This window comes from Pleurodeles waltl, chromosome 3_1, assembly GCF_031143425.1.
Source record: "Pleurodeles waltl isolate 20211129_DDA chromosome 3_1, aPleWal1.hap1.20221129, whole genome shotgun sequence".
Lineage (NCBI taxonomy): Eukaryota > Metazoa > Chordata > Amphibia > Caudata > Salamandridae > Pleurodeles > Pleurodeles waltl.
In genome coordinates this window covers 319,562,711-320,139,426 of record NC_090440.1, presented here as the reverse complement: position 1 = coordinate 320,139,426, position 576,716 = coordinate 319,562,711, and the positions used below count along the sequence as shown (strand labels likewise).

The window sequence follows — 576,716 nt, the reverse complement described above, 5'->3', positions numbered from 1 at the left end:
CAAAGCACATACAACTCCAACTGCATGGGACATACATCTATATGAAGTAGTTGCAAGGTACACTCTGCTAAATGGACACAAGCACAGTCAAATGCAAAGGAAGCTAGCACAATTGAGCACACTCCATGTCTGCATAAACAAAACTTAAGATGCCAAACATTAGATGTATCTACAATCTATATCAGGAGGACAAGTCTAACAGCATACATGCTCACAAGATGAAATACTTACCATACCAAACAATACGCAAAGGTTTACACCCACATATCCATACACTCAACATATACCGTTGTCTTGGGGGACCCCAGCACTGCACACAAAGTCAGATACTGCAAACAACAGCAAATGGATCAGCAAGAAGGCTGAAACACACACAACTGTAGGCACACAGCACAAGTTACTCAGGAACAACATAAAGGCAGAACAGGTATTGCAGGACAAATCTGTACCCCAAAAACAACTGTTTAGGTGTATTTTGAACCAAACTTAAAAAGTTCAAGGCCATTAACCAGTCCATATTGAAATGTCCATGTACATCATTGCGCTGTCACTTGCATCAAGTGGGCAGGCAAGCACCTCATGGATCATCTTTGGGGAGGGTCAGATTTGGGATGGGACAATTTGGGAAATGTGGTCTGCTTCATAGGAGGGGTGGGCTTCTTCTTGGGGGCAGGAGTATGACTACTTGCCAGGTGGGCAGGTGTGACAGGGGAGGACTTGGAGGTGGAGGGGTGGATTGGGAGGTGAGCCGGGCCTATTGGGTTTGGGATAGGGAGGAGAGAACAGGGGAAAGGGCAAGCTCAAACACAAAATCAGACTTAGGAACACGGGGACTGTCAACAGAAGGGGTGGGGTTTTGGAGGTCGAGGGAGTGATTGTTTGCTGTGTCGGTGTGGATGTCTTGGGTGTGTGCATGTGGGAAGCATGCTTGTGTTTTGGTGGTGTCTGTTGCGTGTCTCAGGGGCTGGGAGGTGGAGGTGCTGGGTAATGTGGGAGTGGTGGATGTGTGTGTGTCTGTTGGGGTGGTGTCTGTGGGTATGCTGGTAGTGGTGGATGTCTATGGGGGTCACCGCGGCGGTAAAGCTGCGGTCAGAAAATGGAAACCGGCGGTTTCCCGCCGGTTTTCCCCTGGCCTGAGGAATCCTCCATGGCGGCGCTGCAGGCAGCGCCGCCATGGGGATTCCGACCCCCTTCCCGCCATCCTGGACCTGGCGGTTGTGACCGCCAGAACCTTGCTGGCGGGAATGGGTGTCGTGGGGCCCCTGGGGGCCCCTGCAGTGCCCATGCCAATGGCATGGGCACTGCAGGGGCCCCCTAACAGGGCCCCACAAAGATTTTCAGTGTCTGCATAGCAGACACTGAAAATCGCGACGGGTGCAACTGCACCCGTCGCACCCTTTCCACTCCGCCGGCTCCATTCGGAGCCGGCATCCTCGTGGAAGGGGGTTTCCCGCTGGGCGGGCGGGCGGCCTTCTGGCGGTCGCCCGCCGGCCCAGCGGGACACTCAGAATTACCGCGGCGGTCTTTTGACCGCGCTGCGGTATTCTGTCGGGGGAACTTTGGCGGGCGGCCTCCGCCGCCCGCCGAAGTCAGAATGACCCCCTATGTGTCTGTTGGGGTGGTGTCTGCGGGTATGCTGGAGGTGGTGAATGTCTGTGTGTTGGGGTGGTGTCTGCAGGGATGCCGGGTGTGGTGGGTGTGTCACTGACCATTGTGGTGGTGCCTAAGTGTATGTTTGATGTTGTCTAGGTTACAGTGGGGGTGGTGGGGGTGTCTGGGAAAGTGGTGACTGATGTTGTGTGTGTGGGTATCTGTTGTTTGCTTGCATGCCGGTGTGTTTTGTGGTGCTTGTGTCTATGTGTTCTGGTCTCGTGTGTTGAGGTAGGTGTGTACAGATCGGTCTATGTGCCTGTGGCAGGTAGGGGAATGGGGGATTTGGATTGGGAAGAGGGAGGTTGAGGGGGGACAAAAGGTGGGGGGTGACTGGCTGCCGTCAGTGTGGAGGCCAGAGCCTGAAAAGATATCCATAGCCCAGACATTACACCATAAATGCCTTCCAGGAATGCATTAGTCTGTTGCTGTTGGGTTGCCAATCCCTGGATGGCATTCACAATGGGTGTCTGACCCACAGAGATACTCCTCAGGAGGTCAGTAGCTTCCTCATTGGGGGCAGCAGGGATAGCAGGGCTAGGGTGGAGGTGACTGTGGCATATTAGACACCCAGCCTCTTGGGGAGCAACAGGGAGGGTGAGATAGAACTGGGGGTGGCGGACAAAGATGGTATAGGGGTACGCCCCGATGGGTCCACTAGAGGAAGCTCCCGATGATGAGGGTGATGTTGATCCAGTCTCCTCCGCAGCATTCCCCTCACCCTCTGGGCTTCTGGGTCCGTCTATGTCAGTGGCGCCTTGACCTGAGGTCCAGTGGCCAGATGCGTCCCCAGTCGGCTGTGCCCTGTCTCATTCACTTCTCTGGGCTGATGCTGCAAATACAAAGAGAAATAGGGTCATCAGATGTCCATGATCACACTTGAAAAACAGCTCTGATTAACAAACATCCCCATGATGTCAAGTAGGCCCCATCAACAAACTGCACCTAAGTGGCCCACACAGGTGCCATATCGTATACATGCATGCCAACTGAACTGTCAGCAGTTGCCCACAGGAAAATCAGGATCTCAGACAACTACAATTACATGGCTGAAGTTGTGCAATCACAGTAACCATTGAATTAGTAGGATACTTCATCACCCTTAATGCTTTGCCCAATTGAGCCTACTTCAGTTATCTGTTGTTATACAATAGTAGGCCAATGACAACTACATTCCCTAAGATCTCACACAAGGTCATGCACACATAAGAAATAGTGCTCCAAAATCCTGCCATGTTGTTGACAAAAGTACAATAGCCTGGAGAAGATGACATGGAAATACATATGTCACACTGGTAGCAGTTCCACAATACACACTTCACCAAGTGATATTTGTCCCAATAGATTCATGGAGGTAGTACCAATGTTGCTCAGATATGCCACACATTTGGCATGGAAATGGACACTATAGACATCATGTGCAATATGTCAGGGAGAGATGTCTCTAAACTCCACAACACAATGAGTCAGCAAGCCCCAGGGAAATCACCACTGATGGCTGGCACCCCTTACAATGACTGAGTGCACCAGTAGACACCATTAGTCCCTTGGATGTTGGAGAGACCCAGAGATTTGCAAGTACTTGTTGAAGGCCCTCAAGATGTTGCCCAATTGGATGCTACATCACTGTCTCCATTATGGTCCTGCAAACCCAGATGTCTGTGGATGAATGCTTGTACCAAACACATGTGATCTCAACATAACTGCATGCCACTCAATGATGCATGCCAATAGTCAGGTAACAAACTTTACCTGTTTTACATGTGCTAAGCACTTTGCTACATGATTCTGCATCAATGGCATAGAAATGCTTATTGTGGCTAAAAACTATAGGCATACCTGTCATGTCCCTAATTGCTGCTGCAGTTGTACATGCAAAATGACATGCAATGACGCGTGAGGGTATGTGTCAGTCAATAAACAATGGCGACACACTCCTGCATGTGGCACAACATGAAATGAACCCCCATTGTAAAGGTCTTCTTCCACACATAGGTTGCCATGCACATATATGTGAGGGAATACAGACATCATCCCATCAACACAGGTAGACCATGCATTACATAGCATCCTACAAATGTTTTGTTAAAGAGAAAGGGGCACATGATGACATGTCACAAGGAATGTTGGCAACAGTGATGGCACATAAATCTTGTAAATGGGCATTCCCCACTTACCAAGGGAAAGTATTGATCTGTAGTTGCACTCAAAGAACAATGTATGCTCTGTCACATGTATGATGGCTGTGTTCACATTACAGGCAGTAGTGAGGAACCAGCACCCATCATATGCTGAAGACAACTATCTTCCCGGTGGCAGATGCCAAAATACTCATTTAACCAGATACATGGCTAAGGACAGTGATCAATCACTTCCTTACTTTTGGCCTGTAACACTGAGGAGTAGTGGTCTATTGCATAGAATTTACACCCACTATAACACCAAACAGTACTTGATTGATCAATGTACACAGCTGTATGTTGTCCCTGGAGAGCAAGTTGTTTGTGGACTGTACACATGTGTGTCCCAGGACTCTGGGCCAATAGACAAGGCACATCAGTATACAACACATGACAAATCTACACAAACAATCACTCATCTACTGTGTTATACGTGGTTCATCCTTAATCATCAGGGGAAGCTATCAGACCCTAATACATTCACCTGGCAATGTGACAGAGAGGAATATGCCCTGTTCTCACCCCTTTGTGGCTGTTGTGCTGTCCTCAAATGCCCATCAAAGTCTGAGTAGGCCACTGCCAGAATCCCAAAAAGCTACATGACAGTCCATTCCCATCACTTCCATGCATGACAGTACATCATTTTTATTTTATTTTTGTTAAAAAATGTTTAAGTCGTCATAAAATTCAGCATCGGTGAACGAGGGTCATAAACGTGTGTGTCTTGGGGAAAGACCCTTCAATAACAGCCAATCTGCACCTCTCGACACACAAAACTCCCCTCTCTCCACCCTAGACCATAAGCAGCTTGTGTACACACAAGGAATGCGTACACCTTTGCTAACTAGTCTACACCCGAACTTGACCCCGTGGAAATGGGAGGATTTTAATCATCGGACTATTTCGAGGGGAAATTTAGTTTGCTGGGCATTTTCCCAAATAGACCAGCATTCGTCTCTTTTACTGGGAGAGCCCATACGCTCCAAACTACAAAAGTGATTAGTAGATACCTCCCACTCCAACACAGTAGGGGGTGACGACAAGGTCTACCTCAGGCAAATTTTCCATCTGGTGAGGAGGATCAACATAAACATAAATTTATTATAACACACCAGAAGCTTCAAGCCCCAGATTGTCCCTTAACACATCCCAAAGATTATCAGTGAAAGGGCTACCTCCACCTATGGACTTATGACATCCTTAAGTACTCTTTCAACTGCAACCCAAAAGTCACCAAGCCTTAGGCAATACCAAAACATATGCAAATCCTTTGCCTTTTCCTCACCACAACGCGGGCAACTTCTTTTCCTCTTCCCTAGAACTGACAATTTCTCTGGGGACCAGTATACTCTATGTAGTGTAAACAAATGTTTTTTTTTCAGTAAAACTGACTTAGTAGTGGACCAAAGCGTAGCATGAAGTTTTCCATACGTTACCAACGTCTAGAACTGGGAAGACCTTTTCCTTTCCGGGCGAGACAACTCATCATCCAATACCTCTAATAGAGCCTGATACCACAGTGCAATCTCTTTATGAACGGACACCTGAACTAGTTTTTCCTCCCAAATGTTCTTCCCAACACCTTCTGCCTGGAGAGTAGTAACCCAACTAGCCAACTGATAGTATTTAAACTTCGAGATCCTGTATCCTGCTAATTCCTCAGATTTAGACCACAATATCAACTTAGAGCCCTCCAAGATTTGTCCCCATTTTGTCACCCCATTAGCCTTTAATTGAAATGCCAGCTTATCTGTAAGACAATCAGGGGTGCCTGGTGAATCCCAAACAGGGGCCAAATAACTATAATAGGTTATCCCTAAAGCTTGTCGAGTCTGCCACCAAACTCTGCAGGCATCCTTAAGAATCTTCAAACGAACCCTTTTGAAGTATTTTGGATGACCAAATTTATACAAACAAATTATCACCTGCCTTCGATAAATCCTGAGTCATTGCCTCCCAAAATATGGTGCACTTGGATCTATCACGTAACAAGATCCGCACATTCTTCAACTGGAAGGCAAGATAATATTTATAGAAATCTGGAGCCACAATCCATCCCTTTTCTTTCTTTCTACATAGTTTTTTCCATGCAATCCACACCCCCTAGGATGACCATACAAATGAAGTCAAATCCCCCTGTAGTTTATTAAACCAACACGCCTTAAACTCCTATGGGATTGCATTAAACAGGAAAGTAAATTTTGGGATTATAATCATTTTGAGAATGTTAACTCTTCCTATAAAAGACAGGGGAAGACCGGCCAAAGTTCTAAGAAGTTTTCCAGTGTCTGCACATGCTCTATCAAAATTAACCTTAAACAAATCCTCTAAAATAGAAATAACTTGAATCCCCAAATATCTGATCTGTTTCTTAACTAAAGGGCTATTGCAGATAGCATTCCAACACATAATTCCAGTTTTCTCTGGGTTCACAGAATAGCCTGACATCCTACCAAAATCATCTAACAGCAATGTAATTCTGGGAAGAGAATGGGTCAAATCCCTAGTATAAATCATAAGGTCACCTGCGTATAAGGCAACCTTCTTTACCCACCCCCTACTTTGAAAAGGAAGAATATGTTCATCAGCCCTAATCATTAAAGCCAAAGGCTCAATGTACAAATTGAAACGAAGAGGGGATATTGGCAGCCCTTGCGAGTCCCTCGCCCGATCCTAAACTTCTGAGACACCTTATCATTAATCAATATGCTGGCGGTCGGGCGTTTGTATAGAGCCTTAATCGCCCTAATAAAGTTTACCTCAAACTTATATGTCTCCATGGAAAGCTGCAAAAAAGACCAGTTCACCCGATCAAAGGCTTTGGTGGCATCAAAAATAAGAACCATAAAATAGGTCCCCTCCTGAACTGCCATGTCTACCGCACCCAATAGATCATGAGTGAGTTCATGCAATTGCCTTCCTTTAATAAAGCCCTTCTGATCTTCATGAATCAACCTACTAATCGGTTTCTCAATGACAGAACATCTGTATAAAGTTCATAATCTGAATTCAATAAGTAGATAGGCCGATCCAACATACATTGTGCCAGATCTTTTCCAGGTTTTAAAAGGAGACTGATTACGGCTTCATTCCAGGATTTTGGCATATCAGTACCCTAAAGAAAAAGAAGATTAAACAGCTCCACCTGCTGTCGCTCTTTCTCATCCAACTGGAGAAGATGAATCCCCTCCAAAAATCCTCTAACCTTCTCTTCTGGAATCTTTAAGTCATCTGTATAAAACTTTTGGAAAAAAAGCTATAAAAGCCTCCTCAATCTCAGCTTCTCCGGTACAGAGGGATCCAGTGATCTCCGATTTAATTAAAGAAACGTGATTCCTAATATGGTCTGTTTTAGTTTTCCATGCTAAGAGCTTACTACAACCTTCCCCATATTCATAGTGAGCATACTGGCTACTATCCCATCTTCTTCTATTTTTCTTCTCAATAAATAAATCCAAATCTGTTTTGGCTTTTGCCAGTTGAGCTTCCAAGGTAGCTAGCTGATTGCCCTCTTGTTGGTGTATATTAAGTATCACTTCATGAAGGGAGGCTATCTGAGATTCTAGGCTCTTTAGCTGTTCTCTCTCTTCCCTGTACTTGTAGGCAGCCAGATTAATGAGTCTTCCTCTAATAAAAACTTTATTTGCATCCCACATCATCTGTAAGGTGGTAGATCCATAGTTCATTTAAAAAAACTCTTTTGTGTCATGCTTCAAACCTTCAACAATCAGCTTGTCTAAGAAGAGAGACCGGTTCACTGTCCACCTAGGAATTGAGGACTGAATGTTAAGGGAGACACGTAACTTCTGAATGATCCAAAAGATGAGCCAGAGCATGGCCTACATAGTTAACCATTCCGGCCAGACTGTTATGTACCAAAAAGAAATCTATCCTAGACCGGTGACCATATTTTTTGTTATTAAATGTAAATCTTTGGCACTCACCCCCTTTCCATTGCCAGATATCCGCCAGGCCAAAATCTACCATTGCTTGTTATACCAAGATCAAGTTCTAGGTGAGTTCACTGTTGGTCTAGGAGTAGATTTATCTAACATAGGATCTAATAAAATATTGAACTCCCCTCCTATCACAATTGGGTATTTTGCTGTTAATAAATTGCTGTACAAGTCCTCAAGAGGTGCTGAGTCATCAACATTCGGACCATAATATCTGACTATTGTAAGCCAAACTCTGTACAGGGCCACTTCCACAATCAGCCACCTGCCTTTAGGGTCCGCTATTAAATTAGCTACAACAACCTACAACAAAGTAGCACGATCCAGCCTATTGCTTTTGGAAATAGGCGTCCTCGATTCGGGAAACCTACCCTCCGCGTGCTCACTCCGGGGTGAGCACGCGAGGGTAGGTTTCCCGAATCGAGGACGCCTATTTCCAAAAGCAATAATCTGGATCGTGCTACTCCTCAAGGGGCCCCCCATACGAAGAGGGTGGGGCGACCTTTTTTTGTTTGAGACGCTTGACGGGACAGTTTACTCAAAATGTAAGTGACTGGTACCTATTTTTTCTCACACACATAATTGTTTAGTGATATCTTTTATAGATAGCCAGGAGAAGTCTAGTTTTATATAGGTCCTGATGAAGCGTTAGAGGATCTTTCACAACCACATTTACGCGAAACATGTTGACCAGACCCTAGGGGTCAGGTGACAATTTCCCAGTACTCCAGGCTTTTCAAAGTGGTTGAGCATTAATCTCATTGTCCACTTAATTATGTTTTTTAATCTTGATCGTGACCCCTTTTGATTGCTAGTAAACAGAGGGGTCTCTAATCAATCTTAATATATTTTTTCCACTCTCCTGCCATATTAAGTGCCTGACCTTTTTGACTCTACGGCAGTCACCATATATAAAAAGATCTCCGGCAAAGAGCCCCCGAAAGGGGAGCCCGTCAGACATTGCACCAGCCGGTCTGACGAGGAGCTTCCCGATGATGAAGCATGACACCCTTTGGGTGTGTGAGGGCTCTAGCTCCTAAACTTTAATTGTTCACCCTAGAGTTAGGAACAGTGTACTTTTTGCATTTGATTAGTCATATTGGGAGTATGTACACTGGACCTTCAGTCCTCCCGATCCCTCTCTTTTTCGATACATTCTTATGTCTAACCATTACTCCCAAAAAAAGGACCGAGGTGCACTGTCAAACCTTTAACTAAGCAGAATGTAGAATATCTGTGGATACTTATATACCTTTTTTCCCCACCTGCTTCCACACCTAGTGCAAAAAAAGGGGCACATAAAATTGCCCCATTTGAGCTGTCGTCCAGACGACTGAAAAACGTTAAATCTAATCTAATGTGATGCCTTAATCTGAGAACTTCAGCAGGGTCCCTAATATTATGCATTTTGTTATTCCACATGATCCTTAAGGCAGCTGGAAACCGCATCTGAATCGTGGCCCCAAGAGACCTAAGCTCCTGCATGAAGTTCCCCAGTTCCCACTGTATATCCAATGTCACCTTAGAAACGTCAGATCGCATACGGAAAGACCAATCCCCTTTAGAAAAACTGCCCACTTTAAGAGCTTCTGAAAGGATTTTCTCCTTAATAGAATATGTTCCAAAGTTTATAGGTATTTTCCTAGGAACTTTCCTCTCAGGTTTTCTTTTAAAAGAATCACGATTAATTCTTTGGATATCTTCTTTCAACTTTAAGTGAGCCAAGGTCGGAAAAGACTCTCTAATCAATGAGATTACATAGCTCTAGATGTCATCGCCTTCCTCCCCTTCAGGAACATTCAGTAGTGTCATATTAATTCTCCTCAGGTTATTTTCCAATGATTCCAGCTTCTACTGGAGGACTTTTTCCCCGGATTTCAGTTGAGAGATATCCTGAGTGTTTGCGAGCAGTCGTCCGTCTTGTTCCTCAACCGCCACCTCCAACCTACCCATTCTCTCAGTTAGCACATTCAACTTGCTCCTCAGTGCTTCGCATGCATCCCTGATTTTCCCTTGATTATGCTCAGATACCTCACATTTTTCTCTGATCTTCTTTGTCAATGAAATCAGAAGGTTCTGAACAGCTAAGCTTTGAGGGAGCATAGAGTCCACTGGAGACTCAAGTTCTGAGGAACCGGGGGAAGGTGCGTGAGCTGCCTCCATTTGCCTCCCAGATTGATCTTGAACCATGTCTTTATCACTGCATTGTCCCGATGTTATTGGACTCTCGGAGAACGAGGAGGTGAAGGGGGGTTGTACTTCTTGTAAAACCTGCATTTCCTTGTCCCCTTTGGGGATTCTTTTTGAAAAAGACAGAAGTGGTGAAACGGGCCTGCACCCTTCTAATGGCTGTATTAGAGAAAGGGTTTCCTTACTTAAGCTACAAGCAAGCTAAGGTTTATTAACATGTCTCTTTTTCAATCTAGGATCAGGCTGCAAAGTTTCTGGGCAGTTCCACTTTTTAATATTTGGTGGCCTCCCCCCCTGTTTCTAACACCTTCTTGTTGCTAGTGCACTCCCCCCACTCCCTGTTTCAAATGAGTCTTGGGTAATCAACTCAGGGGGGGCCCCTTACCTTTAAATGCACTTTGTGGCTGATGAGCAGGGACAACCATGGGGCTTCTAGAGATTGCCTGAGCCTTTTGCTTTACAGGCGTCATATATGTGTAGTCCTCTGCACTAGCAACTCGCTCCGACCCCTGGTTCCCAAGGGCTTTTCCTTCTCGGGGGAAAGAGCTTCCTGGAACGCAGATAGTGCTCAGGACGTGGAGGCTGAAGCTAATGGAGTAGTGTCTCCCGCGATGCACACTCCAAGCAGCCTCTGCCCACACTCCTGACCTCGAGACGCTGTTCCTCCGCGTCTCCACCGTGCCCGGACGGGCTCCCGACCTCACTTCACACAAGGACTCCAAATGAGAGGTAAGAGGCATAAACTTCAGTTATGGGACGTCGAACCATATGCCATCCGTATTCTCCGTTCTTTAACCCATGCTGCTAGTTGTCCGGATCGGGCGAGCTACCGCCCTCTCACCTTATACGGCCGCCATGTTCCCCTCAAAGTTTTTTTTTGTGCATGACAGTACATCATATATCCAACAGCAATTTGGCATGTGATGTGTGTGGCAACCTGAAGGACAGAGTGGATCATGATATGCCTTCAACAGTTTAGCAAGGACAGATGTGGTTTGAAAGATCTTTGGCACTATACACATTGCTCACATGATTCTCAAATAACTCACACCATGCATTCACAACTCATGCTGTCATGTACATATATGTTGCCTGACATTTACAACAATCATGAGGAAAGAGATGTCAGTGGATGGTAGTGATGTCTCCTTACCTAGTTATGTGCATCCAACACAAGGATGACCTTGGACCCCAAAAACCTCACACAACACAATGTGACTGAACTTAACATATGGCACTTGCCACCAATACCTACACATTCACTTGGCGATGTGACAGGCAGGAATATGCCCTGTACTCACCCCTTGTGGCTGCTGTGCTGTCCTCAAACGCCATCAATGTCTGGGTAGACCACCACCAGAATGCGTGCCATTAGGGGGGGTTATGGCCTGATGGCCACACAGACTGCAACAACAGGCTCACAAGAAATCTAACTGGCACACATGGGCACATCCTAGCCTGTGATGAGGGAAAGGATTGTGAAGTACAGAGAAAACTGTGCACATGAGGTACTTTCCCGCTCCTCAGGTAAGCCATAAAGCAGTCCATACTGGGGTAGGACCTCAGTCATCAGCCTCTCCAGCTGCTCTGGTGAGAAGGCAAGGGCCCTCCTACCTGCTAGGCGTGGCATGATTGCTCCCAGAGGCGCCACACAGCAGCTAAGATCATGGAGGTGTTGCTAGCAGCAGTGCCAGGAGTCAAGTGAGTGAATCTGCAGAACATGGTGGTCACGTCCACCACGTACGCAGTTGTCTCCGTAAGTGGACACAGCCATTGGCCCACGACCACCACTTGCAACAACATTAGCCTAAGGCTGTGCCCGCCGTGGTTGCAACCACCTACCGCCATGACAACTTCCACCTACAGTCTCAGGAGATTCCTAATGTCCAGTGGAGTAGGTCAAGCAGCCACCCTTTTGGCGGCCTGAAATGCTGTATTGGGTTTTAGAAACTGCGTCACACCTGCAAAAAAATGTTTTGACCTCACAAACATCCTTATCTTGCCTTGTCATGTAGGTCCTACTACATAAACACCATTGTACTGTGTTGCAGGGCAAAGATGGCATTTAACAGTAGGGCACAGTCCACCACTATCAATGGTTATTTTGATGGTCAGGACATACAGTCACATTTTGAGAGGCAATTGTCTTCCACATCGTTGACTTTTGTCCACATCCATGTTTAGGACACGTGTTGAAAACCATGGGGGAAGACATGTGACCCTTGTGTTAGTAGCAGCTGTGACGTGTACTTGGTGTCATGTCTATCAAGTCAGAAATGCCTTGTCACATGATGTCATTGACATGCATCATGTATGTTGCTGTGAACACACTCACTAATGTTAGAAATCTTGTCCTGTCACACATAGGTACCTGGGGAAAGGGAGGATGCAGCAACCTCCTTTTTACCATCCACAACCAGACCTTCAGACCATGGAGCAAAGACACATATTAATGTTTTCTCGCCTGTATAGACAAACAATAGTGGACTTATGTCATCAGTTGGTGCCAGATCTGATGCCAGCTATTAGTTATCCAACCAGCATACCACCCATTGTACAAGTCATGTAAGTATTGCACTTCCTAGCCACAGGGTCCTTCCAACTTACAGTTGCCCTATCTGCTGGTTTTTCCCAACCAATGTTCAGTCTGGTGTTGAAGGATGTCCTCTCAGCAATGTTGAAACACCTTGACAGCTATATCTGGATTCCCCGACGTGATGATTTAGCCCATCTGAAGGCTGACTTTTGTGGTTTTGAAAGCATCCCACATGTTGGCTTGAACCCACCACAGGCCAATGAACAAGTTTATCACAACAGAAAGAACTTTCATTCCATTAACCTGCAAGTTATCTCTTTGGTGTGTTATGTAGCCATTTCAGTAGTAAGCTTCATGCATGTTATTTTAGCATACTAGGCCTGCCGCTGTGCACTAGATATGTTTTATTCAGCTCTGCTTTATTATTTTTATAGTAGTGACTTTCATGGTCTTGTTTTATTTTTTTGTATCTGACTGTTTTTGCCTAGGCCAGCACTCTGTTCTCAAACAAGACATTCTTGCTCACTCTGTGCTTCTTCCAAGGCTATAGGAAGATGGGTTGCCGGTGAACGTGGTAGCGCACAATGAATAACACAAATTAATCTCAAGAAAAGAATAGCGCGTCTTGCCGATTCAAATGCGTGCATACAAATGCCATAAAAAGTTTTAAATGCACAGTTACACTTGCAGGAGCAAAATGTTAGAAAACAAATACAAAAATGACAGCACATTACTTTGAAAAGGCCCATGGACCAGATGACATGACATGACTATACTTGATAAACCAACCCCCAAAAATAATGGCACTAATATAGGAGACTTCTTATTCTATCATGAACAGCACTGGATCTATCGCACCAAGAGCAATAGTCAGAGACTGAATGATGGTGTACAATGGCTACAACTGCTCAACTAATAATTGTGCCAGTATCAGAACTACCTGACAAGACAAGATGTATTGATGATGGTTCAAGATGTCTATGTGAAAACAAAAAAGAATTATCAAGGTTTTCTAAGATCTCCACATTCCTTTCACTTGTGACAGAAATCCCCCCGCCTCCCCCGGAAACCCCCTCCCCTCTATCTTTGTCCTCACGTCCAGATAGGGTGATTTGATTTTCTTAACTGTTATAACCTTCTATTACACTCTATTTGCCAATGACTTTCCTAGATATAGACTTGTGCATCTCTCTGGATTTAGCCTGGGCTCTTTTATTAGTCAGTTTCTCTTCAATCTTACTCTGTGTCTCCCTCATACCCCTTTTGAGGTCATTTATCACTAAATCCAAGCTTTTCCAGAGCCGAGGATGGGATCGAGATCATCGATCCCACCCAAGATGGCCGCTATTCATAAGCTATGAGCCGGTCTAGCTTCCTGGTGTGACGGAAAACTCGTCACACCCGGAAGTATTATTCTAGCAACGACCGGCTCCGTGTCCTTGTTTCAATGCAGAACCGGGTAGAGTCAAATAGCAGCAGCACCGGACCCTTGACGAAGTAAGGAGGGGGCCTCTTTTAACGGCATACTTACTATTTTGCCCACATTATAGATACGCCTGCCCGTTTAATGAGGTGTTTGGGCATGTCCGAGTCGACGAGTTGTACAAATAGGGTCGGCGTGCTAAATTATTTTTTCCCCATGCACACAAGATGTTTCTATTGATAACACGGGTATGGGCGAAGATAGAATAAAGTTAAATGCCCGCATCATAAAACTGGCAACATGAACGGGCCGGCGGGCGGAAACATGAGACCACAGTAACGAGAGACACAAAAAATCTTTTAAAAGAAGGCTATTTATAATCTAGCAATACTTGTTTGAAAATTCTGAAGAATAAAACTACATTATATTATATACAGCTACTTCCTTAACCTCATATTTATGATGATTTATTCTCATGCAGAGTGGGACTACAGGGTGGTGCTCCCACCCAGCTCTGATGAAAAGGGCCATTTGTGAAACTCGGTAAGCGCACACACACCAACCTTTCCCTCTCGTTTATGGACCTGGGTATATCACATGGGTGTGTAAGATATTGATAACAAATTATTCAACACAGGTGGATTTAGACAGGTGTTATTCCTCCTACAAGGTAATGGATTTAGACTTAGGGAATTGTTATGTACTAGTTTGATTATCTTTTCCTTACAAATAAGGTGAAGATTTGGGGACTGTTTTAAGATACCATACTTCACTGAATTGTGGATATCAATCTTACATATATTTATTTTCCCACAGAATACTGAGTGTGCTGACAAATGACAGTATATTTTGCGGCACAAATCAATTAGCCTCCTGATCAAAGGACAGGTAGGGCTCTTTCTTAGAATACGGGGACAGGGCGAAGGTCCTGACGAAGGCCGCATGACCCAAGTTGGCATCAGAAACAGGCCGAAACATGTAGACCCTCTTCAGAGATTGGGGTGTACAGTTTACTAACTCCTGAAAACACCACCAATAACATTTTAATCCTGTCCAGGCTGTACCGGAATAAAACAGAATAAGTGGTCAGCCTGAGTCAGTTTTATATCTCTTTCTGTTGTTCGTCTTTGGTCCCTGTGCCAAGGATTTTTGGTCCTGTCTATTGTGCTTATATGTTCCCCCAACCCTTACTGCTCCACTCCAAAGGGCATTTATAATTTGGAGTGTGTTAGCAGGGCCATATGATGAAGCATGCCACAAATTGTGGGTGAGGGCCGTTTTTTAAAAAGTTTGTTGATTTTGACACTTGACTATATTTCTTGTCCTCTTTGTGTGAATATTATTGATTAAGGGAGGTCGGACAGGCATTCCCTCTCACCCCTTCATAGTGTTTTAATGAACAAAGTTGCACATCCCCCCACATATGAGTGGATTACAGTATGTGAAGCAGCAATTCTATACACAATAACCTTTTTTAAAGCTTCTGCTACTCTGCAATCCAAGACACACTGCTACCTTAGGTGTTTTATATGGAAACCAATTATTTAGGCCTTAATATACAAAAGGAATGTTGAGGACCACTCCAATTGAGCAAGAGTAATGACACAAATGTATGGAGTCCGTTTCAATATGTGGTCAAGTCCATACGAGCATTTATTCTTCCTCAGTGGATGAGAAGATAGTACGCCTTGCCCACTATTAGCGTAGTGTTTTGGCTTCAGACATACTAGGAGAGAAAGTGTATTTTGACATGACATCCTGGACATTTCGACTTATATGATCTGATCAGCTTCCCAGGTACTATTTTTAAACTACTTAAAATACTTGGTTACACTTAAAACTATTTGTGTCACTTCAATTAACACACCATTTGGTGCAGACAGAGTTATGATTTTTTTCAACTTTATTTGTTTTTGCTTTACACACCTGTTGGAAAATGGCCCTCTCTGAAGGGTCACCCCAAACGTTTTGCCTTCCCTCTCTTTTCGGACCTCATTTTTCTTGGCTTTGGTACTCTGAGCACTTTACCACTGCTAACCAGAGCTAAAGTGCATTTGCTCTCTCCCTAAAACATGGTAAAATTGGCTCATACACAATTGGCATATTTAATTTACTTGCACATCTCTAGTAAAGTGCACTATATGTGCCCAGGGTCTGTAAATTAAATGTTACTAGTGGGCCTGAAGCACTGATTGTACCACCCAAACAGGCAGCCCTTTACCCATGTCTCAGATCTGCCATTGCTAGGCCTGTATGTGCAGTTTCAATGCCAATTTGACATGGCATTTAAAACTACTTGCCAAGCTGTAAATTCCCCTTTTCTTACACATATGTCCCCCCTAAGTTAGGCACTAGGTAACCTACAGGGCAGAGTGCTATGTAAGTAAAAGGCAGGACATGTACCTATAAGGTTTACATGTCCTGGTAGTGAAAAACTTCCAAAGTCATTTTTCACTACTGTGAAGCCTGCTCCTCTCATAGGCTAGCAATAGAAATTCCTTATGTGCTTTTAAGTGGTAATTTCTGGTCTGAGAGGAATAGGTGTGTCATGTTTGGTATGGTTGGAATGGTAGTGAGAAATCCAACTTATTGGTGAAGTTGGAGTCTACATTACTATGTCAGAAATGATGCTTTTAAAAAGTAGGCATTTCTCTGCACTTACTGCTATCTGTGCCTTACAGCTTGTCTACAATCCATGTCTGGTGTGTGCTAGTTGACATCTCCCCTTGTGCATTCCACCCAGGCAGCCATAAACACAGGACACTCAGTGTATCTGCATTCATCTGCATACTGATGGGTCTTGCTGGGCAGGAAGGGTGAAGGAGCTCTCACTTACACTTCAAGGGGCATGTGACCTGCCCTCACACAGAGAACTGATAATCCCCATCAGGGCTCCTGGCAGACAGGGCTGTGTTGAAAAGGGAACTTGTGCAATTCAAAACCACTCTTTGACGTTTCCTCCACTTAAAAAGGCACTTTTGGGTATATATACTGGATCTGTGACCCCACAAAATCAGACACTTCTGAACCTACAACTGGACTCTGTCAGAGGGACTGCCTGGCTGCCCAAAGGATTCAACTGGACTGCCTTGGTGGAAAGACTGCTGTCCTGCTTGTTGCCCTGCTGACCCCTGAATCTGCTGGAAGGACTATGCCTTCTTCTGCAAGTGCTCTCCAAGGGCTTGGACTGAGCTTGCCTCCTGTTCTGAGGTCTCAGGGCTATCAACATTTTCACCAAAGAGAAGAAAATCCAGTGTGTTGGAAAATCGACGCAACGCCTGAAAACTTCAATTCAACACCTGCTGGATCAATGCAGTACCTGCCTCGTGGCTGAAAAATCACAGCATCACCTGCCAGATCGATGCAGCACCTGTTGCCTCTGCTCAAGGCATTTTGGGTTTTCCACACATTTTCCCTAGGCATCAAAATATCCTTGCATTGCAGTGAGGAACCAAGGCTGCGCTCCTGGAAACTGACGCATCACCTTGCAGCGTGGAAAGAAATTATGCATTGCCTTTGCTGTGCCAGAAAAATCAATGTGTCGCTTTACTTTTCAACCCATCTTTTCCTTTGTGGCCCCTCTGCATTATTATTTTTGACGCATCCCAGGTACTGTGTGTTAAAAGGATGCAACCACTGATTCTTAAGGATTTATATCTTGACTTGTACATATTGGATTTTTGTAGTTTTTAACTTATTTTATTCTGATAAATATGATCTATTTCCCTAAGCTGGTGTGGAGTACCTTTTGTGGTGTTTCCACTGTGTTACTGTATGAGTTATTAAACAAATACTTTACACTTTGCCTTTTAAGTTAAGCCTGCCTGCTTTGTGCCAAGGTTCTGGAGCGTGAGCACACGATAATTTAGGTTGTGTTGTGACTTACCCTGACTAGGATTACGGTCCCTACTTGGACACAGTGCATACCTTTGCCAAATAGAGACCCACTTTCTAACACCTCACCTGTGAATACTATATTTGGCTTTATGTTTCACATAGTATACTGTTGGAAATTAATCTCTTACATGGTACCTGCCCAGATGTTCACCTTGGCTGTTTCTGCTGGCTACAGAACTCTGTGCACGTTATCCCTGCTAACTAGTAATAAAGTGCCTGTGTTCCCACTATCAACATAACAAAATCAGCATTCTTCCTGTTGGCATCTTTAACTTGCCTGAAAGTCATAGTGTATGGTACCACATGTACCCAGCACCTATAAATTAAATGCTATTTGTAGACTGCAGCGCTCATTGTGCCACCCACTAAGGTAGCACTGTAAAACATGTCTGCCTGGAAGTGCAATTTTAAATAGCCATTTTCAGTTGGCAAAATGAGCATTTTGGCAGACTCAAACCTTCCTTTTCAATGCTTATACGTCACCGCTAAGGTAGGCCCTCCATGTGCGCAGGGCAGAGTGAATGGCATTTTAGAAGTAGAGCATGTAATTTAGGGCCATATGTCCGAAACATTTTTCCATTGACACAGAATGGGAAAAACCCTTTGCTACATCTGGCCCTTAATGTTTTGCATGTCCTGGCAGTGAAAAACCTCCAGAGTCATTTTTCACTGTTGCAAGGCTTGCCCTCCCATAGGAAAACACTGTGTTACATGGCAAAAACATATAATTCTTACTTTCAGTAAGGGAGCAGTTAGAAGAATGATTTAAGTACTCATTTAATAGTCATTTAAAATCAAGCTTAATGATCAAGTTGGATTTTATATTGCTTTTAGAGAGTTGTCACCTTCCACCTACGCTGAAAAAGCATTTCTTTCATTTTCTATTGTCACCTAACTAACTACGACCCTTGTGGTGAGATGTGTATTACTCCCAGAGAGTGGAGAAAAGTTTTGACTGTGGGGAGGTGTTTTTCTTCCTTGTTCATGATGGCCTATGGGCTGTGCCCAGCCATTTCCTAAATTTCAAAAGATGCCTCCCCTGTCACTGGCAGATCTAGTTCACACCTAGGTCTACTAACCTTTGGCTTCCTAGATAACTTGGCCCCTAATCCAGTGGGAGGGGAGCTGCCCCAGAAGTGGTTTGGAGTTACCACAAAAGAGGATTTGCCCATTATCCTAGCCACACCTCTAGGGGGAACACAGGCCTCTGACCAGGGAACGAAAAGGTTCTGCTATGTTGGATTTAGGGAAAGAGAAGTTCTGTGGAATGAGTTACAGTAAAACAATCAGGAAGTGCTGCAAAGGTAGGTATGATCACTTGGTTAGGGAGTGGCCAGGTGTTTTCCCCATCCACACTCTGGCACTGGGCAAAAATGTGGCATCCCCGGTTCCTTCCTCAAAATACTCTGGGACATGTAAAGACCCGCCCTGATGTCAAAAGAACCTGAAGGAGGACTGGACCTGCTTGCCTTGCACCCAGTAACCCAGAAGTGACTTGAAGGTCAGTTGGCTGACCTCATGTTTAAGCTGCAAGTGCACAACTTGCAGCCTCTCACTCTACAACTGCACAGTTGAACAATTGCCACTGAACCTGCACTGGATGCAGCTATTAGCCACTGCTGGAGTGAGTGATAACACCAAAGTGGGTCCCTCAGTTACTTGACCTTTGACTGGTGTTAGGGTGCACCCCTCTTGTTCCCAAACTGCTAAAAGAGAGACTTAGAAATGTTTTGCCAACTTTCTGCATGAAGAACCAACTGTGACTGGGGTCACCATTGAAGCCACAGTCATCCACGTTGAATCGTTGTTCAGCCTCAATTTTCTGATTTGACCTACTGAAGGAGATCTCACTTCCAGAAAAGTTTCTAAGTCTGAGCATAGAGGTCTTCATCGAGACCTATTGTGGCAAGTCGAAGTCAAATGGCATTGAGGCCTTCCTGAGCACGGACTTGGACTTCACCCGCTAGCTTTCCCACCAACATCGACAACCTCACTGGAACCCCAAGCTTAAACAATCCGCTGTTGTCGAGCCCACTTTGGATTTCGTTTGCAGCTTGCCCTGCTGGCAACTTTTTTTCTCCATAAATGTTTCTAAATCAGAGGGTACACTTTCCACTGCGATGAACCTAGACTCTGTACCTGGTCTGCGCTCCAACACATTCGGCCTTGACTTGTGTCTTTGACTCAATCTGGCATGCCCAGTCCACATTTGGCACTTTGTGCTTTTTGGTGCTATTTTTAATTCAAACTTTAAAAATTCATATCTCCGGTTCTACTTAGTGGATTTTTGACATTTTGGCATCATTTTATTTATTTGGGCTTTCTCTATTTTTCCAGATTGGTTTGGGACTTTCTTGTGTTGTGTTTTCAGTTTATTACTGTTTGAGTACTGCATCAATACTTAATACGTTGCCTCTATGTTAAACCTGACTTCTTTGTGCCCCCTACCCACTTCGGATCCTGCTTACAGTTTGCCCCACTCACAACTCAATGAAGTCTATTTTTTCTCGATAAACTGTTTTAAGTCAGAAGGTAAACTTTCCACTGGGATGAACCTGGTCCCTGTATCCATCGCATGCTCCATTGCAGTCTAGCGCAACCAGAGACCCACAGTTGGCACTGTGTACTTTTTGGCACTATTTATAATTCAAACTTTAAAAATTCATATCTTTGGTTCTACTTATTGGAGTTGTATCGTTTTGGAGTCATTGTATTTATTAAGATAATCCTTATTTTTCTAAATTGGTTTGGAAAGTGGTTTGGGCTTTTTGTGTCCAGACTTAAACAGTAAATTGCTTTGTTTTTACAGTTTTCATGAAGCTTTTATTTTTTAAATATAGATTTTCAGGTTTTGAAGGGATTCAAAGTTTTTTATATAGATATTTTCAAGGGGTTAGTTGTGTGATGTAGTTTATATTTGGATTTATTTGCTTTGGATGCCTTGTTCCAGAGTTGGACTTCTGTTTCGTAGGTCTCTAGGTACTGAACTCCAAGTGCCTTTTAATGTTTTCATTAAATATGAAACTTTGGATGATATAAGTTATAAATAGTAAAAAATCTGTTACTTATATAGATGTTTGATTTTGTCTTTGTTGCTATACTATATTAGTGTTAACTATTACTATATGTTTATATTATCCTTTACAATAATGTTTTTAGTATGATTGTGTTAAAGAATTGTGAAGAATCAGATTTTTAAGGTTCTGAAATATTATGTTGCTTAGGTTGGATTATATTGAGTTAATTCATTTTTAATAAAATGCATATTGTTTCATTTGATAAGATTCCGTTTTTTAATTTGTAGTTTTAATGAAATAGATATTTTTTTAGAATAATACAAAATAAAATCCTTACTTACTGTGCTACCTACAATTACATTTGCCATGTGTTGGATCTCAATATTTAGGCCTTGATATTTTGGCCCCATGATATTTTGCAATTTACATTGCTGTGAAATATCTAGCTACCAAAGTCAATATACTGGCTACATTAAGTATAATTCAAGTTAATGCTTAGGACAGAGACAAGTCAACAAGTAATGCCCATTATTAAACCAGAAAATGCTGCAAACAAAAAAATCCAAAGAAAAAATGTGTGTTCATGTCGTGTAAGGATGAGGTGTACAATGATCTAATAAGTGCTACATAGTTGTTTCCAGCCACCTGAGTAAACAATTAAATATTTCACCCATTATTAACGAGGAAGCTAACTGTAATCCTGTTAATCATCAGTTGAGAAAAGTGCCCTGCAGCATGTGCAAAAATCTCTCCAAAATACTACAACTCATGTGTTCTGGAGGGGCAATTAAACCACTGGAATTGGCCATGAATTATATTGAAGACATAACTTATCTATAACTTGTCTTGTTTTGGGTCAACCTTCATGGGAATACTTAATCAAAGCTATATTTAAAATTTCTATATTATTTTATGAATACATGTGTGAAGGAAATTCAGTGGTTAGGACATGTTGATGAAATACTAAAAATAGTTGGGTTTGCCAAGTTCTTGAATCACTAAAATACAAAAAGTTTCAACTGCTGATACTTAGTAGTGTTGGAGAGAGGGCTTGGTGGTATCTGAATGTTTGATAGGCAAGACATCTCCTGGTTTCAAACCGTATCGTTCAATTTCACCTGTAGTTTGTCGCTCTTGGGGCCTAAAGACCAGACTGTGGGTTTACCGTTACATACACACTGTAAGTTGGATTGCAAAGAGAAAGGTGGTGAAATATGTGATTTTAATATAGGATGCATCAAAGCAATTAGAAATTTCATGTTATTTTGCATAAAACAATTGCCCTGCAGAGGAAAAAAACTCTTGCGTGTCTTTAAGTCTCATAGTATTCGTAGTTGTAAATATATCTAGGTTCTACTCTGCAGGAGCATTTGTTTGGTCCACAGGCCACAAAGTAAGGGACCAAGGGATTATCCCACAATGATGTCTTCAGTATCAGAATTTGGCTCATACAATGTATGTTAATATTATCATTTTAGTTGATTGTGTTATGAATATTTTAATGTTTGTGTTAAATGTACTCTTTGGTGGCTTCTAGCTGAGACAATAAAAAAAATGTATTGAACCAAGATACTCAGCGTCACATTCAAGGTTAACTCAACAAATTGGCTAATGTCCATGTTTTTTCCGAATGTGTTCTCAGCCTACCACTAAATCAAACTTGATCCTAACAGCTGTCCTCTCACTGCATCTATTACTACTGATGGGCTTTTACATTTCCGCTTCATGCTCTTTGCGCTAGCATCTATAGCATCAGTTTGAAAGCACCCTGTAAGCATTTTATTAAGGATGTCACTGGTGTAGATGCCTTTCAAGAACAAATCTTAGTTTTTAGAAAACACAAAAAACATGACAAAATCTTGGACAAAGTTTTGTGCATACTAGCTGATACAGATGCTACACTTATAAATCTGTTATATAACTGTTGAGTTCCTGATGGCATGGTGTGTAACATTGAGAGATTAAACCTCTTCCAGTAGGAGTTACACAAACCAAACCACTATAAAACAAGGATGAAATGTGGTCTTTAAGGGTATGTGATGATCTTATTGATGATCTTTTCCAGTAGCTTCACTGGTAATGGGAGCAGGGAGATTGTCCGGTAGTTTTTGGGTCCGCTAGGGTCCGTGGAGGGTTTTTCAGTAGCGATGTGACTTTGGTGTGTTTCCAGGCATCGAGAAATATTGCAGTGGTGATAGAGGTGCTGAGCAGAGTATTGAGTTGCTATCCGATCCCTTGGTTTACAAGGTGGAAGCTGTGGTAAAAGCATGGGTCTGTGAGAGTTCGCAAGTGGATGGATCTCATGGTGGAGGTGATGTCCTGGGTGGAGAGGATGTTCCAGGTGGTTAGTGTGTGGTCTGTGTCGATTACATTGGTGGCGTAGGTGTGGTTTGGGTTCAAGGTTTCTGTATATGGTTGCTATCTTGTCATGGAAGAAGTGGGTGAGGTTGTCGCACAGCTCCTGTGAGGGTGTGATGATGTTTTCGCTGGCAGCCAGGTTGGAGAATTCTTAACGATGATGAAAAGTTCCTTGGTGTTGTCAGCGCTTGTTGGAAATGGCCCTATCTGAACCGTTTCCCCTGTCTCTTTGACTTCTGACCTCCTGTTTTTGATCCTGTGCTGAATTTTGTTTTTGCTGGTTATAGGACTCTGGGCACTTTACCATTGTTGACCAGTGCTAAGGTGCAAGTTCTCTCTCTAAATGGTATTGGTGATTGGTTTATCCATCATTGGCATAGTTTATTTACTAGTAAGCCCCTAGTAAAGAGCAATATGTGTGCCCAGGGCCTATAAATCAAATGCTACTAGAGGGCCTGCAGCACTGATTGTGCCACCAACATGAGTAAAAATCTCAGACATGCCAGTCTGTGTGTGCAGTTTTAAACTGCCATTTCGACCTGGCAAGTGCACCCACTTGCCAGGCCCAAACATTCCCTTTTACTACATGTAAGTCACACCTAAGGTAGGCCCAAGGCAGCCCCATAGGCAGGATACAGTATATTTAAAAGATAGCACATGTACTGGTGTGTTTTACATGTCCTGATAGTGAAATACTGCTACATTTGGTGTTCACTATTGGAAGGCCCATCTCTCCCATAGGATAGCATGGGTATTGATTTGAAATATCGCTCAAGTATGATTTCCCTTTGGGAGCACAAAGAGCTATGGAGTTTTTGGTTTCTGAACTCACAATTTAAAAATACATCTTTTGATGAGGTGGTTTTTACATTTTTTAAATTGTAAGTTTGAAAATGCCACTTTAGAAACGCTAGAATTTTGTAGAAAGATTTTTTAAATCATGAAGTGCCTCCTCAGACAGAAGCATTTGGTCTGAAAAATATGTCAAATTTTTGTCCTGCTCCCAACACTTTTCCTGAGGAAGTGTTGACAAGCAGTTATGTCCACTGTCAGTCACCTTGAAAATCAAAAAGCACATATTAAATATAACATCTTGCCAGATGAAGGAAAGGCACTGTTGGTTTTGAGAAATGATCAGTCCATAGTAGTCAAGCAGGCATACAAAGGTGGAGGAATTGTAGTGTGGTCTATTGAGGATTATTTAAGTGAGGGCAAGAGGCAAGTCCTGAATTCTATTGCAGGCTCAACATAGATCCCACCAAAGAAATCTTAAGAGACATTGAGGCTATGGTTAAACAAGCCTTTGACGAAGGGATAATTGGACCGAAATAATAGTTTCTAGTAAATGGAAACCTGTGTATTCACGTGTTGTATTTATTACCTAGATTGCACAAAAATGCAGAAAAGCCTTCAGTCCGCCCCATAGTTTCTGTGTGTGATTCAGTCTTTGTGTCTATTTTGAAATATGTGGATGTTTTTCTCAAGCCACTAGTACAAGTTTCAGCCCATCTCAAAGACACCACTGACTTCATCAACAACATTCAACCCTTAGAGTTCATTCCGTGTTTCCAAATTTTAGCTACTTTTTATGTAGTTTCTCTATACATGCAGATTCCCCAAGAAGATGGATTAGATGCCAGTGGCGGCTTGTGCTAGGGAAAAGGTGCAGGGCGGCGCGTGGTGGTGGGGGGGAGAAATAAAATAATTTTATTAAAAAAAGAAAAAACATACCTTAATTCTGCTCTGCGCTGTGCCACGCCGCCCGCTCCATCCGCTTCTCTGTCCTTGCTGCAGGCACAAGCTCCTAGCCTGCCCTGTGGGCAGTCCTGACGCTGCTCAGAGCTATAACTCTACTAGGACAGTTAGCATTGTTTTCTTGATGATTTACAGCATTCCGTCCATTTGATTGATTGTTAAAATTGGAGTATTACTGTGTCCTCATGTAAGTGGTCTCTTTTTCGGCTTGTTGACAATCTTGGCCATTTAATATTATGGCCCACGTAACATCACATGAAGAATGAGAAAGACAATTCTATTATGGTAGGAGGGGAGTTGCGCTGTTACAAAATGCACTTAGGTTGAACAGGTTTATGCCATTGTACTGCAAGTCCCATATGCCTGCTTTCCGGAGTTTCTTTAGGTAGGTGCTGATACTTTTGGTTTTCGAGTAATAAGAGATTTTGAGGGATTGTGTTTTGTATGTTTTTCTGCGGTTCTCTATTTAGCTATGCAAGCTATAGGACGCGGTAATAAAGAGGTCACATTGTAGCCGGAGTCGCTGTACATCACCTATTTATGGTATCTCCCATGGAGAACTCTTGGTTTGTTTGATCAGGCAAAGATCGTGAGGGGCAATGGTCGCATAAAAGTCAGTTTTAAAGGTGAGAACGAGTGGTTTTATTCATTGTGTGCTGCATTTCAGCCAATTTACACCGTTTTGCTTAAGCTGCTTTTCTTGTTCATTCAACATTGTTTTGAAAACGGTTTTGTCCCAGACCTGGTTCAGATTGTGACTGCGGCAAAGACATTGAATTTATTTTCACAGTATTCTTCTGGGGTGGCCATTTCATATGACATCATTAAGTAAGGCCTGTTCTATTTAATTTTGTGGTTATATTGGTGGATTTGGATGCAGTGTTTCAATTTGTCACCTTTTGTTTGTCAAAACATCGTACGCATTTGAGGCATCACTGTTTAACCATTTTTATTTATTTATTAAGTTACGGTTTGGGGCGCAGGGAACAGTTCAATCAGTTGAAACCTTTGAACAGCCTTTTGCACATAACATCGATCGCATTTCAGACATCAGTTTTCATTTACTTCTTAAGTCACATTTTGGGTCATAGGTAACTGATTAGCTCTAGGCTTCTGTTAGATATGGATCTCTAGTTGGCACAGGTACACATACACCCTTGTCCAAGTAGGGACCACAGTCCTAGTCAGGGTAAGTCACAACACAAACTAAATTATCCTGTGCCCACCCTGTGGTAGCTTGGGACTGAGCAGTCAGGCTTAACTTAAAAGGCAATGTCTAAAGTATTTGTGGAATAAATCATACAGTAACACAGTGAAAAAAACACAAAAATACACCACACAGGTTTAAAAAAAATAGATTATATTTATCTGAATAAAATAAGATCAAAACAACAAAGATCCAATAAGCACAAGTTGAAATATCACTTTTAAAAGGTTTAAAAGAGTCTCAATCCTTAGAAATTAACAGTGGTTTCCATGTTACAGACAGTACCAGTGATGCATAAAAAATAACGACGCACGGAGACCACAGAGGAGGTGGTGCGTCGAAAAATAAGGTGTTGTGTCCGATTTTCTGGCGCGGCACAGACATTGCGTAGTTCCTTTCCATGCTGCAAGGGTTTGCATCATTTTCGGCATGCATTGTTGGTTCCTCACTGCAATGCAGGGATATTTGATACCCAGGGATGATGTGTTGAAAATCCTTGACACGCTGGAAGAAGGAGCAGGGGCTGCATCCATCCGGTAGGCGATGCGTCAAATTTTCCATCACAAGGGAGGTGCTGTGTCAAATTTCCAGTTGGGAAGTCGGTGCTGCGTCGTTCTGGTCTGCTTTGCAGTGATTTCTCAGCCACGATGCCGGCTTTGGATCAATTTCTGCAAGCGTTTCTTTGATGTTTGATGCACAAGGAGTTACTTGATGAGATGAAGTCTTTTTTGGCCCTGAGACCAGGAACAGGAGGTAAGCTAATCCAACCCTTTGAGAGCACTTCTGGGAAAAGCAGAGTCCTTCCAGCAAAAACAGAGTCCAGCAGGGCAGCAGGGCAACAGCAGGACAGCAGGGTGGCAGTCCTTCTCAGCAAACCAGTCTAGATGAGTCATTTGGGCAGCCAGGCAGACTTCAAAGAGTGGTTTTGAAGTGCACAAGTTCCCCTTTCAGCCCAGTCCTGTCTGTCAGGATCCCTGTGGGGGGTTATCAGTCCTTTGTGTGAGGGCAGGCCACTTGGCCTTTGACATGTAAGTGTCAGGACCTCCACCCTTTCGAGCCCAGGAAGACCCATTCAGTATGCAGATGAATGCAGATGTGACTGAGTGTCCTGTGTTTGTGGTTGTCTGGGTGAAGTGTACAAGGGAGCGGTCAACCAGAACAGACCAGTCGTTGATTGGAAACAGGCTTTAAGGCACAGATGGTTTTAAGTGCAGAGAAATGCTCACTTTCTAAAAGTGGCATTTCTAAAATAGTAATATAATTCCAACCTCACCAATAAGCAGGATTTTCTATTACCATTCTAACCGTACTAAATATGAGCTGGTTACCCTTTTAGATCAGAATCTGCCACTCAACAGTATGTGAGGGCAATCCTAATGTTAGTTTATGAAAACAGCAGGCCTCACAATAGTGGAAAACAAATTTAGGGTTTTGAACTACTAGGACATATAAAACACATATGTACAGGTCCTGCCTTTTACCTACATAGCACCCTGCCCTATGGGTTACCTAGGGCCTACCTTAGGGATGACATGTGTAGAAAAAAGGGAGTTTCAGGCTTGGGAAGTACTTTTAAATGCCAAGTTGAAGTGGCAGTGAAACTGCACACACAGGCCCTGCAATACCAGGGTTAAGGGGCTACCTTTGTGGTGCAGTGCTACAGACCCACTAGTAGTATTTAATTTACAGGCCCTGGGCACATGTAGTGGACTTTACAAGGGACAACTTATAAGTAAATCAAATAAGCTAATTGGGGATGAGCCAATGTTACAATGTTTAGGGGAGAGAGCATATGCACTTTATGCACTGGTTAGCAATGGTAAAGTGCGCATAATCCTAAAACCAGAAAAAACAGTGTCAGAAAAGTGGAGGGAGGCAGGCAAAAAGTTGGGGGATGACCACCCTAAGACTGTAAGGTCTTACAGCTTTGTTTACAACATAATTAGTCAAAACGATAAAGACGCTTTGGTTCCTGTTTATTATCGAGTGAATCTTAGGGAAGTTGGCGTTATGATCAGTTACTTACCACTAATATTTTCATTCACAAGCTTCTTGCATTGAAACCACAAGTCCTTTGTAAGGGTGTCTCAATGGTCGATAACATTGTATGTGATGCAATGTGGAATGACTTGGCATATAGTTATTTCTTCCTCATAAAGGATCTGTTTTTCTTTCAGAATAACACTACAGTATTTATGAACATATAATAACGCATTGGTTGAAGAATGGTCAGCTTGATGGACAGATGCCCTCCAAGGTATTGTTGTAGAAGGGAGTTATTGTCAAGTATCGCAAGAGCACTGTTTCACCTGAAGTGTTAGGTATGTATTATTGCATTTTTTTGTTGTTGTCATTCCAGTGTTCTGTGTCCTGATGATAACTTGCATATTGAGAAAGAGAGATGGCCTGACAGGGACATTTATTTTTGAGGGTTTTAGAGAAGGCACCCGATCGGAACATCATAGATATCCGTTCGAATCAGGGAAACCAACTCCCTCCAATAATCTACACTCAAGACGATGTACAACCTATACCATCTATAGAGGAGGTGCACCCTCAACCCTATCAATACACGGGAACAACTATACTCTATTGGAATGTGGCAGGCCTAACCAATAAGATCAACAACGAACTCTGGGTGAATTTCATCAGGGATTTTCCCTGTATTTGTCTCCAGGAGACCTGGACACTAAATCCAGTTCACATAAATGGGAATAAGACATTCCATACACCAGCTGTACAGGTTAATCACGGCAGGCCAAAGGGAGGCTTGTGTACATATATCTCAAACAAGGCACGGATAAATAACCCAAAAATGCAAATTACAAAAACTTATTATCAAATGATTGAATGCAACTTGGACCAGAACACGCACCTAGTACTCATCAACTTCTATAATAATGCAACCCACAGAGAAGTCCCCAAAATTTTAACAGAGATGGGTGAGGACCTAGAGGAAATATGCGCAAGCAATAGACGCGAGACCCTCATTATATGGGGGGGCGACTTTAACGTACACCTCTGCAAGGAACTTACAGGAAAGGTGTGTGGCTGGGATACCGAAGATCTTGGCCTAGGATTGCACTTCTCACATACCATTCAAGGAGAGGCAATGAACTCAGTGGCTCAAAAATATAATTTGTCTTTTGTAAATGAATTACTGACTAAAGAACTACAGCTTAAACCAACCTTTAATGGAAGGGGTGCACACACAATTATTGATTATATTTTAATGTCAACACATTTTTTACACTATTTTATTAATTATACAATCCACGATATCGCAATAAGCGACCATTTCCCCCAAAGCTTGGAACTTTCATTAATCCCGCCCACACAGGCTAAAACCAGAGAGGTAACGATGGCAAACGATATTGAACTAGCCCCGGGTAATGGTTACACTTTGAGATGGACTCAGACTGACCCACAGGCATTATTGAAAGACATATTATGTGAACATACCCAAGTGTTCTTAGATTGCCTTAGTGAAGACATGGACCCTGGACAACGCCTAAGTGCCTTTCAACAGTTAACCTATGCTGTAAAAAACGCCCTCACGGTTAGGTCTGGAGAGGCAGGGGGCAAGAAAAGGGAAATCGGTTGGTTCGACCACGATTGCACGAAAGCGCACACAAGATTAAAAAAAGCCCTAAGCGCCCCCATAAGATGTCAGACTGAAATACGTACCTGTAGACAGGCATACAAGATAGCCACAAAAAAGAGGAAACTCGCCTTGAGAGAGAAGTCATGGGACAACCTACACAGAGCCAGCCTGACGAAAGACAACGCCCTCTTCTGGAAAACAATAAATTCTCCCGTTCTAGGGGCCAATAATACCCCCAGCATGGAAATTGCAATTTCGGAAGAGGACTGGATTACATACTTTTCTAAAATATACTGTCAACCCAATGACAGAGCTCCCCCGGACCTTTTAAAAGTCCCAGATCCTGAGGAAGTCCGACACCTAGCAGTATCACCTCAGTTTACCTTAGGGGAGGTAGTAGAAGCTATAAACACAAGCAAAGCTGGGAAAGCGCCAGGGCCTGATGGTGTCCCAATTGATCTATATAAAGCTAACATTGACTTATGGGGACCCCTACTGACGCAGGTACTGAGGGCCATTTGCTCACAAGGCCCACCATTAACATGGCGTCATTCTATCATCATACCCATATACAAAAAGGGCGATCGTCTAAACCCAGCCTGTTATAGGCCAATCTCCCTCCTTGATACATCAGCCAAATTAGCAGGGAGAATAATTTTAAACAGACTTCAAATATGGGCGGAAGAAAATAATATTTTATCCCCAGTGCAGTATGGCTTCCGCACGGGACTAGGCACAGTGGAACAGGCTCTGAACTTAACTATTTTAGTGGGGAAGTATACGAAGACTAGAGAGGGTAATTTGTATCTGGCCTTCATAGACTTGTCCTCAGCATTTGACTGCGTCCTGCATGAAAAGTTATGGGACATCCTAACAAGCATGGGAGTTGAACCAACAATAGTCCATTTTATAAGAGAACTGTATACTGGGTGTGGAGCAAGTGTAAGGTACGGGATGAGAGGGGAATGCACTAAGTCTTTCGGTATATACAAAGGGGTGCGTCAAGGTTGTGTTTTAGCACAACTACTATTTTCATTATATATAAATAACCTAGAAAATGAATTGATAAACAAATGTAAAGATCTCCCACAAATAGGTAACCGCCCCGTCCCTGTACTTCTTTACGCAGACGATGCAGTACTCATGGCCAGGACACCGCTAGCCCTCCAGAAACTCCTAACCTCCTGTATAAATTACATGACAGCCCTGGGCCTCACAGTTAACTGTTCGAAAACGTTCATAATGAACTGTGGCAGGAAACTGAGTAAGCCCTATAAAACTACTATTCAAGAGGACAAAGTGAAGATAGCTCCCACCTTCTCATATTTGGGCATAATGTTTGACAAACAGGCCACCTGGGCACACTGTGTGAAAACAAAAAAAGACCAGATTATTAAAACAACGGCGGCCTTGAAGATCTTCTCCAAAAAGCTAGGGGGAATCTCCCCGTCAAACATGGTAAAAATCTACAAAGCCAAATGTATCCCGGCGGCTACCTATGGAGCATGCATTTGGGGGTACACGAACTGCCATGCGATACAGTTGGTGGAAAATGACTTTCTGAGATATCTACTAATGGCACCAAATAGCACGTCATCATATATTAGCCATTCGGAACTTGGGGTCCACTTTGTAACTGATTTAATTAAGATACAGCCTTTATTATTATGGCACAAAGTGTGGACCTCTGAGCATACCGGACTAAACCAGGCCATATTATCCGACTGTATGAATCCAACACACTCGTATAGAGTTCCCTGGCTAAAACATATCATGACCTTTTTCAAAAATATGGGCTGCGAAGCGTATTATCTAAACCTACAATTACTGGAAAAAATAACCAGGAGAGACTTGAAGGCTCTGACTTTGAAGTATTTGGATGAACAGAGATGGGAAGTGGAATAAAAAAAAAACAACAGTAATGTCTAACCAACTAATTCTGTCGACGGACGCAGTCCAGCCCTACTTAGTAAGCGTGGTAAATCCCCGACAACGATTTGTTCTCACAAGATTCCGCCTAAATATCTTCCACCGGCTAGTAACTTTTCTGACTATGCGTGACTGGAGTACAGTCTTAAGAGCATGTCCATGTGATGCGAAAGCTCCCCAATCTACAATGCATGTGGTCCTCTTCTGTAAATTTTATGATATACCAAGAAAACGCTTTTTACTGCCTTTTTTAAGATCAACTAATATGCGCAAGTGTCGCGACGCGTATTTTAGCTTACAGATTTTATCCTCTATTGAAATATGTGGAATTTTAGCAAATTTTTTATGTACAGTACTCTCTGTAAGGAAGTCTATGGGTGTACTGAATTAATTTTACTTCTAAATCTGCAATTTCTGGCAAATTCCTTACTCCCAAAAAAAAAAAAAACACCGTAATTGAACTCGTCTTTGCACTGATGTATATTTATCAAGTTTTATATATACCTGTTCTTGAATGAATTAAGGATGTGTTTTATAATCTTACTTATTTTATGTACAACCCTTCTTATATTCATTTATTACCAATGTGCTATTACTTGACACTTTTATGGCTCGTTGAAAGCCGAATAAAGTTTTGTTTGATTTGATTTGAGGGTTTTATTTCACATTATTCCTGCATTGGTCTGATGCAAAATACAGTCTGTGCGCCTCTTGGCTTAGGTCTTACATTTGGAGCTGCAAAATATGTGTTAATAAATCCAGCTCTTGTGTTTTTCTATTTCGACAGAACCTGGATGTGATACATTTTATTAACGCACGTTTGTTTTTTGGTGTTTGGTGCTAAATAGAGTAGTAGTGCTAATTCTACTGAATTTGATTGCATGATTTATTTATTTTTTGTTTTCTAGTGTTCGACATTTTCCAGCGCTGGCTTGTCGTTTTTGTATTTACTTTAGAAACTGGGAATTCTCTTGTTTAACCATTCTGTGCCTCTGACTGTCTGTGCCATACACATCTGGGTCAGGATGACAGTTGGGCTGTTTGTGAATTCACTCTAGACATTCACACAAAGGAAGCTGAGGTGTGCTCTGCATAACCTGGTAGGCCTTCCTGGGTTAGAGTGGTGGGAGGAGCTGACACTTGCACCTGAATAGGCTCTGATGGTCCTTACACAAATCAGTCTCCAACCTCTGAAGTGTGTCTGGGGCCAGGGCAGGAAAGGCAGGGTCTTGTGCACTACAAAGACTTTCCTTTGAAGTTTACCTACTTCATAGGCAAAAATGATTCTAAGTACTGCACTTCTAAGACTACAACTTTTTTTTAATCTTTCTGGACTGCGGACATTCTGCCAGAAAGAAGAGCTGGATGCTGTTGGAGGGGATGCCACTCTGCCTGTTGCTTTTCTGTGCTGGCCTGCTGCTTGCTGCTTCTGTCTTGGGAGTGAAAGGAGTTAAACTTTGCTTTCCACATCCTGCTTCCAAAGGTTCTCCAAGGGCTTGAACTTTGCTTACCTCCTGTTAGAAGTCTCAGGAACATCAAAGACTGTATCTGCCAGTAACTGGGCTCTCTTGCTGAGAGTCCAGACTTGCCAAGCGGTGCCGAATCCAGTCCCTGGGCCCTTGGCAGTGAGTTCTGGTGTAACCAAAAAGAAACCAAGTACATCGATTCCAGAACAACTTCGGATCTGGCGCCACTGTCCTACCATATGCTGCTGCCTGCACCGAAGCCATGGTCCTCGCTGAGTGCAATGACTGCAACCGACATTGCAGGCCTGATAACACTGTGGTGCCTCTGAAGTTCAGCCACAGCATGAGTCCTGAGTGACATGTCACCGACGTTGGAACAGCCGACTCTGCCGCTGCACCTGTGAACCTGTGGCGTGATTGCAACACTACGAAGTCAAAGTCTTGCATCTTGACCTGCTGGATTAATCTACCCTGCCGGATTGTAAAGAACCTACACCTGACCACCGATGCCGCATCACCTCCCCTGCAACCGTAAGGAACCGACACCTCACCTCCCATGTAGCAGTACGAAACCGCCACCGCACAGGCTCCAACCACACCTCACCTCTCCAACTCTGTGAAATGTCTTTGTTTCCTCATCTTTTTGTTTCCTCACCTGACTGGCCTGCACTACCTCCCAAATGGCTTTGGACTGTTGGGAACAACTCTGTCAAGACATTGTCATAGGCCCAGTTGAAGCTGTTGTGGTTTTATGCATTTTACTGAGATTTAGGGGGTTATTCTAACTTTGGAGGAGGTGTTAATCCGTCCCAAAAGTGACGGAAAAGTGACGGATTTACCACCAGCCGTATTACGAGTCCATTATATCCTATGGAACTCGTAATACGGCTGGTGGTATATCCGTCACTTTACCGTCACTTTTGGGACGGATTAACACTCCTCCAAAGTTAGAATAACCCCCTTAATCTTTAAAAGTTCATATCTTTGCTTGTGTACGTGGAATTTTGTCATTTTTGTCTTGTTTTACTCAGATAAATATTGGCTATTTGCTTAAACTAGTATGGAGTTCGTTTGTAGTGTTTTCACTATGTTACTGTGTGTGAGTATAAATACTATCCACATTGCCTCTGAGACAAGCTTGACCGCTTGTGCAAAGCTACAAAGGGGGTGAGCAGGGGTTATCTTAGCTGTGTGACTCCCTTACTCTGACTAGAGTGAGGGTCTCTACTTGGACAGGCTGCAAACCACCAGCAACTAGAGATACAATTTATAACATTGCTGGTTTTAGGGCATACGGTAAGAGCTGTCTTTTTTGTTGCCCTCAGAAGGTGATGTTAGAGGTTTAGGAAGGTTTTGAAGGCTGCTGTTTCAGAGGTGTCCTTGCTGGCGCCCCATCTCCTCTCTGGCTATTGTTGCCTTGTTTCGCTATTCTGAGTTCTTGGTTGTACCAACTGTCCTTTTTGGATGATTTTCCCTGGATGTTGCTCTTGATGGAGATGATGCTGTCAGAACAATTGGTGATCCAGGCAAAGAGGTTTTTCACTACCTGTTCGAGGTTGGTAGCAGGGTTGGAGGTGTTGAGGTTGTGTTCCACCTCTGGTGGGGTGCGCTGTTCATCTTGGGGGTGGAGGTCAGGGGGCTAGAGATGTTGAAGTGGACGATGGAGTGATCAGTCCATGTGAGTTCTGTGACAGGGCTGTACTTGATGGGGTTCCAGCATGTGTCCTGCTATGCATGTAGGGTTGTAGATGATCTGCATCAATCCGAGGCTGCTCATATTGTCAAGGAAGTGTGCATTGTTGTCGTTTGGGTCATCAATGTGGAAATTTAGATCACCAGGATCACCAAAGAAGATGTAGTCCTTGGAGTCTAAGGCTAGGGGCACAATGAAGTCTGCAATGGTGTAGCAGAAGTTGGAGTGCGGCCCTGAAGGTCAGTATGCAAAGATGCTTCTGATGGTTGTTTTGTCATTCATGTGGAGCTTGAAGTTGAGATGTTCCATGGGGGTGGTGGTGGTGCATTGTATGAACTCTTTGTGGGTGGTGGCTGTTCCTCCTCCAAGCTTGTCAGTCCTAGTGAGTAATTTTATATCCAAGGGGGATTGCTGTGGCAATGTCTGGGGTAAATGTGGGATTGAGCCAGGTCCAGGTGCGGAAGACAACGTAGGCTGCTAGGGTGGCGATGAGGTCCAATAATTCAGTGGAATACTTGCATAGTGGGCGTGTGTTGAGAAGGGTGCAAGTGGGTTGGTGTTTTTGTTCAGGTGGTGCCTGTGGTGTGCTCCGGGTAGGGCTTGTTGGTGGGCTGTTGTGTGTGTTGTGGCAGGTTAAGTGGCAGTGGGTGCAGGTGAAAGGTCCTAACATGAAACCTTGGTCAGTACGGTGGCAGTGTTTGTTGCGGCTTCTGGGGTCAAAGATATAGACCTTGGTGATGGTGTATTTTTGAGGGGTGGTGGGGCCAGGGGTCATAGTGCAGGAAGGATACAGAAGGACACAGACAGGCTCGCCTTTGGAGCACTTTCAGCACACCAGTGGCACAGTCATGCTGTGGCCTGCATTAAGGAGGTGCTGGGGTGGACGGGGTTTCTCTTGGTGGGAAGAACTGTGAGTGGTAATATCTGGTCGGAAAAACCCTGGCGGGAAAACACAGGCATCTGTGGTGTCACTTGGTCAGTCTGGAACAAACGAACTGGAAGCCACAGGCAAGTGGCGGGCTTGGTGTCCAGGTGCCTTGAAAGTATATTTCCATTTAAAGAAACAAGTACAATAGAAAATGTGTTTCCCTTTAAAGAAACAGCCTCCTGTATCACCCCTCCCCCGGCCATGAAAAAAATGCATATTCCTCTATGGTTGGCTGTAAATTTTATTTTTTTGTCAGTATATTTTAGTACATTTCACAGTGGATGAGAATGCATTGAGAAATGTTTGAAACATCAATCGTTCCCGCCCACACATCCGTGACCTCTGCTTTTCCCACACCTCAGTTTCACTTACTGCTGCAGAAAATTCTGGCTGACATTTCTGCAGGGGTAAGTAAATTTTCACCTGTTCCACCCAGTCGTGTAACACTGCATCCCCTGCGGTGCAGGGGCCCCTGAACTCCAGTGGGACTTCTCAACACAGTACCCTGGCCTGAGAGCTCTGCAGTGCATCCAGAGGGGGGGGGGGGCTCCAAGTACCTTGCAGGGAGGTAACCTCAAGTGTTGTTCTGCCACTAGTTCCGCCTGCTTCTGTGAATTATAGTTTCTGTTTTGTAACATCTGAAAGTGGCAGCAAACCTGTATTACAATCTTTGTGAATTGTGTCCCCTACAGTGAAGAGTGTGTATTTTCCTGTTTCATGCTGTTTGCTTTTCCCCTCCCAAATAGATGTTTCTTTTCCGTTATTCCACATTCATACTTCCCCTGGCTGCCATCTAAACCTTTGGGGCCTGATTTAAGAAAAGTGGCTCTGCACCCAGTCCAGGGCCACTTTTCTTGTGCTCCTTAGTGGCCCCCTAACGCCACCATGTGTGCGTCATTTCTAACATACGGCACACCATGGCAGTAGTTAGGGAACTAGCATCGGTATTTTTGATGCTAGTTCTGAACTTTGCAGGATTAGCGTAAAAGGTTTGACGCTATTCCTGCAAAGCCCATTGAGGCCCATTGTAATGGGGGAACATCCCCTTTGCATACATTATGCCTGGAGCAGGCATAATGTAGCGCAAAGGGTTACAAAGTGGTGCAATGCATGCATTGCTCCACTTTGTAAATTTGGAGCTGGGATTTTGGCCTTGTGACACATTAACTTAAAAAAAAATACGCTACTGAGGCACAAGGAGACATTAAGGGCCATATTTATACTTTTTGACGCAAAACTGCGCTAACGCAGTTTTGGGTCAAAAAAATTAGCGCCGGCTAACGCCATTCTGAAGCGCCATGCGGGCGCCGTATTTAATCAATGATGTTAGACGGCGTTAGCCGCCGGCGCTGCCTGGTGTGCATGTAAAAAAACGACGTACACCAGGCAGCGCCGGCGTAGGGGGATATGGGGCTTGGGCGTCAAGAAATGGGGCAAGTCAGGTTGAGGCAATTTTTTCGCCTCAACCCGATTTGCGCCATTTATTTCGACTCCCAACCCCCATAGAAATGACTCTTGTCTTAGCAAAGACAGGAGTCATGCCCCCTTGCCCAATGGCCATGCCCAGGGGACTTCTGTCCCCTGGGCATGGTCATTGGGCATAGTGGCATGTAGGGGGGCACAAATCAGGCCCCCCTATGCCACAAAAAATAAAATAAAAAAACACTTACCTGAACTTACCTTAATGTCCCTGGGATGGGTCCCTCCAGCCTTGGGTGTCCTCCTGGGGTGGGCAAGGGTGACTGGGGGTGTCCCTTGGGGCATGGGAGGGCACCTCTGGGCTCCTTCAGAGCCCACAGGTCCCTTAACGCCTGCCTTTTGCAGGCGCTAAAAAACGGCGCAAAAGCAGCCGTACGTCATTTTTTTGGACCCTCCCACTCCCGGGCGTGAATTTTGCCCGGGAGTATAAATCCGACGCACATGCCTCAGAGTCGATTTTTTAGACGGGAACGCCTACCTTGCATCTCATTAACGCAAAATAGGTGTCCACGCTAAAAAATGACGCAAACTCCATGGACTTTGGCGCTAGACGCGTCTAACACCAAAGTATAAATATGGAGTTAGTTTTGCGTCGAAATTGCGTCAAAAAAACCGACGCAATTCCGGCGCAAACGGAGTATAAATATGGCCCTAAGGGCTCTTAAATTTGCCCCTTAGAATTTTTATAATGTTTCTTACTGAATTGGTGACCTTGAGAGACAGAAGAACAGGTCAGGACAAGGTGTTCGTCTTTTCCAGCTAGGAAAGAAATCAATTGACAGCAGCTGTGTCATGAGCACTGAGTTACGCGGTCAGTGCTTGAAATCTGATCACATTCAAAGGTTAGATGCCAAAGGGTTAGGTTAGCTTTCTACATGTGGACCAAATTGACAGTAATGTATTCCATTTCATGGCACCACCCATTGGTGTCCTTTTCAAGCCTTCCAAAGTAATACATCAGCCAGTAATGTTTGTTATCGTTCTTTGTATGAGCACGACTACCCCATATCAGTTTTTAACTTCATCCACCACTTTGAAAGACTATTACAGAAAAAAGACTGTACTCCAGCTTCCAGGAGCGATACACATCGGAAATCCAGAGTGGTCTATTAACTGGGTAAGCTCCTGCTGCGAAACACTGACGTAGCGAGGTTTAATGCTCATAATGGCTTTTATTCGCCATATAATCTTCAGAAACGTTCTGCAAAGGAGTTTTTGTTCTAGCTGAGTGACCGGAAACTCTCTCTCCACAACATTATATTGAAGATTATCGGAATTGTCATCCACTGACTGACTGCGCCCTCGTGTGGTCAACAGTAGTTGCCAAGTGAAGCAGGACCGTTTCATCTTCATACGATGGTACTGGGACCGCCTCTTGCGGTCACACTCCCTAAATTGTTAATACGAGTTTTAGCGTATTTTTTGAAGGTTAAGTCACGTCATTCTGTGGAAAGATCTAGATAGGTCCTGCATAAGTGTAAGATGCATGGATAAGGAGACAGCAACAACTGCTGGGAAAAGCTGTCACAAAGACATTAAAGACAGGGAGTCACAAAGACATTTAAGATAGAGTTTTCCAGAATGAACACTCCTTGCACGTCGATATACACTTGATTGTGATGAGAATCTATATCTCAGTCAGCGTTTTAAGAGGCAGGTACTGTCAAGAACGGAGCACTTGCACATCTTTAATTTGAAAGGGAGAATACCTGCACTTCTCAGCACTGTTACAATACATTTAGGGCGGAGGAGCGTTGCCACCCCCCCCCCCCGCCCCCAACCACCAGCAGCAGCAGCTGCAAACCTTCTACCAAAAAACGTTCAAAAACGGTATTTATTATAGTGTTTTGGTAAAAGGGCGGTGTCAAGGGGGTGATGAGAAGTGCTCAGCACTCCCCCTCAGAGCGCATGTGTTTTTGGCCAGCCAGCCAAACACACATGCGCAGTAAGCTCCCTCCAGCCCAGGAGCAGCAGCTGCAAAACTTGAAAAATATACCAATAATAAACCATGTTTACTATTGTTTTATTTTTCAAGGACACGGGGCAATAGGGATGAAAGGCAGGGTGAGGGCATGGTGTGCACTCCCCTCAGTGCGCTTGTGTGTTTAGCCAGCCTTCTCAGGATGGCCAAATACACATGCGCACTGAACTATCTCCAACCCGAGCTGCATTGCTGGGTTGTAGACAGCAGGCACAGGCTCCCAGTCTGTCTCAGAGTGAGGGCGCCGAGGCCAATCCTAATAATGCTCTCATGCTGTCAGCATCATCAGAGCAGTGTTAGGATTAGCTGCAGGGCAGTCAGGGAGCATATGCCTTGTGCAGCCAGAGGAGCGTTGATGCTGCGAGAGTCAGGTGAGTTTATTTTTTTTAAATTTTTGTTTGTTTTGTCCCCCACACCCTCCGTTCCACCCCACCTCTTTACCTTGCCACCAGCCGTGACTGGTACCTGCACTTCAATATTTCCATTAAAAGCACTGATCTCTTTGTAGAGTGCATCCAGTCCAATCACACAGCTGTGGAGGGCTGTAAGTGACTGCAGCCCACAGCCCCACTTGCCACCCTCCCGCTTTTACCAGCCAGCAGCGCATACCGGCTGTATCTTCCTGCCACCGAATACCATAGTGGCCTCTCCTTGCTATCCCACATCAGACCGCCACAGGCACACCTTGCTGTTGGGCATGGTCATGGAAGCAGTCTTTTGCCGCAACACAACTGTTTGGGCTGTGGCGGCTGGGATGGGATGGACTGACGCTGGCTCCTGCATCAACTTCTGAGGCCCAAGGATCAGTGTGAAATCTAGCTGTTGTTGCCACGGCCTGCACACAATTGGGGCAGCTTCTCCATGGAGTCTGAGTAAGACGATGGAGGCTCTACATCCAGCAGCATATGTGACACCGCATGAAGGTGCATGTACAGGGAAAACATCATAGCCCCGTCGCGCAGGGGGCACCTTCAGGCCTTCTCGGCCCCTAGTGACATGGGACATGGTTAGATTTACAGCCTATGATTCCCTGGCAATAAAATAGGACACATGATGGGGCTACACACATACTACCCCATTGTCTCTCCAAGAGCTGATACACGCATGATGGAGTGAGTAGTTGTTCACTGGGGAAAACTGGTGGTTGCAAGGGAGTATAACCCCCACCACCATTGCTTGGAAACCCTGCGCCCGGAGAGTCTGTGTGCACCACCTGCCAGTTGCACTGGGGAGTCGGACTATATTTGAGACAGTGGTGCTGAGTTCTTTCTCATTGAAGCAGTGTGACTCACCTCATTTAGCCAACCAGTTGTCTCTGCAAGTACTTGGGGGGTGCCCAAACTGGACTCTCAGCTAGTGGGTGCGGCAGTATGCTACTCATTCGCCATGGCCTCTTGCCACATTGAAAAGAAGGATAACAGCCTCAAGGATATATTTGCCAAGCCCTCTGGCAAGAAGCCTGACCCTGAAGGGGGTAACTCGGAGCATCCAGTCCCGCACACATCAGCAATGAGACAGGACCACAAGAGTCTGAAGCGCCAGTTACACAGACATTTTTGGAAGGCTCATTCAGCACCCTAAGAGATGCCTTAGCGCTCCTGAAGCGGAACATGGCGGCAAACATCAAGGTTGTAAGAAAGGAAATGAATGACATAGGACAGCGCGTCATGTCCCTTGAACAAACTGGAGACTCCCGCGAAGAGGAACTATAAGCCCAATGATGAGAACTGCTAGACTTACCGGATAAGAATGAGGAACTCTTACACAAGTTAGAAGACCTGGAAAATAGGTCCAAGCGCTCCAATGTGCGTATCAAAGGAGACCCTCACCAGGCAGCGGTGGGGAAGCTTGAACACTACATCCTAGGCCTGTTTCACCATGTGGCACCTGAACTTGCAAAACAGGAGGTGGTACTGGATCACATAAATTGAGATGCCACAAGACATACTCACTTTTCTCCACTTGTATTGCCAAAAAGAAATTATAATGGAAGCCGTAAGGGACAGAAACACTGTCGAGTTTGAGGGAGCAAAATTGTTATTGTACCAAGATTTGGTTCCCACGACCCTCCAGCGCCGCTGTGCACTTCGGCCCATCACAGACATCCTGAGGGAACAGGGAATCTGATATAGGTGGGGCCATCCATTTAGACGTAACTTTGTATGGGCCAACGAAAAATGAAGTATCCGCACTCTGAAGGAAGCCTAAGCGCTGTTGGACATGATGGCAACCCATGAGAAGGAGAGCACCGAATCCCAGCAAAAGCCCGGATCAAAGTTGTTGATGAAGTCACACACTTCTCTCTCCCTTCCAAGAAATATCACAGTAAACTAACTGACATCAAAAGCAGGAAGGAGATCGCAGCATTAATGAGGCAAAACAACAACAGAAGACCAATTCAGAGCCCAAAAATAGTTGGGACGGACTCCTGGCTACACCACCCGGACCCCCATAGACACGGCAAATATCCCACTTTGGACTGGAGGAGTATAGGGGCACTGCTTCACCCCTACAGAGAGTCTTCCGTGAAGGCAAAGCTCCCCTGTCTGGGCCACAGCTGATGCTGGAGATGTTTATCGCCAGTGACAGGCTCTTTATATTTTTTATTTGTATTGTTCCCTGGGTGGAACCTCCCCAGTTCTATTGATGTATGTTTCCCCACTTCCCTTTTTTCTCATCTACACTCACCTCAAGAAATGTAAAATTGTTTTTTCAATTTCTTTGCTCTACGGGGGAATTGACTGCCCTGGAATCCCACCCAACTCAGGCCAGGAGACACATCCAGGACACCAAATGGTTAAAATTTTAAGTCTCAACGTGCAGGGTCTTAATGCCCCAGCAAATCATTTAGCACTGCCCATATTCCTGAAAGACTCCAATTGTGATATTGGCATGCTCCAGGAGACGCACCTCCTTCACCCCGAATAGAAACGCCTCTGGTTGCGTTGGTTCGATGGGCAGTATTACTACTCCGTCCCCAAGAAAAGGGCAGATGTGGCAATGTTACTGGCAACACATTTCAGGGAAAGTGCTGCACACACAGGGAGAAACACTGGGTAGACTCTTGTCCGTCCTTATTGAATTGAGAGGCTCTACATTCACACTTGCCACACTGTACGCACTGAACGAACACAAAGAGATCTTTCTTAGGGATGCAGCGGGGCGAGTAGTAGCTACTCCTGATACAGACCTAATCATGGGGGGCGAAGTTAATATAGTTGCGGACGCAGTGCTGGACCGATCTGTACAAATATCAAACAAACATGTGCTCTGTCCTTCACGACCCAGAAATGGCTGACAGAAATTAGACTGGTAGATGTTGGGAGGTGGCAAAACCTATCAACAAAGGCCTACACTTTTTTTCTCTGCAGTCCATCAGATGTGTTCTAACCAAGACTTCTTTTTTTCACCTCCCCAGGGTTCACCACATCCACCACAACAGTCAACATTTGGGTGGCAGCCCTATCTGCTCACTCACCTATTACTGTTAATCTTCATCTACCAGTGACCTACTCAGATGCACCTGGTGCCTAAACCATAAATTACTCACATATGAAGCCAACTCGCTGAGATACAGAACACTGTCTGTGATTTCCTTATAAACAATGACACACAAGAGACACCTATAGCCTTATTATGGGACACTTTGAAGGCGGTCATATGAGGCCGCTTTCTCGCTATATCAGCTCTGTTCAGTAAAGAGAGGAGGGACAAACGCATGCACCTTGAAGGAGTGGTGAAGGAACTAGAAGAAGCACACAAACATACAGGTTCCCTTAAAATTCGACATCAACTCACATTAGCCCATAAACAGCTTAAAGCCTTGGATATGGATATAGTAGAATATGTGCTACTGTGCAATAAACAAAAGTATTATGCAGGGGGCAATATAGCAGGGCGCCTACTAACTCAAAAACCTCACACACAGGCTAAGCACCAAAGGGTGACTGAGATTGAATCATCAACAGGTAATCAGATCTATCAAGACGAGCAAATCGCACAGGAACTCGAACAGTTCTACTCTGCCCTTTACACAGCCGACACCCTAGATAAATGCAAGGCAGAAGGTTATTTCCCTCATGAGCCCATAACACGACTCCCCTATCATGAAGCTTTGAAATTGGACAAGGACATTCAATCTGAGGGAGTCCTTCTCTCCATACAATGCCTGTCACTGGGCAAAGCACCTGGTCAAGACAGTTACACCTCGGATTTCTACAAAGCAATTGCGAACCTGATCGCACCTATATTGGCTCGCCTGTTCAATCCCTTCAGTGAGACAGGCACCCTTGGGGAAACTGTGAAAATGGCAATTAACGCAGTCCTCCATGACCCCAGGAAGGATCCTGCGTATTGTCCTTCATATCGCCCTATATCATTGTTGAACGTAGACGCCAAGATCTTCACCGGTATCTTGGCATCCCACCTAGCACTGTACATGCAGGGCCTTGTTTACCCGAATCAAGCGGGGTTCATCCTTGAACCAGCTGCAGTGACAACACTAAAAGTCTCCGCCATCTCCTAGACAAAACGCAACAATATAGAATCCCAGCGCTCTTGGGGCCTTATTTATACTTTTTGGTGCAAAACTGCACTAAGGCAGTTTTGCCCCAAAAAGTTTTGCACCGGCTTGCACCATTTTTTAGCACCAGCTGGGCACCATATTTATGGAATGGTGCAAGCCGGTGCAAAGGGTAGTCTAACTTAAAAAAAAATGACGTTAGGCAGTTTTGAGTCTAAATAAATGATTCTGACCAGATTAGCATCATTTTTTGACGCTAAGGGGCATATTTATACTCTGTTTGCACTGAAGTAACATATTTTTTTTTTACTCTAATTCAGTGCAAAACTAACTCCATATTTATACTTTGGTGCTAGACCTGTCTAGCACCAAATTTATGGAGTTAAAGTCATTTTTTGGAAGTAGAAACCTACCTTGCCTTATTGAGATGCAAGGTAGGCGTTCCTGTGCAAAAAAATTACTCTATGGCCCTAACACCATATTTATACTCCCATGTAAAAATGGTGCAAGGGAGGGAGGAGGGGTCAAAAAATGGGGCAAAGCTTGCTTTGCCCCATTTTTTAAGACCAGGGTCAGGGCAGGCGTTAGGGGACCTGTGGCCCTATTTCCATGGTGGAACACCGTGGAATAAGCCCAGAGGTGCCCTCCCTAGGCCCTAGGGGCACCCCCACCCACACTAGAGGGACTGCGAGGATGGGGGACCCCATCCCAGGTAAGTACAGGTAAGTGCATTTTATTATTGAAAGTGCCATAGGGGGCCCTGAAATGGGCCCCCATACATGGCACAGGGTGCAATGGCCATGCCCAGGGGACCCCTGTCCTCTGTGCTGGCCACTGGGGTGGTGCGCATGACTCCTACCTTTTCTAAGGCAGGAGTCATGTGGCATGGTAGGTTTAGCACCATAAAATGACGCTAATCTGGTTAGAGTCATTTTTTTTTACTCTAACCTGCCTAAAGCCAACTCTAGCCTACCCTTTGCACCGGCTTGCACCATTCCATAAATATGGTGCCCGGCGGGTGCACAGAAATCGTGCAAGCCGGTGCTAAACTTTTTGGTGCAAAACTGAGTTAGTGCAGTTTTGCAGCAAAAAGTATAAATAAGGGCCAATATTTTGTAAGTTTGCGCCACTTTTGCGCCATAAAATGACGTTAATGCGGTGCAAAAAAAGTTTAAATCAGGGCCTTGGTGCTAGATGGGTCTAGCACCAAAGTATAAATATGGAGTTAGTTTTGCACCGAATTAGAGTTAAAAAAAATGACACTAATTCGGTGCAAACAGAGTATAAATATGCTGCAGAGTATAAATATGCCCCCAAATTTGGCGTTAAGGCCATAGAGTCATTTTTTGCACAGGAACACCTACCTTGCATCTCATTAAGGCAAAGTAGGTCTCCACTTTCAAAAAATGACTTTAACTCCATAAATTTGGTGCTAGAGGGGTCTAGCACCAAAGTATAAATTTGGAGTTAGTTTTGCACCAAATTAGAGTAAAAAAAAAATGACACTAATTTGGTGCAAACAGAGTATAAATATGCCCCTTGATGTCCATTGACGCTGAAAAAGTGTTTGGTTGCCCGTTTCTCTGACTGGTACTTGCACTCTTCGGACTCGGTGCTAGGTTTCAACAATGGGTTGGCTGTAGCTACACGGATCCCACTGCAATGGCTAGGGTTAATGGACTAATGCCACAACAATTTGCGGTAGCAAGGGGCACCCGTCAGGCCTGCCCACTGTCCTAACTTTGATTTGCCCTTTGTATGGATCCATTTGCCGAACAGGTACGCCAACACCCTCATATAGTGGGCATAGGTATGGGGGGAGAGAGATCATAAACTGGCTCTCTAGGCTGATTACTTTATGATAGCGGTGACACAACCTCTCATCTCCCTACCATCATTAATGTGTGAAATGGAAGAGTTCGGACAGGCACCAAGCTTTAAAATAAATTTGCAAAAAGCTCAGGATCCAAACCTCACTATTCCTAGGGATGAACACGATAACCATGAATGCTTTTTTCCCTTTAAATGGCCCACCCACGGCATCACATACTTGGGCCTACAAATCTACCCCACACTGAGTCATACAGCTGAAGTTAACTATGCTACCCTCCTTTCCAATGTCAGAAAATACCTTTCTATTTGGGGGAAATACACACTACCATGGTTAGGGAGACTTGCGACTGTCAAAATGACATTGCTTCCTAAGACCTTATACGTCATGCAGACATTGCCTCTACACCCCCCAGCACACAGGCTAGGTAAACTAGAAGGGCTAATAGATTACTTTATTTAGTCAGCAAAGAAAGCTCAGATGGAGAAGAAAGAAGCCTAACTACATTAGAGGGAGGGGTGGCTGGGCCATACTACACCTGGAGCATTACTACTAGGCTGTACAACTGAGATACCTGGTGGAATGGAATAGGCCTCTCACTGAGAAGCATTATTGCTTCATTGACCAAGCCATCAGTGGAATTCACATATCGAAGATACCGTGGCTTCCTAAGCCACGTCACCCATCCGGGGTTAATGTTTCACCTATTACACGAGCAACACTGAGGGTATGGAACAAGGTACATGTCTCATAAGGATTCTCTTCACATAACTCACCTCAGACTCCACTGATAGGAAACCCAGACTTTCCTCCTGACTACTGCCAGTATCCTTTAGTGATTGGTAGAAGGCTAACTGTAAAAGAGTGGGAGCTCTCTTCGAGCGATATGGGATTATGGGCTTTTTTCAACTTCATGAGGCCTATGGCCTCCCTTCTACTGCTTACTGGCAATATATAGCTATCCACCAGTGAGTTTTGCATCCCCATATTCTTCTGCATGCTAGCCGACCACTCACAGCATTCGAGAAGTACCTTTTCAGGCGCCATTCTGATAAAAGCATTTTGTCAGACATATACTCATCCCTCCTTAAACCAGCAACACACTCTAAATCATCACACAGCAGCACTGGGAACGAGAGTGTGAAGACACATTTTTATTCAAAGAAAATAACAGGACATTATCCATTGAGCATGCGCTTCGACCTGTTGCACTTCTGGTAAAGAAATGTTCCTTAAGATAGCGCACTATGGCCCGTATTTATACTCCGTTTGCGCCGAATTTGCGTCGTTTTTTTCGACGCAAATTCGGCGCAAAACTAACGCCATATTTATACTTTGGCGTTAGACGCGTCTAGCGCCAAAGTATTGGCAAATAGCGTCATTTTTTTGCGTGAACGCCTTCCTTGCGTTAATGAGATGCAAGGAAGGCGTTCCCGTCTAAAAAAATGACGGCGACGCAAATGCGTCGTATTTATACTCCCGGGCAAAAATCACGCCCGGGAGGTGGCGGGTCAAAAAACCCCGCATTTGCGCCACTATTTAACGCCTGGGTCAGGGTAGGCGTTAAGGGGCCTGTGGGCTCAAAATGAGCCCACAGGTGCCCTCCCCTGCCCCCAGGGACCCCCCCTGCCACCCCTGCCCACCCCAGGAGGACACCCAAGGATGGAGGGACCCACCCCAGGGACATTCAGGTAAGTTCAGGTAAGTATTATTTTTTATATTTTTTTACTTTTTTTTGGGTGGCATAGGGGGGCCTTATTTGTGCCCCCCTACATGCCACTATGCCCAATGACCATGCCCAGGGGACACAAGTCCCCTGGGCATGGCCATTGGGCAAGGGGGCATGACTCCTGTCTTTACTAAGACAGGAGTCATGAAATGGCGTCTGGGCGTCGTAAAAAAATGGCGCAAATCGGGTTGAGGCGATTTTTATGCCTCAACCTGACTTGCCCCATTTTAAGACGCCCTAACGTCATTTTTTCCCAACGCCGGCGCTGCCTGGTCTACGTGGTTTTTTTCCACGCAAACCAGGCAGCGCCGGTCTGCTTGCGCCGGCTAACGCCATTCCATAAATACGGCGCCCGCATGGCGCTTCAGAATGGCGTTAGACGGCGCTAAATTTTTTGACGCTAAACTGCGTTAGCGCAGTTTAGCGTCAAAAAGTATAAATATGGGCCTATTGGTATTACACACCAGCAAGGGTGGCGCAATGGAACCCGGCCTGGGATGCTTGATGCTGGCGACAATGTGGCCAGACTGGCACAAAAACACATCTACTTTGGAACTGCCCCAAAATTCAGCAGTCTAAGACAGACATCTGAGGGGGGGGATGTATGGCACTGAGATACCGAGGTCCCCCAGCTATGTGTTGTTGGGTCTACCAAATGTATTAACCTATCCATGAAAATCGGAAAGGGGGCCATAACTCTAACAGTGGGAGCCGCTAAACAAGTACTTCTAGCCTGTTGGGGCACTGATAGAATCCTGATGAAATTAGATTGCTTACATAAATTGTGGGACCTTCTGGGAATGGAGAAGCTGGCGGTGGTGGAGGCTCCCATAATGTGATAAAACTTGGGGACCCTGTATTACATTTCTGTCTACTAAGTTTAAGAAATTGACGTGCCCAGCTTATCTTCGCGTGCTGCGGCTAATGCCGACGCCCCAGACAGCTGACTGACACACTAGGGAGACCATACCTGATACCATGTCGAACACCGCCCACCCCCACCCCTGGACTCTTCCAAAGGCGATTTACAGAGTATGATGCAGGATTAGCTGAGCAAACATCCCAATTCTTTCTCCTCCTTTTATTTTATCTCCCTCTGATACCTTTTCTGTTTCTCTTGACTAGTTACCTATAAGTTCTTTCTTATATTCCCCACCCGCCGTTGGTTGTATGTGGGTGCTGTTGTACTATATCCTTGCTTATGAAAAATAATAAAAACACGCAAGTTCAGCTTATGTGCTGATTGTGTAAACTAGTAATAGTGAAATACGTTTCTAATCTTAGGTATTTGACAACAAAGATGTATGCCAAGACCAACGGTTGCTAAATCGTGGACCTTATTTAACGGATGGCCATTTGAAGTAGCCAAAAGCTGGTATAAGAATACCTTTGTGCATTAGTTTAAGTGTTTTCAGTAGTAGCTTTTTCAGTACATGTGACCCGAGCAAACGCGACAGTGCTGTAAAGATAATTTTCCATTTACCAATTGTGGTGAAAAGTGCCCCCCTATGATTCTGATCTCTTCTTGCAACCTGTTAGTGTCTTTGTTAAACAAACAACATCAATCCAACTTTGCTCCAGCTACCGCACAAGCTGTTGTGACAAGTTGCTCATTATTAACATTTGAAATTTCCCAAACAGTCGTCTGTGGTATTTTCTACTCTTTGTGATGTTGATAATGGACATTTCTATTGTTAGGATGGAGTCAAATTACAACTCAATATTTGTTGTATTATTTGTATTTTGAGACATTCCCATATCTATACATTTGTATTTGGGGTTAATGTTTTTCAGTGCCCTTTGTTTGCACATTGTATAAGCACAACCAGCCAACTGTCATTCGTTGGTTAATCTGATTGAAAAAGCTGTTCCCTATGTACATATATTGTCTTCCATGTCCCCAGATAGCTGAAGATGCACTTGAATATCATTAACTTAAGTAGTAATATCAAAAGGTGCATGCCGAGGGAAGCCTGGAGCTTGATAGCACGTCAGAGCCTTGACAAGTAAACTTACAAGGAGGCATGCCTAGGTTGATGAACCTTTTGACCACGTTCGGGGACTTTCCAGTACGTGAAATCTTCTTGGCATCACAAATCAATATATCAATAACTCAATCAATAGTCACAATAACTAATCATTAAGCTAATCATTAGCATTTAACAAGAATCAATAAAGTGAACACACCATGACCTTTCAGTCATGAATAATCACACCAATTTAGTTAAGAGTTGGAGTATTTATTTCCCTATTGGTTACAATCTAATATCATCTCTGTTAATCTCATTAGCAATCAATCTCATTAGTAACTCTTCAAACCTTGTAATTAGAACACACTTAATCAATTCATAGAGATTATTCATTCAGCATTAACACATCATTAATAAGAAGCAGCTTAGCAAAGTCTCAGTAGTGCAAGATTCAACAAAGCAAGAACCCAGTCATTTGTCTATTTGCGTCAAATATTTGTGAACACCTTAACTAACCTCGAATTAGCATTAGCATGTTGGGCTTCATGCAAAACAATTTAGCAAACACAAATTTGGAAAACGTCTAACTATGGCCTCTCTCAGAAGAGCAGTTGTACCTAGAAAGAAAAGACAAACAGACAATTACAATTTTCATCAGATAGTTACCGCTCCAACGAATCAGCAAACAGCGTCAGTCTTCGTCCTCAGGACATCAGGATAGGATAGGGCAAAGTCTTAGTATGGCATAGCTAAAGAATAAGACACTTCCCTCATATGGAGGAGAAGTAAGCATCAGTAAGGACTTAGATAGAGGATGGTTATAGTATCAAGAAGAATAAATGGCAAAGTCTCAAAAGAATAATAGCAAAGTATGGCTTAAAGTAGAATGTCCGAATAATGGCTTATTTCTCCTCGAGTCATGCGGTTAAATCAATATTGCTCTATTTGCTCTTAATTCCTTATTGGATAATATTTGGTGCATCATTATCTCTGTCCAATAATTCTCCAGGCACTTCACTAGAATTTTCCACAAGACAAAGTTCTCATGTTGTTGATTGGCTCACATTATTGACGTCTTCATCGGGTAGAATGTCAGGAAAGAAAAGTTACACTTTACGCTCCAGTCAGTAGTCTCATTGTTTTCCCGTACTCCAGGCAGCCTTGCACCTGTTACGAATTACACTGTTGCATTCAGCAAGAATGTCTCCTGGAGCAAGTCGGGTCCCATGAGAAAGAATTTACTACGGCCACACACACATCTCTAGCTTCTGGAAAAGTACAGTTTCGTGTCCTTCAGGAAGACAGCACATTGCACGTTAAGAAAAACACAGTTTAATATGAGACCAGGCAGCTAGGCCCAGACCCTTGCTAACTAAGGCCCAGTAATTAATTTAGCAAAACCCTAATACATAACTCTAATTATGATATGCTAATACAAATTCAAAACATTAGTACATTGTTAATTCATCATTAATAAGTTTCATTAGTCTTCGTATACAATGATGGCCACTCCCCGTTGGCACATTTCAAACATGTGCATTATTTTCTATGTTAATACATTTTCTATGCAGTTTCATTACACAATATATTGCAAGCTTTTCCTGTTAGTATTAATTTTAAAAGACACACTCCAACAAGGTCTGAGAGGTATAATCATGGTGGGACTGGCCTATAGGGCAATCAGGCAGTGCCTGAAGTTCTGGTCTGAAAGGTTAATGTGTGGGCCAATTTTTGGCTTTTCTGGGCCTGCTGGACCGGTTCTTACTGTTGATTTCCCTTATATTAAAACAAACATTGCCTGAAGCAAACTCAGGTCCATGCTGTCTACCATTTCTTGAAAACCACTTATGAAGTGTCTCTTTACACGCTCAAAAGTGCCCCAATTTGCATCCATGGTCCACTTTTTATCTATCTAATTCACTAATGGGGGGCATTTTATTTTGGTGCCAGACCTATTTTCTGTCCCAGTCCGACCCTGCATATTATCACATTACAAATACGCATTTTCTCCCTCGCCCTGGGCCATGCACTAGGCAAAGCCTAGTTTGGCCACTGAATGGCCCTGGGGAGTGCAAAGCCACAGTCTCTCAAGTATCCCCAGTGGGTGGCTTGCCCACTGCTGTATCCTGGGGAGTGCACAGCCACAGTCTCTCAAGTGGACAACATTCTCCACAGGTTCTGGAGGGGGCTTTGTGCCCAGAGTGCTTCATCCTGCCAAGGACTGAGGTAGTGGATGTCATTCTCCACTGGTTCTGGAGGGGGCTTTGTGCCCAGAGTGCTTCATCCTGTCAAGGACTGAGGTAGTGGATGTCATTCTCCACTGGTTTTGGAGGGGGCTTTGTGCCCAGAGTGCTTCATCCTGCCAAGGACTGGGTGAGTGGATGCATTTCTCCACTGGTTCTGGAGGGGGCTTTGTGCCCAGAGTGCTTCATCCTGCCAAGGACTGAGGTAGTGGATGTCATTCTCCCCTGGTTCTGGAGGGGGCTTTGTGCCCAGAGTGCTTCATCCTGCCAAGGACTGGGTGAGTGGATGCTTTTCTCCACTGGTTCTGGAGGGGTCATTGTGCCTAGAGTGCTTGATCCTGCCAAGGACTGAGGTAGTGGATGTCATTCTCCACTGGTTCTGGAGGGGGCTTTGTGCCCAGAGCGCTCCACGTGCAGTGTGGCCGGTACAATACACTCGCCTGGGTGTGTGTGCCACGAGATTGCCGAGGTACAGGTAGCATGATACGTCATGGAAGCAGAGATATACCCCACACTGCTGCGGCTTTGCATTCCATATGCAGGTGACAACTGTGATGACAGTGTTGCTTCATGGAAGCTGCCCAGGGTCCTGGAACTCACAACCAGCCTCGGACGACTGACCACTGGGGATGGTAGGCATGTCTGCAGTGGTGCCGTGTCTGCTGCACTGTCTGAGGGCGTCGCGGGCCGCTATTGTTGTGGCGGTGTCAGTCGTGGCGGTGCTTGTGGCGGTTTCAGTCGTGGCAGTGATGGCTGCGGGGTCTGTGGCGGCGGTGCTTGTTGCGGGGTCTGTGGTGGCCGTGCTGGCTGCGGGGTCTGTGGCAGCAGTGCTTGCTGCGGGGTCTGTGGTGGCGGTGCTGGCTGCAGGGTCTGTGGCGGCGGTGCTGGCTGCGGGGTCTGTGGCAGCGGGTCTGGCTGCGGGGTCTGTGGCAGCGGAGCATGTGTCAGCACCTGCTGAGTGAGAAACCAGGATATCTCCTGCAGCCTTGGATGGCTGCCAACCGGGGAAGAGGCTGGGGACTGTCGCAGTGGCTGTAGACGTGCCGGAGGCGGTGCAGTTGGCGGTGCAGGTGGCTGTGTTCGCCGCCATACAGGTTGGTGTGGACGTGGACAAAAGGTGTGACACTGGTCCCTCAGTAGGTGCCACCATGCCCTCTCCTGACCTGCCCTTCAGTTTTTGCCCTTCCCCACCTTTGATGGTGGCGAAGTTGTCTTGCCACTATCCCCTTTCATTTTTGCTGACCCCTTGGTGGCAGGTGTTTTTGGCTTCTCCCTCCGGGATGTGGGCACTTTTTTAACCTGGGCAGGCGGGCGGAATGGCCTTGCCCTCGCTCTGTGGCACACTGGAAGCCCTGATGGTTGGCTCACTCCATGACCCCGCAGTTGCTGGCACCACTGTGCCTGGGGATGTGGTGGCTGAGGTGCTGGGCTGGGACCTGGAAAGCCTGGCCCTAGGGGAAGGACGGGGGGGAGGTGAAGGGAAGAGGTCAAGGTTTGACAGGAAAAGTTTTTTAGACACACTGGGACGGGTAGATGGAGGAGGTTTGGGAGTGGAGGAAGAGGTAGTGGTTGTAGGAGGTGTACGTCTGCTGAATTTGGGTGAGGGTGCATGGGCTGGAGGCTGTCGTGAGGTGGATGGCTGTTGGGTGGGTGTGTGCCTGCGTTTGTGTACTTTGGGAGGAGGGCTCATTGACACACCAGGAGAGGACACTGGGGATGTGTGAATGGTAGTGGGGGTGGTAAGTGCACGTGAGCTGTGTGTGGTGATGGGCATGCTGGTGATGGAGGTAGTGGCTGAGCATGTAGTGCATGCAGGTGTGAGTGGGAGGGAGGAGTGAGACGTGGAGGAGGGGGACACAGTGGAGGAAGTGGATGTTGGTATGTGTGCATGGGTATGATGCTTGTGTGAGTGCCTGTGGGATGTGTGGTGCTTATGTTTGCCTGAGCCACTCTTGTGTGTAGATGTGTGTGCATGCTGGTCTGATGGTGTGCTTGGAATAGGCTGAGGTACAGGGGATTAGGTCTGGGTGGAGGAGGTTGGAGGGGGGAGGCTGGACACAGGGACAATGGCTGCCATCAGTGCTGAGGCCAGAGCCTGAAATGCTCTCTGTTGGGCAGCCAGAATGAATGCCCTCCAGGTATGCATTTGTTTGTTGCAAATGCCTCTCAACACCCTGGATGGCATTCACAATGGTAGACTGCCCAACAGTGAGGGATCTCAGGAGGTCAATAGCCTCCTCACTGAGGGCAGCAGGGCTGACTGGGGCAGGGCCTGAGGTGCCTGGGGCGAAGGAGATGCCCACCCTCCTGGGTGAGCGGGCACGGGACACATGCTGAGGAGCTGCTGGTAGGGGGGGTGGCGGCTGTACCTGTTGATGCAGTGGGCACAGAGGGACACGCCACCGCAAGGGAGCTCCCATCAGAGGAGGGGTCGCTGTCGCTGATCTCTGCTCCTGTCCCTGCCGTGGAGCTCCCCTCGCCCTCTGTCCCACTGGTGGCTTCAGACTCCGTTGCTTCACCCTCTAGGGCCAAGTGAGATGTAGCTCCCTTCTGCTCCAGTGCCAGTGCTCCTCCGCCTGATGATGCTATTGCACACAAGAACAGAGAGACCACAAAAAGGGGGGGAAAGACAGGAGAAAGACATGTTCAGTGCATGCAACACCACTACCGTTGGCGGACACAACAGACACAGCAGCCTTCTGCACTATGCCATGCACTTATAGTTCCTAGATTAATCACATGCCCATCGGGTACAAGGCCTAAGCCTGATTGCTGCACACCTTGAAGTGACAGGAGCCTGACTAGGTGAAGATGGCTCTAACCACTAGTCGGGTTGGGGTGCCACATAGCCTACCTCACAAGGGACCTTGCCTACCAAGATCGCCCTTGCCTAGGGGAACCCACTGCCCACCTCCCCCACCCAGACACCTCGTAATGCACACAGTAAGCTGAATGAGAGTGTACTCACCCCCTTGTGGCTGCTGTCATGCCCTCAAGCGCCCATCCAACTCCGGATACGCCACCGCCAGGATCCGGTGCATCAGGGGGGTCATGGTGCAATGGGCACCCCTCCCACGTTGGGAGGCCATCCCCAGCTGGGCCTCCGCCGTCTTCTTGCTCCAGCGGCGCAGGTCCTCCCATCTTTTATGGCAGTGGGTGCTTCGTCTGTGGTGGACCCCCAGGGTCCGGATGTCCTTGGCAATGGCATGCCAAATAGCCTTCTTCTGGTGGACGCTGACCCAGAGGAATAGTACAGGAGGAAAGGAAATTGTTTACCTGTCCGGACCGTCATAGTCATTGGCCCCCCGTTCCCACCCTTGCCCTGACGCACATACACTCACCGTCCGCACATGCAGGCCTCAGCCCCCCCCATGTATCTTCCATCCACGCCACTCAAAACAGGCATTGCCCATGCAGCATGCTCACAGTGTATTCACATGTTTGTCTGGAAGACCATACAGTTGCGTGTACTGGGGGAGGACCCCATCCACTAGTTTCTCCAGCTCCTCCGAAGTGAAGGCAGGGGCCATTTCCCCAGACACTGTAGCCATCGTTGCTTCCAAACACAGGAAGGTCACAGCAGCACTTGCAGTGTATGTCCTCTCCTGTTGAAGGTCAGGTATCAAGTGAGTGTACAGGCAGAAAATGGCGGTCACGTCCACGGCGGTGCATACCGTCACCGCCAGCGTACATCTTCATTGTCTCCTCGGACCCATAGGGCCCAATGTTAACCAATGCAGAATTGCGCTGCGGTCTTCGACCGCCCACCGCGACGGTGTAGAACGCCAGCGCAGTTACCTCATATCCCCTTGTCCCACCTTACAGGTCAGGCAGCCGCCATTTCAGGGTGCCACATGGCATTAATACTAACTGCGTCACACCAATGTAGGCCTGGAATACACACAGTTACAGGCACATTGCGGATTAATAAATGTGTGCAAATGACATTTTGTGATACCTCAGTGTTGGATAACTCTCTGCTCGCTATTCTCCTCCATAGGACACGTCCGCTGGGGCAGGTGATGAGATGGCGGCATCCTCTGGTGTACAGACCCCTGGTGGACCTGTCGACAATGGAAGACAGACACATCATAATCACCTACAGCCTTAATCGTGCAACAATCCAGGAACTGTGTGCCCAGTTGGAGCCAGACCTGATGTCAGCTATCCGCCATCCCACAGGGATACCCCCTCTAGTGCAGGTTCTGTCAGTACTCCATTTCCTGGCAAGTGGTTCCTTTCAAACAATAGTGCCCATTGCATCAGGGATGTCCCAGCCAATGTTCTCTAATGTGTTGTCCAGAGTGTTGTCTGCCCTGCTGAAACACATGCGCAGCTACATCGTGTTCCCTCAGTTGGAGGTTTTGCCCACAGTGAAAGGTGACTTCTATGCCCTGGGACATATCCCCAACATCATTGGTGCCATTGATGGGACACATGTGGCATTGGTACCCCCGCAGGAGTGAACAGGTCTACATAAACCGGAAGAGCTACCATTCGATGAATGTGCAGAGGGTGTGTTTGGCAGACAAGTACATCTTCCATGTGAATGCCAAGTTTCCTGGCTCTGTGCATAACGCTTACATTTTGAGGAATAGCAGCATCCCTTATGTGATGGGGCAACTCCAGAGGCACCGTGTGTGGCTAATAGGTAAGGCCAAGGACCCTATACAGTGTGAATAGGTGTCTGGGTATGGGGTTGTCCCTAAGGGTTAGTGTGTGTCTGACAGTTGCCCCTCTGTATTTGCAGGTGACTCTGGTTACCCCAACCTGTCATGGCTACTGACCCCAGTGAGGAATCCCAGGACAAGGCAGAGGAACGCTACAATGAGGCACATGGGCGAACTAGGAGGGTGATTGAATGAACCTTCGGCCTCCTGAAGGCCAGATTCCGGTGCCTCCATATGACAGGTGGTTCTCTCTACTACTCACCAAAGAAGGTGTGCCAGATAATCGTGGCCTGCTGTATGCTTCACAACCTGGCTTTGCGACGCCAGGTGCCTTTTCTGCAGGAGGATGGGCCAGATGGTGGTCTTGTGGCAGCTGTGGAGCCTGTGGACAGTGAAGAAGAGGAGGCAGAAGAAGAGGATATCGACAACAGAAACAACATAATCATGCAATACTTCCAGTGGGACACAGGTAAGATGTCACTGCCTCCAATATCTCATACTATTATTGGAGCTAGCATAAGTCAGTCATTTTCACTCAGTGTATGGACCCTGACTTGTCACTTTGCCTTTCCATTTCACAGATGTGGGTCCCACTTTGTGCCCTCTGGTATATTTCCTCCAGGCCTACATCTGTGTCACATTGGTATGTACACAAGTAAATTGACATTGCTATGTTCCATGGCTATTGCATATTACACGTTTGTGAAAGCACAGACTGACTCCAGATTGTTTTGTGATTGAAGTGTGTTTATTTCTGTGCTAATAGGGGGTTTAGGGGGTTGTGAAATGGCCAGGGGGGATGGTGGAGGAATGTTCATGGCAGAGTCCAGTCTATTTGTTTCACAGGTGCATTGTCCAAAGGGACATAGGAAGTGGAGCAATGGCAGTTGAAGGATGGACAGGGTGACAAAGTGGGACAGAAGGGTGACATTCAGGGGGGTCTCATTTCCTGGTGGGGGTCTTGACAATGTTCTTTGTCTTGTTCCTGGATCTCAGGGACCGTTTGCAGGGTGGTTCTCCATCTGCAGGGGGTGGGGTGCTGGTGTCGTGTTCCTGTGGTGGTGCCTCCTGTCCACTAGCGCCGGTGGAGTTTGAGGGCTGTTCATCATCCAGGCTAGTGTGAGGGGCCCCTTGTTGTGCCACTGTGTCCTTCCTGGTGTTGACAAGGTCTTGCAGCACCCCTGCAATGGTGACCAGGGTGTTGTTAATGGACTTCAGGTCCTGCCTGATCCCCAAATAGTGTTCCTCCTGCAGCTGCTGGGTCTCCTGAAACTTGGCCAGTACCGTTGCCATCGTCTCCTGGGAATGATGGTAAGCTCCCATGATGTTGGAGAGTGCCTCGTGGAGAGTGGGTTCCCTGGGCCTGTCCTCCCCCTGTCGCACAGCAGTCCTCCCAGCTTCCCTGTTATCCTGAGCCTCTGTCCCCTGAACCGTGTGCCCACTGCCACTGCCCCCAGGTCCCTGATCGTCCTGTGTTTGTGGGGTTGCCTGGGTTCCCTGTAGTGGTGGACACACTGCTGATTGACGTGTCCTGGGGACAGAGGTATGGGCCCACTGGGTGGGTGCTGTGGGGGTGTTTCCGGAGGGGGGAGGCTCTGTGGTGGCTTGTGCCAGTGTCAGGGGAACCGACTGTCTCGAGGTCCCTGATGGGCCGGGCTGGTCATCTTGATCCAGTTGTGCAGAGCTGCTGTCATCACTGTGGGTCTCTTCTGTGGGGGGACTGGATATGTCTAGTATCTCCTGTCCAGTTATGTTGGGTAGGGGTCCTGCAGGGGTGTAAAGTCATGATTATTGCATCTGTGTGTGCCATCGTGTGCAATGGGTGAGTGACCCTGTACTCCAGTGCTTGCATTCTTGGCTTGGTCCTTGTGTGATTTTTGATTTGGTGTCTGTGTGGGTATCTGTAGTGGACATGCTTTGGTGATGGGTGTCCATGCTTTGGTGTTGCATGCAGGGCTTGGTATTGGGATGTGTGTATTGTGATAGTGGGGCATATGTGAGGTGTTGCAGTGATGGGGGTGAGGGTGAGGGTGGGAGTATGTGATGGCATGCAGGTAGGGTGGGGGGGATAAGGTAGTAAAGATTTGACTTACCAGAGTCCAGTCCTCCTGCTACTCATGCGAGGCCCTCAGGATGCAGTATTGCCAAGACTTGCTCCTCCCATGTTGTTAGTTGTGGGGGAGGAGGTGGGAGTCCACCGCCAGTCCTCTGTACAGCAATCTGGTGTCTGGAGACCACAGAACACACCTTCCCCCGTAGGTCGTTCCACCTCTTCCTGATGTCATCCTGTGTTCTTGGATGCTGTCCCACTGCGTTGACCCTGTCGACAATTCTGCGCCATAGCTCCATCTTCCTTGCAATGGAAGTGTGCTGCACCTGTGATCCGAATAGCAGTGGCTCTACCAGGACGATTTCCTCCACCATGACCCTGAGCTCTTCCTCAGAGAACCTGGGGTGTTGTTGAGGTGCCATGATGTGGTGAGGGTGATGTGTGCGGTGGTGTGTGTTGTGATGTGTGAGGGGATGTGTTGGTGTGTGTTGTTTGAGGTGCGTTGATGTTGTGTAAGTGATGCTGTTGTGTGTCCGTGGATGCTGGTGTTGTTTAAGGTGGTGTCTCTCTCTGGCATGGTTTCAGAATTCTGATAGTAAGGGTTTGTGGGTGATGTGGGTGTGTGTTTTATATTGGATTGGGTGTGTGGGTGTGGTGTGTGTATGTGTATCAGGTGTGTGTATTTCAATTTGTCCAATGTGTTTGTGTTTTGTAAATGTGTGTGTATTGTGAGCGTGGCGGTGTGTACCGCCAATGGAATACCGCAGTTGAAAGACCGCCGCATTGATTCATGGGTCGTGATAGTGTGGGTGTATTCCTGTTGGCGTGACGGTGGAGGTTTTGTTATCGCCAGTTTATCACTGACCTTTGGTGTGGCAGACTTGTGTGGATGTCTGCATTATGGCGGATTCCGATCTGTGGGTCGTAATACCTGTAGCGGAATTTCGCAGCGGTATGTTGGCGGTCTTCTGCACGCAGTAAGCGTCATTTACTGCCAGGGTTGTAATGAGGGCCACAATGTTTTACCACATCCCTCTGTGAATAGATCTTTGGATTAAGTACTGTCCAATATACGTAATAAATAGGACCTTCCAGTTCTGTACTACAGACATAATAAATAGGATCTTCTGGTCAATTATGCAATCTTTGACCGCTTATTTGTATATTCGTTGATTTTGCTGGTTATTGATACTTATCTGGACGTTTTTAAAATCACTCAAATTTCCACCTCTTTGGTAGCAAGAAGCTGCTGAAAAGCACCTACTCATATTTAATTCATATGCTTTGCTCACTTGGGTGTACCCACAATAAGCTTGGGATGTGCTGTCATCATATCAACTGCTATCACTGTAAAGCTGGATTGTAACTCTTCTTACCTTGTTCTTGCATCTAAATCACTGCCTGCTCCTCATCAGATACTAAACGATTTACCTGCTAGTAATAAATGGACATTGTGTATGCAACCTCAAAGTGATTAGATGTTATTTCTATTATTTTGAATTCTTAAGGTCGAAAAGATAGTAATCCATGAGCTAGAGAACAACAGGTCCGGGCCTGGTACAGACGAATGTCATGTCTCCAAGTAGCGTACGCCTCATAGATCACACAAGACTGTTCTACATGGACTATCACAGTTACTGCTACTTGGACACGTGACATTCAGTGCTCCCGGGCCAAGAGCAGCACCTTTCTGATTGACCAGGGACACTAGCTAAGGACAACCTCCACAGAGAAAAGCTACATTTAATGCAATTACTTCAAACCTGGAGAGAATGAATTGATAGCGACTGACCCATGCCTTAACGTTGACATATACCTCCTTAATAGGAGACATTAAGTTTGAGGACTCGCTTGTCTACCTCTTCCCACTGAAGAGAAAGATCATGGATATCTATTTTGTGTGACAAATTTGTATGTCTTTACTGAAAAAAGGAATATGATTACCAGCTACAGATTTTTTTGAAGTACACTTCCTTTCATGCACAAGAGATTCACAAAGTTGTCTCTAGTACTTCTACTTCTTTTGAGACTCCTCTCTGAACCTAATTCTTCTACTATTACAGATCTGAGTCATTGTATACCTGTTTCAGTTCCTATACAAGTGAAAAGTGGTTGTGAATTAGATAATATAGGTATTGTTACAGTCTCTCCAGTTGATCTCCTCAACACTTTTGCTGAAGTCTCAGAAGTAAATTGTTGAACTGTCACTAGAGACCATGGGCCTCATTTACAAAGAGCCTGCACCACTGTTGTGTCATTTTTTTCTACGCATAGGCATTCTCAGCTCCACATTGCCCCATATTTACAAACTGACGCATTGGGCCCCATGCGTCAGTTAATGTAGGCCTGCATCACATTATATCTGCGCTGGAACCGCTAGCGCCGCGCAGTGTACAATGTATGCAGGATATGGGTTCCCACGTAAAAACCCATTTAGAACTGACGCAGTAAAATTTACAAGTTTTTAACTGCATGGCTCTAAGCTTGGGAGACGACAAAATTCCTACACCTGCTAAACTCAGGTGTAGGAATTGGCACAGAGGTTTTATTATGGGACAAGCCTCTGTTTTTTAACACATTGCTGTAGTTTTATCATCGTATTGCCAACTCCAGCATGGCATCATTTTTGGGGCTCTTCATCATAGCAGACTACCCACTGATGCGTCAGAATTTCTGAGGCATCCTTGGGACCTTGTACCATGCCTTGCATCATTTCTTTTAGATGAGGCCCTGTGTCACTATGGCTGATCCTGCTCATGGCCTCCAAATGGACCTGGTTTCCATGTCGAGTCCAGAGTCACATTCCAATTCTGAGACAAAAGACTCACCCATACTGAAGCTCAGATTTTTAAAAAAGTGTTGCATCAGAAAGTGTGGCATTTTTTCTGCACCCCCTCCCGGCACCTAACAACACCATGGTTGCATTGTGTTTATAATACAGTGCACTATGGTGGTCATTAGCACAATAGAGTAAAAATTGTTGATGTTATTGTGGCACGTTGCTACATTAGCATCAAAAATGTTGATGCTAGTGTACCAAAGTGCAAAGAGGTCCATAGGTTTCTAGGGGAGCGTAATTATAAGATATGCTCTGAGCAGGCATTAAAAATGATGCCAAAATGGCGCAGTGAAATCTGTTAAATTTCACTGGGCCATTTGTGCAGGCCTCCTAATGCTGGAATGCCCCCTTACATGCATTATGTCTGGCGCAGACATAATATGGCGCAAGGGTTTACAAAGTGGCACAATGCATGCATTGGCCTAATTTGTAAATATGTTGTGTTGAAAAAGCCACTTTAGCCCCGCCTTAGTGTAAAAAAAAATGGCAATATGGCAGCGCTAAGGTGGCGCTAGGGGCTCTTAAATATGCCCCTGGATACTCAGAAGAAATTGATGAACATCCTCCCATGAGAAGAACCATACCTCTTGTAAAGATGGAAGACATTATTTTAGATCCTGTGTTTCAAGACCTCATTATCAGTAAAGGTCTTCGGGGCATATTTACAAGAAAGTGGCACATCACAGATGATGCACTACTTTTCTTGCACCCCCCTACCAGCACCTAATGACACCATGTGTGTGCCATATTTACATTACAGTGCACCATAGCAGTTAATAGCACAATAGCATCAACATTTTATACGCTATTGTGGCGCTTTGCTACACTAGCGTCAAAAATGTTGATGCTAGTGCAGCAAAGCACAGGGAGGCCCATGAAATATAATAGGTGCTGAAATGTTGTAAGTTTCACTGCACCATTTTTTCGGGCCTTCCTGCGCTGGAACACGCCCTTGCATACATAAAGCCTGACGTAGGCATAATGTGGTGCAACCGATTACAAAGTAGCACAAAGCAAGCATTGGGCCACTCTGTAAATATGGTGTGGCAAAAAAACCACTTTAGTGCTGCCTTAGCGTAAACAAATTACACTTTGGCAGTGCTAAGGTGGAGCAAGGGGCTTGCAAATATGCCCCTTAGTGTCATGCTCCTGGATGATGTTAATCAATGGACTGAGGTACATGGACTTCCAGTGCATGCCCACTATTTTGCCATGACTATAGAAAAACCTGATCCTACTGAGGTGCCCTAACCTTGACCTTGTTACTGCTGAAAATGTGCATAGAAAGCACCCTGCTGAAATCCTAGCTCCAACTAGTTCCACCATAGAACAAAATTATGTTCCTGCCATAGAAAGACCTTGTCTAACACATAGGGCCTCATTCCGACCCTGGCGGTCATGGACCGCCAGGGCCGGGGACGGAGGAAGCACCGCCAACAGGCTGGCGGTGCTTCTGGGGCAATTCTGACCGCGGCGGTAAAGCCGCGGTCAGAAAAGGGGAACCAGCGGTTTCCCGCCGGTTTTCCCCTGCCCCAGGGAATCCTCCACGGCGGCGCTGCAAGCAGCGCCGCCATGGGGATTCCGACCCCCTTCCCGCCAGCCCGTTCCTGGCGGTTTACACCGCCAGGAAGAGGCTGGCGGGAACGGGTGTCGTGGGGCCCCTGGGGGCCCCTGCAGTGCCCATGCCACTGGCATGGGCACTGCAGGGGCCCCCTAACAGGGCCCCATTCTGATTTTCAGTGTCTGCTTGGCAGACACTGAAAATCGCGACGGGTGCAACTGCACCCGTCGCACCCCAGCAAATCCGCCGGCTCCATTCGGAGCCGGCTTCATCTTTGCTGGGGCTATCCCGCTGGGCCAGCGGGTGATCTTTTGAAGATCGCCCGCCGGCCCAGCGGGAAAGTTGGAATGCTCCCCGCGGTCATTTGACTGCGGGGCGGTGTTTGGGCGGTTTCCGCCCGGCGGGGTCGGAATGACCCCCATAATCTTTGAGTAATTTAATGCCTGTACCTTCAGAAGGCTCACCATAAAGGCACACCAGAAAAGCATATGAACAATGTGCCTGTGTCACAACTGAATCTCCTTGGGTGAGCTGCAAAGTCTTGAGAAATGAGAGAGATAGTTGTTCAGATGAGACAGTCACTGAACTTTTTTGCCCTAAAGGGCTTTCAGAAGGACTGTGAAATTAATTTTAGGGCCTTGTTCTTGATTCTATTGTTATTGCGCCATCTCACAGTACTTTGCAGTTTGATGGACTTTGTTCTGCCTTTCATCACTGAGTGGATACCTTTGGGAGGGGAATAGTCTCAGGATCCTTCAATCCTGCCATCGGGTGGCATTAATTGAAGATCTTCTGTTAGCCTGCTGCCATTGTGAACACCAGTGCGGAACCTGTGCTGCACTTCATTGTTCCTTCAAGGACTTTATAAATCCTCTTGTAACTCAGTTTCATTTCAGCTTCAATTCCAGAATTTACTTTCTCTTAGAAATGGGGTCTTTGGTTGACTGTCAGGTTACCCCCTGTTCAAGCAAGGACCCTCACTCTACTCAGGGTAAAAGAGAATCACCCTCTGTTGGCCCCTGCTTACCCCCTTGGTAGCTTGGCAGAGCAGTCGGCTTAACTTCAGAGTGCTAGGTGTAAAGTATTTGTACCCACACACACAGTAACTTAATGAAAACACTACAAAATGACACAACACCAGTTAGAACAATAGGAAATATTTATCTAAACAAAACAAGACCAAAACGACAAAAATCCACAATACACAGTAAAGTTATCAATTAAAAATCAAAAAGAGTCTTTAAGTAGTTTTAAACACACACTAATACTGTTAGCGTGAAAATGTACCTTGGCCGCATCAAAAATAACCCTGCACGGGCGAGTATGCATCAAAAAGGGCTTGCGATGCGTCGATTTCACTCACGAGTGAGACCTTGCGTCGTTACTCGTTTCGTCGGATTGGGCATGTAATTTCTTCTTTCCGCAGGAGAGCGATGCGTCGATCCGGTCAGCACTCTCGGGTCCGGGCAGGCTTTGCGCTGTTTTTAAATGCCCAGCGGTACTTGCGCTGGAAATCCAGCCGCACGATGATCTGAAAACCATACAGCGCGGGTTGCGATCTCCCAGCCTCCGTCAGCGATGCTGTGTGTCGTTTCTGCTGCTCCGTGCGTCGATTCTTTGGTTGCGTTTCTGGCAAGCATCGATTTTCAGCCACAGAGCCGGCGGCGCGTAGTTTCTTCAGCCGTAGATCGGAGTTGTGTTGATCTTTTCCCCGCACATCGCTCTGTCGTGGATTTCCTCCTCTTAGGCTGCCAGCTTCTCCTTTCTTGGTCCCAGGAACTGGATGGGCACCACAGGGCAGAGTAGGAGTCTCTCCAGAGACTCCAGGTGCTGGCAGAGAGAAGTCTTTGCTGTCCCCGAGACTTCAAACAACAGGAGGCAAGCTCTAATTCAAGCCCTTAGAGAGTTCTTCTCAAGATGGAAGGCACACAAAGTCCAGTCTTTGCCCTCTTAATCTGGCAGAAGCAGCAACTGCAGGATAGCTCCACAAAGCACAGTCACAGGCATGGCAGCTCTTCTTCCTCAACTCTTCAGCTCTTCTCCAGGCAGAGGTTCCTCTTGTTTCCAGAAGTGTTTCTAAAGTCTGTGGTTTTGGGTGCCCTTCTTATACCCAATTGCTCCTTTGAAGTAGGCCTACTTCAAAGTAAAGTCTCTTTTGAATGTGAAATCCTGCCTTGCCCAGGCCAGGCCCCAGACACTCACGAGGGGGTTGGAGACTGCACTGTGTGAGGGCAGGCACAGTCCTTCCCTTTCATGTGTGAGTGACCACTCCTCCCTTCCCTCCTAGGACAGATGGCTCATCAAGATATGCAGGCTACACCCCAGCTCCCTTTGTGTCACTGTCTAGTGTGAGGTGCAACCAGCCCAACTGTCAAACTGACCCAGAGAGGGAATCCACAAATAGGAAGAGTCACAGAAATGGCATAAGCAAGAAAAGGCTCACTTTCTAAAAGTGGCATTTTGCAAACACACAATCTTAAAATCAACTTTACTAAAAGATGTATTTTTAAATTGTGAGCTCAGAGACCCCATACTCCACATGTCTATCCGCTCCCAAAGGGAATCTACACTTTAATCAGATTTAAAGGTAGCCCCATGTTAACCTATGAGAGGGACAGGCCTTGCAACAGTGAAAAACGAATTTAGCAATATTTCACTGCCAGGACATATAAAACACATTACTATATGTCCTGCCTTAACCATGCACCGAACCCTGCCCTTGGGGTTACCTAGGGCCTACCTTAGGGGTGTCTGACATGTAAAAAAGGGAAGGTTTAGGACTGGCAAGTGAGTACACTTGCCAAGTCGAATTTACAGTTAAAACTGCACACACAGACACTTCCGTGGCAGGTCTGAGACATGATTACAGAGCTACTTATGTGGGTGGCACAACCAGTGCTGAAAGCCCACTAGTAGCATTTGATTTACAGGACCTGGCACCTCTAGTGCACTTTACTAGGGACTTACTAGTAAACCAAATATGCCAATTACATACACATTTTGTAAAGGAGCACTTGCACTTTAGCACTGGTTAGCAGTGGTAAAGTGCCCAGAGTAACAAAAACAGCAAAATCAGAGTCCAGCACACATCAACAACCTGGGGAACAAAGGCAAAATGTTAAGGGAGACCACGCCAAGGATGAAAATTCTAACACTTTCCATCTTCTACGCCTCACCCGAGTCAAAGACCTGTGGAGTCTTACTGTACTTTCCTGGCATGTTCAGAAACAAGATATGATTCTTGTTCCACTCTGGGGTTTTATTCTGCCACTGCTTGCTTCCTGGAATTGCAGTGTACTCCCTGAGGTAGAGAGCTGGAGGAAGGACTATAACTACTTTCACCTACACTGTGCTGCAGCTACCTCACACCTTTTCAGAGTTCCAGTCACCCTGTGTGGCTGTGAGCTACAAGGAGACATTTAGTACTGGCTTCTGCATTCATAATTAGTGCTTCAACTGCTGTTACTGTGAGTTCCTCCTTTTTTATGGGCGAGCGCAAAGCACTCCGTCCCATTCTGTAATCTCTCTTTGGGCTTCCAACCACGCCCATGTCACGTCAGTCACGTACATTGGTTTGTGGGCTTGCCTTTTAAAATCTGCTTGCTTTCATTTGTGAAAGGCATGCATACGTCATGCTTTTTCCAGTGCTTAGCCGACCTACACAACACCTGTAAACTACTAAAAACATACGAGCCTCGATGTTTTCAGCATGATGTCTGGACTACTTTATCTGTTTATTTTCCACGCAGCGCGATCACGCTGCATTTTACATAGTGTGATTGCGCTGCGTTTTGTTTTCTTTACAACTTTAATAGCTCTAACTCGAGCTAATGCGAGACCCATTGCACTGAAAATGCTTGTTATTTTAATGTTTTGCATAGCTTGCACCATGCCATAGTTGACGTCAGAGGGGTTTACATAGGTAACAAAATAGATAGGCAGTATTCAACAGTACTGTTTACCGGTATTACCAATGAAAATACAAAAGAAAGAAGAGATTGAGTTGTATCCGGTTACCACACAGGGGGCTGATTTAGAGTTTGGCAGACGGATTATGTACAGTCCCCATGGTGGAGTACTTTACTTCCTCCGTGGCAAGGATACACCACCCTCTAAACTTAGGGATGTCTTCTGGCCCAGGGGAAATCTCTTACATTTCCAGGATCTGCTGTCACTGTGGTTCTGGTAAATGCATTGAAAGTCTGAGGGACGGCTCCATCAACATGACAGTGCCATCCATCAAACGTTAAATCTTTTTTTGTTTTCAAATATGTATAACTGTTTAGGGAAAGCCAATTTCCTCAAGGTACTTAACCTCTTTTCCATAATTAATGCGCTACTATGGGCAGCTTTTATCTGTTTCAAGCCCCTTGCACTCACTGAACCTCCATTGAGAAATGAAGTTGATATGAGTAGAAAAGTGGGTACCAAAAACACTGTTTCATCTATGGAGTGAGTTTACTCTGTACCACACTGTTTGAAGACAGTGAAATTCTCATAAGAAATACACCACAGAGTATTAAAAAGTATCTCCTAAGAATAGAGTAAACCAGTTTTGGTTGCTGCCAACAACACTTGGTGGGCCAGCACGTGGAGTTGGGGGAGTGAAGGGGGTACAGAGTGGAATAATAAAAAATAAAATGACTTATCTGCTGCTGTCGGATGCCACCTCAGTTTTCCTCTGTGCCTGCCCCCTTGGTGCTTCTCTGCTCCCCTCCCCAACCAATCCAGGTGCTTCTCTCATGCTGTTACCCAACATGAGAGATTGGTCTGAGTGGGCTGAAATGCTGCGCTGGTTCTCCGCCCGGCTGTGCAACATAGCTCGGGTAGAGACTTCTAAGTGCCCATGTTGGTTTGTCCGTCCTAAGAGGGTCGACCAAACTGACATGCGCACCTACTGTGCACCCACCACTCCTCCTCCCTGCTGCTGACGCAGATGATGGCCCCACCCTGCCCTAGACTGGATGGACTGGCTGAGTGAAAAATAAAATGATAATAAAATAGTTTATTTTTCTGCTGCCTTTCTGCAGAGGGGAGACACTCCTCCACCATAAGGGAAGGGCCGTCTCTGGTGTACACGCTATGTCACACTTGTCACAAAAGACACTATTCACTTAAAATAACCAAGGTGTGAAGGTGCTAAAGATCCTAATACCTGCAGCTTTCATACGGTGGTGAAAACATTACAGATATCTCATCTTCTAAAGCTAAAGAAGCACATGTACATAGGTTAGTACCTGGTGCACACAATCTTCTATGTTATGTAGAAACTGTCATGCTAAGAAAAGTCTGTCTAATAACTACTATGTAGAATCTTTGCCCTTTTGGAAACTTTTTCTGCAGAACCAAAATACATGTGTGAAACATATTGGATACAAGTTGTCAGCTGTAATCTGTAATAGTTACTGTTCAATACAAAATGTATAATGTGTTCACTACCTCTACCCACCTATCATGCATTTGAAGCACCTGCATTTTGTAAACACTTACATCCAATAACTAGACACAGGCTGCACAAAAGTAGGTAGAAAATTAATATGGTAGCTACCCGCCACTACGTAAACTATAAAATAAACTAAAACACTCATTGGATGATGTCATCAGTGATGTCATCAATTATGTCATTTGAGATGTCATAAATGATGTCATAGAACATGTCATGAGTGACGTAATATGTGAGGTCATATGCAGTGCATGGTGGGGCGCAGTGAATTTCTCTGTTTTTTTAGCTCAAAACATTAATCTTATCACTGACATATTCACCTAACTATAACCAGGGCCATTGGAATTATGTTGCAGCAGTGGTCAAATTATGTGGCAAGGTTGACTAAACTACATGGCAAGAAATATCAAATTATGAGGCACTTTTTTTTAAACTATTTGTTCATTATTTTCTCATTTTTAGGGGCAAGTGCAAAGCGTTCTGTCCCCTCCTGTAATCTCTCTTTGGGCTTCTAACCACGCCCTTGTCACTTGCTTTAATTGGTCGTGGGTTTGCCTTTTAAAATCCGCTTGCTTTCATTAGTGAAAGGCATGCATATGTCATGCCTTTTCCGGTGTTTAGCCCTCCTCGACCGCACCGACCAACTACTGAAAACATATGCGGCTCGAAGTTTTCCCTTTGGTTTCTGGACTACTTTTTCTGTTCATTTTGCAGCGCAATCTCACTGGGCAGTAGTCTAGCACTTTGCATGACATCGATCCTGTTACATATGTAATTGAACTTTTGCCGGTTACATAGATAATTGCAATTTTGCCGGTTAAATGGATAATTGCTCTTTTGCCATTAGGTTTCACTGTGAGCAAACTTTTATTTCCCTTTGTGTGTCTTCTTTGCTCTGAAGGCTGCCGTCGGCTCGCTAATGTGAAACGTTTACTTTTCAGTTTATATGGCAAGAAAAATCCGGTTAGTTATGTGAAACTGCTTCACTTTAAATTAGCAATTTATGTGGCAAGAAAAGTCCGGTTAGGAGTTTACAATGCTAACAGCTCTAACTCGAGCAAACGCGAGACCCATTGCATTACAAATGCTAGTTCCATCAGTTGCCTGCCCTGCTGAACCTTTGAAATTATGAGAGGAGTCCTGATTCCTGCTACTGCCTTTGCAGTGTCCTGCCTTGTGCAGCATTCTGCTGTATATGTTTTCCTTGCTTGACAGTATCACCTCTCTACCTATCTTTTCTGGCCTGATATCCTGATTTATGTGGTTTCCCCTGTTGGGCTCCTGACCACGTATTAGCTGAGCTGGCAGTGGTTCACCTTGTTTCCTTGCTTCACTGTACCAACAGATCAACACTTGTCCCAAAGTCTGTACAGTCTGCTCTTGATCCCTGTACTCATTTCTTGATTTCTGAAGCCTTGTTCATAACTCCTTTGTTAGACCTGGCTTCCTTGGTGTGGTACTCTCCCAAACCTTTTGCCTTCACTCCCTGCCCCCCTCCCCCATTTCTGTGGGCTTTAGGAATCTGTGCACTTTACCATTGCTAACCCAAGCTAAAGTGCTCGCGCTTTCTCCTTCAAACATGGTAAAATTAGTCTACATCTAACTGGCAATCTATTTACTTGTAAGTCCCCAGTAAAGTGGTACTACATGTACCCACAACCTGTAATTAAATGCTACTAAAGGGCCTTCTGCACTCATTGTGCCACCCAGAAAATTAGCTTTGTAAAACATGTCTCAAGCCTGGAACTGCAGCCAGTAGTGCAGTTTTAAACTGTCGTTTTAACATTGCAAAAGAAACCTTTTTCCAGGCATCAGCCTTTCCTTTTAATACTTATAAGTCACCCCTAAAGCAGGCCGCAAAGGCTTATAGGGCAGGCTCTATTGTCTAAAACAGGGTTATCTTAAGCATTAATAATTGATAACTTTTGATTGGGAGCAGATAGAGATGTGCTAAATGAATTAGGTGCGGACATGAGGGGCCATTCTGGTAGGATGACCAGAAGAAGCTGTACCCAGCCCCATTTACCCTTCTAAAGGCTTTGTCTCATGCATACACAAAGAAGCTGACAGCAGACCTGTATTATGCAGTTCCTACTAAGATAATAGGACTGCTTACTAGAATAACAGAACTACAGAATGTGGGGGACTGAGTCCCTCCACACCATCAGGAGCTGTTGGCCCAATTCCTGGCTAGCTCACAGTGCCTCACCCAGACCCCTACACCTACTGGAGTGGGAGGATAGTTCAGCAACCTGAACATGACACTCTAACTCCCCAGGGAATTTGTGGAAACAGATCTCACCCCTTCATTGGATTACTCATGCATGCCAAAGAGAAAGCACAAGAGGGATATAAGATACGTTTGCAATATATTTATTTTGTAATCTTGCATAAATGGAATGAGCTGCAATAATTAGGCTGATGGAACAAAGCAAAGTACTCAGCATTATGAACATGGTAAAGACAATGAATGATTCAACCATCGTAAATGAGTACTAGAGTCTCTAGAAGTTCTTACCTAACCCTAAGACTATACTGATGGCATTGTGGGTTTACCCTTTTGCCTGCCCGTTCTGAGATTAGCCTCATACCTTGAGATAGTGTGAGGAGTCAGCCTGCAGTGTGGATGGCAATCCTCTAAGGAAGGTGGAATATTAGCGCCAGCAAAGCTGCATGTCTAATACAGCATTCGTCCTAGGATGGTCGTGGCTAGAATATCCCTCTGTGCCTTCACACCATGCTGGAAGCACATTTCTGATGTAATGCTATGTCTGGATGTTAGAAGCTGTCTCCTTAACGGGCAACACAAGAACCAGGATATTGTGTACAAGGTACTCAACCTTGAACAAAATGTACTGATTACATGTTGAGAAAAGGCTAACTAAGCAAGCAATTTGTACATCATATTTTGAGAAGAATATAATGCACAGAAAGTGTGTAAAATGCCATTGCTAAAAGCATTGCAGCTAAAATGTGTGAAATGTAAAATATAAACTAATACTAAAACAGGGGAACTAACTCGGGACCAAGAGGTCCTCACAACACCTGCTCTGCCTTTGGTCAACCCAGACAGTTTGTAGGCTTGACAGAGTAAGTGGAATACCCCTTCAGAACCAGATGTGGGGATAAGACAGGGAATCCTCACTCAAAGACTGGCACCAGAGATAAATATCAGAAAACTCTTGGACTTGTGGAAGTTATAAAAGAGGACGACCCTGGGGTCAAAGGACTGCCTGGCTGCTAAGGACTGCCTTGCTGTCTGAGAAGGAAGACTTTTCCTGCTTATGTTCATCTCAGGCTAACCCAGTGGGACTCCAAAGGTCAGTTGGCTGACCTCCTGTGTGAGGTACAGGGACACTACAAGCTTCAGGTGCCTCCCTGCAGCTGTCCAGCTGATGTGCTGCACCTGGACTTGCCAGGACCACAATTGGACCTGCCTAAGCCCTGCTGACCCCAGCTGGTGTGAATCACTGATTCCCAAGAGGTGCCTTCCCAGGCCTTGCACCCTTAGCTGGCGTCAGCTCTTCTGCAAGAAAAGGTAAAAATCCTGAAATTTAGGCTCCTTGCGACCATGGATGGGCCCATGCGTGTTGCTATGAGTGCCAATGCAAAGCTCCGGTGATACCTGATTTTCAAACTACTGTAACCACCAGTGATGACCAGCAATATGAGAGCCACACTTCACACTACAGCAATGACAGCCCTCAGTGATGGTCAGCACCAAGCTACAACAACGATCGTCCACAACACATGTCTGGGTCTTTGCTCTACAACAGCAACAGCTTGCAATGTCCAGCCTGATCTTAGGTCTACAGTGATGACCCTCTGCGATGCTCAGTCTCCTCCCTGCAGCCTCCTCCATCCTCAAGGTAATATTTAAGGGGGATTAACCTGGTCCCGGTATCTAACATGAACTCCATCATGGTCGGCCTGAATTTGTGACTTTCCCTCTCGCATGACTAGATGACTACAAGTGGCTCTTTGTGCTTTTATGTGCTATTTTAATTTTTTTTTAAACTTGAAATTGCATATCTCCCATTCTACTGATTGGACTTTTGTAGTTCTGATATCATTTTATGTATTAAAATGTACTCTATTTTTCTAAATTAGTTTGAGATTTTTCTTGTTTGGTGTTTTTACTTTACTATGGTTTGTGTGTTTCACAAATACTTTACACATTGCCTCTAAGGTACGCTTCACTGCTTTGTGCCAAGCTAACAGAGAGCTAAGCATCGGTTAATTTGGTATCTTTTGTGGTTCACCCTATCAAGGATTGTGCTTGTTCCCTGAGTGGGACTGGCTTTCTCCCTGTTTTGTCTTTTTCCCTGTCTCCATACTGTCTTGTCTGTCCTGTATTCTGGTTATTCTTTCCATTATAGGTTTCTGTTTCATTCCATATTTTATACAGTGTCTCTTGTAGTTCATATCCATTTACAGTGTGACCTAAGTATTGGTCTGTGTTCCTGTCAGTTGAGTGAAAGACTTCTGTTGGTGTGCCCAGATCCTTCGGAGCCTTACCTGTCTCAGTGTTTTTTTCAGTGCCAGTCTACTTTTACACTGCGTACAGCAGTCTCTGTAACTTCAGGCATAACTAACTTCACTGTAGGACTGTTGTTAAGAGCAATCTGCTGGTGTCAGTCCTAAGGGCGTTCCCTATGCCACTAAGAGTCCTCTTGTTAAATACCTGTTCATCACTTACTTTGAACAAACCTTATTCAGGACTGTGTTCTGCCCGCTGTAGTAATTTCACTTCACTGATACTGAGTAGCCTGGTATTTACCTTGCCCTGTTACCTTGCTGAGCATTACCTTTGAAATTACCAGTCCCTGCCTCAGCTCCGTGACAGACAGTAAGACATTTCTACAAGCACTTGTGGACACTCTGTCAGACACTAATTAAGGTGGTGCTTCTAATTCTGTGGGAAGATGTTGCTGATGGTGGTGCTGACAGAGTCCTCAACATGTTATGTTATGTTATCAGTGTTTTGAAAGTGTGCTAATCACCTGTGAGGATATCCAGACGCTCTGTAGGAGGTTTGTGAGACCAGCCCTGGGGGCTTGCTCGAAAAGTAAGGTCTGCAGCATGCAGCTGTTGAGATAGGCAGGGCCAGTGTTGTGGAGGGTTTTGTAGGTGTGGGTGAGGAGTTTAAAGAATGTGCGCTTGGAAGCCAGCGAAGTTCCCTATGGTGTGGTGTGACCTGGGACATTCCAAACCAATTGAGTCTGTTACTTGTAAATACCGTATGGAACTAACAGCTGTGTGAAGGAAATGCAGTGTATTTTAGTGGTTTTTCTATTACCACTGACCTCTAAAGGACGCCTCAAGTCTTCGACTTTGTATTTACATTACATGGACTTTAAAAAAAAATATATATATATATGTCACTGGAATAACTTTTGTGCAGGACTTATACTGTCCTTCCTTCTGTATTGTGACCATCTCTCTTTCGTTAACATTTTCTTTTATAGGTCTGCTTCTATCTTTGCGCAGAACATAGGAAATCTTTTCACTGAAATATAAATCTAGACATATTTATCAGCTTAGCCTTTGGTTGCATTACTCTCGAGTTCAGTGAGTTAGCTTTCTACATGAGAACCACAAGAGGGCACCATAATCATGGGAAAAAAGGAGAGTGAAACTTGACCAAATAGCGAGTAACATTGAATTTGCTGCCTTTATCCAGCATTCTGCAGCACACTTAAAAAGAGGCAACAATGAGGAAACAAGCATTTTCAATGCAACGGGTCTCGCATTTGTTCGAGGTAGAGCTATTAGCGTTGTAAAGCAAAATACAAAAGGGACCACAATCACACTATGTAAAATGCAGCGTGATGGCGCTGCGTGGAAAATAAACAGATAAAGTAGTCAAGACACCATGCTGAAAACATGGAGCCTCGTATGTTTTTGGTACTTTACTGGTGCTGTGCAGGTGGGCTAAACACCGGAAAAGGCAATGACGTATGCATGCCTTTCACAAATGAAAGCAAGCAGAATTTAAAAGGCAAGCCCACGAACCAATGTAAATGACTGATGTGGCATGGGTGTGGTTTCAAGCCCAAAGAGAGATTAAAAACTGGAAATGCGCCAAAATCCATGGGTGGATTCAAGGGAAACCCCACACTCCCCCCATGGAACACCTCCCTGGGGCAGAGTAAGGCTATGCAGCAATTTGCGCTGCATTGTGTTACTCTAGATTTATCAAGTCATGCAGGGCCATGCAAAGTTGCCTTGCGTGGCTGATAAATCAGACTTAATAGATGTGTTGCATTGCGCCTCCTTGTGTGGCGCAAAGATGGTGCAACTCAGTGATAAATATACCCCTGAGGCTATAGGCCAGGCTCTCTAGTCAGTCTCATGGTCAAAGACCATTAGCAAAGTGGGTTAGGTGCACTAGAGATGGGATGGCCAAAAACGAGAGTCTACTTTTATATTGCTATGTCCAGTGACGTTTGAGCACAAAATCTAGAGTTTAGCTACAGGATACGGCCAAAACGTGTAATTATAATATTTTATGTTTCTGGGTATTGTAGAGAAAGCTCAGTCAAAGAATAATAAGCAAACAATATTTGTATGAAAAGCCATTTATAACTAAAAAACAGAAAAGAAAACAGCTTGTTGCAGTGGACCAATAAAGCTATCTCTAAAAAGAGCCTTTTAACTTTAAAGATTTTTTGGGGATTTGTTATTTTAACACAATTCTTTTTTAAACCTGCAGGGACAAAGGGACTCATTACGAGTTTGGCGGTCCACCTTCTGGACCACCATGGGGGCGGACTTTCAAATGGGACCAGACCGACGTTCCCCTGATGCCAGGAGGGGCAGGGGGCATTATAATGGAACTACTGCTGACCGTGCATCCCTACCTGTTGGCACGACAGGTGGACTGTGCACAGGACACAGTGCACCCCAAACCCAAATTTTTGGGGGGGTCCCAAAAGGGCCCCTGCCTCACCCTGCACGGAAACGTACCCTTGGGCCCCCCGATTTTGGGCCCCTTACCGGCCTGACTGTCAAGCTTTCAATGGCAGTGCGATCACCATTGAAAGCTTGGGGGTCCTGCAGGTTGTAATAGCCACGGCGGTCCAAATGCCAGGATCTCCAACATTAGCTGCCGCGGTCCAGACAGCTGTTGTCCCAACCACACTGACTATAGCGGTGCTGGCAGTCCGTTGGCAGTCATCTGGCAGTTCGACTACCAAACTCGTAATCCAGCAGTCTGACCGCCAATGTTGCGGCAGTTGGACGGCTTCGATGGAGGTCCACAGAGCACTAAACTCGTAAAGAGGCCTAAAGTATTGAATTTGGAAAGCAGCAATGCAAAGCTAATGTTTGACAGTAAAGCATCAAAATAAAAGCACGCATAAATGTTATGGTGGTGCTGGCAATGGTATTAATAATGGTGGTAGTAGTAGTAACAGTGATCGTAATTGTGGCGGTTTTGATAATGCTGTTGATAATGTTTTCTGGTGGTAATCATCATGACACACTTAAAGCATAAAATATTTTTGGAAAGCTGACTGCAACAAAAGTGTTTTGCATACATAATGCATGTATGAGTGATGCTTGAGTGTATTTTCAGATACATAATAGTACCTAATGTATTGCAATAAAAGCACTCTAGTGCGTGAGTTGTTACAGAAGAGTCAGGAGTGCGCTCGTGCCTGCAACTGAATTTTCCCTAATTGTCCGGCTCAGCTCGCCCGGCATGTTGGCATGTTGGCATGTTGGTGTTTCACCCTGTTGGACTGTCTCTTGTGTTGCTGGATGCCTCCCTGTTGCCACATCATTCAGCCCTGTACCAGCCTTGTGCCCTGTACCTGGTTGTTCTTCCTACCACTCAACCCCACTGCATCATCAGAGGTCTAGATTTAGGATCAAGGGTAGGATCAAAACGGTGACTGTGGGTCTGGCAGGGGAAGATGGGTAGGGACTGGTGGGGTTTGATCCTCCGGCTAAGCCTGCAGCGCTTTTGTGTCTGCAGGGGACAGTTTGGTGTTGGGCAGGGGAGGATCAGCTACAGAGTTGAAAAGGCCAGTACACGTCTGGTGCTACAGCAATTGAGGGGCATAAGGAACAGCATAAGATGGCCTCCAGGGCAGCCGAGTGAGCTAGGATCTGGCTGGGGTCTGGCACAAAAAGGGAAGTCAAAACTCAACACCAGCCACAGTCGGGACACACCTGCTCCTTTCTACTTTCCTTCCTTTTTGCATACCTTGAGAAGCCTAAACTAGGAGGAGACAGTTATAATCTTGAAAACTTACCAACTTAACCCCATTTATCAGCACAGCTGGTATGCTCGGTGGGGTGGCCCCAGGAAAAAATCTGAACAGGTGGCAAATACAGTGTTGGTTAATGGAGCTGCTGTTTGGTTATTTAAGTGATATTCAGTATGAAGACTTAGAACATTTAAGAGATAAAACTGCTTCTAAATTGGAAAAACTAGCTTTAACTGCTCTCTATCTGGGCCAGAGTCTGTTATATCATCTTTGAAGGTAACCTCTTTAAAGGTAATCTTTAGACCAATGAGGGAATGTGCACAAAAAGACCGGAAGGGAAAAAAAGAAAAAATTAAGAGCATTACAAGAGCGTGGTCTATTATAAATAGAAATGAGTTAGAAGCAAAACAGGTTGGAGAAGAGGCAGGGATGAATGAAAAGGTGAAGCCACTCCAAAATTCAGCAAGGCTGAATGGGAGTGGGCATTTGGCCCAAACGGTGAAGATAAAGGGAAGAGCAATATTGTGATGGCCTCTCCCATGCACATGCACCTTGATCATGAGTTGGTACAGAGCACCCCTCTGGAACATCAATGCGCAAGGTTTGAGCCTTGACCAGAAGAAGGATCAAACTCAATGTGCAAGAGTGACAGTGAATTAAATTTCTGGATCATCACCTATCAGCAAATATTGTTTTGCTAAATTGGAGTATGAACTGTAGGCCACATGTATGAAAATTTTTAGTGTTTGCAAACCTGGCATGTGGCAACACCTGTAGGTAACTAAGCCTACACTATACATAGCCTTCAGCTGTGCCCAATGGATGTTGACCGCAGGGCCTGGCTTGTGGCCATGCCCTATGGCCAATCCCCCATAGGCATCTAACCCCCCACCACACAGAGCCTTTGTCTGTGTGCAGTGGAGGTTGGCCATACAACCCCTGTAGGCATCCATCCCCGGGCCACACACAGCCTTCAGCAGTGCACAGTAATAGTTGTCCGCAGGGCCTGGCCTGTTGCCAGGCCCTGCAGCCAACCCCCCCATAGCCATCCAACCCACACCACCCAATTGTTACTCCAGAAGATATTTGACTCCAAAAGAGTAACAATGTAACAATGCATTCACCTCCTTCAAGGCTTTCAGATAATTTTTCAAGGTGGAAGTACAAACAAAACACAATTACTTTGCCTTGGCCAAGAGCAAGAACTTAGGATAATTTTTACTTTATGGAAGCAGAGCTTTAACTGGGGCACCTGCTTGGTTTATATTTGTAAGTGCTTCTTGTTGTGATTTAATTTCTGTGAAATGAGCACTGGTGCCAGAATGCATCCAGACCTGTGTCTGTAATTTTGACAACATGATTGTTCCTCAAGCGTCTTCAAACAGAAATATGCAATAACATGAATCCTCGTGTAGAGAAGACAACAAGACTACAAAGAGTTGAATCTCCACCAAACAAGGGTACTTACTCTTAATTATACATAGTAAATGCTTCTTTGTTTGGTGGAGACTTGCTCATATGCTTTTACATCAAGAATGCATCTCCCAGGGTGGCCCTGCAATTCGTTTAGGCCTCCTCACTGTTGGTGCAACGTCCACGTAGCGCCTGACAGCCAGGAGAAATATGGCACCACTGGAGTGACAGCGTTGACGGCTCGTGCCGCCTCATTGGAGTGGGAGCCAGGCGGGTCAGAGGGCACATCACAGATGCATAGTGGAACAGATTATGCATAGCTCTACAACACATTATGGTTAAAGATAAGCCACAACACAATTCCAAGCAAAGCACCATGGACAAATATACCCAGCCAGGGGTGTTGTCCTCACCACCAGAGGTGGGCATCCAGGATGATCGACCATCAGACAATGCAACTCTACTGGCAGCCATTCAACAATCGTGGACTGCCCTTGAAGCCCAAGTGGGGGCAGTTGGCTCCGAGGTTTCCCTACTCCACCAAGATTTGCGAAATGCAGTTCAACGATTCATCGAAACAGAAGCCTGGGTCTCAGGGTGGAAGATTCACTTACCTCCCTGCAACAACAGGTATCCAAGCTAGTATCCATAACTAGGGAACTGGCCGCATGGTGGAAGATGCAGAAGGGAGAGCACCATGCAATAACTTGTGATTTGTTGGTATTCCATAAGGGGGTGATGGCTCATCAGTGGAGCAGTTTCTGGTTCAATGGCTGTAGGTTGGATACCTTATCCTCTTGCTTTGTGACTGAGAGGGCACATAAGGCATTGACACTGCACCCCCCCCTCAGGGGCTAGAACCAGACCGATCATTACAAAACTGTTGAACTCTACAAATATATATGTTATCCTCAAATACCCCAGAGCCCATTAGAGCAAAAGGTATCAATCAAACACTATCATGGTGTTTTCAAATTAAACCAGTCTGGTGCAACAGCAATGTCAATCCTTTCAGGCTGCTAAACAACACCTCTGTGAATTGAATATCTGATAAATGCTTCTATATCCAGCAAAACATAAAGTGATTTACCAATAACAAACATACCTTTTTGAATCTTCAGAGGATGTATTTCAATTGACTAATGAAACCCCATACACCTCTGCAAATCAACGCAGACTGCACCAAACAACAAACAGAATAAAGTAAGGAAAAACCCAGCCAGGCAACATCACAGATCTCTCATCATGGAGGGGCTCCACTCAATCAGCAGATGCTCCAGGGGCTGGCGGAAATTCATCACCACCCCGGACCTCAAGGGAAGAATCTCCAGGCTGACGGAGGGGGAAACTGTATCCTCTTGAAGTATACAAAGACCTTTACACAGGCAGTATGGTGGGTGACTGCGGGAGACCAACAAAGAGCTATTTGTCGCATTTGATAGACCACTTGGGGATGGGGATCCATTGGAACAGGTTTTAATGGCCCCCCAGTTGGGGTCAAGTGATGGTCAGGACTGCAACAGATACTTCCAAGTTTCGAAGTATACGATGGAGGGGGGTTGTTGAGGGTTTTTTTCATTAATTGTTGCTGTTTTTTTACACCTGTTATAATATTTAAGTGTCCTTCGTTATGCATGTTTTATTTTACTCCGCCAACCCCCTGCCCACACCTTCACATGCCCTACCAATCAATATCAAGTCACGATCTAGCTGTGAGTACCCCAGCTCACAAGCCTTGATGGCCGTCTGAAGGTGGTTATGGAATAATAACAAGATGCTTGATAAAGTCAAAAGGGGTGCAGTCTTGAAGCAAGCTGAGGATAGGAGCAGGTGTTCTCATGCAGAAACACATCTAGCAGAATAAAGCTTCATGCCTCGCCTGGTGGGGTTGTACATAAGTTTATCATACAGTATTCAGTCGAGGCTCCAGGGGTGCGGGTATATTGATCCAGCAGATGGTGCCCTTCCACCACACTAAGACATGGACAGACAGACAAGGCTGATACATGGCTGTAACATGCACACTCTATGGAGAATCTATTACATGGATAAGTGCTTATGTCCCACCTCTCTTTAACCACTCCTTTGTTTCACTGCTGGCAGGACTGTGAGGGAATTGCCGGAGGGACTCCTTGTATTAAGAGGTGATTGGATTGGAGTTGTGGCCCCAGCATTAGATAGATGATGCCCACAGGGATTACCACCTAATACCGTAACAACATATTTATCCTTATTTATGTCAGCACTGGGCCTAGCAGATGTCTGGAGAATGCACCACACCATGACAGGAGGGTGCATGTTCTTCTCAGCAGTGCATGGGTCATATAACAGATAAGATTATTTTCTTGTCCCTCATAATGACATGCACAGAGTCACTGATATCGCTATATTGCTGAGGGGATTGTCTGACCATACTGCTGTGGCTAAACACCTGTGTATGGGTACTGGGCGGCATCCGTTTCATTGGCATCTGTCACCCTGGCACCTCCAGGGGCACGACTATGGTAAACATATAGAGGGATTCATAGAGTAATATTTTGCACATAACATAACATGGGCATGGTGTCATCCCCTCAAATGCTTTGGGTGGCCCTGAAGCCAATGCTTTGGGGAGTGGATATAAGTTATTGTGCAGGGAAATAAAAATGCAAGATGTTGGAACTGGTGGCTATGGAAGCCTAAATCATGGCACTAGAGATTCAAGGGCAACAAGTAAATGGCCAACAAGCACACCGGCAACTTTGCCTCATGCAGCAACAATATCACCAAACTCTGATAAGGGAGGTGCACCTGGTGTTGCAGGCCTCCAAGAGTTGTATTTATCAGTGGGGGTACAAGTCAAGCCACCTGCTCCACAGACTTGATCAGGGAATCCATACACCACCTACGATCCCCAGTATATTGCTTACCGATCCCCTAAATTTGTGTTGAGCTTTGCCTCTCATTTTGAGAGGGTCTGTGTCAGGAGAGAGGTAATTTCTAGGTCACAGATGGAAGAGTTTGTATGGGCACTTCCACTTCTGACCCTCTTGGAGGCACCACATGAGTCCCTGGATTCTGTGCTTACTGGGGAGAAATTTGAATTGGTGGTTGCAGCTTTGAAAGTGGAAAAGTACCAGGCCCCAATGGGTTCCCCTGCAATTTTTTGAAGGATTCATGCCCAACTTAAGAGAACACGGTTTGGGGGTGGTTCAGTCCATAATAGATGAGGCAGTCATGCCATCCGACTAGCGCCATGCAGAAATCTTTGTCTTTCCAAAACTGGGCAGGCCGCCTGAGGACCTTGCTTCCTATCTCCCAATATCCCTTTTAAATATGGAGATCAAACTACTGGCAAAGACTCTAGCAAATAGGCTCATCAAACACATTTCAGATCTAGTCCATCGAGACCAATCAAGGTTTATGGCCCATAGGGCGACCTGTCACAATATTTGCTGAGCCTTTAATGCCGGTGGTTGATAGGTTGGAGGAACCAACAGCACTCTTGCTAGTGGATACTGAAAAATACTTTGATTCAGTGAGCTGGGAATGCCTGTTACTCCTTCTCCAGCACCTCGGCTTCGACCCCAGGTTAATTTCATACATCCGAATATTGTACACAGACCTAACGGCATCAATGAGAGAGGTGAGGAAACAGTCAGATAAATTTCCGATACCACGGGGGACACGACAGGGGTGTTCCCTCTAGTTGTATGGGTAAGGAAGGACACTTAGGTACAGGGTTTCAAATAGAGTGAGGTATTGTCAGACAGGATTGTACTCTATGTGGATAACGCCCTCGTCTTTCTTACAGACCCCGAGGAACTGGGACCCAGGTTAGTACACATCATGTGGATATTCAGATAAATCTTTGGCCTATACATGAACAAATTAAAATCCACGGTTCTGACGGTGGGAATACACTCTCAGAGTCTGGGATGGGCAGCAGGACTACAGATAATCACTGAAGGGTTTAGGTATCTAGACTTTCATATATCCCCTGATGAGAAAAGGGCTTGTTGCGCTAATTTGGAACCAGTACTTGGTCACCTCAGAAGCGATATAAAGGTTTGGTTGGCACTGTCATTGTCCTTGATGGAGCAATCAGTGATTTTCAAAATAGTATCTCTGTCTAGGCTTCTCTGCCTATTTCAAAAGTCCCCCCACGGGATCCAGAGACAGTGATTCCATCAGCTAAATTCTGGCCTCATCTCTTTTCTGTGAGTGGGGGGCGGTACTCCATGTGTGACTCTTAGCAAATGTTTTCAGCCAACATATTGTGGGGGTATCGCCACAGAGGACAGTGAGTCATACTATATAGCTGTGCATCTATTGAATGGGTGGTGGTATGAGACACAGGGGGACCCGGCATATGTACTAGATAAATGGGGAATGGGGGATACTCCACTAATGGCATATCTATACCGTGGGAAACTGGACAGAGATCCCCCCCCAACAAAGATAGTGCTATCGCCATGATACTCCAGACATAGATGCATGAAGTGGTGGGGTAGATTAACTAAGTAGATGCCGCTACGGCAGGGGTGTATGCTCCCACAGGTGGTGGCATTGTCTGGATTCTGGAAATTGAATTTTATTGGGATTGCAATCCTAGGTGACATAATGCAGGGCACTGTCCTTAAATCATTCCAGATGACATTGGATGAATCTGAGCTCCATAGGAGCCAATTCCACGGATAGCTCCAACTCTGTCATGCATTGACAGAACTTCCAGATTTCAATCCATTAGAGGAGAAACTGATATTGAGCAACCTGGGAGACTTCAATGCACTGAAAATATACCACACACTTATATCTAACCAATCAAATGGGTTTATAGCCGTTCGCGCGGCTTGGGAGGTAGAGACAAGGAATGGACTGAAATCCTGGGCACACTGTGAGAGGCCACCATAGTGACCCGACTTTGGGTGATACAGTTGAAATATGTCCATAGGGTATATCTCACACATTATTGGCTTTGGCACATGGGAGTTATAGCCTCCCCCTCATGTCTTCGCTGCAGAGCAGAAGACGGTACCTTCACACACATGGTATGGAGTTGCCCAGAGCCGGCTAGTTTTTGGCAGGGAGTGACCATATGCCAGGGTGGGGTCCTGTTGTGGAAGATTGCCCTTGATCCAAAGGTAGTTCTGCCAAACATTCTGGGAGAAATGGGTGGCGATAGATACAAACACCCCTCCTTTATTTAGAACTGACGATCGATAAACGGGACAGAGTCAGAGAAAGGAAAGTGATAGCCTCCCCTTCATTGACAGTGTGGAAAAATGGAATACGCCATTGTATGGGGATGGAGATACCTGTGCACAAGGCAAGGCTGCCCTCAAAAAGCACCTAAAGTTTTGGAAACGATGGGCTAACTACAGAGGTAGCGACTTGGAGCAGATCCATCCCATACATACATTGCTAGATAAAGAAATCAGGAAATATTAAGTGAGCAGGGGTCTATGGTTGGGGGGCATTTAGGCAATTAATCAAGATGTCTACATTCATGACTAAGGAAGGATGAGCAGTTGGAGGATGGAGTCAGGTGGGGGATATGTCAAATTTCTGTTGTTTCTTAGTTTTGGAATTAAAATTTCTTGATTTTACAGGCCGTGTTGGCCATGTTGGTTTCTTTCCATGCAAAACCTAATAATTTTTTTTTTTTTTAAAGGAAAGCATCTGCAGAATGGATGGGAAACATACTGATGGGGCCTTCTGGTATGATGTCCATCATCTTGGAAAAAGGCTGGAAGAAGTTGCATACCACTAACATATATGTGGCAGGCCGAACAGGCTGTGCTTCTATGTTATTTTACATACTAGTAGTGGTAAAAGTGAGAATGATGAGCTCTGTTCTCAACAGGAGATGACAAGAAAGAACCCACTCGTCATCTATCTACATAATATATACCCCTCCTAGGAACGGCGGAGGGAGCTTTAAGGCCCCTGCGGTCCCTGTTGGCTCCCTGCCTTGAGCGGGAGCCGGCATTGCTCCTGCACGTAGGGAGCAGCTTAAAATGCTGCTCTCAGTGTCCGGGAGCAATCCTTTCATCTATTTTCCTGTCCACTTAACAGCAGGAATGAATACAAATGAAAAGTCTGCTCCTAGCGAGCAGGAGCCTTTTTCCTGCACCTGCCAGCTGGGAGCAGAATCACAATTTGCTACCTCCAGAGTGTGGCAGTAGTTTTCTGCCCTGGGGAGGTGGCAGTATCCGGGGCAATTATAAACATCAGGGGTGGGTCCACACTGCCCCCTTCTTTCTATGGTGACATGACCTAGAGAGGTGGTGGCCCCAGGGCCTTTGAAAGCCAAAGGAGGGGGGGCCCACGCAACCGCCTTCCTATTATTTTTACAAATAAACCCCAGGGAGGTGGTGATCTCTGAAACTCAAACTGCCCTTGGAGAGGTGGGCTGCATGTGTTCCCCTGCCCTTTTGTTAAATTAACGCATGCCCCTACGACCTGGCCCACCCGGTGGCTGAAGAAAAAAACAAGCATGAGAACGAGTGCTTGTTTTTTTTCATTTTCTTCAGATCTGCCGATCCACAGCAGTTTTGGCCGAAAAATGAAAAAAAGCTCTTTTGCCCTGATGGGGGCCACTGCGAACCCCAGTCCCAGGACTAGGGGGTCGGGTGTTCCTACTCTGTTCCCATTTTCTTGTTTTTTACTTAATTTTTGGGACTCTGTTGAGTCCAAGTCCCAAAATGTCTGGCAACACTTTCTGGTTAAAGTGTCTGGCAGCCAATCAGATATCAGCATGGGGACTGTTGGATCAGGGAGGATTCGCCTCCCTAGATATCTATATGTCTTTTTTCTTTTATATTAGCTCAAGCATTTTTTGACTTGTCCATATCTTTGGAGTTGTTTGACGAATTGTACGCAAATTACGCTTCCAGTTATTTAGTGTCAATCCGTTCAGTAGTTTTTGAGATATTAAAGGGAAAATAAATTTGTAAATCTAGGGCCGTGGATCCTCCCTGACGACTTTGCAAATAATAAGAGCTCATGCAGAGAGCTGCAGAGCTTTAATTGGCTGCCAACTCTTCAAATTAGGAAATGCTGGCAGCCATCTTGGGACTGGGCTTTAGCCGAGTCCCAGAATAAAAGTGAAAAACAATAGAGAAAGGGCCATGGTAAGTACACCCTGACCCCTTACCCTGGTGCTGGGGTCCTAGAGGGACCAAGCCAGGGCGAAAAAAAAGTTTTTGGAAAAAAAGAATTTGCAGCACATATTTATATATATATATATATATATATATATATATATATATATATATATATATATATATATTAGTGTGACGGTCGCCACTAGGTAGTTATAGTTAGGACCTAGTTTCTATATAAAAGGTGTTTTTTTACTTGCCTATATCTTTGGCGCCGCTTGAGGAATCTTCACAAAACTTTCCCCAAAAATTTGTCAGTCACATTAGCTGCTGTCTGGAAAGTTTTGGGGTGATTCGTCTGGGGAGGCTGAGAAAAAAGGAGGGGATCCCAAAACGCTTTTTCCCCATTCATCTTTCCATAGGAAAAATTGAACAGCGATAGTGCCAAAACTACTGGGCAGAACTGCACCAAAGTTGGCAGAAAGGTAGGTCCTGGTCCAGAAAGCTAATTTGTTTTATTTTGCTGTGAATCTGTTCAGTAGTTTTTGAGAAATAAGGGGGAAAATAGATTTGTATACATAGAGATGCAAAGGATATGCAACCCCTTCCAATCTCGTGCTGAAATCTAATTGGCTGACAACTACCAGGAAGTGTTGGTAGCCATCTTGGGATTCGGCAGCTGAGTCCCAGAAAAAAAAAATTAAAACAGAAAACGGGCCAGGGTACAGACACCCTGACCCCTTACCTCTGGTAGTTGGGTCCCAGAGGGAATTTTAATGGCTCTTTGGAGTGGATCCGCATATCCGGCGATTTTTTTTAATTTTTTTAGAAAGTGCAGACTCCCGTGCTTCGTCTTTTTTAAGCCCCTGGGTGGGCCAAGTTCCGGGGGCATTGCTTTATTGGGGTGGGGAGGGCGCCTGGCCACCCCGCAGCCCTGGGGACCACCACCTCCCTCGGCAAAGTAGAAATTATGTTCAGGGGCAGCACGCCTCCCCATACCCCTGGGACCACCACCTCCCTGGGGCTAAATTAATTAGTGGCGTGGAGGAGGCCCATCAGCCTCCCCTATAGCCCCAGGGATCACCACCTCCCTGAGGTTTTACTCAATTAAGAGGTGGGGGCCATCTGACATCCGCGCTGCCCCCAGGTATCGCCACCTCCCTGAGGCTTTATGAATTAAATAAGGGGAGGCGCCCAGCCACCCCCTGTAGCCCTGGGGATCACCACTTCCCCGGTGCTATACTTGTTAGAGGGGGTGACAGTGCCCCCCTTGAGGTGCCACAGATGCTCTGGAGATGGCCACCCCTCAGTGCCGGCTCCTGCTATGTTCCGGGGTGCCCACCCCTGGGACATAGCTGTTTGCTGTGAGTTGGCTGCAGCTTTCACAGCTGCAGCCAAGTCACTGCAAGCACTTTTTGACAGCTGAACCTGCCAAACAGGTCCCACTGTCACAAAGCGTAGTTTTCATCTCTGTTCTCTGTACGCAAAGTTTTGCTCCAGCAACCACAGAGCTGCTACTTAAAGGAGCTCCTTGAGTGCTAGAGAAAATGTCTGCTCACGCAGGTGGCGGGAGTCGGCTGGGACTGCAGGAGAAGCCTTGAGGTGGTCCAAGATAGCCCGTAAAGGGCACGTAATAGAAAAATAGTCAGTGACCGCGGGGGAGGCCTTGAGGCTTCCTCGCAATCCCAGATATCCCGTAAAGGGCCGTCACCGTGCACTGCTAATTACCCCACAAATTACGGCAATCTTTGAAAACATAATTGATAATATCAATGTAGTATATGCAGTAACATTTTTGACGAAAAAACTGCATGGCGTGGGTGCGAATTACAGTTCCTTTAGCGCACAAGTTATAGTTACGTTCTCATTGGAAGATCACCAAGGGACATAAAAAGAGGACTGTGCCATCCCCGTGCAGAGTACCATATTATTGGCCGTCATATTGCATGACACATTTCAATTGTTTGCACAATTGCAGCATCGGCGTTTTTTGTTAATAAAAAGTCTCTATATCCAATTATAAAAGTCCTGCCTTGTATAGGCTTGATATGAAAGAACGGCCGTATACTTTTTCAATTAATCACATGCAAACGGTTACTACATCCTCCTTTTTCAATTACGCCCCGAATGGGCAGCCCTTGGTCTCCTAGGGAACAAGATATACTAAATCATTCACCAATAATTTCAAATGTAATTTCTCCAACGATTACTCATTTGAAAATGCGTCCCTCGTCCACTATAGCCAACATTCAACACACAAGTCCGTCGGGTCAGTCCAATGACGGCATACACTAGGGATTACATAATCCCCGACATTAAAATTGACGAAATACCAATGTATTTCAGTCCAGCTGCAGCGGTTCAGGCAGACTCCACAGTAAATCCAGCAACAGTTCCACCATGCCTGCTGAACCCGTTCCGGACGGGTGTCTCCATTCGCGAGGGTGGATTGACAACATATGCTTGCACTTTAAACAAAACAACGGTAGGGTGACCACCGTCCGTAAATTTCATGGACTGTCCGTAATTTCGCCCTGCTGTCCGTTGTCCGTGATGAAAGCTTTAACGGACGGCATTTGTCCGTAATTTTAGCCTTTCACCTAAAGGGCAACGGAGGCAGGGCGAAATTATGGGCAGAGAAGTTTCCCCAGCTGGGCTGGAAGGCAGGGGGGTCTCCTGTGCTCTGAGGGAGGGAGGGGCAGACAGATAAGAAAAGGCCTTCTTGCCAGGGGGTCTCCTTCCCTAAAGACATGCAAATGTGGGCAACTGGTAAATTTGCAAATACAAAGGGGCTTGAAAGCCTGCATTGACTTTACTAAAAGGAGTCACTTGAAGTTTTCTGGTGGCAAAGATATTTCTTTCAGAGAGGTATTATAATGGTGTTCCAAGGTGAGCTGTGGAGTGTGTGGTTTTAATGTAGTGTTATACATTTTTTTAGCACTAGGTATAAACTGTATATTATTCAAATCTGTATTTGAGAAGCACTTTTTTCTTATTTAACCAAAATGTATTTCCGCATTTTGTAGCAGCCTTTATTATGATGTAATTGTATTTTTTACAGTCCTTTCAGGTACTTCGGTACCTCATAGTACTAACAAACATTGGCAAAGTAATAGGTCTCATCTACGGAAGAGTTATTGGCTTTGCTAATGTGTTTTAGCCATGTTATACACCAGAGTAGCTGCTGTTCAGCATGGCTTAAAGCTAGTGGCATACTGGTGTGGAGTGGAGTAGAGTAGCATAGGAGCAGTGGCGTAGAGCCCAGTGGTGCAAAGTACAGTGCAGTGGGGTACAGTGCAGTTGTTTAGAGTGCGTTAGCGTAGAGTGCAGTGGTTTAGAGTGCCGTGGCATGGAGTGGCATGGGACAGAGTAGAGTGGCATAGAGTGCAGTGGAGTAGAGTGGAGTAGAGTGGCATACAATAGAGTGGCAGAGAGAGCAGTAGTGTAGAGTGGGGCAGTGGCATAGATTGCAGAGTAGACTCACGTTGCAGGGAGTGCAGTGGTGTAGTGTAGAGTGGTGCAGAGTAGGACAAAGTGCTGTAGAGAGGAGTGATGCAGAGTAGAGTGCCATAAAGTGCAGTGGCATAGAATGCAGTAGTACATAGTACATTGGTGTATAGTTTGGTGGTGGAGAGTGCAACACTGCAGAGTAGAGAGTCAGTGCAGTGATGTTGTGTGGAGTAGAGTGGCACAGAGCAGTGGCGTAGAGTACAGTGGTACAGAGTAGAGGGCAGTGGCATACAGTGTAGTTGTTTAGAGTGCATTGGCGCAGAGTGCAGTGGCATAGAGTGGCATGGGGTAGAGTTACATAGAGTGCAGTGGAGTAGAGTGGCATACAATAGAGTAGCAGAGAGTGCAGTAATGCAGAGTGGTGCAGTGTCATAGAGTGCAGAGTAGACTCATGTGGCATAGAGTGTAGTGGTGTAGAGTGGTGCAGAGTGGAGTATTGTAGAGTGGTGTAGAGTAGAGTATAGTGCCTAGAGTGCAGTGGCATGGAGTAGAGTGGTGTAGAGTGCAGAGTTGCAGAGTAGAGTGTCAGTGCAGTGGTGTAGAGTGGTACAGAGAACAGTGGCATAGAGTACAGTGGTGCAGAGTAAAGGGCAGTGCAGTTGTTTAGAGTGCACCAGTGTAGAGTGCAGTTGCATAGCGTGGCATTGGGCAGAGTAGAGTGGCATAGAATGCAGTGGAATAGAGTATATTGGTGCAAAATGCAGTAGTACAGAGCAGAGTGGTGTAGAGTGTAGTGGCGGCCAGCGCAGTGTTGCAGAGTGTCAGCTTGCAGTGGTGTAGAGTGCATTGAACTAGAGTGCAGTGGTCAGAGTGGTATAGAGTACAGTGGCGTAGAATAGATTGTTTCAGAGTAGAGTGCAGTTGCATAGAGTGGAGAGGTGCAGGGTAGAGTGCAGTGGCATAGAATGCAGTGGCACAGAGTGCAGTGGCATAAAGTAGATTATTTCACAGTAGAGTGAGGTAGCTTAGAGTGGAGAAGTGCAGGTTAGAGTGGAGTTGCATAAAGTGGCATAGAGTGTGATAGCATAGAGTAAAGTAGTGTAGAGTGCCGTGGCATAGAGTGCAGAGGTGCAGAGTAGATTAGAATGATGTACAGTTGTAGGAAGTTGGCTCTGTATGTGCTATTTCAAAGTAAGGAATAGCATGCACAGAGTCCAAGGGTTCCCCTTAGAGGTAAAATAGTGGTAAAAATAGATAATACTAATGCTCTATTTTGTGGTAGTGTGGTCGAGCAGTAGGCTTATCCAAGGAGTAGTGTTAAGCATTTGTTGTACATACACATAGACAATAAATGAGGTACACACACTCAGAGACAAATCCAGCCAATAGGTTTTTATATAGAAAAATATCTTTTCTTAGTTTATTTTAAGAATCACAGGTTCAAATTCTACATGTAATATCTCATTCGAAAGGTATTGCAGGTAAGTACTTTAGGAACTTTAAATCATAAAAATTGCATGTATACTTTTCAAGTTATTGACAAATAGCTGTTTTAAAAGTGGACACAGTGCAATTTTCACAGTTCCTAGGGGCGGTAAGTTTTTGTTAGTTTTACCAGGTAAGTAAGACACTTACAGGGTTCAGTTCTTGGTCCAAGGTAGCCCACCGTCGGGGGTTTAGAGCAACCCCAAAGTCACCACACCAGCAGCTCAGGGCCGGTCAGGTGCAGAGTTCAAAGTGGTGCCCAAAACACATAGGCTAGAATGGAGAGAAGGGGGTGCCCCGGTTCCGGTCTGCTTGCAGGTAAGTACCCGCGTCTTCGGAGGGCAGACCAGGGGGGTTTTGTAGGGCACCGGGGGGGACACAAGCCCACACAGAAATTTCACCCTCAGCAGCGCGGGGGCGGCCGGGTGCAGTGTAGAAACAAGCGTCGGGTTTGTAATGGAAGTCAATGGGAGATCTGGGGATCTCTTCAGCGCTGCAGGCAGGTAAGGGGGGGGTTCCTCGGGGAAACCTCCACTTGGTCAAGGGAGAGGGACTCCTGGGGGTCACTCCTCCAGTGAAAGTCCGGTCCTTCAGGTCCTGGGGGCTGCGGGTGCAGGGTCTCTCCCAGGTGTCGGGACTTAGGATTCAAAGAGTCGCGGTCAGGGGAAGCCTCGGGATTCCCTCTGCAGGCGGCGCTGTGGGGGCTCAGGGGGGACAGGTTTTGGTACTCACAGTATCAGAGTAGTCCTGGGGTCCCTCCTGAGGTGTTGGATCGCCACCAGCCGAGTCGGGGTCGCCGGGTGCAGGGTTGCAAGTCTCACGCTTCTTGCGGGGAGCTTGCAGGGTTCTTTAAAAGCTGCTGGAAACAAAGTTGCAGCTTTTCTTGGAGCAGGTCCGCTGTCCTCGGGAGTTTCTTGTCTTTTCGAAGCAGGGGCAGTCCTCAGAGGATGTCGAGGTCGCTGGTCCCTTTGGAAGGCGTCGCTGGAGCAGGATCTTTGGAAGGCAGGAGACAGGCCGGTGAGTTTCTGGAGCCAAGGCAGTTGTCGTCTTCTGGTCTTCCTCTGCAGGGGTTTTTCAGCTAGGCAGTCCTTCTTCTTGTAGTTGCAGGAATCTAATTTTCTAGGGTTCAGGGTAGCCCTTAAATACTAAATTTAAGGGCGTGTTTAGGTCTGGGGGGTTAGTAGCCAATGGCTACTAGCCCTGAGGGTGGGTACACCCTCTTTGTGCCTCCTCCCAAGGGGAGGGGGTCACAATCCTAACCCTATTGGGGGAATCCTCCATCTGCAAGATGGAGGATTTCTAAAAGTCAGAGTCACCTCAGCTCAGGACACCTTAGGGGCTGTCCTGACTGGCCAGTGACTCCTCCTTGTTGCTTTCTTTGTTCCCTCCAGCCTTGCCGCCAAAAGTGGGGGCCGTGGCCGGAGGGGGCGGGCAACTCCACTAAGTTGGAGTGCCCTGCTGGGCTGTGACAAAGGGGTGAGCCTTTGAGGCTCACCGCCAGGTGTTACAGCTCCTGCCTGGGGGAGGTGTTAGCATCTCCACCCAGTGCAGGCTTTGTTACTGGCCTCAGAGTGACAAAGGCACTCTCCCCATGGGGCCAGCAACATGTCTCTGGTGTGGCAGGCTGCTGGAACTAGTCAGCCTACACAGACAGTCGGTTAAGTTTCAGGGGGCACCTCTAAGGTGCCCTCTGTGGTGTATTTTACAATAAAATGTACACTGGCATCAGTGTGCATTTATTGTGCTGAGAAGTTTGATACCAAACTTCCCAGTTTTCAGTGTAGCCATTATGGTGCTGTGGAGTTCGTGTTTGACAGACTCCCAGACCATATACTCTTATGGCTACCCTGCACTTACAATGTCTAAGGTTTTGTTTAGACACTGTAGGGGTACCATGCTCATGCACTGGTACCCTCACCTATGGTATAGTGCACCCTGCCTTAGGGCTGTAAGGCCTGCTAGAGGGGTGTCTTACCTATACTGCATAGGCAGTGAGAGGCTGGCATGGCACCCTGAGGGGAGTGCCATGTCGACTTACTCGTTTTGTCCTCACTAGCACACACAAGCTGGCAAGCAGTGTGTCTGTGCTGAGTGAGAGGTCTCCAGGGTGGCATAAGACATGCTGCAGCCCTTAGAGACCTTCCTTGGCATCAGGGCCCTTGGTACTAGAAGTACCAGTTACAAGGGACTTATCTGGATGCCAGGGTCTGCCAATTGTGGATACAAAAGTACAGGTTAGGGAAAGAACACTGGTGCTGGGGCCTGGTTAGCAGGCCTCAGCACACTTTCAATTGTAACCATAGCATCAGCAAAGGCAAAAAGTCAGGGGGCAACCATGCCAAGGAGGCATTTCCTTACACAACCCCCCCCCAAACGAAAGAGGATGAGACTAACCTTTCCCAAGAGAGTCTTCATTTTCTAAGTGGAAGAACCTGGAAAGGCCATCTGCATTGGCATGGGCAGTCCCAGGTCTGTGTTCCACTATAAAGTCCATTCCCTGTAGGGAGATGGACCACCTCAACAGTTTAGGATTTTCACCTTTCATTTGCATCAGCCATTTGAGAGGTCTGTGGTCAGTTTGAACTAGGAAGTGAGTCCCAAAGAGGTATGGTCTCAGCTTCTTCAGGGACCAAACCACAGCAAAGGCCTCCCTCTCAATGGCACTCCAACGCTGCTCCCTGGGGAGTAACCTCCTGCTAATGAAAGCAACAGGCTGGTCAAGGCCATCATCATTTGTTTGGGACAAAACTGCCCCTATCCCATGTTCAGAGGCATCTGTCTGCACAATGAACTGCTTAGAATAATCTGGAGCTTTTAGAACTGGTGCTGAGCACATTGCTTGTTTCAGGGTGTCAAAGGCCTGTTGGCATTCCACAGTCCAGTTCACTTTCTTGGGCATTTTCTTGGAGGTGAGTTCAGTGAGGGCTGTCACAATGGATCCATATCCCTTCACAAACCTCCTGTAGTACCCAGTCAAGCCAAGGAATGCCCTGACTTGAGTCTGGGTTTTTGGAGCTACCCAGTCCAGAATAGTCTGGATCTTGGGTTGGAGTGGCTGAACTTGGCCTCCACCTACAAGGTGGCCCAAGTAAACCACAGTTCCCTGCCCTATCTGGCATTTGGATGCCTTGATAGAGAGGCCTGCAGATTGCAGAGCCTTCAAAACCTTCCTCAGGTGGACCAGGTGATCCTGCCAGGTGGAGCTAAAGACAGCAATATCATCAAGATAAGCTGTGCTAAAGGACTCCAAGCCAGCAAGGACTTGATTCACCAACCTTTGGAAGGTGGCAGGGGCATTCTTTAAACCAAAGGGCATAACAGTAAACTGATAATGCCCATCAGGTGTGGAGAATGCTGTTTTCTCTTTTGCTCCAGGTGCCATTTTTATTTGCCAGTACCCTGCTGTTAAGTCAAAGGTACTTAAGAATTTGGCAGCACCTAATTTATCTATGAGCTCATCAGCTCTTGGAATTGGATGAGCATCTGTCTTGGTGACAGAATTGAGCCCTCTGTAGTCCACACAAAACCTCATCTCTTTCTTTCCATCTTTGGTGTGAGGTTTGGGGACTAAGACCACTGGGCTAGCCCAGGGGCTGTCAGAGCGCTCAATTACTCCCAATTCCAGCATCTTGTGGACTTCCACCTTGATGCTTTCCTTAACATGGTCAGACTGTCTAAAGATTTTGTTTTTGACAGGCATGCTGTCTCCTGTGTCCACATCATGGGTACACAGGTGTGTCTGACCAGGGGTTAAGGAGAAGAGTTCAGGAAACTGTTGTAGGACCCTCCTACAATCAGCTTGCTGTTGGCCAGAGAGGGTGTCTGAGTAGATCACTCCATCTACTGTGCCATCTTTTGGGTCTGATGATAGAAGATCAGGGAGAGGTTCACTCTCTGCCTCCTGATCCTCATCTGTTACCATCAACAGATTCACATCAGCCCTGTCATGGAAGAGCTTAAGGCGGTTCACATGGATCACCCTCTTGGGGCTCCTGCTTGTGCCCAGGTCTACCAGGTAGGTGACCTGACTCTTCCTTTCTAGTACTGGGTAAGGGCCACTCCATTTGTCCTGGAGTGCCCTGGGAGCCACAGGCTCCAGAACCCAGACTTTCTGCCCTGGTTGGAACTCAACCAGTGCAGCCTTTTGGTCATACCAAAACTTCTGGAGTTGTTGGCTGGCCTCAAGGTTTTTGGTTGCCTTTTCCATGTACTCTGCCATTCTAGAGCGAAGGCCAAGTACATAGTCCACTATGTCCTGTTTAGGCTCATGGAGAGGTCTCTCCCAGCCTTCTTTAACAAGGGCAAGTGGTCCCCTTACAGGATGACCAAACAGAAGTTCAAAGGGTGAGAACCCTACTCCCTTCTGTGGTACCTCCCTGTAAGCGAAAAGCAGACATGGCAGGAGGACATCCCATCTCCTTTTGAGTTTTTCTGGGAGCCCCATGATCATGCCCTTTAATGTCTTGTTGAATCTCTCAACTAAGCCATTAGTTTGTGGATGGTAAGGTGTAGTGAATTTATAAGTCACTCCACACTCATTCCACATGTGCTTTAGGTATGCTGACATGAAGTTGGTACCTCTGTCAGACACCACCTCCTTAGGGAAACCCACTCTGGTAAAGATACCAATGAGGGCCTTGGCTACTGCAGGGGCAGTAGTCGACCTAAGGGGAATAGCTTCAGGATACCTGGTAGCATGATCCACTACTACCAGGATATACATATTTCCTGAGGCTGTGGGAGGTTCTAGTGGACCAACTATGTCCACACCCACTCTTTCAAAGGGCACCCCCACCACTGGAAGTGGAATGAGGGGGGCCTTTGGATGCCCACCTGTCTTACCACTGGCTTGACAGGTGGGGCAGGAGAGGCAAAACTCCTTAACCATGGTGGACATATTGGGCCAGTAGAAGTGGTTGACTAACCTCTCCCACGTCTTGGTTTGTCCCAAATGTCCAGCAAGGGGAATGTCATGGGCCAATGTTAGGATGAACTCTCTGAACAGCTGAGGCACTACCACTCTCCTAGTGGCACCAGGTTTGGGGTCTCTGGCCTCAGTGTACAGGAGTCCATCTTCCCAATAGACCCTATGCGTTCCATTTTTCTTGCCTTTGGACTCTTCAGCAGCTTGCTGCCTAAGGCCTTCAAGAGAGGGACAGGTTTCTTGTCCCTTACACAGCTCCTCCCTTGAGGGTCCCCCTGGGCCTAAGAGCTCAACCTGATAAGGTTCAAGCTCCAAAGGCTCAGTTCCCTCAGAGGGCAGAACTTCTTCCTGAGAAGAGAGGTTCCCTTTCTTTTGCTGTGTTGCAGTTGGTTTCCCAACTGACTTTCCTGTTCTCTTGGTAGGCTGGGCCATTTTTCCAGACTCCAGCTCTACTTTTTCACCCTGTGCCTTGCATTGTGCTCTTGTTTTTACACACACCAGTTCAGGGATACCCAGCATTGCTGCATGGGTTTTTAGTTCTACCTCAGCCCATGCTGAGGACTCCAGGTCATTTCCAAGCAGACAGTCCACTGGGATATTTGAGGAGACCACCACCTGTTTCAGGCCATTGACCCCTCCCCATTCTAAAGTAACCATTGCCATGGGATGTACTTTTCTCTGATTGTCAGCGTTGGTGACTGTGTAAGTTTTTCCAGTCAGGTATTGGCCAGGGGAAACCAGTTTCTCTGTCACCATGGTGACACTGGCACCTGTATCCCTCAGGCCCTCTATTCTAGTCCCATTAATTAAGAGTTGCTGTCTGTATTTTTGCATGTTAGGCGGCCAGACAGCTAGTGTGGCTAAATCCACCCCACCCTCAGAAACTAGAGTAGCTTCAGTGTGGACCCTGATTTGCTCTGGACACACTGTTGATCCCACTTGGAGACTAGCCATACCAGTGTTACCTGGATGGGAGTTTGGAGTGGAACCTTTCTTGGGACAGGCCTTGTCTCCAGTTTGGTGTCCATGCTGTTTACAGCTATGACACCAGGCCTTTTTGGGATCAAAGTTTTTACCCTTGTACCCATTGTTTTGTGAAGAGGCTCTGGGCCCACCCTCCTGTGCAGGTTTTTGGGGGCCTGTAGAAGACTCTTTACTATTTTTAGTTTTGGTTGTCTCATCACCCTTCCCCTGGGGAGTCTTTGTGACCCCTTTCTTTTGGTCACCCCCTGTTGAAGTCTTGGACACCCTTGTCTTGACCCAATGGTCCGCCTTCTTTCCCAATTCTTGGGGAGAAATTGGTCCTAGGTCTACCAGATGCTGATGCAGTTTATCATTGAAACAATTACTTAACAGGTGTTCTTTCACAAATAAATTGTACAGCCCATCATAATTACTTACACCACTGCCTTGAATCCAACCATCTAGTGTTTTCAATGAGTAGTCTACAAAGTCAACCCAGGTCTGGCTCGAGGATTTTTGAGCCCCCCTGAATCTAATCCTATACTCCTCAGTGGAGAATCCAAAGCCCTCAATCAGGGTACCCTTCATGAGGTCATAAGATTCTGCATCTTGTCCAGAGAGTGTGAGGAGTCTATCCCTACACTTTCCTGTGAACATTTCCCAAAGGAGAGCACCCCAGTGAGATCTGTTCACTTTTCTGGTTACACAAGCCCTCTCAAAAGCTGTGAACCATTTGGTGATGTCATCACCATCTTCATATTTAGTTACAATCCCTTTAGGGATTTTCAACATGTCAGGAGAATCTCTGACCCTATTTATGTTGCTGCCACCATTGATGGGTCCTAGGCCCATCTCTTGTCTTTCCCTCTCTATGGCTAGGATCTGTCTTTCCAAAGCCAATCTTTTGGCCATCCTGGCTAACTGGATGTCCTCTTCACTGGAGTTATCCTCAGTGATTTCAGAGGTGTTGGTCTCTCCTGTGAGGGAACCAGCATCTCTGACTATTATTTTTGGAGTCAGGGTTTGAGGGACCCTGTTCTCCCTAGATAGGACTGGTAGGGGGGAATTTTCCTCCAAGTCACTATCCTCTTCCTCTGAGTTGCCACCCTCAGAGGGGTTGGCCTTTTCAAACTCTGCCAAAAGCTCCTGGAGCTGTATTTTGGTAGGTTTGGGGCCCATTGTTATTTTCTTTATTTTACAGAGTGACCTTAGCTCCCTCATCTTAAGATGGAGGTAAGGTGTGGTGTCGAGTTCCACCACAGTCACATCTGTGCTAGACATTTTGCTTCTAAAAGTTGGAATACTTTTTAAGAATCTACAACTGGTTCTAGAATCTAATTCAAACTTTTACAAACTTTTAAACTCTAAAAGAAATGCTAAACAGGATCTAACACAAGGCCCTAGCAGGTCTTTTAAGAATTTAGAAAACTTTTCAAATTGCAAAAATGAATTTCTAATGACAATTTTGGAATTTGTCGTGTGATCAGGTATTGGCTGAGTAGTCCAGCAAATGCAAAGTCTTGTACCCCACCGCTGATCCACCAATGTAGGAAGTTGGCTCTGTATGTGCTATTTCAAAGTAAGGAATAGCATGCACAGAGTCCAAGGGTTCCCCTTAGAGGTAAAATAGTGGTAAAAATAGATAATACTAATGCTCTATTTTGTGGTAGTGTGGTCGAGCAGTAGGCTTATCCAAGGAGTAGTGTTAAGCATTTGTTGTACATACACATAGACAATAAATGAGGTACACACACTCAGAGACAAATCCAGCCAATAGGTTTTTATATAGAAAAATATATTTTCTTAGTTTATTTTAAGAACCACAGGTTCAAATTCTACATGTAATATCTCATTCGAAAGGTATTGCAGGTAAGTACTTTAGGAACTTTAAATCATAAAAATTGCATGTATACTTTTCAAGTTATTGACAAATAGCTGTTTTAAAAGTGGACACAGTGCAATTTTCACAGTTCCTAGGGGCGGTAAGTTTTTGTTAGTTTTACCAGGTAAGTAAGACACTTACAGGGTTCAGTTCTTGGTCCAAGGTAGCCCACCGTCGGGGGTTTAGAGCAACCCCAAAGTCACCACACCAGCAGCTCAGGGCCGGTCAGGTGCAGAGTTCAAAGTGGTGCCCAAAACACATAGGCTAGAATGGAGAGAAGGGGGTGCCCCGGTTCCGGTCTGCTTGCAGGTAAGTACCCGCGTCTTCGGAGGGCAGACCAGGGGGGTTTTGTAGGGCACCGGGGGGGACACAAGCCCACACAGAAATTTCACCCTCAGCAGCGCGGGGGCGGCCGGGTGCAGTGTAGAAACAAGCGTCGGGTTTGTAATGGAAGTCAATGGGAGATCTGGGGATCTCTTCAGCGCTGCAGGCAGGTAAGGGGGGGGTTCCTCGGGGAAACCTCCACTTGGTCAAGGGAGAGGGACTCCTGGGGGTCACTCCTCCAGTGAAAGTCCGGTCCTTCAGGTCCTGGGGGCTGCGGGTGCAGGGTCTCTCCCAGGTGTCGGGACTTAGGATTCAAAGAGTCGCGGTCAGGGGAAGCCTCGGGATTCCCTCTGCAGGCGGCGCTGTGGGGGCTCAGGGGGGACAGGTTTTGGTACTCACAGTATCAGAGTAGTCCTGGGGTCCCTCCTGAGGTGTTGGATCGCCACCAGCCGAGTCGGGGTCGCCGGGTGCAGGGTTGCAAGTCTCACGCTTCTTGCGGGGAGCTTGCAGGGTTCTTTAAAAGCTGCTGGAAACAAAGTTGCAGCTTTTCTTGGAGCAGGTCCGCTGTCCTCGGGAGTTTCTTGTCTTTTCGAAGCAGGGGCAGTCCTCAGAGGATGTCGAGGTCGCTGGTCCCTTTGGAAGGCGTCGCTGGAGCAGGATCTTTGGAAGGCAGGAGACAGGCCGGTGAGTTTCTGGAGCCAAGGCAGTTGTCGTCTTCTGGTCTTCCTCTGCAGGGGTTTTTCAGCTAGGCAGTCCTTCTTCTTGTAGTTGCAGGAATCTAATTTTCTAGGGTTCAGGGTAGCCCTTAAATACTAAATTTAAGGGCGTGTTTAGGTCTGGGGGGTTAGTAGCCAATGGCTACTAGCCCTGAGGCTGGGTACACCCTCTTTGTGCCTCCTCCCAAGGGGAGGGGGTCACAATCCTAACCCTATTGGGGGAATCCTCCATCTGCAAGATGGAGGATTTCTAAAAGTCAGAGTCACCTCAGCTCAGGACACCTTAGGGGCTGTCCTGACTGGCCAGTGACTCCTCCTTGTTGCTTTCTTTGTTCCCTCCAGCCTTGCCGCCAAAAGTGGGGGCCGTGGCCGGAGGGGGCGGGCAACTCCACTAAGTTGGAGTGCCCTGCTGGGCTGTGACAAAGGGGTGAGCCTTTGAGGCTCACCGCCAGGTGTTACAGCTCCTGCCTGGGGGAGGTGTTAGCATCTCCACCCAGTGCAGGCTTTGTTACTGGCCTCAGAGTGACAAAGGCACTCTCCCCATGGGGCCAGCAACATGTCTCTGGTGTGGCAGGCTGCTGGAACTAGTCAGCCTACACAGACAGTCGGTTAAGTTTCAGGGGGCACCTCTAAGGTGCCCTCTGTGGTGTATTTTACAATAAAATGTACACTGGCATCAGTGTGCATTTATTGTGCTGAGAAGTTTGATACCAAACTTCCCAGTTTTCAGTGTAGCCATTATGGTGCTGTGGAGTTCGTGTTTGACAGACTCCCAGACCATATACTCTTATGGCTACCCTGCACTTACAATGTCTAAGGTTTTGTTTAGACACTGTAGGGGTACCATGCTCATGCACTGGTACCCTCACCTATGGTATAGTGCACCCTGCCTTAGGGCTGTAAGGCCTGCTAGAGGGGTGTCTTACCTATACTGCATAGGCAGTGAGAGGCTGGCATGGCACCCTGAGGGGAGTGCCATGTCGACTTACTTGTTTTGTCCTCACTAGCACACACAAGCTGGCAAGCAGTGTGTCTGTGCTGAGTGAGAGGTCTCCAGGGTGGCATAAGACATGCTGCAGCCCTTAGAGACCTTCCTTGGCATCAGGGCCCTTGGTACTAGAAGTACCAGTTACAAGGGACTTATCTGGATGCCAGGGTCTGCCAATTGTGGATACAAAAGTACAGGTTAGGGAAAGAACACTGGTGCTGGGGCCTGGTTAGCAGGCCTCAGCACACTTTCAATTGTAACCATAGCATCAGCAAAGGCAAAAAGTCAGGGGGCAACCATGCCAAGGAGGCATTTCCTTACAACAGTGTATTGATGTAGAGTGCAGGGGGATAGAGTTGAGTGTTACAGAGTAAAGTGCATTAGCATTGAGTGCATTAGCTTAGAGTGCAGTGGCGTACAGTGCAGCATTGCAGAGTGGCAAAGAGTGGAGTTGTGCGGATTAGATTGGTGTTGCCTAGACTGGAGTGGTATGGCGTGCAGACGAGCAGAGCGCAGTGGTGTAGAGAGGCGTAAAGTGCAGTGGCTTAGAGTAGAGTAGTACAGAGTAGAGTAGAGAGGCATAGTGTGAAGTAGCATAGAGAGCAGTGGCATAAATGTGGAGTGGTTCCGAATGGAGAAGAGTGCAGTGGCATGGAGTGGCGTAAAGTGGAGTGATACAGAGTAGGGTGCAGTGGTGTGGAGTGGTGCAGAGCAGAGTGGAGTGGAGCATGCATGGTGTGGTAACACACTGCCATTACAGACAACACATTTTTTATTGAAATGACCATTACATTTGCACAGATATACAGTTTTTCAAATCAAACTATATTGTGCACAGACGATGATGTGTGGAAATTGTGTCACCTAATGCAATGATTTGTTTTAATCATGTAAAGGTATTTGTTTCCAGCACAGTTCAGAATTAACAAAAATGTGCTTGATTCTAATTCTGATATATTCTGAAGTCTATTTAAATGTTGTCATGTGATCGAAAAAACTCTTTCCTAACCCCAGTATCCAGCAAGATTGTCGCATAAACCATCTCACTTTGAAGTCAGAGAAAGGAAAGTAAACACTAAGGGGGTCATTCCTACTTCGGCGCCGGCTTCCCTTTTCTGACCGCGGCGATAAAGAATAGCCCCGGAAGCACCGCCAGCCTGTTGGCGGTGCTTCCTCCGTCCCCTACCCTGGCGGTCTCGGACCGCCAGGGTAGGAATGACCCCCTAAGTTCCCACGGAAGAAAGAGCCTGACATTTGACTTTGTTCTTTGAATGCACAGCAAATATGATAAGATAAGAACAAGATTTACAGGCCTGTTTACAGAAAGGGAGCACTCGGCAGGATACTGTAAATAAGGTTTTGGCAAGGGAAGGGACAAATTCAAGCTGCATAGCCTAAAACAAATAAAGCCAGCAAATTGAAAGCAACAAATTGTGAGTTACAAACCACAAGGCCAATGGCAAGCAATGGGCAGAATGCATTCACAAGGAAGCACTATTAATTTACTTAAAGTGACAGCTGTGGGATACTTTGTGGGGAAAGTCCAGTATTTTAGTCCATATCTTGCAGAGGTTTGGCTACATCAATCACCCAGGTAGTATGACAAGAAGACCTGGAGTGGTTTCCATGTTGCAGGATAGGCTGTACACCCATTCCATCAGTTTGCCACCATTTCCTATGGTACAGAGCTTCTGGCACACCTCTAGTAGGGTTAGTGCTAGGTAGCAGACATGAAATAGGGCATTTAATGATTATTTAAGGTGGTTGTAAGTAAGGAGTTGACCGGGGTGAAGATGGTAGTCTGCCACAAGGGTTTGGAAATTTAGTAGCTCATTGTTCAGAAACAAAGTCCCCAATTTTAAGACACCTGCAACATGCCACTGATGGAGTTGCTCTGAGCACAGCCATCCTGTGCGAGTGAGAAGGCTTAGCAAAGGTAGTGCAGGAGCATAGGGTTTCTTCGTGTCAGTGAGTTTACAGGTTCTGGCAAGGCAAGAGAAAGCCATGCATGATAACCCCGGATGGTGATCCATAGAATGGTCAGTAGGAAACGATGAGCAGTGCATTAAGCCTTCCTTAAAAGTCTTTACTGGTAAACCCCATCTCATGCAGGGAGGTGGGCAGAAAGCCAGTGAGCCACCCATTGGACATCTGCAGCTGAATAAAAGCATTCTAAGTCCAGAAGATCTAATCCACCCGCAGTCACAGTTAGCTTTAGAGTGGAAACAGCTCCAGATGGCGCCGTAGAGACCAAATCAGATGTGTGGCCTGTCTGAAGAAGGAATGAAGTACGAGCAGGGGAAGGTTTGCAAAATAATACTATCATTGGGGTAGCACACCATCTTCGCTGGTGCCACATGGCCTCTAGAGAAAGCAGAAGAGAAGACCAAAAAGGAAACTGGGCTTGGAGGGACCGTTCGCTCTGCCGAGATTTTCATCCTGGAAATCAGTGTAAGAATGGTAGATATTAATCACTAGGTATCAAAAGGTAACTGTTTCCCAGTTCAATCTGAGATCTAATTGTGTATGAAGGCGAAAACAGTGCCATATGTTAAAGAAACACTAATTAAATTTTGAAATTTGTAAATTTTGTTTTTGCAATTTACATCCCAAATATTTTGAAGATCTCTAGTTTGGCTTTTGCTCAATTTCAAAACCATATAATGACATGGACTAAGCGGGCAATTGCCTTGCACAACCTTGCAAGGGGTCTGGCCCCTGCTCACCCTTCACAAGCACTAACAGCGAACCATTGCACCAGAAGAGTTTGCCAAGGTGGATGGGTGTTGATTGTTCAACCACTTGACAGTGCCCTTTCTGTTTCGCTCCTGTGTGCAGACAACTCCCCAGGTAACCAATACCTTCAAATAGTCTTGGTGGACCCATCTTGTCTGATTTTAGGAATTGTCCCACCTTGTTCTTCTCTTCTTTATTTATCCAGTTGTTAGCAACAACCCTTTGAATTACTTGCCGTGGATCTCCCATTTGATCTCGATTTCATCCTACTCTTTTATTATCTTTGATTGGAAGTCCGGGCTCCCATTTCTGAGATAAATGTAGAGTCCCAAACATACACTCTAGTGCAGTGAGACTACAGACAAGTTATGGGTACATCACATCCTGTCATTAGGTGTGAGACTGTCACCCACACCATCTGCCCTGCCCCTTTAAAAAAAATTAGGTTGAAAGTCCATGGGCGGTTGGGGTAAGCCAGATGTTTTTGTTCAATTTGTTTAAACTAGCATAAGGTTAATTACCTTAATGTTTCCCAAACTGTTTGCCAGGGGTTTTGAAATGTTCAGAAACATAACCAAAATTTTGCTGTTACTTTCTCTTCAGGAAAGATCGGGTAGATTTGGGTAGGGGTGATGGCCTTGCCGTGAAGGGCATTAATTTACTACTGAACAAGGACGTAATGTGACACCTGAATGTAGCACACCAGGAGGCAATCACAAAAGGTCCACAGTGAATAAATAGTGCTATGTTAAAAAAGAGTAAATAAATGCACTGACAACATAGTGAGGCATGGCCTCTCCTGCGTGTGTCTGTAAAACTGATGTTTTTCTTGAATTTTTGTCCTGAATTTTGACCCTTTGTCCTGAATTTTTGTCCTGAATTTTGACCCTTTGTCCTGAATTTTTTACAGTCCTGTCCAGAATTTGCCTCAGTGCCAGGTGGTCACCCTAAACAACGGGCACTCACGGGGTCCCAAATTCATTAGTTCTAATCTCATCAAGCAGACTTGTTTCGGACACATACCTTTATCAATGCTTGTGCAGGGTGAAATATATATACATACATAAATTATTGACTCGGTTAAACAAAAGCTATTAACATTATCTGTTTTGAATGGAAGCATACCATGGCTTCTGACATGGGATTTTAATCTGCACCTAGCCAACCACAGCAGGAGGAAAGGAGATTTTAATAGAATTGATGCTCCTAGTGGAATCCCAATGCAGAGGTCATGCCACATCAAACTGGAGAAATGTTATCATCAATTCTTGTCACCCTGGAAGCCCTCGGATTAAGAGCACTAAAAACTGACACATTTTCTCTGGCTTTTACGCACAGAAATAAGAGTTATTCTGTACTGGATTAGATGTTCATTTTCTACGAGGCTGTTTAAAGATATCCAGGAGCTTACAATCATGACAAGATGTGAAAGTTACCATTATCTTCAGCTATTAATTATAAACAAATCTAATAAAATGGAAGAGCCTACCAGGATGGTGGGTTTGGCTTGAAGTTTTATATATGAGCACGGAGTTTCATGAAACAGTGGCTCACTGGTAAAATACTCTGATTGGAGGCAGGCAGAGGGGACACCATTGAGGAAAAACAAAGATCTCATGGTGGTGTTGTATTCTGCATTAAGCATGTTAAGAACTGAGTTTAGGGTGATCAACGGTAGAAGACCAACGCATAGAGACCTAAGCGCAAAAATGACACTCAAAGGAGTTAAGGGTACACAGGGAGTCCCTGGATCAGAAAGTCAAGAGGCTGAAAACAAAACAGAAGACAACACAGAGCATGCAAAGAAGTTGGAGGAACTGAGAAAGGCATATAAAAAATCTTCATGGGAAGCAAGGAGAAGTGCAGAAGAACATGTCTGGAGGGACATCTTTTAAGTCTGCAAAAGTAAAAATCAGCAGGCTTCTGGGGATTTTATTAATGATCTGGAAAACAACCAACATTTTACAGAGGAAAACATGGTTGATTCAACATTCTGGTTGCATTATATAGAAAACATTCACAGTTAAGCAAGTGCACAGTCCAACTGGCTAAGTGTGGATACAAATGTACAAATGTTTACAAATGTATCCACAATTGCGCTGGCATGCTCCCTGCATTCTTGAACGAATTTTCAGATGCTGGGAACCCATGCTCCAGGACCAAACAATCTCATGGAGGTGAATTATAAACAAGACCCAGGTCATTGGGAAGTTGCATATAAAAAAAGGTTTATACACTAGCCCCCATAGTTACCGATTAATTAGTCTAATAGACACCAAGGGTAAAAATGTTACCAGTTTAATCTTGAGTGATTGGGAAGCCTGAACAAATGAAAATAAATCCACTTTAAACAAAAATGCTTCAGAGGGAAATCTAGCACCCTAGGCAATTTTCTGTGTGCAAATCAGTTACTCTATTCGAACAATGGGGTGCAAATAAATCAGGGTGACAACTACACACTTTCAGGAAAGATGCAAATAAATAGGGGCTTAAAACAAGGGTGTGCGCTGGCGCCTACTCTTTTCAACTTGTTTACCTCTGAGGTGAGCTTGCTGTTGAAGCAAGCACTATCCTATCCACCTTCCATTGCCAGTCGGATGTTAACCTCTTTACAATATGCTGACGATGTTGTGTTGTTAAATAAAACAGATGTAGGTTTACAGAGGATTTTAAATGTTGTGGATAATTATGGTAAGGATAATTGAATGGCAATTAATTTTGATAAAATAAATGTGGTCATTTTTGGAAAAAGGTGATTAAGAAAGGCGTCTGGAATTAAGGCGTTACTAAGGGCCAGATATAGGAAACTCCAATTTTGCGACTTGCAAATTGCGAGTCTGACTGACTCGCAATTTGTAAGTCGCAAAATGGGATGCAGAAAGGTGTCTCAGACACCTTCTGCGACTCGCTATGGGGTCGCAAAGACCCACCTCATCAATATTCATGCGGTGGGTCGCAGTTTGCGACCCCATAGCGAGTCCCTGCACTCACAGGGATGGTGGCCTGCTGGAGACAGCAGACCTCCATGTCTGTGACTGCTTTTTTTAATAAAGCAGTTTTTTTTTAATTGCAGCCCGTTTTCCTTAAAAGAAAACGAGTTGCAATTCAAAAAAATAATGAAACCGTTTGGTTTCATTTTTTCAGAGTAGGCAGTGGTCCATTGGACCACTGCCTGCTCTGAAAAAATATTTTCAGCGACATTCACAAAGGGGAAAGGGTCCCATGGGGACCCCTTCCCGTTTGCGAATGCGTTACCACCCACTTCAAGTGGGTGGTAACTGCGAGTTGGTTTGCGACCGCATTTACGGTCACAAAGCAACTCAGCATGGCGATGCAGTCGCAAATTGGAAGGGAACACCCCTTCCTATTTGCGAGTCGCATCCTCAAATTGCGAGTCGGTACCGACTCGCAATTTGAGGATGAGAAGGCGTTCGGCCTTTTGCATGCCGCAAACTGCGTTTTTCGCAGTTTGCGACATGCAAAAGGCTTCCTACATATGGCCCTGTGATCAAAAGAAGTCAGAGCTATAAATATCTGGGTGTGTGGCTCCAAGAGCGGATCGTATCTGCTGGAGAAGAACGCTGTGAAGCCTAATTTAGCAGCACTAATCAATTCATTTAAAACTCTGCTTGGCAAACTGCCAAACCCTTCGGTTCTTTGCTACAGGTAATCAAGTTAGAAAAAATCGAAACTGCACTAATTCCTGGAAGGCAAGGAAAACGTCTGGAGCAGAAGCCATAATTGGTGTCCATTAATTCATACAAGCGCCTTCAGCACCAAAAATATCTAGCAGAAAATTATATTTTATGTTTCAAAATAAGGCTGATGCAACTGCGATTTGGGATTTTTGCCTCACTAGACCTATTACCAAAATGTTCGGATACGCCACCAGTGAAAAGTTGCAGACTGTCTGCATCAGCGAGAAACTGTGCTGCATTTATTGGGTGTCTGCCCTTGTAAATTACTGGAACGTAGATACTGGCTGCTAGCAAGTATTTCTTCAGTTCAGTGTAAGAACATGTCGTTAAGCAATAATTTTCCGCTTGAGAGGTGATTGCCCGATGGTGTCCATCAGTAGTGGCTCGCGGGCCGCGGAGGGGGCGGGGCAGGGAGGCGCTGGAGAAGAGGGGGCGCAAGGGAATAAACATTTAGTTTAATTTAAAAAAAAAATGACTTACCTCCTCCGCCGCTCCTCTGTCCCTCGACACTCCTCGCTGCAGGCGCAGGCTCCCAGCCTGCCCTGCGCCAATCCTGATGCTGCTCAGAGCAGCATCAGGATTGGCTGGGAGCGCCCAGCCAGGGCGCTCCCAGGCAGACTGAGAGCCTGTGCAGGCTCTCTCCGGCCTGGCAACTGTGTTGCTGGGATGGAGAGAGCCTATAGCGCATGTGTGTCGGGCCGGCAAAACACACATGCACTGTGAAGGGCAGTGCACGTCACCCCGTGGCCCCTCCCCTTTCAAAGAAAACAATGATAAACATTGTTTTTTAAAAAGGTTTTGCAGCTGCCGCTACTGACGGGCGGGTGACGCTCCTCTGCCCAAAAGGAGGAGCCGCCACTGGTGCCCATTTGTTTCATTAAATTTATGAATCATATGTAGCACCTATTAATGGAAAGGGTCTGCAGCAAGTGGGAAAGGAGAAAGTGTGAATAATATAAAGCTTTATTCTTAGTTTAAAACATTTTATGCTGAGATTGTATTTTATAACATGCTTGAATGCATTACATGAATTTTAAGTTCGGTTGTTTAAGAGGACACCAATGACACATTGTTTTAAGAATTTGTACTCTAGCATATTAGTGCACATGGCTATAGACTGTCTCCAAGGTGTATGCCTAACTTTGGGAATTTTAGGCTGGTATTTTTCCTTTTAGGTAAAATATAAACTGAGGACATGTATATTGAATATTTTTATAACACTGCAGAATCCAGAAAAAATACATTTTCAGCACCCCTGGAGGACAAGCACGCAATGTGGATTTAAAGTTTTTGTATTGCAGTTCGACTTTGGGGAGGGTTTTGCATGTGTATGGATTTAAAAAGCAGATGGTTTTTACTATCCAAAATATGGTTTAATTACTGACTTAAAAAGGAAGGAAAGAGAGAAGGAAGCAAGAAAAAAGGAAACAAAGAAGGGACGAAAAAAGGTAAGAAAGGGGCAATAAATTAAAAAATAAAGGAAAGGAAGGCAAAAACTGAAAAAAAGATGGCAAGAAAGAAAGAAGGGAAGAGGGAAGGCAAGAAAAGAGGAAGGCATGAAAGGCGGGATGAAATCAGGAAAGATAGAAAGAGAGAAAAGAGAAAGAAAGGAAGAAAGAAAGAATGAGAAAGAAAGGAAGAAAAAGGTAAGAGAGAAGGGAGGCAAGAAAGGAATAAAAGCAAGAAAGGGATGAAAGCAACAAAGAAAGAAGGAACGAAAGTAAGAAAGAAGGAAAAAAGAAATTAAAGCAATAAAGGAGGAGAAGGAAAGAAAGAAGGCAAGAGAGAAAAAAACAAGAAAGAAGAAAAAGAATGAAAGAAAAAAGAAAGCAAAAAGAATGAAAGAATAAAAGAAAAAAAGAAAAAAATGAAAGAAAAAGGAGTGAAAGAATGAATACATTAGGAAAGCAAGAAATAAGGAATGAAAGTAGAAAGGACAGGAGGAATGAAGGAAAGAAAGAAGGAAAGAAGAAAGGAAAGAATGAAAAAGAAAGAAGAAAGGAAAGAAGGAAATAAAAAAGTGCTGCAAGTGCTGCAAATTAAACACAATCAACACTGGTTTTCATCATGGGCGAAGTTTAATAATGAAGCGCTGCTGAAATTGAGCCCCAAATGAACTTGTTCTGAAGAATTGTCTGCTAAACAATCAAGCAGGATTTATAAAGTGTGGCTAATCATGCATGAGGGTATCCAGGCGCTGGGGGTCTTGCTACTTTAGGTGGGTGCAGTTGAACGGCCAGGTCTTGAGTGCCTTCTGGAATTCTAGGGGAGAGGTAGAGGTTCAGAGGTGCAGGGGGAGGTTGTTCCCAAATTTAGCCATGAGGTAGAAGGAGCATCCTCCACTGTTGCTTAGCAGATGCAGGGGTGTTCGCAAGGGAGATGGGGCAGAGCGCATGTGTCATGAGGGTTGATGGAAGTTTAGGCGGTTGTTGACGTAGGCTGGTTCTTGATTGTGCAGGGCTTTCTAGGTGTATATTAGCATCTCAAATTGACATCTCTTCAGTAAGGGGAGCCTGTGGAGTTTTGTGAGGTGAGGGGTGATGTGGGTCCGTTTGGGGAGGTCAGGGATGAGTCTGGCCATGGAGTTCGGTATGGTTTGCAGACTCTTCAGGAGGTGAGTGGTGATTACTTCATAGAGTGTGTTGCTGTAGTCCAGACAGCTGGAGAATTGGGCGTGAGTGATGGTTCGTCTGGTGTTGATGAGAAGACATTTGAAGATTTTCCTGAGCATGCAGAGTGAGAAAGCAGGCAGATGAGACTGTGTTGTTGAACTATTGATAAATAATGAATTTACATGGATAATATTGGAGCTTTTGACAATTTAACACAGAACAGTTTCAAACCGACGCAATCTGTTATTCTGTAAAATATGAGCAAACAGATAAAAAATGACCCAAAAGGAATTTTCAACAGCATTGGCCAGAGACAGGATCTCATAAAATGTGGAATGTGACCTTTGCTGGTATAAATAGTTGTGCTGTCACATCAGACTCTAAACGCAAAGAGAACATCAAAGTAATAAATTAGAACCAAAACCATTGGCACAGAATGGAACTAGCCTGTTTGCAGATTAGCTCATTGTGAAATAGTAAATTGCAGTTGCTCAAAAGAAAGTTACCCAGTGGCTGAAGTAAGCTGACCCCCTGACCTACCTGTATGCTGAAATGGATGAAAGCAAACTGTGAATGCCACCAACAGACCGACGGATGAAGAAAGATAGCTGAATGCATCTTTAGAACATCGTACATACATTTTTTGTTTTTTAAATCAAAAGGTCTTGGCTAATGCCAGACCGAAAAAGGGAAAGAACAATCAGAATACATGTAGTAATGAGTCAATTTTCAACTCTTTAAACTTAATTTTCTTTATTCAAGCATAGCAATAGTTTAGTTGCTGTTTAGTTTTAACCCTTTAAGCCGTTGCAGCAGTTCCACATGTTTTATAGCTTTGTTCCACCCGAGTGCAGACCTAAAGATAGTACTCGTAAAAGCCCTTTGTAAATCTCTAAAGTCGTAAACTGAGGCATTTGGTCTAAGTTTAGACCAAACCTCTAAAGTTGACCTTTGTGAATTGGGCCCACAGTGTTTATTTTTACGGGGCCCCCATGCTGTCAACAACTTTGTGCATGCATCTTATGTTATTTATATATGCTTCTGGCTGTTTGAAAGGCACTTGCACTCTGGCAATCTGGCAGAGCTCCTTGCGAGACACTGCTGGGGCTTTTTCCTTCAATAAAATGTACGTTAAATTCGTGATCGCATGGCATTCCCCATTTCAATAGGTTTGCACAGTATTAGGTGTGCATCAAGGACCTTCAAATGTATTGTTCTTCATCATACGTTTTGTGAGGATGTCAAGCAGGGTCTCAAAAAGGTGGAGGGGTCCAGAAAGTGACATTTCCCATTTTAATTCCTGTAGGATTCTTTGCTCATGAGTGTGCAGCATCATATCATAAGTGTAGTCACATGAAAGGTTTAAAGCAGTGCATCAAGGAGGTGCAAGTTAAGGTTAGTTTATCTAAACATAACTGGTGAATTTCAGTGATTTTTAGGTTTTGTGACGACGCCTATACTTTAGCTGTGTTTATTTACCGACTCTATGTATCTAGCTATTTGATTAGCTTAGGGGGCTTTCTTGGGGTGAGGGCGCTGATTGGCTGACCAAAACATGAAAAGAAATGTTGTGAAGGCTAGTAGAGGACTTGGGCCCCCTTAATTTCTTTTTCAAAAATGTTTCAGGGCAGGGGATGCTAGTTTAGTTAATTTAGGGCACAAGTTATAGTTAATTGAGATAACGGTAACTTGGAAATTTCAGTGGCTTTGTTTCATTGAAACAGTATGTTTTAACTGACATTTTGGCCTAACAATAACATCCCTTGAAACTTTGTTGTCTCCAGTGACTATATATATAACTGCCAGCCTCAACTGTACATGGCCAAAGGCTGTGCATGTCACCGGGTTGGATGGTTATAGGAGGGGGGCCTCAGGGCCTGGCCAAAGGCCAGGCCTAGAGCCAACCCCCTGTGCATGGCTAGAGGCTGTGCGTGGCAGTGGTTGGATTAACGTATTATAATTAAAATGACTTTACCTTAAAAAAAACATAGAAATTCACTGAAAAAACAAAAAGTTACAGAGACGTTATATATTTAGGCTCACACTTTAAACATACAAACCCATAGAAATTCATCTGTTATAGTTAGAGTTATTTCAAGTAACTGTAACTCATGCCCTGAAGTAACTATAATGCACACCCTTGCCATGCGCTGCTAATTACCCCAGATATTACAGCAATCATAGCATCTTTTATAACACCATTGATAATACCACTGTAACATTTGTTGTAAAATTATTTATAAAAAACTGTGCATGACTGGGAAATGTGTTATAGTTACCTCAGGGCACGAGTTATAGCTACTCCTCCACTGTGTATGACAAAAGTCTATGCATGGTAGAGGTTGACTACTTGTTGAAGGTTGAGTGCAGACCCTGGCCAAATGCTAAGCCTTGAGTTAAACTTGCCCTATGTTTGGCTGAAAATCATGTGCAATAGAGGTTCAATATTTGCAGAGGGTTGGGCGCAAGGTCTTTCTGGAGCCTAGGCACTGAGAGCAAGTCCTGAGGTGGACTGGATGCAGAGGCAGGCTGAAGGCTGACTGAGATGTCATGAATGATGAGTGTCTCATTCCAACACTTAACTCTAACATCACTTTAACTGTTGATTTTGTCGGTGAATGTTTGGGTTTCTTTAATATAAGTTAAGGTCCTGGCACACACACAAACACACACACACACACAAACACACACACAAACACACACAAACACACACACACACACAAACACACCTCCTCCCCCCGATGGGTAGGCCAAGAGAATAGATGTGGAAAGAAAATGCTGTATTTTTGTTGTTGTCTCTTTCGTTAACCTTCCTTTTAGCACCTTTAAAAAACATTATTACCCAAATTACTAAAGACTAATACCTCCCCTTCTACTGTTTACATGCCTACGTTAACATCGCAATGCTCATGTACTTCAGCTTGCTCCTGAGTTAAAGCTTTAAAATCACAATCTCTAACTCCAATGAAATGAAATGACATTCAGGAGTGCCTTGTGGTTGCCGTGAACACAAAATGTCAGTGCTCTAGTTGTTCATTAGAACTCTGTGGTGACACTGCAGTTGATTACTGTGATGGAAACTGGCAAACTGATACTAGTGTTGAACGTACATGTTTCAATATGCATGTCAGAATGTTTTTCTGAAATGGATGAGGCTGTTATGTGAAAACTGATAGAAAACATGTTCGTGTTTTAGCTTTCTAGAGCGCTAACCATAATTTTTCAAACAAAAAGAACTCCTCATTTTTTATTCATTTAATGCAGTATCCGTTGTAGGAAATGCAGTCAGTTTTACATCTTTGATTAACAATTAGTTTTCAACTTATTTAAACACCCAACTTTAACTTAACTTCATCCTTTGTTTTTTCAGTATGTACATAAGAACACACATATTTGTTTTAGGTTGTGAATGGTATGCCTCTTGTCCTTTTATGAGGTTGGTCAGTTTTCACTTGACAATCAGTTGTACAGGTTAGTGGTCTGTCTGAAGGAATGTAGATCACCCTCTGCATTTCATCTTCCTGTTGCTATTGCATAGCATGTTTGTAAGACTTGCAGACAGTTGTGGTAGGATCTATGGAGTACACATACATTGCTCTGTCAATGTTTGAATAGCAGCAGTATGGTTTTTAGGCTACTTGAGGCTTTATTTTTTGAACCATCCAATTGTTTGTGGTTGTAGTAATGACTAAGTAATCTTTTCCTTCTGACGTTTGTCTTTTGGTCTCTGTCTTCTGCATCAGAGCATGTTCAGTTGTAATGTATTGTTTGATTAAAGATAGTGGCTTATTTCATGTGTACTTGGTGGAAGTGGAAGGTGGATCTGTCGTTAATAGGTTGACGGATTCTGGTAGCATCTATATTCTCATTGACTTGAGTTACGTGTTGTTCACTGTGAATTAATTGTGCTCTTCCGTTAACTTTCTGTAGGCTAACACTTATTCTTATGGAGATATTGATGTAGAGTGAGTTCACGTCCATTATTTCTGGGATTATTCCTTCTTGAAGGGTTTCAGTGGCATGACATGGCATAGGTGCCTGATGGTATACTCAAAGAAGCTGGGCATTGTGTTTACACAGTGATTATTTTATATATTTTTACTCAGACAAAGCCTTTTCATTCAGAATACCAATGCATTATGAAACACCCAGAATTGCGCTCTCTATGGAATAGTTTCATTAAATTATAGAACAATGGGGTACAGCAACTGAAGTTGTTGCACTGTAATGAACATTTTACTCATCCCCTGCAATAGTTCAAAGGTTTGTGCATGATGTCTAGAGTGGATATCTAGATGTTTATAATGGAAACATACCCTTTCAGTACAACATCCTATGCCAAGACAGTTTCTAAAATATTACACACTTTGGATGTGTGCTGTATTGTGCATCACACATGCAATTTTTGAGATAAAGGATAAAGGGAATTACATTCGGTGACTCGAGTGGTGCTGAAGGAGTGGGAGGAGGTTAATAAGGCTACATGATGGAAAGACAGAATGACACTGGAAACACCTTTGTGGTGCGGGAACTGTCTTCCGTGAGTCACGGCCTTGCGGGGCATCGCCACCTGGGATCTTGTAGGGATTTCGACCTTTTGGGATGTTCTGGATAACAGGGTACTGAAATCATTTCATGACCTACAGATGGAGTATGCCCTCCATTTCACACAGTTTTTTCAATACCTACAGCTCCGACATGCACTTACATCCACGCTTTGGGTGACCCAGAAGATTCCAGAGTTCTCGTCATTGGAGGCTAAGCTCTTGTTAACAAACATGAGAGAACACAAACTATCACAGACATATAAAATTCTCCTAAGGAATATTCCTGAACCCTTAAAGCCGATATGCAGGGCTTGGGAGAAGGACCTGGGAGACCTTGAAGATGGGAGGGAGGGGCTGGAGGCACCTACAGAGGCAGCCATAGCCTCACAATTTAGACATATTCAATTAAAACTGCTCCATTGCACATACTAAACCAGGGCGTGACTACACCACATGGACTTTCAGACTTTTAGTGACTGCCTGCAACGTGGGACTACACCTGCAGATTTACTACACACGTTTTGGCACTGCTCTGCCCTTGCATGTTTATGGGAAAGAGTCCTAAGGCAGTTGGAGCAGGTATTAGGCTGGAATATCCCAAGGGATCCTAAACTGATCCTCCTACATATTACAAATTACCTTGGAGGCACCTGGTTGAGTCTTGTACTTGCTAAGAGGAATATTGCAAAGGCATGGAAAGAGGTAGCTCCCCCCTTGGTTGACGGCTGGGCCTAAGGTATGGATGGATGGTTGAAGGCTGGGCCCAAGGCATGGATTTTTGCATGGGGTTGGAAAAACCCACATACAAGGTGAGGGGGTGCACCAAAATGTATCACAAAGTATGGAATGGTTGGGCGGAAGAGATCATAAGGCACTAATCATCACAGGGATGGGATGGAGGAGAACTATGGCTGCTTATATTATTTCCTGTTTTTGCGCTATGCAATGTAATGATACTGATTATCACTGTTGCTATGTCTACTTTGCTTTGAATGCATAGGGCCTAAGTGCCCCAATGTAACTGAAGGAGAAAAATCAATAAAATGTTTCTTTAAAAAAAAGAGGTAACCCATTGCAAACCTGGTCTACATATATGCCAAAATTGGGGGTTCTCAATAGGGATTGACCTTACTCAGCACAATAATAGTGGCGCTGTTCGCTATTGGTGGAGCTTATTAAATAGATAAATATTGAATTAAATTACTTAATGTTAATTATTCTTAGGAATATTGGACCTCTCTCTGAGTGAACTTTGTACAATGAAACAGAGTGGAGACACCCACATATACATTTTAGCAAGGACTTTAAATGAATCACAAAAGTTGGAAGTATTAGTTTAAACCATGTATAATACATGTCAAATATTGATGTGATTATTGAATCCTCATTTGAACTGATGTTGCAATATGTGTTCTATTGCAAAACATGCAGGACCAATATAAACATTCAGTATATGATCATAATTTAAAAAGCTCTACCAAAAACAGACAGCACTACCATTGTTGTGTCTAGTGAGATTAGTTAAAGTATTCCATCCATCGCAATTGTTTTTCTCATAAATTACTCTAAGTGGGAAAAATGTGCCAAGGCCTGGTTCCATTAGCATGTATGTTTGAATTATCCTTGTTGCTGCAAGGTCCTGATTGACTTATTATTTATTTGTAGATGGTCATTGTCTGCAGTGGAAGAGTGAGAAAAAGAGCCAATGTATTGGAATACACTCAGAGAATTAAGAATTAAGAGAATTTGAGATTAATTATACTGTTCATCTTAAGCCAAATTAAGCCATGAAGGTCTGGACTTAAGTCCTTGATCATCTGTCATATCACAGGGATGCTGTTTCAATATGCTTTTGATATTACCCCTTTGGCACAAAAAGTGATCAGTCTGTTAAACTGTGTCTTCTGTTGAAGACTTGAGCAAGGCTATTAGCATTCTTTATTGTTTCACAGTCCCGACATCAGTAATGGGAGGGCTTCTCTTGTTCTACACATAGATGGAAAAAGTTTTAAACTTGTATGTGAAAGAAATAACTTTCATGAATGTCTGGCGACAACCTTTTGCTGTTTGTTCATTTCTTACTTTGACATGGGCTGTTTTTAGGTCTCTCCTTTGAGGCAGCTATAGCTTTCTTGCAATGGCTATTCATTTTCCCGAAAATCATACATAATATACATACCTAAAGTGGATTATGGTCAGCAGGCTTCATCCATTGGTCTGCTAAATTGATATTCACATTTTGCCTCCACCCACCATAGAATACAGCATTGGCAATGGGTTTGCCCACTTTGACCAATGGCTCCCATCACTTTCAGTGACTGCAAAAAGTTTGTGCTCATCATTTTCATTTGCCTAAAAATGTCCTTTCTCTTCAGTTGCGAACGGGCTCAGAGGGGGCTTGTTTTATTTTACATATTTTTTTTTATATTACCTGCAAATTATTTTGCCTGCACATGTTTTTCAAATGTTTGTTATAAAGTGTGTAAGTGACCTCCTCAGAGGATCGTCACCTTGAAGTGGTCGAGGGGCTTTTGTGTCTCAGTGACCTGGAGAGCTGTGCTGGTGGGAGCTTTGTCTCCTGGCAGGGTCACCAAAGATCAAAGGGTAGAGGCCAGATGAAATGTGATCTATTGGTCCTCCAAGTTTCACACAAGGCTAATAACCAACTAAAATAATTTATTATGGAAATAGCAGCAAGACCATTAAATCTTCTAGGCACCAGGGACTTCTAGAGTCTCTGCATGAGACATGCATGATTGATAGTGGGCAAAGCCACAAGCAATCTACTGACAGGATGCTGGAAGATCTGAGTGCCAAGTGCAAGACCATAAGCAGATCCTGGAATGTACGAACTATGTATGAAACAAAAGCTCGCTCAAGTAACATCTGAGTTAAGGTGCTACAATCTACACCTCCTAGGGGTCAGCAAAAGTAGGTGTATCTGAACTGGCAGAATGAAAACCACCACAAGAGAGACGGTACTGTACTTGAGAAGGGACGATGACCAACATCACGAAAGAGTAGCTATCGTCTTGCAAAAGGGGTATAAAAGTGTCTTAATGAGTGGAAGTCAATCAACAGCACACTCATGAAATCCAGGTTAAAAGGCAGATACATCAACACCACCATTATCCAGTGCTATGCTCCAACAAATGACACTGAGGAAACAGTTAAAGACATATTCTACCAACAGATGCAAAATGAGCTTGAAATTGTGCCGATCCATGACCTAAAGGCTGTGGTGGGAATTCTGAATGACAAAGTGGAAAATGACAACTCAGACCACGACAGACTCATGGGAAAGGAATGACAGCAATGGAGAAATACTGTAGGAATGTTCCTCTACAAATGATCTGGTCATAGGATGGACTCCTTTCCCACTCTGTGATACTCACAAACTAACTTGATGCTCACCCACTGGCAGAGACAGAAACCGGATTGACCATCTGGTGATAAGCAGCACCTGGAGACCCTCACTGCAAGATGTCAAGATGAGGAGGTGAGCAGACATTGGCAGTGATCGACATCTAGAGACTGCTCTTGTGAAGCTGGAGCTAAAAAAAATAGACATATTGATGTGGCAAAATTACAGGACACCAAGAATGAGAAGGCATTCATCTCACAAATCGAAAACAGGTTCCAACTCCTCAGACAAAGAAGATCAATCTGAGCCAGCTGCAGATGCAGCCAACAAGAAAAGGTAACAGGTCTCTTCATTACATGTGAAGAGCAGTGAAACATGCCTAGGGACTATGACAAGGAAGAAGAAAGAATGGAGAACACAGGACACATGGTAAACTATTGCCGGGAGGGCAGCAGAAAAGAATCACTTGCAGATCCAATCTAAGAAGGTGCAGAAGAAGCACAAGCAAAAGAACATCAAAGCAAAACAGAGCAGTCAAAAGAATAACAAGAGCAAACAAACTGGCGTTCATGGATAACCTTGCCAGCCAAGCAGAGAGCACAAGCAGTAGAAGAGAATAGGGTAGGCTCTTTAAGATCACAAAGATAGTCAGAGGTAAATCTCTTGCAAAATACAATCCCCTATTATTGACAAGCTTGACAGACTGCTCACAACAGAGAAAGGGCAGGAAGCACACTGCACTGAGCACTTCAAAGATGTCTTAAACAGAATAGTACCAACAGACAGACATCCAAGAAGCTGAGGCAGACTTGGATGTGAACACTGCTCTGCCACAAAAAGAAGAAATGGTCACTGCCATCTGATCTCTCAAGGAAGGAAATGTTCCTGGGCAATATAACCTTGTTGGAAATGGCCCTTTTTGCAGGGTCATCCGCAGTCTTTTTGCCTCCTTCCTCCTATTTTTTCTGACCTGTTTTTGTTGGCTTTAGGACTCTGGGCACTTTACCACTCCTAACTAGTGCTAAAGTGCATATGCTGTCTGTGTAAAGTGTACTGTTGATTGGTTTATCCATGATTGGCATATTTGATTGACTGGTAAGTCCCTGGTAAAGTGCACTGGAGGTCCTGTAAATCAAATGCTACTAGTGGGCCTGCAGCACTGGTTATGCCACCCACAGTAGTAGCCCTGTAAACATGGCTCAGATCTGCCACTGCAGTGTCTGTGTGCGCAGTTTTAAACTGCCAATTCGACTTGGCAAGTGTACCCACTTGCCAGGCCAAAACCTTCCCTTTTACTACACGTAAGGCACCCCTAAGGTAGGCCCTAGGTAGCCCCATGGGCAGGGTGCAGTGGATGTTTAAGGTAGGACATACACTAGTGTGTTGTACATGTCCTAACAGTGAAATACTGGCAAATATGGTTTTCACATTGTGTAAGTTCCTATCTCTCTCATAGGTTAACATGGGGGCTGCCTTTAAATATCCTTAAAGCTCAGATTCCCTTTGAGAGCACATAAACATGTGGAGTTTGGGGTCTCTGAACTCACAATTTAAAAAGACATCTTTTAAGTGAAGTTGGTTTTTAAATTGTCTGTTTGAAAATGCCACTTTTAGAAAGTAGGCATTTTCTTGCTCAAACCGTTATCTGTGACTCTGCCTGTTTGTGGATCGTCTGTCTGGGTCAGTTTGACAGTTGGGCTGTTTTTCACCTCTCTAGACAGTGACACTAAAGGGGGCGGGGTGTAGCCTGCATATCCTGATGAGCCATCTAAGCTAGAGAGGAGGGAGGAGTGGTCGTTCATACCTGAAAGGACTGTGCCTGCCCTCACACAATCCAGTCTCCAACCCTTCTGGTGTGCGTCAGGGGCCTGGCCTGGACAAGGAAGGATCTTGCAAACACTTGAGACTTTGCTTTAAAGTTTGCCAACTTCAAAGGCAGATCTGGGTATAAGAAGAAGACCCAAAACCCCATACTTCTAGAATCTTTCTGGAATCAAGAGGAACCTCTGCCCAGGAGAAGAGCTGAAGGAGGAGTACTGTCCCTTTGCTGTGTTGCTTTGCTGGACTGGCCTGCAGTTGCTGCGTCTGCCTGAAAAGAGTGCAAAGGGTGAACTTTATTGTGTGTCCTGCTTGAGAAAGTTCTCCAAGGGCTTGGAGTAGAGCTTGCCTCCTGTTGAAGTCTCAGGGACACCAAAGACTTCAGTTTCCTCGACCTGCAGCACTGGGAGCTGTGTGTTTTGTGCTGCTCAAGAGGAAAAATCACAATGGCGCCACCAACGCTGCCACTGGCCTGCACCGTGACCTGCCAACGCGGAACGGAGTGGCATTGCCCCGCTTCGCACCGCGACCCTGGTCTTACCGACGCCGTCATCGGACGACTTCACCGAGCCGCTGCTCGCAACGCGACCTGTGGACCCCACACTTCGGCATCGCCTGCTCACACTGCAGCCTGGGTATCCCCGATGACGCCGCTCCTGCTCACACTGGCGTCACTGCCTGCACTGTGGCCCGTGGACACCATTAGTGAGGTACACGAAGCACCATCCCGTCCCACACCACAGCCCCAGTCCACCAGGGCCAGCATCATCGACTCCTGTGTCTTCATCAGGCCTGCACCGTGACCTGTGGACACTGCTCGTGAGGGTCATGAAGCACAGTCTTGTCCCGCACCGCTGGCATGGGCCTACCGACGAAATCGCTTCAGCAACGACAACGACGCTGCCTGCACCGTGACCTGTGGACACCACATGTCGCACTGCCCCGTTTCACAGCCCTGGTCTCACCGACGCCGCTGGACGCCGTCACGGGGCCGCTGCCTGCACTGTGACCTGTGGACACCGCACATCACATCGTCCCACTTCGCACCCCAGCCTCGATGCAACGCGTGTGACCTCAAGGGCCCGACGACTCCTGCACTGACTCCGGAACTGACACCGCGATGTCAGCAACGCTGCTCCCTGGAGCTCACAGCGAGGATCACAACACCCTGCAAATCCAAGGTACTGTTTGCGGGTCTTCCTGACACCGTAGCTGGCACGGCCGGCCTGAACTGTTGGTTTTGTTGATCATGATGCCGTGATAGCCCCAGGTGGAGCTATCGACTTCAAGGAACTGTATTTTTTTCTTGCAGAATTCATATTTTTATTACTGTATGTTGGATTTTTATCATATTTAGTCTTGTTTTATATAGATAAATATTGGCTATTTTTCTAAAACTGTTGTGGTGTCCTTGTGTAGTGTTTTCACTTATTACTGTGTGTTATGTGCAAATGATTTCCACATTGCTACTGAGATAAGCCTGACTGCTCGTGCCAAGCTACCAAGGGGGTGAGCAGGGATTATCTGAGCAGGTATCTCCCTTATCCTGACTAAAGTGAGGGTCCCTACTTGGACAGGGTGCAAACCGACTCCCAACTAGAGATCCCATTTCTAACAAAACCTGAATGCAGAAATTTTTAAGGCAGGCCCTGAAACATCAGCCAAGATTCTCCAACCACAGTTTACATAGATTTGGGAGGGAAATAAATTATCAGATGACTGGAACAAAGGCATCATCGTCAGGATACGAAAGAAGGGAGTATTACCCTTCTGTTGATTCAGAATAAAATCCTGGCAAAATCATTATACAGCATGTTTCTGATGCAGTGGACAAACAGTTAAGAAAAGAACAGGCTGGGTTCCTGCAAGGGCAGAGGATGTGTTGATCAGATCCTTACTCAATGAAACATCATAGAACAGTGCACAGAGTGGATTTGACAACTATACATCAACTTCTTTCATCCTGAGAAAGCCTTTAACAGTATCCACCATGACAGCCTCTGGTCTCTACTGAGATCCCATGCCATACTGCAGCAGAAAGTTCACCTCATCAGAGTTTCTATGATAATTTCACATGCAAGGTGGCAAATAGGGAGTATAACCTCAAAGTCAAGACCGGTGTGAGACAGAAATGCATGTGTCAGTGTTGCTCTCCAAACTAGCCATCAACTGGGCGATGTGACGCACAACTAAAGACCAAGACAGAGGCGTCAGATAGCCCTTATTCCCTACACTGGAGGACCCCGACTATGCGGATAATCTTGCTTTCTTGCTTTCTCAAACACATCAGCGTATGCAGGAAAAGACGTCTCACCTCTATGCATAGTAAGTGGGCCTGAGGATCAACATAAAAAAAACAAAAGTCAAGACACTTAACATCCCAAACCGATCATCAGTCATGGTAAATGGAGAAGTCCAAGACATGAATGAAGAGTTCACTTACCAAGGTAGTACTATCAAACATGATGGAGGGGCAGCCAGGTACAACAAGTGCAGACTGAACAAGGCTAGAAATTAGGCTTTACTAGAGCTCTATTCTGGCTATACTCTTGTATAGATCAGAATACTGGCAAATGGCCAAAAGTGACATCACCAAAATGTCAGTCTTCCACACCAGTAACCTGAGTAGACTCTTGCACATCTGGTGTTAGACCATCTATAATCAGGAACTGCTCATCTGATGCAACCCACAGAGCTCAGACACCATGATGATGAAACAACTATGGAGATGGCTAGGACACACCATCAGAAAAGAACAAAACTTTATCACAAGAACAGCTGTCCACTGGACCCCAGAAGGCAACGAAGGAGAGGCAGACCTGGAGGCAAACTGTGGAAACAGTAATGAAGATCTTAAACCAAAGCTGTGGTACTCTTCAGAAACTTGACCAAGACATACAGAAGTGTAGGTCCTTCGTTGCTGCCTTTTATGTCAGTCGGCATAGCAGACAGTAAGAGATTAGGTTTTAACATTGTAGCTTTCTGTGATTTGGGTACTCGGTTAGTTGTTGACTTGCACTTGTCACCTTCACAAATAACAATACTAAAATGCAAGGCAGAGCTGCAATATTTTTTTATTAAAAAATCACTAGCAAACTAGCTTCGTCATTGAATACCTTTAAATTACATTTTTCATTGCGAACATATGGCGATCACAATTCGATCACTGCATATTTTCTTTTGCTTTCTTTTTGTGATATATGCTTGCAATAAAAAAATAACAAAATAACCATCACACCAGCTTGCACATGCCAGAACTATAGGCTTTGCCAATGTTCTTTTCTGTTGACTGTAGTGACGTTATTACTAGTTCATTAATAACAATTATGGCTGACAGATTTAAATACTGTCTGCATTCTGTTGTGGACTGGAAGGCACAGTCATGTTCTCCCCTGTTTTAGCATGGGTTTGATCCTTTTCTAAAATGGAATGAAATAATTAGCAGTTCACAGTCAATTGGGGTAGATCTTCCATCTTCAATGTATGTTTTAGAATTAATTAATGTTAGCAGTGGCTTTACTGAATTCACACAAGTACTTGTTGTGAGTGGAATAAAAACATTTTTATGCAAATACCAACGTTTGTATGTGTGTTCAATTTAAAGGTAGGTTATTATGTGTACATTTCATTTTATGAATACACTTGTAACAAATTGATTGCATTGCTGGAATGTTAAAACATTAGGATTAGTTTTAAGCACTGATAAAGTTGGTAAAATGTCTAAAGATTTGCTGTACTGAATTATGTGCAGTTAATGAAGATATCATTATGCAACCAGGGCTTTGTTCGTTCAGGAGCTCCTTCAGGTCAGATATGAAAATGAAAGCATAGCGTGGATAGTGTGGATATTTGTGAATTCTCCTGGCTATTATTCTCATGATAGAAAGTGTGTGTGCGTGTGGGACTGGGATATTTCTGTGTTTGTTTTAGCTCCAGTAATGACTGGCCAACCGGTATATCTAGGATTGTGTATCCAAGTTTTTGAACCTTTTTCTAATTTTAGAAATTAAAATTTCTAAAGGTTTTCTTTAAAATGTATAGAGTAATTACATTAGTTTGTCTTTATGTACTAATTTATGGGTGGCAACTAGGGCAGTCCTATTTTTCATCTTCCTTTTTTGTTGCAGAAGATTCCAATTAGATGGTTGTGTATTACTTCTGCGGTATTAAGGTACTATTGTTGTGTGACCCTGTATTGTGGCTTCAGAAGTATAGTGTTCACAGTTACTTCTTTTGGGATGTGATTCTACATTCCATGAGAAAAATAAGTTGTGTTCTTTATTACTATGCAAGGCAGAAAGAAAGTGGAATTTGTGTTTTCAAAAGGTCAAAATAGTAAGTGATCTTAGAAGAATCTTCATTGGGCTTTCATGATATCAATGGTTCCTCAATGAAACAATAATATTACAAATGAAGCTGATTTTCCCATTGCCTAAGAGAAAACAGTCTACTTCATTTATGTTCATGTAGCATGAAGCACATGTTAATATTTCTTCCTTAGAGAGTGGCACACTGTTTAGTTGTATGAAAACCAACCTAAGAGGGTACCCAAATGAAAGGTATGCATGGGCTTTATGGAGAAGGAACAAAAGTAAAAATACACAAATTAATAGAGGTATCATCATTGCAGGATTGCTTACTGTGGCAAGTAAGTTTGAGGGGAAGAGGATGAAGCATTGGGCTACGGGGAGTTGGAAATTCAGATGGACTGGTAAAGTTAAGATTGAGGCTAAGGGAGGATGAAAGGGTGGTGAGATAGGATTTGTGTAAAGGATTTAAGTAAGTAGTTTTTGAGTAAAAAATTTAGACTGTGGAAGGAATAGACTGCTGTAAAAAGGCACTGGGACACAGAGAAGGGTTTTAAAAAGAAAGGAAGTAGAGGTTATGGTGGGAGAAATTAGACAAGGTAATTGGGGTACATAGGGCACAGTTAGATTTATCTTGGGCACCAATGTGATCAGACATTTCAATGTTTAATTACAACTGAATGAACCAGGGAACCTTAAAATACTCACATTCCCATTTAATTGCAAATATTAGACCGATTGTTTTCTTCCTTTGCCTCATTTCTCTTGAACTGCAGCAATCTCTATGCAAGAATAGGCTTTAAGCTAATATCACGGGTGCTTAAAGAAAAAGAAATATACAACAGCTGGATTGTGTTCAGGAAGGATTTACAGCAAAGGCAGTTTGGGGCTAAGGTAGACAACTGAGAATGAGGAGAGGGGTTGGAACTTGGGATGGTGAAAAAAGATAAAAAGCGGTAATACAAGGGAATAATTGGACACAGGAAAATAATTTTTGTGAAATAATTAACTGAAGGCAAGCAGGTTTGGGGTAGGGATTGATGTTAGAGTAAGGGAATTGAACAGGTTAAGTGCTTAAATGAATTTCAGTAAAATGTGACTTAGGCTATACAACATGGGATTGTGAGTAAAGGATATGGAATGGTGTACACAATTGGGAGGGGGTGTCTAAGTAAGTTTGAAGTTAAGGAAGAAAAGAACAACTGGGGTACAGAATTAAAACCGATTGGTTGTGATATAATGACATTGTATTTGAGCAGTAAAGTACATACTGTTATTGAAAGAGTACTACGGCAATGTGAGGGAATTAAAGTATAAATGAGGCTGACTGCGACAAAGGGGGAAGTAGGAAAACTGAAAAGTAACTAAGGGGTAAAGAAGCACAGAAGGGATGCACTGGGATGATATATGAATTCTCGCACAGGGATTGAGAGTAAAGGAATATCATTGTGACTAGCCATGGCCTACAAAAGGTTGTTGTGCATACCTGGAAATGTGGCTTTAGTGATGATACTGTGGGAGTGGAGTACATTTGACAATAATGGAAAGGCTTAGATAAATGTGATTAGGACAAAGGGGGAATTGACATAAAGGGAGTGGAGAGGTAAGTGAGATATTTAGAATCAAGATGGGCAGTGGTACCTAGGACAAGGGCTCAGACTAAGGACATCAAGTTTTGTGTTCACAATGGAATAGTGCAAAAAAAATTATTGATGGCATTCACAAGCCTCTACCTTTCTGTCTTATTCCTCCTTCTTTCAGCGAACCATCCTTTCCTTTATAAAACCACTTACCTGACTGAAATTGCACTCAGTTTTAAATGTATCCTCTGCCCAATCCATATCCTCCAATGATATCCATTGTATCCATTAATCAAAGCCCCTGTACCCTTAATCATCACCCATTGCTCCTTCCTTAGTCCTACCCAATTGCTTACTGAAACACACAAAAGGGATTGTGAATGCTGGAATTAGTGATGGTATAACGGAGGACTATTTACCAGTCAAAGAAAATAAAAAGAGAGCTGTACTGAGGCAATCCCCTTTTATCAACACTGGGCTTTTGTATTTAAATCTCAGTGCCCGCTATGATTTAAAGAACAATAAAAAGTGCATACTAATCTACACCACCCCATTCTTCACAATGGCACAGTTACAAGGGATGCCGCGGCAACAAGTTGAAGGTAACATAACTTTTATTTCCAGTGCAAGTCACAGAAGTTACACACGGCAACGCTTCTGTACAACTTGAACCGTTGACTGCTCTTTACACGTTACTTACAGGGAACGCCGTATGAACATTCCATGAAAGCACAGATGCCACGAGCCAACCCGGTACAGCATTGTTTCAATCCTTCATGGCAAAACACAGTATATAATACATCTCCCTTTTTTCCAACCCCATTATTATAAAAATACCTTAAAACATAAACATTTGAGTAAACTCCAAATATTCATATACAAACTAAGATGAAAAGAAAAAAAACAATATATATAATAATGTTTTATGGAACATATAATAGCAGCCAGAACCTCTAGAAGATCCGATTGCACATGTATTACAGGTACCATAACAGAAAGGTTTCACATGTTATCCCAGTGAAGGAAAACAGCCCAAATTCAAGAGAATTAGGGCCTCATTATGACCCTGGCGGGCGGCGGAGGCCGCCCGCCAGGATCCCGCCCTCCAAATTACAGCGCCGCGGTCAAAAGACCGCGGCGGGTATTACGAGTTTTCCCCTGGGCTGGCGGGCGGTTCCAGTTAAACCGCCCGCCAGCCCAGGGGAAAACGACCTTCCCACGAGGATGCCGGCTCGTAATCGAGCCGGCGGAGTGGGAAGGTGCGACGGGTGCTACTGCACCCGTCGCGTATTTCACTGTCTGCAAGGCAGACAGTGAAATACATTTTGGGGCCTCTTACGGGGGCCCCTGCCGTGCCCATGCCATTGGCATGGGCACGGCAGGGGCCCCCAGGGGCCCCGCGACCCCCCCTACCGCCATCCTGTTCATGGCGGCTTTCCCGCCATGAACTGGATGGCGGTAGGGGGGGTCAGAATCCTCATGGCTGCCGTGCGCGCTCCGCAGCCATGGAGGATTCCAATGAGCAGCGGAAAGTCAACGGGAGACCGCTGACTTTCCGCTTCTGACCGCGGCTGAACCGCCGCGGTCAGAATGCTCATTGGAGCACCGCCAGCCTGTCGGCGGTGCTCCCGTGGTCGGTGGCCCTGGCGGCCACCGGCCGCCAGGGTCAGAATGACCCTCTTAATCTTTGAATCTCCCAGGCATTTTAGAAATATGTATGCCTGAGGAAGCTGATTCTTTTGTTTTATTCCCTACAGGCTCAGGATGTACATTGTCAGCAGCCCTCACTTTCACCAACCATGCACCATTTCACCATTGCCCATTCATTAATTTCACTGCATACCCATCTTTGCCCACCTCCTCCACCTTACAAGGCAGGCCAAATCTTACTCTTCCTTTAGTACACCTAGATTCAGGAAGTTTCACACACACCTAATCACCTTATCCAAAAGGTACACTTTTCTTTACTTTAATTACATCATACCTCTCTTTACTTTTTCTCCGACTTTCCCAAATCTTATTTCCGATTTCTCCAATGTCATGATCAAATCCACCACTGAATTTGACCCTCAAAGAGTTATTCGACCACGCCGGTCTCAAAAGGTCTTGTGTGACCTTACCCTTCAAAGCCACAAAAAGGAAAATTGCTGTCAAACAATCAGGGGTGTTGTGATATGACCACAACATAGCACAAACAGCAACCACCACATCAACACCATCAATCACTGCCCCTCTGACACAATAACTGACCATTCTGTTAGCCCTCTCAATTTGACATTGTCCTGGGCATGATAGACACAACACCTTGTGTGCCTGATGTCTGTTCATTCAAGAACTCTCTCATCTCTGATGATGACAAATTGCACATCATTATCAGACAGTAATTCAGAAGGAAAACCTTCTCTTGCAAACACATCCATGAGAAATGTAATAACATTTCTGTTATTCTGCTCCCAAATTAATTTTACCTCAAGCCACTTTGACAGATGATCAATTAAAACAATGGCAAAACATTGAGAATGGGGTAAAGCATTAAAGGGCCCCAGGAAATCTATACTAACTTTTTCCTAAACTTTCTGAGGACACTCACAAATGACCATAGGCAGGGTTGCACATTTTAAACCTTTATGATTGTACACACAATTCACACACTTAACAACCCAATCTGCCACATCCCTGCCACTACCTAGCTACCAGAAAATTTCTCTCAATCTGTTTTTTTGTCACGGTCATGCCTAAATGACCGTGATGACTAAAACTCAGAAGTCTGTCTCTGATCTTTCTTGGAGGAATCAACTTCTCTATCCTGTACAATAATGCACTTTCCATTGATAATATTGATTGCACCTTATTATACATTTGAAGTCCCACAAAAAGATTGCCTTCTCTATGCCAACCCTTTCTTACATACTCTGGACTTTATTCAACATCAAATCCTTGTTGAGGGCAAACTTCCATTCCTCATCACTGACATACTTGGTACCTAACCAAAACACATTGGCAACTAAACACTCTAAATCCTGTTGGTCATCAGCCTCCTCCTTGTTATTTTTTCCTCATACTGGCAATCTTGATAGACAGTCAGCTTTCTTATTTCTTCCACCTGATATATCCTCAACAGAGAAATCATATTCAAACAGCTTCACACTTAGGCCCATATTTATACTTTTTTAGCACCACATTTGCGCCGCTTTTTGATGCAAAAACGGCACAAACTTACAAAATACAATTGTATTTTGTAAGTTTGAGGCACTTTTGGTAAAAAAAATGATGCAAATGCGGCACTAAAAAAAGTATAAATATAGCCTTAGTCTCACAAATGTAGCAGTGGCTTTGGTAGAATTAACATTGCTCCCACTCAAAATGGGTATTAGATGTTTGTGGTCTGACTGCAATATATTTCTTGTACCTCAAACATACCTTTAAAGCATTCCACCACCCAGACACACACAAGCATCTCACGCTCAATGACAGAAAACTGTTTTCCAGTACTCTAAGAGTGTGAGAGGCAAACACAATAGTGCGTTCATCACCTCCTCTACCTTGGGGATAGGACAGTTCCCAATAACACACCACTCGCATCCACTGTCACTGTTAGGCATTTACAAGGTGTGTAGGGACTGAGCAGGGATGCATTTGACAACCCTTCCTTGATCTCTTTAAAGGCCAGTCCTTGTCTCCCACTCCACACAAACTTGTTCTTTTTCAATAAGGCAAGAAGCAGCTCAGCTTTTCTAGCAACATTTTATACAAACTTCACGTAATATTTGCACATTCTTGAAAAACACTTAAAGTAGCTCCTTGTCCTTTGGAACTAGCAGTTTCTCAATAGTCCTTAATAACCCTAGATGTGGACCAATGCCCTTCCCAGAAACGACATGGCCGAAGTTCTCTACCTCAGGTGCGTCAAAATCACACTTCCTGAGTTTCAATCCTTTCTCCTTCAAGGCGGCCAAACCACTTCCAGCGTAGCCAAATGCTCATTATGATCTTTACCATAGACCAAAATGTTGTACTGGAAGACAAGCACAAGCGGGAAGACTTTAGTCCTTTCGTTGCCTCATTACAGCAGAAGAAGTAAGTCCAAAGGGCATCCTACAAAACTGATAAACACCACTGAGGGTGGCAAAAGTGGTAAGGAATCTTGTTTTACCAGCACCACTTGATGATATGTGGATCGAAAGTCTAGTTTGGAAAATGCACTTGCTCCTCCTAGAGTATGCACCATCACTTCTATTTTTGGTAGTGGATACACATGGCTTAATTAAAACTTCTGATAGTGATACACATCCTCAGTTCATTGTTCTTTTTGTGAACTACAACTATAGGTGGCAACCACAGGGGGTGATTCTATAGCCTCGATCACACCCTGTTAGACCAGACATGCCTTAGGGTGGTCACCCCTAACTTTTTGCCTGCCTCCCTCCACTTTTTGGACTCTGTTTTTGCTGGCTTTTAGACACTGCACGCTTTACCACTGCTAACCATTGCTAAAGTGCATATGCTCTCTCCCTTTAAACATGGTAACTTTGCATCATACCCAATTGGACTATTTAATCTACTTATAAGTCCCTAGTAATGTGCACTGTATGTGCCTAGGGCCTGAAGATTAAATGCTACTAGTGGGCCTGCAGCACTGGTTGTGCCACCCACTCAAGTAGCCCCTTTACCTTGTCCCAGGCCTGTGTCTGCAGTTTCACTGCCAATTCGACTTGGCATTTAAAAGTACTTGCCAAGCCTAAAACTCCCCTTTTTCTACACATAAGTCACCTCTAATGTGTGCCCTAGGTAACCCCTAGAGCAGGGTGCTTTGTGGGTAAAAGGCAGGACATGTACCTGTGTAGTTTACATGTCCTGGTAGTGTAAAACTCCTAAAATCGCTTTTACACTACTGTGAGGCCTGCTCCCTTCATAGGCTACCATTGGGGCTGCCCTCATACATTATTTAAGTGGTAGCTGCTGATCAGAAAGGAGCAGGAATGTCATATTTAGTATGGCCAGAATGGTAATACAAAATCCTGCTGACTGGTGAAGTTGGATTTAATATTACTATTCTAGAAATGCCACTTTTAGAAAGTGAGCATTTCTTTGCACTTAAATCTTTCTGTGCCTTACAATCCACGTCTGGCTGGGTTTAGTTGACAGCTCCTTGTGCATTCACTCAGACACACCCCAAACACAGGGTACTCAGCCTCACTTGCATACATCTGCATTTTGAATGGGTTTTCCTGGGCTGGGAGGGTGGAGGGCCTGCTCTGACACAAAGGACTGCCACACTCCCTACTGGGACCCTGGCAGACAGGATTGAGCCGAAAGGGGACCTGGTACACTTCTAAGCCACTCTTTGAAGTCTCCCCCCACTTCAAAGGCACATTTGGGTATAAAACAGGGCCTCTGCCCTACCACATCAGACACTTGCAGGAGAAGAAACCTGAACCAGAACCTGCATCCTGCCAAGAAGAACTGCCTGGCTTCTCAAAGGACTCACCTGACTGCTTTCTACAAAGGACTGCTGCCTTGCTGTTGGCCTGCTGCCTTCCTGAACTCTTGTCTTGCTGCAAAAGTGCTCTCCAAGAACTTGGATAGAGCTTGCCCCCTGTTCCCTGAAGTCTCAGGACCAAAAAGACTTCTCTTTTTCAACTGGATTCCTTGTGTGCCGAAACATTCAACACACAGCTTGCTCCGTAGTGAAAAATTCACTGCACGCCAATCCAGAAAGACGCCGCTCGACGCGACGCCTGCGGTGCGACCGGAACTTCGACACACGGCTCGCCTGGACAATGCCGCCCGACTTCCAGAGAGGAAATCGACGCGACGCCTGCCGTGAGAAAGAATTTCTATGCACAGCCCACAGGAACGACGCGCAGCCGGATATCAAAGCCTAGGACTCCAAGCACAGACCCTGGGACATCTGGTTTTCCCGTGACCCACAGAAGGAGACAGTCCGCGTACCGGAAAACGACGCACGTCTTCCCCGAGTGAAAAATAACGACACAAGTCCATGTGTGAAGGGCGAAACTGACGCGCACACCATTTTTCTTCCCGTAGAACGACGCACGTCTCCCCGCGTGGAAAATAACGACGCAAGTCCGTGTGTGAAGGGGTGAAACCGATGCACACTCCTCCTCTGCGGCCCTCTGCGGAGATTTTCCACTCCAAACCAGGTACTTTGTGCTTGAAAGAGACTTTGTTTGCTTTTTAAAGACTTAAGACACTTTATATCACTTTTCAGTGATAGCTCTACAATTTCATATTGCATCTTTTAGCGTTTTGACCTACAAATACCCAGATAAATATTATATATTTTTCTAAACACTGTGTGGTGTATTTGTGTGGGGCTATATTGTGTTATTGTATGATTTATTGCACAAATACTTTACACATTGCCTTCTAAGTTAAGCCTGACTGCTCAGTGCCAAGCTACCAGAGGGTGGGCACAGGATAATTTGGATTGTGTGTGACTTACCCTGACTAGAGTGAGGGTTCTTGCTTGGACAGGGGGTAACCTGACTGCCAACCAAAAACCCAATTTCTAACACACCCTCCTTGCATAGATTATTCAACTATTTATCCAGGCCTTGTCTTACACTTGACAACATCCCCCTCAACTTATGCTTCACAAGAATGCAGCTCTCCTTCAATTTGATAACATTCCCAACTCTTCCCCAAAAACCTGTGTGTTTTTTTTTTTTTTAACTGTACATTATCAATTTTAATTTCAGATTGATATTATGCTGAAGTCAGAATTTAGAGTGTGCAACATAGCTTGAGAATTATTTCTAAGTAAGCAAGGGGGTGCCAACCTAAAATGTCTGGCCCACAGTGTGAGAAATAAATCTTCGCTTGCACCTCCTGACCTATAAAATTGATTACTGCTTCAAACAAACCCACCAAATCAATTGTGATACCATAATGTTCTTGAGGACTGAAATTAGGTGGCAGCAACCCATCTTTAAAATTGTTGTTACAAAAAGTATCTTTGGATTATAATCATGATTTTGGATCCAGAGTCTGTTACCAATGGTGGAATCACACCACCAATTTTAAATTCTTCCACAGGATCATCATATTTGGGTACGTCATCTGCATGTACCCTCACAAATAACAGTAGGCTGTTCATAACATTGGAGATTTTCTGGTCACACTCTTCACACTTGATTTCATCCACAAAATCTTTGGATTTGGACATATCTTTCTCTTGCAGAGTCACACATTACGATAAACCTACATATCATTAGTTAATTTCTGGTCACTTTCTTCGCTCACCAGATTCACACTACCTTTCTTGGCATTCATATGGCACACTCTAGCAAAATGAGCAATGACCCCACACTCATTGCATTCTTTGGTAACTACAGAGCACTGTTTGGAAGATGTTATGTGAAACTTAGATCCACATTGATAGCAATTATTGCCAGAGTTGAACGTTCTTCTCTTATCTCCCGGTTTGTTGGCAATGAGTTTGTATCCTTTTACAATTAAAACTGCGTTATCCATCTTGTTAAGTTTTTTGACAGATTCTTTTGAATCCTGAATACTGTTTGCTATTTCTACAGCTGCTTCATCTAGTGACAGCTTTTTACAAGTAAGTAGCCTTTCTTGTATTTTTTATTGTGACACCAAGTTACTAATTGTTCTTTAATCAGCTGATCTGTAAACTCTCTAAATTCACATTTGGCTGCAAAAACACGCAATGAGGCTGCATACTCTGAAGCTTACTTTTTTCTCAAAAAAACCTGACTCCTCACAACCAAATTTGGAGGCTTTGAAAAATATTTTTTTAATCTGTTTACTGCCTCCTCATACGCATCCAGTTCTTCATCTTTCTCTGGTGTATACACAGGAAAATGAGCAAAGATTTCCTGACCCTCAGGCCCAAAGTGAGTTCAAGTAACAATTTCTTCCTATCAGGTTAAAATTTGAAGCCATCAATGGCTCCAAAAGATCTACTGAAGACTCTAAACCATTCCTTCCAGGCAACAGTTGGCTCCCCCTGAGACTGTAAGAATGGTGGAGGAGGGTTGATTTTTTGTATATTCAATGCCAAGTCTAAGCCAACTCAGCAGAGTCTCCACATGAAGTAAAGGCTGATAGTAACTTTTTCAAGAACAAAATATGGGTATAAATACAGTAGTTGACAAAGAACCATCCAACTTCGATAAAGTTCTTGAGTCAAAATAGTTTGATCGTAAAATTGTGTTTTGCAGTGACTTGGATATATTTTTTTTTTGCCTGACCTGGTTGGGCAGATTAAGATGGCCGCAAAACATAATTAAGTTATCATAGGATGGCCGCCATATGACCTTCCGCCTGCTAACCCCTTTAAATAGCAGCTACAATTGTCTAGGGTTAAAATAATTTTTTTCCTGACTTTGTTTGGGACACTTCAGACAATATAAAATGACCGCCGCACTTCACCCAACAAATGTCTGACCTTGCTGGGGACAGCAGACCACCATCCTTGCGGCTGCTTTTTGAAAAATGGAGTTTTTTTTGTAATGCAGCACTTTTTCCTAAAAGGAAAACGAGGTGCATTATAAACAAAAAAATGAAAAGTTTCCTTTTCAGTTTTTTCAGAGTAAGAAGTGATCTGTGGGACCACTGCCTGCTCTGAAATTTTTTTTTGCCACCTCCATGCACAAAGGCGAAGGGGTCCCGTTCCCGTTTGCAAATGGGTTACCACAAACTTGAAGTTGGTGGTAACTGCAATTGTTTTGTGACCGTATTCACAGTCGCAAAACAATCAGACATGCCATTGCAACTCGATATTTGGAAGGGATGTGCTCGGCACGTCCCTTTCAAACAACAAATTGCAGACCTATTTTGCATCTTGGTAAATAGATTAATGAATCGCAAAATAGCATTGGTAGATACCAAAATGCTGTTTTCTGGTCACAAATGGCCGATTCTCTGAATTGGGCCGTTTGCGAGCAGAAAATAGCTACGTTCATCTGGCCCTTGGTTAGGATAATACTTGGGCACACACAGATATCTTCAATAGCCTACATTAAAGGACCCTCCTTATTAAGTCTGTTATATATCACATTACTGGAAAGGTGTAAACTTCACCACATGGCACAAATAATCTAAATCAATCTCTTCTAGAATCATACAACCTGTAGTTGATTGTGGATTTCCGAGGTTTTATATTTCTCTGCAGTGGGGAGGCATCAGCATATCCCCATTCACCACTCTCAAAGAGAACAACCATTCTGCATTTTTGCTTTCTAATCGTTCACCAAGTATTATGAGCCTGTTGCCACTGAATTTCCCAAATGGAAAGATGATCACATTTCTATGTACCTTACACAGACAGATCCCTGGTATACAATCTACTCATTTCTTTAAACCTGAAATTCCAAATTCAGGTAGCTAAATCTGGACACTTTCATCGTCTAACCCTTCCTCATGAAAAGGTCACCTTTATATTTTTAGTCCACAAATTAGAAATGTAGAATTCTTTAGATTAAGCAGATCAAACTGATTCAGATTCCATGTAGGAACGACCTAAACACTGCATATATCCTATGCAAATTACTATTGACCCTGCTCCTCTTGGGAACAGTTTACCTAAAACTGCCAAGTGAGGCCCCTTCCAGAAGGAACACAAACAACGCCAGATTGGTTTCAGCCTTGTAATTTCTACTTAGCGAAATATAGCTTGCATCCTATGGCTCAGTAAGACTTGGGACCCTCGGCATATCCTTGACCACCTAACTTTTACAGTAAGCACATAAGATGTGACTGGAGGCATGCTTGCTAACAGTCTAAAAAACTGGCAATCACTTTGAATAGAATTCCACCCCTTCGTTTTTTGGCACACGGTGTAACTCTAGGCAAAGACTTCCCTTACACAAGTCAGTGCTGACACTGTCCTGACATTGCTCCTTGTAGGAACCATTCATTGAGTACTTCCAGGAGAGACCCCCTAAAGAGGGGAAAATGAAACACAAGCAATCCCAGATCAGGTCCTGCCTTGATAGGTCTCTCTAGTAAGAGATTGTTTTGATCATGTAGCATACCGAGCTAGGACTCACGTCTGGGCATACTCTTGCCAACTAAGCGCACAAATGGTGATTCGAGAAATTATTGCATAGTCGAAATCACTGTCAACTGCTCTGAGTCATATTCCAAACCATCATTTCTCCTTGCCCACGAGGGATACGTACCAAATTGCAGTCCTCTTGGAAATAAAACTTGCATTACTACAGCGGCCTCCTTTAATCAAATGAAAGGAGTGACCAGAAGTGAGAATCAGTATACACTACGCGTGCATTTTAGGTTTTAAGATTTATTTATAAGTAAAACTTGTAAGTCAGAGTACGGTTCAATATCTCTTCAGTAATTTGCACAATGTCACTCCTTTTCATATGTGTTTGTTTTACATAACATTTCATCCAACAAGTACATTATACATAAGTGAGCATTACTTAAAGTGCATAAATACAGTATCAACAGAGGAAATATCTACATTTTAAGAAACACATTTACTCACAGAACCTGCTAACAATTTTTGACAGAAATGTGCAAATAGGTCCGGCATCCCAATCCCTTAGGTGAAAGTAGCTGCTTTTTCCCACTGAGGTGTGTGGGGTAGTGTTCTTTTGTCAGGTGAAAGAATGGTATTTGCTTCCCAGGAAATGCTTCCTAAGAAATGGTTCATTCTGTGTTGTCAAGATGTAGCAATGCCCCTTGTGAGAGGCTGAGGATGCAGGCAATAATGAGCAAATCAATGTTGCAGCAAACTAGACCCCTGAAAGGTAGACAAAAATTGTCCCTTAGACAGCAAGGTGATTCCAAACAAATCCATCCATATCCAAGTTTAGGAGGAGATGACTCTTCCTGCCTAATCAGCGCTAATAGCTTAAATCCCATGTTTAGTTAACCAAAAGGCATTTAAATAAACCATCAACTAAATCACTGATGTTCAGTTTTTAAGCGGTGTCTAATGCTGAAAACTTGCATGTTTCCATCCACTGTGCACTACTCTCTGGGACTGGGGTAGTCCTATTTAACTAAAGAGAAATGTACATGTTTAGTCTCTAAAGAAGGATCCCCCTCCCATTGTTATGAATAAAAGTGAAATATAGCATTGCACAACTATTCCATTGATTGCACCAACTTGGTATGCCGAAACATTGTGTGTTGTTTAACCAATTTATACGCTGGCCAACATCTTCATATTATAAAAATATTAGGGGTTTAATAAATAATACATCATGGGCACATTATCACAAAATACATAACAACTTCAAATATATGACTTATCAAAAAACAATGGGGGGGAAGTGATAGACATCTGCAGTGCTGCTGATTCATGTGGGGCATAGGGTTGCCACATGTTAGAGAACTGGATAAGGAGCATCCAGAGTTCTCAATTTCAACCTCCTCCTAAGATCTTTTCAGTGATTCTTAACAAAGGTATTGGTGTAACCTCAGGAAGTGCAAAGGACACAGCCAAAGAGCATTGTAAAATATCACACTGTACAATTGTACACAGGCCACTTCATTATAACCCAGTGTTTCTAACTGCAGAGAGACAATATCCTTCCCTTTACACTTACTGTTCTTCTCCTTCTCTGCTTCTTTTTATAGTGCATCAACAAAAACTGTTCCAGTTGACTCATAACCTCTGACTCCTAAGGGGGTTTGGGCTTGCCTGGTTGAAGGTAAGAAGCAAAGCTAAATTATTTTTTATTAAGACTAAGATTTCAACCCCATAAGTCCTACTTAGTATGAGCAAACCTGTAACCTCATCAAGAATCAGTTGGCTCTGTTCACAAATGCATTACTTGCTGCAATGTTTATTACAACCATTTCTACTACACTGATAATGGCATTATGGATACCACGGCAAGAGCAGTGATTTGTAGCACTCCAATACCATGAGGTGTTAGCCATTGAAATTAGAGAATTTCCTGTTTACAGGGTGTAGACCAGTAACTGGGCTGCTCTCAGGGCCAGCTACCCTTCAGGTGTCAGGATGCTAGGCCTTTGACATCAGAGGGAAAATTAATTCACAGCTTGAAAACTGGAATGTCAAGTCTTTCTAAAAGCATGTATCTGCAGCAGATAATACCATCTAGGTACTGGAGAAAGAACTATGTTCAACCCATTTAAAGAAATATATATTTTTTCATTATCTGTACTCTTTTCCAACCATATCCGACATGGCTGCCAGCACTAGCAGCATATTAGGTGTCTCTTCAAAGCAAACTTTAGGAGTATCTGTGCTATTCTCTGGATCTTAAAGCTGTAGTATCTACTCTTTTTTGTGCAGCCTGAGAGAAGAGGCACAAGTTGCTTCCCAGATGTATCTTAGGTATTCCAACAAACAGGAGTTTGCTTTCCTGAAGAAAAACGAAATAGCTGCAACATGAAGGGGTTTTTCTCCCTGCATGAGGAGGCCATTTTTCACTGGGCATTGTGGGCAGGAGCATGGATAATAAGTTACATTATTCATGTCATCAATAGGGTGGGCTCACTATCACTGTGATCTGGTTACCTCTTGCTGAACAGGCCACCGCTCAAATGTTGCACCAGCGGAACTAGCAGAGGCTCTCAGTGTAAACCTGGTGCTCCCCCTACTCTAAACAGGGTTGAGGAACCAAGAATTTGCCAACGACTGGAGCATCACTGATTTACAGTCTCCGCCAGTCTCTAAATGAAACTTTTTTGGGTGGAAGATTGGGAATGCTTTTATTTCAACAATTACAGATTTTTTTTTTTTTTTTATAGATTGCTAAGTACAATTAGAGAAGGTCACAGAGCTTCGCTGTGCATTTTCCCCAATTTGAGAATAGTCATTTGGTAATGTGTCCCTCAGTTTGTTGATTGTTCTGCTTTTTCATACTTTAAATCACATTTAATACAGGTGTCAGGGAAACTTACAGAAGACTCCCAAGGAGAATAAACATTTACTTGCATGATAGTGTGTTCATTTTCTCCCTCATCGCAATATGGTGGTTTCATATCCTGTGTTGTACCAAGGTCAAAAGCTCTGCAAAATTTACAGGAAGAAATTAACACCTTCCACAGTTAATATCACTGCTAGGTGACAATCCTTTCACCTTGAAAGCTAAGACCTCCCTACTGCTTGTTGTAAAATGAAGTCGAATAACATGTCTACTAAAATTGATCTAAAGATGATGCTTCAAATCTTAATACCACCTAACACTTGGCTTGAGGAGGCTATTTTTAAAGGTGTACTGGTATTTGCACTACTGCTGAGTCTATAGCCACTGCACGTTTTACTGAAGATCATCTTATTTCTACTACAGAATGCATGTTTTAATTTTACCATTAATTGGAAATTCCTCTTATGGCAGGATTAAACCAGCTTGTACCATATGACCTCAGTCCAATTCTACTCTGTTGCAAGTCCATGAATGGCCTGTCCCTAATGATGGAGATCTTATTCTTATATATACCCGTCTTACTGCCATACATAATTCATAAAACTAACAAAAAGCATGAACCAATTTAAAATCCATTCCCAAGAACATGAAGTGACTTTTTATGGAAGGTTTTGTTCTTTGATGTCTTCAATAAACAAATACTTGCATGCCTTGGCCTACATTATGGACCATTACACATAAATCTTCTATATATGTGATGCTGATACCAAGATCTTGCATTAACTGGGAAGTGGCCTGTAAGGCAACCTAGTCATTTCAGGGTGCTCGCTCATGTCCAAGGATGGATGGGTGGGACCAGCCATCTTCCCTAAATAAGTGTAAGCCAATTACTATTGCAGTGCTGGCTACCAACCCAATTCCAGCTGCCAAGGTTAGAAACTCGGTTGTGATCTTTGAGCCACAGACTCCTTCAAACCCACGGCTGAATCTTGACAGAAAAAGTGTGCACCTCCTGTTTCAGCTTCTCAGCTTCCAGCACAAGAAAGAGCTAGCTGGAGCATAGTGCAAAGAAGTGTACATCAGACTCACCAAGACTAGTCCATGCTATAAAACGACCAGACCACAACACATACGCTTTGAGCATATTGCACTGATTGCCCATGGAATAAAGACTGACCTTCAAGATGCTGTATGTGGGCCATTTCCTCTACTACGGTTGCAATTGAGATTTGCAACACACACAGAATCCCAACAACACTGTTAGGCGATGCAGATGAAATCCTTTGAGTAGACAGTCCAGTTGCATGTATCAGGCTACATTCTGCATTGAGGCAACAAAACCGCCACTACTACTTCAGGAGATAGCTGAAAGCTACTGTCTTCTACCACAGCCTACTGTATCACCCAATAAACACCTGCTCAGAACTGGAAGAGGATCATTCAATCTGGTCATTTCTCATTCAATTTGACAATTTTCCATGTCTATTTGTGCATTAAGATATTCAGGACTCATAATTTTCTAAAACAATATAAACATTCAAAAATTGGTAAAAACTGCTCTATACATCTTTAAAACAGTAAAACAATTAGTAAAAGCAGTACTCAATAATACATACAGGTTGACAAAACTGGCAGTACAGTCTGCACCTACACATTACTTTATAACACCCTAACATAATTTTCCCAAGTAAATATTGTTCATGCTCATATATAAATCATATTTTAATACCCAACGCCCCCCCAGCAACTGTGTACAACATATGTGAGTTGGTTACAAGTAAACCTTCAACAACCTCGAATTGGCTACATTAAAAAAAGAGGCAACGGGGTATAACTGCTTCTTCTGTCATTTCAGATGAGTAAGTTGAGTTGCATAGTGCCAGAGGAAGTGTCAGCCCCTTTAACTGATGTATAAAGTTAACCCAGCCAGGTGTTTAGCTGAGGTATTAATTGAGACGTATTAGAACACAAAACCATGAACTGATGCACCTCTAAGTGCTTCCAGAGTTAGCAGAATAGTCGAAGGTTTATAGCACTTAATATTGGTGTTTGGTCTGTTTAAAAAAAAAGGCAACTGAAAAAGGAAACACAGAATTTGCACAGGGACGGACAAGTTTGCAAATGCAGTGGATATCCTGGTACTAAATTTAGCATCTTAGTCACTGGATCGCATCTCCTTTCTGGAGAACTCCAAAGAAGAGTACACATTTTGACCAGAAAAGGGTACATTTTCTGGTGCTTCCTATGAAAAAAGATGGATCTCCTTAGCTCTCATGGGTGCAGAGAAGGCATTGCTCTTGAACTGGCAAAGCCCAATTGCATGTTGTGGTTTGTGAGTGAGAAGGGAACTGTAGGACTAATCTATGTAGTCATGTAACTGGGGAAAGATCGGTTGTAATTTTTGGATGCATATTGACAGTAGCCCTCATCTGATTGATGGAGGAATGATATCATAGCACTGACCTTTGCGGACGAGACACAGCATATCAAATTATTTTCTGATTTCAACAGTAATTGACATGATAATTGCACTACACAAGCCATCAAGGGCTCAGGTAATCTTTCCAACAACACCTTACTACTTTCACTGCAGCTTTGTTTTAGTGCCGTCTGCACTGGGTGAATGGTTTACATACCAAGGAACAGACAGAATGGGTGTTTTCCAGTCTACAATTGATAGTTTCGATGATAACCCCAAGACTGCAATCCCCGTCATATCTGGAAGATATACCAGTCGTATATTACCGACTGAGAGAAGTACCCTATAGCCGTGCCTAATTTGTAAAAGAATGAGTTCCAGTGCACAAATCTCTGCTCTGGCAGTGCTATTTAAAATCAATGGCTGCGCAATGTTGAATTCATCTCATGCCTCTTTAATCCACTACTAGACACTGCTGCTCATTTATCTCACTCTTGCCTGTCTCTACTTTCTCTCTTTGTGCCCTTTTTCCATTTTGTTCTTCCTCCTTCTTTCCTGTTTGTGTGATTTTCCCTCTATAGATTGTGGTCAATATCTGATGAGGGGAAATAAATAATGATCCCTAAAATGAGTGTTGGTTTCCCCACTGTAACCGCTGGCTCAAATTAAGCACTGTGCTAAAGGCAGGAATGAAAGGTTTGAGGAGCACCTTGAGTTTAGGACATTGTGTACATACCTGAGGGTGGTTTCAAAAACAGCCAAAAACAGAAAACATATTTGAATAATGTGGAATACATCCTCACATCCAATGCAACTCTTGGCAAATACACATGTACCATTATTGTTCTCAGAAACAGATAAGACATTAGTTTCAGGAGACTAAGTTTGGCAAAACAGATTAAAGTTTGCAACAAAGCATGCAAATGTAATGCCTGCAAAATTGTAGAGAAACAAGTGATAAATGTAAACAAACATTTGAATCTCTCCACATTCAAAACCTGTGTAAAACACATATGATTCCTTTTAGGTGAAACATAATTACTTTCCTTCAACATATATACAGTTAGGTGCTCATGTGATAGTGAGTTTCACCTGTTTTTTCCTACTGTCAATGTCCAATACACAACAGAATTTAAACCACTCCAACAGTTACTCCAGGTTCTTGCTTTGAAAAGGTGGACATTTTGTTCACGCTGCAGTGAATGCCACTAGAAATGGGGTTTCAGCCACAGCCGAGGTCAGCCTACTGGAGGTCTCCTTCTACCCGCCTTTTACGAACTGCGCCAAAAGAACAAAAAGAGATTTTACAGTAATGTAGCTGCATGCTTTCTACAAACTATGTGAAATTAAAAAGTAAATTAATCTGGCTCACTCCTCAAATCAAGGCATTATTTACAGTTTTTTGCATAGAAGATCATTAGTTCAGCTAAATCCTCATAGTGTGATCGAAAGAATTACATTTTCAGTAAAGCATAGCATGATTCTATGAAATGTCTTATTGGCTTGACATGTGAGCACTATTTCACTGCATGAATATTGATTCTGCCCACTCTAGGCTAATATCACCCAGAGATGGCAGAACAAACTAGTTACAACAGCAAACTATTGTGAATGAATATAGTATGGTAGGGTTGCGGAATGTCCTTGGGAATTGCAACATTGCCCACACATGTGTGTGTAAAAAGTATTCTTCGGGACCAGCAAGAACAACATCAATGGAAAGAAACAAACATGAGACTGCTTCACTGTGTGTTGCTGAAATGATGAACAGTGAATATGCGGGAGACATCCATTTTGAAAAAGTTGGTGTCAAAACGTAAACTAAGGCCTAGTTAACATAAATCAGAAAAACATACTTTTTAAAGATATAACAAATTTGTTTCAAAAGCAGTAACACAATATCAGTGTGCATATGTAATTTCGAAACCAAATCCACTTTTCTGCTCGTTATTGCTAATGCATAAAGATATATAAAATGCGCAACACCTTTAACACAGGCAAGCATTAAACTTGCTGATTAATTATTTGCTAACCAATCTGAATGTACTTTTTTTTTCACTGATGTTAAAAAAAAATACCTGTTGATTAAAGTTACACCATCATCCAAATTTGCTTGCTCCTTAGCCTGTTTTCGTGGGCTATGGATGAGGCAATGTGTTTCTCTTTCTTTATGGCCTAATCTTCAATTGCTGCTTGTAGCCATGTGGGGACGCTAGATGAGTATCATATTTTTAGTGGCCCGTTTTTTGGCGTGGTAATAAGGTACAAAGAAAATACAAACTCCTCGGTGTGAGTTATTTGCAGCATGGGTTACTTCCTCCTTGAACTTTCAACACGTTCACTTTTCCTATCCCCAAGTTAATTTGGGCCAGTACGCACCTATGTTCCTAGAATAAACTATCAATTCTACATCTTAAAATCCAGTTTGGCCAATTGTTCAAAATATCTTGCCTGAAGGCAGTTTTAGGGGGGATCTCACTGAAACAATTGAGGAGAAAACATGTCGCAGATTATTTGTTTTTAAAGAGGGTCAGGCCGTACTATAAACACAAACAGCAATTTTTCTGGGTAATTGAGGGGGCAATCTATCTTTTTTTAACAATCAGTGAAAATAGTGCGTTTCTAGAACTTGTTAGCTAAATGGATAATTAGAGACTTGGTCACCTTAATGCCATCTCTCCGCAATGGCACTGTTCCCCATAAACAGGTTGTTACCTTTTGAGGATCACAAGTATCTCGACAAGGAGCTGTTGAAACTCAGAGACCAGTTAATAGATTGGGATTTAGGGTCATCACTAAAAGAGAATCAGCTATACTTTTTAAGCGACTGTGTAGTGATGAAAGACATTTACTTTTAAGGCAAGTTAAGGAAGCTGTAAACATCGTAAGTAACTTGATACTACTGCCAGCAGCAATAACATAAAATAAGATCGTTTTCTTAACAGTTGCAATGTATCACTACTGTTACCCGCATTGTGCCTTGGTAATCTTCCTCCCTCCCTTTTCTATCATAGCAGAGGATGTAACCTTGACTGGTATATATATTACAAATGTCAAAGGATGAGGGACAGATTAGGAAACAAAGGATTCCATACCCTGGAAAAGATTACAATAAGCCCCTATTAGGGTTAACCCCTTTGCTGCTAAGCCTTCCCCCCTATCCCCATCAAACTGGTAATAACACTTGTTCTATTATTCTGTGTTCCCCTAAGTCTCCCAATAAAAATAGTACCTCACTTGTGCGGGTAGGCCTATGGCCTGCGACAGGAAATGGCCCATAACACAACATGAATACATCAATTTTTTCCATGCAAAACAGACTTCTTTTTTGGAAAGTGGTTAGCTGTGGTTTTTGGGCCCTAGTTCAGCCGGCAGCAAGGGAAACCTAGCAAACCTGTACATTTTTGAACACTAGACGACCAAGGGAGTCCAGGATGGGGTGACTTGTTTGGCCCTCACCAGGTTCTGATACCCATAAACTTGTGCAAACCTCAAAATCTGCCCCAAAAAAACACATTTACCTCATATTTCTGTGATGGAAAGTTCTGGAATCTGAAGAGAGCCACCAATGTCCTACCATCCAGCATTCCCCCAGGTCTCCTGATAAAAATACTACTTCGCTTGTGTGGGGAGGGATCAAGTGTCTGTAACAGAGAAGGGCCAAAAACCTATTGTGGACACTTCAAAATTATCTATCTGAAAACGACCTATTTTTGCAAGGGGGCACCTGTGTTTTTGTGTCCGGGCTCTGCGGCTGTCTAGGGAAACCTATGTTGTAGGGTTTACAGGGCACCGCGGGTAAAAATAAAATGGTGTGGGGTGCATGTGAAGCAAAGAACCCTGGACTCCCCATGATGTTTAGTTTTCAGAAGTGTCTCTTGGCCCATATGCAAAATCAAAACCCAAAAGAGTCAAATCTTGCTTGCCATTGGGATGAGATGCTTTAGTCCGAACAGGGTAGAAAGAAAGACTGTTGCCTCCTTCAATTGGGGAAGAGGCATAACAATGCCCATGGTGGTGGCCAGCCCCCACCCCTCTATTTTTTAAAAAAAGGTGCTTCCCTGGTGTCTACTGGGCTTTCTGCCCACCCTGGGGGGCACCTCAGAGGTAATAATCGCCATCTGTGCCCATTTCTGTGTCTGGGGCATTGCCATGCCCATTCTGGTCAAACCCTACACTACAAAAACAATCCGGGTGCCAAGTGGGTTCTCTGCCCACTGTTAGGGGTAAAAAGACTGTGCAGATTTTTTTGAGTGGGGGTGGGAGCACTGCAATGCCCATTTTGGGCTGCCCCAACCCCTAGATGAATAACAAATAATCACTAGTGCCTAGTGGGCTGTCTGCCCCGCCCCTTGGGGGCAGATCAGAGGCAATTGCGGGGGCAGAAAGACTGTGCAGCTTTTTGGGAGGAGTGGGGGCATTGCAATGCTCATTCAGCGCAACCCCCACTCATAGATGTATATAAAAAACAATCCCTGGTATTCAGTGGGCTTTTGCCTTCTGGTGGGAGGGGGGGTAGCTGGGGGGTGCAGAAAGATTGATTATGCGCCAAATAATAATGGGGAGCAAAAGCCCTTGCCCAAGAGGTCGCTTCCACCCTAGTGGGTGGATCCCTGCTTAGAAATCGCCCTCCAGCGGTGATCCCCAAGCAGTGATCCACTAAGTAGGGATACCTCTCCCATCTGCCTCAGTGCTTGGTGGGCTGAGATAGCTCCCTGAGCACCAAGGCAGTGAAATTGAAATGAGCTGATTGGCTCACTTTAGGTTTCTGTGAAATAACGTCAGCACACCGCGTGTGCCAATCATCATTTCATTGATACAAAAGAAACAGGCTGTTTCAGTCAGAAGGGAATCCCTCTGGTACTCACACCAGAGGGATTTCCTGTGCCATGTGCCTGGACATCTGGGAGCCGTCCATTGCATATGACGACCATGATGTCAGACGGCTCTCAGGCGTTCAACACCCCAAAGGGGCTAAGCTGTTCTGTTGTCTTAACCCTCTCTACCAAATTCCAGTCATTTCTTCCACTGTGTCTGATTCTGTGGAATGCACAATGGAAGCCTTCCCCGCCCTGTCTATTTCCCAAGCACAACTGCACAAGGCCACTGATTATACTAAACCCGCTTTGTGGCCTCATTTAACGCTTCTGTTCATTCACCCCTAACAGACGCTCTGTCAGCTTCTTCTGCCACCCAGGAAGGCTCCATTCCCAACATGCTTGCCAGCAAGTCTTGGAAGGCTGCAAGAGCACTTGCTCAGGCACAAATGAACGTTGGGCTCCTCTTGTATGCTTCTTTGGAGAAAGGCACTGCAAACATCTCAAGGAATGTGAGAGGCCCTCCTCCTGAGATGATAATGACGAGAATGAACCAACTACTAAGAATCCACCTACCAGCAATAGGGATGCTAGTGACAGGCCTTTCCCAGACACTTCAGATTCATTCTTTTCCATCCTCTTTCTACTACCCAGCCTTCTTAACATAAACCTTTCTGTAAAGTTTCTATGTTGTACGTTCAAGGCAAACCACTGAATGCAAGCCCATGTTTAACTCTTCGGAAGTGAGACATCAAAACTTCAATGATTGGGTCCGCCCTCAAATGTTGCTGAGTTTACTATCATTGGTTTAACTTTCCTACAGAGAAGGTGATCATCAATACTCTCCGTTTCAATTGTCCTCCCCCTCTGAGGATGTCCAAAGTCAATCCATACCTAAGCTGTGAAACACAATGCCTGTAGAACTAAGAATCCAAGACAATAAACTACAGTTTTGAAAACAGCTCAAAGCCTGGCTATATTCAACTAATCCTACCCTGTTTACATGATCCCTACATGCATAGGTCCTGACTTAAACAGTGCTGGGAAGCCTTCAGGTAGCCATGCACTTTAGAAGTCTGAATAGCAGAAGATAGCATACTGGCAATATTTCATGCAGTTTACAGGTTGATATGTCATCAAAGGAATACATTGTGCAGTGAAACACTGTAAGGACCAGGTCCTGGATTCTCCAGTCCTTTTAGTCACCTGATAGATGTCAGTGAAAAAGGTACAGACTTTCCATATTCAATCAATCAATCAATCAGGGATTTATAAAGCGCACTACTCACCCGGTAAGGTCTCAAGGCGCGGGGGGAGCTACTGGTCGAAAAGTCAAGTCTTGTGGTGTTTCCTGAAAGATAGAAGGCCTTGGGTCAGACGGAGGTGGAGTGGTAGGGAGTTCCAGGTCTTTGCTGCAAGGTGAGAGAATGATCTTCCTCCGGCGGTCGTGCAGCGGACGTGAGGAACGTAGGCGAGGGTGTGGTTGGCAGGGCGAAGGTTGAGGGTGGGGGTGTGAAAGGTGAGTCTGTTGTTGAGGTAGGCGGGACCTGTGTTTTGGAGGGCCTTGTGTGCGTGGATGAGGATTTTGAAGGTGATCCTCTTTGATACTGGTAGCCAATGTAGGTCTCTGAGGTGGGGCGAGATGTGGTCGCAGCTTGGGATGTCCAGAATGAGGCGGGCGGATGCGTTCTGGATTCTTTGCAGTTTTGTTTGGAGTTTGTTTGTTATTCCTGCATATAGGGCATTCCCGTAATCCAATCGGCTACTGACTGAGGCGTGGGTGACGGTTTTTCTGGTTTCAATGGGAAACCATTTGAAGATTCTGAGGAGCAGGCAGAGTGTGTCGTAGCAGGAAGAAGTGATGGCATTGACCTGCTGAGTCATGCTGAGTGTGGAATCCAAGATGAAGCCCAAGTTGCGTGCGTGAGTGCTGGGTGAGGGTGCGGATCCTAGGGAGGTGGGCCACCAGGAGTCATTCCAAGCTGAGGGGTTGGTGCCGAAGATGAGTAATTCTGTCTTGGTGATATGGGCTCTTTCAGAGATTTGACCCAATGCTTTCTGTTTTTTCTGGGTGATGCTCACACCACCATCTCCACTGAACGATATATAACCGTCTTGCTGCACATGGATCCAAAGACTGCAGAAGTGACAGGTGGACACTGTTCAGAGAGAACCAGTGGTCTACACTTTGGGGGCATATTTAGTCAACTTTACCCTCTTTGGATAATTCAGATATGTCTTCCTAATACGTGCCTTCTTGCCTGAGATAGCAAGCAATGGGTAGCTTATCCAGCTGTCAGGGTAGTCAGTGCTCTATTGTTCCTTCTGCTGAGGCAAATAATTCTTTATTGGTTTTCAAAGTCCACCAATCTTCAACCTAGATGGAGGTTGTGCAAAAGCTTCCTGTGGTAACACCCAGGGCTTCAACTGTCCTGCTCTTGCTTCTTCAAACCAGAAAAAGCCTTGCAGATTCTCACCCCAGTCTAAATCTTCTAACATCTCCTTCCATCCCTGATACATTATTGCTATGTTTCTTTCCAAGTTCCATTGAATCACCTTGGATGTATCTGTTCTGCCGATGATTGCTGGTTACCATATACATTTGGTCTTCTCCACAAATTCAAATGCTCTGATTCTATCATTTTCCCTAGAGGTCTCAGGTCTGCAGGGAAGGTATAATATTTACTGTTCCCATGTAGGGATATTCACCTCAGTAAACTTAGAGAAGTCCTCTGGTACACTTCTCAAGTAGCAAACTTAAACTGTATGACCAAAGACATGACCTCTTACACTCCCATGCTTCCTTTGAAGATTGTTGATGTCAGGTAAGAACTGAGGTAAGCACTCCCTACTTCTTCCCCTCCATCGAGGACCATGGCACACCTAATCAGCCCTGGAGCAGCTTTCATTTAATCTATTTTTCTAGAATTGCTTTATTATCGAGTGCTCAACTGCTGAAATTTGAGTCGCTTTCATCAAAGGCTTTCTTATTTAACTTGCATGTCCCTGGACAAAGAATCCCTCTCCAAATTTCATTGGTGGTTATCAAACATGGAGGCCTGGAACAGCAAGGACTTGCACCAGATCTGCTCACCAAATGAAATGTCAGAAAATCAGGCTGTTGGCGTGAGTGGAAAGCCAAACTGAATGCCTTATTTTCTTGAGGCTTGTGGTCTTTGGAGAAGCATTGTCTCCACATCAATGTTTTGGATTTCTTTCTGATGCCTTTGTCTTCAAGCACCTGTCTAAGGAAAACACATTGCTGAGACCCCCACAGGATAAAGAATCTGTCAGCAATAACATACCTGAACAAGCTTGCAGACATGAGATCAAAGACTCTTGTGGATCTTTCTAATGATATCTGCATTATCTATGCATCAGTCTTTTAATCAAAGAGTACTGGATTAGTGTTTCTGACATCTCTAGGACTAAAGGGAATAATGGCTGGATCTCTTAAGGACAACTTTCAATTTCTGGGATTAGCTGCACTTGGACCTCCTTACATCGGCCCTAAGTCATCAGCTTCCACAATTGTTAACTAGCATCTTGATTTAGAGGCCAGGGATATGGATGCATTTCTCAGATGCTGCCTTAGTTCTACACCTACTCCCTTATTAAAGGATTCTCCTATGAATAAGGCATTTAATCTACAGGGTCACCCTAGTTACCCTAGACTGGGCTTCCCAGGTGTGGTAGCAGTACCTTCATCTTCTGGAAATGGCACTTGGCTTTGCTTGCCTTACTCCTCTGTTTGATTTGCACCCCGTACGTCCAGAGGGTCTTTCCCATGGCATGGTAATTCAAGATAAAATGAGACTTCTCGATTTGAGGATCCCTGGGGATCTTTGCAATGGCCAAGGCCTTTTGGAATTCACTGTTGATCTGGTTATTGAATCCTCAGCTGCATAGAAGCAGACTTGCTTATAAGCCTACATGGGCAGCTTGGCTTCAATGAGATATTTCTCTGGTTCTCCACTTTATTTTGGGAGCTTCATCTAACACTTAGGGGGTCATTCTGACCCTGGCAGTCGGTGATAAAGTGGTGGCCAACCCGCCAACAGGCTGGCGGTCCAAAAAATGGAATTCTGACCCTGGCGGGAACCGCCAACACAGCCCGCCACTTTAACACTCCGACCGCCACGGCGGGACAGACAAACAGCGCGGCGGTCACCGCCAACAGGCAGGCGGCAGACACTGTACCGCCTACCCTATCACAACTCACCAATCCGCCACCTTTTCCGGGGCGGGAGCCCCGCCGATAAAAACACGGCGGAAACAGACTACGAACGGGAAAACGCTCACCTCTATACACTCCACGAGGACGGAGGACAGCATGGAGCCCGAATTGAACATCCTACCTGCTCTCGTCTACCTGCTCATCTACCACGAGTACGAACTCCGGCGCAGACGACAACGGTGAGTACCGCACCTACGACACAGGGGAGGGGGGGAGGAGGAAGGGTTACGGGCACACACATACGCATCACACCCACCCCCCAACTATCTACACACCAATGCAGAGCACCAAGTCAAAGTGACCCCACCCAAACCCCCCGGAATAACGAAAAGATAAAATTAAAGTGCTAAAATAAATTTATGTATAAAATAGGTTCATTGAAGTCATGGTAAAATAGGAAAATGATTCAAATAAATCCAAGTGTAAACATTGCGTAACCGATAAATAGAGGCAATAAGTCCAGCACAGTCACTGAAAATTCAACTGTCCGTGGGCCAATGTGTATCAACACATGGTCAAAGCCCGCACGGGAGACCTGAGTCCGTTGGAGAGAACACTGCAGGGGCATCAGATGATAAAACTACAGGCACCTCAGGGGGAAGGGAAGGGGGGGCACCACAGCCACATGAGTCCACGACGCCAGATCCAAGAAGGGGCCACCATGCCCACTGTGCCATCCTGGGGAGTGCAAAGCCACAGTCTCTCAAGTCTCTACAGTGGGTGTGTTGCCCACTGTTCAATCCTGGGGAGTGCAAAGCCACAGTCTCTCAAGTCTCTACAGTGGGTGGATTGCCCACTGTCATATCCTGGGGAGTGCAAAGCCACAGTCTATCAAGTGGATAACAGTCTCCACAGGCAATGGAGGAGGCAGGGTGGCCCGAGTGCAGCGTAAACAGTAGCACGACACAGAAACAGCACTGTCATTGGGCCAGCGGTGCTTGAGATGAAGGGCCCAGCGGAGCGGTGCTTGAGATGAAGGGCCCAGCGGAGCGGTGCTTGAGATGAAGGGCCCAGCGGAGCGGTGCTTGAGACGGCGGGGCCCAGCGGAGCGGTGCTTGACAGGAAGGGCCCACTGGAGCGGTGCTTGAGACGGCGGGGCCCAGCGGAGCGGTGCTTGACAGGAAGGGCCCAGCGGAGCGGTGCTTGAGACGGCGGGGCCCAGCGGAGCGGTTCTTGACAGGAAGGGCCCAGCGGAGCGGTGCTTGAGATGAAGGGCCCAGCGGAGCAGTGCTTGAGATGAAGGGCCCAGCGGAGCGGTGCTTGAGATGGCGGGGCCCAGCGGAGCGGTGCTTGACAGGAAGGGCCCAGCGGAGCGGTGCTTGAGACGGCGGGGCCCAGCGGAGCGGTGCTTGACAGGAAGGGCCCAGCGGAGCGGTGCTTGAGACGGCGGGGCCCAGCGGAGCGGTGCTTGAGATGAAGGGCCCAGCGGAGCGGTGCTTGAGATGAAGGGCCCAGCGGAGCGGTGCTTGAGATGAAGGGCCCAGCGGAGCGGTGCTTGACAGGAAGGGCCCAGCGGAGCGGTGCTTGAGACGGCGGGGCCCAGCGGAGCGGTGCTTGACAGGAAGGGCCCAGCGGAGCGGTGCTTGAGACGGCGGGGCCCAGCGGAGCGGTGCTTGACAGGAAGGGCCCAGCGGAGCGGTGCTTGAGATGAAGGACCCAGCGGAGCGGTGCTTGACAGGAAGGGCCCAGCGGAGCGGTGCTTGAGACGGCGGGGCCCAGCGGAGTGGTGCTTGACAGGAAGGGCCCAGCGGAGCGGTGCTTGAGACGGCGGGGTCCAGCGGAGCGGTGCTTGACAGGAAGGGCCCAGCGGAGCGGTGCTTGAGACGGCGGGGCCCAGCGGAGCGGTGCTTGAGATGAAGGGCCCAGCGGAGCGGTGCTTGAGATGAAGGGCCCAGCGGAGCGGTGCTTGAGATGAAGGGCCCAGCGGAGCAGTGCTTGACAGGAAGGGCCCAGCGGAGCGGTGCTTGAGACGGCGGGGCCCAGAGGAGCGGTGCTTGAGATGAAGGGCCCAGCGGAGCGGTGCAGAGACGGCGGTGCCCAGCGGAGCGGTGCTTGAGATGAAGGGCCCCTGTTCAGCGGTGCCTTTCTGCACGACGGGGCCCTGTTCAGCGGTGCCTTTCTGCACGGTGGGGCCCTGTTCAGCGGTGCCTTTCTGGACGGCAGGGCCCTGTTCAGCGGTGCCTCTCTGCACGGCGGGGCCCTGTTCAGCGGTGCCTTTCTGGACGGCGGGGCCCTGTTCAGCGGTGCCTTTCTGGACGGCGGGGCCCTGTTCAGCGGTGCCTCTCTGCACGGCGGGGCCCTGTTCAGCGGTGCCTTTCTGGACGGCGGGGCCCTGTTCAGCGGTGCCTTTCTGGACGGCGGGGCCCTGTTCAGCGGTGCCTTTCTGGACGGTGGGGCCCTGTTCAGCGGTGCCTCTCTGCACGGCGGGGCCCTGTTCAGCGGTGCCTTTCTGGACGGCGGGGCCCTGTTCAGCAGTGCCTTTCTGGACGGCGGGGCCCTGTTCAGCGGTGCCTTTCTGGACGGCGGGGCCCTGTTCAGCGGTGCCTTTCTGGACGGCGGGGCCCTGTTCAGCGGTGCTTGTTCTGTAAGACAAGGGAGTCAGACCTGGCCACGACTCCCTGCTCAGTCGCCCTCCGACCGTGCAGTTGCTGGACCCTTCGGTGACGGTGTCCTGGGCCCTTGGGTGTCCTCCCTCACACCCGGGATGGGGCTTGTGGGGCCCTCCTGGTCCGCGCTCCTGCTGGCTGACATCTCCGCCCTGCTGCCCTTGCCCCCCTTCGATGTGGCTCTCTGGTCCTTGCCTACCCTGGATGTTGTGGCAGGTGAAGTGGCAGAACTTTGGTCCTTGGGGGCAGCCGTGTCAGTCGTCCCGTGGCGGCCCCTTACTTTACGGGTCCTCTTTCCAGGGGGGGGGCTGGCTGTCCCCTTGCTGCTGACCGATGTATCACTGCTGGCAAAGGGGGGACTCCAAAATCCATGCACTACGGTGACCCTTGAAGCTGGGCTGGTGGTGGCTGAGGCGCTCTTGGGACTCTTAGCAGATGGAGGGGGGGGGTCAGGTGAGGGAAAGAGGTCAAGATTGGAGAGGTAAAGTTTTTTAGGACCAGGGTAAAGGGTAGGTGTAGTGGTTATGGGAGTGGAGGAAGAGGAGGTGGTTGTAGGAGAGTCAGGTGTGCTGTCCTTGGGTGAAGGTGCATGGGCTGGAGGCTGTCGTGAGGTGGTTGGCTGTTGGGTGGGTGGCTGCCTGCGTTTGTGTGTCTTGGAAGAGGGGGTGACAGACACAGTGGGAGAGGACACAGGGGACGTGTAAATGGCAGTGGGGGTGGTGACTGCACGTGTGCGGACTGGACTGGAGGGTGTGCTGGTGATGGAAGTACTGGCTGTTGGTGGTGTGCATGCAGGTGTGAGTAGAGACGTCACAGGGAGGGAGGAGGGAGACGAGGAGGTGGGGGACACAGAGGTGGTAGTGGCTGTTGGCATGTCTGCATCTGGGTGTTGCTTGGGTGAATGTTTGTGTGATCTGTGGTGCTTATGCCTGGATGAGCTGCCCTTGGGTGTTGAGGTGTGTGCAGGCTGGTCTGATGGTGTGGGTGGGATAGGCAGAGGAACAGGAGACAGAGACAGGCTGGAGGCAGTTAGAAGAGGGAGGCTGGAAACAGGGACAATGGCTGCCGTCAGTGCTGAGGCCAGAGCATTGAACGATCGTTGATGGGCAGCCTGACCCGAATGAATGCCCTCCAGGTATGCATTGCTACGATGCACCTCCATCTCTACCCCCTGGATGGCATTCAAAAGGGTAGACTGCCCAACAGGGATGGTCTGTAGGAGGTCAATGACCTCCTCACTGAGGGCAGCAGGGGTAACAGGGGCAGGGCCTGAGGTGCCTGGGGCGAAGGAGACGCCCGCCTTCTTGGGCGAGCGGGCACGGAGCGAAGGCGGAGGGGCTGCTGGGAGGGCGGAGCTGGTGCGCTGGGTGGCGGCTGTACCTGTAGAGGCGGGGGGCACGGATGTTGCCGCCACCGCTAGGGAGCTCCCATCCGAGTACGTGTTGGTGTCGCTGGTGTCACCACGGCTCCCCGTTGTGAAGCTCCCCTCGCCCTCCGTATCACTGGTGGCCTCGGTGTCTGTGCCATGGCCCACCGGGGCCTTGTGAGTAGCAGCTCCCTCGTGCTCCGGTGCCAATTCTCCTCCACCTGATGATGCTAATGCACACATGCACAAGAAGATAAAGAAAAAGGGTGGGGGGAGACATAAAAACAGGTTGAGTGCATGCATTGTCAACACCGTTGGCGGAGAGGACAGACACAGGAGCCTCATGCACTAAGCCGCGCAATCGGGGTACACTACTCAGTACTTGTGACTAGGCCAACAGGTCTCGGGACAACAAACGCGCACATGGGTGATGCAGGACCATGGATAGCTGTACTTGTCACCCTACAGAGGTGGGGGGCGGGGGCACAGGGACATGGCTAAACGAGAGGACTACACTACGGAAAGCGCCCTGGCCTAATGTCACCCACAGCCCTCTTCCCCCACCCAGGCACCTCCACTGCGCGTAATGATAGCTGAATGTGCTGCTACTCACCCCCTTGTGTCTGCTGTGATGTCCTCACGCGCCCATCCAAATCGGGGTAGGCCACCGCCAGGATCCGGGACATCAGGGGGGTCAGGGTACGACTGGCACCCCTCCTAGGTTGGGAGGCCATCCCCAGCAGTGACTCTGCGGTCTTCCTGGTCCCGCGGCGGATGTCCTCCCACGTCTTGCGGCAGTGGGTGCCCCGTCTGTTGTGGACCCCCAGGTTCCGGACTTCCTTGGCGATGGCACGCCAAATGGCGACTTTCTGATGGGCGCTGACCTATTTGACATGTACAGGGTGGAAATTTAAATATCATCAATTTTCCGCATGATAGATGCGATTGGCCCCCCCTCCCCAACCTTGCCATGTGGCGCATGCTCTCATCTGTCGTGCCTTGCACTCATCATTGTCTCCCCACCCCACCATCTTACATCCAACATACACAACCCAGGCATAGCCCATTCAACGTGCACCCAGTGTACTTACCTGTTGGTCTGGAGGACCGTAGAGTAGCGCATACTGGGGCAGGACCCCATCGACAAGTTTCTCCAACTCTTCTGTAGTGAAGGCAGGGGCCCCTTCCCCAGTCGCAGCAGCCATTGTATCTCCCAGACCGAGGTCACAGCAGCACTGGCAGTATAGGTCCTCTCCTGTGGATGATCAGGTCTCGAGTGATTAACCAGATAGAAAATGGCGGTCACGCCCGCGGCGGTGCGTACCGCCGCGGTGCGTTCCACGACCGCCGGTGCACCTAGTCATTGGCTCGTGAAACCCATAGGGTTTGATGTTAACCAATGCGGCTTGGCGCCGCGGTCTTCGACCGCCTACCGCCACGGTGTGTCACGCCAGCGCATTGACCTCACATCCCACTGTCACACTTCTCAGGTCAGGCAGCCGCCATTTCAAGGGCCCACATGGCTTATTCCTACTGCGTCACACAGGCCTAGGCCTTGCATTCCCACTCATACAAGCCATTCAATGCATTGAGAATCGTGTACTGTGCAAGCTGTAGTTACGTACCTCTGGGTTGCTTGACTCTGTACTCCATGTTGTCCTTCCTAGGCACCGTCCGCTGGGACTGGCGAGGAGAAGGATGAATCCTCCCGTGTACCGACCGCTGGTGGACCTGTCGACAATGGAGGAACGTCATATAATACTTCGATACCGACTTGACCGAGCCACTATACATGAACTGTGTGCCCAGCTGGAGCCAGCACTGATGTCCCCCATCCGCCAACCCACAGGAATTCCCCCTCTGGTGCAGGTTCTGTCAGTCCTCCATTTTTTGGCAAGTGGGTCTTTTCAGACAACAGTGGCCATGTCATCAGGGATGTCTCAGCCTATGTTTTCCAAGATTTTGTCCAGAGTGACGAAATACATGCGGAGCTACATTATTTTCCCTGAGGAGGGTGATTTGGCCACTGTGAAGGGTGACTTCTATGCCCTTGGACATATCCCCAACATCATTGGTGCCATTGATGGGACCCATGTGGCCTTAGTGCCCCCAAAAGATGATGAGCAGGTGTACAGAAACAGGAAAAGTTACCATTCGATGAATGTCCAGGTGGTCTGTTTGGCTGACCAGTACATCTCCCATGTAAATGCCAAGTTCCCTGGGTCAGTGCATGACGCATATGTTATGCGAAATAGCAGCATCCCTTATGTGATGGAACAGCTACAGAGACACCGTGTGTGGCTAATAGGTGACTCTGGTTACCCCAACCTGCCGTGGCTACTGACCCCAGTGAGGAATCCCCGGACCAGGGCAGAGGAACGGTACAATGAGGCCCATGGGCGATCTAGGAGGATCATAGAAAGGACCTTCGGCCTCCTGAAGGCCAGGTTTAGGTGCCTGCATATGACAGGGGGATCCCTAATGTACTCACCCAAGAAGGTGTGCCAGATCATCGTGGCCTGCTGTATGCTTCACAATCTTGCATTGCGACGCTAGGTGCCTTTTCTGCAGGAGGATGGTCCGGATGGTGGTGTTGTTGCAGCTGTGGAGCCTGTGGAGAGTGAAGAAGAGGAAGACGACGGGGACGACACGGACAACAGGGACACAGTCATACAACAGTATTTTCAGTAGCACCCAGGTAAGAATCCCCCACGCCATTTTATATTTACCTCTGGCCTCCTGCATCTCTACTTTCTGTGTTTCCCCCCAGTTCCTTTCAACTGAATTGTGACTTTCCCTTCCCTTTTCAGAGCTGTATGACCCACTGCGTGACTTCTGGTTTGTTCGCCCATGGAGTAAAGCACATTGACATTGGTATGTTGTCATCACAATGTAACTGAACATTTTTGAACCGTTATGTGTAATACATTTGTTAAGAATACAAGCAGACTCCTGAGTGTTTTAAGTGCAATTAGTGATTTATTTAAAGTGCTACATATAGGTCAATGATAGTAAAATGGTGATGGGTGGGGGTGGAGTGATGTCCATGGCAGAGTCCAGTTCTCGGTCGCACAGGTGCATTGTCAATATGCCTGTGGAAGGATGGAGCAGGGGCAGTTCAAGGTTGGACAGGGTGACATTGTGGGACAGTGGAATGACATCCGGGGGGATCTTATGCTGGCGGGGGTCTTGGCATCCTACTCTGTCTTCCTTTGTGATCTCAGGCTCCTCTTGAGGGGTGGTTGATCTTCAGCAGGAGGTGGGGTTCTGGTGGCCCGTCGTTGTGTGGGGGCCTCCTGACCACTAGCGCCGGCGGAAGTGGTAGGCTGTTCCTGGTCCGGGCTGGTGACAGGGGCCCTTTGGGGTGCCACAGGGTCCCGCAATGTGGTGACTATTAGGTTCAGGGCCAGGACGATGTTCCTGAGCTCCTCTCTGTACCCCATGTACCGTTCCTCCTGCTGTGCCTGGATCTCCTGGAACCTGGCCAGTACCGTAGCCATCGTCTCCTGGGAGCGGTGGTATGCTCCCATGATGGTGGTGAGGGCCTCTTGGAAAGTCGGTTCCCTGGGCCTGTCCTCCCCCCCCTGTCGCACTGCAGCCCTCCCAGTTGCCCTGTTTCCCCGGGCCTCTGTCCCCTGGACGGTGTGCCCACTACCACTGCCCCCAGGTCCCTGTTGTTGTTGGGGTGTTGGGTCAGCCTGGGTGCCCTGTAGTGGCGGACACACCGCTGATTGACCTGTCCTGGAGACAGAGGCATGGGCCCGCTGGGTGGGAGCTGTGCTGATATTCCCAGAGGGGGTTAGGTCTGCTGTGGCCTGTGTCTGTGTGTGGGGAACCGACTGTCCAGAGGTCCCCGATGGTCCGGGCTGGTCATCAGGTTCTAGGTCGACAGAGCTGCTGTCCTCACTGGGGGCCTGTTCTTGGGGTGGGATGGACATATCTGGACCCTCCTGGCCGGTGTGTTGGCGTTCGGGCCCTGCAGGGGTGAAAGATTATGGTTATTGCTTCTGTGTGTTCCATGGCGTGCGATTTGTGGGTGCCCTTGTCCCCCAGTGCTGGCATTCCCTTGTGGCAGGAGTTGTGAGGGTGGTTTGTGGGGGGGATGGGTATGTGCAGTGGTCATGCATAGGTGATGGGTGTCCATGGTTTGTGTTGGCATTCAGGGTTTGGTTTTGGGTTGGGTGGGTTGTGCTGGTGAGACATTGGCAGGGAGGATGTGTGCTGGGGGTTGGAGGTGAGGGTGGGGGTGTGGGTTGGCATGCTGGTGGTTGGGAGGGGGGGGAGTAGTTGAGACTAGACTTACCAGAGTCCATTCCTCCGCCTACTCCAGCGAGGCCCGCAGGATGCAGGATGTTCAAGACCTCTTGCTCCCATGCTGTGAATTCGGGAGGAGTGGGTGGTGGTCCACCGGCAGTCTTCTGCATAGCGATGTTGTGTCGTGAGACCATCGACCGTACCTTCACCCGTAGGTCGTTCCAGCGCTTTCGGATGTCTTCCCGGTTTCTGGGATGCTGTCCCACATCGTTGACCCTGTCGACGATCCTCTGCCATAGCTCCGCCTTCCTGGCTATTGTGGTGTGTTGCACCTGTGTGCCGAAGAGCTGGGGATCTACCCTTATAATTTCCTCCACCATGACCCTGAGTTCTTGGTCGGAAAACCTGGGGTGTCTTTGGGGTGCCATGGGGTGGTGTGGATGAGGTGTGGGGTGGTGTTTGTGGTGCTGTGAGTGGTGGTGTGTGGTGATGTGTGCGTAGATGTGGTGTGGCTGATGATGTTGGGTTCCTGTGTGTGTTGGGGTTTTCGATTGCTGTGCTCGCTCTCTCTCTCTCTCTATCGCCTTCTCTCCGATTTCCAACTAGTGGGGGTTTGTGGGTGATGTGGGTGTGTGTTTTATAGTTGCTTGGATGTGTGGGGGTGGTGTTTGTATGTGTATCAGGTGTGTGTATTTCAAATTGTCCAATGTGGCTGTGTTTTGGAGCTGGGTGTGTATTTTGACTGCGGCGGTGTGTACCGCCAATGGAATACCGCGGTTGAATGACCGCCGCGTGGATTCGTGGGTCGTAATGGCATGGGCGTGTTTGTGTTGGTGTGGCGGTGGAGGTTTGGTCATCTCCAGTTTATCGCTGCCCGCTGATGAGGCGGCCTTCCGTGGATGTCGGGTTTTTGGCGGCTTGGCAGTTGTGGATCAGAATGACCTTGGCGGTTTGCCGCGGCGGTAGAATGGCGGACTTCTGACCGGCGGTAAGAGCCTTTTACCGCCGAGGTCAGAATGACCCCCTTAGTTTTCCTTTAATATTTTCCTCAAGCTTTTTTCTCAGCTCTTTGTAATCATGTGTAAAAGGACCTTGCACGGCAAGACACTTTTTTAGACCAACATGGAGAAATTATGTTTTTCATCTCAGGCCGGACAAAGACAATGTCTCTTTCAATCCCCTACCTCTATTTTCCAAACTCTTCTTCCTTATGATTTGTTGTCTTTCCGTAGATATATCCTGCTGGGACTAGTGTTTGTAGGTCCCCTTTCTCTAACAAACTTATGATTTCCTTCATAAGCCAGTCTCTTATCCTACTCTAGGTCACTGACCTCAGGAGATGGTGGCATATATGGGAATAGATGCTTCATCCTTTGGTGCCAGTCCATTGAATCATGGCTTCCTACATCTTCTGTACTGGCTCAAGGTTGGAAGATATGTGAGTGCTGAGAACCGGTCTGGTGCTGGTACCTTCAGGATACTAAAAACCAATGTACCACCTTGATGATAGTCCTGTAAGGGCTTTAAATTAGTATATTGTACTGCCTCCTTGCCTTGCCTCAAAATTAGGATTTTCTCTATTACAGCGCAGAAGAAATCTAAGATCTAACACATGCTATTCTACACTGGTGTTTATTCTTTGCTTAATTTGTGTTTCCTCGTGTGTCTGTTTTGCCTGCTTGTTGACTTTTCTGCAAAGGTCTTAATGCTCCCCAACTTTCCTTTGCCTTCTTTTTTGGATTCCTCCTAATCACCACCCTCAAGCTAGATGAGTTACCTCCTGTCTGTGCTCCATAGTTTTACATGCAAGAGTTTGTTTGATGTTTTGTTCTCACTTTCTGCTATTTGAAGGTGAATAAGGCTGGTAATAGTGTTTAATATATCAATGTGTTTGGTTTTTACTTTATTGTTGCTGGACACAGTAATAGATTTATGTTGCCTTGGTCACCACTAACATTGTAGCAGCCATACTTTTTATATGAGAGTATAGTAAGGAAAGAAATTGAAGTACTGATTTAAAAATATAGTTAGGAAAATATGAAGATTTCTCAATATGCCAGTAAATTTGAAAAGCTAGTAAGAGTCAAATATAATGGATACCACCCTGTCACAAAATCAACTAATGTTCCTACATTGACTGTTCCTCCCCTGCAACTATGGACAAACTGATAAATGAGGCAATCTCTGTTTTTGTAAATCATATAAAACATTTTTGAATTAGGAATTTTACAAGTTTTTCGATGTTGAATGGATGGTGGGAAGAGACATGCCCAGAGGAATTTAACGGTGCATCCCTTTCGAATAACTAGTTGTAATTCTCAGGATACAAATACCTCACCTAACACTCATGCTGCATTGATATATGCAGCACTATTAAATTCACGCAGAGCCCTATACAATTTCAAAAGTGAGGAGGACATGGAGGGGTAAATGGGGGTTGTTTATTTCAGAAGAGCACCAGTTTCTACAGTGTGAGATGTACCTGAAAACTGGCAGCCAAGTTCATGCGTGCAGCTCACACTGTACTCACTTTCATCACAAACGCATTAAAAAAAGGCAGAGTGGCACCTTTCCACTCAGGTCATTGGCCTGCAGCCCAGTGTCACCTGTGTCCAAAAAACTTTATGGAGGTTTTTTTTCTCTCGTGCCAGAAAGCAGAAGTGAGTAAGAACACAAGGTGTTGAGGAGGAGCTGATGGCTTAAAGCATTCTCTATAACTTTCAGACCTTGCAAAATGAGAAAGGCAGGGTAGGAAGGACTATTTTAATTACCAGGATCTGTTTGAAATAAACAAGATATGTTAACCTTGTTTTTTACCCACTTCACAAGCTGTTTTGAGTGCTTGAGTCGTGAAAGAGTAGAAATGCATCAACAATAGAGTGACTGAGGTCCTCATTACGAGTGTGGCGGTCTTAAGACTGCCACATTACGAGTTTGGCCGAAGCCAAACCACCACAACACCGCCAGTCCCGTTGGCGCAGTTCGACCGGCCGGCAATGAGCACTTCCGGCCCAGTGGCATCCCGAAGACCGCTGCCCGTATTTCGAGGCAGCAAACCGCAATGCTTTTCGTGGCGGTCGCCCTGCCATGATAACCCTGGTGGTAACGCACCTGGCAACAGAAATCCCCATTCCTGTCACCGGCACATGCACCCTAACACATCCACACACTTACAGACACACAACCCCACTCGCCCACGCACTTCCTGACTTAGACTCCCACTCACCCACACATTTGCAGACACACACACCCACTCGCCCATGCACTTCCTGGAACACCCCCCCACTCACCCACACACTTGAAGACACACACCCCCACTTGCCCACACACTTACAGACACACACGCGCACCTGACCCCAAGCATACATACAAACACCCCCACCCAACCGGACACATATATACCAACCCCCCCTCAAACCGCACGCATATATACAAACACCCCACCTGACAAAACATATACTTACAAACACTCCCACCCAACCACACGCATACATACAAGCACCCCCACCCGACTGCATGCATACATAGAAACACCCCCAACCGACCGCACGCATGCATGCACACACACCCTCCGCATTCATACACACATCCCTTCCGAATACATGCACACCACCCCCTCTGCATACATGCACACCCCCTCCACATACATGCACACACAGCCCCTTCACATACATGCACACACACCCTTCCACATACATGCACACACCTGTTTCTGCATACATGCACACACACACACCCTCTGCATACATGCACACACACCCCCCTCCGCCTACATGCACACATGCCCCTCCGCATACATGCACACACACCCACATACATGCACACACACCCACATACATGCACACACACGCCCCCTCCGCATACATGCACGCACACCCCTCCACGCACGCATACAGACACACACACGCACACACACCCATTCCGACATGCACACACATGCTCGCGCACATACATGTACAGACCACTCATACCCCATTTTGGTCGGTCCACCTACCTGTCTGGGCCACACAGCAACCCACCTCAAGGTGGTCGTCCGGGAGGGGGTGGGTGTCGGCGGCTCCACCGCCAATACTGCACCGCCGTGCAAGGACCGCTGTGCCAAATTACTTCTTGTAATATGGCGGGTGGAGTCCTCCCGGCATGGTGGGGCTTGGGGTGAAACCACCTCTCACCCATTGTCTGTCAGGCTGACAGTGTCGGATCTCTGCCTGTTTATGGGCGGAAATCCGTTGGTGAGTTGTAATGCAGCGGTCTTCAGACTGCCAACACTGGTGGTCTTTTGGTGCCCACTTCAGTCTTGGCAAATACCGCCAAAGTCAAAATGAGCACCTGAATATGTAGTCGGTCAAGCTGTAATAACTTCAACAATTTCTCTATAGTGAACAAGGACGTATAGTGGATTCCTAAATGCTTACTCACAAGTCCTCAAGTAAAACTTTGTAAACTCTAGATTTGGCTATGGCCCAGATAATTTGGATTATGTACAGAGAAAGGTTACTACATTTTACATCTGCCTGAAACATATCAACTGTACTGTGTTAGCTGATTAAAGATATTCGATTGACTTTGGAATGACAGGTAATGAGATGATCCATATTTGCAGAGATATCTAATGAAATTATTTTAAAAAGCATATAGTATATGTTAATCAAAAATATCGAGTATATGTAACCACTAGTATAATGCATTTGTGGCCAGATGTAGGTAGGTCCGAGATTGCGACTCGGAAATTGCGAGTCTGTCCGACTCGCAATTTCCGAGTCACAATCTCGGATGCAGAACGGTGTCTCAGACACCATCTGCGACTCGCTATGGGGTCGCAAAGACCCACCTCATCAATATTAATGAGGTGGGTCGCATTTTGCGACCCGATAGCGAGTCCCTGCACTCACAGGGATGGTGGCCTGCTAAAGTCAGCAGACCTCCATGTCTGTGACTGCTTTTTAAATAAAGCAGTTTTTTTTTTTTCATTTTGCAGCCCGATTTCCTTAAAGGAAAATGAGTTGCAAAATGAAAAAAATACCGAAACCATTTGGTTTCGTTTTTTCAGAGCAGGCAGTGGTCCATAGGACCACTCCCTGCTCGGAAAAAATATTTTTGGCGACATTCACAAAGGGGAAGGGGTCACATGGGGACCACTTCCCTTTTGCGAATGAGTTACCACCAGTGTGACACTGGTGGTAACAGCGAGTTGCTTTGCGACCGCATTTGCGGTCACAAAGCAATTCTGAATTGCGATGCGAGTCGCAAATAGGAAGGGAACACCCCTTCCTATTTGCGAGTCGCATTCCCAAATTGCGAGTCGGTACCGACTCGCAATGTGGGAATGAGCATCGCGTTACGCTGTTTGCATGGCGCAAACTGCGATTTTCGCAGTTTGCACCATGCAAACGGCTACCTACATCTGGCCCTAGGTGTTTAGCCAATAATTACATGTCATTTATACGTTGTAATGCTTTGACATTTAGCATTTAATAAAGTATTTCAATCTGTGATTTATTAAAACAAAAATGAATATTTCCTTCTTTTTTATTGGGGTGGGGTTGGTCACATTCCACTAATAACAGTTAAGCATGGTGCCTTTATGCTATATTAAGCCTTAGATCGATTTTACTGCAAACTTCTAAGATTTACAAACATTTTCTTTTAACATAGCCTTTGGGGAGTGGAGTTTCTTGAGACTCCTAGGTCCCTTTAGGAAGGATTGGGAAAGAAAAACACAAAGCTAAATACTACGCTCCTTGCAGCCTTTTGTAGATATATTTTGGAGGCAGCACAATCTTTGTCCAGAATAAGTGGAAAGCACAAATAGATTGGGCACGAAAACGTTTCAAGGTTTGATAGTATGCAAACTTGCACTCCCATGACATGCCTCGCCATTCTCAGGAGGGTTGAATCCTGAACACTGAAAATCTTGCCCTCAATGACTGCATTGTTCATATGTACTGTATTTCGTTCCATGTTAAGGGAGTGCAAGTGGAAAAAGTATTTTGCAGTTTGCAATGACGTTGTGTAAAACATGGGTTTGCAAGTGGCCATTCAAACCACGTATTCTGTTGCCTTGAAGAGCATCTATAATTCTGCTATTCAAAGGACAATGTCGGTGGTGGAATAAGGGCGCCTCTATCAGAGAACACTAGATTTGCCATAGAACAGTGGTTCCCACCCTGTGGTCCGTGGACCCCTGGAGGTCCGTGAAGCCATCCCATGGGGGCTGCAATTGCTTAGAAACTTAAATAATATCAACAGTTTAATAAAGGGCTATAAATAATAAAAAACAAAATGTAAATCTGAACATTTTAAAATGTTCTATGAAGGTGAAGGAATTTCAAATTGGAGGATAAAATTTAAGTTAGTGTCCTCATTTTGATTTGTTGAAGCAGTGCAAGTGCATCGAGCAGAACGGAGTATTGATGAATAGTGACCTGTTTGTGAATTAAATACATGATTAAATATTTTGTGTATTTGTTAGTAAAATGCTTGTTTCTGTATTTTTTTGTGTATTGTTTTGCGGTTTAAATCATTGAAAATGCTTAGGCTGGGGTCTCCTGCTTCAAGTAATGACTCTGTGGGGGTCCCCGGAATCCAATAGTGATACACTGGGGGTCCTTGGTTTCCAGGAATGATTAAGTGGGGGTCCACAGTAGTCAAAAGATTGAGAACCACTGCCATAGAAGCAAAAAATGTGGTTTTACAGCAAGGGGCGGGGCAGGATGGTAAAACGGCAGGATCTGTATAAAACGAAAGACTAAACCTGTGGGTGGTGATGTAAAGTTTTGCAGTTACATTTGATGTCTTTGAGTGTCACGGGTAAATCTCCAGGGCACCAAGAAAGCTAATTACACTGGCGGCCAGCATAAGAAGTGTTCAGCCGCACAGGGCGCCAGTAAACAAACATGCATAAAAGCAGCTGCAGAACCTCACCTAGATCGTTATTCTTTGTGATCGATGCCGCGGCTCTGGTTCTTGGGCCTTGCTGTGTGAACTGGTATCCAAACTTGAGAATTACTGAGTTTTCTTCCAGCATTTTGGCAATCTCCATTTCTACAGCTGTTCCCAGCTGCTGCCTCTATTTTACAGAACAAAAATAGAATAAATCAGATACAATATAATACTGACAAGTCCACTGGGGAACACGTTATTTATAGTGCAACAATGAAGCAGAGGCATTTGAATTCCAAAGCCTGTGGTCGAATACATTCTGGCTTTTCAACGCAGATCACGGGCTGATGCTCAAGCCCAAGGAAACAACTGTAAGCAACCTAATTAGGGACCACTTTCGTTGAAAAGGCATTCCCCAGAGACACGGAGAGGTTTATATCGGCACTGCATCACTTCATCAGACTGTACCTCCTAAAATGCCACTACTGTTTGAAAGACACAGACAGGAGTTCAACCTCAGCTCGTATTTGTGCGGCGAAGAACTAATTCAACGCTTTTATGCGGTTTGGTGGTTTCACTTGTGCCTTGCTCAGCTTGTTAGCTATGTTGCTAACTTAAAATATAATATTTTAATTGGAATAATGAGTACTTGTATTTTTTTAACTTTCATAAAATAAAATGTAAACATTATTTGAGATAAAAGCAACAAAAATACAATAAGCAGATCCGGAGATACGCAGTTCTAATCATTTAAGTGAAAACAGTGCTTAACAGCACAAAGCGCCAACTTTGGTTATCTGGTCGAAACAGACCGGGACAAAGTCACAAATTCAGGCCGACCATGATGGAACAAGGGCCAAATACAGCGACCAGGTTAGGCCAGCAGGACAAACTAAATCTGGGTTGCAGAGCATTGAAAAATACTGCATCGGGGAGGAGTTGAGCAGCAGCAATAGCTCCGAGGAGCTGCGGGACTAAGATGCATGATCCTGCTTTGAGGATGCATCATGCATCACTGGTTCCAATTAAGTTATTGATGGGGTTGTGATGCGAGGTCCTGCGTCGTTGTCAAGGATGCTGCTGACGAAGGTTTGTGATGCAGAGTCCTGCGTCGAGTATTGGTTGCGCAGTGGCGGTTCCAAAGAGCTGCAGACTACAATGTGAGGTCCTGCATTGGAGATGCATCACACAGCAGAGGTTCTATACAGGGCTGGAAGGAGATACATTGTGCTGCGTCGGTTCTGCCCAAGAGACCACAGCTTGGATGGCAGAACACTTTCGTCCCACTTCCAAGGGTCCAGGACTGGGGTGGTACCACTTGGGGGATTAGACTCACAGCAGGCAGAGTCCAGGTGCTGGGTTCAAGGTGGCTTGAGTCCTTTCTGTCCTTTAGGCTCTGGTCAGGAGTCCAGCAGGCTAGCCCTTGGAGTCACTCCGGTGGTCCTGGGTTCAAGATGCAGGTCTAGTCCTTCTCACTCAGACAGTATGACAGCAGGGTAGCAGTCCTTCCTGCAGCAGAGCAGTCCTCCTAATGACTCTTTCACAGGTCAAGACGTGTACTGAAGTGTTGGGTCAGACGGTCCAGTTTATACTTTGTGCCAGCATTAAAGCAGAAGATGTTTCTAGAGGGTTTCATCCCCAGAGGTGTTTGGGATTTCCAGGACATGTAAAACTTAAAAGCACATTTTAAACTTCTTAAATACACTGCACCCTGCCCTCTGGGTCATTTAGGGCCTGCCTAGGGGTGACACATATATTAAAAGAAAGTGTTTAGGCCTGGCAAAGGGTTTATTTTGCCAGGTAGGAATGGCAGTTAGGAACAGCACAGAGGCTGCAACGGCAGGCCTGAGATACATTTTAAGTCTTACTTAAGTGTGTAGCTCAATGAGTGTTGCAGACCCATTAGCAGCATTTAATTTACAGGGTCTGCTTACATGCTCTACCAACTTACTAGGGACTTACAAGTAAAATATATGTGCCAATTGGGTGAAAGTCAATGTTACCGGGTTTTAGGGAGGGAGCGCACACACTTCAAACTGGTCAACTGGCCAGCAGTAGTAAAGTGCACAAAATCCTAAGGACAACAAAATTAAGATCAGCATAAATAGAGGAGTAAGGCAAGATTTATGGGCGAAAGACCCCCTTCAGGCTGAAAGGTCTTACAGAACGTATAACTGAAAAGTTTTAGTTTCCCCTGTGTAGAGTAACTTACATGTGTTTCACCCAATGATTAGGATTCTGAAGATCTCTTGAGATGGAACATGTCACAAGTTGCTTTTACTCAAATCCAAGAAGCCTTGAGTTGCTATCTACTAATCACAACGGTGTAATATTTTACTTGTTACATTGAGGGAGATGTTACTTACCTAAAACATGTATACTGAAGTATGTTTCTATTCTAAATACAAATGGTGTGTATATTCCACCATCTAGTGTATGGACTCTGAAAGTACAACCTGTTTTGTTGTCCATCATTTGGTTGAATGTTGATGGAAGGTGTGTCAGGATGATTCTCTGTGATCCAGAAATGGATGCACAAAATCCACCCTCTGATTTGTGCATTTTCCTCTGGTGCCTCATATATCTGTGATTCTAGTATTTATATAGTCATACTGTTCCTTCCAGTTTACAGGGAGAAATCCCTGCAAATCTAAAATAGAGTCAAGCTACGAAACAATGTTTTTGCATAATTAATGTATTGGTTTGCTGCATGAATCTTTTGGCATCTAATGATATCTCACATCCAAATATCTGGGATTATTTCTGTCCACCTGCCTAAAAATAACTGAAGATTCTTGGACTTGGGGAAAATGGAATCAACACCCATTGTCTGGTTACAGTGGCAGAGCTCCCTTGGGCTCACCTGCATTGTGATTTGGTGTCACCATGAATCCACTACTTTGAAAGATGTGACTCTAATGCCTTGGCTCTTGTAGTGTCTGGGGTGTATGTGTATGTAGACTCTCAAATGATGATTTCTCATTCACGAGGACCAACTACCTTGCCTGTCACAAAAAAGGCACTGCTGTAAAGTACTCATGCATTTTACTACGTCTGTCTCCTTCTTCCAAGTTAATCTTCCCCTGCACTTCAATTACTTTAGGACCATGAAAGAGAAAATTTTAAAAAAGCATCAGTAACTTTGGTCTAAACCTGGATACAAATAAACACAAAGGGGGTCATTACAACATTGGCGGTAAAAGCCGCTTACCGCCGTGCAGAAGACCGCCAAAACACCGCCGCGGACGCGGAATTCCGCCACAGCTATTATGACACACATCTCGGAATCCGCCGAAATTCAGACACCCACACAACTCCGCCACACCAAAGGACAGTGTTAAACTGGCGAAAACAATTCCTCCACCGTCACGCCAACAGAAACAAGCCCATGCTATCACGACCCACGAATCCACGCGGTGGTCTTTCAACCGCGGTATTCCAATGGCGGTACACACCGCCGCGCTCAAAATACACACACATCTCCAAAACACCGCCACATTGGACAATTCCAAATACACACACCTGACACACATACAAACACCACTCCCACACACCCAATTCAATATAAAACACACACCCACATCACCCACAAACCCCTACGACCAGAATTCACGAACGAAGGCCAGAGAGACAGAGAGCACAGCAATAGAGAACCCCACCACACAGAGGCACACTACACCATCACCCATACAACATTCCACGCACAAAACACCACACACCACTACACATCACCACACACATCAACACTTACACCACCCCACACATCACCCACACCACCCCATGTCACACCAAAGACACCCGCTGTTTTCCGAGGAGGAGCTCAGGGTCATGGTGGAGGAAATCCTACGGGTAGAGCCACAGCTATTTGGATCACAGGTGCAGCACACCTCCATAGCCAGGAAGATGGAGCTATGGCAAAGAATCGTCGACAGGGTCAACGCAGTGGGACAGCACCCAAGAAATCGGGAGGACATCAGGAAGAGGTGGAACGACCTACGAGGAAAGGTGCGTTCTGTGGTCTCCGGGCACAACATCGCGGTACAGCGGACTGGCGGCGGACCCCCACCTCCTCCCCCACAACTAACAACATGGGAGGAGCAAGTCTTGACCATCATGCATCCAGAGGGCCTCGGAGGAGTCGGTGGAGGAATGGACACTGGTAAGTCAAATCTTAACTATCATATCCCCCACCCTACCTGCATGCTATCACACCCCCCCCACCCTCACCCCCTCCCCTATCACCCCAAATCCTCACTATTGTACTAATAACACAAACCACTCATCCCAACACCAAGCCCTGCATGACACAAGTAAGCATGGTCACCTCTCACCAAAGCATGCTCACTGCACATACCCAGAACAACCCCCTAACAAATCATCATACAAACCCACACACAGGAATGCTTGCACTGTGGTACACGCACACCCACCCATTGCACACCATTACACACACACATGCAATAATCATGCTCTCATATCCCTGCAGGACCACTAAGGAACGTCACCACACCGGAGGGTCCAGACATCTCCACTCCACCCACAGAAGAGGCCCACAGTGACGACAGCAGCTCTGCCCTACTGGATCCTGATGACCAGCCCGGACCATCGTGGGCCTCGGGACAGTCGGTTCCCCTTGCACAGGCACAGCCCAACACTGACCTTCCACCCTCTGGTAACACCAGCACAGCACCCACCCAGCGGGCCCATACCTCTGTACACAGGACATGTCAATCAGCGGTGTGTCCACCACTACAGGGAACCCAGGATAACCCACCACCCCAACAACAACAGGGACCTGGGGGCAGTGGTAGTGGGCACACGGTCCAGGGGACGGAGGCACAGGAACACAGGGGAACTGGGAGGGCTGCTGTGCGACAGGGGGCGGACAGGCCAAGGTAACCCACTCTCCACGAGGCCCTCTCCTCCATCACGGGAGCATACCACCACTCCCAGGAGACGATGGCGACGGTCCTGGCCAAGTTTCAGGAGACCCAGCGTCTGCAGGAGGACCAGTATTTGGGGTTCAGGGAGGAGCTCAGAACCATCAGCTCCGCCCTGGGCACCATCGTAGGGGTGCTGAAGGACATACAAAAGACCATGAGGGACACCGTGGCACTCCAAGGGGCCCCTGACACTAGCATAGATGATGAACTGCCCACCACCTCCGCCGGTGCTAGTGGACAGGATGCCCCGCCACAGGACCACCACACCAGCACCCCACCCCCTGCAGACGGACAACCACCACGCAAGCGGTCCCTGAGATCCAGGAACAGGACAGAGCAAGATGGCAATACCCCCGCCAGGAAATGAGACCACCCTGATTGTCCTCCCACTGTCCCACTTTGTTACCCTGTCCATACTTTAACTACCCCAGCTCCACTTCCTATGTCCATATGGGCAGTGCACCTGTGTGACCAATAGACTGGACTCTGCCATGGACATTCCTCCACCATCCCCCCATCACCATTTTACAACCCCCCTCCATTTTTGAGCACTTAAATAAACACCCTTGAACCACAAAACAATCTGGAGTCAGTCTGTGATTTGGTAAATTTGTATTATCAATGACAGTGTCAAAATGCGTTTTCAATTGTAAAGCCAACATACCTATGTCACACATCACAAGTCCTTGAAGGATGCAAGCAGATGACACACGTTGGTAACCACACCTGTGAAACCGTAATGGAAAGGTACAACTGAGTGACCAAATAGTGCTATGGAATGACAGACATGATAGAGGTCGAAGTGTGAAAGTGAATGTAATGGTAAAAAAGAAATGTTCTCACCTGTGTGTCACTGGAAATATTGCTGTATGACTGAATCCCTGTTGTCTATGTCTTCTTCCTCAGCTTCCTCCTCATCACTGTCCACAGGCTCCACAGCTGCCACAACACCGCCATCTGGACCATCCTCCTGCAGAAAAGGCACCTGGCGTCGCAAAGCAAGATTGTGAAGCATCGAGCAGGCGATGATGATCTGGCACACCTTCTTCGGTGAGTAGAATAGGGAACCACCTGTCATATGGAGGCACCTGAACCTGGCCTTCAGGAGGCCGAAGGTGTGTTCGATCACCCTCCTAGTCCGCCCATGGGCCTCATTGTAGCGTTCCTCTGCCCTGGTCCTGGGATTCCTCACTGGGGTCAATAGCCAGGACAGGTTGGGGTAACCAGAGTCCCCTCATAGCCACACACGGTGCCTCTGGAGTTGACCCATCACATACGGGATACTGCTATTCCGCAGGATGTAGGCGTCATGCACAGAGCCAGGGAACATAGCATTTACCTGGGAGATGTACTGGTCTGCCAAGCATACCATCTGTACATTCATCGAATGATAACTCTTCCGGTTCATGTACACCTGTTCACTCCTGTGGGGGGGGGGGCAGAGCTACATGGGTCCCATCAATAGCACCTATGATGTTGGGGATATGTCCAAGGGCATAGAAGTCACCTTCAACTGTAGCCAAATCCACCACCTGAGGGAAAACGATGTAGCTCCTTACGTGTTTCAGCAGGGCAGACAACACTCTGGACAACACGTTGGAAAACATAGGCTGGGACATCCCTGATGCCATGGCCACTGTTGTCTGAAAAGACCCACTTGCAAGGAAATGGAGCACTGACAGCACCTGCACGTCAGGGGGGATTCCAGTGGGATGGCGTATTGGTGACATCAGGTCTGGCTCCAACTGGGTACATAGTTCCTGGATAGTGGCACGGTCAAACCTGTAGGTGATGATTAAATGTCGCTCCTCCATTGTCAACAGGTCCACCAGCGGTCGGTACACCGAAGGATGCCGCCATCTTCTTAAATGTCCAAGCTGACGGTGCCTAGGAAGGACCACAGCGCCCACAGAGTCAACAAATTTCCAGGTATGTACCCACAGATACACAGAACACGACACCAAACACAAAACTCTTCCTGTATGTGTGTTGAGTGTAGGCCTAGGAATGTGTGACACAGTAGTAAATGAAGCCATGTGGGCCCCTGAAATGGCGGCTGCCTGACCTCTAAACTGGGACAATGGGATGTGAGGTATCTGCGCTGGCGTTTTTTCCCCCGTCGCAGTAGGCGGTCGTAGACCGCGGCACAATGCTGCATTGGTTAACATTGGACCCTATGGGTCCCAGGAGCCAATGATGATGTGCGCCAGCGATGATGATACACACCTCCGCAGACGTCACCGCCGCGGATGTGTCCGCCATTTTCTATCTGTTCAATCACTCGATACCTGATCTTCAACAGGAGAGGACCTACACTGCAAGTGCTGCTGTGACCTCGGTCTGGAAGAGACAATGGCTGCTGCGTCTGGGGAAAGGGCCCCTGCCTTCACTGCTCAGGAGTTGGAGAAGCTCGTGGACGGGGTCCTCCCCCAGTACACGCTACTCTACGGTCCTCCAGACCAACAGGTAAGTACCAAGGGAGCACGTTGTATGGGCTATGCCTGGGTGGAGAGAGCTGGTTGTAAGAAGGAATGAGGCAGAGTTCTGAGACCATGAAGGAGTGTGAATGCATGTGCCACATAGCAAGGGTAGGGATGGGGGCCACTCACATCGACGGGGCAGTTGGTAATGACTTTTCTTCTTCCCCTGTGCATGTCATGTAGGTCAGCGCCCACCAGAAGAAGAACATTTGGCATGCCATCGCCAAGGACGACCGGACCCTGGGGGTCCACCAGAGACGGGGCACCCACTGCTGGAAAAGATGGGAGGACATTCGCCGCTGGAGCAAGAAGACGGCGGAGGCTCAGCTGGGGATGGCCTCCCAACGTGGGAGGGGTGCCCGTCGCACCATGACCTCCCTGATGTTCAGGATCCTGGCGGTGGCCTACCCGGAGTTGGATAGGCGCTTGAGGACATCACAGCAGACACAAGGGGGTGAGTACACTCTCATTCTGGGGACTTTGCGTGCAGTGGAGGGGTCTGGGTGGGGGAGGAGGGATGTGGGTTTCCCTAGGCCAGGGCGACTTACGTAGGCTAGGGCCCTCCGTAATGCAGGCCATGTGCCACTCCACCCCACCTCAGTAGAGGGCCAAGTACAGGTATACATGCCCCTGTGGCATCCATGAGTGCAGATGTGCACCATAGCCATGTAGGCCAGATCCCAGGAATTGCATCTGTAGTGGCCAAGAGCACGGTGTAGTGCAGGGGGCTGCTGTGTCTGTATTGTCCGCCAACGGTAGCGGTAAGCCATGCACTCAACCTGTCTTTCTTCTGTCGCCCCACCCCCTTTTTCTGCTCTCCCTGTTCTTTCGTGCATCAGCATCATCAGTTGGAGGTACAGTGGCACCGGAGCACGAGGGAGCTGCATCCCACATGGCCATGGAGGGCCACACCACGGACTCAGAATACACCAGTGGGACGGAGGGCGAGGGGAGCTTCACGTCTGTCACTGGATCGCCAACCAGCGACACGGACTTGTCCACCGATGGGAGCTCCCTTGTGGTGGCGGCACCATCTGTGCCCCCCACTTCTACAGGTACAGCCGCCACCTCCCCTACCAGCACCGCCCTCCCAGCAGCCCCTCAGCGTTCACCCCGTGCCCGCTCACCCAGGAGGGTGGGCATCATCTTCGCCCCAGGCCCCTTAGCCTCTGCCCCTGTCACCCCTGCTGCCCTCAGTGAGGAGGCCATTGACCTCCTCAGGTCACTCACTGTTGGGCAGTCTACCATTGTGAATGCCATCCAGGGTCTAGAAAGGGAGTTGCAACACACTAATTCATTCCTGGAGAGCATTCATTCTGGTCAGGCTGCCCATCATCGAACCCTGCAATCTCTGGCCTCAGCACTGATGGCAGCCATTGTCCCTGTGTCTAGCCTCCCCCTGCCAACTTCCTCCACCCAGACCCAATCCCAAGTGCCCCAGCCTATCCCAAGCACACCATCAAACAAGCATGCATACACCTCAACACACACAAGTAGCTCAGGCAAACATAGGCACCACACAACCCACAGGCACTCACACAAGCATCACCCACATACAGACACAGCAATATACACTGCCTCCACTGTGTCCCCCTCCTCGTTGTCTCCCTCCTCCCTCCCAGTGTCGTCTACACTCTCACCTGCATGCACTACATCTACAGGCACTAGGACTCGCACCAGAACACCCAGCACCACACCCCACTCACCTGCACTCACCACCCCCACTACCATTTACATGTCCCCTGTGTCCACTCCCAGTGTGTCTGTGACGCCCCCTCCCAAAGTACACAAACGCGGGCACCCACACACCCAACATCCATCCACCTCACGACAGCCTCCAGTACCTGCACCTGCACCCAAAACACCTAAAGTTACACCTCCTACAACCACCTCCTCTTCCTCCACTCCCAGACCCCTCCAGCTACCCATCCCAGTCTTCGTCAGCAACTCTTCCTCAGCAACGTTGACCTCTTTGCCCCCACCCCCACCCCTCCAATTCATAAGTCCCGTAGTAGCACCTCAGCCAAAAAAACTCCAGGACCTGTGGTGCGTGTTCAAGGTGTGTGGAGTGCACCGGCCACCAGGGCAGCCAGTGTGACACGGAGCCAAAGCACTGCCAGTCCACCCCCTGTAAAGCACCTCAAGTTGGAAAGTGGCCGAAGGGACAGGGTGAAGACTCCTGGCGGCAAAACTGCTCACAAGGGTCCCAGGGGGATTGCAGAGTCAGCTGGGACTCCTCCGAAGGTGGTGAGGGGCCAAAAGAAATCTGCACAGTCTGGTAAGAGCAGCACGGTGGAGAAGGGCACCATCCTCCCCGGCGGCCGGGACGCCACTGCCAGCACCGTCGTCACAGGTCAGGAGACCACCGCCGGAGTCAGTGCCCAGGAGGGCAGCAGTATTGTCACTGGTCAGGAGACCACCGCAAGAGTCAGTGCCCAGAGGGCCCTGGCAGCCATAGCCCTGCTGGGCAATGATGGACCGTCATGCCACACACCAATGCACAGGTCAGAGACCGCCATGGCAAAGCACCGCTGAACAGGGCAAAGCACCCTTGAACAGGTCAGAGACCGCCATGGCAAAGCACCGCTGAACAGGGCAAAGCACCGCTGAACAGGTCAGAGACCGCCATGGCATAGCACTGCTGAACAGGGCAAAGCACCGCTGAACAGGTCAGAGACCGCCATGGCAAAGCACCCCTGAACAGGGCAAAGCACCGCTGAACAGGTCAGAGACCGCCATGGCAAAGCACCGCTGAACAGGGCAAAGCACAGCTGAACAGGGCAACGCACCGCTGAACAGATCAGAGACCGCCATGGCAAAGCACCGCTGAACAGGGCAAAGCACCGCTGAACAGGTCAGAGTCCGCCATGGCAAAGCACCGCTGAACAGGGCAAAGCACCACTGAACAGGTCAGAGACCGCCATGGCAAAGCACCGCTGAACAGGGCAAAGCACCGCTGAACAGGGCAAAGCACCGCTGAACAGGTCAGAGACCGCCATGGCAAAGCACCGCTGAACAGGGCAAAGCACCGCTGAACATGTCAGAGACCGCCATGGCAAAGCACCGCTGAACAGGGCAAAGCACCGCTGAACAGGGCAAAGCACCACTGAACAGGTCAGAGACCGCCATGGCAAAGCACCGCTGAACAGGGCAAAGCACCGCTGAACAGGTCAGAGAACGCCATGGCAAAGCACTGCTGAACAGGGCAAAGCACCGCTGAACCTGGTAAACATATTGGACTGCCAAAGCTACTCATCAGAACACTCCTGGAACAGTGGAAGATTCAGAAGTACTTCCCTAATGCCAAAGGACTGTCCTGCTGCTTGAAGGGCTGCCTTGCTCTCTGAAAAAGGAGACTGGACCTGCTTGTCTTGCTCCCAGGTTACCCAGCCTGACACCTAAGGTCAGTTGACTGACCTCCTGTGTGAGGGACACAAAAAGCTTCAGAGACCTCCCTTCAACTGCCCAGCTGAAACTAAGACTGCTGCTGGCCTCTGCTGGAGTGAGTCCTGATTTCCAAAAGCCCCCCCAGGTCCTGGACCCTTGGCAGACATCAGTTGAAGCTCCTTAAAAAAAAAAAGGTAACACTCCTGTAGTTTGGGCCCCTCCCAACTGTGAACGGGCCCATTCGCAGCAAAACTCTATCACTGAGACAACCACCAAAGGAAAGCTCCAGTGAGATCTGCTGTTTGAGCCAACTGCAACCATCCACAATGACAGGCAATGTGAGACTAGCACTTCACGCTACAGTAACAGCCGCCCATGATGACTGCTAATGTGAAGCTTCCTTGACAACTGGATCCTTCATTTACAGTAACAACTATCCACACCGCTCGACCTGGCCTTCAAGCTGAAAGCCTTCTCCTTGCGACCTCCTTCAATGCAAACAGAACTCTTTGTGGCAGACTTGAGAATGTAGCTTTTCAGCAGGCCTAACCTGGTCCCTGTATCCTTGTGGTCGGCCTCAATTTGTGATGTCCCCAGTCTAACAAGACAAGATGACTGTGATTGGCGCTTTATGCTTTTAGACGCTATTTTCACTACCAACTTTAGAACTGAATATTTCCAGTTCTTCTGACTGGATTTTAGTCATCAATTATTAACATATATTCTTTTTTTCTAAATTGTTCTGGGATTTTTCGTATATACTCGCTTTAATGCTGTTTGTGTGTTGTGTAAATACTTTATACATTGCCTCTAAGTTAAGCTTTTGTGCCAAGCTACCAAAGGGTTAAGCACAGGTTAATTTAGTGCCTTTTGTGGTTCACCTGACAAAGATTGTGCTTGTTGGCTGAGTGGGGCTTCCACCCCTTCCCCCTCAAACAATAATCCAATTTCCTGTGGGTGGGGAGTGGCTGAGGGGAACCTGCCCAGGACCTGCTGGGTCACTGGCTGTATTTACTGGATATGCCAATATGGTTGTCCTTTTTACTGTAATTGTAGTAAGGAATGTAGGGAACCATATCATTTCTCCTGCATACCACACAGAGAGGTTATACATTGTGTCCTTGGCTCATTTGGAATCAAGAGGTTTTGACCTATTGCTTGAAATGGAAACAAAGAGGTGTAGGTACTCACTATCTCAGAAAACTTGCTTGTTACAGAAAAGTGCCTGTTTACCCCATTAAACATATTGCATTCTTAATAAAAAGTGCTGGTACATGAGACTACCTGCCCACATAAAGCAGTGGTATAACCAAAAAACCCCTGCCATACATCATCCTGAGAATTAAGGCCTGTTGCTGCTCATGTCTCAAATCTTCAACCAGTGGCCTCCTGCCTCTTATTTCTTGTCTGGCAGTGGATAATCAGTTAGGATTTTACATACAGATTTTTCTAGCAGTTTGAATAACCGTACAGAGCACTTTAACATCTGCAATACAGGTGGTGCTGGAGGATGATTATTAGTAGGGATAAGAATACACCTACCACTAGCAGAAATGCTACCCTGCCAACATAAGGTCCAGTGAAGGTCTTGAAACATCACCCCTGGCTCAACCCCTAGTAGCAGGTATGTAAAGCCCTTAAATACACCAATACAGTAAATAATCACAACAAAACACCAATAAAAATCCCAAACCAATTTATAACAATATGAAATATTTTTATCTTTAAAATGACAAACATCCAATATAGGGAACCCCAAATATGAATTTTTAAAGATTACATTAAAAAATGTGTTTTCTAGTGCTTAAAAGCCAATAGTGACAACCAGGGACATCTGGTAGTGCTAGACCGGGATCAAGACACAATTTGAGGCCAACTGTGATAGAGCCCTGCTCAGATACACTGAGCGGAGGCCTCGGTCAAAGTTTTAGCTTCAGGCTTAGTTGTTTTTCTGGAGCTTTTTCTCTGGGCGTCGGGCAAGGCTCCTGTTCAGGCCGGGTTCTGATGCAACATCATGGGCTTCAGTTTCTGCAAAGCCCAGGTGAAACCCTGGAAGCCTAGTCAATGGGAAAAGCTCCAGAGCTTCAGCAAGATGAACTTAAAATTCAGGGTTGCTCACTTTGGCGGCGGCTTGCCTCTCGTCGACGGGTCGGTCACATTATGGATATATTTTCAAGAAAGTACTCCAAACTTCTCCAAACTTCCGAATCTCCTTCCTGAAGTTCGCCTTTGGGTCTCCAAGTGTCCAAAACACAAATCCAAGTGTATAGAAGCTCTGAGATGGCCCTTGGAAGTTTGAGACTATAAATTTCTTTAAAAGTCTACTGGACGCAATCCAGGCTGGGGACGTCTTGAGAAAGTTGGTACAGGGAAGCTCTGTCAACCTGTTGCTTTCAGGACGTCCACTTCTTAGTTCTTTTTGAAGTAAGGCAAAGTCCTTAGGGCTGTTGTTCCAGTGTGTAATAGGAGTAGTCCTTCAGACTGCAGTCCTTTGGGTTGCAGACCAGGGTTCCAGCAGGACAGTCCTTATTCTCATTGTGATTTCAGGCAGCAGATCTGAGTGCAATACAGCTGAGACATTTTTATTCAATCATCTTAGGGGACAAGCAGGGGGCACCCCTGCCCAATGAGATGCAGGGTGCCACCAAAAAGCATGACAGCTCCCTCCAAAATGTGGCATATTCTTGTCCCACAAAGCACTGCACTTGGTAAAACAACCTACTGGAATGGCTCATTTCAATTAACACTCCCCTTCAAATTCCTTGCCTGGGCCTGCCATCTGTCTGAGGGGTACAGGAAGTGACGCCCAGTTTGATTTACCCAGGCCCCTTTCTGGCCTGAGCCCTGCAGCTGCAGAGCTCCCTCCCCTAGATAACCTCTACCCTATGCAGGCCACTTTTCCGTCATCAAAGCAGCCTGGCTAACACTGTTAAGGCTGACAAATCTGGAGAGGCCACTAGAAGGCTGGAGTTTAGCTATGGAAAAAAAAAGTCCTATAACTTCTCTTCTGTATTAGTTATAATAAATCCATCAGTGGCATGTTGTTGGATTTATCATTACCAATCTTTTGAGTCCTTGAATGATACATTAGCTCCTTTCTAGCAAAATGTATGCTTATATGAAATATTTCAATGGTAACCCATGGAGCTAACATCTACAACAGGGAAATTGAAATGGGCAGTTTTTCCCTCACCACGAAATATAAAACAACCTTTTGAAATGTCCCAGCTTATAGTTACATGGCACGCCACCCCTGGGGCACCTACGGGAGACCGTAGAGGTGACTTATATGTGAAAATAAGGTAGATTTTCACTTTGGAAGTACCTTTAATTCCAAAGTCGACTTTGCACATGTTTTACTTTTTAAAGACAGCCTGCAAGGCAGGGCTGCTTTTAAAAGTGGCACGAGATCTACTGGGCCTCTAAACCTCCCTGCCCTATTATACACCAGGGACTTATAGGTAGTTTGAATCCCCCTTGTCCTATTATATACTAGGGACTTCCAGGAGTCAGTCATTTCTAATTGTAATTGGACCACATTACCACATATCGTTTGATCAGAGCACTGGCCCTGGGCCTGGTTAGCAAAGCCCAGGGCAGTCAAGTCAGTTACCACCATTATCAGTCAGGAGAAAATGGGTTGACCAGACTAAAAGAATGACAGCTGGTCTTAGGGAGCAGCCTTACATGTTCATTCAATGTGACAGGTAGTAAATCCTGGGGTATATTTAGTAAAGCTTTGGGTGGGTGCTCACGTGGCACTACACATCGCAAAATCTAGTGCCCATTTACTATGCATTAATAAGGTTTGTGAGACCAGTACAAATTGTATTGTGCTGCGCAAGCACCCACACGAAAATTAGTAACTATACCCATTAATTTTGATTGTTTTTTATTTTTCAACCTCCGGTCTAAAGACAACCTTAAGCATTCATAACAACTTGTTGATCTTTTCAGTTTGGATCAATGTTCAAATAATATATTTCTCCTATCTTCATCCACCTACATTTGGACCATTATATCCTATGGAACTTGTAAAATCGCAGGTGGGATATCCGTCATGTTTGTGATGGAGTATCACATCCGCCAAGGTCATAATCAGGCCCTACATGCCTTCCTTGAATAGCTAATCCATTCTTTAATCTTCTGAAACGTTTTGAAATGCTCTGGTATAATAATAATCTTCTTCCTCATAGTACTCTTGTTTCTGCTTCAAAGGTATAGTCCTCAGTTCCTGATGGTGTTTAAGTTACAATATTAACATTCTGTGTCATGCTATATACGAGGAGATGTGAGAGAGCGTTCAGCTTCAATAACTGTCTTGTTTTTTGGTGAGACATCTGCAAATCTTAGTATATAGTGTTTTGCACTGGTGTACTCCCTATTGATCTACAAGTAGACCCTCGGTTCAGAATATTTCTCCAGCTCAAACAAGAAGTGAGTCTTTCCAGTTACTGTTACCAAAGTTTTTTTTGTTCTCTGCAGCGACTAGCAATAATATACATCTCTGAGTTGCTCATTGGCCTTCAAATGTTTCTGAGGCCTAATCTTAAGGGTTGCTGTTAACTTCAGGGCGAGTTTCATGCTCAAAACAACACGTGCATTTAAAAAGAGCTTCATCTTTCTTATGCTATAAATTCAGTGAAGTCTTTTAAGCTTGAAAATAGTTAATGTTTTTACTTCAAAAACGTGAAGAAAGTTAAGCCTCGATTATGAGCGGCCTGTAAATTCTAATATGGCTGTTTGTTTTTTTCACATGCAGATTTAGGCTGCTAAAAGCAGCAAAAATCGCAGTGTGAAATTTGGTGTAAAACAAAAGGGAGATGATAAGAAACACCAATTCCGACATGTTACTCACCAAAAGCCTGTAATGTCTGTTTCCCCCACCCCTGGAATTACTGGAATCTCCAATTATAGTAGTTCCAGGGTTAGAAAATAACAGGTCCTAGGCATTGTATTCCCCCAGGCTTTTTGCCTTCACACTTCTTATTTTTGCTGAATTTGGTTTTGTTAGCTGTAAGACTCTCTACACTTTACCCCTCCTAACCAGAAGTAAAGTGCTTGTGCTCTTTCCCTTAAACATGGTAAAATTGGTTTACACCTAATTTACCTATTAGTCCTTAGTAATTGGTACTACATTTAGAACCAGATTAGATTCTACAAGTGGACAGCAGTGCTCATTGTGTTACCCACTACAGTAGCCCTGCAAAACATGTCTCACACATTTTGTCAGCCTTAAACTTTCCTTTATAATAATTGTATGTCACTCCTAAAATATGACCCTCAAAGCTGCTAGGGCAGGCTGCATGGTATTTAAAACGTAGGACATGGGTACTTAAGTTTTACATGTCCTGAAAGCAAAAAACCCTGAAAGTGTTTTTTTCTCTGTAGCAAGGCCATAGACTAAAAATGGGTTAACTTATTACCCTTAATGAACAATAAATTTAGCTGGGAAAAGCTGTAGAAATAATTCTTTCACTCATTTAAACTGTAATTTTAAATTATCTTTAATGGTAAAGTCAAATTTTAAGTTACAAATCCGAAAATGCCACTGAAAGGTGGTATTTTTTTGCCTAAACCAAATCTGACTTTCTGCGGGTGTCCAGCGTCACATGACCATGAATGGCTCTCCTCTGTTTGTGTATTCCTTCCATATAGGGAGATAACAGGGCCCTGGGTGTAGAGGGAAGGGGTCATCTTGATGGGATGGATGAGAAGGGTTTGTGCTTTGCTCAGATTACACTTAAAAGGACCCAACAAGCTTCCCGGGCCCTCCCTGCAACTGCCCAGCTGATCAGCACCACCTGGACCTGCTTGAGATCTGCATTGGCCTCTGCTGGAGTGAGTCTTGATCCCCAAGAGGTGCCCCCAGATCCTAGGCCATTGGCTGGCATCGGAGTGTAATCCTCCTGCTTTCAAAACAAACTCCTAGTGAGTATCCAGACATTTGGGGCTTTTTGTGAAAGTGAGCATGCTTCTCACATCAGCAACGGTCAAGGTGTCCTCCACCAACATGAATTTCCAACTGCATCCTGCTCTTCATGCCAAACAGTGAACACCTGAAATCTACATTTAAGGCACATGTCTTTAAGCAATTCCAAGACATTATTCACTCATATTTTTGATAGTCCATATATAAAGTAAAGTTCATTCATCAGATGGCATTCAAGCTTCAAATCCAAACTTCAATTGGCTCGATTCAATTTGGTCTGTCACAAATTGAAACTCCAGGCCTGCAGTGCAGTTCAGCCAGTTTTAATCAGTTTCAAATCGTCCTCAGATCAGCCAACATGTGTTTTGTCCGGGGAAATATCCCACCGACTTCATCAAGGCTGAAAATATCATTAAAGCAACCTCCTCAGGATTATGATCAAACAAATTTATCACCAATCATTGTGATCGTGAAATCCAAACACAATTCAGTTCTACAAAAGTTCCATTATCTAAAACATCAATATGCATGCCTCCATGTGCACCATTTTATTCTGAAATCAATTAATACATATAAAAACTCATTGTGACCACCATCGTGACTGGTGAGTAACATTGTGTGCTATCACATAATACCAACTGATAAAAGGCTGTGATACAATATTAGACAAATCCTGGTAACTGATCACACCAGACCCAAATTAACCTAGAGATATCGTGCAGACTCATGCGAAATGTATGGAGCTCAAAAGCCCACACTAAGGGCAATAAGTAGGAGCATCAATTTAAGACAAACTTTCCCACCACACCCATGGGCAATACCTGGTAATCAATGAAAACCCAATAGAGTATATGTGTCCAATCTCTTCAAATTCTGAGTCCTTCAACTCTTCAAAATTCTAAAGTCACTATCGCAAAGGAAAAGGAAAAAAGAAAAAAGTACACTCTTACTCCTTCATGCACGAAATTGAACTGGCACCCAATATAATCTACAACACATTAGCCCCGAATATTCTGTATCAAGCATGTAGACCATCACAAGATTACATGCCTACCTTAGTATTGACACTCCCCGAGGGAAGTAAATCTCCATGAGCTGCGAGTAGGCTGCCAAACTATATCTCCAAAGGATGGTCCCTCTTCCACTACTTCCTTAAATACAGGAAATAAACACAAACATAGGACTACTATCCCATTCGGTACTACATAATAGACACAAACATGGACTTCCCTAAACCCTGATCTCTGGATTAGGGCAGGCGCCATCTTTGTGTGCAGTAATACTTCACCTGTTCCCCTGTATCGTTCTCGCACTGATAGCTCCTATATCACTCATATGTCCAGAACTCCCCCAGGTAACCATCCCTTCCCTATGGAATGATTGCTGTTCCAAAAAACCTAATGATAAGCGTACCATAGTGCCATCATCAAACTATTGTATAAAAAAAAAACTGGTAAACATAAACAAAGGACTCGCTATTGAAGTTATAATTGTTAGCTCCATAGTAATTTCATCCATGTGGGCGCACCTCTAATCATTAATTAAATTTGTGAACATAGTTCCAGAACACATTTGTTACTAATATATACATCCAAACTATCAACTTACATCGATCTGGTAATCAGTGATCCTACTCTCCTTCAAAATCGTTCCATATTGGAATCCAAATTCCATCCATCCCCACCCATTGTGAAATAATAGTAATTTCCCAAAAAGTACTCCAATTATTGGTCTGTATTTAATCCATCCTCAACTGCTCTCAGAACCATGATCCACAGTGACTCCTTCCTCCTCAGAACCAGTTCCCTGTTCCCACCCTGGGGATCTATTGGTACATGCCCAATTCCAAAACATCTGAAGACCTTATTCCCACCTTGTTCCTCACATATTCTCATATGCTGTACCATTGGGTACCGTTCATCGTCATGTTTAAGTGCTCTCAGATGTTCACTCATCCTGACTCCCAGAGGGCAAATCGTACTACCGACATATATACGGTCACACTTGCATAGTAAAGAATAACTATAAAGGTTGTATTACAATTGATGTTAGATTGATTTTTGAAGACACGATTGCCAGCATTCCCAAACTCGTTCTTGCCATGGCATGCCCATCTGCAAACTCCACATTGACCACACTTAAAAAAAACTCTCTTATGTTCGGACAACCAATGATCCTACTGCCGATATACTGGGTAGCTGGGGCTGAGAAGGTTCCTTAGGGATCTACCCCTACGATACGTAATTTTAGGTCTATTTGAAATGAACCCTTTAAGGGTTACATCCTGAGACAAGATTCTCCAATGACAACTCATTACCCTTTTTAGAGCAGCAGAGGCCCCAGTATAATCAGTCACCATCTTCACTTTATCTTTCTTGTCATTAGTTGCTTTGTGGGAAGGGGCTTCAATGTGTCTTGTCTAGAAATCTTAGTTGCTCTCCATTGTGCTTTTGCAATCTCCTGAGCTTTATACCCTCTTAATTTTAACACCTGTGTCTCCTGCAATGTGGAGCACCTGTGACGACTGCTCTGTGTGCCAACTGCAATCTCCTTTTGGCCCAGATAGGCCAGTGCTCCTGCTAAGGCTCTTCTGTCGACTTAAACTTTGAGAAATTAAAATCTTCACGAGGACAAACCTGGTCACTGAATCCAAGCCACACTCGGCCTGAACTTGTGACTTTGAACCAGTCGAGCACGATTAGATACCCGCAACTGGTGCTTTGTGCTTTTTGGTGCTATTTTCAGCTAAAACTTAAAAAACTCATAACTCAGGTTCTAATTATTGGAGTTTTGTTAAATTTTACTCTATTTTTCTAAATTTGTTTTGGATTTTTCTTGTGCCGTGTTTTTACTTAGTACTGTTTGAGTGCTGCACATTGCTACTAAGTTAAACCCGACTGCTTTTGTGCCAAGCTACCAGAGCGTTAAACACGGGTTTATCTGGTGTCGTTTTGTGGTTCACCCCGACAAGGATTGTGTTTATTATATGAATGGGATTTCCACCCCTCTCTACTAATAACCAAATTTCTTACAACATAGATTTTAATGGGACATTCATAAATACAGCCAAAGTATAGCCCTGATCCTCTGCAAAGAAAAGTTAGAGGGTCTATGTTATTTATCCACACGAAATGGATATTGCATTTTGAGCAAAATTTACAAAGCATGTTTACCATTATGAACACTTGCTGTAAAAGGCTGAAATTAATTCTGGTGCAGAGTCATTCTAAAATAGCTAGTAATTAATAAAAAGGTGGTCCTGATTTGAATTAATGGCTCTGCAGCCCTTGTGGGCGCTTGATGTCTTCTTTACATTCATTTCATGTGGTGTCATCTTGGAAACAGCTCGTTTCATTTGAGTCCATTCACCATAATACAGCTTGCATCTTAATTTAACGGTGGGAAAATACAGATCTTTCCTTGTAATCTGTGCCTCATGCACTTTGTTTCTGGGCAACATTGTAGAAGCCATGGAGCGTCAACATCAGAGGGTAAAGGGGTAGTGAAAAGCAGGTGATGCAACAACGCATCCAGCACAGTTTTTGTTTTAAACTTTTAGTGATGTTAAGCACCCTAGGCAACAAAGCACATTTTGTACCTTCTTTAGTATAGCGTTTAAGTAGACAATGTGGATGCTACACAACTCACCGCTCCACACGTCAGAAAGTGCTCTAGGTTATTACTGGGCACATGGGTACAGGGTGTGCAGTATTTCAATGGGGAGGTGGTAGTCCAGGGCATAAATCAGTGCACATCACATGGGGCTTCATAGTCCTAAATCGTCTGCTAGCTTATGGTTAATTCTAACCAATGGCATCCTTGTTTCCTCTGGTGATGTCCATTCTGTCACATCATGTATCCAGCTGCAGAACTCTGGAAGAGTCATTCCCAGCCATTGGATCACTACTCAACATTTTGCCAGCAATAGTGTGAGCTACAGAAATCGCTTTTTAATTTTGTGTTTGGTTTTTATGGTGTTGATAACCAGTAAGCATGTCAATGGGGTAATCGTCATAATTAGTGACATATGGTCCGAATATCACCGAACCACCCCCCTCCAATATGCTGCAATTTTTGGGTATTCCCACACCAGGTGATAGTAAGTGGCCTCTATTGCACCGCATCTGGGGCATTGGCTAGAAGTGTCAGGGTTCAGACAGTGGAGCATTGCAGGTGTCATGTACCTGTGATATATGAAATTGAAATGAAGTGAACAAACTTTGGCATTACTGGAGACCTCTTTTATTGGCAATTGAGTTTGTCTCCATTGCGTATCTATAAATGCCGTCTGAGTGTGATGGGCATTTCTACATGTCATTCCTGATGGCTATATATAGTTGAGTGATAATTCCACATTCACGATCTACCTGGGCTAATAGTTCAAGGGTGTCAGCTCATGGGGGGCCTCCTGAGTTTCCCCCCAGACCTTTCACGTCACCCATTTACTAGAATTGTACTGTAGGAATTACCCCTGCAATACCTGGAAGAATGTCTGGGCAGTTTCGTAGAAAGTGAATGTGTCAGCCTCCCATATAGCTGCCACATAATTGCATCATTGCACCCACAATGAGATGGGCTTCAATTACTATTCTTGCTGATTGAAGCAAGAGGTCCATGAAATGTGCTTCATCTATGATTGAAGCAGTGGTGGTCATAATCTTTTTCTGGTTGTGGAACATTTGCCTCCAGTTGTGGAGAGACTTCTAGTGGTACATGCAGGCACAGATAGACAAAAAGGGCATGACCAATGGCTGTCCCAGCCGTAATCCTGGCTTGCAGCACCACCTCACACAAAGGGAGATGCACAATGAGGCTACTGGGGGAATCCAACACCCACCACTGCATGTGGAGTCTCAGGATGGTCCTTGCAGGAGATGAAACATAGATGGCTGGTGTGCCATTCATCTCGAGGTGAACTTAATTTTAGTACAAAGATACCAGTGACTATGGGGATGGTTCAGAGGGGCTACGGGTGCTGTTGGTATGGAATGGGTACACAAGATAGGCCAAGGGTGTGGGGAAGGGGACTACAGGCTTATTGGTAGAAGCATGACCACAGAACAGTTGAGTCAAGGCCTGCTGAAATGGGCAGAAGGTGGGCTGGAGACAGGAACTAGGCAGATGTGAGGGATGAGAGGATGTAAAAGAAATGGTTTCAAATGCTGTGGTGAGACAGAAGAGTTATAAACACCAAAGCAGGAAGAGAGTACAGAAGGACATTCAGTACCATCCCACAGAGGAGGCTGGCTGAAGCACCTAAAGATAAGTAACAGCTATCTTTGGGATGGCTGACAGAGAGAGAGTGGTAGCAAGGAAGAAGAGGCCCAGAAAGTTGAGTAGCCAAAGCTTGAATAGGGACAATAAATAAGGAAATTGTATTGATGGCCAGCACTGAGAAGCAATGGACAGGAAAAATTAGATGTGGAGTCAGGTAAGGAGAAATGGGCATTAGTGACTAAGTAGTGAAGTTGCCATGTGTGGGAGTGGCAGACCCTTTGGATGGTCATTTGCTATTGAGTAACAAAGAAAAATGATGGGCAAACAAGTAAATTGATATATTCAAGTTGTTATACAGAAGGTCTGTGTAGAAAGAGGGGTCAAAGGTAGAGGAAAGGGACATAGCCAAATGTCACAGTATCTAAACTAACATAGATTTACTGCTGAAGCATTCACAATTTTTGCCAGTAATATATATGTGTAAAAAACATGTGAGAAATTGGGTTGTTGGCTGGGGGGGGTGGTTGTGAGCCCTTCTCAAGCAAGAGTGATAATCCTTGTCAGGATGAACTACAAAAAGTCACTAAATTAACCTGTGCATAGCACTCTGGAAGCTTGTCACAAAAGCAGTCAGGTTTAACTTAGAGGCAATATGTAAATATGTTATGCGGCATTTAAACAGTAATAAAGTGAAAACACAATACAAGAAAATTCCCACACCAGTTTCGAAAAAATAGAGTTAATTTTAATAAATTATTTGACATCAAAACAACAAAAATCCAATCAGCAGAATTAGAGTATGACCTTTTAAAGTTTAAAGTGAAAACGGTTGTAAACCATGGAAATCTGGTCGCAGGAGACAGGGACAAAGTCCAAAGTTATGGGCAACCGCAATGAGGCACGGTTCACTTACAAGTGGTGGATTGGACACGTTCTCCACCTACCTTCAGACTTAGAAAAAATTTTGAAGAAAAATTTCTGAGAAGGTCAAATTCAGGAGGCGTCATCATCACGGAGCCACTGGATGAAGCTGCGGTGAAGTTTTTTATGCTCATACTTAGGGCCTGACTACAATCTTGGCGGATGGAATACTCCGTCACAAATGTGACAGATATTCCGTCCGCCGTATTACGATTACCATAGGATGTAATGGCAACATAATATGGCAAACGGAATATCTTTCACATTTGTGACATAGTAACAGTAACCTTGTTTGCCAAGATCGTAATCAGTCCCTTAGTCTCTTTTATGGAAGTCAAAAATGTCCAATCGGACAAAGCTGCAGGCTGTAGCCGAGGGCTGCACGAGGCCAGATACCCCTTCTGTGAGGGGCCACTGGACAGGATTTGCTACTATGGCAAAGAACGTAGCGGGAGCAGCCACAAAGTCAGGCAGGTCGGTGATGCACCTTGGGTGGGTCGGCAAGCAGGTACGTCCCGGTCTAATTTTGGTTTTCAGAGCACTTTTTGGCATAAACTTTGCTAAGTCCTTAGTTTGGGATTTGGACTATCTGGGGACCCTTTGCTCTATTTCCAGGGTCCAGGACTAGAGGGGCGCCACTTGAAGAGTTAGTACTTACTCAAGCTGGGTCTAGGTGCGGGTTCAAGATGTTTGGAGCCTTTTCTGTCCCTGTCCAAGGGCCAACCAACTAGCGCTTGGAGTCACTCTGGAAGTCTTGGGTTCAAGGGGGAAAGCAGGTCTCAAGCAGCTGAGCTGTCCTCTGAGGGCACAGGTTAGGTATCAGGCAACAAGGCAGTCATCCTGGTGCAGCAGGGCAGCCCTTTGAGAGACCTTCCGCAAGTCCAGAAGTGAACTAAAGAATGGGTCTGAGGGTACTATTTTTATACCTGATACCAGCTACGAAGTGGAAGAAACTTACTGAGTTTTCCTCTCATAGAAATGCTTGGAATTTCCTGCCTCCCTGCCCTGCCCCAGTATGTCTAGTGGCACAAAAGGCTAGTGTGAAGTTCTTTGTGTGTGTGCTGAGGCAGGGTCTTTGAAGCGCAAGTAGGACTGATCACAGCTCCGCTGATCCATTCTGCTTAGATGGCCCATCCAGAGAACACTGAGCCTCTCCTTTGTGTGGGTGTCTGGGAGCAATACACAAAGGCCAACTGCCAACTACACCTAGCCATGTGACCCAGGGCACAGGCTGCAGGCACCAAATGATTAGGACAAGAAAATGCCAACTTTGGGAGTTTTTCACAACCAGGATATGTAAAACTCAAAAGTACACATCCAACCTGTTAAATACAATGCACCCTTCTCCCATGGCCTGTTTAGAGCCTACCTTAGGGGTGACATATGTATTAAAACAGGTGTTATAGGCCTGATGAAAAGGTTACTTAGCAAAGTTGAATTGGTAGTCTAAATCTGATCACTGGTTGCAATGGTAGGCTTGGGACATGGTTTAGGGGGTTACTTAAGTGGTTGGCACAATAAGTGCTACAGGCTCACTATTATTTGATTTGCCAGCCCTGTGTATATAGTATACCAATTTACTAGGGACTTATAGGTAAATTAAAAATACCAATCAGGTATAAGACAATTTTATTGAGTGAACACAAGTACTTAAGCAGTGGTTAGCAGTGGTGAAGTGCACAGAGTCTTAAGGCCAACAAAAACAAATTCAGTACAACAGGAATGGATATGGCAAAATGTTTGAGGTAAGACCATACTAAGGCTGACAGATCCAATAATGCCATTCCTAGACTTAACAATGAACTTGCTGAGGCGCTATTTCGTTCACAGTGGGTGAGACCCCATGGTTTAGCATCAGAGGTGGATTTTAAGGCAACTGCAGAGCCATACAAATGTGAATATGCAGACTGTAAGAACATGGCAGCTAGTTTCAAAGTCATTGGCAGTATAGACCAGTAACTCATACAGTTAGGTGTGGCACTCAGAAAATAAATAGAGGGGAAGGCTGGCAGACAGGAGAGGTTGCACGACTAGATCATGGAAACTGGTAGGGATTGTGTTTTATAGGAAATACTCCTGGGTTTATGAGCCAAGTGTCACGACTCACGTGCTGCTTGCGCCTGGAATTTGCAGATCTGGTGGCGTGAATCTTCAATGTTCGGCTTTTGCCCAAAAAGGGGCGACTCTTTCTGGTAGCCACGGTGCTGTAGGCAATGGAGACACCAAGAACAGACCGTGCCCTTCAGAAAGTAGCGCCAGAGGGAAAAACCCCTTCCAAAGGGGAAAAACCTCCAAACAGGAAAAGTCCTGGAGAAAAACAAGAACAAACAAACAGGAATCCAAAAGGAGCAAAAATCAGAAAACACAGAATGCTGAGTCCAAAACCAAAAGGCAAGGAAATCAGGAGCGAAGACACCAACTGAGCAGAAAGTGTTGCAGCGCAAAGAAAGAGGAAAAACACAGCCCTTATATACCAAAAAACAGGAAGTGACCCACAGGAAGTAAAAGGACACCATCTTAGATAGGGAAACAATATATAGAACAGAATAGTAGAGGAACCATAGAGAATAGGGAACAAGGAATGCTGGGAAAGCACAGGAATCTGGGAAGGAGGAAAAGACATAAAGAAAGGCACACAACAGACTGCAAAAAGAAGAAAGGACAAAGAAACGAAGAAAAACAGGTAAGAGGGTTCAGAGACCCCTGGGACAGTGAAAGGCAGAAGGAAGAACGAGGCCCCAAGCAAATCTGGGGCCTCGAAACGCGCAGGAGAGGCTGGGGGCGCGCCGCGTCTTAATAACGCGGTGCGCGGCCCGAGCCGAACGCCCGGCAGAAGTCGAGCTCTCGGCTCGCGCCGCACCGCGCGGCGCGACAGTAGGTCCCCCTCCCGAAGGCCCAGGTTTAAGAGGGAATAAACAGTGAAAGCGTTGAGTCAGGAGAGGAGCGTGAACGGAAGAGGCATCTTCCCATGAACATTCACTGAGAGGATAACCCTTCCAATGAATCAGATACTGAAGTCGTTTATGAAAAAGACGAGAGTCACAGATTTCCTGCACTTCATATTCAGGAGCATCATTCACAAGGACAGGAGGTGGACAAGGAAACTGACGTGAGTAAGGATCAGGCACATAAGGTTTAAGCTGAGAAACATGAAAAACCGGATGGATCTTCCATGTATGGGGTAAGTGAAGACGGACAGTGACAGGATTGACCAACTGGAGAATACGGAAAGGCCCATAGTAACGAGGTGTGAACTTGTTTTGAGAGAGACGTGAGGGCAAGAATTTGGAGGAGAGCCAGACTTTATCTTGCAGATGATAATTTGGATTGGTTGTACGTCTCTTATCTGCAGCCTTCTTCATATACCTCTTGGTATGTAACAAATTAGATCGAATTAGTTTATGGAGTTGGAGAAGGCGTTTGGAGAAATAGTTAATAGCAGGTAGAGGAGAGTTGGATTGTGGAGAAGTAGGGAAAGAGGTAGGATGAAAACCATAGGAACAGAAAAAGGGAGTGACCTTGGAGGCACTATGGACTGAGTTATTGTAGGAAAATTCAGCTAAAGAGAGGTAAGTGCTCCAGTTACTTTGGGTAGAATTGCAAAAGCATCGAAGATATTGCTCTAGTCCTTGGTTCAGACGCTCAGTCTGTCCGTTGGTCTGAGGATGGAACCCTGAAGACAGGGCTCTATTCATATTCAGTGTTTTACAAAAATGCTTCCAAAATCGGGAGATGTACTGAGGTCCTCTATCAGAGATTATGGTATGTGGAAGTCCATGGAGACGGAAGACATGATCTATGAATATTTGACCTAGTTCTTGGGAAGTAGGCAGCTTTTTTAGGCCAGTGAAATGAGCCATTTTTGTGAAAGAATCCACTGTGACCATGATAACCCGGTTTCCTGCTGATGGTGGGAGCGAACACATAAAATCAGTAGAGATAGTATGCCATGGGGCCGATGGAACAGGCAAAGGTTGTAGTAATCCTGCCGGTCTGGTGTGAGGTATTTTGACTTGGGCACATATGGGACAGGCCTGAACGTATCTTTCCACATCCAGTTTCCAGGTAGGCCACCAAAAAAATCGTGAAAGTAGTTCTTGTGTGGCTTTGATGCCTCTGTGACCAGCTACAGGGGAATCATGGCACATTTGTAATGCTTTCTTTTGCACCTTGTTTGTAGGGAGGAATATCAGGTCTTGGTAATAAAAATATCCTTGTTTCTTGTACAATAATGGTCTTAGTTCTTCTATGTCATGGTCCGATAGGTTGGCGTATTCTTGTTGTACTTCTTCCAGGAAAGACTGAGCCACTCCAATGATCTTACTGGGTTCTAGAAGATACTGGGATGAGGAAGGAGAACACTCTGGATATCGGCGAGACAGAGCATCAGCCAGAATGTTTTGAGATCCTGGAATATATGTAATATAAAAATCGTACTGACTGAAGAAAAAGGCCCAGCGGGCCTGACGACTATTCTGGCATACAAAATTTCTTAAACATTGTAAATTACGGTGGTCTGTCCTCACCTCAAATGGTTCCTTGGAACCCATCAAAAACTGCCTCCACTCAAGGCAGGCTGTTTTCAGAGCCAATAATTCCCTTTCAAGTACGGAATAATGTTGTTCAGCTGTGGAAAGGATATGAGACAAATAGAAAACAGGATGTTCAAGGCCATCATCCTCTTGTCGTTGGAGTAAGACAGCTCCGATGGCTCTCTCAGAAGCATCAGTTACTACTATAAATTGCTTGGTGGTATCTGGATGTCTTAAGATGGGGGCTTGGGTGAAGGCTCTCTTTAAGCTTTGAAAGGCTGCTTCAGCAGCCTCAGTCCAGACAAACCCCTTCTTTAAATTGTCCTTCTTTAAGGTGTGAGTTATGTGGCTAGTCTGACTGGCAAAGTCTAGAATGAATTGTCGATAGAAGTTTGCTAAACCTAGGAAACATTGTGTTTCTTTTATGGTAGAAGGAGAAGGCCACTCTAGGATAGCTTGTACCTTTTCTTGATCCATAGCTATGCCGGTGGGACTTAAATGATAGCCCAGATATTTGACTTCCGTTATGTCGAACTCACATTTCTCTGGTTTGCAAAATAGTTGATGATCACGAAGTCTTTGAAGAACTTGTTTCACATGGGAAGTATGGAGTTCAGGATTTCTAGAATAAATAAGAATGTCATCTAGGTAGATCACGACTGTCTGATTAAGTAGGTCTGAAAACACTGAGTCCATAAATCTCTGGAAGATTGCGGGGGCGTTAGTAAGACCAAACGGCATAACCCTATATTCAAAATGGCCAAATGGGGTCCTGAATGCTGTCTTCCATTCGTCGCCTTCTCTTATGCGTAAAAGGTGGTAGGCTCCTCGTAAATCCAATTTAGTAAAACGTTGGGCCCCTCTGATTGCTTCCAGTATGTCCCTGATGAGAGGCAAAGGATAACGATCTTTAATGGTGATTTTATTCAGACCTCGAAAATCCAGGCACGGACGAAGATCCTTAGTCTTCTTGGGCACAAAAAAGAGAGGGGCCCCAGCCGGAGACGACGATGGAACAATAAGACCACTCTGTATATTTTCGTCCAGATACTCCTTTAGAACTTCCCTTTCGGGTTCCGTGAGGGAGTACATCCTCCCAAAAGGAACAATTGTGCCGGGTTCTAATGGAATTGCACAATCATATTCTCGATGTGGAGGTAGCACAGGTTTTGACGGTTTTTGGAAAATATCCTGAAACTCCAAATAGTGGTCTGGGACCCCTTGGACCGTATTAATGGACATACCAGTGGCACCTTCAGTAGCTAAGGATCTTTTCGGAGACCAATACTTGTCGGAAGTAAAACAGTTCTCGTGACAAAATTGCGAAGACAAAGAGACTGTCCGGGTAACCCAATTTATATATGGGTTATGTCTAATGAGCCACGGATTTCCAAGAATGATGGTATGGTTAGGGGACGTAATAAGATCGAAGGAGATGTGTTCTTGATGGTTTCCCACCTGTAGACTTAACATCAGGGTAGTGGTGTCTACAGGACCAGAGGATATCAAAGATCCATCCACAGTGTGTACCTGTTCGGGTACTTCTTTTGCTTGAGTAGGAACTAGGTTAGCAGCAGCCCATGTCTTGTCCATGTATATACCACTAGCACCACAGTCTAGTAATGCCATAGTCTTTTCTTGACGACCGTCAGGAAGTTGTAACAGGACAGGAAAGATGAACAAGGCAGTTGTATTGTCATTAAAGGAGCTGATGGAAGGTATAGCTGTAGATCCCGTCCCCTCCCTTCTTACAGAGGACGGGAGGTGGCGTTTCCCGAAGGTCTGGACGGACGTACTGGACAGGTACGGAGTATGTGACCAGCAGAACCACAATACAGGCACAACCCTCTCTTGCGTCTGTCTTCTCGTTCACTAGCAGAGAGCGGACCTCGGGTAGTATCCACCTGCATGGGTTCCCCTTCGATGTCTCTAGCAGGAGTGCGAGGTTCCTCGGAACGCTGCAGGTATGCACGTGAGCTACTTGGCTGGGTAAACCCTCTACTCCTTTTCTTTTCCGATCTCCGTTCCTGAAGACGATATTCGATGGACAGTGCTTGATCCATCAGGCCACGAAGATCTTCCGCTCTGGTAGAATGCACTAGTTCATCCTTTATTTCTTCTTTGAGTCCTCTACGAAATAATGTTACCAGAGTACGTTCCACCCAAGTGGTCTCTGCCGCCAGCTGACGAAAACGGGTTAAATATTGCAGGACGTCTTGGGAGCCTTGTTGGATGTCGCACAAGGCTTCTTCAGCGGAGGCTTCCAATCCAGGACGGCTAAACATTTGTTTGAAGCGACTCACAAAGGCGGAATAGTATGACAATACAGGGTCGTCGGAGGACACCATCGGGGTTGCCCAGGCCAAGGCTGGACCGGATAAGGCACTGATAAGATTACCCACCTTGGTCCTGTCGTGGGAGAATTGAGTAGGTCGGAAGGCGAAATACACCGTTAAAGCATCCAAGAACTCGCGAAGCTTGGTTGGTTCACCAGAGAAACAAGGGGTAGAAGCGGAGATTGTCGGAACATCACTGGTGCGGAGGGCCAAAGCCTGTCGTAACGCAGCATTTTCATTACGTAGTTGTTGCAATTCCTGGGCTTGTTGCTGAATCGTGGTTAACAGAGATTGCTCCGGATCTGCAGCAGCCGCCACTGTATTATCCATGGTGTTTGAGGACGTCGGAATGGTTAGGCGCTGCAATCTGTCACGACTCACGTGCTGCTTGCGCCTGGAATTTGCAGATCTGGTGGCGTGAATCTTCAATGTTCGGCTTTGGCCCAAAAAGGGGCGACTCTTTCTGGTAGCCACGGTGCTGTAGGCAATGGAGACACCAAGAACAGACCGTGCCCTTCAGAAAGTAGCGCCAGAGGGAAAAACCCCTTCCAAAGGGGAAAAACCTCCAAACAGGAAAAGTCCTGGAGAAAAACAAGAACAAACAAACAGGAATCCAAAAGGAGCAAAAATCAGAAAACACAGAATGCTGAGTCCAAAACCAAAAGGCAAGGAAATCAGGAGCGAAGACACCAACTGAGCAGAAAGTGTTGCAGCGCAAAGAAAGAGGAAAAACACAGCCCTTATATACCAAAAAACAGGAAGTGACCCACAGGAAGTAAAAGGACACCATCTTAGATAGGGAAACAATATATAGAACAGAATAGTAGAGGAACCATAGAGAATAGGGAACAAGGAATGCTGGGAAAGCACAGGAATCTGGGAAGGAGGAAAAGACATAAAGAAAGGCACACAACAGACTGCAAAAAGAAGAAAGGACAAAGAAACGAAGAAAAACAGGTAAGAGGGTTCAGAGACCCCTGGGACAGTGAAAGGCAGAAGGAAGAACGAGGCCCCAAGCAAATCTGGGGCCTCGAAACGCGCAGGAGAGGCTGGGGGCGCGCCGCGTCTTAATAACGCGGTGCGCGGCCCGAGCCGAACGCCCGGCAGAAGTCGAGCTCTCGGCTCGCGCCGCACCGCGCGGCGCGACACCAAGTGGTGGAGCGTTCAGTTGGAAAGGAGGGTTTTAGAAGATGAGCCAGACAGAGGTGGATGAGAAGTGGCTGCTGCTATCAATTACTGTGGACTGAAAGGTATCGTCAAACAGATGAGAGCTGTGTGCATGTCTACCTGGGAATTTATGCTTTTTAAGATGATCATTCATTTTGTTCTCTGGGGCATTCCAAGCGATTTTATAAAAGGGGATGTGTGGATGAGAGGTGACAGATGCAAGTGTGAGTAAAGAAATCCAAGACCGATCAGAAGGTGATGGGCAATGGGGGTGAATACTGTCTTCCTGTGTGGCCGCAGTATGTCCTGGACAACTATGTAAACATTTTACTGATTTGAGAGGTGAGGTGGAAAGTTGTTTGTTCTTGCACAAGATTGGAAGGAAATTCATAGGTAGGCAGGTGTTCTGGGTGTTAAGGTTGTTCTTTAAGAAACTTGGCTAAGAGGCAAACATATTTGACGCTCATTCTTTCAGGATAGGTTCAGACACAACAGTTTATGTTGGACTTGAAAAATGGTAAATTAACATTTCTGGGATTATGGTGGAGTGATTGCATGTGGAAATATGTGCACCCAGAAACTGAGAGGGCAGGATACAGGAAGTGATGATGATTTTTTGTTTTACAAGTTTGTTAGTGAGGAGTGGCGGTGGGGGGAGTTATGGGTGTGTGGTCACTCCACCTTGAAGAAATATGAGCAACTACTGGGACTGGACTTTTGCAAAGTGGCAGTCCATTGATACAGTTTAGGAGGTGAGAGGTGGGGGCAGTTACTGCATATTTCTGGGGCTGAGGGATAAATGAACACACCTTATTGATCCATCAGGGAGAAAATTACTTGATCCAAGCTGAGCTGGAACTGAATAAGATGGTGAAACAAGACTTGGGGAAGGTGAGAGAAAGATAGGCCAGGGTGCATCTGTTTTGGATGCAATTGCAACCTACTTGAGTATGGAGAGGAGTTGGGAAACAGGTATAAATCAACAGGAATAATATGAACAGGGAAGTGAGAGGTTACTGCAAGGTAAAGGGGATTAAAGTGATTAGACAGAAGGTCTTAGTGCATGACTGCCCAGTGCTATTTAAGTATCGTGGCGCCCACCTGCTCTTACTGCGCAGCAGGCTGTTTTTGGAAACACTGTTTGAAGTGCTACAGGGTGGGTGGGGTAGACAAGGTGAAGATGGTAAGGGGAGACAGAAAGATCACATCAGAGATATTTTTCTGGGGCATTGTGGTGGCTATAATGAAAGAGATGTGGTTTTCAAGTAAAGGGAGATAAGGAGGAGCAGCGTAAATAGTGAAGGAAAAGACAACCTGCGAAGCAGGCCTTGTCCTGTAGCGGGCTGGCCAGGCAAGCAATGAAAAGCATTGAGTGACAAGTGAACAAGAACAGAGGTTTTAAGACAGGAAGGTGAAGTGGATATCGGTGCTTTAGAAAGGAAAATGCATTATCTGCTAAGATGTTGTACAGTGCATTTTAGAATAAGTGGCGTAGTCAAAGGCTTGAGCTTGTGAGCTTAACTTGCTCCCATGAAAAGTGGCCTTCTGTTAACACTCAAACAACTGTTTGATAAAAAAAAATTATATATTTTTCAAATACTAGGTGATGGAATATGCACAGCAAGTGAATCCACAAATGATTCACCCAATGCAGATGCCATTTCACTAGTACAATGTTTACAGACATTCCGAGAGAGAAGTATTTTAAAGGCAAAATAGAAGTTCAATAGTGCACCAATGAATTTCACTTGAATTGCTCTCTGCCCAAAATGGAGCATGTCTTTCTGTAGTGCATCATTAAAATGGATATCAGAAAAAGGTAATTAATGTGTATAGTAAATATCACATGAACCATATTTACTGTAAAAATATTGAACTGTAAAGTAGTTATTACAGGACACTCAAAATGCATTTCTGAGAAAAATATTTGTGTCTACATTCTATAGGCTTTAGCTGTGTCCTCTGAAATGACATAATAACCTAAATGACCTCCTTATCAACACGGATTCTGATATACCAACACCCAAAGTGGTTTGTAACAATGAACATATAAAATAGCACTATCCATATAACAGTAACAAAACGTAAAATAAATAAATGTCGCTATTACACTAATCTTTATAGAGTGCAATGGCTTTCATTATCAAAGTGGGCACTTTTAAATGTATGTACTGCTAGCTCAGTGCGCATGGCCAGATGTCTCCTGTGGTTCTGCTGTTTAGCTGATTCCATATGGGAGAGTATAGTATTTTCTGTGCAGTCAGCCATGATGTGTAATGCCTTTCAATGGTATCTGGTATTATAGCTTAATTACTGTACATATAGGGTGCAAACTTCGGTCAAGCAATTTTTACGGTCGCAAAGGTCAGATTTGAGCCTTTGAGACCGCAAAATGTCTTTCTTAAATGTACCAAAGCCATATTGTGATTCGATAACATCACAATATTTCGTTTTTAGAATCCATAAAGAAGCGGTATTTGGAAGGGCTGTGTAGTGTGTCCCTTCCAAATACCGATTCTTTAGCTTAGGTATTAATGAATTTCAACCAAAATCTGGTTGCAGAACATTAATTTTCTACACCAAATCAAAAGTGGTGGTAAGCATTCGCAAGCGGGAATGGTTTCTTTCTTCCTCTTTGTGTATGTCAACAAAACCATTTTTTATGATCAGGCAGTGTTCCTAAAGACTCTTGTATTAAAATGTTTATAAAGGTATTAATTTTCCTTCTAGGAAAATGGAATGCATTTAAAAAAAGATTGCTGTGTTTAAAAAGCGATCAAAGACATGGTTGACTGCTGACCCCAGCAGGCCACCTTACCTGTAACTTTAACTAATTGTGGAGGGTCTCAATTTGTGTCCTACCTCATGCATATTAATGATGTAGGTCGAACTGCAACCCACTACGAATCCGTATTTTGTGAAGAAACCTATTAATACATAGGTTAGTTCACAAAATACTACTGCATTCCATAGAAGTCATTATGCAAATTGCACTCACGTCTGCCAAATGCATTTCAGTAAATTCTCATTAAGAAATTGTAAATCATGATTTGAGGCAATCTACGATTTCTTAATAGGAATCTTAATACATCAGTGTTCTGTTCTATTAATTGTTAAAATCATAGATAATTTCCAAGGAATCTCACCTACCATGATCTTTACTTGGACCTGTCCTAGAGTTTGGAGGGAGCTAATAATTTCCCAATTGTTGGGGAACCTCCAAATACGGAGTACAATGCACTGATGTGATTTCTTCCATGGTAGGGATAGTATTATTGAGGCAACTGGGCTGGTGTATTCTACTCTCTATTTTGAATTTCCACCAGAAACTGGGAAATTTTCAATTTCATCCAAACTGTAAATGAGGCCCTTATTCATTTAGCAGCAAGACGTTTATGCCAGTCAAGAACATAAGAAAACGTAATGCTATAACATCTTACCTGGTTGGCAATCTTTATCTCTGTCAACGTTTGATTTTCTTTCAGTGCTTCCACTAGAGCCAGGATACCCGTCCCTGTGATGAAATTGGTCTCTACATTAAAGCTCTTAAGAGTTTTGTTAACTTTCAGCATCTCTGAAAAGGCCTAGATTTTTGGAAAAAGCACATGAATGGAAAGAAAGGTACATGTTAGAGCATGTGTTATTTCAAGGTCAAGATTTAGCAAATATGTCCTGAAGAGATATTATAGGTAGTGTGCAGTCACAAATAATGTAACAGGCAGAGAGATGCTCAGAACAGTAGCAAAATAAAGTTTAAGATGCGCTACCTTATTCTTTTCAATTAGTGCACCTTCTTAAAAACATATTTTGTGGATGATGAAGTCCAAATAATTTCTTGTATTTATGTCTTCCAATTTACCCATCAAAGTTATTGCCTGAATTATCCTGATAACAGTAGCATAACAAGATTAACGTTTAAGTGGATGCTATCAGAAACTAGATTGTTAACTGGTATTACCTGTGGTTTCAAAGTCAAAAGGAGGACCAGGACTCTAAAGTGGTCCCACAAATACTGTAAACTATTTGAAGATGACACACCTTTGAGAAACTTTGAAACTGTGCCCTGAGTGATCCCACTGTATGTGACTCTGATTTTTACTGACCCCGTTACCATGCTACTCTAATGTGCACGGTGAAACCTAGGCCTGTCCTATGTAATGCAAAGGTCCAGAAATTGTTCTGTGACTTGGAGGGATACAAGAAGGAAGTTGCACCTGCTAGGTACGTCTGGCTCAGAAGCTGAACCTCCCAATAGATGTCTGTGCCTGGAGGCCACATATACCAAAGGTCAACCCTCACCAACCCCTCCCGCCAAGCTAACACCTGAAGTGGTTGAGAGAGACTTAGAGAATGTGGATGACAGTCACAGACTGTGACAATGATAGTCTCTGACCACTCGACTCACCAGCGGTCTGTGCATGCTGCTGCGCCTAGATGGGAAGTTGGATCTCCCTGCCAGGACACTGAGTGACATTCCTCTACAGATACCCTGGGATACACTACAGGGTTTTGTTCCTTGCCCGGCACCTACCTACCTGGTTGCCTCCCTTGTTGCACATTGGCTGTGGCTGTTTTGCTCTGCCACTTTCGGTCATGTATTTTCCAGCACCCTTCGAAGGCTATTCCAGGGTTTCTAAAGACGCTTTTATTTTTTTATTTCTGTGATAATTAATTGCCTCTGTTTCCTGACACCCCTGACCCTCTCTTCAGAGTTTAGACTGCTGCTTCCTCTTAATTTGGCAGAGATTCCGTCCTGATGGTGACTCCATATAAAGGTTGAATGAGGGGTGAAATGTTGATGCTAATATCGTTGGAACCTCGTAAAAACTAACATTTTCTAGGCATATTGTAATTTCCAACGAGTTATCATAGGTATCTTTCGTATGTGCTTTTGGAGCCATTGCCCTTACTGATCTCTCCCTTTTTCATTACATTGACGCGCCTTACTGCAATGCGTCAGACCATTTAAATCACTTACAACAGCTTTAACAGGTACATAAATATGCCTGTGGATCGCATGTTCTATCCAGTGATGGGTTATGAATTTTCCATTAACTGAAATATTTCAAATACATTTTGTTATTGCAATGCATTTTCTTGTGTAAAGTATACCCAATTGTTTTCTATTATATTATAGATTATGTTATTTATTTACTATTTAATATTCTGCAGAAGTGACTTATTTTCTCTTCCTTGATCTAAATCACTTGATTCCTATGTACCTGCTCCCACAGAAAGCACTGTTCCTTATATACAGACAAAGAGATGCCAGTCGGAGTCCTATGACATGCAGGTAGCATAGACTGTAAACATGAGCAAAGCCACACCATGATACAGGCTTATTTTTATCAGTAAGAAGTTTTTGTACAAAGGAACTATCTAAATTGATCCAATGGTTTCCCAGTGGAAACCACGCAGTGAAACACTTGCACTACACTCAGCTTACAGGGTATAAGACACAGGAGGGACACCACAGACTAAGAGGAGGTCACCCAGGCGGGTGCAGCATCTCAGCATAAGCCCAAGGATGAGATGATTTTAACCAGAGTGAGATCCTTTAATCTGAAATCTGATAGCTATCTAATTATGGACTGGACATTAATTTATTAGGTTTGTTGGTTTATCATGGAGTTCTCAGTCTTTACCACCCACACTAACTACCTGAGAAGGCGTGGACTGCTCGACCTTGCAATTTGGAGAATAAATGCGTTAAGGGTGCACTTGTCATAGTTTGCCACGCAACCGGAGGACTAACCCAAGGATACCAGTATCAATTTTTTTGAACCACCACAGTTCTGGTCCAGTAGTCCCAGTGTGCCCTGTGGCTTCCTAAATGTGGGCTGAAAAGGCCAGTGCATAATTTTCATGACACAAGCATAATCCTGTAAAATTTCTATAATTTCACATAATGAGAAATGTTTGTAACCCTCGCCATTTCACTGAATGCAACATTTGTGTGATTTTTGCCTATAGGAGATTGCAGTGATCGGAAAAAGGGATGGAGCCTTTCCAACGCAGTCTTTATGATGCAGCGCCTTTACCATGCAGCCTTTACCACACAGGTAAATTATGTTTTTTAAATACCATTATTATTATCTTATTTAAAAAATGATTTAGGTGTGGGTAGTGGAAAAGGGATAACAGGGTAAGTTTAGGGTTTAGGAATGGGTAGTTGTAAAAGGAGATTAGGGTAATTTTAGGGTTTGAGGTGGATAGTGGTAAAAGGGAGGTAAGGGTAATTTTAGGCTTTAAGGGTGGGTAGTAGTAAATAGAGATAAGGGCAATTTTAGGGTTCAGGGGTGGGCATTGATAAGGATGAGTGGTGGTAAACGGAGTTAAGGGTAATTGTAAGCTTTAAGGGTGGGTAGAGATGAAGGGAGCTTAGTAGTAAATTTAAACCATAGAAGTTGTTGGGGGCTCACCATAAACAACATATACATTAAGTTACTTAAAAAAAAAAAAATTATATCTACTTACCTATATTTACCTTACATATACTTACTGTGCATTGTAAAGGTATGCATGGTAAAGGCAGCGTGGAACAGACATGTGTAGTAATTGCAGGAGTTGTAAAGTTATATATTTGCAGAAAATATCTCCCTACAGACATTTTGTGCTATGTGAGTTTATGCCCTCACTTGGAAAAGTCACGTGAAATTCCATACCAAAATATTTATTACACCTCAGGAGCTTTTACTGTAATTTCGATAAAATTCCTTATGTCCTCAACTATCCTGAATATGTTCTTGGAAGTACCCACACTAAGTCCTACTTACAATGGCGACGGGGTCGTTGCTCCGGGTGGCTGCAAGGCTCAGCTTGTTCACATGGGTGTTGGTTTCCATCGCCTTCGCAAATTCTTTCAGTGTTGGAATCGGAATGTTCTGCAGTTCCAGGAAACACACATGGGGTCATTAAAACGAATACACTCTACAAGACGCTGACCTCTGATTACAACCAGATTTATAACACGAGGAGTACAGCCGACAGTCCCTGGTGACATTCATTCTGCGCATGAAGCATTTCCTTTATGGCATTTCCCCAGATGATTTTAAAACAAACGCAGTCGCATTTAGACCACTATGAACACGTAAAAACAATACGAAAAACACATGTTCTTATTTCATTGTGTGTTTAAAAAAAAAAGAGGCCACGGGCTTTTTCAATGTTACCTTCCAAACTTCGTTTAGGTGGACAAGCTGAGAGGAGAGGCCATACAAGTTATGAGTGCTTTGCTTAAAGCTCTGACTATGCATTTGAGGGCACGTCACTGACCTGTGTCCATGTAAATGTTCATTTTAAAGAAAAAAAAGTTAGAAGAATGGTATTGAAGACCCCTACAGTTATTTAACGCGGCGATGCGCAAAGGTAAGCATCTAGGATATTTAAAGGTAAGCATCTAGGATATTTAAAGGTAAGCATCTAGGATATTTAAAGGTGAGCATCTAGGATATTTAAAGGTAAGCATCTAGGATATTTAAAGGTAAGCATCTAGGATATTTAAAGGTAAGCATCTAGGATATTTTGCACCAGTGCCTTAGCAGGGGTACCACGGGCCCTTAAGAAAGCAGTGGAATTGACACCCCGTGGCCCTCAGAGAGTGAAAGACAGCCATAATTAGGGTTCACTAGCCCCCGATGCACTTGCAGCACTAGTTAAAGATGTGCTCCTGTTTCGGGTATCGCGGTTAACTTCCCCTTGAAAGGACGTGCACAAAACGTGACGCAGTCCTAGCTATGCTAAATGCGTTTCAAATTTCTTACAGATTGGTGAAATTAGAGCAATTTTCTTAGCATGTAAATAGCAGTACCCGTAACTACATGCACAGCTGCTGCGGTGATAGGCACCGGCCCTCATATTTGGGGACCTGGCTTTGAATTAAGGCAAGAAAGAGAAAAGCGGACGAGAGAGGAAGAAGTGACGAGAGAAGATAGTAAAACAGTGACATAGAGATAAAGCAGGGATGAAAATGAGCCTGCAAAAGTGATATAAACAGGGAGGTAGAGCAGGGTGGGGGAAGAAGGAGACTAGTCATTCATTGTACCACTGCTCTTGCAAACATTTAAAACCAGCAGCAGAAGTTCCTACTGAAAAGGTCATCTACCAAAAGTTGTGTCAACCCAATCTGACATCATCACGCAAAAGAGCATTATAGAATGCTTATTTTTGGTGATGTAGGACTAGGTAAGCAGAACTGTTCAGTAAAGACGTAGGGTGTTCAAGGGCTATTGCACAAAGGGGATTGAGGTGTATCTTTTTTCCTACTACACACTGCACCAGTACCATTGACTTCCTTGACAACATAAGAACATTGTTTAATATTTTATTGCCCCATTTCTGCTGCATTGTAACTCATAATTGTCAGTTTCTGTCATGTATAATCTGATGAGCAGAATGATGAGTAAAAAAAAACGAACAACCAAGATTTAGATTGTAAAATGTTATCGGGCTCTGATTTGTAAAAACATTTTCGCTTTTGTGTTTCACTTGGCCCACAGGCACACAAAAGTTGTAGCTAAAGTTGTAAAGTCCTCGCCTTAACTCATCAGCTTCATGTATTTTGACCCATTGTACGTCTGGAGTAAAGGGTGGGAACAGTTTGTACCAAGTGCAGTGGTAAGCAGTATGTCTTAGGAAGGCAGTGAACAGCCACAAAGCCGTAAGATTCTGGGTACTAACACGCCTTCCCAACGGTCTCCACCCCCAATCCGTGTACTTGTACTTTGTGTCCAAAAAGGCTGATGTGTGTGGGTAAAGTGAGTATATGAACAACCAGAGTACCCTCTGATTTCAGAGGGGTGTGGAAGAAGGGGCTCTCCACAGGGAAACATATTTTATCTGTTGAGAAAAAAAATTGATACGCAAGGAACTCAACTGTAAAGTGGCAGCCGATCTCCCACCAGTGGAAACTCTACTGCTTTATCTATTGTGTCTATTGAAATATTCCAGTAGATTTCCATGTATAGACCTCGGTATTATTGGCATTCACAAATGTGTTAAATGTATGAAAATCGTCACAAATGTGTTAAATGTATGAAAATCAAAGGAGGAAGTGTGCAATTTGCTCATTTTCTCAAATTTGCCTCAGTGTTTGTGACTGTAGCTCGTAGGGTCTATAGACTGAGATTTTAAATGAAGGGAGTATGGGTATCACTGATTTTGTGGCAGTGATTGGTTTTGTAGGCTCACAACGTGGTTAAGAGGAATGTGCTTTTTCGTGATGGGGGAATTGAAGAGTTTTATTATTTGTTTTTAATATGTATATATTATTGTATTTGTTGTTTGCAGCCCTGATGAAATTCGAGTAAAGTGAACGAAACGTGTTTGCTGTTTTTTTATTGATGAATTAGAGGCAATGAAAATATTGCGACCTATTGGAATCATTGTACTTTTGAATATTTGGGTGCACCTTCATGAAAACTAGTGGCACACACAGTAATAGTAAACTTGCTTATTGAATGGCTTAACTGCAATTCCCTATTAGTATTCAAACAGGTACCTTTATGTTATTAAGATTCACTTCCTGCACACTTGGATCATTGGCTTTTATTTTCTGCAACGTCTCTTCCACATTGGTGGTGTTGGGTGGATCCTCATAAACTGGTTTGACCTTTTTTGCTTTCACCACACCTGCAAAAGGAGAAAATATTATTCAGGGCATTCTGTCTCTTGCTATATAGATCAAATTTTTGCCACCATTACATATCCCATATTCACTATTAGGGAGAAAAGTGAGTGTAGAAAAGCTGCCTTTTCTGTGGTCACACCATATTCTTCCCCTGTTGCTGTACCCTATATTTTCACTGGCTTTAGAACTGTGTGCACTTTACCCCTGCTAACCAGTAGTAAAATGCCTGTGCTCCCCGTTTAAACATGGCTGAATGTGCATAACTAGTATATTTAACTTACCTATGATGGCATGCTCCTAATTGGTATATTTACCTTACCTATAAGTCCCTAGTGTATGGTACAAGGGCCTAAACTAAATGTCACTACTGGACTACAACACCTATTGGGTCATCCAGTACAGTGGCAATGCAACCATGGCTTCAGGCTTAGCAGTGTAGCCTCATATATCTAATTGGTATATTTGACTTACCTGTAAGTAGCTAGTATATGGTACCAGGTGTGTCCAGGGCCTGTAAGTTAAATGTCACTACTGGTCAGCAGCATCTACTGGGTCACCCAAAACAGTGGCAGTGCAAACATGCCTTTATTTCTTTCAGTGTAGTCTGACTGTAGCAATGTAAAGAAAAATGCAGTTCAACCTTTCAAAATAAAGCCTGTTGACAGATCAAATATCAATCCCTTTTAAATATCAATGTTTCCCCTATGTAGGCCTTGTGGTCCAAACGCAGAGTGCATTGTATTTAACAGCAGTGCATGTAGAAATATAATGTTAACATGCCCTTACAGTGTCTAGCCCTCAAACACTATTTGTCACTGTGGCCATCCAAGCTGTATGTAGAAAACTGGAGTACAGATTACAAGTCTTATTATTGTATCTTGGAAATAAAACTAGCAGAAGAAATAATATAACAGGTACTTTTATTAGCTATTAAAAATGCAATCAAACATTGAATTTTAATAAATATTAAGAAAAACTAACTTTTAGAAAGTTACTATTCCCAGCCTGATGTTCCTGGAGGCTAAATTGGCTTTTGCTCTCCAACGCCTGCCAGCCAGTAATAAGCATCTGATGACGTGTGAGCGAAATGTGAAGTACCTCCCACATGCAAACAATGGGCTGACCTGAGTGGGCAGAGATGACTTCTCTGAACCTCATGGATTTTGCAGGGACATGGCTGTGAGCATCCTTTTTGTCATTAAAGTGTCAAATTCTCCTGGAGTGTCAAATCCTGTTTGACAGGTCCGTGGGGTTTACATATAACACTGGGGATGCACCTGAAAGGACGGGAACAGGATGGCAAGACAATTCTTGTGTATCCAATGCCTGGTTGTTGATGAACACTGTTTTGGTCCGCTAGATTTCTGTCTCTCGGCTTATTAGGAGAACAGTGGCTGCTTCAAACTGGATTTTGGTGGTCCAAATGAGGAAGCACAATGATTACCATAGTACACTCCCCACATACACACCAAGCCCTCAGAGCCTACGTTCAGTGTAGCTGACACCTGATACCATCTTATAAATGCCCAAAGTGGGTAGGGTTGTCAATAGGAACTTTTAACCTCTTGGTTTTGGGTGCGCCCATGAGTCATTTCCACCCACTAGCGTGTGCCAGGCTGAAATGTGTCACTTCAAGGAACCCACTTCAGAACACTGCTGGACCTGAGGAAGAACAGAAGAGAACTGGTCCTGTTGTCCGTGACCTGAGGGAAGTCCCAAAGGACTGAACATGCTCCCCCTTGTACCCAGGACAAAGAAGTTGACTTCAAGAGTCATATGACTGACCTCCTGATCAAAATACAGAGATACAACAAGATGCAAGAGCCACTTCTTGCAACTGCCCGGCCTACCCGTGACACCTGGGCCTAGATTGGAGTCTGCTGTTGTCCTCTGCCTGACAATCTTTGAGTCTAAGTACCTCCCAAGATGTCCTGGTGGCTTCAGGAAGGCATTCCTGAGGTGGATTGAGACTCAAAGGACTAAAGTCAGAAGGTTAAATCTTTGACCAGGATTAACCTTGTCGGTGCATCTGAATGGTGCTCCTTCACAGCCAGTGTCAGACTGGGCCTAGATATGGGTTTACATCGACCATTGACTATAATGGGCACCTAATGTTTTTTGGCACTAGTTAAACATTTAAAAATCATTTACCTGGTTCTCCTTATTTAATTTTTGCCAGTTTGGTGTTATTGTTTTTATTAAATTTTTCTCGATTTTTGGATTTTGACCTTATTACTGTTTTGGTACTGCATAGATACTTTACACACTGCCCTGCATTAAGCCTGCCTGCTCTGTGTCATTGATACCAGGGGGTTAAGCCCAGGATAATGTAGTACTTTAAGAGTTCACCCTGACAAGGGTTGTGATTATTCCTTAAGGTGAGTAGTCACCCACCCCAAGTAATAACTCAATTTCTGATAGTGAGCATCAAAACAGTCGCTAATTGTGCTCCGCAAACTTTCTTATACTGATTAAGCATGTTTGATCTAGGGATGTAACTGAGTACATGAGTATCTGAGGAATGATTTGCATGGTGGCTGCTATTCTAACTGACAGTTGCAAGGAGTGTGTGTTTTGAATGTGTTTCTATTTTTATGTATGAGCATGAGTGACTGATTGAATGATAGATTTATAAGCTGCACGGTTGACCCCCAAGAGTGTGCTAGCATTCGTCAGATTGTAGTAAGATAATACATAGGTCTTTTTACGGGTGTTCCACCACATATCAAGTACAGGGTATCGTCTTGCAAAAAAAAGCTTAAAAATCATTACGTCACAACCACCAAGGGTGTGGGCAAATACATGATAGCCATCTTGTAATATCTTTTTTTTTGATATATGAAAAAAAAACATTACAAGAGGTCAGATGCTGGACTAGACCCTTCCTGTAAGGCCATCCTTAAACTTTTTGCACTGCTGCTCACCAGTTAGCTTATTGTAACCTTTAGAGGACATTCATCCACCGTATAAGATCTTGTCAAACAAGGCTCCGGTAAGACGAAGCCTTCTGCACTTACGTTTCTATCTGATTTTCAAGATGACAGCTATTTATGTTCATTGTTTACTAAAATGGCGCTGCCCATCGCGTAGCGTGTGAGTCCTTTCTTTATGTTTACTTTATTCACTCTGACACTGGTATTTTAACACGACTTGAGACGCGTATGCGTCCGTCCCGTTCCCCGTGATCTTCCTTGTTCTCGGCCGTATTTGCACGGCAGTTTGACTCTGCTGCATTAAGGTAAGGGCCTGGAATACTGCTGTTATCCGCTGGTAGACCCACTTACAAGCGAACTTTGGCTCTCCCTGAATTCCGCGAGTTTGCCTTTTACGAAGGTGGCCTTCAGCACCAAATATCGTGACTGCCATACTGCCGTATTTAAAATATGCTTTTTATATATAATGTGACTGCACTATTTAACTTACGAATTAATTGACCGACATAAGCCTCTTTATATTATCGTTTTAGCTTAACATTTCACATCAAATAGATTACTATGCAGCATTTTCTTTCTTTTTACTTGATCCAGTCCCCCAGACGAGTTTCCTCTTTTGAACCTTTAAATTTCGTATTTATTTATAAGCTATATGATGGTTTCTCTCAGTAAACCGATGTATGATTATTGTTTTGCTCAACTTGTTGCAAAGTATTTTGTATGTACCCTTTAATTCTGTTCTATTATTTGCTTTATTAGTCTATATGACCAGAAATAAGCTTTACAATACTCTCTTTTATACCCCTGTAAAATCCTGAATGTTCCAACCGATAGATTATTGTTTTCTTACAGAAAAGGACTATTTCAGTTTGTATTTGATACATGTCTGCCTCATTTTGCGTGGTATGTTTGTTAGCATCCGAGCACCCCTATCCTTCATTCTCGAGCACAAGCTCACTGAGGGGATCCCTCAATTTTACTTGGTTTTGGGGACACTGGAAGTAACTGCGGACTGTTTTCCTTTTAATAAACTCTCTTTCTACACCCCACCATTTCTTCTATCATTACCTTATCTTGGGAGCATGAATGGCATGCCATTGGTTGTCCCTCTGTTTCCCTGGACTTTCGAAGCACTTCGGGTCTGACTGTATTCACCAATTGCACTTACGTATCAATTTCCTATTAAGCACTTGGTTTCAACCATTTCACATCTTGGATGATTACACCTTCAACGACCTTGGCATGGGATTTCCTTTCTGTTCACTCTCTTAATGGTGCCTTTAATGACATCTTACTTGTTCATATGAATAACTCCACTTGCAACTTGTTCTCTCTGTTTATTTTCAGCCTTGAGAAAGCCCGGGCTTATATATAGCCAGAGGGAGCGAAACACGTGTTGGCTGATCCTCTCTTCTCCTTTGGTCATCATATTTGGACCTTGGATCTTGTACTTTGTCCTATTAATCAGTGACTTTCTGTATATTTGGGACTATAATGCCTGTACAACAATAAAATTAATCTGTACCTTCATATTCTCATGAACTTCTGCAGTGGGACTTCACCTCTTTTGTATACTGTGGGCAAATACATGATAGCCATCTTGTAATATCTTTTTTTTTGATGTATGAAAAAAAAACATTACAAGAGGTCAGATGCTGGACTAGACCCTTCATGCAGGGCCATCCTTAAACTTTTTGCCTTCACCCTTCTGTTTTCTGAAACCATTTGTGTTGGTCTTTAGGACTCTGCGTACTTTACCACTGCTAACCAGTGGCTAACATGCTTGTGCCCTTTCCCTAAAATATGGTGAAATTGGCCTACACCCAATCAGCACATTTAATTTACTTGTAAGTCACCAGTAAAGTAGTACTACAGGTACTCAGGGCCTGTAAATTAAATGTTACCAGTGGCCCTGCAGCACCTCTTGTGCCACCCAACTAAGCAAACCTTTAAAACATGTCTCAGGCCTGTCATTACAGGCTGTGTGTGCAGTTGTAAACTACCATTTTAATTTGGTAAAATAAACCTTTAGGCAGGTCTAAACCTTCCTTTTCAGTATATATGTCACCCCTAGGCTAGGCCCTATATAGTCCGGGAGGGCATGGTGCAGTGTATTTAAAAAATTGGACTTGTCCTTTTAAGTTTTACATGTCCTGGTAGTGAAAAATCCTTACACTTGCTTTTCACTACTGCAAGGCCTCCCTCTCCATAGAATAACACTGGCTTGCTTCACATTTAATCTGTGCTAACATTCAATTGGAAGCAAGTAGGAATATTGAGTTTGGTGCCTAAAGAATTGTAATTTAAAACTCTCTTTAATGATAAAGTTGGATTTTAAGTCACAATTTTGATAAAACCCTCTTTAATGGTAAAGTTGGATTTTTTTTGTTTATGTTTTTATTGGCATTTTGCAATAAACATAACAGTAAGTGCATACTGTGGGAACGCTTCATAAATATAGTCTCATGTTAATGACAACTACCCAGTCCGCTTCTCCTCTCTACAGTTCAAGCTGAACACTATTTATTGAACCAGGCACAACAAGTGTCAGGCAGCCAAGTTTCACAACTACAGTAAAGATGAAGGTGCCATTCCTATCCCCCTCCTCCATCAACCATCATGCATTATACCAATTCCATCCCTCAAGCAAGTTAATGGGGGTAAGGCATCAGGGGGATCCGGTAGCTCAGTGAGCAGGCCTGCAGATCGCCTGCAAGTTTATTATCCCAAAGTTTTTTCCGCATATGGCACTCCTCAGCATTCACCCATTCAACCATATATCTCTGCCATTCTGCAATGTTCGGGGACAAGCATCTAATGGCTACTCTGCGTTTGGCTAGTACAAGGCCCAGAAGAAGAAACTTCCTGCTCAGTTCCTTTTTTTCTTCATAGGAATCAGTCCCAAGAGACACTGCCCTATATCCCTCGGGATTGACCACCTTGTGACTGAGTTGAAGCACTTCAAAATCACCTCCTAGTAGTCATACAATTTAGGGCACCCCTTAGCATATTAATGAAGTCTGCACCCTGCCCGGTACAGAGGGGGCAGGAGGATGGGCATTTGTGGTATATATTATGTAGCATACTAGGAGTGAGATAAACCTGATGTACCACATTATATTGGATTAATTTAAAACTTGCATTAGAAGAGGTAAATTTCACCCCCTCTCCCAGTCCTTGGGTGACAGTGGCGCCTCCAAAAGAGCATGGCACTTGCCGCGTATTGGTAAGTCTACCAGAGGTAAGTCCTCTCTCAGTGGCCTATGGATATGTGAGATAGTCACCGCTTCCCCTCCATATTCAACAGAGTTTACAATGCATGGGACATCCTGGGTGCCTCTGGGAAGGAGTGCCATATGACACGGGCCGTTGCCGCTATTTTTGCAAGCAGTAGGAATTGGTGAGTTCCTAATTGAAACAATTCTATGGCATCTGTCAAATAATGAAGTGATCGTCTGGGTACAGGTACTCCAACTTTGCACATCCACCCACATGCCACCTATCTCTCAACATTGAATGTGCAATAGTGAGAATGGGAGTAATTCTGAGATATTCATGTCCGGTGTGAAAGGGGCCCTACACAGCACAAGTCTGGCCGCCTTGTCCCTTGCCCAGCAAACCTGCCGTACCACATATGGTACGGATGCTGGGACCCTTGCACCCATCAACAGTAGTTCTGTCAGTGTGACATCATTGCAACTCCTCCTCTATAAACTACTGTCCAAGTTCTCCATGTCATCCATCCAATGTATTGCATGTTGCAGCTGTGCTACAAGGTAGTTCCAGGTTTGGTAGTTTGAGATCCCCATTACTCTTAGGACACTTGAAAGTGGCCAGACTAATCTTCTTCCTTCCAGAAGCACACAGAAGTTCAACTATCAACTTATCTAAGACCACAAAGTATTTTCTAGGAATCACAAATAAGGCACCCTGAAAGATATTGAGGAATCACGCCAATATTACCATATTAACCAAAGACAGCTTCCCCATCAAGGATAGCCACAGGGTTTCCAGAATTTTACAGTTAGTGTTAACCTGTCTAGCGCCCTGCCAATTTTAGCAGCCTCAATCTCCAGCGCTTCATGTGCAAGTCTAATCCCAAGATATCTGACTCCCTTCGTTTCTCAAGGAAGATCCAATCTGGGAAGATCCATCTCTAATCTACTGGCCAGTTCTCCCATCGGGAACAGTTTGGATTTAGAGCAGTTAACCTGCAACCCAGAGACATCACCGAACTTGGCGAGCGCAGCCAGTATATTGAGGACTGAGTAAATCGGCTGGCGCAGAGAGAGTAGAGCATAGTCCGCATATAAGGAGATCACATGTGTATTCTCCCCGATCTGTATCCCCCAGCTGTGCATCACACTCCAGATTTGGCAAGCCAATTGCTCCATCGTTAGCGTGGATAACAGGGGCGAAAGAGGGCAACTCTGTTGAGTTCCTCGGTGTAGGGAGAAATGCTTCCCACCCTCACTGACGGGACTCTGTAAAACAGTTTATATAACACTCACCTATACTTACTTTCTGCAGGACTTTCCACAAAACCTCCCACAAAAATGAGTCCAACGCTTGTTCGATGTCAAGTAGCCCCAGTGCGTACTGATCTTTATCTATAATGGAATCATGCATGACCAATGACACCCTATGTAAAGTGCATTGGGTATTCCTACGAGATATATATACATCCACATTGGTCCTTGTAGACCAACCGAAGCAAGAGCACCAGCAGTTGGGATACCAGAATGTTGCTAAGAACTTTCACACTGACATTTAGCAGCAACAGAGAACAAAAATCCATCACCTCTGAAAAATCTTTATCAGGCTTGTGCAGCATAACATTAAGGGGGTCTTTCTGACCCTGGCGGCCGGTGGCCGCCAGGGCCACCGACCACGGGAGCACCGCCAACAGTGCTCCCACGAGCATTCTGACCGCGGCGGTTCAGCCGCGGTCAGAAGCGGAAAGTCGGCGGTCTCCCGCCGACTTCCCGCTGCTCGGGGGAATCCTCCATGGCTGCGGAGCGTGCTCCGCAGCCATGGGGATTCTGACACCCCCTACCGCCAGGAACAGGATGGCGGTAGGGGGTGCCGTGGGGCCCCAATGGCATGGGCACTGCAGGGGCCCCCGTAAGAGGGCCCCACTGTGTATTTCAGTGTCTGCAATGCAGACACTGAAATACGCGACGGGTGCAAACTGCACCCGTCGCACCCCTGCAACTACGCCGGCTCAATTCTGAGCCGGCGTCCTCGTTGCAGGGGCATTTCCTCTGGGCCGGCGGGCGCTCTTTTGGAGAGCGCCCGCCGGCCCAGAGGAAATGTCTGAATGGCCGCCGCGGTCTTTTGACCGCAGTGCGGTCATTTGGCGGCTCCCTCCAGGCGGGCGGCTCCCGCCGCCTGCCGGGCTCAGAATGAGCCCCTAAGTGCCTCCCTCATGGAGGCTGGAAGAAGACCCCTCTCTTATGCCTCGTTATACACCTCCAGTAATCGGTCTGCTATACTCACCACCCTGCATTGGTAAAACTCAGCAGATAGACCTTAGCAGTTTCCAATGCCCGTACCGCAACTATTATTTTGTCTGTGGTGATGGGAGCATTTAAGCTGTCTCTCTCTTCCCTTAATAAGGAGTCCATCTGCAGATCAGTCAGGTATGCGTCCTTCTTCTCCGCAGCTCTGCCGAGCGGTGCTGCGTAATCCCTTTGGAGGTGCACATCAAAAACTTTCGTTATGCCCTGCTGTGTGCACACCATCCGTCCCCAGTCGTCCCCGACTCCCACAATAGGAGGCCTCTGCATTTTGTTATGGAGGAGCGTGGCAAGCTATCTACTAGCCTTATCTCCCTCCAGGTGGAGTCGCTGTCTGTAGCTTGAATCAACACATTTATCTAGTTGGTCCCACGTCTCTAACAGCTCTCGCTTACATTCCTTGCATTCGGATAATCTCAGTGGCTGACCAGTCGCACAGCCCTCTACATCCCTTAGTTTCCTTTCCAGGACATCCATGGATCTGGACAGCTCACACCATAGGAAACTTTCAGACTCTGTCCAAGCAGCACTACTTTCATGACATCCCAGTCCACAGTTCTCATTGTTGCACTCCCTCAGTTCTCAGTAAAATAATGATCTAGTACCTCCACCAGCGCATGCACAAACACCAGGTCTATTAAAGCATCAGCTCGCATCCTCCACAGAGGCAGCTTTGGGTCCACCCTACCCATTCCAAAAGAGACCAGCAATGGTGAGGGGTCTGAAAGGTAACACACCAATTAGGAGACATTTTCTACACATTGGGACAGAGCTCCAGACATTAAACATTAGTCCAGATGATTGTGTGTCCCCATTGCAGCCACGAAGCAGGAGTATACTTAGCATCATGGGAATCTCACCCTCCATATATCTAGTGGCTCCATTCCCCTCCCTGAGGGCGCTAGTCATTTGAGGCTTAGTATTCACCTTAAGGGGGAGACGATTCAGACCACCATCTACCACACAATTCAAGTCACCAGCCAGAATTATTTTAGGGTCAACATGATCAACATCCATACCCTTAACTGACAACATCCTCCACATTAGGGACATGCACGCAGGAAGGCCACAGATACCCCATAGCGCCTAGGATAGTAGTAAACTATGTGCCTTTCTGTAGGTTGGCCGCAAAGTCAGATTTGAAGTCACAATTCTGAAAATGGAACTTTTAGAAAGTTGTTATTTTCTTGTCCTAACCAATCAGTGCCTGCAGCCTGCATTTTGGTTCACATGACTAGACGTAGCTGGCAGTTGGTCTTTGTGTCTTGCTCCTAGGCAGTGAGACAAAGGAGAATAGGTGTTGGCAGACGGGCCATCTCTTTCTTGATGAGGGGGAGGAGCTGTCACTTACCACACTTTCAAATCGCAAAGGCTCTGCATGAGCACACTCACAAAAGGTTTGGCACTAGTCTATTGAGACCTTAGACAAGTTGCGGTCAGGGCAGGGAGCTAGGAAATTCCAAACACCTCTGGGGGTGAAGACCTCTAGAGCCTTCTACTACTTCAAACTGGGTATGATGCATAAATAATGGACCTTTACACTCAACTCTTCAGTACATCACTGGACCTGTGGAAGGCTCAGAAGGACTGCTGTGCTGCACTGCAAGAATGACTGCTACTATGCTGCCTTGCTGCCCTGGTGCCTGAGTGTAAGTACTGGACCTGCATCTTGATCCTAAAACCACCAGAGTGACTCCAAGGGTTAATTGGCGGGCCACCTGATCAGAGCCTCAAGGACAGAAAAGGCTCCAACAACCTTGAGCCCAGCACCTGGACTCTGTCTGTGGTGGGTCCTATCCCCCCAGGTGGTGCCACTCCAGCCCTGCACCCTTGGAAGTGGGCCTGAAGGTGCTCTGCCTGACTATCTGTAGTCCTGGGTGTAGAACTGACGCAGTGTGGTGCATCTCCTCACAGTTCTGCTTCTGAACTGCCACTGTGCAACACATACTCAATGCAGGCCTTCGCATCGCAAGCTCCTCGTCACCAGCATCCTCAGCAGTGATGCAGGGTTCCTCATGGACGAAACCTCCGCTGCACAACACATCCTCGACGTGGAATCTTGCAAAGCTCACCAAGCTTTGTAGTCAGCCTGAACTTGTGACTTTATCCTGACCTGGCATGACCAGATAAACACAGTTGGCCCTTCATGCTTCTAGGCACTATTTTTACTTTAAACTTTTAAAGTGCATATCTCCGGTTTTGCTGATTGGATTTTTGTCAATTTGTCTCAAATAATTAATGAAAGTTTACTCTATTTTTAGGGTCCAGCGCACAAGCGCACCGTCCCTGTTGTAATCTCACTTTGGGCTTTTAACCACACCCATGTCACGCCTGTGACATACATTGGTTCTTGGGCTTGCCTTTTAAAATCTGCTTGATTTCATTAGTAAAAGGCATGCATACGTCATGCCTTTTCCTGTGTTTAGCCCTCCTCGAGCACACAGGTCAACTACTAAAACATACAAGGCCCCATGTTTTCAGCATGGTTTCCGGACTTATCTTTTTATTTTCCACGCAGTGCAATTGCGCTGCGCTTTACATAGCGCGATCGCACTCGGTTTTTTTCTTTCAATTTGTGTGGCAAGAAAAGTCCGGTTAGGAGTTTAGAATGCTAATTTATTAGAAAGTGATGTGATGACAAGAATAGTCATCAGAGGAGGGATTGTGAGAGTGTGATTTTTTCTAACATGTTTATTAATGGTTTTTGCATTAAAAATGTGTAATGAACTAACGTGTAAAATGAGAACCTTTTTAAAATTATTGTTTTTCTGTTCTTGGCTGAGCAAAATTATATTCAGATGCTGCAGTTGATTTTCATGATTCAAAGCTTCCATAATAAGTGTTTTCGAATCCTCAGCTACCCCTAGTGGGTTGCGGTGTCATGTCTTACAAGGTCATATGTTAACCAAGCATTGCATAAGTTGAAATGTCCTATTGTTTGAGAATGTTACTAATATCTGGTCTTTCCTTGAGGATGGAAATAAAAGTAACAGAGAAAGTTTCTTCCTGAGAACAAGATATGCAAGAGGCGGATGAGACAATGAAGTTACAGACGAAACGGAATGAGTGTGTATCCACCGAAAGAAAATGTTATAGTTAGGGTAGGTTTGTCAAGTTTAGGTCATCAATTTAGTTGTCATTTGGCTGGAATGAAAGCACCCCATAGACTGACCAATCAGGAGTGGATTAGATTTTAGTATAACAAGCTGTGTAGACTAATTAGGGGGAAGTCAGAGAGTAGGAGATCGTAGGAGAGCAGGCGAGTTTCGAGATTAGCTGTCGTTAGGCCCAAACCTCTGATGAGATAGCTGATGGTGTCCTCAAGTGGAAGCTGATCATTTGCTGTTACTACTTTTGTGGTAATGTATGTTATTAAATGTGAATTGTGTCTCTCTTGCTTTTCAGGTACCAACTGCAACTAATGATTATATTGCTGTACATTAATATTTTTATATATATCATAATTCAGTTAAGAGTTCTCTAAATTTGTGTTATTAAATTCTTTTCACATGAAGCCCAACATGTAATGCTAATCTGTGGTTAGTTAGAGAATTAAACATTGATATACTCATGATCTGGTTTGAAATAATTTGATGGTGTACTAATGCATACCTTACCATTATTACCAGTTTTTGTATTATTGATAAGTGTGATTCTTTTGGAAATAATTTGTTTAATGGTGTTAATCATATTGAGATATATACGTCGTTTTAATGAGCCACTATTGATCGTATATGCTTATCATTTGTGCTTGAGAGTTATTTTCGTGACCTTAGCATTTTTAATATAGGGAAATAAATCTATGACTTCTTATTACAAAACTGGTGTGGTTATTGTCTGAAGCCTTATAATATTGAATTATATAGATTTTTTATTGATTTGTTGGTCCTCGCAATTCCCATTGGTGACATCCCCTCAAATCTATGTCACTTCGAGCCTTCGTCCTCTAGCGCAAGATCCATTATTCAGTGTTGATAATAGTTAGGATCTCGTGCCACGCTCGCAATGGAAATCAAAAAGGGATTATTGTGAGCTATGTAGATGTCTCAACAGTACAACAGGTGTATGGTGCTGGCCGGTATCATGTTTCATAGTAAGAGCCCTTTTAATATCTCAGTACTCTCATGAGATATGTATGATGTGATGTGAAAGGGGTTTAGCAACATTGTGATAGTCTTGTGGCTGTCTCGATCTCGGAATATCATTGCACGATGCAGGTCAATAAAATGGTGTATAATGATAGCTCTGTGAATATCTCAATGTTAGAGCATCACTGCATGATGCAAGTCAGTAAAGAGGCACTTTGTCAAACTCTGATATGGATTGAATGTCTACTAGGTAGAAAACTGTGCATCTGAAAATAATACTCTAGTGTGCACTTGGACATTTAACCTCTCAATTTTTTCATGTGGAAATCATTCCTCCAATACTTCTAATAAATGTGGGGATGTTCGCTTCACATTCTCACCCTAGAAATACACTTACTTCTGTCCATGAAAAGAGGACGTTTGCAAAATGTTCAAGATGAGGAAATAATCTGCAAGAGATATGTAAATATTATCAGGTCCCCTGGTCTGTAAGGTAGAACCTCCCTTGCTTACCTACAAACCTTATCCTATCCCCAAATATGTGAATACATAAACGGCTTCATGTTGGCAGAATAAATGTATTTACAATTCCCATTTGCAGTCGTAAAAGTTTGCAATTCCTGATTATGCTCGTCAGAACAGTGATATATTCATTTTAAATTAATTTGAGTATTTAACTAAACACCTGAATTTGAAAATGTCTCAATACTGGGATACCAGAGAAAGGAGGAACCAAAAAAAAGAGGGATACTGTGAACCTACGTAGAGGATTTCGTTTCTAGAATGATAACAGTATGAATTGACTAAGGATGTAATGTAACATATGTTAAATTGCAATATTCTTACATTTTTAAGTAAACAATAAAAATAAAAACAAGTTGTATCTATCTGTTACATTCATAAATGCTATGAACATTAAGTCACAGCTTCTCCATTGGAACAGAGGAGCGTCGCCCCACTTAATTGCCGCCCCAAAGCCCCAGAGATGAAAAATAAAAGGGTAATTTGTTACCCTTTTATTTTTCATCATTCAGTCCTGAACCGAGTGTCAGGATGCAGCAGTGCCTGCTGAGTGGCAGCAGAGAGGAGTGGTGGGCAGAAGGCTCCCTGTGCACTGTTTAAAGTTTGCATGTCTCTTTGGCCAGCCATCTTGCGATGGCCAGCTTGACATGCGCACTTTAAACCTCTCAACCCAGCTGTAATAAGAAGCTGTCATAAGACAGCCACCACTGTGAACATTGTGTTAGTTTTCAAAATATTGATCCCTCAATACCAGTTCCTAATCCCAACAACTTCTGTCTTAGTACCCTGCTTAGGCGAGTGCACCACAATGCTTCTTTGCAAATCACAGAACTGCTTTATGCTACGTTAATACATTTTATTAGGTGCAAACAGTCAAGGCTTAGGTGGTCCCTGGGCACTGGGGAGTGAAACCATGAAAGCATTTCATAGCTAAATAAAACAAAAGCTTCTGGAGTGAGGCTTCAGCGAAAATATAGGTTTCTAAGGCCCTCCTAAATTGACTTACCTTTTCAATTTATCTCAAAGTAAGAGAAATAATGTTTCACAGTTTGGACGCCCACGCAGAAAATGCACACCCACCCCATTTAACTTTTCTATATTTGGTAACTGAAAAAAGTACTTTATAAGCTGATCTGACATTTTTCACAGGTCTGTATCTTTTAGCGGTTTCTTCAGAACCTTTGCCATTTGTGGTATATATGTGGACACGTGATACATAAATGCTTAAAATAGACTTGTCTCTTGACAGCTAGCCAATGCAGAGCTTGTCTTTTGGGGGTGGGGGTTGGGGTGGGGGAGGAAACATGATCATTGAGAGGCCAAATTAATCAGCATTCTAATTCCTCCGTTCTTTAGTCTCTGTAGCATCAACAGCAGCTTCTTCCTTATTCCCAGTTGGAGCACTGAAATGATGACAACTCCATTAAAAATAACTGAACAGCAACGGGCTATAAACACTGGTTTAGGTTTGCTGCTGTCATTTCAGTGTCCTAATCGCCAGCCTCAGGCTTTCCATTTCCCCTGTTTCTCCTCAATATATCTGGACTGCGCAGCAGAATGAGAAGCAGAGGCTGTGGTCTGGGGAGGGGGAGGGCAAACACCGACACTTCTGCCCTCTCTACTTCCATATTTCACTGTGTCACTGGGGCTGCTGAAGGAGGGAGGGTCAAATTCTCTGATTCCCCGCCGGCCCTGGATCAGGGGCTGCCTTCTGCCTCCTTTCACAACCATTACTTGTCATCCCAGCCTGATGGGGCAGACTAATAGCTTTCAAATCAATCCGAGTTAGGACAAGTCCTGGAATAACCTCTACCTTTTGAGTAAAACTCTAATACCAGTGTATTTGCTTTAGTAGATGATGAAAAACAGTGATCACTACTTTTTTTGCTCTCGTCTTCGTGGTAAATCACAGTTCATCCAAATATGTAGGTTCTTGACTACTGTTATGTTAATCCAATTCATAGTGCTCACGTTCACCAAATGGTTTCTTTTTGTTAAACTCATGACTAATTGTCACTGGTGTTGGACAATGGCCTACAAGATTTTTGCAGTTTCGGCAATGGGAGAAGATTGATATTAAAAAGCAGTGGAGGCAATGCAGGCCCTAAAAAGCAGTAAAGACAATGCAGGCCCTTATGGAAGGCATAAATCAACAAGCAGTGGAGAGAAGGCAGCGCCTTAAGGAATAACACATTTACGTTGCTTCCTGGTTGAGCTATACAGTGGAGGTCTTATGGTCTGAATTGTTTTAGATGCAAACGACACACACCAGGCTTGTGCAGAACATATGATGCCACACTCCCATGAACTATTATGCAGGATTGTGTGTTTGATGATGTTGAAGGTCGCAGTCAAATCTAACAAATGGCAGTTTGAACAGACTCTGTACAATAAAATGGGTGAAAGCCTACTTGATTAACATGCACCACATGATGAAAGTCAAGGTACATTTGAACTTCTTTCCAAGCTGTTTATTTAAGGAGTTCAGAAGGATATGGGGGATTTTATTTTGGTGTGTAAGTCCCAAACTCAGCAGGTTCTGCTATTGAAATTCAGAAGCATTGTTGTCTTAAAACTAGATGGAACGGATACCAAAGTTAAAGACACATTTATTGTGAAGAATGAGCTTAACTACTGAAAGCAGCACTATCTGCTTAAAGATTTTAGCTGGACAAACATGAAGGGGAGAGGTTTTTACCGCTGTTTATTAATGTTATAGTCTCAGGGAGAAAAATTGGAGTAAATGTATTAAATATGTTCCAGGTTTTCTATTTTCCAATAAGGGATGAGTGCTTCCTTGAATCAGATGATTCTGATCCAATTCAAGATGTATAGTCTCAATTTGAATAAAAGATGCACTTTATTTTAGATAATATTAGAGATGGGGGAATACTAACTTTCTTTAAGGTATGTCACTGCCAATCAGTGCTTAATTTGAGACGGCAGTTGCCGGTGCTCCACTCTGGCACTTGATTGGACCGGAATTTATAACAGTCTGACACACGGTGACGCTGTTTGGCTAAATTCAAGATCAACACAACATCAGCTATTTATTAATTAAAAATACATTATATATGACTAATACCTGCTGCCAAAGCCATTCTTATAGCTTTGGAGGGTCTGGAATAGTCTTAATTGTCACACTTGTAGGGTGGGATGAATAGTATTTGTATTGATTCTGTTTTTGGTGGAGCTGGCAGGGTCAATGGGTGGTAAAAGCTGCTGTGGTATCCTGACGAGTGCCCTGGCACTTATCGTTTTTTTTTTTTTTTTTTTTATAAACTAAGCACTGCTGCCAATACTTTGGATTCCTAATTTGTGAAATATTTCTATTTTCTAATGAACAGATTACATTTCCATGTAATGTTCTACTTTTGTGTGACATACTATTTTTCCTGTGTTTAGTTTGTACAGGAAGTTGCAGATGGTGGGCACCTAACCTCATTTTTCAGAACAGAGACTTATTTTTCACCATCAGACCTTGACCAAAAGCAAAAGAGACAGGGGAAAACGAGGAGGAATTAAAAAATAAGAAATGAGTGACAAAGGGAGATAGCAGGGATGAAAAAGAACCTGCAAGAGTGGCAAAGACGCACAAGGTGGAAGGGGGTGGCCAAAACCAGACTAGGCATCCTTGGCATCTGACAACATCTGTATTCAACAGCATGTGGAAGGTGTTTTAAGGAAAACAGTTGGACTCCAGCACCTATTTTATAATAAACTAAAAGTACTGTTTTTTTACGTTTCGCCTGAAATCTATTCAATTTAATATAAAACTTAAAAGAAGCTTACATCCCACCCTCAATTTTCATTGGTTGGTGTGTTTACCGCTTAACCTTTCCTCTGTTTCTATTGGCTGTAGCATACTATTTCCTGTTACCCCAGTGTGTTGTTCTTATCAGTGTCCCATTGGCCAAGTACTGTTTCTATCTGCTTTTGTGGATCTCTTTTTGTTTTAGGTTTATGACAGTAACTCTTCCAGAGGGTCTGCTGCAGTGTCTTCTGGTGCGCATCTATTGTGATGATAGCCCTACCTAAATGCGTTATTTTGTGACCACGGGCAGAGGTGATTTCTACAGCTGGTACTGATAAGTAGACAGTTGCTTGCGACATCAGTGTTCTTGTCGTAATTTTTTGCTCATAAAACTGTGAAATTAATGGTATTTCTATTACAACAGATTTCCACAATTACTCAGTTCCAACTCCCGAATTTGCTGGCCCTTTTCACACTAGGGAACCCTCTACTGTACCTGCTGCCGCTGGAGAAACTGCCACACGAAAAACACAATAACCAGCCTTACTGAAGTATTGCTCCTTACATCAGAGCATTGCAATCATGCTGTTTTTTGCATAAAACAAAATTTATGCTCAAGGGCAGTCATTTCTACTAGTGAGATCGGATTTCATTTTTGGTACCAATTTAACCCTTAGCTGCATGTCTGCCGTGCAATTGTGGGAATTGATGACAAGTGTACTGGCTGAGGGAATGACCGTGTTCATGCACACATTACAAAGCAGCAAAGATAAAGTCATGCCCTGCAGCCCCTGAGAAGTTATGAATTAAGGAGGTGACTGAAAATGTGATATTCGTACAATGGGGAGCAGTCGCTCTAAATGTAGAAGGCCTTGCTGAGAAAGCCTGCCTATGGGAATGTCTATTGTTTAGGACACTAAGACCTCTAGCATCACTTCCCACCTCTGGGCGCAAGCTACCGGCAATGATATGCAAGGTAGGTGTTCCCAGGCAAAAATCCACGCAGATCTGATGCAGTGAAATTTACAACATTTCACGGTGTCATTCTGCACCTTCACTGCGTCAGAACAGGCGGTAAAAGGATCGCAGGGCTTTTGTCTATGGGGACCTCCTCACATTGCTGGAGTATCGTCATTTTTTTATGCTAGTCCAGCAATGCATGACTTAGGCGCCATAGATGCGTCAGAATTTCTGACACATCTGTGAAAACCTGCGCCATAGAGCTCTATGTTGTTAATACAGTGCATCCATGGTGTCGTTAGGGGGTCGCAGGACAGCGCAAGAAATCTTACGCATTGGAGACAATGCATCGGATTCTTGTTAATAAGGCACATGTATTTCACAAGCATTTTCTTTAGTCACACATGGGTTTCAAATTCATATTAGTTTTGCAATGTTTTTACAGCATTTAGCGGCTGGTTTCACTTTTTAACGTGACCCCTTTTGCTTTGCCCTCTCCATTAAGTCAGCAAATTGATGCTGCACTTGCCCTCCCATGATCCTGACCTTTCCCTCTCCTCTCACCTGCTTCTCTGTCTGAACCTGAGCCCTGTCATTTTAGGTCGGTTGCATCTCTTTCCTCCCCTGAGCACTTTTATTTTTGTCCCAGAGTGCGCAGATGTAAATGTGCACAGGTGGCTCATGAAACACTGGACGGGCACTCAATGATGCTGCGGACACTGCATGCTTTGGGTGTTAAATCAACAGTTTGAAATATGTGCAACCTATTGCATTTACCAATGCTTGTTTTTACTAGAACTGTGAATTGTAAAACAAAGTATATTGAAGAAGGCGTAAAATAATATTGCCATTTAATCTATAATTTACTCTACGTGGAAGCATCTGCACCGTCTTAAAGACAGTGGTATAGGTTACAATGATTTCATTTGATTTGATTTCTCTTTTACAGAGCGCTACGTTATACATACTAGAATACTGGCTCTATACAGCACAAAAATCACCAACCCAAACGTTATGAGCCAGAGTCTGCTTCAAGAGAGTATCACAGACGCGGGCACAAAGATAGCACGAAGGGAGGAGAAATGTTTTGCTAAAATCAACAATGCTTCAGTGCGGTGAATAAAAAGCTACATTTAATTGAAACCAGGTGAGGACTGCATGAAAGTCATTATGAAAATAAAAAAGACGAATTAATGTTTATAGATCTAAATCATTAATATAAATTAAGTTAATTGTAATATATACTAACTGCACCTGTTTCAACATGGAAAGAGAAATGCCATTCACTGACCTCATCCTTATGCATTCTCAAGCTTATCCGTCTAAATCACTTGTTAAAGGTTGTTGCAGATTTTAAACTTTCTTCAAGTTTCTTCGTGCTAGAACATGAACAGCATAGAATGTCTTGTTTTTTAATAGTCTGTTTCTATTATAATCACCGAGTACAGGTGCAGACGGACTGCAGTGCTTCCTTTAATAGAAAGGAAGATTTTTGGAGGGATTTTTCGTCCATTTTTCAACATTCTTGCAGCGTTTTTGCCTAAATCTACCAGCTAATGAAAAAAAGAGTGAAAATGGCCAGTGAGGTTCACATAAGTAGGATTTTCCCTACAGGGAGTATTACAGCCAGAACGTGACCAGGTGTGTTTTTTGGTGCACAACCATGTTGCTTTTGGGTCTTTTACTTAAAGGGGATTGCCTTAAGCAGTGTATGCTAATCCTCTACCAAATGCAAATTAAAGAAACAAATAGAAAACAACAGGAGATTTTATTAATCGCAATGCACAAAGCTCTGTAAATTGCTCCATAAACAACAAACTGCCTCCACATTATGTTATGTAAAAATACCAGCGGTGGCTCCTGCGCTAAGGTGCAGAAGCATCGCCCCACTGCTTTGTGCAGTGCAGAAAAAGGAAAAATAAAATGATAATAACACAACTTTATTATCATTGTATTTGCCCTTGGGGAGCCTGGTTAGGGCGGGGCGAGCTGAGCTGGAGGAGGAGTGGTGAGTGCACCATAAGTGCGAATGACCGTTTGGCCGGCCGTAGATCGCTGGCCAAACAGTCATGTGTACTTAGCCTTTCTCTACCCGGCTGTGTTGCACAGCCGGGCGGAGAAAGTGCACAGGCTCCCACTTCCTGTCCCAGCGCCGAAGCAGGCCACACAGACCAATCACGATGCTGCTGTCGTTCTGGTGACAGTAGCATCGTGATTGGAGGGGAGTCTGGAAGCCTGTGTGCTTCTGGGAGTTGGTAGAAGAGAAGAGGACGAAGGAGAGACAGAACCGTCTCTCCCAACAAAAAAGGTAAGTGTTTTTATTTATTTTATTTTTTTATACCCCGCCACCAGGTTGAAAAGTAGCTGGCCCTGAAAACTACATTGCTGTTGCCAGCCAGGAGCACAAATGCTTTTCTACGCACAGCTGAAAATTGAAGGGGATTTCTCCTGAGAATCATTTTTTAGATTTCAATGTTCCTTATTGTTCATAGGACCAAAGGCACTACAGATTCTTTAATTCTGTGCTCTGGTCTACTATAAGATCTGAAAGTGGAGTATGTACTTTCCAGAGTTTTTGATGCTAGGTATGTCTTGAACCTCTGGTACCCCCCCAAGCTCCTCCCCACCCACAAGAATGTTCTACTTATGTCTACAGGAAGGCTTGGACCTGGAACCTGCTCATTTCAACCTTCCATGTGCTATAATTATGCAGCCAGATTCTGTTACTCCCAAAAAAGATTCCACTTACTACTAGTAATCATGGAACTTTAACCTGCTCTTAAATTCTTCCAGGTGCTGTGATCAAGTAACCGGAAACTACAATTCCCATCAGGCATTGTACTGAGGAGCTGTAGTCACAAAGTCATCCAGATCCAACCCGGATTAGCACCAAATTATATCCATTGCTAGAGACAGAAGCTTTTGTGTATTAACAGAGAGCACAGTTGCACGCAGAATTTGTTCCATTCCCTTTAAAGTGAATGTTCAGTTACTTACCGGTAATCTTCATTGCCCCGATTAGGATTCCTCCTTGTCCCAGTCCTAACGAACGAGTTTGATCCCTCACTGACAGCAGTAGCACAGAAGTCCCTTTTCTATTTTTCCTTTTTTTATTTAACAACTCCTCCCTCCCTGTCTCCTCCTGTGTGTTTCCAAGCAATGCCCAAAAAGGTGCAACCAGGAGGGAGATAAGAGGAGTTGGGATGAGGAGGACCCCTAATCAGGGTAATGAAGATTACCAGTTCGTAGCTGAAACTTACCCCCTCATGGGATCCTACTCGTCCCAGTTATAATGAACAAGGAAATAACAAAGCACAAATAAAACAAAGGAGCACCAAAAGGTAATCTGCATATAAAGTTTATTCACAGAAAAACAATAAATTATTTTACAAGCAGCAGATAAGACAGCAAAACCAAAATGTCCTTCAAAATCGTCACAAACGGTAGTGAGTAAGAAAAGTATGAGGAGACGACCAAGTGGCCGCCCTGCAAATTTCCAAAAGAGAAACACCTCCCGCCTCTGCCCAGGAAGTGGACCCGCCCTAGTAGACTTACCCTGCACATCCTCCGGGAGACACTCCCTCACTGCATAAGCACAGGAAACAGCCTCCCTCACCCACCTACTAAGAGTCTGGGTAGAAACATTCTGTCCTCTGGAAACCGAGCCATAAGCCACAAATAAGCACTGGTAAACTCTAAATGGTCTAGTACGATCCATATAAATCAGAAGAGCCCTCCTGACATCTCGGGTAGAAGGGAGGGAAGAGGAGGAATTTAAAAAGGGCAAAACCAGCTCCTGAGAAAAATGAAAAGAGGAAGAAATCTTAGGGCAAACTTTGGGTCCAGCCTCAGAACCACCCAATCTGGGGAAAAACTTAAAGTAGGTAAAAACAGCAAGCAAAGCTCACAATTCAACCAAATGTGTAGCCAAGGTTAAACCAACTGGGAAAATCACCTTAACAGACAACCAGACCAACTCTGCCTCATCCAAAGGTTCAAATGGTGCCTACTGCAATCCTCTCAAAACAATGGACAAATCCCAAGAAGGAACCATCCTGCAGACAAGGGGCCATTGTAACCTGAAGCTCTTGAACAACCTCAAAGCCAGGGAAGACAAGGTAGAAAAGTCATCAGAAAAAGAATAACAAGCATGAATCACAACTTACTGGGCTGAAAGAGTGCTAGGAGTCAATCCCTTCAAAAAACCATCCCTCAAAAAATCTAGGATCTTAAAGGGATCAACACAAGCAGGATCCTCAGAACGGACCTTTCACCAAGTAGAGAAAGACCCCCATTGCTTTCTGTAAGACTTCAGGATGGACTGTTTCCAAGAAGACTGACTTTCCGGAGCAACTTGTGATAAACATCCCAACTGAACCAAGGCTACCTGTTCTATAGCCAAGCTGTCAGACACAACCAAGATGTCATCTGACGAGACAGCAGAGGAAGCTGAAGGGGAGAGGAGCTGCGAGGAAGAACAAAAAACCCCTGGCCAGAGACAGAAGGAAACTAAACCAATGACGGCAGGGTCAGTAAGGGCCAATGAGGATCACATGCACTTGTTCTGCCCTGACCTTCTACAGCACCTTTTGCAGGAGAGGAAGTGGAGGAAAGGCATACAGCAACCCCTGAGGCTAAGGGATTGAGAGATCATCCACAGCCCTTGCACCCTCAGCCAACATCTTGCACACTGTGTGAGTGAGATAACAAGTCCATCACTGCCCCCTAGAGAGACAGGACCCTTTCTTCCAGAAGAAATACAGCCCCCAGCCGAGTGTCCAAGGTACCCCCAATAAACATTTTCATCTATGAAGGAGCTAGGTAAGACTTCTGAAGTTTCACTAGCAGGCCAAAATCACCAAGGCGTTAAGCACCATCTCCACATCCTGCCGAGCCTTCAAAAGAGATGGAGCGGTCAATAACCAGTCATCCAAATATGGATAAAGCACAACACCTTTCAGAGGCAAAAACACAACAAAAGGGGTCAGTACCTTTGTGAAGACTCTGGGCGAGGTGGACAGACTGAGTGGAAGGACCTGAAACTGAAAATGCCGGCTGAGGACCATGAACCTCAGGAATGGCTGACTCTCCACATGGACTGACACATGAAAGTAGGCATCTTTGAGATCCAGTGTTGTGAAATAGTCTCCCTTCACGAGGAAAGGAATGATCAACTGTAAGGACACCAATTTGTTCAGAGACCAGAGATTGAGTATGGGCCAAAACGACCAGTCTGGCTTGGGAACTAAAAACCCAAACCTACTGATCTTCAGGCACTGGAACAATCACCTATTTCCACAGGAGTAAGTCTATTCCCACTGTGAGACTCTGTAACTGTCCTGAATCTTTTCTAGAAGGCATAGGTCTGTAGCCAGGAGGAGACTGATCTTTGAACTGAATCTGATAGCCATGTTCCACTAGGGAAAGGACCCAGGCATCTGTCACTGCTCGCCTCCACTGGGAAAGAAAGTCTCTGAAGCAACCTCCCACTGTCATATAGTCATTTTGGCTGCTGGATAGAAGGGGCATTTGAGGAAGAGGGCCAAGATTTATTGTAGAAGGCAGCCCCCTGACCACGGGCCCTACCTCAAAAGGGCCGGCATTTATTGGCTTGAAAAATTCCCTTCCTGGAACCAAACTGTTTCTTATCCGCCATAGGTTTAAAAGGTAGCAGGATCGTTTTCTCTTCCACGCCTTTTCAACCATTTCATTGAGCTCCAGACCAAACAATTTTGGGCCTGAAAACTACAACTTACAAATCAAGGAGCACTGCCTAGGATTCAGCTTCCAAGACTTCAACCACAATGACCTCCCACCTGCAATGGAAGCACCAGCCGCAGAAGTTGAGGCCCAATGACCGCCAAAGACAGCATCTGACAAAAACTGCAGCAACAGTTCCATATGGGCTGAGCCTGCAGGCAATCAAAGAAAGAATGAAAGTCCTTTGAAAGAGCCTGCATGGCATAAGCCGCATAGGTGTTTGTACTAATGCCATAGTTAGAAACAGCATATGCCCGTTTCAAGGCAGATTCCACTTTCCTATCCACCAGGTCCATAGGACCGCATTCTCTGAGGCCAAAGAGGAATAGGACAACATCGATGCCAATATTGTATTAACTTTGATCGCTTGAGGGAACTGGTCATCAGAACCCTCCAATAAATATCTCTTATGGAGAAAACAGGACTTGTCAACATCTTTCCATTCCTTAATTAGGATATTCTTAATGACCTCATGAAAAGGCAAACAGTTCACCTTAGTAATGTTATACTGTGCCAGAAACGCATCCTCTTCAATACTTGGGGCCTCAAACCCCTGTTGGTCCCTTACATGAGATAAGACCTCCCTCATTTGCTCAGACTCGATGTATCTGCCCTTACAGTCATCATTCTCATCATCCAACCTCTGACGCTTTGCAGGGACCTCCTTTTCCTGCAAAGCAACATCCACAGCTTTCTTAATTAAAGACTGTAAGTCTGCATGAGAAATATGCAGCAATTCCTCAGGCTTTTGCTTCTCAGTAGACTGCACATGTTTCTGCTTCTCCAGATGTTTTGCTATTCTATCAGACCAACACCAGTAAGCACAGCAACCCGCTACAGTAGCATGTGTGCTTTCTGTTTTCATGCATTACCGAGCAATCGGGTCTCTTCTCGTGAGAACCCGGTTGCCACAAGAAGAAGGAGCCAAACCCTGCCCTATGCATCAAGAGCTGACACGCGCAGAGCAACCGAGAAGCCATCATGCCGGCCCTCATAAAAACCCTCCTGAGCACAATGACAGCACCCTGCCCCAACTCGGCACATGAGCAACCCGTTCTAGCAAAGGCGGCCGGTAGCACCCACATTGCACGTAAGTGAACTACAACTTGAAAACAAAGCAAAACTATGTAAAACAGAATCAGAAGTGAACTAGCATGCTTACCTGTATTACACGCCAGGAAACAAAAAGAGGGGAAGGTGGGGGGAGAGGGAGACGGTAAATAAAACAAGCATTTGCAATGCAACGGGTCTCACGTTTGCTCGTGTTAGAGCTGATAGCGTTGTAAACTCCTAACCGGACTTTTCACTGTAATGAAACCTATCGGCAAAAGTGCATTTATGTATGTAACCCGAAAAAGTGCAATTAACTGTGTAACAGGGCCGATATTATGTAAAGCGTTCGACTTCTGCCAAGCGAGATCGCGCTGGGAAAATAGAGAAAAAGTAGCCCACGAACTGGACGGAAAACAGCAAGCCTCGCATGTTTTCTGTACTTGGTCGATGCGCTCGAGGAGGGCTATCCACCGGAAAAGGCATGACATGTGCATGCCTTCCACTAATGAAATCAAGCAGATTCTAACAGGCAAGCCCACAAGCCAATGACAGACACTGACGTGACGTGGGCAGGGCTCCGAGCCCTTTTTAATTACTAAAGCGTCTCGCTTAGCGAAACGCATGCGCAAACGCATGCGACGCAGGCTCGACCCTAAAAAAGTAAAAATAAAGACGGGACATCCATGCTACTGCTATCAGTGAGGTATCAAACCTCATTCGATAGGACAGGGATGAGGAGGATCCCATGAGAGGGTAATGACTATCAACGCTAATTCATGCCAGGATTATGATGGGACGTTCTGTCCTACAGATACTTGTAAGCTCTTCCTGTGACACCTTTAGCATGTCTGCTGAAAAAAGTGTTCAAAGTGAAACAGCATTTTATTCTTGACCTGCGTTAAACCGCAGGCCTACAGTATTCACTTCTCGACGCTGTGCTGGCTGGCAGCTCCCTGCCCATAAAGTGGTGGTAGCAACTACTGCACTCTTGTTTTTTTCATTTTTTGGTTTGGTGCAGCACTAAACTGGAGGCTTCTTACTGGTTTACACTACTAAGCGATCTCAGGTCCCTACTAGTTGCTACATTATCTGATCCCTACTTTTGAAAATGTTCACTGTACGACCTTTGCTAATACTACACCACCCTACTACACTTTCATTTGTGACTATCCCTTGTTTCCAATTATAATACTTATGACAACGTTTTGTAATTCATATATAAACAGGTGAAAAAAGACGTTATGCCATCTTTAGTAAATTTTGCCTTATCTTTGGCTATTTTATAGATTTATATTTTCGTCTCGGAATTTATCTAGTTGTTCGATGCTTGAGCCAGCAAATACGTAGGTCTCAAACTTCACCTATATGCTTACTAGGCTTAAACTGAGACAATGGTGCATAGGTCCTACTCAAACTTCAAAAGGTATACCATCTCTGATCTGAGGAATCGATTTGTTTTCTGAGCCAGTGATCTAGTTGTACCACATATCTTTTTTGATTTATAGTAAACTTTTTAACCTCTTCACCAAAGCACTTCGCTGCAGTAATTGGCCTACCACTTGACACGTTCCTTACCTGTTATGCAAATGTCCCTGTGAGACTACTGTGTCTACTTCAGTGGTTAAATAACCCATGCTGCTGACTCAATTACCTACAGGTAAGCTGACACTCTAAACCTGCGTCTTGCTTTAAAACAGCATACAGGCCTTATGTGTTTGCACTTTAATATCGTCAAAACGTTTTATTGATACCGGCAAGATGCTCTTCTCCTAAAGAATATCACATCCTGACATTGCTTAGAAAATGATCTTCAAGAATCTTAAAAACCTCATACATCCTCCGGTACTTCATCCCACAATATCTCCTCAGGGTGTTTGTGATTCTCTCAGCCTTCTTTGCTGAGAAGACCAAACGTATTCTCAGTTAGGGCACTCTTTTAGCTGGAGTGTTATCTGCTGCCCGTTGCAAGCTTTCCACTCTCTCTTCTAGGTCTACTTCTGTTTTTTCTCATGCCTTATCAAGTCAGAAATCTACCTCTTTCATTGACCCACTGAAACATATTTTGAACGGCATTTCTTCTCCAGCTTTTCTTACAGAGGTGGTCCCCATTTTGAAGAAAGCTGATGTGAAACCCAGCTGGTTAGTCAAACACTGCTCCGTTTCCCTTTTCTCTCCTGCTTCTAAACTGCTGGATGGTCGTGTTGCCATTCAACTTGCCTGTATTCTGATATTCGCTGTTCCCATAATGATGGCCAGACTGAGATAAACAGAGGCATAGCATCAAATCAGCCTCTTCAGTAGCCTTGGATGGCCCCAGGTTGCTGGCAGCTAACAAAGATGTCACTTCCCTGATTCTAATTGACCTCTTGGCCATGTTTGATGGCGTGGACCACTCCATCTTGACTGAGTGTCCCTTGGCTGTTGTGATCTCCGGTTTGGCACTTGCCTCCTTTAAATCCTTCCTTACCAATTCAATTCTGTTGGTTTGTGTCTCCTCTTTTATCTCTCACTCTTGTCCCTGCATGGTGAACCTTTGACAATACTTGTCAGCTCTGACACCTTTTGTTCCTACATGTATGCCATCGAGAATCAGCTTATTGTTCACCTGAATGATAATCTACTCAGTGGCTGGCGGTTCAGCAGTGTAGAAGAGAGGCCTTTGAGCAGTTGCTGCTTGCACCTACCACCCTTACTGTCTCACAAAACGTATTCCCTTTTTCAGTAAAGATAGCAGGTGGCTGGCTGTTTCGACAAATATTGGCTCTCAACCTGGTTACACTAATTGCTGATATCTATATCTTTCAATCCATGTGCTTTAATATCTTCACTTGACCCAAAGACAAGCTGCCTCCTCGTTTGATCTATGATAAAATCTTTCTCTCAGACTTACAATAGGCGCCTATCAAGAACTATAGGACCTTCAATAGTTTACACGATTCACCATTCTGTGTATTACTTCTGGTCCAGATTTTATTCCTAAAAACTACACTCTCACTCTCCTTTTGGACTCCTGTGGTCCTGATCTTCTCCTTTGCTGGCTATTCACAGATTCAGTATGTCTTGGAGGTCGTATTTTTGACTCTTTGCGTTTTGTTTTGGCGACTCACTATTCTCAGTAAACACGCCATCCTATTCTTGCATGATATTAGTAAAGTTGTCACAACTCGGTCATTTGTGAGTGCCATTTATGAAGGAGTGCTTCATTCATCTGACTCATCCATCACTATAAAACCTTTAAAGGCATGCAAACGTCAAAATAAGAGCCTGCTACCAGAACATATGTATATTAAGGTGGAATTCTGCCCCCTTTTCACTGTCCTGAGCTGAAGCCAGTGTCCAGGGAGGACTGCTTACTACATGTGTCCCACCTGAACCCTAAAGGAGTGTTGAGAAGTGTTCAGTTGATTCTTCCGTTTATATACTCTATTGTCCCCCTTTGTTCTCTAGCTGGACATGGTTGGGTGCCATCAGCCATGTCTTTAGTGGTATCTACTGTTGGGCATGGCACTAAAAGAGAATCGAGAGGGATTATCAAGTGTAAGAGATGTGTGGTGTGTGTGAATGCAGTTTGCACACCCAGAAAAATACAGTATCTTTGAATTCTTTCGGAGATTATATTGAGACCCAGCATGAATTACATGCCTGGATGAGCCTTTTAGAGTATACTTTGAATTGTAGGGTGGCATTGCATATTATATGGATGCTGAAGCATTATTTTGGGGTTGTGAAGACGGACAGGATGAGGCATAGGAGTTTTTATTGATTCTAAATCTCAGAAAGCGCTCCTGGTCACTATCATTTCAGGGAATTGCCTTTTGCACAAACTTCTTTTTCCAGTGAGCTGTCCTCTCCTTGGGGTTTCACAGGTGGAGCTGAATTTCTAAGCTGTATCGATCTTATCATAAATCTCAACATCAGCATCTGGGTTCATCGATGCATTTGGTGGTGATGCTGATATTGAGGGCTTTGCTTTTGTACTTGTTGCAGTAAATAGTTTCTAGGTTCAGACCACTCAGTGATGTGTCGTGCTATGATGGTGATGTGGCAGATGTATCAATGTGAGGGATCTGTCCTCTTATCTCAGGGAGCATTGTGAAGGCCTGGAATCTGAAGCATAAGTGTGTGATGTGGAAGCCATCGGCTGCCTTGGACATGCAGAGGCACATCCTGTGCATTCACAGAACTAAAGGTATTAGTCTCTTCTGTGCCTCAAAGGAAGATATCGGCATGCTGGAATCCCTCTGCATCTAAAATTGGGAAGTCATGAAGGTGGTAGGCCAAAAGCTGAATAATGGTAGAAGTGCCCAGGTTGAGCTAGAAACAGAAGACAGGTCCACAAGGGTGACATCTGCAGAGGTACCTGCAGCAGCCTTGGCCAGTGGTTCCCCCTTGACACATGGGTGCATGGGAGCATGGGTAGGCTATAGGATGAGGCTGATAGGCTGAGTGAGCAGGACGGGCAGGGCTCTGCAAGGCAGTGCACTCCAGATGGGCCCCCCTAATTAAAATATGGTCACAAAGAAAGGAAAGCCCCAGGGAGCAACCAGTACTCATCTCAAGGGAAAGGATGACCAGCAATGCTGGGAAGTGGTACACTACAAACCTGAGATAGATAGAGACTACAGGCATCTCCCTAGGTTCAAGTGGAACACCGAATGGGGCAACCAGCATGTGAAAGAGATGGTGGAATTGACGGGCATGTGTTGGGTGTGGGGACTGCACACCAGAGGACCAGGTCAATCTATCACATTGAACAGGAATGAAGCAAAGGAGAGTGCAGACATTTAAGGAGCAGGGTTAGTATTCTGATTTGAATGTGTTGGTTGACAGAGGCATATGCACTCACTGCCATGAAGCGATAAAGACAGCATAGTGCCCCACATTTTCACAGGGAAGAAAGGTCAAAGAAGTTATAGGTGCCCTCTGACTCCAGAAGATTGATGAATAAATGCAAATACAGAGGAGAGAGTGCAGAGAAACTGGAGTGCCATAAGGGGCAAAATAGTTTTATAGTTAGACTGGCACAGAGGTGATGGCATAGTGCAGGCTACATGGTGTTGGTGGCAAAGGGTCCATAGTAAAGAGGAAGACCATAAGACAGTTTTGGACTGTTTGGAGAAAAAAGATGATGGCTGAAATAACTAATCTTTGAAGAGCTGTTGCTATGTGTGTTGCAGCAAAGGTTTGTTCTTTTTAAGAAACAAACTCCCAAAGTGGAAGTTTTAAAAAAAAAAAAAAAAAAATAGTGGCCTTGCAGGGAGCTTTTTCCTGCTTGTCAGTGTCATTGTTTGATTTTCCTACCTGTGACCACTATGCCTCAAATCATTATCCTGTGCATAGAAATTAGTAACAGTTGCTCTACCCTAACTAAATCAAACCTGACAACACTATGGTGGAAGGGTGTCTGGTCAGAGCAGGGGTATTCAAACTGGGGGGCCTCAAGTGATCCCAGGGGGGTGCCAGGCTCTGGCCAAAAGAAGCATTTCACAGATAACAGTGTTTTGTTTTAAGCAGAAACATGTAATTGCATTTTTAAAATGGCAACAGTACTTAACTGCAATGTTTAAATACATCTAGACATATTTAAACATTGCCATCTTTATAACAAATTTGTGAAAAGGGGTCCAATGATTTTTATTTTTTAACTGGGGGGGAGTGGCATTAAAACGTTTGGAGACCACTGGGTCAGAGGTTTCCAACGGCAAAGTCAGCTGATGGTCTGGTTTGGGAACTCTGTACTTACCCCACCAGAGTACAGGGCAGGGAAACCACAAGTTTGATGAAGCTGGAGCACCAATGATTTACACTCCAAACTCTAAATGATCCTCTGAATGAGCTTTTCAATTATTAGTGGTTCATTCTGATGATTTTCCTTTATTGGGCATGCAATTTCAACAATACATGCTTGTGGACAAAACCATGCCACTGGGCTTTTCCAAGGCTTCTGCCATATTAAAAACTTTTAGCTCACGCTTTAAATGTGTGGTTTGTGAAGTGTGAGGGTCTGAGCAAGAGTTGCACTGCTTTGATTATTTCCCGATGGCAGAAGGAGTGGGAGATAAAGGGGGATGTAGATAGCTGGTGGCCACAGTGCAGATAGTAGCACAATATCTTTGAATGGTGCTAAGACTGAAAAAATGATAGGACTATAGGGCCTTTCACTGCAGTTACTTGCTTGGACATTGAGTTTCATTTGGTTGCTTTATCGCAATTGCTGATAGACATACTACGTGAGTGCCAAGAGCTAACCTGAAAAAGAAAAAGGGAGTGAGTTGACCTTTTGGAATTTTCACACTAATATTGGTGGTGAGGATTGCGGTAAGGGCTTCCTAACAGGAAAAAAGTATTGTGGTAGTGGTGCTTGTAATAATTAGAATGCCGTACTAGGATGAGTGGATACTATAGCTTTTGAGGGCAGTAGTTCTGAATGGCTAGTGATGAAACATACATTTTGGTGTTAATCACATAGCAGCACTTAATAACAAAGTGGTGGATGCACTGTCATGTGCAAAGTTGTTAAGGTTCCGTAGTTGTGTGCCAAAAGTAGAACAGCAAGCTACACCCATTCTACAGGGTATGCAGTTTATCAGACTGTAAGGTCTGAGGGTGGCAGAATGATCCCTAGCTCTGTTAATGCAAGTAACTTACTATGATTTTTTGGGAAGCAGTGATGAAGGTGGACTGATTTGGAAAACAGAAGGGAAGATATTACTAATTTCTTGACGTGTTAATTTGAGAAAAACCTATGGCATTTATGACTGCTAGGAAAAAGGTGAGTATTCCCTTTTATGGGAACTATTTTGGGGCTCATAGTCTAATGGGAGGGAATCTGGTAAACAACTTCTTTAGGGATGGGATAGAGAAAGGAGAGGGAGGAAGGATATTAAGCAGGAGATTAAAGTAGGAAAATGAAAAAGAATATTAGGCAGGTGGGAGCTGCATCTGCTTAAAGGTATAGGTCATATCAAACAATTTTTAACACAATGCTTTTCACAGCATTCTATATAGTGGTGGGAAGAGGCGTACAGGAACATTGAGGATGCATATTTGGGTTAGGGAAAGCAAAAAGATGGGTTTAGGGATGGTGGTAGTAGCCAGTGTTAGGCAGTGTGTCCCATTAGGAACTTCTTGTATTCTGAATACCTGGGAGGCCTGGAAAGAAGACCGATTCCAGGCTTGAAGGTGGGACGAAAGTACAAAGCAGGTAGGAGCTGGGAGTGTTAGGAAGTGCTTCGAGAAAGATGCATGTTCATCTGGAAGTTATGGAAAATGTTCCATTATGATAGGGATGGCTACAGAAGGGTGTGACTGTGATTAAGGGAGAGAAGGTTCATGGGAAAGTGAAGGTTGAACTGTGTAGGGTTATGTGCACTGAACACGGAGTAATGGGTTCTGCAAACTCCTACAGGGTGTTTTAAGTGACGAAATTGGGGAAACAGAAGAGCTAGGAAATGAACCGTAAATTGGGTTGGGGAGCACACAGTAAAGATGTGTTCTGTACAGTAACTGGACTTGGTTAACTAGAAGGTGTTGGTGCACTGGTGGGCAGGCAGTTTGAGATAGGGCAATTGCTGGTATCACTAGAAGAAAAGGGAAAAAGATGGCCAAAATTGGATACCATAATTGTACATCTACAGGAAGACATCTGGTGCAATTGAACATTGTCCAAGGTGGAATTGGTGAAGATGTTAAATAGGGACCTAAAGGTGTAACAAAACAGATGGGAACCGGCAGAGATGTTCTGGATGCAATTTCCTAAGAGGGTCTGGACAAGTGGGAGAAATCAGGTAGCCATTAAGTGAGTACATAAGGAAGTGAATAACGAAATGTTTGGCTGTCGTATGACATGAAGCATCAAGATATTAAAGCATGTGGATATTTTGTTTAAGCTGCCAATGCTATTCCATCACAGTGGGTTTCATGTGTCCCTAATAGGTATTAGAGTACTTGGTGAAACTGATAAAAGTGCAAGAAAAATGGTATGGGAGGCAGTGTGATAAGGAGGCTAGAAAAACTCCTCTGTGGAGGGTTTTTCTAGTGGTGGTATGAGAACTCAGATTACGTGAGCTGATGTAGAAGTGAAGGTTAAGAGCAGAAAAATATTTTTGGGTATAGTAAGGAGTGAGCTAGGAGATAGTCCTGGGCATAGAGCAGCTAGGCTAGACAAGGACATGGCAGTGATTCAAGGCTGGTGAGAAACAATGGGGTAGTATTCGTGCACCTGGATACCCTCACAAGTAACAAGCAGCCCTCGACAAATTCACATTACATTACATTACACTGGATCAGTACACTTGGAAAGCTCATGTGAGCAGATACATGTAAAGTCGAATGGTATGAAGGGGACGGGAGTTTGAGAGCATCACAGGTGGCTTAATACACTGGGAGGACATCCGTTCGTGTTAGAACATTGTTAGGGAATTTATAGTTTTTGCAGCTAAGCCAAATGCTTTTTGCTGTAAGCTGAACTTTGTTCCAAATAAAGCAGCCTTTTCTGACCTTTGACTTTTTCTGACTTGTGTCGACTTTCCCCTTTTACCTTTCTTGATGTGTCTGCTTGTACTTGTTTTTGTTTCCTGTGTTGGCTGTGCTCTAAATATAGGGCCAGATATATCAAACTACTTTGCATTCGCAAACGGTGCGAATCGCAAAATTCCACCATTTGCGAATGCAAAATAGCCTACAGAATGTCTGAAAGGCATTCACAATGCAATTTTAAGGACTCACTAAAATAGCGATTCCCTAAAATTGTGACTCAATTTTGTGAATCGCAAATTGCAATTTCCGAAATAGGAAATCACAAATAGGGTATTCCTATTTGTGATCCCCTATGTACATATATCAAGCATTTCCGAAATGGGAACTGGGCATTTAAGAAATGCAATTACCACCAACTCCATGTTGGTGGTAACCATGTGTCATTTTTAAAAATGCATTTTTAATAGTGCCATGTAGCACACACAATAAACTTTTTGGGAGCCTCAAAGGGGGCCTTAGGCTCTCAGCACCCTTGGTTTTGCATCTCCTAATTTGTGATTCCCTAATAAGGAATCGCAAATTAGGAAATGCAAAAACAACCATAGGAACGAATGGCATTGCATTTCTTAATAGCAATTCCCTAATAGTGATTGTGACTCTATGGGAATCGCTATTAGGTAATCGCTATCATTTTGCATTTCTTAAATAGCAATGTCTTAAAATTAGCTATTTAAGAAATAAAAAACCATACTTTCATACATCTGACTCTTAGTGAAGAATTGCATGAAATTGTTTTGAGTGCTGTTACTTCTTTTTGTAAATTGTATTACGGGTGAGTCGGTGTTGTAAGAAAGTGAGCTATTAATTGGGGTGGATGTGAGTCCATAAGACCAACGTAAAACATAGTTTCAGAAATTGAAACCTGGGCTAAACCCCTTGGTATCTATGGCACTAGGAAAATAGGCTTAACTTAGGAAAATGTGTAGAGTATTTAGCAGAAACAAAATTATTACGAAGTCAAAACACAACTCAATAATAATCCTACACCTAAATTCTTCTTCTGTTCTTCATAGGTCCACAGAGTGTTCTGATGAGTTATGGCTGAGGTGCCAGTTTTGTATGCTTTACTAGCCAGTGGGTGGGGTGCCCCCTGGACACTCCATAACCTATGAGAAAAGGATTCCTAGGGCAACCCATCCCACTTTTGCCACACACCCTGTTTGCCTTACTGCAAACTATCCCAAAATGGACTATTTTGAGGCAAGTCCAAAATAGCAGAAACATTTTGCCCCTGAAGGGAGCGCGTGTGCCAATCAGGATTATGTTCAGGAAAATGAGCAGTCCCCTCCTCTTCAGCTACAGCAGACCAGCTCTGTGGCCAGCTGCCGCTCACACTGCGCTGGTGCTAAACTAGCTACAGAGGGCTACAGGGAGGCTTCGCTTCCTTTGGCCTCTCTTTTTGCTTAACTATGAATGGGCAGAGCCTGCCCTGGTCCCTTTTCAGTTGATAAAGTTTCTGGACTCCCTCCAGATGTCCTTCTGGGGCTAAGAAAAGTCACATACCTCATCCCAAAATCTTCTTGCCAAAACGTAGCGGATTTTTTAAAAATATTAACAAAAGTGGTTTACTCTCCTCTGGAGCTTATTCCAATTCCAGTTAGCAGAGTTATTATTTCATCTGAACTTCAGTGTTTCTCATAGGACAGATAAAGTCTTAAAAATGAAAGTAGCTTTTGGGGCTCATCTCTGTAGGTGCATGCCAAAATTAAATTCCTGCAGGTATCATGGTTAAATAATAGGCACCATACAATGTTGTCTACAAAACCTACTTAGGGGTGACTTATTTAATATTTGAAAGTAGGGGTCTTTTCTCTCACAAAAGGGTTATTTTGACTTTGCCCCCTGCAGGTTTAAAATATGTCATTTGGGGATTAGCCAATTTATCATGTTTTATTGGTCAGAGCAAGTTGACTGGGGCCAGGACGGTAGTGCCCCAGTGTCCAGAGTTCAAAAACCTGCAATACCACTTAGCAAAAACTGGGAGTGAGCACACAAACATAGCCACTTTTTCGCAGGCATGTGTTGGTTATTAAACAATGAACATTGCTTCAAAATGATCATGCAATTGGTATAAAAGGCAATCTAATTACGTTTTCCTGAGAAAAAATATATTCCATCTGATTACTCTGTTTTACTTAGAAGTGCTTCGCTTACTCAAAAACCTTCCAGGAAAAAATCAGTTATACTTTGAAACACGTGCAAACCATTTTAAGCCAACAGCTGGGAGCAATAATGTTTTCCATATGTGTGGATGGAGTGTTCCAAGTCAAACAAACTGTGGATGCAACCGTGTGTTAAAATGCATTTTGAAAACATTTTATTTCCTTTTACATTTGTTGCTATACGTGCTATAGAAGAATGAAAAGAAGCTATGACACTGTCAAACGTTTGGAAATATCTTTTCGTGCAATACATCAATAGGGCACAACAAACTCTTTTTATTTTTTGTAGTGGACGATTTGGGACAACAGTGGCTCTAATGGCACAAAAATATAGTTCACTGAGAGTCATAGTGGGTCACCAGGAAGACTTATGTAACAAATTACCTAGAGACAGAGCAGGCAGCATTCTGGGACGAGCTGTGGAGTACAATTTAGCCTGAGGTTCTGGCAGTGGTGTAACAATAGCCCCGCAGGGCGGAGGTCCCTGGCCTGAGGGCTCCTGACTGGGTCCGGAGCGTGGGGGCAGGGCGGGCTTTAGGGTGGGACGACCAGTGCACTGACTGGTTTAGAAGCAAGTAAACTTGCTTGTGCATCCAGCAGTTTTCAGGCAACAATGAGAATGTCAATATAACGCTGGTGATTAATGTTACTGCTGGTGAGAGATCTGAATTTTGTCTTGTGGCAGTTTTTACTCATCATAAAGTAGCGCAGAGGGATAATGTGCCTGCTGCAAAGAACCTGTACCATGCTGATCACAGAACTGTGAGTGAATTAGAGTAGCGCTTAAAAAAAAAAAAGAAATGTTGTCAGAGAGGGGCTGTAGAGAGGGAAGGGGCACTGTTGGAGAGTGGTAGGGAGAGAGTTCATGGAGATAGAGGTCATTTTGGGGGGTGCCAAAAAAAGACTGACACACCAGACGCCACCAGCACTAAAACCGATCTTGCGTGTGCGGGGACCCCTTCCAGTATTTTGCAGGGAGTGCCCTTAAGTTTCGTTACGCCATTGGGTTCTGGGTTTGATTCACAAAGATCCCAAGTTAAAGGGTCCTTCTGTTTTCTTACGTCTGTGTCTGGGGTAAACTTAACACTTTTTGTGATTTACAAGGAATGTCGGGAATGCCTCAGGACATCAAATAAAGTCATAATTTTTGGAGTACCCCAATGAGCAATGCATAATTTGTGACTTCTGCAAAGTATGCATGCATAAACTCTTAACTAATTTGTCCATTTCTCTGTGGGGACAATATTTTGCTCTAAAGAAATCACCTGCCATACATCCCCATAAAGTATGAGTTATTCCACTGCCCAGTCTAAATATGAAGTCACTTTCCACTGCCTTTACAGGAACCAAGTGACATGTTTTTTCAGGGTGCAAAGTTACCTCTGCCAGTTTAGTGACTCACAAACCTTCAAGCATGTTGTTGTTCAACTAGTTCTGCAGAGTTTCCTCACCCAGAATGAGCCATATCTAAGGTTGTTATAAAGAAGGAACAGCCAGGGCTGTTTGAACCAGGCCTCACACTCTCAAGGACCCTGTGGCCAACAGTAAAAAATGCTTTTAAATTAGTAGGTATGAAGAGCTGCCTTTCTAAACATATTGCTAATGCCAAGTAGGCTTTTTCCCAATATAACACAGTTAAGAGTGCGAGGATTGGAGACAAAACATAATGTGGGGCTCTCTAAATGCTAAAGTTTTGGCCAGGGGCAATAAACAGCACCTATTTCTAGGTATTACAAAGTGTCCTTCATGGAAAGAAAAAACTTGGTGTCTGATCCCATCTAGAGGTGTAGCCAGACAAGGGGCATCATAATTTACAATACCACAGCTTTGACACAATTAAAAGCCTGTCAATAAATGTAATTAATAATCTGTCAATAAATGTTGCTGATGGAAAGTGGACCCTGGAGAGTCTGGGGCTGGGTCATACATCCCCTCTGCTAGTGCATTTTCATCCTTTGCAGCGATCAGAAGCTTCACCAAGGTCGACAGACCTTTTGACCCAGAAAGAAGTGTGGTGAACCATACCCAAAGGTACATCAACACCACTCCGACAATTTAGACACCTTACCAATATGGCCACAGAAGGAAAACTCTAATCAGTTATAAAGTTAAAAGCTTTAATTTATAATCACAAAGTTAAAGTGTAAAATCAAATTGTAAGGTATATAATCACCATAGGTTGCCCAAAGCGGGGAAGCAAGTTCAAACGAATCAGCACTAACATAATTAGGCATTCAAGAAGAATTATGCATATCACTGATGAAATTATCTGAGATACAGAAATATATCTGAGGTCAGATTGTATCAACATTTGTCAAGATCAGTTAACAGAGTATGCAATTTAGGGCAGGACACAAACTGTCCCTAAGGCTAACAAAATTAGGAAATGCATGTGTGGGCACAGACACATGTGGGCAAAAATACAAAAGGAGACAAAATAATTTTAAAAATGTATGAATACTTGCTAGAGAAATAAAAAATAAGTGAGTATCAGCATGATATATTCTATTCTAGGAAAAGGGACATGTCAAGGGGTAATGCCAATCAGCTGAGAGAGGTATACCTCTCCAAGGTACAGCATTCAGGGATTCTTCATCAGCGAAGCGTTTGGACCAGCAGAAAAGTTCATTCAGGCATGTCATCAGGAGAGGTGCAGAGAGAGAGTGTCTGAATGTCTGATGAGGGTCTGAGGATCTGATCTAAACTTTTAAAGCCCATCCCTAATATAAAACATGTAAATTAAATTGATTTGTCGGTTTAATAGCGTCATGTCACACAAAAGGGGCATCATCTAATCATCAACATCTGGTGATTCCAAAGTTGCAACAGTCCTTCAAATTCTCAGACTTTACCTGAGAACCATTTTCCGTCCGGGCGGATTTGTACACTAGTGGCAACATTTTATTTCACGTAAAGCCCACAGGTGATGATATTTCTCTCCAAGGCCACTAAACTAAAAGTCTACACAATTGAACAATGAACCTATTGGTGCTTGCAAAGCTTCTCCTGAGAACAGAACCTAGAGAACTACTCACATTAGAAAGAACAATGATTCAACACTTTTACATGACTGAAAAATAGAAGCTCTGCAGGCCTCATTTAGGCTAACATAAGAAAAATTAATTGCCTTACAGTTAATCATTGCAATTTAATAAAACATTTAAAATATAAACCTATAACTCATTAATATTAATACTTCATTAGCATGAACAATACATTTTACTTTAGATGCTAACTTTGTCAGTACATTTAAATAAATGTGGCAGAGAAGTGCAATTATTACATTTCTACGTGCACCTTTAAACTCATAAATCACACATTAAACATTAGATAATGAAATCTGTTTTGATACTAGCAATTAGTCCAGAGTCTAAATTATGTTTTTACATCATTTTATTTCACTAACATATTGTTTAATAAGGAAGGCATAATTGTGACTGCCAACAAATGAAAACATAAGCACATTTGAAGTACTTGTTGTTAGAAATGGGGTCTTTGGTTGGCAGTCAGGTTACCCCCTGTCCAAGCAAGGACCCTCACTCTAGTCAGGGTAAGTCACACACAATCCAAATTATCCTGTGCCCACCCTCTGGTAGCTTGGCACTGAGCAGTCAGGCTTAACTTAGAAGGCAATGTGTAAAGTATTTGTGCAATAAATCATACAATAACACAATATAGCACCACAAAAATACACCACACAGTGTTTAGAAAAATATATAATATTCATCTGGGTATTTGCAGGTCAAAACGATAAAAGATGCAATATGAAATTGTAGAGATATCACTGAAAAGTGATATAAAGTTTCTTAAGTCTTTAAAAAGCAAACAAAGGGGCTCATTCCTAGATTGGCGGGCGGCGGTCGCCGCCTGCCAAGCGGGAACCACCAGAAGACCGTACCGCGGTCAAAAGACCGCGGCGGTCATTCTGAGTTTCCCGCTGGGCTGGCGGGCGACCGCCAGAAGGCCGCCCGCCCGCCCAGCGGGAAACCCCTTCCACGAGGATGCCGGCTCCGAATGGAGCCGGCGGAGTGGAAGGGGTGCGACTGGTGCAGTTGCACCCGTCACGATTTTCAGTGTCTGCCACGCAGACACTGAAAATCTATGTGGGGCCCTGTTAGGGGGCCCCTGCAGTGCCCATGCCAGAGGCATGGGCACTGCAGGGGCCCCCAGGGGCCCCACGACACCTGTTCCCGCCAGCCAGGTTCTGGCGGTGAAAACCGCCAGAACCATGCTGGCGGGAAGGGGGTCGGAATCCCCATGGCGGCGCTGCTTGCAGCGCCGCCGTGGAGGATTCCCTGGGGCAGCGGGAAGACGGCGGGAAACCGACGGCTTCCCTTTTCTGACCACGGCTTTACCGCCGCGGTCAGAATGCCCCCGGAAGCACCGCCAGCCTGTTGGCGGTGCTTCCTCCGTCACCTACCCTGGCGGGTGTATGCGTCGGTTTCGCCCCTTCACACACTGACCTGCGTCGTTATTTTTCAAGCGGGAAAGTCGTATGTCGTTTTCCGGCGTGCGGACAGGTCTCCTCTGTGGGTCGCGGGATTCCCAGATGTCCCGGGGTCTGTGCGTGGAATCCTGGGCTTGTTGTCCGGCTGCGCGTTGTTCCGTTGGGCTGTGCGTGGAATTTTCTCCCTCATGGCAGACGTCGCGTCGATTTCCTCTCTGGAAGTCGGGCGGCGTTGTCCAGGCAGGCCGTGCGCTGAAGTTCCGGTCGCACCGCAGGCGTCGGTCGATCTTTTCCTTGCGGGGTTGAGCGGCGTCTTTCCGGATCGGCGTGCAGTGAATTTTTCACCGCAGAGCAAGCTGTGCGTCGAATTTTTCACGCACAAGGAGTCCAGTTGAAAAAGAGAAGTCTTTTTGGTCCTGAGACTTCAGGGAACAGGAGGCAAGCTCTATCCAAGCCCTTGGAGAGCACTTCTGCAGCAAGGCAAGAGCAAGGCAGCAGTCCTTTGTAGAAAGCAGTCAGGTGAGTCCTTTAGGCAGCCAGGCAGTTCTTCTTGGCAGGATGCAGGTTCTGGTTCAGGTTTCTTCTCCAGCAAGTGTCTGAGGCGGTAGGGCAGAGGCCCTGTTTTATACTAAAATGTGCCTTTGAAGTGGGGGAGACTTCAAAGAGGGGCCTAGAAGTGCACCAGGTCCCCTTTCAGTTCAATCCTGTCTGCCAGGGTCCCAGTAGGGGGTGTGGTAGTCCTTTGTGTGAGGGCAGGCCCTCCACCCTCCCAGCCCAGGAAGACCCATTCAAAATGCAGATGTATGCAAGTAAGGCTGAGTACCCTGTGTTTGGGGTGTGTCTGAGTGAATGCACAAGGGGCTGTCAACTAAACCTAGCCAGACATGGATTGTAAGGCACAGAAAGATTCAAGTGCAGAGAAATGCTGACTTTCTATAAGTGGCATTTCTAGAATAGTAATATTAAATCCAACTTCACCAGTCAGCAGGATGTTGTATTACTATTCTGGCCATACTAAATATGACCTTCCTACTCCTTTCAGATCAGCAGCTACCACTTCAACAATGTATGAGGGCAGCCCCAATGTTAGCCTATGAAGGGAGCAGGCCTCATAGTAGTGTAAAAACTAATTTAGGAGTTTTACACTACCAGGACATATAAACTACACAGGTACATGTCCTGCCTTTTACCCACACAGCACCCTGCTCTAGGGGTTACCAAGGGCACACATTAAGGGGGGACTTATATGTAGAAAAAGGGGAGTTTTAGGCTTGGCAAGTACTTTTAAATGCCAAGTCGAAGTGGCAGTGAAACTGCACACACAGGCCTTGCAATTCCAGGCCTGAGACAAGGTTAAGGGGCTACTTAAGTAAGTGGGTGGCACAACTGTGAGAAAGTAGCCTCTTTCTAGCCTTGTTACCCCCACTTTTGGCCTGTTTGTGAGTGTATGTCATGGTGTTTTCACTGTCTCACTGAGATCCTGCTAGCCAGGGCCCAGTGCTCATAGTGAAAACCCTATGTTTTCAGTAAGTTTGTTATGTGTCACTGGGACCCTGCTAGTCAGGACCCCAGTGCTCATAAGTTTGTGACCTATAGGTATGTGTTCCCTGTGTGATGCCTAACTGTCTCACTGAGGCTCTGCTTACCAGAACCTCAGTGGTTATGCTCTCTCTTTACAAATTGTCACTAACAGGCTAGTGACCAATTTCACCAATTTACATTGGCATACTGGAACACCCTTATAATTCCCTAGTATATGGTACTGAGGTACCCAGGGTATTGGGGTTCCAGGATATCCCTATGGGCTGCAGCATTTCTTTTGCCACCCATAGGGAGCTCTGACAATTCTTACACAGGCCTGCCACTGCAGCCTGAGTGAAATAACGTCCACGTTATTTCACAGCCATTTTACACTGCACTTAAGTAACTTATAAGTCACCTATATGTCTAACCTTTACCTGGTAAAGGTTGGGTGCTAAGTTACTTAGTGTGTGGGCACCCTGGCACTAGCCAAGGTGCCCCCACATGGTTCAGGGCCAATTCCCCGGACTTTGTGAGTGCGGGGACACCATTACACGCGTGCACTACATATAGGTCACTACCTATGTGTAGCCTCACAATGGTAACTCCGAATATGGCCATGTAACATGTCTAAGATCATGGAATTGCCCCCTCTATGCCATTCTGGCATTGTTGGCACAATCCCATGATCCCACGGGTCTCTAGCACAGACCCGGTTACTGCCAAACTGCCTTTTCAGGGGTTTCACTGCAGCTGCTGCTGCTGCCAACCCCTCAGACAGGTTTCTGCCCTCCTGGGGTCCAGCCAGGCTTGGCCCAGGAAGGCAGAACAAAGGACTTCCTCAGAGAGAGGGTGTTACACCCTCTCCCTTTGGAAAATGGTGTTAAGGTAGGGGAGGAGTAGCCTCCCCCAGCCTCTGGAAATGCTTTCATGGGCACACATGGTGCCCATTTCTGCATAAGCCAGTCTACACCGGTTCAGGGACCCCTCAGCCCTGCTCTGGCGCGAAACTGGACAAAGGAAAGGGGAGTGACCACTCCCCTGACCTGCACCTCCCCTGGGAGGTGCCCAGAGCTCCTCCAGTGTGCTCCAGACCTCTGCCATTTTGGAAACAGAGGTGCTGCTGGCACACTGGACTGCTCTGAGTGGCCAGGGCCAGCAGGTGACGTCAGAGACTCCTTCTGATAGGCTCCTTCAGGTGTTGCTAGCCTATCTTCTCTCCTAAGTAGCCAAACCCTCTTTTCTGGCTATTTAGGGTCTCTGCTTTGAGGATTTCGTTAGATAACGAATGCAAGAACTCATCAGAGTTCCTCTGCATCTCTCTCTTCACCTTCTGCCAAGGAATCGACTGCTGACCACGCTGGAAGCCTGCAAAACTGCAACAAAGTAGCGAAGACGACTACTGCAACTCTGTAACGCTGATCCTGCCGCCTTCTCGACTGTTTTCCTGGTGGTGCATGCTGTGGGGGTAGTCTGCCTCCTCTCTGCACTAGAAGCTCCGAAGAAATCTCCTGTGGGTCGACGGAATCGTCCCCCTGCAACCGCAGGCACCAAAGAACTGCATCACCGGTCCCCTGGGTCTCCTCTCAGCACAACGAGAGAGGTCCCTTGAATCCAGCAACTCTGTCCAAGTGACTCCCACAGTCCAGTGACTCTTCAGTCCAAGTTTGGTGGAGGTAAGTCCTTGCCTCCCCACGCCAGACTGCATTGCTGGGAACCGCGTCTTTTGCAGCTACTCCGGCCTCTGTGCACTTCCGGCGGAAATCCTTTGTGCACACCCAAGCCTGGGTCCACAGCACTCTAACCTGCATTGCACGACCTCCTAAGTTGTCCTCTGGCGGCGTGGGACTCCTTTGTGCAACTTCGGGTGAGCACCGTTTCACTCCTCTTCGTAGTGCCTGTTCCGGCACTTCTGCGGGTGCTGCCTGCTTCTGAGAGGGCTCCTTATCCTGCTGGATACTCCCTCTGTCCCCTGACGCAATTGGCGACATCCTGGTCCCTCTTGGGCCACAGCAGCATCCAAAAACCCTAACCGCATGATTTGCAGCTAGCAAGGCTTGTTGGCAGTCTTTCTTCAAGAAAACACTTCTGCCCGACTCTCCACGGCGTGGGGGATCCATCCTTCAAAGGGGAAGTCTCTAGCCCTTGTCGTTCCTGCAGAATCCTCAGCTTCTATTGTCCAGTAGCAGCTTCTTTGCACCCACAGCTGGCATTTCCTGGGCATCTGCCCATCTCCGACTTGCTTGTGACTTTTGGACTTGGTCCCCTTGTTCCACAGGTACCCTCGTTTGGAAATCCATCATTGTTGCATTGCTGGTTTGTGTCTTTCCTGCAGAATTCCCCTATCACGACTTCTATGTCCTTTGGGGAACTTTAGTGCACTTTGCACTCACTTTTCAGGGTCTTGGGGTGGGCTATTTTTCTAACCCTCACTGTTTTCTTACAGTCCCAGCGACCCTCTACAAGGTCACATAGGTTTGGGGTCCATTCGTGGCTCGCATTCCACTTTTGGAGTATTTGGTTTGTGCTGCCCCTATCCTTATGCGTCCCCATTGCATCCTATTGTAACTATACATTGTTTGCACTGTTTTCTAATACTATACTGTATATTTTTGGGTATTGTGTACATATATCTTGTGTATATTTGCTATCCTCATACTGAGGGTACTCACTGAGATACTTTTGGCATATTGTCATAAAAATAAAGTACCTTTATTTTTAGTATATCTGTGTATTGTGTTTTCTTATGATATTGTGCATATGACACTAGTGGTACTGTAGGAGCTTCACTCATCTCCTAGGTCAGCCTAAGCTGCTCTGCTTAGCTACCATTATCTATCAGCCTAAGCTGCTAGACACCCTATACACTAATAAGGGATACCTGGGCCTGGTGCAAGGTGTAAGTACCCCTTGGTACTCACTACAAGCCAGTCCAGCCTCCTACATTGGTTGTGCAGTGGTGGGATAAGTGCTCTGTAACTACTTATCACTTTTGTCATTGTACTTTTCATAAGAGAAAAATATACAAAACAAGTTCAGTGTATGTACACATAACCAAAATGTTTTGCTTTTCTTTTCTCACTTCTTTTCTAAAGTGCTGAAAAGTACCTCTAACTTTCTAAAAAGTTCTTAAAAAGTTTTAAAAGTTTTTTTTCTGTCTTTCTAAAAGTTCTGAAAAACTTATTTTACTTTTTCTATCACTTAAACACTTTCTAAAATGTCTGGCACAGGCCAAACTGTTGATCTGTCCAAACTTGCTTATGATAACCTTAGCTGGAAAGATGCAAGGAGTCTCTGCATAGAAAGAGGTTTAAGTGTAAGGAAGAATCCCTCTAGAGAACTGTTGGTAAATATGCTTGTTGAACAGGATAAGGCCAGAGCTGGCACTCCTGTGGAAAAGTTAGCTGATGGTTCCCACTCTGATTCTGGGGCACCCCTAGCAAAAGATGTGGGAGGGAAACTTCCAAGCCTGCCCCCTAGCAAGCCACCTAGCATAGCTGGTACTGATGTAGAGTCACACCATACTGATAGTATTGTCTCACATCACAGTAAGACAGTGGTTCCCAAACTTTTTCGATCCCTGGCTCCTTTGACCTATTGGCCGTGTTGGCCACGGCTCCCCATTATGTTACTTTTTTTTGGCGGGTGGGGGAACGTAATCCCAGCCTGTACCTGTACCTACACTATTTACAGTTTGACTTCTTAATTCTCTCGTTCAGGTTCCTGAAAACCATTTATTTTAAACTATTTCTTTTCTTTTGTCATAGGGATATTATTAATGGTACTCTGGCGCCCTCCGCTGGTCACAATAATTAATGCAGGGGGTTTTGTTTCCAAAACCACGGTGAAAAGCTACCGATTAAAAGCACCTCCGAGTGGTTTCCAGACTGTGTGCGGCGCCCCTGGCTAATTTTGACGGCGCACCAAGGAGCCGCGGCGCACAGTTTGGGAACCACTGCAGTAAGAGTATCCCTTCTCATCATAGTAGAAGTGCTGTTTCTGTTAGTCAAGCTATTAGGGTGCCTTCTGTTAGGGCCAGGTCTCCTTCTGTTCTATCTCAGCATACTTCTGTCTCTAGACATGCCTCACCCACCCACCCTGATGACAGAGTGTTAGAAAGGGAGCTCACTAGATTGAGAGTGGAACAAACCAGACTGAAGCTCAAGAAGCAACAGCTGGATTTGGATAGGCAGTCCTTAGAGGTGGAAAGGGAAAGACAGAAATTGGGTTTAGAAACCCATGGTGGCAGCAGCAGTATTCCCCATAGTCATCCTGCAAAAGAGCATGATTCCAGGAATCTGCACAAGATAGTTCCCCCTTATAAGGAGGGGGATGACATTAACAAGTGGTTTGCTGCACTTGAGAGGGCCTGTGTTGTACAGGATGTCCCTCAAAGGCAATGGGCTGCTATCATATGGCTATCATTTAGTGGAAAGGGTAGGGATAGGCTCCTTACTGTGAAAGAAAGTGATGCCAATAATTTTGCAGTTCTTAAGAATGCACTCCTAGATGGTTATGGCTTAACCACTGAACTGTACAGGATGAAGTTCAGAGAAACCAAAAAGGAGTCTTCACAAGACTGGGTAGACTTTGTTCACCATTCAGTGAAGGCCTTGGAGGGGTGGTTACATGCCAGTAAAGTGACTGACTATGAAAGCCTATATAACATAATCCTGAGAGAGCATATACTTAATAATTGTGTGTCTGATTTGTTGCACCAGTATCTAGTGGACTCAGATCTGACCTCTCCCCAAGAATTGGGAAAGAAGGCAGACAAATGGGTCAGAACAAGAGTGAACAGAAAAGTTCATACAGGTGGTGACAAGGATGGCAAGAAGAAAGATGGTGAAAAATCTCAAGATAAGCATGGGGATAAGGGTAAAACCAAAGATCCCACTTCAAATCTTAAACACTCTTCAGAGGGTGGGGATAAAAAAATTCTTCCTCTTCTTCTCAACCCACACACATTAAAAAGCCTTGCTGCTTTGTGTGTAAAAACATAGGCCATAGGCCAGGGGATAAGTCCTGTCCAGGTAAACCCCCTGAGCCTACCACCACTAATACATCAAGCTCTAGTGCCCCTAGCAGTTGTGGTACTAGTGGTGGGACTGCTGGCAACAGTCAAGCAAAGGGTGTAGTTGGGTTCACTTATGGGTCCATCATAGAAACTGGGGTAGTCAGTCCTAAGACAGTTTCTGTCACACCTAGTGGCATTGGCCTTGCCACACTGGCTGCTTGTCCCCTTACAATGGATAAGTACAGGCAGACAGTTTCAATAAATGGTGTTGAGGCCTTGGCCTACAGGGACACAGGTGCCAGTATCACTTTGGTGACTGAAAACCTAGTGGCTCCTGAGCAACATATCATTGGACAACAGTATAAAATTATTGATGTCCATAACTCCACTAAGTTGCTTCTCTTAGCTATAATTCAGTTTAGTTGGGGTGGAGTTACTGGCCCTAAGCAGGTGGCGGTATCACCTAGCTTACCTGTAGACTGTCTCTTAGGTAATGACCTAGAGGCCTCAGGTTGGGCTGATGTAGAGTTCTATGCCCATGCAGCCATGCTGGGCATCCCAGTGGAATTGTTCCCTCTCATTTCTAATGAAATGAAAAAGCAAAGGAGAGAAGGCCTGAAAACTCAGGATCCCTCTCCATCAACAGGTAAAAAGGGTATCACAGTATCCCCTAACCACCCTGCCATTCAGGATACCATTCCTGTGGTGGGAGGAACCTCTCCTGGGGTGGCACCTGTTCCAAGGGAAACATCAGCTGGCATAGCTGTACTCCCTGAGGTAGAAGTACCTGTCTGTGGGATAACTAACATTGGTGACAAAAAGAGCACCATTTTGGTTAACATGGAGCACCCCTCCAACCCTCCCAGAGAAACTTTAGTGCAGAAACCCTGCACTGCCTCACAACACTTAGGACAGCATCCCTGCCCTAGTGTGGAGATCATAGGACAGCATCCGTGCCCTGCTCCAACTCAAGAGAAACAGCATCCCTGTTCTCTCTTCCAGCCATATGGACAAAGTTTTTGCCCAGCTATGGCTTTTCTGAGACAGCATCCCTGTCTGGCATTTCCATAACTACAAATAGGTTCAGTGGACAATTCCCACTGCTCTAAACTAAAACTTACTAAAAGAAACTCTGAAAATACATCTTCACATTGTTGCTTAGCTAAAAAACTTCAAACAGGGTGGTTTACATCCCCACAGGGAAGTAACCATATAGTGGATGATAAAGGGAGTAACCAGTCTATTGCAGAGCTACTCTCTACTTATCACCACTTAGACAATAAAGTCTCAACTGGCCAAGGTTAGCCTTATTGTCCTTCGTTTGGGGGGGGGGGGGGTTGTGTGAGAAAGTAGCCTCTTTCTAGCCTTGTTACCCCCACTTTTGGCCTGTTTCTGAGTGTATGTCAGGGTGTTTTCACTGTCTCACTGGGATCCTGCTAGCCAGGGCCCAGTGCTCATAGTGAAAACCCTATATTTTCAGTATGTTTGTTTTGTGTCACTGGGACCCTGCTAGTCAGGACCCCAGTGCTCATAAGTTTGTGACCTATAGGTATGTGTTCCCTGTGTGATGCCTAACTGTCTCACTGAGGCTCTGCTAACCAGAACCTCAGTGGTTATGCTCTCTCTTTACAAATTGTCACTAACAGGCTAGTGACCAATTTCACCAATTTACACTGGCATACTGGAACACCCTTATAATTCCCTAGTATATGGTACTGAGGTACCCAGGGTATTGGGGTTACAGGAGATCCCTATGGGCTGCAGCATTTCTTTTGCCACCCATAGGGAGCTCTGACAATTCTTACACAGGCCTGCCACTGCAGCCTGAGTGAAATAACATCCACGTTATTTCCCAGCCATTTTACACTGCACTTAAGTAACTTATAAGTCACCTATATGTCTAACCTTTACCTGGTAAAGGTTGGGTGCTAAGTTACTTAGTGTGTGGGCACCCTGGCACTAGCCAAGGTGCCCCCACATGGTTCAGGGCCAATTCCCCGGACTTTGTGAGTGCGGGGACACCATTACATGCGTGCACTACATATAGGTCACTACCTATTTGTAGCTTCACAATGGTAACTCCGAATATGGCCATGTAACATGTCTAAGATCATGGAATTGCCCCCTCTATGCCATCCTGGCATTGTTGGCACAATCCCATGATCCCACGGGTCTCTAGCACAGACCCGGGTACTGCCAAACTGCCTTTTCAGGGGTTTCACTGCAGCTGCTGCTGCTGCCAACCCCTCAGACAGGTTTCTGCCCTCCTGGGGTCCAGCCAGGATTGGCCCAGGAAGGCAGAACAAAGGACTTCCTCAGAGAGAGGGTGTTACACCCTCTCCCTTTGGAAAATGGTGTTAAGGCAGGGGAGGAGTAGCCTCCCCCAGCCTCTGGAAATGCTTTCATGGGCACACATGGTGCCCATTTCTGCATAAGCCAGTCTACACCGGTTCAGGGACCCCTCAGCCCTGCTCTGGCGTGAAACTGGACAAAGGAAAGGGGAGTGACCACTCCCCTGACCTGCACCTCCCCTGGGAGGTGCCCAGAGCTCCTCCAGTGTGCTCCAGACCTCTGCCATTTTGGAAACAGAGGTGCTGCTGGCACACTGGACTGCTCTGAGTGGCCAGGGCCAGCAGGTGACGTCAGAGACTCCTTCTGATAGGCTCCTTCAGGTGTTGCTAGCCTATCTTCTCTCCTAAGTAGCCAAACCCTCTTTTCTGGCTATTCAGGGTCTCTGCTTTGAGGATTTCGTTAGATAACGAATGTAAGAGCTCATCAGAGTTCCTCTGCATCTCTCTCTTCACCTTCTGCCAAGGAATCGACTGCTGACCGCGCTGGAAGCCTGCAAAACTGCAACAAAGTAGCGAAGACGACTACTGCAACTCTGTAACGCTGATCCTGCCGCCTTCTCGACTGTTTTCCTGGTGGTGCATGCTGTGGGGGTAGTCTGCCTCCTCTCTGCACTAGAAGCTCCGAAGAAATCTCCCGTGGGTCAGCGGAATCGTCCCCCTGCAACCGCAGGCACCAAAGAACTGCATCACTGGTCCCCTGGGTCTCCTCTTAGCACGACGAGCGAGGTCCCTTGAATCCAGCAACTCTGTCCAAGTGACTCCCACAGTCCAGTGACTCTTCAGTCCATGTTTGGTGGAGGTAAGTTCTTGCCTGCCCACACCAGACTGCATTGCTGGGAACCGCGTCTTTTGCAGCTACTCCGGCCTCTGTGCACTTCCGGCGGAAATCCTTTGTGCACAGCCAAGTCTGGGTCCACGGCACTCTAACCTGCATTGCACGACCTCCTAAGTTGTCCTCCGGCGGCGTGGGACTCCTTTGTGCAACTTCGGGTGAGCACCATTTCACTCCTCTTTGTAGTGCCTGTTCCGGCACTTCTGCGGGTGCTACCTGCTTCTGAGAGGGCTCCTTGTCCTGCTGGATGCCCCCTCTGTCCCCTGACGCAATTGGCGACATCCTGGTCTCTCCTGGGCCACAGCAGCATCCAAAAACCATAACTGCACGATTTGCAGCTAGCAAGGCTTGTTGGCGGTCTTTCTTCAGGAAAACACTTCTGCACGACTCTCCACTGCGTGGGGGATCCATCCTCCAAAGGGGAAGTCTCTAGCCCTTGTTGTTCCTGCAGAATCCTCAGCTTCTACTGTCCAGTAGCAGCTTCTTTGCACCCACAGCTGACATTTCCTGGGCATCTGCCCATCTCCGACTTGCTTGTGACTTTTGGACTTGGTCCCCTTGTTCCACAGGTACCCTCGTTTGGAAATCCATTGTTGTTGCTTTGCTGGTTTGTGTCTTTCCTGCAGAATTCCCCTATCACGACTTCTGTGTCCTTTGGGGAACTTTAGTGCACTTTGCACTCACTTTTCAGGGTCTTGGGGTGGGCTATTTTTCTAACCCTCACTGTTTTCTTACAGTCCCAGCGACCCTCTACAAGGTCACATAGGTTTGGGGTCCATTTGTGGTTCGCATTCCACTTTTGGAGTATATGGTTTGTGTTGCCCCTATCCCTATGTGTTCCCATTGCATCCTATTGTAACTATACATTGTTTGCACTGTTTTCTAATACTATACTGCATATTTTTGGGTATTGTGTACATATATCTTGTGTATATTTGCTATCCTCATACTGAAGGTACTCACTGAGATACTTTTGGCATATTGTCATAAAAATAAAGTACCTTTATTTTTAGTATATCTGTGTATTGTGTTTTCTTATGATATTGTGCATATGACACTAGTGGTACTGTAGGAGCTTCACTCGTCTCCTAGTTCAGCCTAAGCTGCTCTGCTTAGCTACCATTATCTATCAGCCTAAGCTGCTAGACACCCTATACACTAATAAGGGATACCTGGGCCTGGTGCAAGGTGTAAGTACCCCTTGGTACTCACTACAAGCCAGTCCAGCCTCCTACAACAACCAGTGCTGCAGGCCCACTAGTAGCATTTAATCTACAGGCCCTAGGCACATATAGTGCACTCTACTAGGGTCTTACAAGTAAATCAAATAGCCAATCATGGATTAACCAATCAACAGTACAATTTACACAGAGAGCATATGTACTTTAGCACTGGTTAGCAGTGGTAAAGTGCCCAGAGTTCAAAAGCCAACAACAACAGGTCAGAAAAAATAGGAGGAAGGAGGCAAAATGTTTTGAGATGACCCTGTAAAAAGGCCAGGTCCAACATGACCCCCCACCAGCCTACAGCCAGGGGAGAACAATCACTATCCTGATGTACTTCCCTGTTTGAGGCGATAGAACAAGGACCCAGGCCCACAACAGCAGGGGCATGTTCCAGTTCTTCGCCTTCCTGATTCCAATTGGATCCCTCTGTCCATACTCTCAGGGCCCACTAAGCCAAGTCATGGGGAACCTTTCTCCTTACCTGCGGATACCATCTGTGCAGCACCTAACTTTACTTTGCTCACAGATGTATCCCAGGGGGCGGATAGTACCACCAGGACCAACACAGTGGTGTTGCCCACTCTACCCCCGGGGTGTGACTCTTGTCCCTTCCCCAGGGATAACTTTGTTCACCCGGACGGCAAGCCACAGTGGCTACTGACCGCTGCCAGGAATGAGAGCCAGGCCCCAGGCCTCTCAAAGCTCTCCAAACACTGTGGCTGTGGAGAGTGGGGGGCGGTAGCCCCAGGTGCTGGCCACCCTTTGACCACTCTCCCTTCCACCAGGTCAAGGATGACAGCCTGAACCTGGTCCTCCCCTCTGGGGCTCTGTACCCTCCCTCCTGGAGCGGCACCCCCAGAGTCCAACATGGTCAGGGTGCTTATAGAAGCAGCCCTGCACCATTCTTTCCCCATTGCAGGGCTGTTAACCTGCAACTGGTCTTCCAACCTGGGTTCTGTGCCCTCAGGTTGGACAAGGCCCGGGGGGAGGCTTACCTCCCCCTGCCCTCCCTTTTGGGGTCCAGCACCCCCCAACTAGGAGTGGCCTCCCCAGAAAACAACATGGTAGGGGCACTGTTATCAGTAGCCCCTTCCTCCAGGTCAGCGGGGACACCCTGAAACTGGCCTTCCAGTCCAGGGTCTGTACCCTCAGACTGGATCACTGCCTGGCAAACCAGGACTTTCTGGGAGGCACATCTACCCCCACCAGGTCAGAGTTTACCCTCTGAACCTGGTCCCTCAACCCAGAGTCACCACCCTGAGGTTGAACCATTGCCTGGCACACCAGGACTTCTCGGGGGGCACACTGACCCCCCCACCAGGCCAGAGTTTAACCCCTGAACCTGGTCATCCAACCCAGAGTCACCACCCTGAGGTTGAACAATTGCCTGGCACGCCAGGACTTCCTGGGGGGCACCCTCACCCCCCACAAGGGACACACCGTCCCCAAGGGCCACACAAGAGTCTGGCTGGCGCAGGTCTCCTGACCTCTGCCCATCTGGCAGAGTCTGGATCTCCCCCAAACCAGAAACGGTTTCACATGGGTCATTCCTGGGTGGCTCTGCTCTCAGAGCTGACCCCTGACTCTCCAGGGCCTCCACTGGGGTCCGCAGCCCCCTCTCAACCGTCTGTCTGGACTTCTGCACCCCCTCACTAGGAGTGATACTGCCATACACCAGAACTGGTGGGATGCTGGCTACAGTCACCCCCTCAAGTTCTTCTGACACTGCGGGGTCTCCCTCAACAGGTGGCCCTACGGTACAGGCTAGGCTTACTTCCTGGCGTTCCCTCATGGAACCATCTAGGACCTGGGACCTACCTGGGACACTACAATCCTCTCCCACCTCACTTGGTTGAGAAACACCTAGACCACTCCCTTCAGGAGCACCCCCAATTGCCTTTTCAGACTTTCTGGTACTCACCCAGAAGTCTGCCTCCATTGTAAGCTCCCTGGGGTCAGAGAATCACACTCCACCTGGTGTTGGCGTAGCTCTGGAAAATAAGGACCAGATATATGCTCTCCAGCAATTACATCACTCTGCCCCTCACATGTATTAACCAAAGTACCCCTCACCCAACCATCCAGTGACTCAGCCTTGAAAAAGCACTCTACATCACCCTCCTGAGACTGGTGAGACAGTATCTGACTGTCCCTGACACTCAACCCATACTCTTCTGGGATGTCTCCACACTCTATATCCAGGACGTCCACCAGGGGGGAACCCTTTTCCCTGTCACTCTCTTCTAGAGCCAGTAAAGTGTCCCTCCCCCCAGTAGGAATATGACTCCCTGTGCCAGTTCCCCAATCCTCCTCAGGGACCCTGTGCATAACGGGAACCACCTCATACTCCTGAACTGCCTGGTGTGTGTCAACTCCCTTTTTCAAGTCGGGCACCACATCTCTGGGCCTGTGCACTTCTTCAGCAGCACTGGATGCAAGATATCTGCTGCCACCATCTGAACTGGACTCAGCCCTTCCGGCTTTCAGTTTCAGCTCTTGCCAGCTCAGCTCCTGAGCTGCAATCCTTTCTTTTTCCCGGGCTAAGGCTCTTGCTGCTTCAGCCCTCTCAATAAACTCATCTAGATCCTCCATCCACCGCTCTGCAGCTAGGAGCCATTCATCTCTCAATGGTTCTCTTTCCTCATCCGAGCAGTCCTCCTCCTCATCTGAGTAGTCCTCCTCCTCATAATCATCCTCAGGGCTCTGATTCTTTTGATTCTTTGCTGTCTGTTCCTTTGCCCATTGTGCTTCCCCCCAGGCTACAAAGATATCTATCAGTTCCATTGTAGTAGATCTCCTTGATGTAGGAAGTCCCTTTTCTCTGCAAAGCACCCTCAGCTCAGCCTTGGTGAGGGATTCAACAGGTACAAAGTTTGACTCATCGTAGCCTTCTGGGATGCTGGAATCCATTCCCAATCTGGCAAGGTATAACAGGCAAAACCAAAGTCCAAAATATCAACAATATATCCAGGAGGACATCAGAGAACTAAAAGCAAAAAGATGAAAAAATCAAGTTGACCTTCAACTGTGGGTAGGTAGTGAAATACTTAGTTACTGTATGTCACTGCACAAATACAAGTCCTATCCTCACCGCTTATCACCAATGTTAGAAATGGGGTCTTTGGTTGGCAGTCAGGTTACCCCCTGTCCAAGCAAGGACCCTCACTCTAGGCAGGGTAAGTCACACACAATTCAAATTATTCTGTGCCCACCCTCTGGTAGCTTGGCACTGAGCAGTCAGGCTTAACTTAGAAGGCAATGTGTAAAGTATTTGTGCAATAAATCATACAATAACACAATATAGCACCACAAAAATACACCACACAGTGTTTAGAAAAATATATAATATTTATCTGGGTATTTGCAGGTCAAAACGATAAAAGATGCAATATGAAATTGTAGAGATATCACTGAAAAGTGATACAAAGTGGCTTAAGTCTTTAAAAAGCAAACAAAGTCTCTTTCAAGCACAAAGTACCTGGTTTGAAGTGGAAAATCTCCGCAAAGGGCCGCAGAGGAGGAGATGCGTGGAAAAATGGTGTGTGCGTCGGATTCGCCCCTTCACACACTGTAGGAGGCTGGCCTGGCTTGTAGTGGGTAACAGAGGTACTGACACTTTGTGCCAGGTCCAGTTATCCCTTATTAGTGAAGAAGAGGTGTTTCTAGCAGCTTAGGCTGATAGAAGGTATATATGGCAAAGCAGCTTAGGCTGAACTAGGAGACATGTAAAGCTCCTACTATACCACTGGTGTCATATGCACAATATCATAAGACAACACAATACACAGAAGTACTAAAAATAAAGGTACTTTATTTTTAGGACAAGATGCCAAAAGTATCTCAGTGAGTACCCTCAGTATGAGGATAAGTTATATACACAAGATATATGTACACAAACCAAAATTATGCAGGTAATAGCAAGAAAAGTAATGCAAGCAGTGTAAAGTTACAATAGATTGCAATAGGAGCACATAGGTATAGGGGCAACACAAACCATATACTCCAAAAGTGGAATGCGAACCACGAATGGACCCCAAACCTATGTGAGCTTGTAGAGGGTCGCTGGGACTGTAAGAAAACAGTGAGGGTTAGAAAAATAGCCCACCCCAAGACCCTGAAAGGTAGGTGTAAAGTGCACCTACTATCCCCCAGAGAGCACAGAAATCGTGATAGGGGGATTCTGCAGGAAGAACACCAGCAATGCAACAACAGTGGATTTCCGGACCTGAGTACCTGTAAGACAAGGGGACCAAGTCCAATAGTCACGACAGTATCGAGAGTGGGCAGGAGCCCAGGAAATGCCAGCTGAGGGTGCAAGGAAGCTGCCACCTGTTGGAAGAAGCTTGGAGTTCTGCAAGAAAGAAGAGAGCCTGAGACTTCTCCTTTGGAAGACGGATGTCCCACGTTGTGATGAAGCTTGCAGAGGTGTTCCCACGCATAAAGACCACACACAAGCCTTGCTAGCTGCAAGGGTCGTGGTAGAGGTTTTTGGATGCTGCTGTGGCCCAGGAGGGACCAGGATGTCGCCACTTGGAAGAGGAGACAGAAGGGGCGCCCAGAAATGTAGGGAGCCCCCACAGAAGCAGGCAGCCCCTGCAGAAGTACCTGAACAGGCACTTGGAAGAAGAGTGAACCGGAGTCCACGCGAAGTCACAAAAGGGAGTCCCACGACGCCGGAGGACAACAAAGAAGGTTGTGCACTGCAGGTTAGAGTGCCGGGGACCAAGGCTTGGCTGTGCACAAAGGAAATCCTGGAAGAGTGCACAGGAGCCGGAGCAGCTGCAAATCACGCGGTACCCAGCAATGCAGTATAGCGTGGGGAGGCAAGGACTTACCTCCACCAAACTTGGACTGAAGAGTCACTGGACTGTGGGAGTCACTTGGACAGAGTTGCTGAGTTCCAGGGACCACACTCATTGTGCTGAGAGGGGACCCAGAGGACCAGTGATGCAGTCTTTTGGTGCCTGCGGTTGCAGGGGGAGATTCCGTCGACCCACTGGAGATTTCTTCAGAGCTCCTGGTGCAGAGAGGAGGCAGGCTACCCCCAGAGCATGCACCACCTGGAAACAGTTGAGAAAGCCGGCAGGATGAAGCGATACAAGGTTGCTAGTAGTCGTCTTGCTACTTTGTTGCGGATTTTCAGGCGTCCTGAGCAGTCAGCGGTCGATGATTTGGCAGAAGGTGAAGAGGGAGATGCAGAGGAACTCTGGTGAGCTCTTGCATTCATTATCTGGTGAGATCCCCAAAGCAGAGACCCTAAATAGCCAGAAAAGGAGGTTTGGCTACCTAGGAAGGAGGATTGGCTACCAAGAGAGGTAAGAGCCTATCAGAAGGAGCCTCTGACATCACCTGCTGGCACTGGCCACTCAGAGCAGTCCAGTGTGCCACAAACACCTCTGTTTCCAAGATGGCAGAGGTCTGGGACACACTGGAGGAGCTCTGGGCACCTCCCCTGGGAGGTGCGGGTCAGGGGAGTGGTCACTGCCCTTTCCTTTGTCCAGTTTCGCGCCAGAGCAGGGCTGGGGGATCCCTGAACCGGTGTAGACTGGCTTATGCAGAGATGGGCACCATCTGTGCCCATCAAAGCATTTCCAGAGGCTGGGGGAGGCTACTCCTCCCCAGCCCTCACACCTATTTCCAAAGGGAGAGGGTGTTACACCCTCTCTCAGAGGAAGTCCTTTGTTCTTCCTTCCTGGGCCAGGGCTGCCTGGACCCCAGGAGGGCAGAAACCTGTCTGAGGGGTTGGCAGCAGCAGCAGCTGCAGTGCGGACCCTGAAAAGGCAGTTTGGCAGTACCCGGGTTCTCTGCTAGAGCCCCGGGGGATCATGGAATTGTCACCCCAATACCAGAATAGTATTGGGGTGACAATTCCATGATCTTAGACATGTTCGGAGTTACCATTGTGACGCTGTACATAGGTAGTGACCTATGTACAGTGCACACGTGTAATGGTGTCCCCGCACTCACAAAGTCCGGGGAATTTGCCCTGAACGATGTGGGGGCACCTTGGCTAGTGCCAGGGTGCCCACACACTAAGTAACTTTGCACCCAACCTTCACCAGGTGAAGGTAAGACATATAGGTGACTTATAAGTTACTTAAGTGCAGTGGTAAATGGCTATGAAATAACGTGGACGTTATTTCACGCAGGCTGCAGTGGCAGGCCTGTGTAAGAATTGTCAGAGCTCCCTATGGGTGGCAAAAGAAATGCTGCAGCCCATAGGGATCTCCTGGAACCCCAATACCCTGGGTACCTCAGTACCATATACTAGGGAATTGTATGGGTGTACCAGTATGCCAATGTGAATTGGTAAATTTGGTCACTAGCCTGTTAGTGACAAATTTGGAAAGCAGAGAGAGCATAACCACTGAGGTTCTGGTTAGCAGAGCCTCAGTGAGACAGTTGGGCATCACACAGGGAACACATACATATAGGCCACAAACTTATGAGCACTGGGGTCCTGGCTAGCAGGGTCCCAGTGACACATAACAAACATACTGACAACATAGGGTTTTCACTATGAGCACTGGGCCCTGGCTAGCAGGATCCCAGTGAGACAGTGAAAACACCCTGACATATACTCAACAAACAGGCCAAAAGTGGGGGTAACAAGGCTAGAAAGAGGCTACTTTCTCACACACACACAGACTTGCATCGTTATTTTTCATGCGGGGAAGTCGTGCGTCATTTTCCGGCGTGTGGACAGGTCTCCTCTGTGGGTCGCGGGATTCCCAGATGTCCCGGGGTCTGTGCGTGGAATCTTGGGCTTGTTGTGTGGCTGCGCGTCGTTCCGGTGGGCTGTGCGTGGAATTTTCTCCCTCACTGCAGGCGTCGCGTCGATTTCCTCTCTGGAAGTCGGGCGGCGTTGTCCAGGCGGGCCGTGCGTCGAAGTTCCGGTCGCACCGCAGGCGCCGTGTCGATCTTTTCTTGTGGGGTCGAGCGGCGTCTTTCCGGATTGGCGTGCAGTGAATTTTTTCCCACGGTGCAAGCTGTGCGTCAAATTTTTCGCCCCACAAGGAGTCCAGTTGAAAAAGAGAAGTCTTTTGGTCCTGAGACTTCAGGGAACAAGAGGCAAGCTCTATCCAAGCCCTTGGAGAGCACTTCTGCAGCAAGGCAAGAGTTCAGCAAGTCAACAGGGCTACAGCAAGGCAGAAGTCCTTTGTAGAAAGCAGTCAGGTGAGTCCTTTAGGCAGCACGGCAGTTCTTCTTGGCAAGATGCAGGTTCTGGTTCAGGTTTCTTCTCCAGCAAGTGTCTGAGGTGGTAGGGCAGAGGCCCTGTTTTATACTAAAATGTGCCTTTGAAGTGGGGGAGACTTCAAAGAGGGGCCTAGAAGTGCACCAGGTCCTCTTTCAGTTCAATCCTGTCTGCCAGGGTCCCAGTAGGGGGTGTGGCAGTCCTTTGTATGAGGGCACGCCCTACACCCTCCCAGCCCAGGAAGACCCATTCAAAATGCAGATGTATACAAGTGAGGCTGAGTACCCTGTGTTTGGGGTGTGTCTGAGTGAATGCACAAGGGGCTGTCAACTAAACCTAGCCAGACATGGATTGTAAGGCACAGAAAGATTCAAGTGCAGAGAAATGCTGACTTTCTAAAAGTGGCATCTCTAGAATGGTAATATTAAATCCAACTTCACCAGTCAGCAGGATTTTGTATTACTATTCTGGCCATACTAAATATGACCTTCCTACTCCTTTCAGATCAGCAGCTACCACTTCAAAAATGTATGAGGGCAGCCCCAATGTTAGCCTATGAAGGGAGCAGGCCTCACAGTAGTGTAAAAACTAATTTAGGAGTTTTACACTACCAGGACATATAAACTACACAGGTACATGTCCTGCCTTTTACCCACACAGCACCCTGCTCTAGGGGTTACCTAGGGCACGCATTAAGGATGACTTATATGTAGAAAAAGGGGAGTTTTAGGCTTGGCAAGTACTTTTAAATGCCAAGTCGAAGTGGCAGTGAAACTGCACACACAGGCCTTGCAATGGCAGGCCTGAGACAAGGTTAAGGAGCTACTTAAGTAGGTGGCACAACCAGTGCTGCAGGCCCACTAGTAGCATTTAATCTACAGGCCCTAGGCACATATAGTGCACTTTACTACGGTCTTACAAGTAAATCAAATAGCCAATCATGGATAAACCAATCAACAGTACAATTTACATAGAGAGCATATGCGCTTTAGCACTGGTCAGCAGTGGTAAAGTGCCCAGAGTTCAAAAGCCAACAACAACAGGTCAGAAAAAATAGGAGGAAGGAGGCAAAAAGTTTGGGGATGACCCTGTAAAAAGGCCAGGTCCAACACTTGTCATTGCAGCTTTCTACGTTAGGTGGTCACATTACTAAAATGTATGCTCCAAAACCTCCTTGCACTCCCTCTTCCCCTTGTGATGATCTGCTTCCAGCTTGAGGGGAGGAGAAACATAAAAGACCCTGAGAGGGAGGCACCTGCAGGTCCAAAGCTGCACTGCTTTCACTGACTGCTGCTGCCAAGAAATTGGGACTATTTTCTTCTGTGATTGAGAGTGTGGTATCAGAAGCCTAGGCCCATGCGTCATGACCACCAAGACCTCTTAACTTACAACATGGGCTTCTTGTACAGCTCCCACAGTACTACCCGGGAGTGATTTGTGACAGAAAGAAGTGCATTAAACGAAAAGGGGAAAATCTTTTTTTAGCACAGAAAAGGCATTTTAGAGTGATCTGTGTTTCTGTGATAAAAAATATAGATTTACATGTCTAATACGTTTAACAGTTTTAAAGAGACTATATAACAAATTAATGTAGGTGCAGTAACCATGTTGTGCTTTTACATGTTGAAACTTATTGGTGTAAATATTGTGAGGCCATAAACTTTGTCTTTGGTGTCTCAGTTATGGTTTGCATGGTTGTTGTGCATGTTATGGGCCATGCCTTACATACGTGGTTGTCTGTTTTTTTAAATCATAAACATAACTACACCTTAACTGCTATTTTTTTAAGTGAACTTCTGAGGTTTCCATATATCATTTGTAAACCACATGTGTACCCTGCAGGAATTTGTGAGTTTTTTTTTTTAAACATAATTTCAGATGTCATTACCAAAATTAACCATAACTTCAATTTAACCTTTCATTTTTCTTTGAAGTTCTGTTGTTTTTTTATCATATGCTACATCCAACGTCTATGAAAGTATATCTTTGGCACTGTGTTGTGGGAGTTCGCCTTTGGCTAGGACTTGCTTTCAACCCTCCATGGGTAGCCAACCCTTGTTTTTGGCTTGTGGACCTGAAATAGACGTCAGAACAAAAAAGCTACTTTATCCAATTAAATGTGTTTATTTTTTTTATTTTTTTTTATTTGGGATCACAGAACTATTCACATATTAATGGTCCAGATAGCTATACCTTCCAAAGCTAAATTGCGGGCTACAAAAATCAATTTTCTAATGCTAATTTCTCAAAAACAGTTTTACTCCAAACCAAACAAAAGCACTTCTTTGAGTAAAATTCTACTTACATGCCAAGTTTGGTACATTTTGTTTAAGGCACTTTTCTGTAGCTGAGCCAATGGCTTCATTTGGGAATCAAAAAGGCAAATGTCATCACTGTTTTACCCCGGCTTGTTTTTGCCTCCTCTGCTTAATAGATCTGCTCAAAACTTGACATGCCAAACCTAAATACGTTGAGTATTTTTTGGAAACCTTTGTGTAGATTCATTTAACTGTGCCACAGTTATTAGCAAAATATTAAATGTCTTTTCAATGGAACGTCTGACATAACCATAACTAAAAAGGTATTCTCTACCAGACAAAGGGGGTCATTTTGACCTTGGCGGACGGCGGAGGCCGTCCGCCAAGGTACCGCCGCTGAATGTACGCACCGCGGTCAAAAGACCGCGGCGGCCATTCAGACATTTCCTCTGGGCCGGCGGGCGCTCTCCAAAAGAGCGCCCGCCGGCCCAGAGGAAATGCCCCTGCAACGAGGACGCCGGCTCAGAATTGAGCCGGCGTAGTTGCAGGGGTGCGACGGGTGCAGTTGCACCCGTCGTGTATTTCAGTGTCTGCTTAGCAGACACTGAAATACTTTGCTGGGCCCTCTTACGGGGGCCCCTGCAGTGCCCATGCCATGGGCATGGGCACTGCAGGGGCCCCCAGGGGCCCCGCGGCACCCCCTACCGCCATCCTGTTCCTGGCGGGAGACCCGCCAGGAACAGGATGGCGGTAGGGGGTGTCAGAATCCCCATGGCTGCGGAGCGCGCTCCGCAGCCATGGAGGATTGTGAAGGGCAGTGGTAAACCGGCGGGAGACCGCCGGTTTACCCTTTCTGACCGCGGCTGAACCGCCGCGGTCAGAATGCCCTCAGGAGCACCGCCAGCCTGTTGGCGGTGCTCCCGTGGTCGGTGGCCCTGGCGGCCACCGGCCGCCAGGGTCAGAATGACCCCCATAGTTATTTTTGTTTGTCTTTTAACAGAGTGCCAGCAGAAGTCACAACGTCTACCGGAATATTGGTGGAGACAAACTCCCTCTGTCTATAATTCCCACCCCCAGGAAAAATGCACATCCAAATGCCTGTAGCAGAGATTTAAGAGTATTGAGGGCTTGGGTGTTTTATGATGTATCTAAACTGAATATAATCTGAAAAAAAACACATTTGTTTTCAAAGTGTTAGCACTAACTATGTTATGTAAAGTGCATAAGTGCATTTGTAACTCTTTACAAAACTGATATAAGATTCATGATTATTAAAAACATGACACACTCTAAATCTAGAATTATGTTACACTGCTACCATCAGCTATAATGTCCATCTTTAAGTGCTCCGGAGCTAAAAGTATTAGAAATAATTAGACTTCTATCTAAAGACATAGAATTGATCTTACTTCTGAGATCGCCTTTTCTGAGTGCAGCACGAATTCCTTCTTTGCCACCTGATTTGCTGACAAAACTGTGAACTCCAAGAACATCTACAAACAAAAAGATCACGTATAGAAGAGTAAAATGTCAGTGGTACTTAGTGGAGACATTTCATGGTCACATGGTGTTCACCACTTGACCCTGCACAGTTGGTCAAAATAAAACTGTAAGTGAAGATTCTCCAGTCATGACATTATCACCAGAAAGCAAGTGAGCCAGTTGATTGCCTGCGGGTCATGGTTTGTTAAAGTATCTATTCAAACCATATGCCATACAAGAAAACACATTCTATCTTAGTAAGTATGAAAGTCCACGCAAAAGACGAATGTGCTGTACATCTAATCACTGGTTTGCATTCACACATGAAAGGATAGTTCTGTATAGTTCATATGGTGTTACCTTGGACGGTGACTAAGAGCTCTTCGGCGAGCTCAAGACTTTACAATTCTAAAAGGCAGTTTGGTCGCTTATATCAGATGCATGTTTCTGGGCAAAGGAAAATATATTTTTGGCCCTAAAACTCTTTTTGTTTTTGCTTTGAAATAGGATTTCCTTCACACACTTTGTATCTACATTGAGTGGGGATAAGAGAAAGCACAGTCAAAATGACCGAATAATTTGAAAAGAAAGTATACACTACAAAGTAAACCTAATTCAAAGCCAGATTAATTGTGTTTTGCCTACTACTTACGTACTCCAACTTACAGTATGCAATTATATATTTTGAGTCAATGTGTTGTTACATCGATATGCATTCTGTTATCCTGCTCTAAGGTTAGAGTGCGTTCTTCATTAAAGTAAGATTGTAAGGCTTTTGTAGAATTCTTTGGGCCTTATACAGAGGTTAGTTGAGTAGGAGCTTTAGTTTATCAGGAGGTATACCTATTTCGACCACACCAGCATGGCCACCATAAAATGGTGACCCGCTCTGCATTTAGTTTTGCCAGAAATATGTCTGTCCGACTCCACCAGATTTACATCACCAGTGGGCAGCCTGGGGTTTGGGGACAGAGGGGATTGCCATTAACTGTAGCTGTCTTGATTTTGAACAAGATGCTGTCCAAGATGTTCACTGGTGTCTGTATTTTAGCTGCTTGTGTGCACTGCATGTTCCATCAATCCATAGATTACAACAACGTGGTTGTGTGTGTGGCAGAACGTATGCCTCAAGACAAAGTAAATGCTGCACTCTCAGTTCATTTTAAAACATCGACTACTTGAAATAAACTGGGCATAAGGAAACTTCCTTTACCAACTCATGCTGCATTTGGAGGGGATCAGTCCACTCAGATGTTTTTCATGTCTCTGTATGTGGTAAAGTGTTACAGTTACTACCTTCCTGTCTGACTCTGGTGAACAACAGTCCCACTACCCATCTCCATGTCAATATCAAGGATAGGGTATGATCTTTTTACCCTCTGCTAAGCTTTCACCTTTTACCCATTTCAGATGACCAAAGGCAATACACCTTTTTAGCACATTCATAATGGGGTTTTCCAGATCTTTCCACAGCCACCTGCAATGCAACCTAGGTCCATAAATAATTGGGTTTACTAAGCACATCAGCACAGGCTGTGGCCTATAGCTCTTCGCTCCCTAAACCCTTCCTCAGCCAACAGACTGGGATCCATCATCTTGCCTGGGATACAAGGACGCCCAGTTTCACCCACTGGAAGTAAGGAAGAGTCACAACAGCTCTGTATGGCTAATTGGCCATGGGTGTCCGCCCATTCTTTTCTACTGAGGGCAGGCATCGGATTCACAGTCCTGGAACCACTTTCCGAGTATCAGAGAAATTACAAGAATGGTGAAAGAGTGCCCTCCCACCATTTGCTCAGTTAGTGCTCTTCTAGAGCACACAATATCCGGCTGTTGGGCATATATAACACAAATGAACCAACAAGCTCTAAACATGGCCCACAGCCCTCACTCTGGGTCTCCCTTCTTAGCTCTTCTTGTGCCACAGCTCCACATTTATAATGAAATTTTAATTTCATGTATTGGCTCAGTCCCATTCTCCAATATCATTTGGATGCTTGGCACTACTTGGTAAAAGTCTCACCAGCCGCTCCACAGTAAACCTGAACTTTGTCCGCAGCTGGAGTGGTGCCACTATCTTGAATTTCGACTTCAAAAGCAGGGAATGTTTTGTCCCTCTCTGCATTGTGTAAATGGCACACATGTTCTAATTTAAGGTCATCAAGCAGGGCTTCCCAACCAATTCCTTTCAATATGCTTTCACAATGGGGCTCACTTTTAGCACTGTGGACAGAGTAATACAACCACATAATTACAAAACAACTAGGGAAACCAAGCTGTACAACACACACTACCCAAAGTAACAATCTTCATATAGTGTGTGTTGATTTCAGGGATCCCTCTTACACACAAATGAGGGAAACTATGACTTATTTCAGCTTTGCTATCTTTTCTTTACTGTCTGTATCCTTTGTACCACTATGTGGTCCCAGTGACTTTTGATCATTTTGAAGGGATGCATTAATTTTGTTATGCTAGTAACTGCTTCACTATGGCTGTAAAGTAAACTGACCTGCAAGATCACTCAGTTCAGTGTCAGTTGCGCTGGCTAGTGCTTCCTCCAGCTCTGGATCCAGTGTCACCTTTTCTTCCCTCTGGGGTTCTATTGGCTTGTACTTTGGTACAAAAACTTTTCCTGTAAACAGAAAAAAAGAGAAATAAATACAAATAAGTACAGACTTTAACCTGAACACAGGAACTACACTAGCTCACTGTACTACACCAGCATCCAATACACAAAAGTCCTCAATTCAAGCTCCTCACACACACATTCAAGGCATGACACAACTCAGGCCCCACCTACCTGAACAGTCACATCTCCTTCCGCCAACTACTCTGACGCCTCCAATCACCAGGACTCCTTCTCACACACATCCCATGCATGCACAGAACCAGATCAGGAGAACAGAAACACTCTTAAATCACTCCTAAAGTGTGAAACAACCTCGCTCTCCACTTCAGAGCTTCCTCCTCTCTTTTTTGAATTCCACAAGAAGCGGAAGACCTGGCTTTTTTAATTAACCAGCTTACCATAAGTAACACACACACACCTACTCAGCACCAGGAAACCCTTGCGGGTGATAGTGCACTTTACAGATAAACATAACATAATGGCAATCATTTTCATACCATCGGAAAAGGATTTTGTTATCATCTGAAAGTGGGAAGCCTTTTTATTTTTTTTGTTAACATCGATAAGAAAGAAGGGATATTTTTGCAATTCTAATGCTGTGTTTTGCGTCTAAGATGTACAAACACTCTGCACCGGTAATTTGATAATGCCTTTGCCAGCATTAGATTCTAAAAATGCTTTGTGCAATAAATCATTTTGGATTAGAGACGAGTTAACAAATAAATATTGCGGAGTTAGTGCCTGCTTGTCTGTTTATAAATGCTTGTATTACCAACCATCAACGTAACTAGCAGTGCTTAATTTGTAAATTAAGAGGTGCTGGTGCTCAAAGCCCTTCTCTTAAACACAAGGATGCCGCAATTAAATCTGCCAGCACTGAATACTGAGGCAGCGTAATCCTGAAGCCATCGCGGGCCTCTTCAATCCATTTACGGCCACCCCCTGCCCCTTCAGCTCACTCTTGCAGCTTTCTACTTTCTCCCTTTATGACGCTTTTTAGTTTTTCCTTCTTCCGTCTTTCACATATGTGTCTTTTGCTCGCAGCAAATGCTTGAGGCATAAGAATAAACCCCGGCCCTCACAAATACGTGCCGGTGCTCAGCACCGGAAACAACAAGCACAAATTAAGCACTGGTAACTAGTCAACATATCTTCAGACTGCAGATGAAGAATAGAATGTCCCTATTAACTACAGCCCTACCTTGTACAAGAAAAGCATGCCACGTACAAATAGCCGCCTGGCTTCCTTGTGTAGCATGAGAGCAGAACGAATGAGAGGCTGACGGCTGAGTGTGATTCGAAGAAGACGAGTTTCTCAACTTCTGGCTTGCCCACAATCCCACAAAGGAAACTCTAGGGTGGGCTACGCTGAAGGCAGGTCACTACAATCCGTATTTACCCAGAGCGAGAGTGTTACTTTCGCATATCCAGGTTTAACAATGCAGAGGGTTTGTGAACTCCGGCCTTCCGAAGTTAATGGGAATTGCATGGTGAATTCTACTAGTACCCTAAGAGATGAAAAATTAAAGGGGAAACAAGCAAGGAGATTCGCTACAGCACAAATGATTCTTCTACACTTATCTCAAGAAAATTAGGATCCGAATACTTTGGTAAACCAGACACAAGAAAACACCACATCACACTGAAGATGATGTGAGAGTTCCACTCCCGATGGGCACAAAAATGCTGTCTATTCTCTCAAAAAGCTGCGAATGAAAAACAAAAAATCAAGCGATAAGTTCTCCAGCAAAAACTCTGGTAACCGTGAAAGATGATTGGTTGGAAAAGATTAAGAGCAGTGGAATACGTTCCACCAGTGTGTGCCGTGGTACAGGTTATGAGCACCAGAACTCGTTCTTGGGAACTCTAGGGTGAGCTACATCGGAGGTCAGTCACTACAGTCCTAATTGCCCCAGAGTGAGGGTATTCATTCCGCATCTCCAGAGTTATCGATACAAATACAAAGGTTTGTGTGATATCCAGGCTTACGAAATGAATGGAAACTGCATGTTGAATTCTGAATATCCCGGAAAAAATGAAAACCTAAACAGCAACTGTAACCCTGGGCCTCATATCACCACGGTATTCCTCATTTTCCCGTGTCATCTCACCAGGGGATTTTCGCTGCTTTCAGCTGACAAAATCTTGGGGTCGAACACGACAGGTTCTATCTGGACTCACGAACTTTGTGATTCCCTGGATGCCCTAATGAAGCCCTTAGACTGCGACTTTAACTAATGCCTCTTCCTTACTCTCTGGGCATGATGACACATGTAATCGTCATGCTGCCGGCTTCTGGCACCCAGTGTAAGTCAAGGCTTGGTTTACACTGTTTGAGCTTGGCACACTGTCAACACTAGGCATCAACCACTCTGCCAACTTGTACATGTTGTATCGATGTAAAGAGACCATTTTAGCCCAATATTCCCTGTTGCTTTTCTGTATATTGCAGCAATTCGTTCAGACCGTGGCTATAAGATGGCAAAATATAAATCCATAGTATCTGTCCCCCTTTGACGCTAAAACTTTCCTCATACCCTTTGCTTTGCCAACCAAGGTGGACCTCCCATACCATCTCTGCAGGAGACTAACTGTGGCATGTCAAACAACAAGTGCACCAGCATATGACAGCGAGTGAGATAGTGCTCCCTTTCTGTCTGTGGCAGAGGCCCTGAACACTACCTCAATTGAAGAGCCTCAGTAAGGTGTAGAAATGTAAGTACCTATAAATCACCCTTTCTTCCAAAGCCTTGTGAAAAATCAACGTTGTAAAATCAGCTACTAAAAAATGAAACCATGGCCAAAGGCTCTGTATAATTTGGAAGCTTTGAATGATTTGTAGGAGAACATTGCCTGAGGTGTACTGGTTCTGAATGACTAGCAAGTTAATAATGCAGAAAAAACTGTAATATCTCATTAAAGGTGCGGCATCATAGCTCTGGTATCTCTTATTACCCTTATCAATACTACTGTATGATATTGCACGGTTAAAGCAGGCTTCAACACTTCATTATAACCAGAGAAGGCAAGCGTGACTAATTGAGACCTTCAGTGTACTTTGTGGGGGAAATACCCCATTATAGAGGACACTGAAATGCCCTAATGTTATACCCAGGGCCTGGACATCACAAAAAATGTACAGAATTATCTCACCCATCTCCCTAGGTGTCATGGTTCATCATGGTCATCCTGGGCTCCCGGAGAATCCTATTGTGGCCAGCGAGCCCTCTTTTAGCAGAGAAATGAGGAAAAAGGATCCAGATAGAATGAGGATAAACAATTCAACTGCCTACCCTGGGGATTTTGTGTCCATATCAAGATCCCGAAGTCTCCATAAGTCGAATCTCTGATTAAATGCAGACATCACCAGCATATATACATTCATTACCAATAATATGTTTTGCCTGAAAAGAATTTACTGATAATACGAGGTTTATGAGGTCCCTTGCCATAGGACTACAGGGATGAGTTATTTTTTTCCATCTGACTTTGACTCATAGCAACAGAGAGAAACGCACAACGGAGGAAAAGAAGAGGGGGACAATGACTAACAAACAGTGGCACAGGTAGAAACTAGGGATGAAAAGAACCATGAAGGGTGAGATAAATGGGCCATAAGTGTCTGCAGTGGATGAAAAAGCCAACAGGTGGAATCAAAACTAGGAAGGGGAGACTTTCCTCCCACTCCCACACTTGCATCAGTGTATCTCTGGTAATGTACATCTATTGCAGATTCTAATTGTATTACGCTCTCTGTCATCAATGCATAGCTGATACTCCCTTTCTGGTTTTGGTCTGTAGAAAACAAAGGCACCTGCCAGAGAGATAAAGTGTAGAATAAACCCTTTTCTGTAAATTGTCCTTTAAGTAGTTATAGAAAATCTCGTTGTCTTTCTTGGTTAGAGGATACATGTGTCCCTGGAGTGTTTTAGTTTCTGGGAGAAGATCAGCGTGCCTTGCTTGTTATCCTGACTTGGGTCTCTCTCCTGTCCATGCTTTCGACCCCTCTCCCAACTATAAGAGTGAGGAGAAGAAGCTGGATGTGGAATAGCAATGGTTTACTCCCTGTGCTGGAGCTGATATTGTGGATCAGAGGACAGATTTTGCCTCCCAGAGCCTGTGCTTACATCCATCATTTTAGGTTTCCTGTCTCACCCACATATTTTGTCCTCTAGTCCTCTATTTCCATCTTTTGCTTTTCCTTAATTCCTTTCTGCATTACTCCATTATCTTCACCACACTTCTTTGCCTCCCTATCTCAGTATATAAATCAATGATTTGTAACACTACTATAGACAATCAATTGACACAAATGTCTCTATCCCCATCACTAACTTCCTCTCACCCACCTCTGCATCCCATCTGTTACTCTTCTTTATTTATTCCTTCCCTTTCTCCCTTTCCATCTTAATTCATCTCTCATCCCTTCTCCTTCAGAATCCCCTGTGCATATGCCCTGTTCTCTATGCTTCCTTTCTTTTATACCCACTGCTTTACTCTGTTCGGTCCCCATGAGTATGAGGTTTGTAATAAATGATATATCTGTGCAGATTTCGTAGTGTATGTGGGAATTCTGAATTTATTTAGGTATGTATTGGAGGTAGAGATAATGTGTGTCTTTATGGCTCAAACTTGTTTAAAAGGTGTTCTTCAGCAACTGGGGTTGACATAAATTTTGCAACAACCTTGATTTCTGATTACATCATGGAAACTGATATTGAGGTGAAACCTTTGCCCAGACAGTGTTCATATGTGTAAAAAAGTTATAATAATGAAGTAATAATACTGTAACAAAATGTGCTACGTTTTGCCGCATAGTGTATTTTCTTACTGCATAACTTAGATAACACTTGCATAATTTGGTCCTTCCCTGCTCCATAATACCAGTGGCCCTTAGTATATACTTTAGGTGAACAGTCTGGAAGGCCCACACAATTCAGAGAGAGCATGGATCTGAGTTAAAACAAATTATTCGAAATGCCAGATACAGAGAATGACATAAAGTGCTCCTTTTTCATAAAACTGAGTTTTGAAGCCTCTAGTTATGGATGCTGTAATGTATGATTGCATTAAGCCAGAGACTGGACCAGAGCCCGCATGGTGCAATATCTGGTGTTCGGATATTTATGTAAGTACTGCTCCTGTTCTAGATATGTTTCTCTGTTTAGCCTTCCTGACAGCATTGATGACACAAGTGTAGTTGTGAGAAGAGATTGTGTAGCCCTGGTATCCACATTAGTAGAAAACTGCGATCTTGCAGTGTTTTTGAAGGAGTGACTGATGTCACAGTGTGATAGAGCAAGAAGCAGCTTTCAGTACGCTCAATGTTACAATGGGGTTTTTTTCTAGCAAAGATAAAAAATGATCTCTGATATCAGTGTTTCGAGATTAAAAGGAGGAGTCTATGCTTGTGGCAAAATTTGGTGCCTGGTTATTATGAGTTGGTCTTTACAAAGGTTCTTCCCTGTGCCTTTTATCTATATGTGCAGCCATCCTGCCAGCAATGAAGACACAAAAGAGTGAATGTGATAGCAGGTGGTATCATCTTGTAAGGTACATTAGTACACCATTTGTGAGTTTTTGTCATGATGTTATAGTTGGATGGGGTGAATGGGCAGTGTCATTGTGTCAGGTGTAATACTTCCATCCTTGTTGTTTCATGGCAGGTAGTCTCCCCGCCAGCATACCGCAGAAGATAGTCTTTTCTTTTTCTTTACTCTTCGATATGCTTATCCTCATCGTCCAACATCCTACAATATAAAATATGATTTTTTGCTCAGCTGCCCCTTCCACTTTTGCGTCTACATACTCATGTACATATGTAGAGCTTGTAACATGATATTAGGAGGAACCCGCTGCTGCTTAATCCAAGTTAGGCAGACTAGTTGGGCTGTGTAGTACCTGCCAAGTCCCTGCTCCTTTTGGCCTATTTTGAAAAAAGCTGAAAGAAAGGAAGTATGACTCCCGAGAAACTTCATAGTAGGAAACCAAGAGAAGATAGAGCACATAGAGGAAAGACGATATTATGTGTTGCCATTCCTCGGGCTTCACATGAAACCCATGCCCCAAGGGAATCCTTGGGAATCTCCTCTATGCGAACAGTAGAGAAACCGGCACTTATTTTTCCTCATCAAACATACTCCAAATACAAGCAGAAGTAAAGCACACCTGGGGAAAGGAGAAGGAAGAGAAAGAAGGAAAAACCATCACAAAGGGACAAAACAGGAACCTGCAAGAGTAAGATGAAGGGGTAAAGGGAGTCTGGAAGTTGATTAAAGAGACATTAGGTGTATTCAAGGCTACTGGGATTCTGTGCGCTGACATACTGGGATTCTGTACGCTGACATGTAATAGCACGGGCCACAGGTTTCTAATCAGAGCTTTGGGCACTAGCACTCATTCTATTACAAATTACGCAGTGAGAGAAGCTAAATTTACAGTGATGTTGGTCAAAAATGGGCTACAACAGAGAAGCCTCCAGTCAGGAAGGAGAAAGTGTAATCAGGGGGAATTTAGACACCATCCAACTGAATCAAAAATTGTAAATACTCCTGACACTGTGAGCATTTAGGCTAGAAAAGGGCCTAGTCATTGCCTCAATTTAGAAAGTGTATCATCTTATTTCACAAGCAAAGCACAAGGTCTGCCAGGAAGAAGAATGACCAAAAAGGCCAGTACATCCATCAACCACTTTAAGATCAAAATGCTTAAGTAAGAAGCAGAAATGGGCCCAATATTTCTGTGACTAGGCTTGTTCTAATGAGAAGAGAATGAAATAAAGATAGAGTTATACAAGTGCCAATTCTAGATTCGAAACTGATACAAAGATGAAGAACATGGAGAATGTTGGCAAGAGGTCCAAAGGAAACCTGCCAGTAGAGAAATCATGCATAGGGCATCCTGACTTCTTTGTTTCTGTTGTAGAACAGGGAGCAGAGGCATCGATTATTGTTTGATAAGAACAGAAAGAAAGGAGGGAAGAAGGGCATATAGGGTTTGGGAATTATACCTCTACTCTTCAATCAAAATGGTACTTATACGATAGAACCTTAGGCAGCCCAGTAAACCTGCTATGGTGATTTTCATGAAAAGAAAAAGGAGCCAAATTTGAGTGGGGTATTTACAACTACTCTTTTGGATCCGGCTGCTTCTTATTATGATGAATCAGCCTATTTAGTAAAGGAACAAAAGCAAATTGAGAGTCTACAAAAGGATCTAAAATCCCAAAGGGTGCAAATGCTGCCTAGGAGTTATGCATTACTGAAGAAATGAAGATTACAGTCACTGCTTCACCATCACGCATCACTGATATTTATTCATAATCTAGTGCTGCTTTTGGCAGCCACATGGTTAGATTCAGGCGGGCAGGCCTCCCACAGAAACAACAGTGCACTCCCCTATTACACCTGCTCCGTCTGCCAGGGCGTGTAGGATTCTCGTCATTTCTGCCTCTCTATTTTTCAGATTCAATCCCGTGAGAGGGGACTCCTAGCCTCAGGTCTTATAACTGCGGGACTGTTGGACGTCTTCATCTTCAACTCTTTTCATTAACAAAAATCTAATTCAACTCCTTTCACTGTCATTCTGTTTGACGGCCGCATGCATAACTTGAGGTATCCTATTGCCTTCCCCACTCCTATTAACCCATAAAACACCAAGGAAATTAACTGCAATGCTTTTTTCTAAGTTCTAATGAAAACCTTTCGCAAAGCTGTACGTTTTTCTTTTTGCCCGTGCAACTTGACGACTTCGGTCATGAGTGATTCCATGTATGTCATTGCGGAGATTCTAGGGTTAGGTAATGTTCGAACCCTCAGTAGGCCTGCGTTATCATCAGCAAAGCTATAAGTATTATCAGAAGCAGATCACTGACACTGTGTTTTAAGAAAAGAGCTTTGATTGAGCCTATGTATATTTAAGAACACAGTGTACTGGTGGGTGTACGATGACAAGTAGAGATCTCAGTGGGGTTGGGTGTTATCGGGTTATCATAACTTGAACCCAGGTCATTTGATGTTCTCAACAACAGATGTCTATTTGGTTCTGGACGTTACCAACAGCAGGGTTCTGAGTGGGCTTGCTATTATCAATTATCATAGAGATTATCAGACCCTATTCAGGGGGCAAACCTGCAAGCAGGTACTACCTCCACTCAACCATGGGAGTTGAGGTCATTTGGCTCTGACGTCGCAGGACAAGACCAGGGCCTACTCAAAATCTAGGACCAGCCTAGGCCACTGCACCCATGCTAGGTTAGCATGAAGCTGGGGCTAAAATCAAACACTCAGGATAACAGGTACAGTCAGTCGGGCACTGAGGGTAGGGAAACACGCCTATGTACCATGTAGCGGACATTCCCTTCCCAACATAGCTATTATGAAACTTAATTGTCTGAGAGATTGAGGGAATTTTGAGATCAGACGTCTGAGTTGCCCAAACACTGAAGTTTGAGTGAAACCTTGGTGTTGGACTTTTTGGCTTATGCAGGGTCACCCTCAATCTTTTTGCCTCCTGCCTCCTATTTTTTCTGACCTGTTGCTGTTGGCTTTTGAACTCTGAGCACTTTACCACTGCTAACCAGTGCTAAAGTGCATATGCTCTCTGTGTAAATTGTATGTAATTGGTTTATCTATGATTGGCATATTTGATTTACTAGTAAGTCCCTAGTAATGTGCACTAGAGGTGCCAGGGCCTGTAAATAAAATGCTACTAGTGGGCCTGCAGCACTGGTTGTGCCACCCACATGAGTAGCTCTGTAATCATGTCTCAGACCTGCCATTGCAGAGTCTGTGTGTGCAGTTTTAACTGTAAATTCGACTTGGCAAGTGTACCCACTTGCCAGGCCTAAACCTTCCCTTTTCTTACATGTAAGACACCCCTAGGGTAGGCCCTAGGTAGCCCCAAGGGCAGGGTGCAGTGTATGGTTAAGGTGGGACATATAGTAATGTGTTTTATATGTCCTGACAGTGAAATATTGCTAAATTCGTTTTTCACTGTTGCAAGGCCTGTCACTCTCATAGATTAACATGGGGGCAACCTTTAAATCTGATTAAAGTGTAGATTCCCTTTGGGAGCGGATGGACATGTGGAGTTTGGAGTCTCTGAGCTCACAATTTAAAATTACATCCTTTAGTAAAGTTGATTTTAAGATTGTGTGTTTGAAAATGCCACTTTTAGAAAGTGAGCATTGTCTTGCTTATACCATTTCTGTGACTCTGCCTGTTTGTGGATTCCCTGTCTGGGTCAGTTTGACAGTTGGGCTGGTTGCACCTCACACTAGACAGTGACACAAAAGGAGCTGGGGTGTAGTCTGCATTTCCTGATGAGCCATCTGTGCTAGGAGGGAGAGGAGGAGTGGTCACTTACACCTGAAAGGGCTGTGCCTGCCCTCACACAATGCAGTCTCCAACCCCCTGGTGAGTGTCTGGGGCCTGGCATGGGCAAGGCAGGATTTCACATTCAAAAGAGACTTTACTTTGAAGTAGGCCTACTTCAAAGGAGAAATTGGGTATAAGAAGGGCACCCAAAACCACAGACTTTAGAAACACTTCTGGAACCAAGAGGAACCTATGCCTGGAGAAGAGCTGAATAGCTGAGTGAGAAGAGCTGCCCTGCCTGCGACTGTGCTTTGTGGAGCTATCCTGCAGTTGCTGCTTCTGCCAGAGTAAGAGGGCAAAGACTGGACTTTGTGTGCCTTCCATCTTGAGAAGAAATCTCCAAGGGCTTGATCTAGAGCTTGCCTCCTGTTGTTTGAAGTCTCAGGGACAGCAAAGACTTCTCTCTGCCAGCACCTGGAGTCTTTGGAGAGACTCCTACTCTGCCCTGTGGTGCCCATCCAGTTCCTGGGACCCTGAAAGGAGAAGCTGGCAGCCTAAAGACAAGCAAATCCACGTACAGAGCGCTGTACGGGTAAAAGATTGACGCAACTCCGATCTGCGGCTAAAAAAACTACGCGCCGCCGGCTCTGCAGCTGAGAAAACTACGCTCGCAGAAAACGCAACCGAAGAATCGATGCACGGAGCAAGAGAAACGGCGCGCAGCTTCTCTGACAGAGGCTGGCAGATCACAACCTGTGCTGCGGGGATATCGGATCATCATGCGGCTGGATTTCCAACTCACGTACCGCCGTGCTGAGTTATTTTTGACGCACACCCGCCCGTGCGGGGTTATTTTTGACGCACACCAGGTACATTTTCACGCTAGCAGCGCTAGTGTGCGTTTAAAACTACTTAAAGACTCTTTTTGATTTGTAATTGATAACTTGACTTGTGTATTGTGGATTTTTGTCGTTTTGGTCTTGTTTTGTTTAGATAAATATTTCCTATTTTTCTAAACTGGTGTTGTGTCATTTTGTAGTGTTTTCATTAAGTTACTGTGTGTGTTGGTACAAATACTTTACACCTAGCACTCTGAAGTTAAGCTTACTGCTCTGCCAAGCTACCAAGGGGGTAAGCATGGGTTAGCTGAGGGTGATTCTCTTTTACCCTGACTAGAGTGAGGGTCCTTGCTTGAACAGGGGGTAACCTGACTGGCAACCAAAGACCCCATTTCTAACACTTGGTATTATCATGAATAAATCAATGAGCAACCAAAAACAATTTATCATAATGTGCTCACAGTGCAGGGTGTTACCGGCTGAAATGTTTACCCAAGTTCACATGCATAAAGCGAAAAAGGAATCTAGAAAAATATTGTGTACATCTTCTCAGAATATACTAATGTTCAGTGTTACTATTGTATGACTTCACAGAGGGAGACAGCTGCATCACATACGTGTCCATAAATCTAACTTTGGCTTGCAACAGTTCACTTACTTCTTTGCAAGACTTCTTCCCTGCGCATATCGATCAAGATGCTCTAATGGTGTGATGCTTGCATCAGCCCTGCTCTTGTTCCAGTGACATGGATTCCATTAAAGTTATTACGTGGATAAATAGCTTTTAATAGGCTAACCTCTCGCACACCGTTCAGGTGTACTCTTAGTTGAGACGAGTGCTTGAACCTTGGTCCAATAAAAATTTCACTCTGAAATATAGTCATTTTTTAAATGCTGTTTTTGTGCCAGAACTCTTACAGGGCCACTGGAAAGCAGGGCCCCAATCCACTGCATGGCCTATTTGGTTCAAATAGGGATATTTTGCTTCTCCTTGATCTTTTAACATTTAATTAGTTTCATGTTAATACATTCTTATATTTTACTAAATTAGTTTTCCATGGATATAACATTGTTAATGCCTTACACACTTTGAACTTTGCCCTTTCTTGCATTTTGCAACACATTTTTGCATGATTGAGCTTACAAATTGAACCACGCTATCAAAAAAAAAAAAAAAATACAACAGTATATTACTCTCTGCTGGACATTGTGGAAGCTCTGATTTAACACAAATATTTATTTGCCTACTCTTTAATCTGTACTTCAAAGCGGCTTGCTCAAAGCGAAGATCTGCAGAATGATGAAGAAAAATGATACTGGTGTTAGTCCTCGCACCTCTTTGGAGTGGTTTTCCTCCTAGCTTTTTGCCTTCACAACATTTCTGTTTTGCTAACTTTGTTTTTGCTGGCCTGAGGACTCTGTTAGTGATGTAACAAAACTTGAGGCCCCTCCCACCGCAAAGTACCCTGATGGGGCCCTCTGGACCCTGTCAGGGACCTGCCACCCAGGCACAGTATACTGTGCTGAGGGGGCCCACTGGAGTCCAAGGTGCCCCTCACACTGCAGGGGCTGCAAGGGCCTTTGTTACACACTGGACTCTGTGCACACTGTACCACGGCTAGCCAGTGCGAAAGTGATTATGCTCTCTCCTTTAAATATGGTAGAACTGGCTTCTACTTAATTGGCATATTTAATTACCAGTAAAGTGGCTCTACCTGTGCCCAGGGCCTGTAAATTAAATGCTAGTAGTGGGCCTGCAGCACCGAGTGTGCCACACATTTCAGTTGACTTTTAAACAACATGTCTCAGACCTGCCATTGCAGCCTGTGTGTGCAGTTTTAAACTGCCATTTCAACCTGGCAACAGAAACCTTTCTCCATGCCTAAACCATATATATATATTTTTTTTAATACTTATAAGTCAAACCCAGGGTAGACCCCGGACAGCTGAGAGGGCAGGGTGCCGAGTAGTTAAAAAGCTGGACATATACTTTAAGTTTTATATGTCCAGATAGTAAAAAAAATAGTAATTTCATTTTTCACTACTGCAAAGCCTACTTCTTCCATAGGATAATACCGGAGTTACCTTATTACATTTATTAAGCTGTAACTTCCAAATAGGAACAGGTAAGCAGATCATGTTTAGTGTCTTTGAAATTGTAAAGAAAAATCCTCTCTTAAAGTGAAGTCAGATTATAAATAGCAATTTTAAGTTTAAGAATGCCACTTTTAGAAGATGGCATTTTCCTGTCTTATCCATTTAGTGCCTACACCCAGTCTCTGGGTCACATGACTGGGTGTAGCTGACTGTTTAGTTTTGTGTATTCCTCCTAGACAGGCACTCAAAATAGAGAGCTTAGGTGTGCCTGGGTGGGCCATTACTGGCAGAACTGGAGGGTGGAGCTGGCCTCAACCTTCCAAATACCTGAATAGGCTGTGTCCTGCTTTCATACAAAGGGCTGCATACTCCCTGTAGTTAATCTGAAGCCAGGGCAGGGAAACATGCACTTCAAAGGGAAACCTCTAGAAGCTCTTCATACGTCAAAGGACTCACCTGGTATAAATAGTAGACCTCAGATACTAAGTCATCACTTCACTTCTCAACCTGTAGATACTCTGCCAGGACTGTCACTCTGCTGGAATGCTGCCTTGCTGGACTGCTGCCTTACTAGATTGCTGCCCTCCTGCCTAACTCAGAGGGATTTGGACCTGCACCCAGGACTCCCAGAGTAACTCCAAGGGCTAATCTGCTGGCCTCTTGTTCAGAGTCACAGGGACAGAACAGGCTCACAACCAGTTGAACCAGCACCCAGATCCAGCTACAGCAAGCTCCTAACCCCCAAGTGGTGGTCCTTAGATCCTGGACCCTTGGTGTGGCCAAAGAGAGAGGCTGAATTGAAGTCTTTGGGCTCTTTGTGACCACAAAGTTCCATCAACCCCACTGTTCATGCTACAGCACCAACCAACCACAGGGAGAGCCACAGTGAAGCTCTTGCCCATCCACTTGTAAAGAAACAGGATCTACACACAACAGTGATGACTGCCCACGACACCAGGCCTGCTCTTTGTGCTACATCAACGACCATCCAAAATGCTTCTCTGCTCCTCGCAGCCTCCTCCACCATTAATGAGACTCTTTGCTCTGGACTGAGAAGGTAACTTTTCAGTGGAACTAACCTGGTCCCTGTATTCAACCCGTGATCCATCACAGTTGGCCAGAACTTGTGACTTTCTCCCCCTCTCACACGACCAAATAGCCATGAGTGACACTTTGGCCTTCTTGACTTTATTTTCACTTATATATTTAAAATTGTATATCTCTGGATAAACTTATTGGATGTTTGTTGCTTTGGTCTTCATTCGCTTATTAAATTTTGCTCTATTTTCTTACATTGATGTGGGTTTTTTCTTGTGTTGTGTTTTCACTTTAATACTTTTTGAAATGCTGCATAAATACTTTACACATTGTCTCTAAGTTAAGCCTGACTGTTCTGTGCCACTATCCTTAGAGGTGTCTTGTTGCTAATAACCTGACTGAACTGCAGTACAACAGATGTCTACAGCTCATGCTAGCTGAAGAACCCAGAATTTCAATATTGGACATATTCCGATTAGTGCTTCCTCGAATACAAATGAACGCTTCCCTTTTGAGATGATTTCTGCAAGACATTTAGGACAAAATCATAGATAGTCAGATAACTTCTAGAAGTTGTGATTCACTGCATCTCACTATCATGTTATCTTAATGATGAATAAAATAAGTTTTAGGGCAAACCAACATTTAGGATAAAAGTGCATTTAGGGACAACGTGTACTTTTTGGGTGGCAGACATAGGAAATTTGAAATAATCTAAAATGAACACAGGCGATCTTGAGAGTAAAATCCCCAATAACTATTTCTGCAGACCACATCCATTTACAATCATAATTTAGACACAAAGGCATTCCTAACTAATCACCTCAGCCAATGCACAGGAGCGGAGTCATGTATAATATGTAATAATATTTTGGCTAACCATACTACTCAAAGGTATGTGTTTCCTGACATAAATTACACTGTACAAAGCTTGTTGAGTTATACTGAGTCAATTGGTTCCCCAAGGCTAACAATACTCATAAGATATTATGTGATTGTTTAGGTTTTACTGCTGGGTAGACAATGTTTTTCTTAAATATATTGGGCTCGTTGTGAACATCACTATTACAGGATATTGCTTGAATGTCTATCATTTCCATTCTCAAAAGGTTATATGTGTCTGTAATGAAAGGTGGAATCTGACGTAATGTAATCAGTGATGTGATGTGAGTTTTAATGGCTTCTGAGGTCAAACCACAGTAGAAACGGGTATAGTAGGTAATCTGTAATCATGCAACTCCAAAGTCAGATGAAGTATGGATACGTTATAATGCTGCATCAATGCATTTATTCTACAAGATCATATGACCTTGTCTTAGTTTATGGCACCGAACTGTGATAAAGGGATTTGGGGCCACATTTACGAAGCATTTTGCACGTCGCAAACGGCGAATCGGGCTGTTTGAGATGTGCAAAATGCAATTTGGGATGTACAGACCCATTTTTGAGATTCAGTAATCTATTTACCAAATCGCAAAAAGGGTTTGCGTGTCGCAATTAGGAAGGCGTGTTCCCTTCCTAATTGCAAGCTGCACTCCCATGTATGATTGTTTTGTGACCGCAAATGCGGTCGCAAAACAATCGCAGTTAGCACCAGTTTCAAACTGGTGCAAACCCATTCGCAAACAGGAAGGTGTCCCAGTGGGACCCCTTCCCCTTTGTGAATGGCAGCGAAAACATTTTTTCAGAGCAGGCAGTGGTCCTATGGACCACTGCCTACTCTGATCAAATGAAAAGCAAACTTTTCATTTTTTGTTTTTGAAATGCATCTCATTTTTATTTAAAAGCAGTCACAGACATGGTGGTCTGCTGTCTCCAGCAGGCCACCATCCCTGTGAGGGCGGCCATTCCCAATGGGGTCGCAAATTGTTACCTACCTCATGAATAATCATGAGGTGGGTCATTTGCGACCCCTTGCGAATCGCAAACAGTGTAATTGACACTGTTGTACATAAGGTTTTGCGAATCGCAATTTGCGAGTCGCAAAACCTGTATGTCGTACATGTGGCCTTTAGTCCTCTCTTATGTCGACACAGAACTATGCCATGTTTGTCACTCATTTAATTGGCATGCTGCAGAAGACGCACAAAAACAACAGATGAATGTCATACTTGATATAATATCCAGTGTCAAAAAAGTTCACAGATTGTAATGTAATTATAAAGTATTTCCAACTGTCTCCTTTTGTCTTTTCTCAAAGACGACTGTACCTCAAATACAACATTCCACAAAAGTGACGCGTTCTTTTCAGACATTTGGGTATCTGCAAGGCAGGGTTGCCCTCCAAAGTGTGTGCCCTTGTGACTTTTGAGGAGGGAAATAACTGGTCAAGCGTGAGAAACAAACTCAGATGCATATTTTTGAGGCGTTTTGTGCTGCTTTAGAACCATGTAACGTATGCATGGCAGAAACCCCAATGCACCTTTGCGTGGCCCTGAGTGACTCCATAAATCTGGAGTGAAGCAAGGAAATCGCTGCAGTGCCTTACTCTGCCCTGAGAAGGCATTCTATGGGCATTGCGTGGGTGTTTCCAAGCAACTCCCATGGATTCTGACCTCGGAATGCCTCAAAATGCTACTTCTTCCCAGGGAGGTGTAAAGAGGAGAAATATCTTTATTTCTCCTCATTACTTCCTCTTTCTATGTGCGCTCCATTCTGCAGCACACATAGATAGAGGGATATGCCTCAGGGGGTTGCTTTTGTGCAGGAAGGCTCCCGTTCCTGCACAAAAACAATGCTGCATGCAACAGAGGCCCTTTTGCACTATGGTGCAAGTGTGCCTGCGTGTCGCGAGGCTGTCAAAAAAAGCTCCATCCAGCAGAAAGGCAGGAACGCATTCCTGCCCTTTCCCTGTCACAAAGTGCAGCGCAGCAAGGTGACTTGCTGCCCGCGTGACATTCTCATAAATATGTATTTTAGATTACGCTATGAACATACAAACGTAATTTGCAGAAAACAAACTAAATTTCAATATGTTAAGGATCAAAATATTTAGTCAAAGAGGTTCAGGCAAACTAACTTCCATGGGCATAAAAGCAAACACGAGTTAGTGTCTTGCAAAGCTCACTGTAGGTTGGCGTGAGGAAACCAAAATGCCCGATGAATATCAAACACGATGGTGGGGAGCGCCCCACAATGGGCTAGTGTTCCGCTGTGTGACACTGACAGGAAGGGAAACGGCGGATTGTTTCTCGCCTCCGAGCCGAGCGCCGCGCACTGGAAACCCCATGGTGAAGAATGAACGGAGCAGGAAGAGCCAATGAACGGTCCCGCCCGAGAACAGATGTTGAAAGGAAACCAAAATAACTGTGCGCTCCAGGCAACCGAGGGTGCGAGAGAAAGAGCCACTTTGGTTCGCTCCCAATTCTAAGCATTTATCAATCGCAAAAGTTAAAATAAACAAGACGTCAAATGAAGCGTTCAATCCAACTTTAGCAGAGATATCACTGCGTTTAGGGTTTTACTGCTCTTAGGCAATTAGAAGTTCCAAAAACAGCAGGGCAAGAAGCATGCCTTGTGTAGCAAGCACCAGAGGTAATGGACCAGAGTACGGTTAAAAGGATACTCATGCACGCGTACTTGTGGCGGCAGGAGCTGAGTTTGCCTTTTATTCTCGCAGGACATGAACACACTGTTCACCTAGCCCACAGTGTACCTACACACTCCTTACCCATCTCTCAGCTTGCTTTAAGGCTTGAGTGCCCCATCACTCGCTCTCTTTCACTTCAGACTCAGTCCTAAACGTAGCAGTAAGTAATGACAGACTTGTGCAGGGACTGGGCGAATTTATATACAAATTACAAGGAGCCTGTGACAGACCTTGTGCAAGCATGCGCTCAGCTCGTCATGCAAATAAATTGAACCACTGCCCTCTAGATATAAGCACAGTTCCCACCGAAGTAATTCTGTTACTTAAAACTTAATGGAGTTTTCACACTACTGACCAAATATTGACGCGCAAACTCAACGAAAAGCCCCCACGTCATTAGCTTTACTTCAAATTAAAGACCTTTCAGCAGCCTAATAAAGAATAGTTCATTAGCAAGGGATACGGTTAAGACCACATTAGATTATATTCTAAATTGGGGAAAATATGGGGTATAACTAATTTAAGAAGAGTATTCATGCCAGGCACTTATTGTAAAAATAAATTCAACAACCCATACCATTCAGCAGTAGCAGAATTATTTGCTCTACTGGTATGATCTAGAAGCCATGTGTTAATATGCACATGAATTATTATACAAAACAATTAAATAATTAGGACGTTAAAGCATCAAAAGCAATGTGTTTCATCATGAGATATGAAAATACATTGGTAATGGGTAAAACTAACAAGCATTGGCAAAACCAACATTTCTGTCTTGCATTTTGAGTGCTGAATAAAACATTAAACGACCTACTAGAGTGAAAAACAAAACTATTGCTCTCTTTAAACTCTGCATGCACGACATTATGAATTTAACATTCAGAGTTCTTTTTGGATGTAAAGTAGTTCCTAATTCACTACAATATAATCATGCCCTAAGAGCCGGAATGATACATCAAATATCCAATATCATTAATTGACAAAGAATTACTCCTTCAGACTGAGTCAAAGCACAGTCTATGTGTATATTTTAAAGAATTTGTAGCAACAGCTCCTGCAGTCAACTGCTCCCTTACTACGGACTTAAAAAGCGTAGCTTTTTACACTTGAGAGCAAAAAAACTTTCAAATGAATGCAGAATAAATTAAATACAAACTGACAACAGCATGCAAACGTCAGTTAATGTAAGTTATGTTAATGTCATATATATAAACCTGCAAAGGTGTTGGCTACTGAAGCACTAGCATTGACTTTAGAGAGCTGAGCTAAATGTGGTTGCAAGAATAAGGCCCATATTTATACCTTTTTAGCGCCGCATTTGCATCATTTTTTGACGCAAAAGCGGTGCAAACTAACAAAATACGTTTGTATTTTGTTAGTTTGCACCGCTTTTGCGTAAAAAGCGCGCAAATGCGGCGCTAAAAAAGTATAAATACGGGCCTAAATTTCTTAATAGAACAGTCGGTTCTAATAGTGTTTAACTTTGAGTGAGGGGTCTAATCTTATTTCAACAAATGTAATGCTGTGCCCTTCTTGATATTCTCTCTTTCTGTACCAATCTATATCCCCTCACCCACCCCTTGTTTATCATTTATCCTGTCTTTGTCTGTAAATGGTTATACTCGTCACCTCTTCTGTTTTTATTTGCATAGACACTCTTAGGGTGAGAGCCAATCTATGCATAAATCACAAAATACAAAAAGAGGTAATTTTCTTTTTGATTTAAATAACTAATGCAGGCTCTAATTCCCTTTCCAATTATTTGAGTTAAAATTTTAGAAAATTAAATTTATTGACATTAGGTGACTGGAGAGATTGTACAACAGACCACGTCTGTGCTGTATTAACTTTTCAACTGTATTTGGGTAGTATTTTATCATTTTCTTTGAATAACGGTTTTACTTGTTCCTTTTGTAAATATATTTCCCATATTGCCCAGGAACTAATACCAATATGCTGAGTTTTCTTGACTTTCAGCGTACACATTTTTCTTTGTGCTTGGTGATCTGAGGAAGACGAGAGTCGGATCTGGAACTAACCTAAAATTATCCATAATCCCATGTTCTGAACCATAAAGATGTACACATTATGAATAGGAAGGATTATGCATAAAATGACAAAGGCGTATAGGAAAACCGAATGTAGCTTGCATACATTTAACATAGAAAGTACAGAGCAACAGAACATGATTATAGGTCTCTTGAGCCTGTGAAAAAAGCTATTGCAGTATGATTAGATCTAACAATAGGTCACTGAACAGTAGTGAGGTGCTGCGCTTCCAGGAAGTACTTGATGACATATTAGCAATTGTCTTATAGTTGTGATATAAATGATATAAGAAGAAAGTGAAACTCACAGACGTTCAGTTGGCGATTTAGTCAAAATCTGTGCACCCACTGGCTCTTGTTATTGGTCTAAGCTTACTGAGCCTAGAGAGAATGTCAACATTTCTAGAAATGCTATAAAAAACAAGGCATGGTAGCATTTGAAATCTAAGTAGAGAAGTCATTTTTAAAGAGAAGAATATTAAGACAGATTCGTTTGAAGATACTCAGATTCAAATTGAGAACACTGTGCAATGCAGACAACTCATTTTTTAACAGTCCAGATAATTCTCATCTCATAACTAACAAAAGTATACAAAAAATACCTACTTCCATGATTACCAACTATAGAATGTTTTTGGTGTCTGATAATTGCATTCTTTAATTTCTTTCTATATAATGCTTAGATTATTTTTTGTCTCAGTGTCCATTTCTAGTCATCTGCATTTGTGGTTTTTGTGACAGAGGGGAATATGTGTGAACAATTCCAAATGCCCTTTGTTTCTATCCACATAAAAACTCCAGCTGAACTATGAAACCCCATGACATCACTAGTGACCTCAAGGTTCTAGCCTGGTAAATTGCAAGGTTATGTTTTTGGCTGAGGTTAAATAAACCCTACTTACATACAACTGCTGCCCCTTGAGTCTTTTAACTAAAGGAAGATCTATATTTTCACATGGGGTCTAGAACTTATGATCTTGTCAAGAACTGCTAATCACTTTACTCAATGGTCCCACCTTCAATACTCCCTGTTGGGTAGAGTGCAGGCAATTAGGATGAAAGCGAATTTATCATTTTAAATATGTGTTTAGCATGCTTCATTCTCCAGATCCACAAAGACTACTCAATAAGTAAGGATATCTTGTTGTTTGTATGAGGCAAATTACATCCTGTCTGAAAGTCTACAACTACAAGCAAAGACCTGTGCTGCCAGTCTTACACTGCCACATTCCAAGTCTTTCTCCTTGGCTCCTTAATTATCACAAATTATCTATTAGCCCCTTTGATTCCTGCAATCAGTCGACTCCTTTATGAACTAAAATTGATTGTTTCTTGTTACAAGTCCCGTGAAAACTAGAAAAACACCACCATACTTAATCACACTATTAAGTCCGAATGCAATTATCCAACTTACCAACTTTGCTAGAACGACTATGAACAAAAAAATTAATATAGGCCCCATGATCCATACCTCGGTAACCTTTGAAGCAATGCATGCCTCTTGATAGGATGCCGCAGAGTCAACAGAGAGTCCTGGGCACAGGCTTTGTCAACAAACTATCCTGTATGTTAGTTGAAGGATGCAACATTTTGAGAACCATGCACTGACCATGGCCTAGATGTCACAGAAAACTGGAAATACAAATGACACTCACACTGCCTTCAGAATAAACTCCGCCCCAATCCAATAACACTTCTCACTCACTGAATATGGCATATATTCAGGCATGGGGCCTCTACTGAGGTGTGATCACCAGGGCATATACCAGACTGCTGTGTAACATCTATACTCTAAGTCACTTGCAAAAGATCTTTTCTCTTCTAGCAAAGCAATGGAGCTTATAAATAATCATATGAAGATTGGTCTACCTCATGGAATAGCACGAGGAAAGCCAGAACTACTATTGGAGAACTGGTACTGTACTCAGGGTAGCACCATAATATGTTGAAGATGCCTACAATTTGAAAGTACCTTTCCCCAAATATTAGGGATATGCCTTGATCTTGACATCCACCGGGTTTCCAACTGGGAAGCCATGTTCCCCGCTATTGGGTTTAAATGTTCGCCAGACTAGAGATTTTACATGATAACTGTGCTACATTAGGGAGTACGTCCAACTGGAGATGGAGCTCCATCTCACTATCAGTGGCCAAAATATGTCTTCTGTGCAATTGGAATCCACCTGAAATAATGATTCATGCTGAATGGTTAACAGAAAGGTACTGCACAGTAGCATTCAAGAGAATAATACATAAACCAAAGGACCAAATGGACATCTGCCACAAGATCCGGTCTCCCTTCTTGGAAATAGAAGCATACTCTCATCCACTAATTCTTACACAGATTACCTCCTAACTCCAAAATAAACTGTCCACAGCTCCACCCGGCTCACACTTAACTCCTGACTTTTTCTCTGCGTTCCAAACATAACAAGGCACTCTGCCCATTGGTAATACCGAATGGCATACTATGCACAGAATAATTAGCCATATATTTTATACAAGGCACACAATATGTTACCCCTCAAAACCTCTTACCTCTCACATTTGCCTCAACTCCTTTCTTTCTGCGATTGCTCGATACCTCAGAATTTTTGCTTGTTAGTATTTACTTAACTAATAGCTTATTTTATTGTTTATAAATCTAGCTGATTGCTTCATCTCGAAACCATATGATGGGGTAAGTGCCTCACTGATGATGTCTATTCTCACCACTAAATTTGTACAAATGACTTGCTTCTTGCATCTAGGCGCTGAGTCTCCTTTCTCTTTGAATGTACTGGTGTTATATGTTTTCTGTTGAAATGAAGATGAACCGACCTTTCCACTGTTCTCTATTTATCAATATCTAAACTCCAAACGCCTAAATAAAGAATTGCCTAAAAAACGAAACTGACAAACTTTGGAAGTGTTACGCATGTCAAGGATTTTGAAGCTATGTGGCAGAGTAGTCCAGTTGTCAGTCCAGCTGACAATTGACAATTTAGGCAAAAGCTTACCACACTCTGTCTGGTCTCTGTACATATGGCTGTGATGAGCTAGAGTTTTTGCAATGTGTAATTTTCAGGAAGCACTTCTGAGGAGAGCACTAGGTTCTCAGCCTTGAACAGATACGACAGATTCCACAGAAACATGAAGAATGCCAGCAAAGGTGAAATTTTAGACTACCTCCGTTCACCACAAGCTATCAAGCGGCCACCATAAGCAACTGAGACATTGGGATACATTAGGCAATGTGTTTGCATGTGCACAAGGAATGTATTTACAACGCCCTACTGCTGTGATGGTGCATGTTTTAGCACTATGTCGGTACCATTCCCTCAAGCCTTTGCTGGCTGCATAACGCATTGCTAGATTAAGATTATGCAACAAGTGAAGGCTCAGCCTTCGACATCACGACATAAAATTCTTGTTGTGTATCCAAGTCTGGTACAGATCATATTTCATACATAGACAAGCAGCAGGCAAGTTGAAATACGTTTTAGATTCTTCCCTCTTCTATCCCTCCATTATTCTATTCAATCCAACTAACAGACTCACATGTCCACTGCTCAAATTAACAAATTTTTCCCCATACTACTCCACCACTAATCCTTTTGGGTTCCGGGGTAGTGTGCTACTCGCCAAAAAGTACTTTGACACCTTCTCAGGTGTAGTAAGTGCTAAATAAATACAATTACATACATCTGTTCATTACCTAAAATCACCTGACAGCTTTTTTTCAGTCGATGCAGTTTATATCTGCTGTGCATTGCCATTCATAATTACAAAACTCAAGCGGCCACGTCTATCCCACTGAGCTTGTAGGCAAAACTCATTTACCCATCAGTTATTCATATTTTTTAATTCACCCCAGGTGGTGCAGCTCTCTGTAGTTGAATCCTCCTGCTCTCTGAAGTTATGCAGTCATAATGCATATCTATCTTCTGTGCTATAGTTAATGAGGCAGTGATGTGCACTGAGGGGAGTAGGTCACTAATAGGTTTCTAAACATGCTCATTCAATGCACTGCACTTTGGCATTCAATACCTTGTCCCATTGGAGGAACCAAGGATCATGTAGTCTTTGCCTGGGATCCACCAGATATTGTGGAAGTCCAAAGTTGACAAAGTTAACAGCTTCCTCTGTTTTTTCCATATAACGTTTGTCTACCACCAATGCACTTTTTAAACAGCTAACAATTCTCTCGAAATTATCACCTGTTGCTTTACTTTATTCAAAAGCAAAACTATACTGCTGCAGATTTAAATATAGGTTGTGCTTCTCCTTGAATTAAAATGTTATGCCATTTAAGTGGAGTCTCATCATTGAAAAATGCAAACCTAATGGGCTGATGAGAATTTAGTTTAGGCTTATTAAAGTGTGTTTCATGTATGGATGTGGGATAACAGATCAATGCACTTGCTGCATAGACATCTGAACATTTTATAGTTCAATGTTTTTTTAAGTTTCTGAGGGAAGCTTATGCTAGTGTGGCACTTGGTTAGAGTGGGGGAAGCTTACATTTCAGCATGTGCAGGACATTTTCTCTTTCACATTGTGTTATACTTCAGCAGGGCAGAGATACACTTGTGGGGAAATGGAACTAGAGAATGTGGTTCAAGGGGTGCACACTGCCAGAGAAATCTCTTGTTCACAAGGAAGATTACTGCCATTGGAAGAGACCACACGCCCCTCCTGAATAGTGGCTGGCCTGGGCTGAGTACCTGCTGCTGTGTGACACTCTAAAGCTTGCTTTCCAAGAGCTTGTTGGCTTGCCCCCTGTTCTCTTGGGGACAACAAAGACCCCACCCCCATGAGGGTCCCACACCAACTACTTATGACACCTGGAGAACAGTGTCCTCATAAGTGCCAACATCATCTGCTGAATACCAACTGTTAGTGCAGCATGAGTGTGGAACTAAGAACTGTGCCTGGATACAGGATACCTGATGTGGAGCCCCAAGAACATTACCTGCATCTAAGGAGTGTTGCCGCATCGTGGGGCCTTAAAATGCATAAGCGCCTTGGTGGTGAGCGGATTCACCAGTTGCTGGACCCTGCGTGGCCAGCTTCGTAGAATGTGCTGCATCCCTCTCATAGGACACGCTGACTGCATGCTCATTGTGTGCAGCATACGATTGACAGGGGGTGACCCTCGGTAGTGAGGGTGCATCTGTAGTAGTGTCTCATTCTACCTTGTGTGGCACTGCTGAATTTGTGCCTTTGCATATGACTGCGACTCTCCGGTGCGACCCGCATCAACCCATTGTGCTTCATTTACAGGGAATGTCTCACTTAAAAATGTTCCTAGAGGAACTGTTTAGATATAATTTGTGTATGTCGACATTACCTTCTCATTTGACAAGCTGAATTGAAAGACCATGATATTGCTTGAGCTGGGACTAAAACCAAGCAATTATTGTGCAGGACCGTGTCAAGAGAAGGGTTATAACCCCTTCCTGGAGCTTCCGTTGGAATACAATTGTGCGATGTAGGAGGGTTGTATACAGTGTTGTTGTCTATGCGATGGACATTTGTTGTACATTTTTTTAACTTCCTGATACCTATTGATTAATATATTGATTTGAACAGTACGGAGTTCTTTTATGTATTCATTGAAGACTGGATCTTATGTACACAAATTATATCTAAACAATTGCTCTAGGAGGAGGTGTAAGTGAAATATTGTCTGTACCCAGTTCCTAGGGGATTACTGAGTTGCCCCTAAGTGTGTTCATTTACAGGGAGGCATGGAGTTTGAACCTCTTCGTTGTGTGTTATCAGATCTGTCTGGTGTGACTCATATCAACGCGCACCAGGCATTGTGCTTCATCTCCCGGAAGGCACGTAATTTATAACTCTTTGTTGAGTATGATCGGAACTGTCTGTTGTGACCCATATCAACGCACACCAGGCACTGTGCCTCATTCCCAGGGAGGCATGGAATTTATAACTCGCTGTTGTGTGTGACCAGACTGTCTGGTGTGACCCGGAGCAACGTGTACCAGCCGTTGTGCTCGAATTGCCTGGGTGCAACTCTGATTGGCATGTACCTGATGAGGTGACTCTATCTTCCGAGAGGCTCCCTTGCTACGTTCCCCTTCACTGTTAGTTTCTTTTGGGACCTCCTTGTGGCGAACTACCTGTACTCTCCTTACCCGGCCCCTGTTGAAATTGTTTTGTGACGCAGTATTGCCCGGACAAGTCCTGGGTGATGAGAATAATTAACTGGTCTGAAGGAAAGCTTCTGGGAGTGATCAGAAGCCGGTCAAGGGGCTGTGCAACCTCCTCCCCCAGTGCTTCACAGAACCTGGCTGGTGCTGGAAGGCATACCATGGAGTCCTTGGTTTGAACAAACTACTGCTCTTAGCCGCTTTTGCTCTGCATCCTGGGAGGGAACTTCCCGAGTGGTTGCCAAACTCCCCCCTTTGCCAACTGCCTCCTAATCATTCTGCTACCTACCTCCCACCTTCTCCTCTTCTAACTAAGTGTGACTCCCTACCGCGCTCCGCTTAGTTTCGGGGGGAGGGTGATTTCTCTCCAGCCCATGGGTGTCAAGTAGTTGAAGTGAGCTGGAGGGTGGAGGAGAGCTTGGGCCATGGGGTCTGCACTGTGCCATCAATGACCTGCCAGATTTCAGTTGCACCGTGTTACGGTGGGTGGAGGGAGTGTGTATGTGTGTGTGTGTGTTCCATACGAACCTGTCTGATATCCAGGGCACCGCATATCGGAGCTGAGTGAGTGCGGGTGTGTGGGAGTTACTGTCTGAGGACCACCTGTTAGCGATTACATTGGCCAGAGGTGTTGCTTTACACGTTGATTTCTTGCCAACAGAATACTACTTTTGACATTGGTTTTACATGTGCGGCCTTGACTCACAGTGCCACTTAAAAGTGTTGTCATTATCTGTGTGTATACATTTCTGGTATCGTTGTGATATGGGGTGTACACTAAACTGCGTGGTATTCCATCATAATAATTGCCAGCATGGACCTAGGGTTTACAATGTTACACACCGCATAAGGGTGCTGGAAAGGGGGGTAACGTAGGATCTCTCCCCAGTGTGCATACTACTGATGCCATTTTAACCCAGGTTTGGGCTTAGTACTGTAGTAATATTTCTGATTGTGATAAATGCCCAGAAGTTCACAATGTTCATATTGTGTTAATTAATGTGTGTTGAATACAACCTTTATTTGCATACCACACTGTAGAGGTTTCTTTGTGACACTCAGTATATTTATTGTCGGAGTGATGTGCCAATGCTTCACATATTGCCTCTGTGATAAGCCTGACTGCTCAGTGCCAAGATACCCAAGGGTGAGTGCAGGATATACAGTGAGTGTAATCACACACCCTGACAAGAGTGATAGATTCTGCCTGGCTGGGGCATTTCCCAAAGCCACCTACAACGGGCCGCTTCCAACAACCAGACTATAATTCTTTAAAAGTGGTTTGCTGTTGAGAAACACCGACCTCTAAAGCCCCGCCAATTTTGAGTGTGTCTCCTCCATTACCACCCTGGAATGGAATTTGCTGTATTTCCAGACCAGCTTCCTCAGAGAGGGGTGATGATGAGGATGGGGAAGATGTAAATACCAGGACCCAACTGATACAACTCTACTTCCAGTAACTATGTGGGACAATTGGATGAGATTGCTGTCTGTGCAGCATACTGTCAGTGTGCCTTGTCATCTAGGGGGGTGTTGGGTCCATAGTCATTGCCACCCTGGAATGGAATTTAATCCAGCCTTTGACAGGAGTAGATCTCCAACAATTTACAGAGAGGGACTGGGTTTCAGAAAAGTTTAAGAATGCCCACAAACTTGTAAGAGTTTGCAGATATTCCAAATCTATCCTCACAAGTGCACACTCTTCCCAATTCTAGGTGGCCCTTGGAGTTTGGTTTGTGGCACTTTGTGTCCCCATCCCCCATCAAACAGTTCTAGAGATGCCACTGATTGTGAATACCTCCATCTCTCCAATGTATCAGTATGGGACTCTTGAGTTTTCTGCCAAAGCAGACCTAAAATCCTTGCTGTAATCTCTTTTCTCTGGGAAAATCTGTCATGGCAGTAAAAGACAATATCCTTCACTGTGTGGTACATTCAGCAGAAGTCATCTGGTGAGCTCAAAGGTTACATTTAGATTAGTCAGACCGGATAAAACATTACAAATGTGATAGAACCACAAATTCTTTCTGACAAGGACTAATTTCTTATTTTGCTGATATTTTGTACACCAGCAGTCTTAAAAAAAGAGTTCACATGCTGCCATTTTAATGACATGCTTTTTGCTTTTATATTTGTGTTCTTCCTTGAGCAATCTAATTCAAATTATTGTTAGAAGAGGAATCAAAGTATGTCCCACAGGGCAAGTTGACTCCTTAACACCTAAACTTCAACTTAGATGGAATCTCTTTCCCAAAAAATGAAATTCTCAGCATCTTTTGTGGGCAAACAAGAAAACAGAGTACCAGCATTGGTGGCTTTTACTCTTTCTAGCTATTAAGCAAATATTCCCATGCCATACTATTTGCAGCTTGAAAGCCTACATCCAAGGACATAGCTTAGATTAGTATTGATTTACGGAAACACAAAATTATCTCCGTACTAGTCCTTCTATCTTGTAAAATATATGCAATAGTTGGTACAATACACACACACACACACACACACACACACACACACACACACACACATACATTCAATGAAAAAAACAAAGGGAAAAAACAAAGTTTATAGCTTAGTAATAGTTAAGAAAACGTATTTTCCCCCTACAAACCAAGTTTAAACTGAACAAACTTTAGACATTCTGAATTTATAGTTATAACTTTCATTTATAATTTATACACCGCCTTCAAATTATTATAAGTAGGGGACCTTGTTACTCACTCTTTTCAGCTCACTAACCAGACGACTCTAACTATAACTTGCCACTCTACCATACACTGAGTTGTGATAAATAGTGTAATTGAGTAGATGCAATGAATTCTATAATTTCACATGCTATAAGTGATGCTGTATGCATGGGTATAAACAGCGCATGAAAAAGGCATGAGTTATAGTAATTGTAGTGTGGTTAGTGAGGTGATAAGTGTGTGTTTGGAGGTGTGCAACTAATAGAAACTTGAAGATGGTGTGCAGTGGTGTATAGTAGAGTAGCATAGAGCAGAGTGGAGAAGAGTAGAATGGCATAGTTCAGTGGCAGAGCCTGCAGTGTTGCAGAGTAGAGTGTCATAGTGCAGCAGTGGTGTAAAGTACTGTGATGCAGATTAGAGTACAGTGACATAGCATACAGTGACAAAGTGCAGTTGGGTAGAGGACATTGGCATAGAGTGCAGTTGTTAAGAGTAGAGTGGCATAGAGTGCAGTGGCATAGAGTGGGAGTGGAGTAGAGTGGCGTAGAGTGCAGGATCATAGAGTAGATTGTTTCAGAGAAGAGTGAAGTGGTGTAGAGTAGAGTGGCATAGAATGAAGTGGTGCAGAGTTGATAAGAGTGGTGTACAGTGAATTGGCGTAGAGTGCCAGGGCACAGAGTTGAGTGTTACAGAATAAAGAGCATTGGCATAGGGTGGGGTGTCCTAGACTGGAGTGGTGTAGAGTGCAGTGACAAAGAGTGCAGTGGTGTAGAGTGGCAAAGAGTGCATTGGCATACAGTAAAAGCGTGAAGTGGGGTAGAGTGCAGTAGTGTAGAGTGGAGTGTTGCAGAGTGCAGTGGAGTGCTCTAAAGTGGAGTGGTACAGAATAGATTGCAGTGGTGGGGAGTGGTGCAGAATAGAGTGGAGTGTGGTAGAGTGGAGTATTCATGGTGTGGTAGCACACTGCCATTACAGATACATTTTCAATTGAAATGGCCATTACATTTGCACAAACATAATGTTTTACTAATAAAACGATACAGTGCACAGATGAAAACGTGTGGAAATTGGATCACCTAATGTAATGATTTGCTTTGATCATATTAAAGTATTTGTTTCGAACTAACTTCAGAAACAACAAACAATGTGCTTTATTGTGTTTCTAATTCTGATATATTATTAAATACTTCAGTTCATTTAAATGTTGTAGTGTGCTAGAAAAAAACTCTTTTCACATAAATCAGCTCACTTTGAAATGAGAGAAAGAAAAGCAAACAAGCATCCTCGGAAGACAGTGTGTGAGATATGACCATGGTCTTTGAATGCACAACAAATGCAATGAGATAAGAACAAGATTTACAGGTGTGTTTACTGAGAGGGAACTCTTGAAAGGATACTAGAAATAAGGTTTTGGCAAGGGAAGGTATGGATGCGAGCTCGACAGCCTAAAACAAATAAAGCTAGCAAACAGAAAGCAAGAAAATGTGAGTTATAAACCAAAAAGCCATTGGCAAGCAATGGACAGAATGTACTCCTAGGTAAGCGTTCTGAGCTGAGCTGTCTGGTAGGCTGTGACCTAAAATCAGACTTTCTGGCTAAAGATATAGCTTCCTGCCAATTTGGGTGTAATTACATTCATCCATTTTGGATGTAACGCTGTTCAGTCTTCTAAGGGAAAGTGCAGGCCTGTATGTACACATAAAATTGTGATGATTAATTCCAAAAATTCCATCTAAAAATACATATAGTAAATGGTTTAGGGAGACAATTTCTACTCTACAGTGCCAACAAAGTTAGCTATCAACAATAGCAATGGGATTCTCATGCACGGCACTAGTAAACTGAAAAGTTCTGGTCGTTATATGTTTTAACCATGTAGGGCAAAAAGCATTCGAAATTTCTGATTTTTTAAAATGTTTTTTAATAAAGCAGAAAAGATGGTTCAGTATCAGAAAAGGTGAACAATGTGAGAAAAAGAATAGATAATTATTATAAGCATAGATCTGGTTTACCAGTCACAATATTCAATATTGATCATTAAGGCCCTCATTATGAACACAGCGGTAAACACCGCACCGCCGGCGGTGGCGGTAACAACCGCCAACAGACGTGCAGTCCGAACCGCCAAATAATGAACCAACTGAAACACGAGCATCCTGAAAACCACTCACTGCCAGCAGAGGAGTGCCGAAAACGACAGCAGAGCCCTCCCATAGGCCGACAGAAAGGCCCTACCCGCCCATCAAATAATGAAGCACTACACAGCTGTCAGTTCCGGGGCGGGAACCACCGCCACGCAAAGCCAGGCAGAAACAAACCAAATATAAGGAAACACTCACCGGAGGCTCACACAACACGCCGAAGAAGACACGGAGAGAGAGTTGCAGATCATGCCAGCCCTGCTCCTTGCCATATACCTCCACGACCGAGACTGCCGACAAAGACGGTAAGTACCGCAACCTACTAAACAAGGGAAGAAAGGGCACAGTTACATACCCAACCACTCCACCCACCCTGCAATGCTCCCACAACCCTTCACAGCAGCACAAGCCATACACCCCACAGAAAGAGGTACTTACCCAACACAGGGCAAATCCAGCCTGCCCAAAGTACACACATGTGCCCAACACCTCCAAACAATAAAACAAGAGACCACAGATCCAGAGTGTGCTACAAACAACACAGGCCACACATTAACTTTTATTCAGCTCACAGAGCAACAGAAGTGCATAGAAGGCCAATGGCCAGTCCATAGTGATAGAAGTCTGATGGGCCCCAATGGCCCCAACTTGACTCCCAAAAGTGCAACGGTACTCCACCTCAGAGGGGCAACAATGGGGCATCCAGGCACCTCGGGGAACAGGGGCAGGGGGTAGTGGGGATGAGGATTTACAACTGGGAGGGGGGGTTAGATTTCTGTTTGGAAGGTGGAGGGGGCTTAGTTTTAGTCACAGCAGCTGGTGGAGTGGACTTGGCCTGGGGTGCGGCAGATGTTCCTGGGCCAGCATGGGATCTCTTCCTCACAGGGGAGGTAGCACGGGAATGGGAAGGGTGGACAGGTGCGGGCTGTGACGTGGGAGGAGTGGACAGGGCAAGGAGGTGAGCACGTTTAGGGACGAGATGGGGTGGGCCAGTCGGTTCAAATAGGTCAACACGGGATAGGAAAAGTTTCTTAGGTGCAATTGGGATGGACCTGGAGGAAGGCGTAGGAGTGGAGGTAGAAGGCATGGTCGTGCCAGGTGTAGGTGTGCGTGACATGGGTGCAGGTGTCTGGACAGTATGCTGAGGTGTTGTGGATGTGTGATGGGTGGGTGTTTTGGTGCGTTTTAGTGTCTTGGGAGGAGTGGGGTGGACACAGTGGGACAAGACAGGCTGCCAGTGTAAATGGATGCTGTCTGGGTGTCTGCAAGTCTGGTGAGTGTCCTGCATGTGTCAACTAAAGTCATTGTGGTGAGTACAGGTGTGGTGTCTGGGGTGCATGAATGGATGTGTGCTATTGCGGTGACTGCAGGAATAGGGTCAGCAATATTGAATGAGGGTGCAGTGCCTATGGGTGTGCATGAACAGGGGGACAGACAGGGAGGCGGAAAAGGTGGACACACTGGTGGAAGTGGATGTTGGTGTGTGTGCATGTGTATGTTGGCTGTTTATATGCTTGTGGTGGGAGGTGTGGTGCTTGTGTTTTGAAGTTTGCTTCTTGTGTGTTGAGGTGTGTGCCTGCGTGTCAGAATGTGTGCTTGGGACGGGTGAAGGGAGTGGGGTGCTGGAAGGGGTAGAGGTGGTTGGAGGGGGGACGGAATGACCAGGGACACTGGCTACCGTCCAAGAGGAGGCCAGAGCCTGAAAAGATCTCTGTAGGCCAGACACGGCACCGTGAACGCCATCCAGATAGGCATTGGTCTGCTGCACCTCTGATCCTAGCCCCTGGATGGCATTGACAATGGTTGCTGCCCTACAGAGATGGTTCTCAGGAGGTCAATAGCCTCCTCCGTGAGGGCAGCAGGGCTGACTGGGGCAGGGGAGGAGGTGCCTGGGGCAAAGGAGATGCCCACCCTTCAGGGTGAGTGGGCACGGGCAACTCGGTGGGGAGGAACTAGGAGGGCGGTGATGGTATGGGGGTGGTGGAAAATGACACAGTAGGGGTGGGCCCACTAGGGTCCACCACTGCCAGGGAGCTCCCATCAGAGGAGGTATCGGAGCACTACCTCCAGTGGTAGTTGCCTCCACCGTGGTACCCCCCTCACCCTGCAACCCACTGGTCCCCTTGGCATCGGACGACTCTGCCTCCTAGGATCCGTGGGCCGCTGCCTCCCCACTCGCAGGTGCCTCAGCTCCATCGCCAGATGATGCTGATGTACACAGACAATACAAGAGAACAGGGATGGGGAGGCAAAACAGGAGAGACACTTGAAAATAGCTGAATGGATGTACATTAGTGGTTCACACATACACCCACCCAGAAAATATTCCACCAGGCAGCACCTACTGCTATACACATGGCTATGCCCGTGACTAGTGGCCAGAACCCTGCTCTCCAGCCATTCCCCAACTAACTTAGGGACCTGACGTACTGCAGACTTGAACCAAACACTCCGACTCCCCATGGGGGCCATTTGTAGATGGACATCAGTCATAGTCCCTGCCACTAGACAGCATAAATACAAACGCACACACACACAAACATCCATCAAGGGGCCAAAATATGGTATATGTACTCACCCCCTTGTGACTGCTGTGCAGCCTTCAAGTGCCCATCCAGGTCCGGGTACGCCACTGCCAGGATGCATTGCGTAAGGGGGTCAGTGCTCCGCTGGTTGTAGACCCCCAGGGTTTGCACCTCGTTGGCGATGGCATGCCAAATTCCCCTCTTCTGGTGGGTGCTTACCTATAAGGGACACACAGAAAAGTAACACTGAGGTCAGACACTGGCCAATCATATACAGCTGGCTATACGTCCACTATGGGATGGACATTTCAAACAGCTTAGCAGCACACACACACGCAGCATGTCAGGAACCCTGGACCATACAGTGTCACAAGTGCATGTATGCAGCCAACACCCACCACTACACACATCCATGCACCCCAATCCTCCTACTCACCTGTACCTCTGGCCGACCGTAGAGCTTGGTATACAGGGGCAGGACCCCGTCCACAAGCTTCTCCAATTCCTCGTTGGTGAAGGCCGGGGCCCTTTCCCCTGCAACACATGCCATTTCCATGACCAGAGGCAGGACAAAGCAGTACAGTCAGTGGAGTACCTGCATGCACGAGATCAGGGAGTCAAGTGAAGTTGGGGTGATGAGTTTGCGTACGCACCGCAGCTGTGTGCACTGTCACCAACGGCGGCGATCCTGATACGCTAAGAATGCCCATGTTAACCAATGAATTTGCGCACGGCGGTAAACACTGCCTTACGCTATAACGTCAACCACTAGCTGTATGAGGTCACTTCCATCATGACACTTCTGGATTACAGAGGGCAGACATTTTGGCCTTAACTACGCAGTTGTAAAACCCTCATTAGTACAATGCAGGCCCTATTGTCCCCTAAACACCCATAGGCATGTAACAATATACATTACCTAACCTGACCAGTCCTGATATATCATTGTGGTCATTTGCTGTAATGTCACACACACTAAGCATTTGTGTCATCGACAATCATGCCAGCAATGCTGAATGAGAATCAATGTGTGCCGATGTATGTGTGTTCCTCACACATGTTTTCAACTCCTCCTAGGTACAGACCCTTGTGGCGAGGGAGGGCCCCATCGGTGTACAGACCACTTGTTGATTTACGGACCATGGTGGAGCGTCACATCATTATCAATTACAGACTCACTCATGCAACTATTCATGAACTTTGTGCATTACTGGATCCAGCACTGAGACCGGCTAATCGTAATCAGCATGCCATCCCTACTGAAGTGCAGGTGCTCTCTGCACTCCATTTCCTGGCCTCGGGCTCATTTCAAGTGACAGTGGGCCTGGGTGCAGGTTTTTCACAGCCAATGTTTAGCATTATACTGTCCAGATTCCTGAATGCATTTGTACGTCACCTGCAGTCCTATGTGGAGTGTCCCCAAAGTACTGACCTCCCTGCCATCAAGTCGGACTTCTATGCCTTTGCCAACATAACCCATGTGATAGGTGCCATCGATGGCACCCACATAGCTATCATCCCCCCAAGAGTCAGTGAACAGGTGTACAGAAACAGGAAGAACTTTCATTCCATGAACATTCAATTGGTGTGTACTGCACACCAGTACATCTCACATGTGAATGCCATGTTCCCTGGATCAGTTCATGATTCCTTTGTGCTGAGGAACAGTAGCGTGCCACACAAGATGGAACAACTACAAGAGGACAGAGGGTGGATCATAGGTAGGTGTTTCTGTTACTTATTGCCACATAGCATACAGCCAGGCTGTCTGCCTCTGAGGGTTGTCAATGACAGTCCTGTTTTGCACCATTTTCTAGGTGATTCTGGCTATCCCAACTTGTGTTGGCTGTTGACACCAGTGAGGAATCCTGGAACAGATGCAGAGAGGAATTACAGTGAGGCCCATGGACGTACTAGGAGGGTGATAGAGCGCACAATAGGTCTCCTGAAGGCTAGATTTCTTTGCCTACATATCTCTGGTGGTTCCCTGGCCTATGGGCCTGAAAAGGTGTGTAGAATAGTGGTGGCCTCCTGCACAACATGGCTGTGAGAAATTCTATCCCCCTCTTGGAGGAGGAGGGTGCTCTATATCCAGACCAACTTCCTCAGAGAGGGGTGATGATGAGGAGGGGGAAGATGTAAATACCAGGACCCAACTGGTACAACTCTACTTCCAGTAACTATGTGGGACAATTGGATGAGATTGCTGTCTGTGCAGCATACTGTCAGTGTGCCTTGTCATGTAGGGGGGTGTTGGGTCCATAGTCATTGCCACTGTCACCAGGTCTGCATAGGACAGGTTACAATAGAGTATAATAGTTCAACACATCTGTAGGCACAACAATATGTAATGCGTGTGGTGCATTTCCTGCTACTCAGTTAGTAATAAATGAGCTATCAAACAGTTGCATCCATACTTCACTTTGCTTAAACTTAATGACAGGGGACATTGTAACAGGTGAAATGGTGTTTTATTTGGTGCAGGGATTAAATAGTGCAGATTGCAGTGATGGGAGTGGGCTACTGTTGGTTGTACAATATCGCAACATGGTCGCAGCATTTGTTGGCAGTAGTGGTAGGTCCATCAATGTTTACAAAAGTGTGTTGTAGTATTCACACGGTTTGATCATTGATTCAGTGGGACACTTGGAGGACAGTTCTTGCAAGAGTCACTTCTTTGAGGGGGACTTGGTCTTGGCAGGTGTTCCTGTGCCATGTGGCCTGAGGGTCCGTTTGGGTGCCCGGTGTTGGCCGGTACAGGTTGAGATGGATGTCCCCTGTGTATCCTGAGAGGGTGGTACATGTGCAGTTGCTGCTGATGCTGTTGTTGTCTGGTCTGTATCCTGGCCTGTAGTAGGGGCTTCCTGGTCTGTGTGGTCCTCAGGCTGGGTTGGGACAAGGTGCAGCAGTGCACCTGCTATGCTGCCAATTGTGGTATTTTGCAGTTTCCACTGTTCCATGGCCTCTTGGTGGTGGGCTAGCTGCATCCTTTGACTCTGCTCCAGGGTGGATACTATCTGGGCCTATCTGTCCTGGGTATGGTGATATGCTCCCAGGACCTCAGAGATCACATCCCGGGCTGCAGCATCCATCCTGTAGCCTCGCCCCTGGGCCACTGATGCCCTCCCACTGGGCCTAGCCCCCTGTGCCTGTGCCCCCTGCACAGATCTGACAGTACCATGTGTACTTGGGCCATCGTCTTCCTGCCTGTTGGTAGGGGGTGACTGTGGCCTCTGTCCATGTGTTCCACCAGTCTGTGGCCTGGATACACAGGTGTGGGGACGGTTGCCCTGGGCTGATGTTGTTGGCTGGGTGGTAGGGGTGTCAGTGGTATCCTGGGTGAAGCTGCTGGATGGTGACAGTCCAGGACTGTGTGAGTGGCCAGGGTGATCGCCAGTGTCCAGGGTTCCATTCCCAGTGTCCTGGGAAGGTGCCTCCGTCTCCCTGTGGGGCACTGCCACTCCTTGTCCTGTCCGTCAGGGTGGCATGGGTGGTGGTGGCTGTTGGGGGGAATGGACATGTCTGTTACATTTGCATGATCGGATGGGGTGCACAGGACTGGGCGGTTTTGTGCAGTTTTTCACACTTTGGGGCCATGCAGGATGCTTTCGTAAGGTTAGCATTGCTTTTTGCTTAGGATATGGAGGTGCATTGTGAGTGCCGTAGGCCATTGTGATTCCTTGCAGGGTAGGTGGCTGTGCACAGAGGGAGGGATGTGGGCCTGTTAGTGGGTTTGTGGGCATGCAGGGTGACTGGATAGGGTTGTGGTCCTGGAGGTAGTTGGAGGGGTGAGGTGGTGCATGCATTCCAGGTGTGAGGGATATGGGGTAATTGTAGACGACTTACCCGAGTCCATTCCACCAGTGAGTCCAGTGAGTCCCTCAGTGTAGTTGGGTGCTGTTGGTGGAGGTCCTCCCCCAGTCTTCTGGACTGCAATGAGGTGCCTGGATGGCATGGACCTGACCTTCCCACGCAGGTCGTTCCATCTCTCGCGGATGTCGTCCCTGGTGCATGGATGGTGTCCCACTGCATTGACCTTGTTGACTATTGTCTGCCATAGCTCCATCTTCTTGGCGATGGATGTGTGCTGGACCTGTGCTCCGAAAAATTGTGGGTCCACCTTCAGGATCTCGTCCACCATTGTCCTTAGCTCCCTTTCTCTGAAGCGTGGGTGTATGGGGGGTGCCAGGGTGAGTGTTGTGAATGGTGTCTTGTGTGGATCTAGGTGAGGGTGCTTTTGTGTGGTTAGGTGTATGTATTGTGTATTGTGGCGTTCGGTGTCTGCTTCTGGGGTTCTCTTTATTAGATGGCCTAATTTAGTTGCAAAGGATTGTGGGGTATGTCTGCGAGTGTTTTATAGTGTTGTGGATGTGTGTCAGGTGTGTGAGTTTCAAACTTGCCAATGTATGCATTTCTTGCTGTTGGGTCCACTTGCCACCCATGGCGGTCTGTACCGCTAATGGTCGCTCGGCTTCCACTGACCGCTGCGATGATTTGTGCTTCGTTTATTTGGAGGGCGGGGTGTTTGTGTGCTCGGCGGTGGTGGGGTGGGAGGTCCAGCATTTCCACCGACAAGGTCCTGGCGGTGACTGGTGGCAGAGAGATTTTTATCGGATTCTGATTTTTTCTTCATTATATGGTGGGTTTCTGTTCACCGCCAATGGCGGTCTTCTGTTTGCCGTCGCCACGGCGGTCAACGATGTTGACCACCGTGTTCATAATTAAAGGCCTACATTTTGAACCACCACCCTGCAGCATACTGCAACAGAGAAGGGGCCAAGCAAACAGAAGTAGTTCCTAAGCATACATAAATAAGAGCACCCATAATCCCCTGCTGATGGCATCTTGAAATGCCATGTATTTGGCTTTTTGGGTAAATCAGAGAAAGTCCTTTTGTAGTTGTTATAGCCCACCTCAGGCAATTTTCCTTGTCCCACCTCTTTTTAATATGCCTAGCCATTCCTTTAAGATCTGTTTTTCTCATTAACATGAGGCAGACAGGTTTGTTGGATAAATTCAGATTTTTCCAAATTGCTTCGCAAAGAAAGAGAAACAGAGACACGAAGAACATCATTAATAAATGACTATAACAATTAATGAGGGCGGGGTATTCCTCTCTTTTTATGCAGAAGGTAGTATAAGCAGTCACCTTACCATGGAAGACGAGACTTAGAAAAAGGCAGTTTATGATGATGAGAACTAATATGCAAATGGACCTCTTCTCGCTGAAGTTGGGAGGCATTTCTAATTCTGGTCAAAAACTGTGCTTTAGCCCTCCCTATGATATGTAGATTATTTTTTCAGCCTAATGTGAGTTAATGAGAACACATTTACATTCAAAGTCCCTAAGAGCATCATTGGGACACATAATGATCAGATTTTCCATGAGGCTGGGCAGGTTTCCAAAGGAATACTGAATGGTTTGATCTTATTGCTGATTTAATGGCACCCTTAATTTTTGATACCTTTTAATTTAGCCAACACTGTTTCGAGTAATTTGGGGGATCGATGATCCAGCTTTTGGGAGCTCACCTGTTCACAGACATAAGGCACTGAGATAAACTGTCACACAAAATTGTCGATAAAAGCTAGTTGCTGCAAATTTTGTTAGAACGGATTAAAAACAGACAAGAAAGACATTTGTGAGCCAGCAGGATTTTTAACGAGGACACAGAAGGGAAAAATATTTCCTTTAGATGATTTATTCAATAGATCTGCAAATAGTTTGGCACTCAGGAAAGGAAACTGCAGCTAATATCATCTGGAAAATGTATCTGTTTCCATATCCTTTCTCCAAATATTCACCCTGGCTGCAACCGTGGCCAGAGATAAAGACCATTTTATCAAATTTCTTGTCAAATATATCAGAGACATAGGTCGGCATTACCCTTATTTAATTGCATTCTGTAGTTCTTCATATGTAGTCCTCTAGCCACAGCAAAACTCTTAGGGCCACATGTACAAAGAATCCCGTTTGTGACTTCCTAATTGTAAATCACAATAGGAAGTCACAAACCGCAATGTACTAGTGTGTCTCAGACACATTTAGCAATCCATGGTAGGTCACAAATGGACCTACCTCATCTATATTCATGAGGTAAGATGCAAATTGTAACCCACTGGCAATGGCCTAACATCACAGGGAGAGTGGCCTGCTGGGGTCAGCAGACCACCATGTCTGTGATTGCTCTTTAAATAAAGCATTTTCTTTTCTACATGGAGCTCGTTTTCCTTAAAGGAAAACTGGATATGTTTAAAAAGAAAAATTAAAAGTTTTCTTTTCATTTTTTTAAAAGTAGGCAGTGGTCCTACCCCTTCCTGATTGCGAACAGGTTACCACCAACAGGAAGTTGGTGGCAAACTGCAAACCCCATTCCGGTCGCAAAACATACATACATACCCTGCGAGTCTCTATTAGGAAGGAACGCCCTCAACATGCCCCTTCCTAATAGTGAATCGCAAACCCACTGTATCTCAAAATAGGCTTTGTGCACCCCCAAAATAGTTTTTAGCAGGTGCAAACAGCCTGATTCCGTAATTTTGACCTTTTGCGACCTCTAAAAACCTGTGTACACAAACTACCACGCAAAACTGTGATAGTTCCACTGAGAGATTGAGCAGAGGTTGTCCCACATGTAGACAGAGTCATTCGCACATTTTCTGTGTCGGTGCCAGTCTGAATGCCAAATTATACTACGCCAATGGCCTTTTACATTGGGTTTCCTGATTACTAATAATGAGAGTCCCAGGTAATTCAAAATGCTGCTGCCAAAGTTATCAAAATAGTCATCAAAATCTGTGATCAGACTAACCACTGACCTCAAAAGAGAGACTAGAATCTACCTTGGACAAACTTCACTATGACCCACCATGGCAGAATGTAAGACATTTTAACTCACAAACGCCTTACAGGAAGGTAACTGCTACACGTACACACACAATTCCAACTTGTATCCGCTCAAGACCACTATCCTCACTCAAACTTAACCATTTGGTCCTCTAATTTAAATACAATGGAAGAGGCGATGGACGGCTCGTTTGTAAAACACTAGCTCTTAGAAACGACTGCCAATACCCTTGAGTCAAAACAAGTACTTACCACCTCTGTTTCATAAAATCAGTTCAAAGTTGATCGTTAGCAAACAATAAATAGCCTAGTACTATGTCTTCATATGATATGACATGCCTTGACCGTACGTTGCCCCTGCCTTGCAATTGCTAGAGTCTGGAAAAACATTATAATACATGGAATTCTGTAATCCCTGTATAAAAGCTTGTCGCTAATTTTGTTTATAATCGGCAACTTGTGACACAGTCATCAATTATGAAGAAATTACACAAGAACGCAAGTGTATTCATTTGTACTAAAATAACTTATTACAGTTGAGTTTGGACATCAAAATGCCTGCTACTAGAGCCAACAGCGACTGGAAAGGCAGGTCAGGTCACTAAGCATAATTAAGGCAGCTGTTTATAGAACAAAAACAGAACAAAAACTAAATGCTGCTTTTTTTTACTTCTGCTCTGTTTTTCTAGCCCTACAACGGCAACCAGAAAGGAGATAATTATGTCAACATGGTTATTTTTGCATACTTCTACACATTTCGAACTACTGTAACTTCTTTTTTTAAAGAAAACTCACTTGTTTTAAACTGATTCTAATATATTTTGCAACAAATGTCTAACAGTTTCTTTGATGTGTTTAATTTTGCACTAGAAGTATTATTTCTATTCTTTATATTTGCAAACATGTTCTATCATATGAGAGAGCTATGCATCAAACATGTACGTGGTTGGTGGGAAAAATAATGGTTTCACCATGTATTATATGGGATTAAGGCACTCATTTTGACTTTGGCATTCAATTCCTCTGACAGCCAAAGCTTATCCCAAACTAAATGGCTTTATTTAAAAAGCAGTCACAGACATGGTGGTCTGCTGACCTCAGCAAGCCACCAACCCTGTGATTTCAGGCCATTCCCAATAGGTCACAAATTGCGACCTGCCTCATGAATATTGATGAGGTAGGTCCACTTGCGAACCACTGGGAATTGCTAAATATGTCTGAGACAGATTAGTACATCGCTGTTTGTGACTTCCTGATTGCGAATCGCAAAGATTCGCAATTAGGAAGTCGCAACCAGACTTCTTTGTACCCGTTCCTGAAGATGTAGTAAACCAGGAGGTGGTGGGTTTCACAAGAGTGGAGAGCCCTGGGAGACTGCCTTCCAGCCCAGGGGCAGAGTTAAGTTCTGGTGCCTCTTGGTGTGATACTCATAGTACCCCAGCTACAATACAGAGTCAGCAGCCTTTCAAATAACATACCAAGGCCCTTATTTAAGGGGAAAATGACAGAGCGTCAAAATTGGCAGCGCCCTGCTCCATCATTTTCACAATGCATGTATGCGTTGTATTTAAGTGAATACGGTGCACCTCTGCGCTGTCCCCTGCACTGGCGCTAAATTTAGCTGCCAGCACCAATGCAGGCATCCTTGCACGATAGCGTTGAGGGGTGTGATTGTTTATGTGCAGGAAGATGTATTACGGCTGCTGCTTCCTAGTCCCTTGGCACTTAATAACATGTCTACATACAAACTATATCAAGAAATAAAGAAAGATAGAAACGTAAACAAAACGTCAGGATGTCCCAAACGTATGTGACAAACGTTTACAAAAGAGAGACAGCCAGTGGGAGTCTATTTGCATAGCAACCACAACCATTACTCTTTTCACTCCATGTTAATTCCTTTAACTCTAGGTCTCCGTCATCAACATAATTTCTTGATTGTCTAATAGTTCTCCCAGAAAATAGGCACACACGTTATAGATAAGCAACGACCATATTCACGCAGCATCCCAGGCAGCTTCTTGGCTTGAGGAACATCTGTTTGGGGAGAAAAACATCTGATTGTCCTTTATGCCATTTAATATTGCCACATTTTGTGGTGTGTGATACTCGGTGCAATTTAAGACAACTTGTCAGTATTCACTTCAGTGTGCTACTAGTACAGCTGTCAAGGGAGTTAACAGGTCTGAAATACAAAAGGGAAATGTTCAAACGCACCGAGCTTGAAGTTGAGAAAAAGATCGGCAGGCTGCCAAAATTCCAAGACAGGTCGTCAGACGAGACATGTAATGTGACGAAAATTCTAGTCGGGAACAATTTTCCACTCGGGTCTTAACTTTTCAGACAAAATTAAAAGACCGCTTTTCCGAAGTTTATCTTTTGTCTCACTGGGTTTGCGGTTGAATAACAATTCACCTAGAGAAAATTTCCATTTGTGAGAGCAGTTTAGAAGGACTGATGGTTTCAGGAGTTTAACCAGAGATTAATTTTGAAAGTGTCATTTCACATTCCTTCGGCAGCAGTGTGGGAAGAAACTTTAAGTATACAAACTGCGGTGAAATAGCCGAGTGATCTCTTCATATATGGCAGAGTCAATGTCTGATCACCGCTTCAGCTTAATAGCTGTAACACATTCTACAGCACTCACTCTGTTTTTTAAATTATTGTGACAAACTATTTCTTTGAATACAAGAATTATACATTTAAAAAAAGAAAACAAGACTCTAATCCTATGTTTGCTTGATTTACTGCACAATTCGCTGCACTGTGTTCTGCTGTAGTTCTCTTGCAATTCTTGAGTACGTTTTCTATGCCATGAGTAATTCAGGCTCACCAATGCACAGAGGTTTTCACCCAGCCCTCTACATCCATTGATCTGTTCAAGTGCCCTTCACATACTGCCTAGGCCAACCAGAGCATACATCATGGCACAATGTGTCAGCCACTTCAACCATTGGCTCTCCTCCTTGATTGACAGCATTCTGATGCTTCACAATGTGCATGTTCCCAATAAATATGGTCCCATTCAGTGCCGGGGGGAGGGCCAATCTATCATTTTCTGATTAAATACATAATTATTTTCTTTTATAAACTTTATTTGTTTATTTTCCTTTTGCAAGAGATTGGCAGCTCATTACCTACTGCTACTGGGACGCCTGTTGCCTTTTGCTATTTTTCTCCTCTCAAGCAGAACCCAAGATGGGTGGTGCCGTTTTGGACACACAGCTAGAATGCTTGTCAATGGTGATGTTTTTAAAAAAACAAAAACTTTTATTAGTGTTAACTACAACACAAAGTGACAGTGCAGATAACAACATTACAGTCGCTAATTCTCGTCAGAAATTCATAACTTAAGTAGCATATACCAAGTCAAACAGAGCAATGCATTGAATCATACATGTTGTAGCAACCTGTCCAGGGCTCCACATACAATGAATACTACAGTTTCACTGAAGTGGAAAGAAAAAATAGGTTTGTAAAGGGCTCCATATTTGTTTAGGACATGACGGTTTTGACAGCTCCTCAGCATACAGTTCCAATTGTGTTTTACAATAACTTATTAAATTTTAAAGGGTGGGTGTCACACAAGCCTCCCATTTTAACGCCACCCTTTGCTTACCCAACAACAGCGCCACTGGCACAAATCTGTGACTGGTCGGCTGGATGTGCTTGACCCATCCCAGCAAGTTTATCTCCGACTTACAGGGTACTTGCTCTAGAATCATAGCTGTTAGCGCCTGTGTAACCCGATTCCAATATTTAATATATGGGGTTACAGCACCAAGCCAAGTGCAGGAAGTCCACCATCTGCCCTCCACACCTCACACACCTACTATCCGTCCGCATGCCAAATTTAAACAGTTTGATAGGCATGTAATACAATTGGTGTAAGAACTTAAAGTGTAAAATACACAAATTGAAATTAGATATAAGGGTATGTAGTTGCGCGCAACAGTATTGCCAATCTACTAGCTCCATCCGTTTATCCAGTGCAGCGTTCCAGGTCTCTAGTGCTTTGGGGTGCCCTTGTGGACACTCAGACTGTGCTGCATTATAAAATTTGGTAATCAAATGTCTACTGGTATCACTAGTAAGCAATACCTGAAGTGTGGTTAGAGTTGGGGGCTCCTCAGGGAATTGCGGATAGTGTGCATGAAAGGCCGTCCTCACTCGAAGATATATAAAGACTAAAGGTGGAGCGTGGCCTTGCACATATTCACATCCTCCAGGTCCACAAATGTACCATCAATGAAGACATCTCCCACAGTGTGTAGTCCCAGCATTCCCAAGTAGTCGTAGCGAGGTATCCTCTCTAGTGACTGAGATCGCGGGTGGTATTGTAATGGTAGTGCTGGCACATACTAAGGGAAGTTTCCCAGCTCTATGTCCCAAAGCCCACCACGCAGTCATTGTGGAATGTACTGTATTGAGCTCTGTGCGTGCTATAACTTCCCTCTTATGGGGAAACAGTGCTCAAAGAGGAATGGGGTAAGGGTTGTCATGCTCAATCACAAAATGTGGGATATAGTCATGTGGCACATACCCATAGTGAGAAAAATGGGCCGGTCCTAACAGGTAATATTGGTGAAAATCCGGTGCATTAAAGCCTCCCCTATTGTATGGTACTGTGAGTATGTCCCAACTAATCCTTGTTTTGTTCTTGCCCCATACCAACGTTAACAGATGTCCCTTGAGTTTCTGAAAAAAGTACATCTGCAGCAGTATTGGTATGTTTATGAATAGGTATAAGAATCTAGGCAGGACTACCATCTTTAAAATTGCAATTCTGTCTGCTAGCGACAATGGCCATCTCATCCACTGGCATATTTGATTTTCCAAGGTTTCACCCCCCTGCCATAGTTGAACCTCATCACCAGTTCAGGCTCCCTGTGTATCCAAATCCCTAAACATTAAACTGGTTCTGTGCACCATTCTTAGGGGAACTCAAGGAGACATGCCACAGTGTTCATTGTTAGCAGAAATATAACCAATTTCGTTCAGTTGATGCTCAGATCTGCAAAGCCTTCAATTGTAATAAATTCTTGAAAGACAGCCGATAAATGGTTTGATGGGGTCCTTCATGTATAGAACCATATCATCTACATATAATGATATGCTAATAGGGTGCAACCTGAAGGTCAATGCAGATGCAGCATGTCCCTGTCGTATGACACATGCAAGTGGCTTAATTGATAAAGCAAACAAAAGAGGTGACAACGGGCACCCTAGTCACTTCCCCCTGCCAATAGAGATCACAGTCGATATATGTCCGTTAACCCTGATGTGTGCAACCGGGTCCATATACAATAGTTTAATTTAGCTCAGGAACATCCCCAGCATGCCCATCTTTTCCAGCACTTGGAACATGCATCCCCATTCAACAGAATCAAGGGCCAGATGTAGCAATTTCCGATTTTGCGATTCGGAAATTGCGAGTCGGTGCGACTCGCAAAATCGGATGCAGAACGGTGTCTCAGACACCGTCTGCGAATCACAATGGGGTCGCAAAGACCCACCTCATTGATGTTAATAAGGTGGGTCACATTTTGCGACCCCATTGCGATTCCCTGCACTCACAGGGATGGTGGCTGCTGGAGACAGCAGACCTCCATGTCTGTGACTGCTTTTTAAATAAAGCAGTTTTTTTTTTTTGCATTGCAGCCCGTTTTCCTTAAAGGAAAACGAGTTGCAATACAAAAAAATAACGAAACCATTTGGACCACTGCCTGCTCTGAAAAAACATTTATGGCAACATTCACAAAGGGGAAGGGGTCCCATGGGCCCCTTCCCTTTTGCGAATGGGTTACCACCAGTGTGACACTGGTGGTAACTGCGAATTGCTTTGCGACCGCGTTCGCGGTCACAAAGCAATTTAGCATTGTGGTACGAGTCGCAAATAGGAAGGGGACACCCCTTCCTATTTGCGAGTCGCATTCCCATTTTGCGAGTCGATACCGACTCGCAAAATGGGAATGAGCTTCGCGATGCGCGTTTTGCATGGCGCAAACTGCGATTTTCGCAGTTTGGGCCATGCAAAATGCTACCTACATTTGGCCCCAAATTCCTTAACGGTGTCTAGTAAGACTGCCACCGCAGGCATATCTGAGTCTAATAGGTGGAATAAGGCAAATAGAGTACGCAAGTTTTGGGCCATTGATCTGGTAGGAATCCCCAATAAAGTTGAAATGGCCCTGAGCTGCTAATGTTTTGGTTCAGGGTGTACCTGGCCTGACACTTCGGGTTGCACTGTTCCTATTGATGCCAAGTCAAGGCTGTTTTGCATGTGGCTGGGTCCAAACTGAGGTGGCATGGTGTGCAAAATAATGATAGACTGGGATGCCGCTCACTGGCAGGTCAAAGTTCCCCCTCAACAATAGACCCATTTGTAGAGATTTTCTGACACAGAAAAGGGGTGGAGATATATTCCCTGTTGGGTAATTAGCTGCCTCTCTCTGACATGCTAAGCCATGATGTTCTCAGAGGGGCCAAAGGGACAGCAAGCAAACCTCTGGCTCAAATTATGCAGAGGGTTCTTTGAAGTGTTGGAGAGGAGGAATAAGCCCTAGTGACAGACTCCTGGCTCTAAGGAGAGGTGTGCTGCAATGCCCCTTCTAACTGCCACCTTGATTCTTCTCAAAGTGTTGTGCAAAGGGTGGGTCAGCCAATAGGCTGCTCCCTGAAAGTACCAGTAAGGGGTTGAGGAGTGATGTGGTTCTCTATATTGAGTATGGACTCTCACCTACTAGAACTCTCCACCTACAATTTTAAACCCTTGTACCAGGAAGAACCTTGGAGATGGAGAAGAGCGACAGAAGAAGAATGACAGTCCCACAACATGGATGAACCTGTGTATGTGTTCCTGACCAGAAGGGTCTACCCTACCAGTTTCGGTTGGTCTGTTCCTATTGGAGCATGACCAAGGCTGATTTCCATATACAAATTTGGGTGGAAGGAGAGTCTGAAGAGTGTGGCACATGGTAAATATCATACAATGAAGATTTCTGTTGCACCACCAGGGTCAAAGTCCAAGAAGCCTCTTTCACCTCTTAAATATTTACCCTCTACCTACTGGAAGCAGATGAGACTCATCTGAACATATTTTTACTACTTTACATCTTACCATTCAGACATGTCCTTAGCCTCATTGGTCCATAAATTAAGAACTTAGGGGTACATTTGTGTATCCCTAATGAAACGGTCAGGTACATTTTATACTTGACCTTTCACAAATGTTTTCACCAGCTATGGTTTTGGAGATGGTTACTGGCTTGTTTCATAAAAATATAAAAATAAGACAAATACCACTGGCTATCTTCTAACAGATATAAGAAATGTAAACAACCACAGCTAATCATTTTGCAGCAACAAACATTTAACCAGTGGCAAAAGTGCTATGATGCTTACATGTAAAGGACAGAAAAGGTTGTAATCACAAGAAATGCAACGGATGCCATGAGGAGAAGGAGAAAAGGACATGGGAAAGGAAAAGTTGGGGTACAAGACGATGATTGTCTATAGGTAGGTCATAAAAAAAGCCCTCGCATTCATCACAAACTTTTTATATTTCAGACTGCCACTGCGACTGGTGTTAAATTACCAATATAAGCTACTTGCATGGGCGAATGTCACCTGGCATGCAAGAGGATGATCAAAGCGCCTGTTGCAAGTAAAACTTGAAACAATTGCCATATTTTAAAAAGAAGCATCGAACAAGATTGAGCAAATATAATGTACAAATGTACAAATATTGTCTTCCACGACTGTACTAAGAAAAGGGGACAGTGGGAAGTCTTAAGTTTAAATTATGCTTAGACACTAGTGCTTGATTGAAGTAGTTTATGCATCACTTCACACCTCCAAGTCACATACCATCTTGCACTGACAGTTCCTCTATCAGCATTCTAAGTTCGTTGCCCAGAGATTCCAAATGGATGGTGGGTGAAGGCAGGATGGGAACGAACTATGACTAAGAGTAATAACTTGGGAAAGGGAGAAGTACATTACTTCTTAATAACTATACATATAATTATTTTATATCACACTTAAGTGAATCGTTCAATTTACAACAGATGTCCCTTATTTGTGAAGGACAAAATTTGAAATTCAACCTAAACTGTAATGGCATTCCAATTGAAGAACACCAGATATGATTACATATACATACAGAACAACTCAGGCTTGTGTAATGTATTGACCCAGGGAATTATTGTACAATTTACTTGGTGATGAAGTCTCTGAGCCAGTGAGGCTTATTTTTCATTCTATCTGGCTTTACACCTATCGAGGGATTTGTCCTAGGCACAGATGAGGGGCCATGGGGAGTGTTGTTCGGGTTTAGTCTTGCTATCCTATCAACACTCCAAGTATTACCATCGCTTAGCACAACCACATTTCTATGCACCTCAGTAATGGTCTTTGGGGTTGAAAACTTGCTAGTGGTACTTCTTCAGGAGGTAGGAAGCTTAACTGCTACCAGATCTCCAATCGTCCACTTCCTCTGACAGTCATTATGTCTCATGTATAATTGTCCCTGTACCTGGTTTGGTTTAGTCTTACTTTTGTGCCAATTTCTTCTCTGTGTACAAACACTGGTTGTCCTCTTCCCAGTCAGTTTGGTTCCAGGAATCCTCCCTTTTAAAGAAATGAATGGAGAAATGCCTGTGGTACTGTTAGGGGCGGTGTGATTTGACCACAGCATGTTGCGTAAAGATTCTTCTAAGGGATCCCCAAAAATAGCAGCCAACTGGAGGCATTCTTTGATCATTCCATTGACTCTTTCAATTAAACCGTTGGCTCTTGGGCAATACAATGCGGTCTTAAAATGTTTGATTGACAACTTTTTAAGGAAATCACTCATGTCCTCTGAGGTGAATTGTACTCCATTGTCTGTAAAGAGAGGACTAGGGATACCCTCTGTGCAGAACATGTCTAATAGGAATTCAATCACTACTTTCGTAGTTATAGATTGTACCACCCTTGTTACAATCCACTGTGTATGGTAGTCCACTAGTACAAATATATACGTCCCACTCCAAGTTGAGAACTTAATGGTCCCTATTATATCTAGTGCTAACTTGTCCCAGGGTTTGCATGGTATTAGTTCAGGGGATATTGGAGCTCTTTTGGTTATTTTAGTTTTCTCAATTTGTGCACATTTTATCCAATCTTTAACCTTTGTCTCCATTAACCTGTCCATCCCCGGAAACCAATAGTGAGCAGGTGCTTTGTTTTTCGTGAGATTCCTACCTGGGAGTCCTTCATGTGCTAGGCTAACAATTCTGCCCCACAAGTTTTTGGTGGAATTAGCTTTTCCCCTCTTCTTAGTAGGTTACCTTCTATGTTAAGTTCTTGCCTGACCCCCCCCCCCATACTCTTGGATAAGGTCTAGTAATTGAGTTTGTTTGTGCGGCCAGCCTTGTACAATGTCGTCTATCAGTAGGGTTAATGCTTCATCCTCTTTTGTTCCTGTTTCCCACTCTTCCCTTGAGATTCCTGGAGCAATGATTTCATATACATATTCTCCCTTTACATGTACCTCTTCTTTATGTTTCTCCAGGGGCAACCTGGAGAGGCAATCAGCTACCTTGTTTCTTTCACCTGGGACATACTCTACTCTGTAATTAAATCCTTCTACTCCAAGGAGCCATTTATCGATGTATGGTGTGGAATTACCTAATCCTTTAGTTGTTTAGAGGAATGTAAAAGGTGTGTGATCTGTTTTCACATTGAAAGGAAGACCCCATAAGAAATACTTGAAGTGCAGTATTGCCCAATAGCATGCAAGAGTTTCTCTTTCCACTGTAGAGGAAGTAGTTTTTTTTGTGTTTTTTTTCCTTGTTGAATGACTCCATAGGCAGAGTTATTCCTTTGACAGGACTGTTTGATGATTGGTGCCGAGAATACGTGAGCACAAGTTTTTTCCTTCAGTTTACATTTTTTCTTATTTACTTTTCTTCTAGATGTAATTTCCCAATTGGATTCCTTTCGTAGCTGTGCCTGTCAGCGTGACAGGCTAGAAAGTCCTCCGACTCTCCCAGCTCATTCTGCAATCAAATCCAGCCTACAATGAGTTCGAGGGCACACTTCCGCCCCCGATCTGTGTCTTCTTGGTGAGCGCTGTGCCTGTCAGAGTGACAGGCTCCAAACCACACGCTGAGAGTTCAATCGTGCTGTGTTTGTTCAGCATATTATATTTTCCTCCAAAATTGATCCCTGTTTTAAATTCACATGCGTTTCTGCTTCAGATGTCAGGTCTGACCCAAAGGACCAAGAGCAATTGCACCTCGCAATGCGCTGTGCTGAGTCTGTCAGCGTAGCGGCAGAGTCAAAACTTCGTATCTACGATAAACTGAATTGTGACAACCTCCCCACAAGTTTAGAAAATGGCTGGAGGCAGAAGTAAATGTTATATTATGTAAATTTATAATTGTTTTTCCTTTATCTTCCGTAAGATTTAGAAATGTACTTCGTTTGCTCTAAGTACTAGTTGCTCTCCTAATCTTTTTTTTTTTTTTTTAAATTTATTTAAGTTACTGACCTTATCTATGTCATAACGCTGTGTCCTCCTTGTTTGTGATGACGGTTATACCTCTTCTTGTAGATGTTTCTCAGAGCTCGTAAAATTCTGGAATCACAGGGGTGGAGGTGTCGCGCTGTCCCCTACACAGCCAGGTCCCATCCCTTGTCGCCAGTGTTAAGTTTGCAATAATGATTAGACAATGGTGCTTGATTGAGGTACTTTATTCATCACTTGACACCTCCAAGTCACATACCATCTCACACGGACAGTTCCTCTGTCAACATTCTAAGTTAGACGCCTGCAGATTCCAAATGGATGGTGAATGAAGGGGAGGATGGGAACGAACCATGACTAAGGGTAATAACTAGGGAAAGGTAGAAGTACATTACTTCTTAATAACTATACATATAATTATTTCATGTAACACTTAAGAGAATCATTTAATTTACAACAGGAAGCTTGTTAATAGAAATATGAACTTGCCTGTTTCTTAAATGTTATCTTATTTGCACCTAGTGTTGGTTTATAAGGCCCAAGTTGCAAATCTGATTTTACCACTGAAAGTCGGAACCTTCCACTACATATTGTTAAAATTGTTGGCTATAGGGAAATGTTCTTGGGCAGATTTCAAACTTCGAGCATTATAGGCAAAGGTGAATTATGGACGACCATCACAAAGGATCGAATTGATGTTTCATTCATGCAGGGTACCAAAGCTTCATAAGCCAAATATGTGAAAATAGATTACTGTTCTTTTGCCTAAGGGTGAACAAAAAACATTAGAAACAGGACATTAATGTACTGCCTAAGGACCTTAGATCCCTGAAATAAAAAGAGAAGATGCAAGCATAAAACATGCGTCGAACTACAAAATCTAAACACACATTTCCATGTAGTTCATCATCTTTTCTGCTGATTAATGTTCTGTGTAGGATATTCTTGTGCTGAAGGCTTTCTTTGAAATTGAATATCCTGCCTTTTAAATTATGAAATCATATCACAGTAACTATTTGTTTAAAACAAAATAGAATTGAAGGTATCTGCATTCATGTGCCAAACCTCTAAACAAAAACCTCAGAATAGGCGACCACATCATAAGGAGGAACTGCTGTGTTTCTCTGTTTTGGTTTAAAAGACTGGAAACACTGATGTCATCAGATAAGTAACAGCATCTCTGTGAACCACACAGCTTACTATCATTTCTTTACAGAAAAATCCATTCAAGTTGGTGAAGTGACCATGACTTTTAAGAGTCCCCAGGAAGGTCAGTGCAATGGCACTGTGAGGATGACCACATATCTTGTTGGCACCTTGGCATTGCTGATGTTTTGCGATTACTGTCCTTAAGCATTTTGAGTCGTTGTGCCTCACAGAAGTGGTGGGCACTTATGTACCACAGCTGCACCTTCACATTGCTGAGGTCATGTGGTGTGGCTCTTAAATGTCACATGATTTGAAGTCTCAAAGACATTTGCATATTGCAGTGGTAATCAACCATTGCATTGCTAATGTGGCTGTCATGATCATGCCAGGTGAAAGTTTAACCTAGTGTGAGGAAAGTAATATCCTTGTTAAGGCATTTGTTCTTTAGGTTCAGTCTATTTCTTGAACTCAGTGCCATCTGTAACAGGTAATACCTGTCATTTGGCAATGGTTAAACCATCTGCAATTTCTGGTTTGGTAGTTGTAGGAAATTATTGTCTTTTACATAGGTGTTTTTGCTGGACTTTATCCCTACTAACCAGCATTAAAGCCCTAGTGCTCCCTCTTTTAAATGGTTGGATCAGTATACTCCTACTGGGCATATTTAGCTTGCTTATAAGTCCCCAGTACAAAGTATACCTAGGGCATGTAAGTTAAATGCCAGTAGTGAAATGCAGCATCTAGTGTACCATCCACAAGTGGTAATGCAACATTGGCTTTAGGCCTCCCACTTTAGCCTGATAGGTTAAATTGCAGTCTTTGGATTGCTCCTATCAAAATAAACCCTTTTGACAGGTACACACATTCCTTTGAAATATTAATAAGGCACCCTATGTAGGCCTTGTAGCCCACAAGGCAGGGTATTTAAAAGTAGGACATGTAGAAAGTTAATGTTATATATCCTTGCAGTGACTAGCACCCAAAAGCTATTTTCACTGTAGGAAGGCTGGCTGGACTAGAATGGAAAATGGGAAGCGATATCAAATATTGATTTTGATACCTCCAGTAAGGTAACAGCTAGAAATATGATTCAACCACTCTTTTTAATATTTCATAAAAGCCCAACTCAATGACAAAGTTGGATTTTTAATAAATATTAAGGAAAACAGAAAATTACCATTTGCTGCCTGAAACTCCAGAAGGCTTATTTACATCAGCCTTTCAAATGTCACCCAGTTGGCAAATGGCTCTGAGTGAGGTGTGAAAACTTCTCCCAGAGCAGTAACCAAGCCCTGAGTGTGTAGAGATGGTAGGATACTATTTAGGTACTATTTAAGTAACGTCAAAGGGGCCTCCCCTATCACAAGGAGATGTCAGATTGTCCCTGGACAGGCCCCTCTTTTATCCAACACTTCCGGCAGGCACAAACCCAGTGAGAGCTGCCAACAGAACTGGTTTGAAGTGAACACAGGAGTTGCTGTTCAGTACCTTGGTCATACTTCTGGGTGGGTAGAAAGGTTTTACCAATTTGGATTTTAGGAATGAGAGGCACTGTCGAATTGTTTGCAGTAGGGCAGACAGGAATTGATGCATAAGTGGGTAGGGTTACCCCGGGAACATTTATGCCGTTGGTTTGGGCGTGGTTCACTCACACCCAAAAGCTATAACCAGGCATAAATGTGCCATCCTGTGGCACCCTCTTCAAAACACTACAGCACCTTAGGAAGATCAGAGGAGGAATGAATCTGCTGTCTGTGACATATGAGGTTCCTGAAGAACTGGGCCTGCTCTGTCTGTGCAGACTGTGATTTTTACTCAAGGTTGGTACTCAGCCGCCTTAACTAATAACTCAGTTCTTTACAGTACCCATAATGGTAAACTCCTTTGATTTATCCGTTATGTATTCTATCGAGTCAAGTAATTAGTGTCCTTGTGCCCCTTATTGTAGCGAATGCAGTTGAGATTGTTATGTTTGGAGCTTCATGCCCCACAATATGTATTATTTGATTTTGGTGGCTTGTTATGGAGCATTACATCTAGACAAGGTTGGGCTGGCCTATAAGGTAATATGGAAATGTTTGGCATGACAGGTCAGTCAGTGGGCAAGGTTTTGACTGGTTGTTAGCCTGTTTCATGGTTGATTTCCCTGATATTGCCACAAATATTGCCTGCAGCAAACACAAATGCATGCAGTCGTCCACACCTTGCAAAACACCTACACAGCATCTTTACAAGTTCAAAATTTCCTAATGGAGGCCACATTTATTTTGGTGCCCAGGTCTATTTTCTATTCCAGCATCTAGGGGCCCTATGTAGGAACACATTTCCCCAAAGACAAAGAATGGGAAAAACCCTTTGCTACATCTGGCCCTAGATGTCTTTCAGTTTTTTGCACTTTCTAGCATTTCAGGTGTGCATTTCAAATGTCATATTCTATAGTTCCAGTGAAAATCGGCTTTTGATATGTGATAATGTTTCTTCAGATTTTTAGGTTGATTGTAGATAACTGATGAAGGTTCCATGAAAAATGTCTATCCGCTTCTCATCTTTCTAAATAATGTACCTAGGTCTTTAAGAATCCCATCTGATTTTTAAAGTGCAGAAGGATATGTAACCTTCAAAGAGGCTCCTTATATGCTCTCTGTGTATTGTAGCCAGTTGTCGCTGAGTATCCTTGATGTGGGATGATATTCTTTTTGAAATTTGCTTGACAGGTTGTCCAGTCTGCTCAAAGGTGAACAAAGCATGGCTAGCTATTTGCGTTCCATCTGAACATAGACAATGGTGCCTCATTCCATAACTGAATTGTTTTGTGCGGCTCACATAAGAGAATGTAAGGCAAAGACCTTTTCCGAAATAGTGATAAGATGTAAGAGAAGAAACCCGGAACTTCAGAGAGGAAGTGGGCCACTACTGAATATCACTTACAGCTCCTTAATAAAAATAATTGCTGTAAACGGGCACTCTTTCAAAAAAATCGTTTTTGAAGCCCAGATTTTCAAAAAAAGAACTGAATATTTTTGAAATAATGCTCTGGTATGCGTGCGCTGCACAAAAGTTTATTGAAGACGATGTTTAATCTGAAACAGAAAAGATTTGTCTATCATCAAGCAAGACTAGTTCCTGTAAAATGTTATAGCTCATGCACGCCTAAACTCTAAATCAACTTAATTACTAGTACTTAATTTAGGGAAGCATTATTGAACTTACTCATGAGTATGATGTGATTAGATATAAAGTAGTAGGAGTAGCAAGGAGCGTAATAATGAAAGACAAGAATTGCCAGAGGTGTGGTCAGGGACATACATGCACATTTTGTGAACTTCCACACCATAAAAGACATTAGCAGCAACAACAATGTTTTGAAATGCACTTGCAATGGCTTTGAGAACAGACACTGAACTGGACAGGACTTTAAACGGTCAAAGTGTATTTATTAAAATGACTATTGTGGGTGGACTAGTAGCCAAGATGGCCGATGATCTTGCAACACAATAGCCATGGAGGCACAGGCTATTTGCAAACCAGCCCCAAAATGGAAGGATAACTGAAAAATAAAGGGTGTTTTGCTGTGTGGTAAATATTTTGTATGAAAGAGTACCTTTTCTCCTTTTCTTGTCTCCTGTTGGGCAATATAAATTAACTAGAAGCTACTCTGGTTGCCTGGTTTCTGGTGGACTATTTACTGAAACGCAATGGGAGTCCAATCTTATGGTACTGGTTGGTGCTGAAGGTTCAGGGAGATGATGAGCTATGCGATTACCATACTGAATTTCGCATGCCGAAGCTGTGTGCGTAAGGAGAGGTTTTCAGAGAGCAGTGTTCCAGTCAAGTTTAACAGGTTAATGACAAAAACCAGGTGACACAAACCCAGGAAGGGATAGAAGTGGGTGAAATGAATAGAGTGAAGATATATATTAACTGTTTTTGTGTCTTTCAACACATGCCACTGCTCCTGAATCTGTGCTAAGGAACCCGCTGATCAGAAATTACCAGGGACGCAGATTTGGGAAAAAATATAAGAACGACAAATAGGAATTGGCATGAGCAGACCTTATCAACAAACTGAACCCATGTAATGGCTCCAACCATGGGTCCTTGAAAATCCAAGCTTTGAAGGAACAATGAATTGGATTAATAATTACCTGAAGGCTGAAAGATGCTATTTTAAGGTCAAACCCAACTTAAATATAATAGACTAGAGAATTTCCCAATAATATTAAGCCAAAGATGCTATTTTAAGGTCAAACCCAACTTAAATATAATAGACTAGAGAATTTCCCAATAATATTAAGCCAAAGATAATTCACAATTTACTAGATAGAGAAAGGAAAATGTGCTATTAAAACAGCTATAAGATAGCAAACTGGGAAATATCAAAGTTCCGCCAGGGAAAAAATCTTAACACTTCACTGAACCCTATCATTATACTATATAGCAAATATATCGGAAAAAGTGGGCTACCGAAAAATCAAAGGAAGACGATTAATGGCTTGGTAATGTGTTTGTGAGATCAAGGAGGCAGATCAGGGGATGATCATATGACTTAGAAGAGCAGAGCAGAAATAACGCAGAATTATGCCCACATTTGATCTAAAAGAGACCATTGCACCTCTCTGCTGCAAAATTGTAACTACTCGTGCTAAAAGCCGAGGCCCAAGGGATCTGTAAATCAGATACAAAGATGAAGATAGACAAAAATAGCATCTCAACAAGACTTGGGGGATAGGAATAGCAAAGCAGATACATGTATAGCATCAGAAATAACACTGAACGTTAATCAGGACATAAAGGAGAGTTCCACAGATGAAAATATACACCTTTTCTGGAAAGTCAATTCAAGGAGAAAAAATAGGAAAGGGAGGAGAGTAAAAGTTCAAGATCTCTGAACTAAAAATGGTTGAGAAACACGAGTTTGAACAACCCTGTATGTAAAGTTTACGGGGAGTCCTCAGTAAAAGCCAGTACTCACATGGGCGCGTACAATCATGTTAAAGGCTTTGCCACAAAAATTGCAGAAAGGGTCAATGGCTCCACCATCCTAAACAACAGAGTGAGCATGGAAGAAACCTTCAATCAGCTAAATCTTGTATTTGTAATGTGAAAAGGACCCCCCTTAGGAGAGATGATGCAATGGCATAACTAAATGCAACTAGAACAACGAGAGACACCTCAATCACAAATAAATAGAACATTTAAATGGAGAGGTGCGAGCTAAGATACAAACAAAAAAAATGAAATACTAAAAATTACAATTCAGCTGCTTTATCTTAAGAAGACTCAGAGAATGCAATAATTATTTTACAAGTGGTGATCACTTTCTTTGAAAGTATTCAAGAAAAGAGAGGTTCCAACAGAAACCAGTGACTAATAAAAACACCAACTAAGTCACACGCATGCCTTCTTACACAATGTAGATAAGAACATGTTAAATTGTGGCATAAAGTTAGCGAATCGAAAGATATGTATTTGATATTGTGACCATAATAGAAAGTATAGAAAGCACATTTAAAAAAAACTAAATAGGCCAATTAAAAAAAACAATGCAACTGCAGATGGGTGGAAAATTATATGCAATGGGGAATTCTACGAATCATTGAAATGCTGAAAGGCACAGAAGTAAAGTGTAAGTTGAAACATTTTCTTGATGAGTTACTGAGAGATTCTCTACTCCTAGGGACCAGCTGAAAATGGAAGCAGATATACAGCACACTTGGCATGGAAAGCTCACAACCTCAAGTCTTAGGTAGACCCTTGTTTATTTTCAGCAGTTTGTAGTTACAGAAAGGATTCAGAGCAAAAACCGAGATTAAGAAAGAAAATTTACATTTCAGAATTGGTCCTTGTTGGACTTTTGCTTTTGCAGGGTCATCCCCAGACTTTTTTGCCTCCTGCCTCCTATATTTTTCTGACATGTTGCTGTTGGCTTTTCAACTCTGAGCACTTTACCACTGCTAACCAGTGCTAAAGTGCATATGCTCTCCTGTTTAAATTGTATGTAAGTGGTTTATCCATGATTGGCATATTTGATTTACCAGTAAGTCCCTAGTAAGGGGCACTAGAGGTGCCAGGGCCTGTAAATCAAATGCTACTAGTGGGCCTGCAGCACTGGTTGTGCCACCCACATAAGTAGCTCTGTAATCATGTCTCAGACCTGCCACTGCAGTGTCTGTGTGTGTATTTTTACACTGTAAAGTCGACTTGGCAAGTGTACCCACTTGCCAGGCCTAAACCTTCCCTTTCCTTACATGTAAGGCACCCCTAAGGTATGCCCTAGGTAGCCCCAAGGGCAGGGTGCAGTGTATGGATAAGGTAGGACATATAGTAATGTGGTTTATATGTCCTGACAGTGAAATACTGCCAATTTCGTTTTCACTGTTGCAAGGTCTGTCTCTCTCTCATAGGATAATATGGGGGCTACCTTTAAATATGATTAAAGTGTAGATTCCCCTAGAGAAGAGATGGACAGGTGGAGTTTGGGATCCCTGAACTCACAATTTAAAAATGCATCTTTTAGTAAAGTTGATTTTGAGATTGTGAGTTTGGAAATGCCACTTTTAGAAAGTGAGCATTTTCTTGCTTAAACCATTCTGTGACTCTGCCTTGTTTGTGGATTCCCTGTCTGGGTCAGTTTGACAGTTGGGTTGTTTTTCACCTCACACCAGACAGTGACACAAAGGGAGCTGGGGTGTGATCTGCATTTCCTGATTAGCCATCTCTGCTAGGAGGGAGGGGTGGAGTGGTCACTCTCATCTGAAAGGACTGTGCCTGCCTCTGACAATGCTGTCTCCAGCCCCCTGGTGTGTGTCTGAGGCCTTGCCTGGGCAAGGCAGGATTTCACAAGCAGGTGTGAGTCCCCTTTGAAGGAAGGTGACTTCAAAGACTAAAATGGGTATAAGAAGGGCACCCAAACTTACAAACTTTAGAAACACTTCTGGAATCAAGAGGAACCTCTGCCTGGAGAAGAGCTGATCGCTGAGGAACAAGTGCTGCCCTGCCTGTGACTGTGCTTTGTGGAGCTTTCCTGCAGTGCTGCTTCTGCCAGAGTAAGAGGGCAAAGACTGGACTTTGTGTGCCTTCCATCTTGAAGAAGAAATCTCCAAGGGCTTGATGTAGAGCTTGCCTCCTGTTGTTGAAGTCTCAGGGATAGCAAAGACTTCTTCCTGCCAGCACCTGGAGTCTCTGGAGAGACCCCTACTCTGCTCTGTGGTGCCCTTCCAGTTCCTGGGACCCTGAAAGGAGAGGCTGGCAGCCTAAGGACAAAAATACACGCACCGAGCGCCGTGCGGAGAAAAGATCGACGCGAATCCGATCGCGGCTGAGAAAACGACGCGACGCCGGTTCCGCAGCTGAGAAACGACGCCGCAGGAAACGCGACCGAAGAATCGACGCCCGGAGCAGGAGAAACGACGCGCAGCATCGCTGACGAAGGCTGAGAGATCGCAACCTGCGCCGCGGGACTTTCGGACCGTCGCGTGGCTGGCTGTTTCGACGCGCATCGCCGTGCCGAGTTGTTTTCGACGCATATAACCGTGCAGGGTTATTTTCGACGCGCACAGCCCGTGCGGGGTTATTTTTGACGCAAACCAGGTACATTTACACGCTAGCAGCGCTAGTGTGTTGTTACAACTACCTAAAGACTCTTTTTATTTTAAACCTTTTAAAAATCATAACTTGACTTGTGTATGTTGGATTTTTGTCGTTTTGGTCTTGTTTTGTCTAGATAAATATTTCCTATTTTTCTAAACTGGTGTTGTGTCATTTTGTAGTGTTTTCATTAAGTTACTGTGTGTGTTGGTACAAATACTTTACGCCCAGCACTCTGAGGTTAAGCCTACTGCTCTGCCAAGCTACCAAGGGGGTAAGCAGGGGTTAGCTGAGGGTGATTCTCTTTTATCCTAACTAGAGTGAGGGTCCTTGCTTGAACAGGGGGTAACCTGACTGTCAACCAAAGACCCCATTTCTAACATTGGTGACCAGCGGTCGGGATTGGACTTGTATTTGTACTTGACATACAGTAATTAAGTGTACACTACTGTTTTGATCTCAGACCACTACGTGACCACATACTACTTGTCTTGTGATTCTGCTTTTTGTTCTCTGATGTCCTCCTGGAAGTATTGATGATATTTTTGGACTTTGTTTTTTGGTTGTGAAGCCTTTGCAGAAATGGAAGTCAATTTCTGGCACCTATCTATGTATAAAAAGTGGCAGCTTAAAGCATTCTGCATGGAAAGGGGACTGGCTGTGAACAAGGAATCCAGAAGGGAGGATCTTGAGTCAGCCCTGTTTCAGGATGAATTGAAACGTTGTCAGGCAACACCACCAAATGAGTCTGAGGAGGATAACTACTCTGAGGAGGAGGACTACTCCAAAGAGGAGGGCAGTGGCCCTGAGGAGGGAACAGAAAGAGATGATAGGCTCCTAGCTCGAATCCGGAGTCTGGAAGAGCTTAAGAGGGCCGAGGAGAAGAGAGCCTTAGTCCTGGCAGAAAGGAGGAGGGACTTAGAGATTAAAAAAATGATTTATGCTTACGAGCTTAAATTGAAAGAGCTGGAAGTCATGAGGGCTGAGTCCAGCTGGAATGGTGGCAGCAACAATTGTATATCCAGTGATGCTGCAGAAGTGCACATGCCCAGAGAGGTGGTGCCCTACTTGAAGGAGGGAGTTAACACACGCCAGGAGGTTCAGGGGTATGAGGTAGCTCCAGTGATGCACAGGGTCCCTGAGGTGGATTGGGGAACTGGCATGGGGAGTCATATTCCTACTGGTGGGAGGGACACTCTACTGACTCTAGGTGAGAGTGACAGGGAGAGGGGTTCCCCCCAGGTAGAAGTCCTGGTTATGGAGTGTGAAAACATCCCAGAAGAGTGTGGGTTGAGTGTCAGGGACAGTCAGGTACTGTCTCACCAGTCTCAGGAGGGTGATGTGGGGTGCTTTTTCAAAGCAGAGTCACTGGATGGTTGGGTGAAGGGTACTTTGGTTAATTCATGTGAGGGGCTGAGTGATGTAATTGCTGGAGAGCATATGTCTAGTCCTTATTTTCCAGAGCTATGCCAACACCAGGTGGAGTGTGAGTTCTCTGACCCCAGGGAGCTTACCATGGAGGCAGACTTCTGGGTGAGTACCAGAGAGTCTGAAGAGGCATTTGGGGGTGCTCCTGAGAGGAGTGGTCTAGGTAGTTCCCAACCAGGTGAGGTAGGGAAGGATTGTAGTGTCCCAGGTAGGTCCCAGTGTAGTGGGATGGGTGAGGGACCCCATGTCCAGTCTCAGAGGAGAGGGAATGGGGATGGGTTGAGGCCCAAGGTGCCCGAGATCCGGTCCCAGGTCCTGGAGGGTTCCCTGCGGGAACACCAGGAGGGGAGCCTAGCCTGTACCATAGGGCCATCTGTTGAGGGAGACCCCACAGTGTCAGGAGAACTTGGGGGGGCGGCTGTAGCCAGCGTCCCACCAGTCCTGGTGTCTGGCAGTACCACTCCTAGTGAGGGGGTGCAGAAGTCCAGACAGAGGGTTGAGAGGGGGTTGCGGACCCCAGTGGAGAACCTGGAGGGTCAGGGGTCAGCTCTGAGAGCAGAGCCCCCCATGAGTGACCTTGGTGAGACCATTTCTGGGTTGGGGGGAATCCAGACTCTGTCAGATGGGCAGAGGTCAGGAGACCTGCGCCAGCCAGACTCTTGTGTGGCCCTTCGGGACAGTGTGCCCCTTGAGGGGGGTAAGTGTGCCCCCCTGGAAGTCCTGGTGTGCCAGGCAATGGTTCAACCGCAGGGTGGTGACTCTGGGTTGAATGATCAGGTTCAGGGGGTAAACTCTGACCTGATGGGGGGTAAGTGTGCTCCCAAGGAAGTCCTGGTGTGCCAGGCAGTGGTTCAACCGCAGGGTGGTGACTCTGGGTTGAATAATCAGGTTCAGGGGGGAAACTCTGACCTGATGGGGGGTAAGTGGGCTCCCCAGGAAGTCCTGGTGTGCCAGGCAGTGGTTCAACCGCAGGGTGGTGACCCTGGGTTGGATGACCAGGTTCAGAGGGTAAACTCTGACCTGGTAGGGGGTAGGTATGCCCCCCAAGAAGTCCTGGTTTGCCAGGCAGTGATCAAGTCTGTGGGTACAGACCCTGGATTGGGAGGCCAGGTTAAGGGTGTCCCCCCTGACCTGGAGGAAGGGGCTACTGCTAACAGTGCCCCTACCATGTTGTCTTCTGGGGGGGTCGCTCCTAGTTGGGTGGTTCAGGACCCCAGAAGAGAGGGCAGGGGGAGGGAAGCCTCACCCCTGGCCCTGGTCCAACCTGAAGGTACAGACCCCAGGTTGGAGGATCAGTTGCAGGTTAACATCCCTGCACTGATGGAAGAATTGTGCAGGACTGCTTCTACAAGCACCCTGACAGTTTTTGACTCTGGGGGTGCCGCTTCTGCAGGGAGGGTACAGAGCCCCAGAGGGGAGGACCAGGGTCAGGTTGTCATCCCTGACCTGGTGGAAGAGAGAGTGGTCAAAGGGTGCCAGGCACCTGGGGCTACCACCCCCCACTCTCCACAGTCACAGTGGTTAGAGAGGCCTGAGGTCGGGCTCTCATCCCTGACAGTTGTCTGGGGCCACTGTGGCTTGCTGTCCTGGTGGACAGAGTTGCCCCTGGGGGGGGAAGGACGAGAGTCACACCCCAGGGGTGGAGTGGGCAACACCATTGTGTTGGCCCTGGTGGTACTATCTGCCCATTGCAATACATCTGTGAGCAAAGTAAAGTTAGGTGTTGCACAGATGGTGTCTGTAGATGTGGAGAAGGGTTCCCCATGGGTTAGCTTAGTGGGCCCTGAGAGTATGGACAGAGGGATCCAACTGGAGTCAGGAAGGCGTAGAACTGGAGCATGCCCCTGCTGTTGTGGGCCTGGGTCCCTGTTCTATCGCCCCAATCAGGGAAGTACATCAAGGTATTGATTGTTCTCCCCTGGCTTTAGGCTGGTAGGGGGTCGTGTTGGACTTTTGCTTTTGCAGGGTCATCCCCAGACTTTTTTGCCTCCTGCCTCCTATATTTTTCTGACATGTTGCTGTTGGCTTTTCAACTCTGAGCACTTTACCACTGCTAACCAGTGCTAAAGTGCATATGCTCTCCTGTTTAAATTGTATGTAAGTGGTTTATCCATGATTGGCATATTTGATTTACCAGTAAGTCCCTAGTAAGGGGCACTAGAGGTGCCAGGGCCTGTAAATCAAATGCTACTAGTGGGCCTGCAGCACTGGTTGTGCCACCCACATAAGTAGCTCTGTAATCATGTCTCAGACCTGCCACTGCAGTGTCTGTGTGTGTATTTTTACACTGTAAAGTCGACTTGGCAAGTGTACCCACTTGCCAGGCCTAAACCTTCCCTTTCCTTACATGTAAGGCACCCCTAAGGTATGCCCTAGGTAGCCCCAAGGGCAGGGTGCAGTGTATGGATAAGGTAGGACATATAGTAATGTGGTTTATATGTCCTGACAGTGAAATACTGCCAATTTCGTTTTCACTGTTGCAAGGTCTGTCTCTCTCTCATAGGATAATATGGGGGCTACCTTTAAATATGATTAAAGTGTAGATTCCCCTAGAGAAGAGATGGACAGGTGGAGTTTGGGATCCCTGAACTCACAATTTAAAAATGCATCTTTTAGTAAAGTTGATTTTGAGATTGTGAGTTTGGAAATGCCACTTTTAGAAAGTGAGCATTTTCTTGCTTAAACCATTCTGTGACTCTGCCTTGTTTGTGGATTCCCTGTCTGGGTCAGTTTGACAGTTGGGTTGTTTTTCACCTCACACCAGACAGTGACACAAAGGGAGCTGGGGTGTGATCTGCATTTCCTGATTAGCCATCTCTGCTAGGAGGGAGGGGTGGAGTGGTCACTCTCATCTGAAAGGACTGTGCCTGCCTCTGACAATGCTGTCTCCAGCCCCCTGGTGTGTGTCTGAGGCCTTGCCTGGGCAAGGCAGGATTTCACAAGCAGGTGTGAGTCCCCTTTGAAGGAAGGTGACTTCAAAGACTAAAATGGGTATAAGAAGGGCACCCAAACTTACAAACTTTAGAAACACTTCTGGAATCAAGAGGAACCTCTGCCTGGAGAAGAGCTGATCGCTGAGGAACAAGTGCTGCCCTGCCTGTGACTGTGCTTTGTGGAGCTTTCCTGCAGTGCTGCTTCTGCCAGAGTAAGAGGGCAAAGACTGGACTTTGTGTGCCTTCCATCTTGAAGAAGAAATCTCCAAGGGCTTGATGTAGAGCTTGCCTCCTGTTGTTGAAGTCTCAGGGATAGCAAAGACTTCTTCCTGCCAGCACCTGGAGTCTCTGGAGAGACCCCTACTCTGCTCTGTGGTGCCCTTCCAGTTCCTGGGACCCTGAAAGGAGAGGCTGGCAGCCTAAGGACAAAAATACACGCACCGAGCGCCGTGCGGAGAAAAGATCGACGCGAATCCGATCGCGGCTGAGAAAACGACGCGACGCCGGTTCCGCAGCTGAGAAACGACGCCGCAGGAAACGCGACCGAAGAATCGACGCCCGGAGCAGGAGAAACGACGCGCAGCATCGCTGACGAAGGCTGAGAGATCGCAACCTGCGCCGCGGGACTTTCGGACCGTCGCGTGGCTGGCTGTTTCGACGCGCATCGCCGTGCCGAGTTGTTTTCGACGCATATAACCGTGCAGGGTTATTTTCGACGCGCACAGCCCGTGCGGGGTTATTTTCGACGCAAACCAGGTACATTTACACGCTAGCAGCGCTAGTGTGTTGTTACAACTACCTAAAGACTCTTTTTATTTTAAACCTTTTAAAAATCATAACTTGACTTGTGTATGTTGGATTTTTGTCGTTTTGGTCTTGTTTTGTCTAGATAAATATTTCCTATTTTTCTAAACTGGTGTTGTGTCATTTTGTAGTGTTTTCATTAAGTTACTGTGTGTGTTGGTACAAATACTTTACGCCCAGCACTCTGAGGTTAAGCCTACTGCTCTGCCAAGCTACCAAGGGGGTAAGCAGGGGTTAGCTGAGGGTGATTCTCTTTTATCCTAACTAGAGTGAGGGTCCTTGCTTGAACAGGGGGTAACCTGACTGTCAACCAAAGACCCCATTTCTAACAGTCCTCATTTATTCCTCAGCCTCAATCACAAAGATGAGCGCTAAAGTACTTTATTAATTATTTTTTAACAATTTATGATGGACCATATGTATAATATTTAGGTGCACTAAAATCTGGGAAAAAAGATCACAAATCCAATGTGAACCACACACAGATGAAGCATAAAGATTATCTGTGAAGAGTCAATGAACAGCAGCAGCAGGAGAAAAACAGTCAGGGCAGGAAGTACCAACATTTGCAGAAAAGAACACACCGATGTTTCAAGGATGAACTGAAAGCCTGTGTCACATGTACGCTCTGAAAAGTACATGGAAAATAATGATTTTCTTGCAACTTAGAAACAAGGTCTGGTGTGTACCTGTTATTTCCATGTTTGTACAGAGAAATATTGTCAGTTCGCTTTTAAGACTTCTAATTGCATCACTTTGAAACTAAAGATTTTTTCTTTGAAAAGTGCAGTTTTACTGTGAAAAGTAATACTTAAGTATTTTTCTCATTTGAATAGGGTAAAGATAACTGTGATACTGATCCACACATTTTAAGGTAACACTAAACAAAAGTAATCATTGCTATCAACCCTATACCTTGAACCACTGAGCCCTTAATTCAAACTCATATACCTAAAACACTCAATGCTATACCCAAACCCCATGCTATAAACCCTGTACCTTATGGCTTTAACGCCAACCACTTAATGATTACCCTATCCCCAAAACCCAAATCCTTTACCCTATATCCTTACCCTTATACCTTTAAGCCCTATGAATCAAACTCTTAACCCTATACCCAAGCCATTAATCATATATAGCAAACTTGGAACCCTCAAAAATTATATCCCAAACTCTTAAACTTATGCACTTATCCCTATGGCTGTCACTCCATACTTGTAACCCCCTAACCCTTGACCACATATCTCAAAACATTAAACCTTAGCCTTGTGCTCTACATTCTTAATCATATTACCAACACTTAAACCTAAACCTCGATCCATTAATCTTGTATGCCAAACCTATAACCACTAACCCTAACTCCACACCATTGACCCATATATCCTATGTCCTATACTTTAAAACCAAACCCTTATGCCCATGTACACACACCTTTAATTCCAAACCCACAATTCTTAACCATGTGCTACAAAACTCACAATTATATATATGCCAAATCCTTAAATCTATACCCTTAACCCTCGACCTCTGACCTTTAACTAATAACCCTTAACAAATAATGCCCTTAATGTCTAACACCTGCGACTCAAATACTTAATCCTTCACCCCAAATTCTTAATCATATAATAACCTCTCTCTCCTCTTAGCTCCTACACCCAGATCTTTTAACCACTATACTCCACATTCTATATTCTTTTCCCCCTTTCACACTCCCTTTACTTGAATACATTTAGGTTGCTAACACTTTGCAAAGTGTTCCTTTTCCGAACTATTTTTAGAACTAATAATTGAGTGTTATTTTTAGAAATGTTGCATTCGAACTTTGGAGGCAATGCCCAAGGACTTTGGCTATGTTTCCAAACCTTTTCCTATAAAGTGTCAAGTGTCCAGATAATCAGGCATGTCATGGACTGTTAATAGTTTGAATGACAGGCAGAAAAGACAATATATGTATTTATTTGTGGGGCATGTTTAATTTTTCGAGGTGTATCGTTCTAGATCCTAGGCTGAAAGCCTGAAAATGAGTAAGACATTTTATTGCACTGAAAGACTCTAACTAATGTGACATCAGCATTGTACTGGCGCCCATGGCTCCAATAGCAATGAAGAATCATCTACCCAGTTTCCCCTGTAGAACACAAAAAAATTAAAAAGATAAAGTTAGGATTTTGAAGGGCTGGTGGGCCTAAAATGGCCATACATGTGTTAGATGTGCTGATATTCTACATAAACCCAGACATAACCATGGGAGTTAGAGAAAAGTTAACAGAGATGCATTAATGAATATCCGACTATAGGATTAACCCTCCTAAATCCGAGATAAATCAAGTTGTCATCGGTTACCGTCGAGCATGCAATCTGTGAGCTAATTATTATGCAAGTTTCCGATGCAAGGAGAGACGTCTACATATCAGGCGTGGGAAGGGTGCCTTCAATATGCTAGAGATATCCGTCAATATGTTAATAATCAAAGCCCAGTTTCAGTCACCCAGATAATCACATAAACAGGCAAATAAAATGGTCGTACCACAGTGTCAAGATATGAATCTCTGCCCTTTCCCCCTTGTGGCTACTGACCCTTTGCATCCGGTCTGAGATATACTGCGGATGTGTCTCATAATTACAGGTGAACCTGTGTCACCCTCATGATAGTTCTGACGTGACATAGTGAGAGGTCATGGATTACAGATTGCCTGGAAAGACACGTGTGGGATAAATTGCAGCCTGCGTTTTTATGGGACTCAAGGGACCACTCGACTGTGGGTATTAATGAACCAGGATAAAATCGAATCAGAATTATGATGTCTGCAGGCCCTAGTCTTAGCAGGTTTATTTTCAAAGGTTGCTGGACATGCTGTATTAGGAGGTGCGCGCCCATGCAGCTGCTACGCTCTTCAGTCTGGATTTATGAATGGCACCTGCGATTTTTATATCAAATTTTAAACCAATTTTATTTACAATACAATACTCATAGATATTGCAAATCCATGTTAAATCCATTCTTTCATAGTACAAACATACACAGCGTTAAAAACATTCCGACAGCAGTGAACACTTCAACCAATTGCATCATAAAAAAATATGAAAGCAGTATTAGCAGAGGGTGAGTTATTAACCAGGTGTTGTAAATATGCTGGCATAACCTGCAGATGTGGTTTTTAATACACCAAATTCAGCATTTTTTTCTGAGCCTTCCCACAATATATTTTGGCAGATTTTACCTACCAGAATCTATCGGGGGGTGGGGGAACTGCAGTGTGTAATCATCCCCACACAACTGGTACTTCCAATTCTTATACAAACTTATGTTGGAATAGGGTTCACGTGGCCTTAGCGTGGCAAGTGAAATGCCCGTGTGTGCACCTTGTTGCGAAGTCAGAGGTATGCTTCAGCAGTGAAGGTTACTCATTTCAATCACTGCTTCTGCGCCTCATGTTTAGAACGACTTATCTTTCCCACATATTGTCATAACTATATATTGTATTAGACCCTTGGCGCTGGCATGAGGAAATAAGAACTGGCTATGTACCCCTGTAAAGGGAGCAGGATAATAGAAAATAAATTGAATTATTTGAGACACGTCTTTGCACTGAATCCTGCCCACTGAAAACTGAGATAACGTTTTGAGGCAACAAATGAAAAACACAAGTCAAATCGGAAACATTAGAAGACGAAATTCATTTTCTTTTCTTTTCCATATATTCATAGATTTCCAAAACTGTCAAGAGGTTCATTTCATGACTGACGCCATCATCCAGATCTGGTTTTATTTGCATATAATGTTGCATTCCAGGGTTTCTGCGTTTAAGGATTTTGTCGTTCTGAGTATGGGCTCAAAAAGAGTAGAATTAGATTTCCAAAGGTAGAAGGACAAAACCCAGGAAAGGCAGAAGGGGTGACTTCATGGCATGGCCCTGCGGCTAGGGAGTTGCGCACTGGAGCCTGCATGTGATTTATGAGCCTGTATGTGTGCCCCTGAGTTTTACCAGTGTACATCGGTGCCTGTGGAAAATAGAACATTTTACATAATGACATCTGGTCACAAATAGTTTCTCATCCCTCCATTCAAATTATGCAAATATATTAAAAAAAGAAGCTGAACGTGACGTTATTTGCCTTCCACAGTACTAGACGTAACATAACCAGATGAAATAAAGAGGGCTTGATGAGCTAACATGGGAAAAACATGAAACCACTCAGACATCACCCTGGGCCCACATACTGTACAGACGTGTAACTCCTGCTGTATGACACCCTGGTCCCATTGAATATCTCCCTGTGCAAACCACTACCCATCAGAGTGCACACCTTCTGCAAACAGCTCTGTGTCTCAGCATTGTACATAGCCCTGAGCTGCCTTCATGCACAACACTCAGGCCCTTATTACGAGTCTGGTGGTCCTCGGACCACCAGACTTGCGGTGGCAGTCGGACCGCCGCCAAAGCAGCAATCTGGCCTCCACATTATGACTGTGGTGGGCTGCCATGGTCTGACCTCCCGCACCCCCAGGTTGCTGCCAGTCGACAGCCTGGCGGTGCCAGCGGTCTTAATCCACCAGGCCTTCGCTACAAGTAGTGCTGCCCTGGGGATTATGAGTCCCCTCTTTGCCGGCTTTTGCATGGCGGTTTCACCGCCATGCAAAGGCTGGCATAGACTGGGTTCCGGGGGCCACATGGAGGCTCCTGCACTGCCCATGCACTTGGCATGGACAGTGCAGGGGCCCCCATGGAAAGCCCTGTCACACTTTTCACTGCCTGAATGGGGGGTCATTCATTGATGACTTCGTTGATGACTTCATTGGGGAATTGAGTTAGCTAGGTGGTTTTCGAAACTAGACCTACAGTCCGTCTATCACCAACTGTTTCTGGCTGAGGACTTGAGATACATCACCACTTTCTCAACCCACTTTGGACTTTGCTGCTATCGAAGACTGAACTTTGGTATCTCCAGTGCGGCAGAAGTCTTTCAGAACACTATCCGCAAACTCTTGGGAGACCTCTCCGGTGTCATCAATGTCAGTGATGACATCCTTATAAATGCTAAGACCGTGGAGGAACATCATGCGCAACTAAAGAAAATCCTTCAGTGCATACATGACTCTGGCCTTACCCTTCATAAGGAAAAATGTGAGTACCTGAAAAACAAGCTACAATTCTTTGGTTATGTGTTTTCGTCGGAAGGAGTTGCTCCTGACCTTGACGAAGTGGTGATCAAGAATGCCCTACCACCCACAAGAGTAACAGAAGTTCAGAGCTTCCTAGGCATGGGAAATTATTGTGGGCGATTCATCAGAGATCTCTCGTCCTTAACACAACTTCTGAGAGCATTGACCAAGGCCACTACTGCATGGTCATGGGGCCCGGCACAAGAAAGTGCATTCCAAGCAACCAAAGATGCGTTGTCCGCAGACACCACTCTGCGATATGTTGACCCCAGGAATGAAACAACAGAGGCAGTAGATGCGAGCCGAACAGGGCTAGTGGCGTTACTCATGCAGAAGGTTTACGCAGAAGTATGGACCCCAGTGGCCTACACCAGTCGATCCCTCACAGAGACGGAGCGGAGGTACTCCCAAATTGAGAGAGGCGATCACCATTCATTGTGGGTGCAAACACTTTCACCCGTATGTATACGGGCACCTGTTTACTGTCACCACTGATCATAAACCGCTGATCCCTCTGTTCAATGGCACTGCCTCCAAGCCACGCCCTTGCATAGAAAAATGGATGCTACAACTGCAGGAATATAATTGCAAGATCAAGTATCACCCCAGAACAAACAATCTAGCAGATTACCTGTCCAGACACCCAAGGCCTGCCACCCCAACCGAAGAAGATGAAGTTCAGGAAACTGAACAATATGTGAGGTGCATGGTGGAAGGTCCTGACGTCTGCCCATCTCTGTGGAATCTATCCAGCAAGCAACCAAGGAGGATGAAAACCTGCAATGAGCCATTCATGCAATGAGGACCAAGACATGGCATACCATGCAGAAGCAGTGGCATCATCTCAACCCAGAAGCAAGGAAAGCCATGAAAGGGTTAAGTCGTGCCCAACAAGAACTGACTGTCATTGGGGAGGGATGCCTCCTTCGAAGACACCGACGCGTAATCCCTGCCAGCCTCACTGATTGAGCCATCCAGTTAGCTCATGCTGGCCATCAAGGCATAGTGAAAACAAAGAGTAGGCTAAGAACTAAAGTGTGGTTCCCAATGATGGACGAGAACGTTGAGGAGCTGGTACGCTCATGGCACTGTTGTCAAGTAACAGGAGTTTCGAATGCGCCAGTCCCCATAGGGACAGAAAAGCGGCTGGGTAAGCCGTGGAGCTCAGCCAGCCTTGACTTTGGAAGTCTACCTGTTAGCAGACACATTCTGGCACTAATTGATGACTTCTCCAGATATGCAGAAGTGGAAGTAGTTCCATCTCTGACAGCGATGGAGGAAAGTCCCAAAACAGAAAAAATATTAGCCACCCTCAGAATGATAGAAGAGATCAAGACTGACAATGGTCTCCCCTTTCAAAGGGGGGGAGTTTGCAACATACCTGAGCTCCCTTGGCATAAAACAGCAAAAGATCACACTGTGATGGCCCCAAGCCAATGGAGAGGTAGAAAGGTTTATGCAGACGTTAAACAAAGTAATCAGAATTGCCTCTGCACGGAGAGAAATGCTGGAGCTAGCAGTGTACTCGTACCTGCGAGACTCCCACCAAACGCCTCATTCCACCACAGGAGTCACCCCGAGCCACCTTTCCATGGGTAGTGTTGTCGCGGACGTCATTCCTCACCGTAGGTCATGGACACCCATGCCTGTAGAGGAAAATAAGGAGTATCTCAAAGGGAGGTGCTCCAATGACACGACAAGCATTCACCGGCGATCACGCCACTCTGAGCTGCAAGTGGGAGATCACATTCTCCTTCAAGATCAGTCTCCAGGCAGTAAGTTCTGGTTACCCTTTGAGAGCCGCCCCTGGGTTATTGCTAGGCATCAAGGATTCCTAGTGGTTGCGCAGAGAGGAACCAAGCAAGTTGCCTGCAACATTTCATATTTCAAACTGTTCTATCCCCCAACACCTGCATCCGGTGAGGTCACGGACATGATTCTATCCAGTCTGATGCTGACGCGATGTCAGAAGATGGGCTGTCAGAGGAGTATGTGCCAGTCGGTGCTTCCACTGAATGTGATGTTCAGTCACCGGAGCAGATTAGTGGATCTGGTGTCTGCCCCGGCCGGCCTGTGTCGCCTGCCAACTGGGATACCCGTTCTCAGTACGGGTTGCAGAGTAACCCCACACCTTCGACGAGATTACGTGATCACTTGGTGTGACTCATGGGTTTAAGACCATGTGAACAACTTGAGTTAGGACTGAACATATATTGGTATCGTTATGCCTCCTCGGCTGTTTGACGTTATTTCATACTGCAAATTTGTTCTGTGATTTTTGGGAGGATTGTAGTGTTGCACTTGTGAGGGAACAGAGCAGCGAGCACTACCAATTATGCCTCGGGGGCAATTAGTGTTTTGTGGTAGACCCCTGAGGGTTCATACATTGTGTTGTGACCCAAGGGTCATGTGTTAAAGTTAAATAAATGAGGCTCGGCCGGCAGGTGTGGTCAGTATGCCCCAGAATAGCTGCGACACAGGAGCACGCCTGGCAATCCGAAGCCGATGACTAAACCTTGCACCACATGCCAGAAGTTATTCATATATCAGCGTGTAAATGATTGAGTGAATCCACGCGTGTCTCGATACAAGTTGCGAGTCGATTTAGTGAAACAGTACAACATCTAAAGCATTTGACTGACTGAGGATGAATGAGCCATGATTACAGTATGTACCATGTAATCACTTATTGGACAGTTATTAATTAGCCAGAAGGCAGCTTAGTTCCCCAAAGTCTGCATACAGTAGTCAAGTGACTGAACACAGAAAACAACTATAACTTTTCCCTCACTACTCGAAAGGAAACTTGGAAATATACGTAGAAGGGTGTGTCACAATTCAGTAGAGTGCCTCCAAAATATATTAGATCAGGTAACTCAAACTTGGACGTGCTAGTGTTTAATTAAATCAGCTTGCTTCTCGCATGCATCATTCTGGGAATGATCTTTGTGAAAATTACTGTCCTCTTCCTCGTTATTCTGAAACGCACGCCTTAATTTATAGTGACCATATTTTTCGCTATTGAGCTTCTGCAGGACTCAAAACTCAGTGGTTTAAAAATTATCTTAATTAAATAATGGCTTTAAATTCACAATATAGAGCTAGTGTAGAAATCACATTGATGAATGTAGAAACTATACAAACGGTATTTTTTTACAAGTGGCTAGAGGTTCTTTGTGCCTGCTTATGCTTTAAGAAGCAGTGTCTTTTTCTATGGATTGTCAAAGTCGCTTTCAAACCACGAGCTTAGTTTTAAGGTTTTTAAAAGCGAGACTTCAAGGCGATGTTTGTAGTGGCCTAAGAAGTCTCGTTTACGGTGCGGTACTGTACTGTTTTTCTGTCAGTAGTCAACTGGTTTATGAGTCTTTAATATCCACCAAAAAAGCCTGAGCATCATTGGTGCTCTGGCTGTCTGTCCTTTCGCAGACGCCCTGCACTGTAAATCTGGATTTAATAAGAGACTCTGGAAAATACCTAAATTAAATCTGTATTTAATGATACGTGTTTCCTCTCAACTATACCGTGTACAGTTTGTTTAATAGCGCATTCCTTGTTAGTGCTGTAATGCGCTTGGGGCCATTGCCATATGAAAGTTTAAAAGTAACTAAATACCATCAGTTTGTTATTTCTACCGCAATACTTGCACCACAAGGACACTATTTCTGAGGTTGGCGATTGTCTGTGGCCAGCCTAACTGATGGAGCGAATTTCCGCATTACATATGTCATGCAGGCCACAAGCTCTTTGCTTAACAATCTGAATTGCAAAATTGTGAAATCGTAATATCTTCACAGGGTGACTGTCCTGCTGAAATTATTCACATGATTCATGTTTGTATTTAGGGTTTAGAGTGTTCGGAAGATGTTTATTTCAGGCTTCATGCACCTGCCATCAACAACAAGCCAAAATCTGTGTTCATAGGTAATGCCACTGCTGCCAGAAATAGAAGGCTCCTATGAGACAAAGAGTTGCCCTCTTTAGAAATTGGGAAATGCATTTTCTCTGGATTTGTGATGCAACGACTAAGAATTGGTCATACATGCAGTTAGGCAATGCCTGAGCAGTCAGAACAACAGACCAGTCACAGACCAGGGTTTACTTCTTAATAGGATTTTAATTTAATCAATCAGTACGTCTCTACATTGATTTTCAGAGGCTGGATTACTTGTTTGGGCTTCCGCCGCCACACACACATGCTGACAATACTACCTTTGTTTGCATTATGGAATAAAACAGTGTATTTCTTTTCTGTTTCTGGAGCCAAACAGTGTACATTACATTAGAACATATAATTGAGGTATGACGCATAGTTTGTCCTCAAATCAAATCAAATCAGGGTTTACAGAGTGCAACTAATTACCCGTAAGGGTCTCAAGGCACTGAGGAGGTTTGTCCTCCGAGCTTCAGTTGAAGAGCCAGGTTTTAAGGTCCTGCCTGAATTGAGGTAACAATGTTGACTGCCTGAGGTGAAGGGTGTTCCAGCTCTTTGCAACAAGGTAGGCGAAGGATCTTCCACCAGTCGAAGTCTTCCAAATGCAGTGTACTGTGGCTAGTGCGAAGCGGAGAGGTCTGGTGGAGGAGTGGAAGGTAATGTGGTGGTTGAGGTAGGCCCGTCCTAGCTAGTGGAGGGCCTTGTATGCATGAATGAGGAGTTTGAAGTTAATTATTTTCTCGATAGGAAGCCAGTGGTGAAGGTCTCTTAGGTGAATGGATATGTGTTTGCGGCGGGGAATGTCCAGGATGAGTCTGGCAGATGGGTTTCGGATATGCTGTAGTTTCTTCAGGTTCTTCTGGGTGGTGCCGCTGTAGAGGGCGTTGCATAGATGAGTCTGGTAGTAACCAGGGCATGCGTTACGGTTTTGCAGCAGTCCTTTGGGATTAATTTGTAGATCTTCTGGAGAAGTCGAAGTGTGTGGAAGCAGGATGATGTGACTGAGTTGACTTGGTGAGTCATGGTGAGCGATGAGTCCAGGATGAAGCCAAGGTTTTGTGTGTGGTTAGTTGGGGTGGGGTTGGGGGATGCCGAGGTTGGATGGTCACCATGAGTCGTCCCAGGCTGATGTGGATGGTCCCAGGATGAGGATCTTGGTCTGTACATCATCTGAATGTTGCAGACAGCGCTGCACCCTGATAAACCATGCTCCAGTGTTTTGGGAATGTGTATATTCTTCCTTGTCCATCCCAAGAAGTAGTAGTAGTTATGCATTCTCACTCTGTTAATGGACCACAGATGGAGGCTACTATGCACTGGGATCAACCAGAGTCCTCCAAAGGTCAGAGTGAATGAGAAACAACACTTCATTAGTGCACATTGCTTGTCTATACTTACTGAAGGGACACTTGGACTTTTATGACTTTTTGGCAGTGGTTTTTCAGTTCTGAGGTTGTTGGGCTATTGCTTTCCTTACATGGAGTCTTTCAGTGCAATAAACACACTTGTTCCTTTCCAGGATTCCAGTCTAGGATTTGTTACGATACACCAAAAGAAATTAGACATGTCCCACAAATAAATCATTATATTGTGCCTTACTAAATGTGCAATTGAGAAAGTAACATTGACAAAGTCAGTACCCTTGGATGTGATTTTGCAAGTGCATGCACACTATATAGGACCAGACATCAGTCATGCATACATTCACACAGACTTGCACACCTGCTGATATCCTTTCTTACAATCTCCAACAGGTATTAAGGAACTCATGCATAAAAGGCCAATGATCAATCAAACCCTGTCAAGCAACAAGCACACATCGAGGTGCGTCAGCTGAGCATGTCTAACATTTTGCAAGGCAAATAATGGCACTTTCAGCTTTATCTAATGCACCTCAGAGGTCACAAGATGGTCCGCCACAAAGGAGCACTGGGCAATGTGCACTAAGAAGCAGCAGAAGATTTGCCTAGTGAGAGCACTGGGTGATGTGCTTTAGGGCAGCAGTGGGCAATGTGCACTGGGGAGCACTGAAAGATGTGCCTCTGTGGGTGGGCTGCATGAAGTGAACACTGAGGCCCTGATGACACTCCCTCTTTATTACGGCATTAGGTAGCCTCATATCGACGCAGATTCTGACTTCTCTGGGTTGTTTTGTTTTTTTGGCCACTACAATCGGTGATACCCACGATGTAAGACCTTCTACCTTCGCAATAACACCAGCAGCTTCAAGCTTTTTGAGTTCTCGTTCTACAAGGGGCCTGAACTGGAAGGCTATACATCGATGTCGGAGTGCCATTGGTTGAATCTACTTGTCTATGTGTAGGGTGTTTTTTTTATTTTTAAGGCACCCTATTCTTTCAAATACCTGGGGGAATGATTTCAGAATATCGCTGAGAGATTTGAGGTAGACGCCAAATGTGAAGCTCATTATCCCTAAGGCTTCGGCTGTGTGACACCCCAGAAGGGTGCACTGCCCTTCCTCAGCAACGTACACTTGTGCTTCTGTTTCATGTGACCCAGGGCAAATGGTAGTCCAGAATTTTCCTTTCATGATGAGCGGTTGGACTTGCCCGTCTGCAAACACTTTAATGTGCTTTGGCATTAGGGGTGGTGGTGGCTGCAGGTTCCGGCACATGGCACTCGGCATGACGTTAATGGGTGCGCCTGTGTCCACTATGGCGAGAACTGGACATCCGGCTATTTGTACTTGGTACTTGGGCAGTCTTCCACTTTTTTGCGTGGCCGTGCTGACGGTGAATACTGAGCGTACTGTTTGTGTTTCCTCCACATCATCATCCATATCAATGCCCCAGGTCTGAATCTCAAGGGCAGTACTTACTGTGGTTTGGGTAGTCACAGCTTTCGTCGAGTGCCACATCCTTACAAAGGGATTTAGCTTGCTGCATCCTGCGCATTTCTTTCCCTTGGCCGGACAGTCTGTAATGGGATGGGATGATCCTCCACAGCGACCACAAGTTCTCTGCAGTGGTGTTGGTTTCCGAAGTCTCAGTTTGTAGGGTATCGACATGATTGAGGTGAATTGTTCTACTTTGACTGAGCTCTGCAGCGCTGCCTCCATGTGAGAGGCTCTTGCTTTTGACAGCTGTTTTGTCCTCCCCATGGTCAAAATGTCCATTAGGGATTGTCCTGATTCTTCCAGGATGCATTCCCTAAGTTTGGCTGAGGCACATCCTTGAATAATCTGCCCCCTGATTTTCTCATTCTCATTGTGGAAGTCACAGGTGGTAGCTAGTTCTTTGAGTCTCATGTAGAAAGTATTAATTGACTCATCAGGGTGTTGCCGGGCTTGCCTGAATATGAATCTCTTGTAATTAATGTTGAGGTGTGTTTTCTGCTCTGCTTCGACTATCGTTTTGGATATACGATGTATGTCTTTCCCTCTCAGATGCAGTATCATGGCCCTTTTCTGTGCATTTTCAATTTTCATGGCTTCAAAAAACAACATTACTGTCTCTACCCAGTCTTTCCATCTGGAGGCCTGTGCGGATAGGGCCCCTTCTACTATGAATGGCTCTATAGGAGGAATGGGGTTCATTATTGCTCTGTTCGGATTGGCGCAGTAGTGTTGATGTCCTCACTCTGTCAGAAGTGTTGTGAGGTAACTACCATTTACCAGTACACTCAGAGTTGATAAGTTATTGAAATATATTTTTTAAGCCTGTGTGGAACGTGCTAATGCTGTTCTGTCTGTGGGTCCTCAGCTCCAGTTCTGGGCCGCACCATGGAGCACATGGGTTGCATTTTATTTCGGTGGTACTGTGCCTTTAAGTCTTTATGGATTAGGCAGGGGGTGGGGGCCTGCATAAACTCACCGGCCCTCACGCGTTGCTCTCAGGAATTCATTCCGATTTCACCATGCGGCATCATGGACACTGGGAATACCTGCACCGCCGCTGCAGCTGTTGGGTGGGCTACGGTGCAGCTGATAGGGTGCCAGGAACGAGACGCAGCACGAGCATCACAAGCCATGTGGCGAGGATTGCGGCCGCCGCGTCAGCTGGGGAACCAAAGGTGAGGCACCCTTGTTGCCAGTGTTGTGTCATGAGACACATGTTGCAAGGTTTAGTCATCAGCTTCGTATTGCTGGCCATGTTCCTGTATTGCAGCTATTCTGGACCATACTGACCACGCCCGCCAGCAGCGCCCCATTTATTTCAGTTTAACATGTGACCCTTGCGTCACAACATAATGTATGAACCTTCAGGGGTCTACCACAAAACACCCCTTGCACCTGAGGTATTAATGGTAGAAGCTTTCAGCTCAATTACTTTACGAGCACAACACTACACCAGCCCACTCTCTGTGTCACAAGTTCCAAAATCTGTTTCATGCAGTCCCGAAAGAAGGGCCTTCCCACAGCCAATACTTTATTAGGACTTCACATATTGCGAAGGGGCAATATTTGACCTTTTTAACAATGTACGTGTGAAGCACAACTGTGCTGTAAATAACACCCAAATCTGGTGAACAAATGAACCAGAGATGGATTTTGTACCTTTCATGCAGTTTGCATGGCTCTTCCCAGCAACTAAAAGATGGGTCAGGGGGAAACACATGTAGCACAACCAGGCAGTTCATGGGCATTTGGTTGACTATGTCCGCCTTCTTTTTTGGTATGAAGCGGGCAGATGAGAACCTGCAAAGTGTTGTGTATTTGTGCCATGACACACTTCTGCTTACTATGGAATGGAAAAAACTGCCTACTCTTTATATGACTGTCTTGTACTTTTGAATGGGTTGTTGCTCTGCCATGAACTTCTGTCTTTTTGTGATGTATTTCAATGTGAGTATCAACTATAAAGCCCAAAGAACATGAAAAGCACTTTAAAAATGGTAAAAAAAACAGCACTGCTCGAAAGCAAGAAGTACTTATTGTTTTAGTCAATCCGATGCACACAATATAAACCAAATGCATGCTGATTACCATCATGGATTAGCGTTTTAGAAAACTGACGAAGCCCCCTTCCAAATAATTACACTTTCGATAACATCCAAAAGACTGCACAAGCATGAGCATACACAGAGCAATTAATGCAGGAACAATGCAATGTCGATAAACACAAATCCAGCTTATGAAGTATTAAATGTGATGGAGTACCTTTCTTCTCGCCAGTAAAGGGTACCATGTCTTCTCTGTCTTTTTGTTCCAATGCTTCCTTTTCCAAATATGCCAGAAGGCGCTCTCGGTCAAAGGATGCTGATGCTTCCTTTGTCGTCTGATCTTTTTGTCGAAGTCCAGCTGGCAAGAGTGAATTCTGGCAATAGATATGCAGAAGTACTTAGGTTAACATTTTAACTTACAATGTTGTTTTAAAAACTGGAGAATTTCTATCAGTGATTCTATATCAGTCTCAACCAGTCTTTCTATATCAGTTTCTATCACTGTTCTATATCAGTGTTCTCCTTACCCTTAGATCCAGCGATTGTTAGATGTTAGCTGTATCTCAATTCTGCGACCTAACATGTGTCCCTAATGACCATATGGAAAAATACCACAACCATATATTTTCAAGCTGTACACATCCTAAGCTTTCAAACACGGGGTGCTAGACCTCTTTCGGTCTGACTGCCTGGCTATGCGCTGAACATAACGTTTGTCAGATTTTCAGAAATTTTACACCAAAACATAGTAATTTCTCCAGTGTTTCCCAAGCTAAAACATATCACTGCAAAGGCTTGACCATCTTCTGAATTCTCCTGGGAGTACTGAGTGTGACGGTACCAGCCATGTGCGGGTTATGAAAAGGACTGAGAACGGGCCACCCGCTAAACTCCTGGGATTGTTTTTGAAGGGAAAGCCTCCATGGGGGTGACTGCAGGATCTGAGTGCCGAATTGATCACTAACCATGGAAACCTACCGACTACAGACACTTCTGAAAAGTAGAGACTCAGGAAACCACGGTGATGTGGTGTGTGTGAATTCCACCATGCGTTATTATTCACAACACCCTGCGAATGCAAAGTATGTGTAAAAACAATCTGGGGTGGAAACATCCAGAATGTGTGGCACATAGCAAATATACTGCCATCTAATAATCCACACTTCTCCAAATAAAAGCCATACACTACATGTGTAGATGGGTCTATTGCATACAACAGGTACAGGTCAGTTTGACAATATAAAGATCACTTTGACACTAGATCAACTTCACATAGTCATAGTTTAAGCCTGTCTTTTACAGTAAGAGCATCTCCACACATGACGTACTGTTTTAATTGGTAGAAGTGTGGGAATGTTGGATGGTTGGACATTCTTTGCTACCCACAAAGTCCCGAACATTCCAGCACCGTAATAGGAAAGAAATATTCTGTTTTTTAAATAAAGTTTGTTGTTAGCTGGACATTCTGGGCACGTGGAAGTGAGGGGCATAAATGCAATTCAAATCACTTTGAATCCCTGCAGGTTTTAGATTTCAGACTGTATGGGGTTGTAAGATTTCCTGGGCCCCGGCTGACCACTGGCCCAAATATCATAGCAAACCACAACCTAAAAACCAGCCTAATTTCAAGTGCTGTGCTCTTTGCTGCTCAGATAACAACAATGGTTCACAGTTCTCTGTGGTATTATTTCAATGAAATGTCCATGACACTCATCAGTAATCAATGAATGTAGAGGTAGCAGCATCATCCTACAGCATTTGGTGCATTTATTGTGTTCACATTCAAAAGTCATAGCTAAAATACATTAAATGAATTGAGTACCATTTATAATTAAAACAGGTGTTGGAGAGGCAAATGTGTGTTAATTGTTCATAGCGATCACACAATGAAAAAAGGTGAAACAAAACATATAGGATACGTGTGTATATATAGAGCTGGCAAAACACCATGATACACAGTAATGGGGGGGTGGAAAATTCAATTACATATGTTCGTATAGTAACTCAAGATGCATAGTTCCTGGTTTCCGCATATTAGGCATCCTACGATCTAAGGAGTCCCTCCTGGTCCTTCAAATACATGTGTGATGTCATTTGTGATGTCAGATGCATGTCAATAACACTGTCCAGAAGTTGGGACTCAGGTGGTTAATTTGGGGAGTTGCAGGTGCCAAGAGGGATTCTGAACTATCAAACTCCTACCCACCACCCCCAGCTCCTCAAGAAGACTGTCCACATCTGGGTGACCGGTTGGGGGGAGAGGGATTAAAAGAATATTACATATATATAGATATATATATATGTGAGCCATGTGGACATCTTTTCATGATGTATGCATATGTCATACTATAACCATATTGAATACTTCTAGCAACACGGATCTACTGTGGATGTCTAAAATACCTGTCAAGTCTCAGTCAAGTTGAATTAACACTTCATCTTTCCACCAATAGGTGTGAGTGAGAATCACTGATTGTGAAAGTGAGAGTGAGACTTAGCGAGTGTGATTGCATATGGGTACATTTGTGTGTGAGCGATAGTGAGTATGTACTAGAATGCGTATGTGAGAGTGTGAGTTAGAGTGAGTGAGGGGAGGGACAGTGAATGAGTGTGAAAGTGAGTGTAAGTGAGTAAGAGTGTGTTTGTTAGCATGTTTTATGCACGTGAGTCTGTTGCTGGCCATGGCCTGCTCGAGATAATTTTTGGCTTATGGGGACACCTAGGGCAACCTGTTGTTGCTGGCATATTACAGGTAGTTACTGGCATAAGGGAGGGCACCTGCTGAAGAACACAGGCCCTGACACACTGGTTGCAATTCTCACCAAACGGGGGACGCCCATGGCAAAATGATCAAGCTGGCATACTGGCAACCATGGCACATTGGGAGTAGGAGGTCTTGGCATTAGGGGGTACCTATGACATTAAACACAAATTAAGAGACGGGGCTACAGAGTATTTTAAAATCCCAGTTAGGACATCCATGATGAGAAATACCCGATCAGAGGAGATCCGGAGGTCGGCGTATTTTGCAAGCAGAAACCATGTGGCACTAGAAGTTATTTTAAATCACTGGTTCAGGTCAATACTTTAAAATCAAATATGGCAAATCTCATGGTGAATCCCAGACTGTGACCAAACATTGTACATTAGATATGGACTGAATCAACTCAGTCTTAATCTCATACTTAACTGACAAACAAAACCCAAGTTGAATCAAACCTACTGCAGCTGAGATGTCATTCTTTTGTCAGTTGTTTTCGCTTCTCTGCATGCAACAGAACTAACTTAACCCTAGTGCACCTTCTGTGCTGCACATGGCGGTAACAGAAACATGGGCGAGGCTGTGTGTTTGTTTCTAGGAGGTGCTGTTGATGGCTGTCCCTGGGCCATGTTTTTCTCGGCACCTTTGGCCCTTTGCAGAAGAATGCGATCACATTTCTTCTTCCATGAAAAGACTTGTCATGGGTTTACTTGACAGGGTTAAGTGTTTGCAATGGGTAGGCTGAGTCTACATATAATGAGATTCTTTATCTTGATTGTACAATGCACGCCATCCAAATAAATACCACATGAGGCGAAGAACGTCAAGGAACTGTTTGCAGATATGGCCTTCGTAAAGAGTGCAATAGTCCAAGTAAACCCACCCCACTGTTTGTACAGTGGTAGTACATAATTTTAGTATGATACCTGTACCCCACACTAGGCACCACAGCATTCTCCTTCCTCCTCACCCAAACTTTCTAACCTTCCCAAGCCTGCAGCTCTGAAACGTATTTCTTTACCATTTATTTAGAGATTTTAATGTCACCTTATCTGCATAGTGAGGATGAAATATAATTTCTGTTCAGCTGACCCATCATATGATTCCTTGTAATACGTACAAATCAGAATTTAGCTTTTTAATTACAGAAATAAACATTAACGGCTGCCGTGATCAGGTTTTACATTCTGTGATACAGTTTTAAGCAATATACTTTGGAAGATACTTTCTTTCTCTGTGAATAGTTTAATCCAAATGACTAAGTAAATATAAATAGCAAACAGATAAATAGTTGGCACACCAGTCTCCGACGTTATGCCACTCTATTATCATAACTCTACAAAGCAGTCCCTGCAGTTTGTCCAACTATTTTCACACAATTTTCAATTGTCTGTAAGAGTTTTGTGAGACATCATGATCACAATATTGCGTGTTCTGCCACATACAAAAACATAACCTTGACTTAGAGCCCAGCCGAATGGTGTCCCACCTGTGTCCTCTCCCCTGGGACCAAGCCATAAAGGCTGTTACTGTGAGAAAAGGCAGGCACGGAACATGCTGGGAGAAAGCCCCATCTACCTGGTGGGAAGAGCTGTATGGCTTGTAGTACACATAAAGAACAATCTCATGTTTCAAGGAGCCCCCTAACTGGTGAAGGAGATCAAAAAGGATCACACGAGAGAGAAGAGGCCTCCAAAACCAGCATTTTGGATAAGATCGAAGAAGTCCCAGGAAATCCAGAGTAGAAACTGTGGGACTCATCAGGGAGAAGGGACTTCTCAAGAAGGGCCACGTGGAGAAGAAGGCTGAATATTATGGCTATTTGTTTTACCTTCTGGGCTCAAGATTTGAATCAAAATCAATAAACTTTATTTTCAGCCTCAAGCACGGCTGTCCTTCTGAGAAATATTTTCAGTTTTCTATATACTTAACCATATGGAGATTTCCACCTGAATTTAGGAATATACCTGAGGTAAAGTGTAGAGAAAAGTAAAAACATGTATTTAACTCAGAAAAAGTTAGTAAAAATGTTTTCATGTTAAGTATTATTGTAAATCAATTTTATATATTTATTTTAAATGTATAGCAAAAGAAAAAAAGCTAATTTTGAATTCAATCTTAAATAATTTAAATATCTTAAATTAAATTAAAATTATTTTCTGAAGTATAAATTCAAAAATGAATTCTCACCTAAAGTAAAAAAAGGTTTATTATGCATTAATAATTATTAAGTTATTACAGAAGTAATTAAAAGTAATTTAATTACATGTATTAAAATGTAATCATCATCAATTGTTATGTTAAAAAGGTTGTTAAAATGTTTTTTAATTAATCAATAAATGTTTTATTTTCATATATTTGTACATATTTTCAATAATTTCAATTATATTTACTTACATAATAATTTAGTTTAACATTATTTTCTATGGAGTTTTATTTTAAATCCATACTTAATTTTTTCTATGGGAGGGTGTTGCAGTACCAGTGGTTGACGATGTATGAACTGGACCTACTTGAGCTCTGTGCTGCAGTAATTTACTTCTGTTTAGATTCCTTTTTGGCTACAGTAACTTTAGAAGTGCAGTTTGTGAATAGCAATGGGTTTACTCTTTTGTAGGTAGGTGCACATCCCTCCCTAATTCATTTCCTCACCCTCCTTAAACCACTCCTTGCATCTACCTAATCCCCTTCCCTTTAGTTATAAGTATGCCTCATGTTCCAGCCTGCTCCTCTGTCCCTCTCACATTTACTACTAAACCATATACTTACATTTGCTGAGACTCTGCAGTCGTAACAGAGATCTCAGCACTGAAAAGGAAAGGAGAGATGGATGTGGAAGGGTTTTTTAATAGCATTCTGTAGTATGTTTGTAGTGCAAACCTGTTAAACCTGACATCCTTAGGGTGATCACCCTAACTTTTTGCCTGCCTCCCTCAACTTTTTGCTGGTTTTAGGAGTCTGCACACTTTACCACTGCTAACCAGTGCTAAAGTGCATATACTCTCTCCCTTAAAACATGGTGGCATTGGCTCATACCTAATTGGCATATTTAATTTACTTGTAAGTCCCTAATAACATGCACTACATGAGCCCAGGGCCTGTAAATTAAATACTACTAGCTGTAGCACTGATTGTGCCACCCACATAAGTAGCCCCTTAACCATGTCTCAGGCCTGCCATTGCAAGGCCTGTGTGTGCAGTTTTACTGCCACTTCGACTTGGCATTTAAAAGTACTTGCCAAGCCTGAAACTCCCCTTCTTCTACACATAAGTCATCCCTAAGGTAGGGCCTGCATAACCCACAGGGAAGGTTGCTATGTACGTAAAAGGCAGGACATATACCTGTGTGTTTTATATGTCCTGGTAGTGGAAAACTCCTAAATTTGTTTTCCACTGCCGTGAGGCCTGCTCCTTTCATAGGCTAACATTAGGGCTACCCTCATATACTGTTTGAGTGGTAGGTTCTGATCAGAAAGGGGTGGACAAGTCATGTTTGCTATGGCCAGAATGGTAATACAAAATCCTGCTGACTGGTGAGGTTGGAGTTTATATTACTATTTTAGAATGCCACTTTAGAAAGTGAGCATTTCTCTGCACTTAAAATCCTTTTGTGCCTTACAGCATATCTCCAATCCACGTCTGGGTTTGGCTGGTGACAGCTCTCTTGTGCATTTCACTAAGACAACCAGTCAGTCACACCTGTACACTTCTGCATACTGAATGCATCTTCCTGGGCTGGAAGAGTGGAGGGCCTGACACTTACATTTCAAAGGACGGTGACTTGCCCTCACACAATGGACTGCCAAACTGGGACCCTGGCAGACAGGGTTGTACTGAAAGGGGACCTTGTACACTTCAAAACCACTATTTGAAGTATCTCCCACTTCAAAGGCACTTTTGGGTATTTAAACTGGGTCCCTGACCCTACCAACTTAGACACTTCTTGGGAAAGACACTTTATACCAGGAACCTGCAACCTGCCATGAGAAGCTGCCTAGCTAACCAAAGGACTCACCTGGACTGTTTTGCTGTGAAGGACTACTGCCTTGCTGTTGTTTTCTAGCTCTGCTGAGAAGTGCTCTCCAAGGGCTTGGATTGAGCTTGCCTCCTGTTCTTGAAGTCACAGGGCCAAAAAGATTTCACGTCTGCAAAGAAACTCCTTGTGCGGCAAAAATCGACACACAGCTACCGGAATCGATACACAGCCTGCCAAGCGGTGAGAAAATCATTGCATCGCCGAACCAGAACGATGCGACCCGGCTCCCTGAGTGGAGATCGATGCAGCACCAACATTGCGACCGGAACTTTGACGCACAGCCCACCGGATTGACGCATCACTGAGCCGAAACGACACAGCTCGGCTTCCTGTGTGAGGAATCGACGCAGCACCTGCCGTGCGACAGAAACGCCAATGCTTCGCCCACCTGATCGACGTAGCACCTATGACTTCGTCTAGCACGGCCAGGAATTCCATGCATCATCCCTGGACGCCAAAAGACCCCCCATCTCAGAAAGGATTCAAGCCTGCACGCCAGAATTCATCGCAAAGCCCTTGCCACGTGGAAAAGAATCGATGCATCATCTGTGTGCATCTGGAAATCTGGCACACACCTACCTTTTTCCACGCATCTCCTCCTCTGCAGTCTTCATGCATGTAATTTGGACGTAAACCAGGTACTTTGTGCTTGCAAGAACAATTGTTGCTTTTAAGAACTAAAGACTCTTCTTATCATTACAAAAGTGATATTTCAACTTGTGATTATCAAATCGTGATCATTTTGACCTTAAGGTATTCAGATAAATACCTCATATTTTTCTAAAACTGTGAGGAGTATTTTGTGATTTTTTCACTGTGTTTTTGCATGATCTATTGCACAAATATGTTACACATTGCCTTCTAAGTTAAGCCTGTCTGCTCAGTGCCAAGCTACCAGAGGGTGGGCACAGAAAAATTTGGATTGTGGGTGACTTACCCTCACTAGGATTGTGGTCCCTACTTGGACAAGGGTGTATACCCCTGCCAACTAGAGATCCCATTTCTAACATTGGTGATCAGCGTTAAGGATAGGACTTGTATTTGTGCAATAACATACAATAGCAAAGTGTCCACTACCTACCCACAGTTGAAGGTCAACTTGATTTTTTCTCTATTTCTGCAAGTTTGTTTTTCAGCTTGCCAGTCTAATCAAATCCTCATAGAACATGTCTCTGGCTGGGTCTCAAGCAGGAGCTGGAGAGTCTCAGCTATCCAAGCTGGAGACATACACAGTTAGCCAGCTGAAGGGATTCTGCAAGGGGATGGGAGTACCTACCCAGGGTGTCTCAAGGAAGGAGGAGTACCAAGCACTGAGGGACTGGGCAGAGGCTGAGGATTTGCCATCAGCAGTGGGGGATGTTAACCCTGGAATTGTACCCCCTGCTAAACCAGGGAGAAGTGTCTCTAGCCATGCCCTGACCACAGAGGAAAGGAGGGAGGAGAGAGAATTCCAACTGCAATTGGCAAGATTAAGGCTGGAGGAAAAAAGAACAGAGAGAGAAGCAGAGGAGAGGAGAGCTGAGGCTGCAGATAAGAGAAGCCAAACAAGCTGAGGCTGAAAGGGCTTTGGCTGAGAAGAAACATCTGTTGGCTCATGAACTGAGTCACAAAGAGCTGGCTATCAAGGCTAAATAGTCTGCATCCAGCAGTGAGGGTGGCAGCATCTATGCAGGACCTGCTGGGGACAAGAAGGTTTGTATACCCATAAATGTGGTGCCTAGTTATGTGGTGGGAGATGACATTGATAAATGGTTGGCTGCTTATGAAGTTGCACTAAGGGCTCATGGGGTTCCTGAAGAAAACCATTTTAATGGCAAGTTTGGGCTGACCCCTGAGAAGTACCATCAGAGGCTCAGGGACATCACCAAACTCTCCACACCGACTTGGGTAGACTTTTTTGATTTTTTCCAGTAGGGCACTGAATGGATGGGTGCGGGACAGAAAAGTAGATGACTATGTGGGGTTGTATAGTTTGATCCTGAGAGACCATTTGCTCAGTGTTTGCTTTACAGAGTTGCACTAGCACCTAGTTGACAGTAAGCTGACGGATCCTAGGAAGGTTGCTGAGGAGGCTGTCCTCTGGGTTAGCACCAGAGTGTCCAAAAAGGTATCTTGGGAGACACCCACAAAGGTGGCCAGGGTTCCCACAGAAGAAAGCGGGGGAGAAAAACTTAAAAATAGGGAGTTCTCAGAAGCCCCCCAAAACAACTCCCAAGGGGGTGGTGGTAACCAGTCCCAACCTGATTCTGAAAAGAGGCCAGGGTTCTTTGAAAAAAAGAAAGGGAAGTTTGTACCCAAATGATTAGAGTGCGTCAAGTTTGGTCACTACAAGGGTGACTCCAAATGTTCAATGCGGGCACAGGCACCCACTGGAGGGCAGACACCTGGGTTGGCTAGCATAGTGCTTGGGGAGGAGGCAGTCCCAGATAGTTTTGGGGAACAGATAGAGGTAACCGTAGTGTCCCTGGGAGATGAGGAAATGGTGCCAAAAGCCCACATGCCTGGAAATACTTCCAAGTATTGGCAGTGGTTCACCATTAATGGCCAAAGGGTGGAGGCTCTGCGTGACACAGGAGCCAGCATGACTACTGCTAAGGGTCAGCTGGTGTCAGCAGAGTAGGTCATCCCCAATACATTCCACCAGGTCATAATCAATGAGAGTCACCTACCGATGGCTCTCATTCCCTTTGAGTGTGGGGGAGTTCTCTGGTACTCTAAAAGTAGCTGTGAGTCCTGCAATGCCTGTAGATTGTCTGCTAAGCAACGATCTTGAGCATACTACCTGGAAGGAAGTGGAGTTCAGGTCTCACCTGACGATGTTAGGTTTGCCTGAATGGGTCTGCATGACCACACAGTCCATGGCTGCCCAGGAAGGGAGTCAAGGGCATCTGGAGCCTTGAACAATGGCCCAGACAGCTGCAAAGAGGAAAGGAAATCAGCACAGGAAACCGCTCCCAGGCATTCCTGCGGTGGTTGATAGGGTCCCAGAGGAGGAAGAGGCCCCTAAGCCAACTGGGGAGGACATTGCTGCCGTGAGTAACCTGCCTGAGCTTGCTAGCTGGCACATTGAGGGTGGGCCAACCAGGAAGGAGCTCTGCAAAGTGCAGAAAGAGTGCCCTACTCTTGAGGGTTTGAGGCTACAGGCCGCGCCCAGGTAGCAGGTGAAGCCTCTGGAAATCACCATATCTAATGGGAGAATGACATCCTTCACAGTGAGCCCAAAGTACCGGAAGCTTGGGCAGAACGTGTGCTGGTGGTCCCCCAGTGCTACTGTGCCTTCCTACTGGGTTTGGCTCACAACATCCCCCTGGCGGGACGTTTGGGGCAAGACAAGACCTTTGCCAGGCTTGTCACCCACTTTTATTGGCCCTAAATGCGGGTAGCCTGAGATGCTTTCTGTAGGTCCTGCCCAACCTGCCAGGCTAGTGGGAAGACAGGGAAAAGGCTAAAGGCCCCTCTGATCCCATTCCTCGTCATTGGCACCCACTTTGAAAGGGTGGGCATCGACATCAACTGCCCTAGGCAACGGGTTTATCCTGGTTTTGGCGGACAATGCCACATGGTATCCAGAGGCGTTCCCTCTAAGGACAGTGACTGCACCGGTGGTGACCAGAAATCTAATGGGGATTTTTACCCGTGTTGGATTCCCAAAAGAGGCTGTGTCTGACAGAGGCACAAACTTCATCTCTGCATACATGAAGTCCATGTGGGATGCGTGGGGGGTGACATACCTGTTTACCACCCTTTACCATCCTCAATCCAATAGGCTTGTAGAAAGGTTCAACAAGACCCTAAAAAACCTGATCACAGGCCTACCTGAGGCCATGAGGCGTAAGTGGGACGTCCTCTTGCCATGCCTTCTCTCTGCTTATAGAGAGCTGCTCCAGAAAGGGGTGGGGTTCAGCTCCTTTTAACTTCTCTATGGGTACCCTGTCAGGGGACCCCTAAGCATAGTGAAAGAGGGGTGAGAGAAAGCTCCCAGGAACCCCCCCACCAGGATGTGGTCAGTTACATGCTGGCCCCCGCAACCAGATGCAACGCTTCTGGAAACAGGCCAAGAGCAACCTCAAGGCCAGTCAAGAGGTGATGAAGCAATGGTATGACCAGAAGGCCACCCTGGTAGAATTCTTATCTGGAGACAAAGTATGGGTAATGGAGCCAGTTGAGCCTAGAGCTCTCCAGGACTGCTGGACTGGCCCATTCAAGATCAAGGAGCAGAAGGGGGAGGTCACTTACTTAGTGGGAATCAAGTCCCCTAGAAACCCCCTAAGGGTACTCCATAAAAACAGACTGAAGCCTCACCTTGAGAGGTCTGAAGTCATCATGCTTCTGGTGACAGATGTGGGTATGGAAAAGGAGAGTGAGCCTCTCGCCGACCTCTTCTCTGCCAAAGAAGGTGATGGGTCAGTGGAGGGTGTTAATTTCTCTGACTCCCTGACCCTAGATCAGAGAGGAGACTGCTATGAGTTATTGGAGCAGTTCTCTTCCCTGTTTTCTCTCACCCATAGGCTCACACGCTTGTGTGTCCACGATATTGACACAGGAGCCAGTCCCCCTGTAAAGAATACCATTTACAGAGTGTCAGATAAGGTGAGGTCCAGCATCAAGGAGGAAGTTGCCAAGATGCTGGCTCTTGGGCAGATTGAGAAGTCCAGCAGTCCCTGGTCCAGCCCAGTGGTGTTGGTTCCCAAGGCTGCTGCTCCCGGTGCCAAGCCAGAGCTTAGGTTCTGTGTGGACTACCAGGGTCTCAACTCTGTCACAAAGACAGATGCTCACCACATTTCCCGAGCTGATAAGCTCGAAGACTGGCTAGGCGCTGCCAAGTTCCTTAGTACCTTTGACCTCACGTCAGGGTAATGGCAGATCAACTGAAGGGGCAAAAGAGAAATCTGCTTTTTCTTCATTACCAGTTCAGAGTAATGGCCTTTTGACTGAAAAATGCCCCCACTATCTTCCAACGGTTGGTTAACGGGGTCCTAGCTGGCAGGGATGCCTTCTGTGCAGCCTTCCTAGATGACATTGCCGTCTATAGTTCCAGCTGGGGGGAACACCTGCTCATCCTCAAGGAGGTGCTTGAGGCCCTGCAACATGCAGGCCCGACCATCAAGGCCAGTATGTGCCAGATTGGGCACGGTTCTATGGTGTACTTGGGACACCTAGTAATTGGTGGCAAGGTGCAGCCCCTCCAGGCCAAGATTAAAACAATCAAGGCCTGGCAACCACCTAGAACCCAAACAGAGGTGAGAGCCTTCTTAAGTCTCACCGCATATTACCACAGATTTGTTAAGGGTTATGTAACCATAGTTTCCCCCTTAACAGAACTCGCATCCAAAAAGCAACCTAGGTTGGTGAATTGGACAGAGGTTTGTCAGAAAGCCTTTGACTCCCTGAAGGAAGCCATGTGCACGGCACACATGCTCAAGGCACCTGATTACTCCAAAGGATTCATCATACAGACAGATGCTTCAGAGCATGGCATGGGGTGGTCCTAGCAAAGCTGAATGAGGAGGGCCTAGACCAACTGATGTCACAGTCTGTTTTCCCCACCGGAGCAGGAAGCGGAGGTAAGGATGCTTCCTGCTCTGGTGGGGTAAACGGGCCCAAACATACCTCCCCACCATTCGGGAAGGCCTTGTTCTTCTCCCCTTTCAAACTAAGCCTTCCTGAAACAGTTTCCTGGCCATGGATCACAGCACAGCTGCAATCCAGGGCCAGGAAACCCCACTAGACACCAGGGATTTCACTTGGGGGGGGGGGGGAGTCAACCCCCTCTGAAAATGGGCCACCCTCACCCTCCCCGGGGGCATTTTTTATTTTTCGCCACCAGTTCTCTTGCAGTTGCAGCTTGCATCTTTAAAGCAATGCACATACTTCAACTGATGCATTTCAACTGTAGCTTTTAGGTAGCAATAAAAAAGTCAATTAACTCTTGAGATTATGTTTCTCCTACAAAAGGAACTGACTTTTGTCTAGTGGCAGTTTTGATGCCATAAAGTAGAACAGAAGATTTATATGCCTACTGCAAGGATCAAATCTGCATTTTATGGACATAGCTGAGTGGATTAATAAAGCCAGCCATTACCTGCGCTATAATACAAATGAAATGTATGTGCGAGGGGGGCTATGGAGAGATGAAGGGCACTTTTGCTGGGTGGTATTAAGGGAATCCGAAGAGGAGGTCAAGGGAGTGGGAGCACCAATTATGATTGTTGGACTGGGCGCCAGAGGGGCTAAAGTCTGTGACAATTGGTATGTGACAAGTAATAGTGTGTCTTTTTTGTTTTTTTGAGTGTCTTGAGAGAACGTGTTGATTGAGGGAAGAAGTGAAGGAGAGGTGACTGACCTTTACTGTTGCATGCATCACACACACACCCACCAGCAATTTTGTGACTGTCTACGTAGGCTAGTGTTTTAGAGCAAGAGTTCAGCCCGTAGCAGAGATGGTGTCTTGTTAGATGACTGCTGCTCAAGCCTTAACTCGGGATATAGAGGACAGCTCTGACGTAGGATGAGACTGCGACAGCAGACACTGAGACAGCATCTGAGGGATAGGACAATGGTGCAGACTCTGGGAGTGATTTTTCCGACAACTCCTCTTCCAGTGATTCTGAGGGGGGTGATGAGGACAGTCCTGCTGTCCTTCGCAAGCACAGTCTGTTCAGTGAGACAATAGCAGGTTAGTCCAACCCAAAGAGCAGATGCATGTGACGGCAAGCAAAGAGAGAGTGCTCTCTTGGGAACTCGCCAAATTAGTTCAGCCCCACATTTCACCACCCAAATCGAATTGTGGAGACATCAAAATTATCTATCACAAAACAACCTGGTTTTGTAAGGCAGGCACCTGAGTTTTTGGCCCCGGGCTCAGCGGCCATATAGGGAAACCTACCAAACCCAGACATTTCTGGAAACTTTCCACCTGGGGAGTCCACTGAAGAGTGACTTGTTTGGATTCCCCAATGTTTTCTTACTCAGAAAACCCTGCAAAGGTGAAATGTTCAATAAAAACTCTATTTTTTTCTTGCATTTCTGTCACACAAACTACAGGAATATGCTGGGATCCACAAAGTTCCTACCACCCTGTGTTTCACCACCTGTCCTGATAAAAACCCTACCTCACTTGAGTGCCTGTACTTAGTGCCTGCATCAGGAATGGGTCACCCCAAGGTCAACAGTTGTCCTCAAGTAAGGACTAACATTGACCGTTGTGGGATCCATTCCTGACACGGGCACTAGGCCTACCCACACAAGTGAGGTACCATTTTTATCGGGAGATTTGGGGGAAATGCTGGGTGAAAGGAAATTTGTGGCTCCTCTCAGATTCCAGAACTTTACATCACCAAAACGTGAGGAAAAAGTGTTTTATTTTTTACCAAATGTTGAGGTTTGCAGAGGATTCTGGGTAACAGAACCTGGTGAGAGCCATACAAGTCACACCATTCGGAATTCCCCCTAGATATAAAAATGTGATGTGTCCATGTTGCATCTCTTGTCGCGGGCATTAGGCCTACCCACATAAGTGAGGTACCAATTTTATCGGGAGACTTAGGGGAACATAGAATAAAAGAACAAGTGTTATTGCCCCTTGTCTTTCTCTACATTTTTTCCTTCCAAATGTAAGACAGTGTGTAAAAAAAGACATTGATTTGAGAAATGCCCTGTAATTCACATGCTAGTGTGAGGACCCCAGAATTCAGAGATGTGCAAATAATCACTGCTTCTCAACACCTTATCTTGTGCCCATTTTGGAAATACAAACGTTTCCTTGATACCAATTTTTGACTCTTTATATTTCACCAAATAAATTGCTGTATACTGGGTATACAATGAAAACCCATTGCAAGGTTCAGCTCATTTATTGGCTCTGGGTATCTAGGGTTTTTGATGAACCTACAAGCCCTGTACATCCCCACAACCATAAGAGTCCAGTAGATGTAACTATGTATTGCTTCCAAAAATCTGCCATAGCTAGAAAAAGTTATAGAAGAAAACGTGGACAGAAATGGCTCTTTTTTTCACCTCAATTTCAATATTTGTTATTTCAGCTGATGTTTTCTGTAAGAAAACCTTGAACGATCTACACAAATGACCCCTTGCTGAATTCAGAATTTTGTCTACTTTTCAGAAATGTTTAGCTGTCCCAGATCCAGCTTTGGTTTCACACACATTTCGGTCACTAACTGAAAGGAGGCTGAAAGAACAGAAAATAGTAAAAATGGGGTATTTCCCAGGAAATTCCAAAATTGTGTTGAAAATGTGGTTTTCTGATTCAAGTCTGCCTGTTCCTGAAATCTGGAAGATGGTGATTTTAGCACTGCAAACCCTTTGTTGATGCCATTTTCAGGGAAAAAAACATATGCTTTCTTCTGTAACCCTTTTTTCCCATTTGTCTGAAAAAAAAAATTTTTTAGCTGTATTTCTGCTAATTTCTTGGTCTCCTCCAGGGAAACCCACAAAGTCTGAGTCCCGTTAGAATCCCTAGGATTTTGAAAAAAAGGACACAAATTTGGTGTGGATAGCTTATGTGGACAAAAAGTTATTAAGGCCTAACAGCTAAATGGTTAAATCTTGTTCTTATCTTGTCACATTTGCTGTGCATTGAAAGACAGAGGTCAAATGTTGGACAGGGGAAATCTTGCTGTGAAATGAAATAATTTTTTCTATCCCACAACAAAAGTTAATTTTGCTGGCATTTCAGAATATATCAGAATTAGGAAAGTACAAATTAAGATTACTTTTTTGTCATTCTGAAGTGTGTCAGATACAAGTATTTGAATGTGATCAAAACACATCAACACACTAGGTGATGGCATTTCCACACATTATTACTTGTGCTCAGTACACCTATATGTCTGTGCAAACGTAATGGTAATTTCAATTGAAAATGCGTTGTGTGTAATGGCAGTGCACTGTCACACCATGCTTATTCCACACTACGCCACTCCACTCTACACCATGCCACTCTACAACACTACTCCACTCTATACCCCTACACTCTACACCACACCACTCATTTCTTTGACATTCCACTCCACACTACACAATGCCACTCCATTCTACACCACTCCACATCACTCCACGCAATGCCACACCACTCCACTTTATGAAATGTCACTCCACTCCAAGCCTCTCCACTCTAAGGGATGCTATGACACAGCACACCACTACACTCAACTGCATTTCCATCCTACACTACTATACTCTACATTCCTTCATTCTATGCTCCTCCACTCTTTGCCTCTCATTCCACTCCACTCTACCCCAGTCTACCCTGCACTATTCCAACCTACCCCACACCACTCCAATCTACCTCACTGTACCTCAATCAACTCCACTCCAATCTACTCCACTCCACTTCACTACAATCTACCCCACTCTACCCACTCCACTCCAGTTTACCACAATCTACTCCACTCCACTCCAACCTACCCCACTCCACTATACCCTAACCTTCCCCACTCTGCTCTACTCCACTCCAATCTATCTCACTCCACTTCACTCCAATCTACCCCACTCCACTCAACCTACCCATTCTAATTCAATCTCACCTACTCCACTCTACCATGAACGTCAGTTGACCAAAATGCTAGGGATAGCAGAAGTGATATCCCATTACCTTTGACCTTCAATTGCACACACATATACTACACATTCTTTGACATACACACATTTATACTTACACACATACTCTCTCACACATAAGCACAGACTCACCCGCAAACATGCACACAACATACATTTAAAAGCTTTTTTTTTTTTTTACTTACCTCACCTGCCAGGGTAAACTATATTCCAGCTAATTATACTTCATTTTTTAATACACTAACAATGAATAATTAAACATTATTCACTATGAGTGTAATAAAAACAGTGAGAGAAAGCAGAGTCTAGCCACAAATGAGCTGCTACTGTGTTTATGGCACAGTTTTTGCCATCACGGAGGCCAGGGGTTGCAAGGACAGTTCCAGGGGTCGCAAAGGGCAAGTCAGGGGTCGCAACTGCGACCCTGGATACCCCTAAATGACATTCATGCACTCTATACCAAACTACCCAAATCCACTTCTATCTACACCACTTCCCTCCATTCTACCCCACTCAACTCCAATCCATTAAATCTATTACAATCTACCCACTTTAATCTGCCCCAATCCACTCCAATCTACCCCAATCTACCTCAATCAACTCCACTCCAATCTCCCCCAAACTATCCCAATCTACTCCAATCCACTACACTACACTCCAGTCTACCACAATCTACCCCACTACACTCTACCCCATTCTACCCCACTCTCCTCTCCTCTACTCCACTCCAATCCAATCTATTCTACTCCACTCCAATCTACCCCACTCCACTCAATATACCCCAATCCACTCCAATCTACTCTATTTTACTCTGCTCCATTTTACACCACTCCACTTCAGTCTACACCATTCCACTCCATTCTACCCCACTCAACTCAAATCTACTACAATCTACCCACTCCAATTTAACCAACTCCACACCAATTTACCCCAATCAACTCCAATCTACCCCAATGCATCCTGTTTCACTCCACCTCAATCTACTCCACTCCTTCCCAATCTACCTCACTCCACTCAAATCTACCCCACTCCATTCTATCTCACTCCAATATACTCCACTCCAATCTAACCCATCCTGCTCTACTTCAATCTCCACCCCACTCCAATCTACCACACTCTACCCCATTCCAATCTACCCCACCCCACTCCACCACAATCAACCCATTCCACTCCAATCTACCCCAATCTACCCAACTTCAATCCCCCAATCCACCCACGCCACTCAACCCCTATTTACCAGACTCCACTCTAATCTACCCTATTTCCCTCAAATCGATCCCATTCCAATCTAATCCACTCCCCCAATTTACCACATTCCAATTTACCCCACCGACTACAATGTAGCCCACTCCAATCTATCCTACTCCACTAAAATCTACTCCACTTTACCCCAATATGCCCCACTACAGTCCAGTCTACCCCACTCCACCCAAATCTGCCCCATGCCAACCACCCACAGTCCACACAATCTACCCCAATCTACCCCACTCCACTCCAATCTACCATAATCTACTCCACTCCAATCTACCCCACTCCATCCCAATATACCTCACTGCAATCCATCCTACTCCACTTCAATCTACCTCACTCTACTCAAACTTTACCGCATTCCACTCCAGTCTACACACTCCTCTCCAATCTAACCCATTCCAATCTACCCTGATCCTATCTACCCCAATGAAATCTACCACTCCAGTCCACCCCACACCAATCTACCCCACCCAAATCTACCCCACTCCAAACTACCCCACTGCACTCCAATTTACCCGACTCAACTCCAATGTACCCCACTCTACTCCCCTCTAATCTACCCCACTCCAATCTACCCCACTCTATCCAATTCCCATATACCACACCCTACTCCACTAAAATCTACCCCAATCTAGTCCACTTTACCCGACTCCACTCTACCTCAATCAACCTCACTCCACTTTACCCCAATCTACCCCACTCAATGTACCTCACTCCACCCTACTCCACCACACCACAATCTATCATTTTCCAATGATTGTCTTAGTAATGCTCCAGTCCTACAATAGTGAAAAACTTCACCAGGGTCAGAAAAGAAAATATGCTGACCATTACAGTGCTTACTGCTGTCCTTCACATTTTAGCTCAAAGTCAATATGAGATATGTATTTGCATAATAATAACACAATTTAGGGAGTGGCTAGGCAAACTGTCTCTGCACTGAGTCATGGAAAACTTGAATAACCTAATTGGTTATTGGGATCTTTTCAGCAAACCTATCCATATCCTCAAAAGTAAGCTCATAAATTGTCAATCAAATATGTTGCCTTCACTAAGGTATGCAATGTTCCATCTCAATCACAGGCTGGATTTTGTTTGTCTGAAGATGCATCATTTTAGCCCTTTAAAAGGTAACAGGGCAAAAACAGGTTTAGGAGTTGGATATAAGGAGACAGCAAATGTCATCTTCATGCAGCTGGGATCTAAGGCTTGGAACAGCCAGTGAACTAACCAATGACCGGTCTACATTTCTAAAGTAGACAAATAATGACGTTGAAGGCATTTAGGGATACCACATCTCCACTGAGATTCTTGATTTGAAGTTCAACATAATTAATACTCAGCCTCTGGTTTAAATACTGCACTGTGCAATCTAATCAGTCCTGTCATTTGTTATTGTATGTTTTCAAAAGTATCAGTGCCTTTTTAGGTCTTGCCTGCATGAGTATGCACTAGTGCATGCACTAAATATTGGTTAGATAAGCAGCCATTGCCCTAATTAAGGACATAATGATCGTAAACAAAAGTTCAAATTATTGCTTTAAGTCATCTACATCAGATCTTTTAAAAGATCATCAATTGTCCCTGAGCCTCTTAAGGTCTAGTTTAGAAAAACAAGCGGAAATATGCTTGAGCCACGGGATTTTGTGTGAGCTCTGTATGCTCAATATTCACCCATGTAGTGGATAAGCTCTGGGGTGGACCACAACTTTAGCCAATAAACCAGGGGGTTCTGTTTTGCTAAATAAGATATTCTTTTTAGCCCAGTATCATAAAACAGAGGTATAATAGGAATACATGTTGGAACAGAGACTAAAGATCTTAAAATATTGTTCTCTGCGCTAGCCAATGTATGTAAATCCTTAAAGCCCCTAACTCCACTCTGTCAAGTGCAGCGTTCTGAGCCTTTGCCCTATAAGCTTCCAAAGCAGGGGAAACCATGCGTGAGCTGGTTTTAAAGTGCATATGTGCAATATCCTTAGACCTACACTGAAAAAGTAAAGCACGTTTATTTAGTTGGGGTTCCTACTTGAATTTATCAGACAAATTAACCCCCAGATACTCAAAACTATAAACTTGCTCCAACTCTTTAGATCCCACACTAATAACACTCATAACACACTTCATCTGTGATCGGTCCCTAAGACCCAGAACTTAACAAAGCAATCTATGAGCTTTTGCAGACCAATTGGGGTCTTGGAGATGAGTAAAGCGTTGTCTGCAAAGAGTAAGATAGGTATCTTAGAACCATCCAAGGAGGGGGAATCGTTCACATAGCTCAATAAGTATATAGCCAAATCATTGATGTACAAGGTAAAAGGTCTGGTTGCTAGTATACAACCCTGGTGCATGTCTCTATTTATTGCAGGGGTCTTCAAACTGGGGGACAGGTGCCCCCTAGGGAGGCCTCAAGTGATCCCACTGGGGGCGCCAGGCTCTAGCCAAACTAAGAATTACAGATTAACAGGGTTTTGTTTTGAGCAGAAATATGTTATTGCATTTTTAAAGAGGCAACAGTATTTAACTGCAATGTTTAAATACGTCTAGACATATTTAAACAGTGCCATCTTTATAAAACAATTGTGAAGAATTCTGAGAGGGGGGCCAATGACTTTTATTTTTCAACTGGGAGGGCGTGGCATTAAAAAGTTTGGAGACCACTGATTCACTGGAATATGTTTGGTCAGTTCGCTATTTGCATCCCACCATACTTGTGCATAATTATCTTTGTGGAGACATGCAATGAGGTTAATCAACTCAGGAGGGGCTTCTAGCTCAGCAAGAATGTTCCAGAGCTTGTCCTGTAGGACAAGATCAAATGTCACACAGAGGCCGTCAAACGCTACATAAAACTTTTGTTTATTTAGCCAGACATATTTCCAATACAAGGTGCCAAATCGAAACACCTGAAAAACAGGCCTGTAGGGGAGTCATTATATGATGTTCATTCATCCAGTCAGATATTTTATTTAACACCTACCTAGCAAAGATCTTCTGGTGATTGTCAATGAGGCTGATGGGATTACAGTTGGAAGGAATTCTACCATCGCCTTCCATAAAAATTGGGATGATCTCAGCTCCCTTCCAAGTATCACGGATTTCATGACCAGCTGCAATAGTGTTAGACAAGAGATTGATGTAGCTGCACCAAACTATGGGTTCAGATTTAAATATATCACCATAGATACTAACAGGCATGATGACTGTTGCCAGCTTAAGGTGATCTATAGATCCTCTGGTTTTGGACAGGCTGAAAGTTACCTGACAACTCACATCCGGCATGTTATGGCTAAGTGAGGTCATGTCATTTGAGCCTAGGGATAGGCTGACAACATTGACCTTGGCATAAAAAGAAGAAAAATTAGAGACTCATTTGTCTGGCATGATGTACTATGAACCTGCAGGTTTTTATCAAGGCATCCATGGGACAAAATTTGTCAGAATGTTCCTAGTAGCGTAAACTAGATCTTGCCACACTTTATCTTTGCAAGTTCTCTTTGCCTTCTCTAAAGATGTTTATATTGGTATCTAGCCTGTTTGATTTCTAGGAAGGCAAGCAATCTAACGGCTTAGTGCAATTCTCTTTTGGCTTAAGCACATGCATGATTAAACCATGGTATTGCTTTGGCACAAGGGCGTGGGTTATGCATGATCTTTTCATAAAGTAACTCCTGCAACTTTGGAAATAGCTTAGCATGTATTTCCATCATAGGCATATACTTTTCGGGGGCACCCAAAAACGTTAGCAGTATGATTGACAAATCGATGATAAATCTCAGCCATCAGATTCAGATTAGGCAAAACCTGAGGCAATGAGACTCTCCAATGATTGTTAGATAACAGTGGGAGGGGCTTTCAGTAAAATTCAAGTGACTGGTCTAGCAAAGGCACCACCCCTAAAAGTAGAAATCAGGGAATTATGGTCACTGTCAATACGATTGTCTACTATCTTATACTCAAGTAAGGGCCACAAGTGCAAATCAGCAAGAACGTAATCAATGTTACTCCGATAATCCCCTCTTTTAAAAGTTGGTGCCATCTCTAAATCAGAACGTGCTCACCCATTAAAGACTTCTAGGACCCTACCCACCACAAATGAGGTTAACTGAAGGGCTACATTAGAAAAATGACTGAGTGGTGTACCGGTAAGTGTGGGCATGTTCCATTGTCAGTCCTCGTGATCATTCAAGGTGTTAATGCAGGTAGAAGGCTCAAAAGTAGTATTGAAATCACCAGCAACAATAATCTTAGCATGCTTCTTCTGGGATTCAATAAGATTATCCAGGAGTTACACAATTGGTGTATCAATATTAGCTGGTACTGATCTCATATGCGCGTTGATGATTATCACCCTCCAACCTTTTCAAAACTTGAGGTGGACCCCCACTAAATCACAGGAGTCGACTTTTAGCATAGTATGTGTACAAGGTACAGAGTTCTTGATCAAAACCAATAGCCCCCCAGGAGCCCACCCACATTTCTACGATTGAATAGCCTCTATGCTATAGGTGGTGAAGTCATTGACGTACACCTTTCAGTGGACCACGCTACCAACGCCATTTGGTTTATCCCTGGACGTACGTTTTGCCAGGGCGTGTGTATCTAGATCCCCTCTGTCTTGGCCTTTCAAAGTGTCAGTATGTGGGCACTCCACTTCCATCACTATGGCACAGATAGCGCAAGACCTGATCTTGTGAGAACCCAATGCAATATTAATGTCTATGGGAGGAGTCATATTGGACATATCTAATTGGACTGGTGTTACTAAAGGAGAAAAAAGTCAATCTAATGACTCCACGTTGTGTGGTCGGTGACAACTTGCCCCTGAGAATTATTACCTGATGAAAAGGGTCTCCTTAATAGAGGTTTTTTTCCCCCCAAACACTACCTACACATATTACAGCAGGTACATGTATGGGAGAGTTACTCATGCTTCTACCACCAAATGGATGGACTGTAAATGTACCGTATTTATCGGCGTATAACACGCACTTTTTCTCCCTGAAAATAGGGGGCAAATGATGTGTGCGTGTTATACGCCGATATAATGTTAAGGACCCATAGTACATACCGAAATTTAAGTTTATGAGGTGCGTGTTATACGCCGGTGCGTGTTATACGCCGATAAATACGGTATTTAGTTTATATTGGATTGGTGAGTGGGAGAAAAAGGAAGCCCTAAATTCCATAGCTAAAAGCCCATTGACCATGTCACAGGTTCAGAGACTCAGGCCCTCATTCTGAGTGTGGCGGTCCTAAGATCACCAGACTCACAGTGGTGGTCAGACCACCGCCAATGCGGCAGTCCAGCCTCCACATTATGACCGTGGCCAACAGCCTGGTGGTGCCGGCGATCCTTATCTGCAAGGGCAGCACTGCAGACAGTGAAAAGCACAACAGGACCTGTTGTACCCGACGCACCGCAACAATGCCACAATCTTGATTACAAACCAGCATCAATGTTGTGGGCTGTTTCCCACTGCCCCAGCGGGAAACTCCTAATAGGGGCTGCAGGAGGGCTGCTGCACAGGCGGTAACCTGACCGTGGCAGTTTGGCAGACGGGCTTTTTCGCCCACCAAACTCATAATCAGGGCCAGAGTCTGATATTGTCCTGCGTACCTGTCTCACACAAAATACACTCAGCGCACAGAATATCAGATCATACTAGAGACAAGCATTGTGTTCTGCCTAATCCAGTGTATTGCTTTGTTTATCAAGGATTCCTTATCATCTCTAATATTGCAAACACGTTTAGGGACAATTATCCTGTATACTATGTTGTTTTTTTTTATATTTAGATATGACTGTTGAAATGTATGTGTTTGTTCGATGCCAATGGGTATCGTGGGGTGACACCCTAGTGGTCAAAGTCTCTTGGGAATATTTTTCCATTTTATTCATGTTTGGGGCACACAATAGGGATGTTGTACTGGGGCAGTAAAATAGTGTCTGGCTTTATGCTTGCCCATGGGAGAATATGAGCACAAGGAGGGGCGTCATTATTAACACGATTCATTAAGACACCCACCCCCTGCCTAGGTATTCCATACTTTTGACTATTCCTTGCACTGGGAAGTGTTTAACCCTCATTACAGGGTCTAATGACCTCAGTTGATATATCGTACAGAATTATGCAATTCCACCCCCTGAACGTCAATACGCCCACCAAAAATCTCAATACGCCTTTTAATTCTTTGAGCTCAGTGGTAAGTGAGTTGATTCTTGTATTAAGCTCCCACAAGGACAGCTCATTCTGGGTTGTGTTTCCCGTACTCACTGAGCCACCACACACTGGTGAACCCAAGGGGGAAAATCAGTTTGAGCTAGGGACAGGGGGGACCACTTCAGTGATTTCCACATATGAGCCATTAGTTAGGATGGTTGTACCTTCAGATAAAGACATCGGTATCATAGGTATTTGGGCACAGGCAGTAATCGCTATCTAATTACAAGAGTCACCACCATGGGTCTCAGAGGGGTTGGAGGAAGGGACTGAGGGTTCTTGCTTGTCTTTATTTTTCCTATACAAATGGGTTATTTTCAGATTTTGAACTCTCTACACCGTCCTTTTTTCCCCCCATATAATCTCAACTTCTTCAATTAAGGTGTCAAGCTCCATGATGGTACAGTTCTCCCCAGCACTTTTTCTCATTTTCGGTGTTTTGCCCTTGCTATGCGCAGGCACCGCCATCTTACATTTGACCATCCCCGCAATGTAGCTGGATCTAAAAAGATGATGAACACAGTCGACTGGTCCCTCTTCTCCCTGTTGGGCACCTATGTGATACCACAAAACACAGCTTAACACCAGCCTCTATTACCATTGCGTCGGAGAAGATACATAATTCCCTACATACAACTTACAACAATATCAAAATAAAATAATCTAAAAGGATAAGAAGAATTACAAGTAATGAAACCTGGTACAACCCCACCGAAAATGCAGTGAAAATACTTGAATTAAAACTGTTAATTACGACTGTGAAAAGACAAGCATAATTTACTTTGCGAGGTAAACTAGTCAGGTCCCAAGGGAACACAGATAACATAGCCAAGAACGATTTAAAAAAGGGAAAAGTGCATTCAGATTTCCAGTAGCAATCTCCCAAAGGGCAGTCAGGGACCTCCGCAGGTTAGCTAATAAAACTGGCCAATTCAGCATCAATCAACAGTCTTACCTCTGCATAGACAGTTTGTGTGTAATTAACAATATCCTGGCTCATGGATTCAATGAATAAAAGTACATTTCAGGGCTTCATGTAATGCTGGTGATGGAAAAATGAGGCAAGGGGGGTGGTCCAGCCCAGCCTCTTCTGAGCTATGAAGGGCGAGGACGGGCCAAGCTTTGGCCAAAGCTTTGCCTGTGTGTGACCCGCTCATGTCCTGCACTGCAGGAAGAAAGGAGGCGCTATAAGAGCAGCAGTGGCAGCAGGCATGTGGTGAGGCACCTCCTCTCTTTGAGCAGTTGTTTCTGGGACAATAAGACCCCTCTCCTGGCCTCCTGGAGCAGCACCAAGCAGTCTGGTGCATATTCCTTTCCCATGCGCCTCCTACCCATTTATTATTTTTTGTTACTCTTTCATCCCACCTGCCTCACCCATATTATGTTTAATCCTCCCACCAGCCCCTGGCCCTGTTTCTTATCCATCCCCCACCTGCTCCAGTCTCTGTTTCTTCTCCTGCTCTCCCAATAGACAAAATAGGAAAAAAAGTGCTATGACTCGGCCAGCATAGTCACTTCATTGAGCTATTTTTTTAAAGTCCTGCACTAAACAACTATCGAGCTTCCTGTTCACCACCCCCATCCAATTTCCAAAACGAATAGCTTGCTGCTAGGAATGATCTATTGGGGTTGCCAATGGTTGTTTGCCTCACTTTTTCACTGTTACTCCTTCTCTCCTTCTACCCAGTCTCACTTTGTGGACACCAATTGCAGCAAATCATTGCCCTTGGCCTATAACACGGCCCACTTGGGTGGTCCTATATATGATCACTCGCACATATCCTCACATTGACTGCTCCCTCACTGTCAAAAGCAGGTCTCCATGATGACACATGGAATGTCTTCTTGGTCCGGTTATCTCCACAGGCAGAACCAGATTCTAGGCTGTAACATGAAGCAATGCTCTTATCAATGCTCCAGAAAATAACCCAGCAAGAAGGAGAAAAAAAACTGGAGATCAGAAAACCCCTTTTTAACTGACCGGCCAAGCAGCATGTGTACAGCGCAGACAAAAATCAGGAACCGGAGAAAGCACCAGATCCACAGAGTCCAGTGAGCGGGCAATGATTGCGGAACAATTACGATGCAACTGGACTTCACAATGGAACTCCTTTTATAGTGGAACACAGAACATAACATCATTTGTAAGAGGTTTGGATTGGCACGCATACATAAATATCAAGTAAAGTAGGCTATGTACTACAGAAAGAGAGTCAGTATATTGATCACATAGGTTATTTGCTGATCAACCAAAAAAAAGATGAAATGGTACTTACCTGCGTGCATCGTTTCCAGGAGCAGGCATGCAGGAAGAATCACCCCATAATCCTCTGCACAGTCAGGAAGCCGCCGCGCCATGAAGGAATCAAACAAAGTACTGCCCGGGGATGCCAGAGCATCCCCAAGCCGAATGAGTAGCTAAGTTGCCCAAGACTGAAGGAGGGCGCTGTTGCAGCCCAGCCCACGTGAGGCAATGAGGGAAGGAGCAAATCCTTACCTGACATGATTTTGTTCGCATTCCATTACTCCACTTTTAAATGGAACACTTTTTCTTTTAATTTGGTTTAAATCCTTTCTCGACCTCCTCTTCCACTATTAATAGGTAGAAATTGCCCTGTAGGGGCACCGCGAGTGGTGGTAACTCTGCCCACATGCTTTGGACATTGTATTATCAGGAGACACTATACCGATTTAGTAACATTTTTCTTTGTCAAATGACTGTTTACATTAACTCACTACAACTCGGTCAATTAATACAATGGGGGAGGGGTTGCTGTTTACATCCCTAGTAATAACGCCATCAACATGACACACACCTTCTCTCATACAGTCTCTGCACCTCGTCGCATTTGAGTTTTGCTTGTCAGTAGCTGCAATAATTGACATTCTTTCTGTTGATTCAATCTACTGGGGCACCTCTGAATTCAGTTCCCTGTCTACCTTATAATTTCCTCACACTGTGGATTCAGTCTAAGCTGGAATTTATGACTTTTCCCTAACAGGTTCTTGTCACCCAGCACAGTAACTAACATCTTTCCCCACCTGACCCTGTTTTTCCCCAATGGTTTGCCAAGGAATTGTTCCCAACTTAGGTTTTGGCACCACGCTTTACTACCGGATTAATCATCCCGTTGGAGGGTTTAGGGCAAGATGTATCAAAGATTTTTGCATTCGCAAACAGTGCGAATTGCAAAATTTGGCCGTTTGCGAATGCAAAAACATGGTCTGCGATGCATGAAAGGCATTCGCAGAACAAAAATAAGAAATCGCAAAAATTGCGATTTTTTGCATTGCAACCTGGTTTTGCGAGTCACATTTTGCGATTTGGTATTTCAAGTAGGAAATTGCGAGGCGCAAAATGTGAATCGCAAAACCCAAGTCGCAATTCGATGCATCAGAAAATCGCAAATTGCGATTTTTCGCAGAATGGCATTTTACACATGCAAAATACCACTAAGTGAAACCAGGTGGTAACCAGGTGCAACCTATATAAAGAGGCCCAGAATGCCTCAGACTCTTTTCCACAATGGCTGCACTCTACGTCATGACGAGGACGATGAGGATCTTGTCAGGTTTGAGGAGAGGGAGGAGGAGACAGGAGCGCATTTTCAGAGTGTGCATTACACTTTTTGACCAGACAGAGGAGGAAATATTTGAGAGGTATGAGTTGAACTCAGCCATGATACTTGATCTGATAGCTGAGCTACAACCCATACTGCAGCGCAGAACACATAGGACTCATAGCATACCCACCCATGTGCAGGTATTATGCTCCCTCCACCTACTCGCCTCAGGGAGCTATCAAGGGGTCATAGCAGCAGCTGAAGGGGTCTCACAGAGTACCCTCTCTAGATTTTTCAATGCATTTATTAACGCCATGCTGAGCAGAATACACCAGTACATCAGATTCCCCCGCACCCCACAGGAAATATAGCAGACAAAAATAGATTTTTACCAGATAGCACAGTTCCCCCATGTCCTAGGTGCCATAGATGTGACACATGTTGCAATATGTCCACCATCTGCCACAGAGTATGTGTACCGCAACGTTAAATACCAACATTCCATGAATATACAGGTGATATGCAATGCCTCCTATATCATAACTGATCTCGTGGCCAGGTACCCAGGGAGCACCCATGATTTGTACATCTTTCGCCACAGCGGCTTTCACACAAGACTGCTAGCTGGGGAGTTTGGTGAAGGATATCTACGAGGTATTGACACTCTGTACACTGGCGCATTGATGGCGTGCTGATGTCAGATGGCTCCGTTACTCAATATACCTTCTGTCCCTTCCAGGAGACAGTGCCTACGCAGTGCGCACCTACATGATGACGCCCTACCTAAATCCTGCAACACCAACAGAACGGAGATACAATGCAGCACACAGGGCAACCCGCAACGTGGTGGAGCGCACCTTTGGCCTGCTGAAGAGTCGCTTCCGGTGCCTCCACAAAAGTGGAGGGGCACTACAGTACAGCCCAGAGACAACATGTAGAATAGTGGCTACTTGTGCAATCTTGCACAGTATAGCTACCACCAGGGACATACCTGTGGAAATATCGGAGCCAGACTCAGATGAGGATGTTGATCCCATACCACCCCTACAGCCAGCAGACAGGACCAGTGCAGCAGAGGGAAGGCAAAGGCGTGCTGACATCACACACAACGATTTCAGATGTAAGTAAGTAAACACAAATCCACTGACAAATATACCTGTAGTGAGTAAACGTATTACCTTAATGTCAGGTAATGTTAGTCCAACGAATACCAACAAAAGTGATTGTGAAAAAAAACAATAGCAGTTCACAGTAAAGCACTATTCCTTCATAGTGTCCTCATTCCAGACACACATACAGTCCCCTGTGGCCACTACAATCACTTCTTTCGGCCACGCACGCCACTCGAGTGCGCAGTTGCCTCACTGGCACCTCGATTGTCTGACTGTGTGGCAGTGCTGTGCCTGGCACTGCGCCATCTGATGTCCATTGTGGGCACAGCTAGGCTGCTGAGGCTGGATGTGTCCTCCGTGTCCCCCAGTCCGAGCTCGCTAGGTGTGGCTGACCGGTTTCCCATTATATTGTCGATCACATTAGTGATCTGTACAATTCCTTGGGCCACATCCCTGCTGCTGTGTGCTGCCTCAACCTGTGCAGCCACTGCACGACGCGATATTAGGGAGGTGGAATTATCCAGCCTAGTCACAGAGCAACACAATCCTCCAAACATGCTCATGAAGCGTCGCTCCTGCCTGCGGTGGCTCACCCTGTCATGGGGCAACTCCTGACATAGTTCCCTCGCAGCAGTAGTTAGCTCCCTTGTGTCCTGGGATGCCTGGACCTGTCCCTCATGCAGATGTCAATGTTGGCATTCAGGCAGTCCAGCTGGCGATGCAGGCCCCCCATGTTTGCATTATGTTGCTGCATCTGCCTTTGTAATGCAGTGATCTTTTTATTTTGCATGCACTGCTGCAGCAACATAGCCGGTTCCAGGCCACCAAATAAGGATGTTCCCTCACCTGCCTCATAAGCCTGTGCACCTGCATATGTCGGCATCCTGTGGGGTGCTGTGGTCTGCTGTGAACGGGGCTTCTGCATCTGGGTGCATCTGCCAGTTGGGGACGGTGTTTGTGAGCCTTCCTGCTGCTCATCAGAGTCCTGACTCATTTCTGGCAGTGGAAGTGCCCTAGGCCTGCGTCGGAGTGGCACAATGTTCTGGGACTCACTTGTATTGGAGTCTGAAGCAGGATGGGTGTCTGTCTCCCCTGCACTGGCACATGCTGTGGCTGCTGGGCCTGGCCCACCTGCAACGACAATATGCAGCATGTCAGTTATGTTTGTTACAATTAAGGTCACACAATGGTAATAAAGGTACAGGTACTTCTCTTCACTTTGTTGTGGGTGTTGTGTTCTTCTGTGTGTCGCTCTGCCTCTTACATTGTATGTGCTACTTTCAGCTCTGGGTTGTGGGCTACCACTCCCATAAGGCATTGTTGTGCTGCTTCTAAGATGTGGAATGGACTACTTCTCACACTGTTTTACATTACTTGCTAATTGCTAAGGGGCTTTTGTGCATACACATATGGAGTTACAATTCAATATTGCACTTACCTTTGCTGGTACTTGGTGTGCCAGAGGTGTCAATCTCAGTGACCCCACTGACTGCTTCCGGGAGGAGTGTGGACTCCACTAGATCCTCTATCGGGGTGGAGGGTGTCTCTGTAGGTGGTCCGCCTCCTGTGCTCCTGGCCTCCTGCAGTCGTCTTGCCACCATCTCCTTGGCACGGGACTGCAGGTTGTACCACCTCTTCTTACTTTCTTCTACAGAGCGCTGTGCCACTCCAACAGTGCAGATCTTTGTCTGGATATCTGCCCAGAGTCTGCGTTTTTCACTCTCAGGCACCTGGAGTGAGCTTTTGCCAAACAACCAGTCATGGCTCCTGACCACCTCCTCTGTCAGCACCTCCAGCTTTTGCTCACTGAACTTCAGCTTGCGCTTCCTTTCTCCCTTCTCCTTTCTTCTTCAGAGTGTTGCTCAGTGTGGCTGGGCTGACTCTCTCTGAGTGCTGGTTTGGGTGTGGCACCTGAAACTGCCTTGGATGACTCACTTCCTGCTTGTGATGTCATCAGGCTCCTCCAGGTGTGCGTTCTCGCAATTTTCAATTTTCAATTACCGAATCACAATTTGCGAAAATGCAAATTGCGATTCGGTATTTGGGCCTCACAAACCACAAATAGCGATTTTTAAGAAATCGCTAATTCCGAATCGCAATCATGATAAATGGCCCATTGCGACTTGGAAACAGCGATTTCTTAAAAATCGCTATTTGCGATTCGCAAGGCCATTTCATGATACATCTGGCCCTTAGTTCCACACCCCCAATCCCACCTTGCCTACAGTTAATTCCTCAGCCACACATACATAGGTGAGCCCTTAACTAAGTTGCTGTCACTTATTATTGCTTGCAGGTGAGGTCTCTTACTAATGTCATATTCATTGTCCTTATTTAGAAAACTGAAACAGTGCCTCCACCAGTAAGTATATATGCACATTCACGTGTACCACGTGGCTTGTACTTACCTTCGCTATACTGGTCATACCCTAATTGTTTTATTCCTTAAGTAAACTAGTCGTAATGTTTTTGTAAGGACGTTCTTCCTCCTGCTTTAGTGAGTACACACCATCTCAGCATCCAGCGGCCCCATCATACTACTTGTCAAATAGCCATACTCAATACTTGCCCCTACTCCCTCTCACCACACACCCCATCGTTTTCTTTAATACTCCTACGGGTATTTTTCCAGTGATATGTCCGGCATACTGAAAGCTTTCTTCCTCCGTGGGAACAACTGATCCGTTCTAAGTTCCTATCCTTGGCTCATGCCCATACTTTGTCCATCTTTTGTCCTACAAAATACGAGTGCTCTAAAATCAACTTCAGTCCTGATGAGGACCTTTAACTTACTGAAGAAGTCAAAACGCCGGCGAAACACATACATCTAGAACTATTTACCCTGTATATTTTGTTGAGTCATGAGTCAGTTGTTCACTTGTATACACACGTCACTTTTTCAAGATTGCTGCATCCCTTGTTTGTGGAAAACTCTATTCTTAATTGGATAAAAGTCTCCATAATTTACTTAAATATTACATATGGTCAACAATTTGAAAAAAAACGGTAAGTATTTTAATTTGGATGAGTCACACACCCATAAACTTGCCAGTAGTATTTGAGTAAGTCCACAGTGAACCACTGTTTTGTCTTTGTGTAATGTATCATTGTTCCTGTTTAGGTTAACAGGTAACACTTGTAATTTTTACCTTGACAGAATTAAAATTAGTCCACGGTGGCTGTTTGATGGTCACCACAGCTGCCATTGCTTTAAACTTCAAATCCTGATTCTGGATAAGTATTTATTTTTAAATATGGCACTTTCACATTTAAATTAAATAAATACAATTCAAGTATTCGAAACTTAAATGTGATTATATGTATACAATCTGCTTAGTTCTGGTCCCTACAATTACAGTAAAATAAGTATTTTTTTCTCAAAAGGGGTTTTCTTTGTTTGTCTTATCTCCACAGATCACCTTGCATAGGACAAGTCACCAGCTGTTTTACTGTGATCTTTTCACATGGAACCACCGGCACACATCTGCTCCAGGGGACTATAGCAGCAACCACATCCATCACCGCAGCAGGAACAACAAAATGAACAGCAGCTGTCACAACAGCAGCGACCCACAGTTGCAGCAACAGCAGTGGCAGCAGTTGTCATCATGGCAGTATCATGATTATTATGACTTCTCTCTTCTAGGTATTTCCCTTCCTTAGCTACATGTGCTATTGATGTCAAAAGTGAATATGTGTAATTGATATACAATGCACATTTGGTTTATGTTATATCAGTACTAACAGCAACATGTTGGACTCACTAAGGCCCATATTTATACTTTTGTAGCACCGCATTTGCACAAACTTACAAAATATAATTGTATTTTGTAAGTTTGCGCTGCTTTTGCGTCAAACAATGACGCAAATGCAGCGCTAAAAAAGTATAAATATGGGCCTAAGAATTTCATGTTGTCATCACAGTATCCATGCCCCCTCCTTCAATGTCAGTTCCTGACCAGGTTCACATGTTTGAACGAGGGGCAGGATTGGCTGGGAAGGAGGGAAGTGTATCAGCTCAGCCTTTAAAACCTTTTGGGGTGAAGAAGGACTTGGTTATTTATACATATTGACAGATGGCCACGTCTTTACGCTCTTATGTGTCCCACTCCACATCTGCTCACACACAACCTAGGGAAGGAGTTCATCAGACAGTGATGGATCAGTACCACTGAAGTAACCTGAGAGATCACATAGCATAGAAGATTTTATCATTACCTCCTTAGGTGGCTAGTTATGTCGCCAATGTAGTGACGGTGCCTACTTTAAAGGAGGGGCTCACAGAAAGCTTTGGCCAGTTAAAAAAACAAGCTAGTCCGCTGGATTAGGGGTGGCTATTCCTATTTGGCCATGTAATCGTGGTCAGGTATATTGGCTGGGTGGGGTTGGATCCTAAAATGTGGAAGGTGATTGTGTAGTAATTAATTTCAATCAGCTACAGGTTTTTGAAGGACTACTTTCACAGCCTGGTCATTCAGGTGGTCAGCCTCTAGAATTCAGCTTCAACCCTCAGTTTATTTAAGCTCCCGAGACATCTTCATAGAACCAGGAAAATTAATTTATCAAATTGATATGTGCAACAAAAAACGAATGCAATTTGTTCTCTCCCAACTGCTAACCGATTCAAGCCTCTGACCCGTATAATCAAAATGATTGTCTGACCTTTTCCCCCAGGGGTCTTCCTGAGCAGGCAGGGGATCTGGCTGCTCCTCGTAAAGAGGTCCCTAATCTATTGGAGCTCTTATCCTGGAACATTGCGGTCCTGGGTAATATGAGAAATGTTACTTCCTGGTAAAACCTTATTAAAAAACTTAGTATAGTGTGTCTCCAGGAAACTTGGGTGGTGTTTCCGAGCTTTTTTCGGAAGATGATAGCTCCTATTTCTCTCCAGTGACTCCAGTCGTGTCTGGTAGACCTAAGGTGGTTTGCTTACATTGGTTTCCCTCAAATTAGATCACAAGGTACAGCGTACGAGACCTGGTGTCTGTGACTTCAAGAGCTCTTGCTAATGTTTCCTAAACCAACAAAATTACCAGTACTTAGTTGTTACAATCCGAGTGATACTGTGAAAAATGCAAAACATTTGAGAATTTTGAAAGACTTACTTACTAAAGTGCTTCAGAGCAAAGTCAGTTAGTTTTACCTTGCTGATTCTTGCAGGAGACTTTAGTTTACACATTTGTGTGAAGAATTTGTTTGCAGGATCGAATTAGGGTGGGCTAGTGATGGGGAATAGGCCTTGCATATTGATAATTGACAAGGTCACTTTCTGATCTCGCGATTATGCATGTTTAATTTGGTATTCTTTTAGATAAAGGGGGTTATTCTAACTTTGGAGGAGGTGTTAATCCGTCCCAAAAGTGACGGAAAAGTGACGGATTTACCACCAGACGTATTACGAGTCCATTATATCCTATGGAACTCATAATACGGCTGGTGGTATATCCGTCACTTTACCGTCACTTTTGGGACGGATTAACACTCCTCCAAAGTTAGAATAACCCCCAAAATGTCGTATAGGTAATTCTCAAGAAAGTAGCCCGACGTTTATAGGGCTGGGAGTGTCAACTGTCTCAGATTATATATTTGTTTTGTCCTCTATTTCCACTCAAATTAACTCTTATAATGTAATTTGGAGAATAAATAGCGACCATCACCCTGTTAGTTTCTCCCTCAGTTGGGTTAAGGGTTAAGACCAACTGCTCCCATCCAGGTCTTGCCCCATCAGTCAGATATCAGTACCAATGGATAAGGGTCACAGGCTCAAATGGAATGAAGTAATTCCTGAAGTATTTCTCTCCAAGCTGATTGCCAACTCTGTCCAAGACTTTGAGGTATGTTCTGCAGACGATTGTTCAATTACTGCAGTAGTGGCATCTTGTAATAATATTTGTGAAGTTATGAAGGAGAAGCTAATATGCCACACTTTCTAAATCATGTCCCATCTTGCAGATGATTGAATAGTAATTGATCAAGGGAGCACCGTGACTTACAGAATGTCCTGAGGGCAAACCTCGTAGTCAAGACTGAGGTGGTAGCCTGTCGTCAGAAATACACAGAAGCATAAGCTATAAACGAGAGGAAAAACAGCTGAATAGGGATGAAGAATGGGACCAGCTTCTGCTGGTTAACACACATGAAATGCCGTATTTTGGGAGATAGTAAACCAACTAAGGGTGAAGGGAACACTATGGGCCTCATTATGACCCTGGCGGTCTTGAGACCACAAGGGCCACGGTGGCAGTCTGACCACTGCCAAAGTGGTGTTCCGACCGCTTTGGCAGCGGTCAGACCGCCACATTATGACTGTGGCAAAAGTGCCACGGTCGGACCGCCGGCACCTCTAGTTTCCCTCTACAGGAAGGGCTGGCGGTGCCAGCCGTCCTAATCCGCCAGGGCAGCGCTGCATGCAGCTCCACTCTGGGGATTACTTCCCCCCTCTCTGCCAGCTTTTGCATGGCGGTAGCACCACCATGTAAAATCTGGCGGAGACAGGTTGCAGGGGGCCCCATGAGGGCCCCTGCACTGCCCATGCACTTGGCATGGGCTATGCAGGGTCCCCCTGGACAGCCCTCTCGCCCTTTTCACTGTCTGCACTGCAGGCAGTAAAAATCACGACGGGTGCTGTTGCATCCTACACATCGCAACATTGCTGCCAGCTTAACTATGAGCTGGCGTCAATGTTGTGGGCTGTTCCCCACTGGTGTTTCTGCCTGCTGACCCAGCAACGAACTTGTAATGGGGCATGTGGGAAGGCAGCCACACTGGCGGCTACCTGACTGCGAGAGTTTGGTGCTTTTCCGCCTGCCAAACCCATAATGAGATCCTATGTGTTTGCATATTCTCCTGGTATATGGGTAAACCATTTCAAAGGGATTTATGACCTACTCACTACAGTTTGCCTGGAAATGGAGTTGCTCTCACCCAGTGTATCTCTAATATTACCTTTCAAATAGAGGATGTTCCCTAAGCAATTGTATTATTAATAACAAATAACACACCAGAGCAAGATAGAGTCCCTGCTGACATTTATAAAGGGGAAATTGATCTGTGACTACCATCATTAACAGAAATACTGAATGTTGTAGTAAGACAGGAGATTCCTACTTCTTGGTCTCACTCAATAATATTCTTATTTTCAAGAAAAGTGACAAAAAAGATAGCCACTGCTACATGCCCATCTCACTAATCGACTAAATAGTCAAAGTATTAGAGTGAGTGGACTTATCCAGACTCGTGGGCTGGGCAATTGGGCTGGACTGGGACTGGCATCTCGGATGCCAAGAATGGTTTTAGGTCTGGAAGTATCACTATTGACCAATGTTTAAATGTACACTCATTGTTAAATAAATGTACACTGACTAAGCAATGTAGTCTTCACATGGCGTTTTTTTACCTAACTTCCTCCTTTGACAGGGTCAATAGGGAGATATTGTGGCCATTGATGATCTCAGTGGGGGTTGATAGGCGTATAGTGTACTTCTTTGCTGACCTGCATAGGAAAACCTCAGTTATAAATAATAATAATAATAATAATAATGTAATTCATATAGTGCTCAGCTGTTTTAAGAAATGAAATGCATTCTTGTCCCTTTCCTTTTTACTCTTTATATAAAATGGCTTGGAACCCATCTGTTTAGGGAGGGTAGTGTTTTCCCTCAATCAATCAATCAATCAATCAGCATTTGTTAAGCGCAACTACTCACCCGTGAGGGTCTCAAGGCGCTGATGGGGGGGCATGGAGCATCCATAAGTGATGTGGTTCTTCAAATATCCATGTCTTCAAATAGCCATATCTTCAGCTTTTTCGTGAAGTTGACGAAGGGTGTAGTCTGTCTGAGGTGGGGTGGTAGGGCGTTCCAGGCTGTAGTGGCGAGGTAGGAGAATGATCGTCCCCCTGCTCTTGTTTTTCTGATGCGGTGTACTTCAGCGAGAGAGAGCCGGGCTGAGCGTAGGGTCTTGTGGGGTATGTGGAAATTGAGTCGCCTGTTCAGGTAGGCTGGTCCAGTGTCGTGGAGGGCTTTGTGTGCGTGGATGAGGATCTTGAAGGTAATTCTTTTCTCTATGGGGAGCCAGTGTAGTGTGCGCAGGTGCTTGGAGATGTGACAGTGTTGGGGTAGGTCGAGGACCAGTCTGGCAGTGGTGTTTTCAATGTTCTGTAGTTTGCAGGTGAATTTCTTGTTGATTCCGGCTCAGAGCCTGTTGCCGTAGGCCAGTCTGCTGGTAACGAGGGCATGTGTGACGGTCTTTTGGTGTTCGAGGGGGATTCATTTGAATGTCTTGCATAGGAGGCGGACAGTGCAGAAGCAGGTGATGCGACTGAGTTGATTTGGTGGTCCATGTTGAGTTTGGAGCCAGGATGATTCTGAGGTTGCTGGCTTGGTTCGTAGGGGTGGGTGGCTTCCGAGGGTGGAGGGCCACCAGGAGTCATTCCATGCGTCGGGTTGCGGTCCCATGATGAGTAGTTCAGTTGTCTGCGTTGATTTGTAGGGAGCTGCTTTTCATCCAGTTGGCGACTGCTTCCATTCCTTCGCGGAAGTTGTGTCTGGCTGTGTTGGGTTCGTTGGATAGGGAGAGGATGAGTTGGGTGTCGTCAGCGTAGGAGACGATGTTGAGTCCGTAGTTTCTGATGATGGCTGCTAGTGGGGCCATGTAGATGTTAAACAGTGTGGGGCTGAGGGTGGATCCCTGGGGAACTCCGCAGGTGGTAGGTGTGGGGGCCAAGAGGAAAGGGGGAAGTCTTACTCGTTGAGTTCTGGCGGAAAGGAAAGACCAGATCCAGTTGAAGGCCTTGTCTCTGATGCCGGCCTGGTAAAGTCTGCATATCAGGGTGTGTTTTTTTCTAAAGCCAGATTGGGAGGTATCGAGGATGTTGTGGTCTTTTGCTGGAAAAGGGAGCAGGGAGATGGGACTGTATTTCTTGAGGTCGGTGGGGTCCGCCAAAGGTTTCTTGAGGAGAGGGTTGATCTTGGCGTGTTTCTAGTTGTCGGGAAAGGAGGCGTCTGCTAGGGAGCGGTTGATGGTCAGGCGGAGCTTGGGGGCTATGGTTTCAATGGCTCTGTTGAAGATGTGGTGGAGGCCTTGTCCGTAGGGGCCGGAGTGTATGGTCTTCATTGTCTTCAATGTATCTTCGGTGGTGAGGGGGGTCCAGTTGGTGATTGGTTTTTTGGTGTCGGGTACCAGTGGAGGGGGTTCTGCACGTAGGTTGTCCTCGCTGAAGTTGTCGTAGATGGTCTTGATTTTGTGGTGGAAGTATGTGCTGAGTTTGTTGCAGAGGTCTTGTGAGGGTGGGATGTCCGTTGCTTCGCTGTTGGGTTGGGCGAACTCCTTGGTGATGCTGAAGAGTTCCTTGCTGTTGTGTGAGTGTGAGGAGATTCTTTCTAGTATTGCTTTCTTTCTGATGCTTTTGATTAAATGGTGGTGTGCGGTGGTGGTGGCTCTGAAGTTGATTTGGCCTTCTGTGGGCAGAAGATCTATCCCTGGCCCCCTGTATGCAGAAGAAGTGGTACTGTTAGCAAGAACAGTCCTTGGACTCAGGCATTTCCCCAACTCTTTTGTGGGCTTTATGAATTCCTTTGACCTTTCCATTAACTTTAGTAAATCCCACGTTCTAGTAGCTGGTCCCAGATCAACCATGTCTCGAACGCATCAGGTACAGGGAAATGTGATAAGTAGAGTTAAAACTTTCCCATATTTTGGGGTTCAGATTTGTTATAAGGTGTCATGGGTTCCGCTCCTGTCTGACAAAAAATATTTCCTTGTTAGGTATGTTTGTCTTGGTTCTTGACTTTGCTGCTAGATTGGGGAGTAAGCCTTTGAAAAGGGTGATAAAGATTTACCAGGCTAATTGTGCTTCGGCAGTAGCCTATGGCTAAGATATCTGGGGGTATGTGGACACTACACAATTACAAAACTGTTGAGAATGCTTTTTTGAGAATGTTATTATTGTTGCCTCAGAGTATCCCGTCCAATATTGTCCATGAAGAATTAGGCCTGGGCTTTATTTCATATACCTTAGCCTTTCACCGTTTGCTCAAATGGATCTCACAAAGTAAACAGAATATTATTGAGGGATTGCCTGTCATTAAATGGGGCAATCTACATTTATGGTCCCATCTCGTCCAAAATTGCTTAATCATCCTGATCTAATTAGGAATACTGATATGATATGTTATTTCTTTATACACCAACAGAATAGCAGAGAATCATTTCGACTGAATAAACTGTTTGTGCATGCACATGTTTTAGTCAACATAGTTGATTGAACCCTACTTTATTTTTGTCACCAACCTGAACGGCAAATTTCTTTTGACTGAGTATATGTTAAACTTAGTACATTGCCTACTGGCCTTCCCAAAAATGCCCCTGTGCATGTGATTTGTTTTTGAACCAAGGCACATGTCATGTTTTGTGAGTTTTATGCTGCATTACGTGTCAAGTATGTTTTAAGTCTGTTAAAAGATCGTGCCGTCCCTTATCTTTTTACAAATGTTAACATTTGAGTGAAACTGTTATTTTATTGCACATATTTTATCTGGTGCTGGGAGATAAAGGGTATAAATGGATGGTTAAATGTTTTAAATGTTTGTTATATTTGTTCTTTTAGGGTTTATTTTTAAACCAAAATAAAGATGATGATGATGACTGTTCTGTTCTAAATCAAACTGTAATTTATTTCTGAAGAGCTTCTAGAAGATTAATAACTATGAGCCTGATTGAGATCTTGACAGACGAGTTACTCTGTCACAACAATGACAGCTATCCCATCCACCGAAATATAAATTGCATTATATCCTATCAATCAGGCCCTACATGTTTCATATGTTATTATTAAAAGAACATAGTTGCAGAATAAAAATTAATAAAAGGCCACCAAGCTTCTCTCTGTTAATTGTTTGTTCATAGGGTTTTCAACAGTAATGAAATAATGTTATAAAAGGGGACCACAAGAAGTGAAGAGTTAGAGAGGACCTTCAGGCCAGGCAACAGCAGGATAGGCTATACAGAATTGAATCGTCCATTCCAATTGAAGGCTGCCTAGAAAGGAGGCATCCAGCCTGCGCTTGCTGTACTTACCAGCTGGCCTTGTACAATGAGAATAGTAGGCTTCTGCTGTTACACTGAACTCAAGTCTTGTTATTCAGACAAGTATATTTTACGTCTGTTAAAAGATCTATCCGGCCCTTATCTTTGGTATGTGGGAGAGAACCATCTCTGAAATTCAAACTAGCCTTTCTATTTTCTGCTGTGCTAGAATTAGCTTAGTATTCTAGAAGTGGCAGATTGAGGGTAAACATGCTATAAACGTATACAGCAAAATTGTACTGCCATTCTTTTTATTTTTATTCTGGTTAAAATTTATATCATGTGCACTACTATAGGGTTCTGGTTTTAAAAATAAATCTTTAAACCTTTAAAATGTATCCCTCATTTCCAAGTGGTCTTGAGTTGGGTCTTCCTGAATGAAAAGGATTTGGGGTACCATTAAATATCCCTGTACCATCTTGTGGTATTGATTGTTACCCAAAACACATCTTGCTTAAATATAGCTCAGTGAGTTGTGGGATGACTGCAATACAACTGTTTTCCTGTCTTGAGTTGGCACATTGACCATGCCCTTAGTACCAGGGGGTCTAGAAAAATGAACTCTGCATTCTAGATAAATGCAGAGAACATCTTAGCAGGCATAACAACAGCTGCCAGCACAACAGGGACAACAGAAGTGACCACAGCTGTAATGACTGCAGGGACAACGGTAAAAAACAGCTGAAACACCAACAGGAGCCAATACAATAACAACAGTCACCACAGGAGCCACAACAGCTGTCACAAAAGCCACCAACATAGCAGAAGCAACAACTGCCATAACAGCAGTGCAATGACTCTAATGGCAGCTGGAACAACAGGACAGCTCAAAGCTCTCACCACTGCAAGGAAACAGGACAGTGACCACAGATACCACGATGGCAGCAACAACAGCAGTAACAATAGTCTTAACTAGAGCGAAGACCCCAATGGCAAAGAAACCTGCAAAGCACAAGAGCTGCAACCACATCCACTATCACAATGGGAACAACAACTGCAACAATAGTCGCAAGTACAGAAGAACCAAAACAGAGAAGACAATATCCACCAGAGCTGTAACTGCAATAGTAACATTAGCTGCTATCATATCAGGTTCAACACAGCAGCAACCACTGCTGCAACTATAACAAAGCTCCCAGCTCCCACCAAGCAGGGCACCAGCAACCACAACAGCAGAAATAACAGCAGAAACCACAACTGCTGCCACTGCAGGGAGTACAGCAGTATCCATAGGCAGCGTCCAGTGCTGAAATCACGACAGAGAAAGCAACACTGGGAGTCAGAATTAGAATCATTGCTTTAACCACAGCCGCGATCACAGTAGTGACCACAGTGGCCCCTTTGACAGAGAGAACAGCAGCAACAACAGATGCCAGCAAAGTAGGGCAACAACAATCATCACCAAGCACAGCAAAGACAAGATCTGTCACCATTGCAGCAGCAACAACTTTCACGACATAAGAGACCATGGTAGAAACAACAAGACCACAGCAATGACAACAGTTGTCGCAAAGGCGTGGCCCACATGAGCAACCACATCTGCTATCATAGCTCAAACAACAGCAACTGCTGCAACCAGCAGGGACAAAGCCACAACAACATTTGCCTGTTTTAAGTAATGCACAACAGTCGTAACTGATGTGAAAAACATAAAAAGGTGATACATAGAATGCTTTAATTAATCTAATCTGCTGGTAATAATGCTAGTCCATCATTTTTTTTGGTTCACTGTGCCAGTGCAACCAACCATAGTAAATTCAACTTGGCCCCGTTAAAACATGAAAAGTCCTGCCCAAACTGCAACATTGTGTCACCACAGGAATAAAAGCAACCAGAGGTTTCATCCTGTTGGGACTTATCTTTGAGGTACAGCTTGAGTCCTATGGCACAGCAAGTGCCAGACCCATGTCTAGGTGTGTTCATTTTATTTTACAACAGGCTATTTACGTTGCAGGTGCTGTCTTCATCACCTTCTGTTTTGCTTCAGTGTCATCATTATGTGAAAATGCGTCCATTGGTTTTTGACGCGAGTAACATTCCACACAATGTTGATATTTCTGTCAAGCACAGATGTGGGTAGTTATTGGGGAGCCAGATACGTTTGGGAAATGACACTGTGTGTACATTGTTACCTATACTTGTCTGTCTAGAATCCTCTTAGTAGGAGGTTTTAAGTCACATCACTGGTGTGCTGATGCTATGCTGATGTTCTTGCACAGGCTCTTGTTTGAGGTCAAGAATACACTAAAATAGTCTGGGCTACTTACAAAGCTCTCCACATCAGTAGTCCCTAGCAAATTCGAAAAACTGAAAATCTCCAGGAGCCCAGCGTTAGTGTCGTTCTCCAGCTCCACTTTAATGTGTTTTAATAGGTGATCACGATCCCACACTAGTTGTTTCTATTACTTTATGCTTTTTCCTTTCGTTTGGCATATTTTAAATAAAGTCATAAAGTGGCCTCCACTTGTATTTGCTGCAGCGTAAAAATAAATAATTGCTGCACACATAAATTGCCCCATCCTCCTGTTCTGGTACTCTTTCACAGTCCTGGGAGCCAAGGCTCCAAGATTCATTGAGTCAGAAGAACTTTTTAAAAAGCAGCTTAAGAACTGGATCTTTAATGCCGTAGAAGCTCTCTGCCATTCATCTATTTAATCAGTCTGTACCTCCCCAGTCTGCCCTTACCATTAGTCAAAGCCACCTGTTGCAGCGCCAGACTGCTCCCATGGGAGTGACAGTTTGAGCTTTACAAATTTTAAATTCATTAATTAATTCACTCTATTCTTTATCTGTTGTGAACCCACAATGTGAATCATCCCCTAAGTAATGCCCACCTTTGTTAACCACTTGTACATTGTTCATGAGTTGTAAAATCCCTCCCAATTTCCCCATTCCCAGAACTTCCTCAGCCTTGTGTCATCTGGAGAGCCACCATTACAAATCTAGACCGTCCCCTTTTAATGTATCCAATAGATGGGCCGATGATTACGGGTGTCTACTTTTAAGTCACTTGTATTTAGGGAAGGCAATCTTTGCGAGCTCGGCTGCTTCTATTTTTAGTTAGATGAACGGATCTCGAAAGGGAATGACGTAAAACATTAGCCTACACTGTGAAGAGCTTTGATACCCTTTTTTGTCACACATCTGGCATGGATGGTATCAAAGTAAACAGAAACACAACCCCTCTCAAATCTCACTCATTGTATGGCAGATCTCTGTTACACGACACAGGTTTAATGTGGCACATGTATTACTTTAATACACAGGATGGTTTTGTTCATATGCAAGACATATACTTGGATCAGAACCACTGCTTGGCCCAGCCGCCAACCAAGGTGAGGCCAATTCAACACAAACAGCCTCCGTAACTGACATTCTTATCTTTCTACTGCACAATCATCACAATAGGACAGCAACGGGGAAAATACTATTCTAAGATGCAGATTGTGGAAGCTGACAAAAAAGTACACACACAGCTAAATTACATCAGTGCAGGTTGAACTTCCGGCACTTCAGGCTACAGGGACACATGTAGAATGTTCTGGTGATGTACATCTGGCTGCTTACAAAACATACTAAATGATAAATGGTTTTAGAAGCATTGCGTGCTACTATTGGTGACCTGAGTGTATAAATGTGAAGAGTATTTAATAATGTGGCAAACAACCAAGGGCTCCAGCACAAAATGGGTGAGACTGTCAGACAGCGATATTTCTTCTGAACTGTGCAGGACATTTTGCAGGAAGGTCCGCCAGTATAATAGTATCTACTTTCATATCTCACACAAACAACAGGACTGTGCCGACATTATATGAAACAGAGATAACATAACCTTGCTTGGGAGACAATTTACATGACTGACTGAATGGGAATGTACATGAGATCTATACTGCTTTGGAGAGTGATCAATTCGGGCTTAAAGAATAATTATATTTTAAAATGGATTACACATATATGACTCACTCCAAAGAAGTCAAATACCTCTACTGTCTATGACATACCAGCACACATCAAACATCAAGAAAGGAAGACTTTAAGTGTTGTGTATATCTCACATAGTGATAAGTGAAAACTATGCCTCTTGATTCTTGTATTTCCAGACGGCATTGCTTTAATACTTACTTCGGGGTCAAGCTCTTCTAAAGCCTGTTCCAGCTGTTTCAGTTCTTCTGACGTCAGTGTTCCAAGAATCTCATCCTCATCGATGTGCTTGTACTTATCAAAGTCTTTTCGGAAAGGAAGAGCCATGGTCCCCACAGCAATAGAGCTCAACTGCTTTCTTTGTGCTTTGAGATGTCCAAACGAGAACGTGTTGACCTTCAAATACCTGTGGAAGAAAAATAGATGTTGATGCTTAGCCCCTGCACAATTAGTCACCTGAAACAGGACCACCCACTAAAAGGCTGTGCCAGCCTGATGATAATAAAACAAAAATCAGATACTTAATTGTATTTAGCTTCATTAGCAGCAACAATACCTGCCATCAAGTTGTGATCTGATCACCAGCTGACTACCTGCTTTACAAACTAATGCAGTATTCCATGCAATAGTGCATCGTGTCGAATGTACTGAACAAATGGCGGAGTGAATAGGCCTGATAATTGGTATACAGTGCACCCTCTCACATATCAAGTGTTCAGGTTCACAAGAGTGTGCACTGCGGCACCTACTCAGCCTTTGGCTGTGATATGAACCAGAAACAAACCTAGCAGCATCTGCTACCAAAGACATCATCATATGTGTGAAAACACCCATCAAACCTACAGACAAATGCAGCTGGAAAAGGGAAAAGGTCATCTTGTGTGATAAGTGATGACATAAAGTAATTCCTATCAACATTGTCATCATTATAGTTGCTGAGTTTGCTCAATGGAGCGTCTGAAGCGAATCTTCTAGCGAACAGTCCATTCATCTGCGTAAAATTGGTAATGACTGAATTTTGTGCTATTATGGGAATAAGGCTAGAACAAAAAAGCAAAACACAAGACACAAAAATTACACTCAGTCACTTCTTTAAATGTATTATATGCATGATTGGCATCAGCAGCAAACAAAAAGAGAAAAAAAGAATCATCAACTACCGACTAAGGGAAACCGTCTCTAAAAATGTATCCATTCATGATATTAATATTGATGAGACATATATACTGTAGGAAAGTACCATCTTGCCTGGCATGTTACCCCCATTTTTCACTGTATATATGTTGTTTTAGTTGTATGTGTCACTGGGACCCTGTTCTCCAGGGCCCCAGTGCTCATAAGTGTGCCTGAATGTGTTACCTGCGTAGTGACTAACTGTCTCACTGAGGCTCTGCTAATCAGAACCTCAGTGGTTATGCTCTCTCATTTCTTTCAAATTGTCACTGACAGGCTAGTGACCAATTTTACCAATTTACATTGGCTTACTGGAACACCCTTATAATTCCCTAGTATATGGTACTGAGGTACCCAGGGTATTGGGGTTCCAGGAGATCCCTATGGGCTGCAGCATTTCTTTTGCCACCCATAGGGAGCTCTGACAATTCTTACACAGGCCTGCCACTGCAGCCTGAGTGAAATAACGTCCACGTTATTTCACAGCCATTTTACACTGCACTTAAGTAACTTATAAGTCACCTATATGTCTAACCTTTACCTGGTAAAGGTTAGGTGCAAAGTTACTTAGTGGGAGGGCACCCTGGCACTAGCCAAGGTGCCCCCACATTGTTCAGGGCCAATTCCCCGGACTTTGTGAGTGCGGGGACACCATTACACGCGTGCACTACATATAGGTCACTACCTATATGTAGCTTCACAATGGTAACTCCGAATATGGCCATGTAACATGTCTATGATCATGGAATTGCCCCCTCTATGCCATCCTGGCATAGTTGGCACAATCCCATGATCCCAGTGGTCTGTAGCACAGACCCTGGTACTGCCAAACTGCCCTTCCTGGGGTTTCACTGCAGCTGCTGCTGCTGCCAACCCCTCAGACAGGCATCTGCCCTCCTGGGGCCCAGCCAGGCCTGGCCCAGGATAGCAGAACACCCTTGGAAAATGGTGTGAAGGAAGGGGAGGAGTAGCCTCCCCCAGCCTCTGGAAATGCTTTCTTGGGCACAGATGTGCCCAATTCTGCATAAGCCAGCCTACACCGGTTCAGGGGACCCCTTAGCCCTGCTCTGGCGCAAAACTGGACAAAGGAAAGGGGAGTGACCACTCCCCTGACCTGCACCTCCCCTGGGAGGTGTCCAGAGCTCCTCCAGTGTGCTCCAGACCTCTGCCATCTTGGAAACAGAGGTGCTGCTGGCACACTGGACTGCTCTGAGTGGCCAGTGCCACCAGGTGACGTCAGAGACTCCTTGTGATAGGCTCCTTCAGGTGTTGCTAGCCTATCCTCTCTCCTAGGTAGGAAAACCCTCTTTTCTGGCTATTTAGGGTCTCTGTCTCTGGGGAAACTTTAGATAACGAATGCAAGAGCTCATCCGAGTTCCTCTGCATCTCTCTCTTCACCTTCTGCCAAGGAATCGACTGCTGACCGCGCTGGAAGCCTGCAAACCTGCAACATAGTAGCAAAGACGACTACTGCAACTCTGTAACGCTGATCCTGCCGCCTTCTCGACTGTTTTCCTGGTGGTGCATGCTGTGGGGGTAGTCTGCCTCCTCTCTGCACTAGAAGCTCCGAAGAAATCTCCCGTGGGTCGACGGAATCTTCCCCCTGCAACCGCAGGCACCAAAAAGCTGCATTACCAGTCCCTTGGGTCTCCTCTCAGCACGACGAGCGAGGTCCCTCGAATCCAGCAACTCTGTCCAAGTGACCCCCACAGTCCAGTGACTCTTCAGTCCAAGTTTGGTGGAGGTAAGTCCTTGCCTCACCTCGCTAGACTGCATTGCTGGGAACCCCGACTTTTGCAGCTACTCCGGCCCCTGTGCACTTCCGGCGGAAATCCTTTGTGCACAGCCAAGCCTGGGTCCACGGCACTCTAGCCTGCATTGCACGACTTTCTAAGTTGGTCTCCGGCGACGTGGGACTCCTTTGTGTAACTTCGGGTGAGCACCGTTTCATGCATCCTCGTAGTGCCTGTTTCTGGCACTTCTCCGAGTGCTACCTGCTGCTGAGAGGGCTCCTTGTCTCGCTCGACATCCCCTCTACCTCCTGGCGCAATTTGTGATATCCTGGTCCTTCCTGGGCCACAGTAGTGTCCAAAAACGCTAACCGCACGATTTGAAGCTAGCAAGGCTTGTTGGCGTTCTTTCGGTGGGAAAACACATCTGCACGACTCTCCAAGGCGAGTGAAATCCGTCCACCAAAGGGGAAGTCTCTAGCCCTTTTCGTTCCTGCAGAAACCTCAGCTTCTTCTGTCCAGTAGAAGCTTCTTTGCACCCGCAGCTGGCATTTCCTGGGCATCTGCCCATCTCCGACTTGCTTGTGACTTTTGGACTTGGTCACCTTGTTCCACAGGTACCCAAGATTGGAAATCCATCGTTGTTGCATTGTTGGTTTGTGTCTTTCCTGCATTATTCCTCTATCACGACTTCTATGTCCTTGGGGGAACTTTAGTGCACTTTGCACTCACTTTTCAGGGTCTTGGGGAGGGTTCTTTTTCTAACTCTCACTATTTTCTAATAGTCCCAGCGACCCTCTACAAGGTCACATAGGTTTGGGGTCCATTTGTGGTTCGCATTCCACTTTTGGAGTATATGGTTTGTGTTGCCCCTATCCCTATGTGTCCCCATTGCATCCTATTGTAACTATCCATTGTTTGCACTGTTTTCTAAGACTATACTGCATATTTCTGGTATTGTGTATATATATCTTGTGTATATTTCCTATCCTCTCACTGAGGGTACACTCTAAGATACTTTGGCATATTGTCATAAAAATAAAGTACCTTTATTTTTAGTATAACTGTGTATTGTGTTTTCTTATGATATTGTGCATATGACACTAAGTGGTACTGTAGTAGCTTCACACGTCTCCTAGTTCAGCCTAAGCTGCTCTGCTAAGCTACCATTATCTATCAGCCTAAGCTGCTAGACACCCTATACACTAATAAGGGATAACTGGGCCTGGTGCAAGGTGCAAGTACCCCTTGGTACTCACTACAAGCCAGTCCAGCCTCCTACATTGGTTGTGCAGCGGTGGGATAAGTGCTTTGAGACTACTTACCACTCTTGTCATTGTACTTTTCATAAGAGAAAAATATACAAAACAAGTTCAGTGTATATACACATAACCAACAAGTTTTGCATTTCCTCTTTTCACTCTTTTCTAAGTGCTGAAAAGTACTTCTAACTTTCTAAAAAGTTCTAAAAAGTTTTAAAAGTTTTTTTTTCTGTCTTTCTAAAAAGTTCTGAAAACTTTTTTCTCTTTTTCTATCACTTTAACTCTCTCTAAAAATGTCTGGCACAGGCCAAAATGTTGATCTGTCCAAACTTGCATATGACCACCTTAGCTGGAAAGGAGCAAGGAGTCTCTGTGTAGAGAGAGGTTTGAGTGTAGGGAAGAATCCTTCCTTGGAACTGTTACTTAACATGCTTAGAGAACAAGATAAGGCTAAAAGTGCCCCATCTGTTGAAAAAGTAGCTAATGGTTCACAATCTGATCCAGGGACTCCCCCAGGAAAAAGTTCAGGAAAGAAACTTCCTAGCCTGCCCATTACTAGACAGTCTAGCATAGTTGGTAATGATGAAGAGCCACACCATACAAATAGTTTTGTCTCACATCATAGCAAAAGCATTTATTCTCACCACAGTGGTACTGATGTTTCTGTTAGCCAAGCTGTTAGGGTGCCCTCTGTAAGGGACAGGTCTCCTTCTGTTCATTCCCATCATACCTCTGTATCTAGGAATGTCCCTCCCACCAACCCTGATGACAGATTGTTAGAGAGGGAACTCAATAAGTTGAGGGTGGAACAAACCAGACTGAAGCTTAAAAAGCAACAGCTGGATTTGGATAGACAGTCTTTAGAATTAGAGAAGGAAAGACAGAAGTTGGGTTTAGAAACCCATGGTGGCAGCAGCAGTATTCCCCATAGTCATCCTGCAAAAGATCATGATTCCAGGAATCTGCACAAGATAGTTCCCCCTTATAAGGAGGGGGATGACATTAACAAGTGGTTTGCTGCACTTGAGAGGGCCTGTGTTGTACAGGATGTCCCTCAAAGGCAGTGGGCTGCTATCCTATGGCTATCATTTAGTGGAAAAGGTAGGGATAGGCTCCTTACTGTGAAAGAAAGTGATGCCAATAATTTTACAGTACTTAAGAATGCACTCCTGGATGGTTATGGCTTAACCACTGAACAATACAGGATAAAGTTCAGAGAGACCAAAAAGGAGTCTTCACAAGACTGGGTTGATTTCATTGACCATTCAGTGAAGGCCTTGGAGGGGTGGTTACATGGCAGTAAAGTTACTGATTATGACAGCCTGTATAACTTGATCCTGAGAGAGCATATTCTTAATAATTGTGTGTCTGATTTGTTGCACCAGTACTTGGTGGACTCTGATCTGACCTCTCCCCAAGAACTGGGAAAGAAGGCAGACAAATGGGTCAGAACAAGGGTGAACAGAAAAGTTCATACAGGGGGTGACAAAGATGGCAACAAAAAGAAGGATGGTAAGTCTTCTGACAAGGGTGGGGACAAATCTAAAAATGAGTCTTCATCAGGCCCACAAAAACACTCTGGTGGGGGTGGTGGGCCCAAATCCTCCTTTAATCAAAACAAAGAAAAGAAACCATGGTGCTATTTATGTAAAATAAAAGGCCATTGGACAACAAATCCCAGTTGTCCAAAGAAAAGCACCAAGCCTCCTACCACTACAACCCCTACTGCTACACCTAGTGTCCCTACTAATAGCAGTGGTGGTGGGAGCAAACCTACTAATAGCCAATCCAAGGGAGTAGCTGGGCTCACTATTGGTAACTTAGTTGGGGTTGGCCTTGTTAGGGAGGCCACAGAGGCTGTGTTAGTCTCTGAGGGAGCTATTGATTTAGCCACCTTAGTTGCTTGTCCCCTTAATATGGATAAGTACAAGCAGCTACCCCTAATAAATGGTGTTGAGGTTCAGGCCTACAGGGACACTGGTGCCATTGTGACTATGGTAATAGAGAAACTGGTCCACCCTGAACAACACCTACTTGGTCACCAGTACCAAGTAACCGATGCTCACAACAACACACTTAGCCACCCCATGGCTGTTGTAAATCTCAACTGGGGGGGGGGGGATTACTGGTCCAAAGAAAGTTGTGGTAGCCACAGATTTACCTGTAGACTGTCTACTAGGAAATGATTTGGAGACATCAGCTTGGTCAGATGTGGAGTTGGAGGCCCATGCAGCAATGCTGGGCATCCAAGGGCATATTTTTGCTTTAACCAGGGCTCAGGCCAAAAAGCAAAAAGGACAGGGAAGCTTGGATCCAGGAACAATGGACCAAGTACTCCCTAAAGCTAGGGCTAGTAGAAGCAAACCACTTCCTACTATCCCTCCCTCTACAGTGGATTCTACTTCTGAGGAAGAAGAATTCCCTCCCTGTGCAGAACCTACACCAGAGGAGCTTGAAGCAGACACTGCTGAGCTTTTGGGTGAAGGGGGGCCTGCCAGAGAGCAGCTGAGTGTGGCACAGCAAACCTGTCCCACATTAGAGGGTCTAAGACAGCAAGCTGTCAAACAGGCTAATGGGGATGTCAGTGACTCTCACAGAGTTTACTGGGAGGACAACCTCTTGTACACTGAGGCAAGGGATCCTAAACCTGGAGCTGCCAGGAGATTAGTGATTCCTCAGGAGTACAGAAAGTTCCTCCTAACTCTTGCCCACGACATTCCCCTAGCTGGGCATCTGGGTCAAATGAAAACTTGGGACAGGCTTGTTCCCTTGTTTCATTGGCCTAGGATGTCTGAGGACACAAAAGAGTTTTGTAAGTCCTGTGAAACCTGTCAAGCCAGTGGCAAGACAGGTGGCACCCCAAAGGCACCCCTTATTCCACTGCCTGTGGTTGGGGTTCCCTTTGAGAGGGTAGGGGTTGACATAGTTGGCCCCCTTGACCCTCCTACTGCTTCAGGCAATAGGTTTATCTTGGTGGTAGTGGACCATGCCACAAGATATCCTGAAGCAATTCCTTTAAGGACCACTACAGCACCTGCAGTGGCAAAGGCCCTCCTGGGAATATTTTCCAGGGTGGGCTTCCCAAAGGAAGTAGTATCAGACAGGGGAAGCAATTTCATGTCTGCATACTTAAAGGCCATGTGGAAGGAGTGTGGTGTGACTTATAAGTTCACTACACCCTATCATCCACAAACAAATGGACTGGTGGAGAGATTTAATAAAACTCTCAAAGGCATGATTATGGGTCTCCCTGAAAAACTCCGCAGGAGATGGGATATCCTTCTACCATGCCTCCTTTTTGCCACCCCAAAAAGGAGTGGGCTTCAGCCCCTTTGAACTTCTTTTTGGACACCCTGTTAGGGGTCCACTCACACTTGTCAAGGAGGGTTGGGAACAACCTTTAAAAGCTCCAAAGCAAGATATTGTGGACTATGTACTTGGCCTCAGAACAAGGATGGCTGAGTATATGAAAAAGGCCAGTAAAAACCTTCAGGCCATCCAAGAGCTCCAGAAGCAATGGCATGATCAGAAGGCTGTTTTGGTTCAGTACCAACCAGGGCAGAAAGTGTGGGTCTTGGAGCCTGTGGCCCCAAGAGCACTCCAAGATAAATGGAGTGGACCCCACACAATTGTTGAGAAAAAGGTTGAAGTCACCTATTTAGTTGACTTAGGCACTGCCAGGAGTCCCCTTAGGGTGCTCCATGTCAACCGCCTGAAACCCTACTATGACAGGGCTGATCTCACCCTGCTCATGGCAACTGATGAGGGACAGGAAGAAGACAGTGATCCTCTACCTGATCTCTTCTCTTCCACAGAACAAGATGCTCTTGTGGAAGGTGTAGTTTTGGCAGATTGTCTTACTGCTGAGCAGAAAGACCATTGCATAAATCTCCTAGATCAATTCTCTGAACTCTTCTCTACTGTGCCAGGTACCACTTCTTGGTGTGAGCACACTATAGATACTGGAGACAGTTTACCTGTCAAAAGTAAGATCTATAGGCAGCCTGACCATGTCAGGGACTGCATAAAGCAAGAGGTGCAGAAAATGTTAGAACTAGGAGTGGTTGAGCACTCTGAAAGTCCATGGGCTTCTCCTGTGGTACTTGTACCAAAACCCCATTCCAAAGATGGAAAGAAGGAAATGCGGTTTTGTGTAGACTATAGAGGTCTCAACCTGGTAACCAAAACTGATGCTCACCCTATACCCAGGGCAGATGAGCTCATAGATACACTGGCATCTGCCAAGTATCTAAGCACTTTTGATTTGACTGCAGGGTATTGGCAGATCAAATTGTCAGAAGATGCTAAACCTAAAACTGCATTTTCAACCATTGGAGGCCATTACCAATTTACAGTAATGCCTTTTGGTTTGAAAAATGCACCTGCCACTTTTCAAAGGTTGGTGAACACGGTCCTGCAAGGGCTGGAGGCTTTCAGTGCAGCATATTTGGACGATATAGCTGTCTTTAGCTCCAGCTGGGATGATCACCTGGTCCACCTATGGAAAGTTTTGGAGGCCCTGCAAAAGGCAGGCCTCACTATCAAGGCTTCAAAGTGCCAGATAGGGCAGGGGAAGGTGGTTTATCTGGGACACCTTGTTGGTGGGGAACAGATTGCACCACTTCAGGGGAAAATTCAAACAATTATTGATTGGGTTCCCCCTACCACTCAGACTCAGGTGAGAGCCTTCCTAGGCCTCACTGGGTATTACAGGAGGTTCATTAAGAACTATGGCTCCATTGCAGCCCCTCTTAATGACCTCACATCCAAGAAAATGCCTAAAAAGGTATTATGGACAGCAAACTGTCAGAAAGCTTTTGAGGAGCTGAAGCAGGCCATGTGCTATGCACCTGTCCTGAAAAGCCCTTGTTACTCTAAAAAATTCTATGTCCAAACTGATGCATCTGAATTAGGAGTAGGGGCAGTCCTATCACAACTTAATTCTGAGGGCCAGGATCAACCTGTTGCTTTTATTAGTAGGAGGTTGACCCCTAGAGAAAAGTGTTGCTCTGCCATAGAGAGGGAGGCCTTTGCTGTGGTCTGGGCTCTGAAGAAGTTGAGGCCATACCTGTTTGGCACTCACTTCATTGTTCAGACAGACCACAAACCTCTACTTTGGCTAAAACAAATGAAAGGTGAAAATCCTAAATTATTGAGGTGGTCCATATCCCTACAGGGAATGGACTATACAGTGGAACATAGACCTGGGAGTAGCCACTCCAATGCAGATGGACTCTCCAGATATTTCCACTTAGACAATGAAGACTCATCAGGTCATGGCTAGTCTTATTGTCCTTCGTTTGGGGGGGGGGGGTTGTGTAGGAAAGTACCATCTTGCCTGGCATGTTACCCCCATTTTTCACTGTATATATGTTGTTTTAGTTGTATGTGTCACTGGGACCCTTTTCTCCAGGGCCCCAGTGCTCATAAGTGTGCCTGAATGTGTTACCTGTGTAGTGACTAACTGTCTCACTGAGGCTCTGCTAATCAGAACCTCAGTGGTTATGCTCTCTCATTTCTTTCAAATTGTCACTGACAGGCTAGTGACCAATTTTACCAATTTACATTGGCTTACTGGAACAACCTTATAATTCCCTAGTATATGGTACTGAGGTATCCAGGGTATTGGGGTTCCAGGAGATCCCTATGGGCTGCAGCATTTCTTTTGCCACCCATAGGGATCTCTGACAATTCTTACACAGGCCTGCCACTGCAGCCTGAGTGAAATAACGTCCACGTTATTTCACAGCCATTTTACACTGCACTTAAGTAACTTATAAGTCACCTATATGTCTAACCTTTACCTGGTAAAGGTTAGGTGCAAAGTTACTTAGTGTGAGGGCACCCTGGCACTAGCCAAGGTGCCCCCACATTGTTCAGGGCCAATTCCCCGGACTTTGTGAGTGCGGGGACACCATTACACGCGTGCACTACATATAGGTCACTACCTATATGTAGCTTCACAATGGTAACTCCGAATATGGCCATGTAACATGTCTATGATCATGGAATTGCCCCCTCTATGCCATCCTGGCATAGTTGGCACAATCCCATGATCCCAGTGGTCTGTAGCACAGACCCTGGTACTGCCAAACTGCCCTTCCTGGGGTTTCACTGCAGCTGCTGCTGCTGCCAACCCCTCAGACAGGCATCTGCCCTCCTGGGGCCCAGCCAGGCCTGGCCCAGGATAGCAGAACAAAGGACTTCCTCTGAGAGAGGGTGTTACACCCTCTCCCTTTGGAAAATGGTGTGAAGGCAGGGGAGGAGTAGCCTCCCCCAGCCTCTGGAAATGCTTTCTTGGGCACAGATGTGCCCAATTCTGCATAAGCCAGCCTACACCGGTTCAGGGGACCCCTTAGCCCTGCTCTGGCGCGAAACTGGACAAAGGAAAGGGGAGTGACCACTCCCCTGACCTGCACCTCCCCTGGGAGGTGTCCAGAGCTCCTCCAGTGTGCCCCAGACCTCTGCCATCTTGGAAACAGAGGTGCTGCTGGCACACTGGACTGCTCTGAGTGGCCAGTGCCACCAGGTGACGTCAGAGACTCCTTCTGATAGGCTCCTTCAGGTGTTAGTAGCCTATCCTCTCTCCTAGGTAGCCAAACCCTCTTTTCTGGCTATTTAGGGTCTCTGTCTCTGGGGAAACTTTAGATAACGAATGCAAGAGCTCATCTGAGTTCCTCTGCATCTCTCTCTTCACCTTCTGCCAAGGAATCGACTGCTGACCGCGCTGGAAGCCTGCAAACCTGCAACATAGTAGCAAAGACGACTACTGCAACTCTGTAACGCTGATCCTGCCGCCTTCTCGACTGTTTTCCTGCTTGTGCATGCTGTGGGGGTAGTCTGCCTCCTCTCTGCACCAGAATCTCCGAAGAAATCTCCCGTGGGTCGACGGAATATTCCCCCTGCAATCGCAGGCACCAAAAAGCTGCATTACCGGTCCCTTGGGTCTCCTCTCAGCACGACGAGCGAGGTCCCTCGAATCCAGCGACTCTGTCCAAGTGACCCCCACAGTCCAGTGACTCTTCAGTCCAAGTTTGGTGGAGGTAAGTCCTTGCCTCACCTCGCTGGGCTGCATTGCTGGGAACTGCGACTTTTGCAGCTACTCCGGCCCCTGTGCACTTCCGGCGGAAATCCTTTGTGCACAGCCAAGCCTGGGTCCACGGCACTCTAACCTGCATTGCACAACTTTCTAAGTTGGTCTCCGGCGACGTGGGACTCCTTTGTGTAACTTCGGGTGAGCACCGTTTCACGCATCCTCGTAGTGCCTGTTTCTGGCACTTCTCCGGGTCCTACCTGCTGCTGAGAGGGCTCCTTGTCTTGCTCGATGTCCCCTCTCTCTCCTGGTCTAATTTGCGACCTCCTGGTCCCTCCAGGGCCACAGCAGCGTCCAAAAAACGCTAACTGCATGATTTGCAGCTAGCAAGGTTTGTTGGCATTCTTTCGGCGGGAAAAGACTTCTGCACGACTCTCCACGGCGAGAGGGATCCGTCCACCAAAGGGGAAGTCTCTAGCCCGTTTTGTTCCTGCAGAAACCTCAGCTTCTTCTGTCCAGTAGAAGCTTCTTTGCATCCACAGCTGGCATTTCCTGGGCATATGCCCATCTCCGACTTGCTTGTGACTTTTGGACTTTATCCCCTTGTTCCACAGGTACCCTAGATTGGAAATCCACAGTTGTTGCATTGTTGGTTTGTGTCTTTCCTGCATTATTCCTCTAACACGACTTCTTTGTCCTTAGGGGAACTTTAGTGCACTTTGCACTCACTTTTCAGGGTCTTGGGGAGGGTTATTTTTCTAACTCTCACTATTTTCTGATAGTCCCAGCGACCCTCTACAAGGTCACATAGGTTTGGGGTCCATTCGTGGTTCGCATTCCACTTTTGGAGTATATGGTTTGTGTTGCCCCTACCCCTATGTTTCCCCATTGCATCCTATTGTAACTATACATTGTTTGCACTGTTTTCTAAGACTATACTGCATATTTTTGCTATTGTGTATATATATCTTGTGTATATTTCCTATCCTCTCACTGAGGGTACACTCTAAGATACTTTGGCATATTGTCATAAACATAAAGTACCTTTATTTTTAGTATAACTGTGTATTGTGTTTTCTTATGATATTGTGCATATGACACTAAGTGGTACTGTAGTAGCTTCACCTGTCTCCTAGTTCAGCCTAAGCTGCTCTGCTAAGCTACCATTATCTATCAGCCTAAGCTACTAGACACCCTATACACTAATAAGGGATAACTGGGCCTGGTGCAAGGTGCAAGACCCCTTGGTACTCACTACAAGCCAGTCCAGCCTCCTACATTGGTTGTGCAGTGGTGGGATAAGTGCTTTGAGACTACTTACCACTCTTGTCATTGTACTTTTCATAAGAGAAAAATATACAAAACAAGTTCAGTGTATATACACATAGCCAAAAAGTTTTGCATGTTCTCTTTTCACTCTTTTCTAAGTGCTGAAAAGTACTTCTAAACTTTCAAAAAGTTCTTAAAAGTTTAAAAAGTTTTTTTTCTGTCTTTCTAAAAAGTTCTGAAAACTTTTTTCTCTTTTTCTATCACTTTAACTCTCTCTAAAAATGTCTGGCACAGGCCAAAATGTTGATCTGTCCAAACTTGCATATGATCACCTTAGCTGGAAAGGAGCAAGGAGTCTCTGCATAGAGAGAGGTTTGAGTGTAGGGAAGAATCCTTCCTAGGAACTGTTACTTAACATGCTTAGAGAACAGGATAAGGCTAGAAGTGCCCCATCTGTAGAAAAAGTAGCTAATGGTTCCCAATCTGATCCAGGGACTCCCCCAGGAAAAGATTCAGGAAAGAAACTTCCTAGCCTGCCCATTACTAGACAGTCTAGCATAGTTGGTAATGATGGAGAGCCACACCATACAAATAGTGTTGTCTCACATCATAGCAAAAGCATTTATTCTCATACTGGTAGTGATGTTTCTGTTAGCCAAGCTGTTAGGGTGGCATCTGTAAGGGACAGGTCTCCTTCTGTTCATTCCCATCACACCTCTGTATCTAGGAATGTCCCTCCCACCAACCCTGATGACAGAATGTTAGAGAGGGAACTCAATAAGTTGAGGGTGGAACAAACCAGACTGAAGCTTAAAAAGCAACAGCTGGATTTGGATAGACAGTCTTTTGAACTAGAGAAGGAAAGACAGAAGTTGGGTTTAGAAACCCATGGTGGCAGCAGCAGTATTCCCCATAGTCATCCTGCAAAAGAGCATGATTCAAGGAATCTGCACAAGATAGTTCCCCCTTATAAGGAGGGGGATGACATTAACAAGTGGTTTGCTGCACTTGAGAGGGCCTGTGTTGTGCAGGATGTCCCTCAAAGGCAGTGGGCTGCTATCCTATGGCTATCATTTAGTGGAAAAGGTAGGGATAGGCTCCTTACTGTGAAAGAAAATGATGCTAATAATTTCCAAGTTCTTAAGAATGCACTCCTGGATGGTTATGGCTTAACCACTGAACAATACAGGATAAAGTTCAGAGAGACCAAAAAGGAGTCTTCACAAGACTGGGTTGATTTCATTGACCATTCAGTGAAGGCCTTGGAGGGGTGGTTACATGGCAGTAAAGTTACTGATTATGACAGCCTGTATAACTTGATCCTGAGAGAGCATATTCTTAATAATTGTGTGTCTGATTTGTTGCGCCAGTACTTGGTGGACTCTGATCTGACCTCTCCCCAAGAATTGGGAAAGAAGGCAGACAAATGGGTCAGAACAAGGGTGAACAGAAAAGTTCATACAGGGGGTGACAAAGATGGCAACAAAAAGAAGGATGGTAAGTCTTCTGACAAGGGTGGGGACAAATCTAAAAATGAGTCTTCATCAGGCCCACAAAAACACTCTGGTGGGGGTGGTGGGCCCAAATCCTCTTTTAATCAGAACAAGGAAAAGAAACCATGGTGCTATTTATGTAAAGTAAAAGGCCATTGGACAACAGATCCCAGTTGTCCAAAGAAAAGCACCAATGCTCCTACCACTACAACCCCTACTGCTACCCCTAGTGTCCCTACTAATAGCAGTGGTGGTGGGAGCAAACCTACTAATAGCCAATCCAAGGGAGTAGCTGGGCTCCCTATTGGTAACTTAGTTGGGGTTGGCCTTGTTAGGGAGGCCACAGAGGCTGTGTTAGTCTCTGAGGGGGCTATTGATTTAGCCACCTTAGTTGCTTGTCCCCTTAATATGGATAAGTACAAGCAGCTACCCCTAATAAATGGTGTTGAGGTTCAGGCCTAAAGGGACACTGGTGCCAGTGTGACTATGGTCATAGAGAAACTGGTCCACCCTGAACAACACCTACTTGGTCACCAGTACCAAGTAACCGATGCTCACAACAACACACTTAGCCACCCCATGGCTGTTGTTAATCTCAACTGGGGGGGGGGTTACTGGTCCAAAGACAGTTGTGGTAGCTTCAGATTTACCTGTAGACTGTCTATTAGGGAATGATTTGGAGACATCAGCTTGGTCAGATGTGGAGTTGGAGGCCCATGCAGCAATGCTGGGCATCCCAGGGCATATTTTTGCTTTGACAAGGGCTCAGGCCAAAAAGCAAAAAGGACAGGGAAGCTTGGATCCTGGAACAATGGACCAAGTGCTCCCTAAAGCTAGGGCTAGTAGAAGCAAACCACTTCCTACTATCCCTCCCTCTACAGTAGATTCAACTTCTGAGGAAGAAGAATTCCCTCCCTGTGCAGAACCTACATCAGAGGAGCTGGAAGCAGACACTGCTGAGCTTTTGGGTGAAGGGGGGCCTGCCAGAGAGGAGCTGAGTGTGGCACAGCAAACCTGTCCCACATTAGAGGGTCTCAGACAGCAAGCTGTCAAACAGGCTAATGGGGATGTCAGTGACTCTCACAGAGTTTACTGGGAGGACAACCTCTTGTACACTGAGCATAGGGATCCTAAACCTGGAGCTGCCAGGAGATTAGTGATTCCTCAGGAGTACAGAAAGTTCCTCCTAACCCTGGCACATGACATTCCCCTGGCTGGGCATCTAGGACAAATGAAAACTTGGGACAGGCTTGTTCCCCTGTTTCATTGGCCTAGAATGTCTGAGGACACAAAGGAATTTTGTAAGTCCTGTGAAACCTGTCAAGCCAGTGGCAAGACAGGTGGCACCCCAAAGGCACCCCTTATTCTACTGCCTGTGGTTGGGGTTCCCTTTGAGAGGGTAGGGGTTGACATAGTTGGCCCCCTTGACCCTCCTACTGCTTCAGGCAATAGGTTTATCTTGGTGGTAGTGGACCATGCCACAAGATATCCTGAAGCTATTCCTTTAAGGACCACTACAGCACCTGCAGTGGCAAAGGCCCTCCTGGGAATATTTTCCAGGGTGGGCTTCCCAAAGGAAGTAGTATCAGACAGGGGAAGCAATTTCATGTCTGCATACTTAAAGGCCATGTGGAAGGAGTGTGGTGTAACATACAAGTTCACAACACCCTATCATCCACAAACAAATGGACTGGTGGAGAGATTTAATAAAACTCTCAAAGGCATGATTATGGGTCTCCCTGAAAAACTCCGCAGGAGATGGGATATCCTTCTACCATGCCTCCTTTTTGCCTACAGGGAGGTACCCCAGAAAGGAGTGGGCTTCAGCCCCTTTGAACTTCTTTTTGGACACCCTGTTAGGGGTCCACTCACACTTGTAAAGGAGGGTTGGGAACAACCTTTAAAAGCTCCTAAGCAGGATATTGTGGATTATGTACTTGGCCTCAGATCAAGGATGGCTGAGTACATGAAAAAGGCCAGTAAAAACCTTCAGGCCAGCCAAGAGCTCCAGAAGCAATGGCATGATCAGAAGGCTGTTTTGGTTCAGTACCAACCAGGGCAGAAAGTGTGGGTCTTGGAGCCTGTGGCCCCAAGAGCACTCCAAGATAAATGGAGTGGACCCCACACAATTGTTGAGAAAAAGGGAGAAGTCACCTATTTAGTTGACTTAGGCACTGCAAGGAGTCCCCTTAGGGTACTCCATGTAAACCGCCTGAAACCCTACTATGACAGGGCTGATCTCACCCTGCTCATGGCAACAGATGAGGGACAGGAAGAAGACAGTGATCCTCTACCTGATCTCTTCTCTTCCACCTAACAAGATGCTCTGGTGGAAGGTGTAGTTTTGGCTGATTGTCTTACTGCTGAGCAGAAAGACAATTGCATAAACCTCCTAGATCAATTCTCTGAACTCTTCTCTACTGTGCCAGGTACCACTTCTTGGTGTGAGCACACTATAGATACTGGAGACAGCTTGCCTGTCAAAAGTAAGATCTATAGGCAGCCTGACCATGTCAGGGATTGCATAAAGCAAGAGGTCCAGAAAATGTTAGAACTAGGAGTGGTTGAGCACTCTGACAGTCCATGGGCTTCTCCTGTGGTACTGGTACCAAAACCCCATTCCAAAGATGGAAAGAAGGAAATGCGGTTTTGTGTAGACTATAGAGGTCTCAACTTGGTAACCAAAACTGATGCTCACCCTATACCCAGGGCAGATAAGCTCATAGATACACTGGCATCTGCCAAGTATCTAAGCACTTTTGATTTGACTGCAGGGTATTGGCAGATCAAATTGTCAGAAGATGCTAAACCTAAGACTGCATTTTCAACCATTGGAGGACATTACCAGTTTACTGTAATGCCTTTTGGTTTGAAAAATGCACCTGCCACTTTTCAGACGTTGGTGAACACAGTCCTGCAAGGGCTGGAAGCTTTCAGTGCAGCATATTTGGACGATATAGCTGTCTTTAGCTCCAGCTGGGATGATCACCTGGTCCACCTATGGAAAGTTTTGGAGGCCCTGCAGAAGGCAGGCCTCACTATCAAGGCTTCAAAGTGCCAGATAGGGCAGGGGAAGGTGGTTTATCTGGGACACCTTGTTGGTGGGGAACAGATTGCACCACTTCAGGGGAAAATCCAAACAATTATTGATTGGGTTCCCCCTACTACTCAGACTCAGGTGAGAGCCTTCCTAGGCCTCACTGGGTATTACAGGAGGTTCATTAAGAACTATGGCTCCATTGCAGCCCCTCTTAATGACCTCACATCCAAGAAAATGCCTAAAAAGGTATTATGGACAGCAAACTGTCAGAAAGCTTTTGAGGAGCTGAAGCAGGCCATGTGCTACGCACCTGTCCTGAAAAGCCCTTGTTACTCTAAAAAATTCTATGTCCAAACTGATGCATCTGAATTAGGAGTAGGGGCAGTCCTATCACAACTTAATTCTGAGGGCCAGGATCAACCTGTTGCTTTTATTATTAGGCGGTTGACCCCTAGAGAAAAGCGTTGGTCTGCCATTGAGAGGGAGGCCTTTGCTGTGGTCTGGGCACTGAAGAAGTTGAGGCCATACCTGTTTGGCACTCACTTCATTGTTCAGACAGACCACAAACCTCTACTTTGGCTAAAACAAATGAAAGGTGAAAATCCTAAATTGTTGAGGTGGTCCATATCCCTACAGGGAATGGACTATACAGTGGAACATAGACCTGGGAGTAGCCACTCCAATGCAGATGGACTCTCCAGATATTTCCACTTAGACAATGAAGACTCATCAGGTCATGGCTAGTCTTATTGTCCTTCGTTTGGGGGGGGGTTGTGTAGGAAAGTACCATCTTGCCTGGCATGTTACCCCCATTTTTCACTGTATATATGTTGTTTTAGTTGTATGTGTCACTGGGACCCTGTTCACCAGGGCCCCAGTGCTCATAAGTGTGCCTGAATGTGTTACCTGTGTAGTGACTAACTGTCTCACTGAGGCTCTGCTAATCAGAACCTCAGTGGTTATGCTCTCTCATTTCTTTCCAAATTGTCACTAACAGGCTAGTGACCATTTTTACCAATTTACATTGGCTTACTGGAACACCCTTATAATTCCCTAGTATATGGTACTGAGGTACCCAGGGTATTGGGGTTCCAGGAGATCCCTATGGGCTGCAGCATTTCTTTTGCCACCCATAGGGAGCTCTGACAATTCTTACACAGGCCTGCCACTGCAGCCTGAGTGAAATAACGTCCACGTTATTTCACAGCCATTTTACACTGCACTTAAGTAACTTATAAGTCACCTATATGTCTAACCTTTACCTGGTAAAGGTTAGGTGCAAAGTTACTTAGTGTGAGGGCACCCTGGCACTAGCCAAGGTGCCCCCACATTGTTCAGAGCCAATTCCCTGAACTTTGTGAGTGCGGGGACACCATTACACGCGTGCACTACATATAGGTCCCTACCTATATGTAGCTTCACAATGGTAACTCCGAATATGGCCATGTAACATGTCTATGATCATGGAATTGCCCCCTCTATGCCATCCTGGCATAGTTGGCACAATCCCATGATCCCAGTGGTCTGTAGCACAGACCCTGGTACTGCCAAACTGCCCTTCCTGGGGTTTCACTGCAGCTGCTGCTGCTGCCAACCCCTCAGACAGGCATCTGCCCTCCTGGGGTCCAGCCAGGCCTGGCCCAGGCTGGCAGAACAAAGAACTTCCTCTGAGAGAGGGTGTTACACCCTCTCCCTTTGGAAAATGGTGTGAAGGCAGGGAAGGAGTAGCCTCCCCCAGCCTCTGGAAATGCTTTGTTGGGCACAGATGTGCCCAATTCTGCATAAGCCAGTCTACACCGGTTCAGGGGACCCCTTAGCCCTGCTCTGGTGCGAAACTGGACAAAGGAAAGGGGAGTGACCACTCCCCTGACCTGCACCTCCCCTGGGAGGTGTCCAGAGCTCCTCCAGTGTGCCCCAGACCTCTGCCATCTTGGAAACAGAGGTGCTGCTGGCACACTGGACTGCTCTGAGTGGCCAGTGCCACCAGGTGACGTCAGAGACTCCTTCTGATAGGCTCCTTCAGGTGTTAGTAGCCTATCCTCTCTCCTAGGTAGCCAAACCCTCTTTTCTGGCTATTTAGGGTCTCTGTCTCTGGGGAAACTTTAGATAACGAATGCAAGAGCTCATCCGAGTTCCTCTGCATCTCTCTCTTCACCTTCTGCCAAGGAATCGACTGCTGACCGCGCTGGAAGCCTGCAAACCTGCAACATAGTAGCAAAGACGACTACTGCAACTCTGTAACGCTGATCCTGCCGCCTTCTCGACTGTTTTCCTGCTTGTGCATGCTGTGGGGGTAGTCTGCCTCCTCTCTGCACAAGAAGCTCCGAAGAAATCTCCTGTGGGTCGACGGACTCTTCCCCCTGCAATCGCAGGCACCAAAAAGCTGCATTACCGGTCCCTTGGGTCTCCTCTCAGCACGACGAGCGAGGTCCCTCGAATCCAGCGACTCTGTCCAAGTGACCCCCACAGTCCAGTGACTCTTCAGTCCAAGTTTGGTGGAGGTAAGTCCTTGCCTCACCTCGCTGGGCTGCATTGCTGGGAACCCCGACTTTTGCAGCTACTCCGGCCCCTGTGCACTTCCGGCGGAAATCCTTTGTGCACAGCCAAGCCTGGGTCCACGGCACTCTAACCTGCATTGCACGACTTTCTAAGTTGGTCTCTGGCGACGTGGGACTCCTTTGTGTAACTTTGGGTGAGCACCGTTTCACGCATCCTCGTAGTGCCTGTTTCTGGCACTTCTCCGGGTGCTACCTGCTGCTGAGAGGGCTCCTTGTCTTGCTCGACGTCCCCTCTCTCTCCTGGTCTAATTTGCGACCTCCTGGTCCCTCCAGGGCCACAGCAGCATCCAAAAAATGCTAACCGTACGATTTGCAGCTAGCAAGGCTTGTTGGCGTTCTTTCGGCGGGAAAATACTTCTGCACGACTCTCCACGGCGAGAGGGATCCGTCCACCAAAGGGGAAGTCTCTAGCCCGTTTTGTTCCTGCAGAAACCTCAGCTTCTTCTGTCCAGTAGAAGCTTCTTTGCATCCACAGCTGGCATTTCCTGGGCATATGCCCATCTCCGACTTGCTTGTGACTTTGGGACTTGGTCCCCTTGTTCCACAGGTACCCTAGATTGGAAATCCACAGTTGTTGCATTGTTGGTTTGTGTCTTTCCTGCATTATTCCTCTAACACGACTTCTTTGTCCTTAGGGGAACTTTAGTGCACTTTGCACTCACTTTTCAGGGTCTTAGGGAGGGTTATTTTTCTAACTCTCACTATTTTCTGATAGTCCCAGCGACCCTCTACAAGGTCACATAGGTTTGGGGTCCATTCGTGGTTCGCATTCCACTTTTGGAGTATATGGTTTGTGTTGCCCCTACCCCTATGTTTCCCCATTGCATCCTATTGTAACTATACATTGTTTGCACTGTTTTCTAAGACTATACTGCATATTTTTGCTATTGTGTATATATATCTTGTGTATATTTCCTATCCTCTCACTGAGGGTACACTCTAAGATACTTTGGCATATTGTCATAAAAATAAAGTACCTTTATTTTTAGTATAACTGTGTATTGTGTTTTCTTATGATATTGTGCATATGACACTAAGTGGTACTGTAGTAGCTTCACCCGTCTCCTAGTTCAGCCTAAGCTGCTCTGCTAAGCTACCATTATCTATCAGCCTAAGCTGCTAGACACCCTATACACTAATAAGGGATAACTGGGCCTGGTGCAAGGTGCAAGTACCCCTTGGTACTCACTACAAGCCAGTCCAGCCTCCTACACCCCTCAATTTAATGCATGGTATACATGTATGAGGCAACACAAAAGGATGATGGACGGAGTGTTGAAACTTTTCAAAAACTCACACCCAGTCACAGATCTGGGTTTAATCCATTGTGCTCGCTGCGCCACTGGATTCAAGCTAGCCTGGCTGATGAAGGGTGATACCCTGAAACCGGTCCCAGGATGCTTGTTTCCTGTCCAGGGAGGACCTGGCCTAGCAGTTCGGGCTGGACTGTTCCCATGGGGAACAGGGTCAAGACTGATTTGAATATGGCTGGGTCCAAACTGGGGTGACGTGGCGAGCAAAATAACGATGGATTAAACCCAGATCTGTGACTGGGAGTGAGTGTTTGAAAAGTTTCAACACTCCGTCTATCATTTTATTTTGTTTTGTGATGTTGATACATGTATGAGGTTCTGCCTAAATCCGATTCTGGTCCTCAATGTTACAGAGCCATGGTTTGACCCAACGAAATAATAGTGGAACAGGTAGCCGGGAGGGTGACACACACTCAAGGATATATTACATAGGTATCCCCGGTTGAAACATGGTAGATAATACTGTTTTGGAAAGGTTGCACCTATGGTCATGAATACTAATAACACTAAAGTGCTGCAATGTATAACTAGTATGGTTATATGTACTAAGGTGGAAGATATATAAGAATTTTTTAAAGAATAATATATTTTAATTATTTTCATTTTAGGTGGTGTAACCTAAGAGTCTGAGATAGGCACCTGGGTACCAAGCCTGCCACTTGACTGTGGCCTCCAGATCCTGCTAGTTCCAGCCTTATCCAGTTGCTACCGTTTGACCAGGTGACAACACCACAGCCCAGGTTTTCCCACCTGGGCTTTCCCACTTACCGTTGTTCCTGACAAAAGAAGCCCTGCCCACCGCAGGAACTACTTAATTCAGGCCGCAGCCCAATTGCACTAGTAGGCACCTGGGCACCCAGCCTGCCACTGCCTGTGGCCTCCAGTTCCTGATTGTTCCAGCCTGATCAACTTGCCACCATTTGACCAAGAGACACCACCGCTGCTCAGGGTTTCCTGCCCGGGTTTTCCAGCTCACCGTTCTTTCTGCCAACAGAAGCCCTGCCCACCCCAAGACCTACTTAATGCAGGCTGCAGCACGATTGTGCCACTGGCACACCGAAGGGCCACCAAAGGCAAGCCCGTATGTGCCCATCTGCCCCTGGACTGAACCCAGCACACCTCCCTTCTGGCCCACCTTCCCACCGCAAGTGCACCATCGCCAAGATCTACACCCTTGACCCAGGATGCCGCAACAAACACTGCCACCACTCTGACCCACACTCCATGGTAGGACCTTTCACCTGCACCCACTGCCACTTCACCTGCCACAGCACATACATTAGCCCACCAATCAGCCCCACCCTGAACACACCCCAGACACCACCTAAACAAAAACACCAACTCACATGTGCCCTTCTTAACACATGCTCACTATGCAAACACACCACCGAGATTTGGGACCTCACATCCACCCTCACACCCGATGTCCTCTACCTCACTGAGGTCTGGCTCAACCCCACTTCTGTACCTGACATCGCCACCGATACAAGATTACCCACCAATACTGCATCACCAAGCCTTTTGGGGGGACTGCCATCATTCACAATGAATCCATCTAATGCATCACCACAAATAACAACATTATCTCAACTCCTGATACCAAACAGAGAGCAAAACCTCCATCATGAGCACCCTTGCCTACCATCCTCCAGGACCATGTCCAGCCTTCTGCAATTTAAATGCCAACTTCAACGCCCAGCTTGCCATAGACTCTAACAACTACATTTTCCTCTGCAACCTCAACTTCCATCTTGACGACCACAATGACAAACCTCCTTTACAGTATAAACAACATAGGACTCACCCAAATCATCCACAAACCCACGCATACTGCAGGTCACATGCTAGACCCCCATCTTCACCTGATGTGACTGCATCAGGTACAGCCACACCACGGAACTCACCTGGACCGACCACTCCATCATCCACTTCAACATCACAAGCTCACAGACCTCCAGCCCCAGTCTGCCTAATGCCCCCCACCACAGCTGGAGCAAAGTCTCAAATGACACATGGATCAACACCCACAACACCACCCACCCCATATCCTTTAACAATCTGGACTAAAACGTCAGAAACTTCAACAATTGGATCACAAACGGCACCAACAGCATCACTCCAATCAGTCACAATACAAATAGAATGTCCAACAAGTGGGCCAGCTGGTACGGAAAAGATCTCAGAAAATCTAAACAACAGTGTAAACAACTGGAAATGAGACAGCGCACCAACAAGGACACAACCTACAAGACCACCTTTGGGACAGCCCTCAGCCTCTACCACAGACAGTTGAGAGAATCAAAGAAAAAGGCCTTAGCCTCACACACCAAGTAAAGCTCCAATAACAGCAAAGAACTCTGCAACATAGGCAAAGAATTCTCCAACCCCTCAAATGCAACAAACAACATCTCCCCACAACATATCCCCTCACAGGAACTCGGTGACAACCTTGCAAGCTTCTTCCGCAACAAGATCACCAACATCTATGGACTCCTTAAACCCCAGTCCAAGGCTACTGACTCTTTCAAGCAACATAATGGCCCTCCTACCACCACAGACATCCGACTAACTGGATGGAGACAGCTCGACCCACAGGACACCGCCGTTGTCATGAACTTGATCCGTTCTGGGGCCCCAACCGGCCCATGCCCTCACCACATCTTAAGACCTAGGCGAAGGCAGAATCAGCGACGTACTCACCACCTTGTTCAACAGCTCAATTGCAATAGGCACCTTCCATGAGGACTGGGATCACTCCGAAGTCAACATCCTACTAAAGAAACCATTGTCAGAGACCAGCAAACTCATCAACTACCAACCAATCTTCCTGCTTCCTTTCCCGGCCAAAGTGTTAGAAAAAGCCATCAACCAGCATGTCTCCTCACATCTGGAATGGAACCTCCTACTCAACCCCTCCCAATCCGGATTCCAAAGCAACCACAGCACAGACACAGCCCTCATCGTGGCTATTGATGCCATCCAAGTCATATTCGCCTGAGGAGAGACTGTGGCTGTGATCCTCTCTGCAGCATTCAATACAATCTCCCACCACACACTCATCACAAGGCTGCACTACATAAGCATCACAGGTGCCGCTCTCTAATGGTTTTCCTTTTTCCTCAATGAAGAAAGCAAAAAGTCTGCCTTCCCCATTTACCTCCGAACCTAAGGAAATCATCTATGGAGTACCCCAAGAATCCTCACTCAGCCCCACCCTCTTCAACACTTAGATGACACCTCTGGCCAACATTGTTAAAACCCACGGAATTAACATTATATCGTACACAGGTGACCCATAACTCATCCTCTCCCTCTCCAAAGACCCCAACTTCCACAACTGCATGTCACCAACTGGATGACAGTTACCTGAAACTCAACACGGACAAGACAAAGGTACTAATCCTCAGAAACAAAAGCTCCCCATGGGATGTATTCTGGTGGCCCTAAGAACTCAGACTTACTCCTACTCCCTCTGACTTTGCTAGGAACCTAGGCATCATTCTGGACAACAAGCTAGCCATGACGACTCAAGTCAACTTATTCTCCTCCTTCTGCTTCTTCATTCGCTGCATGCTTCATAAGATATTCAAATGGCTACCTAAAAGTTTAAGATGCACCATCACCCAGTCCCTCAACTCCAGATGACTGGACTATGGCAAAGCTCTCTACGCAGGGATTGCAGATCACCTCCTTCGTTGGCTACAGACCATACAGACCACCGCAGCCAGACTTGTCCTGGATCTCCCTAGATGAACCCACATGACCCCCTACCTCAGGGAACTCCACTCACTCCCTGTACAGAAAAGATGCCAGTTCAGACTCCTCACCCACGCGTACAAGCAGTGCATGATTACCAAATAGGCAAAGTAGTCACCGACCTACGGGCCCCACTCCTTTTAGGGGCTCCGCAACAACGGATCAAAATAATATTGATTTGATCATGAAAGGAAATTACAATCAAGCTTTCTTCAAATGTTTCCAAATGATAGAGAAATATTAATCAACTCAAAAAAACAAAAACTTTATATTAAAGACTCTAGAGAAAATACTGCATTAATGCAATCTACCCATTAACAACTTAAAGTACATAAATCAGACATCAGTTTTGCATAACAGTTTCTCTTAAAAGCTCATCTTCTGTCAGCTGTCAGTTTGTAAACAATTCAGTGCAAACTACATACATGTCATGTTTAGTTTTGTGTAATAAAATTGGTTTATTAAAAGTGTTGGTTGGTAAAATTAAAAACGTATTAGGAGATAATTTGGAAGGGGGGGAATGTTGACTGCCTAGGGGCCTCCACAAGGTTTAATCCAGTACTGCATACAAGGCCCTACACAACTGCGGACCCACCTACTTGACCCACCGCCTAAACTTCCATCAGCCCACCAGACACCTCTGCCCCACTTCCCTTTCACCAACCTTTAACCCTTGCATCCGATATAGCAGCTGAGGTTGCACCTTCCCCTACTTAGCAGCAAAGAGATGGAGCAAGTTACGCTTTGATCACCGGACCTCCCCATCTCTTCCAGAGCTCCAAAAGTCCCTGAAGACCTGGCAATTCAGCTAATCAACTGGACCCTTTCAGGACTTGGACACCCTCATGGGTGACAAGAAGCACTCTACAAATCTACCAATGGATTGAAGATAGTTTATAAGCTGTAAGAAAACCTTTGTTTACATGTGAATTGATATAAATGTAGCAGATCTTCTGGCATTGAGTGACTTTCTCCACATTGACAGCATGTTTATAATCAAAATCTCCCTTCAGTGTCTTAGTTTATCTGGCATATGTTTTTCTCCTCACAAGGAGTTAATAGTTTCACATGTTTATTTTTTCTCTCCTCATGAAAGAAAATGCCAATTAAATGCTAATCATACAATAAATTGCTTAACATAGTTATAATTCACGACAAAAGCTTACCTTTTAAAAAAATAACAGGATAAAACTGTTGTCTTATAATTGACCTTCGATAACACAACACAAAGCTAAATACCCAGTTAAAATATAATAAAAACCTCACATAGCAAACCAACGCGTCTCTAAATTATGCAACATTGACAGTTTCATGTGTTACTTAAGGGGACAAAAGACCAACGAAGCTAAGGAGTACTTGTGAGGTCGATAGGTGCGACCAATAGAATGTACCTTTAACATAGATTATCTAGAGGGCCTTTAAACACAGAAAATTAAATCAACATTAATCACCATCTATGGTAATAGAAGTTCCAAAGAACAAATGATCGATTTGAAGTGTTTTCTTTCTTTGTTTTAAAACATTTAGCGACTCAAGTCGCTCCACCGTCATAGATAACAACACAAAGGCCATTACCTCCCGTCCCTCCCTCGCCTTCCTTTTAACCAATGAGGCTTCCTGCCTCCCTCTAGACCCTCCCTTCCCCTTTTAAAACCTCCTGTTTTTTCTGTCTAGCCCACGCTAGACTTACCTTTTCTCCTTTCCTCCATGGCGGGGCCTGGGGGGCATCGATTCCTGTACTCCTCGGGCGTGGGGCTCCTCGAGGTTTGCTCTGGCCGGTCGCGTCTTCGACGAGCAGGCGGGGCTGCTTGTGGGACGCGTCCTGGGAGTCGGCTGACGAGGTCAGTCGGCTCTTTGCGGCTGGGGCGTCTATTTCCGGTTCCTCGGCCCGCAGAGCCGCGCGGAGGTGCCGGTTGGCGTTTTTGGACTTCTGGAACTGGTAGGACGGGCGTTCTGCCCGCATTTTTAACTGTTTAGGTTCATTTTTGATTGGTTACATGATTTTTTATGGGAGGTCCTGTATCCTGTATATTTGGTGGTCGGGCTCAGTGAGATGGTAGTTATATTTCGGTTTACCATGCCGAAGGTTCCTGCTAAACGACACAGGATTGTTTCTTCCTCCTCCTCAGGGGAGGAGGGTACTGCTACCATGTCAACCCCTCGGGTCACCAGGTGCCGGGGGGTGCTGCGCCACTCATGTCCAGGGAGGAGGTGCAGGATATGATAGAGGTGGCTGTTTCTAGGGCTCTCCAGGCAGGGATGGCCAGGCCTACTCGGTCTAGAGCATCACATCCTCCTACTACTGCGGAAAGGTCCTCTTCGGATGGTGAGGAGGGGGAGGCTCCATCTACTTCCTCTGGGGGAAATATGTCTCCAGGGAAGAGATGTGGGAGGTGATGGCACATGTACGGGACAATTTAGGTTTTCCAGTGTTTTAGCCTATGAGCTCTGACTCCCACTTGTTCCCGCAGTATCAGACGCCTCTAAGTTTGCCATGCCTTTTCAGGGACCTGTGAAGGATATGGTGTTTCGGGAGTGGAAGGATGTGGAAAAAGCTCAAGTTCCACGATTCCTTCAGAAACTTTATTTGCTAGAGGGGGAGGATGTACTGCCTTCCTCTGTTCGCCTGGATTCAATTTTGGCTACCCTGATTGGCAAGACGGCTGTCAATCCGGAGGATTGTGTGCCTACTGATGCCACGGACCGTAAGGTGGATTCTGGGCTCAAGAGGGCTTTTGCGGCTGAGAATCTGGCCCTGAGAGCAGGTATATATTCTGATTATGCAGACCAGTCGTTGGTACAGGACTTTGATAAACTGGCAGTTGCTGTTCAGGAAGGTGCGGAGTGCTCTGAACTTTTGGCTGGTATGGAGCAACAGGCCAGGTTGCTGGTGGACGTACTTCGGGTCTGGCATCTGGGGCTTTGATTGGGGCCCGTAGGTCCCTCTGGTTGCGGTCATGCAAGGCGGATCCTGGGGAGAAGTCTGCTCTCCTGAGACTGCCCTTTGAGGGTTGTAGCTTGTTTGGAGATCAATTGCCTTCAATGCTTTCCAAGGCGTTTAAGGAAAGGAAGCATGCCTTACCTTATAAAGGGGATATCTGCTTCTGGCAAAGGGTGGAAGAAGCATTCTCGTTCTTCTCCCAAGATGGATGCAAAATCTTTTTCTTTCAGGAAACGTCGTTTTCAGCCCCGTTTTTCCCCTAAGAAAGCTGCTCCTTCGAACCGGGGTGGGTTCAAGAAGGGGTCCTGACAATCACTGTGGGCCTGGCATAGGGCAGGTTGGGGGAAGACTGAGACACTTTCTTTCCGCTTGGCAGGAGAGTGTCAGCGATCATTGGGAGCTGGACATTGTGACCAATGGTTACGTCATAGATTTCGATGTGGTGCCTCCAGATTCAGGGGTGCGTCCCACTCCTCTGCCTGCGGTCGGGGCACGGAGAGAGGCGTTGTTGGACGGAGTCCGGGAATTACTTTTGAAAGGGGCCATTTCCCGCGTTCCTCTAGAAGAAAGGGGTCTGGGCACTTAGTCTTGTTTCTAGTTCAGAAGGTGTCAGGGGGATTTCGGCCTGTGCTCAATCTGAAAGGAGTGAATGCTTGGATCAAGACGGTGCATTTCCACATGCTGTCAATTCAGACTATTTTTCCGATGGTCAGTCAGGGGGATTTTCTGGTGTCGCTGGATCTGCAGGATGCATACCTACATGTCCCTGTGGCAAAGACTTCTCAGCGGTTCCTACGGTTTGCTGTGGGTCTGGAACATTATCAGTTTTGTGTACTGCCTTTCGGCCTCAAGTCTTCTCCCCGGATTTTTACAAAGGTGCTGGCCCCCCTGGTGGCTTTGCTAAATACATCCTAATACATGCACCCTCGCAGGGCCTGTTGCGGAGGCAGGTTGCTCGGGTTCTGGTGGTCCTGCAAAACCACGGGTTTTTGATCAACTGGGGTAAGTCAGATTTGGTCCCGTCCCAAGATCTGGTTTTTCTAGGGGCTCGGTTTCGGACTCTTCTCGGTTTGGTGACGGTGTCAGAAAAGAGGTTAGGTGTACTCCAGTCCATGGTGAGGGAGGTCGTGTTGCAGTCTGCCCACCGGGCACTTCTATGGTTATGTCTACAAGGTCATGTGGCGTCTGTAATATTTCTGGTTCCTTGGCCGCGATTCCATCTTCTTTGCTTGATGAACTGGTTCCTGAGAAGGTGGGTGCCAGGGTCTGGTTCTCTGATGACCCGGATTCCGGGGTTAGGGTTGATTCGCAGGGAGTTGAGATGGTGGTTGGGGTCCAATCATCTTTGGGTAGGGGTGTCTTTGTCTCCTCTGAGCCCAGTGGTGGTAACAACAGATGCCAGCCTCTCAGGATGGGGTGCTTGGATGTGGTCGGCACAGATTCAGGGATTTTGGTCCCCACTGGAGGCCAATCGATCGTCGAATTGGCACGAGTTGAAGGCAGTGTTGTTGGCTCTGATTTATTTCCAGGGGTCCCTGAAGGGTGTTGCAGTTCTTATTCGGACAGACAACTTAGTAGCCAAGGCTTATGTCAACCGACAGGGGGGGACCAGGTCGAGGGCTTTGTTCATTCTGGCCAGAAAGATTTTTGTGTGGGCTCAGGAATGGGTTCCTTCTCTCCGGGCTACCTACATTCGGGGGTGGTCATTGTTCGGGCGGATCTGCTCAGCAGGGTGATTCCTTCCTCGCAACTTTTCTCCCTCCGGAGGTCGCTGTTTCTTCATCTTGTTCGTCTCTGGGGTCTTCCGGTGTTTGATGTGTTTGCATCCCCGGAGAATGCGAAACTCAGTCGCTTCTGCTCCCGGTTTCAGTGTCCTCAGGCTTGGGAGGTGGACGGGATGTCGTGTCCTTGGCCTCGGGGCCTTTTGTACCCTTTCCCGCCGTTTCAGCTGATCCGGTCCTTTCTGTTGAGAGTGAGGCATCTGGGAACCAGGGTTATCTTGGTTGCGCCCCATTGGCTGAGGGCGAATTGGTTTCCATTGTTGCAGCTGATGGCACCCGGTCGGATGTGGCCTCTTCCTCTTTGTCCGTCTCCCCTGGGGTATTCTTGCCTCTCGATGGGGTCACTGAGGAGGTTACACTTGACGGCCTGGAAGTTGAACGGCGGGGTTTGACAGGTCTGGGGGTACCAGTGGCTTTGAGGTCCACTTTGCTGGCTTCAAGGCGGCGTTCCACTTTGATTTCGTATGGTAGACAGTGGAAGGTTTTTTCTTCTTGGTGCGTCCAGCATAAATTGGATTCTACCTTCACTTCTATATTTGATGTGATGCAATTTTTACAGGATGGTGCACACTTGGGGTTGTCGGTGGCTTCTCTGCGGGTGCAGTGGGCGGCTATTCAGGCGTTTAGGGGTCCTTGGCGTAATCTGTCGGATGAGGGTCATTTGATGCCTAGATTTTTTCAGGGGCTTCTTAATTTGTTTCCTCGCCCTGTACGCTCTTTTCCTTCATGGGATCTTTCTTTAGTTTTGGATGAGTTGACTGCTGCCCCTTTTGAACCTCTGGGGGACTGTGACTTGCGCCATCTTTCTTTGAAGACATTCTTTTTGGTGCCCATTACTTCGGCTCGCCGTTTAGGGGAATTGGGGGCCTTGGCCTGTTCTTTTCCTTTTTGTAAAGTTTTTCCGGATCGTGTGCTGCTTGTTCCGGTTCCTTCTTTTGTTCCGAAAGTTAATTCTTCTTTCCATGCTCACCAGAAGGTCATCCTTCCTTCGTTTTGTCCGAATCCCTCCTCGGATGAGGAGGTGCGGTTACATTCTTTGGATGTGCGCAGGGCAATGTTGGAGTATCTGCGTGTGGTGGCTCCTTTCCGTAAAGGTGATTTGCTTTTTGTGAATTTTGGTCCGGCCCAGAAGGGTGAGAAGCCTTCCACGACTTTGTTGAGTCGGTGGGTGCGATCTCTGATTCTGTTGGCGTATTCGTTGAAAGGGGTGGTTCCTCCCCAGGGGATTCAGGGCCGTTCTACCAGGGGTATGGCGGCTACAGTGGCTGAGCTTCAGGGGGCTTCAGTGGTGGAGATTTGCAGGGCCGCCACTTGGGCCTCTCCCTCAACATTTGTTCGGCATTATAGGCTGACGGACTTGGGTGGTTTGGAGTCGGTGTTAGGTCACTGGGTCTTATCCTCTATGCGGTAAAAGGGGTTGGGTCTCGGTGGTCTGTGTGCATTATAATAAACTTCTTGCAACTCAGTGTCCGTCTCCTGTGTTTTTCTTGCTATGTCTCATTGGTTAAAAGGAAGGCGATAATGGCATTACTCCTAGTCCTACTCCCTCGCCTTCCTTTCCGTTAAAGTACGGACTGTCTGAGTTGCTGCTTGGGCTTGGTTTTTGTACAGGAGGTGGTAGGGGTGGGGGGGGTTTAAAAGGGGAAGAGAGGGTCTAGAGGGAGGCAGGAAGCCTCATTGGTTAAAAGGAAGGAGAGGGAGTAGGACTAGGAGTAATGCCATTATCGTAAGAAATGGACGCATGAGCACTGCTGGATAAACTAGAATTGGTCCATTTACAGTGGTGTATCGAAACTTGAGCCCCTGGAGCTCGATGGCACCCCTCGCCCCCTCCCCCGGTTCCCCCCCTCCACCCTCCTTCTCCTTCTCCCCCCCACCCCTTGCCGCAGGGGCTGTGGGGGCTATTGTTACACCACTGCCTCTTTATTCTGTGGACTTAAAACACACGTATTACTAATTCCCTTGCCATTTCGCAGTAACATCGATTAAGGCCCGGATGAAACTCTGCGTGACAAACAGGTCTGTTTGTTAATGGTTCACGTGGTTTAAACATGACAATGTTAATTAGTCCATTGTGAGCAATTACAATGGTCACGAAAGCGCAGTACCCTGTCCTTTGTCCACTTGTCCTGCTGTGTGGATGGCATCGAGGAAAGTGAGTAAAAGGGAGGCAGGGAACGTTGTAAGGAAGGTACGAAGATGAGTACTGCCAAAGCCAATAGGTCTCGTGTGCATCATTAAAAAATGAATGTAATTGCAATTTACCCATTCAATGTAATATGTCTCTTGAGTTAATGTTTGGCTTTTATGCAAATGCATAATAGAATATCAATTACTGTAAGTAAATTTGAGGAAGAACAGAAGAAAGACAATGAAATAGAAACAACAGGTTAAGTAAGATCCAGTTATTTATGTTAAAACCATAATAAATAAACCATAATTGCCACATAAACTATGTTCCTTTTACTCAACGGCCTATATCAAAAGAAGGAGAAGGGTGAATGTAGGCAGGACAACATAACAAGCATTGACAAAGCCAATAGGTCTGGCCTTGGCAAGCTGGTGTGATTGTTCTTATATTTCTTTTACATATAGGATGTACGACAAAAATATAAAGAGAGAAGAAATAAGTAAATATGCCAACGACAAAATGGAGTAACAGCATGCTTGCAATATACATTTTTCATTTAAAAAAATGATGTAGTTTACATACAACAGTAGCGGTCCTCCCAAGAAGGCAGGTTTACTCAGAACAATTGCAGCCCAGTGCTGTTTGTCGGGTGGGCAGAAGCAAAATGTGATCGAAAATGTGTATGAAAAATGTGATGGTGGAGGACTGCCTGCCCTCCTGCTTAGCAGTCAGTGCAGGACAAAGTGCATCAAGACTGATCATCTACACACTTAAACATGTGCCCGTCAGATTACTGGCTGCAATTAATCAGGCCAGCTATGCTTCAGAAATCCTTTCTCAGGTAAATAAATATAACTTGTGTATTATCCTGGATCCCCTATTTGGACAAAATGATCAAACCCAAAATTGCCGCATATAGGTAAGTGGGTCTGTCAATCAAATGTACAAGCAGATTATAGTTACCTATTTTACTCCTAATGGGTTTGAGATATAGAGTACTGTGTGCCCCTGACTTCATAAGATTCATACTTAAACGTGCGCACTCACCACTTGACATTGAACCACAACTTTATACAATACATCTGTTGGGCTATGCCTCAAAGGGAATCTCCTGTGTGCGCTCTCTCTCTCTCTCCCTCTCTCTCTCTCTCTCTCTCTCTCTCTCTCTCTCTCTCTCTCTCTCCCTCCCTTACTTTCTATCGTTCTTTCTCTCCTCCCCCTACTCCTCCCTCCCTCCCCAAAATGTGGAAGAAGGAGCCAGAACCTGTGAACGGTCCAGGAACTACACAGGAGAAAGGCAGATTGAGATATTTAGTCTCCAAACTTTTTCCAGGAAATTATAGGAGAGTACCAACAAAGCCTTAGGGACAAACTGGCATAAACCTGCGAGCTGTGGACAGAATTTGATCAGACCAAAAGGGGATCAGTCAGAACAACACTGAGTGCAGTCATGTTGGATTTTATCTTGCAAAGGGCTGTAGATCTTTGGTACCACTCGGCACACTGCCACAATTGTAGTGTAGAAACATTTGAGTGTTTTGCCTGGCTACTGCAGTGATTGAAGTAAGCTCATTTACTATTGGCGTTCTCGCTTCCTTTTTATAAAAATATTACGTGATCCTCTGACACTTCAGATCAAGCTTGAATCCTGAAGAATTGGGAAGACTCCTTTCTGGAAAATGAGTAACTGCCTGACTGAAAAACAGTAAAAGACAATCCCTCCCTGCTTCTTAAATCTCCACCAGTAGGGCTTAAATCCACAACTAGGGGTGACAGTGTCCTGGCTTGGTCCATAGCGACATTTGGGCTTGCATGTACTTGCTATGCCTGCCTGCTGGAGGATCCTACGGTTGAACAACTTTGGGCTGACTTAGTGGAAAGGTCTTGAACCGAGAGGAGGCGTCTCAACAGAAAAGCATGAACAAAGAGAATGCATTTGGTAGAGCAGCCATAGAGAACTGTAAACGTGCTACATTCTGGAAAACTGCATTTACTCTTTTGAAAACATGCAGCATCCACATCGAGACCAAAGCTGAGTCAAAATTGTAGCCAAAAAATTACAGTGAGCTGTGGCCTCAGAACTCTTCTTCAGTTCTCACCTCAGCAGTGCTGGATGCCTCCTCTTTTTCAAGCCCTTAATTTGAGATCACAGGTCAGAGTAAGGAACTGAAATGCAGACTAGTCTCCTAGGAATTGGTTCCAAGAACTGCTTCCAACTTGCAAGTAACATCGCATTGAACATATTTTTATTTTCCAGCATAGCCTCGATCCTCTTGATCGGTTTGCTTTATTTTTCCTAATTTCTAACCTATACCTATCTGTTACTTTTTTCAGCTTAAATCTTTAAGTTCTTTATTTATTTATCTATATTGTTTTTTTATTTTTTTATTTTGCAGTACCACATAACACCTTGTGTATTTTATCTGTGGATTGTCCCGCTGCTCTGGCCTAGGTACGAATGTTGTTGATCAAGAAACAGTCGGGAAAAACTATTCACCTCTCTGGATTGGACTGTTAGGCACACCCCCAAAACAGTCCCCTGCAAAAAAGATGTTATTACTCATGCTGTTGTATCCCTAACACATTCATCCCATTTGTCTTTCTGTATAGCTTCTTCTTACGGGCAAGCGCAAAGCGCTCCGTCCCGTGTTGTAATCTCTCGTTGGGCTTCAAACCACGCCCATATAACGTCAGTTTCTTTCACTGGTTCGTGATCTTGCCTTTTAAAATCTGCTTGCTTTCATTAGTGAAAGGCATGCATAAGTCATGCCTTTTCCGGCGTTTAGCCCTCCTCAAGCGCAGCGACCAAGTACTGAAAACATACGAGGCTCCACGTTTTCCGTCCGGTTTCTGGAGTACTTTTTCTCTTTTTTCGCAGCGGTCGAGCGCTTTGCATGACAGCGACCCTGTTACATAGTTAATTGCACTTTTGTTGGTGGTTACGTAGATAATTGCACTTTTGACAGTTACATGAATAATTGCACTTTTGCCAATAGATTTCACTACGAATGAACTTTTATTTCCCTTTGTGTATCTGCTTTGCACTGATGGCAGCCGTCAGCTTGCTTATGTGAAACTGTTTTATTTTCATATTCAATTTATGTGGCAAGAAAAGTCCGGTTAGGAGTTTACAATGCTAATTGCTCTAGCTCAAGCAAACCAGACCAGTTGCATAGCAAATGCTTGTTTCCCCTTGGGGTCTTCCAAACGTGATCACGGTCTGAAACATTCAGCGGCAAGGCTATGTAAATATTGCCAAGATTTCACCCAGTCCACCTAATATAGATAGATGATGGATATGATACGACATCCAGCAGAGTTGTTTCTAGAGCTGGTAGCCCCTCGGTGAAAAACACAAGACAAAACAGATGATGCAAGATAATGTTAAAAGGCATACTTGTATCAGCAATGAGAATATTGGTAATTATGTTACTTTTGATGCTTAGTTTCCCTCTTCCAGCGCCTAGAGAACTGCTTACACTAAAATTTACAAAGTCTTCTTAAATAAATATCACACTTTATTACAGTAACTTAATAATGTTACTTATATTGTCAGATTTTAGACATTTTAAAAGACAGATCGTATAATCTTAGTTCTAACTACATGGGTCCCGATTTGCAAAGCTCTTTCCAAGGATTAGGGCTGTCTCTGTGCATTGACCCACACTTTTCCATCATGCACACGTTCTTCCCTCTGGTTGTCATGCAGTATTATTAAACTTAACAATAACCAGAGGGGAAGTGTACTGGGCTGACGTGCTTGTTGACCTTGGAGATTCAAGACCATTGAGCAATATTGGGTTCTAAATCCCCCTGTGTCTTGAACTGCAAGTATCAGTAATGCTTGGGGTGAAAAATACGAAAGTTGTGACAAAAGAAAATGTACCCACATAAGAGTAAGATAAGCAGACCGAAAGGGTGTGTTGGGGGAAAGAGACAAACGGTCCAATCACAAACATTCTTGGGATTTGGCAATCCTTGCATCTGACAGAGGTGGTGCTGGGCTTATAAAAAAAAACTTTGGGCCTCTGCAATTTGTCTTACACAAATTAACCACAGATAATGTCATATAGTTATGAGTGCAAATATGTTAAGTGCCGCATCAGATATATGATCTCAAAGTGTCTCCCAGTTCCAACTCTGTGATGTACACTGCTCTACTGCTACCCAAAGAGAAAAGTTCTTTATAAATACATGACAAACATACATAAATGGTTCATATGTACATACAGCAAGTGAGACAACACCAATGGTCTGAATAAAGTGTGGCATAACCCTCGCACGTTGTCAAAATGCAAGAATCAAATTTGTATTATATTGTATGCATTTGTTAATCTTAACACTCTCCCATTTCCAGTTAAACGGTCTAAACTGTATATTTACCCAGAGAGGAAGATTTTTAGCCTCAAAACGCTTGTCACTAACCTTAAACAAACAAACGCCCCACTTGTTATCATGCGCGATAGGGATGGCTTCAGCTTCAGCCCCACTAAGCACAGTGCACTTTTATTGAACTGTGGCCTTTCATTGATGCTGTCCAGTGCTGGAGGAGCCGCTTCCTGCACAATTCCTTAGCTGGAAGCCAGCAATGGAAATATTTCTTGTTCTGGAAATTGCAGAACCACTGAGGTAATAAAAGGAGGATCCAGGGCCAATTCACAAAGCCATTTGTGCTCTTAAATTGAACTTAGATGCACAGATGGCTAGAGTTTTGAATGCAACTTCACGTTTGGTATTCAAAAAATGTGAAATTCACGAAGTGATTTCTGCCTTGAAAAATTACATAAGGCCGTTATTTCTACTTAGGAGTAAAACTCACCGTAGTTCGGGTTCCAAGTGGACCCCCTGCTAAAATGCTTAAGATGCCACAAAAACAATGTTTTGGGTACTCAGAAATACTTGGTCTGCAACACTCCCACTCCTCATTATAATCTTGTTAGAATGAGCGTAAAGACATTCTTTGTGGGAAAGAGGAGGTAACCACCCCGAAGAGTTGATGGGGAAGGTTAGGCAAAGTTTTTCTCAATGGCAATAAACTTGAACCATGTGGAGAAAAAAAAACAACAATATTTAAAGAGCAAAAGCATTATTGTGTTACCTTTGCCTACACATAGAATATAACATGAGATGCTTCTTGGATCATCATATCTAGGACATAAACCCAGAGAACACCAAATGCATAAGTGGAGACCAGTCACAACTATTTTGAGAACTTAAGGAATCAGTTGAGGTACCATCAGTTGAGGGGTGAAAGGTTTGTTGAGAATTTGGTGGTTATGAGGAAAATTACTATTTGTTAATCCACGCCCCTTTGGGCGTCAGATTCCTGAAGCTAATAAACGTCTTTATTTATTGCACATGGAATAAGGAAAGGACAAACTCAATTTTGATCCATTTTTAATATATGAACAGTGAGATCGAGGGCCTAAGTTATTGTTTGGCAGAGAGCATGCTGGGTCAGAAGACCTTCGTCCCACCCCTCCATCAACAGAGGATCAGCATTCATGTCTAGATACCCTTCCCAGCCTGGAGGGACTCTCTTTATTGAAAGTATGCCAAATGGTTCAGTGGATGCACTTTCATCACTATTTCATGGCGCTGGGCTGCCATGTTTTCGCAGCCATCTGGAATTTTCTTTTGCCTTCCAACAACAAACCCCCCAAAGCTGTGGTTTGTTGCTGAAATGCAAAGTAAAAATAGCCGTGGTAGACTTGACATTTTTACCTGAAATTCAAAGCCATTGTTGGTTTCCGTGCCTGGTATATGCTGGACCCAGATAGAGAAAATAAAAACTGTCTCCTCTGCTTTAAATGGGGTTGAGCAGGTACCAAATACCTGTTAGTCCAATGGTGGATGGACTACCAGGTCACGGGCTTTTGATGGCAGAGCCAGCTACGGTTCTGCTACCAGAAAGACCCAGGATTGCAGCAAGGAGGGTTGCAAATTAGGGTGGAGCTCACATCCAATTCTAAACAATCGTACATGTTTGGTGTAAAATGAATTGTCCTCGGTTTGTTTCTCTATATCAGTGGTGGATGGTGCCAGTGCACTAACACACTAGTGCTCTTGGTGACATTAAAATGACTCGTCTTTTTTTTTATTTCCATCCTGGAACTTCAGGTGCCTGACTTGTATTTCATGCATCCAGTCTCAATGACTCCCACTTGATCAAGGCAGGCCACGAAGGGCTCTCCATTTCAGATAACAAGGAACATTGAGGTTAAAGTGTTATCTGAAGTAGTTTGGAAAAGCTGAAGTGCGTTCCTACTCTACTGTGCACATTACGTTTTTTATTTTACATAGTTTAGTTTCTCTTCCGATCCTAGTTATGAACCACACTCCTTCAACGCATCCGGGATAGCCTGCAAACTGCTGCTTCTGTACAAGTGATGTGGTAGATCTCCATCAGCTTCCCGTTTTTTCAGAGTGCATGTCTAAATTGTTTATTCATTTATAGTTTAGCGGAAAAAGTCCTTGTATATCACAAGTCATTGTGGCTGTAAAGGTGTTCGGTCCAGTTCAACAGCCTTCGTGTTTCAGCGCCGAGGAGGTTCTGGTAGTTTCGGTGCTCTGCAGATGGACTGCCCTATCGAGGATCCCCCAACTTCATGATCACTTAATTTACCAATTCATTCCCCTCCTGTTCCTCGACAGGATCCTATTATTTATCATTCAAAGTCTATTCTTTCTCCTTCATGTGTTATATGTGTTGGAAATAAAGGGGCACAACTTTTATTATCACCCTCTTCACATCAGCTTATTTTAGAGGTGAGGTCGTTTTTGTGTCTTTGAGCACGCACCAGCTTCACACAGCAGCGTATGTAGTACTACACTCCTTTATTGAGGATCAGGTAAAAATAAACTGAACTTTTTTGGGGGAGTTGTATGAGTGATTAATTGCATTACCGATAAATATTATTCGTATAAAACTCGTGGCATCACCCCCTCAATTTACAGCAACAATCTGTACATTAACTTAAAAAGTGGTTAAAGTTTATGTTCTATAGTTGTTAGTTTGCTTTACCAACACTTTCAATAAGTGTTTGTAATTTGCAACTTGTGACAGCTGCCACAGTTGTAGTTTAAATGTATTAAATAAAGATTTGCAAGCGGCTACATTGCACAGTTGCTCGCCTGACAGCTAGCAGCACAATGTGAAATGGATCTCCATAGGTTAAAATAGCACTGAATAGGTAGTGTGGAGAAACGTAACCTTTAAAGCAGTGCAGCTACTGATCTGGGGAGCATTATCGAAATAGATGGTATATATTTTTAAGATGTAATGTGTAAATGTACGATAGTAACATCTGTTATTTACTGTGCTCGAAATGGTATAAGTGTGGCATTAAGCGTTGTGTAAAAGCTGTTAGGTAGGCGTGTTACTTGGTTTGAATTAAAAAAACATGTTTATTTGGTTTTAACAAAAAAGAACGAATTGCATGACAAAACCGTAATACTAAGAGGCTATTCTCGCGGACACAGCATTTTGGGACATTTGCAGCAGGCAAAAGCAATTGAAACATGGTAGCTGTAGGGATAGGGCAGTGGGTGAACAAGACCCACAGCCAAACACCGAAAAGTGTGCTTCAATGCAATATCTTCTTTCCTTTAGGTGACGTTTTAGTGTCTTTCCTTGGCATAATAGTCGAAACTCCATGATAAACTGTGGGAAACTGTGGCAACATCGGCCATTTTGCCAACAATTTTTAGGTTTTCTTGGGAAAGGTAATTCACCAATAATCATGGGACTGTAAGGCTTGGCACACACAATATTATTGGAATAGTTATTTCAAGCCCTGTAGATTTGTGGCCAATTTATGTGAAAAATACGTTGTAAAATGTACCACTTTGCCCTATTTTTTCCAAATGCTCCTGGAAGTGAGGCCACCCCCTCGAAACCATTTTTACAAGAGAGAGCTGGGCTTGGTCACCTCACTCCATTAATCCTGTTCGAGGTAGGTGTTTATGCACTGGAACACTTTCAAAGTTCACCAGACCCCACTGTGCTATATAAAGGATTTGGAAGTAAAATATATTACCTAATATTTGGTTGGTGCAGAGATACTTATAAAATAAGGCAATTCATTATTATCCCACATGTTATTATATGAAGACTTGAGTGTCGACCAGTCTATAGAAAACCCACCTCGCTATTTAGAGCAATATACAGTTTATGGTTCAACCTCCATCACCATGCGTTGGATCCTTTAATGTAGATACAAATAAATCTATATTGGTTTCACAGATATACTGGACACCAGCAACGTGTATGTGCGCCATTCTCTGTACTTTTTCCGTGAAACTGTGCTTCTGAAGAGAGCAAGAATTCCTAACCTAAAATGGATGGACCCAATGCACATTCAGATCAGGTGCAGGACTGGTTTTCTACTGGGCGCACCAATATATACAACCCATGCCTTGGCGAGAGCATCTCTAGAGGAGGAATGTGGTCAAATGATGCCACTAAGTTCAGATTCCCTGATTGAGCCAGGATAGGTCTTTTCCCACCCTTTTAACCAAATGCATACATCACTACATGCCTCAGAGAGTTGTACATTCTCCGTTTGTTGGAAGCTTCTTGCTTCTGTAAACCTCAATATGGTGGTCGCTCATCTTGCCCTGGTAGCCGCGAGTGCTATTCCACTACACATGGTTCCTCATTTTTCCTTTGGGAGGAAAAGTATGACTATCTTTATAATCTTCAAGGGATCATCTGTCTCAGCTGATACCCTTTCTAGTGCCAGGTTAGTTGGTTGAATCAGAGCTCTCTTAAATGCCTATTAAATAACATAACAACGTTTAACTTCTGAAGATACTGTCAAGTAATTCACCAAGCGATGTAGAAGTTACATTGCTGTGTAACAATCTGTCCCAGCACAGGCTGTTCCCCTTAGGTAATCTCCTCGAAGTAACATACTACTACAAGCAGTAAAACCAAAATAGCCATGTCGTAGCATACTACTTAAAACACATTACTGTGGTAAATGAACATGGACTAAACGTATAGCGTGAGCATTTTAGAAGCAACAACAGACCTAAAGTTACAAGTCAATGCATAATGCTTCCCTCCCAATATTCTCAGAGCTCCTAGACATCAGTACCTCTAATAGAAGTATATTAACGTTACCTGGAAGAAGCCTCCTAGCTCCCTGCAGCCGAGTGTAGCTCACTAGGCACGGCTGTGTGCAGCTGTATATCAGTGCAGTGGTCATTTGATTTTTTCCTGACTGGAATAGAGTTGTAAACACATTTCCACGTGATTATTGGAATACAACTGCACAGAGGCTGCCAGTGACTCAGTGCTTGGCAGCGCTCTCCTCTACGCTGGAGATAGGGCTCGTCTTGCCAGTGCCTCTGAGGTTCATCTGTCAGGGCTCAAAGTACGCCTGGCCGCGTGGAGAGAGCGTTGCAGCCAGACCTTGCATAATACCCCTGTCATTTCGAACCCCCGCACACACACTTATTTTCTCAGATTGTCGTGGTTCTATTAGGGGGATGAAATGCGCACTAAGCTTCGTGATTGGCACGCTAGCCATCACTGCCAATTACAGCCTAGCTTCTGGTTACAGCATCTCTCCATATCAGGTCAAGAGAGTAAAACAAGGGATGGGCGGTAAAGAATGAGCAGTTTCTACAGTCAGTACTAGTCATAAATGAAAATATTGTTTTTCTAAAACAAAGCAGTACGAGTTTTAACCAACTTTGAGTGTACACACAGGCTCTCGTGAATTAGCTGACTCCATCTGTTTCCTGAGATTGCACCATCACGTATTCCTTAATGGACAGAGTCCACTGCGTTTGGTATAGATTATCATCTTGTGATCATACAAAGTAGTATAAAATGTTGGAATGAAACCGGTTACCTGAGTGACCCTGCACAGCCATATGTCAATGTGGATTTGGCTAGTGTGTGTGTGTGTGTGTATGTATATTCTTATGACCTAAAGTAACTATAACTCGTACCCTCGCCATGCACTTTTAATTACCCCAGATATTCCATCACTCATGACATCTATGACATCATTGATAATATCACTGTTGGAAATGGTTCTTCCTGCAGAGTTATACCCTGACTTTTTGTCTTTACCTCCTGTTTTCTTGCTATATTGATATGTTGGCCTTAGGACGCTGAGCACTTTACCACTGCTGATCAGTGCTAAAGTGCACATGCTTCCCCCCTAAAACATGGTAACATTGGTGTATCCACAATTGGCATAGTTAATTTACCAGTAAGTCCCTTACAGAGTGGTATACCATAAACACAGGGCCTGTAAAGTAAATGCTACTAGTGGGCCTGCAGTACTGATTGTGGCACCCCTTAAGTAGCCCTATAAACATGTCTCAGACCTGCCACTGCAGGCCTGTGTGTGCAGTCTAACTGCCACTCTGACTTCAAACAAAAATTCCTGCCAATCCTTAACCTCCACTTTCTTTACCTATAAGTCACTCCTGAGGTAGGCCCCAGTTAGGGCAGAGTGCCATGTAAGCAAAAGGCAGGACATATACTTTTGAGTTCTCATGTTCTCATGTCCTGGTAATGGAAAACGTCCCAAACTCGATTCCATTACTGTGTGGCATGCTCCTCTCATAGGCCAGCATTGGAAATTCCTTATATTACCTTTAAGCTGTGATTCCTGATCCTTGAGGAGTAGCTGCATCATGTTTAGTACCATTGGAATGGTAATAATAAATCCTCTCATCTGGTGAGGTCGGATTTGTTATTATTATTTTAGAAATGCCACTTTTAGAAAGCAGGCATTTCTTTGCACACACTGCCCTGTGTGCCCACAGCCTATCTCCAATACAGTCTGGCTTAGGTTAGGTGATGGCTACATTTGTGCATTACTTTCAGACACACACAACACAGGATACTCCACTGCATCCTCATACGGATGGGTCTTCCTGGGGAGAAGGTTGGGAAGGGCTCACACTTACACCTCAGAGGGATAGTGTGCAGAGCCCACATAAAGGGGGTGATTACCTCCCACTGATAGTCTGGATCCTGAGGGGGACCTATGCAGTTCATAAGACCTCTTTTGGAGTCACCCCATGCAAGAAAGGCAATTTTTAATATTGGCCCCATAACCCACTTAAGACAGTACACTTCTGAACTCAAGAAATGCTGCTGGAGTAAGGACTGCTGTGTGCCAGGATTGCCACTCTGCAAGGACTGACTGCTCTCATGAACTGCTGCCCTGCTTGGTTAGGCCACCCTGCTACCTGCTGATCTCTGCCTGGCAACCCAAGACTTAATCTCCAAACCCAGAGTGACTCCGAGCAGTCCTGCTTTCCCCTTACTGCGCAACACTTTGATTTCACCCGAGCAGCCTCTGCCTGGCTTTGCTGCTCTCATTGCACCAACTTCACCTGAGTGGCCACTGCCTGGCTTTGCCACTCTCATTGCACCAACCTAACCCAAGAGGCCCCTTCCTGGCTTTGTCGCTCTCATCACAACTTCTCCTGGGCATTGTGTGCCTGGCTCTGCCATTCTCATCGCAGCAACTTCATCCAAGGGACTTCTAACCTGCTGTGCCACTTGCATCGCATCAACCTCACCGACCGGCTTCTGCCTTGCTTTGCTGCTCTCATCACATCAACTTCTCACCCAAGTGGCTTCTACCCTGCTTTGCTGCTTGCACCACATTAACTTCACCCGAGCAGCTCCTGCCTTGCTTCACCACTCTCATTGCAGCAACCTCACCTGAGTGGCTTCTACCCTGCTTTGCTGCTCTCATCTCTTCAGCTTCACCCGAGAGGCCTCTGCCCCGTGCTTGCCGATCACCCTTCTTCAACTTCACTTGAGCGGCCCCTGCACAATTCCACCATTTGCATCTCGTCAACTTCAACTCAGGGGCTCTGGCCCTGCCTAGCTGCATCTTGATCCAGGTAGGAGCACAACCACAGACACTGGACACCAGTGCCAAGGAGTCTCTGGCAACATCTTTTTGCTCTATTAGTCTTTTCTTGCACATTTATTGTACTACCTTCAATCTCCAAAGCTAAATGCTTCTGTATTGTATTGAACCTAAAAAGTATCTAAAGAAACAAGATTTATTTTCCTAAATACCTTTGTGAAGTCTCTTTCTGTGGTGTACATAGTATGATTACTCTGTGTGTGTGTGTGTGTGTGTGTGTGTGTGTGTGTAGCACAAGTACTTTACACGTTGCCTCCTAAGTTAGGCCTGCCTGCTCTGTGCCAAGCTACCAGGGGTGACCACAAGCTAATTTATGGCTTGTCACTGACTTGCCTTGACTAGAGCTGTGGTCCCTACTTGGACAGAGTGCTTACCGCTGCCAACTAGAAACCTAGCAGTGGTGATCAGCGGTGAGGATAGGACTTGTACTTCTGCAATAGCACGTAGTGATTCAGTGTACACTACAACTTCACACTTAGACCTAATCTCCTATTTTTGCCTGACCTGTACCAATTGGCATTTTTCTTTTTGATTTTTTTCAATTCTCTCTGATCTGCCTTTTAAAATGTTTCTGCTTAATTATGTCTCACTCTGGATAAACCATACCTGCACCTGCAGCAGTTGACTTTGAGCTGATCAGGTTAGAATCTTACACTGTGCAGCAACTAAAGGACTTCTGCAAAGGCTTTCAAGTGACTGCAAGCGGTTTCAGCAGGACGGTGGAACTACAGAAGGCTTTGAGTGCCTTGGCAGAGGCCCAGGTTGCCGGGGAACACATCCCAGAGGAAGAGCAGGGACTTCTTGAGGAGGAGGAGGAGGACCTGATCTTGGATTACCATGAGGAAGTGGAACCACCTGTGGAAAGGGCTAACAGTTTGCCAGGAGCAAGATTGGTGTCTACACCAGACAGCACTGTGTCTTCCAGGAATCTGTCACCAGCGGAGCTGGCAGACAGGAGGGAGGAGAGGAAACTCAGGTTGTGACTTATCAGGTTGGGGCAGGCCTGTGAGGAGAGAAAACTGGCTACCGAGGAAAATAAATTGGCCCATGAGCTCAGTTTCAGAGAGCTGGTCATAGGAGCCCTGGAAGTGGCATCCAGCAATAGAAAAGGTAGCAGCATACCTGCAATGTCTTCAAGTGAGTCTAAAATCCACATCCCAAAAGCTGTGGAGCCCAGTTTCAGTGGGGGGATGACATGGATAAGTGGCTAACAGCTTATGAAGTGACTTTAAGAGTGCACAGAGTGCCAGAGTAGTCCTGGGGAGGTAGTCTTTGGCAGTACATGCCCTCGGTGGAGAGGGACACCCTTCTTACTTCAGAGGTGGGGGACCAGACCAACTATCCTGTTATAAAAAAACATCTTAGTCAAGAAGTTTGGTCTGACACCTGAAAGTTATAGGCAAAAGTTCAGGGCCATCCAAAACTCAACAGTCAAACATGGGTAGATTTTCTAGACTATTCTGGTAGTGCACTGAAAGACTGGGTGAAAGGCAGCAATGTGAATGATTTTGATGGGCTTTACAACTTGTTTTGAAGGAGCACATGCCTGATAGTTGTTTTCCAAAGCTGCGCCAACAACTGGTGGAAAGTAAACTGACTGAACCCAATAAATTTGCTAAGGAGGCAGACCTGTGGGTGAGTACCAGGAGGTCTGGAAAGGCACTGGAGAGGGACCCTAAAAGGAGTGATTCAGGTTCCTTTCAATGGGGGGGGAGGGGTCAGAGTAACCTAGACTGGTCCCTTTGTAATATGGTGGGTGCAGGGTCCCATGTCCTTTTTAACAGTAGAGGTGGGAGAGGGAGACATCCAAGGGTGCCCTCTAACCAACCCCAGAACCTGGAGAGTACCCCGAGGGGGCAGCACAGAGGGAATCTAGTTTGCACCAGAAGCCCACCAACTGAGGCGGGTTCCAAAGCGTCAGGAGAACTTGGGGGGTGGAGGTGCAGCTGATACAAGCACCCAAATAGTTCTGGTGTCTGGCAGTACTACTCTGCAGAGGAGGGTGCGGAAGCCCAGAAAAGAAGTAGGGGGAGGAAGGTCTCGCCCCTAGCCCCTGTCTGGCTTAAGGGCACAGACCTTAGGTTGGAGGGACAGGGTAGGGTATCCCCTCCGACCTGGTGGAAGGGGTAGGATTGGAAATGGGCCTTCCTGCAGAGTTATTCCCAGACTTTTTGCCTTTACTTACTGTTTTGTTGCTGTATCATTTTGCTGGCCTTAGGATGCCGAGCACTTTACCACTGCTGATCAGTGCTAAAGTGCACATGCTTCTTCCCTAAAACATGGCAAAATTGGTGTACCCACAATTGGCATATTTAATTTATGTATAAATCCCTTGTAGGGTGGTATACCATATACCCAGGGCCTGTAAATTAAATGCTACTAGTGGGCCTGCAGCACTGATTGTGCCATCCACTTATATAGCTCTGTAAACATGTGTCAGGCCTGTCACTGCAGGGACTGTGTGTGCAGTCTAATTGCCACCCTGACCTGGCATCTAAAACCCCCACCCAGCCTTAATATCCTCTAGCCTTAAGCTCCTCTCTTCTTACATATGTCACCCCTGAGGTAGACCCTAGGTATCCCCTAAGGCAGGGAGCCATCTAAGCAAAAGGCAGGATATATACTTTTAAGTTCTCATATCCTGGTAATGTGACACTCCCCAAAGTAATTTTCCATTACTGTGGGGCCTGACCTTCACATAGGCCAGCATTGGGGATTCCTTATAGTGCCTTCAAGCTGTAATTCCTTACCTGAAAGGCGTAGCTGCATCATGTTCAGTACCATTGAAATGGTAATATGAAATGCTCTCTCCTGGTGAGCTTCGATTTATTATTACTATTTTAGAAATGCCACTTTTAGAAAGTGCACTAAACAAATACAAGAGCAACCCAGTGAACCTGGGTATATTTATCACAAAACACATATCCACGTGAAACTCATTTTCAATCAATTTAAATATTATAGCAGAAAAACCTTGCTACTGGTTAACTCATACAAAAAATTCTTAAGTGAAGACTAAAATCATCTGACTAGAATCTTTAAAAAAAACTTCACTGAATCCAGTACCAACACATATGTGAAAAACGTGTTTTAATGCTTTGGAACCTACATCAGCATATAATGGTGAATCATTTTTATAATCATACTATAGGAAAATGAACAAAGAGTGATAGTTGAAACAAGTGTTCCTCCTGTGAGAAAAGAGACACAACACCATAAAGCAATAAAGAAATCGCTTATCGTTTAGACAGCCTCTTATTAAGTTATGAAGTATGCATATCAATACATTGATTGATAATTCAAAACATAATCGAAAAGGTCTTGTCTATTTAACATGTCGACGGCGTTCTGGTGGACTCTGCCATCTGTGAGTCCTACTCTTGCCCGAGGTGCCTCTCCAGTCCTGGGCCTCAGAAGTGGGTTCTGCAACTGCAAACTTCAAAAGCGATGCATCGCCCGAGTGCGGCAGAAAAAGTGACGCACCACCTCAAATAAAAGATGCATTGCATCTACAGCTAGAAACCTTAAAAGCAACACATTGCCTAAAGCATTGCATAAAAATTGTTGCTTCACATCTCCGTCGATGACGCAGCAGCTATCCGATGACAGCGGCTTCACCACTGCATGACCTGTCAACACTGCTTTCGCAGCTCACTGATATAGCAATGATCTGCACGGCCCACCCACGAAGCATCACATCCACTTCTACAGAGTCTGATGAGGACGCAGCGCCTCGAGTGCAGGAGAAAGTATGACGCATCTTTTCCCCTCTGAAGGTACTGTTTCAATAGACCCTGCGTGGGTACTGTAGCCAGCCTACCCTCCATCGCAGACGGCCTGGATTTTGTTAACCTTTTAACCGCTATTGACTTTTAATCAGTGTTTTCATAATTAATCTTTAAAAAATCATATCTTGACTTCTACTGAGATAAATATTATCTAATTTTCTAAACTGGAGTCTTTTTGGTGTTTTTACTGTGATAATGTATTTAAGTGTTCCACAAATGTTTTGAACATTGCATCCTATGTTAAGCTTCACTGCTCTGTGCCAAGGTAACAGAGGGGGAGCACAAATTAATTTAGGGTTTGTATCTGACTTGCCCTGACTAGGATTGTGGTCCCTACTTCGACAGGGTGCATACCTCTGCCAACTTGAGAACTAATTTTTAACAGTAACTGTAAGGAAATGCCTCCTTGGCATGGTTACCCCCTGACTTTTTGCCTTTGCTGATGCTAAGTTTTGAATTGGAAGTGTGCTGAGGCCTGCTAACCAGGCCCCAGCACCAGTGTTCTTTCCCTAACCTGTACTTTTGTTTACACAATTGGCACACCCTGGCATCCAGGTAAGTCCCTTGTAACTGGTACCCCTGGTACCAAGGGCCCTGATGCCAGGGAAGGTCTCTAAGGGCTGCAGCATATCTTATGCCACCCTGGGGACCCCTCACTCAGCACAGACACACTGCTTGCCAGCTTGTGTGTGCTGTTGAGGACAAAACAAGTAAGTCGACATGGCACTCCCCTCAGGGTGCCATGCCAACCTCACACTGCCTATGCAGTATAGATAAGTCACCCCTCTAGCAGGCCTTACAGCCCTAAGGCAGGGTGCACTATACCATAGGTGAGCATGAGCACTGTGCCCCTACAGTGTCTAATCGAAACCTTAGACATTGTAAGTGAAGGGTAGCCATAAGAGTATATGGTCTGGGAGTCTGTCAAACACGAACTCCACAGCACCATAATGGCTACACTGAAAACTGGGAAGTTTGGTATCAAACGTCTCAGCACAATAAATGCACACTGATGCCAGTGTAAATTTTATTGTAAAATACACCCCAGAGGGCACCTTAGAGGTGCCCCCTGAAACCTTAACCAACTACCTGTGTAGGCTGACTGGTTCTAGCAGCCTGCCACACTCGAGACATGTTGCTGGCCACATGGGGAGAGTGCCTTTGTCACTGTGGCTAGTAACAAAGCCTGCACTGGGTGGAGATGCTATCACCTCCCCCTTGCAGGAGCTGTAACACCTGGCGGTGAGCCTCAAAGGCTCACCCCCTTTGTTCCAGCACCACAGGGCATTCCAGCTAGTGGAGTTGCCCGCCCCCTCCGGCCACGGCCCCACTTTTGGCGGCAAGGCCGGAGGAGATAATGAGAAAAACAAGGAGGAGTCACTGACCAGTCAGGAGAGCCCCTAAGGCAACCTGAGCCGAAGTGACTCTGACTTTTAGGAATCCTCCACCTTGCAGATGGAGGGTCCCCCCAATAGGGATAGGAATGTGACCCCCTCCCCTTGGGAGGAGGCACAAAGAGGGTGTAGCCACCCTCAGGGCTAGTAGCCATTGGCTACTGCCCTCCCTGACCTAAACACACCCCTAAATTCTGTATTTAGGGGCTCCCCTGAACCTAGAAACTCAGATTCCTGCAACCTAAGAAGAAGAGGACTGCTGAGCTGAAAAACCCTGCAGAGAAGACGGAGACACCAACTGCCTTGGCCCCAGCTCTACTGGCCTGTCTCCCCCCTTCGGAAGAAAACTGCTCCAGCGACACTTTCCCCAGGACCAGCGACCTCTGAATCCTCAGAGGACTGCCCTGCTCTAAAAGGACCAAGAAACTCCAGAGAACAGCGGCCCTGATAACCCAAGACTGCAACTTTGTTTCCAAAGGAGCAACTTTAAAACGACTACGTTTCCCACCAGAAGCGTGAGACTTGCAACCCTGCACCCGGCGACCCCGACTCGACTGGTGGAGAAACAACACTTCAGGGAGGACTCCCCGGCGACTCCGAGACTGTGAGTAACCAAAGTTGTCCCCTCTGGTCCCCCACAGCGACGCCTGCAGAGGGAATCCCGAGGCTCCCCCTGACCGCGACTGCCTGACTCTCAGATCCCGACGCCTGGAAAAGACCCTGCACCCGCAGCCCCCAGGACCTAAAGGATCGGAACTCCAGTGCAGGAGTGACCCCCAGGAAGCCCTCTCCCTTGCCCAGGTGGTGGCTACCCCGAGGAGCCCCCCCCCCTTGCCTGCCTGCATCGCTGAAGAGACCCCTTGGTCTCCCATTGAAACCTATTACAAACTCGACGCATGTTTGCACACTGCACCCGGCCGCCCCCGTGCTGCTGAGGGTGTACTTTCTGTGCTAACTTGTGTCCCCCCCGGTGCCCTACAAAACCCCCCTGGTGGAGTGCTTTAAGTCTCACCTCATAGTCCAATCAGGATGAATTTAAGAACAGGGGCTGCTTTAAGATATTGCCAAATTCGGTCATCTCATGTAATCGGGCTAATTTCTTGGATGATGCTGCTGCACATCAAATGCTTCTCAAGTGCATAAGTTTGTGTGTTAGATGAGCCTCGGAGCAGTCCCAATAAAACATACTATTATAGAAAAGACTGCAAGAAAAAGTAGTTTTTTTTTTTTTTTTTTTTACTGAAGATAAGAAGGTTTGGTTGTACACTCAAGGCTGGATGGAGAGAGAGAGATTTTGAGTGAACTGGATTGTGTATCTGGTTCCATGTTTCACTTTTAAAAGGCACTGTAGATCTGAACTGTAACTAATATTACAGTTTTTGCTTGATAGCATGGACAGGTCTTTTTGTATAGAGTCATCTTACTGTAGGCTGGGGCATTCACCAGGCGCTGCCCGCCCTTTAGGGCGGAGGGGCCACACACACCCACCTTTTGCCCCTCAAGAAGAGTGTCTGTCAGGCTGAGCAAAGGTCAGCCTGACAGACACTCTTCATCTTCAGGTCAGGCAGCCAGGAGCGAGACATGCGCGATTTGCGCAGACTCCTGGCTGCCTGAGCTGAAGAGGTCACAGATCCTATGGGTGTGAGCGCCTCAGCACAGCAAAGGTGGCTCGAGGCCCTCCCCCGGGTGATGAGGAAAGCGTCACCCATTGACTTCGACCTGGGCACTTCAGGTTTAAGACCTGAAGCGCCAGGGCGAATGTCAATCAGTGACACCTCGTCACAGAGTGGGGAGGGGTCAGCAGTCTCACTGACCCCATCCCACTCTGTGACGAGGCTGAGACTGCTGCCTTCCCTCACTGGCTGACCTAAGGTCAGCCAGTGAGGGAAGGCAGCACTCCCAACTCTCCTGGGACCTCTGAGGCTGAAGGTAAGTGTGTGAGTGTGATCTTTTTAAAGGAATGTTTGGTGTGTGCATGCATGTATGTTTGAATGTTGATGAGTTTTGTTAATGGATGGGCGTGCATGCGTGCGTGAGTGAAAGTGTGAGTGTGCTTCCCGCCCGCCCCCCCCAAAGCTGCCAGCCACCACTGGCATTCACAATGTTTTGTTCAGACATTCTACACCCATATGGGATCCGAAATGCCCCACAGTATCTTACAGTATTTACTAAATCTGTAGTTAGCGTATGGACGCTGAGGTTTCTGGTAAACAGCAATGTAGATGTTTCTGGTAAACAGCAATGCAGATGAGACAGAAAGAAATTATGAAGAAAAGAAGCCTACATCTATAGGAACACAAACTCGATTACACTGAGGTGGTTGTCAAGTCTAGAAAGCTGCAGCTCAACTTAAAAAAACTCATACCCATGTGTACTTGAGATTCTCTTGATGGATTTACTGTAGTTTCCTGCTAGAAAATAATCATATCAAAGGCTAGGGTTTACAGGGAGTGCAGAATTATTAGGCAAATGAGTATTTTGACCACATCATCCTCTTTATGCATGTTGTCTTACTCCAAGCTGTATAGGCTCGAAAGCCTACTACCAATTAAGCATATTAGGTGATGTGCATCTCTGTAATGAGAAGGGGTGTGGTCTAATGACATCAACACCCTATATCAGGTGTGCATAATTATTAGGCAACTTCCTTTCCTTTGGCAAAATGGGTCAAAAGAAGGACTTGACAGGCTCAGAAAAGTCAAAAATAGTGAGATATCTTGCAGAGGGATGCAGCACTCTTAAAATTGCAAAGCTTCTGAAGCGTGATCATCGAACAATCAAGCGTTTCATTCAAAATAGTCAACAGGGTCGCAAGAAGCGTGTGGAAAAACCAAGGCGCAAAATAACTGCCCATGAACTGAGAAAAGTGAAGCGTGCAGCTGCCACGATGCCACTTGCCACCAGTTTGGCCATATTTCAGAGCTGCAACATCACTGGAGTGCCCAAAAGCACAAGGTGTGCAATACTCAGAGACATGGCCAAGGTAAGAAAGGCTGAAAGACGACCACCACTGAACAAGACACACAAGCTGAAACGTCAAGACTGGGCCAAGAAATATCTCAAGACTGATTTTTCTAAGGTTTTATGGACTGATGAAATGAGAGTGAGTCTTGATGGGCCAGATGGATGGGCCCGTGGCTGGATTGGTAAAGGGCAGAGAGCTCCAGTCCGACTCAGACGCCAGCAAGGTGGAGGTGGAGTACTGGTTTGGGCTGGTATCATCAAAGATGAGCTTGTGGGGCCTTTTCGGGTTGAGGATGGAGTCAAGCTCAACTCCCAGTCCTACTGCCAGTTCCTGGAAGACACCTTCTTCAAGCAGTGGTACAGGAAGAAGTCTGCATCCTTCAAGAAAAACATGGTTTTCATGCAGGACAATGCTCCATCACACGCGTCCAAGTACTCCACAGCGTGGCTGGCAAGAAAGGGTATAAAAGAAGGAAATCTAATGACATGGCCTCCTTGTTCACCTGATCTGAACCCCATTGAGAACCTGTGGTCCATCATCAAATGTGAGATTTACAAGGAGGGAAAATAGTACACCTCTCTGAACAGTGTCTGGGAGGCTGTGGTTGCTGCTGCACGCAATGTTGATGGTGAACAGATCAAAACACTGACAGAATCCATGGGTGGCAGGCTTTTGAGTGTCCTTGCAAAGAAAGGTGGCTATATTGGTCACTGATTTGTTTTTGTTTTGTTTTTGAATGTCAGAAATGTATATTTGTGAATGTTGAGATGTTATATTGGTTTCACTGGTAATAATAAATAATTGAAATGGGTATATATATTTTTTTGTTAAGTTGCCTAATAATTATGCACAGTGATAGTCACCTGCACACACAGATATCCCCCTAACATAGCTAAAACTAAAAACAAACTAAAAACTACTTCCAAAAATATTCAGCTTTGATATTAATGAGTTTTTTGGGTTCATTGAGAACATGGTTGTTGTTCAATAATAAAATTAATCCTCAAAAATACAACTTGCCTAATAATTCTGCACTCCCTGTACGTCCCAGAGCATCCATAGGGTGCAAACAAATACTTGGAATACAGGATTGCTCTAGTCATGCTACATGGGTCGATTAGGTCCTTAGAAAAGCTGCTATAAAGTTGCGCATCAAAGAAAGAGGGGATGTACGATTTTCTGTCTATGACCTAACCTGTGGATTGAGAATTGAAAATAATTCAGCTTGACAAATTGACTGCAAACCTGAAAACTATGTGACAAACTCTAAAGAAGATCACCACACACCTACGCACGTCCACGATAACTTTTAAAATGTCACATCTCATTAAAGGATTCATGGCACCAAACATGAGACTTTTGCAGTGAGCTATGGTGCCTCCTCAGACTGTTCCAGTTCAAGATCCTTTTTCACTCTTCAGAATATTGAACCTGACTGCAGAATATTCTATATTGTTGATTTTGTTGATGTTTTCACCTTCACCTTTAATCGATTCTGTCTGTATTTATTTTGTGTTTCATTCCACTATTGCTCTATTTTTCTTCTTTGTTGTCCATTATTTCGTCATGCTTTGTTTAACATTTTTATTAGTAAACTCCCTATTTCAAGAGAACGTACTAATTCTCTATTACAGGAGGAACCAACCAGTTCTATGTTTCTAAACCTTCCTTTCAGGGTCGGACTGGCATATAGGGCAGGCAGGCAGTGCCCAATGGACTGGTCTGACAGGTCATTGTGTATGCCGTCTTTTTTGGCTGCTTGTGGGCTTGTTTAATGATTTACTGGGCTGGTGTTTACTATTGCTTTACCTGGTATTAAAACAAACAAGCTCAGATACATGCAGTCTCCCATTCCTTGCAGAACATTTATACAATACTTTTTGCACGTTCAAAACAGTCTCAATTTGCATACATGTGCCACTTTTTTTAGATATGTAATTTACTAATAGGGACCACTTTTATTTGTCCCAGTCCAACACTGCTTCCTTCCCTAACTGCAGTGCTTAGTTTGTAGAGGTGGTGGTAGACCGTGTGAGTCAGTACTCATTTTTGTCGACCAGATTCAGGTTTTATCATCATTGTTTGACAGATGAGCAGATGAGTGAAACACAAAAAAGTTAAAAGGAGAAATAGAAAGATAGAAAAAATAGAAAACAGTGAGTTGGGAAGAAAGCAGTGATTAAATATGACCTGCAAGTGTGAGATAAGAGTCAGGAAGTGTAGAGTGGCAGAAGAGGAAGGGATGAGTTGAAATCAAAATTAGAGAGACTTGGGGCCAGATGTAGCAAAGGGTTTTACCCATTCTGTCTCTATGGGAAAATGTGTTCGTACATATGGCCCTTGATGTTTAGCTACCCTGGCATTGTTCACTTATTTTTACACAATTTAATTATTGTCTAGTAGTGTTATATTTAGCGGATGACTTCACCTGCCTCAGAGTGGCTGTTCTACGTCATCAGGCTCTGTATGCCTGCAAGACAACGGTCTGGTTGAATAATACCGAAGTACATATGAGCTCCTTCATGTACCTCTCGTTAAAAGCCACTTCTGTAAACTACACACCTAATAACACAATGTTATCAGCGGGCTGCTTTGGCAGACTAGAAAAAAGACTAATGCCATGTTACACAGCTTAAGAGATTTAAACTTGACACTAAGCATGACATTCTTAAAGATTATACAGATTACTTATGCAATTAATAGCCTTAGCTTGACCAGCTGCAATGCACACTCAATGAGCTATAATAACAGGCTGACAACAGCTAGACATCAGTGAGGCTGTAAATGTGCAGATCTACAGCTGACAGACGGCAAACGATGTTAATATCATGGTTTGCTGTTTAGAAAATGTTACACTCACTCCTGCCACAGTAAAGATATCGTTTATCCAGTGCTATACAGAATGAGAAGGCCAGACATTTCACATTGTATACAAGCCAAGAGTGAAAAACATACAAGACAGCAAGCCTGTTCTATCTCTGCATCCAGGATGTGAAATATCACCCCCATATCTACCAGGACCGCCCTAACGCTGCTCCATTTTGGGGAAGAGTTGAGGACTCACCCCTATAAATAAAACTACATCACAATGCATTATCCATCTACAAGACAGCTACCTCTCCTATCACTCACTGACTGTCTTTGACCCTACACAGCGCTTCGCTGCTTTCAGCTAGGTTAGAAACCACACCCATCCATACATATATACCACTCTTAACCGAGACACAGCAAAACAAATGCAATGTACTCAAGACCTAATTCTATTACATATCATTAAACTTCACAAGTAAACAACGCTCACTCTGTTTCTTGACAGCAAGGTCAGCAGTGATTCTCTCATTGCATTTGTTTGTTATATTATACAGATGTACTTAAACGTCTAAAGCCTATTTTCCACCTCAGATATCTTGTACACTGCACATAGCTCCCTGCGATGCGCCTTTGATGATCACAGTTGCCATTGACACCATGACAATTTGGCACACTGAACACGCTTCCAACAGTATGCTTGTACCATGCACCAGTAGGGTGATACATCTTAGTAGAGTGTGAAAGAAGTGGGACTGTGGCTGCGCCCTGCTCTCAAAGCTCACTGTTCCCTTCTGAGTGATGGCACTGCCACCATGCTCATAATGTATCTGGTGACACTGACCTGCTAGCCCACTTTGTGGACAAGACTTACATAGTCTGGATTCGAGTGTTAAATTGAGATTCCACTAACAATGTAAACAATAAATCCAGCTTTTCCTGTCCACTACCTCCCCTTTTTACATCATATTTATGATTTATTATGTGGTAAGGCAGTAGGCTGTTCAAAGTTCTAATAATATAGTCCATTAAGGTACGCAGTTAAAATGGAGCAAAATCCATATGTTAGACACATATTATTATGGTAGAAGTAGACAAAAATGTGAGTTACTAAAATACACTCTTGGAACTCAAAATATTTATACTGTATAATTAAGTTGGTTGATAGCAGTTGGAAGCTGTGATATATTTGATTACTTTTAGCCATTCATCATTTCTAAAGAAAACCACACCTGTGGTGTCTTTCAAGAGGAGGTACCATAGTTGCCAATTTCGGAAATGGTCTTTTTAAGTTTGCCAAAGTTACAAACAACTGACAAAGAGTCAGATATTATTATTATTATTATTATTATTATTAATAATAATGATTTGTAACGTGCATGACCACCTACAAAAGCTTTCTCAGCTCATCTACAGAAAGCTTGCAGACATGCAATTCATCAAGGGGGAATCATATTTAAAGGAATTCTGAACGCTAAAACAGGGAAGTTTTTTAAAGATTTGTGAACACAGAGAGTGACTGACACACCCTCAGTCTGGGGGGGATCACATTCCAGAGCCTCGGACCAAGGAAAAAGAAGGCATGGCCTCCTTGGTGAGATTTCCTAATTCTAGGAAGTACAGCCAACTTGGAATCACTCGATCGCAATGGGCGAGTGGGGATGTACGTGGATATCAATGCTCTAAGATAGGAATGTCCTGAGTTTGCCAGGTATTTATGCATATAGCATAAAGCCTTAAAATGCACCTGGTGCTCAACAGGTAACCAAGGAAGCGTCCAAAGCATAGTGGCTGTAGATGTCAATTTCGGAGGGTGAAGCAAAAGCCAGGCAGCAGCATTTTGAACAATCTGGAGGCGTTTTAAGAGAGTTTTTCCTGCCCCCAGATATAACACATTCCCGTAGTCCAGTCTGGAAGTCATCAGGGCCTGGGCTACTGCTCTCTGAGCAACCATGGTGGGACAGTATAAAATCTTTCTACATCATTTCAAAATGCTAAAACGGGTGGCAGTGACCATATTAATTTGGTGACTGTTAGACCTGGCATCCTTGGTGTGGTTTCCCCTGTATCTTTGCCTCTGCTTCCTGTGTTTTTGACTGTGTGCTGGGCTTTGTTTTTGCTGGTTTTTGGTACTCTGGGCACTTTACCACTGCTGACCAGTGCTAAAGGGCAAGTGCTCCCTGTACAAATTGTGATTATGATTGGTTATCCCTGATTAGCACATCTGATTTACTAGTAAGTCCCTATTAAAGTGCACTAGAGGTGCCCAGGGCCTGTAAATCAAATGCTACTAGTGGGCGTGCAGCACGGATTGTGCCACCAACATCAGTATCCCTGTAAACATGTCTCAGACCTGCCACTGCAGTGTATGTGTGTGCAGTTTTGCACTGCCAGTTCAACCTGGCAAGTGTACCCAATTGCCATGCCCAAACCTGCCCTTTTACCACACGTACATCACCCCTAAGGTGGGCCCTAGGTAGGCCCATGGGCAGGGTGCATTGTGTTTAAAAGGTAGGTCATGCACTGGTGTGTTTTACATGTCCTGATAGTGAAATACTGCCAAATGTGGTTTTCACTATTGTAAGGCCTATCTCTCCAATAGGTTAAAATGGGGACTGTCTTTAAATATCTTTTAAGTGCAGTTTCCCATTGGAAGCAGACAGAGACATGGAGTTTGGGGTCTCTGAACTCATAATTTAAAAATACATCTTTTGGTAAAGTTGTGTTTTGGATTGTCCGTTTGAAAATACCACTTTTAGAAAGTGGGCACTTTCTTACTTAACCAATCTGTGCCTCTGCCTGCCTGTGGAATCCACGTCTGAGTCAGACTGACAGTTGGGCTGCTGCGAATTCCCTCTAGACAGTGACACAAAAGGAACTGATGAGTGTCCTGCATATCCTGATGAGTCTCCTGGGCTAGAGTGGGGAGGGAAGAGGTGACACTTACACCTGAAGGGCTGTGCCTGTCCTCACACAATGCAGTCTCCAACTCACTGGTGTGTGTCTGGGGCCAGTCCTGGGCAGGATCTTGTGAACAACAGAGACTTTCCTTTGAAGTTTTCCTACTTCAAAGGCAGAACTGAGTATACGTAATGGACCCAAAACCCCAGACTTTTAGAATACTTCTAGATCAAGTGGAACCTCTGCCAAGGAGAAGAGATGAAGAGCTGGAGTACTGCCCATTTTCTGTGTGTCCTTTGCTGGTTTGGCCTGCAGGTGCTGCTTCTGCCTTAAAGAGAACAACAACCAGTCCTCTAGCCCTTGAAAGGAGAAGCTGGTGAACTCAAGGTGAAAATCCATGCACCAGAGCTGAGCGGCAGAAACTTCGACACAACACCTGCACCGCGGCTGAAAAATCGACACATCAACGGTTAAATCAATGCATCTCCAGCTCAGCGCGCTCCCATCACTGCTGTGCATCCGGATTTTCGATGCATTTCCCCTGCACCGACCTGAGGGTGCTTGTCCAGAAATCAACACATCACTTCCCTGCGACGACAGAATCAACACATCATTTGCCCGGTGGAGAAATAATCAACACACAGCCTCACTTGCGAGTAAGGAATCAACACATCACTTGCTTTTCCGATGCACGTCCGCCCGTTCAGCTTTATTTTTGGTGCATACCAGGTACTTTGTGCTAAAATAACGCATCCATTGATTTCTATGGATTAAGACCCTTTAACTTTAAAAATTCATATCTTTGCATGTGTATGTTGGATTTTTGTTGTTTTGGTCTTGTATGATTTAGATAAATATTGCCTATTGGTGTTGAGTCCTTTTGTGGTGTTTTCACTGTGTTACTGTGTTTGTTGGTACAAATACTTTACACATTACCTCTGAGATAAGCCTGACAGCTTGTGCCAAGCTAACAAGGGGTGAGCAGTGGTTATCCTATGTGTGTATCTCCCTGTCCTGACTAAAGTGAGGGTCCCTGCTTGGACAGAGTGCACACTGACTGCCTACAAGAGACCCCACTTCTAACAGTGACTCATAGTGAATTTGTTGTCCGCCCCATTCCTAAGTTTTTTATGACCAGCACTGTACTACGAGGACTGCCCACAGTTGAAGGCCACAGCTGAGAGTACCAAGGAATAGAGGGATTTTCCACCAACAAGACCTCAGATTTGTCCCCATTTAGTTTTAGGGAATTGCTACACACCCATGCTAGCACTTGATTAACGCAAAAGTTGAAAGCTTGCACATTGTAGTTGTCCTTGGCTGACAATGATCTGACAATTTGTGTATCGTCCACGCAGGAGAAAAGTGTGAGTCCTCAATTCTCAACAATAACTACCAAAGGTCTGACATACAAATTAAAAAGCAATGGACTCAGAGTCGACCCTTTGGGCAAGCCAGAGCCCAGCGGGTGAGATTTTGATCTGTGCTGATTGGTATGTACCTGAAAGGTGCGATCATGAAAAACAGATCTTAACGAGGCAAGGGCTGTATCCTGTATTTCCATGCCTTCTATTCATTTCAAGAGCATTCTGTGATTCACTGTATCAAATGTTTCAATGAGATCTAAAAGAATCAGTGCAGTAGTTCCACCATTGCCATTTGGTATCTCAAAAAGTCTGTGACACTGAGAACGGACCATTCTGTGCTGTGACCAGCACAGAACCTAGGTTGTGAGGGATGGAGAAGACTATTACGTTCTATGAATTCAGTAAGCTGTTGGTTCACATGTTTCTTCAACACTTTAGAGAAGATAGGTAGCAAGGAAATAGGCCTATAGTTAGACCAAATGAGAGGGTCCATTTTGTTTTTTTTTCAATAATGCAGTGACTAGATCCTGTAGTAGACTTCCATTATAGTAACAAAACTTCTGGATTTTGGGCGGCAGCACCACTGAGTATTGGCACCTGAATCTGATCCCACACCATGTTATAGCTGTCGGCCTAACTCTTCCAGATAGCTAGCAGCACCTCGCCAATACCAAAGGTAAGAGTGATTTATGGCAGCCTATCGCTTGACACTCAGGCTCCTCAGGGAATGCACGGTGGAACAGACTGTAACCCTTTTTCTCAGTTATACAAGTCTTATACAATCAAAGACAAACAGAAGCAGGATCTTGGTTCAAAATATAATTTTATTGAAACAATTGTGTTCTATGTAAAAAGGCATAAATTGTGATTAGAAGGATAATGAAAGACAGCGTTATTACAGCAGTGACAGAGAAAGTAAAATACAAGAACAGTCCCACCATGTTGTCACAATAGTGTCCCAAATATCGTTGCCCACATTACTAAGTTAATACATGAGAGCAAGTAGCAGTGTTAGCCCTAACCTGCCATTCTGGTTCCAGGAAGGAAAACTAACCCCTATACCTGTGTTCAGAAGTGAAGAAGAGGTCTGTTAGTCTGCTGGGAGTCCTCTCACATAGACGAAGAGGAACCAAAAGGTTTCTACAGAAACTCCGATGATGTGCAGCATGAGACAGCAAGCTGGCTGGAAAGTCCCCTCTGCCCTGGTGTGGGTAGTGGGATGTTTTATAATAAAATATCTGTTATTCTAAGAACTGCCCCTACGTGACAACACATATTTTTCTGTGTAGAGTAGACAATGCACTCTTTAGACTGGCAAAGCCCGGTAACTGTTGTGTACATCCTTGGGTTAAGCACAGGATGAAAATGTCTTGCAAAGCAATTAATAACAAATTCTGCGTGGAAAGGCAACTGATAAAAGAATAAAAACATCTCCACTACAACGAAGCTTTGCCAAAATAATAAAAGGAATAAAAGTGAAATGTAACTAGGTGAGAGGCCACAGGCCTCATTACCCAGGACTAAATAATGTGCCTGTGTAAAATGCTAAGATAACCTTGTGACAAGCCGTCTTCCAAGCTTTCAGAACAATGCCTTCCAGCAGGGATAGATTCAATAAATGGGTGATCATTGTCTAGACAAGGTCTGAAAGTTTGTTCTGAACTGCAGGGGGGCACGGGTCCAGAGGGGATCCTGATCTGATAGAAGAAAGAATAGACTTGAAAGAAGGCAGATCTAGAGGCTTAAACTTCTCCATGCACATAGTTGCTTTATTAGAGGGGGAGGACTCCTTGATTCCCTTACCTTCGGGAAGGCTGCCTGAATGTCTTCCACTTTTTTTTTTAGGAAGAAAGCCACTAATGCCTTACATTGGGACTGTGAGAGAGGGATAACCAGTACAATACCAGTAGGGTCTGATAGGGTTTCCACTATCTGAAAAAAGGTTTTAGGGAAGTTTTTGTGCTGCAGCAATTTTGCTAGTATAGAACAAGGATTTGTCTTCACAACACATTTTTTTATAAGATTTCAAAGCCATTTTGTAGATTTCCTTATTTTCCTTATTATCCGTTATGCGCCACTCCCTCTTGAGGTGTTTACACATTTTTTTCTTTTCATACAAGGAGTCATTCTACCATGGGGCTGGGGGAAGGACTCTGCAATGCTTTTTGGCGGAAATGGGAATTTCGGCATCCAGTGTCGATCTAAGCTAAAGGTCAATTAAAGGTTGTCTAACTCCACAGAATTGCACAAGTGAGGAGGATTGTCCTCTAAAGTTATATTCCATGAGGAAACATCCAGTCTGTCCCAAATTTTACAAAAGGAAGCAGATGGATTCTTATTGGACGATGGACTTTTGTCTGTCACAAGCGAAAAGGGGAATGCTTATTGATCGGAACTTTCCATAGGCAGGAGAACATCAGACTGAAGGTTCAGTAAGTTAGTAAATACCGGGTATAGCAGATGACCAGCTGTACGAGCAGGAGAGCTGTTGATCAGTTGAATATTCAATGCTTGATGATCATTAATCAAGGAAGTGGTGACATTCCAAGATTTATCCTCGAAATTAATATTTAAGTCACCCAAAATAGTGAAAGTAGCACTCCTGTAATATTTAAGGATTACAGGAGAAAGAGATTCAATGATGGAAGCACACCACATACTAGAAGCCTCTGGGGGCCAATAAATAAAGTACCTGACAAAGTAAACTTCAAAGTCCGGAATATTAAGCTTTCCAATTTTACATGCACATTCCTGCTTAAAGATAATTAACATGCTTCCACCCTTTCTGTCTATGCGATCCCTATGTAAGATTTGGTAGTCAGCAGGCAAGGCAGAAATATTATCCAGTACCAAGGAGTCAATCAGCCACGTTTCTACAAGAAACAGAGCAGCAGAGCTATACTCGGACAGGAAGTCAAAAATATCCAGTGATGTTTGATCAGTGCCTGAACGTTTAAGCTAAACAATCTCAAAGCGTAATATTTTAAAATCAATATCAGTATGGCTGTGTGGTGGCTTGGTGTTGACTCCACAGTGTATATGAGAAAGCTCAAAAGAGAGCTCAGTGAGTGGGTCTAGTATTTGAAAAGAGCAGTGTGCGCAGTCTCGGTTTCTAACTGCAAGACTGAGAGATGAGACACAAACTTTAGTTGAAGGGGGACCCCTATATAAATCCTTGAGCTGGCCAGCTCAGACTCCATCCCTACAAGTGCAGATGCAGAACCTCCAACCAGAGATATGATTTAAATTAAGAATAAAAATGCCAATCAGGGAGAATTGAAAAATCATAAATGCCAATTGAGAAGAGCACAGAGGGAAAAAAATGCCAATGGTGATCAGAGTCAATTGATTCAAATTGGTCTAAGTATGAGTAATAGTGTACACCAAATTATTGCAAGGCAGTGCACAAATACAAGTCCTATCCTCACCACTGATCATCAACGTTGGAAATTGGGTCTCTAGTTGTCAGAAGTACGTACCCTATCCAAGTAGAAACCACAGTCCTAGTCAGGGTAAGTCAGATACATTCCCTAAATTAACCTGTGCTCACCCCCTGTTAGCTTGGCAGAGAGCAGTCAGGCTTAACTCAAAAGGCAATGTGTAAAGTATCTGTGCAACACTTAAAATACAGTAATACAGAGAAAGACACCAAGAAAGACCCAACACCAGGTTAGATAAATAGAGAATATTAATCTGATTTAAACAAGACCGAAACAACACAAATCTAATAAGTGGATCCTGAGATATTCAACTTGAAAGATGTTGATGAAAATAGTGCTTAGAAGTGAAAAGCCCCAACAGGGTTATCTGGTCACGCTGGACCCAGAAAAATCCACAATTTGAGGCCGAATGATGGAGACCGAGCTGGCTACAGGGATCCAGTTATGCTCCCTGAACACAGTACCTGATGCGCGGTCTGTGCAGCATTGCTTTGCAAGGCTTTGTGTTGCTTTGTTGCAGTTTCAAGAAAATCCACAAAAGGCATAGCACCTTAGGCTCACTTCCAAAGGAGGGTCCAGGACTGGGGTGGCACCACTTGGCATGGTAGACTCACAGATGGCAGAGTTCAGGTGTTTTAGCAGGCGAGTTACAGCAGTCTTTGATGCCCCTGAGACTAAAGAAACAGGGAGCAAGTCAACACATCCTTAGAGATTCTTGCTTGCAAGGATATAAAAAGCAAGTCCAGTCCTTCTCACTGCAGGACAGAAGCAGGAGGCCAACACAGCAGAGCAAGTAGCAAAGTGGCAGTTCCTCCTACAACAGCAGTAGCAGGCCAACACAGCAATGCAGTTGCAGAGTGGCAGTTCCTCCTGGCAGCACAGCAGTCCTTGCAAAGTGTCTGTGGTGCCAATAGAATCAGCTACCTTGTAGCTCAAATTGCAATCTAAAGCTCAGATCTCAAGGGCTGGCTGTAGGGCCTAACTATGATAATCCTCACCTATAGCCACCAAATCTGAAAATACATGTAATGATTGCTGTGTCCTTGTGATAGCTATGTTTGTTTCCATTTTCCTATCAAAGGCACCCAGCGTTGCAGGATATGATACCAGAATATTGTGGCGTAACTACTGTCTGACCAAAATATTGTGTCCTAAGTATCATTTACAAAAATATCTAACTAGACTACGCCACTTGGAACAATATTTTTTTAAACAATATTTAGACCCCAATACTTACGTCAGACTGTATTGCTGCTGTAAATACTTGACATAAATGGCTTTGCAGTGATGAAAACTGTATGAAATCTGAGTATCTTCTGAGAAATGAAAAGTTGACCTTATAGCCAATTTGCTACGAATAAAATCTGTTACTTGCCTTTTTTCTTGTAACATGGAATCTGCTTAAGAGCATGAGATTTTTTATCTGATACACCTCAGTAACTGTAGGAGGGTTGGACTGTATTGGAGATTTTCTCTATGGGTAATAAGAGCACAGGGTTATTAACAAACAAGAGAGCAACTAACACCCTAACCACAACGCTAAGATGCTAAGGGCATTAGATTCAACGTTTTGCAATACTCCATTGAGTGTATTTATATAAAAAGGATGATTACAAAGTGGTGACAGGACCCAACAATGTCTCCCATGGCAGGAATGTTCCTAGATAATTCTCCTCTTTTGCCATATCACACTTGGCACATAAACTTCTAAGTGATTGTTAATTTGCCCATCCAATTTACAAAAACCTTTACATTATTTTAGAGGATACTTCAAATAGGACGCTGTATTGCAGGGAAGAACTCGGGGGTCCAAGAGCTTTGAAAAAAGAACAATCATGCACTGGACAGTCTGCTCAAAGTGACTTTTGGGATCGTTCAACCTCACTGACCCACAGAGAAGCCTGAAGAAGAACAGTTTTTATTTGTTCTAAGGTAAAGGTAAAGTTTGAATTGCACAGAAGCAATTTCCATGCCCAGTTGCTGACTGATTTCTGAAAATTAACTGAAGGATAAATAATTCTGCTAGTAATATCACACTTTAAGGCCATGTCTGCAAGTGACACTGTGGTACTTGTGGAGAAGAAGAAGCAGAGAAAAAGAGAACAGTGCTGTAGGAAAAAGGTTTAAAAAAGATTCTCACTAGATGTCTGTTAAACAGTCGGAAATCCGCACCTCACTTCTGCCCTCAGGCATCAATAGGATATTGTTGGTTGGTAACTTGGTTGGTAACCCAGATATGGTCTGCAGTCTGAACATGCAGTCTGCAGTGCCGTGCAATTGTGGTTGAGGTTGTATAACAGTGGCCTGTTATGAACACATACGGTAATGTCTAATGCTATTGAGAGGTACTGCAGGGCAGTTAGTGATTCAGGCAGATGGGAGTGTGGAGATGCATTTTGGTGCCACTGTTTCCCAGTGACTGCCATACCTCGTTGGGTGTCATGAAACATTGTATAATGGTGCGTCCGGGGGGCATTTTAGTGTTCCTTAGTTTTCTCCCATGATTAACGATCTCATACCTGCAATGCTCCTGTAGCGTCATGAAAAAACAGGCTACTATCCGGGTGTCGGTGTGCCATATTAGATTTATATCTGCCTTATGTTTCTGTAGCACGTGTCCCTTGGCTGTGTGATTGATTATTAAGACACAGCTCTGTAGCTTGTTTTAGCTATAAAGAAACTTTAGGTCTACTGTTTGTCTGTAGGCTGTGGTGAGCACACCCTAGCCAGTGAGCTGTTGTAATCGAGAACAGTATGTGTCATAATGATTATTCCTGAACCGGCTTGAAAAGGGTCTGGTTCGCTGAGCTGGTTGGAAGCTTTTGAGTGACAATGTCATGCAAGGTGATATGACTATCACTGAAACTTAATCGAAATACAATCTCATTGGCTAGCTGGAAGGGCTTGTTGGTTAGGGTCATGTAGGATGACATAAATTTACTTTAATTGGCTGAACGAGTGCGTGAGTTTCTGGACTAGGGTGAAGAGTGTGTCATGGTGAAATGGAGATCTAACAGTGTATGAAATTGGCTGATAACAGGCCCATCGCATGTGGAGAGAGCTTGAGCGCACTCGCGCCCTCCTTAAACGATTGAACCTTGACAGAGTGTAATTCACTCTTCTCCGCTTAAAACATAGATTTTACAAATCCCTGTGGCAAAGTTCCGGCCCACCGCTTGCACTCCAAGATTGTATCTAGGACCATTCTGTTCATCTGCCAGACTCCAGATACAGAAGTCCACTCAGATTTGCAAATAGTCAATGCTTTTCATCACTTCTACCGGTTACTTATCCCTTCTTTGCCCCATACACCTCGAAGAGGTGATCTCTGCAATCACCTGCCTTAAGCCATTAAAGTCCCCCGGCCCGACAGGTTTTTATCTGCATTTTACAAGGTTTTCAGCTTTGAACTGGCCTCGGTGTTAACACGCCTCTTCAACTCCTTTGCATTCTTAGGTACTCTCATGGACTCCATGCTAGAAGCTTTTATCTCAATCATTCTAAAGCCAGTCAAAGATTCAATGCTTTGTGGGTCATATTGGCCCATATCCCTCCTTAATGTTGATGCCAAAATATTTACAGGTATTTTGACTCACTGCCTCAACCCACTTATGCCAGGGCTGATCTCCCCTGACCAGGCAGGATTCAATCCACCGGCTCACTGTGGAGACAATACTAGAGGACTTTACCACCTAATGGATAAAGTTGCCCGGTCTCAGAAAGCAGCTCTCCTCTCCATAGCCACAAAGAAGGCTTTTGATAGGGTCTGTTGGCCCTATCTGCACCTGACCTTAGAGGCCTTTGGCTTCGGCCCATGGTTCCGTGGCTGGGTCTCCAGCATATACAGTTCCCGAGGGCCACAGTGAGAGTTAATGGACTATCCTCCCCACCATACCTGTTGACTTCCCTCCCTGCCTTGGTCTCTGAGCTTCATACATTTGGCACCTACTCTGGCTTTAAAGTCAATATGCAAAAATCCCTGATCCTGAGCCTGTCCTCCTCCTCTTAAACTGAGGCGTCCATTACAACCCGCTTTCTATTTCAATGGGCCTCCTCACACATACCTTTACTAGGGATTCAACTGGCCGGTTCACTTTCTACAACAATCTCCCTTAACTACAGCACTCTTGCCAAACAGGTCCAAATAGATAGGTCCTCATGGGAGCGCCTCGGTCTCTCCTGGTTTGGCAGAATTACGGCCATTAAAATGACCACTCTGCCACACACCCTCTACCTCTTCCAAGCTCTCCCACTGACCCACAGGCACTGCAACCTTGATTCTTGGAGTAGTGGAGCAGGCCCCTAATGGAGAAAGACTGGTGCTTCATGGACCAGGTTGGGGTGGGCTCCCACATTTGGAAAAAGCCGTGGCTCCCCAAAAAACACAGATCTTGGGGACTTTACTCCTCCCCAATGACGAATGCTATCTTTAAAGTGTGGGACACTATGGTGGAGAGAGCAGGCCTAACAACCTTCCCCTCCCCAATTACACCAATTCTGGGCTACCTAGAGTTTACTCCTTGGCTGGATGCCTCCCGCTTCTGGCAATGGTGGGAGGGCAGCTGCAAGCGCATTTGCTGCCTTTTCGACCCACAAGGTATAATCCCCTTTGACCAGCTACAGGAGGAATATGGACTGGCGGACACAGATAGTGTCCAATATCTTCAGGTCCGCCATTGGGTGCTCCGCCCCTCCATTAGATCCCACGCCAAAAGAGCCTTGATGCCTTTTCAAAAATGGCTTATTTGGAAATCGCCTGACAGCCACTTGATTTCTGGGCTATGCTCTCTCTCCGTAATCGTAAAGACCCCACCCACATGCCAGGGCAAAGACGCTGGGAGAAAGAAATTGGCCGAACACTGTCTGATGATGAATGGTCAGACATATACTACAGGGCACGACACACAAGTTCCAATGCCTCTAGTAGGGAGACAGCTTTTAAGATAATATCATACTGGTACTTAACTCCTGCCCGGCTTGGGGCATTGAATACCACACCGCTCCAAAGAGTGTTGGCGAGGGTGCGGGAATACAGGTTCTCTCCTCCACTTATCATGGCACTGTCCCAAACTTTCCCGGTTTTGGGCCCAGGTACTAGATTACATTCCCAGCATACATATTTTTGAAACTGCCAGACCTCCTGACGTTCACCCTGAAAACCAGCTGAAGCAAACTAATGGCTCTAGCCGTAGGTGCAGCACATCAGGTGCTAACCATTCTCTGGGGCACTTGTAGACCTCCCCAATAAACTGCCTGGCTGCACAAACTGTGGCACATACTGGGCATGGAACGCATATATCGATTTCCCTAATTCAGCGACTAGAGGACTACTCCGCAGACTGGGCCTGATCATTTGCATCTTGTCATCCGAATTTAACATACTGATATGCCCATCCTATCTTAAATTGCTCTGATTCACCCAAAATCTTGCCACCCCACCCAACCCTACACCCCACATGAGTACCCCTTTGACTATGGGACCCCTAGCCCACCAGATAGCCCGACTGCTTTAGTTGCATACATGTTTGGAGGATTGGGGGGAGGGAAGATGTTTATTTTTCATTTGTTTTGAGATATTTTTCCAGTTAATTGAAAATGCAATCACTTCTATGCATTGCTGCCAGCCCCAGGGCTGTAGGCGGATGGCTGTTTTTATTCTCCAAATCGATCGCTTCTCTGATGCCACCGGCCCACCAGGTCGTAGGCGAATGGCTATGTACAATGTTGATTGGTTGCTGATTAATAAACAGAATTGATCTATAAAACAGAGGTACCCATACACCCCTATAATCTAGCCCAGATCACAAAGAGTGTCTTGCAAAACTGGCTAATACAGGTCTGATATAATTCTCCCACTCACCACCGAACACTAATTTAAAATCGTGCTTAAAAATTCACAAACGTATCAACCACTGCTTAATTTGAGCCTATGGTTTCAGGTGGGGGCACGCCACTAGCACTTATTTTTGGGGACTGGCACTCATTTTTCGACATCAAATATTTACAGAGATGTTTAGTGACCTGGAGCTGCTTAAGGGCAACGACTGGAGAAAGGCTGTGGCTGCTCCTTGAGAGGCAGTGGCGGGCCTCTCTGTTCAGCCTCATACAACCTAACTTATTACAACGCACGTACCTCACGAGACCATGGCTGTTCAGAATGGGTCTGATTGACTCTTGGTGTTGCCTGCAATGCAGCAATGCCACAGGGATTTTACTGCATAGTTTTTGGAACTATTTGGCTCTGTCACAATTTTGGGGGAAAGTGCTGGAGACTCTAGGGGCGGTGATGAGTTGGAGGATCCCCAGGCAGCCAAGACTGATTTTACTGCACATTGTGGATAATGTGGGGGGGAAACCATCATAAAAGGGTGCTGCTCTGGCTGGGTCTTCGGATTACAAACGAGATATTGCAAAATCTTGGAAGAGTGCTGAAGCCCCCTCCCTGGATGGGTGCACATAGGGTATGGAGGTATGGATTATTGTATGAGCCTGGAGCGTCCAGTGTACTAAACCAAGGGGTGCTCACAAAAGCACTAAAGAATTTGGAAAGACTGGGCTCCATACAGAGGGATACATATTGACTATGCCCCCCCAGGCCATAGTCCTTGGACGGTGAAATCCGCTCCTTTGAGGCCACACCACACTGAGACCCATGGGGAGAGCTTACAGTTTGTTCTAAAGTGCATCTGTACAGCATATCGTGAAAAACTGTATTGCAAATTGCAGTGGATTCGATGTATTGTAAAGAGTGCTTCTGTGCCAAGCCTGGTTTGTATTTTCAATAAACCTTCAATAAATCATATAAAAAAAGTATATATATATATACATACATATATACATATATTTACAGAGGGAAAAATACTAATCGTGAAGAAAGATCGTAAAATCATCACAAAGGGAAAAAGCAGGAACCTGCAAGAGTGAGATAAAGGTGCAGGGAGAGTCTGGTAGTTGATTAAAGAAGCATGAAGTACATTTAAAGCTACCAGCCTTGGTATTTAGCATGCCAACGTTTAATTGTACCACCCTGGGCTTCTGAGGAGAGCTTTGGGCTCCTATGCTCATTGTTTTACAAATTAAGACCTGGTATCTACGCAAAATAGTGTTGCACATGGTGGCACCGTGTGAGTTGATAGGTTTGTGAATGGAGGGAGCAAGCGATCCAAGCATCTTGGAATCACACACTACAACAGAGAACGATTAAGTTGGGGAAGTGGCAGTGAAGCCTCGGGAGAGGAGCAAAGGCTTGTCAACCTCAATAAAGGAAGACGAGGAGGTTGTGCTAGCGAATTAACAAATATTTAAAAAGAAGAAAATAGTTCACAATTACTGTTTTGGGGCTGATGGAGATTCACCCGAGGGTAAGGGAAACTAAGAAAGGAGGCTAAAAACGAATTGTTTCATGTCCTACAACCAACAAAAAAGGACATTTGCCTATCAATCATCATCGTTACTAGCAGATGTTAGCTTCAAGTAAAAACTTTATGTTTTTGCAACTCAAGACTACCAGGAGATTGTTTGAAATGTTTGAGAAGAATAATTATCATACCCGATGGAATAGAGAGCTTTGTTTTGTAGATTTCTAATCGAAATGATTGTTGCTGCCCAAGGCGAGAGCTGTAGAGTTTAGAATGATGGCATTTCAAGTTAGGTCATATTAAAGTCACTTAACTTTAGGTCGCGCCGCTAGTGTACTGCAGAATTCAAATGGATATAATTTCTACACCCATTGTCCCTTTTACTATTAGAAACCCTTGTTATGCATTCCTTTCAGAGAAGGCAGGATACTGTGTGAATGGGGGATGACTCCTAAAAATCACAGAAGGTGGGAAGGCAAGTCTAGCCAGGCAAATCATTCGATGCTTAGTTCATAACCTCCACATCGTTCTGGCCTTGCAATTCTGCCTTGAAAAGTGTCCGTGGGAAGAAAAAGAAAAAAAGACAGCTAGTGAGACCAACATCAATTATCTTAAAGCTTACACATTGTTCACCAGGAGGAAAAAGCATTTATTTCCATTGAATATGGCCTCGTAAAACCGCATATTCAAGATATCTGAGGTCAGGTAACATCAGTTAGGCTGGTATGCATCTTAAATGCGCTTTTGTATGACATTATGGGTTCACGGACTATTTATTAGGATGGTGCATATATTACAGCTGATTTCTGCTTGCATAATTGCTCTCATTCTACACTTTACTGTACCCAACAATTAATGATTTCTCTTTTCTTTGCAATTATGGTACATTAGAGTACACTGTTATCCACTAATATGTATTTATTGATATATATAACACATGTAGCAGTGTAACATCCCTGTTACTCTCCTGTTGTTTATTTTCTTTCTGACATCATTAGAGTCATCACGGGAGCTCCGCTCCGTGACAACTTAGCGTCCATCTTATTTCTAACAGTAATTCAAACAAAGAACAAGCATTAGTAAATACATTAGGTTTCACCTTTGTGATTGATAATATTTTTGTTGTTGTAATTTGTAGTTACTTAACATATTTCAGTGTGAGTGCTGCATATCAGTGATGCAATTTTAAAAGCAAGCAGTATTCACTGGACCATTTTTCCCAGGAGACTGGCTAAGAGCAGCCAATCTGGTTTTCAGAGAGACGTCTCTGGGATCCCTGGGATCCAAGAGTACTGATTTGTTAATAAGGTACAAGGATTATATACTAGGGTGTTCACAGGGGCCAGGAGGCTTTGGTGTGTTAGTGCTCTGGGTGAGTCTCTTAGGCAATGTTGCTGACCTCCAGCAGGGCCTCAACAAAGGGCACTTCGCGCTCTGAGAGGGCCTCTATGCACTTGTTGTGGATGGATCACTGTACAAAGAGCAACCCCACTCCTGATCTCGCACCACTCATACCCCAGAACCGAACTGCAGTGGCTAGCCCATGAGGTTAGTGGTACCCAAGGCTGAAAAAGAGGACAGACCCCCACCCCACCTTCCACGGGTCAGATGAGCAAGCAGTGTGGAACTATGCATTGTCCTGTGAAAGTGTGCTCCACCTTCTGCCCTCTGTGAAACCTTGACACATAACGGACGCCTTACCCTGCATTGAGGTCCTGCTGCACCATCAGCAGCTGCTTGTGTAAGGTCTAAGTCGCTAAGCTTCACCCCCAGAGCCTCCAGAGCAGGGAAGGCGTCAAGACACTCAGTTTCTCATTGGGTTGATAAATAAAAATAGTTTAAGGACTAAAGTAACTCAAGCTTAAGTGCTTGAAATCTGGCAGCCATTTTGAGAACGGAATACTCCATTTAAAAAAATTTGAAACTACAACTAACATGGAAAACATCACGCTGCGGGTAAAGCATTGTTGTGTTTTTACTTTCAGATAGCAGAAGTCTCCCTTTTAAATACGTCAATTCTCCCTCTATAACAGGCCAAAAGGGGACATCTGAAAAGTTGTGTTTTTTAAACAAACACCACAGACTTCAATGCAAGTCAGTGGCGCTCAACTGACTCATTTTATTTAGTGCAATCTGAGGTAATACTTCAGGAATGCACATCATAGAGACGTGTAAAGATAGACTAAAGCTCATTGTGAAGAGGAACATGTTTGTGTGCAGCCTAACGTCAGTGAAGGAGAGGAGCGTGATTACTACACTGCAGCAGCTGTAGACCACAGTTCCATATGAGAGGGGGGGTGCATTAAGAGCTCTTGGCTATGCACGCAAGTTCTGTGCAGGCAAACCATCAAAAAAAGAGCTCTGCTTCAAAAGCGGATGACAACAGTACTTGGGCCTCAGGACACTGATAAGAGCAAACACATGAGGAAGAACATGAAATAGCATTCTACAGCCAATAGAAACAGAGGAAAAGTAAGTGGCAAGCACAGGAAACAATGAAAACAAGGAGGTGGGATGTAAGCTTTTAAGATTATATATTAACAATAGGTTTTACAAGCACAGTGCAAGAAGCAATGTTCAAGTAGATTCCCGTAGAAACCAGGAAAACTGTCACCCACACCCTGGTTAGCAGCCGATTGGACTACGGAAATGCCCTATATGCAGGAATAACAAACAAACTCCAAACAAAGCTGCAAAGAATCCAGAACGCGTCCGTCCACCTCATTCTAGACATCCCACGCCACAACCACAACCACATCTCACCCCACCTCAGAGACCTACACTGGCTACCAGTATCAAAGAGGATCACCTTCAAAGTCCTCGTCCACGCACACAAAGCTCTCCCCAACACAGGTCCTGCCTACCTCAACGACAGACTCACCTTCCACACCCCCACCCGCAACCTTCGCTCCGCCAACCTCGCCCTCGCCTACGTCCCCTGCATCCATCGCACCACCGCCGGAGGAAGATCTTCTCTCACCTAACCGTCAAGACCTGGAACTCCCTACCACTCCACCTCCGCCAGGCCCAAGACCTCTTATCATTCAGGAAACGCCTCAAGACATGGCTTTTCGACCAGTAGCTCTCCCCCCCTCCCAAGCGCCTTGAGACCCTAAGGGGTGAGTAGCGTGCTCTATAAATCCTTGATTGATTGATTGATTAAATGTGCAGGAAAAACCTAAAAAGGCGGGCCCCTTGCCCTCCAAGGCTGCTGCGGAAATGTGAGTGATTTCCTGGCAAAAGGCAACGGCCTGAAAGAGCCAAAAAAGCCATGAGAGAGTCAGCCATGTGTTTATTTTTAGTTGTTAAAACAAGTCGAAAGCCAACGCATACCAATGTTGCGCCAACATATATGCCCAAATTTTTTTTTTCTTTAGGGTGAAGGATCAAGTGGGGCACAACAAAAGTATTAAAATTTTAAAATACACAAAGTTGGTTTTAGATCCGAGAAAAAACACAAAATTACATCACATAGGTAATTTTATTCTGATGGACTTGAAGCACCCTGCATAAATCAGGGAATAAAAATGTAATCAAGGTTAATAATAAATAACATGATACTCTTAAGGACATGACTAAAGATTCCAGCATTAAACTGTAAATTAATGATAGAAATTTACTTAATTTATGGAATTAGAAATAAGTAACAAAAGGGAAGGGAAGGATCATGATTCCTAGTGAGAAACATCTTATAAATACACTTGTGAATTTAGAGGCCATTTACTATGAGGAATAAAGGGGCTCATTTATAGTTATACGATTACAGATCACAAAAATTGGCAGATCTCCTATCTGCCCACCTCTCACATACTGTGCCTCATTTAGAATGCAGGGGGTGGTGATTCTCTCTGTGTCAAAGCTGCCACTACCTTTGCTGTTGTGAAAACTGCTGAGCAGACTAAACGCTGGTCAGAGTGGCATCAGAGTAGCCATCCTGTAAACCTTGGCAAACCAATACAAGAAAATGTCCATCGGCAGAAAGAAGTCTGCATATTGTGTGTGCGTATATATATATATATATATATATATATATATATATATTCACTGACAAAACCAAAGGTTATAGTTAGGTTGTGAATTTACTCTGACAAAACCATAGAAATTCAGCAGTTATAGCAGTATAGTTAGGGATCTTTTAAGTAACTACAACTCGCACCCTAAGGTATCTATAACTCACACATTTGCCATGCACAGTTTTCTTATCAATAATTTTATTGCAAATGTTGCAGTGATAATATCAAAGATACCAGACAAGATCTCATCAATTATATAATATGTGGAGTAATTAGCTGTGCATTGTGAAGGCACAAATTATAGTTACCTTGGGGCATGAGTTGTAGTTACTTAAAAGGCTGAATTTCTATGGTTTTGTACAAATAAATTCAGAGCCTAACTATACCATCCCTGTAACCTTTGTTTTTTTTTCAATTAATTTCTATGCCTTTTTAACGTAATGCAATTGTTATTACTCTACGTTATTCCAACCCCACCATGCATGACCTTTGGCCATGTGCAGCAGGGATTGGTCACTAGGCCTGGCCTGCAGCCAGCCCTTGAAGCCAAGCCCTTATAACCACCCAACCCCACACACGTCCTTTGGCGGTGGGCAGCGGAGGTTGGCCACAGGGCCTGTCTCTATTAGTGGATCTGTGAGTAGGTGCGTGAGTGTTTGAGTGGGTCTGAAAGTGGGTGTGTGAGTCTGAGTGGGTGTGAGTGGGTGCATTAGTGCCTGAGTTGGTGTGGGAGTGAGCGAGCGCATGAGTCTCTCTATGCATGTATGAATGAATGAAATAGTGTATGAATGAATCTGTGGTTTTTCTTTTAAATGTTTCCATATTTGTGAAAATGTGCACATTTATGCGAATATCCCAAGTGGTGACGCAAAATTATTTTAAACCCATAATTTGACCCTAAAACACACCTATATCACACCACTCGGGTCAGGGTACCTTCACCCTGACCCCTTATGCCACTTTCAATTTGGATTATCACCTCCAAGGACTGTGTCCCATGAAATAAAATGGCGGCCGCAACTTTCTAGTCAGGTTACGGTGAGCCAATTACAATTCTTCTTTTCACACGTGTATTTGCAAAAAATTGCACATTTCACAAATTATTCACGAAATATTCGCAGCCAGAGATATACAAATGTATTTTCTCTTTAATATCTCAAAAACTACTGAACGGATTTACACCAAATAAGCAAAAGCATGATCTGCGTATCCAAAGCTAGCTTTCTGCCAAATGTGGTGTGATCCTCGTCCGGTGGTTCAGGCTGTATAAGTGTCTAACAGTCCTATGGGAATTAATGTGGGAAAAGCACCCCCCCCCTGTTCTCTGCCCCCACTTGACAGATCACCCCAAAACTTTCCGTGTGCAACAAGAATCATAGCAACACTTTTTGGGGGGAAATTTTGTGAAGATTGTCAAACGGTGCCAAAGATATAGGCAAGTCAAAAAACACTTTATCTATGGGAACATGGCCCTAACCATGTGGCCACTAGGTAATATATATATATATATATATATATATTTATATATATTGTATTTCGGTAGTGCAAACCTAGCCAAAATGAAGTGGAGTACTCCTTTCCTCAAGAGGAGATACAACATACTTCTGATGAACTGTCAGCATTGCAATCATAAACAACCATTGAGGTAACAAAGTAATTAACTTGTTTGGCTGTAGTGAAAGCAGTGTACTCCATGATGAGTGCAAAAGAAATCACTGATAAAAGAGGCAAGGAGTACCCACTTTGTACCTTCATATACCGAAATAGCACAGTCATATGGAAATATGTATATTATGCACAGGGAAGTAGTTGTAATCACTAATATATGGTGAATGAAATTGATTTATTACATGAAGATGCCAATGGTAATATTACATACTCAAATCGGGTTACCTAAATATAAAATATAGATGGTAAAGCAGTTGATGATAACTTTACAGGTTTTCAGGTAAGAGGTAAGTAATGGAAAGGTTAACAAACAGAGTCTGTGGGCAGTACAGTTCAGTTACTTGAGAGTTTAAAGAATCGAATGCTTAACACTTAAGTAAATAGTGGAGACAACTGTTTATTTTGCAGGCACTCTATTGCTTATGTCGAGTCAAGCTGCCCTTCGTAATCAGGAATGGAATGAGCAAACAGATGAAACTGCTATTAAGTTTCAAGTTTTAAGAGGACCAGGTCTGGTAGTTTGGGATGGACTACTCCTAGTGGAGCAGAATCAAAACTGTTTTGCATATGGCTGGGTCCAAACTGAGGTGGCACAGTGGACATAAAAACAATAGGTTGAAAGGCTACCAGGAGTGATTGCCACTAGTTAGACAAATTGCAAACATTAGTCCTATCACCTTTTGTGTTTGATATAATACCCTTAGTGACCAAGGTTATGCCCAGACTTGGGTCCTGTGCCTACTGTGCCACGGGAACCAAGCTACACTCAACTAAACAGACCCAATCAGGCTGAAAGTGGTCAGTGGTACATTATAAATCCTGACTTTGTGTTTCTCCAGACCAAACACTCTTAAGATATAGTGCCTACTATTAGGGATGACATGAGATTCTTACACCTTGTAAACATTTTCTACAGACTGATTTACACATGTATAATGTGTGTGATGAAAAGGGAAAAGCTGAACAGCTGACATCTGTCCTGCCCAGCTTCAGCCTCCAAAGGAATCATGGTGAAAGAGTTCACAGGAGGCTGTTTGTAACTGACAACAGCTTTACTACCCGATTTATAAATGATGATAAGGGAATTAAAAATACTATCTTGGGCCTTTTCCACATTCTACTGACATCTGATAGGGTCCCTATCTGCAAATGGGAACAGTGAACAAGAGAAGCTCTGAGCTGGCCAGTGTTAATTTTGTGTGCCAAGGAAACCATGGCAGCTGACCTTGGTGATGTCATGAATCACACATCCCATCCACCCTATAATTGTTTCGAGTTCAACCTGATTTTTTTCTTGTGACCATGTAATAGTTCATGCTCTAAGAGAAAAAAAGTACTTCCCATCACTCTTTTGTCTAGTTGTTTATGAATTTCTCAATCTATACTAAAAGGAATTACACGAAATGTGTAAAATATTATTTTCTTGCTTAATCTCCATCTCTACCCTCCTCACCCATTACTTTGGTCTTCATGGACGACTCTGTATTAAGTTTTCCAGGATTGAACTGAGGTAGCTGAACCATTTTTCTTGTCTGTTTAGAGAAGATTTGTCAAACATATCCATATGAATCAACAATCAAACATCAGTCACTATTAATGACTGTGTAAAATGTAGTATATGTGCAGATACACTACTATTGTGAGTGTGGGGAGGGCCATGACTCAAAAGTGGTGAAGCCTCAAGTGGATCATCATGCCCCTACCTTCCTCCAAAATGGCAGAATAGCAAATTATAATCTCTTTTTCACTTAAGGAGGCGTCCCTCTGGGCCCCTCCCTCCCTCCCATCTGACCCAAGGGTTAAATGGAGATGCCCAATGTCCCCTTATGACTTCTTCAGTTTTATTTTGGAAGACTCCTGGACCTAGTTTCTGAGACCAGTAATGCAGGGGCAATATTTTTCTCAAAGTTAAGTTGCCGCCAGTCATCCTCAGGGTTCAGATCTGTGGACCCAGGTTTGGGTTTCCAGGCCTGAAATGGACAAGAAGAAAAGCTCTCTCATCCAATCATATTTCTTTTTCTAATTTGGTCCACAAAAGGTCCACGAATTCAGGTTTGTGGGTCTCAGCAAACTAACAGTCCAGATAATTAACATTTTAACACTTTTAGGCCTACCAAAAATGTTTTTAAATGCTAATTTCTTGAACCTACTCAAATGATTCACACCAAAACAATTAAAGGCACTTCCTTGAAAAAAAAAAGTTCTGCTTTCATGCCAATTATGATCAGATTAACTTCTGTGTTATTTCAGTATCAGAGAGCAAATATAGCCATGGAAATTATAATGGGAAAAGTAATTTCCCCCATCCCCTGTATTCCCTCCTCCTTGAATCGCCCCACCCAGATTAATGGAGAGGCATGACACTTGTTGAGCCCAAGTGAGATGATTTATTTATTTATCTATCTATTTTAAGTTTCATGTTGATTCGTTGAATTGTGCCAAGGTTATCAAACAAAAATGGCTTTTCATTGTCCTAATTATATATGTGTGTGTGTGTGTGTGTGTGTGTTGTGCGCATGTGTCTATATATAATATGTAATATATAATATATATGGACCTTTTTGTTTGAGCCATTTCTTTCCTATACATATGTGTAGTTATGGTTTAACACACTTTCAGTTGAAAAGGCTTTCTTTGATTTGCCTATAACTAATAACCCCATGGATGGATTTGCACGAATATTGGCAGTTTTCTGGTTTAGTAAGCTAAGATTCTACGTGCCAAGTTTCGCAAAGATCAGTCCATGAGAAAAAGCTAAAGGAGGGGGTAGAAGTGTTTCCCATTTTAGCTCCCACTGGAAATTTTGCTCACGTCAACAGACCTAACCGCTGAAAAGCTTTACACCAAAACTTGGCAGGAAAGTAGAACTTTACTCTGAAAGCATGCTTTCTTTAGTTTGGTGTAAATTAATTCAGTAGTTTATGAACTAAGTTGCCACTGGATTTTAAAAGGTTAACATTTGTGTGTATCTCTGCTGATTGACTTTTCTATATCTCTGCCATCTGGGATCTCAATAATAAAAAAAATCTGATTGGATAAGTAAGCCTTTTCTCCTTTCGGATCTGTGGTACCTGGCGTATAAGAAAAAATTCTCATGCTGCAGCCGTTACAGGACTAAAGGCATTGTACCTGTGTCCTGTAGTTTACAAAGAAATGGCCCAAACAAGGGCAGAGTAGACAAACCATGTCCTTCAGGCCACAATCTGGATACCCTCAAAGGTGTTTCCCTTAGCTTGAATTTTAAAGTCAGATTCATGGCTCATGAACACTTGACATCTAAAAACACTTAGGGCCTGATTTAGATCTCAGCCAAGGGGTTACTCCGTCGCAACGGTGACGGATATCCCATCAGACGAAATCTAAATACCATTGTTTCTATGTTATTTAGATTTCGGCAGACAGGATATCTGCCACCATTGTGATAGAAACCCTCTGCCGAGATCTAAATCAGGCCCTTGGTACCATGTTCTCCAGCTGCCATTTTAGATGTCAGGATTCGCAAGTCAGAAATTTGATGCACAATCCAGGTGCAACATTCACGGTTTGACTAGTACATCCAATGTAGAATCCACAACTCTGAACAAAATATCTTTTTTTTAAAAGGCCTGGCCAAAGGCTAATACCTAAGGGCCATTCCTTGGGCGTTGGCAACAGGCCAGTCCCTGCATCCCTCCCACCCCCAGCCCACCCCAGTGATGACTGTGGCAAGTTGGGTACAGGGCCTGGCTTCAGGTTAGGATCACTGCCCAACACTCACTGTGCATGACCTAAGGTCATGCACACTGGGGTTGACTCCCATGGTGTGCTTGACACGGAGCCTGGTCACAGGCTAGACCCTGCGCACAATTACTTCTGTGCTTGGCCAAAGGCAGTACGCAGTGGGGTTGTGGGTTTATGGCAGGTTAGGGGCAGAGCTAGGACATAAGATGGCAATATGTGATCTTATTATACATAATACCCATGTTTGTTTCGCTTGTTTATTTTGGTGCAGTTCGTGTGAAACAGGTGCTTCATTTCAAACAATGAAACGTTTAATTAAAAAGCTATGTGAAACGCTAGACTACATCTTTAAGTTGTCTGCAGTGAAAGGAAAGGAACAATATTTAAATATGTAATAAAGAAGGTATTGTCTTTTAAAACAAGTTTTGCTTTGTTAAAACACATTCTATCTGTAAACGTCAGAGATGTTCGAATCTAGTGCCTGCAAAGATAAACTAACAGTGGGCCATGATTTCACTTTGAAAGTACAGGTCTTATTTACATTTTAAGAACAGGGAACATATTAGACTAAAGACAATGGTACATCTTAGCTGAGTGGCTCAGGGTTACATTAACTAAATGCACTATCATGTCCGGAAACTAGTTGTCTGGAGAAGAGGACATAAGCCCGAGTACAGTGGCCCTAGTCCTAGATATTATTCAGGGAAAGCAAGATTGATCTCTCACAGTCTCGTTTCTCCAGATGTCCTTTGATTAACAAGTAATAAACTTGTAGGGAACCTCATTTTTCTTTCTTTAATAGTTTACTCAAATTATAACGTCTTTGTTATATTTCCTTTGAATTTAGAGACATTACACAAGTGCCTTTTAACTATCACATTTTATACATCTATACTCTATGACCTCATTTCGAACATCATAAGAGCGTCATTTTAACCTAGTAACTCACAGCCCTGCGTTGACAAGCCAAACATATTCATGTTTCCAAATAATAATTATTTGTGGTCACATCTGTGGTTTTCGTAATGTAACTATTTATATCCCATGAAGGATTACTGGTTTCATTGGCAATTTCTGAAATCTAAAATATACCACCATAGTTCAGATCACAGACTTACTTGCGGTTTGAACACGTCCTTCATCCAAAAGTAAAGTGGGTCTCCTTGATTGTCCAATAGACTTTCAGGACTCTTATGGTGTCTTTTAATTTCTAAAACTACTTTAGCGTCCCATAGTCTTTCTTTCTTATTATGGTGAAGCCTAAGAACTCCACCTACAGATCTATGTTATATACAGACTGAGTTCAATCTTGAACTAATTTCAAAAGAACAACTCCCGTATAGCTTTCTATGTTGGTTGCAGTTTTCACTCTATTTCCAATGGACACTTTAATCCATTGTAACATTTCTTCACTTTACGATACTACTTTGACAATTAATATTTAAAATAATTCCATCACTTTGTGCATCGGTTTGCTTCTACTTTCTTGATATTTTCTAGTTGTCCTTTTTTCTGTTTTGAGAACAAAAATGACATCGATAGTGATTTATTACAGGTCACGAATTGTGATTAGCCTTCAGCTTGACATATTATATTAGACTAACTGTCTGGTTTGCTTTAATTTAGAGATACTCTTATTAACTTGCATGTTTGATCAATTAGCTTCATGTCATAGTATTCTCATTTATTTCTAATATTTGGTAAGGTAATAGCTTAATTGACTTGCTTGTTATTTCCCTTGTCAGTAATGCTATTCAGGTGCAATTTCAGGACTATCTATTATTAGATTTGGTTCAGCTGAAACTACATTTTGCAAGCCAATCTGTCATGTAATAGCATTGTACTGCTCTTTACTTATTATAAGACCATTCAATTACTATTACCCATCTCTATTCCTGGGATAACAAGGTTATCATCTTGTTCATTTCCTTGGGTGAGAGAGCCTCCAGTTGATTTACGCAACAAATTTCTTCACAAGCAGCATTTCTGCCTATCTCTCCTTCGTGAGCCTTAATATATGGCCTATAATAAAGACTTGCATTCGTGGCAAATAGCATTTGTGTAAAGTGAAGTGTTCTGTGGCTGGAGAGGTTAAAAAATGAGCTTATATATTTGATTAGTGTTCACTTCAATCGCAGTTTGAGTGGCCTGCTAGGCTTCCCAATGTAGAAGATACAGCATGGCCAATGTATGGCATGTATTGCATAATCAGAATCATAAGTCAAACAATGTCTTACGACTCCAGCCATAGGCCTGGCTCTGGATGAGCTTGAGGTCCTCTCCGACCCTCCATCTCAAAACGAGCAGAGCTTCAATGTTGTTTCTGCCTGCCACTTACACACTACTCTCATGCACCAATAATGTAAGATAAAGCATTAGCCTTTAAAGTAAAACAGGCTAGAGAAAGAGATACTTAGCGACTGATTTGCACAGTGTGAAACTAGAAAACCACGGATAAGTGCAGCCTTCCCAGCACGGCCAGATTGTGTGATCTTAGGAAAATGTTTCATTTTACGTTACCATGCCTCCTTCTTCTTCATTATTGCATATGAGAGAGGGCATCTTGAAATGCATGAGTTCTGGGACTGATGTTAATGAGCTCTTGGTGACATTGCTGTACATTATTTCTAACCCAATCGCTTATGGGGTGGAAGGTGGTCACCTTCGCCAGTTGACAATAAAATTAGCCTACTGATGTAATGGTTTTATCCAACGGCATTTGGATCCTGGGCTGATGTTTGCAGTATTCCCTCGCTCTGGAAAGAGTGAGGATGGAGAAGACTAGGGAAGAATCTCCTTATTTAAGTGAAACTCAGTTGACAACCGTGCAAAGAACGAAGGTCGAATCACACACTTTCTTAAAGTTACTACAGATTTCCTGAGCTCCGACCATAGTTTGACTAAACATTTGCCTTCCACCATTTACCTTTGTCAGACAGAAATAAATTATGAGTATACGCATAGCATTAACCTGTTTTAAATATGTGTTTTGGGTATTTTTAAAAATAAGTAAATGCTTTCAAAATGATATTTTTTGTTGTATTGCCGTGTGACAGGTACGGCGTTAATGTAAAAAAAAAGAACCTTTTTTATAAAGCCATATTGCACGTCTGCTGCTTTGAGCTGAGGTCATACTGCACTGAGAGAGGCACGAGGCAAGATAAAGCCAATCCCTGCCATGCGGCAAAGAGGGCTGGATCGGCTGCACGCCCTGCGGTGCTTCCTCTGAGCATCCAGAGCGGGCCACGCCTTGCACAGCACAATGCCAGGGCAGCTCTTGGCATGTGTAAGGATTGCTTCCCGGAGGACTAACACTACTGTGGTGACCCTGCGCGGATAACACCTCGTGGCACTGCGCTACTCCCGTGCAGAGGGCTAAAAAGAGTACACAGACTGGAGTCTGTGCATTCCCTCATCAGTTCTTCTCGGTGAGGAAGGGCGTGTACCTGTCCCCAGGGAAACCTGCAACTCTCCTCGGAATAGGGCGCGGATCTTTCCTCCCGAGGACCGTGCATCAGTCTACCACGGGATGTTGAGATGGACCGGGGTTCATCCGTCCTTCCCAGACGCCATAAGGAACTCCCTCCCAAAGGGTCGTGTATACAACCCTTCCCCGCAATGTTTCTATCTTCTACAGCCCAGCATGCTTACTTATTTTTTCTGAAACCCTTGTTGCCCTCTCAGCACAAATGGACCTCAGCAGCACTCTTTGAGAGGGCGAGGGAATTCCTCCAGCCTGGGGAGCGTGTGCTCCGCTCCCCCCAAGGAGCTAGTGCAGCGCCGCTTCCATGGAGCCGGCACGACGCCTAAGAACCTCGCCTGCCGGGAGAGGGTGAGTCCCTCCACTCCGCACACATTCCCCCTGCTAGGAGGTCGCTGCATTGTTAGCCTGTGAAGAATCTTGCAGTTTTTCTGCCAGGAAGCCCGTGCGATCATCCTCGTTAGTAACAGAAGCGCGAGCATGGACCAGAGGCAGCTGACAGGTGCCTTCAGAGCAGGGATCTGCAGAAGAGCCCTCCCCCTCCTCATCTGAACCCTTGTATGGTTTTGATTGTGCGAGCCAAGGGACCGTCGACCTTACCCTCCAGAGCAGTCTGTGCTTCCGCTGTCCACGCCAGGTGCTGTGTAGTATTCAGCATCCCCATAATATTGCGGTGACCCTCCAGTTCGACTGCCTTCCTAGCCCCTCCCTTTGCCTCCAGCTGGCTACGACTCCTCCCGGCATGCTCTAGTGACATACATGCAAGCCTCTACAGCAAGAAGGGTGGGCAGGAGATGAGAGTGAGTCGGTAAGGCTAGCCTATAATCTCTAGAGGCAGAGGCAGTGCCGGGACACTGGTGCCATCAATCAGTGAGAAAGGTGCAATTTTGTTTATGTTCTTGCTTACTGCGTGCTTAAACTGTTCTGTAACACTCAATCAAGCAGGGCCGGAATGCTATACCAAAAGCAACCTTGGCAAAAATGCCCAAATCATTCCAGCGCCTTTAATCTCCTCACGCAAGCTCTCTCTTTCCATCCATCCATTTTCTCTCTCTCTCTCTCTCTCTCACTTGCCCTCGTTGGTGCACTTTTCAATAACCCATTTCTAATATCCTTTATTTGTTCGTTGTTTTTCATTTGCAGGCATGCCTAAAACAATGTTCAATTTAAGTAAGTTTACAGCTTATTTTGCAGGACACACATAATAATTAATAATCACACAATGATTAATAAAGGCAATAGTTTTTGATTTTGCATAGTGAGACGTTTTTTTCAAGCGCCACTTACATCCACATTGGGTACTGCATATACAGCAGCCGTTCAAGCCCACTGCACTCCTAGCAGGTGCAGCTGCAGTGCAGGTTTCTCTCACACACAAAACAGTTACAGTACAGGTAGCAGCCGTCTAAACTCACACAAAACATGAAAGATGTACAGCATCAGTCCATAACACTCTTTCTCTCTCACTCCCTCGCTGTCTCTCTCTTTCCCTCCCTCTCTCTCTCTCTCCATCTCTCTCTCTCTCCCCCACCCCGCCAGGGGTTGCAAGAACTAAAGTTCTGCTGTGAAAGCAAGCAACCTAATTTGCAAATCCAACTTCTCTACTTGACTAAGTGTATTCTGGACAAATCATAGTGAACGTTAGTGAAGAGGGCCATGGACAGGGATGGTCAGGTGGACACAAGATAGCCCTGCAAAATTATTCAATACCACTGTTGCACCTGACCCTTTTTGCAGAATCATCCACAATCTTTTTGCCTCTTTCCTCCTAATTTTTCTGACCTGTTTTTGTTGGCGTTAGGACTCTGGGCACTTTACCACTGCTAATCAGTGCTAACATGCATATGCTCTCTGTGTAAATTGCATTGTTGATTGGTTAATTCCTGATTGGCATATTTGATTTACTAGTAAGTCCCTAGAAAAGTGCACTAGAGGTGCCTAGGGCCTGTAAATCAAATGCTACTAGTGGGCCTGCAGCACTGGTTGACCACCCACATTAGTAGCCCTGTAAACAAGGCTCACAACTGCCAAAGCAGTGTCTGTGTGTGCAGTTTTAAACTGCCAATTCGACCTGTCAAGTGTACACACTTGCCAGGCCCAAACCATCCCTTTCGGTATACGTAAGGCACCCCTAAGGTAGGCCCTAGGTAGCCCCATGGGCAGTGTGCAGTGTATTTAAAAGGCAGGACATGTACTGGTGTGTTTTACATGTCCTAACAGTGAAATACTGCCAAATTTGTTTTTCACTGTTGCACAGCCTATCTCCCTCATAGGTTAACATGGGGGCTGCCTTTAAATAACTTTAAAGCGCAGATTACCTTTAAGGGCAGATAGAAGTATGGAGTTTAGGGTCTCTGAACTCACAATTTTAAAAAAATACATCTTTTAGTGAAGTTGGTTTTTGGATTGTTAGTTTGAAAATGCCACTTTTAGAAAGTAAACTTTTCGTGCTTAAACCATTCTGTGACTCTGCCTGTTTGTGGATTCCTCGTCTGGGTCAGTTTGACAGTTGGGCTGTTTACACCACTTCTCTAAATAGTGACACAGAAGGGACCTGGGGTGTAGCCTGCATATCCTGATGAGCCATCTGTGCTGGAAGGGAGGGGAGGAGTGGTCACTCACACCTGAAAGGACTGTTCCTGCCCTCACACAGTGCAGTCCCTGACCCCCTGACCCCCTGGTGTGTGTCTGGGGCCTGGCCTGGACAAGGAAGGATCTTGCAAACACTTGAGACTTTGCCAATTTCAAAGGCAGAAAGGGGTATAAGAAGAAGACCCAAAAGCCCAGACTTTTAGAATCTTTCTGGAATCAAGAGGAACCTCTGCCAAGGACAAGAGCTGAAGAGTTGGAGGAGGAGTACTGTCCCTTTGCTGTGTTGCTTTGCTGGACTGCCCTTCAGTTGCTGCTTCTGCCTGAAAAGAGTGCAAAGGGTGAACTTTGCTCTGTGCCCTGCTTGAGAAAGTAGCTTGCCTCCTGTTCGAAGTCTCAGGGACACCAAATACTTCAGTTTCCTCAACCTGCAGCACTGGGAACTGTGTGTTTTGTGCTGTTCAAGATGAGAAACCACAGCAATGCCGACAACGTCGTCGCTGGCCTGCACCGTGACCTGCCGACACCGCACCGAGCTGCACTGCCCCGCTTCGCGACCCTGGTCTCACTTAAGCCGTCATTGGATGACTTCACCGAGCCGCTGCTCACACCACGACCTGTGGGCCCGCACTCCGGCATCGCCTGCTCACACCGCAGCCTGGGCATCCCTGACGACAATGCTCCTGATGACACTGGCGCCACTGCCTGCACCGTGGCCTGTGGACACTGCTCGTGAGGTACACGAAGCACGCCCGTCCCGCCCCGCAGCCCCGGTCCACTGATGCCAGCATCATCGACTCACGTGTCGTCACCAGGCATCCCTGACTGCACCGTGGCCTGTGGACAACACTCATGAGGGTCACGAAGCACCGTCCCGTCCTGCACCGCTGTCTTGGGCCTACCAATGACAGCACCTCAGCAATGACGACGCCGCTGCCTGCACCGTGACCTGGTGACACCGTACGTCGCACCGCCTCGCTTCACACCACAGCCCTGGTCTCACCGACACCGCTGGATGCCGTCACCGAGCCGCTGCCTGCACCGTGACCTGTGGGCACCACACATCGTATCGTCCCCCTTTGCTCCTCAGCCCCGACACCATCCACGCCAGCGCTCCTGACTTCATCAGCCCAGAGTTCGATCCACAACACGTGTGAACTTCAAGGGCACGACAACTCACGCACCAAGTCCGGAACCAACACTGTAACCTCAGAGACGCTGCTCTCCGCGAGCTCATCGCAAGGATCACAACGCCCTGCAAATGCAAGGTACTGTTTGTGGGTCTTCCCAACACTGTAGCTAGCCCATGATGCTACGGCCGGCCAGAAATGTTGGTTTTGTTGATCACAACGCCGTGATAGCCTCAGGTGGAGCTATCGACTTCAAGGAACTGTATTTTTGAGTAAATCTTGCAAAATTCATATCTTTAACACTATATGCTGGATTTTTATCGTTTTGGTCTTGTTTTACACAGATAAATATTAGCTATTTTTCTAAAACTGGTGTGGTGTCCTGTCCTGTCACTGTATTATTGTGTTTTATGTGCAAATGCTTTACACATTGCTTCTGAGGTAAGCCTAACTGCTCGTGCCAAGCTACCAAGGGGGTGAGCAGGGGTTATCTGAGCAGGTATCTCCCTTATCCTGAATAGAGCGATGGTCCCCATTTGGGCCGGGTTCAATCCGACTGCCAACTAGAGACCCCATTTCTAACAGGTACGTTATTGATTCTTGTTCTTGTTTACATGTTTAACCATAATTAGTTTCCCAATCCAGGAAGGCTGAGCCTCTTTTTAGTTACCTCACATCTTGTTTAGCCGTATATAAGGCAGTCCATTTGAAGTTAAGATGCCTTGCAATTGTGTTTGCTTGCATGCTCACTCACTAGAATTTGTGGATTCTCAGCCTTCTCCAGTTCCTACTTGTTCTTTTCTGATGCTTGGCCTGGACAGCTGGAAAGTTTTTCTCGTATCCATTTTTTCCTCCCTGAATATTATTTTCTGGAACAATTCTAGACTTCCAGTTCATTCTGGTATCTCAGCGTTCTCAGGGGGTAGTAGGCCATTTCTACCAAGAAGACCCTACATCTGGCACCAAGAAGACTTACTTTTGACAGGTTGAGACACCAACAGAATCTAAAGATTGATCGGGTCCCAAAATTATTGATAGCAGTAAACACCTTGATTCTCCTTGTCCAAAGTCTGACGATGGAAGATACCTTGTTACATCAATGTCTTGCTGTCTTGCAACGTCAGATCCAGTGACCCATACAAGTGGGTTTCACTGTAGGTACTATGACTGAGGAAGAAAGAACAAGGCAGTGCAAACAAGGGCTATGTACTGTGATCAGAAAGGCCATCTTCTGATCTCTTGTCCCATACCCTTTGTTTGTCACTCTGAAGACTCAGAAAACTGGAAAGTTCACCCCTGGTGCAGGGAATAGAGGAGAGTGTTTATCAGATGTGCCTGCCTTCTCTTATCTGAACTTCAAGCTTCATATTACTGATTCAGTCTCAACTCTTCCTGGCATCTGTTCTTTCAGACTGCAGGGCCTCCAATTTCTACATATATATTTAGTGGGCTTCAAGCTAAAAGAAGGATGATCAAGTTGCAGTAGAAACTGTTGAAGGGACTTTGATGGTTTCTGGTCTAGTCACTGAGAAAACTCAGGTTTTGTCTCTCCAAATTGCTGCACATTATGAGCACATCACCTTTCATTTAATTTTCTCTTCTAGGTTTCCTATTATTTTGGGTATCAACTGGTTTGTTCGACATAACCTGTATATACATTTGTCTACAAAGACCTTGTTCCTTGGCTCTGAGTCTTGCGTCCTTCTTGCTCAGTGCTTAATTTGTAAATAAAAAGGTGCCGGTGCCCAAAGCCCTTCTCTTAAACATGCGGCCTCTGCAATTAAATGTGGGAACACGGAATACTGAGGCAGCTTAATCCTGAAGCCATCTCGGCCTCTTCAGTCCATATAAAGCCACTCCCTGCCCCTTCAGCTCACCCTTGCAGCTTTCTGCTTTCTCCCTCTGTGATGCTTTTTTGTTTTTCCCTTCATCCGTTTTTCCCCATATGTGTCTTTTGGTGGCAGCAAAGGCTTGAGGCAGAAGAATAAGCCCCAGACCTCAAAAATAAGTGCCGGTGCTCAGCACCGGAAACAACAAGCACAAATTAAGCACTGTTCTTGCTACATCGGATCATCTTTCTTCTACCGAAAATCCTGAAATCCTGCATAATAGTATTACCCAGTCAGTAGCACAAATTATTTGAAATTCCTGAGATCTATCATGAATACCTCAATGTGTTCCAAGAGTCACTTACCAAAAAGTTACCTCCTCATCCTTCCTGAGACTATTGCTCCCCATGGATGCATGTTTGCTCTTTCTTCCTTAGATCAACAAGCTCTAAGACTTGTGATACAAACCTTGAGAATGTTCTCCTTTTTTTAGTACCAAAGAAGAGTTAATCAGAACTTCGGCCTTGTATACATTAGAGGGGCCTGAATCTAGTAACTATAAAAGCTCACTATCCTTTGTCTCTCATTTCTGATAGTCAAGAGGCAGTTCACAGGGCTAAAGTATACACTTACCTGGATCAAAGAGAAGCTTTTTATCTGATCCAGGTTAGATCAGGGGATGAGTGAAAGACAGCATTCAAATACCTTTTGGACATTAAGAATATTGTGTGATGCCCTACGACCTCAGTAATGCCCTGCTGTCTTTCAGCATTTTATGACTGCAGCCGTTTCAGATTTAATCCTCCAGATGATGGTCTTCTATTTAGATGATATCCTCGTTTTTTCAAAGGGTCCAGCAGACCATCTGTCACATGACATACAAGTTCCACAGCGTCTTAGGGAAAATAAATTGCTGGACAAACTCGAGGAGTCTGAGAAGTCTGAGAAGTCTGAGTCTGGGTAGGATTCAGTGGATTGTTTGGGCTATATTCTATCATCCAGAGGTATAGCTATAGATCTCAGTAGGTTCAAGCCATCCTAGCTTGGCCCATTACTCCTTCTGTAAAGGAAATGCAAGGTTTCTTAGGGCAGGCAAATTATAACTGAAAATTAAATAAGTACTTCTCTAAAAAAGTCTATCTGCTCACTGATTTATGAAAAACAAAAAGTCCTTTCAGTGGAATCGTAATAACATCACAGCCTTTAAAATGCTTAAGAAAGACTTCATTCAAGCTCCCTTTTTATAGCAGCCCGATTGCTGCTCAAGCCTTCATTTCCTCAACTACTTTCACATTTCTTAAGGGTATTCACCAGGAAACCAAAGGCATTAATATTCATGACCTACAAAAGGTTTTCATCGATTTTTGATAAAACATGCAAATGGTCTGGTTTTTGTTAGGAATAGACTCTTTATTCCTTCACAATATTCACAAACATTAATTTAACAACTGTGTCATGATTCCTTAATCTCTGGACACAGGTGAAGAAGGGTCATATACGATTTAATCAGAAGAAGGTTCTGGTGGCCTTCTCCTCATCAGATGTTACAAGATTTGTCAACTCTTGCAAGGTCTGTGTAGGGTCGGACTGGGACAAAACAATAGGCCCTGGCACCAAAAGAAAATTGTTCCCCATTAGTGAACCAAATAGATAAAAAAGTGGTCCACAATTGCAAATCAGGCCAATCCTAACCACCTGAACTGAAGAAACCTGTGACTCTCCTTTGTCATTGGTATGGTATGCATCTTTTAGATCCAATTTTGCCATCCAGTTGTTCTGTTGTAAAATATCCCTCAACAGATGGATACCCTCCATCTTGAAATGTACCAATACCAAAACCAATTCTGATTTCTTAAATGTATTACAGGCTGCCAGCCCTTGTCTTTTTTCTTAACCAAAAAATTATGCTCACAAAGGTCTTTTCCTCTTCCAGTACTCTCTCCATTGCCCCCTTCTTCGATATTGCTTGTATTTCATTCAAAACCAACTTCCTTTGGTCCTCCTGAAACACCATCTGTCGGAGTTCCACCATTTGTACAGGAAACTCCCCAATATCTATTGTGTACCCTTGAATTGTATCTAAACCCCACTGATCCCTTCTTAAAATCCTCTAATCATGTACAAACATTTGTAACGGTCCTCTGACCTATTTGGGGAAGAATCAAAATCTTTCCTCATACTTACCTTGAGATCCATGTGAAAAATGAGCCCCTCCTCTGGCTTGGTGATTCCTGCCACCTCTTACTCTCTAGGGATAAAATCCAGTTGCAGATTGAAAGTCTCTGAACGAGCCTTCTCCCTGTGACTGATATTCGAACCTTGTAAATGATCGGCCAGAGAAATGCCCCCTTGCTCCGGCCTGATCAAAACATGGCCACCAAAAACTCTCCTCAGTGAGGACTGAGACTTATCAAGGCTGGAGAACATGGAGACATACTTTCCAATGACCTTCACCAAACCATCTCCAAACAGATACCCCTTTGTGTCCCCTGTTGATTCCTTTTTTGTTTTATATATAAATCTTTTTATTAGAATTAAACAACTGCTCAGTACCGAAAATTTATCACAGTTGAGGTACGGAGTCCGATCTGCGTCTAGAGGAGAATAAGTACAGATTATCAGTTAACCACATAAACAAAATAGAGTATCCACATTACTCATCACTTCAGAACATTGTCCAAACTCCAGGTATAATCCCAACAAATGACCATTGCCTGTGCTCTTTCTGTTCCCCTGTCCCCATTCATGCAAATGTTCATATGTCTCTGTATTTACTCCAGTGGGACCACATTTTATTGTATTTTTTGCAGCAGACTCCAGTCCTGATAGATCACTCTTTCTGCCTGTTGACACCAATCTATGTTGTGTTTCCAGTCCTGAATCGTTGGGGTCTGATCACTCCCCTCGCTTTAGCAATGTCTCTTTTGGCCACACTTGCTGCCAGCCTCAACCATATCTGTTGGTATTGAGGCCAGATTTCCTCCCCATTATGTGTAGATATAGTATAGTGAGGCCCGTTACTTTGGTTATTACACGTACCACCTTCGTCCATAAGTGTTGGATTATTGGGCAGCTCTAGAGAATGTGGATGAATGACCCCACCAGGCCACATTCTCTTCTACAAAGATTTACATCTCTAAGGGCCATATGTACGAACACTTTTTCCCATAGACCTGAAAATGGGTAAAAACCTTTGCTACATCTGGCCCTAAGTCTCATGTGATGTAGGAGGGATCTAGAATAGTATAATCTGTGTACATTTCTAAATTGTATCAGTCGGAAATGGGCTCGTATTGCCACCTCCCGGGGACTTTGCAGGGCTTTCTGCCAGTCATCGTCCTCTATGATGCCCATGTCCCCTTCCCAGGTCTCCCGGAGAGAGCGCCATCGATCCAGGGCATTATTCAATATTTTTTTTATAGGTCATGCATATTGACTTTTCTGGGAAAGGTTCTAATACTAGCCTGTCATCTAACGGGGATGATTCTAGGAGTAGGTCATCTTCTTATATGTGTTGTCTGAGTGTGTGTCCTAACTGGAGATACCTGTATATCTCCGAGTCCTCCATTGAGGACTGAATTAATTGTTCAGTTCTTCAAAGGGCATCATTGCCCCACTTCTTCATATGTCCCCTAGGCAGTCAACACCAATGAGTCCCCGTTTGCTAAAGTCCGCCAGATGGCTCAGTTCACTCAATTGGTCACTAGTCCAAAGTAGATTTGTGTTTGTCAGTTTACCCTCCAATCCCAGGAATTTCGTAGCTTGTCTCCATGCTCGTACCCTTGCCTAGGTGTGAGGTGGGAGAACGTCCTCCTGTTTCCTAGTGTGCAGGACAGAAGGGTATCTACGGTCTCCCATAGCTGCTCTATCTATTCTATAAGCCGGCTCTCCGACATCTGCAAATACCCATCCATTTATAGAGACTAGCTAGGCCACCCAGTAGTATGCTGGTATATCCCAGACCGCCAGGCCCCCATCAAACACTCCTCTCTGTAGCTTACTAAGGGAAATATGGTAGCTACCTCCATCCCACAAGAGACTGCAAAGTTCGTTATTGATCTTTGTAAAGAATTCAGGTGGGACTTTGTATGGGGTATTCTGAAGGACATATAATAAACATAATTTTAAAAAGGACAGCCCAGCCCATCAAAGAGATCGGAAGCCTCCGCCAGTGTGTTTCATCATCTCGGAGGCATTACAGTTGTGGGGGGAGAGTCTTCTGGAAGAACGCTTCCAGATTTCTCATAATATAAAATGCCCAGGTATGTAAATCCATCCATAGAAAATGGGGCCACACATCGGGACAGCAGATTTGCTTCTCCCTCTGTTAGCAGGAAAGCCCGGGACTTGTCCCAGTTTATTTGATATCCCGAATACCTCCCAAATATATGTAAAATATGTAATATTCTGTCCACTGAGAGCTGAGGCTTTGTGGCATACAAGAGAATATCATCTGCGTAAAGGAAGATCTGCGCCTCCCAACTCCCTCCATCTCGGATCCCCCACATAAGGGTGTCTTGTCTCACCCATGTGGCAAGTTGTTGTAATAATAAAGCAAACAACAATGGGGACAACGGCCAGCCCTGTCTCGTGCCTCTATGTAGGGTGAATGAGCGGGAGATCTGCCCCATTGACACTAACTCTCGCCCTCGGGTTGTGATGTAAAATTGAATCCATGTCCAGAACTGGGGACCAAAGCCCAATCTAGTTAGTGCTGTGAAAAGGTATGGCTAGTCAATACTGTCAAAGGCCATTCTCGCATCTAGTTAGAGCAGCATGGCTTCTTCTGTGCTCTAACCTCCTCCTGCTTCCACACACTCCGCACTCTAAAAAAATCCTTCAAATGGATTCCCCCAGAAACCAGAAAGACAGTCACCCACGCACTCATCAGCAGCAGACTGAACTACGGTAACGCCCTCTACGCCGGCACCACACTCAAACTCAAACGCAAACTCCAGAGAATCCAGAACACAGCTGCATGCCTCGTCCGTGGCCTCCCCCGCCACAAACGAATCTCACCACACCTCAAATCCCTTCACTGGCTCCCCATAGACAAGAGAATCACATTCAAGATCCTCATCAACGCACACAAATCCCTCCACAACACCGGCCCAACCTACCTCAACAAAAGAGTTAACTTCCACACTCCCAAACGCAACCTCCGATCAGCCGACCTTGCCCTAGGCACAGTCCCCCGCATCCAACGCACCACCACGGGAGGCAGGTCTTTCTCCTACCTCTCCCCCAAAACCTGTAACTCCCTCCCCACCGACCTTCGCAAAACCAAAGACCTCCTGGTCTTCAGAAAGAACCTCAAGACATGGTTGTTCGATCAGTGACCCTCCCTGCCCCCCCCCCGATTTCCCCTCCCCCCAGCGCCTTGAGACCCTCACGGGTGAGTAGCGCGCTCTACAAGTTTTTTGATTGATTGATTGATTGAGGCTGTCGTGTGTAAAACCCCGTAGATTTGTTTTAGATTGAGTATGGTGCTTCTTTGTGGCATAAAACCAGACTGGTCAGGGTGGACCACTGTGGCCATTACCAATTGTAGCTTATTACTCAGGATTTTCACCAGTACCTAAGCTTCTAGGTTGAGAAGGGATATAGGTGGATAGGAGCTACAAGCTGTTTGTGGCTTGCCCTTTTTGTGTATCACCACAATGGTGGCCATCCTGTGGTCTTGTCGAAGAATCCCCTTCTCCCTGGCCACCTGGAACATCGCCAGCATGTGTGGTGCTATGATATTGGCCACGCATTTATACAGTTCTACGGGTAGGCTGTTGGGGCCTGCTGCCTTACCCTTGGAGCCCTAGTTGGCCTTAGGTGCCTTCTCCACTATCAAGTCTTGGTCCAGAATTGTCCTAGAGAGAAACTGAAGAGGGAGGTCTCTGAGTAGTTCTGCACAGTCCTCGCAGGTATGGTCCATCCTAGAGGAGTATATTTTTTCATGGTAAGTGGCAAATACCTCTGCTATCGATTCTTCCGTTGTGTATCATACTCCCTCCTCATCTTGTGTTTCACCCACCCAGTTTTGCCCTCTGTCTCTCCTCTCTAACCACGCTATCAATTTTGCTGACCTTATCTCCTATGTCTTATACGGGTCTTTTTATAGACAGCGTGTAAGCCCTAGCTACACCGTTGCTGGTTCCTTTTTTGCAAAATCCTCAAGAATTGGGTGTATCCTCATTAAAATCACCTTCCTCCTTTCTGCCATTAGAGCAGCATTAGCGTTCTCTATGAAGCATATTGCTCTCTGCGACCAGCCCCCAGCAAATCATTGTTTACCAGGACTGATTTAGTCTTGGCCTCTTCAGCCATATCTAAAATCCTTGCTAATGGATCCATTACAGTACCTTATCCTAGCACTGCTTCAGTGCCTAATCCAGACCTTTCCTGGGATCACGTCCCAGTTTAAATAAAGAACTTATTAAGTCTGGGTCCAAATCAGGTGTTACACAGGCCTTGTTTTCTACTACCAGATGAGAACACTCAGCCCTCATCACGATCCCGGACTTCTAATGATGTTTTTATCCATCATTTTATAAAATCACCTACATGCAGCATTGGCCACCAATCTGGGCTCCTGGAAGGTCTAATCATGCCTGGGTTGAACATATCAACCCCCTGTGGATCCTTATAAATCCCTTTCTCTTTCCTCATATTTTCTACCATATCATTATCCATATCCCAACCATCATTGTCAAAATCATCCAATACAAATTCATCATAACCGTCATCACCATTGTCATGGGCATCAAAATCATCAAGTTGTGCCTGAATCTCTTTTGTGCCATCAAGGGCACCCTCTTTTGTGCCAAACTGGACACCCTCCTCCTCTGTGGCACTAAGTCCACCTCCTTCTCAGGACAGAAATCTGTCATACACCTTAATATTCTTACTTTTCATTCTCCTCTTTCCTGATCTTTTTTCTTTATTTTCCTCATCCTCCTCCAAGGACCAATACTCATTGCTAGAGACATCAATAGGTTTTCTCTTTTTCTTATATACTGATTCGAAAATCTCTTTTACAGAAGCCCCTACCTGATCCTTCACCATCTTTTTTAAGGAGACTCTGCAATCCTACCTGATGATTCTCCTTCCTCATACATCTTAACTAGTATGGTAATCCTCTTTCAGATTCAATAATGCATCCCTTCATCACTACAGCTGAATCACAAATTCCGTAGAAATATATTTTTTCTTTTTTTTAATCTCAAAATGGCAACAAAGTAAATGTAGTCTCTAAACTTTACCTGACGACATACACGAAGTGAAGAAAAACTGTTTCTCTTTAGAATTCCTCGATTGTGCTGATCGTGCGCCACTTTATTGATGTAATTTGGCCACCAACACTTCAAATTGTATTACTTTAATGGGCTGGGAAACCCAAAATGGCCACTGTGACCCTACGAATACACATATGTCTCAAGCAAATCGCATCACATATAGAAACAGGCTCACGGAAGCAGACGCTTCAATGGAGTCCCTTTCGCCTTCTCAAAAAAGTGACCCAAATGCAAATTGTCCTGCGAACACAGGCGCTGTGTGTGGCCTCCTCAGCGTGAGTACTCGAAGAGATGCCTCGCACTTTGTCCGTTACCACTGCTCCTTCACTACAACAAATTAATAGGTCAAAATTGCCATATTTCTCTGAAGAAACAAGTGTAAATAAGAATTTCTGAAACTGAAAATTATTTTCAATCTACAAAAATACGTCTATAACAGAAAATTATGGCGGGCCAAGATGGCGGCGAGTGCGGTCGCTTGAATCAGAGCTCCGCACGCGGCCTACAATTATCCTGTAATCCTCCTGTCCCCAGGCGTTGAAAACCTCCGGACCCGTATGCTTTATGCTTAATAATATCCCGAGACCCTGGAGACCTGACCGGACTGACGCGGCGGCTCGCCCGGGGCCCCGGCGGAAACGAGACGCAGTCGCGCACCCAAAGAGGAGCCGAGCAGCCCGGCGATCGCAGCGGCTACACCCTGCGCGCAGGTACGGAGGGATCCTAGCGCCGCGGGTGGGGACGGCGAAGAGCCAAGGATGCACCCTTGCATGCCATAGGCACCCAATCCAACGGGGATGATTAAGACTCTAATCGAACGCTAGGGCCTAATTGCGGAGCACGCGCATGGCGACACGGCCCTTTTGAGATCCAACCACGGACGAGGAAGAGGCCGCAGACCGAATTTTCTGGGAAAGGATGTTTAATCACACCGAACGCTTACGTGCTAAAGAGAGGCCAGGTCGATGGGGAGGTACAAAGCCCAGCAAAAATGCAGAGCGCTAGCCAATCCTAACACGAAACGAACATCGGAGCTCAATGGGTAAATCAAACTACGCTATGCCCTATTGAAGGAGTGTCTTGGGGGGGCCCAGAAGTCAAGCACTATGTAAAGACATCTATTACACCCACCAATGAAAATTGGATTCAGTGACATTTCCTAGCTTTGCACACAGCCTTAGAGCAATGCCGTTTCTTCTTTCTCTATCTTCCTAACATAAAACTCGCAGATACGGACAATACAGCGCACAATCACCAACTGCAAATATCAGGCTCACCTCTATTGCAAGGAGCAAAGCTGATTTCCCCCCAACATAAAACGCACAGACACGTGCGCTGCAACGCGCAATCGACAACTGCACATATCCGGTGCATAGTTCTTGCTGAACGCATCAAGCTCTCACCGATGGGCACACGACAAATCTCGCCTAATCAGATATAAGAACCGTATAAACTGGTCACCTCAATCACAACGCAATACGAAGTGAACTCAGAATAGGCCCCATTATGGTGAAACCGAAGCCACCGAGGGGCCAATCAGAGACCAGACTTGGGGACCCGTCAACAATGGAGAGCTCAGATCCACTGCACAAAGTGACTGAAACGCTAGCTGCTCACTCGTTACAAATCGACAAGCTACTGCAGGCAATATTAGAAACTAAAACATCCCTGGAAGGAAAGATAGATGCAATGGCAGTGGAAGTCACTATACTACGCACTGAACACCGGAAGCTAGCGGATAGAGTAACAACTGTCGAATCAACTCTAGAAACATCTCAACCAAATATAGAGGACATGAAAAACCGAATACAACAGCAGGAATCTGAGATAATACAACTCCAAAGACGCGCGGAGGAGGCGGAAGGCCGCTCACGCCGTAATAATATTAGATTTATGGGATTCCCGGAGCGAATCGAGCTCCCTAACGCAGAGTTATTTCTAGAGAACAGGCTAAAAGAGCATATACTAAAACAGGAGGCCCCCCTTTCCTGACGGTGGAGCGGGCACACCGGATCCCGGGCGGTCCCGCACGCCCAGGGGCCCCCCTCGCCCATTAATAGCCAGGCTGTTGAATTACCGTCACAGAGATCAAATCCTAAAGGGCTTTCGAGCGCTGGGTCCCGTTGAAATTGAAAACGCAAAAGTCACAGCCTACCCGGACTATACAGCGGAGGTCCAGCGCAGACGTGCCACTTTTACTAAGGCGAAACAGGTACTACACGACAAGAACTTTCTATACTCCCTCATGTATCCTGCCAGACTACGCGTAGTGGATGGCGATAAAACTCACGTCTTCCCGTCCCCAGAGGATGTATGGACTTGGATCCACGCCAAGGGCTTAGCAGACCCCACAGATGAACACCCAGAGCAAAAGGAATGGCTAACACAAAAAAAGCGTAAGAAAAAGAAATTGAAACCCAGAACCGGATCACGCCCTATTGAAAAACAAGCATCGGATTGGCAAGCTCAAGCATTAAAGGACGTCAATAGGTTCTCGAACGTTCAAACACAGCACAACCGCGAATATGGTACCACAGACTCGGACTCGGTGGAGACCCCACAAAGCCTGCCTACATCCCCACTAATCTCGGGACCGGTGGTCACGCCACGTACTGCAGACGACCTCTGAAAGGGTACCACATAGATGCAGCGATCGACCTACCCCGGAAGCCATAAACACTATGGTGGTCATTCCAACCCTGGCGGTCCATGACCGCCGGGTTGGAGGACCGCGGGAGCACCGCCGACAGGCCGGCGGTGCTCCAATGGGCATTCCGACCGCGGCGGTAAAGCCGCGGTCGGACCGGCAACACTGGCGGTCTCCCGCCAGTGTACCGCCGCCCATTGGAATCCTCCAAGGCGGCGCAGCTAGCTGCGCCGCAGAGGGGATTCCGACCCCCCTACCGCCATCCAGTTCCCGGTGGTCCGCCCGCCGGGAACCGGATGGCGGTAGGGGGGGTCGCGGGGCCCCTGGGGGCCCCTGCAGTGCCCATGCCACTGGCATGGGCACTGCAGGGGCCCCCGTAAGAGGGCCCCTAAATGTATTTCACTGTCTGCTGTGCAGACAGTGAAATACGCGACGGGTGCAACTGCACCCGTCGCACAGCTTCCACTCCGCCGGCTCGATTCCGAGGCGGCTTCATCGTGGAAGCCTCTTTCCCGCTGGGCTGGCGGGCGGCCTGAAGGCGGCCGCCCGCCAGCCCAGCGGGAATGTCAGAATTACCGCCGCGGTCTTTCGACCGCGGAACGGTAACCTGACGGCGGGACTTTGGCGGGCGGCGGAAGGTCAGAATGAGGGCCTATGTGCCTGAAGCCGGCGTGCCTTCCGGCCTAAGCGCGCCTGAATGAAAGAAGACGACATCTGAATGGGCCGGACACCGCGGCCACCTTGGACCACATACCACAGCAGCCCCCTAACCCAGATGGGTTCCCGTACGGACATGAATCGGCTCGAAGCCACTCTTGCACCTGTTGTGTCTGGTTATCCACACTTTTCCCCCTTTCCCCCTTTCTTCTATATTCCTCTCACTCTTAACTCCTTAAGGTATGTATCAGTCACGCCACACACGAGGGTTGGTCGGATTCGGGGGGGTCAGGGGGGTGACAGACGAAGGGCCACAGCGAATCCTACTTAACAACACGCACCGCTAGTGACTCGTACACAAAACGCTTAAATGACATACAACATTGTAACCTGGAACATAAGGGGCCTGGCTAATCCAACTAAAAGACGCAGAGTACATACATATCTCAGACACCACAAAGTGCATATAGCTATACTACAGGAGACCCATGCCACTACACAAGAATTAAAGGAAATTAATAAGAGCTGGTCGGGCACTGTCTATGGAACTAAAATATCCAAATATGCCAAGGGAGTACTGATATGGATCGCATCAGGGGTTCCATATGCCGTCCAAGACACGTCTATAGACACAGATGGCATGTATGTCTGCCTCACTGGAGAATTGGATGATAAACAGCTAGCCATAGCTGGTATATATGCCCCAAATTCGGGACAAGGGGAATTCCTGAGGGCCACATCCGCACAGATCTCGCGGGACCCGTCCATACCAATTATCTGGGGAGGAGATTTTAACAGCGTACTGGACATCTATATGGACAGATCGCACCCACCAATGATAAGCGCCCCTAGTAGGCGGGTATCTGAGATGCTAAGATCCTGGATAACAGAACGGAGGCTACATGATGCATGGAGGAGTCTCCATCCCATTGATAGAGAATATTCCTTTTATTCACCCGTACACAACCTCCACACACGGATTGATTTACTATTATGCTCGCCCACGTTAACACACTCAATACATAGTGCCAACTATTTGGCCAAAACCCTATCAGACCTAATCGTCACACTGAGATGGGGTAATCAGCCATCACGAATACCTGCTTGGCGCTTACAACCCACCTTGTTGCGCGACCCGCCATTCCGGGAAGAACTAGCTGATACCATAAAGTCATATTTCACAATTAATAGTCGAACAGCCACAACATGCGCAATCGAGTGGGATGGACACAAGGTGGTAGTCAGGGGCATGTGCATCGGGGCCACAGGAGGTATCCGGCGCGCACTGCTCTCAGAGCTACATGACACTGAGGAGAAATTACAGAAGGCAGAATGTGAGGCGGCCTTAAATAGTACTGCTAACAATAACATGATCACACTCAAAAAGCAATGGGGCGACACCGAAACCCGTCTACGAAAATTCGACTATCGATACCACACGGCGCGATTACACGCCGAGGGCAATAGATCAAGCCGTATGCTGGCCTGGTTAGCGAAAGGGACTCAGCAGCATACTCCTATAAACGCCATTCGCCTAGATACTGGTGTGATAGTGAATACACAATCAGAAATAAACGACGCATTTAGGCAGTATTATGCAAGGTTATATCAAGCAGAACCTCCCCCACTCGCACCACAATTAGTAGATTTCTTCAGAACCTCCCACGTAAATCAGTTAACGACTGCACAAGCATTAGAGTTAGACAAACCCATCGAAAGTGACGAAATAAAACAAGCACTGCAACAGTTAGCCCACAATAAAGCTCCGGGGGGGACGGACTACCGATCGAGTATTATCAGACTTTTTCATCACAAACGCTCACTCCATATCAGACCATGCTACAGGAGGCATATGAAACAGGTCGTCTCTCAGATTCACAGCGCGAAGCAACGATTGTAGTCCTCCATAAAATGGGCCGCGACCCACTAGACGTACGCTCCTACCGACCCCTATCACTTTTAAACACGGACTGCAAAATATTAGGGAAGGTACTATCCAACCGACTTCTCCCAATAATTTCTTCCCTGGTACACCCAGACCAGTCCGGATTTATACCGGGACGTAACACCTCTATCAACATCAGGAACCTATTGCGCCTGATCGCTGAAACTCCTGATACAGACTACTCCAGGGTTGCGGTCTCACTAGATGTTGAAAAAGCTTTCGACACACTGGGATGGCCATATTTGATGGCAACACTGCAGTTAATGGGATTTGGTAAAGTGTTCACACGCTGGGTATGTATCTTATATTCAGACCCCATAGCAAGAGTAAAAACGGGCACCATTATTTCGGAAAAATGTAAGATAGGTAGAGGCACACGAAAGGGATGCCCCCTATCACCACTCCTGTTCGCACTAGCCATAGAACCCCTTGCGGCTAAATTGCGCAATGAAGCAACAAGATGGGGCATACCGGATGGCGTGGAACACCGCATAGTGTCTTTATACGCAGACGATGCATTAATATACTTACGTAACCACACCGAATCCCTACCAACCCTGCTACAATTATTGAACTCATTCGGAGACATATCCGGCCTACGCGTTAACTGGGCTAAATCATGTCTATTCCCCATGCGCCGATTACCCGACACACAGACCCACATACTCACTGAGCATAATTTACAATGGACTTATAGCACTTTCAAATATCTAGGAGTGCACATATATCATGACGTATCTGACCTCAAGGAGGGCAACTTAGACCGGGCGATTAGATCAATAAAAGGACTGTTGCCCTTTTGGTGCGCACTACCACTATCACCTATGGGTAGAGTGGCATTAATCAAAATGATTATACTCCCTCGACTACTATATTTTTTCGCTGCCCTACCAATATGGCTTCCTAGCTCTTTCTTCACACAGCTAAACAAGCTGTTGATAGATATGATATGGAGCACCGGACGTAAACGTGTGGCCTTGGCTAAGATCTGCCTACCACTGGACAGAGACGGGATGGGTGTACCACAATTTGAGCTCTACTATGCAGCTGCTCAGCTGCACTGGATCCTTATTTGGTTACAAGACCCCACTCATCCTGAAACCCACACTGTGAGCACACAACTGGGTGGTCTAAACATACTGAAATGGCTCGTAGGGCGTGTGGCCCTCCCGCGGCACAGTAATATCCTGTTAAAAGTGGCTGAAAGGGTGTGGCGGCGCTATGTGAATAGGGGACCTTGAAAACCACCATACTCACCTAAGACCCCATTACTCGCCATCCCGGGGGTGCACAGATTACATGGCCGTTTGTGTCTCATTGATTGGGCCGCTAAAGGCCTCCGGTTAGTGGGAGAATTATTCGCAGAGGGCCAATTTCTCCCATACGAGGCACTTGCGACGACGTACACTCTGGGACAGAGCAGTTTTATTATGTACGGCGCACTACAATCTCTAATACGCAACGCATGGGGGCACGGTAGCAAGGAACCACAATCATCACCTATTCTGCACGAATTGCTATTAGACACCGGTACACCAACATGAATCTCAGGGATCCACAACCTGCTGCGAGCTAACCCAGAAGAAGCACAGCCGCAAGCTAAGTACAAATGGGAAAAAGCACTTCACACACAATTCACAGCACCAACATGGTCCATGGCCCTCACATCCACACGCGAGGTATCGCGCAACGCACGTTTCAGATACACCCAGCTCAACTACCTACACCAGACATACCTGACCCCACACCGAATCCACCACATGTACCCCCAAGCTAGTTCTGATTGTCCAAGATGTGGTAATACGGAAGCTGATTTCTTGCACATGACCTGGAACTGCCTACCACTACTCCGCGTATGGCAAGATATCACACAACAAACTGCGACATGGCTGGGTATACCCCTAGCTCTTACCCCTGAGTCCTGCCTATTGGGTATCCGACACAAACGTAGCAAAGATAAACAAAAACACAGATGCGCAGATCTAGCATTTGTAATCTTCAAACGACTCATCGCCACGCAGTGGAAGTCACCTAGCGCCCCAGATTCCCGCCACTGGAAAACTGACATACAGCGTTGGGTCAATGCAGAAATACAGGTGTTGCATACATTACGCGATATAGGAGTGGTAGTCAAACGAGCTGATATATGGGACTCCGTTGCGGATCAACTACAGGGAAAAGATGATACACGACCTCCCTAGTCCTCTGGAACAACAATGATCCGAGACATTACAACCAACATGTTTTCTGTGTACAACTACCCAGACCTGAAACCTCATTCAAACATAGTTGATAAGAATATAAACACACACACTAGATATACAGCTGCGAAATTATATCCACAAAGGTACACTCTACCTATGGCAAATGCACCCTGCTCGAAATTATTACCTTACACCCTGATCGCTCCGTGAGCCCGCCACACGGCGGACTTACCCCCTACATCGGACCACCAAACATCAGACTCGTGATCATTTATTAAACAAGTATAATCTTCATACCCCTCTCCTATCTATTTCCTTCTCCCACTCTACTCTTATCTTTTATAAGTATTTCAGTTGTATGTGTTTTTGTTTATGTCATAAATGCAATAAAAAGATTTAACAAAAAACTGAAAATTATGGCGCATATTTAAGAGCCCCTAGCTCCATCTACATACACATTAGCTTCAATTTTTTGACGCTGAAGTTTCGTTAGATGGCCAAAGTCCCTGCACAATATTTACAAAGTGGCGCAATGCATGTATTGTGCCACTTTGTAACCCTTTGTGCTACATTATGCCTGTGCCAGGCATATTGTATGCAAACAGGGCATTCCCCCGTTAGGGGGTGCTGGAAAAATGGCGCAGGAAACCTAACAGTTTTCCTTGCATCATTTTTTTCAGGACTTTTAACACCTGCTCAGAACAGGCGTTAAAAGGTGGCACACCACTGAATACAATGGGCCCCTATGTACTCTGCAGGAGTAGCGCCAATATTTTGGTACTACCCCTGCAGAGTATATCAATAGCGTTAATAACAATGATGCTATTGCCCCCTACCCTGTGCCATGTTGCGTCGTATTTGAAATACCGCGCACACATGGTGGTGGTAGAGGGGTGCTAAGGAGCACAAATCCTTCTTAAATATGCCCCTATATCTCCCATAAATTGGGAGCAACAAACACAATCAAACAGTAAATACACATACAGGTATAAAAAGATACTGTAATACAAGACAGTTAGAATCAAAACAGTAATAAATCATAAACATTTCATAAAAGTCCTAAATTTAAAGAAATTAACTACACAAGATACTTGGCTGTCAAGGAGCAGCAACCAAAAGAGGAAGACAGCTGCTGGGTTGAAATGTATAGACTTTAGTGACATTCTGGTTCTAGAATTGTAAGTATGGTTAATGTTTTTCTTTGAAGTACTGCATGGAGTAGCAATAAAAGACGTATGCATAATGCTTGACTCTGGTCTTCAGATGAAATTAGCTGGTTGACCCAGTAATCTGTCGTGATCATCTTTCAACTGATGGAAACGTGAGAGACCCTGCCCCCATCAGAAAATGAGGTTTGGAGTTAGCAGCACCATCAGAGAATCTCAGGAAATTGATTTGCTGCTTCTCAAGGCCATCCATAGATTCACCTGTGCCCTGAAAGTAGCAGTACTTTATTGGGGTGTCTGCACTGGCTGAGATTTTCTCTCTGCTGGGACTTTTGTGCTCTAGAAAAAGTAGAACTGCCTCATTGGGGATGCTGAGGCGCAGTGAGTAATCTGTAGCTCTGCTGTTCTTGAAGCCTTTAAAGGTGGAGTTGGCTTCTCTCCAAACAGCAGCTCGCCATCAAAGGGCATGTCCATGGGGATTGCCTGGACATCTCCTGAAAAGCCAGCGCCCAAGGTTGGTGATGCAGTTTGAAAGGCATGCTAATAGATTGAGCTACAGTGTCTGCAGAGTCAATGTTGCATTTCTAGATCTGGTTAGAGGCATCCAAATCATCGCTGACCAGATCATGTGGTCTGTTGGGCTGATAACTGTCACCTTTATCAGTTCCTCCAGAGCGTGTATATAATCACCCAGAAGACCAGCAGCATTTGTCATTTGAAAGAAGGGGAGAGGTTTCGGCCATAGAGTCCAGTTTCTTTGACTTTCTATTTGAAGGAGCTGTTCGAAAGGAATACAGGTTTGTTTCGGAAAGGAAACCTGGACTCCCTCCCTTTCTGGTAATGAATAAAATTGTAAAAAGTGTGGTCATCCGGTGCATCCCATCCTAAATGGGAGAAAAGGAATTCAAAAAGGAAAATTATTGCAATATTTCCATTGATATGTTACATTGTGAAGGGCTGGGTCTACTCCAAAGATTTTGCAGCTTTGTATACCAAAGTGGTGAACAAAAAGACTTCTTCTGAAGGAAGACCAGAGGGGTAAGGATGTCCCCTGCTGGTCAAGTATCTTGGTAATATTGTAAATCAAGATATAAGTTAGCATCAGTTTTGTAAGAGGGAAGTAATTTGTCTGTCTCTGAGTCATCAATCTCTGTACAGTGATAACACTTTTCAAGCATTGCAAGGACATCTGAGTCAGAGACAAATATCTCTTCTATCCGGGGCATATTTCTAGGCCCTAGGAAGATGTTGCTTTAAGGGTTCAGCATCAAAACAAGGCTTCACTATCTATTTTGCCATTCAGATATTAACTATGAAGGCAGCACCATAGTCGGTTCCAAAGGTGACATTTCAGTCAGCATTGCAGGAGGCTGACCAGACAGGTGATGCAGCCTTCATAGACCTGAGGAAGCATCTAATATGGCATAATTACCAAGCTTGCAGTATTGGGCTCCGCCTTGTGATTTGGCCAAGATAGTAGAAGAGCAACCCTGAACACTTCCAGCACTGCCAGCTGGAAGGTCTAGATTAGTGGGAGAAGACAGAAGCTAAGGGTTCCTTTTCTTTAGCTTCAGATTTTCTTCAACAGCAATAAAGAGTCTTGCTTTGGGAACAGTGGCGAAATAATGAACAGTACTAGGAGCGTGTCCAGTTCCTGAAGAAAGACAGGGATTTCCCATTGCTATTGTATTTTTTTGTGGGAAGGTCTTTTCCGATATTATTCACAGCTGAGAGACCTACCAGAAGGCAAAGGGGAATGTTTTGGCGTATCCAGGCAGGCCATGACCAAAATAGAATGGCCTCCTGCTCCCCGATGACCTTAGGATTCGTTGAAAAACATGAGTGGCATTATGTGGGCCTGACAAGGACATTTTCCTGTGCTGCCTGAAACAGGGTATGAAGCTTTGAAATCTTAGGAGAAGGCATTTGGCTGAGTCAAAAGGCTGAGGAGTTTCATCATTAAAGCACTGCGAGACCCCTGGTCCCAAATCGACAAAGAAATAAAAAACAGGAAATGCCACCACCGAGCCTAATATCGTCCAATGCTGTCACATTCAGTGGATGGAATAGTGGCTGAAGTCACATGGCACTACGTCGAGGTGCTGGAGAATTATTATTGGGAAAAAATCTGTCCCAGTCTGATGCCTGCGGGATATTGATAAAGTGATGAGTTGCCAGCTGCGAGCTCTATCGTGCAGCATGGTAGAATGCAGCGTGCCCTGTATTTACAACAGCTGCTGCATTGGAAAGAAAAAAAAGTTAAAAGACTACCTCTGAGACTGTGCTGCTCCCTGTCCACCAGCAGATTAAAGGCAAGACCACAGACATGATGGAGAGTGGGCAGGATATAGCTGGGGCATAAAATGAGAACTGGGCTCATGGTGGAGAGAGATGAACTGACCTTTTTTGCAACATAGCTGAATTTTAAGAGAACATTCCTCTTAGCCTTTTTAGGTTTCTTTATGTCATTTTAGGGCTCTCATTATTAGTGTAATTCTGCATAGAAACAACCTTACTAAGAATGTAAAGAGTGAGAAACAGGCTACACATATCCCTTTTTGACTTCTAAACCCTCACTAGTCTCATTTGGTGCCATGAAGTAAGGTGACAAATTATGTCACAATTCGCATTGTAGCAGAGCTTTGATAATATTCTCTATAATTATGCTAAGGCTCATATCTTGTCAGGATTTGCATTCTAGCAAGGTGTTGATTATGCCATCTTTATGAGTACACCAGACTGTGAAAATGCCATGGCTGTCTAAATGTCACGGTCTTTGAGTATGCACAGGCTCTATTTATGTATGGGCTCTCTTTAGGTCAGCGTTTTGTTCATGGTAGTGCTCTGAATATACCAGCACTTTAACTATGCCAAAGCTCTGATTAGAGTAGAGTTGAAGATATATCATTTTTCCAATCTTACCATTGCTCTCTTTCCTACTTGATTTTCTGAGTAAGCACCTTGTGAATTCCGTTGGCAAATATAAATTTAAGCGTTCACTCCATTTCACAAAATGTTTTCTGTAAATAGACCAGATTATATTTGCAGTCTTCTGCCTATGTTGTCAACTGTGTGTCCGAGACCGCTCAAAGTCTTACCTTCTCAACTTCAATATATTGTGTATTTCTTGGGACAATCACCTCATAGCACTGTGTCTCCTTTCCCTTCTTTGCCATAATTGTGAGCAGATACCAAGTGCTAGCAGCTCAATGACTGGTTTACATTTCATAATTAGACCTTCACGGCCTTCTCAAGAGTTGAAATGTTATGGGCTATATTTTCCCAGATATTTACGCATGTACATTTGGCCTACACATGGAAAAGTTGTCTTTGCACTCATAAAAGGGTTTATTCACAGGAAGATTTTTGGACGAGCAAATCTACGCATAGGGGCTGAAAGTAGGTGGTAAATAGTAGTTATACTACTGGAATACCCACAAACGTATATGTTTAAGGGAATTCACCAATTCATCTCCAATGTCTTTCCAGAGCTAAACAACCGTGTAGATGTACTCCTGATAATGGTAGGAGAAAAATGTTTTCCAGTGTGGGAAGGAGACTTTTCTCTTCCCACACAACAGTGTAAGGAAAGGAGCTTACAGGGAAAACATTTTCAACCTGAAAAGAGAAAAGAAAAAACGCCTTAATATGTGAATTTATACCTGCTCAGCAGATTTTCCATTTTTAGGAAAAAAGGACTCTTGCATCTTGTTGCATCCGTATAGCCACACAGGAAGTCAGCCAACTGACCCTTGTAGTCCACTTCTTAGTCCTGGGTAGAAATAGGAGCTAATCTAACCCTGCAGGTCTTCAGGCAGATCTCAAACAGCAACTTCAGTCCTCTTCTGTTCTTCCAGAGGTCCAGAGAGTGTTCTCATGAGCTATGGGTGAGGTTCCAGCTTTGTAGGTTTCATTACCCAATGAGTTGGGGTCGGCGACTCATGGACACTGCCTAAGCAATCAGAGAAAAGTTCTCATGGACAACTCTTCACCCTTTACAAGCACATTCTGGTTGTCTTACTGCAAACTATCCAAATGTGCGCTATTCTGAGGTAAATCCAAGATGGTAGAATTAATATGCCTCATTAAAAGGACCTTGTGTGTGAGCATGGGGTGTGTTTGTTTTGGGAAATAAGAAGATCCCTCCTCCTCAGCTACAGCATAGCTCATCTTGGACCAGCTGTCTCTCTCATTGGACTGGTGCCAAATTGGCTACAGTGAGTCTAGAGGACAAAATACATATCTTCCCCAGGTCTTTCTTTACACTTAACTATGAATGGGCATGCCTCACTCAGGTCCTTTTCAACGTAATGAAGTTCCTGTATCCTCCCTAGATGTCGTTCCTGAGCTTATATGTGACACATACTTCACACCCAGGACTTCCTGTGGAAAAAGCCTAAGCCATTGTTTCTGCTTTGGGGGCAGTTTTAATACTTTATTAAGGGAAAGCATTGGCATGGCCATCTGCCACCAGGCTATTGCAAATTAGCCCATTGGAGGTTCAGGCAGAAACGTCTAACTTTTTAAAAGTTACTTTTCCTAAATATTCATTAAAAAGCTGACTTTGCCATTGAATTGGATTTTTTATAACCAAGCTTTATTGTGCTAATGCAAAAAGAGAACAACAAAGGAAAACTAAAAGTTTTGTCATACGTGTTGATCTTCTTATACCCTTTGGGCTTGAGCTGCTCTGGGAGGATGATGAGATTGTAATGGTTGATGGGTGTGGTAGACAGTGTTGTCTCTTTCTGCAAAATGGGTAATCTGAGATGGTCCCTCTCTTGCCTAATAACTTTCCCACTTTGTCAAACGTAGATGCATTAGGAGTTTGTGTTTCGGTCGTTTGACGACTCAAGGTGAAAACTGAGGGTGAGTCTGCTGAAGGCATGTGTGTGTGTGTGTGCACATGATATCTGTTCTTCCCTGTATTTCTGTGTAGCATGGTCATCCTGACATATGTTGAATGTATTTTTCAAACCTGCTCCTAATCTCCAAGAGTGCAGACAAGCTTTGGGGCATTCATATTTAACTTTTTCAAGGTCAGAAGGATAATTATTTATACTGTGCTGTACTGATGTTGTAAGACTATGATGGTCATCCTTGAGGGAGCGGGTATCTATCTCCGCCTGTTGTATGAGATGTGAGGGCTAAAATGTTCTTGGATAGCAGCTGATATTATTTCCTATTTGATTTGGGAGAGCTCCTCAATGCAATCATGTGAGATTGGAATGAAATAAGATGGCATGATATGTGCATTTACTTCAGACCAAATGTGAATGGGTAATATACTTGTTGAGAAGCCAGTTCTCATGACTAACTTAGTGGTTGATGCACTTCTGGTAGAAGATGTGACAAAGCTGTGACAAGTGTTGTTGCCAGATTTGTGGTTACCTAAGTGGTCTCATCATTGGGAAGTCTTGTGAAATAACCTAACATATTTGTTGCACTGGTCAATGGTAAAGCCATGTCAGATCTAGCTGGCACATTGGAAGCAGTGGTGCAGGCAAGATTTGTTTCAGCAGCGCATGCACCTTTGATGTATCATGTGTGTATGATGTCTTGGTGGTTGTAATGGACTCTGTCTTCAATACTTTCAACAGTATTGGTTTTGCCTTCAGACTGTGTAGTATTTGTGTTGTGTCTGCTTTGGGGACTTAGTAAGAAGAGCATCTTCTAACAAGCAGTTCTCATGAGAAAGACTTTCAGCTACAAGCACATTTGGACAGCACAGTGGAAAATCACAATTTAATTCTCTAAGCAAACATTTTATTAAACGTCTAAGAAATACAGCTTGACATGAGGCCGTGCAACTAGGCCAAGACCTCCGCTAAGTTAAGGTCTATAATTAATAAAGCTAAGACATAATGCATAAACCTTAATATGACATATCACAACATTAATCAAACAAAAGCTCCATATTTCATATTATTAAGCCATTAATAAGTCACTTTGTGAACATTGACGGCTACTCCCGTGGACACATTTTCATATGCGTGCATTATTTTTCTTATGTTATTTCATTTTCTACACAAATTTAACACTCAGAATACATGAATAATCACTAATAATTTTGTTAAAACATCTGCTTCAGCAATCCCTCCTCTGATGACTAAATGTGTCATTACACTAAACTATCACTCACAAATGTTTGCATCAGCAAAAATTCTGTCATTTCAACCCCTTCAAATCTTGGTTCCCCGTTTAGAATTTTCCCTAAACAATTTTTCCCTTGTCTTTTCTACCCTCCTCTGATAATTCCCTGCCTTTTTCAATTTGATTCTTTTACACAATTTACATATTCCCCATATTACAATTAGGCAGACCACAATAATTAATATTCCTTGTGTTATTTTCAATAAAATTCCTTTCCCAGTGTTGCTGAGCCCATTTCCCACTGAAGTGAAACCTTTGCTAACTTTCTCCCAGATGCCTGGTTCTTTTAATTCTTTCAAATCTGCACTTTCATTAGTCACATTAGTAAGTAAGCTTCTATTTTTTTACTATTATCAGGAATGAATGAACAGAAATGCCTAGAATTAAGCATTTTGCAAACTCCACCATCCTTTGCTAAAAACCTGATTAAAGCAGGGTGATTTTGAAGAGTCATAGTTCTTTCAGCAGCTAGTTCAATATCCATCAGGAGTATGGCTCCTGAAAAATTTGTCAGCATGTTATCCACAGTAGTAGACAACTTTTGAATCTTTATCGAATTCAGAAAAAACCCTAATGAGGGTATCATTGCTCCAAATATATCTCCCACTATAGCCGAAGGAGACTCTCTCCTCTGTCTAATATGATGTAATTCAGTCATTTTTGGGAAAGTCTTTAAATCGTTTAGTTGAAATATCATTGGGATAACAATCCCTAAATAACATGTCCCATACCATCCTCTTGAAAAACGGTAATAAGCATTAGGACCACAGATGTAGTATATCCCAGGAATAGCTGGATCCTGTCAATTCAACATAAATGTCCATTTGCTCTGAAACAAAAACAAGTCTACATTCACTCTTTCCCACAAATAAAGTGTCAGTGCGTGATTTTGGCCTATATCTACAAAGCTTCCCTACGTGTTGCACATCTAAAGCTAATTTCCCCTGCGTTTTAATTGCACTATAAGCATAATCATTCTTGTGAGTCCTCTTCTCTAAGTCTTTTTCTAATTTCTCCTTCAATGCCTTTCTCCTGCCATCTGGGTGATCTAAGAAGCTCTTTTCTAAAGGTGTAAGCAAGCATGTCAAGTTGTTCCTGTGAGTGTAAACTGTGCCAAAAGTTAATGTAGGTTCAAAGAAACCCCTGACTAATACTATATCATTATCTTTAGTAACTCTACTCAGATATCTAATTATAGGGACAAACAAAAACACAACATCATAGTTGGAGTAGAAGTACTGTATGTACTCTTGGTTCTAAAATCTTGTTAGTAACAAACTACAACTTATCCCATAAGTAAGAGACAAACTATGATAAGTAACTCCTTCTTTGACTGATGAAGGAATCTGCGTACACACATAATAATTCTTTGCATCCATCGTCTCAACATACTCACTCAGCAAGCGATAGAAAACATTAGAAGAAAGTTCTCTTTGCACATTAGTGCCCTCATGGAAGTATTTCACGTCTAGTCTGAACCTTTCTAATGCTGTTAATGCAGTAGTTGTCTCCAAAGCCAGAGCAATGTTAGCTTTACCCTTGTCAAGAAGAGTCATACCCACAATCAATATCACAAACAATATCATACATACAATTGCCAAACCAATACTCATGTATTTACAGCACTTATTCTTCCTACCCTCTTGGCTAATGTTACCCAGGATCTGCAAAGAATCAGAAAGTAGAAGAGAAATTTAGAAAAATGTAGCAAAAATGTTTAAAAAATTGTCAAAATCAGGTTTCAAAAGTCAAATCAGGTTATCAAAGTCTTTTCCAGTTATTTTCAACAGTCTTTTTCTCTTTGTATTTTCTCACAAATTTTCAGTTCATCAGCTTCCTTCAAGTGTCACAATATTGACCAGGAATGTCTCGATCAAAACAAAAAGACAAAAGTTATTTCTGCCATTCACTTGTAGTTGCATATGCCCATTCAGGACCTGAATATCTTCGGCTTGCTATTTTCTTTCTTTTCAACTTTCGATCGCCATTCAATTCTCCTTAACTTAGGTCTTCTATCCTTGTTGTATCTACTTCTTCCTCGATTATTGTTTCAACAACTGCTGCCTTTCTCTTTGCTTGTGACTCCGGCCACTTATCTCCTTTCAGTGGACGCTTAGTCAATGTTCTTTTTAGTGTTGAACTTGAAACTTCTCCTTGCTCTATGGTGTTTTCTCTTGACAGCCCTGCAACTGCTTCAGGAGGAGTCACAATTGCTTTGATCTACCTCAACTCCTTCCCCTTTAGGGTCTGGCAATTGATCTGTTTGTCTCTCAAATTCGTCTACTTCTGGGAAAGCCCTCCCTAGGCTCTCCTGCTACCTCAATTGAGATAGGCTCACCGTCACCCTCTTGGAGGTCTCCTCCTTCGTCTCTCACAGGAGTGACTTAACTGTCCTCAACAGTCCCAGATCCGGTCTCAGTTCCTCTTTGTTCTCCTTCCGGCCCTGAGACTGGTCCTATCGTTGATGGTATTCTCAACAACTCTGTTTCCTCATCAGACGGATGTACAACTTTCTACGTGTGGTTGGCATGGATCCAGTTCGGAACTCCAGCGCACTTCACAGCTGTGGTAGTGGTCAGAACTACCTGGAAAGGACCTTTCCAACAAGGCTCCAAACACGTCTTCCTTACGTGTTTCAAGACCACAACTCAGTCACCGGCTCTGAGGTTGTGCCCTCGGTCATGGGTCTGTGGCAGTTTAGTGGCTTCCACCTGCTGAGAGAAAGAGCAAACCACATCAGCCAGACCTTTGCACTAGCCCAACGCCATATCATCTGTAATGTTGACGAGTGCATTTGCAGGCACCGCTGGCAACCTCATGGCTCTGCCCATAAGGATGTCATGCGGCTACAATCCTGTCTGCCTGTCAGGTGTGCTTCTCATTGTCATCAGAACTAAAGGCAGTGCATCAGGCCATTTCAGATTCGTGGACGCACACATCTTTGCAACTCTTGACTTCAAGGTTCCATTCATCTGTTCCACTAGTCCTGATGCTTCAGGGCAGTAACTACAATGCAGTTTCTGCTCAATGTTCAATGCTGCAGTAATTTAATTACTTCATTTTTGAAGTGACTTCCCCTATCTGATTCTAAAGAGATCACGAAACCCAAAACATGGTATCAGTTCCCTAAGCAGTAGTTTCGCTACTGTGAGACTGTCATTTCCCCATGTAGGGTACGCTTCAATCCAGTGACTAAAAACACACCCAATCACCAACACGTATCTCAAACCTCCACATACAGGCATTTCAATAAAATCCATTTGCATTCTGCTGAATGGACCTCCTGCTCTTCCAATGTGGCTCATATTAACGACTCTCCTTTTACCAGCATTCATTTTCTGGCAAATGATGCAACAATGGCAAACTGCTTCAGCAACTTGTCTAAACTTTGGATTGAAATAATCGTATTTGAACAAACGAATCATGGCATCCCTCCAAGCATGTGCTTAACCATGGTAATACCTATCCATTTGAGACAACAGATTATTAGGCAGGCCAACTGACCCTCTTCTGAAATCAACAATTCATCTTGTCGCTGTACACATTACATTTTGCTCAATGAATGCTTTTCCTCCCTGTCAACATTATTCTGTAACATTTTCAACTCTTCCAATGTATCAATTACTTTCAGTGCATAACTTGGACATGTTTCATCTTCTTCAGCTAACAGTTCCCACTTGTCTTTGAATGATATTCGGTTCAATGTGCAAAACCTTGCAACTTGACCCACATTCGCAATGATACATAGTCCTGGGATTTCAGATGTGCACTGCATTTCACCACGGAAATCTTTTCACGCATTTGAATAGCATGAAATAGTTCTTTAATTCTTTCGTAATTTCTCACTGGTGAACCAGAAGAGGTCAGGGAACCTCTCTGTGACTACAACTGGCCAAAATCATGGACTTTTCCAAATCCATACTGGCTATCTGTATAGATTGTAACTTTCAGTTGAGCAGAAACATGACATGCTATAGAAAGGGCTACCAGTTCTGCTACTTGTGCAGAATACACTCCTCGAAGCCAAGACGCTTCCAGGATACCAGAAATTGTGCACACAGCATATCCTGCTCTCAGTGTACCTGTGCTGTCTTTCAGGCAAGAACCATTGACAAATATCATTTGGTCATTTTCTTCCAATCGGGTGTCTCTAATGTCAGGTCTCAGTTTTGTGGACAAGTCAGTTACCTCCAGACAATGATGCTCAACATCCTCCAATTTCTCAATTTCAACATTTTCATTTGGAAGTAAGGTTGCTGGGCTCAGCACTGTACATCTTTTCAATGACACATTTGGTGACCCTAGAATATTTGTCCCATATCTGGTCAACCTTGCACCTGTCAAGCATTGGGTTTTCATCTTGGTGAGTAGGATCTCAATGGAGTGAGGGACCAAAATCATTAAGGGATGTCCCATCAAAGTACATTCACACTGTGTGAGGCTCTGTCCGACCACGGCAACTGCACGCAAACTGGGTCCAAAGTAGCTGAACAATATACTACTGGGCGGTTTACACCTCCATGGACCTGTGTCAAGACAGACAAAGAACATGCATCAAGCTCATGACAAAACAACGTGAAATATTTTTGTGTAGTCAGGCATACCCAAAGCCAGAGCTTTGCACAGACTCTCTCTGAATTCAGTGAATGCTTTCATTCCTGCCTGGTCTAACACTATGGGATCGGAAACTTCTTTATGAGTCAGCTTCTGCAATGGTCTCAAAATGACTGAAAAATTGGAAATCGATTGGCAGCACTGGCCTACCATCCCTAGAAACATCCTGACATCTCTCTGTGTGGTCTGGGGATTCATCTGTAATATGGTTGTGACCCTTTCTCTGGATATTTTTCTCGATCCCTTCTCAATCCGGTGACCCAAGTATTTCACTTCTTTCTGACAGTACTGTATTTTAAGCGGTGACACTTTATGACCATTCTTTCCTAAATAGTTCAGCAAGGCAATTGTGTCATACTTGCACTCATTTCTCATTTTGGAAGCAATCAGCAAGTCGTCAATGTACTGTACCAAAGTCAATAGGAAAGGTAATTCCAACAAATCCAAATTCATTTTCAAGATCTGAATGAATATAGAAGGTGACTCTGAAAACCCTTGAGGAATTCTACACCAACAGTACACTCGTTTCACAAATTTGAAACAAGAGAGAAATTGTCTGTCCTCATGAAGAGGCACAGAAAAGAAGGCTTGCGACAAGTCAATGACAGTGAAGCACTCGGCACCACATGGTATCTGAAACATTATCACAGCTGGATTTGGTACCACGGGGCAACATTTGACCACAGTGTCATTTATTTTTCTCAAATCCTGGACAACTCGAACTTTCCCACAGGGCTTTTTCAGACCCATTATCGGTGAATTACATGGGCTGCTCAACACCTTCTTCAGAACCCCTTGTTTCACAAATTCTGCAATTATTTGAGCGACCTTCATAAGAACATCTTGTGGCATGTGGTACTGGGGAATTTGGGGAAAAATCGCATTCCGCTTTACGGAAATATTAACTGGCTCAACTCCCTTTATCAGACCTATCTCTTTCCCTGTCAGATCCCACACCTTCTCCTTAACCGTTCTCTGCAAATCAGGATGAAGCTCTTTCACCGTGAATACTGGGAAAAAGTCAATCAGAGGGTATTCTTCATTTGTGGTTTCACACTCTATTTCGGGAGATGGGTCTGATTCATCATCACTATTTGTCTCTATCTCTATTCCAATTTGAAAAAGTAATTGAGCATTGTGTTTTGCACAGCAAGTCTCTTCCCAGTAGGGATACTTGAATCACAGACTACAAATTTGTGCAATCCCTAAAAAGTTGACAATTTTAACCTGCACTGGTAATGTAATCGGGTTGGTCAAATACTGAATCGCTACTCCTACAATCTGGACTGTTTTTCCTGAAAGGGGCAAGTTTGGAACTTCTGCACTTCTTCCTGTAGAGCGTGTAGTTCCTGTGTCAACCATGAATGAAACTCTGTGACCCATGACTTTTCCTTTCACATAGGGACCTTTCTGATCTACTTCTAAGGAAGCTGCAAGCACAAACCCTTCCTCATCCAAACTTTCACTTACCCAATCATCGTTTAGTCCATTCTCACTGTGTAACAGGAATTGGTTGAACTGTGTTATTTTCCTTGGTTAAGCCTCTTGTTAGACCTGATAGCCTGAGGGTGGTCACCCCTAATTTTCTGCCTGCCTGCCTCCCTCCACTTTTGACACTATTGTTGCTGGTTTTAGGACTCTGCACACTTTACCACTGCTAACCAGTGCTAAAGTGCATATGCTCTCTCTCTTAAAACATGGTGACATTGGCTCACACCCAATTGGCTTACTTAATTTACTTGTAAGTCCCTAGACAAGTGCACTACATGTTCCCAGGGCCTGTAAATGAAATGCTACTAGTGGCTGCAGCATTGGTTGTGCCACCCACATAAGAACCCTCTAACCATGTCTCAGGCCCGCCATTGAAGGGACTGTGGCCCTCATTCCAACCCTGGCGGTCTCTGACCGCCAGGGCGGAGGGCAGCGGAAGCACCGCCAACAGGCTGGCGGTGCTTCCTGGGCTATTCTGACCGCGGCGGTAAAGCCGTGGTCAGAAAAAGGGAACCAGCGGTTTCCCGCCGGTTTTCCCCTGGCCCAGGGAATCCTCCATGGCGGCGCTGCTTGCAGCGCCGCCATGGGGTTTCCGACCCCCTTCCCGCCAGCCTGTTTCTGGCGGTTTTCACCGCCAGAACCAGGATGGCAGGAACGGGTGTCGTGGGGCCCCCTAACAGGGCCCCATACTGATTTTCACTGTCTGCTTTGCAGACAGTGAAAATCACGAAGGGTGCCACTGCACCCGTCGCACCCCTGCAACTCCGCCGGCTCCATTCGTAGCCGGCATCCTCGTTGCAGGGGCTTTCCCGCTGGGCCGGCGGGCGGCCTTTTGGCGGTCGCCCGCCGGCCCAGCGGGAAAGTTGGAATGGCCGCCGCGGTCTTTTGACCGCGGGGCGGTCATTCTGCGGTAACCGCATGGCGGGCGGCGGTCGTCAGAATGACCGCCTGTGTGTTCAGTTTCACTGCCAATTCGACTTTGAAGTTAAAAGTACATGCCAAGTCTTAAACTCCCCTTTTTCTACATATAAGTCATCCCTAAGGTAGGCCCTAGGTAACCCCTAGGGCAGGGTGCTATGTAAGTAAAAGGCAGGACATGAACATGTATGTTCTATATGTCCTGGTAGTGTAAAACTCCTAAATTCATTTTACACTGCTGTGAGGCCTGCTCCTTTCATAGGCTAGCATTGGGGCTACCCTCATATACTGTTTGAGTGGTAGATTCTGATCTGAAAGGAGTAACAAGGTCATATTTAGTATGGCCAGAATGGTAGTACAAAATCCTGCTGACTGGTGAAGTTGGATTTAATATTACTATTTTAGAAATGCCACTTTTAGAAAGTGAGTATTTCTCTGCACTTAAATCCTTCTGTACCTTACAGTCCACGTCTGGCAGGGTTAGTTGACAGCTCCCTTGTGCATTTCACTCATACAACCCCAAACACAGGATGCTCAGTCACACCTGCACATGTCTGCATACTGAATGGGTCTTCCTGGGCTGGGCTGGGAGGGTGGAGGGCCTGACACTTACATGTCAAAGGACAGTGGCCTTCCCTCACACAATGGACTGCCAAACCCCCTACTGGGACCCTGGCCGACAGGATAGAACTGAAGGGGGACCTTGTGCACTTCTAAGCCACTCTTTGAAGTCCCCCCTACTTCAAAGGCACATTTGGGTATTTAATCAGGGTCCCTGACCCTACCAACTCAGACACTTCTTGACAAGATACCTACTGGGAAAGGAACTCTGTACCAGAACCTGCAACCTGCTAAGAGGAGCTGCCTAGCTGCCCAAAAGACTCCCCTGACTGCTTTTCTGCAAAGGACTGCTTCCTTGTTGTTGCCCTGTTGTCTTGCTGCCCTCTGGCTCTGCTGAGAAGTGCTCTTCAAGGGCTTGGATTGAGCTTGCCTCCTGTTTTCTGAAGTCTCAGGGCCAAAAAGACTTCATCTCTGCAAAGCACTGCGAAAAATCGATGCACAGCCTTCCGGAATTGACGCACAGCCCGCACTGCAGTGAGAAAATCACAGCACGTCGAACCAGAACAATGCAGCCTGGCTCCTCGAGTGGAGATCGATGCAGCACCAGCATTGCAACCGGAACTTTTGCTCACGGCCCACTGGATGGATGCATTGCCGAGCCGGAATGATGCAGCCCGACTTCCTGCGAGGAGGAGTCAACGCAGTGCCTGGCATGCAACAGAAATTTCCCCGCATTGCCCACTGGATTGATACAGCTCCTGTGACTTCGTCTCACATGCCTAGGATTTCTCCGCATCATCCCCGGGATGTCCAAAACCCCTGCAACCCGAAGAGGATCCAAGTCCGCGCGCCGGAAATCAACGCAATGCCCTTGCCACATCGTCTGTGTGTGCCAGGAGAAACCGATGCACATCTCCCCATTTTCCAGGAATCTCCTCCTCTGTGGTCCCTTGCGGATAATTTAGACCCAAACCAGGTACTTTGTGCTTGCAAGAGACACTTATTGCTTCTAAGAACTTAAGACTCTTTTTAACATTTTCTAAAGTGATATTTCAACGTGTACTTATCAAATCTTGATAGTTTTGACCTGCATTTAATCAGATAAATATTCTATATTTTTCTAAATCTGTGTGGTGTATTTTAGTGGTGTTTCTAATGTGTTATTACATGAGTTATTGCACAAATACACATTGCCTTCTACATTAAGCCTGACTGTTAAGTGCCACGCTACCAGAGGGTGGGCACAGGATCATTTGGATTGTTTATGACTTAACATGACTAGAGTGAGGGTCCTTGCTTGGACAGGGGGTAACCTGATTGCCAACCAAAGTCCCCATTTCTAACACCTCTGACCTGTGACCTGTTGAGGAAGCATCACCTGTTGCTGTTCCATTGGGGCTTGGGGTATTTGGATTAGCTGTCTAGGCACCATGGGAACCTGCTGCTGCATTGGCTGCAACTGTGTCATCTGTACACGTGGCATTTGCACCTGCTGCATGAGTTGAATATTCCACATTCATATTATTTTGAAAATTTGGATTAGGACCTCTAATTCTCGGTCCTATTATGCTTTGGAACGAATAGACATTAATTAGTTTGCTGAACAACACCTTCCTGCACCAACATCGGACTCTCCCATTTCCAATGTCCGACGGCTCCACAATCGTGTCAAGGCAACAATTTCTTCATTCTCTGCACATCATTCAGAACCACTACAGCACCCAAGTCTGGACCATGATTCATATTACCCCCGCAACCTTTACCTCTCATCTGGTTTTGAAATACCATATTTCCCTGCTGCAGCTGTGGAAGCTGTTGTGTAAAATTTCCTTGCATGCCTGTCTCTGCAGCTTAATCTGCATCACCATTGCCTTTTCTTTCAGCTTTCTTTACTTCAACTCAAGTTCATCACTACAGTACTTTGCCTACTGCAACACCTCATCAATTGGCTTTGCTTGCCAGCAAATCAAATGACTCTTAATCATCTGGCTAACTACAGGTCTCAATCTTTCCACAAACCTGAACACAAAATGAATCATGTCTTTCGGCTCAATTGTCTTTCTACCACTGTAATGCTTGAATGCCTGCAACAGTCTCTCATAATATGCATGTATCGACTCCTTGGCTTCCTGAGCTGTCCTGTCAATTCTCTGCCAATCAAAGTTTTTGGGCGAAATTCTCGTTTTCAAAAGTTCAGTCACCTTATAACAATTTTTCATTACCTCAGGACAGGGTGCACATGTAACATGATCTCCCTCTGGTTCTTATGTCGGCCAATCTATACTCCTCTTACACTCCATCCACAAATCAGTTGGAACTACTATCTCTAATAAAGTGTTCAAGTCCTCCCACAGGCACTTTGCAAGTTTCACAAACCTGTCTGTCTGCTGGTACCATTCTACCGGCTTCCCTCTCAACGTGGGATAAACATTGGTAAACAACAGAATGTCACCTCTGCTCCAAGGGACATGAACAAAATTCCCTCCTGGGACCTCTCTCATTGGAAAAATGTTCACCGGCTCCTTATCCTGTTGCACATTTGCAGTTCACTCTGCTTGTCTCTTTTCTTACCCATCTCCCTTCCCATTTGTCTATGCTCCCCAAGCCTGGGCACTTTGAAGTAATTCCCAAAGGTGTGCCTCCATTCCAGCAGATCTCAAATGTTCAAAATCTTTAGTCTCACAATCTAACCTGTAACTGTTTTTCAAATGCTTAGTTTTCTCTATTTCTATGCCGTACTACTCTGCCAGGTCTGTTAATTTCTGATGCACCTAGCTCACTTCCCTTGTAATCTTTGGGCACAGCTATCTCAACTCTGCTTCTGTGTAGGACTCTAACCTGTCAACACCCATGGTTCCCTTAATGAGCTCACCTGCTTCCATGTTTAGTCTAGTGTAGTTCAAATACTCCTCTCCTTTATTGACACTCTGCGGGGTATTCAGCTTATCCAACCATCCTGTCAGTTGCTCAGCATTCAACCCTTCGCTGCCAGGCCTTTTCCCCCTCAGGTACCAGGCCTTTTTTTGGCTATTTGGGGCAGTTCGCACTTAGACCATCATAACCTTTGGTCCACATAAGCTACCCACGCCAAATTTGCGTCCTTTTTTTCCAACATCCTACGGATTCTAGAGGTACCCAGAGTTTGTGGGTCCCCCCTGAAGGAGACCAGGAAATTAGCCAAAATAAAGTGAAAATGTCATTTAATTTTTTTTTTTTAAAAGGGCTGCAAAAGAAGACTTGTGGTTTTTCCCTGAAAATGGCATCAACAAAGGGTTTGCAGTGCTAATTCAACATCTTCCCAGCTTTCAGGAACAGGCAGACTTGAATCAGAAAACCACATTTTTCAACTCAATTTTGGCATTTTACTGGGACATACCCCATTTTTACTATTTTTTGTACTTTCAGCCTCCTTCCAGTTAGTGACATAAATGGGTGTGGAACCAATGCTGGATCCCGGAATGCTAAACATTTCTGAAAAATAGATGAAATTCTGAATTCAGCAAGGGGTCATTTGTGTAGATCCTACAAGGTTTTCCTGCAGAAAATAAAAGCTGAAATAAACAAATATTGAAATTGAGGTGAAAAAAACAGCCATTTTTCTCCACGTTTTACTCTGTGACTTTCCTGCGATGTCAGATTTTTTAAAGCAATATACTGTTATGTCTTCTGGACTCTTTCGGTTGTGGGGATATAGAGGGCTTGTAGGTTCATCAAGAACCCTAGGTACCCAGAGCCAACAAAGGAGCTGCAGCTTGCAATAGGTTTTCATTCTATACCCGCATACAGCAAATTCATTTGATGAAATATAAAGAGTGAAAAATAGGTATCAAGAATACCTTTGCATTTCCAAAATGGGCACAAGATAAGGTGTTGAGAAGCAGTGGTTATTTGCACATCTCTGAATTCCTTGGTGCCCATACTAGCATGTGAATTACAGAGCATTTCTCAAATATTCGTCTTTTTTACACACTGTCTTACATTTGGAAGGACAAAATGCAGAGAAAGACAAGGGGCAATAACACTTGTTCTGCTATTCTGTGTTCCCCAAGTCTCCCGATAAAAATAGTATCTCACTTGCGTGGGTAGGCCTAATGCTTGCGACTGGAAACGCAACATGGACACATCACATTTTTACATTGAAAACTGACGTGTTTTTGGGAAAGTACCTAGGTGTGGATTTTGATCTGTAGCTCAGTCGGCACCTAGGAAAACCTACCAAACCTGTGCATTTTGAAAACTAGACACCTAGGGCAATCCAAGATGGGGTGACTTGTGGGGCTCTCACCAGATTCTGTTACCCAGAATCCTTTACAAACCTCAAAATCTGGCCAAGAAAACACTTTTTCCTCACATTTTGGTGACAGAAAGTTCTGGAATCTGAGAGGAGCCACAAATGTCCTTCCACCCAGTGTTCCCCCAAGTCTCCTGATAAAAATGGTACCTCACCTGAGTGGGTAGACCTAGTGCCCGTGACAGGAAATTCCCCAAAACACAATGTGGACACTTTACAATTTCCCAAAGAAAACAGAGCTGTTTTTTGCAAAGTGCCTAGCTGTGGATTTTGGCCTCTAGCTCAGCCGGCACCTAGGAAAACCTATCAAACCTGTGCATTTTTTAAAACTGGACACCTACGGGAATCCAGGATGGGGTGACTTGTGGGGCTCTCACCAGGTTCTGTTACCCGGAATCCTTTGCAAACCTCAAAAGTTGGCCAAAAAAAACACTTTTTCCTCACATTTCGGGGACAGAAAGTTCTGGAATCTGAGAGGAGCCACAAATTTCCTTCCACCCAGCATTTCCCCAAGTCTCCTGATAAAAATGGTACCTCACTTGTGTGGGTAAACCTAGTGCCCGCGACAGGAAATGCCCCAAAACACAACGTGGACACATTACATTTTCCCAAAGAAAACAGAGCTGCTTTTTGCAAAATGCCTAGCTGTGGATTTTGGCCTCTAGCTCAGCCAACACCTAGGGAAACCTACCAGACCTGTGCATTTTTGAAAACTGGACACCTAGGGGAATCTAGGATGGGGTGACTTGTGGGGCTCTCACCAGGTTCTGTTACCCAGGATCCTTTGCAAACCTCAAAATTTGGCCAAAAAAACACTTTCCCCTCACATTTCAGTGACAAAAAGTTCTGGAATCAGAGAGGAGCCACAAATTTCCTTCCATGCAGCGTTCCCCGTCTGTCAATAAAAATGGTACCTCACTTGTGTGGGTAGGCCTAGTGCCCGCAAAAGGAAATGCCCCAAAACACTATGTGGACACATCAAAATTATCAAATACAAAACTACCTGTTTTTGCGGGGGCACCTGCATTTTTGGTCCTGGGCTCAGCAGCCATATAGGGTAACCTACCAAACCCAAACATTTCTGAAAACTAGACACCCGAGGGAATTCAGGGAGGGGTGACTTACGTGGATCTCCCAGTGTTTTCTTACCCAGAATCCTCAGCAAACCTCAAATTTAGCTAAAAAATCACACTTTTCCCACATTTCTGTGTGGGATAACCGCACCGGGACAAATTTCCTACCACCCAACGTTCCCCTCAGTCTCCCAGTAACAATGATACCTCACTTGTATAGGTGGTCCAAGTACCTGTGACAGGGAAGAGCCAAAAACATTTTGAAATTGAGGGGGAACCAAAGTGGGTCCAAAAGGGCAGTTTGAAAAAAATATATATATTTAGGCTGACAAGTGGGGCAGAATTTTTATTGGTATAGATGAGACAATGCTGGGTCGTAGGAATTTTGTGGATTCCTGCAGATTCCGGAAGGTTCCATCACAAAAATGTGGGGAAAATGTGTGATTTCCAGCAAAGTTGGAGGTTTTCAGGGCATTTTGGGTAAGAAAATGGTGCGGGTGCATGTGAAGCACACCACCCTGGACTCACCCAGATTTTTACTTTTCAGATGTGACTAGGTCTTGTGGATTTTTCTACATGGCAGTGTCCCAAAGTCCAAAAAGTGCAGCCCTCACCATTCCAAGTGGGATGATTTTTAGAGTTAGACAAGCTCTCCTGGCCCAAATGTAAAACCAAAACCCAAAATAATCAAATGTCCTCTTGCTTGCCATGGGGTAAGATGTTTTAGTGTGCAGGGGAGAGCTGAAAGACTGTTACCTCTTCAGTTGGGGTGGGGGCATAACCATGCCCATACTGGTTGGCAGCCACCACCCCACTATTTCTTTTTTTTATTCCCTGGCATCTAGTAGGCTTTCTGCCCCCCCCCAGGGAATGGATCGGGGGAAATTACCCCATCTGCCCACAGGTGGGCAGAACAACTTTGGCCCTATTTATTTGGGGTGGGGGTATGGCCATACCCCCACCCTCTTTTTTTGAAAAAAAAATCTTCCCTGGTCTCTGGTGGGCTTTCTCCCCTCGTGGGGGGGCTATGGGCCATTCAAAAATAGGCCGATCTGACCCCAAGGGGGGGCAGATATGGCCAACAGTAATGTGCCCCCATGGGGAGCGATCCTTGCCTAAGGGGCTGCCCCCACAAACAAAACACACACATACACACACACCAATCCCTGGTGTCTAAGTGGTTTCTGCTCCCCGTGGGCAGATCGGCCTAATAGAAATAGGCTGATCTGCCTCCAAGGGGAGCAGAAATGGCCTAAAATAAATTTGCCCCCCAGGGGAACGACCATTGCTTAAGGGGTCGCTCCCCCTGCGTGAAATTGGCCCAACAAAAAAAATCCCTAGTGCCTAGTGGTTTCTGCCTCCCTTTGGGGCAGATCGGCCTAATACAAATAGGCCGAGCTGCCCCCAAGGGGGGCAGAAATGGCCTAAAATAAATTTGCCCCCAGAGTAACGACCCTTGCCTAAGGGATCGCTCCCCTTGCATGAAATTGCTCACAAAAAAATAAAAATCCTTGGTGTCTAGTGGTTTATGCCCCCCTTGGGGGCAGAATGGCTGAATAAAAATAGGCTGATCTGCCATCAAGGGGGGCAGAAACGGCCTAAAACAAATTTGCTCCCCTCGCGTGAAACTGACAAAAAAAAAATCCCTGGTGTCTAGTGGTTTCTGCCCCCCTTGGGGGCAGATTGGCCTAATAAAAATAGGCTGATCTGCCCCCAAAGGTGGCACAAATGGCCTAGAGTTACTTTGGCCCCCAGGGGAGCGACCCTTGCCTGGGTCCCTGTCATAGGGGAATACCTTGGCATTACTGGCGGCTGTACTTTCAGCAACAAAAGCGGACTCGGCTCCATCTGAACCAACTTCGGTCTCTGGCAAACCTGTCCTGTAGGCACTACTAGGTTTGTGGCAGTTTCCACAATACACACACATCAGGATAAATACTCTGGACGTTTGGCTGTGGACCTGGTTTTGTACTACTGAAGTAATAGGTGCGTTAAGACTACTCTTCATCGGAGTCTGTGTTGGGCATGTGTTAACCTGCACTGGACTCGTTGTCCCATTAACGTGTGGCGGAGCTGTAGGATCAGCAATGGTACGTGGACCCCTCTCATGGGCTGCATATTATGGTGGACGATTTCTCAATAACTGCAAAATAAATGCATTGTCGTCCGACTCTTCTTCAACCGTCGAGGATTTTCTAGCCTCCCTACTCTTGAAAGAGCTCTTATTATTATTTCTAGTAGCTTTCCTTCCTTCTTTCTCACTTTATTTTGTAATTGCTGGAAACAACTTAATCCCCTGTAAAGTCTCAGTGCCCCAAAACCTCTGATCACTGTCCCACCTAGCCTCCGCTAGTGTCTTTTCTGCCTTTCTCATTCTCCTCTAAAATTTCTGTTGCTGTCTGGGTACTGGCTCCCAAATCGCTAATGACTCGAATTGTGCTGGTCTCTCAGGGGGTTTCGAAACATACAGTACCCTCCTCCAATGCTCTAAACTCCTCAAATTGAATGTTCTGTTAGCAGAAAATGCTAAACTCCCATCTTTCTCTGTCACTTTGCACCATTCCTTTAGCCAAAGACATGGCGCAACACCCTTCTCTTCCATTACAATGTAAGCTGGAGTACCCTCTGAAGGTGTAATCGCCCCTATGCTTGTTGTAATGTGCGTATCTTCCCTTAGAGCACTCTTAAAGCCTAGAAAAATGTCAGCTATATATATATATATATATATATATATATATATATATATATATATATATATATATATGTTTTGTTTTTTTTACCTATGTGTTATTCAAATTCAAATCAGGAAGTGGCTTTTAATCCCAAAATTCCTTTTACCCATCTTCTAAACCAGTTGAGCCACACAGACGGCTGCTAATCCATGCGTGACCTTTCTTACTAACCAACCTATCCTAGCGCGGATCCAATGACATCACACTTACTGCGGCTGACAAAGTCTTGCGGCTTGTCCTCCCAAACTCTGATTCACACAAAACTATTGCGAAAATGATTTTGAGCACTAACCAAAATCAAAATCCAATTTGCCAGTTTACTACAGGAAAAGATGACACAATCTCTTCAGAAACTTTACGTATTTTTCATTGACAGGGTTTCGCTCTAACAGCTACTCCTTCTTTCTCAGTTTCCCTGATTCGCAAGTAAAATTCGACCTGCAAATTTTACTCTCAACTGATCAGTGGGTCTGTTCTAGTGCAAAAACGACTCGCCAGATCTCAGTCGAAATTTCTTTCACTCACCTTGACTCACACCCTGACTTATCGACCACCCCTGATCGACCTACTAAACCAGACAAATAAAAAAAAAAAAAAAGTGTCTCATACACTTTTTCAATATACTCCGGAGTCTTAGACCACGCTGTGTCTGTACATCAACAACCACATGGAAAATATTTGAGCACAAAGCGCCATACACATGTGACGTTCAACAGCTTCCCTACTCTCACACTGGAGAGTATGCACACTCCTTCTACAACTTCATTTGGAGTACGCAAACTCCCTAAACTCTCACAAACATCACAATTCACCTGCAATTTGTATAAGCTGTGCAAGCGTAAAACCCTACTTCATTCACTCTATCACTAGAATGCCGAGAACATCCTCAAACAACCATTGGCAAACTCCAAGATTCTGGGAAAGTCATTTCAGGACTTAGGGAAATATTTTCTCTCCAATTTGTATCATTGAAAAATAAATCCAAATCTCAGTTGATCTCTATGTCTTTCTTCTACCATCTCTGTGAAGATTTATGATAGGTTCTTAAGGAGACAAACCATCAAGCTGTTATTATCTGGGTGAATACCTGTTATTTCTCAGTACCATGTACCGGGCTTCTATGATGAGCTCTTAAGGAGACAAACCATCAGTCTAATACCATCCGTGTTTGCGTGTCTGGCCTTAATATTAAACCTACAAGAGGACGCAAATAGGTCGATGAACCTTTTGACTCACATTTAAGATGTTCCCTCCATAAATCCAGTACATGTAGATCAATAATCAATAACCAATCAATAACATCAAAAATCAATGATGATCAATGGCACTAGTAATCAATTGGAGTCAGTAATTGTCACACACCATGACCTTTCAGTCATGAATAACCACACCTTTTAGTAAAAGTTAGAATATTTATTTCCCTATAATAACAATGCTAATGTCACATAAAATAATCTCAATATCAAATGATAAACATACAGAAACAACACTGGCTGTCCAAAGTGGAAAAAGAAATGTAATCTAATCAAAGCTTGAGCCACTACACATTCTAAAGTTACAGTGCAAATGAATAGCAAGAACAATTGTGCAAACGATATTACATTCATTTACATTCAGCAAAGAAAAGACATCAAACGTTACTCCATATAGTGAACTTCATTCGTGAGGAATTCTATCTAACACCAGATGAGCATCAGCATGTTGGGCTTCATGCAAAACAATTTAGTAAACACGAACTTGGAAAACATCTAACTATGGCTCTATAAAAATAGTGTGGTTGGTACCTAGAAACAAAAGCAAATAGACATAGCAAACAATCTCATAGTTCGTATACCTATCCTCAATTTGGATCAGCAAGCTGTGACAGTCTTCATCATCTGGACATCAGTTCAGTCAGCAAGGCATCAGGATCCAGCATCAAAGTTCAGAAAAGGCAAAGTCTTTAAGCAGTAAAGTTAATCATGTCTCTCTTCAAGACGCTAAAGAAAGTATTAGCCTTTCAGCAAGAAAGAAAATGGGGAAATGCTCTGTCGTCCCCCAGTGCAGTCCGGCTAAGTTAGATTTCATAAAACTACTCCCAAGTCCCTATTGGTCAAGGGATTGCATGTTCACACTTGGTCCAATAAAACTAAAACTTCAAATCTATAGTTTCTACTAGTACACAGTTCACATGTTGATGATTGGTTCCTCTTGTCCCGTTCTTATCATCCGGCTCATCAGGTAACAATATTGTTGCAGCTTGTACTCCAGTCAGTATGGGCATTGTTCTCTCCTGAGAAAGTCAATCTTACACATATTACATTTACAATGTTGCATTAGTAAGAACAGTATCTTCTAGCAAGCAGTTCTCATGAGAAAGACTTTCAGATATAAGCACATTTGGACAGCACAGTGGAAAATCACAATTTATTTCTCTAAGCAAACATTTTATTAAACGTTAAAGCCTATAATTAATAAAGCTAAGACATAATGCATAACCCTTAATATGACATATTACCACTTTAATCAAACAAATGCTCCATATTTCATATTAATAAGCCATTAATAAGTCACTTTGTGAACATTGGCGGCTACTCACATGGGCACATTTTCAAATGCGTGCATTATTTTTCTTACGTTATTTCATTTTCTATGCGAATTCAACACTCAGAATACATGAATAATCATTAATAATTTTGTTAAGACATCTGTTTCAGCTATGGCAAAAACTATACCCCAGATCCTGATGCCACTATTCAGCAGGAATAACCGTCTGTAGCTTGAGGTTTGTAATGGGTCTTCATCAAGTTTCGGCATAATTAGTATGAATGCCTTGGTGCATTCAGGTAATAATCGGACACTGGAAGTGGGTTTTTTAAACACCTTGGATGGGAGAGCTATCATCGTGTCTGCTGTAATTTTTAAAAAGCTATCAGGGAGCTGTCTTTTCCCAGAGCCTTCCCAGTTGACATTTCTTGAAAGGCTTCTTCAACTCCATCTTCCGTAATGTCTTGTTTCAGGAAATTTCTCAGGGTTGTACTCAGAAGTAGCAATAAGAAATCCAACATGAAGGTTTTTTTCTACCGGGGAATGTTCCAGGTATCCTGATGTGTATAACATGTGAGGTAGGTGGCAAATGCTTTTTTAGTATCAAGGAGGCATGTTAGAAATTGGGTTGTTGGTTGACTGGGGTGTAAGCTCTGGTCAAGCAGGAACCACAATCATAGTCAGGGTAAAGCACAAGCCAACCCCAAATTAACTTGTGCTCACTCTCTTGTAGCTTGGCACAGAAACGTCAGGCTTAACTTAGACACAATGTGTGAAGTAATTGTGCAACACTTCAAACAATAAAACAGTAGATACACCACACAAAAAGATTCCACACCAGGTTAGAAAAATAGATCTGAATTTAATAACTAAAAAAGACCAAAACAACAAAAATCCAATAGATAGAACTGGCGATATTGAATTTCAAAGTTTTAAGTAAAACTAGTGCCAAGAAGCAAGAAGTGATGTTGGGGGTCATGCTGAACAGGGATAAAGTCAAAAGTTCAGAAGGACCGCAAGGGAGTGCAGGCCATCTACAGAGACACAGTTAGGCCCACTGAACCAAAGTACCTTGATCCCTGGTTGCAGAGCTTTGCATGGATCTGCATCAAAGATGTGCTGCACAGCCAAATCAATGTGCCAGTAGAGAGATGCAGCATCAACATCGAGGCTCCTGTCAACAGGGCTTGCGAAGGCTGGTGTTGAGGATGTGTTGCGCAATTCAGGCAATGTGCTGCTTCTGACGAGTGGTGGAGAGTCGATGCAGAGTTTTGGTGCTGTCGTCAAGCCTGCCATTGATGGGAGATACAAGAAGCTTGCGCCGGGAAAAGCATCAAGCAGTGAACGAAGGATGTGGGATGCAACAGCAATGCAAGTCTTTCAAGACAGGTCCAATTCTTGGAACAACGGCAAATTGTCAGTTCTGCTCGATGATGCGCTGCTCAGCAGAGGAGATGCGTTGGATCTACTTGGGGATGTATCGCTCAGTTGGGAAAACACCTTATGGCCACTTCCCAGGGTCCAGGATGGGGGGGCAGTACTTGGCAGGGTAGACTCACGGATGGCAGCGTCCAGGTGCAGACACAGAGTGGTTGGAAGTCTTTTATGTCCCCGAGACTTCAGATCAGATGCCCAGCCAGCTAGTCCTTGAAGTCCCTCTGAGTTCAAGTGATGCAGTTCCAGTCCTTCTCACCCAGGCAGGGGAACAGCAAGCAGCAGAGCAGCACAACAAGGCAGGGGATCAGCAAAGCAGCAGTCCACCAGGGTATCAGTCCTTAGGCCGCACATCAGTCCCTCTTCCTGGTAGATTATTCACAGGTCTAGAAGTGTACTGAACTTGTGGTATCTAAGGTACACTACTTATACCCAGTGGTGCCTTTGAAGGGGGAGAGACTTCAAAGTCATGCCTTTGAAGTTCACAGATGCCCCCCTTCCTTCCTTGGCTCCTCACTCACTACAGGGGCTATGCAGCTCTTTGCATGGGAACAGGACACAACCTATTCAGGTGTAAGTGAGGCTGGGTCTTGCTCCTCCCTCCCATCCTTCCAGGATGGCGCTTTAAGTCACACCTGAGGTCCCATTCTTTGTGGCTGTCTAGGTGAAATACACAAAGCACAGCTCCCACACAGACCAGACGTGATCAGAAATAGGCAGCAGGCACCAAATGGCTAAAGTAAGAAAATGCCAACTTTCTAAAAGTGGTATTTTAAGAATTGCAATTTAAAATCCCACTTCACAGTAAGGTAACTCCAGAGACACCACACTTGAAGGAATTATCTCTTCCTATTTGGAAATTACACTTATAAAATGTAGTAAGGCAACTACAGTGTTATCCTATGGGAGAGATAGGCCTTGCAGTAGTGAAAAACAAATTTAATAGCGTTTCACTACCAGGACATGTAAAACTTAAAAGCACATGTCCTATATTTTAAATACATTGCATCCTGCCCTCTGGAGTGCCCAGGGCCTACCCAAGGGGTGCCATTTATGTATTAAAAAGAAAAGGATAGGCTTGGCAAAAGGTTTTTTTTACCAGGTCAAAATGGTAGTTCAAAACTGCACACACTGGATCTGCATAGGCAAGCCTGAGATATGAATACATGACTACTTAAGTAGGTGGCACAATCAGTGTCCTATAATTTACAGGCTCTTGTCACATGCACTTTATTAGGGACCTATAAGTAAGTATCGTATGCCAATTGGGGATAAGTCAGTACTATCTTGTTTAGAGCTGTGAGCACAAGCTTGTTAGCACTGGTTAGCAGTGGTAAAGTGCACATAGTCTTAAGGTCAACAATAACAAATCCAGTACAAATAGGAGGAGGAAGGCAAACTATACCAGGACGACCCTACAGAAAGGGTAATTTTCCAACAGGGGGATGCAACAGTTGTGTGGTATTGAAACGTATTGCTGGTATTGTGGTAGTGCTCTTTAAGTAAGGTAAATATATGTCCCATTAATCAGACCTCTCATAATGGCGGCACTTGATGCAAAATATTTCTAGTTCGCCAGAATGGGGTCCAGGGTGTTGAGGTCATTTTTGTTCTTCAAAAGAAGACCAAGCTGTAGATGTTGTGTCAAACCATCTCTTATTATTAATCCCCTGATGTATTCTTTCTCAGATGCCCAAAGACTCTGTGGAGAAATTACAGATCCTCTGTTCAGCTCTAGGAAATATCAAACCTGTGAACAAAGAATCAGTTTGCCGTGGCGTTATTTATACTGTAAAGTAGGCATTCCCCAGCTTCAACACTGTGGGATGATGAACTGAAGGTCTATTAGAATCAACAGTGTGTGATCCGACAGACATGGGGTTTCAACGGCATACAGACAAACTTTCTGTACTACGTACAACTGGTAAAGAAAACATTTATCTGTGTGTCCATGCTGAGCGTGCAGGATAAGAAAGTATAGTCTTGGGGGCGTGGTCTGGCCACGTTTGGAAATGGCCGCCTAGCTGGGACGCTCCACCCGACGGCGGGCCCCGGACCGGGTGGGAGGTGTTTGGGCTCTGTGCGCCCCCCCTGCATAACAGCCGGGAGCTCGTGGGGGGCAGCGGCATCCGGGGAGCCCTTTGGGCTGAGGTGCGGGTGACCCAATTTTGCTTCCCCCGGTCCCCACGACAGCTGGGGCCTACGCTTGGACGCGAAGCCACGTCCTTGCGTGAGATCTCCGTGCCGGCGGGCCGCAGAGTGGAGGAGAAGAAGTGCAATTCTGACCGATCCGGCCTCGGACGGGCCGGACGGTCGTCCTGCAGGAAGACCGGGGCACTCTTCCCGGTGACGTCGTGGCACCCCGCCCACCCTACCTATCATGTTCTCCTCCCTCCATGGGACCGGCTGGACGAGAGAGTGCATCCTGCATCCCCGCCTGAGACGGGGGTGGTGCCAGGCGACTGCGGGGCAATAATGATGTTATTGAAGAGCAACTAACGATACGGAATACTGCCCGGGTGCACTAAAATTGCGATACTCACAATGCACTCTCACATAAAGGGCGCTACACGAGTGCACTACTGCGGCATCGGACTCTCATCTCGGAGGGGGCCACTGGAGGCCTCACGCACTGCATCCCATGAGGTCCTGAGGCCCACCCTTCCTGGATACCTTCATCCTGCCCCCTCTCCCCCCTTCCTCCTTTCTAACACAGAGAACTGTATTCCATATCACTATGAAGGAATAACGACAGGGGGCCTCTTCAAGATACCAACAGGTATGGGGATACCACGCTACCAGTCTTGCTTTCTTTTTTGCCACTCGCGGTCAATCACCAGAACTTATTTTTTTGCACTACGACTCTATGCTGCCGCCACTGAAAGAGGAGGGCGGTTGGAGGTGCAGCGGGACGGCCCTAATCACATCTCTATCCCGTGGAGAGGAGGAACACAGAGCTCTGGGCGCTGACCCCCCCGCTTCTTAATCTATAACCTGGGTACGTCTGCCACCACGCAAAGGAGTGTGGACCGTGACCTACATGGGAGTGCGGTGATCACAGCAAAGATCCCTCGACGCTGCGGAGTGCATCAACCCATTGGCCCGCTCCCCGCTTCGCCGCCCGCGCCATCTCCTCACCGTCTTTTTCTTATTTAAATTCCCCGCCGCTGCGTCCCCTGCGGCCCCTCCCGTCTCCCCCCTCGTTCTCACCGTCTTTTTCTTATTTCAATTCCCCGCAGCTGCGTCCCCTGCGGCCCCTCCCGCCTCTCCCCTCCTCCTCACCTTCTTTTTCTTATTTCAATTCCCCGCCGCTGCGTCCCTTGCGGCCCCTCCCGCCTCAACCCTCCTCCTCACCGTCTTTTTCTTTTTTCAATTCCCCGCCGCTGCGTCCCCTGCGTCCCCTCCCCTCTCCCCCTCCTTCTCACCGTCTTTTTCTTATTTAAATTCCCTGCAGCCGCGTCCCCTGTGGCCCCTCCCACCTCCCCCCTCCTCACCGTCTTTTTCTTATTTCAATTCCCCGCCGCTGCGTCTCCTGCGGCCCCTCCCGCCTCCCCCCTCCTCACCGTCTTTTTTTTTTTTCAATTTCCCGCCGCTGCCATCCCCTGCGGCACCACCCCCCCAGCCTTCCCATTCGACCAGCCCTCCCTCCTCCCAGCTGCCATTCCCACCCTCCCCTCCTTTTATGGCAGCCGCGGCGCGTGCCGCTGGTGCACCAAAGGCAAGCCCGTCTGCGCCCGTCCGCACCAAGACTGCGCCCAGTGCCAGTACCCCTGGCTCTCTCAGACAAACCTACTCCCCCCTCACCCTCCACTCACTCAACCCAGGCCCCCGCCCCACTTGCACCCCTTCTAGCCCCACACACACTCATGGCCCCTTCACCTGCCACACCTGTCATTTCTCCTGCTCCTCATCCCTCACACCACACACAAACAATAGCGACCCCACCTTCAACAAACACAACCCCCCCAATGCAATACTCACCTGCTCTGCCCCCACCAACCAACCCCGCCGCACACCAGCCCACAACCAGAACACACCCTGCAACAACACACTCATGCACCACACCAATACCACCCACCACAACCACCTCAACTGCCTGCTCCTCAACACCCGCTCCCTTCACAAACATGCCATAGAACTCTGGGACCTCATCACATCACACTCACCTCACATCGCCTTCCTCACGGAAACCTGGACCAACCCCTCCTCAGAACCCGACATAGCCATCGCCATTCCCAAGGGACACAAACTCCAACGCAAAGACCGCCTCAACAGGCCAGGTGGTGGCATCGCCATCCTACACAGGAACACCATCAAGGTCACCACCAGCTCCCCAAGACACCATCAACAACACAGAACACATGCACTTCCTGATCCACATTAACAACAACTCCACCCTCAAAGGCACATTAATCTACAGACCACCAGGACCACGCCCCGCCTTCTGCGACACCATCGCCGACACCATCAGCTCGCACGCCCTCACCTCCACAGACTACATCCTCCTCTGTGATTTCAACTTTCACTTGGAAAACCTACAAGACCACAACTCTACCTCCCTCATAGACTACCTCACCAACCTTGGACTCAAACAACTGGTCACCGCACCCAACTACTCAGCAGGACACACGTTCGACGCAATTTTCACCTTAAGCCAACACATAGCCTACACCCACACCACTGAACTCCTCTTGACTGACCACCACTGCGTCCACTTCTCCTTCACCAAACCCCCCAAACACCACCATCAACACACCACACCCTACCGCATGTGGGACAAGATCCCCACAGAACGACTAAACTCCCAACTGGCTCACAACCCCCCCTCACGCCAACGACCCCAACACAGGAGTACACAACCTGTCCAAATGGATCACCACCTGCGCAGACACACTAGCCCCCCTCAGAAAACACATCGCCACCCGCAACATCAAGAACGCCCCATGGTTCACCCCTGAACTCCAAGCGCAAATGCCGCCAAGATGAGAAAATATGGCGTCTAGAACCCTCTACAACCAACTTCTCCACCCTCAAAACCACCATTCGCACCCATCACCAACTCATACGCACCGCCAAAAAAGATCACTACAAGACACGCCTTGACAACAACTCTCAAAACACCAAAGAACTCTTCACCATCATTAATGAACTTGCCAAACACAAAGCCAGCAACATAGACCCCTCACACACACAGCCCCTATGTGACGCCCTTTCCAACCACTTCCTCCACAAAATCCTGGACATCCACAACAGCTTCATACCACACACACCCACCACACACACCCCTCACTCACCCAACCCAACCCCCACTCATGACCCCCCCCACCACACTCACCACCTGGGCCCCCACCACACACGAAGAAACCGAAAAAAACATGAACTCCATCCACTCCGGATACCCCCGACCCCTGCCCACATCGCATCTACAACAAAGCCAGCCCAACCATCGCCCCCATATTCCGCAACATAATCAACTCCTCTTTCGACTCCGCCACCTGCCCAGACCCCTGGAAGTACACGGAAATCACTGCTCTCCTAAAAAAAAAAAAAAAGCCGACCCAGAGATCCTCTCCAACTACCGCCCCATCTCCCTCCTCCCTTTCCCCGCCAAGGTTGCCGAGAAACTAGTCAACGCCTGCCTATCCCACTTCCTCGAAGCAAACAACACTCTTGACCCCTCACAATCTGGGTTCCACAAGAACCACAGCACGGAAACCGCCCTCATCGCATGCACTGACAACACCAGGACCAAAGTCGACAAAGGCGAGACCGTTGCACTCATTATCCCAGACCTCTCCGCAGCCTTTAACACCGTCTGCCACCACACACTCCGCACACGCCTCCACAACATAGGAATTCACCACAAAGCCTTAGACTGGCTCACCTCCTTCCTCACCGACCGACCCAGAGAGTCCGCCTTCCACTCCACCACTACCAAGATCATCTGCGGAGTCCCCCAAGGTTCCTCCCTCAGCCACACACTCTTCAACATCTACCTGATCCTCCTAGCCAACATCCTCCGAGCACACAGAATCACTATCCTCTCCTACGCAGATGACACCCAACTCATCCTCTCCCTCACCCGCAACCCCACCACCGCCAAAACCAACCTATACGCTGCTCTCCTCGACACCACCAGCTGGATGACCACTAACCACCTCAAGCTCAACTCCAATAAAACCGAGATCATCATCTTCGGCCCCAACAAAACCACATGGGACGACTCCTGGTGGCCCACCGCCATAGGCCCCGCATCCACCCCCGCAAACCACGCACGCAACCTCAGCATCATCCTGGACCCCTCCCTCTCCATGACACAGCAGATCAATGCTCTAACCTCCTCCTGCTTCCACACACTCCGCACTCTAAAAAAATTCTTCAAATGTATTCCCCCAGAGACCAGGAAGACAGTCACCCATGCACTCATCAGCAGCAGACTAGACTACGGTAACGCCCTCTACGCCGGCACCACACTCAAACTCAAACGCAAACTCCAGAGAATCCAGAACACAGCTGCATGCCTCGTCCTTGGCCTCCCCTGCCATGAACGAATCTCACCACACACAAATCCCTTCACTGGCTCCCCATAGACAAGAGAATCACATTCAAGATCCTCATCCACGCACACAAATCCCTCCATAACACCGGCCCAACCTACCTCAACGAAAGAGTGAACTTCCACACTCCCACACGCAACCTCCGATCAGCCGACCTCGCCCAAGCCACAGTCCCCCGCATCCAACGCACCACCACAGGAGGCAGGTCCTTCTCCTACCTCGCCCCCAAAACTGGAACTCCCTCCCCACCAACCTTCGCAAAACCAAAGACCTCCTGCTCTTCAGAAAGAACCTCAAGACATGGTTGTTTGAACAGTGACCCTCCCTGCCGTCCCATTGATCCCCCCCCTCCCAGCACCTTGAGACTCTCACGGGTGAGTAGCGCGCTCTATAAATTTTTTTGATTGATTGATTGATTGGCCGCATAGCGTAGCACGGAGAAGTTTCCACCTCGTTTGGAGCCTTTTTGTGCCCACAACCCGGCGATGCCAGGGGGCAGATCATCAAATAAACAATTGGGAAAGCCGGCTAGGCAACTGCTCTTCTCGGAAGCTCTGCGACACTCCCGAACCTTACCCCCTACATCCCAGGAGCACCCAACCAGCCAGCCTGCACCATGGCGGATACCTTGCAGGGCGCAACCATGGACCCCATCCTACAGGAGATATCAGCGGTGGGCTGCAGGCTTGAGGGGATGGATAGCATGATGGCCTCCATAACGGAGGATACAAAGTCGATGTGTCTGAGGCAGCGGTTGACGACAGTGGAGACTCAGGCCGCACTTGTCCCGGACAGAGACCAAGAGCTCTTGTATCTCAACAACAAGGTCATAGATCTAGAAGACAGAAGCCGTAGGGACAATGTCCATTTTCTTGGCTTCTGGGAAAATATGGAGGAAGCGGATGTGCAGTCCTTTCTAAAGACGACTTTGCCTCAAGTTACTGGCCTGACCTTTGACCCCCCCTGGAGTTTCAAAGAGCGCACAGACTGGGCCCTAAACGCTGCGACGGGGACAACCACCCACAACCTATCATAGCCTGCTTCTTGCTGCACACGCAGGCTCAGCAGCTTTTGCAAAAAGTGCGGATGCAGGGTCCATTCTGTATGAACGCCCACCAGATACGGATGACGGCTGACTTCTCCAAAAAAACTAGTGAGCGTAGAAAAGCTTTTCTGGCCCTGTGACCCCATTTGTGCCAGCTGGAGTTTGGTTTATTTGAACCGGCAAGGATGTGGATCACAAAGAATAATGGGGGTCATTCCGACCCCGGCGGTCAAGGACCGCCAGGGCCGGGGTTGGCGGGAGCACCACCAACAGGCTGGCGGTGCCCCGCAGGGCATTCTGACCACGGCGGTTTGGCCGCGGTCAGAACAGGAAAACCGGCGGTCTCCCGCCGGTTTTCCGCTGCCCTGGGAATCCCGCCGGGGTCAGAATGACCCCCAATGTATCCAAGGACTTCTATGACCCGATAGACCTGAGTCTCTACCTCGATAGCTTATAACACCACCCTATGGATACAGCCACCCTGCCCCAACCTCAGACTTTGAATACGGCAGCCCTGAACCCACTATCAACAGAACCTGCCCCCTAGAGGCCCTGAACAGGAGCAGAGACCTTGAAAGACTTTCAAAGAATCACGATGACAGGGGACAGGTGTTACACGCGGTGGCAAAGCATACTCAAGTGGTAGACAGAGACAAATCCCGCTCTCCTCTTAAACCCCCTGCAGCGCCTTTCTGAGAATAAGGGAACTGGATGCGTAATGTCCATACTGCTACTGGGGACACCGTCATTCTGCACATGCTGTAACGAGCTTCCCATCACAGCACTTGGCAGATGAGTGCTGTTCTTTCCTGTGTTCTGTTTCTTCTGTTTTGAGTTTGGGGCACACTTCCACTGGGTTGCAACCCATGAACAGCGGACACTCTTATGTTCTACCCTTTGTCCTGCCTCAAAGGTTGTTACATGTTATTAGTGGTTGTTTGATGTTTCCTCTACAAGTGTTACTACTATAGATTAGAAATGATCTCTTCCTCCCCAGCTCCCCTCCACCCCGCCCCACACACTGAATCCCTGCACGAGATACGGCAGATCCTATTATGCTCCTACTTCCCAGCTCCCTCCCCCTCCTTTCCCGCTCCTTAGCACAGACGCACCGTACTACACTTGGGTCACACTGTAGTGGCAGGGTAGTGGGACCATTGTCTGACTCTCAGATTTGGTTTGACCCATGAGAGAGATGTCTCTCTTCCCCCCCGCCTGCTAGGACCCTTCGATTCAGCGCGTTCCGCACCCTTCCCCCCTCTCACATGCACGCCCTCTCCCCCCCCCACTAGCCAACACCTCGCTCCTCTCCCCCTCTCTTCTTCATATATTCCTCGGCTCCTCCACCACTGCGCTCATCCACCGGCCCACCTCCCTCTGCCGCCCTCGCAGCACTGACCAGCTCCTACTCGTTTATTTGTGATTCTCACCCGGTACTCCCAATATGAGTCTTGCTGTGGGGGTATCGTTGCTTCAGATATATTGACAATAGAACGGGGCACCGGCTTCCTTGGAATATCACAGGCGCCCACGCTCCCTGGTTGTGTGGCCCGCTGGTCGGGATAGGGGCTTCGCAGTCTGGGCTTAGACCCACAGACTACAGTCACCGAAGCGCTGAGCTTTCGTGCTCTGCAATAGTTCCCTCTGTCCCCTCCCCCCTTTTTCTTCTCTCCCCTACCTCTCCCTTACTATTACTCACTCGCTCTGCCGTCTGCAATACCCCCCTCCTTACAGCTCCCTTCTCCTATCCCCCTCCCGCTCTTCTTCCTTATCCACCTTTCTATTCCATCCTTCTCCCTTGGTCGTTCTACCTTTGATTTGTCTTTTGGCTATACTACCTCTGTCTCCTCTCTGTACCACTCCCTCCCCCCTCCCACCACCCCATCTCTTACCCTTTCCACCCCTCCTTCCCGATTTAAGTTCTCGGCATCCACACCGTCCGCCCTCTCGCAATAGTGCTATCTTCTACCTCGCCCCCCCAATAGTTCACATTTCTTTTGTTCTTGTCTCTTTAACTGTCCTTGTACTGACCCTCACCTTCCCCGCATACGCCTGCCATTCTATGTTGCTACTAAGGTGCGACCTACGCAGCCACTCTGACATGATCGGATCTCCCCCAACCCCACCTATCCCAGTGCGGATCCTATCCAGAACGTCAATGGACTGACCCACTTCATAAAACGGAAAAAGATACTCTCATACCTTCAATCGAAATGAGCAGATATAGCTTTGCTACAAGAGACCCATCTCGATAAAGAGGAATCTGCTAAATTGCACGTGGATTGGTAGGAACAGCGTTATTCAGTTGTAGCCCCACTTCCAGGGAGCGAGATGGAGGTGCCCTGCGAAAATGTGGGGTCGCCATACTGGTGCGAAAAAATATACCTTGCTCGGTCTCTAAAACGTGGATAGACACGGAGGGTCTGTTCGCCAAACCTTAAGTTTGGAGACTCCTCCCTCTGTGTGGGATCCGTTTATGCTCCCACGGGCTCTAAGCCCTGTTTTTCCTGCAACTCAACCGCCTATTATCAGAGCTAGGGGCCACCAGATACGTCACAGGAGGAGATTGGAACCTGGCCAGGGATGCAGTGTTGGACAGGACTGGACCCTTAGATGTGGCCAACAACGGTGATAGGGCCCTCCAGTCTGACGTGATGCAGGATAACGGTTTAGTGGGTTACTGGAGACTGACATGCCCGACCGATAAAGAATATACTTTCCTGTCACCGGTCCATGGCACATAGTCCCGGTTGGACTATTTTCTCATCTCTCATGGCCTCGCGGCACACATTGCAGACGTTCGGATACTGGAGAGTGGCCTCTCGGACCATTCCCCAGTGCAAATTGCTGTCCAGTTGGGTCTGATGTCTCTTGGCCGTAAACCCTAGAGACTGGCAGTTCACCGTTATCGCTCCCCTCAGGGCAAGGAACGACTGCGAGACCATGTGTCCACATATGTTCAAAACAATCAGGGTTCTACTGATTCTTAGTGGGTCCTATAGGCAGCGGCCAAGGCAACCATACGGGGGCAGATGATGAGGGATGCTGCACTGGCAAACAAAGACAGGAGAGCAAAGTAAGCGAGCCTCGAGTAAGTTATACGTCAGCTGACACAGCAATACACGGATCACCCATCCCTCCTTGTGCGCAGATGTTTGGAACACGCCCGCATGGCTCTTAACGACCTCCATACCTCACAGGCCGAATATGCACTGCAGCGCATACAGGGCAGACACTATGAGCAGGGGGAGAAGGCGGGTAGGCTCCTAGTGGCACAACTCCGTCAGAGGACAGCAGCCCTGGCCAGCGCTCACTGCCCGCTTTGGAACGACACACACACGTCCACAGGACATAGTTAACGAGTGAGAATCCTACTACCATTATCTATATACCCCTGAGTCGACATCCACACTTGATCACATCAAAACCTTCCTCGGTGGCATAACGTTACCCTCCCTCTCTGCAGAAGGCCACACCCTCCTGGAAGGAGATATCAGCCGGTTGGAGATATCGCAGGTCATCTCTGACCTACCCTACCACAAATCGCCTGGTGAAGACTGATTCCCAGTGAAATTTTATAAATGGGCAGGGGACGAGATGATTGACGTCCTTCATGGAGCGCTGGATGAAGCCTGTCGGACAGGCTCCCGGGCACGATCTCTAATACAGCCATGATCGCAGTCATACCAAAACCAGTACGTGACCCCTTACTGTGCAGTAACTATCAGCCTAGATCCCTCTTAAATGGGGACATTAAGATTCTGGCCAGTGTTTTAGCGAACCGTCTGCATAAAGGTATACCCTCCCTTATCCACCATTCCCAGGTAGGATTTGTGCCGGGCTGTACCTCCAGAAATCATTTGCGTACCCTCTGAGACACCCTGAAGGCATCTAGGAATACACCGGAATCCCTAGATGCCTAGAAGGCGTTTGACTGCATCGAATGGCCATACTTGTTTGTGAACCTGAAGAAGTTCGGCCTAGGGCATCAGTTCATTTCCAGGGTCCTCCTCCTGTATGATCATCCCACAGCACGGGTTAATTGTGGGGGCTTTCTTTCAGATCCTTTTCCCATTCGCAGAGGGACCCGTCAGGGCTGCCCCCTATCACCTCTTTGTTCTTATTGGCTATGGACCCGCTCCCGGCCACTATCCGCACTTCCCCCTCGATAAGGGGATTCACCCTGCCTGGTGAAGTCTCCAAAATTTACCTCTATGCAGATGTCATGCTAATCACCGTGACAGACCTCGAGCGTTCCCTGCCTGCGTTACTGGGGATCATTGAAGACTTTGCACCTATCTCTGGTTATCGGGTAAATTGGGGCAAAAGTGAGGCCCTCCCCCTCTCGCAGGTGACGATGAAGGCCAATATACACGGCTTTCCATTTCGATGGACACCAAAGCACCTTAAGTACCTGGGAATATTGGTCAACAGAGGCCTGGAGCATATGGTAACGGACAACCTTACCCCTCTTCTCACACGAATGAGATTGGACTTTGACAAATGGACCTACCTAGGCCTCTCCATGTGGGGCATAGTGCAGGCAGTGAGACTGGTTACGGTGCCACGGTTCACCTATGTTCTAGGCCTTCTGCCTCTTCGTGTGCCTCTCTTGTTGTTGCGCTCTGTGGATGCATCGATTAGAACCTTTGTATCGGGCTCTATGCGCCCACGTCTTGCTCCTGCCAAGCTCATGGCGTGCCACTCTTCCAGGGGAATGGGACTCCCTTCGGTGGATCATTATGCCCTGGCTTTGCATTTGTCGTCCTTGGCTATGCTAACATTGGATATGACAGAGCTACCTCAGTGGGTAACAGTGGAGAAAGCTCTGCTTTCTCATGGTGGAGGCCTAGAGGGACTTTACTACGCTAACCCCTCCACCCCTGCATCTATGAATCCGATACAGAGGGCGACACGAGCGGCGTGGAGAAGGGCCCACCTCCTGCTTGGAGTTCATCCTTCCCTACATGCCCAAGCACCCTTGTGGAACAATGATAGCCTGCGGATAGGGTCTTTACTTGGCCGCTTTGGAAGGAAGCTGGAATCACCCATCTAGGCCAGGTCCTGCAGGACGGGGCGATCAAGCCCTTTGCCTCATTATGGGAGGGTTTTGGTCTTCACCCACGACAAGAATGGCGATATCTGCAACTTAAACACTGCCTGCAACATAATACAGACACTATCCAACGGGAATCTCAATCTTCACCTGTGATGCTTTACCTCCACAAAGGTGTCCTGTCAGGTCTCTATGAGGTCCTCATGCGCCATAATTTTTCGCAACCCCTCCTAGAAAATCTCCGTCTGCAATGGCAAACTCGCCTGCGAAGGTCCTGCGACGCAGAAGCCTAGGTGGACTTACTGGAAGCACTGGACAGAGGCACCCGTGAAGCTTGCTTGAAATTCTGCCTCTTTAAGATCATCCACGACTGGTATTGGACTCTGGTGAGACTACACAGAGCAGGGCTTCTCCCGCACACGACATGCTGGCGCTATCCGGAGATACACTGTGATCTACTTCACATTCTTGTCGACTGCCCGTCGGTCCAGCCCCTGTGGGAGGCCGTTAACCTCACCCTATCTACCTCAATTCTGCTTCTAGCACAGCTGCCTCCCTTGTTATTTTACACAACATGGATGCCCTTCTGGCTTTATCACACCCTTTCCAGAGACTGCTGCAAACAGCACTCGCCACAGCGAAAATCTGTCTCCGCTGTCATTGGCGTTGGGCAGATCCTCCCACCCCGGATGAACGGATAACAGCAATGACCCGAATAGCAGCATATGAGAAGATCATTTATAACCTCCAAGATCAGGCTGCCCTGTTCCATAGGGTATGGGCCCTGTTTCTCACTGAATCCCCACCACCATCGGTCCGTTGATAATAATCCCCTCCCCTCCCCTCCTCTCCTTACTGTTTGATCTGTCTATGGCGTTGCCCATGGCCCTGTAATTATAATTATATACCTCACCTCCTTCTTTCCCCCCCTTCCCTTGTTCCCATACACTCTTGCACATCTACCCACTACAATTCCTCCCATGCACTCCCTATTTCTTTCCCCTATACACCCCAACTTTCCCTCCTCTCCTAACATCCCTTCCCCCTCTCCCCCAACACTCTGCCCTCCCTCCCTCTCTCCCCTCTGTTTATTCTCCAACCCACCTCCCCACCCTCCACCCCCCCTTATTTTGTTTTTGTCTCTTCATCCTTGGACGTTCGTTGCTTGCTTCTATCCTCTGGCTATTAACCCTGGACTCTTTACTGCTGTCTTTCTCTTTCCCCCTCCTCCCCTCCCTCTTCCCCATACCCTCCCCCACTCACCCTCTTTTCCTATTTTTCCCCCTTCCCCTGATAGCACGGTATATTGCTTAGTCACCTAATTGTCTAGCTACCGCACTATTTGCCTCACATCCTCTTGAAGCCCTTGTACCAACACACTATTGCCGCACCGCCCTACTCGCAAACATTTGTAGTAACCTATGAACTCGTTGCCTCATCTGCGCTCCCCCATCCCTCCTTTCCTTGCCCCCCTTTTTCCTTCCCCCCATTTCTATCTCTTTCTTCCTCACCCCAGACAGGCTGCCCCTCCGCTCCCCTTCCCTCTCTTATTTCTTCCCTTAATATTGCTAACCTTTAGTAAGTATGGGACTACGATCGATGATGCTTAATCTCTGGTATCCCCCATACATTGTGGTTTGTACGATTTGCGACTAGATATAGGGATTGTGTATATATATATATATACATATATATATATATATACCTCTACATATGAATACTGTACTATATAGCTTACAGTCTGTATTCCATTGCAATCTAAATGAGCAAGTTCTGAAAGGATACTTTTAATTTCTTGATTGGCGGAGGAGTTTGCAGCTTCTACTGCACTCATAGTGACCTTCAGGCCTTTTAATTCCACCATTCCATAATCCAATGTAACCGCTGTCATCTCTGATGCAGCAAGCGCGGGCAGGAGTCCTTCATGGCAAGTGGCAACTATTTCGGAGAATAGGAATAGTTTGAGCAATTTATTTTTTGGCATCTGGCATCCTTGAAGTGCCAGTAGGTCCTAGGACCGTTTGGTATAGAATTATAGGAGGGCAAGCTCTCCCCACCGGATGTAGCAACTAGGTAGGGAGGCAAGCAAACAGAGCCTCCCTATAAGCAGCAGGTGGTGAAGGCCCACAGGTTGCCTAAAGGCCAGAGGAGGCATTGGAAAACCCTATGAAGGAGAAAGCAGTGGTCTTCAGGATAACATGTAGTGGTACTCTCTAATTTCAGGTGCAGTAAACAGGGTGTGTAGGTGTTGGAAGCGGCTTACCATGTCGGGATGGAAAAAGACACAGCAGCTCCTCAAAGGAATCAGCAGTTCGTTACCTCATGCTTCTCAGCATGGTGATGGTGCGAGAGCCAGTGGTTGCAGCTTCTCCTCACAGCCACTAGAGCTCACCCCATGTTGCGGTAGCACAGATCTAAGTACAGGTTGCAGTCATCAGAAATGGGTGAGCAGAGTGGCCCATCTCCGCTCCGGGACTCTGGCATACATGCCAATAGACCGAGTTCAGGTGGGAGACTCTCGGATTTTGTAGCCAATAATGATTATATTTTGGCTGTCTTCTGCCTGAAGTCGCCTCTCCTTCATTAGGACTCAATGGGGAACTACATTCTCCCAATTATTTTTAAAATATCTCCCACTATTCGCTTCTAAAATGTTGGCGTGTATGCTCGAGGACGACTTCCAGGTGACAGTGGACATTATTGTAGGTGCCCAACCACCCAACTTTTGGGCAAAATAGGTGGTGGCCAAGCTCTGCCTCCGTATCTACATTTTTAAATATTACATTTAAATAGAAATGTAATAACTAAAATAAACACATACCTTCTGTGTCTTGAATACCGCCAACTTTCGCTTCTCCACCAATGCCCTCTATTCCAGAAAGTTCTAGTACAGTTCTAATAAAGTAAAAACATATTTTTCTCATGGCTTCATATATACTTGAGTGGGCGGTACTCAACCTGTGGTCAATTTGTCATGTTTCCTTACATGTCTTTAAGGTCATGATATCCTCTTTTTAAATCCTGTACTTACCTTGGAAAAGATGACAGCACATTAACCTTTAAGTCATTTTTTTTCTCTTTTTTTTTTTTTGCTTGCAGAGTTTCAGTGGCATCTTCATCATCAAATGGCATACTCTACGTGCTGTTCGACCCAAACCTACAGCTCATGATCACTGAACTTATATTTATGAACCTTGCTGGGGTGTATATGATGTTTTGGGGTAGCCGATCACAACTCGAGAAGGATTTGTTTCAATGGAAGTCAGTGGAGTCTCAAGGCAGTGAAGCCTGTGAATTTCAGTAAATAAACTGGAGTCATCTGATTGCTCCATAAATGTGAAGAGCTGAGCAATTCTTCAGGGGTTGTTTTAAAAGATTTTCCAAACGTTTTTCTCCTTTTGGGGTGCAGATTCTTTAGGATTACTGCTTCTGCCTTTTCCAAACACTTAACATTTTTCATTCAAACATGCATCTTCTATTTATCGCATGCAGTAAACACAGAATGCAGATATTTGTCACACACCCAATAAATAACACATATTTGCATTTTTGCATAAGCGGTAAACAATGGTTCAAGAAATTTAGAGGTCATTCTAAACTACGATTACAATGGGTGCGATAATATCATTATCAGGAGTGGTAAATATTACACTTTTACCCTAAAAACTCAGAATCAGCCCATTGAAAAAGTACAAGTGTCAAGACTAGCTATGTTTCTCAGGAACAATACCCTCAAAAGCCCACCTTCACGAAGCACCACCTCTGCGGTCTCAATCACCAGCGCTTCAGAGTGATGGGATGAAGGGAGGATATATGGAGAAGGCACTGAGAAGAGGGAGATCTGCAACAAGATGGTGCCACCAATTAACACTTTGTTGGGGACTTAAGTTTTAGAGTAAATGCACTTTCTCAAAAGCTTCAATTTTCTGTAAAGGAAAACCTTTGGTTCCTTCAGTGCTGATCTGTGCACAATGTATATTATCTCTTCAAACCTTCAAATGTTTCTTTGAACAGAGGGGTCAATTGCTCAGCAATCTAGTAATTCAGAAAGAGGTTTTCATGTATTACTTCTCACTTGAAGCAAGTCTCTTCAGATTATATATTCTCACAGTTTTAGTGCACTGCCATTCTGGCATGTATTTCACAAAAGATGATGGCACCCTGTCCACCTTGAACTGCCATTGCTCCCCTTCCTATGTCCCCTTAGACAATGCATCTGTGCCACAAATAGACTTGAACAATACCTTGGACTTCCTTCCATCATCACCCCATTCCATTGCACTTGCCCCTCAAAATTTTAGCACTTCAATAAACACCCTTGCAAAAAAAAAAAAAAATGAGTATATCAAAATTTCAATTTTGTATTCATTTAAACAGATACAAACATTGCAATTTAACTGTACAGAAAATGAGCATAGATTAATGACCTGTAGCTGGCTGCAGTGTTCACACCAGGTTCATATGTGAGGTCATGAACATCTGCAAAATGAATTGTCAAAGGGCACAGTAAGTGGGCATAGAAGTGGGAAATAGCAGCATGCCAGTGCCACAGAAAGTTCAACAAATACAATAGAAATGTGAAGTAACACTGTCTTACATGTGTGTCATTGAAAGTATTGTCTGATCACTGATGTTCTCTTGTCCTCATCCTCACTGTCCACAGGGTCCACTGCTGCCACACGGGCATCTCCAGCCTCCTCCTCTTGCAGAAAAGGCACATGGCGTCTCAGGGCAAGTTTGTGCAACATGCAGCATGCCACTACTATCTGGCAGACCTTCTTGGGTGAGTAGCACAGGATCCACCTGTCAGATGGAGGCATCTGAACCTGGCCTTCAGGAGGCCAAAGGTCCTTTCTATTATCTTTCTAGTTCGTCCATGAGCCTCATTATAACATTCTTCTGCCCTTGTCCTGGCATTCCTCACAGGGGTCAGCAGCCATGAAAGGTGGGGTAATCAGAGTCACCTGCAAATATTAAGGGACAACATTTAGCCACACACTATCCCATATGGCCAACACCATACCCATACACCAACATATACTGGGTGGGAACCAGGTCTCACCTATTAGCCACACCATGTGCCTCTGTAGTTGGCCCATCACATTTGGGATGCTGCTATTCCTCAGGACAAAGGCATCATGCACCGACCTAGGATACATAGCATTGGCGTGGGAGATGTACTGGTCCGCCAAGCACACCATCTGCACATTCATAGAGTGGAAACTATTCTGATTTCTGAACACCTCTTCATTCTGACGGGATGGGGACAAATGTGATATGTGTTCTATCAATCACCCCAATTATGTTGGGGATATGTCCTATTGCATAGAACTCCGCCTTCACTGTGGCCAAATCTTCAACCTGGGGAAATACAATGTAGCTGCACATGTGTTTAATCAGGGCAGACAACACTCTTGCTAGCACTATTGAGAACATTGGCTGACAATCCTGCTGCCAAGCCCACTGTCACTTGGAAAGAACCAGTTGCCAGGAAATGGAGCACTGATAGAACTTGCACAAGAGGGAGGATCCCAGTGGGGTGACGGATAGCAGATATCAGGTCAGGCTCCATTTGGGCACCAGCTCTGTGATTATGGCCCTGTCAAGTCTGTAGGTGAGGATAATGTGCCTGTCCTCCATAGATGTCTCCATCTCTTATTCATCCGCAGCAGTTGCAATCTATGGGACAAAAGAGTGAGCAGCTGGTCATTATCTCTACATCGTAACCACTGCAGTACAATGCATATTGTGATTGCTACAATATTTTGGTGGCATATGTCCAGAATGTGAAATTGTGAACTGTGACGCAGTTAAGATCCATGGCCTGCCCCCACCCTGAAATGGCGTCCGCCTGTCCTGTATGGAGGGACAGGTGGAAATGAGGTAATTCCGCTGACGTTGTGCCCCGTTGTGGAAGGCGGTCATTGGTTATCATTGGGCCCTATGGGGTACAGTGGCTAATGGTGATGTACGCTGGCGGTGACGGTATGCACCACCGCGGACATCACTGCCATTTTCTATCTGTTCACTCAATTGTTACCTGACCTTCAGCAGGAGAGGACCTACACTGCATGTGCTGCTGTGACCTGTGTCTGGATCCTACCGTGGCTCGTGTGACTGGGGAAAGTGCCCTTGCCTTCACTTCGGCGGAGTTGGAGAGACTGGTAAATGGGGTCCTACCCCAGTACCGACTTCTGCATGGGCCTCCAGACCCAGGTGAACCCTGTGCCCATTGCCACTGACCCCAGGTCCCTGATTGTCCTGGGTGTGTGGGGTGCCCAGGGGTCTCTGTAGTGGTGGACACACTGCGGATTGATGTGTCCTGGGGACAAAGGTATGGGCCTGCTGGGTGGGTGCTGTGGTGGTGTTTCCTGAGGGGGGAGGCTCTGTGGTGGTGTGCGACTGAGCCTGGGTAACCGACTGTCCAGAGGTCCCTGATGGGCCAGGTTGGTCATCCAGATCCAGGCGAGCAGAGCTGCTGTCATCACTGTGGGCCTCTTCTGTGGGGGGGACTGGATGCTGCTGGTACCTCTTCTCCGGTGACATTGGCTGGGACACCTATGGGGATGTAAATGCAGTGTTATTGTTTCTGTGTGTGACATATTGTGCATGGGTGGGTTGCCCTCTATGGTTGTTATTGCCCTGGCAGCTTTGCCTTGTGTGAGTTGTTATTTGGAGGGCTAGCTGATTGTCTCTAGTGTGCATGCTTTAGTGATTGGTGTCCATGCAGGGCTGTGAGTGGTGTCCATGCATTCGTGAGGAATGCAGGGCTTGGCATTGGGATGAGTGGACTGTGATGGTGGGGTGTATGGGAAGTGGTGGAGTGATGGGAGTGAGGGTGAGGGTGGGGGGTATGTGATGGCATGCAGGTAGGGGGGTGATAGTAGTACAGAGTTGACTTACCAGAGTCCAGTCCTCCTCCTACTCCTGCCAGGCCCTCAGGATGTAGTATTGCCAAGACTTGCTCCTCCCTTGTTGTTAGTTGTGGGGGAGGGGATGGGGGTCCACCACCAATCCTCTCTACTTTAAGCTGGTGTCTTGCTACAATGGAATGCACCTTCCCCTGTAGGTCGTTCCACCTCTTCCTGATGTCATCCCTTGTTCTGGGTTGCTGTCCCACGGCGTTGATCCTGTCCACGATTCTCCGCCATAGCTCCATCTTCCTAGCAATGGATATCTGCTGCACCTGCGATCCAAATAGCTGTGGCTCTACCCGGATGATTTCCTCCACCATGACCCTTAGCTCCTCCTCAGAGAATCTGGGGTGTTGTTGTGGTGCCATGGTTGTAGTGTGAATGGTGTGGGCGAGGATGTGCAAGGTGATGTGTTGGGGTGTGTGATTTAAGGTGCGTGGGTGGTGTATAGGTGATGGTGGTATGTGGCTCTGGTTCTGGGTGTCCTCTTGCTGTCTCTCTAGTGGCAATTATTGGTATTCGTAAAGAGTTGTGGGTAATGTGGTATGTGTTTTATAGTGGTGTGTGTGTGTGGGTGTGGTGTGTGTATGGGTGTCAGGTGTGTGTAGTTTGAATTGTCCAATGTGGTGCTGTTTTGTTAGTGTGTGTGTATTTTGAGCGTGGCGGTATGTAGCACCTGTGGTTTACCGCCATTGAATGTCTGCCATGGTGATCCGTGGGTCATAATGTTGTGGGCATAGTTCTGTTGGCGTAACGGTGTGGGTTTTGCTACCGCCACTTTACCACTGAGCTTTGGGTGTGTGGTTGAATAGTGACGGATTGGTGTGTGTGTGTCATAATATGGTTAGCGGATATCCACTGCGGCAGTATGTTGGCGACAGTCAGCATGGCAGTAAGTGGGATTTACCGCCAATGTCATAATGAGGACCATTGTCTCTTTCTGCAGACATTGTGTACATTTTCCCCTGTAGGTGCCATAACACATCCAGTCACGGCTTGCAGGGGGAAAAGGGGCAGGCGGCGCTTGGAGTGGAGTGGGGGAGGGCGACAAAAAAAAAAAACGTACCTTCCTCTATGCACCACTCCACTGCTCTGGCTCCAGTACTTGCAGGCACAGGCTCCCGGCCTGCTCTGCAGCCAATCCTAAGGCTGCTTTCATGCTGCTTGCAGCATGAAATTAGCGTTAGGATTGGACAGAGCGCCATGGCTGGGCGCTCCGAGGCGGAGTGGGAGCCTCTGCCTGCTCTCTCCAACCCAGCAACATAGTGCCAGGTTGGAGAGAGCCCTGTGCGCATGTGTGTTTGGCCGAACAAACATACATGCGCACTGAGGGGGACTGCTGTGCACTCCTCCTCCATCCCTTTCATCGCACATGGCCCTGCCCCTTTTACAATAAAAACATAATAAACATAATTTATTATGTCTTTGTTGTACATCTTTGCAGCTGTTGCTGGTGGTGGTGGGGCGATGCTCCTCTGCCATAGCAGAAAAGCCGCCCCTGGTCCACACCTTTTATGAAGAAATCACTTTGATTGTCACAACTGTAGGTTGGCGAGATTAACTTTCTATAAGGTGGCAGGATGGATCCTAACAGCAAGAGGTCTCACTTGCTCTCTCAATGACTTCATTCTATCATTGTTTGTACTGACAAAACAAAAGTGTCACAAGTAGGTACATAGTGCTGTACTTCCTTTCTGAAGATTTCTCACCAGAAATGTATTGTAATTAGTTCCTCAGTTATACCAAATGACCAGCAAACAAGGAACTACGAGTATGAATAAAAACTATCATAGCTCAACAATAGGTAAATAAATCTTATCTTGTACCACAAAAAATCTTTGAATTTTCTATGTGCATCTTTTGCCACCCATTAAGGGATGAATTCAGATGTCAATTCCTCCTTTAATAATTGTATAATGCTAGAATCCTGAGCAGGGGTACAAAAGTTGCATAATTTGCTGTAGAATATTTACCCCAAATTACAGCAAAATGATGCAAAATATGAGTAATTACACGAAATGCATCTCACAAGAAATTACCCAAAAGGTCAATTAAGGTAAAAACTCAACTAGACAATGTAACTTTGAGTTTATTTCCAGTTTCTTGCCTTCAAAACACTGCAGTTCCTGTTCTGATTTGTAGTTTTGCTCTAAAAAATTAACCAAATGTTTCGCCTGGCTAAAGAAATCTACCTGAAACATTTATTGGTCACCCACATTAAAGGAACTGCAACTCATGTTCAAAACACTGCAGCTCACATTCAGATTTGTAGTTTCACAAATTAATCCAATGGTCCACTCAGGTAAAAAATCTACCTGGAATGCTGCTCATATTTAAAAATTACCAAAAGGTACATCTTGCTTCAAAATTTCTCCCTGAAATTACACGATGTGGCATGATTTCTGTAATCTGATATAAATTACCTAAATTACTCTAAATATGGCATGTTAGTTAAAATTTTGCCCTGTCTAATCTTGAGCTTTAGAATTTTCTTAAATTATTTTTGCATTTGGACTTATTTGCACAGAAGGCTCTCCCTCTATGGAGAAATCAGAACTTTGATTTTGTGATAATGCATCTGTATTTCCACTTTGGCATCCTGGTCTAAGCTGGATGACAAAATTATGCTTGGTGAAAAATAAAGACCATCTCAATTGTCGTGCTGTTAAAGTTTGAGCAGATCTGAGGAAAGTAAGTTTTCGAAGATCAGCATGTACCGGGACCAGAGGTTATGCCCCTAAAATATATTGCAGGTGCATAACTCACCACCCATATAGGTACGAAGAAAAGAGGGGCAGCCGCAATTGTGGTGGCTGAATAAATCCATTTGCCACTTATTTGTGGGGATACCCAGTCTCTGGCTCTGTCAATGCATACATTTGAATGCATGACATAGCTGCTCATGATTCCTAATCAAAGGGGTGTAATGTTTCTGTCTTCTTTTCAGTGAATACATCTAAATATTCAGGATACACCGGAGATACCATGGAAAGTATATGTAACATTTGTGGCTCAAAGTTATTCTTAGAAGTTGCAGCTACAACCAAACATCTCTAGGCACAGCTGTCTCTTCATCTCTCTTTTTGCGACAATGCCCAACATTCAGATTGACATTGTGGACAGGTCAATTGCACATTGCCCTTTTCCAAAATAATAATTAGATTCTTAGTTGTCAGCCAAAGAAGTCCAAAATAAGTTGGAAGTGGGGGAAACTATCAAATCAAAACATTGGTGGTCATTACAACCCTGGCGGTCGGTGTTAAAGCAGCAGTAAAACCAACAACAGGCCGGCGGTAAAAAAATGGAATCACGACAGTGGCGGAAACCGCCAACATAGACAGCGACTTTAACACTCCGACTGCCACAGCGGTACAAATAAACACCGCAGCGGTAACCGCCATCAGACAGGCGGAAGACAATGTACCGCCCACAGTATTACAACAGGCCAATCCGCCACCTTTTCCGGGGTGGATTCACCGCAAACAAAAACACGGCGGAAACAGGACTTGGAAAGGAAAACGCTCACCTCTACACACCCCACGAGAAACCAGGACGCCATGGAACCGGAACTCCAGATACTCCCTGCCTTTGTCCTCCTGCTCCTCTATCAGGAGCAGGAACACCGGCGGCGAAGACAACGATGAGTACTGCACCTACGACACAGGGGAGGGGGGAGGGAAAAGAGAGTGACACGCACACGCAACACGCAACACACACACTAATACATCATGATACGTTACAGTTACACTCCCCAACCCCCCCTCCCCCCGGAAGAATGCAAAGACAAAAGGAAATGATTTGAACGTCTTTACTCTATTAAAATCCAGTACTCAAAAAAATATATATACACTATAAACAAATATATACACCAAGAATACAAGTCCAAAGTATTCCACCATTAAAGTCCGTGGACCACTGGGCCCAAAATGCATGGGCGAGGCCCACACAAGATACCCGATCAAAACGGAGAGAACACTGCTGGGGCATCAGTTCGAAATACAACAGGCACCTCAGGAGGAAGGGAAGGGAAGGGGGGGCACCTCAGCCGGATGAGTGCACGTTGCCAGATCCACGAGGGGGCTCCATGCCCATTGATGTATCTTGGGGAGTGCAAAGCCACAGTCTCACAAGTCTTTACACTGGGTGGGTTGCCCACTGCTGCATCCTGGGGAGTGCAAAGCTACAGTCTCACAAATCTCTAAAGTGGGTGGTTTGCCCACTGCTGTATCCTGGGTAGTGCAAAGCCACAGTCTCACAAGTCTTTACAGTGGGTGGGTTGCCCACTGCTTAATCCTGGGGAGTGCAAAGCCACAGTCTCACAAGTCTTTACAGTGCGTGGTTTGCCCACTGCTTTATCCTGGGGAGTGCAAAGCCACAGTCTCACAAGTCTTTACAGTGGGTTGTTTGCCCACTGCTTTATCCTGGGGAGTGCAAAGCCACAGTCTCACAAGAGGATAACAGTCTCCACTAGTTCTGGAGGGGGCTTGGTGCCCAGAGTGCTTCATCCTGCCAAGGACTGAGGTAGTGGATGTGAATCTCCACTGGTTCTGGAGGGGGCTTGGTGCCCAGAGTGCTTCATCCTGCCAAGGACGGAGGTAGTGTATGTATCTCTCCACTGGTTCTGGAGGGGGCTTGGTGCCCAGAGTGCCTCATCCTGCCAAGGACTGAGGTAGTGGATGTGAATCTCCACTGGTTCTGGAGGGGGCTTGGTGCCCAGAGTGCTTCATCCTGCTCGTGGCGGCCTCAGTAGCGTTGGAGCTTTTGGCGCTCATTGGCCTGCGGTGCTGGTGGCGGCGGTGTCCTGTTCAGCTGTGCTGGTGGCAGCGGTGTCTTGTTCAGCTGTGCTGGTGGTGGCGGTGTCCTGTGCAAAGTGGGGCCCACCACCGCAAGGGAGCTCCCATCAGAGGAGGAGTCTGTGTCACTGGATTCAGCTCCTATCCCCGCCGTGGAGCTCCCCTCGCTCTCCATCCCACTGGTGGCTTCTGACTCTGTTGTGTCGCCCTCCAGGGCCATGTGGGATGCAACTCCCTCCAGCTCCGGTGCCACTGCTCCTCCACCTGATGATGCTAATGCACACAAGAACAGGGAGACCACAAAAAAAGGGGGGAAGACAGAAGAAAGACATGTTGAGTGCATGCAATACCGCTACAGTTGGCGGACACTACAGACACAGAAGCCCCCTGCACTACGCCGTGCACTTTGAGTTCCCTAATTAATCACAGGGACATGGGGTACAAGACCTATGCCCGATTGCTGCACACATGGAAGTCACAGGAGCCTGACTAGGTGTAGTTGGCTCTGAACACAGGTGGAGTGGGGTGCCATATGGCCTGCCTTAAGAAGGGACCTTGCCTTCTAAACTCGCCCTGGCCTAGGGGAACCCACAGCCCACCTCCCCCACCCAGACACCTGCAATGCGCGCTGAATCAGCAGAATGAGAGTGTACTCACCCCCTTGTGGCTGCTGTGATGCCCTTAAGCGCCCATCCATCTCCGGATACGCCACCGCCAGGATCTGGAACATCAGGGGGGTCATGGTGCGACGGGCACCCCTCCCACATTGGGAGGCCATCCCCAGCTGGGCCTCCACCGTCTTCTTGCTCCAGCGTCGAATGTCCTCCCATCTTTTCCGGCAGTGCGTGCTCCGTCTGTGGTGGACCCCCAGGGTCCGGACTTCCTTGGTGATGGCACACCAAATATCCTTCTTCTGATGGGCGCTGACCTACACGAATAGTACAGGGGAAAAGGAGAAGATATAACCGTCCGCCCCGTCACAGTCATTGGCCCGCATCCCTACCCTTGCCATGACGCACATGCACTCACCGTTGTTTCATGCACGCCTCATTCTCCCCCCCCTATCTTTCATCCACACCACTCCACACAGGCATTGCCCATGCGGCATGCTCACAGTGTACTTACCTGTTTGTCTGGAGGACCGTAGAGTAGCGTGTACTGGGGGAGGACCCCATCCACTAGTTTCTCCAACTCCTTTGTGCTGAAGGAAGGTGCCCTTTCCCCAGACACATGAGTCATTGTTTCTTCCAGACTGAGGTCACAGCAGCACTTGTAGTGTAGGTCCTCTCCTGTTGAAGATCAGGTATCAAGTGAGTGAACAGAGAGAAAATGGCGGTGACGTCTGCGGTGGTGCGTACAGTCACCGCCGGCGTACATCGTCATTGGCTCCTGGGACCCATAGGGTCCAATGTTAACCAATGCAGGATTGCGCCACGGTCTGCGACCGCCTACCGCAACGGTGTACAACGCCAGCGCAGTTACCTCATATCCCCTTGTCCCACCTTACAGGTCAGGCAGCCGCCATTTCAGGGGGCCACATGGCATTAATTTTGACTGTGTCACACATATCTAGGTCTTGCATAAACACTAATACAGGCATATATTGATTTAAAAAAATTATGGAATAAAGTATGTTTACGTACGTCAGTGTTGGTTGACTCCCTGCTCGCTGTTCTCCTCCATAGAGCACGTCCGCTGGGGCAGGTGAGGAGATGGCGGCATCCTCCGGTGTACAGACCGCTGGTGGACCTGTCGACAATGGAGGAGCGACATGTAATTGTCACCTACAGACTTGATCGTACCACAATCCTGGAACTGTGTGCCCAGTTGGAGCCAGACCTGATGTCAGCTATACACCATCCCACAGGAATCCCCCCTCTAGTGCAGGTGCTGTCAGTACTTCTATTTCCTAGCAAGTGAGTCTTTTCAAACAACAGTGGCGATTGCATCAGGGATGTCCCAGCCTATGTTCTCCAACGTGTTGTCCAGAGTGTTGTCTGCCCTGCTGAAACACATGCGCAGCTACATCGTGTTCCCTCAGGTGGAGGATTTGCCTACAGTGAAAGGTGACTTCTATGCCCTGGGACATATCCCCAACATCATAGGTGCCATTGATGGGACACATGTGACCTTGGACCCCCCCCCCCCGGCAGGAGTGAACAGGTGTACAGAAACCGGAAGAGTTACCATTCTATGAATGTGCAGATGGTGTGTTTGGCCGACCAGTACATCTCCCATGTGAACGCCAAGTTTCCTGACTCAGTGCATGACGCTTACATTCTGCGGAATAGCAGCATCCCTTATGTGATGGGGCAACTCCAGAGGCACAGTGTGTGGCTATTCGGTGAGGACATGGATCCAATACACTGTCTGGGTCTGGGGATGTCCCTAAGAGTTAGTGTGTGTCTAACAGTTGTCCCTCAACATTTGCAGGTGACGCTGGTCACCCCAACCTGTCATGGCTACTGACCCCAGTGAGGAATCCCAGGACAAGGGCAGAGGAACGCTACAATGAGGCACATGGGTGAATTAGGAGGATTATAGAAAGGACCTTCGGCCTCCTGAAGGCCAGGTTCAGGTGCCTCCATATGACAGGTGGTTCCCTATTCTACTCACCAAAAAAGGTGTGCCAGATCATCGTGGCCTGCTGTATGCTTCACAACTTGGCTTTGCGACGACAGGTGCCTTTTCTGTAGGAGGATGGTCCAGATGGAGGTGTTGTGGCACCTGTGGAGCCTGTGGACATTGAAGACGAGGAAGCAGAAGAAGAGGACTTAGAAAAGAACACAGTGATTCATCAATACTTCCAGTGAGACACAGGTAAGAAGACAACACTGCCTGCTACATCTGATTTAATTCTTCTACCTCTCATCTGTCTGTCACTTTCACCCAGTGTATGGACCCTGATTTGTCACTTTCCCTTTCAATTTCACAGATGTGGGTCCCACTGTGTGACATTTTCCTTGTTTCCGCATAAGGTATAGGTATGTTGACAATACATTGGATATAGCATTTTCCACAGTTATTGCAAATACACATTTTCGAAAGCACAGACTGACTCCAGATTGTTTTGTTTTGTGATTTAAGGGTGTTTATTTAAGTGCAAAATAGTGGAGAGGGTTGTAAATTGGTCAGGGGTGATGGTGGAGGAATGTCCATGGCAGAGTCCAGTCTATTAGTCTCACAGGTGCATTGTCCAAAGGGGCAAATGAAGTGGAGCTAGGGTAATTTAAGTATGGATAGGGGGACAAAGTGGGACAGAAGGATGACAATCAGGGTGGTCTCATTTCTTGGCGGGGGTCTTGGCATTGTTCTCTGTCTTTGTCCTGGATCTCAGGGACTGTTTGCGGGTGGTTCTCCATCTGCAGGGGGTGGGGTGCTGGTGTTATGGTCCTGTGGCAGTGCCTCCTGTCCACTAGTGCCGGCGGAGGTGGTGGGCAGTTCATCATCTAGGCTAGTGTCAGGGGCCCCTTGTTGTGCCACAGTGTCCCTCCTGGTATTGACGAGTTCCTTCAGCACCCCTACAATGGTGCCCAGGATGGTATTGATGGATTTGAGTTCCTCCCTGAGCCCCAAATACTGTCCCTCCTGCAGCCGCTGGGTCTCCTGAAACTTGGCCAGTACCATTGCCATCGTCTCCTGGGAATGGTGGTAGGCTCCCATGATGTTGGAGAGGGCCTCGTGGAAAGTGGGTCCTCCCACTGTCGCACAGCAGCCCTCCCAGTTCCCCTGTGCTCCTGGGCCTCTGTCCCCTAAACCGTGTGCCCACTACCACTGCCCCCAGGTCCCTGGTGTTTTTGGGATGGTGGGTTAGCCTTGGTTCCCTGTAGTGGTGGACACACTGCTGCTTGACGTGTCCTGGGGACAGAGGTATGGGCCCGCTGGGTGGGTGCTGTGCTGGTGTTTCCAGAGGGGGAAAGCTCTGTAGTGGCCTGTGACTGTGTGAGGGGAACCGACTGTCCTGAGGTCCCAGATTGGCCGGGCTGGTCATCTAGATCCAGTTGGACAGAGCTGCTGTCATCACTGTGGGCCTCTTCTGTGGGTGGAGTGGACATGTCTGGACCCTCCTGTCCGGGGTCCTGCAGGGGTGTAAAGGCATGATTATTGCATCTGTATGTGCCATGGTGTGCAATGGGTGGGTGACCCTGTACCCTAGTGCTTGCATTCTTGTGTGGGACCTTGTGTGATAATGGTTTAGGGGGGTGTATGGGTATGTGCAGTGGCCATGCCTTGGTGATGGGTGTCCATGCTTTGGTGTTGCATGCAGGGCTTGGGTTTGGGATGTGTGGTTTGTGATAGTAGGACATGTGTGAGGAGTTGGAGTGATGGGGGTGACGGCGAAGGTGGGGGTATGTGACAGCATGCAGGTAGGGTGGGGGATGTAATAGTTAAGATTTGACTTACCAGAGTCCATTCCTCCACCAACTCCTGCGAGGCTCTCAGGATGCAGTATAGCCAAGACTTGCTCCTCCCATGTTGTTAGTTGTGGGGGAGGAGGTGGGGGTCCGCCACCAGTCCTCTGAACTGCAATGTGGTGTCTTGAGACCACAGAACGCACCTTCCCCCGTAGGTCGTTCCACCTCTTCCTGATGTCATCCCATGTTCTTGGGTGCTGTCCCACTGCGTTGACCCTGTCCACGATTCTGCGCCATAGCTCCATCTTCCTAGCTATGGTGGTGTGCTGCACCTGTGATCTGAATAGCTGTGGCTCTACCCGGATGATTTCCTCCACCATGACCCTGAGCTCCTCCTCAGAAAACCTGGGGTGTCTTTGCAGTGCCATGGGGTGGTGTGGGTGATGTGTGGGGTGGTGTGTGTTGTGATGTGTGGGGTGATATTTAGGGGTGTGTTGTGTGAGGTGCGTGGATGTTGTGTGAGTGATGGTGTTGTGTGCCTCTTTATGGTGGGGTTGTCTTTGTTGTGCAGTATCTCTGGCCTTCGTGTACATTTCTGGTCTTAAGGGTTTGTGGGTGATGTGAGTGTGTGTTTTATATTGTATTGAGTGTGTGGGAGTGGTATGTGTATGTGTATCAGGTGTGTGTATTTGGAATTGTCCAATGTGGTAGTGTTTTGTAAGAGTGTGTGTATTTTGAGCGCGACGGTGTGTACCGCCAATGGAATACCGCAGTTGAAAGACCGCCGCGTGGATTCGTGGGTAGTGATAGTGTGGGCGTATTCCTGTTGGCGTGACGGTGTCGGCTTTGTTATCACCAGTTTATCACTGACCTTTGGTGTGGCGGACTTGTGTGGGTGTCTAAATTTTGGCGGATTCCGAGCTGTGGGTCATAATAGCTGTGGCGGAATTCCGGGGCCGCAGCGGTGTGTTGGCGGTCTTCTGCACGGCGGTAAGCGGCTTTTACCGCCAATGTTGTAATGACCCCCAAAGTGTCCCGTATCCTTTGCTCCTCTGGTCTCTGTACTACTGAAATGCTTGAAAGCCTGCAACAATCTCTCATAATAGGAATGTATCCACTCCTTAGACTCCTTAGTCATTCTGTCAATCCTCCGCCAACCAATATCTTTAGGGGGCACCTTTTCTTTCAAAAATGCAATCACCTGGTACTTCATCATTTTTTCAGGTGGTGCATTAGTCAGTGGATCTCTTGGAGGTTCTCTGTCAGGCCAATCAACAGCAATTTTTTCGTTCACTCCATAAATTACTCGGAACCACAATGTCAAACAATGAGTTCAAGTCCTCCCACAAACATTTTGAAAGCTTCATAAATTGTTTGGTCTGTCTATTCCATTCTGCAGGTTTCTCTCTCAATTTTGGGAATTAATTTGTAAATTATAATATGTCACTTCCACCAACGTACATGAACATATCCAGCAACTTCTCTCATGGGAAGCATCTTCACCTTTCCTTCACTCTGAACTACTCCAGTCGGAGGCAGATCGATCTTCACTTTCTTCTGATCTTCTTCTTTACCCATCTTCCTTTCCACCTATCCAATGCACCCCATTTTCGGATACAACAATTCAACTCCCTAATCTGCAATTCTACTCCCGGAGGTCTCATGTTCATGATATACTTTTCATTGAATCCAAAACAATAACTTTTCTGTAAGGCTTTTGATTTCTCCAAATCAACTTCATATTGCTGGACTAATTCAGCTAGTCTCTCATAAGCTTGTCTGCACATTTTGTAATATCTTTGAACACAAACTGTAATTTGTCTTCTCTATAAGCATATAATTGGGTTATGTCAAGATTTCCGAATACCATTTCATTTAGTTCTAATTTTAATTTGGATACATCTAACGTACTTTCTCTCTCTGGGGGCTGCAATGTCTTCCACTGCGACTTGAGCTTTCTGCTTCAGTGGTAGCACCCAAATTGTTTAACCAATAACTCAACTCTTGTGCATTAAGACCTCATAGACATATTGAGTTCTTTGGCAACCTCTCTCCTTCTGAAGGATTTGAATTTGCATTGTCGGGGTATTCGTAATAAACATTTCTACTTCTGTCGTGTTATAAGGTAGTCTCCTATTTGGGGTACTACAATAAATGTTTGGAGTAGTCTCTGATCCAAGCTCATAAATGGAGAGGAGCTCTGAGGAAAACTTAGCATCAGGTGTAACCCTGCCTAGCTTGTAGTTGGAGCTGGGTCTGAAATACGTATGTGGGCAATGGTCTCAGAAGTGAAAAATATATTTCTAATTCTGAACCACTTGGACTAACAAAACTCTGGGCACTTGTTGATAAAGGAACAGTTGGTACAACTGAGGGATTTGGAACATTTTAAACTTTCAGGACATTTGAACTGTCAATGCATGGGTATTATTTCCTGTCATACCTGGACCATATAAAGAAACAACTGAACCTTTTGTTACTGGAACTGTTAACAAGTCTGGATTTGTGTAGGTTATTAGATTCTGTGGAACGGTCATCCCTAAACTCTGTCATGTCATATTAATATTTGAATTCTGCCCTATGTGATTAAAAATTGAACTCTGTGCTGCCTGACTAGGGGCTTGTTAAATGGGAGCAGTAGGTATGTCAAAAGTCACACTCATTGGTGCCTCGCTTGGCTTTCCTATCTTGCCAATGCTGTATGGAGGAGGACAAATGTATTTATAAAATCATGATCTGAACCACTCTCAATACGTTTAAGCTTTATTTTCTGTTCTGTCTTTTTCTTTCCATTTGGTTTAATGTTGTCTCTTTTATTTGTCAAGGCAGGATATAACCTATTTCCCTCTATTATGTCTGCTTCCCAAGCTTTTTTTCCGATTATCCTATCTCGCTTCTGTGCAAGTTCCTATTGCTTTCTTAAATCTTCCCTCCTACTTCTCTCTCTATTTCTAATAAGCTATGTGTTCCCAAGTATTAAGTGCTTCAGATTCTGCAGGTCCCGGAGTCAGTTTCATCTCATATAAAAATTGCCTCAGATTCTCAATAACTCTTAGGTTAAATGTTCAGGGAAATGCTAATGCACCTTCTTTCTTAATAATCTTAAGTGTTAGAAATGGGGTCTCTAGTTGGGAGTGGTTTGCACCCTGTCCAAGTAGGGACCCTCACTCTAGTGAGGGTAAGGGAGTCACACAGCTAAGATAACCCCTGATCACCCCCTTGGTAGCTTGGCACGAGCAGTCTGGTTTATCTCAGAGGAAATATATAAAGAATTTGTACACACATACAGTAACACAGTGAAACACCACAAAAGTACTCCACACCAGTTTAGAAAAATGGCCAATATTTATCTGAGTAAAACAAGACCAAAACAACAAAAATCCAACATACTCAAGTAAAGAGAAACATTTTCAAAGGTTGAATCTAAGTATAGCACTCAGCTGGGGCTATTATGGCATCTTAATGGAGTCGCTCCCAACAGTCCAAAGCCACTTGAGAGGGAGTAAGGGTTGGTCACGGAGATGCATGGACCTCGGGTACAGTACCTTGACAAACAATGAGTAAACAAAGATGTTGTACAGAGTCTGGGAGGTGAGGAGTTGCTGGAGCCGGTGCGGCATCAGCTCCTTACTGCTACTGGGGAGGTGAGGCATTGGTTCCTTACTACTTGACAGGGGAGGTGAGGTGTTGGTTCCTTATGGTTGCAGGGCAGGTGATGCTGCGTCAGTTGCGAGGCGTCAGTTACTTACAACAGGTGTGGTTGATGAATGCAGTAGGTAAAGATGTGAGGAGTCTACTTCGTGGTGTTGCAATTACACCATGGGGCCACAGGTGCTGCGGCGGAGTCGGAGCCAGGTGTCCCAGACGTCGTGGACACGACACGCTGTGGCGGGATTGGGTAAGGCGCTGCGGTGGCATGCGGCCTGTGTGGCAGGTCGTGGTCGTTGCACTCAGTGGGGACCACGGCACCAGTGCAGGCAGCTACCCAGTTCTAAAGTCGGTCTGGAGTCGATGTGCTTCGTTTTACCAGAGCTCACTTACAAGTGACAATGAACTGGATCTGGCACCACTTGGCAAGTCAGGAATCTCAGCGAGAGAGCCCAGGCACTGGCAGGTGAATTCTTTGATGGCCTTGAGACTTCTTAACAGGAAGTAAGCTCAGTTCAAGCCCTTGGAGAACCTGGGAAAGCAGGATGTAGAAAGCAAAGTCCAGTCCTTTCACTCCCAGGACAGAAGCAGCAAATAGCAGGCCAAAATAACAAACCAACAAGCAGAATGGCAGTCCCTCCTACAGCATCCAGCTCTTCTTCCTGGCAGAATGTCCTCAGTCCAGAAGTGTTCTAACTTTGTGGGGTCAGAGGCCCAGTACTTATACCCATTTCTGCATTTGAAGTATGAAAGCTTCAAAGACAAGTCTTTGTAGTGCACAAGACCCTGCCTTTCCTTCCCTGGCCCCAAACACACTCCAGGGGATTGGAGACTGCTTTGTGTAAGGACAGGCACAGCCCTATTATTCAGGTGCAAGTGACAGCTCCTCCCACCACTCTAGCTCAGAAAAACCCATCAGGATATGCAGGGCACACCTCAGCTCCCTTTGTGTAACTGTAAAACACACCAGTACATACCCTACCTTTTAAATACACTGCACCCTGGCCAGGGGGCTGCCTTGTGCCTACCTTGAGGTGATGTACATGTAGTAAAAGGGAAGGTTTAGGCCTGACAAGTGGGTGCACTTGCCAGATTGAAATGGCAGTTTAAAACTGCACACACAGACATTGCAATGGCAGGCCGGAGACATGTTTGCGGGGCTATTCATGTGGGTGGCATAATCAGTGATGCAGGTCTAATAGTAGCATTTGATTCACAGATCCTGGGTAAACTTGATGCACTATACTAAGGACTTACTGGTAAATCAAATATGCCAATCATGGAAAAACCAATAACCAGTACCATTTATACAGACAGCAATTGCACTTTAGTACTCATCAGCAGTGGTAAAGTGCCCTGAGTCTTATAGCCAGCAAAAAAAAAAAAAATAGCAGAGGATCAAAAACAGGAAGTCAGAAGCCAAATGTCAAGGGAAACCACACCAAGGGCTGACAGGTCTAACATTATGCTATTGGTCATGCCAAAGACATGCATGTAGACCTACAAAGGACAACATGAAAAGACCTGGCCTACCTTTGGGTGGGGTCTCTATTCCCTCTCTAATCGGGATAAATGTGTCACCTTTTATCAAACTTTTCAAGGCTTTAAAGAACTTCATATTCAAACAAATTTCAATAATTTACAATTTACTTTTTGTTCACAATCAGAAAGTACTTTTGTTCCCACAATCCTCTTTTCGGCATTGACAACCAATACAAGCATGCCTTCACACCAACCTGCCTATAACAGTGTGGCACAATGTGATGTCAGTCTCCCACCATCACTCTTTCACGCAAACCTAAATGCAAACAATGCAAGCAAAATTCAAAAACAACTTTGTCTGCTTCACTAAAAGATCGGGGAATCAAACACTTCAAAAGCAGTACAGAGCTATACTTTCTGACTATGCTTCCCCAATTACACTAGGAATGAGACTCGACCAACGGATCACACTCTGATTGATACAGTTCCTCACTATGCACTCGAGAATCACTAATACCAACCTCTAGCACTCACACCAAGTATACTACTGATACTGTTGACGACATCTCACGACCAGCACCTCATACACAGCAGACAACAATAAATTAACGAATTGATTTCTATACTTGTGTGGTATCCTGGGATCTTAGGCCCCGTTAACCAACTCAGCTTCTTAGTTGTAAGCACCGCATACACACAACAACTACAAAAACTCTGCGAAACACTTCACAGCATCACTCTTCACCACAATCTCGAGCCAAGTGCAAACCCTATGAATCCGTACACAGCTACTGCAAAGGAACGGTGCTGGAACTCCTTCAATCCTCAGAATGAACCATGGGATTAACATTTGGGCTGGTCTGAAAAATGTCATCATAGGCAAAGGTATCCCTATGCTATAGTCTCTCTATTTCCACCCCCCTCTCGTGGGAGAAATCACGCCTCTGCTACCAGATTTTCTGGAGCATTTTCCGGTATGCTCTAAAAGAGGTCGACAAATCTTTTCACCCTAGCGTGGGGGTAAAAATCAATCTAGCATAACATTCTATCAAGGATCAATTTACAGTATGACCAATTAGGCAGCCAAGGAAAACCCAAAATCGAAATAAAATGAAAGGGTTTTATTACAGGCTTATACTCAGGTTAATTTAAAATTCTCAAATCCAAAATGTAGAGATACAGTATCACCGTCGGGTGATCAAGTCTCCGAAAGAAACAAAGCCTAATTAACATTAAACAAACCAAGCATTCGATTAAAACAATGTAGAACAACATCAGCAAGATCTGGTGTTCTGAATACAAACGTTGACCAACTCTTCTAAACATTAGTGCCAACTAAGATCATCTAGATGGTTCCCTCAAGGATGGCACACCAGTAATTGACATGTGCTGGACTACAGCACATAGGGGCAAAAAGTAAAAAGGAAACAAAGGATGAAAAGAAGCTGGAAAAAGGACATATGGGGCAAAATGAGGCTAACCAAAGCTCGCAAAAAGTAGGTAAAGAGGGAAGGTGTCAGCATCTCAGAAGTTCAGCCGAGAGCCTTCTCATGGGTCAAAGGAAAATCTAAGTTTTCTCAGCATTAGGAAAGTGCGGGGAAAGGCAAAGAGGTCTGTACCTCTCAAACGTCCAGGGGAATCCTTCCTCTAACTGACTGAAAAATGATTAAAGCCCAAAGTGAACAATGACATGTCCGTTGGTAATGCCTTAGGTATCAAAAGATTTCATAGTCCAATCACTTAACATCATACGACAGGCATCTGTAAAATTCACATGAGTTCTCAAGACTGCCCTGGGACGGTATCCATTGTTGCTCTCCTGTACGACTTTTGCAACATTGTGAATAGAGCTACTCTTCATATTGTCAGTCTCTCAGTATACCGTCTTCAACTGTATTTTCTCAGGCTCTCTTTTAACAAAACAATAGCACATCTATTTCCAAATTAACTTTTCATGGGAACAACATTTGAAAAGAAATGACACATTAGCAGAAAAGAATACAGTTCTCACACTTAATAAAAATGGGGTCTAGCAGGCCTAGCTTGGTTAAACTCAGATCAGGTTTAGAATAGCGCTCTTTATTCATGTTAATCAAAACACATATAAACTTCTCAATTATAAAGTTATCAGCATTAATTGTTGTTAAACTTCACAACACAAGAATTGAGAATGAACTGACTTATTAATATTTATAAGTAGGTATGATGGGGAACTACACGTATTCCTTAGTCTATAAAAAGTCATGCACATCGGTCTAAAAATCATTATCGTTTAATGGTTAAACACTTTCTAATACCATAAGAAATCAAAATCAATGATCATATTTCAGTTAATATGGTTATACCACATTTGTTTCATCTTGACACCACAGTGAACGCACCTTGTTGTAGGCTTTAAGAGCACCACTATACATTTGTCCTATTATCACTTCATACATTGAATTGTCAATATGGTCATGCATAGATCAATACTGTGACGTCAAAGGTAACAGCCATTTCTCTGCTGCACCAGTTCCCCCTCTAATAACGAATCAAGCCATTACATCAGATTACAATCTCTCTCATATCAATGAGACGGATCAAAATCTCTGAGGTGAAACCAGGTAAGATCTTCTGAAGTCCTCTAACTGCTTAATGTCACTATAAAAAATGCTTTGTCTATTCTCAAGTTCTGTTTCTTCCTTTCATCTTCCCTTCTTTGCTCTCTGCACATTAATTCTCATGTATCACTTGAAAGATCCAAATACAACTAAAACACACAAAGCAATCCTCAGAAAAGGTCTCAAAATACTGCCAATTATTCCACTCTCTAGGTTTCCAATCCACTTTTCAATTCCAGAAACTCCACTACCTATTGTGTCCCAGACAGCTGTTGCTTTTAACTCTTTCAGATCTCCCTTCAAATGTGTAATTTTTCTAATAAACCTCTCAGTTCTTTAATGTTATTTGGGATAAAGATAAAACAGTGGTGGGCCCTCAACATCTGACAGACTCCGTCCTCCTTCACGAGAAGGACATATCATGCAAGACGATTTTCCAAAACCATAGACCTAATAGCAACCATTTCTGTATCTATAACTAAATATTTTCCTGCTGTACTAGTGGATAATTTATCAGCTACAGTGGACAGCTTTCTAAACTTGTGTGAGTTCAATATAACTCCTACTGAAGGCAATAAAGATGATAAATGTTTGGGAAAACTACTTAAATATCACATGTTGCATATCATCTCTTGAGCAATTTGTAAAACGCTGAACCCTTGGCTCTTCAAGTAAAGCTTTAGGGCTGGCCCCACTGACCTAAAAAGCACCAGGATATTTTCACAGGTGATATGATGGTATAAAAATACACATTGCATAACAAATCAGTTACCTTTTGAATTACTCGTTGATTTTGTGCTTGTGTTTGACCCTGTACAGCAATCCACTATCCTTAGCGCTATAGAGGTACCACATACATACTACTAGCACCCCTGCCTATTTCGATGATGAGCTGATCACCATCTGTAGTGTCTCTCTACATACCCACAGCAAGGGCACCTTCAGATGTAAGATGAAGAAATGGAATATAGTTTAAACGCCTTCCCCATGGATGCACCAAACCTGCATGCTCAACTCTTCAATGAATACTACGTTGATGTGTAGTCCACCAACAAGCTACTCCGTTGATCACATGTTGAGTGTGTATTTGACTTTGAACCTGCAGAGTTCTCTGATGCCTTTCAGCTTGGTTTCAATATGTGTTAGAAATTGGGTCTCTAGTTGGCAGAGGTATACACGTTGTCCAAGTAGGGACCACAGTCCTAGTCAGGGTAAGTCACAACACAATCCACATTATCCTGTGCTCACCCTCTGGTAGCTCGGCACAGAGCAGGCAGGCTTAACTTAGAAGGCAATGAGTAAAGTATGTGTGTAATAACGCATACAGTAACACAGTGCAAACACCCCAAAAAGTACTCCACACCAGATTAGGAAAATAGGTAATATTTATCTGCATAAAATAAGACCAAACAACACAAAATCCAAAATGAATGAGTCAAGATGTCACTTTTTAATGGTTTAACCCCTTCTGTGCCGCGGACGTAATGGTTACGTCCTGCAGCACAGTGCTGCTGTGCCCAGGACGTAACAATTGCGTCCTGGGCACACAGCCCAGAGGGAGCGCTAGCGCTCCCTCTGTGGGGTTCCCCCCCCAACCCCCCCAAGTCAGGGATGGAAGGGGAAGCCCTTCCCCTTCCACCCCCAACCCCCCCCACCCCCCTGTGATGTCAGCGCGCGAGTGCGCACTGATTGTCACAGAGACTCCCCCGAGCTTCCAGCGCGATCGGAAGAGAAATGCTTTGCATTTCTCTTCCGATCACGTGGGGGAGGCCGAGAGAGGCTTCAAAGGGAAGGAAATTTATTTCCTTCCCTTTGAAGTCTCTCTCTGCGGTTTGGCAGCCGGATTGAAAGCAATCCGGCTGTCAAAACGCCCACTAGACATCAGGGATGTCTTTTTTGAAAAGGAAATTGCCATAAGGGTGCGACCCCTTGGGCAAGGGTCGCTCCCAGGGGGGCATTTTTTCTGAAGGCCTTTTCTGCCCCCAGGGGGGGCAGAAACCTCTAGGCAACAGGAATATTTTTTTTTTTTTGTTTTGTTTTTGTTTCATTTTTTGTTTTAGGTGTGGGGAGCGACCCCTTAGGCAAGGGTCGCTCCCATAGGGGGCAAATTATATTTAGGCAATTTCTGCCTCCTTTGGGGGCAGATTGGCCTATTTTTATGCCCCAAGGGGGGCAGAAACCACTAGACACCAGGGAGTTTTTTGTTTTGTTTGTGAATTTCACGTAAGGGGAGCAACCCCTTAGGCAAGGGTCGTTCCCCTGGGGGGGGGGGAATTTATTTTAGGCCATTTCTGCCCCCCAGGGGGGCAGATCAGCCTATTTTAATTAGGCTGATCTGCCCCCAAGGGGGGCAGAAACCACTAGGCACCGGGGATTTTTGTTGTTGTTGTTGTTTTACAGATGGGGAGCGACCCCTTAGACAAGGGTCGCTCCCCTGGAGGGGCAAATTGTATTTAGGCCATTTCTGCCCGCTTTGGGGGCAGATCAGCCGATTTTAGGTCAATCTGCCCCCAAGGGGGGCAGAAACCACTAGGCACAAGGGATCTTTTTTTTTGCGCTGTAACGCAAGGGGAGTGACCCCGTAGGCAAGGGTCGCTCCCCAGGGGGTTTGGGGGGAGCAAATTTATTTTAGGCCATTCATTTCTGCCCCCCCGGGGGCAGATCGGCCTATTGTTATTAGGCGATCTGCCCCCAGGGGGGCAGAAACCTCTAGGCGCCAGGGCTAATTTTTTTGTGTGTTTTTTTGTTTTTTTTAGAGATGGGGAGCGACCCCTTAGGTAAGGGTCGCTCCACTGGAGGAGCAAATTGTATTTAGACCATTTCTGCCCCATTGGGGGCAAATCGGCCGATTTTAGTTGATTTAGTTTAGGCAAGAGTCGCTCCCCGGGGAGGGTGGGGGGCAAATTTATTTTAGGCCATTTCTGCCCCTCCTGGGGCCAGCTGAGCTAGAGGCCAAAATCCACAGGTAGGCACGTTGCAAAAAACACCTCTGTTTTCTGTGAAAAAATGTGATGTGTCCACGTTGTGTTTTGGGCCATTTCCTTTTGTGGGCGCTAGGCCCATCCACACAAGTGAGGTACCATTTTTATCGGGAGACTTGGGGGAACGCTGGGTGGAAGGACATTTGTGGCTCCTCTCAGATTCCAGAACTTTCTGTCACCGAAATGAAAGGAAAAAGTGTTTTTTGGCCAAATTTTGAGGTTTGCAAAGGATTCTGGGTAACAGAACCTGGTCAGAGCCCCACAAGTCACCCCATCTTGGATTCCCCTATGTGTCTAGTTTTCAGAAATGTGCTGGTTTGCTAGGTTTCCCCAGGTGCCGGCTGAGCTAGAGGCCAAAATCCACAGGTAGGCACTGTTTTCTGTGAAAAAATGTGATGTGTCCATGTTGTGTTTTGGGCCATTTCCTTTCGTGGGCGCTAGGCCTACCCACACAAGTGAGGTACCATTTTTATCGGGAGACTTGGGGGAACGCTGGGTGGAAGGAAATGTGTGGCTTCTCTCAGATCCCAGAACTTTCTGTCACCGAAATGTGAGGAAAATGTGTTTTTTTAGCCACATTTTGAGGTTTGCAAAGGATTCTGGGTAACAGAACCTGGTCAGAGCCCCACAAGTCACCCCATCTTGGATTCCCCTAGGTCTATAATTTTCAAAAATGCACAGCTTTAGTATGTTTCCCTAGATGCCGGCTGAGCTAGGGGCCAAAAATCTACAGGTAGGCACTTTGCAAAAAACACCTCTGTTTTCTGTAAAAAAAATTGGGATGTATCCACGTTGTGTTTTGGGCCATTTCCTTTCGTGGGCACTAGGCCTACCCACACAAGTGAGGTACCATTTTTATCGGGAGACTTGGGGGAACGCTGGGTGGAAGGAAATTTGTGGCTCCTCTCAGATTCCAGAACTTTCTGTCACCGAAATGTGAGGAAAAAGTGTTTTTTTAGCCAAATTTTGAGGTTTGCAAAGGATTCTGGGTAACAGAACCTGGTCAGAGCCCCATAAGTCACCCCATCTTGGATTCCCCTAGGTCTTTAGTTTTCATAAATGCACAGGTTTGGTAGGTTTCCCTAGGTGCCGGCTGAGCTAGGGGCCAAAATCTACAGGTAGGCCCTTTGCAAAAAACACCTCTGTTTTCTGTAAAAAAAAATGGGATGTGACCACGTTGTGTTTTGGGCCATTTCCTTTTGTGGGCGCTAGGCCTACCCACATAAGTGAGGTACCATTTTTATCGGGAGACTTGGGGGAACGCTGGGTGGAAGGAAATTTGTGGCTCCTCTCAGATTCCAGAACTTTCTGTCACCGAAATGTGAGGAAAATGGGTTTTTTTAGCCAAATTTTGTGGTTTGCAAAGGATTCTGGGTAACAGAACCTGGTCAGAGCCCCACAAGTCACCCCATCTTGGATTCCCCTAGGTCTCTAGTTTTCAAAAATGTGCTGGTTTGGTAGGTTTCATTAGGTGCCGGCTGAGCTAGGGGCCAAAATCTACAGGTAGGCACTTTGCAAAAAACACTTCTGTTTTCTGTCAAAAAATGGGATGTGTCCACGTTGTGTTTTGGGGCATTTCCTGTCCCGGGCGCTAGGCCTACCCACACAAGTGAGGTATAATTTTTATCGGGAGACTTGGGGAAACACTGGGTGGAAGGAAATTTGTGGCTCCTCTCAGATTCCAGAACTTTCTGTCACTGAAATGTGAGGAAAATGTGTTTTTTTAGCCAAATTTTGAGGTTTGCAAAGGATTCTGGGTAACAGAACCTGGTCAGAGCCCCACAAGTCACCCCATCTTGGATTCCCCTAGGTCTATAATTTTCAAAAATGCACAGTTTTAGTATGTTTCCCTAGGTGCCGGCTGAGCTAGGGGCCAAAATCTACAGGTAGGCACTTTGCAAAAAACACCTCTGTTTTCTGTAAAAAAAATTGGGATGTATCCACGTTGTGTTTTAGGCCATTTCCTTTCGTGGGCGCTAGGCCTACCCACACAAGTGAGGTACCATTTTTATCGGGAGACTTGGGGGAACGCTGGGTGGAAGGAAATTTGTGGCTCCTCTCAGATTCCAGAACTTTCTGTCACCGAAATGTGAGGAAAATTTGTTTTTTAGCCAAATTTTGAGGTTTGCAAAGGATTCTGGGTAACAGAACCTGGTCAGAGCCCCATAAGTCACCCCATCTTGGATTCCCCTGGGTCTCTAGTTTTCATAAATGCACAGGTTTGGTAGGTTTCCCTAGGTGCCGGCTGAGCTAGGGGCCAAAATCTGCAGGTAGGCCCTTTGCAAAAAACACCTCTGTTTTCTGTAAAAAAAAATGGGATGTGACCACGTTGTGTTTTGGGCCATTTCCTTTTGTGGGCGCTAGGCCTACCCACATAAGTGAGGTACCATTTTTATCGGGAGACTTGGGGGAACGCTGGGTGGAAGGACATTTGTGGCTCCTCTCAGATTCCAGAACTTTCTGTCACCGAAATGTGAGGAAAATGTGTTTTTTTAGCCAAATTTTGAGGTTTGCAAAGGATTCTGGGTAACAGAACCTGGTCAGAGCCCCACAAGTCACCCCATCTTGGATTCCCCTAGGTCTCTAGTTTTCAAAAATGCACAGGTTTGGTAGGTTTTCCTAGGTGCCGGCTGAGCTAGAGGCCAAAATCTACAGGTAGGCACTTTGCAAAAAACACCTCTGTTTTCTGTCAAAAAATGGGATGTGTCAACGTTGTGTTTTGGGGCATTTCCTGTCGCGGGCGCTAGGCCTACCCACACAAGTGAGGTATCATTTTTTCGGGAGACTTGGGGGAACATAGAATAGCAAAACAAGTGTTATTGCCCCTTGTCTTTCTCTACATTTTTCCCTTCCAAATATAAGAGAGTGTGTAAAAAAGACGTCTATTTGAGAAATGCCCTGTAATTTACATGCTAGTATGGGCACCCCGGAATTCAGAGATGTGCAAATAACCACTGCTCCTCAACACCTTATCTTGTGCCCATCTTGGAAATACAAAGGAAATACAAAGGTTTTCTTGATAGCTATTTTTTACTCTTTATATTGCAGCAAATTAATTGTTGTATACTCTGTATAGAATGAAAACCTAAGGCAGGGTGCAGGTCATTCATTGGCTCTGGGTACCTAGAGTTATTGATGAACCTACAAGCCCTATGTATCCCCGTAACCAGAAGAGTCCAGCAGACGTAACGGTATATTGCTTTAAAAAATCTGACATTGCAGGAAAAAGTTACAGAGTAAAACGTAGAGAAAAATTGCAGATTTTTTCACCTCAATTTCAATATTTTCTTTTTTTCAGTTGTTATTTTCTGTAGGAATCCCTTGTAGGATCTACACAAATTACCCCTTGCTGAATTCAGAATTTTGTCTACTTTTCAGAAATGTTTCGGTTTCTGGGATCCAGCATTGGTTTCATGCCCATTTCTGTCACTGACTGGAAGGAGGCTGAAAGCACAAAAAAATCGTAAAAATGGGGTATGTCCCAGTAAAATGGCAAAATTGTGTTGAAAAATTGGGGTTTCTGATTCAAGTCTGCCTGTTCCTAAAAGCTGGGAAGCTGGTGATTTAAGCACTGCAAACCCTTTGTTGATGCCATTTTCAGGGGAAAAACACAAGCCTTCTTCTGCAGCCCCTTTTTCCCATTTTTTTGAAAAAAACAAAATTTTCACTGTATTTTGGCTAATTTCATGGCCTCCTTCTGGGGAACCCACAAAGTCTGGGTATCTCTAGAATCCCTAGGATGTTGGAAAAAAAGGACGCAAATTTGGCGTGGGTAGCTTATGTGAACAAAGAGTTATGGGGGCCTAAGCGCGAACTGCCCCAAATAGCCAAAAAAAGGCTCAGCACAGGAGGGGGAAAAGGCCTGGCAGCGAAGGGGTTAAATGAGTCTCAATCATTAAGAATCAGTGATTGTATCCTTTCAACACCCAGTACCTGGGATGCGTAAAAAAGAATGACACCTGGGGGTCGCGTAAAAAAAAAAGAGGCGGTGCGTTGGATTTTCTGGCGCAGCACAGATAATGCATCGTTTCTTTCCACGCTGCAGATGATGCGTAGTTTTACAGGAGCTCACCCTTGGCTCCAAGGAGATGCCTTGAAAACTAAGGTGCTGAGTCAGATTTTCCGGCACGCACAGACGATGCTTTGGTTTCTCACTGTGATGCAGGGATATTTTGACATCCAGAGACAATGCACTGAAAATCCTTGATGCACTGATAAGAAGAAGCAGGTGCTGCGTTCGATCTGGTAGGGGATGCAGCGATATTTCAGACACGAGGCAAGGCGCGGTGTCGATTTCTGCAGGCGTTGTATTCTCTTCTCTTTGGTGAAGTGTTTGTCGACCTGAGACTTAAGAACAGGAGTCAAGCTCAATCCAAGCCATTGGACAGCACTTGTGGGGAAAGCAGAGTCCCCCCAGCAGAGACAGGGACCAGCAGGTAGGAGGACAAAAAGCAGGGCAGCAGTCCTTTTCAGGATAGCAGTGCAGATGAGTCCTTTGGGAAGCCAGGCAATACCTCTGACAGAGTTCAGATATAGATCCAGAAGTGCCTAATTTTGCAGGGCCACAGACCCAGTATTTATACCCAAAAATGCCTTTGAAGTGGGGTAAACTTCAAAGAGGGGTTTTGAAGTGCACAAGTTACCCTTTCAACCCAGCCCTGTCTGCCAGGATCCGTGTGGAGGGTATTTTCAGTCCTTTGTGGCCACAGGCCTTTGAAGTGTAAGAGAGAGCCCCTCCACCCTTCCTGCCCAGGGAGACCCATTCAGTATGAAGATGAATGCAGATGTGACTGAGGGCCTGATTGGGACCTTGGCGGAGGGGATTACTATGTCCCAAATGTGACGGATATCCCTCCCACTGAATTACAAGTTCCATTGTATCCTATGGAAATTGTAATACGACGGATGGGATATCTGTCACATTTGGGACTTAGTAATGTCCTCCGCCAAGGTCATAATCTGGCCTATAGTGTCCTTTGTTTATGGCTGTCTGGGTGGAATGAACAAGAGGAGCTGTCAACCAGCACAGACCAGATGTGGGTTGGAGACAGGCTGTAAGGCACAGATGGCAGTAAGTGTAGAGAAATGTGTGCTTTTTAAAAGTGACCTTTCTAAAATAGAAATATTAAATCCAACTTCACCAGTAAGCAGGAATTTCTACTACCATCCTAATCATACTAAACATGACAGGGCTACTCCTTTCAGATCAGAATCTACATCTTAACATTATATAGGGCCAGTTCTCATGCTGGTCTATGAGAGGAGCAGGCATCAAAGTGGTGAGAAACAAATTTGTGAGTAGTAGTTTTAAAATGCCAAGTCGACGTGGCAGTGAAACTGCACACAGAGGCCTTGCAATGGCAGGCCTAAGACATAGTTAAGGGGCTACTTATATGGGTGGCACAATCAGTGCTGCAGGCCCAATAGTAGCATTTAATATACAGGTCCTGGGAACATCCAGTGCGCTTTACTAGGGACCTATAGGTAAATTAAATATGGCAATTGGGTATGAGCCAATGTTACAATGTTTAGGGGAGAGAGCATAAGCACGTTAGCACTGGTCTGCAATGGCAAAGTGCGTAGAGTCCTAAAACCAGCAAAAAATAAGATCATAAAAAAATGGAGGAGGAAGGCAAAAAGTTTGGGGTGACTCTATGGAGAGGGCCATTTTCCGACAATATGTAAACACAACATACATAAATACATACATCTTAATCAACTAATCTGGGGGCGGAGCTTGCCCGGCTGCAAGATGGTCGTGTGTTAGTGGAGCTCTGCCGGCGACATTCAATCCAACCTATAATCCTGAGGCCGCAGAGACATTTGACCCCTATCGCACATACCACTGCCAGTCGCTTCATGCAGGGATTTGCAAAAGCGGTAAACCGGTATTCCTGAGGCGCTCCTGGGACCGCGGAGGCCCGGGACGCGGGCGCCATGTTGGAAACCTGGGGGCAGCCCGAACGGCTTGGGGTGAGTTCAGGACAGGTCGAAGGCTGTCAGAGTGCAGGGGGAGACCCGGACCGGTGCGGCTCCTCGCCGCGAGACCACAGAGAGCTCTCCCAAGATCATATATGCCATGCTCGGCCCGACACGGGCAGATGCGAGGTCGGACCAGTGACGGAGGATCGGCACGGGAAGAGGAGAAAGGCAGTGGGGCAGTGGAAATGCTGGATGCGGCCCACGCGGTCTAGGGTGAGACCAAACGGCTTATGACAAACTACACTTCAGAACCAGACATCGGTAAGGGTTCGGACATCATGAGAATGGTCATATGGAACGTTAGAGGATTAAATGATGCCAGAAAAGTGATAAAGGTAGTGGCACAGAGTGGACCTAGCTGTATTACAGGAAACACACCTGACACCAGATAGCACCATGCTTACTCCCATGAGAATGCAGGGACAGATTCTAGCAGCAGGGTTCACGTCCCATTCCAAGGGGGTACTGCTATGGGCATTGAAACACTCCGGTTTCTACCTCCGGGAGCTTGCAATGGATCCTAACGGCAGGTATATAGTGGCACGCTGCAGTAAAGGGGACCTCACGTTTCTCATGATTGTGATTTATGGCCCCAATTTTGATAACCCCCAATTTTACTATGATTTGGCAGCCAGGGCGGTCAACTGGGGGGTCTTCTGCAGATATGGGGAGGAGATTTCAATTGTACCTGAGACCCTCTACTTGACAGGTTGGGAGGCACACATAGAAAACTGACCTCTGCAGCCAAGGCGGTAAACAAAATAGCGGCAGAGTTGCGATTGGTGTATATATGGTGATACAGACACCCCACTGGGGGCGGGTTCACTCACCACTCAACAGTACATGATTTACATACACACAATGAACTCTGGCTGGTCTCTAGGAGCATTGCCAGTCGCATGCAGGTGGTAGACCCCTGGCCTAGAACATGCTCAGATCATTCACCAGTCCCCTTAGAGATAGCACTGGGTCCAAAAACAATCCCCCCTTTCACATGGAGGTTTCCCCATACTCGTTATTGGACTCTGCATTTCGCAAAGAGTTAGCTACTGCAATTAAAGACTTTTTTCAAGTAATTATCGGCTCTGTAGACAGCAAGTGCACAGTTTGGGAAACATTTAAAGTGTATATCAGTGGGATTACCATAGCAAAACATCCAGGGGTCCTAAAATGAATCCGTGGGCTTCTAGCCCACTTGGAGAAAGAACTCGCCCAGTTAGAGCAGGAACACTTACTCACGGCAGATAGACATGTTCTAGGCCGCATGCACATCAAGTTAGTAGAATTTCAGGACATAGCACTCACTGAAGTTCAACATATGGGGAAACATGCAACAGCCTTATCTATGGGGAGGGAGAGAGACCTGGGGTGGTACTGGCGGGCATAACACGCCCCAACAAAGAGAAAGATACAATTATGGCAATACAGGATGAGGATGGTAACGTGATCACGGATCCGCAGCGAATAGCAAATAGGTTTGGTGAGTACTACGTGGACCTCTATACTTCTAAAATTGCCCCAAATCCAGACGCCACATTAGACTACCTGATGCACATCGAAATGTCGTGGCTATCGATTCGGACAGAGAGTCCTTTATGGTGCCTCTGACCATCACGGAGATGAGCAGGGTCCTCGGGGTATGGTGGAGGGGAAGGCTCCAGGGCCAGACGGGTTGACAGTGAAGTTTTATAAAGCTTTCCAAGATCTATTGTTTCCACATCTGAAGGCAGTGTACTCAGAGATGGCGGAGGCTGGGGTGATGCCGCCCTCAATGCGAGAGGCAATGCTCATTGCATTACTGAAGCCTGGCAAATCTCCAATGCAATGATCATCCTATAGGCCGCTATCATTAATAAATGTTGACACCAAAATCTACACTAAGATCCTAGCAGACCGGTTGGCCATACTTTTACCCTAATTGATCAAACCAGAGCAATCAGGGTTTATCCCGGGCCGTAATCTCACAGCTAATCTCCGCACGGTGTTTGGTGTCATGCAAAACTTGAACCCTGAGACAAGAGCTGTGGCGGTCTTCCTGGATACAGAGAAGGCCTTTGATTCTGTGGAGTGGCACTTTTTTACGACGGTCCTCCGTCGTTTAGGGGTGGGGGACGTTTTCTTACAATTAGTGAAAACATTATATGAGAAACCTTTGGCCAGGATCAGAATTAATGGCTCGGTATCGGATGCATTATACATTTCCAGGGGTAAAAGACAGGGGAGTCCGTTGACAATCCCTGTTGTATGCGATTGTCACAGAACTGCTCGCATGTGCGTTACGGGAATATCATGGGTATCGGGCCTCAGATTCCAGAACTGCAATCTGGTGATCACGGCATATGCAGATGACAGCTTACTATACATCCGAGACCCAAATCGTAACCTAGCACCAATATTTAGAAAGATCGTAAAATATGGCGCCCTTTATGGTCTGTGGATCAACTGGGACAAATCCATTGTGTTCCCCCTGACGCCAGCCACGACTCCCATAAGCATGGAATTCCCCCTTACTTGGGAAACAGGATCAGTTAGAAATCTAAGAATCCGGATCCACACAGGCCCCAAGATAGTAATGACAGATAATTATGATGTTGCAATTAAAGCGCTGGAGAGAGATGTGGAGAGATGGATCAGATTGCAGCTCTAGTTGGTGGGACGGATAGCCCTCATGAAAATGGTGGTGCACCCGAGATTTCTGTTACTCTTCCAGAATATCCCTATGCTATTGCCGAAGGTGGTTTTTGCAACCTTGAGGACCCTGCTTATCCGACTAGCCTGGGCAGGAAAGCAACCGAGAGTACAGTGGTGGATATTGACCTTGCGTACAAGATGGGGGGACTTAATGCACCTGATCTGGAGCCGTATTATAGAGTACCTCATGCTATGTTTTCCCACACCTGGATACATGGCTCTCAGGACTTGCCACACTTAAAACTAGAACGGGAGCTGGCTGCCCCACACTCTTTGCCTAACAGGATATTTCAATCCCGTCGTGCCAATATGGGGGATTTGTCTCCTTAAACACTACTGCACAAGCCTGGCATTGCCTGATGACTCGACAGGGACTCTCCCTACTGTAGTTCCCTTACATGCCTCTGGAATGGTGTGCGTGGTATGCGTTGGGGGGGGGCGACAAAAATGCAATGCATAAGTTAAATATCAGGACAATGGGAGACTTTTTCCATGAGGGTGGCATGCGCATCTGGGCAATGATGGCAGAGCAGGTGCAAGCACCAACCCCGCTCCTGCAATATCACTATTATAGAGCCACACACGCATTGGGCGCTGTTCTGGGCGAGGAGCTGCAGGAACCACCAGACATACAGTCCCTCTCTGTGATTATTACATATGTGCAACCCCATTGGTTAGTGTCTAGACTCTACACACATGCGCAGAAGACGCATGTGCATGAGCTGATAAAGGCCAGAATCAAATGGCAGAGAGATTTGGAAATACAATTAACAGACAAACAGTGGCAATACTGCTGCTCAATGACCCGCAGGATCTCCTTGAATGGCAGGCACTGCCTGATACACTTTAAATACATAAACAGGATTGCGCACGGAGGCCACTTCCCCAGATGTGGGGAAAACCAGGCAGGTTTTTAGCATATGGCATGATCCTGTCCGGGCATACAGCAGTTCTGGAGTAAAATATTTGTAGTATTAGAAAGTATAGGGGGACAATGACTGGAACTCATACCTCTCCTGGCGCTGCTCGGCTACGACAGGGAGGTGCACAAAATTGATCGACGTCTGATATCTATGGGACAGTTGCTGGCAAAGCATAGGATAGCCATGCGATGGGATCGAGGACCGCTGCTGATGATTGGGGAATAGCACACTGTCATGTTATACTGCAACACACAAATGGATGCATTCAATGAACTGGCTCCTCCAACCAGCAGACCTACACAATACTGGGGAGCTTATAAGAAGTACCTGATCGGTAAAGAAACGGGTGAGCCCGAGGGAGTTGGGTCTCGGGGCACAGGTAACGATAGCCCCCATGAACACGCTGCAAGTTCCTAATGGGCTCTGTGTACCAACAGACGACTGAGACCTACAATGTATCAAAGTCAGAGGGCTTGGGAGGATGCTGGGAGGGTCCTCATTGAGTGGTACTATTTTGGTCCCAACTCATTGCTGTAGTAAGAGAAGATGCATGTTATACAGTATTCGACTGTGAGATATACATTGAAACTGTAATGTGTGACGATGTAATTGCACCTTGTTCAAGAGTTCTAACAAAATCATAAAGATATAAAAAAAAATCAACTAATCTGGGCACAATTTGTTATCATTTGATTCAAGATCTATGTTTAAGATGAATTGAGGCCAAACTATTCCACCCAGTGTGACTGATATAGTATATTTCCACCTAATGGAACTTGAAAAGATATCTACCTATTTTATTAGGGTTTTTATTTATGTCTAAATGATATCTGCACCAGTAAAGATAATTTTTGCAAAGTCACTTCAACATTGCCAGAGGAGTCATTTGATGGCACTTTCTGTTATGTCTTTTTTGTGATTCTGAATTATATAAAAATAAGGGGGCCTCCCACATTCCCTTTCTGCCCAAAGCCCCAAAACCCCTTAAACCATCCATGATTCTCAGTTTTCATAAAGTAGGGATAATTTCACTTTCAATTAGAAAGGAAATTATACATGAACTGGAGAAGTTACAGGCAGCTGATAAAATATAACATGTGCAATTTTCTAAGGGATACAGCCCATTTGAATTGACGATGAGTAGACAATTGTGGTTGAATGTCTAGTTCTAGGTTGACCGAATGCTCTCCAGAAGTAGTACAAAATATAATAAAATAGGTCCAATCAGCTTGTAAGGATTGGTATGATGCCAAGCAGTGTTGAAAAAGTCAGGTTAAAAGAAGGTGACCTGCTTAGTGTGAAAATATTGAAATGTAATTCAGCGTTTCTTATTGATGGCAAGGTTTGGCATATGACCTGCTTTCCAGATGTAAGCAAATTGATGGAAGAGGTAATGCCTATTCTGACAAATCTAGAACAAGTAATTATGATTGGTTGGATGCCACTCCATGCAATATTTTGTAACGTAATGAACATCATGTTGATGAAAATCAACTTGAAGTTGCATATGAAAACGATTTTGACAAGAATAATAGTAATGTTGAGGACCCAAAGGACCTCAGGAACTTCAGGCCCATCTCCCTGCTCCCCATCCCGGCAAAAGTAATTGAGAAGATTGTCAACAAACAACTGACCCGCTTCCTCAAGGAGAACAACATTCTGGACTCGCCCCAATTCGGATTCCACAGCAACCAAAGCACCGAAACCACCCTCATCGCCACCACCCATGACATCAGGACCCTACTTAACAACAGCGAAACCGTGGCCCTCATCCTCCTGTACCTCTTGGCCGCCTTCGACACTGTCTGCTACCACACCCTTTGCACACGCCTCAACGACGCAGGGGTCCATGACAGAGCCCTGGACTGGATCACCTCCTTCCTCACCGGCAGAACCCAGAGAGTACCCCTCCCTCCATTCCACGCTGAAGCCACCAAGATCATCTGCGGCATACCCCAGGGGTCGTCCCTCAGCCCGACCCTCTTTAATGTTTACATGGCTCCGCTCGCAAACATCATCCAATCACACGACCTCAACATTGTCTCATACGTGGATGACACCCAGCTGATCCTCTCCCCCACCAAGGACACTGCCTCTGCCAAAACCAACCTCCACAAAGGAATGAAAGCCATCGCTGAATGGATGAATAACAGCTGCCTGAAACTGAACTCTGACAAGACTGAGGTCGTCATCCTCAGCTCCACCCCCTGGGCCTGGGACGACTCATGGTGGCCTGCCACACTGGGAACAGCACCAACACCCACCGACCAAGCACGCAACATAGGGTTCATCCTGGACTCATCGCTATCAATGACCCAGCAAGTCAACGCTGTCTCTTCCTTCTGCTTCAACACCCTCTGCATGCTTCGGAAGATCTACAAATGGATCCCCACCGGAAACAGAAGGACAGTCACCCAAGCCCTCATAAGCAGCAGACTGGACTTCGGCAATGCCCTCTATGCAGGAACCACGGCCAAGCTCCAGAAAAGACTGCAACGTATACAGAACGCCTCCGCACATCTCATCCTGGACATCCCCCCCACAACCACATCACAGCCCACCTGAGAGACCTGCACTGGCTACCCGTCAACAAGAGAATCACATTCAGGCTCCTCACCCACGCTCACAAAGCACTGCACAACACCGGACCAGAATACCTCAACAGACGACTCTCCTTCTACACCCAGGCCCGCCAGCTTCTCTCCACTGACCTTGCCCTCGCTACCATTCCACACATCCACAGAACGACGGTCGGTGGCAGATCGTTCTCCCACCTCACCGCCAAGACGTTTAACACTCTTCCTATCCACCTGCGACAGACACAGGGCCTGCTAACCTTCAGGAGACACCTCAAAACCTGGCTGTTTGAGCAGTAGCAGCACCCCCCGCGCCTTGAGACCCTCACGGGTGAGTAGTGCGCTTTACAAATGTTATGATTGATTGATTGATTGATTCATTGATTGAACCAGGAAGATCCGGAGGCCTAGGAAATGTGATGAGTTTGTTTATGTAATGGTTAACCAATAATCTTTCTTTCTCTTCCTTTTGTCACTTTATTGCTAAGTATCCAGTTCCTTGACTAATCTGTAGGTGTTCTTATACATTTACTTTATTGATGCTTTATTGCAAATGTTGAAGGGGGTGTGCTGTGTTGCTAGTGTTGTGCCAACATCTCGGGGCTTCCTTACTCTTGTCTTGCCTTACATTCCTTTATAAAATGTGGGCAGTGTGCCGGTTTAGATTGAGGAAGGCTGTGGGAGAAGTGCGACGTTGCTGCACAGTGTTCCACGGTGGAGTTTGAATACTGGTACTAAAGTTAATAATGCTTGTTTTGAAACCACATTGACTCAAGAAGCTTCTTCCACTCGTGTAATCGATTCATGTACACCATGCACAATGCACTGAGTCCCCAGATGAGGGTGCTCGCTGCATAAAACCAGTGGTCAAAGTATATTAGAATCCTGAGTCTAATGGGGGTGAGGTCAGTGAGCGTGGTGGGCAAGGTCAAAGGCCTGACTAAAAATAACAAAATATTATGGAACTATTTTGTAGACCATGTACCTTCAAGTAACTGCATATAAAATAACACACATCTTAAATCAAATGTGGTGTGTAACCAGAGAGCCACAGAATTTAATTCTGGGTGGTGCGGTGGGAAATAGTGACTTGGGTGTTTTCAGTGTTACCAGGTCCCAGTCTCTGACAGAAAGCAATTTGAATATATATATGTCATTATTTTAAACTACACTACGCACAGTGCAAAATAGCCTCTCACAAACTTCATAAAAAATGAGGTTTAGGACAAAAAGTGTTGACAGATATATATCTGAGTAATGTGCAGAACTAGTAGTACAAACATTGATTATAACAGTCCATTAAACATTTTCTTTAACTTTTTTGGTCTTTCACCTTCAGGTAACTATATAACAATTAAGGAACAGCTTAAATGAAAAATATATTCAAGTTTTTAATCAGTGGGAAATGCACTATTCTATTTCATGGCACCTCTATTACTTGATGCACTGCAGAGGTCTGTGTCTGTAGCCAGAGAGCCACAGAATAGAATCCAGGTTGATGCAGTGGAGAATAACGACTTGTGCATGTTTAGTGCTACGAGGTCCCAAAGGCACTGTGAATATGTAAGTTATTATTTGAAACTTGCATTACTCCCAGTACAAGATAGGCTGCTATAAAATGTTTAAGATTAAGGCCCTCATTATGTCAGTGGCGGTAAAAAGCACCTACCTCCGCGGCGATGGCAGCCAAAAGACCGTCACCGTGGCTACCGGCCAACCACCATATTATGACCGTAGCCGGAATTCCGCCAGAAGGATGGCAGGACTCCGGCTACGGTCATGGCGGCGGACAGCGGTAAGGTGGCGCTGCTGCCAGCAGCAGCGTCACTCCAGTAGACCGCTGCAGACTGTATCATGACCTATGATACGGTCTGGCGGTGTTCTGCTGGCGGACGCTGCTGCTGGCCCATCTCGTCTCCTGCCGGAGGACCCCCTGACTACAGGTAAGTCGGGTGCTCTGACAGGGAAGGGGGGTGGGGTGTTTTGTGTGTGTGGGGGTGTGTGTGTTAGTTTGTGTGTGCGTGAATGCGGGTGTGCATTGCGTGTGGTATGTGTGTGCATGAGTGGATGTGTGAGTGCGTGTATGTTGTGTTGTGTGAATGCTTGTGTGCTCTTATGTACGCCAGTGTGTTTGCATGTGTGTGAATAGATGAATGCAGTCGTGGGTGCATGTGGGTATAAGTGTGTATGAGTGTGTGCGATGGTGCGTGAAGGTGCGTGTATGTTGGGGGGTGAGTCTGGAGAGGGCGGGGTGGGGGCAAATCTGGGAAGGGGGTGGGGAAGACCCCTATCAGTGACAGGGAAGGAATTCCCTGTCACTGATAGTGCCTACCGCCATGGTTTTCATGGCAGTAAGAAGGCCGCGAAAACCATGGCGGTAGGTGGGGTCAGAATCCCGTGGGCAGGCTAAAGACGGCCGCCGGGCTGGAGACTGAAGTCTCCAGCCCTGCGGCTGTTACCGCCGTGGAGGACGGAGTGGTACATTGGCGGTTTGGCTAGAGCCAAAACCGCCAATGTCATATTATGGGGAGAAGTACCACCAGCGTGGTGGCAGTACTTTTCTCCATAATACCGCCATCCACCACTGTCATAATGAGGGCCTAAGTGCTTCCAAAATATAGGTTTTAGTAATACCCAGTCTGTACATAGTGTAGATTTTTATAACTGTCCGTTAAAAGAACACACTACACATCTCAGATGGTAACTCCCTTGCAATACCACTTAAAAAAAAAAATCTGTCTCATCACGAAGTTGCAAGTAATTTGATCAAAGCCAATACTGTTTTCCAGGCACCCTTTACATTTGCAGATTAAACAGTTGTGCAAATTTACATTTGTTTTCGGCAAGCAGGCACCCTGGCAAGAAGGCTTGTTTAACTGTCTGCTCCTCCCTCAGTCAGTTTCACAGCACAGGGGACTCTTTATCTTCCATTTCAAGTGAAACACTTCATCTCTCTGAATTACACGTCCTGTCATGGTTCTGTTTTCACAGCGAGCATTGGCAAATCCAATAGGACTGGCCTACATCATATGTGGCATAATGGTTTTTATGTGTTTTCTGCAGACATTTACAAAATAAATTAAGAGAATAAAAGTAAAAAATAGAAAATGTTGCATGGTTAGCATATGCTTATAGTAAAAAATATATTTGAATTAGGGGTGGAAGGTAAACTCCGCTCCTCAAGCGGGGTTTGCAGAGTTTTTTCCCCAATGTTAAGTTGGCGAGCGCAAGTGAGAAAATTGAGCACTAGACTGCTTCCCGGTGAGATTTCCTAAAGTGGGCGGTCGCAGCAGGCTGCGACTGCTCACGTTGAAAAAGCTGCCGCTCAGGATGAGAGAGCTCCGGCTCGAGTAGAAAATCTACTCGAGAAGCAGAAAGAAGTATTTGCCCTCTGGTGCACCGCATGTTGCCGTTCATGCTGATTTTACTGCATAGAGCAAGCTCCTGGTGCTAAAAATCAGCACGAACAGTGCAACATGCTGGAATTCCGCAACTCGCAGAATTCAACGGAATCTCACAGAGTTTTTAGGTAACTCCACAGAGTTCTGCAGAGTGAAACTCCTTGAGTTCTGCCCAGGCCTAATTGTAATACACAGCAAGAGCACTGCCAAACGTAATGTGTGCTACTATTTATCTGCAGATGTACAACAAAGGGACCTGAATTTCAATCTGTTTCCACTTGATTGCATTGTGTGATCCTGAACAAATGTCCTGAGCACCATTGTCCCTGTCAGGGCATTTAGGAGTGCTGATCCTCCATAAACATCCCTTAATAAAAGCAAGTGAACATTTGCAAACTTTATTTTCAAACAAGTTGATTTGTGCAAGTTGTTAAGGTTGGAAGCAAGCTTCGTATGGAAAGAAGAGTGCGCAAATTCATATTTGCCAAACGTGCTGCCCAGGGTCCATCAACATGAGTGTGAAAATTGTTGTTTAATGAGTGGTATTTCAAAACAATGGAAGATGCTGCTACATCAACAGTGCCAAATTCAGTTTAATTGATCTGAGGCCAGCTTTTTCACACCCTTCGCCAAATTGTTAAACTGGGTGCCTGAGGCATCAGCATTTTTCCTCAAAGGCTGTATTTTGTTCCCTGTAGTATCTCTCCAATTGGTACTGATGAGCAAAGTAATCGGAAGGCATAGGGTGGCTTCTCACTGTTTCAACAGCAAGGGCGAGGCTTGAGAACGTACCTCAGGAGGTTAAGAAGCAATTGCCAAAAGATATTCAATAAGCTGGTATGCCAAAGTAATTGCATGGAGCTTCACAATTGTGTAAAATAATAAAGCTAGCACTGCAAGAAGGTGTGCCCTGCAATTCAGACGTTCTGAGATAATGTGAGAAGGAAAAATAAAGACATTAAAGGAAAAATTGCAAATGATGAAAGAGAATATTAGAAAGGGCAACAACGAAGAAATAGTCTAAAAACCTAAAGAAGAAAGTAGCATAAAAGGGGTTGAAAAAAGAGATAAAATGGATAAAAGATGAAGACTAAAAGGTGAAATAAAAAATAAAAGGCATCAAGCAAATTCCAAACAAACGAATCACAACTCCTGTCAGTCCTCATTACGTACCTGGTGTCCTGTTAATTGCCTTCTTGGTGGCCTGCTGGCTCTCATGGGCTGGAGTCACGTTGACCCAGGAACCGGGCAACAGTTCCTTGATGGCAATAGGAAATAGCACTTAAAAGTAAAGAAGGATATGACCACTTTCGAATGGAGACATTTACCAACATTGTGACTTTGATAAGTTATTAGTTATTTAGCTTATTGTTTTTATGATATGATTAGCAAATATTTTTGATAAACGATAATATTGTTGTTAGTACTCAAAGTTTGTGGCTTACAGTTTTTAAATAAAGATGTAAAACATTACAAGGCTAAATCACATTTAACAGAATTGCATGGAACAATATGGTATATTTAGAAGTCATTTTCCCGATTTATTGCCCAATGTAGATAGGTAGTTCTGAGGTGACATTTCAGTATTTGTTAAAGTCAACATCGACACTTAGAGGTCGAACACTCAGGTCCCCATTTTGAGTTTAGCAGGTGGCAGAGGCCGCCCGCCAAACTATTTAGGAGGGAAAATCGCCACTCCGGTTTTCTGCCCGCTGGCCCTATCATGAGTTTCCCGCTGGGCCAGCGGCAATGTTGTGGTGCATTGGGTGCAACAGCACCTGTCGCACTTTTCACTACCTGTAATTCAGGCAGTGAAAAGCGCAACTGGGCTGTCCATGTGGGCCCCTACACTGTCCATGCCAGGTGCATGGGCAGTGCAGGGGCCCCCATGGGGCCTCTGGCACCCCGTCTCCACCAGCCTTTGCATGGCTGTGGAACCACCATTGAAAACCGGCAGAGACGGGACTCATAATCCCCAGGGTAGCGCTGCCCTTGTGGATTAAGACCGTCAGCACGCCAGGCTGTCAACCAGCGGCAACCTGGCGGTGCTGGCGGTCAGACTGTGGTGGCTCTGCCATGGTCATAGTGTGGAAGCCGGACCACTATGCTTTGGCGGTGGTCCGACCACCACCGTGACTCGTAAGAAGGGTCTCAGTCTCCAAGATGGTGTTGAAATGATGTTTTTGAGGGCAAGCATGTCCTTATCGGCATTTGTAGCAGCAATAATCTATTCGGTGGACAGAGACACAGGCGTGCTAGACTTTGCAAATAAGTTGATGTATTTCTCTGTAGTTTTGTATGTTGAACTGTGCCTCTGCAGCCGTACTCATGAGAAATAACCTGCAGGGCTTTGATTCCTGCCTGGCTTGTGCACAATTGTATAGTTGTACTCTTGTAGACGCACCTTTCAATGTGAGGGCGCATCTTGGCCTTCAGATTTCGAAAATGGTGAGCAATGTCTGGTGGTGTGTGATGATCGTGAAATGCTTTCCATAT

At 45.2% G+C, this 576,716-nt stretch overlaps 1 protein-coding gene across 2 annotated transcripts; it reads right to left on the bottom strand.

Annotated features, from left to right (window-relative positions):
* Positions 1–134,494: 134,494 nt before the first annotated feature.
* Positions 134,495–472,739, bottom strand: LOC138284065 (tropomodulin-2-like). 2 transcript variants are annotated; one of them, XM_069222471.1, is made up of 10 exons: positions 472,571–472,739; positions 389,874–390,078; positions 346,358–346,514; positions 268,327–268,449; positions 265,742–265,825; positions 204,068–204,198; positions 201,345–201,452; positions 198,009–198,152; positions 163,696–163,840; positions 134,495–140,769 (listed from the first exon to the last, which is right to left on the bottom strand). In XM_069222471.1, exons 2-10 carry the CDS (start codon positions 389,997–389,999, stop codon positions 140,735–140,737), a joined length of 1,053 nt encoding a protein of 350 aa, XP_069078572.1. In that variant the 5' UTR covers positions 390,000–390,078; positions 472,571–472,739; the 3' UTR covers positions 134,495–140,734. The 2 variants fall into 2 exon arrangements, with proteins under 2 accessions (XP_069078572.1, XP_069078573.1); XM_069222472.1 differs by lacking the exon at positions 472,571–472,739 and adding an exon at positions 430,280–430,349 and having other exon boundaries at positions 136,950–140,769.
* Between the last annotated feature and the right edge of the window lie 103,977 nt (positions 472,740–576,716).

Bases quoted from the DNA above. Each gene is read 5' to 3' on its own strand.
- LOC138284065 (XM_069222471.1), bottom strand. From the start codon at position 389,999: ATGGCTCTTCCTTTCCGAAAAGACTTTGATAAGTACAAGCACATCGAT. The intron at 204,199-265,741 runs GTAAGATCAATT...CTCCTTTTGCAG, and splicing joins CAGAAAAGGCGATCTCAGAA to GTGTGGTGAAAGCAAAAAAG. The intron at 140,770-163,695 runs GTGAGGTTCTGC...CTTTTGGCGCAG, and splicing joins CACAAAGAATAACGATCTAG to TTCGTAAAAGGCGGGTAGAA.